General features: G+C 36.9%; 3 protein-coding genes and 1 pseudogene across 3 annotated transcripts; 3 read left to right on the top strand and 1 right to left on the bottom strand.

Annotated features, from left to right (window-relative positions):
• The first annotated feature begins 284 nt into the window (after positions 1-284).
• On the top strand, positions 285-161,115 carry IPCEF1 (interaction protein for cytohesin exchange factors 1). Its single transcript, XM_057739945.1, has 12 exons — positions 285-334; positions 40,819-40,862; positions 65,183-65,235; positions 77,706-77,745; positions 78,366-78,535; positions 107,456-107,529; positions 108,959-109,030; positions 115,267-115,325; positions 116,633-116,721; positions 133,644-134,016; positions 148,804-148,994; positions 158,471-161,115. Exons 3-12 carry the CDS (start codon positions 65,212-65,214, stop codon positions 158,687-158,689), a joined length of 1,311 nt encoding a protein of 436 aa, XP_057595928.1. The 5' UTR covers positions 285-334; positions 40,819-40,862; positions 65,183-65,211; the 3' UTR covers positions 158,690-161,115.
• LOC130855894 (annexin A1-like) lies at positions 57,686-59,144 on the top strand. The gene has a single exon (XM_057739946.1). The coding sequence runs from the start codon at positions 57,827-57,829 to the stop codon at positions 58,865-58,867; it is 1,041 nt and encodes a 346-aa protein (XP_057595929.1). The 5' UTR covers positions 57,686-57,826; the 3' UTR covers positions 58,868-59,144.
• A 10,903-nt stretch (positions 161,116-172,018) lies between the features above and the next one.
• Positions 172,019-256,962, bottom strand: OPRM1 (opioid receptor mu 1). Its single transcript, XM_057737765.1, has 6 exons — positions 256,533-256,962; positions 219,961-220,313; positions 212,438-212,958; positions 197,848-197,949; positions 177,915-178,040; positions 172,019-172,252 (listed from the first exon to the last, which is right to left on the bottom strand). The coding sequence occupies exons 1-6, from the start codon at positions 256,823-256,825 to the stop codon at positions 172,019-172,021; spliced, it is 1,629 nt and encodes a 542-aa protein (XP_057593748.1). The 5' UTR covers positions 256,826-256,962.
• A 194,594-nt stretch (positions 256,963-451,556) lies between these two features.
• Positions 451,557-451,991, top strand: LOC130855045 (protein BUD31 homolog; annotated as a pseudogene).
• Positions 451,992-487,587: the final 35,596 nt, after the last annotated feature.

The following is a 487,587-nucleotide window of genomic DNA, read 5'->3' as shown; positions in this document are numbered from 1 at the left end:
GAAGGCTCTGAGCTTGAACTCTCTTGGTGAAATATGGCCAAGCGTTTCCAGCTAGAGCTGGATTTCACCCTGGAAACCACCAATTTTTCTTGCACTTGAAGTTTCAACTTGATTAATCAACTGGAGCCGTTTTGCGTAAGGTAACAAAGACTTAGAATTGTGGAGCAAAGTTTGAGGTGGGCACTAGAGCACAATTGTTTTATTATGTGGACGCTCACCAACATTCCAAAGTGATGTACAAATCAGTTGCCTTGAAGGAACGCCAGACCCCCTGCTATCCTGAGCAGAGAAGCCAGCACGATATGAGAGATCCCAGCGCACTCATCAAAGCAGAGTAAGTGATTAGCCCAAGATAGGCTTGGCTATTTCTTCTGAAGCGACTTTGCTTTTCATGTTGGTGTTCCTGGTAGCGACAGAGTCCTAGACGCGGAGTCACTTCCACTTTGCACTAAATACTTACCCTTGTGTGATCTTCACTGGGAGCAAATTAGCAAGATTCTCCTCTCAATCCTGAATTGAGTTCAGACACTGAGCACTGCTGCCTACTCCCCACAGCCTCATGTTTCTCACCAAAGATGTGGGCCATTGCCAATGGATGGAGGCCCTTGGCCAGTGAGGTATTCTGTATTGGTGCTATTGCTCGGAAATTTCTGGGCTGTGAGCGCTATCGAGGTGAGCCTTTGAATGAAGGCAGAAAACAGTATTCAAGAGGGCTCCTTGTTTATAACTGTAGTTTCTCAAACAGGCTGCATTTGTTTCCCCATCGCCAGCGGCTGTGTGTCATATGTAGTTGGCGCTACTGTTATTGCTGAGAGTTAACATGGACTGTTCACTTGCTGCCAGGGAAGGGGTTAAAGGCTGTATATTCATGGTCTAATTTTCTTAACCAAATGACTGGAGGAAGAGCTGGTACTAACTAGCTCCCCTTTTCCTGATGATGAAACAGGCTCAGAGATTCTAAGAACCTGGCCCAAGGTCACACAGTTCCGGGTAGAGTCAGGATCCTAAGCTCAACAATTTGATTCTGGAGTCAGAATTTGAACTGGATCTGTTGGACCTGAGAGGCCAGTAACACGTGGCTGCTTTGAGGGCAGAGGGAAAAGGGTGCCACGTGATTTCTTATTTTTAGATAAGCCTACTTTGTGCTTGTCCACCTTTCCCTTCATTCCCGGGGCTGGAGTGTATGTAATTTGACCCCATTTGGGCCAGAGGAAGCTTGCTTGGGTGAAGAATATAGTGTCAGGGGTGCTTGTCACAGATTTGCCTGAGTGTTGAGGAAAATCTCTTTCTTAAAGACATTTCCAGATCACAGGCAAGGAGGCTGGGGACAAAGAGAGAGGATATTTGCTTCTAAAAATTCAGATTGAAAAGGGGAAGAAAAATGGACATTAAAGGTGAGGAAGGCAGGATTTTGAGATGTGTTTGAATAGTCTCCATTCATGATTTCTATTTGTTATAAGACCAGAAAAAGTTCTTGAGAAAAAGAAAAGATTAGTAAATATCAAATTAGATAAAAGGAGAGGCAAGAAGTCTCTCTATAGGCAAATACTTTGCATTCAGCCTTATACTAAATTTATGTTATCAACTATCTTGCTATTTACTGCTTGTTTTTAAGAGAATTTTTTTCTGTAGCACACATATAATGTATGTTTATAGCCAAAAATGCATATAAACAAGGAAAAGATAAATATTTCCCATAATGCTACCATATTGAACTAATTATAGTTAACATTTTCGTGCAAAAACTTTAGTACTTTGTCCTTTGTCTTTATATATGAGTATATTTGACACAAATAAGATAAAACTGTACTCTAACACATTAAAATCATATTCCTATCACATTACATATTTTAGCTATAATAGTTTACCATATAGGAGTGCAGTAACCAAACTTTTTGAACGGGTAATGATGGATAAGTGAAGGGCTTTTTCTTCATGATAACTGACCATAGAAATGTTCAGATATTCAGAATTTGCAAATACTGCAAAGAAGTGGCACGTTTAACAAGTTTTAATCCAAAAAGTGGCTAGTAGTCATATAAAACAAGGTAGAAAATAACAAAAGAGCAAAATGTAGTAGAGGGAATACCCCAGTATGAATTTGAATAGGCAAGTTTTGGGGTGTCATAGGAGGTGGCAGTGGCTATCTTTTGGAAGGAGGGTTATCCTCGATTAACTTGTCTTTTTTGCAAACTTGTTTTGGTGTCTGGTGGCCCTGAAGACTAGTGTAGGACCCTGATCTCCATGTGTTTTTAAGCCTATCAGTATCATCATTCATATGAATTTTTGAGTTACTTGGCCACAAATGGTAGTGAAAAATTATTTCTTAAACATAGAAATTCCCTTATGGTCCCTGAGAAATTCACCCCAATTCATCAAAAATTTGTTGAGAATTTTCTCTTTATGAGACATTGTGGAAAAAGTAAACAAAATATTTTTAAAAAGTTAGTCCCTAGAATATCTTACTAACTTACTGGGGTAACAAATCTAACACATGAGACATTCAATGAAAAGATGAAAGTGATACACGATTGTCATAATGAGCGATGCAGACAGCTAGTACCGTCAAAGTTAGAGAATGAGCCAGGAGAATTTAATGGTGGAGGAAGAAGTTGAGCAGAATGTGAAAGGAAGGCTAAGTTTCAGGCGGATGGAAAGAAGAGAGATGACCACAGAGTCCCGGGAAAAAATACGAACAGAGCTTCCCCCTGGAGCCAAGATAGGATGGCGCTCATGCTGCTGTATATCAGGCAGCTGTATAATGGGAAGACTCTTGACCACAAGCCACATGCTTTGTTCTGCCAGTTGCTATGTAGGTGAACTTTGGGTTGTAAGTTTTTCACGTCTCAGTTTCTCCATTTGTGAAATGGGTAGCGTCATATCTCTACGTGCCTCAGAGTTATTGGGGTCTTGCATGAGATGATGTATACACACATGCTTGGCAAACTGAAAAATGGGCTCTAAGTGTCACTTGTGATGGTGATTTCCTAGAAATACAGACAGAAGAAAAGCACCAAAACAGAGCACAAAAGGACCATAAAGTAGTTATAGCATACGCCAAGCCAAAGTGAGTGTTTTAAAGACAGGGAGTATATCATTGGGTCAAATGTAGCAAGAGCAATGGGGCAAGCAGAGAATTGATAGGTTGATGGCATTGATACTTCTCCTGTGGAGACAGGGAGAAATGAGGGGAAATGAGAAGACAGGAGGGAAGTGTTTGATGGGGAAATGGAACGCTTTGGAGAAGGCTGGATGTTAAGGATGGGTTTCCTTACATTTGCATTTTTCCTCATAAAATGGCACTTTCTTGAGTATCGTGGGCAACGAGTCATGTCAAATCTTTTAATACGTTCTTCCCACCAATTTAATGGGGGGAAAAGGAAATTTCTTCTTTTCTACTTATTTCACTTATTTTCCTTTTGTCTCCCCAGAAGCATATGGCACAATGCTCAACAAAGCGCTGAAATAGTTTTTAGAAAATATTATCAGTCCAATTGAGTAGTAGCTAGATTTTAAGCAGTGGTTCTAGGCTTACACATCACACTTTTCTTTTTAAATCAAGTCACAGAGCTATTATAAATTATTAAGGCTTAATATAATCAACTCATAATAAGTCACAACCATGAGAATCAGATAAAACATGAATGAATCCATACATTCCTTAGAGGTACATTTCAGTGTTGTTGCCCGTGTTATTCCTTCGCAAAATATTTAATAGATTTTAACAATTAGTGTCATCTTCCTTGTACATTGGAACCTTCTTGTGGACACAAAGGAAAACCCAAAAGGCATGTAGCAAGTAGGAGAAGAAAAAGCAAAGAGGTTGGAGAATTCACACACTCTATAAAAGGCTCCTGAACTGACTTAGGCTGGCAAATTTCCTGCCCGTTTTTGTTCATTATACTCTATTCATGCTGCTCTCTTTGGTCAAACCTAGGGCCTTTCTCAGCTCTCATCCTCCTGGATTCAGCATCCTTTTCTATATTGATTACATTCCCAAATTATCCCTTTTATAAACTTTAAGACTCAGGTGGACCTTGTCTGCCTTAAGGACCTATACTCCATCTCTCAAATTTCTCCTTAAGCCTTTCACCTGTAGCATTTTATCTGATTTACTCCTTGGTTCCCTGTCTTGTTATCTCTAGAGGTTCCCTCTTGGGAAGTTCCCTGACTTCAATTCTCTTCAACTATTATTCCACAATATGATTTGAAACCCCTATCTTTCTAGTCTTGATCTAACTCTGGTTCCCCACTCAGTTTTCTCTTGCTAGTAGGATTTTTTGCTTATGTGCACTGGCATTGTTGCAATTCACATGTATTTAGAATTGAATGATTGCCAAATAACCTCTGGATGTTCTCCTTATACTCTCTTGAGAATTCACGGAGAGTTGATCAAAACAAATGGACTTGGTTGGGTATAACTTTAAATGTAAAATAGATAGCTAGTGGGAAGCTGCTGCGTAAAACAGGGAGATCAACTCCATGATGGGTGATGACTTAGAGGCCTAAGATAGGAAGGGTAGGAAGGAGTCATGGGAGGGAGGGGATATGGGGATATATGTATAAACACAGCTGATTCACTTTGTTGTACAGCAAAAACTGGCACAACAGTGTAAAGAATTATATGCCAATAAAGAACTTAAAAATTTTTTTAAAAATCATTAAGCTCTCTTCCTCTCTCATTTAGGGGTTAATTTTGCTCTATCCAATCACACTTGCATTGATATTGTCTACTTGTTCCTGAGTCAAGATAGCTTTTTTGTCTAATACTTCTCTTCCTAGACAACCTAGTCATTCAAATAAGAAAAGCTGTCTTCTTTTTCCCTGCCAGTTCCTCCCAATCAAGATGCCCCCAGGGAATCTTGACTGTGGCCAAATCTCTTCTCTCTACCCCCACCCCCAGGTTTCTGTACCTCTTCTTCACAATCACCTGGGCATGTTGGACTAATCCTTCTGCTGAGCCCTATCCTTTGTCTTCCCTCTCAGCATGTGTCCTGTTTTCTGGTGTAAAGCAGAGATTCTCTGATTCCTTTTTTTTGTTTTTTAGTATTTATTTATTTATTTGGCTATGTTGGGTCTTAGTTGTGGCACATGGGATCATTTTAGTTGTGCCATGTGGGATCTTTAGTTGTGGCATGTGGGATATTTTAGTTGCAGCATGTGGGATCTTTAGTTGCAGCATGCAGGATTCTTTTTTTTAGTTGTGGCATTCAAACTCTTTGTTGTGGCATGTGGGATCTATTTCCCTGACCAGGGATTGAACCCATGCCCCCTGCATTGTGACCGCAGAGTCTTAACCGCTGGACCACCAGGGAAGTCCCAGATTCTCTGATTCTTTTGCTTCCTTGAATGTCTTGCATGATCTGGGGCTTTGAGTAAGTATAGCAAAGACTTGGGTTTAGCAATCCTTTCACTATGCAGTCATTTCCATTGAAAGTCTGCTCTCTGTTCTCTTGGAGACCCTAGAGAAGTTTCATGCACTGACATTTTAGTGTCTGTATTTTAGGAGTGGGCAAGTTGGAAGCTGTTTTCTCAAAAGTTTTTTCTAGTCTTTCATTTTCTTAAAATTAATGAATTGATTAATTTATGGCTGCGTTCGGTCTTTGTTGCTGTGTGCAGGCTTTCTCTAGTTGTGGCGAGCAGGGGCTACCCTTTGCTGTGGTACACAGGCTTCTCATTGTGGTGGCTTCTCTTGCTGTGGAGCACGGGCTCTAGGCACATGGGCTTCAGTAGTTGTGGCACGCGGGCTCAGTAGTTGTGGTGCATGGGCTTTGTTGCTCTGCAGCATGGAGGATCTTCCCAGACCAGGGCTTGAACCCATGTCCCCTGCATTGGCAGGCAGATTCTTAACCACTGTGCCATCAGGGAAGACCCCTTTCACTTGTTTTCGTTTTATTCTTCAGGAAGGAAATCTCCTTCTAAATCCTAAATGCCCGCTTATGTGGAAACTCTGAGCTATGAGTGCTTTACAATCCCCCAAGTGCGTTTGTGCACATTTTCTTAGATTGGCTCTGTGCTGTTTGTGTGCGCGGATAGTAAGGCATCCACGGAAGAAATCGAGGCTCAGAATGATGAAGTGACTTGTCCAAGGTCGTAGTACTAGTGAATGTCTGAGCTGAGGCTCAACTCTAGTTTACTGTTTTTATAGGAGATTTCCCCCTCTGGAGCATTCTATTGCCTGAGCTTTATCAGTAAGTTGTCTTTACTGATCTATCCTCCAGGTGAAGTTTGAATTCAAGCCTAATCATTTTCTACTCCTCAGCATGTCCCAGCCTGGATCATCCCATCATGCATGTATTCTTAGCCTTATACTTGGGTGGATTGGGAGGCCTCTACCTACCCGTCTTGGATCCCTGATGTTAGTGCTTACTCCATAGAATCAGATACCAAACCTATTCTAGCTCAGAGGGACTGCAGACTCCATTTACTCTCCACTTACCACTTTATGCATAGGGAACTGAAAGAGATTTTGTGATTTCCCAAATGTGAACAGCTTGTTAGAGGTAATGCTCAGTTCCCTGCCTAGATTTCCTGACTCCTAGACTCTCCATTGTTAAATCTGGATTCAAATGAACACATTCTTGGGAAGGGAAGGTGCTTCAGTTGTTATGAGCTACTAGCACCAGTGTATGAATTAGCCAATCAAATCCTTCAGACCGAGAGCTCATTTGGATTCCAAACCATCTGGCTCACCTGTCCCACAACTTCGAGCTGATAAATGCCTAATCTGGACCCTCTAAATGTCAACTGCCCAGCAGCAAAGATTGCAGCATTTATTTTTGAAGATTCTTTCAGCTTTTCTCATTTAAACTGCCTTTCAGTATAATACGGTATTGTCCCTTGTGTATGAAGATGGTAGATTTCCTTCATTTCCTCCTTCCTCTCTCCTAATACTCATTTCTGTCAAGGCTTTGCATGTACAAGGCGCTAGGGTTGAGTCTGTGACTGAGGAAACATCTAAACGAATTGGCTTATTTGAGGATCCAAACTATGACTTTAGTTTCAATGACACTCTGGAGACCATCAGAAAATGAAGTTGATCTAGCTTTGGGGGCTTTAAATAAGAGACAAACCTGTATTTCCACAAGGCAGGAGCTAATGCTGGCTTTTCCATTAGATAAAATTTCTTTCAAGTCTCTCCAATCACAATCCCCTCCAGGGTCCCCACCAGATCTGCTTCAAGATCAGCTGAGTATCGAGATGTTGTAAGGTCTTTGGGGAACCTCCTGATTACACATATCTTATTGATAACTTTTCTTGACCTTGTAATGTGCTTATTTTAAACAGAGCCCCTACCCAATCTCCCTTTCTCTCCTAAGCCTCTCTTGTTAAGTGACAACTTCTCTTGGGCTTGGAGGGTATTTGTGCTGACTTTCTGCTTGGTGGTTTCTCCAGTGATTTAGAAATCTGCACAGATGGGGCTGGGGGAGGGCATCTAGTTGGCATAGAAGACGTGGGAATTGAGGCAGAACTGGACACAAAATACTTGAGTCTCCAGTTCCATTTGCCAAAGGAGAGAATCTTTTGAAAGTTTTCAAGATTTTTTTTAATCAAAAAGATTTTGAACATACACTAAAATAAAGTGAACAGTTTTAACTTCTTGATATATTAAGCTTAGATTCTCAGATAAGTATTTGTCATTCACTGGCTTTCACCAGAAGGTGAATTTGCCTAATAAAAAGTTATCAATAGGTCAAATGAATCATAGGGTAAAGTATGAATATGTCATGGTCCCTGACTTTTCAGTTGTGTTTGTCCTACATGTGAATTAATGAAATTGCAGCAGGGTTTTCTTGGTGGGAACTGCACCTTTAAAAAATGGAAACAAAGGATTCCTTTATTAAAGTTGACCTTTAGCTAGTAGACAATTTTGGCCCAGGAAACTGATCAAAGTCAAAAGCCAATCAGAACTTAGGAAGGCCTGGTTTCGTGTCTGAACATACTTGTGAGAGGCACTGTAAGAGAAAATTCTTGGTTGGTTTTAACATTTCATCCAATAAAACTCTCTTGGGCAGAGTGTTAGCTGAAAGAGAGGCTATAATTTTAGAAGTCCTGTTGGTATTCTGTTAACAAGAAGGTTGTTTCCCACCACATTTTGTTTCAAGGGAGTGATCTGAACTGGTTTTTTGTCCCATATTTAAAAAAAAAAAAGGATTTTGTATTTGTTGTTACTGCTGTGTTCTCTCAGAGAGGATTATCCTTATGAGGAAGTAATCTGGCAGGTAGTATTGAGTATCAGCTGCTCTAAGCACACACATAGTTAGTCTTTTCACTTTCTTCTTGCCAGAGGACCAAGAGTGTGCTCCTTGTGACAGAGGTATGTTGTGCTGTATTCTTACAGGTGGAAGATTCAGGTTAGCTGTGAGCTAATAAGAAATCTGACAGAGTGGATTTCAGAGTGGGGCCAGGAAGTACTCTGGTGGTGTTTGCTGAGAGGAAAGTGAAGATTCAAAACTGAGACTTGTCCTGATTTGATCTCAGATGATAATTTCCTCTGATGTCAGGAGATCTCTTAATTAGCTTAGAGAAGGCAGAAAGAAACAGAGGCTCAAAGTTAAGCAAACTTCTTCTCTGAAGAATTCTTTTTAGGGGGCTAATACACTAACATATGTTGTTAATCTCCAATGTGGGGAAATTTTTTAATTGTAGGTAAACATTTTTTTAATAAATTTATTTATTTATTTATTTGTTGGCTGCACTGGGTCTTCGTTGCTGCACGCAGGCTTTCTCTAGTTGCAGTGAGCAGGGGCTACTCTTCATTGCGTGCACCGACTTCTCAGTGCAGTGGCTTCTCTTGCTGCGGAGCATGGGCTCTAGGTGCGTGGGCTTCAGTAGCTGTGGCATGTGGTCTCAGTAGTTGTGACTTGCGGGCTCCAGAGCACAGGCTCAGTAGTTGTGACACATGGGCTTAGTTGCTCCATGGCATGTGGGATCTTCCCGGACCAGTGCTCAAACCCGTGTCCCCTGCATTGGCAGGCAGATTCTTAACCACTGTGCCACCACGGAAGTCCCAATTGTGGGGAAACTTTATAAGCAGCTTTTTCCAATTTATTGGCCAAGAAATCCCTTTATGACAGAGCACTGAGCAAGCCTCGTGCTCATCCACTATACTTTAGAATATTGCTTTTTAGCTTACCCATTCTTTAACTAAAATATAATTTTTTTAAAATGGAACAAAGCCTTAACAGGTGTAATTTTACATTTTGTTGATATAGTTGTTCAATAGCTGGAGAAAAAGACATAGAGATGCAATGGAAATAAGAACTTAGTACACTGATGGGGATTTTATGTATATGGGTGACAGTGAAAGTCTTTGGGATTGTTTTTGTCCTGAATCTTCAGGACATAACTTAGATTTGAATTCTAAAATAATGAATTAAGTAGTAAGGGAGTGAGAGACTTCTAAACTCTCAATAGATAAATCATAAATCAAGTTCTTAAATGGTATGGATATATGTGGAGGCATGAACAATGAATCTCTTCTTGCTTCTTCTTGGTTCTTCTTGACAAAGCCTATTCAAATTATGATGATGGACTTCCTAGGTGGCGCAGTAGTTAAGAATCTGCCTGCCAATGTAGGGTACACCAGTCCGATCCCTGCCCCAGGAAGATACCACATGCCACGGAGTAACTAAGCCTGTGCACCACAACTATAAAGCCCAGGTGCCACAAGCCCGTGTGCAGCAGCGAAGCCCAATGCGACCAATAAATAAAATTAATTAATTAATTAATTAAAAAAAGATTTACTCTCTTAAAAAAATTATGATGATGAGTTGTGTCAGTTCCAAAGAATGTGTCTATAGTTACTATTGTATTGTATAAATTACTATTGTACAAGACTCAATATATTCACTTATATTAAAAAGAGCATGTATCCAAAGAAAACATTTGTGAACTTGCAGTCAAAAAGTTACTATACTGAACAGAATTCATTAGAGAATTTTATTATTCTCCTCGCCGCCCCCCAGGAGCATGTTAAGAGCTGGAGACAGAGATTTATGTTGGTTTTCCATCACCTATATTCTCAGTACTTCAACAGTGATTTGCACAAAGAAATATTTGCTGAACACATTAATTTAGTTTTTTTATCAGTTATTTTTCATTGGAAAGGTAATGCAGGCATACATTTAAAAATTTAAACATTATAAAAAGCACACAGGATGGAAATTTATGTTTATGCCTCACTCAAGACTTCCAGGCTCCCACTATATAAGCAACCAATGTAACCAATTTATACAATGTTATTCTAGAATGTTCTATGCATATTTAAGCATAATGCATATATGTGTATATATAGATATGCATGTAGATATGTACATCATTATTTTTATGGGAAGAGGCATACTATATAGATTGTTCTACATCTTGATTTTTTTCACTTAAATATTCTTAATGACATATATTTTAAGAATTGCTTTCCAATAAATGAATAGTCATATAACACTGACATTTTACTTTTCATTCTTTATGATTGAGGTTGACTGTCTTTTCATATGTTACAAACCATTTGTGTTTGTTTTCTATGAACTGCCTCTAAGTTCTTTGTCAATTTTTCTGTTGGTTTAATAGTCTTTTATAACTGATTTGTAAGAGGTCTTTTTATATTAAGAAAATGAGCTCATTGTCATATGTATTGAAATATTTTTCCCAGTTGATCATTTGTCTCTTGACTTTGTATGGTATTTTTTTTCTTTGCAGAAAAAAACTTTTATATCATCACATTCACTAATCTTTTTGGAATCTGGGTTTTGTGTATTGCTTAGAAAAGCTTTCTCATCTCCAAAAAGAAATAAATTCTCCTATATTTACTTCATTGTTAGGGAAATGCAAATTAAAACCAGGAGATATGGCTACACACCCATCAGAATGGTCAAAATTCCAAAACACTGCCAACACCAAATGCCCGTGAAGATGTGAAGCAATAGGAACTCTCCTATCAATACATTGCTGATGGGAATGCAAAATAGTACAGCTGTTTTTGGAAGACAGCTTGTCAGTTTCTTACAAAACCAAACATATTCTTACCATACTATCCTTCAGTTGCCCTCCTTGGTTTTTACCCAAAGGAGTTGAAAACTTATATTTGCATAAAAACCTGGACAACAGATGTTTGTAGCAACTTTATTCACAATTGCCAAAACTTGGAACCAACCAAGACGTCTTTAACGGGAGAATGGATACATAAACCGTCATTCATCCAGACAATGGAATATTACTCAGCACTAAAAAGAAATGAGCTAGCAAGCCACTGAAAGCATTGAGGATTCTTAAGTGAATATTACTAAGTGAAAGAAGTAAACCTGAGAAGGCTATGTGCTATGGTATATAGTATACGGTTCCAACTACATGACATTCTGGAAAAGGCTGAAGGAGCATTTCACATAATCCTCCACTTGAATGCATTTCACACACCCAGCCGGGCCTATGAAAACACATGTGGTCTGGCCCTGCTTACCTTGACTTTACCTTTTCGCTTCTTCTCACTCATCCTATTTTAGCCACACTGGCCTTCTTTCTGTTTCTTAAATTTATGAACAGGAATTCTATACTAGGACGTTAGGGAAAAAAAAACAGCTTTATTGAGGTATAATTGATGTTTAATAAATAGCACAAAGTATACAGTTTGATATGTTTTGACATATGTCTACATCCGTGAAACTATCATCGCAATCAGGAAAATGTAATCCCTCTCTCCAACCCTTCCCTATTTTCCACATCCTCAGGTAACCACTGATCTACTTTATACTACTATAGATTATTTTGCAGTTTTTAGGATTTTATGTACCTTTTTTTTTCTGACATTTCACTCAAGATACTTATTTTGAGATTCATCCCAGCTGTTATCATCTATTGATATTCTATTTTATTAATTTTTATAATGATGCAATATTCCATTGTATCAGTATATCACAATTTGTTTATCCATTCACTTACTGATAGTTATTTAGGTTGTTTCCACTTTTGGGCTATTTCAAATAAAGCTGCTATATACATTTGTGTACAAATCTTTGAATATATATATGCTTTCATTCCTCTTGGATAAATATCCATGAGTAGATGACTGGGTTGTAGTAGGTGTATGTTTAAATTTCCAAAGTGATTGGACCATTTTATATTCCCACCAGTGATGCCTGAGTGTTCCATTTGCTCCACAGCTACATTAAGGCTTGGTGAGATCAATTTTTTAAACTTGAGCCATTCTAATAGGTATGTAGGGGTAATACTGCATTTTTTTTTAAAGAACTTTTATTGAGATACAGTTAACAGACAATAAACAGCATATATTTAGAGTGTACAATTTGGTATTTCCTAATTCATTCCCCCCCAACCCATCCTGCTTTCCCCACTTGGTGTCCATATGTTTGTTCTCTACATCTGTGTCTCTATTTCTGCCTTGCATTTCCTCTTTCACAGTTGTTAGCATTTGCCTTATGTATTGAGGTGCTCCTATATTGGGTGCATATATATATTTATAATTATCTCCTCTTCTTGGATTGATCCCTTGTTCTGTATGTAATGTCTTTTCTTGTCTCTTGTAACATTTTTCATTTTAAAGTCTATTTTATCTCATATGAGTATTGCTACTTCAGCTTTCTTTTGATTTTCATTTGCATGGAATATCTTTTTCCAACCCTTCACTTTCAGTCTGTGTGTGTCCCCAGGTCTGAAGTGGGTCTCTTGTAGACAGCATATATATGGGTCTTGTTTTTGTATCCATTCAGCCAGTCTGTGTATTTTGGTTGGGGCATCTAGTCCATTTATATTCAAGGTAATTATCGATATGTATGTTCCTATTACCATTTTCTTAATTGTTTTGTTTTTGTTTTTGTAGCTCCTTTTCTTCTCTTATGTTTCCTGCTTAGAGAATTTCCTTTAGCATTTGTTGTAGGGCTGATTTGGTGGTGCTGAATTCTCTTAGCTGTTGCTTGTCTGTAAAGATTTTGGTTTCTCCATTGAATCTGAATGAGATCCTTGCTGGGTAGAGTATTCTTGGTTGTAGGTTCTTCCCTTTCATCACTTGAAATATATCATGCCACTCCCTTCTGGCTTGCAGAGTTTCTGCTGAGAAATCAGCTGTTAACCTTATGGGAGTTCCCTTGTTATGTTATTTGTCATTTTTTCCTTGTTGCTTTTAACAACTTTTCTCTGTCGTTAATTTTTGTCAATTTGACTACTATATGTCTTGGTGTGTTTCTCCTTGGGTTTATCCTGCCTGGGACTCTCTGTGCTTCCTGGACTTGGGTAGCTATTTCCTTTCCCATGTTAGAGAAGTTTTCAACTAGAATCTCTTCCAATATTTTCTCGGGTCCTTTCTCTCTCTCTTCTTCTGGGACTCCTATAATGCGAATGTTGGTGCGTTTAACATTGTCCCAGAGGTCTCCTAGGCTGTCTTCAGTTCTTTTCATTCTTTTTTTCCTTATTCTTTTCTGGATCAGCAAATTTCACCATTCTGTCTTCCAGGTCACTTACTCGCCCTTCTGCCTCAGTTAATCTGCTATTGGTTCCTTCTAGTGTATTTTTCATTTCAGTTATTGTGTTGCTTATCTCTGTTTGTTTGCTCTTTAATTCTTCTAGGTCTTTGGTAAAGTTTTCGATCTTTGCATCCAGTCTTTTTTCAAAGTCCTGGATCATCTTCACCATCATTATTCTGAATTCTTTTTCTGGAAGGGTGCCTATCTCCTCTTCATTTAGTTGTTTTCCTGGGGTTTTATCCTGTCCCTTCATCTGGTACAAAGTCCTCTGCTTTTTCATTTTCTCTATCTTTCTGTGGCTGTGGTTTTCAGTTCTACAAGATGAAATACTGCTGATACTGCTTGATACTGCTATCTGCCCTCTTGTGGAGGAAGCTATCTAGGAGGCTTATGCATGCTTCCTGATGGGAGGGACTGATGGTGGGGAGGGCTGGGTGGGTGGAACTCAGTAAGACTTTAATCTACTTGTCTGCTAATGAGTGGGGTTGTATTCCCACCTTGTTGGTTGTTTGGCCTGAGGCTACCTAGCACTGGAACTTACAGACTCTTTGGAGGGGCTAATGGAAGACTCTGGGAGGGCTCATGCCAATGAACACTTCCCAGAATCCCTGCCACCAGTGCCCCTGTCTCCTTGGTGAGCCACAGCTGCCCCCCACCTCTGCAGGCAACCTTCCAACACCAGCAGGTAGGTCTGGTTCAGTCTCCTACGGGGTCACTGCTCCTTCCCCCTGGGTCCTGGTGAGCACACTGTTTTGTGTGCCCTCCAAGAGTGGAGTCTCTGTTTCCCCCAGTCCTGTGGAGGTCCTGCAATCAAATCCCACTGGCTTTCAAAGTCTGATTCTCTGGGGATTCCTCCTCCCGTTGCTGGACTCCCTGGTTGGGAAGCCTGATGTGGGGCTCAGAACCCTCATCTTAGTGGGTGGACTTCTGCAGTATAACTGTTTTCCAGTTTGTGAGTCACCCACCCAGCATTTATGGGATTTGATTTTAATGTGATTGCACCCCTCCTCCCATCTCATTGCAGCTTCTCCCTTGTCTCTGGATGTGGGGTGTCTTTTTTGCTGCGTTCCAGTGTCCCTCTGTCAATGATTGTTCAGCAGTCACTTGTAACTCTGGTGCTTCTGCAAGAGGGAGTGAGCACATGTCCTCCTACTCTGCCATCTTGATCCTTGGTAATACTGTGTTTTTAATTTTCGTTTCCCTAATGACTAATAGCACTGAACATCTTTTCAAATTCTTCGTTGACATCTGTCTTTTGTGAAGTTTCTGTTCACATCTTTTTCCAATATTTTTTGGATTGTTTTTCTTATTATTGAGTATTGAGGGGTCTTCAGATATTTTGGATATGAGCATTTTATCATCTATATATATGATGTCCAGAATGTAGCTTGTCATTTCATTCTCTTAAAAACGTCTTTCAAGGAATAGAAGTTCTTAATTTTAATAAAATCGCCTGTATTTTCTCCTAGAATTTATATAGTTTCAGGTTTTACATTTAGGTCTATGATCCATTTTGAGTTAATTTTGTGTACAGAGCAAGACATGAATCAAATGTGGGGTTTTTCTTTTCTTTTCTTTCTTTTCTCTTCTCTTCTTTTTTTTTTTTTTTTTGCACATAGACATCCATTTGTTCCACCACGATTTGTTGAAAAGCTTATCTTTTATCTACTGAGCTGCTTTTGCAGTTTTGTGAAAAAAATCAACTGCCCATGTATTTGTGGGATTATTTTTGGACTCTACTTTTTTCCACTGATCTATTTGCCTACCTTCATCTCAAACCATACTGTCTTGATAACTTTAGATTTATGATGAGTATAGAATTAGGTGTGTAATTCCATTGTTATCATTTTAAAGTTTTGTCTATTCTAGCTTCTTTGTAGTTAATAAAGTATTAGAATCAGTTTGTCAATTTAAAAAGCCCTGCTGGAATTTTTATTGGGAGTGATTTGAATTGATAGACCTATTTGGAGAGAATTAGCATCTTAACCAAATTTTGTCTTCTGACTCATGGAAAAGGTATATCTTTCCATTTCTTTTGGCCTTTCATTCTCTCAGCAATGTTTTTTACATTTTATTGTATAGGGTCTTTTACATCTTTTGTGGATTTATCCCTATTTTGTATTTTTGGTGCTATTATAAACAGCATCATATTAATTTATTTCAATTTCCAGTTATTTATTGTTAGAACATAGACATAAAATTTACATTTTATATTTACCTTGTATCTCACCCTTTGATAACTCACTTATTAGTTCTAGAAGTTTTTTTGTTTGTTTTATTTTCCCAGGATTTTCTTTTAAAATGATCACGTCATCTGCAAATGAGTTTTTCTTCTTCCTTTCCATTCTGTGGGACTTCTTTAAAGTTTTTTTTCTTGCCGCATTGCACTGACTAGATCCTTGAGTACAATGCTGAGGAGAAATGGTGAGAGTATATCCACCCTCACCTCCTCCCTGATCTTTTCGCGATGAGAGCTGGAGGTTCTGGCAATACACTTTCTGCAACTATTGAGATGATCATGTGATTTTCTCCCTTTATTCTGTTAATATGGTGATATATATATATTTAATTTAAATCCATTTTTTTTCTTAAATTTATTTATTTTTTATTTATTGGCTGCATTGGGTCTCTGTTGCTGTGAGCATGGGCTACTCTTCTTTGCAGTGCATGGTCTTCTCATTGCGGTGGCTTCTCTTGTTGAGGAGCATGGGCTCTAGGTGCATGGGCTTCAGTAGCTGTGGCATGAGGGCTCAGTAGTTGTGGCACACGGGCTTAGTTGCTCTGCAGCATATGGGATCTTCCCGGCCCAGGGATCGAACCCATTACCCCTGCATTGGCAGGTGGATTCCTAACCACTGTGCCACCAGGGAAGTCCCAATATGGTGATTTATATTGATTGCTTTTCAAATGTCAAGCCTAGGATTAACTTCCCATAGTCATAATATAAAATCCTTCCTATATATAACTGAATTCAGCTTTCCAGTATTTTGTTAAGCATTTTTACACCTATGTTCATGATGGATACTGGTCTACAATTTTCTTTTCTTATAATGTCTCTGTCAGGTTTCTGTATCAGGGTTCTGCTGTCTTCATAAAAGGAGTTGGGAAATATTCCCTCCTTTACCTTCTGGAAGATTTTATAAGGTTCCTTGGGTCTTTTGGGTGCTCATTATATTTCAGTTCTCCAAAAGTTAAGAAAAAAATTTAAGTGTACGTAATGTCCTTTTTCCTGAAATGTTTATCTACTATGTAATGAAAGTTCACGGATAAAAAAATTTGAATTATCTGTAGGTTTTATTTATCCACATACTGTAATTATTTACCTTCTTCTAAAACTAGCATAGACATTTGAAGTGTCAGAACAGCAAATCAAAGCTAGCACATATATATTTGTTTATATGAATTATTTTATTTATATGTTATGTAAATATATATATATTTGCTTGTTTGAGAAAATAGTATCCTAAGAGGTGCTTCTCTGAGTACATAGTGTCATTTCTGGATTTGAGCAACTTTTCATTTTATATCATAACAGAATGTCTAAAAATAATACGTCTGAAAATCTACTGTTAGTGTTTTTAATCAGTGTGACAGGAATTAAGAATATTAGGGATTATTTAAATTCTTAGATGCACCAAAAGCTTTATTAAGCCAGATGTTCCAGGCTTCCTGAAAATAAAGCTTTTCCTCAGGGCTGTTGAGGTCAATTATACTCATTTTGTTCTCATTTTCTTTTTTTATCCATCACTTTCTCTCCAGAGCGAAATGAACTATAAAGCAGCCAAAAGATAATCAGGGGAAAATAAAGGAAAAAATCAAGATCTTGAGTTAGACACAGTTTGGAAATATAAATCTCAAAATAGTTGAAAACAATCATTCTTTTTATTTTTGCTTCTTGATCAGGTATCAACTATGGTCCGCTTCTAGGATTTATAATGCACTCAGGAGTTTTGCTTTTATTTTCATTCTTTTTAATTTTTCTTTGTTGTTTTTTATGATAACATATGAACAAAAGTGAGAAAACAGATTTCTAAATGAAAACCCAAAACAACAGAATGAAAGTCAGACATTAGTGTCCTGAAGAGGATACTCTAATAATTTAACTGTGTTTTATATTTCTGGAAAAGCATATGAACTTAAAATATGATTGACTTTGTTAAGCAAACCGGAGAAGATTTAGAACAGATGTTTGTGTTGTGATTTGAAATTTTGGGGACCTAGGAATGATTACCTCCTGAAAGCCACGCATTTTCTTTCTTTTTGTTTATTTTTTTGAATTTGGAAAACTCATGCTTGAAGTTGTGCACTGGGAGCATCAAACACACTTCAGACATGTTTGTATTATCAGGGACTTTATTCAGATGAAGTCTTACTACCCTTGGAGTTGCAAAGATTTTTTATTTAAATAAGATATTTTTGCTTTCCTATTTCAACTTAGTTTTGTGCTTCTCACCCACTGCTAAAAAAAGACATGATACTTGCTTTGGTCAGGCTTCAGAAGTAATGATGTATAGCAAGAGAGGACCCTGAAGCCAGAGGAAGAAAATTAAAGAAACAGAAGGAGGCCATCTTATCTCCTGTTTTCTTCACACAGAAATGTCTCAAGATGAGAGTAGAAGCACTGTTTTGGACAAATGTATTTAAAAAATGTATAGTAAGCACATTTTCCAGTCATGTTATGATGAGAAACAGATGTAGTGCTGTTAAATCATGTCAAATATGAACTGCCTGCGTGCCCTGTGTACACGTGTAAATATTTAACTAGAAAAACAGTCACATGAGAACAACTCTGGAGAAATCTTGGAAGCAGGAAGCCACAAATTATAGGTCTGAAATTTACCATGCATGGCTTAGGAGTCCAGATAAATAAAACCAAATTAAGAGATGGAATGTTTTATAAAATAGATCATGTTTTTTTTTGGTAGGGGGAAGGAAGAGAAAGGATTACAGAGAATTTTAATATACTTCAAGTACAATCAGTACATTTAATTATAACCAGAGCAGTAAGAATCATATGATAGGAATTCAGCTATGTATTTGAATCTCGGGTATTCATAGCCTATCCTCTGTTAGTTTCTAAAGTCAGCAAATAAGGCAAAAGTCGTATGCATTCAGACTTATCCTTGACATTCACCCTGGAAGGCATTCTGTTGGAAACAGTTCTACTAATACAGCTAGTAGATCTGTTGCAACAAATCCCCCTATTCCTGTAGATTCTGGATGATGAGGTTTGCTTTAGTTTATGGGCCAAATTGGGCGGGGAAAGTAATTACTGACTTTAGAAGCATGTTGTAAGGAAAAGTAGAAATGAAAATGGATTTGCAGCTTCAATTCTGCCCATAATCTGGGGCTGGAATCCTTGAGTGGAAGAGTAAAATGAATTTGCCCTATTTTATTTTATATTTCATTTCATTTCATTTTATTATTTATTGGCTGCACTGGGTCTTAGTCGCGGCATGCGGGATCTTTGTTGAGACGTGCCGGATCTTTCGTTATGGCACGGGCTTCACTCTAGTTGTGGTGTGCGGGTTTTCTCTTCTCTAGTTGTGGCACGTGGGCTGCTGAGCACATGGGCTCTGTAGTTTGCAGCAAGTAGGCTGTCTAGTTGCTGTGCACGAGCTCAATAGTTGTGGCGCGAGGGCTCAGTTGCCTCGGGGCATGAGGGATCTTAGTTCCCCAACCAGGAATCAAACCTGTGTCCCCTGCATTAGCAGGTGGACTCTTTACCGCTAAACCACCAAGGAAGTCCCTGCCCTATTTTATTACTTTATTTGTTTCCAGGATTAAGTTTCATGTCATCAAAATAATATTGTCTAATTACCTTCTGGGCTTTAAGTTATTTGATAGAAGCATAGTCTACATGTAGTAAAATGCACAGCTCATAAATGTTAGAGTTCTATGAGTTTTCACAGATGCATGTTTTCATGTAATCCACACTGTTACCGAGATACGGAATATTTCCCTTGTGCCCCATTACCACTGATCCTGCCACCCTCTCCTCTCCCCACAGGCAACCATTGTTCTGACTTTCTCCATAGATTAGTTTTGTCTGTTCCAGAACTTCTTATCAGTGGCATCACATGACATGTTCTTTTAGGAATCTTGCTTCTCTTGTTCAACATAATGTGTGTGAGGTTAATTTTTGCTGTTGGATGTATCAATAGTAGTTCATTTCCGTTTACTGCTGCCTATTCTATCGTACGAATATATCACAATTTGTTTACCTCTTTTCCTGTTTTTGGACATTTGGGTTGCTTTTAGGTTGAAGCTATTATACATAAAGTCACTATAAATATTCATGTACAAGTCTTTGTGTGGATATATGTTTTCCTTTCTCTTGGGTAAATTCTAAAGAGTAAAACTGGTGGTCATAGGGTATGTTTTGTTTAACTTCATAAGAAACTGCCAAACATTTAAATAAAATAGTTGTAGCTTTTCACACTCCCATCAGCAATGTCTGAGAATTCTAGTGGTTCCCAAAACACCATCATGTTTTCATTTTTGCCATTATAGGAGTATCTCATGGTTTTGGTGCACTTTCCTAATGATTCCCTGTGTTGAGCACTGTTTCATGTGCTTGTTGGCTACTTGTAGATCTTTTGTGAAGTGTCTGTTCAGGTCATTTGTCTGTTTTTTAAAATTAAAGTATAGTTGATTTACAATGTTCTGTTAGTTTCATGTGTACAGCAATGTGATTCAGTCGTATGTATATATATATATGACTCATACATATATATATTACATGTCTTATATATATGTATATACATATATATTCTTTTTCAGATTTTTTTCCATTATATGTTATCACAAGATACTGAATATAGTTCCCTGTGCTATACAGGAAGTCCTTGTTGTTTATGTCTTTCATATATAGTAATATGTATCTGTTAATCCCAACATTTGCCCATTTTTAATTGGTCTATTTTTCATTTTATTGTTGAGTTGGAAGAATTCTTTATACATTCTGGACATAGGTCCTTTGCCTGATTAATGTTTTATGAATTTTTCTCCCAATCTGATTTGCTTATTTATTAATGTCATTTTGAAAGAGCAGAAAATTTTATTTTATTTTCTTATACTTAATGCTTTCTGTATCCTGGGTAAGAAATCTTTGCCTAACTCAAGATTTTGAAAATACTCCTCTATATTTTCTTCTGGAAGCTTTATAATTTTAACTTTTTTGTTTAAGTTTATGAGGTAGGAATTGAAGTTAACTTTTTTTTTCACACAGATATCCACTTGTTCCAGCAGTGTTAATTGAAAAGTCTTTTCTTTCTGCATTGCTTTGGTGCTTTTGTTGAAAATCAATTGACCATGACAATGTGTATTCATTTCTTAACTTTCTCTTTTGTTCTACTGTCAATTTGTATATCCTCATGCCAGTATCATGCTGTCTTGATTGCTATAGCTTCATCATAGATCTCTTAATTCTTATTAACCATGTTTTGTAGTTTTTAGTGCAGAGACTTTAGATAGCTTTTGCTAGATTTATCTATAATTTTTTTTCTTTTTGATACTTCTGTAATGGGTATTATTTTTAAAGTGTAATGCCCATTTGTTCATTACTATTACATAGAAATATTATACCATTCCCTTCTGTGATCCTTGTCACAGAGGAAATTGACTAAAGCTCTGACCTTTGTTCATCACTTTGCCTTATACTTTATATTGTAACTATGTTTGAAGTAAAGATCTTATCATTGATCTTCACACTGGGGATCTGGGCTACTTGTAATTCAGTTTATTTATGTTAATAAAAAGCTGTTATTAGAGAAAATCCTTGGCTTTGCAGTATTTAGAAGATCTTCTGATTTCCAAGGATTCCCACTCTTCCTACTTTATCTCTATACTTTTCATGGGCCCTTTCTTTCCCTATAGAAATGTCATATGCACAAAATGCTTGTTGTGGTGAGCAGGGGCTACTCTTCTTTGTGGTGCCTGGGCTTCTCAATGCGGTGGCTTCTCTTGTTGTGGAGCACAGGCTCTAGGCTCGAGGGCTTCAGTAGTTGCTGCACGTGGGCTCAGTAGTTGTGGCTCTTGGGCTCTAGAGCACATGCTCAGGGGTTGAGGTGCATTGGCTTAGTTGCTCCAAGGCATGTGGGATCTTCCTGGACCAGGGATCTAACCCGTGTCCCCTGCATTGGCAGGCGGATTCTTAACCACTGTGCCACCAGGGAAGTCTTGCTCCTGTTCTCCTGAGGCTTTCAGTCTGATGTGGAGACAGATGTTAATCAAATAATCACTTTAATAAATGCACAATTACAAAGTCCATGGGGCCCTGAAGGAATAGGAACACAGTTCAATGAGCTATTATCCTTGAGACCGTTAGGGATAAAAGATATTTTCAAGAACTCCTTCTTGTGTGGTTTTTATCTTACTTCATCTTACTTTATATAAAACTGAGAACTTTTCAGAATATTTTATTTTTCGTGTAAAGACTTGAGATCAACTGGTGAGATGATCAAAGCCTATGAGAGTTCAATTAGAACCACACCAATTAATATATTTTTGAGCTTTCCTTTAATGCTCAAAGAGGCAAAAGAATTCTTAGGGCACTAAGTCTAGAGAAAGAAAAATGAGAGAAAGGAGAGGTTTAAAAAAGGGAGAAAATGTTGAAATGTTTTCCGGGTAGATAGATCTAAACTTTGGTTAGTTTGCCCTTAGTATCTTTGTTGATAATGTGTATATGTGTATATTTATATATACCTTTGTATTTCTATTGATTGTATCAAACTTATATATACATTATCATTCTATGCATTTATTTAATATGCTGGGCATTCTTTTGAAAAAACTGTTGGGCTCAGGATCATAATGTCTGATTTGATTTTTCTGCTGTCATTTACCTTAGACAAGTTCCCCTGACTCTGCTCAGTTTCTCCATCTCTAAAACAAGCTGATAACACTCCAAGGATTTGTTTTTATTGTCAAAATGAAATCGGATTAGCATTTTAGAGTATACAAATGTAAGTGATATGATTATTGGCCAAAGAGCAGGGTTAACTTCCTTCTTAATGTCAGAGGAAATGTCAAGGTGACATAGCAGAGGCCATCTTGTGGAGCAGAGGAAGAAACAGGAATAGAAGATGAAATTTTGGCTCCTTAGGGCTTTCTGTCTCTTTTATAAATGCACACATACAATTACACATCATTTTGGAATTTATTTGCTTACATAATAACACAGAAAAACCTTATTAACTGGAATAAGGATTGGGCTTAACAGGGATTGGATTTAACTCCAAATATCTATCCCCAATAGATATAATAGTATAGACAGATGATAAAGGGAAGTGTTTCAAATATTAAATGGAACAGACATTTCCAGCCCCTAAAGACATTTTGGAGGCGTAATTTCATAGTGTTAATTTAAAGTACCATCTATCTATTCCTTAAATTCTCTAAAACATTAGTACAACATTGATTTGTTGTCATAAGGTAAATAAAGTGTATATGTAAAAGTAACATAAATAATATTTTCACAATTTAATTGAACAATAAGTTATTTTACACTTAGAAGTTAATGTATCCATTAATTTATTGATAACGTGAAAATAGAGAAAGTAAGAAGATACTGAATTAGGGGACAAGTGCCATCCATCAAAATGAGGGTGAAGATCACATTTTTAGGGAAAGATGGTGAGTTCATTTTTTTACATGTTTAGGAAACAGGTACATGGAAACGGGGAGTGGCCAGTGGGCAATCAGGTCATGTCTCTAGAGCTCAGGATGTAATTCTGGCTTGAAACCTGGTTTTGAGACCCATTGGCATTGGTGATATTCAAATAAAGTGCAGCATGAGAAGGTAGGGATGTGAACAGAACCCCAGGGAGCATCAATATTTAAGGGATTAAAGGAGACAGGGATGAGCAAGGAATCTGAGGAGAACTAACAGGAAGGCAGGATAAAGTGGAGTCCTGAGAGCCAAGAGGAAGGGACTATCAAGAGGGGGTCCTATGCTATGGGGAGATTAGGAAGAAGGGATTGAAAAGTGCCCATGAAATTCAGCAGCCGGGAAATGCCTGCCAGTTTTGATGGGAGCATCTTGATACAGCTGTGAGCCCACACTCCACCTGCCTGTCTTGGAGAACCAAGTGTGTGGTGAGAATTGGAGCAGGAAGCTTGATGAAGGGAAGGTTAAAAAACAAGCAGGGACTAAGCATGGCTTTAGTGAAAGGGATTTTTAGAGATAAGTGGGATTTAAAAATGGTTCTGCATTGAGAGCGGAAAGAGTGAAAAAGGATTGTCTGAAGACACAAGAGAGAGAAGGGATGATAAATGTGCTTTCTCTGAAGAACTAGGAGGGGGCAGCTCCCCAACATGGTGGGAGGATTGGTCTTCAGTAGGAAGTGAAGGGGGACAAGTGACTAAGAATGGGCTCTAATTCCTCTGGGACATAGGAGGTGAGGTAGTTGAGTGAGAGATGGAATGAGGAAGGATATATTGAATATGAAGGTAGAAATAACTGTTGGTTTCTTCTGTCAGTCAGGCAGTTATTAAACACACGTCCTGAGCTCCCATTACATTTTAGGAACTGTGATGGGGATTAACTGGTGAAGCAAAACAGATGAGATCCTTGTCACCATAGAGCAGAGGGACAAACATTAATCATTTTTTTGTTTTGTTTTGTGTTTTTCTGGAAGAAGGTCTGTAGCTTCATCATATTTTCAAAGGCATTTAGGACACACAAACTGGGTAGATGAGGATTAAAATCTGAAATTCTGAACATAGTCTATTGTTTTGTTTTCAGGGTTTTGTTTTTGAAAATTGAGATATAATTGACTTATAGTGTTATATTAGTTTCAGGTGTACAACATAATGATTCAATATATGTATATACTGCAAAATGACCACCACAGTAAGTCTCAGTAACATCCATCTCCACACATAGTTACAATTTTTTTGTCTTGTGATGAGAACTTTTAAGATCTGCTCTCTTAGCAACTTTCAAATATGCAATACAGTATTATTACCTATAGTCACCATGCTGTATATTATATCCTCAGGACTTATTTATCTTATGAATGGAGGTTGTACCTTTTGACCATTTTCACCCATCTCCTCCACCTCCAGCACTGCCCTCCCTGCCCTCCTTCCCCCACCTCTGGCAGCCACCAATTTGTTCTCTGTATCTATGAGTTTTTTTTTTTCACATATAAGTGAGATGATACAGTATTCATCTTTCCCTGTCTAAATTATTTCACTTAGCAAAATACCCTGGAAGTCCATCCATGTTATAAATGGCAGGATTTTCTTTCTTTTTTATGGCTGAATAATACTGCATTGTGTGTGTGTATACACACACACACACACACACACAGTCGACCCTTAAAAAACATGGGTTTGAACTGCACAGGTCCACTTATATGCAGATTTGTTTTCAGTAAGTACATACAGTGCTACATGATCCAAAGTTTGTTGAACCTGAGTGATGAATACAGACGGCTGACGACGAGACTTGAGCGTCTGGGGATTTTGGTATCCTCGGGAGGTCCTGAAACCAATCCCCCTGGCATACTGTATACCACAACTGTATACCACATTTTCTTTATCCATTCATCCATCGTTGGACACAAAGGTTGTTTCCAGGTCTTGGCTATTGTAAATAACACTGCAGTGAACATGGGGGTGCAGATATTTTCCAGTTAGTGTTTTCATTTCTTTTGGATAAATACCCAGAAGTGGAATTGCTGGATCATATGGTAGTTCTACTTTTAATTTTTTGAGGGACCTCCCTACTGTTTTGCATAGAGCAGACATTAATCTTAATCACACAAATAAATACAAATTTGTGACATTGATCAGGGCTGTGAACAAGAGGTTTTTGGAATCCTGGGGAGTTTAACTCAGAGAGCTCAGGGACAAGCTCTACTTGAGAGAGATTTTTGGGGAATGGAAAGGAGATAGCACTAGATACGTAATATTTAATAAATATTAATTTTTCTTTTTTTGGCAATTATATTATTCAGAAGAGATGGTATGTTTTAGCATACATTAACCTTCTTCCCCATGCGTCTCATTACAAAATTTTTCTCATTTAAGATGACTTGACATACTTGTATGGGAGGGAGTTCCTTATTTTTTTAAAAATAATTATACATGTTTACACTTTAAAAATAGGAACTATGAAGGACCGTGTAACTCATTTTTAATGGACTGTCCCTGTGTTCTTGAGTTGCAGATATTACAACTAACCTTACGTTGAAAAATATTCTTATCCTGTAAAACTGACAACAAATTAGAATCTTCAGAAGTATTAACCACCCTATGGATTATCAAGAAATTACAAGTGCATATTACCTTTCCATTGTATTGCAGTAGGGCTGGTATATTTATAATTCTTTTACAAATGTCTTTTCTGAGGAAGTCTGAAATTCATATGAAGTATGCTTTATTCTTTGCTGTATGTAAAAACTACTTTGGGAAGGAAGGCTGACTTTTGAATAAGTTTGGTAAAAAAAGATGAATTAAGTGGTAAAATTAAAAATTTGAAACCCTCATTAAAATATTTCAGAAAGGAATATAAGCACATTCATCATACCTTTTGGCCTCTTCTCATTCTGTTCTTATTTCTTTCTATAATTCACGGCCTTTTTTCCTCCCTCTCTCCCTAAAAATCACTGAAGCTTCTAAAAAGCTATTTACACTTAAGGACTGGCAATTTTCCAGGAAACTCTGTGCCTTTCTTCTTTTCAATGGTAAGATTTTTATAAGAAATTATTTATTTACTGGTTGTAATATTTGTCAGTGGGTGTGTGTGAGGAAGAGTAACTTAGTATCTGTGAGTGTAGGTATTAAGGGTGTAGTACTTAGTTTAATGATGTTAGCAGACATTGTTTTTTACTCACTGTTTTTGGTGAGTATTTGATGCAAAGAGCAAGGTGCAGATAGCAGTAAAGAGTGAATGCATATCTAGGTTCTTCTCACATTAAATGTAGATCTGCAAAAGAGTCTAACCCTTATTAAATACTAATTTGTGTGGTTTTTATTGTAATTTAGTGAAAGAGATTACTTTGCTTGGTGAGGGCCTGAGATTAAGGTTAACAGAAGAAGAAGATATAGGTATGAATCCCTGCACAGGATGAATGGTTCCTCTCCAAATTCATAGTTTGCAGACCTCACCCCTAGAGCCTCAGAATGTCACTGTATTTGGAGATAGGGCCATTAAAGAGGGGATTAAGTTAAAATGTGGAGGTTAACATGGACCCTAAACCAAATCTGTGACACCTTAGACTTTAGCCTTGACAACCATGAAAAAGAAACTTCTGTTGTTTAAGTCACCTAGTCTGTGGTATTCTGCTATGGCAGCCCCAGCAAACTAGTACAGCTACCCATGTGAAGTAACATACGCAGAAGGGCGGAGACACAAATGTGAGTTTTATATAGTGTGTATAGGTGGAGGCAGCAGGGAGATAGAGAAATAAAGTGAGATTTGTGGGTAAACAAACTGAGGCCTGAGAACCGAGTCTGGCATTGACTATATATGACTTTGAGCAAACAAGTTATTTGACCTTCCTAAGTTTCAGATTTGTGCTTCATAAAATAAATTCCTTGTGGGGATCATAGGAACACAAATGAAAGTGCTGAGAATTGAGGCTGGAAGGTGCTCCTTAGCATTCATCCTCCAGCCTCTTCCTTGCCATGTACCTGCTTTCCTGAGAGCAACTGTAGAGTTAGGGTGTGGATGCTGAGACCTTTCTGACAGAACGACATCCCAAACCAGCTCTGGGTCTTGGTTTCTTGACTGCAAAGAAATGTGGGGATTACGTTGCACAGTTGGGCTCTAACCCAAGGTCATTTTTTTTAAACTTTAAAATGTTACGTTTTCAAGAAATTTAAGGAAATGAGTTTGGGTGAGAAGGTGAAAGGGGATTCTGGATAAAAGGCACTGTGTGTACTGAAAGACTATTAAATAATGAGAAAACAAGCACCGATGAGGTTAATTTGACTGTCGTGGAGAGCTTCCTAGTTATTGGATACAGGAGTGGGTGGAAAGGGGGAAGAAGGACGTTGGGGGTAGTTTCAGTGGTTGAAAAAAAAAAAGCTAGGCATAGGGGACTATTATTCACTTTTTTTTAAATCAGTGAGATGTAATTTTTGTGAAAGATTTTTCTGATAAGTGTGTGTAAGATAGATAGGTGAAGAAAGAGGAAGAAAGTAGAAATATAGGGAGAAACATAAAGATAGATGGGCCTTGTGATTGCTGTGGAGATGGAAAAATGCTCAGTGAAGAATGCATGGTAGAAATTTCTAAAGGATGTGTGTAATAAGTGAAGAGCAAGGGAGTCCAAGTACATGGGAAGCAAGGGTAGTGAACCAGGCTATTTAGTGGCAGCTGGTTTTTTCTGCTAAGAAAGACACCTGTCTGGGTAAATGTTGAGATGGAAAGAGCTGAGTAGACAGCCAGGAAGTACCAGCCTTCTCATTAATTTTCTTATGACTTAAAATAGAAGACTATTTTAGGCATAGACAGACTGACTCTGTCTAGAAATGTAAATGAAGATTTTTTTTTCTTTTCCAAACTGAAGATACGATGGGAAGGTTCCCAGGTTAATGTTATAACCACATGTGGTGCTAGGCGGTCAGCAGAGAGCCATGGGTAAGCAACTGTCTATGGATCTGGTCATCTTGGCCTCTTGTTTTTCAGGATCTCTGCCTTCTGATCCAACTACTTACTCTACCAGATTAGGAATCTCCTCATATATACAGAAATTCATTCAAGATATCTAAATGGTTCTTCATTCTGTTTGTTTTTTTTTTCCATTTGTTCAATGTTTGGTAATGTCCTGGGTGATGGGTTAAGAACTGGGAAGGAAAACATACATGCAACGCCAACCCTCCCCTCAAGAAACACCTGGTCTAAGGGCTGATGGACATGGACATGGACTTATATATGCTCCTAAGACAATGTGACGATGCTGTCACACAGCTGAATTCAAAACCTGCTGGGGACTTAGTAAGAATGACAAAAGTTGCTGGGTTGCTGATCTGATCAACACTGACTGCGGATGATAACTACACGTTTTGAAGGTGATCTATATAATTCTGTGCTGCAGAGTCAACAAATGGGAAAATAAAGGAACATGGGAAAAAAGAGGAAAGAATTATTAAGCATCCACTAAGTGCCTGACTCTAACTGAGTAAATTCATGGGAATTATGTCCCTTCATCCTCACAAACACCCTAGGTCCTAAATTATAATCACTTAACAAATGGAAAAAATGAGACTTGGTAAGAACAATAGTTTCCCCAAAGTTCCACACAGCTAGTTGGAGGCAGAAGCAGGATTTTAATAAGTGTCCAGAGTCCTTCCACCACGTGGCGTGGTTACAACTAAATGAGACAAATTAAGCATGGGTGAAAGAGGAAGTGGGAAAACTGAGTTTTGCTGCCTCCGTGAAAATGAATGTTTGACTCAGACTTCTGACGGCAGGACCCAAGGTTTGTGTAGTCAAGATCTGTAAATATTTCAGTTACTAGATTCAGGAGATTTTAACTCAAAGGCAGAAGCTTGCTATCAGTCAATAACTGTGATAAGCATTTCTCTGAGCTCGTATATAGACATATTCATGAGAGCAAGGTGGCCTCTCTGAATGATTTACACAGAAAACCAAGTGCAGTTGAACCTCATTTATTTGGAAGTTATCTGTACCATAATCTCACACATCCAACACACAGCAAAGAATCGGCAAATAAGTAAAAATCTGTGAATACTCAAGTAGATATCACAAACAATAAATAGTAAGTCTCATGCGCTGTAGTTTTTATTCCATTCAAAATGCCCTCAAGCCCTCAATCTCTTCATTACTGCATATCTGATTTCCAAATCTATCGAAGCATACAAAAATTCTTCACCAGGATTACTGAAAACAAAGAGAAATAATGTCTGACAAGAAAAGATTAGACAAAAATGGAAAAAGCAGTTGTAAGAACTCAAAGATCTCAGCATCAATTCAAATTAGGTTCAAAGACCCCAAATGGATCCTGGGGATTACCCTTTGTCAACTGAAAAAAATGCACCTCCTAAAAGCTGAGAGTTATGTTTTATTCAGTGGACATTCTGAGGACTTCAAGCCTGGGGGACAAGGCCCTTAGATTACTCTGAGGGATTGCTCCAAAGAGGCAGCAGGGAAGCCGGGATATATAGGAGTTTTTGCAACAAAGACCAGGTAGTCAGAACATCGGAAGATTACTGTTAATTAAAGAAAACCTGATATCTGAAGTTAAGGAATTTAGTGCTTTTCTATGTATGGGAAGAGGCAAGAGTCTGGGCTCACTGAAATCATACCTTCGATGTGCATCTTCCTACGCTTTCTAATCCTGCGTCTCCTCAGGGGGCACCGTCGGGGGTGCCTGCAGCAGTTGCCCAGCTAGATGGCGGGCATCCTGTTTCTATCCTGAGCTCCCTCAGGATTCACTTGCAGGGGAGGCTGAGATGTGCTGGCTTGAGGGCTGCAACATCCTTTGTTTACTGATATGGCAGGCAACATTCCTAGTTCACAGCTTGTAAGAAAGTGGATGTTTTCAATATTGACTCAGAGTCATCAATATAAGATTAAACTAATTACAGGCTACTTTTCTAAGTACGTAGGAGTTATATAGTACATTTATAATACATCCAGTTGTCTAAAATAGCAAACATGAAAAAAGTATCATTGCTTAAAAGGTAAGGAATCAGCCATCTGGAAAACTTACTAGTTATACAAAGTGATGTGTACTCAGAGGAGTTGGTACCTTGTCATCGAACTATCAACTTCGATTTCCGACTACAACTTTCATTGGAATAGGGGCAGGTGGCCCAGGGTTAATACCCTCCTGTTGGCCCAAAAGGGAGAGAGAGAGGATAAACTCCACCATTGCAGGAACCCACCATGCTGCCTCTCTCCCCACTTCCGGCTGTAGTTGCAGGGCAGAGTAGTGGGGGTGAGAGTAAATCTGCACAGTCAGTCCTTACTCTCTCTCCTGATCTTCCGTGAACGAATTTGGGAAGTAGGAACAAAGGCTGTTGCCCATGGCCTTTGGGGAGTGGTCTCACCACATGTGTTCTATACCCCCTAACACACCCACACAAGCACATACGTTCCATTGTATCAGGTCCTAGTTGTGAATGTCACAGTAGTAACTAAAAATAATTTTCAAGTGTGTGTTGAGTAATCATACTGACAGCCTTTTTTGTTTTAGTTCCTTATTCTTGCCCTACTTCAGTTGTGCTAAAAGTACCAAAGCGTCTGATAAAAATTCGAAAGAAGGCTGACTCACAAAGGAAAAAAAGAAAAGAAAAAGAAAGGGCTTGGATAATTTGTGAAGTGGATAATAAGTCTTCACCTGATTGAGTTAAATGTACTGCTTCTTAGGAGATGTTTTAAATGTTAAGCCAATTGTTTTTCTCTCTTAGTCACAGAAATGCTGACCCAAAGTTTCACAAAGCTGTTCAATGTCTTCTCAGAAGTAATAAATGCAGACTTCAGAAATGGATTTATTGCATGGGGCTGATTGTAACCTTACAAGACTTGTGCAGCTTCTAATATTCCACTTTATTTAAAAGAGGATGCCACTGTTCTTTAATCAAGAGACGCCACCGTTCTCTAGTCATAGTATAGTGCTCAGGAAGATACCTGCAAACACTCTGTAAAATGCTGCCTAAACAGTTTGTGTTTGTCAGAGTTTTGACTGCTTTACTATCCGGGACACCCTTGGCAGTCTGAAGAGGCCTATAGACTGCTTTTCAGAATAATGTTTTGGAATGTATGAAACAAAATACAAAGGATTACAAAGAAATCATATATATAAAAATATAATAATAAAAATGTATGATATAGTAATACATGTGCTTCTTTATTAATGCAGTAAATAACAATCTAGCAGCAAGTCTGGTGACATTTGAATAGTGATGAGGAGCATAAATGATATTTGCAGATACCTTCAACAACGCTACAGGAGGTAAGAATACCTGTGGTTTCCATGGGAAACAAAATCACAGATGCCCATGATACTTTGGTGCTTTGTTGCCAGTATTTATACTTGAAGGAAATGTTAAGTTTCAGTTAGAGATCAGTGAAAATGAAGACATATTTTCCCCATTTAAGTGTACAGACTCCCTGAATTCTGTTCACAGGACTCTTGGAGCCCCAAGTGAAGGACCTCTGGAATAGGAAAATCATTTTCATAGGATTATGAGCATGATTGACATAAAATATCTTCAAATAAATATTTGTATATAATTCCCAATGCAGTTATGAACATTTATATTTTTAATTCTCAAATGGAAATGTCATTCATTCACTCATTTATACTCTTACTTATAACCTGCCTTGTTTTTCAAAGGATTTGAGGCAATTTCATAAATACATACAGAAAAATGTAATAAAATTACAAGTTAGTGGGTGAGAAAAAAGAAAAGATTGGTATGAAATGTAAAAGGTGTTTTGGAGTAAAGTTAATATACAAAGTGTATGTGGGAAGGTTCTAGACTTTACTAGAGTACAATGGCAAATTTGATTATAAGTTTAACATTCAATGCAAAGAGTAACAAACTAGTTATAGATTTACGATCACATCTCCTGAGATGCCCAACACTTTCTCTACTAAAACTAGAGAAAAAATTTTTCTGTCGGCTTTGCCTCATAATGACTGCCTTAGCTTGAGCTGCTATGGCAAAATACCATAGACTGGGTGGCTTAAACAACAGACATGTATTTGTTATAGTTCTGGGGGCTGGAAAGTTCCAAATCAAGGTGCCAGCATGGCTGGGTTCTGGTGAGGGCTCTCTTCCTGGTTTGCAGGTGGCCACCTTCTTGCTGTGTCCTCATGGGGTGGAAAGAGAGTGATTTCTCTCTTTTCTCTTCTTCCCTAAGGACATTAATCCCATTATGAGGTTTCCACCCTCATGACCTCTGAAAGGCCCATCACCAAATACCTTCACACTGGAGGTTAGGGCTGCAACATTTGAATTTTGGGGGTAACACAATTTAGCCCATAGCAATGATACACTGAGGAATGAAATTAACAGTACTTTTGAAAACTGCCCTTCCTTTATTGGGTTATCTCTTATCATTTCTCAGTGTAAATTACTCATGTTGTTTCTACTGGCCCAACTTCATATAGAAATGGATTTTAAACTATGTAGTGTAATTTTTTTAACCTTTTGGAGGTATTAGGTATTATTATTTATTTTTATTTATTTACTTTTAGTACCACCTCTTTGGAGGTACTTATTCTTGAAATGTGGATTAGTAATTATTAATTTTTACATGTCATGGACCAATTTGAGACTGATGAAAGCTATAAATGCAGACACATTAAATTCTGCATACAGTTTCAGGGAATCACAGACCTCCTGAGGTCTCAGCACTCTGAGAGTAAATAACTCTGCAATATAAAGTAATAGATATGCCTTTAAACATATTATATAAATATTGTTTACTGTAAATGAGCATTTGACATGGATTGAGAACCAGCCAGTTGGATTTAATGCTCTTGGCAAGCATGGGAATGCAGCTATTCTATGCTGCAGATTAAACAAATGCTTTAATAACTTGGAGAACAGGAAAGCTGCATGCACAGTTCACTAAATACCACACTAATATTTCAAAGTTGGAGGGATGCCTGGATCATATAACCTGAACTCTTGTGCCCAAGATTCTCATGCCCTTTGGAAACATCACAAATCTCTGGCTACCACCATTTCATGGTCCCAGGAGATGATGACCCAAATATGGTCACAGTCCCCAATTCCCCCCTCAGCCCCTCCTACCATCATTTATCATAGCCCAGTTGACACCAAGCTGTAATGTGAGAAATCGGAGATAAACAGGGTGGATCTGGATTTTGGGAGACCCAAAGCTCATATGATTTCAAGGATTTTTTTAGGAAATATAATACAAACTTACAAAGAGAAACTTGTAAAGAAACTCAGTATTTAAAAGACATGGCAGAAATGACAATAAATTTCAAATTTTAAAAAGCTGACAAAATATCAGAAACAGCACATTAGTCAGAAAAATAAGATCATTTAAAAATTAACTGCCTGACATTATCTCTAAAATCCTTTCCCCCTACATTTTTAGCTGCATGTTTTTTGGTTGTCTCTTCACATGATAATGATTTTATAGTCATTTTTCTCTAGAGAACATAGAAAGATAATCCAGTCTGTCTAGCATAAGTTGATTAGAATTGTTTTTCATTTTCATTGATTGTTCAAAAAACTTCTTTTGGCTTCACAGTTTATTGCTGGCAATGTAAAATTTTAGGATTTCTCTTTCATGTTTCTTTCAGCTGTGAGCTATAAAATTTGGAAGGATTTGCCCCCACATTTACTTCTGGTTCTGTTCATTAGAAGCCCTGTCTCCCCCCACTACCCATAGACACAGAGAGACACATGAGCTGTTTAGAGAGTACTATGATCTCTGGTCCTGAGCCACTGTGCCAGGTGAACTGGCCAATGGAAAGTAGAGTGTGACTGCAAGTTATTACTGCCCTTGAGCAGCTGGTGATAACCTAACTGTGCAAAGAAGAGATTGCAAGCAACATAAATGTAGCCTACAAACAACAAAACAAGTATATCCTTCTCTATATGCAGGCTCTCTGAACTCATAGACCACAGCTCACCCTCGTGAAAGTTTTTTGCTCTCCTCTCTCCAAGCCTGCTCCAAGGGCTCCCTCCCTATGGCTGTGGCCATCTTTGCAGCACCTCCATAAAGCCTTCTAGTAAGATTCCATAGAGTTCAGGCTCAAGAGAGCAAGGCAGAGACAGAAGGAGGAGGAAAATTTTTCTTACCATATCTCAGAATCCCAATTTTTCCAAGTTTGTAGACATGGGGAATGTATGCCCTCTTCTGGGAAGATCTCATTCCCAATTGTGTGGTGGCTTCTCCTGTTGTGGAGCTTGGGATTTTGGTACATGGGCTTCAATAGTTATGGCATATGGGCTCAGTAGTTGTGGCGCATGGGCTTAGTTGCTCTGTGGCATGTTGGATCTTCCTGGACCAGGGCTTGAACCCGTGTCCCCTGCACTGGCAGGCAGATTCTTAACCACTGCAACACCAGGGAAATCTGACAATAGCATTTTAAGGCAGGGATGATTCACAACCTTCCTGTGAAAGAAATAGCAGTATTTCATGAGAACTTCTGCGGTGAATACGGCAATAGACAGAAACACTGGCAATCTTTCTTCCTTTGATTACATGTGTGTGTGTTTGTGAGGATGCTGACGCTGATAACCTTAGTAAGAATTACTCATTTTCTATGGAAAGGAGAAGAGACCCTTAACAGTTCTTCATTCTTTAAAGGAAGGATGCTCTCTGTTTCCTTTGCTTTCTTTGGGTTTACGTCATTTTTTCAGTTGAATTAACTGGGCACAGTCTCTTTCTTGCATGAGCAAAAAAAAAATGTCCTCTTGATTGGAGATGATATAATTGACTATAATAACTCATGAAATGTTTGGGAAGTTAAAGTTAAGCTGCTAGCTTAAATTTAGTTTGTTAGTAACAAGATATTCTCTGCAACCCAACTCTAAAAAGACATTTTGGGGACAATTTGAGAGATTGTTAAATCAAAGTGTTGTGTATATGACATCTGAAATAAAAAGTAACCCCCACTTGCCACAACTAGAGAAAGCTCACATGCAGCAACAAAGACCCAATGCAGCCAAAGGAAAAAAAAAGCTATTGTCAGTGGTTCTCCAACTGAAACCTTGAGCAAGTAATCCTCCCATGAGAGCTTCATGAACTCGGGTATCTGCTCTATGCCCAATAGCAGGCAGAGTTCTATGCAGGTACGAGAAGAGACAAGGAGGGTGGGGAGAGCCTGGGCCAGCTGGGCAAGTCCACACTTACTGGTTTCATCTTGAACTATAGTATGTTTTCTAATATGCCCTCTAAGTTTTTTTTTTTAACTCTTTATTGGAGTATAATTGCTTTACACTGTTGTGCCAGTTTCTGCTGTACAACAAAGTGAATCAGCTGTGTTTATACATATATCCCTATATCCCCTCCCTCCCTCAACTTCTTCCCACCCTTCCTATCCCACCCCTCTAAGTCATCACCCATCATTGAGTTGATCTCCCTGTGTTATGCAGCTGCTTCCCACTAGCTATCTATTTTACATTTGGTGGTGTAGATATGTCAATGCCACTCTCTCATTTCGTCCCAGTCAAAGCTTTTTCTAAGAAAAAATTTCTATAGTTCTCTAAAGTAGAGCCAGATGATCCTGAAGCCCATGTTTTTCAGTGGACTTTGAGTGAAGCAATCTTGGCTTTCTGTCATTTATATAGCCTTCCTCTCAAAAGAACACAGAAATGTTAAACAATGAATCTTTGAGATGACACCAGTCATTGAGCCTTATAAGTTATTGGTCTTGTTCTCAAAAGCACTTCTGTGCTTTATGTGTTGGTTTCAAACACTGAAAATGTCCATGTGGATTTTTACATTATTCTGCACCCTAGGACCTCCTGCTCAACAACTGAGATAAGAAATGAATGCTCTTCAGAGCATTGCAGCTCACTAGGGTGGTGTCCAAAATCTCATACATGCCTGATAAAGTGAGTGGAATGTCAGGGCCTCTGCTGTGATTAAAGGATCTAAATGTGACTTGTCAAGTAGCTCAAATATTAGCTCTAATCTCCATTTGTTCAGAGCTCTAAGTTTCGGCTTTGTAGACACAAAGCTGTATATATGGAATATCCCTATTACATTAAAAATTTTCCAAATTAATAGAAGAAAATGGAGCAGGAATACACAACAAGTTAAGAGTGGGTATCTCTGAAATTTGGGCTTATTTTTATTCTCTTTTATTAACTTTTTTCTTTTGCATTTTAAAGTTTAAAACAATGCAAATATATATTTTTTAATATTAAAAACTTCATTTTCTAAAAAGTGGCATAAATGCTGTGTTTATTGACAGAGCCAACCTTGGAGTAAGGACATGGTGAACAAGGGTTCTGAAGATACCTTGTTCCTTCCAACACTCAATAATAGGCACCATGTCAGATGTGCCTATCAACTTTGGGTTTACACATACGCTCATGGTAGGGGTGGTGAATCAGGAGCCTGCCCTTGCAAGAAGGACCAAACAACTAGAAATGCAGTGACTTTAGACCAATAGGAAAGGGAAGGGGAAAGCTTCTTGCATAATCTGCATTTAGCATTTACATCCCATCCATCCACCCCTCCCTCCCACCATCGGAAGGTGGGTGGAAGGTGGGCGGGAGGGCCCCGACAGCCTCTTCTACTTTAATGTTCCTCTGTCTTTACTCTAAACCACTGATGCTGATACTCATGAACCAGCATTTTATGTGGAATACACATTTTGGTCAGGGAGAGGTACAGAAGGGAGTCTTTCTAGGTGCAGGAAGTTGACACAAATGAACCTGCACTCATAGGAGTTTCTAGGGAGTGTGATGGAGCTTTAGAGAGGGCGGACACAAGTAAAAGATGTGATATTGACCTCCGGGAGAAGCAGAATAAGGAATGGTAAATCTGAGAAGTGACTTTTGTGTTTCATGTCCGCCTGTCTTGTTTATATCCTCTTCTATGGCAGCTTCTTTCCCTGGCCTCCCATGCCTGGCCTCCTGCCGCGTTCTGGCTGGCCAAAGACCTACGATCACACACCATCCAATTGCCCTCTTCCCCTTTCTGTTCTTTCTCCCTGTGCTTCCTTTCATCCCCATCAAATGTACGTAGAGTTCACAGCATATCAAAGCACAGAGAAGTTTCAGAGTCATGAACTTGACTTCCCTCATGGAACATAGTCTCTTGAACTGTGTGAGGATGAGAGTTGGCCAACACAACTGACAGAGTTAGGTGACATTAGCAGCCAAGCAAGAGCTAATGCACATGTGCATATCACAGCAGGGTCACTCCTGGCTGGCAGAGAGCATTTGGTGAACAGCCAAGCAGCTTCAGAAAGGACTCAGAGGCATGACCAGGTGCACTGCATGGGGTCCAAGAATCCTGGGGAAGAGGGGCTAAACTTATCTGGTTTAGACATGGCAGACTTGAATGAGGGACAGAGGCTTCCAAAAGGAGCTGGACTGAAGGGAGAGCCTGGGTGCCGGGCAAAAGCGAAGATGAGGGAGGTCTGGCAGCGTGAGAAGAGGCAGGGCTGTGGGTGCAGAGATTGCTGACCCAGATCCTCTCTGCTCGCTACCCCTTCCCACACAATCCCTCTTCTAGGTGTCTGTGGGTTCTGGAGGGAGAAAAATATGGTCAAAGGAAAGCATGTGTCACTGTGGAGAGTCCTCATCAAAGTACTGAACAGAAACAGGTGTGTGGGGGGGAGCCATCTAGAGGAAATTGGGGTAGCACAGGCAGCCACCTATGAGCATTGAGGAGGCAGCTGTCAACAGAGCAGAGCTGCATATTACAGGGCAGTCATCTTCATCTGTAAAATGGGAATAAAGACATCACCGACTTCACAGGGTTGTGAAAACTAAATGATGAATGCCTGTGCAGCATTTAGCGTATGTTGGCACAAACGAAGTGATAATCAGAGTTTAATAAATGTTGGCTATTGTTATTTTCATCATTTTTATTTTTGTGAGATCCTTTCTCTCTGCTTACCTTCTACTTATCTTCAAGTAGTTGCATAGTTTGATTTTATGTGATGCAATAAAATGGATTTTGGCCATGTTTTTGTTTTTAATCAGAGAAATTGCATCTTGGGATGTAATAGAAAAGCATTAGATTAGACCTCAAGTGGATTGAATTTGACCAAAGTTTTAAAAATGATTGTGGCATCTCCAAGTTGAGTTTTTACTGCATAAAAAAGTTAGGCACTAATGTCATTTTTTTGCTCTAAGAAGACTATGAGAATAATTAATAACACTTGGTAGAGGTTAATACAGTACTGAAAGTAGTAATTTTAAGAGTTTTGAACTCATTTTCAAAGACATAATTGGAATAATTTTCAATAGACATCAGTCTTTATTTCTTAGGAAATTACAATGATTAAATTAACTGCAGGCAGCCTCTCATTGTTATTTGAAGACAATAGGAGTCTGTTGAGGATTGGTGGGGGAGAAATGAATGATACATGTCCTATTAAAGACTTCACCGCTGGAAACATTTTTCATCACTCTTTCTGTCTGGCTACAATTTATATATTCAAGGCACAGTCTTCAAATGCAGCTTTCTTTACTGTATTTGGCCTAGAAAATAAATTCAAATGAAGAAGAATGATGCTTTTCTTAGGGCTAAGATATAGCGTTTTGAGGGGGTGCGTAATATGCCACCCCCAAAGAAAATGCGGTCACGCTTGGAGAACCCTGTGAACATTGAAAAGAGAATTCTGTTCCTTTTGGTCCTTCTTTGGGTACTTTTCAGGATTCTGTTTCTGCTTCCTTATGAAATTGTACACTGGACAAGGACAATAATATCACTGTCATTACTCAGGCATTTGAAATTACTCTTTTCCTTTGAAATGAGATATTCAGATCGTTGAGTGTTAGAGAAATTGTGCATGGGTGGAAGAGTAAATGGGTCTTGATCTGTCCTCTCAGCACACGGCTTTCTGGAGGTGGCAAAGTGGTTTTAATCAGCAGAAAATAGCACCCAACTTCTTCAAGATCTTCCCAAGCTCAAAATGATTTAGATAGTAATCAGAGTCTGAATACTACCCAGATTAACATCTGCAGTCACATTTACCTAGACATGGGTGTCATTGCTTTTTAAATTTCAGTATTATTATTAAAGTTTTCTGGCTTTTAGCCCTATCAGTGCTCTTGACTTATAGGATGGGAAAACCTGTTTGTGCTCTTTCTGGTTGGAATGTCTACTTTGAGATTCGTTCTGCTGGCTGTGATCAAGTTGCATACACTGATACCCCAACTTTCCTTGACTTGGCCCTCAACTAAACAATACCGGGATTATGAGGTATTGTAAAAGGAAAAAATTAAAAATGACTTTAATATACTATGAAGTTCTTGTACAAATGCTGATTACTACAACATGAAACAAGGATATTTTCATTGCTTTGGGAAGGGGAAATCTTGTTCTGGGGAGAAAGAAAGAGCTGGTTTATTGCTAGGTACACTAAGTGCAAAGATAAACATGAACACGAGCCAATGACTTGGCATCCAATACAGCGGACATTCATCTACTTTTACATTGTTTCTGGTGAACTATTATAATTTCAAATAATTATAGTTGGAAGATATTTAGATAAAACGTAATATCACATTACCTTGCAATTTAAAATAACACAACTAGAACTTTAAGTCATATAATGTGAACAATATGGAGTGCAGGTTGTAGAAGAGAAAAAAAGATGCCTAGATATATTTGACATGAAAATAGAGGGCTTTTTACTGTAGTGTGATATTTACAGTACTTCTATACTTCAGTTTTGGCCACAGAAGTAGTCTTACTGGTTATATACACTTGGATAGATTTCCATCCAAAAAGAAAAGGTGATTAAAAATACCTACCTCACTTAGCCATAAAAACAAATGAAATAATGCCATTCGCAGCTACATGGATGGACCTTCAGATTATCATACTGAGTGAAATCAGAGAGAGAAAGACAAATATATGATATCACTTATATGTGGGATATAAAAAAAATGATACAAATGAACTTACTTACAAACCAGAAATAGTCTCACAGACATAGAAAACAAACTCATGCTTTCCAAAGGGGAAAGGGCCCCTCCCCCCAAAAAATAAATAAATAAAATTAAAAAAAAAAAAAACAAAGGGGAAAGGGGAGGGGAGGAATTAATTAGGAGTTTAGAATTAAAATGTACACACTACTATATATAAAATAGATAACCAACAAGGATTTACTGTACAGCATAGGGAACTATACTCAATATCTTGTAATAACCTGTAATGGAAAAGAATCTAAAAAAGAATAGCTATTTATATATGTATAACTGAATCACTTTTCTGTACACCTGAAACTAATATAACATTGTAAATCAACTATAATTCAATAAAAAACCATAATTATGTCTATGTATATAATTGAATCACTTTGCTGTACACCTGAAACATTGTAAATTAAGTATACTTCAATAAAAAATAAAAATTAAAAAAAGGAAAAGTGGAAATGCACCTTGAGGAGTGTTCAAGAGGTTAGAATATTATTTTTATTATATTTTTTAGAAAAAGTTCAATTCTGGGGGATCTCAGTTTTATGATTTTCCACTAGTTACTACCCAGGTTTTCTTATTTTCTATGAGATAGAACTTTCTGTCTCATTCCCCAGGAGAGATACTGGTAATTATTATGATGAGCAGGTTACTTTTTTGTTGCCTCCTCTTGGGGTTGATGTGGTAGGACTCTAACTTCCTCCCAGGCAGTTGAGTCCTGGCAGAAATCTGATGACCTCTTTCTTGTCTTTTTCTCGTACAGATTAGAAGCACCGGAATTGGAAGGAGGAAGTTCATAGCTTTTTGGTATGTAATTGAGAATTCTTCAAAACTAATTCTTTCTTGTAGTGATGTTTATGGCCTGAACAGCCTGTACTCAACTTTGTTATTCTAATTTGTGAACCAAATTATAGTAGCCTAGGTATATTTATCCCCAGGCTAGGATTAATGCAGAGAGAAGCTAATAGTATTAATAAATAACCAACTGTAATTGGGCCTCTGGATTTCCCTTGAAAGTGGATTCTTGATGGTGATTACTTTTCAGCAGGAGAGCTGTTTAGTAAAGCAATTTTTTAATGGAATTATCTTGTTTGAGCCCTTTAGTGGTCAGGGACATACCAAACTATCAAAGTACCATAGAACTATAATTATGTGAAAAATCTATTTTACAAACAACTATGGATTTAGATCCCCACATGTAAATTGAAAGTTCTAGAAATGAAGCATTTACTAATATAAATTTACTAATGACTATAATAAAATGTTTATATTTAGTAATTATAAAAGTAAAATAATCTTAAGATGTTCTCATCTTTAAAGTTCATCCCTAATGATCTAGGTAAGACTGGAGTTCTATAAATATGTCTCTAATTTTTCTCATTATTCCCTTAATTTCCTGTTTATAAAATGATTTAAAAAGAATATGTCTTAGTTCCTGACTAGGACACCCATGTCTTGTTTAGTTTAACTCTTTTTTTAACTTGCTGGAGAATACAAGAGTAGCATTCTTTTCACAGATATCTATCAAGGATACACTCTTGTGACTCCATGGATATAACTGAAATTCTAGTAATTTTTCAGAAAATATTAGTACATTAAGTGCTATTATTTTTCTATGAAGTAAAAAAACAATAGCAGTAATAGTAAAACTTTTCTCCCTGGTATGTGCTTTCTACCACTTCCAACTATCTTGCAACTATCTTTGACACATTCTTACTCATGATGCATTGCCCTCTTTTTTTCTTTTTGTAGTTGTTACAACCCATTGTTCTGGTTGTCCAACAACAACAAAATTATTTTTGTTGCCTACTTCACTGTTCAGATGTCTTCAAACACAGAAATTCCTAATCTTGACATGTATTTGTTGATGTGTCGAATTGTATGACTCAGTCAATAAGATTCCCACATTGCCTTCTATGGTAAAGAAGGTTATGGTTTATTGATCATAACGTTTCATGAGGAATTTAAAGTGATATTTTTCATATTTGTACTTTTCATTGAAGGTTTATAAAACTGGTTATCCTGAAGTATTGATGAAAATGGGTAGATTTTACCGTCTTCAAAAGTTGTCAAGTAATTTTCTAGTAAAACATTTCCTATCCTCAGTTCAGAGGCCTCCCCATCAGGAAGGGTATCTATCTAGAAAGAATCTGGCTAGTTATCAGAAAAAGGTGTGTTTTAAGGGGACCCTGAACTGGTAAAGACTGGATTAGATGAACTCTATGGTCTCCTATAAAACTTGATTCTTCTTATATAAGATGATTCTCAGCTGTGCAACCAACGATTAAATTAGATGACTTGAGTCTTGTTAAGCATTATAGAAATTCTGTCCCTGAATAAAATTAGAGACAGAGTATAGTGAGGAAGAGGGCGGGCTCTGAATTCAGATGGCCTGGGTTTGAGTCTTGTCTCTGACCCTTACTAGCTGCGTGACCTTGGTCCTGTTACTTAACCCTTACCTGCCTCACTTTCTTCACTTTTTGAATGGAGATGGTAATAGTATCAATACCTGACAAAGCTGTTGCAAGAATTTAATGCGTCAATATGAAAATAGCTCTTAGAACTATATTTGGTACACAGTTAGGCACTTAGTAAATGTCAGTTATGATGGTGATGAATGAATGAGATTGTCAACCCCTGGGGAATCTGTACCTCAGAGATTTTTCTACATTCGTCACTTATTCCAGGTTTATGGTTTTTAAGAGTGGAATGCATCTGGCAATGATTTCTATGAATTTCTAGCAACTTAATTCTTCAAGTATCCTGATATACTGTCTTGATTCCACCCAAAGGCAACATCAAGGCAAAGTTCAGACTCTTTATTTCTTCCTAGTTATACCAACTTTGTAGACGTCGCCTCTATAACACTGCTTTTGTCCCTCTCCCAGGCTCCATCTCCCATCTTCCTAGCTTCATACATTCAAACATTTCTGGATCTCAGATTTCATAAAAACAGGCCTTATTGTGATATTTTTTAGCAAAGTTAGAAGTTTACTTTCTCTCTAGGAGCTACTAGGATAATTAAATGTCCTCCAATTTGATGCAAAATCATATTAATAATTTTGATCTTTACTGTTGTCATTAAGCAGTAGTAAAGGACGCTTGCTTATATAGTCACTCTGATATTTTACATAGTTCTCAGTCCAAGTATGAGTAATGGGAGCAAACAGTTCATAATTAATTCTCATTCGTATGTACCTAGATTTCTGGCCCCATGATTATTCTGTTTTTCACATGTTTTTCACTTTTTAAAAATTGTGGTGAAACACATATAATCATAAAATTTACCATTTGAACCATTTTAAGCTTACGGTTCAGTGATACTAAATACACTCACATTATTGTACAACCATCACCATCATCATTTCCTATAACTGTTTTCATCTTGTAGAACCGAAACTTGCCCATTAGATAGTAACTCTCCATTCTCCCCTCCCACCAGCCCTAGCAACAGCCATTATACTCTATGTCTTACGATTTTGACTAAATATTTCATATAGTATTTGTCTTTTTTGTGACAAATACTTATTTGTGAGTTGCTTATTTCACTTAGCATAATGTCCTCAGGGTTCATTTATGTTACAGCATATTGCAGAATCTGCTTCCTTTCTAAGACTGAATATCCCATCGTGTGTATACTGCATTTAGCTTATCCATTCGTGTTTGGTTGGTTGCATCCATGTTTTAGCTATTGGAAATAGTGCTGCTATGAACATGGATGTACGAATACTTCTTTGAGACCCTACTTCCCATTCTTTCGGGTGCATACCCAGAAGTCAGATTAATGAATCATATAGTAATTCTATTTTTAATTTTTTAGGGAACCACCATATTGTTTCCCACAGCAACTGTACCATTTTACTTTCTCACTGACAGTCTTCATAGAATTCTTAAGTACAGAATGCTTTTCTAATTATTTTGACATGTTCCTGCTGGGCAGTGAATATTGTTAAGTTTCATGTGAGTACATTTTGAATACAAGGTTATAATTTTTCCTGTTCTTTTTTTTTTTTTGCTGTGCCTATGAGTATTATGTTCTAAGACCCACAATGTTAATTTATGTTACCACGTGATTCAGAGTGTCAATGGAGTTTTTCCAGAACAGAAATATGTGGGGCCAAGTCTCAGACTTCTAATAGAAAAACAAATTGGGCTCGAAGGATTTCTTGGCTTGTTTTAAAATAAACTCTATGTTAAAATCTTGTGTTTTAGCAGTGAAGGAGTAGTGACCACATATGTTTTCTTCTTGAAGGCTCATAATTCTTTTGCACAAAATATACCAGTGTGAACAGGGATGGGGACTAGATTACAAGGAGAGAAGTGGCTAGCTGAAGAATTGCTTATAAGGAGGTTATTCGTTGAAACAGAATCTGCAAGGTTTTCAAATTATTGAGAGGGCAGGTTAACATTTGGGCTATTAATTTGTCTGCTTAATGATATTTGTGATTTCTTTTTTTAATAAACTTTAAAAAAATTTATTTATTTGTTGGTTGTGCTGGGTCTTTGTTGCTGTGGGCTGGGCTTTCTCTAGTTGTGGTGAGCGGGCTACTACCATTTGTTGCGGTGCTTGGGCTTCTCATTGCAGTGGCTTCTCTTGCTGCAGAGCCCGGGCTCCAGGTGTGGGCTTCAGAAGTTGTGGCACGTGGGCTTAATGTTCGTGGCTTGTGGGTTCTAGAGTGCAGGGTCAGTGGTTGTGGCTCATGGACTTAGTTGCTCCATAGCATGTGGGATCTTCCCGGACTAGGGATCGAACCCATGTGCCCTGCATTGGCAGCCGGGTTCTTAACCACTGCGCCACCAGGGAAGTCCCGATATTTGTGATTTCTTAAATTTTGGTTCAGAATATGAACACAGCTTTCTAAGGGACAGAATATGATTCTAAAACTGATAGGTATTAGCTAAATATTTTGAAATCTTTTGAAGTTATTTGCACAAATTAATGGGGCATTTTCCTAGAAAACTTTCTGCACTGAGGAAAAAGAGGAGAGAAATAAGCTTACTTGGAGCAAAAGATTTCTTATTGTCAGACATTCTATTTTCCCTTAGTTTATTGTCCTGAGTAGAAATATCAGTGTCTTTCCTAATAAAATCACCTGCCACTAACGTGTTCAAAAAAGGGATTAACTACCTTGGGTATATGTCAGTTTACTTTACACCTAACTTAAGTAAAATTAGAGAGGACTTCTGTTAATGATCAGGAAGGCAACACTAGCCCTTATCAAGCTAAGTTAGGCTATGCTATGGTAGCAGATTAACCCTGACATCTCAGTGGTTTAACACAAGAAACTCTTAATTTCTTATTTACACTGTATAGTCAATACTGGTTGACATGAGAAGGGGAGGGCTCCTCCACTCCACATAGTCATTCAGGGGTGCAAGCTGATGAAGCTTCACCACCTTGTGGCATCACCATGGCAACAGGTAGCTTCAGGGTTTGCTGCGACATGAGGAGACGGTGTGCAGAACTCACACTCTTTTCTAGACTGGCAGCTTTGCACATCACCTCCACCCAGAGCCTATTGGCCAGAACTGGTCATATAATCTCTCCTTATCACATGGGGCTGGCGGTCTTCCTGGGGGCCCAGGGAGGAGAGAAAAACTACTTATACGGAGAACCAGTCATTTCTTCTTTGATGAATTTTGCTGGAAATTCTTATATTAGGCACCTGTATGAAGCAACTTTCCTCCTAAGTCAGTCACATTTCTAATTCCTTATGGTTTACTATGCTTTCCTTAGATAAGCTATTTTAATCTTTTTACATTAATTTCACATTTTTTACTTGCTGACTTTAGGTAGGAATAAATAAAATGAGGATTACTGACAAGGAATTAGTGAGGGTATAGATATAATCAACAATGGAAAAAAATGGTCCTCAAAAGTTGAGATATTGATAGACTCTATTTGTACTATTAATAGTATTCTTTTTCTTCTCAATAAAACCATAACTTGAAGTTAAATGTTACTCTAAATACAGTGAAGATTAATTGCACAATCAATTCATTGGATATCGAGCTAGGAATATGAAACTAAGAAGAGTTTTAATAGATTGTCTTTCATAATTTCTCTTTTTTCCCATTACATGCTCAGTTTTCCCTGAATATTAATCTCATGTTTTTCTCCTTAAATTTCCTTTTCACTTTATTGGAGTATTTTACCAGGCAATACTTTTATTGCCTGGTACATGGGGAATAAACACGTCTCAGAAGGTATTTTGACCTCATGATTGATTGTGTGTTTGACTGGATATTGAATTTTATGTAGAAAATTTATTTTCATTTAGAACTTGCAAGGCTTGGCTGCAACATTCTTTGACATCCATGTTGCATATGAGAAATCATATCATTCTTATTCTTGTTTCTTTTTAGATAATACCTTTTTATCCTGTCTGTAAACTTTTAGAATTCTTTGTATACCTTTGAAATTCTGAAATTTCACAAGACATATTCAAGTGTACATCTTTTAAAGTATGTCTGATTCAGCATTTTGTGGCACAGGAATATTTTTTTTTTTTCTCTCTCTCTTTGGACTCTGCTTCTCACTGTTTTGATTTCATTCTGTATTCTCTCCACCAGGTAACCAAGATGGCCACTCCTAACTCCAGGTTTGCATTGCACTTATGACTAAAATGGCAGTAAAAAAGACTGGTCTTTTTCCTAATTCTCCAGGTAGAATTTCCTGATTAGCTGACTTGGTTCATGTACTCCTTTCTGAATTGGCCATTGTGTCACAGAGGATAAGTACTTTGGTCCATCTACTTCTTATCACCTCTACTGTTTTTGCTCTGGCTCAAGACATTCTCACATCTTCTCAGGATGACTGCAGGAGCCTCTTAACTGGTGTCTCAATTTATATCCTTGCTCCCTTCAGTCTCTTTGCTAGAGCCAGAGCTGTTAATATGTTTGTCAGATCAAAACCCTACAAAGCTTGCCAGTTTCACTTCAAGGAAAGCTAGAGTTTTCAACCATCACTTAAAAGACCACCAAGATCTAAGAGAGAATACAAGAGAAAGGCAGGATGCAGCTCACGGAGGATGCAGCTCATGGAGGATGCAGCTCATGGAGGGCCACACTGACAAATTTGTACCACGTCCTACAGTCAATGAGAAGCCGTTGAAGGGTTTTTAATTGACAAGTAACATGATCAGATCTCAGAAAGATTTATGTGGAAGCAGTATTGAAGGTGAAATGGAGACATATGAACCAAGATAAGGGAAATCAAATCAAAGTGGTCCAAGCCAAGCGATGATGGGCTGAACTACACTTTGGAGAAGTAAGAATGAAAAAGAGGTAGATTAATATCAGTGATTTTAACAAAGGAGAATCAATTGGTCTTTGTTACTATATATGACCTTAGTTCAGACCCAGCTCTCTCACCTACTAGCTGTATAACCTTAAATAATTTACATAATTCTCAATTCAAATCTCTCCTTTACTTTAAAATAAAAATAATTCCTAACTCAAAAAAAAAAAAAAAAAAAAGACAACTGAAATGTGCATGATCCGACCTCCATGACCTGCTCTGACCTTATCTGCTGCTGCTCTCCTTCCATTGCTCTCTTAGCCTCAGCTGTGCTGGCCTCCTTGTTATACGTCACACATGCCAGACACGTTCCATCCCAATCTGGGGCCAGTGCCCTGACCGTTCCCTAAAGCTGGGCTGCTTCACCCTTGGATAGCCATTGGCTATTTCTTCACCTCTTTCAGGGCTTTACCCAAATGTCAGCTATTTAGTGAGTCCATTTCTATCCACCCATTTAAAAATCACAACCCTCTATGATACTTTCCCCTATTTTATTTTCCCCCATTTATCAGTCTCATATACCATTTATTTTACTTATTTTATTATTTGTTTGTCTATCCCTATGAAATGTAGACCCCGTAAGGGCAGGAGGTTTGATCTATTCTGTTCAATATCGTATCCTCAGGCTATAAAACTACCTGGCACAAAGTCAGCAAATACATATTTGAGGAATGAATTAATGACTGACAGACCTAAGCCATATACTTGCTCCTGTTTGGGGGATGTGGGGCCACACGGTTGACAGCGCCACAAGGAGGGGAAGAGGCAGTTCCTTAAAGTAAAAGGAGCTGGTCAGACAAAAATTAGTAAATAGCCAATAAAAGATCCATCTAGTGAGCTTTGAGAAATTGGGGTCTGTGTTAAAAAGGCCTAAGATTAAGAGGTGGAAGAAAGCAGCAGATCTGAAACGTCACAGTAATTTTCCAATTTGTGTGATTTTGAATTTTGCATGTATACAATTGTCCAATATAATTAGTTTTTAAATATTAAGTAATTTTGCTTGGAAAAAATTGTGGGGAAAATAAGTTTCTCTGATTTTATGAATAATCTATTTCATTTTCAATTAGATTTTTACTCCCACTGATCCATGTGTGAAAAAATGTGAGACTTTGGCAAAGAATATTTATTTTTTTCAGGAGAGCAGGTTACAAGAAAGGTAATTGGGTAGTCTTTCTATATTAGATGTTTTTTTTTTTAACTACTTACCTGCATTCAAGTGAAATTTTTTGATGTTAATTTCAGGCTGACTAATTGGCAGGTTAAGAGCTGTAACTCAGAAGTTTTTATTTTGTATCTAGTTTTTCCCCTTTTATCAGGCTTGCTGAAGTTCTGCTTTACTAATTTTTGTTCAAAGAATTAGCTTTGTGTTTTATTAATCTTCTCTATATTTTTCTATTTTATTGATTTCTGCCTTTATTTTTACTATTTCTTCTGTGGGTTTGTTATTTTGCTATTTTTCTAGTTTCATGTGTTAAGCTCTTAATTTATTTGTTTTCATTCCTTCTTGTTTTTTGATAAATGTGTTTAAGGTATAATTTGCCTTTGAAAAATGCTTTAGTTGTGTCTCCTAAAACTTTAGATATGTAGTGTTTTCAATGGTGATAAATTCTAAATATTTCTTATTTGATTTCCTTCTAGATCCAATTAAAATTTTTAAAAAATTTTTATTGTTTTTAAACTTAATTTTTATTTTATTTTGGGGTATAGTTGATTTACAATGTTGTGTTAGTTTCAGGTGCACAGCAAAGTGGTTCAATTATACATATACGTATATCCATTCTTTTTTAGATTCTTTTCCCATATAGGTTACTATAGAATATTGGGTAGAGTTCCCTGTGCTAGACACAGGTCCTTGTTGATTATCTATCCAATTGTTTTTAGTAGTGCAAGATTTAGTTTCCACACATATAGACTTCTTAAAGCTATGTTTTCATTATTAATTTCTATAATTAGTGCATTACATTCAGGGAACATAATCTGTGTTAAACTGGTTCTGTGAAATTTATCAGGACTTCCTTTGTAATATAGTACTTTTGTCAATTTTTGATAATATACAATCTGTGCTGAAATGAGAGTTTATTCTCTGTTTCTCAAGTATAGAGTTCTGTGTATCTAAATTTACTGATTTGTGTCATTTGGGTCATCTATATTTCTGTTTATTTATTGTCTGCTTTAGCTATTGATATCTGAGAGATGTGTGCTATAATCTTCAACTATAATTGCCAAGTTATATATTTGTCTTTCCAGTTCTATGAGTTGTGGTTGCTTCAGGCAATATATTTATATGTTTATGTAGGTTATATTTTCTGATTGTATTTTTGGCTATAAATATAATAAATACGTATTTACCATGAATTTTATATTTTCAGATATTAAAATTGTCATCACAGCTTTCTTTTGGTTCATGTTTGCTTGGATATCTGTTTCCATCTTTTAAACGTTAACATTTCATATCCTTTTGTTTTCTGTTTTTCTTCTTTTAGATACATATTACTAAATCTTACTTTTTAAAATAAATTTTATTCTGAAATATACAACCTGTTAGAAGAGTGCACAAAACTAAGTTGAATAGCTTTATGCTTTATTACAAAGCAAAAGTTCTTGTAACTACCACTTGAGTCAAGATATAGGATACTGGTGAGACCCCTGAATCCCTTCTTGGCCTCTTCTAGTAAATACTCCCTGCCTTCCCTCAAAGGTAACCACTCTCCTGCCATTTGTGGTAATTACTTCCTTGCATTCCTGGATAATTTTATGACCCCGGTGTGCTTTGTTAAACACTGAGGTCTAGGTTTGCCAGTTTTATTATTTTATATAAGCAGAATCATACAGTGTGTATTCTCTGGTGTCTGGTTTCTTTCTCTCAATATTTCATGACTGTGAGATAAGGAGTTTCCCTTTTTTTATTGCTAAGTAGTATTCCATTGTATGACTAATCCACAATTTATTTATCCACTCTCCAGCTGATGGACATCTGGATTATTTTGAACATTTTCTCTATTATTAACAAAGCTGTTAGAAATATTCTTATACGTTTTCAGTGTACACGTGCATGCATATTTTATGCACGTACACTTATGAGCAAAACTGAGGGGTTATGGGCTATGCACATAGTCAGCTTTAGCAGACTTTGCCAAACAGTTTTCCAGAATGGTTGCCCTAATTTACACTCTCAACAACAGTGTTTGAGTGTTTTCATTGGCTCTACAGTGTACTTGTTATTGTCAGTCCTCTAAAATTTCATGGTTTTGACAGGTGTTTAATGACGTTTCTTTGCAGTTTTGCCTTGCATTTCACTGAATGTCAATGAGGTTAAGCACCTTATACGTATATTGGCTAATTGATTTCTTCCTTTGTGAAATGGCTCTTAAGTCTTTTCTCATTTTTCTTTTGGGTTTTTCTGTTTCTGACCGATTTACAGGAGTTTTTTTTTTTATGCATTCTGGTATATAGCCTTGTATAGGTTATATGTACTGCACATATCTTTTCTCATTCATTTACTGGCTTTTACAATCCCTACTGTTGTCTTTTGGTAAATGGAAATTCTTAATTTTAGTGAGTTCCGACTTATTAAATTTTTCCTTTATGATTAGAACCAATGGGGAAATGACAGTATTTTCAATAACTGATACTGAGAAAATTGGTTATAAATTTGAAAAATGAAAATTAACCCTTATTTGAAACCAGAATCAAAGATCATTTGCAAGTAGATAGTAGATCTAAAATGAAAGGCAAAACAACAGAAATTCTAGAAGAAAAGGTAAAATAATATCCTTATGGCCATAGGATGATAAAATTAACAGCAAAGAAAAAGCACTAACCATAGTCATCTTTGCAGTCTTGAGTCCTCTCACTAATGAATGTGACATATCCTTCCATTTGTTTAGATCTTCTTTAATTTCTTTCAATAATGTTTCATAGATTTCTTCATAGAAGTATTACATATCTTTTGTTAGATTCATTCTAATGCATTTGGAACAATGATGTTGCTATGTATGTATCTTCTTATAAATTTTATTTCCGTGCTATTTGTTGCCGGCACATAGATAATTTATTGATTTTTACATATCAGGCTGATATCTAGTAACCCTTCTATGTCCATTTTTTAGTTTAAATAATTCACATGTAGATTCTTTTCCATGTATAAATCATATCATCTGAAAATATTGACAATCTGAATTTCTTATTTTTTAATTACTGTAATTCTTACTATTTTTTAATGAGCACTTCTGATATAATGTTGTTGAATGACAGTGAGCATCTTTGGTTTATTCCTAATATCCAAGAAAAGGTTTCAACGTTTTCTTAGATATTAAATATGTGAAGGAGGAAATAAGGACCACCTTACTTATTGAAAATGGTGGAGTGAGGACCTCTTTGTTTTGCCCAGAACAGAATTTGAGAAGAGCTTGGGTTGGTAGTTCTCCTCTGATTCATGTGGTTTCCACTGGAGTAGTTGGCACAGAAGGCTCCACTTCCAAGATCACTTTTCATCCACATGTCTGTGTTCCTTGGTTTCTCCTTCTCCCAGCACTTTGTTCTCCTGGGACTCTCCACATGGCTTGGCTCTTCCCAGCACGGCAGTCTCAGAACTGGACTTCGTAAATGTCATCTGGCTTCCCCGAGAGCAAGGATTTCTCTTTCAGATCTCAAATTCTATGAGTTGGAGTTCATGAGTTCATACACATTGAAATTAAACTTATCTATTTAATTAAAAAAAACATTTCTCACTTAAACATTTGACATAGCCAAATTTCAGTGAAATGGTGTCAGGAAAAAGTAAATAATTCTTTGTTTTTGTGATGACAGACTTTTACTTTTGAAGTTAAAGTTATCTAGGGCAGTAGGAGGGTGGCAGGTGCAGATGTAAGTTGAAATTGAGATGATGGGTATAAAACAGTGTGTAGGTGAGGTGTGGGTGAGAAAAAGGAGTATGAAATGAAGAGAGCGGGCAGGCCACAGGAAGCTGGGCGGACCACAGGAACCTGGGCGGAAAAAAAAAGTCTTTGGCTTAACTTAATTAAAAGCAAGAATACAACAACCCAAAGACAAATGGAAAATCTCACATACAAAGTCTATAAAGAGATGGAAACAGAAAAATAAGCACACACGTGTTCAGAGAAAGGTGAACTCCAGTGGCTGGCCAATTACATTCCATTCTAATTTTTGTGTTACTTCTAAGGACGTCATGCAGTACGATAGTCAAATTAAAAAACAATAAAAGAGCAAAAATTTCCTTTAGAAATAAACACAGAAATGCCTTTTGTAAAACTTAGATTTCCAACTTGATGATTCCAGTAGTTTAAAAAAAAACTGCTCGATTGAAATCAAAAGCATATTAAATTGTGGAGTCAGAATGATCTTTGTCTTTGGTTGTAAGCTAAATCATGTACTTACATATTTGTCCACTAGGGGTCTCTTTGCATACATGTTATGATTCCAGAGACAGCCCGTCTATTTCCGAAGGCAATAGTTTACATGGATCGTTGTCAACAAAAGTCTCAATTTTGGGGTATTTAAGAAATGCTTTAATTTAATAGTTCTTCTTAAATAACACATAGGTGCATCTTGAGTAGAGCTCTCATTGCTGCTTTAAAAATTTTGGAGACATTAATCAGGAGTTGTCAGCACACACAAAATTCAGGTACTTGCACCAGGGTTGTCAGCAGGCTGATACAGACAGCCTGCCCCTTTAGGATTGCCACCAGAGAAGTTAGCCCTGAATTATTTATGAATGAAGCCTTGGCAAGGGTGGTCAATTCCAAAAGAAGTTGCATCTGGCTCTCCAGCCTCATTCTAGTGACTATATTCCTTGCTGATAAGATCCTTCAAAATCACCCTGTGGCAGCTGATCTGTGGTCCCACGTGTAGCCCTTTGAGTAAATGATATCAAATGCGGTGAGTCACATAAGTCTTCTCTGAATTGTTCAAATTTGGTAAACTGTTCATCTTCTCTAACTTGTCCTAAAGTAGAAGCAGGGTCAATGTATGTCAACAGGTATTTATTAGGTGCCTACTGTATGCCTATCCTGGAGTGTCTACAAGAATTATGGGACTCAATTCATTCTGTAAGAATGTGATGAGATTTATAGGTTTTTAAAAAATAAATTTGTTTATTTATTGGCTGCATTGGGTCTTTGTTGCCACAAACAGCTTTCTCTAGTTGCAGAAAGCAGGGGCTACTCTTTGTTGCGGTGCACATGCTGCTCCCTGAAATGGCTTCTCTTGTTGTGGAGCAGGGGCTCTAGGTGCACAGGCTTCAGTAGTTGTGGCACGTGGGCTCAACAGTTGTCGTTCGTGGGCTCTAGAGCACAGACTCAGTAGTTGTGGTGCACGGGTTTAGTTGCTCTTTGGCACATGTGGGATCTTCTTGGACCAGGGATTGAACCTGTGTTCCCTGCATTGGCAGGCGGATTCTTAACCTCTGTGCCATCAGGGAAGTCCCAAGATTAATGGTTTGCAGGAAAATTAAGCATGCTGCTAAGGAGAAGTTGAAAAGGCAATGATTATGATAAGAGGGAGCACTGTTAGTGTCCAAAGGACCCTGAGCGTGGTGTCTGAAGACTTGAATTCACATTCTGATTTTATGACTTGCTAGCTGTGTAAAGTAGCTAGTCTACCTGCTCTGTATCCCAGTTTCTTTGTTTGTAAAAGTATAGGTAATATTACTTTACAGAGCTGACTTCCCTGGTGGTCCAGTGGTTAAGAACCCGCGCTTCCAATGCAGCGGGCGTGGGTTCCATCACTTGTTGGGGAACTAAGATCCCGCATGTTGAACGGCATGGCCGTTCAGAGAAAAAAAATTACAGAGTTGATGTGAAGACTGCAATTTGCAGTAATTCTGCCGAGTATCACAGTAAGAGCTGCCAAGAGAAGTTGCCCTCTTCTTGGTAAAGGCAGCCTTTCCCATTATGACGCACAACAGGTTATCTCCTTATGGTTACCACTTCTGCTGTTGGACAGGGCCTTGGGCACTACTTTTGCAGAATCATAATACCCATCAAAGCGATATTTCCCAGGAAAGAGCTAGCCAGACAAAAGAAGAATTTTCGCTCCAACTCCGGAGCAATGGGTGCAAACAGCAGGCAGCTTTTGTAATAGTCTTTCTTTTTCTGGCTTCCTCCTAGTCTGCAGTGGTCCTGTAGCAGAGGCCACTGCTACACGGGGTACACCTATTCACTTTGGTGGAAAGAGGGTTCAACGGAAGATTGTTTGGCAAAGCTGTATGAAAGTGATGGGCTGTCTCAGAGCAGTGTGCACATATTCTGCATTTCACAGACAGGAAAATACACCCTCTTTCAGAGAACGAAAATATGAATATAACTCTTGTGGAGAACTGCAGGGCCACAAATTGCAGAAAGGGGAGGGTGATCATTTGCCATTCTTGTCCAGCCCATCTTAGCACACTGCCTCTACTCTCACTCCACACAGGCTGGAGGGGTGAGAGTGAATTTAGGAATCAGGTGTTGTCACTTAAGGGCTGTCATTGTAGACAGACAGGGTGTGCTTATGGGACAGACTGTAGTGGACCTAACAGCTGATAGTTTGCCTGGGGGCTACCAGTGCTTCTTGTGGCCTCATCATAGGCCTGGTGGCCCTGTCCCTGCTTGAGGGAGTATCCTGGGGCTGGTACAGAACTTAGAGGAAGTTCCTTGCGTTTCCATCATAAATCGTTTAATTCCAACCTAAGCACACAGCCAATTTGAATCTTAGAATGACTGGCTCCTAGAAGTTCCTTGGATCTGTCACTGGTCTAGGAGAGGAGGCAGGTGTCTTCCAGGTTTTAACTTCATTGGTGCACGGAGCTGCTATTATGGGGTGTGTGTGTGTGTGTGTGTGTGTGTGTTGGGGGTGTATGAAAATATATATTGCAGGGCCCCTGCCTATATAAATCATTTGAATAGCCCAAAGTCAGTGTGCTATCCCAATTCTGGAGGGCTGGTGGGATCAATGACTTACTGGGCTGGTATCATGGAATTTAAGATAATCATGGGGACAGAATCAATCCCACAGAGATGAGGCCCGGTAGTCTCTGGGCATCTGGTCGACCTCACTTGCTGGTGAAAGGAAAGCTACTCGGTTGGGTGCAATGGGCACAAGGTGCACATGTGCAGTGCCTGGCTATGCCTGGAGGGGGATCGGCAGGGCCCATCCACTTGCCAGAGCCCTAAGGGCATGCGGGGACACAGATGATAATCTGTGAATCTTTTGGGTTCTGGAAGTCACGGAAGGGCCAAGTTGCCTGTGGCCAGAGATGTAAGGGAGCTTCATACCTCCCTAAGGGGCAGGGCCAGCAGACGTTTGGGTTTGCTGCAGATTCTTCCAGGAGGTGGGAGAGACAGATTGTTGGTGATTGCTTACAGTTTGCCACCTGCTTGTTACTCTGGTAAAGCAATCCTTTAGTAATAGAGACTGACATTATTGGCTGAAAGAAGGGTTATTCCCCCCTTAGGTTTGTGGATTTTTATGTCTAAACCTTGATTGTCAGGGCTGACAGTTTATGTGGGAATGCAGTCATTCTACGATCCAAAGGAAGAAGCCTGCCAGTCTCCCCAGATGATGGATCATGGCATTTCAGTGGTGTTGAAAATAATTTTAATCATACTTTCTGTTTAAAAAAAGCCACGGCTCTTAAAACCATCTGTCAGATTATCCTCAAAGTGGAGAGACCACAGAAAAGAAATGCAGTGAAGTGAGTGGAAAAGTTAGCAATAAAAAAGAGAAAATAAATGAAAAAAGAAGAACGAGACTTTTAAAGCATGTAGGAGATGGATTGAAACAGAATGACAATAGAGCTAAAATTAAAAAGGAAAATGTTTGAAAAAATTTGGATAAATTTTTCTCTTTCGCAAATTTCCTGGGCAAAGTAACAACCCCAGACCATCCCACCCCATGCGTGTGCTCATGGGGAGGTCATCTTGTTTTTTCTCCTTTCTCTCCTGCTCTACCTTAACAAGAGATTTCCGGCTAAGTAGCAAAGCTAATGGATTGTTTCATGTCCTCTGCTTTTATGTCTGAGCGAAGATGATTTTTCTCTCTTGCTTCCTATGGCATAGCTATGATGGACAATCACTTAACAGAAGATGTTTATAGACGGTTCTCATTGCTAGTTAAGTGTACACTTTGTTGCCGCATGTTTTCCATGCTTTTTGATGACTGAGACTTCTGCCTCTAGAATGACCAGCATTTTCTGTTTCCAAAGAGCTCTACTTTTTGGATAAAAAATAATGCACATTGTTTGCCTATGCTCATGGATTGTCTATAAATCCATTTATTGTTCTAAGAACGTCTTGTCAAATGCTGACGCTGTAATTTTAAAGGATAAGTATGTTGTGAATTAATCTGTTGGTTTTTAAAATTTTTGTTCAGTTCTGTTGTCTTCTCTTAAGGCTCTATGAAAATACGCCTAGCCCATAGTTTCTTTCAGTTGGAAAATTATCTCGAAATCACAATAAATTGTCTTCTTTTAAAAAAATCTTTAAAACAGTAGGCATGATACTTATTTTGCTGCATCATCCCAAAGATTATAGTGTCTAGTAAGGAATAATCAAGACAGTGACTTTTGGATCAATTGAGCCTATAACTGTCTTTAGTGAATTTTTTAAAGGTTTTTTGTAAAAAAAAAAAAAAATACCAGTTATACTATCAACTGTCTGCTTTATCAATAGTGCATTTGTTGCATATTGATATTCTTAGTTTATTTTCTGGTTTTAAAATGATACAGGACCAGAATCCACATTTCTGACTTTAATCTACCTAACACTTTCTAAAATAAACTGCTAGAATGAACTTTTGCTTGTTTAAAATGAAAGGGAATGATTCTTCACCAATGTCTTAGTCAGCTTGGGCTGCTATAAAAAAATACTATAAATGAGGGGGCTTATCAACAACAGAAATTCACTTCTCACAGTTCTGGAGGCTAGAAGTCCAAGACCATGGTGCCAGGAAGGTCAAGTTCTGGGATGAGCCTTCTTCTGGGCTGCAGACTGCTGACTCTTCTTCTTGTATTTTCACGTGCTGGAAAGAGTGAGCTGGCTCCCTGGCCCCTTCTTACAAGGGCACTAATCTCATTTATGAGGGCCCCCCATCATGACCTAATTACCTCCCAAGGCTCCACCTCCAAATACTATCACACTGGGAATTAGATTTCAACATATGAATTTTGCAGGAACAGAAACATTCAGTTCATAACAACCATATATTATGGAAAAATCTACTCTTTGAGATTAGCTTTATTATTCATTTGGTATTGAAAGTGTGTTTCCACTTTTCAGTTATAGAGCTTATCAGAAGTACATTTTAGGTATTTCAAACAAAAGGCAGCCCGTTACTAACTTCTGGTTGCTAGGTGTGGCCTCCTTTCAAATTCTATAAAATCAGAAGCCCAAGGTTCCACTTCCAGCCTGAACTGTTCTGAGAAGAATCTCTCTTTAGGTCTTTGGACGGAGGTGAAAAAAAACATCTTTCAAAAATGGCAATGGTATCTAAATTCCTGAAGCAGGCCTGGTTTATTGACGATAAAGAGCAGGGGTACATCAAAACTGTGAAAACATCCAAAGGTGGTCCTGGGTCAGCAGTGAGCCCCTATCCTACCTTCAATCCATCCTCCGATGTTGAGGCCTTGCATAAAGCAATCACAGTTAAAGGTGTGGATGAAGCAACCATCATTGAAATTCTAACTAAGAGAAACAATGCACAGCATCAGCAGATCAAAGCAGCCTCTCTCCAGGAAAAAAGGAAAGCCCCGGATAAAGCTCTGAAGAAAGCCCTCACAGGTCACCTTGAGGAAGCTGCTTTGGCTCTACTGAAAACTCCAGCCCAGTTTGACGCTGATGAGCTCTGTGCTGCCACGAAGGGCCTTGGAACTGATGAAGACACTCTGAATGAAATTTTGGCATCAAGAACTAACAGAGAAATCAGAGAAATTAACAGAGTCTATAGAGAGGAACTGAAGAGAGATCTGGCTAAAGACATCGCCGCAGACACATCTGGAGATTATGAGAAGGCTTTGCTTTCTCTTGCTAAGGGTGACCGATCCGAGGAGCTTGCCCTAAACGACGACTTGGCTGATACAGATGCCAAGGCCTTATATGAAGCAGGAGAAAGAAGAAAAGGGACAGATGTGAATGTGTTCACTACCATTCTGACCACCAGAAGCTATCCCCATCTCCGCAGAGTGTTTCAGAAGTATTCCAAGTACAGTAAGCATGACATGAACAAAGTTCTGGACCTGGAGTTGAAAGGTGACATCGAGAAATGCCTCACAGTTATTGTGAAGTGTGCTGCAAGCAAACCAATGTTCTTTGCTGAGAAACTTCGTCAGGCCGTGAAGGGTGTTGGAACTCGTCATAAGATACTGATCAGGATTATGGTTTCCCATTCTGAAATTGACATGAATGACATCAAAGCCTGCTATCAGAAGCTGTGTGGCATTTCTCTCTGCCAAGCCATCCTGGATGAAACTAAGGGAGATTATGAAAAAATCCTGGTGGCTCTCTGTGGAGGAAACTAAACATTCCATTGGTGATCTCAAGCTTTTTGATCAGGAGACTTTTTAATTATATCTTTTCATTCCATATCATAGAGTTGAATAGGAAAGTTTCTTCAACAGGAATATAGTTTAGTAACTCCTTCCTGGAAAATATAGCTTATAAATCATTTTTTGTATTACAACTTTATATAATAGAGATAGGTTTTTAAAAAAACATATTTACTCCAAACTATAAAACCTCATAAAGAGGTTGTTCTAGTAACATTGCCTGAGAAAAATGTGTATGTTGCAGAAAATAAAATGATTTTACAGGAAAAAAAAAAAGAAGTACATTTTATTTCATTTCACTAACAAAAAATATTAATAACCTTAGTGTTTTGGCTAAGTCTCATATTGCGGTGTGTTAAGGAATTGTTCTTTAAAGAAGGTAACTGTCTCAAACATGACTGAGGAAACTATTCCCTTAAACTCTGAAATGAGAAACCAAAAATGTCTCTTGGAGAGTAGGTTAGGGAGCTTAATCAACCTTGAAGTGTGAAAGCTATTTTATTTGATGAAACCTGTTATCACATTTGCTCAAACCCTTTAGTTGTGTGCTAACTCCATTAGGAAGAATAGTTTTCTAAAACAAAGCTATTTCTAGGTAATTGCTCCTGTTCCAGGTAATTGCTACCTCTTATTGAGCATCCATGTGTTTCCCATATGATCATGATATTTCACTTAATTCTCACAAAACCCTATCAGTTGGTTATTATCATTTCTGTTTAAGAGATGAAGCTCTTACTATTTAGAGAAATTAAGTGATCATGTTTTCACATTTAACTGGTGGCAGAGTGAAATCTGTTTGACCCTAATCCACGTGTGCAGTAGTTTTAAAGCTTTGTTGTTGTTGTTGTTGGGTACCTGTAAAAGAATATGGAAACTCTATGTACTGCCTCACAGTTTAAATTGTCACCGAGTTTTTATCATATGTTCAAATAGTTGCAAAAGATGTAATTTCTAGCATATTACAAATCTTGACAGTGAAGAAGGTACTATTTCTCTTTAAATAAACCTTATGTAATATAAACAGAAATTTGATATGTCTCTTTTTTTTTTATGTAATCATTGGAGTTTTAGATTTTACATAGCTCTTTTTTTTTCCCCTGGAACTCATATTTTCATTCCAGCACTTCATGGATTTTTGTTCAATCATATAATATTTTTATGCTTGAAAACTTTTATTGATAATCCTGTAATACATTTCAACTATATATATATTTAAAATTAAATTAATTAAAAAATTTTGAGGTGACATAATTCTTAAAGCCATAAATGATTTCAGTTGGAGTGTTATTATTGTAATTATTGGTATGTAACTTAACAAACAATATGAATATGTTATGCATTTTGACAAATAATGATTGCTACAAGAGGTAAATATTTTTTTATTGAAAATGCATTGTTTAATGACATGGATGAAGCTTTCCTTCTAATTATGCAACATACCCATGATTACGTTTACCCATTTATTTAAATAAATAAATATTATTTATTTCTAGAATGAGAGTTCAGAACCAATTTTAATCCTATTATTGGTTTTTATGTATGGTGAACACTTAAAACTATTTTTCACATAAATAAATAGATGAGGATGGAGTACTTTTTGAACTCCTTCCAAGGATATGCCAAATATTACGGTGATCTATCACAGCAACTACTTTCAATGATTAAGAGAGTTAAAATAGATTTCTCTTTAATTTTTTGAAAGCAAGGGATTGGAAACTTGATTTACAAATGTTATTTGTTACCCTGTTGTTAGGCTCTTATATGTTTTTAATTCCTGGGAATTATACAAAAATTTTTTATCAAGACATATCAACTAACTACTACTTCTTCCTTTAACTCTTTTACCCATAGGCACCTTGCGCAAAGTGACATTCTCAGAAAGGTTGGGAATATGGAAAAATTATTACTTGCAAAGTGCTTTTTCCAGCATTCTTATTTTTCATAAGCTACTTTTATTGTGTGCTTTATAAATAATTTTATCAAATCTTGTAACTACCTATTATTTATCAATATTTTTGATAGATACCATTTAGCCTATAACATGGTTAGCTGAGCTGGTTCTCTGTGCAAACAATAAGCAAATGTATTCATAACCATCATTTTGCTTCCTAATTCTTCCAAATTATGGCTATGTGCTTTGTATTAAAGGGGTGAAACTAGAGTTAAGCTCAGGTTGTTTTGATAATTCTTCTGACCCACTTTGAATCATTTTCGTGAAATTTTAGATTTCATATATGTCATCTACCTTAGGAAGTAAAGTACCAAAACTCAATAATCATTAAGTAAACACTCATATACCCTCCACAAAGGTACATTCATTCCTAGGTCCCCTCACCTATGCTTCCTTGCACCAGTAATTGCGTATTATTTCTACCCATTTGCTCTTTGACTTGGGGAGGTTTGACATCAACACAGTTTCATTTCCATATTCTGCAGATTAGGAAGGACATTTCTTATGGGATATTCATGACTGTACTATTTCACTAAACAAAAAAATTTGGAATTCATAGGTTTTCTTTATGGAAACTCATCTATAGTTTAGTATTTTTATTTTTTGTATTTTTAATTCATTTACTCAACAAATGTCTATTTAATCAGCCAGTTTACAAAGACTGGGGATATAGCAGTAAACAGATAGGCAAGATAAGACAGAGTGCCTGTCCTCAGGTAAGATATACTATAGTGGGAGTCAGATGTGAAAGAACTAATTGCAAAATTAATAATTCTGTACAATTATGAGACCTATAAATAAAAGATAAGGTACTATGGGAGCAAACGAAAGAAGATTGATCTCTAATAAGGATCATGGAAAGCTTTCTTGACTAAATGATATTTGGTCTGAGTGTTGAAAGAGTAGATGGTATAAGTCATCTTGGGTGGTGACTGCTGAAGAGGATGCACAAAGGTTCTGGGATTGGTAGAAACATGTTTAAGGAATTTAGAAAATATGCAGTGAGTCAGGGAGATGGAAAGAAAGAGACGTGGAAATCATTCAAGCAGAGGCCTGAGAGTACAAAATCTTCCCTGTAGGAGATTTTCCTTATTTTGGTCTTTATCTCAACATGCAAAGGCCATTATTGAGTGTAAGTAAGGAGATGAATAGTCAGATGTTCTTTGAAAAAACATGACTGTGGTAAGAAAGAAAGCCAGGACATCATCTAGGATGTTCCTACAGTGGTCCAAGAGAGAGGTGCTGCTGCCTTGGATTAGGGTGGTAACAATGGGTATAGAGAGAGTGGACACACTTAAGACATAGTCAGGCAGTAAAGAGATACAATATATACAAGAGAAATATTCCTCAAGATCCAAGGAAGGCTTAATGTCAGTGATTAGAGCAGTATATTGTCTACAAATTCCAATGCATAGGAGAAGAATCAGAAATGAACTTTTCCCTTTCTCTTCCATCATCTCCTGTCAATTCTGTGCTTGTTTTACTATTAGAGAGCTGGCTGAGTGAAGGGATTCAGGTTTCCACTGAAATAATACTGTTGTCTGAAGGTGCAATCTATTAGTTTAAAAAATCATTTGGCAACTCTCACCTAAGTTGTGTGCTTCGCTGAGCTAGAACCTGGGGCATAAAGGAGACTGGGTAGACTGTCTCTAACTTTGACATTCTCATTGTCCAACCAGGGAGACCTGTCCAGTGCATCATGGTACAATACCAAAGCCATTGAGGAGTTAGTGGGAGACCTTGAGGGAGCCAGGATACTACTATGGTGATTAAGAGAGCAGGCTCTGGAGTCTGGGTTTGAGTTTGAAAACATCCATTTACTAACCTCCTCCTCTAAATTGCCTAAAGTGCCTCATCTAAGACATGGAACTAATAATAGTATATTATTCATAAAGTGGTTCTAACAATAGTATAGTATATATGAAATCATCAATTGGCCGCACACATAGTAACTACTTAATAAACGCGATCGATTTATTTATGGGGGGGGTGCGATTAGCCATCCAGGTAGAGTCAGGAAAGGTTACACTGTAATCCCTTACAGCTTATTTAAAGAGATTATATTATATAATATAATTACTATACACATTTTGCTATAGATTTCTTCAGACTTTTTCCCCCAATGCATTGATGTCATAGTTGTGTGTATATAAACCCACATTTTTATAATAAAAATTGAACGAAGTTGAGCGGCACATATTTCCCCCTACTTTTTCATTAAGAACGTATTGTAAAACTCTTCGCATGTTTGGTGTGGAAGTACTTAGCATAGCTGGTGGCACATACGAAAGGTCAGCAAATGGCAGCAGCCGTTGTGATTGTCACCACTGTCAACAACTTCATCTTAACAAAGTGCCCTCCAGCAAGGCTGTAATAATGTGACACCCCAACAACAACAAATTACTCTTTTCAACCCACCGCCACCAAACTTGGCTTCTGAGAATTCTTTTGCGTATGTCCATCTCGCAGCTGTTGGAATAGCAACCCTTAGATCTGGTTCTAAGCTGTGGTGTCAGGTAGGTGGGACTGGCGCATCCCCGCTGGAAAAGGAGCCACTGGGTATTCCTCCGCAGGATCTGTCCACCGTGATGTTGCCTGTCACCCTTGTGCGTGCTCACAAGGTACACTGTGGTTGAAACTGCCCTCTGCCCCACCTCAGCACGGAGAAAGCCGGCAATCAGCTTGGAAATCCCGCAGGCGCTGTGCTCACAGAGCCGCCAGTGGTGTAAATCCGTGGAAATCACGCACCCACCAGGAATCAGTTCAGATTTCAGCCCCACCTTTGTGTGTGCGCAGCCCGCAGGTGCTTGTGTGCGCCTAGAGCTTGTAGAGTTGGGGCTTCACCCTCTGTGAACGGGCTGAGAATGAGGGTGCTATGACGGGGCCACGCCCCCCTTGCACGCGCAATGACAGTAGCACTTCTGCTTGTCCTCACACATCTCCAGCTGTGGCCTGGACCACTCTCAGGGCCCTTGGGGCTGTATCTGCGCAGCCAAACCCAATCTTCTCCCCCCAGTCTGTCTGCTGAAGCCAGAGTATCAGCGCCCAGCTACGGTTGCTGTACTCTCCTCTGAGCCCCTGAAGCTCCCTATCTGTCCCGGCTGATCTCCCAAGAAGGGGCTTCCCAGGGTGAGGGAAACTTTCATAGCTCCCTCCCAGGGGCACAGGGGCGCAGGTCCCATCCGGATTCCTTTCTTTTTTCCTTTCATCCTACTCAGTTATGTGGTAGCCTTTCTTGCAGCTTTGGTTGTATGAGATCCTCGGCCAGCATTCAGTGGGTATTTGGTGAGAACTGTTCCACAGGTAGATGTACTTTTGATGTATTTGTGGGAGGAGGTGAGCTCCATGTCCTTCTATTTCACCATCTTGATCTCCCAGTCTGCTTATTATTATCTTATTGGTGAGTAAGAACTCTTTATGTTATGATTCTTATGTATTAAATGTTTATTGCAGATATTTTCACAGCTTGTGATTTGATTTTCTATTTATGTTTTAGTGTATTTTTTAAACAAATAAGTTAAAAATTAAGTAATTGGTCAGTCTTTTTTACTATGGTTTTTCTCTTTGGCATTTTACAAATAAATGTTTTATTCATATCTATGTAATATAAGTAGGGCATTTTTGACAAAAAAAGGGGTATACATTTTTCAGAATTTGGGAACCTTTGGTGTGAGAAATAGTCACAGTGATCTCTATTTATGGTGTCACTGGGAATAGGTGAAAGGCTTTTTGCTTTGGGGAGAGTTTCAGTGGCTTGCGGATGTCTAACAAGTTTCTCACTTGTCAAGGTCTGAAGATAAGAGATTTTTTTTCTTTTTGTTTTCATCTCCTTTTCTTGAAACCAGAGTGTCTTGTTTTTCAGGTAATCCACTACAAAGTGCAATACATCAAAAGGGGCTCATCTTCATATTAAAGTTGGGACTTCTGAGGCAGAAGGATTAGTTACATTTTTGAAATTGTTTAGTTAATACCATCAGAAAAATAGTAATGGATCAAATATTTCCACGTTACATTATGTTGTTCATCGAAGATGAAAACATTTTCACTTTTCAAAGATATATGTTTATGTGTAATACAATATTAAGTAGATAAAAAATATACACATCTTGCTGTAGACTTGAAAAAAAAATACTGACAAATGTGCAGATGAAATTCTGGCTTATTTTATGAACTCAGTTTTTAACAGCTTATTCTAGATTAGAAGGCCATGCAATGAATCACTTTTATTGTGAAATCCATCAATCAAAATAGAAATGCCTTTTTTCCCATTAAAGAGATATATGCTTTTATGAACAATTTAATTCCACATTTAACTGATAATCCTTTTTCTCTTCTAGCTTTTGTTTCTACCAATTTGACGTCATACATGGCTACCGATGGCAATGATCTTGTAAGTATCCTTTGGAATACTCCAGACTTTAGATGTTAATTGTCGTTTTGATGAATGAGTGAAAAATTAGATCAATTATAAGTTTGGCTAGCTATTTAGTGTCCTCCATTTCATTAGTCACAATGGAATTAAATGATCCTTTTGTTGGAATTCGAGGGTTTCTTACCATCACCAAGCATTTGCTTAAGGCTCCTGGCTATTTACTTTTAAAGATCAAGAAATATAACCATGATTTTAACATACTATACATAAATTATCTCCATTTAAAATTAACTATGGTATAATGTAACCTTTCATGCAACTTCAGTGGGAATAATTCTGCTAATTATTATGGTGAAATTGTAGGTTCCTTTTAAAATAACTTTATAGCCATACATTTGCCTAAATTAGGTAAGTCAATTGAACAATTTTCTTCTATTAGATGAGGAAACTTATGCAGGGAAAATAGAGAGGCTGATATCAGTAACATGACACTTCAAACAGAAGGGGTAGTGTGGGATTGGATGGTGTACATCTTTTGGCAAATCTAATGACTTCACAATGGAAGCATAGGACAGAGTTTTTGGAGTAGAGCCAAAAGCAGAATCAGAAGTGGAGTGTTGAGAAAATATAGTATAGACTCCCTGCCAAATAGGGATTATGGACAATAGTTTCCTGATGCACGTTAGGAAATGGATGTCGAGGCAGGTTGTGATAATAGTGATGGAGAAATTGAGGGAACTAGACAGCTCCTGGAAGGACAACCTTACTGAAAAGCAGGACAGCATATTAATTCTCTGCTTGTTAATAATTTCATATTCCAGAAAGAGAGAAGGCCATGAGAGCACTTTAATTCTGATGCTACTTCTAAATGAAGAGGAAAATCTTGCTAGTGATGAAAATGGTGGACACTTTGGGAGACAGGGCTGCAGAAAATAAAAATGCAAATGCAAATTATAGTCACTTATGCGACCTAGGAAATTCGCTATCTAAAACTTGTAGAAAGAGGAAAATCTGATTCTTTGGACATGAATGGGTGTGTGTGTTTGATGATAGAAATGTGAATAATCACAATGAAGATAAATAAGAACAACTAAGAGAATACATGTGGCTGCAATGGAAGACGTTTGCTAGGATTAGATATAAAAGTGTCCGTACAGGGTGTTAAAGGAGGGTCTTACAGTCAAGGGCAAAAGCAAATGGATGTCACAGATCTGTAAAGCTAGTAGGGGAGACCCAGGTTCAGAGTATTCAAAGTTTATGAAAAATTTTACAAAGAAAAAAATGCAAGTGATTATAAGCACATGTGTATGTGTTATGTGGAACAAAGACATGAAAAGAAAGCCTTAGGACTGTTGGATGCTTGAGAAAGGTAATGAAATGCATGGTTTAATTCTTACATTGCTTCGCTTTTTCTGCTGAAAAAATGTAGTCTTCCAGCTGGAAGGAGTTCATCTTGTATGTTTAAGAGGAAGTGGAAATTAAGATAATAAGAGAGCACCTAAGGACTTTAAATGAATAAATTCATTCATTCATTCATTGAAACATTCATTTAATGTTCATCAATTACCTCTCCCGAGTTTGTGATGTGTCAGCTACCATAATAGGTAGGAATTGGAGATTTAATTGTGACTTGAAACAAGTTAAATTCTCCACATCTTAAAAAAAATGTAGAGTCTTGGGTTTTGCAACAAAGATGGCAGATGTGATTATCAGAGGACTAACATATCATCCTGTAGCTCCCAATCTAGAGCTATTACTGCTGTAATAAGTAACCTGCTTCCCTTTGGTCCTGGGCACAAGTGGATTCTGTTCTTGGTGGGAACTCTGGCTATGTACGGGTCTTTCTCATTTCATCAGCCATCCTCCACTCCTAGACGCGATCAGCTCAGCTCTCCTTGTGTGTCTATTTACCTGTTATTTTTATCTCACAGCCATCAGCGTCTGGGTGGTACTGCTTAATGTCTCTCTCCAGCATTTCTTCCAGCTGCTTTTCAGTGATTATCCTACTTTATCTTTCCATTCAGAAAATTAGTTCAATTTTCTGCTGTCATTTGTTCTCTAAATAAAATGTAGCACAGGAGACCTATTTTTATGCTAGGTAGTTTTAGTAGGCTTGACACATTTGACCTAATCGCATCCCAAATTACACTTCATTTCCACTAAACTAACATTTATTGAACTATATGTGCTGAGCTCTCTGCTCGGTGCTGGGGTACGATGCTGGAGGGGGAGGGAGCACGGCAATATTTTTAAGGCACTTTTATTGATCCTGGCATGATAGGTATCATTGAAGTTGGTAGGGTAAGTGGTGCTAATAAAACTGTTCAAGAAACTAGATTCTAAGCATTTGAAATTTTATTATGTGCATAGTAAAAAAGTGGTATTCTTTTTTGCTAAGCTGAGTTGTTATCTGATAGTATTCTTTTCTTTCCCCTGGTTTTCTCTCCTCTGAAGGGAAATAGAATTTTCAAAGCTAAAGCTTCACACAGAATCAAAAAGTATTAACTCACCAAGTTCCGTCTGTTTTACCTCCGAAATATTTCTACATCTTCACAGACACAACACTTGCCCCTCCTTCTGCTCACTGGGCTCTTTGCCTCTCTCTGCACCTGCTCCCCCTCCCCCACACAACTAATTTCTGCTTGCCCTACAACAGCCAGGGTGGATTTTCCCAAAAACAGATGTGATTTTTCCACTCACCTGTTTCCACCTGTTCAGTGGCTTCCATGGGCTTTCAGAAAAACTTCATACTTTCAAATACAACTTACAAGGCCCTTCATGATGTGACTTGGCCACTCTGAATGTGGTTACCAGCCCCAAACCCTGCCCGTGCTCTGTGGTTCATGCCTCCTGGCTTGTACCTCCATCCTCTTATGTGTAGGTCTTTATCTGGAGGGCCTGCCCTGACTCCCCAGTTCTAGGTAAACAGTGCAACGGGGTGCAGACCTCATCATCCTTGTTCAGTTCTCTTTCATCTGTGTTTCACTAGAAGCTGTGTTAGAACTTTCCTGCCATTGAATCTCTGGTCCCTGGCACTGAGTATGTGGTGGTTGAATAAACAAAAGCCATCATTTACCAATTGTAGCCTGAAAGAAAGCACTGGAACAATCATTTTTAGGATCTGGGTCATAGCTTCTGGGAAATTCTCAACATAATGATTAGATCTGATACAATCACTAAATATCTATTTGTGTAGTTCTTAATATTTATAAGGCTTTCTGTATATTATACTGTGGTGATTAAACATTACACACCAAATCAGTATGGCTTAGTTTTCTTTTATGATTAATTTCTTATTAAAATAGAGATAGATAAATAATGACTAGCATATGAATCTTTTTTATGCATATTTATTGCAGTATAATTGCTTTACAATGTTGTGTTAGTTTCTGCTGTATAACAAAGTGAATCAGCTGTATTTATACATTTATCCCCATATCCCCTCCCTCCCGTGACTCCCTCCCACACTCCCCATTCCACCCCTCTAGGTTGTCACAAAGCACCAAGCTGATCTCCCTGTGCTATGCAACAGCTTCCCACTAGCTATCTGTTTTACAATTGGTAGTGTATATGTGTCAATGCTACTCTCTTACTGTGTCCCAGGCTCCCCCTGCCCCCCACCATGTCTTCAAGTCCGTAATCTACTTTTGCTTGATGTTTCTGCTGATGAGGACAAGCTCACTGAATGTCAATGGACATTTACTTCTGGCACTGTGGTCCCTGGGTTATCTGCTGTTGCCTGGACTGTCATCTGTGTGGTGGTCTAACAGCACACTGGTCCTTAATGTGTTTGCTTCATAAGAAAGCGCTGCATTCATTGTTCACACAACATGTGTTGCCTGGTTTTTACGTGCACTGTGTGTCGTGAACAGCCCAGACATGATTCCAGCCCCCATGGGAACCTGCCCTGCCGCTCACTCCATCTCTGTGCCCGTGGTGTGTGTCTCAGGGATGTGGTGATATTGAGGGGTGAAGTGAGGAATCCATTTTCCACCTTTTTGATCAACTAGAAAGAGCTGAAATGTTGGCAGCTTGTTTTTTAGGCTCCATCAACAGAACTCTATGTTGAATGGGCTGTGCCGATGCTACCTTGGATGCAGGAGGCTGTTTTGCATATATTCTGTCCCAAGTAGGACGTTGAGTGGAGAAGTGCATGACAGCTGTCTGGGAAACAGATGAGGGGTTGGAGGCATGTTAGCTACCACGGGAAAACTTGTGTCCCTTTTCCCAGCACCTCTCCTCCACCCTGTGCATTCCTATTTCTTGGGTTCCAGATTCTTAGCATCTGGAAGATGTGGTTAAAACATATCTTTTATGGAGAAAGCTACTGTGGTTTTTGAGGAATCGTATTTTAGTTTGAAATAGAAATTTGTTCAGGACAAGTCCGTTTTACCTTCAAGGAAACACCAAAGGTCATCTCTCTCCAGGCGGATTCAAACTTAGTGTTGGTCAGTCCCAGGGACTTTTCTCTAGGTATGTGCTTCTCTGGGGGAAGAAAGATGTTGGAGCAATTTTTATGTTGCTTTTCTCTGCTAATGTTAGTGGAAGGATTTTTCAGCTCTGAGTAAGCAAACAGTAGATGGCTTTCCAGACATTTGTTAAATCTCCACTTGTACCGGGCACTATTATTAAGGCATTATAGAAAGCAAAATTTGATATGACTCAGTGAATCTTTTGGTAAATATTTATTGAGTGCTCCCTATTGTCAGGCATTGAGCTAGGTGCTAGGTTTTGAAGTCATGACATGTTCAAGAACTTCAATTCTGTCTTGAATTCTTGGCCAATCAGTGACTCTAGGCAGAGTCATCATTCAATTACAGAGCTGATAAGAGAGATCTGATAAACTTTAAGAAGCCATATTAACAGGGGAAGTCATTGAGTAACTATGTGGAATAGAGGAAAAAGTCTGTATGAGATTAACCATAGTTACTGGGTTGGGCCTTAGATGGACTGTGTTACTACCATGAGTGTACCACTCAGATATATAAACAGATAGGTTATAATATCCATTTAAGAGGCATCAGCAAAACATTGTGGAATGTAAAATGCAGAAGAAGCAGAGTAACACTGAGTTAAACAATAGGCTTAGCAGTCTGACCGGCCTGGGTCTTAGTCTTGGCTCTGCTACCAGTTATATGTGATCTGAGGGGAAGTTACTTAACCACACTGAGATGGAGTTGCTCATTTGTGAGAAGGAAGGTAAAATAGAACCTACCATGAAGATCTTTGGGAAATAATATAAGTCAATAATTCCAGTGAGTGCAAATAAATAACACTGAGTGAATGAAAGATTATTATAAGAACTCACTGCCTTCTAAAGTCAGAGAGGGCTTCATGGTGGAGGTGGCATTTGATCTGGGTCTGAAAGGATGAGGAAACATCAAGTAGATGAAAAATGGGGAAAGAGAATATGTATCCAAAAATATGGAGTTGTTAACATGCCTGACATTTCTGCAGGATAGAAAAAAGTTTAAGGTGCCAGGAGAGGAAGTGGACAGATGTCTCGGTGTCACATTGAAGCTACCATGGGAAGGGACTTGCTTGTCACTGAAATGGTGATTTCAAGATGGAATATCGTACATGAAATGACTGGTTTCCATTCAATAATGGTCCTGTAGGTTCACAGGTAGACACCCACTATGCTGTAAATACAGAACAATGATAGACAAAGAGAAACATAGAAAACAGGAAAATCACAGTTTGACTCAAAAACACAATAATCATCTCTATGGATCAGAAATAAAAAGTGGCAACATGACTGAAGCTACAGGCTGGTGGGCACCCACCCCATCTGGAGGCAGGAAGTAGTTTGCCTCCTGGCCTAGGTTAAGGGCGTAAAAAACTGCTCCCCTAAATATGAGAGAGCTACTTTCACGTCTTGATGGCAATGGTAAACAGTGGCTCCCCTCCTTCGGAAAGGGGCTAAAGATGAAAACAGAGAATAGTTCTCAGACCACTGCCTGGGGTTACATGATTCCACAAGCTACCTGAGGATCTAGGAAGGCAGGAATAGGGACAGGAGTCAAAATCAGGAACTAAACCTAGTCAGCAGCCAGATCAGCAGCTGGATAGCAGAATTTTCCATGATTGCCTCAAGATGAAATTATAGGACTGGTTCCACATCAGGTGGAGGAAACCTCCAAACTGATAAAGAGGGAGCTGTGGCCGTAAATGGGAGAGAGGGGAGCGGAGGGGGAGGGAGGTGGAGGAAGAGAGAGAGAATGAGAGAAGCAGAGAGAGAGAGAGAACATAAGACCCTTTCGCACACAATTATGCAAACGTAAATTCCCAAATGGATTTGAGAAATGCTAAGAAAGACTATCAAATACAAAATTTAAGTATAACTTTATTTTACATCAAAGCAAAATTTTAAAGCCTGACAAAAAATTTTAAGTATGAAGCTCAAAGAATCTTTTACACATTTTTGAAAGAAAAGCAGACACAAATGAAAAAGTATAAAATACAAGTGAGTTTTGAAAAAATTAAGAGGTATTAGAAAAGAAAACATAATCTTTGAAATAGAAAGCTCAGTAAATGACATACATTCAACATTGGATACTTTCTAGAAGAGTGTTAGTAAACTGACAAGCTTACGCAGGACACATATGGGACAGAGAGAAACAGATTAAAAATTAAGACAGAAGATTAAGAGCAGAAAACAATGGAATAGTTTTGAAAAAAAGAAACAGGTAGGAAGATTGCCGGAATTTTGAAAGAAAAGACCAAAACATATTTCAGGTTGTAGAGAACTAAAAGTTTTATATATTGTAGAAGAGATTATAAGTAGGACACTTGGAAAGCAATTTGGAGATGTCTGAAATATTAGAGATGTACATTTCCTATGACTGTGCAGTCCATTCTCAGGTGAATACTCTAGCCCAGAGAAACACATGCCCATATGAACAGTAGAAGTTATATAAAGCTGTTAGTTGCAACACCCGTTGTGGTAGTAAATTAAATGTGGATCCATATGTGAATGGATAAATACATTGTGTCATTTTCATTTACTGCAGTGCTGTATTAAAACTAGAGCTACTTGTCTCAACATGGAAAAAACATCTCAAAAACAATACTAAAAATATTAAATATCTCTATTAATGCTATTGTTTATAGTATTGTTAAATGTTGCTTATAAATACTAAAATTGCATGAGAATGATAAATATCACACTCAGCTTAGTGTAACCCAGGGTGAATGAGAGGGTAATGGATGAGGGAAGTTGTACATAGGGAGACATGAGTATATTTATATTTCATTCACTCAAAAATGAAATAAAAAAGTAAGAAAGAAAAAAAGGAAGAAAGATGTGTACTCAATGAGTTAGAAAATGATAGAGTGGAGACTTTTGATACCATCTTGTTAAATTGCTTTTTGATTTCAGCTTCCCACTATCAGTGAATAAGTGTGTATCTGTAATTTACTGCAGGGGAGATTATAAGCATAGGAGCATGGTTTTGAAAAAAACATGTGGCAATCTCTGTCTTTTGGCCCTAGGTCCTCCTGTTACTATTATGTCTCCTCTTTTCAGTCAGGATTCTGGAGAGACTAGTCTTTAGTGCTGTATTGACTTCTTTAATTCCAATTCCTCCCCAACCCACTGGAATCTGTTTTCCAGCCAAGGTGACAATGAAACTGTTTTGCCAAGGTCTCTAGTAACCTTTTCTTTCTCTTTTACACTGGCAGTAGTTAATGGTTTGGGCTCACCTTTCCCTTCAATCTCTCCCTCAATTCCATGACAACCCCTCTCCTGATTTTCAGTTTTCCTTTGCTGTTCTGCTCAGTCTCCTTTCCTGTTGCTTCTGTGTAAACATACTGGTCTTCCTTCAGATTCTGACTTCAACCCTCTGACGTTCTACACATCTGGGTGATCTTATCCAGACTCAAGACTTCCACTCTCTTGTACACTGATGATTCCTAAGTTTATGTCTTTATTCAAGATTTCCTCCAAATCCCTAGACCCTTAAGTACTGTATATATGGAATATTTCCATCAGGTGCCTCTTATGTACATCAAACTCAATATGTTTACTACTGTGTGTATATATAGATGTCATTTATCCCACTGCTTAAGCTAGAAACTCTTTCCCTGGCACATTGCTCTCCCTCACCTTCCATGTTCTAACTTCCTCTTCCTCCTCCTCCTCTCCCTGTCCCTTCTTCCTTTTCTCCTCTCTCTTTCTTCTCCCCTTTCTCCCTAGTCCCTCTTTTATAACGTCTTGTATTTCTCCTCCGTGTAGAAAGCGCCATTGCATCCAGCTTCTCCTCAAACTCTAGTCCTTGCTTCTCTGTGCTCCTCCTTTTATAACATCAACAACCAAAGCAAATACCTTAGAGGCTATTATGTTGTGAATTTTATTCTTGAAGCAAATATTTGCATTTTACTGTTTACTTTTATGACTTTGGGCACAATACTGAACCTCCATTTGCTTCAGTTTCCTCCTCTGTAAAATGTGCATTATAATAGCACCTAAGCCACAATGTTGTGAGACTTTAATCCAGGTATTTATGAAAAGACTCAGAGGAGTGACTGGCCTACGGCAAACATATGAGTATAAACTTTATATATAGTTCTTAATTATAATTGTTTTCAATTACTGTCTTTTGTTATTTTAAAGTCTATTATGTTTTCACTTTTCACTAATAGAGATTTTCTTTTCATATTAACTTATCAAGTAATATTTAAGGTGGTTAGTCTTCTGAAAAAAAAAGCCAAGTTTTTGATATATTTTTACAGTTACAATTTTAATACATAGAAAAGAAGCTTTAAACTTCTCTTTACAAAGTTGAGTTTAATTTTCCAGGAAGGAGGAAAAATGTGTGTGGGGCAAGGTGTTTGTGGAGAAACATCCCTACCAGCTTTATCAACTGGAGCTGGCTTGGCTCTAAAATATTTAGGAATTTTTGTGGCTTGGTTAAAGTACTGGTAGCTTAAAATCAACAATCGTGAGGTTTTACACCATGGAACTTGGGTAAATGCCACAAATCAAGATTAGCATATCACCATATAATTTTGCTTAAAACTAGGATCGGAACGGAACATAGCGTATGTCTCAGAATGCCCAGGTCTGTGTTGCTGTGATTGAGAATGACCTGGTTTTTATCACCACTCAAACAAAATAAATAGTGACTCAGGGATGCTCTGCATTTTGGTCCTCTCTTGGGCCCACAGTGTTTTGTGTTAGGGTTACTTGGAAAGTGGTTGTGACAAATGGGAAATAAACTTAGATACACCAAAAAAAAAAAAATCATTGTGAAGTTTGATGTAATGACAAACCATTTTATGGTGAATTTTAATATATCATGGGGGTAAATTGTACCCGTAAGATTTGATAATTACTATATAAATTAGAAGTCAATATAATAATCACCCTGATCTTGGATATGAGCACCATCATTCAACATCGGACAAGGTCCATTTGTATCTTTTAAACTGATTCCTTTGTATGTTTATGCAACATGTGTTTTTGAGTGATTAATGACGAAGTGAATCTTTTTAAACCACCTTACAAGGTAAAAGAAAAATACTCTTTTTCAATAAAAAAGAAATATTGAAGAGAAAAATTTCATCAAATTTTAGAGCAGAATCAGGGCAAATTTAGAATAATTTTTAAGTTTTACCTACAGTATACCAATGGGAAGAAAATCATGTGAGAAAAATACCTTATTAGGCTTTGGATATTTGTTATGATTGTTATAATTCTCTATCAAAAAACGGTCTCATAAAATGCTCACTGTTTGCTTTTTCTCGCACCTAGTGAAATAAACCACATGTAAGATGAAACTGACTAGTTCGTGGGTTCCGCTTCCTGTTGTGAGGAGTTAGATGTATCTCAAATTCACTAAAGTTCTCAAGATTGTTTTCATTCTTTCATGCAAGCCAATTTAGGTTTCAAATTCATATATATCAAGTGAAACTGAAATTCTATCATTTCTATAATATGCAGTTCTGCTTCTGGTTGGGGGAAAACAGTTTGAACAGTGATGTAGATTTTATGGTCATTTGCCTTAGGAGAAGTGCTTTCCGAGGAGGGCTGACTCAATGACTAAACTCCCTGCCCCCCTTAAAAAAACCTGAAGAAAGTCCTCTCGGTGTTGGGTGCTCACACCGCTTGAGGTATTGTCTTGTGCGGAGCCTCACTTCTCATCCAGCCCAGATGTAAGAATCTAGCATAGACAGAGGCCTGGTTTTGGGCAAAGCTGAGACAAAGCCTGCAGTTGGATAGGGGGCTTTCTCTAGAACCAGCTGTAAGGTTGGGTGGTGGAGCTGGAGAGCCCTTGTTGCACTGGGAGCCTGTAAGGGATGGATGGAGGAGATTCAGGGTCAGGAGGGATGGAGCAGGTGCTGCCTCCCTCCATGGATCCCACAGCTGTCCTCTCCTACTTCCTCCCTCTCTTCCTTTCAGAGCTGCTCTCTTTGCATGAGCTGATGTGATTTACCTTGTTCAGATGGGGCCAGAACAGTCTAGGAATGCCTCTGTCTACAACTGCCTTTTCTCTCTATTCCCCTGGTTCTTAGTTTGTCTTGAGTGCTTCCTGGGGTCTCCTGGACCCCACATTTTCTCAGATTGTTCCCATTATCTAAATTGACTTAGTCTCTTCTTGGCCTTTAGTCCTGGCTCTCAGCTAAGTTCTAGATATCCAAATAATATACATTATCCAAATAATATATTTGAGCTAAAATATTTTAATAGGTTTTGCTGACTTCAGATAATTGTATGTAGAAAAGACCCCAGGAGACCATTTGAAGGAATGGTGAGAATTTTAGACTGAGATGCAGGGCAGTGTGGGAGATATCTTATGAAGTGGAGCTGAGACTAGAACTTGGTTGAAAATGCCTAAATTTTAGTTGCATGTCATGACTCTAACATGTCTACTCTTGCCTAAAATTTAGGGCAATTCAGGCCTTTGTCATGTCCTTTTTTCACAAGGATAATTAATTTCCTCAAGAATAATTCTAATATTCGTAAAACAAAAAGTTAGTGTGGGATTTCCCAGGAAATATAATTTAAGCGTTTTAACTTCATCACTGTTGCTAAAGGAAGTATAAATCCTACTTATCCTAAAAGTTATTGGGAAAGTTTTGTTTATTATATATGAAGTATTTGTTTATATCTATAATCATATATTATAGTATATAGTTAAAGTATTTTTACTTTTTAGTGCGTTTTCTTGTGTAACCTTGTTAAATATTTATCAGACCTACAGGATTGGAATTATTATAAATCTTGATTTTACAAATGAGTAAGTTGGTTTCAAGCAAAACTGACTTTTCCCTGAGTAACACAGCTCCTAATTATGACAACCATGTGTTGATTTCAGGCCTCTGGATTTAAAAATCCTATCTTATTTCCACTCTGTCATATTCCCTCCTCAAACATATCATAGAACCATTGTAGCTATTAGATCAATAGTTAGATATGGAGAATACTAGCCAGGTGCATCTAAAATAACATTATAAAATCTTGTAATAGGATTGCCTACCAATTTTTAGAACTGTTTTTCAATTATGCACAATTTTTTTTTAAAATTCTCCACTTGTTACCAGAAAAGATTGTCATTTAAACACGACTAAATTCAGTAGATATTGTGGAGGGAAAAAATGAAACTTCTTTAATCTAAAATGTTTCTCTTACTACACACACACACACACACACACACAGAGCCATTGAAAGCATTTCTTTTGTTTTCTATTTTTGCTGATAGGCTGATGATTTTATATGAATTGTTTAAAATGTATTGTGAAAAATGTGTATTTCAGATATATTGTATTTTGTCTGATTTGAATATTTGAAGAACTAGTATCAAATAGAAATTGGCAATTAATCTATCATCCATAAAACATGAGAAATATTCAGAGATAAGATGGACAATATGTAATTAAATCTGTATGTAAATAAGAATTTTCTGATAAGGAGTGTTGATAGGTATTTAGATCTCATCAAAAGAGGTTGTACAACTTCTTTTTCTGGGTTGTTTAATTCATGTGGTTTAGATGTAACCCCATGGTGGTAGCAGGACCATGAATGTAATAGTCTGATGTGAACCTGTAGTATTGTGGCATTGCAATGATTATCTTCCAGATTTATTTAAATAATCACTGTAATTTAGAAATTGCACAAAAGGAAGCACAATTTTTTCTTCTCTCACAAAAAAATAAAAAGGAAAATATTTTTATTATTTTTAAGAACTTGAGTGAACGCTGTCCTGTCATAACTAAAGTGGTAGTGAGAGAGGTGCCTGTGGGTGGAAACAGGAAACATTAGTGATAAATGCTGTTACGTATTTTTTTCAGGTGCACCTCGATGTCTATTGATTCTAATTAGCACATTTTGTGCTTTAGCTAGTAGCTCCCCTTTAGCTCTGCTTGGAGAGTTTTTTTTTAGCTTCCATCCTGCTCATAAACACTGCCACCTCCTCCCTCCTTCTCTCTTTACAAATGTTACAACACAATCAGAAATTTCCTCTTTTCTTTCCTTCCTGCAATTCCAGCAGGTTCCCTTGCGTCAGAAGCAGAGAAAGAAAACTCAAGGTAATTAGATCTTTTGTTTCTTTATCCCCTATTTGTGTGTGTGTGTCGTTTTCTCCAGGATGCCTTCTTTAGGATCCGATTTTTGTCTGTCTTAATACTAATATCAGGAGGTGGATGGCAGATTAATTTGGGGTTCTTTTGGATCGATTTTAAGAAATGACGGCATGCTGTTCATTTGGATTAATCCCCCGTGGTATGTCAATAGAGCTTGGAAAGACTGGCACTGAGTCGGGAAGTGGCCGTGTTTCTAGGTGGGCATTAACCCTTTTCCATCTCTTGCATAACTACTGCTATTATTGTTGAAACGAGCTGTGTCAGTGCAGTGATGTGCCTGCCAGACTCCTGATTTTCATGTGTTCAACTTATTCGGTTGAAGAATATTCTTAGACTAACACGTGCATGTGTCTCACTGTTTCTTTGATCATATCTTGCACCTTTTAAGCATCAAATGAATGTTTAAAAATAAAATCTATAAATTACTTTTTTTTTTTTGCATTTACTTTGCATAAATCTTGGTACAAAAATCTAACTTCCAGGAGGTAAACAATGAACAGTTACCATTCACTCTGTCACATACATCAGGGTACGATGCTACCTACTCTTTCATGTAATTGTTGCAGGCTTTTTCACCATGAGTCGGAGGAGAATATCGTGTAAAGACCTGGGACATGCTGACTGCCAAGGGTGGCTGTATAAGAAAAAGGAAAAAGGAACTTTCCTAGGCAACAAATGGAAAAAGTTCTGGGTGGTCCTGAAGGGTTCGTCGCTGTACTGGTACAGCAATCAGATGGTGAGTCCACTGTCTTCCTCCCCTTCCCGGTCTCTTAAACAAAGGGTGGGTCAAAGATCATGGTGGAGCAGGTGATCCCCATGAGAAGGATCTTTTTTATTTCTGGGACTTAGAACAGAGCAAATAAACAAGTAAGTTCTAGAAACTATTTCTGTAGATATGTAGGTTATTCTATTGTACTTGGCAGAGGAGAAAACCATCCTGCCTGACTAATCTTCGGTTGAAAAGGGACATCCAAATGTATATCCTTATTGAAGGAGGATTTCAGGGCCTATTAGTATTATGAGGGATGCTAATCATTTCAGTATGTCCATGGACAGCACTTGTTATGGGAACTTGACATTGTTAAGATCTCAGCTGAAAAAAAACTCTAAGACCTGCTGGGATTGTAAACTGATTCAGTCCACAGGAAGCTATTTCCGTTTCTCCTCCTTTATTATCTTCTTTTCCTTTGACCTTCTCTATTAGGTAGGTTGGTTTTGGAATCTCTCACCTGTGTGCTGGCATTGTGTTGGTGGCTGTCATCTCCTGTGCTTTGGCATGCTCAGTGATGGCATTAAACTAATGATGCTTGGACAACACGATAAGAAAGCTGCTTCATTTATCCTGTAATAGGCAGTACACTTTTGTAGTCAGCTTTGCAGGAGAGTTTTCTGTTGGAAAGGGCTGGAAATAAAGTTACTGTTAATATGTGTACTGATCTTTCCTGGCTTGAAACATTCTGAAAACAAGGATGTTGTTGAATATTGAGTAGAGACCTTTCACAAAGAGACCTGAGTAGCCAGTTGCTGGTCTCAGGAAAGCTTGAGTTTCTCTTTGTAGTAGAGTGAAGGTCAGCAATGGATGTCCTTTAATCTATTAAGGGGAAAATCACTTAAAAACTGACCACAAGCCAGAAAAATTCTTTTTATGTGACACCATTCTTTTAAAATGACTTGTGTATGCCTATCAAGCAACAGAGCTTTAGGGCAAATAACTTTATAAATGTAAAATAAATGCCCTGTGTAGTTTGTGGGTGAAATTTTTAGTTGATAAATTGACATTCACTGACAACTAATCAAAAAATTGTGTACCCACATGACCCAAGGCACCTGTCCCATAAAGATTTGGTTAAACTGGACCCAAATCCAATTCCAGTGCCCTGGGATAAACATCCTCCCTTGTGCTTTTCTCTGTACTCTCCCTCCCCTGTCCCCTGTTCCCAAGCCTATTGTTTTGGTTTCATCCAAAACATGGTACAAAATTCTTCACTGAGTTTTATAAAATACATATATTTTTGAGCTTTTTGTGAGTTTTAACAATTTTATCAAATATTTGGGAGGTTCACAAAAAAGAACCACCTTGCAGAGTATGCAGTCTTCCATTATCTCCTTTTTCTATCTTTTCTTCTCCCCTTCTGGATACATGTAACATCTTATCTAGCATGGAATAGTTTTACCAAATTAAGGCAACCTGGGGCTGGGAGTCTCACCTTCTATCTTAAGGGACTTTTCCTAAACAAATACAGCTTCCTTCTTAACAGAGGTTAATTAAGGTTAATATAACTTTCTCCCTCTCGTTTATAATATTTTAGGTTCTTGCTTTTGGTTAGTTGTGGCAGGGGATGTAGTCTGCATCTCTTATGAAATGAGAGGGTTTACTGATTTACCTTTTAATAGCTCTCTAGGAATTTCCCGAGGCTGTTGGGAGGATTGGGTGCTAGTGGAGCACGGGACATCTGTGGGAAGTAACAAAGCTCAAATATAAGCACAGAATTAATTTTCTCATTCAATCACATTATTCTGCAAATATGTTCTGGGTGCTGTTCCTGTCTTCACAGAATCTGAACCCTCTGAACCACACATAGTTACGAATTTGGCTTATTTGGCTTCATCGGTTCATTTGGCTTAAGTTTCTCTTAGAGGAGCAATGAATTACCTATTTTAGGCTTTAGGAATCTCATGCTTCCGCAGGAAGCAGCACTGTTGACTGAGGCTAGATTAGGAAGAGGAAAAGGAAGAAGCATCAGACCTCCTCGAGCACCCCTGTCCTCAATTGCTTTCATGCAAACACAGAAAACAATTCATACTCAGGCAGCAAATCATGTACTCGAATAGAATTATATTAGCAACATTGAATGGAGAGTAAATTTATTGTTATCTGGCCACAGAATTATCCTATTAAACTTGTGGTGTATAACAGTCCCTAATTCTATGACTCTGTGTTACAGAGGAATAATCTCTACACATACACACACACACAAACACACACACATACACCCCCCGACATCCTAATTATATGTTTGTTTTGGGGAAAAAAAGGCTACTCAGTGAATACTTAATTAACAGTCATAGTCCTGCTATCCATATGAATATTAACTGTGAAATAATAGCCAACTACATACCCTCAGGCTGAGAACATTTATTTACTTTTTGCCAGTCAAGGAATTCAGATTCAGCAAAGTAGCTCCTAAGGCACCTGTGCCTTATGAACAAACTTCTTTTTCTTCTACCTTCCTTGTTCCCCATTCTTTCTCATATGATGACGGAGCTGATAGCATCACAGCCAGAGCCACCTCTTATCAAACGCCTACCATATGCCAGGGGAGAGTCGAGGTACCTTTCATACACACTCATTTTAACTCCTCCAAAATACCCTCCAAGGTAGCAATTGTCACCACGTTTTGAAAGTTGGGAAGGCTGAGACTCCTGGAACTTGTGCACATTCTCCAAGTGACCAAGTCCTAAGGGGAGTAAAACAGATCGCCTTTCGCTCCTTTGACTCCTCAGCCCCGGGTTGTTTTCATATGCCAATCTGACCCCATGCAGGGACCAGGATAAATGACGTGGTTCGACTCCCCTATTGTCTGCCTTCAGTGGACTTCGGAGAGCACAACTCTAGAAGTGAAATGTGATGTAGTTCTCATGTGCAAGTACAAGTGAGCTCATGGGATCCCTCTGCTTGTCTCTCTTGTTCCCTGACACAACCTGAAGGGACATCACCCTCACCTCCCTCAGCGTTTTGTTATTGTTGTTACCCAGTAACCGACACTTGGGGTACATCCTTCTTCCATCACTCTTTGCTGTTTTAAAAAGTACTACCCAGATTTCCTTGAGAGAGGTCAAGTCCAGACACTGATCTACCATTTTTCACACCACATATTATATGCATAGAATGTGATGCAGCACACAAGAATTTACGCCATGTCTTACAAAACCGTATTCAAGTTGAACAGCCTTAAAAATCCAGGCTGTTTAAAATCCTGGATCGAAATCCACACAGTTGTTTTCCCTTGCCTCTACATCAAGTACCAATTCATTTTCTGGCTCCTGAGAGTCCCCTGACCTGTATCTATCTTACTTCCCCACCTTTCCCACCTCCACTTCAACCATAGAACAATTCCTTATTAATGTCATATATGCCGGCTCTTTCTTTAAGCCTTTGCATGTGCTGTTTTTTGGCTCAGAAAACTTTTTGTCTTCATGCCCTAAAGTCTTTGTCCCACCCAATTCATCAAGCTTATTCCTCCTCACAAGTCAAATTTTAGTTTAAATAGTGCATCCTCTAGGTGTTCTTACCTTTTCTCTGACCCAAATTAGTCCACCTCTTCTGCTCCCATAGCAGCCTATGCTATTACACTTATCTTCCTCTTCCGTACATCTTGTTAGACTTGCTGTTTTCCGTAATTGATAATAATCTCTGTAGAGCAAGATTGCAGTATATCTTTAGTGCCTTAAGTAGTGTCTGACACTTCCTAGGCACTCAAGTAATATTTGTTGATTTCATAAGTAACTCAGATTTAGGAATCATCAGTATTTACCTTACCCATGGGAATTTTGAGAAATGGGATGGTGAATAAGGACTGCTTTTGATGGAAAATAATTTTCCAGTAAAATTATGTCTATTTTAAAAATCGTCCCATGTGGGCACGTCTATTCTTAAAAATACAGGAAAAGGTCCACACTGAGATTTGCTAAAAGGGCTCTGTGGTCCCAAATAGGTCCCACACAGCTGCTCCCATTTTGCTCACATCTTATTAGAGCTTATTTTATTAGATTCTTTCTAACCATGGCTTCTGGCTGAAAACAAGAGTTTATTGATCAAGATCACCAGGCTGGGGCAGAAAGGTTGAAAGAAAGAAAGGTTTCCCAGGGAATTCCCTCTAGCATTTCACCTGGATTCCAGGCACAGCTGGAGACTGACGTTTGAGATCAATATCTTCTCTCTGGAGAAGGAGAAGCAAAGTTCTGAATTATTGTTTTCCTTCAGGCATGTTGCTACGAAATAGTGACAGGATAGGTCCTTAAGATGTGACTACTTATTTGTTAAAACTATCTTATATCTTTCAGTTTTTAGATTTCCCCCTTTTGCTAAAACTTCTTACTTTTCTAAGAATCCTTAACCAAAATTTAGCATAGTTCTTTGAGAAATATATTGTAGATTTTATTTACACCCAAGACTGATCATATGATAAATAGTATATATACATATTATTATACTATTATATAGTGAGATTCTTAAATGTTTCTACCCAAGGAGCATTTACTGATCTTAGTGGTGTATTTTCTTACTTTATCTAAGAGCATATGTGAGCTATCAAAATACATCAAGGGAACATATGCACTATGCTGGTATACGACCTAGAGGCACTGCCTGAACAATTTAGGCTTTAATTACAAAGCACAGCTTAATACTAGTTACAGATAACAGATAGTAAAAAATCTCTTCTTGAGTCCAATGAGAAAAGTTTATAATCCACCCATCCATTAATCCACCTACCCACCCTCCTATACATTCTTCCACCAGTATTTATTGAGGTCTTAAAAATAATTTGGCCTGTTGTATATAAATGTAGAATTAAAAATAAATGAGAGACTACAATTCTTCTATTAAGAGCTTATAGACTGGTGGAGAGGTAAAGACCTATGTAAATGACATGATAGAAGAAAAATTGGTGGAAAAAGTGGCTCTGAGATTGAGCAATACAGATGAATTCTATACATTCTGGGGGTAAGGGAAATATTTTGGGTCAAATGTGACAGAGTTCTGCCAAGCAACTTTTATTCCTGGAAGTTTCTTTTTCCTTTCTACCTAAGAAGATGTGTTTTTCCTTTTCTTATTTTCCAAAGCTGCATGATTTCCTTGGTCAAGGAGGCCAGCCTTCTTTACTAGATAAACATAGTTTTCACCAATCAAAAAACATTACCCTGTGCATTGTGGTGGATTTAGAAAGTCTTCATGTAGAAGATTCTCTTAAGATCAGCCTTGGAAGGCAGTTTTTGTTTGCTTGTTTGTTTTAAGGATAGAGGGTAGGGGGTTGGGCGTTCCAATCTGGGGACTAATGTGAACAAAGGAATGAAAATATAAATGAGCTGTGCCAACCCATTTTGTTAGGCATTATATAGGTTATTATTATTCTTGTAATAACCTGGCAAGATAGTTTTTATTATTCCCATTTTTCAAGGGAGTTTAATGAAGCTCAGGGAATTTAAGTAACTAGCTCAAAGTTGCATAAGGAGTAGATGGCAAGGCTGGGATTAAAAACAAGATCTATCCATACCAAAGCCAGGCTATTTCCTGGGGGGGGGGGTGTGTGTGTGTGGCCTCCCATTTAGAGGGGAACCCTGGCTGGTAAGTGGGGTCTTGAATGCACAGGGCAGGAACGTGGATTTGATCCAGTAGGCAGTAGGGAGCCACTACAGATTCTTGAGTCTGAAGATGATCTCATGAAAATGGCATGTGAAAATATTAACTGAGCAGTAATAAAGGGGGTGTATTGGTGAATAAAGGAGCTTTCAGGGGGTCAGTTAAGAGATGGTGACAAAATGCAGGTATTGAGACATGAACTCGGGGACTAGAGAGAAAACTGAAAATTTGGGACACACTACACAATAAGAAAAGGCAAGGTATGTTGATCACTTGATATAGAACATAGAACACTTAAAGCTAAAATAAGAATGACTCCAAGTTTTGGAGCCTGGGGAGACTGGGAAAAGAATATGAAAGTTGAGGAAAGACAAGGTTGTGACTAAAAATGTGGAATTTCATTTAGACTCATTGTCATTGACTTTTATGGTCTATTTTAGCTTTGTAAACTCTTTCTTTGTATAAATTACTAGAAACCCATGTTCTTTAGTAGTGAAGTAACCATTTATTGATGCCATTTGTGCTATTGCATCAGCGGTTCAAGAGAGCCCAGGGACCACTGGGCCCCTGTGGAAAAGTTGAATCACTAACTCTTTATATCATAAAAACTTTTGGTAAACTGGTGAGATTTGTGGGTTAATATGTGGTTTAATACATAATGTGCAGACTTTTCAGTTCTTTGAGAATCCAACCTGGCTGCCCTAATGTGATCATCTTTCCCCCTTATTGCCTGAATGATTCCACGTGTCTGCAGTTTCAAGTAACCGTGACTATATCAGATGTTTTCAGTATTTAGCTGTATAGGCAGGTCATGTGAATTTTGAAGGATCTTAGATTTGGAAGGGATTTTTCTTGGAATCAGTTTTATAAGAATCTCTACAGAAAAGACCAAATCAATTTTTAGATTAAACTGAATATATCTCTGCAGAAAATGTTACTTGAAAGCCGGGATTTCTCTTTTCATGAGGTGGCTGTTCTGAAAGTTTCAGTAAATATAGAGCACCTTTTTTTTTTCCAGCATAAGAAAAATAAGAAATGGGTTAATTCTCCCTTTGAAAAAGCATCTAAGTTTTCTTACCTTTCATTATTAATCACCTATCAGCATAAGGAAAATGTCTGAGCAAGTTTAGCATAGGTTGAAAAAAGATCTGTAGGAATATATACTGCAATCAGAGCTTATTATATTCTTTTTTCTTTTCCCCACTATAATGGAAACACCTGAGGGTGTATTGTTTACCTCTCCGGCTTAAACTGGGTCCCTAGAACCTAGAACCAGTGGGCACAAGGTAGGCACCAGTCATTTTTTGAGAAAATTACTTGATTATTATATTAATTATCAATTAATTATGTTAATCAATTAATCAAAGCATTTTGAACACCTACTATATTCTGAGAGTTCTGCCAAATGAGATGCTTTGTGAATTATGGGCTTCTAACCTGTTTCACCTTTATGTTCACTGCTTCAGCCAACAACCAGCTTCTGAGTGTATCCTGAACAAAATTCCAATATTTAAGAATGTTTCTTCAGTGAAGACAATTCAAACCAATTAAGTAAAACTGATACACTGTTTGCCAACCTGTGTGCCTAGAGTTTGTGTGGGAAAGGAGAATGAGAAGGTGAAATGATAACGGGTCTACAAAGGGCAAAGGCTGTTTCAGCAGCTGTAAGTGAGCAGTTTACCTCAACATGACCACGTGGGTGAAAGGGATAAATGGGACAGTTTAGGTACCACTTGAAAACCTGAACATAGGAACGATTGAGGACTTTTTGAATTCTGTTACCCCCCTCATTATAATTTCAGGTATGTGGAAAAGATCTTTAAAGTGGATTTTTTTTTAAAGTTGGAGTGTAGTTACTTTACATTGCTGTGTCAGTTTCTGCTGTATAACAAAGTGAATCATCCACATGTATTCATATATTCCCTCTTTTTTGGATTTCCTTCCCATTTAGGTCACCACAGAGCACTGAGTAGAGTTCTCTGTGCTATACAGTAGGTTCTCATTAGTTATCTATTTTATACATAGTGGTGTATATGTGTCAATCCCAATCTCCCAATTCATCCCACCTGCCCCACCCTTCCTTCTTGGTGTCCATGTGTGTGTTCTCTGTATCTGTGTCTCTATTTCTGCTTTGCAAATGAAATCATATGTACCATTTTTCTAGATTCCACATATACGCATTAATATACGATATTTGTTTTTCTCTTTCTGACTTCACTCTGTATGACAGTCTCTAGGTCCATCCATGTCTCTACAAATGACACAATTTTGTTTCTTTTTATGGCTGAGTAATATTCCATTGTATATACATACCACATCTTTTTTATCCATTCATCTGTTGATGGACATTTAGGTTGCTTCCATGACCTGGCTATTGTAAATAGTGCTGCAATGAACATTGAGGTGCATGTGTCTTTTTGATTTATGGTTTTCTCTGGATATATGCCCAGAAGTGGGATGGCTGGGTCATATGGTAACTCTATTTTTAGTTTTTTAAGGAACTTCCGTACTGTTCTTCGTAGTGGCTGTAGCAATTTACATTCCTCCCAACAGTGTAACAGGATTCCCTTTTCTCCACACCTTCTCCAGCATTTATTGTCTGTAGATTTTTTGGTGATGCCCATTCTAACCAGTGTGAGGTGATACCTCATTGTAGTTTGTTTGGTTTTGGTATAGTTTATTTGTTGTCTGTTATGCTATCACCGTGTCCTAACGTTTATTTTCCTTGGAAGGTCCCAGAATGTATTTCTGAAATAATGGTTCCTCTCCCATATCTTTGTGACCACGGCAGTTAGTAGCTGAGGCTGACTTTTTTTTTTTTTTAATAACTTCTTGTTGCTAAAGTCACACAATGGGGGAACAATTGCTTATGTTGCCAATATTATTTTCCTTTCAATTTTTTCCAGACTTTGCAAAAGCAATGTGAAACACCGAGGCTGTGAAATGTTTCATTTGCTGTCTGTTCTCAGGAGGCAGTGGTATGCTTGGGCACTGCTGATTTGGTTGATGACAGTCCTCTTAGCTCACAGCAGTGACTGAAATGCTTAGTCAGGGGGCTGCAGCCTTATGTCCTCTCCTCTGGTGGACAGTGCATCGTGCTTTTGCTGGTGTTTCCACAACCTTTCTCTGTTTTACTTTATCTTTCTATGGAAGAATCCAGCTTCTTGCTTCTTGGAATTTAAATAATTTTAAAAATGCCTTAACTAATGCTTTAAAATATCAGACAGATATGGAGGCAAACATGCAGAAAGAAATAAATGAATTAAGATTATTTATTTATTTAAGTGAATTATGATCCCACCACCTTGATGTGATCACTGTTAACATTTTGGTGTCTGTGTTTCCAAACATTTTCCTATGTTTTCCAAAAATAAAATTATATGATGCATGATATTGTAACTTGATTTTATCACTAAGCAATATATTACAAACATATTTTCATGTCAATATATATATATCTACAACATCATTTCTAATGGCTGTATTACATATGGATATATCATAGCTTATCAATCCATAGCATTTGAAATCAGAAATCATGTTATTTTAAAATCCTTTAAACTAGCTAACAGGAAATAGAATATATAAGCACACATGCACTAAACTGAATATAAAGCAATATGTATTTATAGTTATATGTGTTTAATATATGTGTGTTCATATAATTATTAATATGTGTATAAATATGTCACAGACTTAGAGAAAGAACTTATGGTGACCAAGGGGAAGGATGGGTGGCGGGGAGGGATAGTCAGGGAGTCTGGGATGGACATGCACACAAGGCCATATTTAAAATGGATAGCCAACAAGGACCTACTGGATAGCGCAGGGAACTCTGCTCAGGGTTATCTAACAACCTAATTGGGAAAAGAATTTGAAAAAGAATAGACACATGTATAACTGAATCACCTTGTGCAATTGAAACTAACACAACATTTTTAATCAACTATACTCCAATATAAAATAAAAAGTTAAAAAATGTTATCCCCCCAAAATATATGTGTGTGTGTGTGTGTGTGTGTGTATCACTCAGTTATTCTTTCAAGCAAGCAGTCAGGAGTTTCGCCAGCATGGGTATGAAGGACAAACGTCACCAGGATTCTAGTCCTGCCCTTTCATACTAAGTTGTGTCGTCCTAGGTCAGTGATGTAACTCTGTATGCATCCATTTTCTTACAAGTTCACTTTGACTAAGGATGCTGTCCCTACATAATTCAGAGTGATTTTTGAGAAGATCAAATGCATCTTAAAGCAATATAAAAAATCAAATGAATACATCTAAAGAAAGACATTTTATATATGCTTTCAATGAAGTGTGCTTGCATAATATTGTGATTTTAGGATGCAGAAGAATTGTGCTAAGGAATTTCAGACACCAGAAATGTTTTTTGTTTTTGTTTTTTGGCGGCAATGGCTGTCATGTGCTGGAGGTTCTAAAAATACGCCTACTGACTCTGTGTAAAGGGTGATTTTAAGCCATAAGACAGGAAAGTGAACTAAGAGGCCCTGGGGGATTCTTCAGCACAGTAGTTCCTAACCTGGAGGAAGAGTTTAGGTAATACGTGATTTAGTGACGAGGGCTGTGTGCACATTTCCCAAGCAATAAAGTGAGAAGTGGCCCATGGGATGAGCTGAACTTTTGGTTAGATTTGAGGATTTTCCTGAGAAGTCATTATTTAAAGATTTATCATCCCCCTGGAGCAAGCTTTTTAAGGACCAAGGGCCCAGCTGCTTCTACCCACAAGCTAGATGATAAACTCATCTGTCATCGTGCTGCTGTTTGGTTTCCCATACAGCATGTTTCAAGAACATTTTGAAAGGAAGCTATGCTGTGGAAATTATATATATATATATATATATATACACACACACACACACATAATTTTTTTAAAAGGATTCAGCATTTAATACATGTTTGAAACATCTTCATAAAGGACACAAGGAAATGACATGCTGTAGTTGAAAATGTCCCTGGGTTCAGAATCAGGAGGACGGGTCCTACTCTGACATTGCAGCCTCTTAACAACTTATGCTAACCGCCCACCCTCTCTGGGCCTTCTTCCTTATCTGTTAAGCAGGAACGTGAATAGCTGGCTATTCCCTGGGAAAGAGGTGGTCTCACAAACAGCATATTAACCACTGATGTTTTCCTATTTTGAATCTTAGGAAATTTACTGTGGCAAATGCATTTTCATCACTTACTGACAAATAATGGTTTTCAGAGTAGTAGCTTAACATTTTTTTTTAATTGGGGTATGGTTGTTTTACAAAGTTGTATTAGTTTCTACTGTACGGTGAAGTGAAGTAGAGTTCCCTGTGCTATACAGCACGTTCTCATTAGTTATCTATTTTATACCTAGTGGTGTGTATATGTCAATCCCAACCTCGCAATTCATCCCCCACCACACTTTTCCCCCTTGGTATCCACATGTTTGTTCTCTACATCTGTGTCTCTATTTTTGCCTTGCAAACTGGTTCATCTGTACCATTTTTCTAGATTGCATATATATGTGTTAGTATATGATATTTGTTTTTCTCTTTCGGACTCACTTCACTCTGTATGACAGTCTCTAGGTCCATCCATGTCTCTACAAATGACCCCATTTCCTCCCTTTAATGGCTGAGTAATAGCTTAACATTTTTTTTGAATTTATTTTTTTTAAAATTGTGGTACACTGAACATAACATGAAATTTCCCATCTTAGCCATTTTAAAGGGTACAGTTCAGTGGCATTAAGAACATTCACATTATTGTGTAACCATCTCCAGAACTCTTATCATCTTAACAAAACTGAAACGCTATGTTCACTAAACAACAACTCCCCATTCCTTCTTTCCCCCATCCCTGGCAACTACCATTCTACTTTCTGTCTTTACAAATTTGAGTACTCTCGGTCCCCCATATAACTGAAATCATATAGTATTTGTCCTTTTGTGACTGGCTTATTTCACTAAACATTATGTCTTCAAGGTTCATTGCATCACATTGTAGCATGTGTTTGAATTTCCTTCCTTTTTAAGGCTGAATGATATTCCATTTTCTGTGTATACCATATTTTATTTCTCCTTTCATATCTGTTGACTGCCACTTGGGTTGTATCTACCTTCTGAATATTGTGAGTGATGTTGCTGTGAATATGGGTGTACAAATGTCTTTTTGAGAGCGTTCTTTCAATTCTTTTGGTTATGTATCTAGAAATGGAATTGCTGGATCATAGGATAATTCTATTTTTAATTCTGCAAGGAACTGCCCTATTGTTTTTTTATGGTGGCCATTTTACATTCCCACCAATGGTGTGCAAGGGTTTGCTTTTCTCCACATCTTCACCAACACTTGGTATTTTCCATTTTTTCTTTTTCTTGCTTTTGCGTAGTAGCCATACTAGCTGGTGTGAGGTAGTGTCTCACTGTGGTTTTGATTTGCGTTTCCCTAATGATGAATTATCTTGAGCATCTTTTCACGTGCCTTTTCGGCATTTATATATCTTCTTTGGAAAACTATCTTTTCCCATTTGGGATTGTTTTATTGTGGCTCAGTAGTAACTTAATGGCACTCATGAAACTCATGAAAACAGTTTGGAGAGATTTGAAAATTTCTGAAGTATTGAAAGATTTAATATGCATTGCGTGAAGTTGCAATTATGTGCTATATTGTGATTTTGAAAGAACTAACTTTATTTTTTATTTCTCCTAAATTTCTAATATTGAAAACAAATGCACTGGATTTCAAGTTTTCTTAAATGATGTTCCTTTACCACAAGTAGGAACGTTTTCTGTGAGAGGAATAGCATCTCGATTTAGATTTCCCAGAAGCAAACCCTGAGAAGAGAATTTGGGTGCAAGTAATTTATTTGGGAAGTGATACCAGAAATACTTGGGAAGGGAATGAGGAAGTGAGAAAGAGTGGAAAGTTAACTGATAAAGCTCTCTTGAGCAAGCAAAGTATGACTGTAGGTAACTGAAGGTTAATTCTGCTGAAGAACTCAGAGCTTGTGAAAAACGTGCACTTCTGAGTTTTCCAACCAAGGGGCAGAGGCGCAGGAATATTGATACACCAAGTTGCAGTGCTCATTGGTTGAGGGCTTGTCCTGGGGGCAGTGCGCGTCTGCACAAGTGGGGAACTGGAATCTGGCAGCCAGAGAAGCCCTCCCACAAAGAGATGCAAGGACTGGCAGTGAAGCCTGGCCGTTGTGCCCCACAGGATCAGAACGAGGCCACGTGGCTGCGCCACCAGCAGCTTCCGCCAGAGCCCTTTTCTCTCCCTCTTGTTGGAGCCTCAGCCTCTTCAGAACCATCATGATTATCACCATCAACACCTTCAGTCCATTTTTTTTTTTTTTTTTTGCTGAGAGTGAAGTAGGAGTTTCATAAATATTTGTTGTGTTTCTTTTTTTTTTCCCAGAAATTCAGTACCTTAAATTTATTTAAAGACTAAATTAAAGGAGTAACTTTCCTAATTTAAAAAAAGGTCCATGGTAAATTTACATTTTACTTGACAATAACGTAAATCTGTTCATTCATATTTATAAGTAAGAATACCACAGTTCTCTCTCTTCTGGGGAAATATATCTCCCTATTTCAGGCCTTTTATTACCAATTGACTTAATTTGACCCAAGATAAACACATAAGAATATCCTTTACTAATAAGTACACAATTTGGTTACTGAGCCTATGAAAACAAAGTTTTGAAATATTCCTTATTTAAAGAAAAGTTAGAGGTATATGAGGGTTTGTGATAATTTGTTTGTTTGTTTGTTTTTCTGGATGCACTCAGAATCAAATATAACTGTTTTATGGATACAATGCTATTTCACTTGTGAAAGAGTAAAATATCCAGCCATATTTTTAAAAGTTGAATTATAGCAATTTTTCAACCTATAATTCAACTTTTAAAAATATGGCTGTTGTGTTTCTTATTTTTTTAAGAACTTTTATTGAGATATAATTGACATACAATAAACTGCATATATTTAAAGTGTACAATTTGGTATTTTTTTCTTATTAGTAATGTATATATGGCAATCCCAATCTCCCAATTCATCCCACCCCAACCGCCCCCCTTCCCCACTTCAGTCCATTTTTATAATGAATGCCAGGAATCTGTGGGTTCTGTAGGAAATCAGGCCTTTCTGTTTATCAGTCAAGAACACTTACGAAATGTTTTCTATGTAGAACGTCTATTTCTAAGCATTTGTAAGAAGAAAGTCTCTTTGGATGAAAATGTCTTTATATTCACAGTGTAATGCTGGATAAACCCCAATGCAATAACATTTTAATAAAAACATACCCCAGATAATGTATGAAGGATACAGAGAGCTTGCTAACATTATTGCTCTCCAAAGAATTTAAAATATTTTTTACAGCGATTAATCTGACACAGAGGAAACAGGGAGAGCTTAGACATAGAAAGAGCTATTTAGAGGGCTCGGCTGACAGTGGACAGAGTGAAAAACTTATTCTAATTCACCTTTGTCTTTTTTGGGTCTTTCCTTCTCTCATTTTCTTCCCATGCTTTTTCCCAATTCTTATCATTGATAGTAAAATCTTAAATTATGTATAGCTCTAGCAATTTTACAGTATTACATAGTTTCATGGTAACTCTAGTTAGCCTCGAGACGCTGGTTAGATCCACCATGTGAGGTTAAGTGCTCTGCCTAAGATTACACACGGGGTGGCTTGCTTCAGGAGACGGATTCAAATCCGGGATCCTTTCTTCCATGCCATCCGTCAACCTCAGATTCTCTTCTATTTTAGCTCTTGGATGACACTGAAGAAATTCTTATCTAGAATTATTTAACTGGCTTCTGGGTTCTGGTCTGAGTTTTGTCACTTTAATGACACCACATAACTTTCCTATTGTATAATGCCAATCTAGTTTGATGTCTAGGTTAAAAGCTGATCAATTTTGTAAATTCTGGCACTTGGATATGACTAATTTTCCTAAAAGGCTAAGATAGTAGTACCTAGATGGCATGTGCTTAGCACTCAATACATGTTAGGCTTTATTAGATATTACTCAAGGTCATTATAATTATTATATTACTTAAAAGGGTTTCAAACATTCTCACTGCCAGGCCTGCTTCTGATATCTAAAACACACAAAACAAAACAAAACAAAACAAAAAACACACAATCATTTTTTCTTTTTCCCTTGCAGTGCTTGTCGTAGCCCAGTGCTAATAAATTCCGCTCTCTGCTTGCAGGCCCAGGTAATACTCACAGAATGGAGATTGCCTTGGTGTGTAATCTTCCTAGTCCCTTTCCTGAAAGAAAAAGAGTTGAGTTGCTTATCAGAACAAAGCAGAATCACAGAGTCTGTTATCTGGAGAGAAGGAGGGAGGCTTTAGATTTCATGCAGTTTTTTGAGGGGAAGAAAAACTACTAAAATTACCTAAAATAATGTCACTACTAAAAGTTCTTAGACTATATTCCACTATGTGCATTCAAAATTCTGGGCTCTATAATTTTCTGTGAAGTTATGTTACCATGTTTGTATTCAGTTAGGTTCATTTGTTTCTATTTGTTTCTATTTATTTATTTATTCGCTGTGTTGGGTCTTTGTGGCTGCATGCAGACTTTTTCCAGTTGTGGTGAGTGGGGGCTACTCTTTGTTGGGATCCTCCATCCTCGGGCTTCTCAGTGCAGTGGCTGCTCTTGTTGCAGAGCACGGGTTCTAGGCACATGTGGGCTTCAGTCATTGCAGCACATGGGCTCAGTAGTTGTGGCATGCGGGCTCTAGAGCGCAGGCTCAGTAGTTGTGGTACGTGGGTAGCTGCTCCAAGGCATGTGGGATTTCCTCAGACCAGGGATTGAACCCGTGTCCGCTGCATTGGCAGGCGGATTCTTAAGCATTGCGCCATCATGGAAGTCCCTCTATTTGTTTTTTAATTTTGGGAACTGCTTCTTCTTCTTCTTCTTCTTCTTCTTTTTTAATATAAATCATTTACCCAATTCCAAAGTCAAAACTGTATAACAAATTACAACCAGTTAAGTCTTGCTTTCATCCCTGTTTCCTCTACCCCCTTTTCCTCCCTCCTTTTATGTTTCTGTTTTTAAAATTTTTTTCTACTGTTTCTTTTTACAAACATAGGCAAGTATGTATACTGAGGCGTATCCTATCTCTCTTTTCTTACATAAAATTAGCATATTGTATCTATTGTACTGTACCTTACCTTTTCTCTTGCTTTGTCCTGGAGTTTACTTTGTATGTATACATGTCATTTTTCATAGTTATTCCTTGCATGTGGATGCCATCATGTCCCCTGATGATAGACAGTTGGATTCTTTACAGTCTTTTGTTTTTGCAAATAATGTTGCAATACATTTGCCATTCAACACATTTATATTTAGGACAGATCCCAGAAGTGGAATTTCTGGGTCAAAGGGTAAATGCATTTTTGCTAGTTATGGCTCAGTTTCCTTCCACTGGGTTCCATTTTGCGTTACAACCAGCCATGTATGAGAATGGCTGTTTCTCTGTAGTACCAGAACTTGAAAAATTGATTTCATCTTTTCTTTCACCTCAGTTTATTTTTACCTTGTATTTTAGAGAATATAGTTCAGATTTCTCTAGTGTTTTGAATCTGTGTACCAATAGAATTTATTTAGTTAGTTATTATTTATGTTTCACTTTTATTATAGTTGATTTACAATATTATATTAATTTTGGTATTAATATAATAGTTTAGTAATTTGACATTTTTATAGATTATACTCCATATAAAGTTGTTATATAATATTGGCTATATTCCCTGTGCTGTACAATATATCTCTCTAATTTATCTATTTTATACTAGGTGGTTTGTACCTCTTAATCCCCCTCACCCATTTTGCTCTTTCCCAACCCCTCTCTCCACTGGTAACCACCAACCTGTTCTCTGTATGTGTGAGTGTGTTTCTACATTGCTATGTTTGTTCATTTTTTTTTTTTTTTACTTTTAGATTCCACACATACATGAAAATATACAGTATTTGTCTCTCCCTCTCTGACTTAATTTACTAAGCATATACCCTCCAGGTCCATCCATGTTGTTGCAAATGACAAAATTTAATTCTTTTTTACAGTTGAGTAATATTCCATTGTGTGTGTGTGTGTGTGTACGCAAACACAAATATGTACACCACACCTTCTTTATCCATTCATCTGTTAATGGACAAGAAAGCTGGGTAGCAATGCTCATATCAGACAAAGACTTTAAAACAAAATCTATTACAAAAGGCAAAGAAGGGCATTATATAATGATAAACAGGTCAATCCAAGAAGGGGATATAACATTTGTAAACATATATGCACCTAATACAGGAACACCTAAATATATAAAGAAAATATTAACAGACATAAAGGGAGAAATTGACAATAATATAATAATGCAAGGGAACTTTTAACATCCCAATTATATCAATGGGCAGATCATCCAGACAGAAAATCAGTAGGGAAGCAGTGGCCTTAAAAAACACATTCGATCAAATAAACGTAATAGATATCAACAGAACATTCCATCCAAAATCAGCAGAATACACATTCTTTTCAAGTGTGATCTATCCTTTGTCCAGGATAGATCACATGCTAAGCCACAAAACAAATTTCAATAAATTTAAAAAGATTGAAATTATTTCAAATATTTTTTATGATCACAATGGTATGAAACTAGAAATCAATTACAAGAATAAAACTGGAAAAAACATAAACACATGGAGACTAAACAACATGCTACTAAAAAAAACCTCAATGGGTTAATGAAGAAATCAAAGAGGAAATCAGAAAATACCTTGAGACAAATAAAAATAGAAACACAACTTTTCAAAAATCTATGGGATGCAGCAAAAGCAGTTCTAAGATGTTTTTAGGGCTGTAGGCCTACCTCAAAACAGGAAAAATCTCAAATGAACAACCTAACTTTCCATCTAAAGGAATTAGAAAAAGGACAAATAAAACCCAAAGTCAGAGGAAAGAAAGAAGAAATAATAAAGATTAGAGAGGAAATAGAGACTAAAAAAAACAGTAGAAAAGATCAATGAAAAAACTAAGTTGTATTTTTAAAAGATATTGATAAAATTGATAAACCTTTAGCCAGACTCATGAAGGAAAAAAAAAGGAGTGGGCTCAAATAAAATTAGAAATGAGAGAGGAGAAGTTACAACCAATGTCATAGAAATAAATCATAAGTGAATACCACAAACAGCTATATGCCAACAAACTGGACAATCTAGAAGAAATGATTAATTCCTAGAAACATATAATCTTCCAAGATTGAATTAGGAAGGAATAGAAAATCTGAATAGACTGATTCCTGGTATTGAAATTAAATCAGTAATCAAAAAATTCCCAACAAACAAAACTCCAGGACCAGATGGCTTCACAGTGGAATTCTGCCAAACATTTAAAGAAGAGTTAATCCTTCTCAAACTATTCCAAAAAATTGAAGTGGAGGGAATACTTCCTAACTCATTCTACAAGGCCAACAGTACCCTGATACCAAAACCAGACAAAGACACTGCAAAAAAAGAAAATTATAGGCCATTAGAATTTAGTCACAACTGTTTCAAAGCGACATGAGAATGGGCAGCTCTGCTTAGAGTTTAGATTTTGCTTGTTTCCAACATACTGGGAGTTTCAGGGCAGAAATGAGCAACCACGGATTTATATGGAGAACTGGAGTTTTGCAAATCTCCTAATTCTGATATTCATTGCGTAACTTTGCTTAAATGTATTTAAAGTAATTCCAAGAGTGTCAAATCCATATTCACGCATAAATGCAAAAGCATATTACAAAGAAATCTATATTTTGTTTTCTAAACTAATTTTTTCCTTGAATTTAAGATTCTATTCATTTAAAAACCTATATTTTATTTAGTAACAGGATTTTTTGGAAAATGTTACAATGAAAATACATATAGATTTAAGGTGCTTCTTGATTTCAGAATTACTGAAATGTAAAAAATGAGATTTCTTAGAATCAAGGAAATAGGATTCCACTGAGAATAGAGAAATAATTATACTCTTTATTTTTAACCATGAAATGCATAATAATTTCCTATATTATACTTCATTTGCTTCTGGTTTGGTCTTCTTTGACCTGCTTAGCCTCTGGAATGTGTATATCAGTTATTTTTCTAGGTCTGCCCTTCTGTCTTTCTAACATATGTAGATCCTTAAGAAGTGATTTTGTCTATTTTGCAAGGTTTTGTAGTATGAAAAAGCCAAATTTTCTTGATGGCAATGAACACTTATTTTGTATTTAGATATTAAAACTTGACATGCTATTTTAATTAATTTTAAAAAATATGTCTGAGTGTGGCAAATTCTGTGTAAAATGTTTTTGACTCTAAAATGCCTGTAGTCCAAAATTGAAGCAAATAAGAAATGTTAACCTAATTTTATGTCTAAAGTTTGAACAAATCATATTGAGTCATCAACGGAATCATCAGAGACCTCATGTTTTACCTTCTTTTAAGTCTTACTGATAGCCAAACAGGAGGGATTTCATTCATTGTTTTTTACTCCCCCAAATTTTCATGCACCTCATGTTTTAAAAAACAGCTTTATTGAAATATATTTTACATATCATATAAGTACCCTATTCAGATTTACAATTCAGTAATTTCTGGTAAATTTATTGAGTGATGAGCCATCATAATAAATCAGTTTTAAATAATTTTCATCATATCAATAAAATCCTTTATGCCTGTTTACAGTCAATCTCCATTCTTACCCCCCACTCCAGGCAACCACTCTTGTACTTTCTGTCTCTGTAGATTTGCCTTTTCTGTACATTTTATATAAAGGAGTCATACAGTATTATGTGTTTTCTTGTGTCTGTCTTTTACTTAGCATTATGTTTTCAAGATTCTTCCATGTTTTGGCATGCGTTAGTTGTTCACTAAATAACATTCCATTATATGAATATACCACACTATTTATTTACCTCTTGGTAGATATTTAGATTGTTTCCAGTTTTTGGCTGTTATGAATAGTGCTGCTATAAATATTTGCATGCAAATCTTTGCATGGGCATATACTTTCATTTCTCTTGGGTAGATACCTAGGAATGGGATTGCTGGGTTGTATGGTAATTATACGTTTATATTTTTTAGAAACTGCCAAACATTTTTCCAAAGTGGCTTCTGCATCTCATTTTAACACTTTATTGTCAGAGGAAAAAGACCATGTTTCTGTCATTCATTCACTCATAAAACTCATTTCTTTATTTCGCATGTGTTGAACACCTACCTTGTCCCAAGAGTTAATGACTTAACCATAAACATAAAATTGTTTCCTTCAAAGTGCTCACCGTCTGTTGGAGAACCAGAGGAATAGCTAGATAACTAAATATAGTATGAGAGGTATGATTAAGCAAAGCCCACTGCTGGGGTTGGGGTGCAAAGAAGAGGGCACCAATTCCAGGCTTGGAGGAGCAGGGAAAAGTTTTGGAGAAGGTCACGCCTAAGTTGATTCATGGAGACATATCTAGGGCAGTGAGGGAGGAAGGGTATTAAAAGTCTAGGAGCAGAAGGCATCCTGCCCTGCTTGCAGTCAGAACCCCTTTAGCCAAATCAACTTTACTTTTCTCCATAGCATTTATTGCCTACAGTTTGCTATGTAATTTCTGTGTTCATGTGTTGAGCTATTGTCGCTTTTTTTCTTGAGAGTAGAGATCTCTGTCTGTTTTGTCCAATAATAAAGCCCAAATATCTGACACAGTGCCTGACAAAAAGAAAAGGTACTCAATAAATATTCATTGAATAAATGAATGTATAACACTAACAGTTTTGATAACCGTGTGTATTTAATGCTGCCTAACACCAACAGCAGATGAAACTTCACTGAGTTGCACAAAGTCAGAGTTGCTGGGAAAAGTGGTTGGATGGATACGTAAGGAGAAACACCTTTAATATTGTAGAACATCACATCGCAAAATGAAAAACAGTGTCTTATTTTAGAATTTAAGACTAGATTTGGTAAGGCAAGTTTGCAAAGTGACCAAAGGATGGTTTGACACTTCTGGTAAGAGAACAAGATTTTTATTACATTACGATCCAGAGAGAAAATTGCAGGTACCAATGCAGAACTTTCAAGTAACTTTGCAGAAAGTTGGGAATGATTGAAGAGGAAGGATGCCACTTGAGAAAGTTATTTTAGTTAATACAATAAGGAACAAGGGATCTGAGGGGGTGGGAGGAGGGAAAGGAGGAGGAAGAGGAAAAAACTGTCATTTCCTTAGGATTTTCCCACTGTGATTGTCATTTTTGAGGCATTTTTTGCAAGTCAAATAAGCAAAGACAATTTTTGACACAGTTATTTGTGATTTTGAATACAGCTTGAATGTCAAGTACAATGAAAAATGCCTTTGTTCATAAAGGGAAGATTACTGGGGAAATACTAAGACATCTTTTACTCATATTTATTTAGGCCTTTATTTGAAGAAATTTCAGCCATTTCCATTTTTCAGGGAACAAATCCACCCAAATAAAGATTTACAAATTATCTTTTACATAGATCTGTATTCAGTTTTTTGTAGATTGACTTTTGTGTTGTTATCATTTAAGATGGGTTTCTTGTACTGAAAACAAGTTTTCTAGAGACTGATAATGCTATACATTGGGTATCAATTGTAATTCAGGTCAATGGAAATTTTTTTTTTTCTGTTTTAACTTTTGTTTACTTTTGGTTAAAAAAAAGGTAGGAAATGAAATTGTATGATGGTGAGTCAAAAATTATCTGCACTCTGGCTGTCGAATTTATTATAATTAACTTTTAGAAAAGCAAATACCTCATTTTTCAACATAATCTCCTTGCCTTTCAGTACACTTTGTCCATCTGTCAACAAGTTTTCGTATTCCCTCATTAAAAAATGTTTTAGGCTGAGCTGCGAGCCATGAATGCACCGCTGTCTTCACTTCTTCATCAGAAGTGAATCTTCATCTTCGTAGGCCTGCTTTCAGGGGACCCAACAGGTGAAAGTCTGATGGAGCAAGATCAGGACCATAGGACGGATGCTTTAACACCTCCAAACGAAGTTTTTGCAGAGTGTCGACAGTGTGGGCAGAAGTGTGTGGGCGTGCATTATCGTTGAAGATCACAACGCCCTTGGATAGCAGTCCTCCGCGTTTTAGCAGAAGTTTAGGCTTCCCTACAAACTTTTCAAAACCTAAGTCTGTCATGGATTATTTCATATGCAGAGCCATGTCTGATTTGCAAATGATTTGCCACATAATCCACTGTCACTTGTCTATTTGACAGAATCATTTCATGTGTACGCTCAATATTGTCATCAGCTGTGGACGTGCACGGGCATCTGGCTCCTTCTTGATGGCTAACACTTGTGTGACCTTCCTTGAACTTCTCTATCCATCCATATACACTTCTTCTTGACAAAACACTTTCTCCATACTGCGCACAAAGTCTTTGATAAATAACGGCACCAGGTACACCCTCAGACCACAAAAAACGAATTGCTGCACACTGCTCTTCTTTCATGCAAATCACAACCAGGGCATTCATTTTTGCTTGCACCACAGTTACAAATGAACTGATATAACATGCTCACACCTGCACAGCAGTGACTGGGGAGACAGTAGCCTTGAACGGGAAGCTCTGATAAGACAGTGTGGCCAATAGAAGTTGGATGTTTCTTTTTTTTTAAAATTTTTATTTATTGGCTGCATTTGGTCTTTGTTGCTGTAATGAGGGCTTTCTCTAGTTGTGGTGAGCAGGGGCTACTCTTCGTTGTGGTGTGCGGGCTTCTTATTGCAGTGGCTTCTCTTGTTGCACAGTATGGTCTCTAGGAGTGTGGGCCTCAGTAGTTGCAGCATGTGGGCTCAGTAGTTGTGGCTCGCAGGCTCTAGAGCCCGGGCTTAGTAGTTGTGGTGCACAGGCTTAGATGCTCCATGGCTTGTGGGATCTTCCCAGACCAGGGATTGAACCTGTGTCCCCTGCATTGGCAGGTGGATTCTTAACCACTGTGCCACCAGGGAAACCCCAGAAGTTTTAACATAACTGGAGTGTGGATAATTTTTGACTCACCCTTGTATTATTTTTTTTTTTTTTTTTTTTATTATTATTATTTTATTTTATTTTTTGGGGGGTACACCAGGTTCAATCAACTGTTTTTATACACATATCCCCATATTCCCTCCCTTCCTTGACGCCCCCCCCTCGAGTCTCCCCCACCCTCCCTGCCCCAGTCCTCTAAGGCATCTTCCATCCTCGAGTTGGACTCCCTTTGTTATACAACAACTTCCCACTGACTATTTTACAGTTGGTAGTATATATATGTCTGTACTACTCTCCCGCTTCTTCTCAGTTTCCCCTTCACCCCCCGCCCCCTCCCATACCTCGAGTTCTCCAGTCCATTCCCTGTATCTGCTTCCCTGTTCTTGTCACTGAGTTCATCAGTACCATTTTTAGATTCCGTATATGTGAGTTAGCATACAATATTTGTCTTTCTCTTTCTGACTTACTTCACTCTGTATGACAGATTGTAGTTCTATCCACCTCATTACATATAGCTCCATCTCATCCCTTTTTAGAGCTGAGTAATATTCCATTGTATATATATGCCACATCTTCTGTATCCATTCATTTGTTGATGGGCATTTAGGTTGCTTCCATGTCCTGGCTATTGTAAAGAGTGCTGCAATAAACATTATGGTACAAGTTTCTTTTGGGATTATGGTTTTCTTTGGGTATATGCCCAGGAGTGGGATGACTGGATCATATGGTAGTTCTATTTGTAGTTTTTTAAGGAACCTCCAAATTGTTTTCCTGTAAGTTGGTACACCCTTGTATTATTAAGCAGGGCTTGATCATGAAGGATCTTTTATACTCTGCTAAGGTATTTAGAGTTTATCTAAGAGCAATTGGGAACCATGCAGGATTTTAATGAAAGAAGTTAATGGAGTGAAGATTTGCTGTGATTGTGATTTGGACACTAAATCAGAGAAAAGGACAGAACTACATAAAGGGATAATGGTTTAGAAGACTTTTTCAGTAATTCATGTGAAAGTTAATGGTGATCTGAAGGAGGCGGTGAATAAGGAATGCTTTGAAGAGCTGTGGTAGATGCAGCAATGACACAACTTAGTGGTTACTTCTACTCAGGATGCTGAGAAGGAGATTGAAGTATCAAAAATGTCATCCATATTTCCTTTTTTTTTTTTTGGACGACTGGATAGAAAGTGATACCATTCACTGAAGAGGATAACACAGGAGAAAGAGGAGCAGGCACTTCATGCAATAAGATAATGAGTTTGGTCTTGGATTTGCCACTCTTGGGGAGATTCTTAGTTTGTGCTGCTACATTGCAAAATACTATAGTCTGGGTGGCTTAAACAACAAATATTTGTTCCTCCCAGTTCTGGAGGCTAGGAAATCCAAAATCAAGTTCTGGCAGATTCCATGTCTGATGAGGGACTTCTTTCTGGTTGGTAGGCAGCTGCTTTCTTGCCATAGGCAGGGAGGAGAGGGGGAATCACTGGGCTCTTCCTCTTCTTATAAGGGCACTAATTCCATCATAGGGACTTTGCCCTTATACTTCATCTAAACCTAGTTACCTCCCAAAGGCCCCACCTCCAAATATCACCATATTAGGGTTTAGGGCTTCAACATATGAATTTGGGATGGGGGACACAAATATTGGGTTTAGGGAACACCCATTGCATAGGTACAGTAGGCAGTTGGATCTTGGGATGGAAGCGCCAAGGTTGAAATGAGCTTGAGCTATAGGTTTTGGATATGTGTGTACAGTGGTTATATGTGCAATCATGGGAGTGTGTATGATCCCCTCTGGAGAGTATTGGAATGAGAAGAGAGTAGATCTGTGGTTAAAAATCTGGGGAATACTGACATTTAAGAAACGGAGGAAGAAGACCTTATGAAAGGAAGCAAGGAGTAGATAGAGGAGAAGGGGGGGAAGCAGGAAGGAGTTGTCAGAAGAGCAAGATAAGAGGCATTTCAAGAGGGAGGGAATGGGATGTAGTGTCAGTTCCTAGAGTTCAATTAAGTGAGGGCTAAAACGGGTAGATGGGATTTAGCAACATGAAAGTCATTGGGGTTCATGGTAACTACCCCTTCTGTGGAACAGTGGGTGTAGAAATGAATGAGGGGAGGAAGTAGAAACAAATGGTGAATGTAAATTGTTTTATTCTTTCTAAAATAATTACGGGCATTTACATTAAAATGCCCTAGCCGAACACAGGGGTTTTTTTATTGAGGTAAAATTCACACGAGATTATCCATTCCTTAATGAACAATTCAGTGGTGTTTGGTGCACTGACAGTGTTGTGCAACCACCTTCTCTCTCTCGTTTCAAAACATTTTCATCAACCCAAAGGAAAACTCTTCCCCATTAAGCAGTTGTTCCCTATTCCCTACTCCCTCCCAGCCCCTGGCAACCATTAATCTGTGTTCTGTTTCTATGGATTTACCTATTCTGGGAATTTTATATAAATGAAATCATGCAATATGTGATGTTTTGTGTCTAGCTTCTAGCATTATTATTCAAAATAATGTTCTCAAGGTTCATCTACATTAGAGTATGCATCAGTACTTCATTCGTTTTTATGGCTGAATAATATTCCATTGTATGGATAGATCACCATTTGCTTATCTGTTCCTCTCTTGGTGTGCACTTGGACTGTTTCCACCTTTTGACTATCATGAATAATGCTGCTGTGAACGTGCATGGACATGTATTTATTTGAGTACCTGTTTTTAACTTCTTTTGGGTACCTATCTAAGAGTGGAATTGCTGGAGCCTAACAGATTTTTTAAAACTATACTTTTGGGGGGGTGGAGGAAGGATGGATTGGGAAATTAGGATTGGCAGATGCAAACTATTATCTATAGAATGCATAAACAACAAGATCCTACTGTATAGCATAGGGAACTATATTCAATATCCTGTGGTAAACAGTAATGGAAAAGTGTGAAAAAAAATAACAATATATATGTATAACTGAATCACTTTGCTGTATAGCAGAAATTAACATGACATTGTAAATCAACTATACTTCAGTAAAATAAATTTAAAAACTATACTTTTATATACTGCTGAGAGTTCACAAGAAGCATTGTGCACTGTAGAAAAAGCTGACTTACCCAGTCTCTTTTCAAGTACTTTACATTCTCCTTGAGATAGGATTGGTGAAGCCACCATCCAGTAATTAAATAGCCCATCAAAAGATAAGTTGAGTGAAAAGACATGTTTAGTATTTAAAGAAAGAAATGCCCTTTCAAATTGAGTTCTGAGTTTTATAAGAAGAAAGCACTTCAAATGAAGAGTTTGGATAAGTTGTTTCATGTAGGACAGAAAAGACAGGACAGGCCTGGGGTTGGAAGTGTCACAGTTTAATTTTTCCAAAGAAAGAGTGCAAGTTGCACCCTAGTTGGTGATAAGGGAAATAAACACAGATGAAGATGTGAACTATGAGCACCCATGGTGCTGATTTCATAGCTAACTGACTAAAAATTGATTGTATTTTTGTTTTTAGCTCTTTATTGGAATATAATTGCTTTACTCTCTTGTACCAGTTTTCGAGGTACACCAAAGTAAATCAGCTGTATTTATACATCTATCCCTATATTCCCTCCCTCCTGCGACTCCTTCCCACCCTCCCCATCCCAGCCCTCTAAAGCATCACCCATCATCGAGTTGATCTCCCTTTGTTATATAGCAACTTCCCACTAGCTATCTATTTTACAGTTGGTAGTGTATATATGTTTATGCTATTCTCTCACTTCATCCCAACTTCCCCTTCATCCCCCACCCCCCCCAACCCCATGTCCTCCAGTCCGTTCTCTTCATCTGCATCCTTGTTCTTGCCCTGTCACTGGGTTCATCACTACCATTTTTTTTAGGTTCCATATATATGTTAGCATATGGTATTTGTTGTTTTTTTTTTTTCTGGCTTACTTCACTCTGTATGACAGACTCTAGGTCTATCCACCTCATTACATTTAGCTCCATTTCATTCCTTTTTATGGCTGAGGAATATTCCATTGTATATATGTGCCACACCTTCTTTATCCATTCATCTGTTGATGGGCATTTAGGTTGCTTCCATGTCCTGGATATTGTAAATTGTGCTGCAATGAACATTATGGTACATGTTTCTTTTTGGGTTATGGTTTTCTCTGGGTATATGCCCAGGACTGGGATTACTGGATCATATGGTAGTTCCATTTTTAGCTTTTTAATGAATCACCAAACTGTTTTCCATCATGGCTGTACCAACTTATATTCCCACCAACAGTGCAGGAGAGTTCCCTTTTCGCCACACCCTCTCCAACATTTATTGTCTATAGATTTTGTGATGATGGCCATTCTGACTGGTGTGAGGTGATACCTCATTGTGGCTTTTACTTGCATTTCTCTAATGATTGGTGATGTTGAGCATCTTTTCATATGTTTGTTGGCCATCTGCATGTCTTCTTTGGAGAAATGTCTATTTAGGTCCTCCGCCCATTTGTGGATTGGGTTACTTGCTTTTTTGGTATTAAGCTGCAGGAGCTGCTTGTATATTTTGGAGATTAATCCTTTGTCCATTGCTTCATTGGCAAGTATTTTCTCCCATTCTGAGGGTTGTCTTCTTGTCTTGTTTATGGTTTCTTTCGCTGTACCAAAGCTTTTAAGTTTCATTAGGTCCCATTTGTTTATTCTTGATCTTATTTCCATTATTCTAGGATGTGGGTCAAAAAGGATCTTGCTTTGATGTATGTCATAGAGTGTTCTGCCTATGTTTTCCTTTAGGAGTTTGATAGTGTCTGGCCTTACGTTTAGGTCTTTAATCCATTTTGAGTTTATTTTTGATTGTATTTTCAAAACGAATTCTACTCATCTCCCAATAACCTGACACTTTTTTTCTTTTGTTGGAGTTGAAGATCGTGATAGCTTCTTTCTTCCTTTCTTTTTTTTACAAATTTATTTATTTATTTATTATTGGGCATTGCGTCTTTGTTGCGTAGGCTTTCTCTAGTTGCAGTGAGTACTCTTCATTGCAGTGCACAGACTTTTTGCTGTGGCTTCTCTTGTTGTGGAGCACAGGATCTAGGCACACGGGCTCAGTAGTTTTGGCATGCAAGCTCCAGAGCATAGGCTCAGTGGCTGTGGCTCATGAACTTAGTTGTTCTGCGGCATGTGGGATCTTCCCGGACCAGGGATTGAACCTGTATCCCCTGCATTGGCAGGCAGATTCTTAACCACTGCACCACTAGGGAAGTCCCATAACCTGACTCTTTTATGTTTAATCTTGTGGATTGTATTTCTCCATTCAGGGACAGCAATGTAGATGGGAGATTTGAGTTCTATCTATGACAAGCAATCTAGCCTCCTTGTGGGTCAGTTAAATTTTATTCATAAAGTAAGGATTAAGAAATTTTTAGAGGTGGAACAATGATTACATATCCTATAAAATTTTTGGTGTTTTAAAGTGGCATTCGTGCTATGCCCTTAAAAGTGTTGTTTTCCTCTGCAGTTTTTTCTATAGAAAAAACTCCTAGGAATTGATTATGGAACTGAGATTTTTCTAAGACATGGCTCTGTGATTTAGCCCCCAAGGAACTTCCTAAACACTTGCGAGAGGAAATAATGTTTGTTGAGTATCCATTAAGTGTTTTATTTGTCAGAGCTCATTTAAGTCCTATAACAACCAGTAAGTGGTAGATCCATGATATGAACCTCAATTTACTGATTCCGAAGTCAGGCCTCTGTTCACCATATAATAGCGTGCAAATTAGGTTCCTTCTTATGTGCTTGTGGCTCGTGAGAGAAGTAGTATGAGAAAGATGCTGAGGATGGCTATGGGCTCAGAAGGAAGTGGAAATCTGATAGGTTAGCTCTGATGTTTCCTAGGAAGATGAGAAGTTGTCGGAGAGGTCCTACTTGTGCTGCACATTGGCTGTCCCTAAACATTGCCATATTACTTCTCGGGGAAAGATTCTGGATGATTTATCAGAAGCATATTAATTCCTCTTTTAAATGTGTATCTAGGTGATGACCTGGGTGGGGAATATTGGGGGGAATCAAAAGGGAGGGGATATGGAGATATATGTATAAATATAGCTGATTCACTTTGTTGTACAGCAGAAACTAGCACAACAGTGTAAAGCAATTTTACCCCAATAAAGATCTGGGGAAAAAATGTGCATCTAGGTTAAGTCCAATGCTGATGCAGAGAGGTATCTTTTGATCCTCCTCCACTTCACTTACCCTATCTCTATTCAACATATATGATTTCAATAAATGAACTGCTAGAATTGACACTTTTATTCATATTTGTGGTATGTATTTGTTTCAGGCAGAGAAAGCTGATGGATTTGTCAAGCTGCCTGATTTCTCTGTAGAGAGGGCATCTGAATGCAAGAAAAAGCAGTAAGTTGTCTATCATATTCTACAAAATATGGAGCCAAGATAACGCCTTTTTATAATGTTCCTCAGGTGATATGGTGATTTGGAAGTTAATGATGGTAACATTCTAATGTCTGAGAATTTTGACTTTATGAGTTGGTACCTCAAACGAGGCTTTTAACCTCTTGTTTTCTGGAATTTCATTTTGTGAAGCAGATGGATTTTAAAACCCCACAGAGCCCTGGCAGGGCATGTCGTTAATGACAGTGTCTGTGATCCAGTGAGAAACAAGCTGCCATCCAGGACTGGCAGTGTGATCAGATGTCAAGGTTATGTCCTTGTAAAGGGAATGACTGGTTAAATAGGACTCACGAGAGCTGCAGATAAGATACAAGACCAGTTTCTTTTTCTTAGTTCATGAAATTGTCAGTAGCATCCTTGAAATTAAATTCTCTGATATGAATTCTCTGATATACCCCCTGATATAATCGAAGCCCAAAAGATTTGAGAGCGGACAGGAGCCAAGAGTCACCAGCCCATGGCTCTAGGCCAGCTATCCAGGCTCCCCGTCCAGTGCTCGTCCCATGATAGGATCCAGCATATGTGTCCTCGTCACCTTTTACTTATTCTTTATTCAGCTTTTGACATCTTTTCCTGTTTGATTAGAAAGGTGCAATTCCCTATTGACCTATGCTCCTAGGAGCAGCAATTGATTAGTTTTTTTTAAATGTATAAACTGGTGTTAGCTTTAAGTCTTTGCCATTCTAATATAGCTGCACATCTCTAGTGATACGTGAGATTGTGTAGATTCTTGTGGTTTTGACCAAACAGGTCACTTATAAAAACTCTGGCCCATACTGCAGGACTTCCTGTCTAAATGGTAAAGGGGAAATACTTTGTTATTTTCAATATTCTCTACTTTTCTTTTAAACTAAAAACCTGCCTTATATTTTTCCTTTGCTAATAGATGATAGCTTGGAAAAGGTTTTTGGTATGTTGTCACAATGTAGAAGTTCTATCCTTGGTTGATTCTTGTAAATACAGTTATTGTATATGTTTGATTGAATTTGAATAAATACTTTGCTTGAAGGAATTGATCTGAGTATTTTGATGTGACATGTCTATCACTTTATACTTTAATTTATTGTCTATATATAGCAAAACAGTTAGCAAATGAAAATAAAAAATATATCTGTATGTTTTAAATAGAAACTATTGACCAGCCATGACTCAGTCCTGATGTGGATGTCCTGACATGATTAATTAATCCTCTGCTTTCTACATGAAATAGAGATTAGACAATAGGTATTTAATGTAATTAAAATTTTTTTCTAAATTAACAAAGAAAGCAGATGAACTTACCATACTTATAATTGACTGTTCTACTGTTGACTACATTGTTGACTACGCTAATTTCTAATTTCTCCTATGTCTGTGCTTTTCCCCCTTCAAGTGCTTTTAAGATCAGCCATCCACAGATCAAGACCTTTTATTTCGCAGCTGAGAATGTGCAGGAAATGAACCTGTAAGTAGAGAGAAATCACTAAATCTGATCTTCATGGGAGTAGATTACTTTGGTCAGGAGTCCGAACTTTAAGCATCTGTGCATATGCATTATTGTTTTATTTATTTCTTCTGCTTTAAGGATCAATCTCCTTAGCAGTTATAAAGTCTTCTTGCTTTCTTTTCTAGTATTTGAAAACATTTTGGAGAACCACACAGATCAAAATGGCTATTTTAGGAAGAAGTAATAAGTTTCTTATGAGGGAACCACTGAGTTGAAAGGAATAGACAGAAGACATTAAAAGAAAATGTGAATGTGAGAATCAGCATCACAGGGAGAAAGACTTGAAAGAATTGTGTAACCGATCTCACAACTTTCAGAATTCTACATGAAAAATATCTCTGCAGCATTTTACATGTGCTGTGTGATTACATGAGGAGTCATGATAATCATCTCTCCATGTTCTATCCTGAACATTTTGCAAAATGTCTTTGTTTAGAGTACCTCTCATATAAAAATGTATATGCCTAACTCTGTTTCCTGTTTGCTCAGTTTAAGTAAGTGGAATGTACTGGCAGAGTATTACCTGCCTTACAACATTCCCTGCTGGCTTAGATTACAGTGTGATCCCAATGGCTGTTATTTGGGTGAGGCTATATATATTTAAGGTTCTTGAGGCATCAGAGGGCATTCTATTTAACGTAAGTCCTATTTTCAGAATTCTCAGTGTCTCTTATTACTTTCACTTAATTAATTAAAAATATGTGTGTGGAATATCTACTATGAGCTCCCTTGTAGTAGATCCTAGACACTAGAACTGAAGGATACAGACATAATCCCTCCATTCATAGAGCTTATGGTTTAATCTATTTTTATCTATTGATATTTTTATATCTAATTATATATTTATATCTATATATATCTATTAATTTATTTAGACAAAGTGATTTTCTTTTCTGTCTGCTCTGTGTAATTTCTCTTTGGCCTCTTGCTCTAGAAACTTAAAGAAAAAAAAGCTACTTTTCAGTAAACATGCATGAGCAAGAGTACACATACACACACACAGAGTGCCTTACCCCATATCCCCAGGGAGCCCTTTCTCACTAGAAGCAGTCTCATCTGTTCCCTGCATTTCTCTCTCCACCACACACCTTCAGATGAGGGCAGAATGGCTCTTTACCAGAGAATGTTAGGAAACCCTGTGTTAAAAATAACAAAGCTAGCTATTGACAATGGAGGCTTCCAAACATGTCTTTTATCTACTTGGCGGAAGAGAGAAGTTGTTTCTATCCTGTTTTTAGTTTTTAGCTTCCCCCACTGGCTTTCTCAAACATCTCAGAAAAATAAGAGCAGATACACAAAGAGGAGAAGATAAAAAACGTCGTAGTCGAAGCTCTTTATTTCTCTTTTTATTTGCACTGGTGACTCTAAATCCTATTGATTAGCAAGGTCTAGGTGTGTGTAAAACTTAATGTCTTGCCCAGTGGTCCTGGGAGCCATATGGTACTGAGTGTTAGTCTGGAGCTGAGCCATCCATCAATCCCAAGTGGTCCTTTCTAAGCTTTAATGATGGTGAAACAGGGATGCCCGTCAGCAACCTCTCCCCACCTCCATAGGCTCCAAACAACCTCTTGTATCTCCAGCTTTTTTCCTGTCTACATCCTTCCTGCTCATCCTCAGGGCTAGTTCTTTCAAAGTCATTCTATTCTTTCTGACAGGCGGAGAGTAAAAGACTGAGTTTACCAGAAAAACAATAACTGAAAAGTGTTTTGTTACCTAGAGAATTTCTCTACCTAACGGCGAAACAAGTTTTTTTTTTTGTTTGTTTTTTTATAAATTTATTTATTTACTTATCCATTTATCTATTTATTTGCTGCATTGGGTCCCCTCTGCTGCACATGGGCCTTCTCCAGCCGCTGCAAGCAGGGGGCTACTCTTCACTGTGGTGCGCCGGCCCCCCATTGTGGTGGCCCCACCGTTGCAGAACAGAGGCTCCAGGCACGTGGGCCTCAGCAGCTGTGGCACATGGGCTCAATAGTTGTGGCACACGGGCTCAGCCGCTCCATGGCACGCAGTATCCTCCTGGGGCAGGGATCGAACCCATGCCCCCACATTGGCAGGCAGACTCCCAACCACTGCACCACCCAGGAAGTCCAAAACAAGTTTTAAACCAGTAAAATTGTGAGACCCTTACAAGATTATCTTACTCTGTTCTATTTCAGGCAGACTTGCTCTCTAAATCACACACCAGAGTTATTTAGCTCCCTGCCCACCTGCTATTCCAGTTTTTGTTTAGATTTTTGGTTCATTTATCTTCACTTTTCATGTTCTCTCTTTGCAGAGATCTATCTAATGGCAAGTACAGTTGTATGAGTATTACCTACACACTCTGCCTATTTGACTGTTAAAACCAAAGCATTTCATACTTATCAAAGCCAAGATTCCTATGGCCTATCCTGGCTGTGAAGATCTGTTACTGTTACTTGAAATTATTTCAGTATTGAACTTCCCTGGTGGTGCAGTGGTTAAGAATCCCCCTGCCAATGCAGGGAACACGGGTTCGAACTCTGGCCCAGGAAGATCCCACATGCTGTGGAGCAACTAAGCCTGTGCACCACAACTACTGAGCCTGCGCTCTAGAGCCCATGAGCCACAACTATTGAGCCCATGTGCTGCAACTACTGATGCCTGTGCGTCTAGAGCCTGTGCTCTGCAACAAGAGAAGGCACCGCAGAGAGGCCTGCGCACTGCAACGAGGAGCAGCCCCTGCTCGCTGCAACTAGAGAAAGCCCTTGCACCGCAACAAAGACCCAATGCAGCCAAAAATTAAACAAATACATTTATTTAAAAAATTACTTCAGTATTTGTTTATCTTTCCAGCTTACAAACAAGATGTAAATTGAAATTTGAATGTGAGGGGTCCTGACCCTGTATTTTTGAATTTCTCAGTGACTTTGATACTCAAAAATTGTCCATCTGGCCACTCATAAGTAAATGGCCCATTTTGTCTGTGCCTGAATGTATCATTTTTTCATTTATAATATCGTTATTAAGCTTTATTATTCTGAAGATGATTTTTCTAATAGCCAACAATGCAGAATTCCTTTGGGCCTGCAAGTTAACTTCCTCTCTCTTCCACAAGACTAGACAGAGGATGTTTAAAGATTTGTTCTGCGATAGCTCTTGAAGAGCTTCCTTTCTTACTGATGAGGCCTGTTTAAGCCAGGACATAATGCATCTGGGTATTTTGAATGAGATGCAGAGGTGCTAGGGAGGCAGGGAGTGGTATTTGGAGAGATGGATCCTGTTTTACAAGTTTGCCTCCTTGGGAAACTGCCTTTTTGGGTGGTGACATTTCAGTCAGCAATGATGAAAGAAAAGGTAATTAAGTTTAATAGAAACACCATGTGTGAGGGACCCTCGATTTACAAGTATAGGGGTGAGTAATTAAGGGTAATGTAAGGGTTGGTTTCTAAACAAAGACTGGTGGTAGCTGCCTTTTTCAGATGGTGTTCGTGGGAAGAATGTTCTCGTTTTGTATACCGGTTTCTTAACACTTGTGCTTCTTCAACACACACATTCACATCAAGTTAACATACAACAAACTCCCAGGAAACATCTGTCATCTTCTTTTATGTAAATATAAGTCTTTTTGTGCCTCCATCTATTTAGCCACAAATAGAAAGTTTGCTACTGCCTGGATGTTTCAAAGAAAGTGCTCAGCAAAGGAGGCACTCTAACCCCGTGGGTTCTAGAAAGAAAACAAACAAGATTCTGAACAATCACTAGTTTTTCCCAGCAAGTAACTGATGAGTTTTGCATAAGGGCGGAGAGGAATTTTTTTTTTTACTGTTAATACTCTTCTGCTGTGTTTCTGGAAAGGAACTTAGAAATGTCTTTTCTTATTTCAGATATTCTTGATTCATCTATTTTTTGTCTTGTTATGTTAAAGAAGAATTTTGTCTGTTTCACTATGAGATGCTTTTTTGGGGGGGAGGTTCAGCTTATACAATTATGAATAAACTAGGAATTAGTGAGCCACTAAGTGCATTGTGCTTTGCCTGATCAGTTTTTTAAAATGTGCTTTTAAGTGTTTCTTTTAGTTGAGTAATGCACAAAACATATTCTTATAAAAAATCATGTAATACGTAAGTATGTAAAGTGAAAACCTTCCCGTTCCCCCAAATTTACCTTCCAGTTCTACTTCTTTCCCTAAGATTAAGCCACTTTTCACAATATGACTATATCCTTTATGAGGCTTTTCTTTGCATACCAAGTCATGTATAGTACATATGCAAATATCTGGTTTTAAAAAGCACATTGAATCAGGGTGAACACTTTGTTTTGTACTTGCTTTTTTTCACTTAATAGTATGTTAGGATTTTTCCAGGTCATTACAAGGTACACCCACTCCCATCTCAGTCTTTTTATTAGCTTCTTTATAACATGGTACTGTTGGAATTGGTACTGTATTTATCCATTTTCCTGTTAACGGACAATTATATGGTACCAGTTTTTTCTTTTTGCCATTGCAAGCCTTATTGAATTAATATTCTTCCACATTTATCTATGTATATGAAGGTGTGTTTTGTAGGATAGATATTTATAATTAGGATTATTGGGGAAGGGGTGAATATTTATATTTTGAGTAGTATCATCGAATTACCTGCTTAATATTGGTTGTTTCAATTTTTCATGGTCAGTTCAACAAAGGATGAAAATGTTTTTCCTAAAATCTAATAGAAATCAGACATGTTTAAAATTTTTGCCAGTCTAGTAGTGAAAAATATTTTCCTGTGTTTGAATATGCATTTCCCAAAATGCTATTGAGGCTGAGAATTTTTCCATTTATTTATTAATCATTTTTTTTTTGGTCCTTTTCTCTTTCTTTGTTTTGTTTATTTTTCCACTGAGTCTCCATGAGCATTTCTCTATTCCTATGGCATGACCTGGGCCCAGGTATTGGTCTAGTTTCAAGTGGCCATGAGAGACTCATGTTTATCATGGTGCAAATGAGGCTGGAGTTCATCTTCCTTCTTGTATACGGTTCTATTTTATTTATTCTTAAAAATCATATTGATTGTGTATTTCCTGTTGAAAAATAATCACTATAGCAAGACCATGGCAGGTGGAGGGTTGGGTAAGGATTCCTAGTTTGTTGACAATTGCAGACCTGGGAATGTGTAATATGTATGCTATGGTGGAGGTGTAGCTGCATAGTTTACAAGGCATTACAGGACTAGAAAAAATAAAATGTACAGGTGAATCAATAAGTACATAGCATTATTATTGGCATTTTGTTGATATTGATTGACTTAGGCTAGTTTTGTTTCCAAAAAAAGATGAATACATGTTATGGAATATTTTTTAAAAATAAAGAAAACTGGAAAGAACTGGGAAATAAATCACTTAGATTATCACTGTCCCAAAATGATATTTTCCCTTTAAATAGAAGTTTACATAGCTAGGAACGTATGAAATAGATATATTTTGTGTCTTTTAAAAATTTGTGTATTAGAATAAGTTTCTAACTGAAACCTTGAGAAGGAACCACAGTGGCCTGAAGTCATAAGCCACGTTTGTGTTCCTTAAGGTTTGTCTAGATCTTTTTTCGTTGTTGATGTGTAGTTGAAATTCATTGCCAATAAAATGGTAAATCAGTGGAAGATGGGACATTGTCAGTTTTTACCTTACATAAAATTTTTCAAGGAATTGAAAATTTCCCCAGCTTAGGAATAACTGTGAAGCTCTGGCCAGATGTTTTTACTGATTGATATAAAGATCGAGGTTTAAAAATGGATCATCTCCATTTGTGTATGTGTGTGTGTGTGTGTGTGTGTGAAATAAGCTTACATTCTAAAAATTAAAGAGAATTTTAAATTCAAATTCAATTAAATTCAAATTACAAAATTCATTTTGATGGTTGCTAAGAATTTCAAATACACAATTACAAAACGTATATTTATTCATATGTTTAGAATATCTAATGTAGTTGCCCACTTTAATGAGCCGTATAATGGGCCACCTCATTTCTTATCTGACAAAGAATGCCCTAAGTACAGATGGTATTATGAAACCAGAAGGCTTAGGTTTCCATACCACAAACTTAGGCTGTTTCTAGAAATATGTAGACTGACTATAGCACTATGACTTAATTTCATTGTAACGTCTGGTCCAAGACTTTCCTTTAGCGTAAAGGTGAATAGGTGGGGGACCAATTTCCCTGGTCAAACATCTATTTTCTGTTTGAATTTTAGGTGGTTAAACAAATTTGGATTAGCTGTAATCCATCCTGAATCCACTGCAAAGGATGAAGGTATGTTCTATTTTCGATTTCTGAAAATTTAGCAAGAATAATAGAATAGGGTGAAAATACAAAGTCAAGTTCTATGTATAGTCTTGTTCTAATGAAACATACTTTGTTATTTAAAATTATCTGAAAATATGTAGAGCCAGACATAGTCACACAGGCTTATCAACATGGAATAGAGCTTCTCATGCTGGCTAAGAATGCTTTTCACACTTCACCCACACGTTAGCAGCTGTAGGCTTCACTGAGATCGCAACCAATTGCCAATGCAAATGTTTTATTGCCCCACTTACTGAATTCTTACTCATAGACATGATATCGTCATGATCTAGACAGATAACTTTCAGCCCACTGTTTCCTCTCTGATAATTTAGTATTTCCACCAGGTGTGTACTGAGACTAATTACCCCAAGTTTGTACCAGGAGTCTGAATGTCAGGTTGGAACAGAGGCCATATTTTTAGCTCAGTCTGTAGCTTTCCGGGTTCAAAAGCTACAAGAGTCTGAGTCCTCTTAATGATGCAATTACTCCTTAATATTGAGAAGAAAGCGGGTTTAGGTGCCAGGGTCACAGAGCTGACACTATTTCTGAAATGCTCAGACCACGTAAAACTCGGGAATTGAAAGTGGGGGTTATGTCTTTGGAGAACAAAATCATAAAATCTTAAATTTAGAAATGGAAAAGTGGCATCTTGACTTAAAACAATAAAGAAGCATAATGCAATACTGTGAAATCAGTGTCCTAATCATCTGCTTGGTCTTCTTTTCCATAAAATAAATACCCATTGTATATTTGAAGTATATTTATAGATTGTAAGCAAAAAAAAAGATAACTGCACAAAAACCTCCTCCTTATCCTGGTAAGTGAGGCCTTCTATGATATGGCCTCAAGCAACCTTTCAACTCTGTTTTCCACCCTGTCCCTTATGGACTCTGAATACTTAGCTCAGCCTGTGTCCTCAGCCTGGTACTCCCATTACTCTGTGTACACTATCGATGGTTTACTTATCCTGTCATTTTCAGCTCATAAGATTCCTATGTTCAAAATTAGTCACTACTAATGTTCCCTTGGTGTATGACTCATACCTCTTTTGAGGAATTAGTTTTATTTTCTCCTATTTCTGCCTACTGGACAGTCTTTGAGGGCAGAATCCCTAACAGAGGGAAACTCTTCTGTATTGGTAGCTCACTAGATAAGTACTTTCTGAATTGGATTGGAATTGCAATAGCCAGATGGAGAAGAACCTCTGCTCATGCATTATGAAATAAGCGATGACAGCATTGAAACGTTCAGCATTTTCCTTTTTGTTGTAGAATGCTACAGTGAGAGTGAACAGGAAGATCCCGAAATAGCTGTCGAGACAGCGCCCCCTCGTTGCTCTGCGGAGACTGTCTCTCCTTTGGTATGTACCAACGTCATTAGTCTGTCAGTCATTGATCAAATGTGTGGATGTGTTTCCTACCAATTGGGTAGAAACTACCTTGACTAATACATTTTTAGAGTAAGCTAAGTTAAGGTACTTGCCAAAGAGCAAGTGCAAGTCTCAGGGTGCTGATTTTGAGCTTTCTCCACAGCAACGCATTGATATGATAAACTTGGTGCATTTGTGTGACCCACAGATACATTATGCTCAGAGGAGTCATGGTAATGCAAAGGTCTTCTAGGTAAAAGGCCAGTGCTTGCCAAGGTTTGTTTTATAATGTTTATTTATACCTTACTTGTTCTCAGAAAGATTGAAAATGCCTTGCCTAGGTGCCCGCACTCTAACGGTGTAAAATGAATGTGAAGGGGATGAAGGCAATAACAGGAAGAGAAAATTAGAATCAGAAAGATAGCAGGAATCCAAAAGGGGGGTTAGCACATTAGATCTGCATATGGAATTATTCAGTATATTCACTAGAGAGAAGTCTAAGGTTGAGTGTAAGCTTTGGAAGCATCCAGTGTAAGTTCAGGTTATTAATGAACGTTCAGACTACGGAGACTTGCTTTATATTTGGATGTTCATGGGCACTATAGCGATGGTGCGTAGAAGGAGTCAAGCAAAGATTTTTGGCGAAGTTGGTTTATGGCTTTTATACCTACCATAAACCAGAACTTATATAGGTATTTTATTTTTATTTATTTATTTATTTTTGCATTTTTTTAATTGCGGTATAGCTGTTTTACAGTGTTGTATTAGTTTCTATTGTACAGCAAAGTGAAATAGAGTTCCCTGTGCTATATAGCAGGTTATATAGGTATTTTAAATATATAATCATTTACTTCCCTCAGATAACCCTGAAATGCAGTATTATTTAATCTGTATTTCCCTGATTAGTAATGAGGCCAAGTATCTTTTTTTTTTTTTTATTAAGATACAGTTAACATACAATAAACTGTATATATTTAGAGTGTACAATTTGGTATCCCAATCTCCCAATTCATTCCCCCCAAACCCTCCCCACTTTCCCCACTTGGTGTCCATATGTTTGTTCTCTACATCTGTGTCTCTATTTCCACCTTGCAAACTGGTTGATTTGTACCATTTCTCTATAGTCCGCATATATGTGTTAATATATGGTATTTGTTTTTCTCTTTCTGACTCACTTCACTCTGTATGACAGTCTCCAAGTCCCTAGAAATGTCTCTAGAAATGTCCCAGTTTCATCGCTTTTTACAGCTGAGTACTATTCCATTGTATATATGTACCACAACTTTTTTATCCATTCATCTGTGGATGGACATTTAGGTTGCTTCCAGGTCCTGGCTATTGTCAATAGTGCTGCAGTGAACATTGGAGTGCATGTGTCTTTTTGAATTATGGTGTTCTCTGGGTATATGCCCAGCAGTGGGATTGCTGGGTCATATGGTAGTTCTATTTTTAGTTTTGCAAGGAACCTCCATACTGTTCTCCACAGTGGCTGTATCAATTTACATTCACACCAACAGTGCAAGAGCATTCCCTTTTCTCCACACCCTCTCCAGCATTTACTGTTTGTAGATTTTCTGATGATGCCCATTCTGACCGGTGTGAGGTGATACCTCATTGTCGTTTTGATTTGCATTTCTCTAATAATTAGTGATGTTGAGCAGCTTTTCATGTGCCTCTTGGCCATTCGTATGTTGTCTTTGGAGAAATGGCTTTTTAGGTCTTCTGCCCATTTTTTGATTGGGTTGCTTATTTTTTTGATATTGAGCTGCATGAACTGTTTATATATTTTGGAGATTAGTCCTTTGTTGATTCGTTTGCAAATATTTTCTCCCATTCTGAGGGTTGTCTTTTCGTCTTGCTTATAGTTTCCTCTGCTGTGCAGAAGCTTTGAAGTTTCATTAGGTCCCACTTATTTATTTTTGTTTTTATTTCCATTACTCTAGGGGGTGGATCAAAAAAGATCTTGCTGTTATTTACATCAAAGAGTGTTCTTCCTATGTTTTCCTCTAGCAGTTTTATAGTGTCTGCCCTTACATTTAGGTCTTTAATCCATTTGGAGTTTATTTTTGTGTATGGTGTTAGGGAGTGTTCTAATCTCATTCTTTTACACGTAGCTGTCCAGTTTTCCCAGAACCACTTATTGAAGAGGCTGCCTTTCCTCCATTGTATATCCTTGCCTCCTTTGTCATAGATTAGTTGACCATGGTTTATCTCTGGGCTTTCTATTCTGTTCCATTGATCTATATTTCTGTTTTTGTGCCAGTACCATACTGTCTTGATCACTGTAGCCTTGTAGTATAGCCTGAAGTCAGGAAGCCTGATTCCACCAACTCGATCTTTCCTTCTCAAGATTGTTTTGGCTATTTGAGGTCTCTTGCGTTTCCACACAAATTGTAAAATTTCTTGTTCTAGTTCTGTGAAAAATGCCATTGGTAATTTGATTGGGATTTCATTGAATCTGTAAATTGCTTTGGGTAGTATAGTCATTTTTACAATGTTGATTCTTCCAATCCAAGAACATGGTATGTCCCTCCATCTGTTTGTATTGTCTTTGATTTCTTTCATTAGTGTCTTATAGTTTTCTGAGTACAGGTCTTTTACCTCCTTGGTTAGGTTTATTCCTAGGTATTTTATTCTTTTTGTTGCAATGGTGAATGGGATTGTTTCCTTAATTTCTCTTTCTGATCTTTCATTGTTAATGTATAGAAATGCAAGAGATTTCTGTGCATTAATTTTGTATCCTGCAACTTTACCAAATACATTGATTAGCTCAAGTAGTTTTCTGGTGGTATCTTTAGGATTTTCTATGTATAATATCATGTCATCTGCGAACAGTGACAGTTTTACTTCTTCTTTTCCAATTTGGATTCCTTTTATTTATTTCTCTTCTCTGATTGCTGTGGCAAGGACTTCCAAAACTATGTTGAATAGTAGTGGTGAGAGTGGGCATCCTTGTCTTGTTCCTGATCTTAGAGGGAATGCTTCCAGTTGTTCACCAATGAGAGTGATGTTTGCTGCGGGTTTGTCATATATGGCCTTTATTATGTTGAGGTAGGTTCCTTCTATGCCCACCTTCTGGAGAGTTTTTATCATAAATGGGTGTTGAATTTTGTCAAAAGCTTTTTCTGCCTCTATTGAGATAATCATGTGGATTTTATCCTTCAATTTATTAATATGGTGTATCACATTGATTGATTTGTGTATATTGAAGAATCCTTGCATTCCAGGGATAAACCCCACTTGATCATGGTGTATGATCCTTTGAATGTATTGTTGGATTTTGTTGGCTAGTATTTTGTTGAGGATTTTTGCATCTAAATTCATCAGTGATATTGGTCTGTAGTTTTCTTTTTCTGTACTATCTTTGTCTGGTTTTGGTACCAGGGTGATGGTGGCCTCATAAAATGAGTTTGGGAGTGTTCCTTCCTCTGCAATGTTTTGGAAGAGTTTGAGAAGGATGGGTGTTAGCTCTTCTCTAAATGTTTGATAAAATTCACCTGTGAATCCATCTGGTCCTGGCCTTTTGTTTGTTGGAGATTTTTAATCACAGTTTCAATTTCATTACTTTTGATTGGTCTGTTCATATTTTCTATGTCTTCCTGATTCAGTCTTGGAAGGTTATACCATTCTAAGAATCTGTCCATTTCATCCAGGTTGTCCAATTTATTGGCATATAGTTGCTTGTAGTAGTCTCTTATGGTGCTTTTTATTTCTGCGGTGTCTGTTGTAACTTCTCCTGTTTCATTTCTGATTTTATTGATTTGAGTCCTCTCCATCTTTTTCTTGATGAGTCTTGCTAGAGGTTTATTGATTTTATGTATCTTCTCAAAGAACCAGCTTTTAGTTTTATTGATTTTTGCTCTTGTTTTCTTTGTTTCTATTTCATTTATTTCTGCTCTGATCTTTATGATTTCTCTCTGTCTACTCACTTTGGGTTTTGTTTGCTCTTCTTTCTCTGATTTCTTTAGGTGTAAGATTAGATTGTTTATTTGGGATGTTTCTTGTTTCTTGAGGTAGGATTGTATTGCTATAAACTTCTCTCTTAGAGCTGCCTTTGCTGCATCCCATAGGTTTTGGATTGTTGTGTTTTCATTGTCATTTGTCTCTAGGTATTTTTTGATTTCCTCTTTGATTTCTTCAGTGATCTCTTGGTTATTCAGTAGTGTATTGTTTAGCCTCCATGTGTTTGTGTTTTTTACAGTTTTTCCCCTGTAATTGATTTCTAATCTCATAGCATTGTGGTTGGAAGAGATGCTTGATATGATTTCAATTTTCTTGAATTTACCAAGGCTTGATTTATGACCCAAAATGTGATCTATCCTGGAGAATGTTCCATGTGCACTTGAGAAGAATGTGTAATCTGCTGTTTTTGGATGTAATGTCCTGTAGATATCTATTAAATCAAGCTGATTTATTGTGTCATTTAAAGCTTGTGTTTCCTTATTAATTTTCTTTGTGGATGATCTGTCCATTGGTGTCAGTGGGGTGTTAAAGGCCCCCACTATGACTGTGTTACTGTAGATTTCCTCTTTCATAGTTCTTAGCATCTGCCTTACGTATTGAGGTGCTCCTATATTGGGTGCATATATATTTATAATTGTTATCTCTTCTTCTTGGATTGATCCCTCGATCTTTATGTAGTGTCCTTTCTTGTCTTTTGTAATATCTTTTATTTTAAAGTCTATTTTATCTGATATGAGTATTGCTACTCCAGCTTTCTTTTGATTTTCATTTAATGGAATATCTTTTTCCATCCCCTCACTTTCAGTCTGTGTGTGTCCCTAGGTCTGAAGTGGGTCTCTTCGAGACAGCATATATATGGGTCTTGTTTTTATATCCATTCAGCCAGTTGGTGTCTTTTGGTTGGTGCATTTAGTCCATTTACATTCAAGGTAATTATCGATATGTATGTTCCTATTACCATGTTCTTAATTGCTTTGTTTTTGTTTCTGTAGGTCCTTTTCTTCTCTTATGTTTCCCGCTTAGAGAAGTTCCTTTAGCATTTGTTGTAGGGCTAGTTTGGTGGTGCTGAATTCTCTTAGCTACTGCTTGTCTGTAAAGCTTTTGATTTCTCCATTGAATCTGAATGAGATCCTTGCTGGGTTGAGTATTCTTGGTTGTAGGGTCTTCTTTTTCATCACTTGAAGTATATCATGACACTCCCTTCTGGCTTGCAGAGTTTCTGCTGAGAAATCAGCTGTTAACCTTATGGGAATTCCCTTGTATGTTATTTGTCATTTTTCCCTTGTTGCTTTTGACAACTTTTCTCTGACTTTAATTTTTGTCAATTTGACTACTATATGTCTTGGTGTGTTTCTCCTTGGGTTTATCCTGCCTGGGACTCTCTGCGCTTCCTGGACTTGGGTAGCTCTTTCCTTTCCCATGGCAGGGAAGTTTTCAACTATAATCTCTTCCAATATCTTCTCGGGTCCTTTCTCTCTCTCTTCTCCTTCTGGGACCCCTATAATGTGAATGTTGATGTGTGTAACATTGTCCCAGAGGTCTCTTAGGCTGTCTTCAGTTCTTTTCATTCTTTTTTCTTTATTCTTTTCTGCATCAGTGATGATCACCATTCTGTCTTCCAGGTCACTTACTCGCCCTTCTGCCTCTGTTAATCTGCTATTGGTTCCTTCTAGTGCATTGTTCATTTCAGTTATTGTGTTGCATATCTCTGTTTGTTTGCTCTTTAATTCTTCTAGGTCTTTGGTAAACTTTTCGATCTTTGCATTCAGTCTTTTTTCAAAGTCCTGGATCATCTTCACTATCATTATTCTGAATTCTTTTTCTGGAAGGGTGCCTATCTCCTCTTCACTTAGTTGTTTTTCTCATGTTTTATCTTGTCCCTTCATCTGGTACAAAGTTCTCTGCTTTTTCATTTTCTGTATCTTTCTGTGGCTATGGTTTTCAGTTCCACAGAAGGAAATACTGCTGATACTGCTTGATATTGTTGTCTGCCCTCTTGTGGAGGAAGCTCTCTAGGAGGCTCGTGTATGCTTCCTGATGGGAGGGACTGATGGTGGGTAGGGCTGGGTGGGCAGAGCTCAGTAGGACTTTAATCCGATTTGGTGGATGGAGATCAGTAAAACTTTAATCTGCTAGTCTGCCAAATGGTGGGGCTGTGTTCTCACCTTGTTTGATGTTTGGCCTGAGGCTACCTAGCAGTGGAGCTTACAGGCTCTTTAGTGGGGCTAATGGCAGACCCTGGGAGGGCTCATGCCAATGAGCATTTCCCAGAACCCCTGCTGCCAGTGCCTCTGTCTCCTCAGTGAGCCACAGCTGCCCCCCACCTCTGCCGGCAACCCCCCAACACCAGCAGGTAGGTGTGATTCAGTCTCCTATGGGGTCACTGCTCTTTCCCCCTGGGTCCTGGTGAGCACACTTTTTTGTGTGTCCTCCAAGAGTGGAGTCTGTTTCCCCCAGTCCTGTGGAGGTCCTGCAATCAAATCCCACTGGCTTTCAAAGTCTGATTCTCTGGGGATTCCTCCCCCCGTTGCTGGACTCCCAGGTTGGGAAGCCTGTTGTGGGGCTCACAACCCTCACTTTACTGGGTGGACTTTTGCAGTATAACTGTTCTCCAGTTTGTGAGTCACCCACCCAGCATATATGGGATTTGATTGTAACGCAATTGCGCCCCTCCTACCGTCTCATTGCAGCTTCTCCTTTGTCTCTGGATGTGGGGTGTCTTTTTTGGTGAGTTCCAGTGTCTTTCTATCGATGATTGTTCAGCAGTTAGTTGTAATTCCGGTGCTCTTGCAAGAGGGAGTGAGTGCACGTCCTCCTACTCCGCCATCTTGATCCTATCCTCCCAAGCATCTTTTCATGTTTATTGGATATTTGGATTTTCTGTTTTGTTAAGTGTCTCAAGTCTTTTGTACACTTTTAGCTGTCTTACTACTATTATTTTTAATTTATAGGATTTCTTTATTATTCTGTACATTAGTCCTTTACCAATTAAAAGTGAGGCAAATCTTCTTTCCCAGCCTATGGCTTTTATTTTTTTTAAACTGTTTCTTTTGGTTGGCAGATCTCTTGATTTCTATGTGTCAGATTTATCCATCACTTCTGTTGCAGTTGGTGTCTTTGTTTCTGGCTTAAATATTGTTTCCTTTCCCCAGGGCATGAGGTCGTAGATGTTACTATACTCATTTCATGGATTAGGAAACAGAGGTTCAGAGAGATAGAATGGCTTGGTCGCACTGCCGTAAATGGAGCACCTGAGATGGGAACCCTGGTCTGTCTAGCTTTATAGTCTATGCTCTTCCCATTCTACCATGACACTTGCCCATCTATGGACCTGAAAAACTAAGAGGGCGAGTCAAAAATTATCTGCACTCCGGTTACATTAAAACTTCTATAAATTCTACAGCCAGAGTGGGATATTTTTCACTCACCCTCATATAAGTTCTGATAAGTTACAGCAACTCCTTCACTTACCAGACCTCTTCTGTCAGAATTTTCTATTTTGTGTGATATGGTTGTATTTGCATTTTGCCAGTTCCTGGGTTTAAGGTGTTAATATCATTTAAATAATGACTTCTATCTGCTGTCAGTGGGAAATTGTGGTCACTTTTCTAATTTATTTGGTTAGCAGCCAAGACCAGAAATAAATATTTGTTGAGTAAATATTTATTTAAAAATCTCTGTGCACTGTTGGTGGGACTGTAAGTTGGTACAGCCACTATGGAAAACAATTTGGAGGTTCCTTAAAAAACTACAAATAGAACTACCATATGATCCAGTAATCCCACTCCTGGGCATATACCCAAAGAAAACCATAATCCCAAAAGAAACTTGTACCATAATGTTTATTGCAGCACTCTTTACAATAGCCAGGACATGGAAGCAACCTAAATGCCCATCAACAAATGAATGGATACAGAAGATGTGGCATATATATACAATGGAATATTACTCAGCTATAAAAAGGGATGAGATGGAGCTATATGTAATGAGGTGGATAGAACTACAATCTGTCATACAGAGTGAAGTAAGTCAGAAAGAGAAGGACAAATATTGTATGCTAACTCACATATACGGAACCTAAAAATGGTACTGATGAACTCAGTGACAAGAACAAGGAAGAAGATGCAGAGAATGGACTGGAGAACTCGAGGTATGGGAGGGGGTGGGGGGTGAAGGGGAAACTGAGAAGAAACGAGAGAGTAGCACAGACATATATATACTACCAACTGTAAAATAGTCAGTGGGAAGTTGTTGTATAACAAAGGGAGTCCAACTCGAGGATGGAAGATGCCTTAGAGGACTGGGGCAGGGAGGGTGGGGGGGACTCGAGAGGGGGGGGCGTCAAGGAAGGGAGGGAATATGGGGATATGTGTATAAAAACAGTTGATTGAACCTGGTGTACCCCCCCCCCAAAAAAAAAAAAAAAATCTCTGTTAAATAGGATTAGCCAAAGCTAAGTAAGATATAAATAAAATTAAACTTTGAATATGGTAAAAAGCAGACTAATTTTTGAACGAGACTTACAATATAGCCTTTCTTAATGTATTCATGGCTTTCCTTTGATGTAGTCTGTCTCCTCTTTTAAAATCAATTTCCGCATTTTGAAAAAATGAAATAGACGTGCCTTGCTGGTTTTATAGAGAAGCCTATATTTTTGTTTAGTTTCTTTTTGTCTTGTCTCTGTCTCTCTGTGTCTCTCCATTTCTGTCTGTCTCTTATATGATTTATTTTAGTTCTGAAATACTGTGATTTTTCAGTTTTATAATGGCAAACTATATCACAGATTACAAAAGCATTGTCAGGCATCTAGAACTTTGATGAATGTAAAAGCAACCAAATTGTATTCTTAGATGAAGGATCATGGCTCAGTTGCCTTATACAGTGATAGTCTTACCAACTGTTACAGTAGAAGCCCAAGGAATGCTTGCTTGAAAACAAATAAATGAAGAGATGGATGTGAGATCTGTAAGTTAGGTCATTGAAGTGGGAGGACTGTTTAAAATGTCATTCTAAATGTCAATCAAATGTTATTCCTTAAAGTTCTAAGTTAAGCATTTTTTGAAAGACCACTAAAGTTAACAGTTATTTTCTGAAGATATGTATTAGAAATAGATAAATGTTGAACACTTAGATTTTATTTTCCTTAGAAACAGAGTATGTTGTTCCTGATCACATACTTCCCAGGCAGATTTTGTTTCTGCTTTCCCTTGTTTCTGACAAAATAGATGTGCCAGACACTTGGTTAAAATAACATTTAATAAGGCAACTATACTCCAATAAAAATAAATTTAAAAAATAAATTTAAGCTTTTTATTTAAACATATGAAATTTTAAAAATCATAATATCTTTGGTCCAGAGCATGAACCAACTTATTGTTTTGGCTCAATCTGTCACAGGCTAGACATAACTGAGCTAGATAAACCTAGGCAAGAAAAACAAAACAAAAACCAAGAACACCCAAACCTTTCCCAAGTTCTTGCTTTAAAAAAATGTGTGGGTAATAAACTTTCATTTTGGAATGATGAATTCAAATAAAAAAATACTATTCTTGAAAATTATCTCAAAAATTATAAAATCTTGAATTAAAATTTTAATTCTGTGTCCAGTCATTTTGATTGCTATAAAGATGAGCTTAGTAAGACTTCAGCACCAGACCAATTTGGACCTCTGCTTCTAATGGGTGGGGCCACATTACACAGAGAATAAAGAATATTACAGGGTCTTCTTTGAGTGAACAAGAGTTTTCTGTTTATTGTTTTTTCTTCTTGAGAAAGCTCCACAAGATGGATGGTAAAAAGGACATCCATTTATTTACAGAGAAATTAAAAATGGAAAGCTTTTTGACAGGCTCAAAAGAGATGGAACTCTATATAGGTTTCACTTTGGAAGATCCTTTTTGGAAATCACTACCTATGATTCCTTGAAACTCACAAAAGAGCAAAAAAGGAATTGACTTCATTAACATTTCAAACATTAGTTTTATATGTTATAAAGTGATTTAACAACTCAAAGATCATTAAAAACTTGTTACAAATATTTTCCAAGTTTAATTTTTAAAAAGCATTGTCTCACAATTCAAGCTATGCTTATATGCTCATTCATTTAACAAATATTTAGAGACTTCCCTGGTGGTCTAGTGCTTAAGACTTCTCTTTCCAATGCAGTGGGTGCAGGTTCAATCCCTGGTCGGGCAGCTAAGATCCCACATGCCTCGCTTGGGGTCAAAAAACCAAAACCATAAAAAAAAACCAGAAGTAATATTGTGATAAATTCAGTAAAGACTTTAAAAATGGCTCACATCAAAAAAAAAAAAATCTAAAAAATAAAACTAAACAAAAAACCCCACAAACATTTATTGAGAGCCACTATTCTAAATAGTACTTGGGACACAACAGTAAATAAACAAAGGTTCATTGCTTCATAGAGCCAAACTTATAGTTGAAGGAGACTGAAAATAAACAATCAACATAATAAGTAAAGTATCTGCTATGTCAGTAGAAGAAGTAGAGCTGAGTGAGTACAAGGCGGTCAGGAGTGCTGCAGGACAGTTGTGACAATGGAAAGGGGGACCAGGACAGGACTGAGCGAGAGTGAGATCTGAGCAAAGCTCTTGAAAGGTGGTGTGAGACTCAGCCAGGAGGATAGTCAGGGGTGTTTTCCAAGCAAAGGGAACAATTCGAGTGCAGATCTCCTTGGTGCGTAGATGGCAATGCAAGGAGGCCAGTGTGGCTGGAACAGGGTGAACCAAGGTTGGAGGGTAATAGTGTCCACATGTGTGGGGCCTGTGGACCATTAAGGACTTTGATGTGTTGAGTTCCTTAGCCTTTGCGAGTTTTGAGCAGAAGAGTGATATGATCAATTTCCATTTTAAAAGGACCACTCACGCTGCTGTGGGGACAGACCCTACGACGTAGGGGGAAAGTATAGAAGTGAGGAAGTCTAAGGGTGTGTGTGTAGTAATCTAGTATAGAGATGGTGATGACTGGGAACAGGGCATAGGTGAGAAATAGAATGATTGGATTTTGAACATAGTTGGAAGGCAGACCAATAGGTGGATCAGATATGAGAGGAACTGAGAAGATAAATATCCCAGTTTTAAGGAGCTCATGCAGATTATTTTTAACATGATAACCCTTATATTTTGATGCTTTTCAGAAGTACAATTCCTTTATGTCCAGAGGATGGAAAAAAAAAATCAGCTAAAGCAAATCAAAGAAGCAGTAAGTAGAAACAAACCCTGTGTACTCTGGCCCATTGGCCAGTGGCAGAGGAGGAGGTCAAAGATTAAACACAAAAAGAGTAAAATCAATTTTAGAAATTCAAATTTAATTTTAGTAGGATGGCTCTTGCACAGTTGTTTACTAAAGGACACAATCTTTCACTACGTGTACTGTATAAAATAATAGAAATGCTTTCAAGGGAGATAGTTGGATGAAAAATTATTAGTGAGTATATATACTTACAAAGAAAAAGTAGAAAGAAAAATTCACCCTCCATCCTCAAAATGCAAAAAAATTTCTTAAGCTCTATGGTTGAACACGTAAGTGATTTTAAGATTTTTTCCAAAATTAGCTTTTACATTTCACCTCTTCATTTAAGAGTTCATCTTCTGGCCGTCAGTCACAAGGCATGGCGGCTGTCCCATGACCTCTCCCAGGCCTTCCATGTAGTTGCCCCTACCCTAGTTGGTGTTTGCATTAGCTCTTGCCCAGGTTATTTCAAAATAGCAGCCTCTTTTTTCTGTCTCTGTCTCTAATATCTCTCTCCTCTTAAAAAACCACTTCCAAATTAGTCTGCCTAATGTGCAGTTCTCATAAATCAGTTTGCCAGCACCAGACCTTTCAGTGAATCCTCATTGCTTATCGAATTAATTCTCAACTCAGTGGCTTGGTATTTCAGGCCCTTTGGCTTACTTCAGACTGCCATGACAGTCTTGTTGCTGATTCCTCCTTTGTCATCAGCCCAATAAACTGCCCCCTATCTCCTCAAAGCTTTCCAGACTTTCCTGCTTCTGTATCTGTGTTTACAAAGTTTCTCCACCTGCAGGAATCATTCACTCTCATCCCAATTCCATCTTCTAGGTATCTTCTAAGACTGGTTTAAATGTGACTTCTTTTTATTAAACCTTCCCTAGTCCTCTGAGACAGGAGGATCTTGCTTTCTTCTAAACTCTTTGTATTTCTATAGTGCATTTTTCTGGGATACTTTTTTTCGTTAGTCTCTGATTTGTATTATAGAGTTTGTGTATCTGGTTTATTTATCTAATTATTAAATTCTTAATGTCAGAGGCAGTGTCCAATATCTTTTACTTTACCCACAACATCTATAACCTTGCCTAACACATATTTAAACCTAATTCAATATTTATTTAATGGATTGATAAATGGGTGAGTGGAAGATGCTTGTGACTTCATCCACGACCTCCACAGATCTGTAGCTCTACAAATACTCCCCCACATGAATCAGAAAGTTACTACTTTACACTTGTCTAGTGATTTCACTTGGCTTTGAGAAGGATGACTTCATTTAACTCTCATAAATGTCCTGTCTTTTACAAACGAAGAAGTCAAGTGCCAGAGAAGTAAATAGAACTATCATAAGTAACCTTTGCAAGCTTAAGTTTACCTTTTATTAAGAATATTCTTTTATGTTCTCTCGTTTGTTCCTTTTGATAATCTGAGTCAGGCAGGCAGACCACTGAAAAATTTTTTTTTTCTGTATCAACCACATGCCAAGTATTTTTCCAAGAAGGGGATGTTGAAGTGAACTAGACAGTCTCATCCTTGGAGCATCTTAAGTTCTAAGTTGAGGAAGAGTCACAATAATTTGTAATTCAAACGCTCTCAAGTACTGTTAAATGCTATGAAGAAGCATCAAAATGGGGCAGTGTGCTAGGGAGTGGCTGGGGTTGAGGTTGGGGAGGGTGTTGCTTTGTCTGTGACTGTCAGGGAGGAGCCTGCTGAGGAGATGGTATTTAACTCGAGACCAAAATGATGGCAAGGAGGCAGCCAACCCAAATCCACAGAGTGAGCCTTTCAGGCAGGAGGAACCAGAGAAGTGCTCAAGGAACAGAATGAAGACCATGTGGTTGGAAAGGAGAGGTAAGGGGAGGTTGAAAGAGGGGTAGGTAGGGGTCCGTGTGGGCCTTCTCGGCTCTAATGATGACTGTGGATACTCTACTTGTGATGGGTGCTTACTGGAGGATGTTAAGAGGAGAATATTGTGGTGCATTTTCTGTTTTAAGAAATGCTCTAGCTATTGTTTAGAGGATGGACTGGAGTGGGGAGGGGGTGGCAAATGGTGGAGGCAGGAAGTCAGTAAACTAGGACTTGGAAGTAAAGTGGTTTTTCCAAGGCCCCTTGGATACTAAAGATCGAAGTGAGGGGTGGGTCTTCTGCCAGCTCATTGCCCAAGGTCATGCAGAAGGCCAGTGACAGGGGGCAGTGTACCATACAAGGTCTTCCGGTTTTCAGAGTAACGTTTCTACTAGCATATGGTAGAAATATAAACACAATACCTCCTAGGGCTTAACAGCAATTTACTAGTTTGTTTTTATTAATACGGCCATTAGAAGGAAAGAAAAGCTGTGTACTTTCTTTTTTTTCGCATTTGGTTTCATTATGTTTAGTCTTAAGTTATTCCTGTATTTTCTTTTATTTTTTCATATACTTTGACTAATGTTGCTTAAGACTTATATGCTGACTCACTCCTTTCTAATTACAGGCTTTTGGTGGCCATTTTAAACTCTTTTCCCCACATGTCAAACTTGTGTTTTAAAGACAATTTAAAGAAAAGAATTTTAGAGCTAATCATCTTTTGAACTAAGTTTCTTCAATGAGTTAAAATGCCTTTTACAGAAAATGGGGAAAAACAATATTGATTTTTTAATTTAATCATACATGCTTTCCTCATTAAAACTAAGATTTTTAAAATATCATTCATTTTCTTGTTAAAAAGTAAAATTTTAAAGCCCAAATGTTCTGAAATAAATGAAACAACATGCAATTATTAATCTAATAAATAAGATAATTTTGTTTGAGGTTATGGGAACATTTTGTGGGAGTATTTGCATTGCAAAATCAGTAATGGTCAGCCCTAGATCCCAGGATTAGGATAAATCATCCATAACAACTTTACAGAGAATTTCAGGGTGCTCCTGAGTAAGAGCCTGAACCGCTCCGGGCTGTTTTCCTTCACACAGCTGGCTCTCCAGACCAGTCTTTGTAGCATTAATTTAATATTACCAGCTATTAATTTTTAAATTTATTAATGCTAAAAATGGAGATGCAAGAATGATTAAAAACAGCCTGCTTTCAAGTAACTCACGGAAAAAGAGGAACAAATCTATCAGCAATTACAGTATTAATTGACAAATAGAATGAAATTCTACCCCGTGTGATAGAAGTGAGCCAGGGATCACAAGGCAAAGCTACCTACCTCGCTTTGAGGCCACCAGAGAAGGCTTCCTGGAGGAGCTGGCCCTTGAACTGACACTTGAAGGATAGGCTTGTGTTATCCAAGCAGGGGTGAGCTGGAGAGGAGAAACTGTCACTCCTTTCTACCTTCGTGTGATTTGCAGTGGGGAGTTTTCTGGGTATGTTACTTGAATGGTACATAGAAGGCACTGAGCTCTCTGACTTGTAGCTATGGGTAGCTAGAGAATGGTAGAAAGAATGGACCAGGGTTTAGCACCACAGGGTTTATAAAGCACGTTCCCCAACCGTCCCCCAGCAGCACTCCAGGTAACCTTTGATTCGTGTCAAACTCTCTTCTAATGAAAACTCCCTCTGACATGATACTTATCTTTTTCGCATTTTGTTTTTCCTTCTCCTCTAGTTCTTTTCCTTATTCCTTTCTCCCCCCTCACTCTTCTTTTCTCCGTTTAAAAATCAACTTTATAAATGCTACATGGTGCTAGAGAAAATGGTTTGGAAGCATTTGCTGTGTGTTAGCACCACAAATAAGAACACTCTTCCCGGAAATTTCTGATGCTCATTGAATACATCTTTCCTCATTCTTTTAACCAGAGTTTTGAGGTTCAAAAAGGCTTATGGCAAGTGCTGCAGCAATAGCTGTTTGCACAAATAGCCCATTTTGCTATAATCAACTTACAGTAGTATCAGCAGGAGCAACAGGAAAAGCTTGTGTTTGGCCTCTTTTCAGAAAAGGAAGCTGATCCCACTGAAGCCAAGTTTTACTAAAATAGCTCACAATAGGGGATCGTGTCAGGACTGGGCCTAAATGGGTATTTTTGTTAATATTTACTCTGTAGATCCTGTTAACGAGTAAACAAGTCTTGGCATTTATTTGGACAGTTTGATGGGGGGCGGGGGGTGCATTATCACCTCTGGATAACTAGGGTTTTATTTAGCGAATTACAGATCTTGGATATCCTAGTTAAGTGGTCTGGGTGACTGAAGGCAGGTGGTTTGAAAGCTTTTGGACACATTCATGAAAGGAAAGTTTTCATGTCATGCCAATTATATTATTATTAAGTAAATGTGTGTGTGTGATGAGTTTGTATCTTAACTAGATGTTTTAGTGTCATGCTACTAAAAAGTGGATTTATTGCTTATTTGACAATCCATGTCTAGCATGCAGCCAGCTGGGTACTCATTGGGTATCTACTGACTTTTTCCGTCAGAACTCAGAGCTTAGAACCTGCAAAATTCTTGGGAACATATTAATTTGGAACAAAGTCAACTATCCTGAGTTAATTGCAATGATCCTGAGGTTTGGGGGAGAGGATACTCTTGCTCTTTGGCTTCTTCCCTCTAACTATCTCCTCCCTACCACTTCCTCCACTTCCTTGGAGTTCTGAATGCTGGAAATTGACACGAGTATCTCATAGGATGACATAATGAAACTGAACCAGAAAAAGCCTTCTCTGTCTTATCTGCCATTGGAGATACAGGGTGACCCCCAAAGCACTGGTGTTTAGATTTTTTTGGATTTTTATTGACTAAAAAAATTAAAAAGGGAGGAACAACATATAGTAGCCAAATGTTTATTTTGCTATGCAGCACATTAAAAAAAATCTCCAAAATCAAAAGCTAATAGCTACCAGTACCATTTTCCAAAAGAAGGCATATATTTTAACATCAAAATGTAACAAGGATACAATCTCAGAATAAATGAAGTCCTTCCCCAGAGAGGACATGGTGATGTTGCATTGATGTTTTCTCCATAGACTGGTGAAAATTTTGTGAAGGATTGTCATTCACCCTTGGATTGTATGTCAGGAACTGCTTTCAGAAGATCCTACATCATCAACCCACTTCTCATAGTTGTTGGTTTCCCTTTAATGAATTAGGAGCCTGTATATGCATTCCTGTCTTCTTTGGTGAAAGTTTATTGACATTTTGAAATTACTGAAGAATGAATGGGTTAACATTATTTCACTTAACTATGTAGTTATGAGCTGATACTAGTCATGTGCTAAGGAATATGTGAAAAATATTTGAGGGTGTAAATATATGTGTTTTGCCCACATCACTGGTCTTCCACTCAATTAATACTATTTTGCTTCCTGTCTGGCTCCAGCTTTTGCTTTCTTTCTCTTGATCAACTTCCTCAAGGGTTTCTGCCCAATCAGTGAGAACTCAATGATAGATTGCAATCTACTTTTTGATCAGTGTCCTTCAGTGTTCCAATGAATTCCTCAAAGGTCTTTTAAGTATCTGGAGAGCATTAAAGAATAGGGTAATTCATGATATGGAGATTTTTCAGGTCCTAGAGAAGTGAATTCAAAGTTATACAAATTGGTTTTGGAAAATGGGATCATAATGGCTGTCATACAGATATAAGCACCATCTATTTTTCTTTTGACTCTTGTATTATTGGCCACTTTTTGAAACACTGGAGTACCTTCATTGAAAATGCAAAGTAGAGAATGCTGACTTAATCGTGATTTGTTTTATTCTCTTTTGGCTTTATTTGTGAAAAACAGACTGCACAGCGGGCGTCTTCGTCTTCACCCAAATTGAGTGAAACATCGCGTTCTTTCTCTTCCATGGAAAACATAAAAAAGACACCCAGCAGTTTGTCTTCCTCCATATCTAGAGGAAGACAGTCCTGGATCAACATGGTTAACAGCTCATCTGCCGCTGAAGAGGTGGGACAGTCTGTGACATGTGCTGTGCAGGTCCACTCACCCGCACCCTCAGAGGCAAACGGTCGCAGGGCCCTGGAAAACAGCTTTGCTGCATCAGAAAGTGAATTTTTGAACTCTCTGTCTAGTGATGACACTTCTTCATTGAGTAGCAACCTAGACCATCTTACTGTCCCGGACAAGCCAGCTGGATCAAAGATGACGGATAGAGGTAAACCAAGAAACTATTCATTCTTTTTAGAGAATGAATATTTGTATATGAGTGTGGAACGCTAGTGTTGATTGTAAAAAGAATGTTTAAAGTCATGAATAATTCAATAATTAAACAGTCAAGTGGGGCTAATTCCAGGGGCTACTTCTGTAGAGGAGATTGCATATGGAAAACTCCAGCTTCAGGGCCACGTATTACCTGCTGTAAGTGTTACTAACCAAATGCTTGCAACTATGAGACGTGTTCACAAAATAATGATATTTTTTCATCAATCTGAGGTAAAGCTTGAGTCTTTTTTTGTTTTGTGTTTTTGGTCCCATGTTCTATGCTCTGGAGCTTGTTGTGATTAGATCAACATTTCATAGAGGACATCACCACCATGGTTCCAAACATACAGAGCAACGACCCTCCCTGGGCTATAACCACAGATGAGGTCTAGGTCCTAGGAGGTCAGCTCCTGAGGGGCCTGCCCACACGGTTAACAGGAAGACAATCTATGTGCACTTTGGAGGGCAGCGCTAGAACTTTAAAACCAAAAAAGCACAGCTTATGTGTTTGAAAAATACATTTTTTAAAATTGAGGTATAATCAATATATAACGTTTTTTACAGGTTCTCATTAGTTATCTGTTTTATACATATTAGTGTATATATGTCAATCCCACCCCCAAACCCCGAAAAAAACATTTTAAGTCTCAGTAAAGGAAAGAGTTTATTGGAGAGTAGAAATGAAGAGTGTGAGCTTTCTTAATACTCCATGATAATTGGTCCTTATCTTTTATTCGGACTAACATTTCAAAATGATTAGTTTTCAATCATGATGCGTCTTTCCTGATGGTCTATGCATTATTCATTCCAGTGTAAAACAAGCTTACCTGATAGCAGATACTTAAACAGCAGAGAATGGTGAGTTTGTTTTGTATTTTTTCAGTGTACTATTGAGGGGAAGTTGACTGGCTAAATTCCCATGATTGCCAGCCAGGGTGGCCTGATGATGTAGGCGACAGACAGCTCTCCCCTCTCCCCCAGCCTAATCAGGGAAAGTTGCTTTAAGTTCTCAAATTTTCATAGGTACCCTATTAATTTGATTGTTGGTATCAGAGTAATTTAGGCCAAGAATTACAACTGCACAACGTGTGTGTGTGTGTGTGTGTGTGTGTGTGTGTGTGTGTGTGTGTATACAGCATTTATTTGAATTCTCAGGCTGGGAACTCATTCTCCAAGTCACTACTTTTTATGGCTTTATGTGAAGATGCTTTACACAGTTGAGTTACCTGCCTGGCCTCTGATGGCATTTGTGTTTGATACCCCTAATTTAGGCCAATGATCTACAGTTTACATTAGAAAAAATGGAGTAAATGAAGTCATTGTCAAAATAACCTACTTCTAGAGGTGGGTGAGATGGGGTTAGGCAACAGGTCCATTGAGGAGTAAGGCGGGAGTCAATGTTGGACTGTACAGAATAGAAGGCAGTAGACTCAAGTTGGCCTCAGCTTTGTGAAATGCTGTCATATGAAGGTATTGGGCTTAATTTGTACCTCTGTGGAAGTACGAAATTGATGCAAATTTTGAGGCCAATGGTGCAAGTAAAAAGGAGATAATTTTAGGTTTAGCATAAGAAACTTCTTTTTAACATTGAGAACTGTTCCAAATTGAATAGGCTCCTTTGTAGCATAATGTGTTTTTGGTCATTGAAGGTGTTTACTCATTCTGTGACAACTATTTCCATTGGGTATTAATTGCATATTGCATGTCGATTACAATTTTTGCTCTTATGAAGATATACTGAAGACGGAATTTCAGTATCTTGAACTAGATGGCCTCTAACTTGATACTTAGAAGATCCTTCCAGATGTAGGACTAGTGGAACTAAAGAAAATAATGAAAAGGACTGTATCTATTATTTTCCTGCTAAAAACTCTGACTTTAATTACTGGGCCATTAATAGAACTAAAAAGTTTCAGGCACGTGCAAAAATACACACACGCATGTGTACGCACACACACAGCACCTTGGGATGAGAATGCTTCAAAAGCAAAATAGAGAATGAAATTCCATTTGCATTCGGTTCTCAAGAGATAACTCTGCAGATTGAGTTTTCCTTTAGGACGAGTAACCTGATAGTCATGGGGAGATGTATGCAGTTCTTGTCTGTGTCTATTGTCATTCTGGGCTTCTGTGTGCTACGGAGTCTGGCTGAATACCAACAGCTCTTTTCATCTAAGAAGGAAGAAACCAGGTATTTAAAATTTTTGAGTTAAGTGCATAGTGACCAACAAAGTCTGTATGCTTCTTCAAACAGCTTGACATAAAGGTATTCCTTGGGGTAGAAAGGAAGAGAAAATAAAACTATTTTTCCCTTCACTGATTTGTTGGCACTTGCCATATGTCACAAAATTTTTGCTGATGATTTTCTCTTGCTGCTGGGGATTTGGTTAAATTCCCAGCAGAGTTAAACCACATAAAGTCATTGCTATGGAAACAGCAACCCAGTTTTTGCTTGCATTTGTGATGACATGCTATTGAGTAATCAGATTGCGTATTGTCCTTTTTTTTTACATGTGTGTTTGTGTGTTAGAAAAGAAGGTAGCTTTTCATTTTTGTGACTTCTAAAAATTGTTATTTTTTAGCTGCCAATCAAAAAAAAGAAAAGCGCTAAAATTTCTGTGTCTGAAATATCGTTCAGGATGTTTTTATGACAGGGATTGAAGTTTCGACATGGTCCATGACAGGAGTTAGGATTTTAGATTAAGTCCCAGTCTCAAGATGTGTTTGCTGGAGAAAGAGGCTTTTATCCTAGAAAAGATTCTTAAAGGTTAATAACTGAGCCCTGAAACAAGCAGACGGAATGTATTATAGCCTTATTTTTTATTTAGACAATGAGAGAAATATTTTGCAGTTGGTATGCAATTAAAATTGTGGTTGCTAGAATTTTATACTGAATTTAAACCCTTTTACACATTTTTCCCCTGCAGAGTAAGCTATTTAAACAATGCAGGGTGTTAATTGCATTCTATTGCCTTTCTACATTGGGCGTTCCAGAGCTCTTCAGACTCTTCACTGAGTCTTTCCACAACGCATAATGGCGAAAGAGGTGATAGGGTTAATGGAATGCTCATCTCTGCTCAGTTTTACTCTATACCCTTTCTTTCTTTTATGAAAGGTTATTTGGCCCATGACTCATGCCTGTGTGGTGATGACTCACATTGTATTTCTCTACTTATGTTATGCTGACAATATGGAGACAGATTGACTTATACTCACTCCATGAATGGAGTGACCATACCCTGGAGGCTCACAAGCCGAATAACCACTAATAAGACTAATACCCAGTTTATGCAAATAAATTGTCAAGTACAGGTACAGCCAGAATGAACTTGGGAATCGTGTTGAATAAAATGCATTTTTAATAAAGATATATAGACACTAGAGCATGCATGACATCTCAGGAAAGTGACGTAAATGAGCTAGATTTTAGGAGTTAGCAATTACCAAAAATTTTACACAATTTTAGGGCAAACAGTACAGATGCTACATAATTTTAGCTAGCTGCCTCAGATGATGCTGTAGGAATTATGGGGTATGTCTCTTTAGGAAGCAAGATAATAATAAAAAGTTGATTAATGAACTCCATTCAATTAAACATTATTTTTACTATTTTTGAGTATCTAACATGTACTCATGTACTTTGTGCTAACAGGAATACAAAAACAAGCAAGATACAATTTCTGGTCTAAAATTTTTTAATGTACAATGGGGAGAGTAGGAGGAATAAGACTCGTTTAACAAAAGAAAGCAGAGTAAAATAAGTGCCACAGAGATATACAAAGTACTGGGGAAATTTGAAAGAGAGCAGGAACTCAAAATATGGAAAATTACAACTAAGTGATCCAAGCTGATCTAAGATCTAAGTGGGAAGGTCTGCACATAAAGAGGAGAGCCATGGAAAAAAGGAATTGAAAATAAATTTGGATAATGTTGAATACTGAGCTCGTTGTGAGTTTATTTCAAAAGATAATAGATGATGATTGCTAATTAGAGTAATCATATAATTGCAGGTGTACTTTAGAAAAATTACCTTAGCTTAAGAATGTGGGGGTAGTGAACGAAATCGGGACATTTTTAGAGACACGGATGGACCTAGAGACTGTCATAAAGAGTGAAGTAAGTCAGAAAGAGAAAAATAAATATTTTTTAACCGTATATGTGGAATATAGAAAAATGGTACAGATCAACTGGTGTGCAAGGCAGAAACAGAGACACAGATGTAGAGAACAAACATATGGACGCCAAGTGGGGAAAACAGGGAAGGGAGAATTGGGATGGGATGAATTGGGAGATTGGGATTGCCATATATACATTAATAATAAGAAAAAAAATCAAATTGTACACTTTAAATATATGCAGTTTATCGTGTGTCAATTATATCTCAATAAAAATTCTAAAATAAAAAGAAAAAAACTAAAAAAAAAAGGAATATGGGGGTAGAAAAGTGTAAGTGGGCAAAGGAAATTGGAAGAGTTAGGAAGCTTGTATAGTAGCTGGGGTGGCAGTGGAAATAGGAAGCAAAGGAGAGACTTACTTGAGGGGTTCTATAGCAAGTCTGGTGTTTTTTTTATCGCAAATGAGTATTGGGTTTTGTTAAATGCTTTTTCTGTGTCTATCAATATTATCATGTGTTCTTTTCCTTCTTCCTCTTAAGCCTAGTGATGTGATGGACTACATTATTTTTCAAATATTGAGCCAGCCTTGCATACCTGGGATAATTCCCACTTGGTCATGGTGTAAATTTTTTTTTTTTTAATTTCAATTTGCTAATATTTTGTTGAGGGATTTTGTATCTATGTTCATGAGATATATTGGTTTTCAATAATGAACTGTCTTTGTTTGGTTTTGGTGATAATAGGGTAATGCTGGCCTCATAGAATGAGTCAGGAAGTATTACCTCTGCTTCTATCTTCTGAAAGAAATTGTAGAGAATTGGTATAATTTATTCTTTAAATGTTAGGTAGAATTCATCAGTGAACCCACATGGGACTGGTGCACTGTTTTAGAAGGTTATTAATTATTGATTCAATTTGAAGGTTTTTCAATTATTGATTGAATATAGGCCTGTTCAAATAATTTATTTCTTCTTGTGTGAGTTTTGTTTCTTTTAAAGAATTGGTCTGTTTCAGCTAGGTTATCAAATTTGTGGGCATAGATTTGCTCATAGTATTTTTTTGTTTTTTACTATCCTGTTAATGTCCCATGGGATCTGTAGTGATATCCCTCTTTTTCAGTTCTGATGTTAGTAATTTGTATCTTCTGCCTTTTTCTCTAACCAAAAACAAATTTTAATTTTTACCTTTAACCTATCTAAACATTTGACATTTAATAAGTATAGTTTACTTGTTGAGTTTTTAAAGAATCCAATTCCAAAATTAGCTCACTGCACTTATTTAATGTATGGATAGATGAAGGAGGTGAGAATGAGATTAAGAACGGAAAATCTGACCAAACAGTGAATGTTTAACAAATATGTTTTGAGGAGGTACTACATTTCTGGCCCAATTGCTGGCATTCAGAGGTGCTTTTTGAAGATAACAAAGGCAATAGCCCTCTTGCATAGAACTTACAATCTGATGTGTATGTCTGTTTTGGCAGGGCATGGAGACAATTAGCAGGTAAATAGAAGAACAGGGTAATTTCTGGTAGTGAGTAAGTTCTATAATGGAAATCAGGTACAGGTATATAATAATGGAGGTGGGAAGCAGGACCTATATTTAGATGACTACTTGGGGAGGATCTCTACAAGGAGGTGACATTTGATCTGATACCTGAATGGTACAAGGAAACCTACACATATAAGCAATATATGACAAAATACCCTAGACAGAGAGAAAATAGAGTATAAATACTCTAGTACTGGCACAAATTTTGCGGTTCAGGAAACAGAAAGAAATCCATCATGGCTGGAGCAGAGTGGGTAGGGGAAACACAGGAAGATATTGGAGAACTCAATAGCAGCTGACTGATGTGGCAACTCGTGGGTCCTTTAAGGTATTTGGATTTTGTTCGAAGTGCAATGGGATGTTTTTAGAGGAACTGAAGCTGAGGGATGTTTTGGTGTGATTTATATTTCAAAAAAGATCACTTCACTATATGGAAAATGGATATTAGGAATGTAGGTATTGAAATAGACCAACAATGAAATGCTGGTAGCAATGGGGTGGGGAGCAGAAAAATACACATATTTGAGATATATGATAAACATACAATGTAAGAATGTAAGATTTGGAAAGGATTATTGCTTGGTTTAGTCTATCCCTAGTCTCTCAACTACACTGCCTGAGCACACAGTGGACATTCAAAGACTATGTGATGAATGAACTTAATAAATAAAGGGATCAAATGTGTGAGGGAAAGAGAGGAGTCAAGGATGAGTCATAAGTTCTCCAGAATATTCAGTCCCCTGTGGCATGACATAAAATCATAGCTCTATAGGACTGTTATCACTTCCTGGGAAAAGGTTTACTAGTAGGGATTTAATGGCCATGTTGAAATGTAACTCTAAATGTGTATACTGAGGATTTCCTATAAGGCAAAAATAAGGATATCTTGCAAGTAATTATGAATCACTCTAGATTATAATCATAGACATAAGGACAAAAGAGCACCATCTTGAAAAGGTAAGGGCATTTATGTGCTCCAAAACCTTCATTTTCTGCTTGTGAAATTCAGGTGGGGTAACTTCTTGCTTCCTCTTGCCTCACTGCTCTTGTTATGAAGTGCCCCTCACATCTTTCCCCTCCTCCTGAATCTTCCATTTTTATATTTTGTGCTCACTTGGCCCCATCATGGGTCTACATGGTTGATGGATCTTGCAGGTTATGGAGCCAAGGCTGACATATATTTATCCACCATGCATTGGGTTTGTATTCTTGATTTTAAGCGATTTCCAGCTTTTTTTTTTTTTTTAACCATTTGTTTCCTATTCAAACTCCACCTCATATATATATTTTAAAAAGAAAAAAAAACCTAACCAAATACCTTTTTTTATGTGCATGCCAATGTTTTCTGTCTTCTTAGGATGTGAGCAGATATAGAAATTTTATGTCTGCATTAAATATTTCACCTAATCCAGGGTGCTCATGTGATTGGAAGAATGTAAAGCTACTTATTAGAATCTTAGGTAATGAGCTCAAGCTAAGATTATTTCTGAAAATCACTGCCACAGAGGCAATAATAATAAAAAAACCACAAACACTAAAGTTCGCCCAATAGACTAGGTTTATTCTTATCAATAAAAGCAAAAATACAACATAAGAGTACTGAGTTGCCTTGCTTAATAGAAACATCAGATATCCAAGAGAAAAATAGGTACCTGATTGGCAGAGAAGGTAAAACAAATATAGGAAAATGAGGGAAACCAAAGTGAAATTACTCTCAGAGTTACAAGAATACAAGTAAAAACATTTGCTTTACACTTGGGTGCTCTCTCTAATTTTCTCTCAAACGGTTTGATTTTTCTCTTATAGAATTTCTTTTACCTGCCATCTTTTTTTTTAGGCCCCTGACTTTGCAGTCTCTGTTTCTGTGCACTTATGCCTTTGTTGTATACAGGGCCCAGCCTACCACGATAGCGACTCATATCTCTGCTCCTGATTTGAACTGGTTCATTATCCCCAGGTGCCCAGTTCAAATGTCCAGGCAGAGAATCTGATTATCCAGGCTGTATTCTAGTTTGCTGACCAGCTTATAATTTCCTCTCCTAGGATCTAGTGCCATATGGCCCTGTGAGAACAGAATTTGAGGTATAAAACCTGGGCACCTCAGAAGCACAGGCTCTGGGTGGGGACTTTTCCCTTGGAAGATAGAGTAGCAGGGGCAGGGATCCGAGCCTTGGCCTCGCCACCTACCATCTCGATGACAATGCATTATCTGATTTGAAATCTTCTTCAGTGAACTTTATTCAAGAGGAAATATGTCAAATATAATTATGGTATAAAGCATAGTGTTTAAGGCAGTGAGCTTTGGGTCAGAACCTAGGTTTGTCTCTTTGTGAATTTGATTAAGGTTATTAATCTTTCTGTGTCTTGACATTCTCTCCTTTATATCAGGGTTAATAATACTTTCATCATAGCGTTGTTACAAAGGTAATGACAGAGTGTTGGTATAGCAGTTAACACAGTGCTTGTCACATAGTTAAAAACAATACATGAGAACTATCTCTATTACCATCGACAGCAGCAGAAATAGGCAAGTTGTCTCTAAAATTATACTATGCTAATGTTCTTGGTTAGTAGTATTGTAATGGTTAAAATAAGTTATCTGGATTTATCTTAGTTAATAATTTAAATTTGTCTGTCATTATGATTCTAAGTCTTTTGTTGTAGAGTTGTCAGAATCATTTATTAGAGGAAGCCTGTAAAATGCTTTTGATCTCTTAGCATCAGATGCTATAGTAAATGGCATTTGTAAAGTCTTAACATCTTAATATCCAAATGACTATGTAGTTAAGACTTCTTCCCTTTGTAACAGGTGCCTTCCACGGTCTTTCTTTTCTCAAATACTTAGAACATTGTGCATGAAACAGGAAATGCTATTTTCTACCTAAGCCTTTTCAAGTGTTTCATGTTTAGGAACTAATATAATCTTCTTTGGGACATCAATTAGATTTTTCCAATCTCAAAAAGTTTTCCTTTCAATTTCTGATATGAGATATGGCATATGAATTCCCCTCTTGTCTCCGGAAGCCAGCATTTATGTTCTAAATAGAAAATAAAAACCAGATTCTAGAAAGCACAAGGAAACACCAAAAATAAGATAATGGGGGAGGTGAAGTTGACAATACAGCATTTAAAGAGAGAATCTGCATACAGTGTTCTCGACAGCCAAATTCTGGGCCTGCGGTAGCGTGCCTGTCCTGTCAGAAGCATACAATAGGCTGAGTACGTGGGAGGTAGCAGGATAGGAGCACATGCACTTGGCATCATCTTGGAAAGGAAGGAACTAGTAACCATTAGTTAAAAATGTTGTTTCGTCTTTTGCTAATGTCAAAAAGAAAGATCTTGCTAAAAAAATACCATCCTTTTCTTGAGTCTAAATCATTAGGTTATTGACTTAAGTAAGGGTCACTAACATTTACCTCAAATTCCTACCAACGCAACATATTGAGATACTGATGCTTTAGAGCAGGTATTCTGGAATCCTCCTTTGAGCAAGCCAGATTTTTTAAAAAACTTATGATATGGCACAGAAAAAATAGATGCTGCTTTCTGGATGAGTCCCAACTTTATAGTTGTAATTTCAGTCCCTTTCTCTTCCAGTGAGCTGAAGCTGGTTCTGCATAAGTAATTTCTGGGAAGCAGTCTAGCCTTGCTATTCAAAGTGTATCCATGGACCAGCACTTCTGACATCACTTAGGAGCTCATTAAAAATTTAGAATCTCAGTGCTTGCCATCTCAGACTGACTGAATCAGAAACTGTTAATTTTAACAAGATCCCTATGTGATTGTTTGCTTATTAAAGTTGGAGAAGGCTGGTCCAGAAGTGCATGGGCTTGCACAGTGTGGAGTTGAACTTTTGTTCCTAATTCTACGCTGATTTACATTTTGGAAAGATCACTTACTGTTTTTCAAGAATCTCTACATTTTTTCTCATCTATAAAATAAAAATAGTTTTCATCTTCCTTGGCAAAGAACTTGTGACGCTTGATGCCTTATGTGGTGATGAAAATTAAAGTCCTGTTATTTTATGTAAGAAGACTAAAATATGCGCTTGAGAAGAAGGATAACAATTGCATTGGAAACACTTGATTGTCAGACAGAATTCATTTATCTTGCCACAGAAGGCAAGGGAGGTGGAAATAATTAACTTGGCTTCTGTTTCCAGTGGGACAGAGACTAGTGTTCTTTTCTGTCTTATTTTTTTTTTTTTTGCTCTTTTATAATCTGGTAAAATAAAGGAATAATCTAGTGTTTTCTTATGAAATTAAGATTTAGAAAAATATTTACATAAAAAATATGAAAAGGAGATTTTTAAAATATTGCTTTATTAAGAAGCTTTGAAAGGTACAGGGATAGCCCTGTAGAATGAGCTAGCCGGCGCTGGTCTTCTATATAACGATTGGGAAGGACTCTCACTTATGCTTTGGGGTCAGGTGCATGCTGTGTTTTGTGTTTTTGTACCTTTGGGTCCTTTTTTTCCCTATGACCCTATTTATCATCTACTTCCGTTATTATTGGGTGTTCACTTTATGGTTCTGTGAAGACCTAGGCATGAGCCATTAGCAACAGTAAAAACAGTATAAAGTCACAATCTAGGTGGTGGCTGAGGTTGGATCACAGGTCTTTCCCCTGAATATCTAGCAATATGTTGTATATCTCTCAGATTATGATACAAAAAAGGCAATCAGTGTATTTTCTTAACTCTTAACATCATCATTTATTATTTTCTCGTCATTACCTTTGTGAGTGATTCTGGAATCCGGGTATTAGAGGTCAGACATATACTTTTTTAGTTTCAGGTTTCCATTGAGGAGAGGTGGATAGCTAAGAGGTAAGAACATAATGGTAATTTGAATTCATTTTTCCCCATTTCTCCAACAGCTTTAACCTTATCTTAACATACTCACTCCTTACTATTATCTCCAATTTCTAAATGAATCCCAATGAGAAAGTGTTTGTTTTCTGAACATTGGTCGTATTTTAGGTGAATTCTGTATTAACTTTTTGTAATCTCAACAGGTCCTCTTTACCTGTGAATTACTTTTAAAATTCAACTATTTCTTGCAGGAGCAAGTTATACACACATACATACACATACACACACACACAGACACACACACACACACACACACACACACACACACTTCCTCACAGCCAATGCTCCAAAGTTGAACTTAGGGAAAGGAATGTGTGTGGGGGAGGGAGATAATCTTTGATATTTTTAACTTAAAGGTAAAATATATTCAAATACAATAAATGATAATAAAATTATCCAAAGAGGTGGTTCTCTTTATTTTTCATTTAGGGAATGTGCTTTATGCCATCTTATTCCAAGATTCTAAAGTTTATTTCCATCTTTACTGATTTAATATCTGTTGAATTAGATATAAAATCTTAATATAACCATTTTACTCTGACATAATTACAAATTAATGTGTTAGTCAAAAGTAATTTTATTTTCTATCACAATCTATAGCAGCACAACTGAGCAGCTTGGTGAACACAGAGAAAGTAAAGAAATCATTCTTTTCATCTTCTTTGCTGTATACTTGCTTGGTTTGTTTCTTGAGATTTGTTAAATATATATTACTTTAAAAATACTGTGGTATTAAAAGCTATGTATTCAGGCTTTATTTGAAGTACAGTCCCGCTTGCCTAACTGTAACAAAAGGATGTATACAATTATTGTGTTCTAAGCTCCCAGAGTCCTCAATGCTACGGTTCTCTGAGTCAGATGTCTTTTTGTTTTTAAACTTTTTTTTAATGTATCTTATTTATTTATTTATTAGCTGCGTTGGGTCTTTGTTGCTGCACACAGGCTTTCTCTGGTTGCGGCGAGAGGGGGCTACTCTTCATTGTGGTGTGCAGGCTCCTCATTGCAGTGGCTTCTCTTTTTGTGGAGCATGGGCTTCAGTAGTTGCAGCATGTGGGCTCAATAGTTGTGGCTTGCGGGCTCTAGAGCACAGGCTCAATAGTTGTGGCACACGGGCTTAGTTGCTCCGCAGCATGTGGGATCTTCCTGGAGCAGGGATCGAACCCATGTCCCCGGCATTGGCAGGCAGATTCTTAACCACTGAGCCACCAGGGAAGTCTGGAGTCAGATGTCTTTTCATTTAAATTTCTTAAGACTTTCTAATGTTTCCAGCTTAACTCCAGGAGTGTTACCACCTTAGTATTTCTCTTATGCAAATGTCACCAGTTATGATGATAATCTTACAAAAGTCTACTTTTAATAGCACTATTGAGATATACTTTACATTCTGTAAAAGTCACTCATAAAGACATACAATTCAGTGGTTTTTAGTATATTTATAGAGTTGTGCAGCTAGCTCCACAATCTATTTTGAGGACATTTTAGCACTACACACAGAAAAGCCCCATACACATCAGCTGTCATTCCTCATTCCTACTTGTCCCCTCCTCAGCCCCAGGCAACCACTAACCTACTTTCTGTCTCCATGGATTTGTTTAATCTGGGCATTTCATTATAAATGGACAATACAGTATGTCTTTTGTGACTGGCTTCTTTTACTTCAAAGAATTTTTCAAGATTCATCCATGTTTTAGTATGCGTCAGTACTTCATTTCTCTTAATGGCTAATACTCCATTGCATGCGTGTACATGTACCACATTTTGTTAATCCACTCATCAGCTGATGAGCATTTAGGCTGTTCCCACCTTTTGTCTATATCATTCATGACATTCATGAACAAGTTTTGTGTTAACATGTGTTTTTAATTTTCTTGAATATATAGCTAGAAACGGAATTGATGGGTCACATGGTAACTCTACATTTAGCATTTCGAGGAAACACAAAACTGGACTGCCCTAAAATGGTGGGTCCATTTTACATTCCCACCAGCAACTTTAAGGACTCCAGTTTCTCCACATCCTTGTCCACATTTATTATGGTGTCTTTTTTATTTTAGCCATCCTAGTGAGTGTGAAATAATATCTCATTGTGGTTTTGATTTGCGTTTCTCTAATGACTCATGATATTGAGCATCTTTTCATGTGCTTATTGACAAAAACCTGCTTTTGATGTCTGCACAGACTGAGCGAAAAAGTCTAATTGTGTTCAAATGTAGTTTTGAATATTTCCCCCCTTTTCTGATAATGTTTTGGTAGAGAACAAAGAACTTACTGACCAATACTTTAATTTAATTGCAAAGTTAGCCCAACATCTTTGCTCTCCATTTTATGAAAGAGTACTGGGCACATCTGTGGACTTTCTTGGTGGTAGAAAGGGGAAAACTATTGCCTAAAGACATTTAACCTTACAAGCATAAACTGTAAAGTAAGTGAATATGCTTAATTTTAATGCTTCTAGACTACTATGGTATGCTTTTCTCTCCCCTTTGGAGAGACTCATTTTTCAGTTCTTCTAAGGCCATACTTTCTATATGATCCTCTATCAAGCCTGTGCTCAGGACAGGAACTAAAATGCATAGACATTAAGGAGTACATGGTAGAAAGCAATCTTATTGTCTATCTTTCCTGAGATTATTTTCAGAGACTGAAGTGAATAAAGGACTGAAGTTGTTAGTGAGAAATTAAAGCGGCATCAAGAGATGATTTTCCAAGGAAGGGAGGGAATACAGGGATATGTGTATAAAAACAGTTGATTGAACCTGGTGTACCCCCAAAAAAATAAAAAAATAAAAAAATATAACAAGCCTAAAAAAAAAAAAAAAAAAAGAGAGATGATTTTCTTTGAGTAACTTTCTATATCATTTGAGACCCTTTCATTTGCCTGTGATTGAAAACAACACCCAGAATATCTTAACAATGGCAATGCACTGGCTCCCATAGGCTGAGAGGGCTCTAATGGTATTACCAAGATCACCATGTCTCAGTTGGATCTTATGGATTGGCTCTATTCTCATAATTCTTGGCATGATTCCCAGAATCTTCCAGGTCACATCATCACACCACTCAGTTTAGGAAAATAGAGAGGTTGATTCCCTGATACCCCAAAACAAAGTCTCAGAATTGAGTCTCTTTGGCCCCAGTGGACCTGACCTGAGACACAGGCTTATTCCTGAATCAATGACTATGGCTGCTATGATGGAACTGCCATTGGTTTGGCCTAGCACATGGGGTCCCACCTGGATCGTGGGTGGAGTCATTTCATTGGAAGCATTTGAGCTGAGGCTGGCAAAGCGTGGTTAAGAAAGAGAATAGAGGTGTGTGGCATGAGGAATTATTATTATATGCTCAAAGCCCCAGACCATAGGCAGATTCCTTCATTCAAAGGATAGTTCCAGGAAGGACATTAAAAAGTGATCTGGGACCATGGTTCTCAAGCTTAAGGGTGTGTATTGGTTTGCTAAGGTTTTCCTGTCCTACCATTGATTTTAGAAGCAGTGAGCTTGTTTGGTTTCACAGGTTCACGGGTGGAAAGGAATTTTGCCTCAGGATGAATCATTCCCTGAGTTGTACCAATTTCTGGTTTAGATAATGTTTGGATGAGATTTGAGACCTAGAGCTGATGTTGGAATGGGTTAAGACATTTGGAGATGTTGGGATGAGTGAATGTATTTTGCGTGCGAGAGGGACATGAATTTTGGGAAGTTAGAGGGTGCACTATTATGGGTTCAGTTGTGTCCTTCCAAAATTCCTGTGTTCAAGTCCTAACCACTGAGACCTCAGAATGTGACCTTATTAGAAAATGGTTTTCTTTTGCAGGTGTAATTAGTTAAGATGAGGTCAATAGGGTGAGCCCCTAATCCAATATGATTGATTTCTATAAAAGGGGGAAATTTGGACACAGAGACATGCACACCATAAAACACCATGTGAAGATCAGAGTTCTGTTGCCACAAGCCAAGGAACCACCAGAAGCTGGGAGAGAGGCGTGGAACAGATGCCTCCCTAGACCCTCCAAAAGGAATATGGCCCTGTCATGACAAAGTACCACCAACTGAGCGGCTTAGACAATAAAAATTTATGTCTCATAGTTTTGGAGGCTGGACATCTAAGATCCGGTTTTCAAGAGGGCCTTGTTTTAGGACCACTATGTCAAATGTTCTGTCCTTGATTAACTGGGTTTATTGTTATTTATTTATTTTAATAGAAGAGACAAAAGCTGAAGATGATGAAATGGAGAAGCTCTACAAATCGTTAGAGCAAGCGAGTCTATCTCCTCTTGGGGACCGACGACCTTCAACCAAAAAGGAGTTGAGGAAATCCTTTGTCAAACGGTGCAAAAATCCATCCATAAATGAGAAACTCCACAAAATCCGAACTTTGAATAGCACATTAAAGGTAAGAAATTTCAGGTTGTGGGTGAACTCTGTGGATATGGGACAAGAAAATGCTGGTTCTGTAGAAGATTCATGCCAGTCACAGTATGTTTGTGTGGGTAGAGGGTAGGGAAAGGCAGTAAAAGCTAATGTACTCTCTGTAGGGTGAATTGACCCTTGCCATTCTTAAAGCACTAGGACATTTACGCGGTAGCAACCAACAGTTTTTTCCAGTAGGTCTTGATTTTTGCGCTCACTCTGGCATAAAATTTCAGATATTAAGCTCCTAGCTGGCAAGGATCATGTGTAATTTGTTTTTGTACACTTCTACCTGGAATAATACATGTTGATGAGAGCCTGAGATAGTCAACTGGTGAGAATACACAGGAATATTTAACAAGATCGTGGAATTTCACCGGATTCATTAATGAATGCCATTCTTCTATGTTATATCCAGAAGAAAATTTCTACATTTCAAATACAGTAAAGACTTAGGTGACTCTAAGCTGTTGGGTCTGGAGCCAAGAACACCATGAGAGCTGGGCCGTTGGAAATAGATGCTTCATGGTAGTAGACGAGCAGAGCAGGTGCTTTCACAATGAGAGTAAGGGACAGTGTACAGGATGTACTGAAGCTATTTTCAGGGCCTCCTATAACTATAATGGTTCTTTATAACAAAAGCATCCTGCTTTCACATTTAGATTATAGCACAAACAAGTGGAGGCCAGAATACTTTGTAAAATAGTCCTGAATTAGCAGAAGATATATAGATTCTGAAAAGCCTTGATAGACCTGCAATTTAATTCTGTTTTGTGCATGTTCTTTTGAATCATGAATTTGCATCCCTTTCCAGGAAGAAATACCAGGAGTCAAAAGGACAAAAGATGTCTGAGTGACTCTTAGTCAGATGTCCCAGTTAGTGGAAGACCTAGGCACCCTAAAATCCTTGAAAAAATGAGGCCGAAAAATAAAAGGGGGGAGTATTTTATTTACACAAAGAAAACCAAAATGTAGAGAAAATTCCCTAGCATTTAATGATGAAAGACATCACCAGCACTCATTTCAAAGTCAAATATGTTACATATATATAGTATTTACAGAGCTGATGTATGTGTTTGGTCATCCAATGTAATATGCCATACTGTGTTGAAATTTTTACTGTCTTGTTTGTGATAACTGAGATGAGTGAATACATTTTTTATTGAACAAATATTTTCCAACTCTTACTATGTATGAGACAGTAGGACACTAGGACACTAGGACGCTAGGATCCCTGAGTGGGCCCCATTGGACAATAGCCACATAAAGGAAAACAGTTAGAATGAGATGTGATTAGTGCTATAGTTGATATCAGCTTGGGATGCTTTGGTAGCCCAGGGGAGGGAAACAGCTGCCTACCTGAGGCCATTAGGGACAGTGCCATGGAGATGCTGAAACTGGCCTGTCATAAGAGATGAAGGACATCAGGAAGAGAAAGAGCAGGAGCTGGCCTAGGCAGATGTCTGTCAGTCGGTAAGATGTTGCAGTCCACATTGGGAGAAATAGGGACTAGAGGGTAAGGGGAGCCTGGAAAGTTCAGGCTACTTCAAGAAGGAGAAGGATGGTGATCTCAGCTTTCCAAAGAGCAGTAACCTCAGGATTCTAGACCTTCACTTGACCATGCCCTGCGGCTGGGAAACTGGGCATGCAGGTTCTTACAAAGAACTCAAAGGTTTTACTGACCCAGCTGGTTCTCTGTGACCTCTTGCTCTCCATGCACTATGGCCACAAAATTGATGAATTCAGCAGCTTTTTCTTTTCTTCCCAGGTGTTAGTTATCTCTTGCTAGGCAACGAAATACCCGCAAACTTAGCAGCTACAGGCAATAGACATTTATTATTTCACAGTTTCTGTGAGTCAGGCATTTGGGTGTGGCTTGTTTAGGTGCTTCTGCCTCCTTGTCTCTTATAAGGCTGTATCCAGGCATCAGCTGGGGCTACATTCATTCCTCCACTGGGGGAGGGAGTGTTTCCAAGCTCTCTCACATGGTTGCTGGCAGGATCCAGCTCCTCACAGGTTATTGGACTGAGGGTCTCAGTTGTTCACTGTCTGTTGGCTGGAGGTCACCCCCAGTTCCTTCCCTTGTGAGCCTCTTCATAGGGCATCTCCCAAAACAGAAGCTGGCTTCCTGCAGAGCAAGTAAAACTGAGAGAGTGAGCGAGCAGGGTGGGTCATACCCCTATCTCAGGAGTGACATCACACTGCATTTACAGTATTTATTCATTGGAAGCAAGTCACTAGGTCAGCCTCCCTACAGTCAAGGAGGGGAATTACAGAAGGGCATGCATACCAGGGAGCAAGGAACATTGGGGCCATCTCAGGGGCTGTCTATCCCACCCAGCTGAAGAACCGCACTCTGAACATTCCTGGAAAGAGGACAATTCCATAAACCCCTTATGCTAAGGCTGATGAAGTGTACCCCATGTTATGTATTCCTATGACCCTCCCAGGAGGTAGGAGGACATGATGACATGGAAATTGACCTTGTTGAAAAAAAGAAAAAAGCACATCCCCCTATTCATTAGAGAAAGATCATCTGGTACATGCATGTTCATTCATGTCAAAGAGCAATCAGAATTATTTTAACTATCTTTAATTTTAACTGTCTTTAAAACCCAAAGCAGTCAGGATAGTGGTCGCCTTTGAGGGAGAGGGGAGGATATGTACTGGGAGGGGCCACAAGTAAAGCTTTTGAGGTTCTGGGGAAGAGTCTTTTTTTGACCTTGGTGTGGTTACAGAGATGTGTTCATTTTGTGATAATCTCATGAAGCACAAACCTTATATGTGCGTTTTTCTCTATGTGTGTTACGTGGCAATATAAATGTTTATTTAAAAAAATACTTCAAAGCTGGAGTGTGGAGAAGCAAAAAGAAGAGTTTCATGCAGAAACAAGGAAACAGTTTTAATAATATTTATATTAGTGATAAGCACATTCCAGAAATAAAGAAAAATCCTCACACTGGGATTATATTGGAATGAATTCTCTTTCTGGAAATTATCTTAAGAAGTTGAGCAAACTATCATGTCACACACTAAAGGTCTTTAGATCTTTAGGAGTCTCTGATAGCTCCACATCCCCTAACTTTTGGCTAAGCCTGTCTTTATTTTATTTTTTTTTATAAATTTATTTATTTATTTATTGGCTGTGTTGGCTCTTATTTGCTGCACATGGGCTTTCTCTAGCTGCGGCGAGCAGGGACTACTCTTTGTTGTGGTGCAGGGACTCCTTATTGCCGTAGCTTCTTGTTGTGGAGCACAGGCTCTAGGTGCATTGGCTTTAGTAGTTGTGGCACATGGGCTCAATAACTGTGGCTCATGGGCTCTAGAGTGCAGGCTCAATAGTTGTGGCACACGGGCTTAGTTCTTCCACGGCATGTGGAATCTTCCTGGAGCAGGGCTCGAACCCGTATCCCCTGCATTGGCTGGCAGATTCCTAACCACGTGTCACCTAGGAAGTCCTGTCTTTATTTTTAAATGAATGATTAATGGAATGATTAATGGGTCCAACTGAAACTTTCTCTCAATGTTACTCTCGCCTATGTCAAAAGAGGAATGAACACTTCTTGCCCATCTGCTCTGGTAGAACACATTTCCAATGCTTAGGTCTTAAGGGAAGCCATGTACTGCATATTTGGAGTAAAAAATGAAAGTACGTTAGTTTTCAGAACCCCTACCAGACCCTGCCTGCCTGCCAGAAGGCCAGGAGGATGTTGTAAAAGTAGTTCAAAGCATTCAGTGAGCCTCCTGCTCCACGGGGGAGAAGCAGGACCTTTGTGTGATACTGTTGACCCCAGGGTGCCAAGTGTAGGAAGGAGCTCAGAGGGTTATGTTGTTTCATTAACTTCCTTCCTCTCTATTCTTATCTACAGTTTTTTCTTTTATCCATAAAAGAACTAACACAGACTTGAGCCGAACGGTAGTGAAATCATTTTTGCCTTAAAAAAAAATTAGTTTTCCAAATTTGGTTGATCTGCAAAAATCTTTAGTTTTTTCAATAAAATATTAGGATCTCTCTCCTTTTTGACCCACCTCCTAGCATAATGAACGTAAAATCAAGAATAAACAAATGAGACCTAATGAAACTTAAAAGCTTTTGCACAGTGAAAGAAACTATGAACAAGACAAGAAGACAACCCTCAGAATGGGAGAAAATACTTGCCAATGAAGCAATGGACAAAGGATTAATCTCCAAAATATACAAGCAGCTCATGCAGCTTAATACCAAAAAAGCAAGTAACCCAATCTACAAATGGGTGGAAGACCTAAATAGACATTTCTCCAAAGAAGACATACAGATGTCCAACAAACATATGAAAAGATGCTCAACATCACCAATCATTAGAGAAATGCAAGTCAAAGCCACAATGAGGTATCACCTCACACCAGTCAGAATGGCCATCATCAAAACATCTAGAAACAATAAATGTTGGAGAGGGTGTGGCGAAAAGGGAACTCTCCTGCACTGTTGGTGGGAATGTAAGTTGGTACAGCCACTATGGAAAACAGTTTGGAGGTTCCTTAAAACACTAAAAATAGAACTACCCATATGATCCAGTAATCCCACTCCTGGGTGTATACCCAGAGAAAACCATCATCCAAAAAGAAACATGAACCATAATGTTTATTGCAGCACTATTTACAATATCCAGGACATGGAAGCAACCTAAATGCCCATCAACAGATGAATGGATAAAGAAGGTGTGGCACATATATACGATGGAGTATTCCTCAGCCATAAAAAGGGATGAGATGGAGCTATATGTAATGAGGTGGATAGACCTAGAGTCTGTCATACAGGTGAAGTAAGCCAGAAAGAGAAAAACAAATACTGTATGCTAACTCATATATACGGAACCTAAAAAAAATTGGTAGTGATGAACCCAGTGACAGGGCAAGAATAAGGATGCAGATGCAGAGAATGGACTGGAGGACATGTGGTTGGGGCAGGGGAAGGGGAAGCTGGGGTGAAGTGAGAGAGTAGCAAAGACACTACCAACTATAAAATAGATTGCTAGTGGGAAGTTGCTATATAACAAAGCGAGATCAACTCGATGATGGGTGATGCCTTAGAGGGCCAAGACAGGGAGGGTGGGAAGGAGTTGCAGGAGGGAGGGGATATGGGGATATATGTATAAATACAGCTGATTCACTTTGGTGTACCTCAAAAGCTGGTACAAGAGTGTAAAGCAATTATATTCCAATAAACAGCTTAAAAAAAAAGAAAAAAAATTAGGATCTCTCTCTGCACTGATGTCAAAATTTCTTAAGAACAAAGTAAAACTCCTTAAGTAACTTCATTTGAATAGCACCTTGGTCATATTAGAGAATGAAAACATATATATATATATATATATATTTTTTTTTTTTGGAAAAGATTGTTTTTGGAAGTATAGACATGGAGAACTCAGAGAGAAGAAAGAAAACTCTCTTGGCCCAGTTGACTCTCTAGCAGTAGTTCTTCCCAGTTACACATATACTAACTAGCCTTCTTTCCTCTGCTTCTGGGTCCTGCCATCCTGGTTATCCCTCTTTGGTTACTTTCCTACTGCACAACTTTTCTCTCCTTCCTGAAACCCGAATACACCTTTTGATTTCCATCCATCACCACACCCTTGGTCTCCTGATTCAAAATTATAAATCTCACCACTCAGCTTACTATATGTGTGGTCCTTTTCTCTTGAAATCCACATTATTCTGACCAATTTAGAAACAGGAAAAGAAGAAAACAAGAAAATGTAATAAAACACCCCAAATAAAACATAAGTTACAGCTAATTGTGGAGTACAGACAATACATTTGTGGGCCACTAATATTTGTGACCATCCATGAGCAGATGCCTCATTTGGATAAAATATATCCTGCCAATTCTTTATTATATCTATAGATATAGATTATACCTATACATGTATATAATACATAATATATTATATGTATTCTAATATTATATGATTATGATATAGACATATATATATAATTATATATATGTATATATAATTACATATGTATATTAGTTCGTTTATGGAGAGGATTTCCTCAGGCTCTAAATAGGGTTCGTGATGCAAAAGAGATTAAAAGGCAAATGGGTGATTAGTTCTTTCATTCATTTCTTATTTCATATATTCTTTCTTTTCAACAAGTATTTAGTGAACATCTACTATGTGTAGTAGATTCCTTCAGACACTTGGGTATATATCAGACAAAACTGCTTCACCTCATGAAGCTTACATTTAGGTAGAGAAAGAAGTAAACAAAATAAATAAGTAAAATCATAGTGTGCTAAGTGATGTAGATCTGGTAGAGAATTGAAGAGAAGGGAAATAAGGATTGTTGAAGAATTGATTTTTAACTAGGATAGACAGGAAAAGCCTCTTTAAAAGATGGAATTTGAGTAATATCTGAAAAAGGAAAGGGAGTGGACCTTCAGGCTATCTGAGGGAGAATGTTTCAGGCAAAAGGAACAAAAATGCCTGTTCCTTGGGGTGGGAGTGTGCCTGTCTGTTTAAGGAAGACCAAGGAGGTCAGTGTGGCTGGAGTGTGGTGGGTGATGCGGAATGGAGAGCAGAGCAGTGGATCAGAGGGGCAGCAGAGGATCACAGCCTGTAATGCCTCACTGACATTGTGAACACCTTGGCTTCAACTCAGAGTGAGGTAGGAAGCCTTTGGAAAGTTCAACAGAGCTGTGCCATGGTTTGACATCTTTTGAAGGTAGACCCATCAGAATTTCCTGGTAGATTGGGAGTGAGAGAAGAAGTCAAGAACAACTCCAGCGTTTGGCCTGAGCAACTGGAAAGATGGAGTTGCTATGAGATGCTTTGAGGATGACTATGGTAGGAGCAGGTGTCAGTATGGATTGGGAGTAGGAGGGGGCATTGAGAATAACAGGAAGTTAGTTTTGGAGATGTTGTATTGGAGATGCCCAAGTGGAGCTGCTGAAGAGATAAACAAGTATGGAGTTCAGGGCAGAGGTAAGGCTGGCAAGATAAATTTGGTACCCTCAGTGTGTAGGGAGAGTGGAAGAGAGTACATGAAATTTCCAAGAGCATGAATGTAAGTAAAACAGAGAATAGGCTAAATTTGGAGTTCCGGGGTGTGCCAGTGTTAAGAGATTGGGTGGAACCAGCAAAGGAGGCTGAGAATACGTGGCCTCTGTGGGATGAGAAAAGTCAGGAGAATGTGTCACAGAAGCAACATGATGAAAGTGTTCAAGATAGAGTAGTCAACAGTTTTAGATGCTATTGATAAATACAAGTTGAAGATGAGTAATTGATTATTGGACTTAGCAACGTGGTGGTCATGGATGACCTTAACAAGAGCAGTTTTGGTGGAGGGATGGGGGCAGAAGCCTGATGGGAGCGGGTCTGGGAAAGAACGGGCACAAGGACATTGGAGACAGAGAAGAGCAGAACGTTAGCTGGAATAGGAAAGTGGGATCAAGAGAGGGCTTTTAAGATGGGAGAAGTAAGAGCGTGCGTGTACGCCAGTGAGAACGATCCCTTGGAGATGGGGCACTGATGAGTACCAGGAAAGAGGGGAGAACTGCTGGAGTGAATTTCTTGAATGTGAGATAGGAAGCGCTTGTACAAGTAGAGAGTTCGGTCTTTGTTAGGAGCAAAGATATTTCACCCAAATGAACAGGAGGGAAGGCAGCATGTATTTGTGCTGATGTCGGTAGAAGGCACTAGGAGCTTGGGAGAACAAGCTTCTGATTGTTTCCATTTTCTCAAAAAAATAAAGAGCAGGGTCATCAGCTACAAGAGAGGATTGAGCAGGAGATATGAGTAGAAATGAGAAGCTTTAAAGTAGTCATTTGGGGGAGTGGGAGAGAAAAGGGATGAGAAAACACAATTACTGAAGAGGAGAAAGTCCACTTAATGGCAGTGGTCATGAATGTGAACTTTGGCCAGTGAGCACAGTCGTGAATATTTAGCACATGCTGCCGCAGGTCTAGGCAGAGAGAGTAGTTCAGTAATGAGCATGCAGTGAATGTCTACCTGTCACTCAGCACTTGTGTTAGGTACAGGGGATACAGGAATGAATAAAACGTGTTCCCTGTCACCTTCCTTAAGAAGCCTTAGAATAGGGGGCATGACAGATCCAGGAACATCTAAGCATAACATGGTAAATTCTAAGAGGGCCTCAAGCTTTGGAAGGCATGTGAGCATACAGAAACCTTCTCAGTTCAGTCTGGGGGTTCAGAGTTTTTTGAAGAGCATGATACCTGAATCACGTATGCCTTTATGAGTTGTAGTAAAATCCAGTAAAATAAAATCGGGAAATGTTCCATGTAAGAGTCACTCAAGGAATGACTTGAGTCCACCAGGTGAAGGAAGGTGAGGAAGGGCCTCTGTGTGGCATGTCCCAGGGTCATGAAGTAGCACTGTGTCGGGGAGAAAATCCACATCGACACTCGTAGAGAGGAAAGGAAGGAGCAAGTGGAGGCCAACAAATGGGCTCGTGTCCATGGAACTTTGGGCGTAAAGGGGAACCATTAAGAGGACCCAGAGTTTAGGGTGACCCCCTGCACTGTCGGGCAGGGGGTGGGTACAAAGTGGGGACTGGAGGCAGGAACCTCAGTTGGGAGGCTGCAGCAGAAGGTCAAGTGTGATATACTGGACTTTATATCCAAAACTGGGATTATGCTCACAGGGATGGAAGAAACAGGAGTAGATTTGAGATAAACGTTGTCAGGCTGAGAGATCTTTCTTTGAATGTGGAGGCTGATACATCTTATGTGTCACTCCATTCCTTGACTACAGAAAAGTCCCTTAACTTAAGACAGACATTTCAGAAATGTGTGAGACTGGATACAGAGGAGGCAGGGTGAAATAACATGAATAGATTGTCTACTAGCATCATTGAAATACGCACTGTTTGGATAGAAGTTTAATAGTCTTTTCTTTGAATAAATAGATAGCCTACACATTTATTCTGTATATATTAAATGTGTGAAATTTATTAAAAATTGATATAATTTAATAAAAGATTAAAAGGATATATTTTGTACTGTCTTATGTCTTACGAAAAGTGCTATGTCCCAGCTTTACTTAGTGAAGTTTGGATGGTCAGGGACATGGTGATACAGAATTATCCATTCCAGGAGGAACAAAGCTCACACTGAGATGGAAATATGACTGTGGTATGGAATAATGGATTCATCAGGGAAGAGTGACACAGGAGACCTTGGCTATATGCCTAGTTCTTCCCCTGAGTCTTGGGTGCCATGCTTACCTTCTTTGTGGTCAGCCTGTGTAAATAGGTGTCTTGCCCTATCTCTTAGGATTGTTGTAGGGATTCGAATATTAATGTGTAAAAACACTTTGATAATTTTATGGTCAAGGTATATGTGTGTTTATTTGTAAAAGGGCTGAAGATGGTTTATTGAAATTAAGATAGTCACCACATCTCACCCTCTTCTCTCTCTCTCTCTCTGTTTTTTTTTTATTTTTTCTACTTGGACAGTGTAAAGAACACGACCTGGCCATGATTAACCAGCTGCTGGATGATCCGAAGCTGACAGCCCGAAAATACCGGGAGTGGAAGGTCGTAAACACCCTGCTGATCCAGGATATCTACCAGCAGCAGCAGCAGCAGCCGCGGACCCCTACACCCGCCCCCGAAGCCTCCCCCCAGGGACTCCAGAAACCACCTTCCTCTGCCTGTGTTGAAAATTCTATCTGAGAGCGAACCAGGATTCTCTCCCTTGCTATCTTACCCCAAGCAACTCTTCAAGATGTTGCAATAGCTTAACACTTTTCCTTGTAAAGGAAAACTGAAACCCAGTTCCTGGAAGCACCAGCTCCTGCTCTAGGGATGCGATTGGGGTGAAGACAAACACTGATGCTACATCACCAGTTCCAGTGCTTCCATCCCGGCTGGAGGGATGGAGTCCAGCTGAGTAAACGGTCTCTGTGCTCCTTCTGGGAGCCCCCGGCCACACTAGGTTCTAGGTGGGATGTGAGAACTGTATCTTCTGTTTCTTGTTCTCAGCAGAATGACAACATTCCATGGACAAGGATCACTTTTTACCAGGGATACTTATTCATAGGAATATTCTGTTTTCCAAAAGAAGAATGTACATATTCCATCTGGTTGGGTAGCTGAGTTCCCCAAATCATCTTTGAAGTCAAGGAATGCTTTCTATAGCAGCAACCAGACCTGGATGGATGTGGTATTGTGGAACCCAAATCCCTTGCCTTTGGTCCAGAATGGTGGTGCCTTTTGCGCGTCTTCATAGCAAATGGCATGTGGGAGTGCCCAGGAGGAGGCGTGATCTGTGTTCCACTCGCTCAAAGGACAGCTTAATGTTTTCAGACTTTATCCAGGTTTGGGTAAGGGATCTGATTATTTCCACAAAACAGCTAAAGAAAACTCTCATGACACTTGGACACCTCTACTCCCTCCTAGTTTTTCTAAACCACTGTAGGACATAGTAATATGTCCAGTGAGGAATGTTTACTGCCTTTGTCCTTGAGTGTGGTAGCTATGCACAGTATAAATGTACACCCAGGGACTCCCCTGGCAGTCCAGTGGTTAGGACTCTGTGGTCTCACTGCCGAGGGCCCAGGTTCAATCCCTAGTTGGGGAACTAAGATCCCACATGCCGAGTGGCAGGGCCAAAAATAAATAAATACATAAACAAACAAACAAACATCCAGGTTCTCCAGGATCAATATTGACAAGATGATTCTGGTGTCCGAATTGTTTTAGTATCTTTAACTCAAAAAAAAAAAAAAAAAGAAAAAGAAAGAAAAAAGAAAAACACCCAACAAAAACAAGAGTTAAAACGTGATTGTTTTATTTTTGTATGTTTATGTATTACTTTGTGTCCTATGTGAATAGCTATATATAAAAGTTTGTTATTTAAGTATATTTATGGAAGTTCAAATTACTAGTGTCTTAAAAGATGATGTACTATTGTATGTTCTGTTCAGTATATATATCAAAGTATATACTTTTTGCTTGAGAAAAATAGGAATACTATAGATTTATTGGAGTTATGTTGCACTATAATGTCTGAGGAATGCTCAGGAAATCTTGTGGGATGAATGTAGGGCATGCATTAATAATCTTTATTTTCTCTCTACTTCTCTCTCTCCACCCCGCCCCAAGAATGCTTTGATTTCTATCTGTTGTAAACCATTCTCCTCTTACATTATTCCTTCTAGTAAATATACTTTAAGCTTTACACCTTTTATGCCCACATATCCTAAACCAAATGAAGCACAATTAATGCAGTCTTTTGACCGAAGACTAATATAAATTTGGGGGTTTACCGCTAGAGAGAACTCATTTTATTAGAGAAATGATAGGAAAATCTTCACTCACTAATCACCATGAATACTTCTAACCATAAGAATAACCACAGCCCATCAAAGGCCCATTTTGGCCTGACCTCTAGCAAACCATCAGCACAGCATCATTGGCTCTATGGTGTCAAAGTGTGTGGCTTGACATTCAAATGGAAATAACCCCCTGGGTTTTATCTGAGAACTAAATGGAAATAGTTGTTGAAATTTTCCCTAAGCTTTACTAAGAAGTCTTAATACTTTGTAAGCAAAAAACAACCTTAGCATTGAGAAAGAAAGAAAGAAAAAAAAAAGAACAGGAAGCAAGTTGTAATAGAAGCTTCTGAAGGATAAAGGCCATGCTACTCAGTTTGGTCCAGTAAACTCTCAGGTGCTCCTGCACCAGGTGGAGCGTGCCAGGCGGGGCTCAGATGCTGCAGAAGAGGGCACCTGGCCCTCCATGTGTTTACTGTGGGCACAGAGAGAAGCAACCATACAGATCCTCAGATTGGACCCTGAAGATTCTGGTTTGAGAGGCCAGTGCTTTCATCTCTTTACGTCGGAAATTAGCATTGATTCTTTCTGTAATTAGCAGCATCTAATTCTTCCTGTAATTAGAAGGTAGATTGTTTGGGATTCACAATGTAAATGAAGTGGTAAGAAAAGGAGAAATAATCATGGAGGAAAGGATGATATAATAAGGTGTTCTTCTACCTTTTTCTCTTTGGTTTCCAGCACCAACCTATAAACATCAAACCAGTTTTTCCTACATTGAAATGCTCTGAAAGATTTTGGCCAAGGCTTGCAAATATATTCTAAGGCTTTACTTTGACTTTTCATTAATACATATTTAACTGACCTTTTTTTTTTTAATTGGAATATAATTGCTTTACACTCTTGTACCAGTTTTTGTGGTACACCAAGGTCAATCATTTGTATTTATACACATATCCCTGTTAACTGACCTTTTAAAGTCCAGGTTGGGACTTCCCTAGCGGTCCAGTGGTTAAGACTCTGTGCTTCCACCACCCGGGGGGCACGGGTTAGATCCCTGGTCGGGGAACTAAAATCCCACATGCACGGCATGGTCATAAAAAAGAAAAAGAAATTGGTACCGCTCCAACTTAAAGGCAAAACAGATCCATGAGATTACTTAATCCAGTTTTTCAGTTACTTTTCAAAGTCAAGCCAGTCAAGACGTTTTTGCTTTGTTAATTAAAACAGTTACTTTGCAGAACCTTCCAAATGAAAGTTAAACTGAGCTGCAAAATTTCGCCCCCGGCTCTTCTAGACCAAACTCATCTGCTCACTTGTGACCTCCCTTCTGGGGATGCGTTCACTGTGTGTTACCTTGTGCTAGAAAGTAGCGGGACTACTGCTGTGAGTTCCCACCTTCGACTGTGGCTGCTGAGGAGGGTGGGGGGAGAGAGGGAAGTGAGAGAAAGAGGGGGTGACATTCTTTAGAAGTGATGCCGGTAAGTCTCTCTTGCCCTCAAGCCATTTTTCTGGTCCGAAGGATAGTGAGAGAATTGGATTACTTCTGGTTTATTTCTGGGGATCGGAGCATCTCTGAAATGAATTTTGGGTTGTTTCCTGTAAGTCTAAGGGGAGACTCCTAATGGCACTACTGTCGTCATGGGGTCTGAGGGCTGCGAAATGGCACACAACCATGACCGCTCAGGAAGTGGAGAGTCTCTGAGCACTACCAGGTTCAAAGCCACGGCACCTGCCAAGGATTAGGATCCTAACTGGACTCCTCTTTAGGGTTGCGAAGAGGTGGGGGGGACCACTTCCCTCCATTGTTAGCCTGTAGACCCAAACTGGTGCCTGATGTGATGCTCCCAATGGTTGGACCATTGCAGTACTTGCTGAGTTGAGTTCCACAAGTAGCTTGAAGGGTAGCTATTGTTTTTTATAGTTCTTAGTTGTGCCACTAGCTCTGCATAGCTCCCAAGGCCTAGCAAGACTCTGAAGCACACTATTATGAAGACTCCAGGAAGTAAGCTTGAGAAAGATGGTGCTGGAGTCAGATTTCAGGGTGAAATGATGGTGCCTTATATTTCAGTAGCACTTTGTAGTTTGCAAATGAATATGTTTCAGGCCCCCTCCCTGGGGGTCTCTGTGATATTGGGGGTGATTGTGGATTATTCTCTTGGTCAAGGAGTGAGGTGCCTGGGGAGAGCCCCACGTGGTGCAGCCAGGACCTGAGCTCGAGTCTCCCTCCTTCCTCTGCCTCTGCCTTGTTCAGGGGCTGTGGGGACTCAGCAGTTGGACTCGGACTGTACATGCCATTGCGCTGCGATGGGCACAGGGCCATGGTGGCTTTTGCGAGGTCATCTGCTGGAAACCTGAGGGCCCTCTTTTCCTTGAGTACAGTCTCTTCCTCATGGTCTGGAAGGTTACTGTCCTTCCTGCAGCGCCCTGCTGCTGTGCTGGCTGTGGATTGGGGCGTAACTCACCACTCTGCTTCCTTCTCTTCCTTCCATAAAGTACACTGCTTGTTAGGAGCTGTGAGACCCTTGGATGAAAAGGATCCATTTATTTTGTTTTCCTTTTAAAACGTGTCAAGACATGCCAGAGACCGAGCTTAGTGATTAAGGGTGAGGACCTCAACTTCCTCTCAGTTCCTTTTTCACGTAATGATGTTAATTTCCTCAGATGGCCTCTACATCACAAACAATATCATAGAGATGAACCAGATACCTTTAAGTCTTTTGAGGAGAGGTGCTATATGGAGACATACCTCTTTGTACGATCCTCTGATTGAAAGGTAATATTTTGATGAGGACACACAGATGATGGAGTGAGTACTTTAGGTGCAGAAGGTGGCCTTCCAACATTCACTCTGTGTTGCAAAGCTGCCATGCCCAAATGAAATTTTAGGATGCATCTCTTCTTTGGCCTAATAGAATGTGATATTTGATTAGGGTTTTCCAGTTTATTTCACCTTCCAATATTTTTGTATATGTATAAGAAAAATGGAGTCCTAGAAATGTGAGGTGACTGCCCTGCCTAGGGTTTTGTAATATGTCACTAAAAATGGAAGCCCTTGAAAGTAGAGTTTAACAACTCACATGAAACTGACTGGGGAGGGGACATCACTCCACCCAGCACCGAGAGCTGCTGGTCTCGGCCAACAAGGTAACGAACAACTATGTGTTTCTTTATGCTGTGGGACAGGAAGCGATTTTCTCGCCTCCTCTGCACATCTTTACTCTTCCTCACATCACCACAGACCACAGAGAAAACGAAGAAAAAATGGATTCTACGTTAAAAAAAAAAAGCCCTATTTTTCCTGCTGTGAGGAGACTTCACTGCCCTGTATTGATATTCTTTATCTTGAGTCCAAAGGGGAAGCATGCCCCCGGAAGACGTTTAGCATCTCATAATAAAGTCCAGATGTTAAACGACCATGTATTTTAATGTCCTTGCATGACAGGGATGTGACATTTTGCACTGCATGGTGTTTGGGGGCAAGATGTTAATGCAGAAATGATACCTTCGATCTCACTGTACTTTCGTTCTCTGTCATCTGCTCTCGTTGACCATCTACCCTTTTAGACCCAACTGAAAAAAGAGGCATGACTCATTTCTCCTGCCTTATGTGTTTGACGATGACTTGTAAGATAAAAATAAAAACAGGAGAAAATATATCTAGTGAAATGACATACAAAACATTGGAAATGTCCTACTGGTGTTCGTTTTCTGCCCTGCAATGTTGCTTCCTCAAAATAAAAACTCCTTGGGAAGTGTTGGATGGCTGGACTTTTATCGTCTACTAAGGTTATAGCGCCCTCTGGTGGCAGCCGCAAAATAATTGCTTCGAGAAGATCGCTGTTTTTATTTTTAAATGAAAGATTTAATTATGTTGGGAAATCCATTTCAGCAATAACTGAGGTGGCCTTCTCCAATGGTCCTCAGCTTACAGGATTCTTCGTACCGAGATATTTATAGTTTTCAAAATTGTTGGTGCAAACATTTTGACTTGTCATTAGACACCCACATTTTGTTTAGAGAACCTTAAAAATCTGCAAATTATAAAAGTTACAACCAGTAGCACATAAGTTCCTTAAAATACATAAGCTATCACTGTGAAAAAGGAACAAAAGGAAATACTGAAGTAGCAAAATAAATTGCCTTTATTCTGGATCCACTGATGAGAGGAAGTTAGCCTGCATTGAACTTGACTCACACCTCTCTGCTGTCTACACAAAGTGTTATATTTTTCCTCTCTCTCTCCAAAGTTTCACTTTACATGCTGAGTCCCATCCTCTTTTTCCTCCATCTGCCACCTCCAAATCTGTCTAGGCTCCCACACGGAAGCAGTAAAAATTATTCTAGACCAAAAGGATTAGCAAGAGGCATTGATATAGTATGTTCTTGATTTCTAGAACAATCTGGCATTCGTTTCCCATTGCTGCTGTACCAAATCACCACAGATGTAGCAGCTTAAAGCATGTGTTTTCTTCCAGCTGTGGATTCAGAAGTCTGACACCCATTTTCTTGAGCTAACATCATGGTGTCGTCAGAACTGTGTTGCTTTGGGAGCCTCCAGGGAAGAATGCATTTTCTTGCCCTCTCCAGATCACCCTCCTTCTTTGCTTCTTGGCTTTCTTCCTCCACCTTCAAAGGCAGCAACGTTGTATCACTCTACACCTTTTCTCTCTAGTCAGACCTTCCCCAGACTGACTCTTTAAGGGCCCTTGTGATTACATTGGGCCCAACTGGATAATGTAGGCGACCTTCTCTTGTTTTAGCAACCTGTATACAACTTGCAGCCTTAATTCCCCTTTGTAACATGTATGCAGGTCCAGGGATTCATGGCCATCATTCTGCCGATGGTAAACCTCCATTCCAAATACCCTGCTTAGTCCCCCTGACCCATCAGTTTCTTCCAGAAATTCCAGGATGTCTAAGTTTTAACAAGCATGAAATCCTTTGTCATACCATGTGGCTTGAATTTGATTTCATCAAAGTATGTTCACCACAGGAAAAGTAATTCCATCTTTACAAGGAGAAAGGGGAAAAAAATTCTAGCTTTTAAAGTCACGTGTACACAGGTGTGACAGGTACAGTAGTTTCACAATCAGATCAAGTTTTAACAATACCTGCATCTGAAGACAAAGCATTAGAATGTCACTTTTGAGAGTCAAGTATCATGAAGCAGAGGATCATTTAGGTCTCAAAATCTTAGGTTTATGAGCTGCTCTGTGCCATGCCAGACTGACCGAGGGGTCTGGCCAGGTCACAGCTTCCTCTCCCAGGAAAGACTCCCAGTGCTCTTGTGAGCACGTGATGATGTTCAAATGTACCGATAGAATTTCCATAGGTCCTGGCCCTCGTAAATCACAATCTGAGTTTTATATTGATCTTTTCTCTTTAAAAACCCAAACAAGCCATCCGTATAGGTAATTCCTTGATGCTGCTCTGCTTTTTTTTCAGTCTCGTGTTTTAGGAAGCCATAATCACTCTGCCCACACTGCAATCTCTGCTGAGCGTGTGCTGGCAGTTCTGTCCAGAGCAGGTGGTATGGGGTAAGGACAAAATTCCCAGGCAAACAGGGTGCCTAGATGTTTCTCCAGTTATTGTCCTAGCGCCAAAGGTTCTTGTTGTGGACACTATGGTTGCCCGCCCAGACCCCTTCACGTGGCCAGAGCTTTCATGCCTCAGGATGTGCAGTTAACAGCATCCCCTTTTCCAGAAAATTGTCCTCAGCTAAATGAGAGCCTCTTCGGCTGCGACGCCATGCTCCTCAATCTCAGCCAGGGTGGCTGTGGCCAGCAAGCGCCGAGGCCAGATGGCAGCCCTTGACAGTCACGCGCGAGGTGGTCAGTGTTAGTGTCAGGGGTGGCAGTGACAGCCTGGGGCTGACCATATGGATCTTTGGAGATTGCTCATAGAGAATGGTGCCCCAGAGACAAAATACTTGGGAAGCCAACAATATACAGAAATATCTTCAAGGGAAATTGGGTACAGGGTCCAAATTGCTGCTGATTCCCAGGAACCACCCCCCAATAATATGGCCACTGGGTTAGGGGAGCGGAGGGGCATATACAGGCCAAGTGATAAATGGCCCATGTTCTCTAATTTCTTTGTTTCCCTCTTTCTTTCTTTCTTTCTTTTTCTTTCTTTCTTTCTTTTCTTTCTTTCTTTCTTTCTTTCTTTCTTTCTTTCTTTCTTTCTCTCTCTCTCTCTCTCTCTCTCTCTCTCTCTCTCTCTCTTTCTTTCTTTCTTTTTTTTGGCAGTGCCGTGCGGCATGTGGGATCTTAGTTTCCCGACCAGGGATTGAACCCATGCGCCTTGCAGTGGAAGTGTGGAGTTTCAACCACTGAACCTCCAGGGAAGTCCCTCTAATTTCTAAATGTACAATCAGAAATGCCACACTTCGGAGCTGGAAGACTTCTCATGTCAGTTCTTTGACTAGTAATAGCTATTGTAGTAAAAAAGGCCAAATAGAAGTCCCTGAAGCGGCCTCCTTCAGTAAAGATAGTAACCGAAAACAAACTGCATCCAAGGGGAATGGCAGGGATTGGTGCCACCCTGAAGATTTTAAGGTTACAGGGGTAGTGGTCCCCACTCATACCTCTTCAATTTGCAAGTTTGTCTCCTGAAAAACTGAGAAGGATCATGGAAAATTATGGTGGATTCTTGCAAATTTAACCAAGTTATAACCCCAACTGTAGCTGAGGTGTTGGATGTGGTCCCTTTACTAGAGCAGATTACAGCCTCAAGTACATAAATTTTGGCTGGGTAAGGGGATTTTCTTCAATATCCTTCATTTTACATTTATATGAGATGGATGACAATACACATTAATGGTCTTGCCCCAGGTCTATATTTATTCTCTCGCTGTGTCACAATATATTCAAAAGGGTCCCAGACCATTTGAACATTCCACAGAAAATCACATTGGTTCACCATATTGATCACATCATGTAACAAACAACAAAAACTCGATGAGCAAGAAGTGGCAAGGACTTCGGAGGCTATGATTTGACACAGGAATTCCAGAGAGTGAGAGATTAAACCCTACAAAGATTCAAAATCTTGCTAAATGTGTGAAATATCTAGGGTTCCACCTGCTTGGTGAAAGCCAAGACATCTCATGTAAAGGACAAGTTATTGTACCTTAGACTTCTACCAATAAGAAAGAACCATTGCGCTTGGTGGGCCAATTCAAGTTTTTTTTTTTTTTTTTTTGCCTCTTTATTGGAATATAATTGCTTTACACTCCTGTACCAGTTTTTGAGGTACACCAAAGTCAATCAGCTGTATTTATACACATATCCCCATATTCCCTCCCTTCCACGACTTCCCCCCCACCGTCCCCGTCCCGGCCCTCTAAGGCATCACCCATTGAGTTGATCATGGACTGGAGGACACGAGGTTGGGGGGGCGGGGGGCGAAGGGGAAGCTGGGATGAAGTGAGAGAGTAGCATAGACATATATATATTACCAGCTGTAAAATAGCCAGTGGGAAGTTGCTGTATAACAAAGGGAGATCAACCAGTTCAAGTTTTGAAAGCAACATATCCTGTACTTGGGAGGATTATTCTGACTTCATTCATTGAGTGACAGAGGAAGCTTTTAGAGCCCAGAACAAGAATGAGCTCTACAGTAAGAATAGGCTGTGGTGCAAGTACTCCTCATGCTTGGGCCACATGACCTGGCAGAGCCCATGGCAGTAGAGATATACACAACATAGAAAGGAACAACGTGGAGTCTATGACAGCCTTCAACATGAGAGTCACGGCATAAACCCCTAGGGATCTGGATCAAGGCCATGCCATCTACAGTAGAGAAAGAGTCACCATTAAAAAATGGCTTCTGGCAAGTCGTTTAGCCCTGGTGGATGAAAACTATGGTAGAGTGCTTAACAATGGCATATGAGCTGGCTTTGCAGATGGAAGAACTAACCATCAAGAGGTGGGTACTGTTAGACATAACTTTAGGGTGGTCCAGAAGTAATTCATTGTACAATGGAAGTGGCACACCCGAGATTGGGCTTATGCAGCTCTAGAGGGCACGAGGAAATGGCATAAACAAGTGAATCAGACACTTATGCCACTTACCACTCTTGCATAATCATCTGTCCCTTAGTTCACACATTGACCTTATGGGAAGTTCCCAATGTCAGACACAAGAGAAAAATGCCTGAACCTAGATAATTTGTGGGTTGACTTTATATGTGAGAAACTGACATATAAAGTCAACCCCCAAATGAGCTTCTTAGTTGCCCTATAGTCTCACTTACGGGTGACTCCGAAAGTCAGTGGTGTTTGGAAAACCACCCAGGAGTCAGAGCTTCAGGCAATGTGACTGGTTATCCATTTTCTGTAGAGAGAGAGGTGACCCAAGTAACACTGAGGACAAGGAGCTCTGGGGAGAAGCTTGAGAATCTAACTGTGGGTTTGGGCACAGTATGTGAGGATCTGATCTTTGTATTGGATGTTAGTACCCATCAGAGAGCATCCATTTCAGAAGAAGCACTGAGCAACCATGTAGGCAGGATGAGTCAGCCAATTGATGTCCACTAGAATCTGTCATTGACCACCCCAGGGCTTGCACACGGGCTCATGGAGAGAGAAACCGTAGTTGCAGTGATGGAGGCTGACCACAGGCCCCAAATCGTGTGCTCCCTCCCCAGGGTGTGTGTCGGCGGGGCGGGAAGCTCCTGCTCCTGTTGAATGTCTTGCCCACTAGTAGCAAAATGAATGTTGGGTCCTAAGAGGTATCACGCTTTGAGGAGACCAAGCAGCTACTTGTTGGCAAGTTGATTAGGTTGGACCTCTTCCATCTGGGAAAAAGCAATGTTTCACCCTGACGAGGACTGACGAAGATCCACATATGGAGTCATCCAAGGCTCACAGAGTGTCGGATCTATGCAAGGGATCCCACATAGCATCAATTCATATGCTGCAATCAAATCCCTAATGTGATAGTATTTAGAAGGGGGCTTTTGGGAGATAATAGGTCATGAGAATGGAACTCTTATGAATGGGATTGTGACTTTATAAGAAGCTTACTCTCTTTCCACCATGTGACCATACAGGGAGAAATCAGGAGTCTGAAACCCAGAAGAGGGCTCTGGCCAGAACCTGACCATGGGGGCACCCTGATCTCAGACTTCCAGTCTCCAGAACCATGACATGTACACACTGCTGTATTTAAAATGAATAACCAATGAGGACCTACTATATAGCACAGGGAACTCTGCTCAGTATCATGTAACAGCCTAAATGGGAAATGAATTTGAAAAAGAATAGGTACATATGTATGTACAACGGAATCAGTTTGCTGTACACCTGAAACTAACACAACACTGTTAATCATCTATACTCTAATATAAAATAAAAAGTTGAAAAAAATACTGACTTACAGAGATGTTTCATCCTAACATTGCCTTATTATTAGCCCATTTTATCAAGAACAGTGTGATACTTTTTGTATAAGGTGTGGTACTTACGAATTGAGGTTAATTTTTGCCTCTGGATGTCCAATTGCTCCAGAACGACGTGTTTAAAATGCTATCTTTCTTCCATTGAATTTTTGCACCTTTGTCAAAAATCAGTTTTGCATATTTGTGTGGATCTATTTCTGAGTTCTCTGTTCTATTCATTTGATCTATGTGTGTCTGCCTCTGCCACTACCCCACAGTCTTTATTACTGTAGCTATATAAATAAAAATTGAAATTGGACAGACTGGTTCCTCCCACTTTATTTTCTTTTTCAAAATGTTAGCTATTCTAGTTCTTTGTCCTTTCATGTAAATTTTAGAATGTCTATATCTATGAAAAAAACTTGCTCTAAATTTTCCCCAGTTTTACTGAAATGTATTTGACAAATAAAAATTGTATATATTTATGGTATCCAATGTGATGTTTTGATATATGTATATGTTGTTACATGGTTACCACAGTCAAGCTAACTAACATATCCCTCTTTATCTATAGGACATTACATCCAAAAACAGCAGATTACATTTTCTTCTCAAGTGCACACAGAACATTCTCCAGGATAGATCACATTTTGGGTCACAAATCAGTCCTTGGTAAGTTTAAGAAAATTGAAATTGTATCAAGCATCTTTTCTGACCACAATGCTATTAGAGATTAGAAATCAATTACAGGAAAAAAACTGTAAAAAACACAAACACATGGAGGCTAAACAATACACTACTAAATAACCAAGAGATCACTGAAGAAATCAAAGAGGAAATCAAAAAGTACCTAGAGACAAATGACAATGAAAACACAACAATCCAAAGCCTATGGGATGCAGCAAAAGCAGTTCTAAGTATATAGCAATACAGTCCTACCTCAAGAAACAAGAAAGATCCCAAATAAACAATCTAACCTTACACCTAAAGAAATTAGAGAAAGAAGAGCAAACAAAACCCAAAGTTAGTAGAAGGAAAGAAATCATAAAGATCAGAGCAGAAATACATGAAATAGAAACAAAGAAAACAATAGCAAAAATCAACAAAACTAAAAACTGGTTTTTTGAGAAAATAAACAAAACTGATAAACCTTTAGCAAGACTCATCAAGAAAAAGAGGGAGAGGACTCAAATCAATAAAATTAGAAATGAAACAGGAGAGGTTACAACAGACACCACAGAAATAAAAAGCACCATAAGAGACTACTACAAGCAACCATATACCGTTAAAATGGACAACCTGGAAGAAATGAACAGGTTCTTAGAAAGGTATAACCTTCCAAGACTGAATCAGGAAGACAGAGAAAATATGAACAGACCAATCACAAGTAATGAAATTGAAATTTTTATTAAAAATCTCCAAACAAACAAAAGGCCAGGACCAGATGGATTCACAGGTGAATTCTATCAACCATTTAGAGAAGAGCTAACACGCATCCTTCTCAAACTCTTCCAGAAAATTTCAGAGAAAGGAACATTCCCAAACTCATTTATTGGCTGTGTTGGGTCTTCGTTGTTGCACGTGGACTTTCTCTAGTCGCGGTAAGTGGGGGCTACTCTTTTTTTTTAATTTTTTTTTTACTTATAAGCTCTTTATTGGAATATAATTGCTTTACACTGTTGTGCCAGGTTTTGCTGTACAACAAAGCAAATCAGCTATAGTTATACATATAACACCATATCCCCTCCCTCCCGTGACCTCCTTCCCACCCTCCCTATCCCAGCCCTCTAAGTCATCACCCATCACTGAGTTGATTTCCCCATGTTATGCAGCAGCTTCCCACTAGCTATATATTTTACATTTGGTAGTGTATATAGGTCAATGCGACTCTCTCACTTTGTTGCGGTATGCAGGCTTTTCATTGCTGTGGCTTCTCTTGCTGCGGAGCACGGGTTCTAGGCATGCGGGCTTCAGTAGCTATGGAACATGGGCTCAATAGTTGTAGCTCGTGGGCTCTAGAGCGCAGGCTCAGTAGTTGTGGCGCATGAGCTTAGTTGCTCCGTGGCATGGGGGATCTTCCAGAGCAGGGCTTGAACCCATGCCCCAGCATTGGCAGGCGGATTCTCAACCACTGCACCGCCAGGGAAGCCTGGTCCTGGTGTTTTCTTTGTCTGAAGGTTTTAGATTACTGATTCGATTTCCTTGCTCCTAATTGGAATATTTATACTTCTTAGCTGGTCAAGGCAGGGACAAACCGGTGACTTAATGACATTAGTACATATTGCCCAAGGATTGTGTGTAAGGCGGTATGTTTCATACTATGATTGTAGTATATGATCTCCTTTATGTGAGGTAGGTTTTAGTCTTCGGATGAACGAGGAAACTAAGCTCAGAGTGATTAAATGCTTTGCCCCAAATCGTGCGTCCAGTAAGAGCAGGAGGTGGATTTGGTTTATTCCAGTTTGACTTTGGCTGCGTTACTGAAGCTCTGGCCAAACTGTAGGGTCTACTACTCAAGAGCTGAGAGCATAAATGGCTCATTTGTTCATTCTTGCTTCTGCGGTGTCTAATATTGGCCTATAATCGGAATGTGACAAACGACGATCACGTTGAGCACATCAGAGCAGCAGCTGAGTGATGAGGGTGTGGCGGAAGGGAAGCAGTCTGCAGGAAGTTTGAAGGAAAGGTGTCGTTTCCCAGACTGTGGGCAATCCAGGTGAGTCTAGGGGTGGCTCCCCCTGGGAGCTGGCCTACTAAATCTCTGCTCAGTGGTTTTTTAGAGCCTTCTGAGGCTGCATGCGATTCTTGGAAGGCCCATCTGTGAGTAGCCCCTCATAAATAAATGACTGAACTTTACATTATTTTTAAGGTTGATGAGGAAATAAACCATAGGTCTGGGAAGAGTGTGAGCTTGAAAGTTGGAGTTCTGAAAAATCTTACTTCCTCTGGGGAGGATAAAAGCTGTGGTTCTTTTGTTGTGATAATGACAGACTGTCAGTGTCTGTCTGCCTGAGTCCCGCTCAGTGAATAAATGCTGGTAATTGCTAATTGCTTTGAGAAGAAACTGACTCATAGCCTGAGAGTGACTTGCATATCAATGTTTCAGGCCCCTTGTGCTGGTTTTCTGTCGAGAACTGGAGTGTTGTTACTGGAGTCTGCACGATGGTTTCTTTAACTTCCTGTGGCTTAGGACCGGTTCAAGTGTGACTTTTGCCAAGGGATACCATCACCAGGAAATTTAACTTGAAGGCAGTGAGATTAACGCTCTTTGTTTCTGGCCATTTCAGTCTGCAGATCATGTTTTTCATTTTATACACAGTGGAGAAATTGAAAAGCTTTTGATTAAATTTCTAGCAAGCTGGGCGTTAGGAGCTGATGTAAGTGGCTACCCGCACTTGCCGGGTCCTTCAATGTCTTTCACTGTGACTGTTTCTCTGATGGCTGTGTTAGACCCAGCTGCAGCCATGGCCACACGCTTTCTTTCCTTCAGGACAATTCTAAACTAAAAAGGGTGTTCCCAGTGCACACCCCACCCTCCACATTAGGGCTGTTTCTGACACTCCAGTGGCCAGACCAGAGTGAGGGAACTCTGGTGGTCAGAGCGAAGATGGACATGGACCACTCAAGGGGCCACTGTTAGTGATTGCTGTCCCTTTTTTCCATTGCAGCTGTTCAACTCGGTGCATTTTCTGGTTTGTAGTTGGCTCCTGGTTGGAAGAAAAGTAAAAGGCAAGAGATTGTAAGGGGAGAACTCAATGAGTTTGAGATGCACCATAAAGGGGACCCATTTTTATGTCCCCTAAGGAAGAAATATAACTTTGTTCCTGATTTCTCCAATGTCTGTTACACATCTGATCTTCCCATCTTTTCTGCGGGATTCTGATACCTGCTGTACAAGGCAGGACTCATCAATTCTGGGATGCCCACCTTGAGTGTCTCCCTGCCCTCCAAGCAGATGGGCAGAGCTCTTGATCCCTTCTGTGGGTTCAACCCAGAAGTCACACATGTGAGAATTACTTGGGGAACTTCTGAAACGTCCTGATGACCAGGTCCCACCTCCAGACACTTAACGGATATAATTCATCTGGAGCAGGGCCCAGGCATTGGTATTTTTTATTTGAAAACAATCACATGATTTAAACGAATAACTGGGATGAGAATCACTTTTATATGAAGACACTCTAAAATATTAACACTATCAAAAGCCACATAACTGTCACTTTTTTTTAACTGAAAACTTTCTGTATATTGTCTAATTGAATCCTTGTGTCAGTTATTAATGATTTTGCAGTAACAGAAAGGCTCAGAGAAGTTAAGAATATGCTAATGAGTAGAAGCGGTGAGGGGTTAAACCTTGTCAGTGAGGTTCGAAAGCTCAGAATTTTAATTACTGCACCATTACATTTGCTGCTTCGATTTTCTTTTACACTGGGATCTGAGCCCCTTGAAGGAGAAGGCAAAGTCTTTTAATAAAAAGATCTTTTTAATAAAAAGAGACCAATAGCTCTCTTCCTAGCACTCAGCATGATGTCTGATGGTATGGTGAATACCGTATGTTGTTCATGAATTCCAGGGACTTTCAGTAGCGAGATGGGTCTTGGCACTGACTTCTGGGTCTTCAGAGAGTTAAAAACCAAAATTCAGCTGAGTAAATTTCAAAGATCTTACTGGCTTTATTCACAAGTCAGGCAGCATCCAACATAGCAGATAGAGAGGGGCCCCAATGAGCTATACAAGGCAAGAGATGTTGCAGGCAGAGGGGAGCAGGGGCAAGGAAGTTGCAGTAGGCAGAAAAGTGGGTTGATTATTGCAAGGTTACTTTCTTTACAGGGGAGAGTGTGGATTTGTCAGGCAGATTACCTATTAATGCTGATCAGGTGATTCCTAAGTGACTGGTGTAAGATTCCATTTCTGGGAGACCTGAAACTGTAATTACGTCTTGGTTTGGTGACATGTGGCTTAGCATAAGTGATTCCATTTTAAGCCTGTTACTTTTTTTTTTTTAGATGAAAGTATTCTTTTCTTTTTTTTTAAATTAATTAATTTATTGGCTGTGTTGGGTCTTTGTTGCAGCACACAGGGTTTCCCTAGTTGCAGCAAGTGGTGGCTATTCTTCATTGTGGTGCACAGGTTTCTCATTGTGGTGGCTTCTTTTGTTGTGGAGCACGGGCTCTAGGCACTCGGGCTTCAGTAGTTGCGGCCCATGGGCTCAATAGTTGTGGCTCACGGGCTCTAGAGCACAGGCTCAACTGTTATTACACACGGACTTCGTTGCTCAGTGGCATGTGGTATCCTCCTGGGGCAGGGATGGAACCCATGTCCCCTGCATTGGCAGGTGGATTCCCAACCACTGCGCCACCTAGGAAGTCCTGTTGCCTTGTTTTTAATGAGTCATTTCTTTTGCATGTGGCTTCTACGAATGCCTCTGCCTCCAATATCCTACACTATCCTACCCACTGATCTCCATATCAGACTTATTTCCTTTATCTTACCTACTTTTTCCTACTTACTTTTCCAGGTTAACTTGGCTGACATGGTTTTTCTTTCTTTGAACTCTCATGGCAAGTTACACATGTATTATATTATTTGGTTTGTGACTAAATCTGTACCATTCTCTGATATATGTATAAAGAACGTACACTCCCATTTGGATTTGTAAGATAATTGGAGTAAGATTGTAAACAGACCAGAATCTTCTATTTTGAATATACAATAACCCTCAATACTCCAGGTATAGAACACTTGCTAATTAGTCTGTTTAAATTATTCTGTCCAAATTATAGAAAAACATTTCTAACTCTAGAAAATAAAATTATTGGCCTAAATAACTGAGTATATAAAGGTTTATCTCTTTACTTAACCATAAAATAATTTGTTAATCTTCCGCAAGGCATGCCACAGAAAATCAGCATATTCAGAGATAGATACGCTTTTAAATAGTAAATATACTTTTATCTAATTCTTTGTTTTTAATCACTGTAAATAGCTGTAATTTTCTCTTTACCATAAGCTCACCTATAGCTTTATTTTTCCAACCTTGGGCTTTTATTTATATTTCATTTGAATGTTACCTATATGCTTGGGAAATAATTTTTGAAAGAAGTAATATAATGTGGAAGTTAAGAGCATAGTTTTGAAATAGCTCACTGCCTGGGTTACTAAAGAGAATATAATCTCTCACTCTTGATTTCCTCATCTGCAAAATGGGATACCAGTAGTACCAGGAGTACTGCCTGAGAAGGCTGTTGTGAAGATTAAGTGAGAATAATTATAAAGCACTTAATGGAACGACAATAGTTTGCACTTGATGAATGTTCACAATATCCATATTACATCTTTATTATCATTATGAGTTATAAAGGGAGTTTCCTTCAAAGGCATTGTATATTTCCAACTAGTAGTGGGTTTTTTTTTTCGGCAGGGAGGTGTGGGCAGATATCTACTACTCTGCTTGCCTCACTATTTTGCCTTCCTATTGAGAGTGAACAGATTGGAATCCCTTCAAAGCCCACTCTATCCACATCACATGGGTGGATCACAAAAAGCAGTGCTAGTTTTCACTGCAATCCCCACATATTGGACTCTAAGGAGCTGCAAATTTATGTTGTGCCTACATTTCAGAATGTGGCTTGGCCACTGTCTGTGGGGATGCTGGGCCCATGGGGGAAGAGGGCTCAGGAAAGGAGCTGAGGGGCTAAAGGCTTAGGTGGAACATGAGGTCCCCTAGCCAGTCTGAAAAAGGTGCCTAAGGTGCGCATAAGGAATTTAGATGTGCTTAGTCTGCAGAATTACTTGGCTATATATCTAGCATCTCCTTCTACATTATTCAGCTGAAATTTGACACCATTGTTTTACTAAAAGAGTCAAGGATAGCTGAATATCATGAATTCCCATGGAGGTGTCTCTCATTTCTACTTCTGTCCTTTTACCTTGGACAGAGTATTTTTCATATTAAATATTGAGTATCAGAATGGAACTCTGGTGCAGTCAGGAATGGGGGAGGCGGAGGCAGTGGTAACAGAGAAATGGAGAAGCAGCATCCCAGGAAAACAGCACTGGTGACAGGTTGTGACACAAGTAAGATTGTGCATATGGTCCCTTTGATGTGGTTTCTCACTTTTCTAGGATAACTAGGCCCCAACAAGTTCATTCAGTCATTTCCATGTGACCAACTAGGTCTCTCTGGATATGATGTCTCAGTCTTTCTGGATGGGCAGAGCTGAATTATGTCCTTATAGGTCCAAAACATGCAAAAGATAATGGTTTTGCACCTTCCAGATGTAAATTAAAATAGTGAAAATACCCAACACTAAAGAAAGTCCAGTGAGCTTGAATTTTTCTATTACGATTATATTGGTGCTTCCTTAGGGAATATTAAATATCAAATTCTTTCAATTTTCTCTCTATCCTGATGTGTTTAATATGCCTGCTTTGATTTTCCTCTAGGAAAGAGCATGTCTAGATTCAATGGGGAAGCTTGGGCACTGCTCCAGTATCAGACTTCACTAGGATGAGTCTGAATGGAGCTCCAACTACTGCTTTCAGTATCTTGGAGAATCCGTGTCTCCCTGCCAAGGCTAGAGGCCTGGATATGAGGCTTCGGCGGCTCAGAAAAGTTGGGCATTGTGGCTGGTCCAAGCCTTTCATGTGCCGGTCATGGAGCCTGTCACTAGAGAGAAGACAGAATTTATTTATTTATTTTAAATTTCACAATTTTTAATATCCATTATCTGCAATAACATTGTGATGGCTTCATACCATGGACTGACACACAATACTTAGATTTATCATATTTGGTCTTTAGGTAAATAACGACTGTTTTAACATTGCTTAAATCTACCATTCCGAGCCGTCTTATTCCACCAGGAAAATACAAGGGTTTTCCCTGTCTTTAAAAAAAAATTAAATACCAAAGTAAATACATGTAACTAAATAACATTAGGATGATGACATTTAGAAATTCCCAGTAAGGCCATAGCCCTCTTTCTGTTGGATTCATGCTGCTCAGCTCTGACCCCCAGAACCCACTGGAAAGGTGAGTGGCTTTCTTCTGGAGGAATGTGGGCTGAGGCCGTGGGGGCCTCCTACTTGTCATTCTCTCATCTTTGTTTCCTTTCTTCTCACTTCTTTTATTTTTTGTAGGACAAAAGTCAGCCTTCGTACCAGATTCAGTTCTAGAAGTTTGAGGGGAATTTCCTATTACAAATCAGAAAGCGAGCTATGTGTTTCCCATGCTTACCCGGATGGAGGGTGCCTGCTTCCAAGACCCTTCTATTAACAGGCAGCTGCGTCTGCTGAGGGGGGCAAACGGCAGCATCACTGGGTGGCCAGCTGATTGGAAGATGCCCAGAGCTGGTGACAGCACCTAAAATAGCGCATGTGCCACGGAGATATCTCTGACCTTTATTTGAAAAGGGTGTGTGATAAAAGATCGAATCTTCATATATATATTTTTAAGTTCTTTATTGGAATATAATTGCTTTACACTGTTGTGCCAGGTTTTGCTGTACAACAAAGTAAATCAGCTATAGTTATACATATATCCCCATATCCCCTCCCTCCCGTGACTCCCTCCCACCCTCCCTATCCCAGCCCTCTAAGTCATCACCCATCATCGAGTTGATCTCCCTGTGTTATGCAGCAGCTTCCCACTAGCTATCTGTTTTACATTTGGTAGTATACATACATCAAAGCTACTCTCTCACTTTGTTCCAGCTTCCCCTTCGCCCCCACCCCATGTCCTCAAGTTCATTTTCTACATCTGCATCTTTATTCTTGCCCTTCACTGGGTTCATTGGTACCATTTTTTTTTTAGATTCCGTATATATGAGTTAGCACACGGTATTTGTTTTTCTCTTTCTGGCTTACTTTGCACTGTATAACAGACTCTAGGTCCATCCACCTCACTACAAATAACTCAATTTCATTCCTTTTTATGGCTGAGTAATATTCCATTGTATATATGTGCCACATTTTCTTTATCCATTCATCTGTTGATGGGCATTTAGGTTGATTCCATATCCTGGCTATTGTAAATAGTGCTGCAATGAACATTGTGGTACATATTCCTTTTTGGATTATTGTTTTCTCAGGGTACATGCCCAGTAGTGGGACTGTTGGGTCATATGGTAGTTCTATTTTTAGTTTTTGAAGGAATATCCATACTGTTTTCTATAGTGGCTGTACCAATTTACATTCCCACCAACAGTGCAGGAGGGTTCCCTTTTCTCCGCACCCCCTCCAGTATTTATTGTTTTTAGATAAAAGATTGAATCTTTATTTTCCAAATGAAGAAGTAGGATGGGAAGGAGGCTCAAGAGGGAGGGGATATATGTATTCATATAGCTAATTCACCTTGCTGTACAGCAGAAACTAACACAACATTGTAAAGCAATTATAGTCCAATAAAAATGCTTTAAAAAAAAGTAATAGTTCTGTCGTTTTAAACATACATAGTATGTAGGAGACTTGTTTGACTTAGAGTGGAAAATTATACCAGGGACAAAGTCAACACAAACAAACAACAAAAAGTAGCAGGAAAGAGAAATGGGTTAAGTGCAGTTCTGCAACCCTGGCAGCTCTTTCTCTCAGGCTTACAAGTGGCCCTCGGGCGTCTGTTTGCATGTCTGTCGGTTCTACACACAGAAATGGAGGTGGATTAAATTCATCAGGTAACTGCTCTAACATGAAAAATTTGCAGATGTGAAGGGAGAAGACAGAATTTAAAAGAGAACTAAAGTTTCCCTTGGATTTGGACAAAGATTCAGTCTCTCAATATCCCTTAGGATGGATACACAGACTTAAGGGAAAATATCGAGTCTCATAGACTGCTAGTTATTCTGGTCTATTTTGGTTTTGCAAAAGATATCTACAGTCAATTCCATGATACACACAGTGAACAAAGCTTTGTCAAGAGATGGAGTATAGATTTGACCTACAGAAATGATCTAAGGTTCAGTCTGCCACCAAACTGTCCCTGGAAGTCCCAAGGCCCCATAGGGGATGGGTGGGAAATGAAGAAGAGTTCTGAGGTCTTCTCTTCTCAACATGAAATCTAATTTAGATAGATAGTTCCTGCCATTTATTTTCGATAAGTGGGTTAGCTACTATTCCCATTTCCTCTTCTCAAAGAGTGTTTTCCTTTGACTCTTGTCCTAAAAATGCATATGAAGTTTTAAATAAGCTGCTCAGCCAGCCAGTTGCTGGAAGAGAACTATCTGTACTTTTGCAAGACTGCCTGATTGCTCCTGCTATCTGGGTCAGAAGTTGGAGGGGAAGGAGCCTGAGTCATAGTTAAATATCTTTTAACGAGTTGCTGTTTTGTGTGCATTTTATTGTATATAATGTGGCTTCTGGATGTATTATGTCCAGCACTTTTAGTGCTGAGAATGTTCCCTGCCTCAGTCTGGGAATTAGAAGAAGGGGAAGGGATGATGTGGAGTAGAGGATGGGTAATTTGGGCACATCTGTGGTACCAGAGCCATTGTATCTGATCTCATTATCTCAACATCCCAGAGAACTCCATGTCTTCCCTGCAGATATAAAGTGGTTCAGAGAGGTAGCCTGCCTCTTCTGCCTCTCAGATCAAGGCTTGGACTGAATGTTAGCACATCGGAAAGGAGCACATCGCTGGCAGTGTTTACTCTAACACACGGGGAGGACTTTCCCCAACCACCCCTAGGCATGAAACTACTTCTCTGCTTTCGGGTTCCTGAAGGAATAACTCATTTCTCAACACCTGGGTATGAACATAATCCTACTTTTAAGGTAGGTGTCTGGGAATTTAGTTGGATGGAGTTGGGGTTGGATGCTGCTTCCTGGTGATCTTTCAAAACTGCAAATCTAATCATCTGACTTCCCTGCTTGAAGATTTCTGATGGCTCCCACTGGCCACTGAATAAAGTATACACTTCTTAAATAACATACAGGTCCTTTAAAATTTGGCTTTAGCCAAACTTAAATCTTCCTCTATTGTTCAGCTTTCAAACCTTATGCTCTAGTCATAAGCCACTCCCAGCAGGCAACACTCTATGTTAATCAAAATGCCTTTGGTCTTTTCTGTGGAAGTCAACAAGCTCTCTCAAAAGTTTACATGGAAACATTAAGGGCCAAGAATAGCAAAGTCAATCTTGAGAATGAAGAACAAAGTTGGAGGCCTTATGCTGTTAGATAGTCAAGACTCATGTAAAGTTATGGCCTCTAAAATAGACCAATGGACCAGAGTAAACATAAACAGACCCACACTGACAAGGTTACCTGAATTACAGCATAGGCACGTATGCTGCAGTGCAGAGGGAAAATAGTCTTTGCAGTCAGTGGTGGTGGACCAGTGGGATGCCCATATGGAAACCACAGTGAATACCCTGGTTTCTTCATTTAACACACATAAATGGTTTTCAGATGTTTTATAGATTGTGAATGGTAAAAGCTTCTGGAAGAAAACACAGAACATCTTTTTTTACCTTGTAGGAGGCAAAGATGTCTTATATGAGACATAAAAACCACTATCACTGATAAATTAGACTATATTAAAATCTAGAATTTTCATTCATCCTAATACACCTGTAAAAGAATAAAAAGTCAACCTGTAAAGTGGGAAAAGATACTTCCATTATATATATCTAACAAAGGCATTATAGCCAGAGGATGTAAAGAACGATAAGTCAACAGAAAAGATATGACAACATACAACCCAATAAAGAATAGGCAAAAAAAAAAAAACCCAGTCATTTCACGAAGGAGAATTTCCAAATGCAGATAAGGATCTGATAAGATGATCAACATAATTGCTATCAGAAGAAAGCAATTAAACCCATAATTAGATGTCACTGCATACCACCAAGATGGCTAAAATTGTTAAAAACTGACAAAATAAAATGTTGGCAAGGTTGTATAGCACTGGAACTCTCTCACACACTGCTATAAGCGAGAGTAAATTTGTGAATTCATGTGAGAAAAACATTTGGTATTGATTTACCAAGTAATTCCATCCCCAGGTACATACCTGGGAGAAATGCATATATATATGTGTATATGTGTGTATATATATGCATCAAAAGATATGTATGTACTAGCATTGTTTGTGATAGCCTCAGCCTGGAAACTACCCAACTGTCCCTCAAGAGCTGAGTGGATGAATACATTGTGATATATTCACACAAATTATGAAGGCCCTTGGATGTCATGCAAAGGGATCGGACTTTAATTGTTAGGTAATGGAACACCATTCAGAGGTGCTGAACAGAGAACAGGGCTGTGAATGAAAAGTTGCATCTGGTCGTGCTATGCAGAGAAGATATTTGTACGTGTTGGGATTTGGACATAGGTTTTTCTTTTCAAAAGGCTCAGGTTTACAACTCTTTTTAATATGTAATCTAGAGTGATCCAATATTATTTTGAAATAATTTTTTCTTACCATAAATCGTTTTCACGTCAAGATTGCTTCCACATTCAAAAAACTATACCTGACAAATTAAGGCATTCTCTAAATTTCACCCTGTTGAACTTCTTGTTTCTTGTAAAGAATTTCATTGCTTAAGATATTGAATTCATTAAAAAATAGACCAAGAAAGTGAATATAGCTATATTTATTTTCAACTATGGACTTTACGGCAGAAGATTTTTTTTCTCTTTGTACAGTTTGGTTGGCAGTTCTAGATGAAGCAGTCATGAAGTTAAGCTTAGGGACACTTTAGTTTTGAAAATGGAAACAATTCATGAAGAGAAAAAGCTTCTTTTTTTCATTTCTAAGTGCTTATTCAATATCAAAGTCATCTGTTAGTCTGATTCTTAGGCTCCTTACGTCCAATGGAACATTTACCTGGAGAATATTCTTTTTAAACAGGCCAGTTATCATGTGTGAATGAGAAAGACAAGAGGAAATTCTAGATTTCTGTTGTTATCAGGTTTTCTTTATTGGTCATATATATCATGGTACATTACATGCAAGAAAATCACAGTATAGACCAAAACGTTATGTGTATTCTGGCACAAGAGTAATACAATGCAAAAGTTTATGTTTTTACACAAAACTATCTTAAACAGTCAGGTAGGAATAATGTAAAATTAATTTAGTGATATGCTCACTGTTTGATGTACGGGTCAGTATTTTGATCTGCATATGAGACCATTGTGATGTGATAGTCATTCTTTTGAAAGCTACAGCTGATCATCCTGTCCTACTTGGAAATGTGCATTAAATGATAGCTTAGTCTTTACTGCAAGTGAAAATATTTGTTTTTCAACAGTGAAAAATACATTCTGATGGGACTAACACTAATTAAAACCAAAACACAAACAAAAAGCTAAAGAAAAACTACCAGACCATCAAAATGAAAAGAATGCTATATATTAAAAAATTGTTCCTCTTTGTGTGTTACCATAACCAACAACATATTCATTTGTCTCTATTTTCCTGGAAGGGGCACACAGGTGAAGTACAGATACTGGGCATATTGTCTTATTGAGGTGAAAACAGATATGGGGGGAAGATCTGGAAAATAAATACAGGAACCATACTGTATTCATTGTTGAAATTATGAATTTCATACTATGTTTTGAAAGACATGGTTATGATTTCCTTTATTTGGATACAAAATCTGCAAAACATGAACTATTCTAAGACTTTCTTTTTATGTTACTGATTGGCATTTCTACTTGCTCTTTAGATAGTTAATTGCTGCAGGAAAGCTGAATCCACATGAAGAACAGCAGATCTGTTTCTTTCCTTTCACCCCCGATACTTTCAAGGAAAATGATCGGTTCTGCTCTTCTCTCTGACCCTGCATGGGAGCCACTTGAATGAGATCCATGCATAGCGTTGATAGCTTATGTTTGGTTTGACTTTAAGCTATAGAAACAGGAAGTAACAATTCTGCTGCCATTGCCATTGCTGGGGAGAAAAAGTCTGTGGGCAAGGACCTGTTTAAAAATATTTGAACTAAGTCAACCATAGAGAATCTCATTTAATGAAACATATTCCTTTACAATATTTTTTCCCACAGAAACATGGTTACCTTTATACACTAAATGCTTTTAGTTACCTGAATTTCAAACATAATTGAAAACATGCAGCATGTCTTTTTTTTCTAATGAAAATTATCTTTAGAAAGCAAAAATGTGTCAATAATGTTACAAAAAATTTAATGACAAGTGACAGAGCACCTAATGTTTAGATTCACACTTTTTGAAAACCTGTCTTTTTTTCTCCACTTGTTAGAGCAGATTTTTTAATTTCTTTTTTCTTTTAAAGCTCCACTTGCAAAATGGTTTCTTGTTTTCATTTAACAGGACAAAATAAAAACAAGAAATTAAACAAATTTTAATGAAAACAAATTAAAACATTTTAAGTTTGCAGAATTTCATCAGAGATGAAAAGTTCGAAAAATGTTTTTACCAAGGGAAGGATGAGCTAGTGGAAACTGACATTTCTTCTTTAATTCCCATTAAATTGATGGGAATTTATATACCAACATAAATATATAGGTAAGTTTATATCAATATATAGTCCCTTTATATATTCCATTTATATTGAGATATATATTCCCATATAATGGGATATATAATGGAAATATATATATATACACCAATTTTTCTAATTTGTTTATTATTAAATTAATGGGGATTTATATTCTGATATTCATAGAGCATAAGTTTTTATGGTGGGAGTATTAAATTGTAAACAGTAGTATTGAATTTTGTGGATTCAGGATTTATGACAATTCAAACTTTTCATTGAAATTGATGGTTTAGGTGGGGATCATAGCATCATTTAAAGTTCAAGTTAAGATTTATATGGAGAATGTGTAGTTGAAAGCATTTTCTAATTTTCATTTTAAGTTTATAAGTAATTTATTGATTCTGGACTTTCAAATAAGAAGCTATGTTTTTGATAAATTTCATTTTATTGATTGCTTCCTATTTTGATTACAATTACCATGTAATTTCCAAGGCTTCATTTTGTTATGGTGTGTGTGTGTATGTGTGTGTGTTGGGGGGTGTGTGTGTGTGCCAGTGAGAGTTATTTTAAAGGATACTGTATAATGTAAAGCACCTGATTGATAACAGAAACTTCATCCAAACTACCCATTTTAAAAATCACAGGGTTCTCTGATCCTCAAGAGGCTGCAGAGCTATTCCTAACAGTTGGGAAATCACATGTTTATCAGGCCATGAACTAAACAAATATGGTTGAGAATATGCACAGAACTATCTTTCAAATGAATGTAGATATTCTTATGAGAAATAAAATACAGTCTAAAAGTATGATTGACATTTTAGTTTTTCCATTATGGATTTTCTCAAACAGAGGGCACTCAAACTTAAATCATATTTGTATGTGGAAGTCTCTAATGTTATAACATGTTGACATGACTTCTTAGATTTCAAAACTTCTTAGATTTCAAATATTATAAAATACAGAGAGAGGCCTAACTATGCTCTCTTAACGTAATAGAGTCAAATTGACTTAGTTTATAGATCCAACCTAACATTAATTTCCTATTATTTACAAAGATATCTGTGTGCTATGCAAAAACAGAGCTAGGGGAAGCACTTCTGGTTTTTCAGTTTATGCCAGAGATAGCATGACTGTTACCAGGCTTTCGCCTCTCCTCTTCCTCAGCTCTGCGCAGGAAGTATAAGGCAGCCTTTCTTTCTTTTTTTTTTTCTTCATGGTGTCTGTAATTGCTCAGTTTCACTGGTCTCTAAGTTAGACACCAGCCAGTTAGAAAGCAACTAGCAAAATTGCCTCAAGGATCTTCAGGATCAATAAGAAGACTAACCAGATCAATCTCCCAATTTCCTACTGAAATTGGCATGTGAATATGGTTATGGTAAGATTTAGTACATTCTTGAAGAAGGAAGGATTTCATAATAAAAGTGAAAAAGGAATCATGTAATCAAGGTTAACTTCCTCCCACCCCCCGCTAGTAAATGGATGGAGTTTATTAAAACAAACAAACAAACAAACAAAATCATTGGTCAGTTTTTCAAGTAAACCCAAATTTTTCTTGTTGTTGTTATTTTTCCCCAATCCACGTAGAAGTTATGTGATTGGTTCACAGGCAGCAAGGAGATCCTGAGAACATTTGCCAGGTTCTACTATTTGCAATATTGAGTTTATAAATCCTGAAAACAATGTTATTTGAACCTAATTTATATAGATGCCGGAGCTTGCATGGAAAATACCCAGCTGGCAGGAAGTCTATTGGTTTTCTCCATTCCCTTGAGAAATAAGGGCATTGCATTTCCATAAAGCAAATGAGTTTTGAGTTAACACAGCAGTGATTAGTAGCAGCTTCCCACTGAGTCTGAGTGCTAGGTGAGCCTGGGGGCAAATGGGAACAAATTGTCTCACAGCCAAAGAGAGTAATAGGAAGACATTGTTATTTTTCTGTGTTTTGAATGGACCCCTGAGGAGGCTGGAGCAGACAATGGGAATCAGGTTTACCACCTGCAGAGATGTAGAAGAGAATCAGCTGATAGGTTTCCTGTGCTAGACAGGATATTGGAGATTGAATTCTGACTAGTTCTAAAATCAAAATGATGTTGAGGAGGGGGCCATTGTTTGGTGAAATGAATATAGGTGGCCCCACCATGATGTCAAGCCATCAGCAAAGGTATGTCTCAATTTTCCACTTTATTCCAGTGATGCTGACCTCCTACACTGGTCATTACATAGAGAAATCCATTCAGTAGAGAGAATAGAGGAGCATGTATCTGTGTGGTGACAAACATTCCAGGGAGACCTGAAAAATCTTGAACAGCAACAACAAAAAGCCCCAAACCATCTAGCTAACCAGCCAACCAACAAAAAAGGTCTCCAAGGGTCAACAAATGAGGAACAGGCATTCTGAAATGTCTAATTGACTATTTTATTCAAATTCACTTTATAAATGGAAACTCTTCTCTTTTGGAAGTCTCTGGTTGTCAGAAAGCTTAGACAATAATGTGCACAAGAGAAAAGTCATGTATACTACTCTGCCAGGAAAACTACAGATTTAATACTGCATTTCAATGTTATGTTCTATAATGGAAACTTCATGCAAATTGCATTTTCCTATTTGGAAAAGGTAAGAACTGTAATCTGTCACTCAAAAACTGGGGGTATCTATGGGTTTACCTCTGACTGGAGAGCCTTTGAGGGCTTAATGAAGACCTTATGCCTGTAACTGGGCTTTCCTAATCAGAACTGGAGGCCAAATCCACCCAGACATTTGCAGCCCAGAAAGGCCAACGTCTCTTGGTTGTTTTGGTGTCACAGCAGTGTCGGGTGGCGACATGATGCCCACAACTGGATACTGAATTTGAAAAGTATCTGTACAACCCAAAAGCCCATCTCTCAGGGAACCAGAGAAAGGAGTGCCTAGGAGACATATGGATTTTGCAAATATCATGTAAGGTTGGAGCACCTCTGCCCTCCTTGAAATGGGAAAAATAATTGCTGTTCTTCCCAGAGATTTATTTCCACTGAGGATGGTGAAATCACAATCATCAAGTCACACAAATGTAATCTCCTCTCCCTTTTCTCTGATTTTTGCTAATTAAAACAATTTTACTTAAATTTGGGAAGCTCAGTCATGTCATCTAGTGTACGTGACTATGCTCAATTTCACCCAGACTCTTAGGAAAAGAGTTGTCTCCTTCATTCTCTCCCATTCCCTTCTTATACCCTCCTTGGCTTAGACCACTTCTCCTCTCATTTCCACTTGGTGTTCTGTAATCCTGTTTATTCACCGAAAATTTTCTAACATGAGTGGGTAATGCTAATTAAATAAGATATTTGTGTATTTTAAGTAAAACAACAGAAATTTTTAAAGGAGATTTGATAGGGACTATGATAGCCTGTTCTCAAGATTTAGGTTCTTTCAAAAATCAAATTGCAGCTCCGGAGTCCGCTCACCACAACTAGAGAGAAACCCACACGCCACAACGAAAGATCCTGCATGCCGCAACTAAGAACTGACGCAGCCAAAAATAAAAACAAATAAATAAATATTTTTAAAAAATCAAATTGCACGGTAAGGAGAAGGAATTAGCAGATAATGTTTAACACCTCCTTGTCCCAGGAGATTTTTGTTGCTAAACGTTCCTATTACTGAGCATGTAACAATGGTAAGATGAATTTTCCTCACTGTCTCCAAAAGGACCTCTGTGTTCCTTCTCTGAAACTGTTAAACAAATAGGCATTTTTCTTTATTGACAATGTAGGTATTGCTAAGAATAGGATACTGTTTAGTTGGAATATAAGTAATAAACATCTCCCCCCTTTTTTTGGATTGCACAGATTTCATGCACATGATTGTGGGGTGAAAAGCAAAGTATCTTTGATTCATGAGATAGCTTTGAATGACAGCAAATCATTAAGAAGTGCAAACATCAAGAGGTACAGACAGGCAAACTCAGTTACTGTGAAAACTGCATCTCCTTTCATGCGATACATTTATATACTTGTAACCCACGTGTCAAGAACAGTTCTCTCAATACCAAAACTGAAGAAGACATAGCATCTGAAAAATACAAACATATTTATGCTTCCATTGAAAAACTAGGGGCTGCTATGATTAACACTGGGCAAAATTTTTACATTAACATAGGGCTGTTTGTGCTATTGCCACAAGTATAGAGTTTTCCCAGAAACACAGAGCTGTAAAATTCTCTAGTGTAGCTACTTCCACTCAAATGTGGTTTCAGTAGGTCTTGCTTCTGGTCTGATAGATTTTGCAGAACCTTTCCAACTATGACTAGATTGCCACCTGCTCTGCAAAACATCCGAGCACTTCTTAGAGATAATCTCTTTGTAAAATGGGTAATACTGTGGGAATTCCCTGGTTGTCCAGTGGTTAGGACTCTGAGGTTTCACTGCCGGGCCCCTAGTTGGGGAACTAAGATCCCACAAGCCATGTGGCACAGCCAAAAGAAAAAAAAAAAAAGGGTAATAATGCCAACTACTTTCTCTGGGTGGCAATGAAGTCTGATGCCAAATAAGTCTAATGGCATCATAGAAGTGAATAAACTCTCTCCTTCCTTCTTTACCCCATATTGGTTCTTCTTGATTCTTAACTCACTTTTTCCAAACAAATAATAAACTCTTTACATTGTCTCACAACTAGTAGTACATTTTAGGAATATCTTAATCTATTGCTGTAGAGTTTTGTCTCCAAATATATGAGGAGCTCTTTTGGATATGAATGGATCAGAGACTTGCTAAGTTTCTGGAATTTGGGAGACAAGGAAAGAGCTCACCCCTTGTACCACAGGAGACTGTAGAACCGTTTTTTTCTAGGTTTGGGGTCTGGGTCATGGGGATCTTAGAACTCTAAGCATTAGCGTCTAGGTAGGTTTTCTATGAAATGCAAACCTGAACTTCTCTAAAAGTGCAGAAGAAAGAGTAACTCTTCCAATTTCTCTCTAACTTTGTAAAGTTTAACTGCAGTTCCAGGCACAGATTTTAATGGAGTTCTCACATACTACAAGCTGATAGGAACTGCAAAGTAAGTTGAAAAGTGTATTATCAAATTTGTATTAAATGTGTGATGGGGAAAAAAGCCAGAACATTGATCTCTCTCTGAATATGTGCCCAGGATATACAATCATCTTTCGTATTTTTGAGTCAAAAGATGCTTTCAAAGATTGATATATTTAAATTTAATGATTTCTGAGTCCTTAAAATTCCTTTAAAATGCACATATAGCTATCCAATGTTACTTGAAAAGTACCTCGTTGTTACAGGATGTATTTTCAACCACCCTCAATCCCTCTTTTCAAAATCTTAAAATTTTAGTGTCCAAGGTCCTTATGTTTGTAACCAACGCACCTAGGACACAATAACATTGAACTTGGCTCCTTTCAGAAACACCATGGGAGTGCATGACAGGAGCTTCAATATTTGCCACACACGGTAGCACACTAAGATTCTGGCATTTGGTTTTGCTTAATTTTGAACAGTTAGTAATGTACATAGTTCCTTGACGTTTTAGTATTTCGATCTCAAAGGAAAACAATGACTGTGGGATGAAATTATTTCTGATTAAATTCTACTGGCTCCCAGCTGGATGTCCCAACGTTAGGCCTTTTAACTGACTTGTCACTTTGGACCCTAAGGTCCTAATGACAGTGGTCTTAAATACAATCTGAATGCCACATTCTGCTACTATCAATCCTGAAGCATCTCATGCCACGGAAAATACAGTGGTTAAACCAAGGCATTGATGAAGATTCCTATCCCCCACCACCCCAGCTTAAGCAACATGGCTCTTGGAAAAAGAATTACATGGAGAATCTAGGCAAGAATTTTGTTACTTCCATCATAGCAGTAAGGATTCCCCAAGACACTCATTTCCTGTGGGCAGATAGTCTATGAAGAGGATAGTGTGTTTGATTATGCCCACCTCTGGAAATGCACAGCCATAGCAGAGGCATATGTGTTCAGTAAAGCAGCCAAGAAGCTGAGGCTGCCCTGCCTTATCCTAAGTCTGCTCTGGCTAGAATGCTCTAGAGTTTGGAAAACCCCAAGGAATAATATCAGCTTCTGCAGTATTCATGACTGAAGCTGGAAAAGTCATTTGTGGGCCATCTCATCTTGGTAATTGCTGGTAGACAGAGAGTAGGTCTGTATAAACTAATTAGCTCTATCTTATGAGAGATGCAGCAGACATCTTATCATTTCCATGCATTTTGAATGAAACATTTAGTCCAAGCTTTATCAAGAGGATCTTATTTTAGCTTTTGAACATATAAATATACTTGACTTAAGTAAGGACTTTGAAAGCTTTGGGGTCTTTGTAATAGGTGTGGTCAGAGAGAATCTTACCAGAGGTATTTTCTTTGTACCTTAGTTACATTTCCCTACTAGGTTTTGAATCTGTGCTTCTGGATTTCACCCTTTGCCTGGATCCTGAGACATAAAGGGCCCTGTGTGATAGCACGGGACATAGAACTTTGTTAGCATCTTTTTTGGGGGGGTAATATTAAATAAGCTAAGTGTGCCTTTTCAATAATGAAATCTGCAAGTGAATGGATATCAGTTTTAGCAACACATGTCATAATATCTAAGGAAATGACTATCCTCTTACCAACGCAAAGCTGCTTTTTACATGAGTCTATTTTAAAACTGCCAATTGTCTATTTCAACGTTGAGAAGTATTTCGGGTGGCTAAATTAAGAGTCTCGTTCTTCTGATGGCACAGTTGAGATGCCATTCTATCACAGGAAGTTCTGCTCGAGGTGCTTCCTGCTTTCTCTGAAGAGGTTCCTCTCCAGCTTTTGTACCAAGGGTGATTAGAGGTGATTCCCAATGAATTCACCAAGTTACTCTCTCTCTTTTTTTGACATTGATAGTTTTCATTTATAATTTTCACTCCATATAGGGAACATTTGCTACATGGTAGGTCAAGCTTTTTATATACATTACCTCATTTGATCCTGACCATAACCCAATAAGGGTGCTCCTATAGGCACTACTTTTAAGAGAAGGCGGAAGCTAAAAGAGCTGAAATGCGTTGCTCAAAGCCACAAAGCCAAAAAATGCCACAATGTGTTTTCAGACATGGATCTAGATGACTCTGAAGCTCAACCTTTTAGCCGCTCCACTAAACTCTTTTGTTTGGCATCATCAGATTGTTAGGATGGATCCAGAATATTACAGCAAAAGTTTAAAACAAAAGTGTGGTCAAATCCCCTTCCGAGGACCCCCTCCCCCTAGGAGGGGTGTTAGCAGTAAAGTCCTAGTGACTCTCTTTTGCTCCAGCTGAGTCTCATCTCCCTCTTCTTTCCTCTTTACTGATTGGCAGGGAGAGAAGGATGTAGGAGCAAAATAACAGTGAAGGTAGCGACCAAAGAGGAAAGGCCACTTCTTACTGGAGAAGAGAAATTCCACAGCAAGAAATTGGGTGAGGAAGCAAGACTTCCACTTCATAGCTAGACCTGGCATTACTGGAATGCCACACTAGGAAGAAATTACATCCATAAGGGCAAGGATGAAATAAAAGAGTAAAAGAAGAAGGAACAAAGCAGAACATATCTTCTTTATCTTTAGATTTCATAAGAAGCTTTAGCTCATCCAACTGAGTCTGGGCTGTTACTTCTCTATTTGCTACGAAATTGCAATGTAGTTCTAGCAAATTTAAGATAAAAAGAATATATATATATGTACATGTACAACTGATTCACTTTGCTGTACACCTGAAACTAACACAACATTATAAATCAACTACATGCCAATAAAAATTAAAAAAATAAAGAACAGAAGAAATGTTTCCATTAAAATAAAAAGGTAATTTTGAATGACAAAAATATAAAAAAACACACTGATGTATTATTTACTTTAGAATGTCTTAACTAAGTGCTGGTCATTAGGCAGAAATAATGATTATTGAGAAATAGCCTTATGAGCAGAAAGCAGTACTATGTCATCCCTTCAGAAAACTCATGTTATTATGGCCCAATGACTTATTTACAAATATTTCATCCTCCTTTATTGTGTTTCATTTGAATTACCCCTTTTACTTGTGGAAGCTCTAGTACATTCATTCAACATTCTAAGTCTTTTTAAGGCCCTGGTTTTAATTATTTTGATCAGAAAATGCAAAAAAAGATAAGAAATAACACATATACATTCCAGGACATTATATTTGAGAAGTGGAGATTAATAGAGGCAAATATAAGACTTCATCAGAAGGAAACACTAAAACATTTATCTTGTGTTTTGCTTTTTTTTCTCATCCAACAGATACATGGACTGGGTCCAAACAACTATAGCCAATAGGATCTGAGACAATAAATTCATTTATTCCGATCCATGACAGCTGTCTTCCTGAAACATTGCCCTTGGATATCTGGTCCTTATTTGTGCCTTGTTACACTGAAGAACGAATACAGATTGTAAGGCTGTGACTACTGGCAGATTATAGATTCAGGAATATTCTTATAAGGGAAGCTGGCACCCTGTTTTCTACTGTGTCTTCATAGAAAACTACAAAGTATTTGATTCATTTAATCAATATGGACAAAAGTCAAAGTGGAGAGCTTTTTGGCATGGGCCATCTAATTTGATTATCTATATAGATCAAATACAATGAGTGATTGCCAAATCTCTAACTGTATTTCATGCCAAAGAAAACCAATCAAAGAGAAGAACTGTCTTAGAGAAACTACTCAGAAGACTGACATTTTACAAAGGAAATCTTGACATTTAGCAAAGATCAAAAAGATCAACATATTGGTGATGACATTATAGAAACATAATATTCAGGAAAATATTCTTGGGTCACTGTTAATATTTCATGTCCAAGTAACTATACAGGAGTGAAAAGTAGATCACCCATTTTTCTCCATGGTCATTTGAGTCTTTCTAGTTTGAGAATAAGCTTATTGGATCCATGTTTTTAAAAAAAGTTTAAACTGTTCTGAAAAATCAACGAAAAACATCTGTCATTTTATTGTGCTGATTCAAAAGGTATAAGTATTCTGAGCAGAGTTTAAAAAAAAAAAAGAAAATATGGTGTAAAGGGAGAATGTAGTAAGGAGAAATTATTGAGAAATAAAGAGTACATTTTAGTGCTTGACTTCCTGCAGGGATAAAGTGATGAGTTCATTGACCCACTATTACCTTTTCCAATACTTGGATGGGAACAAAGAAATTGCACAATTAAAACTGGGGAGCAAACCACAGAAAGCGTAAGAGTGGAAACTCTCCCATTATGACTCTCAGAAAGTACTTAGAGTGCACAAGAATCAGCCTTTCTGCAGCTGACATGTTACTGGGTTTCAGATTACCTTTCAAGTTAATTTCTTCCCTTTCGATAATGGAGCTAAGTAAGAGATGCTATTTAAAAAAAAATACAAAACCAAGAAATGAAAGCAGAAGTTATGTTTTAACTGAAGATAATTTTAAAGATAATTTTAAGGTTAACATTAAAGGTCAAAAATAGAGCAAAGTATTCTCTTACAGAAGACTGGAAAGTCTTGGATTTCCACATAAGGTGCTTTGATCAGAGGTAGCATTTACTTTGCATGTTACTACGGTGAATTTAACAATTGATGGGTTTTTTTTTTTGATGAGGCTGTAAATATTTGCTTGAAAACAGAATATTACATACAGAACGGTCATCTTCGTTGGTGACCGCAATGCACATACCACAGCATGTTTCAGTCCCCTTGGGCGTCTTCCTTGTGGTCATGTACACAAGCAAACTCAGTACGGTTTAGTTCTTTCCTTCCTAGCGCTTGATTTAGCTTGGATATCCCTCTCATGTGCAGACTGGAGTGGCCGGAGAGGAAAGAGTTTGGTGACTCAGAGCAGGCACTTTCCTAGGAAACCAGAGCTTCCACATATTCTCGCAGTGACCTGCTTCCACGTAGATGGTAGCTTCTAAGCTCAGTGAGGGTCTGAATGGCAGGAGACCCAGTTAGGGCAATGGGGCAGTTTCTGCTTCCAGATTTTCTAGCTGAAAGAAAAGAAAGGGAAAAGTTAGTGAATGTTTCAGATTGGGTTACAGTACACACTTATTGGGCATCTTCTATGTGTCAGAATTATATTGAGAAACTTCATGTATACTTTCACCTGCAACTCTCAGAGTTTTTCCTAAACATCAAGACAATATTTAATCTCCTGGGTCATGATGAATATGCTATTGCATTTGTACACGCTAATGAATAGGAATTACACACTAGTCATGAAAGAGGTATTACTGATGGCTTCTTGAAAAAATATATTTTAACCCAAACTCTGTTTCCCTCTGTTCTTGACCCTCTTCCCTCCTTATCCTAAAATTATTCACGTTTTGACCAAAATTTTGAAAGAAAATCAACACCTCCTTTTGTAGTACTGTTTATGCTCTTTATTCTTAGATAAAGAAGTTTTATTTTGCACCCAATTCTCTAAATCAATGGATTTTTTTTTACTGAAGCAAATGATTTGAAGTTCAGAGATTTCCCCACCCCCACCTCCACTGTAAAGCTAATATATCCGTTGAGCAATAACAGAACATTTCTTCACACACAAAAATATGGCTCAATATTTTCAAATAAGGGAGGAGGATTATGGACATGAAACAAGTTTTATAATTAACAAATAATTGTTGTGTCATGGTTGTTCAAAATTTTTCTTTAAGAAAAAAGAGGTGTTTGTATACTAAGTGTAAAGGGATGAGAATTTTTTTCCTTTAAGTTTATTTTGGTAATTTCAAACTCCAGGAAAAGTGCGAGAATTAGAATGGTACAAAGAACACGTGTGTACCCTTTACTCAGATTCACCTCCTGGTAAGGTTGTACCCCTTTCGCTTTACCATTTGCTTCCTCTTCTTTATTTTCTCCTTCCACACAGACATAATAGACACACAGACACATTGTCTTATTGAACCATTTGATGCTAAACTGATCCCTAAATATTTCAATATACATTTCCTATGAATAAGGAGTTCACTGTGGGTTTGCTGTGGGAGAGGCAGTCTGTCATGAGCCCTGGATGCTTCTGCTCATCCTTGCTGACTGTGCCAATCTGTAAGGCTTAACTGATCTCTGACACTGAACATTTCCTGCAGTGGTAACTTAGGTGATTAAGTAGGTCGAGATGATCACAGTGTTGATCACTGTGTGACTGCTTGCTCCTGGGAGGTCGATTTATTGCTTGCTACCAAAGGGAGTGAGCCTTTAGCTCTGGGTTCATCGACTGTGACACAACCCATTGTGTGTGCAGCTACCATCTGGTCCCATCACATCGCTGTGTGGGATTTGGGAGCAGGGAGACTCTACCAAGCTAAAGCTTCTACAGTTCACTGTGCTGTAACAACCTAAGTATTTGTATCTACTTTGGGCACCTATGGGCTTGTGGCAAGACGACCTGCTTGCTGCTCAGTCATTTCCTTTGGAGTCTTGTTACTTCTTGTCATCTTCTAAGAGGCTGAGATTCTTCCCAAACTGACAACAAACAGTGTGTCAAGATGGAAGAGGACTTTTTGAAAGAGAAAAGACCAGGGCTCATGGATGAGATTTGAGGATGTTAAGAAAATTCTTGGGAGCTGGTGGCAAATATTCTGGCCCATGTGGTACAGAGAGAGGGAGTGAATGGTCCACCCTGTCCTACCTGTTGATAAACATGAGTTGAGTTGACTGATGGAGGCTGAGTGGTGAAGGATGAAATCTAACCATCTGCCCAAGTGGTGCCATGGTTGCTGCTTGCTTTCCTGTGGACTAGGGGACTAGGAGAGCACTCTGGGCCCCACATGGAGGAAACGCAAATGCATCCAGTCTTAAGTCACAACCAGGACCATATAGAGGGCCATATGTCCCTATAGTGAGCATCAACTTATAGACCCTTAATGAGAGGGGAAGGAAGCAAACCCAGAGGCATGTTGATCAACATACTGAGCAACTGATAGACCCATAGCTGATGAAGGCGTGAGGAAAATTTTGCTCTTAGAGGGTGAATGAAACACCTAGGCTGTCAAAATCTTGGGTGGACTACGACTCAAAAGTGGGTTCCAGAGGCAGTAAAGAAAATATTCTTTGCACTGTGACTCATTACCAGCAACGCAGATCAGCACTTAATTGCACTGTCTAGGTATTGGAGACAATACGTACCTTACCTACGTATGCACTTTGTTGTCTGCAAGTTAATCAGATAATCTGTTAGATTTGGCTGAGAACCTAAGCAGCAGGTGATACTGGAGGCAATGCAACAGCAGCCCAGCCCTGGAGCTTTTCTGAACTACAGATTTCTGTAAGAGGAGGCAGCCTCCACGAGGAGTATCCCTAGGAGTCTTCCTGGTACCACTATCCACGTCAGCTGGGGAAGGAATATCTTAGGCTTTGGAGTTGCTGGGAGGTAGAAGTGATTAATGCTTTCTTTCTCTCCAAATTCCAGCCCTGCAGCCTGGCAAAGCAATCACATGGCCCACTGGACAGAAGCAGTTCTAATTGCCAAACTGACCTACGGCAGTGTTTATCACCTCGATCTATGGGCTGTGAGGTCAGAGAAACTCATGTGGGTATGGCTGATCTTGAGTTATGTCTAATGTTATCAAAGGCAGCTCCTAAATGTGAGAAACTTGTACACGTACCAACACACATAGATAGATGCAATCTTGTTTCAGTTAAGTTCATACCAATTCATAAGCTTCTCCTGATACCTGAGTGCCCTTGGGTCATGCCATGTATGGCTATTGAGGCCACAACTGTTTGGTGACCCTGCTCCTGTGGATTATCCAAATCAATGTAATGGTGATCCAAATCAAATTTATCAACAAATCCAGACCTGGAGTAACCTGACCCCTTTAGTTATATGTTTGTTACATGGGAGAGACAGTGCTACAAGATATCTCTCTACCAGGTGTGGGGTAGGGAGGCTTAGTGCATCTTTGACCCCCTGCAATTATTGGCAATGACACCACTCCTTGGATCACATTCCTTTCATTAGGCCCCCAAATAAAGAAGGCTGTTCTACCCAAAGGATACATGAATCCCTGTGTCATGCAGTACTGTGAGTACTGTTCCCTGGCATCAGAATCCACATTCTAGAGATAGGTCAGGCACTCATCCTTGACTTCAGCTACCACAGCCAATGAGACGTAATAAACCACAGGACATCAACAGGTCAGGCTAAATTCCCTGATTGTACATGAGTCACTGATTGGCCTTTGACTACATTCTGGTTGGTATGGTACTCCTGTTGTGTTTGCATTCATACTCACAGCATGGTGGTGCAAGCCATGCCTATCATGAGAAAGAAGCTACAAGGGTGAGTCAAAAATTATCTGCATTAAGACAGTGCATCCAACAGAAGTTTTAATATAAGCAGAGTGCAGATAATTTTTGACTCACCTCATACATGATTATCAGCAATAAGACCTATTAGTCCTTTCTAGAACTTAATCTGTTAAGTCTGTGATCTGGGAGTACATGGCTGAGGTCAAGTGCTGACTGATCTGATCCTGTTGATAGGGACTCTGTGGACAATAACCCTAATCAAGTATTTATGGAAATAAATGAGCCACATTTTGTCCTAGCCTCTGTCAGCGTGTCTAATCCAAATTGCTGATGGAGTGGCATAATCCTATGAAAATTGAGTGCAGCCAAGAATAAATTGAGCTAACAGGTAAATTACTGCAAGAGGCAATTCACCCAGTGTCCCCGTACATTCTTGCTGACCGAGTGGAGCTGCAAGGCCTTCCTACCTTCTGACTTCGAGTCGTTTCTATAGTCACATAGTCAAGTAAGATCCTTCGCTGCTGAACCACATGAGGCCCGCAGTGTGACCGCTTTGTGATTGCTTGCTCCTAGGGGAGGAAGATTGGTTTGTTTACTGATTGCTACAAAATGTGCTAAAGCCCTAGCTCTGGGCTTGTCAGTTGTGGTGCAAGCAGCTGTGTGCATAGCAGCAATCAGGGTCTATTGTGTCACCCTGTGGGACACGGGGCCGAGGGAGCCGTGCTCCTGTACTCATGCGCCTGCTGGTTGCTGTGCTGTGAGTAGTAAGCTGTTCTCTCTGATCCACTGGGTCACACTGTCTATTTTTGGCACCCAGAGAGTCATAACAAGCTGAATTGCTTAGTCGCTGAGTTATCTCATTTGGAAACTTGCAACTCCCTGCCATTTTCTAAGACTGGGCTTCTTTCCTGACAATAACAGCGGTACCGTTAAAAATTCAGTAAATGTAATGTTTGACATAGATACAATATTTTAATCCACCATCAGCTTTCCAATTTTTTCAAGAGCTTCTTAAACTGCTATTTTTTCCAGGAAGTCAACTAGCAAATCCCCTCGAGATATTTTTTAGCCTGTTTTGAAAAATGAAGTTTTGAAAAGCTTTTGGGTTCAAACTAAAGCTTATTTAAGGCACTTTTAATCTCTGTCCATACCATGATTGGCATGTGCTTCCTACCCTTGGAAGCAATTTAAGAGATTGCCTTTTCCAATTTCATTAATCTATGGGAGGAAATAGAGGTCTTGAGAGGTGAAGTGACAGGCCCAAGAGTACTGGTTGAGAAAAGCTCGTTTAATATTTTTATTTTTGCTCTTTGCAGCACTCTCTTCCACTTCCATTTTCTCTTTCCTTTCTGTGAGGTCATCCAAAGTTGCAGTTGAAGCCAGTACCAGACTTGGGTACTTCTGAAGCTGATCAGTGTTTCAGCCAGTAATAGACTTCAAAATCCCATTCATTACAGAAGCCGTAAAAACAGAGCCACACAAAAAACTTTGGGAGCGGATGACTCATAGGCAAAGATCTCCATTTACCTAAATAATAAAGAACTCATCCCTTCTTCCCAGTTTCGTTGCCGGAATCAAGCATATTGGGATGTAGGGTATAACAAGGGGCCACACTTCGGTGAAGGAAAATTCAAAGGGAGGTGGAATAATCTGGTATTTCAGAGGATCCGGATTCAATGTGCCACATGCTTCTCTATGCTTTTAATATGATTTTTTTTTGGTTCAATATAATACATTCTTTCACAAAAGGAAGCTTTGGTGGTTACTTTTGTTGTCCACTAGGAGAAGCTAGCCCCCGACTCTGAAAGGGGACGTCAATCAAGCCCAGAAATAAGCCCTAATTCATTGGCCGTCAACAGAAGCTGGGGAAGTGCTGCTTGTGAAGAAATCCCCTAGGCAGCTATTAGCATGGATGCCAAGCCCACACAGCTGGTTATCAGCAGCCTGGCACTGGAACCCAGGTTGCCCCCCTTCTAATCTTGCATTATTTCACAAGAAAGACTAATTATTTAACCTTTGGCATGCTTCTCACAGTCGACTATAGATCACTTCTAAAAGAAACCTATTTGCCTCAGAGATGTTTCATTCAAGACAAAGAATGTGTCAATTAAAAGACTTCTTCTTGGCAATGTGTAGTTTAAAGCAGGGAAAACATATCTCAAAGCTACATAGACTTTTTCCTCCTTTAGGATTGTAACCAGAAAGTGACAGGCTTCAAAACAAAGCAAAACAAAAGTGAAAACCCAAACAAAACACAGTCTGCTCTATTTTCAGAGATACGAAGTTTCAGTATCTTGTTTGTATTTAGACCATATATTTTGAATGAGTGAGAATCAGAGATCCATAATCAATGTTAGAACCTGGATTAATGCCTGGAATTATGGGACACTGCCATTTATTCTAGTAAAACATGGCATTTGGAACAGATTTGTGCCTAACTGGGACTAATGATCTACAGTGGGCTTTTTGAAATGCTCCCAGAAACCATTCTGTGAGATGTTACAATGTGTCTCTTGAAAAACTAAGACTGTGCTCAGATAAGTTTGAGAACTTCAGCTTCAAAAACAAGATGCAAATGCATATACAGAACTAAATGCAGCACGTGCACACACACACACAATAGTGTTTTTCAAAGCCTTTAAAATGCTGATCCAAGTATCAGTCCCCATGATTGAAATAAGATGAATTTCTTATTTTTGAATATTCGTCTAAAAGCTATTTTTTTCACAGAGCACATATTAGCATTTCCTGTGGTAGTGTTCTGTAAGAACTCAGTATAACTTGTAAAAACTACAAAACTTATGAAAGAGTCATTTGTTCTGATTCCTTAAATATCAAATCTTAACACCTGAGTTCTTGTAACACCCCCTTTCATGTAGGCAAAATGCTGCTGTTTGGACATTCAAGACTTCCAGTGACAAGGGAATCCTAGTGTCTCAAAGCTTAGAAAATTCTTTCTTTGGTTCTATGGAAATCCCTTTCCATGTCTTTTCTACCTGTTGGCTTTAATTATTGGAGTTGTATTGGGTAAGTCCAATTCCCTGCTCACATCCCTTTAAGTATATGAAGATAACTATCTTGTGCCATTCGAGTCTTCTGTTTCTCAGGGAATTATGTGCACTTATTTCAACCATTTGTCATATTAAGGATTTTTAACTCCTTTTGCCTTCTTGGTTGTTCATCTCTGAACACAATCTAATTTGCTTATTTCATTCCTGAAGTGTGTTGTCTGTTAGAGTGAGGCTAATATTTCTTTGATTCTAGACACCAAAATTCTATTGCTGTGATTATCTATAATTGCAGGAGTTGACATGGCCTATATCATATTGTTGGTTCATGAAATAAAATATGACTTTTTTCACATCTGTTATTGCTCACATTCTATCTTTCTATAATTGGATTTTTTGGACTAAAGTTTTTCCTCTAGCAACTGTTATAGTTTTAGTTTTTTTCTCACTCTTCTAGTACGTTTGACTCCTTATCTGATAATGTAGGTTATTCACCATTTCTCCACTGATTGGGATTCTTAAGGTGAGAATTAAAGCTGTACCATTATATTCAGATCACAATTCAACATAGGACAGAAGTACAGAAATTAACAAGAGCTTGTCAAATCTCTTGTTAAAAATACTATTGATATTGTGTTTACCTGATTTCTCTGTCTTCCAATAAAATAAAATGTCTTGTAACTAATTTTTAGAGAACTTATCTCACATCCTAGAGGTTACTGCTGACTTTCTAAGTGCTCTCAAAATATAATTTAATAATCTGTTCTAAGTTCTAAAAACAATTAGTGAAAAGTTACATAGTCTGTGGTTTTTGTAACTCCTTTGCTTCCAAAATTATGATTTGTGTTCAATTAATTGTGTTTCATTTACAAGTTCTCTTAATGTTTTAAAATATCTAGGAGATTCAACCTCATTTCTGAATGTTCTCTAACAATATTGTCACCTTTACTGGCCTTCAATGCTTCCTCAATAATGTTTCAGGCAGAAGATCTTTTCTTTGAAAGAAGCTTGAAATAAAAGCAGGGTTGAAGAATTTTGCTTTCCTCTTGTCTTCCATTAATATTGAGTCTTATTCTTTGCAACTGGTTAGCAGTGCAGATAGAAGCTTTCTTTGGAGAAATTATTGTGATATTTCAGAGGAGATCTAGGCTAAAGTTAGAATACCTGGGGTCTAGTTCCAACTCTCAGGTGATGCTATAAGAACATGACTAATTTGGACCTTGATGTTTCTTCATCCATTAACCATAGTTGGTCAGGTTAGATCAGTGGTTCTCAACTGATATTTACCCTAGTGGTTTTCAACTGAATTTTTTTTTTTTTTTGGCAATGTCTGGAGACAGTTTGGCTGTCACAAATGGGGTTGGGTGGGTGCTACTGCCACCTAGTGGGTAGAGGCCATGGATGCTGCTGAACATCCTGCAATGCTCATCCCCTTACAACAGAGAATTATCTGGCCCAAAATGTCACTAGGGCCAAGGTTGAGAAACATTGGGGTAGACCAACTTTATGATCCCGTTTAGCAGCATTAGTGCCTTCCTTTAAAATTTTCGTTCCAAGAACTATAATTCAACATCTTGGGGGAGAGAAAAGAGAGGAGATGAAAACAGTAAAACCTCATTGAGTGGCTTAGACTAGAAATATTAGCCAGTTTCCTGGCACTATGCTATGTGTTTTACATGGATAATTGTACATCACATTCACATCAAGACTGTGTTAGATACTATAGTTACGACCATTCTTACATATAAGGATATTGAAATATAGAGAGTTTCAGAAACTTGCGCAAGGAAATTCAGCTGGTCAAGGTAGGATCTGGCTAAACAAATGAGCCATCTAAATTTTTAAGATTTACATTATGTCTGCTATTCTTACCTAGTTATAAAGTTTCCCCTTACCACTGATATTTTAAATTAAATTTATACATATTAGAATTTACATAAAATATAATTATCTTTTTCTTTAGTCACAATTTTTAAAAATTCTATTTGGAAACTAGGTATTTGAAAGCACGCACAATTATATACTTTATATTTAGGAAAAAAGCATACAATAAAAAATACATTTCTGGCCTACAATTTCCCCGTTTGTAAGATGAGGAGGTTTGGATTAGATGATCTGTATAGTTTTTCAGTTCCAATTTCCTAAGAACTGTGAATATTTTGCATGTGCTTGATAAATCCAATTGCATTATTGGCGTTTGGATGTTGCTATTCACTTACAGTGTAGCCATTTGAAAGGCTGTTTGTTCCACTGAATTTCTGAAATACCCAGAAAAATCTTCAGTTGTTAAAGTGCATACTAGCCATTCTGCAAGCCTCTATCTGCAGCATTTTAAGGTTCTATGAGTGACATGTAGCTCGTCTATTTCCAAAGAGTAGCTCAAAGACAGCATTATTTAAAAGTTGATGTTTTGAATTTGAATGAGCTCACATATGACTATATTTGGGGATTTTTGAATATAAGAACATGTTAGCTGGCATGGCAGGAAAAGAAAGGACAGCGAGAGTGAGATATTTTTGCTCAGTTGGTAAATTATAGGATGGATTAAATAGGTGATTGTGTTGTGAAACCTAGAGTGGCCATACTCCATTTCACATCCACTATTTACTGCATTTTCCTATTGTCAAGTTTATTTTTAATAATTTGACTTTTCTTAATATATTCTTATTTATTAATGTCAATTTCCATAGACTTTTCTGCTTTCATATCAGATGTCTTAGAGGTACCTATTTTATCACAAGAAAAAATTTGTTCATTTCTTGTACTTTAAGGGTCTTAGACATACCATGTGGGGTCTCTGTATCACATATGCAACATATAAATAACATTTTTTAATCTTTATGAAGATTTGATAATGTGTGTAGAAAAAAAAGAAATAAGTAAGGCTTGATAGATTTCATAGATTTCCAGTATCCCTGGAATTTCTGTTGTCTATATGGAAAACAGAATAGTAGGAAGAACATGACTAATTCCCAACACAAAATATATTCTATGAGTCAGCTTTTTTCCTTTCCTTCCTTCCTTCCTTCCTCCCTCCCTCCCTCCTTCCCTTCCCTTCCCCTTCCTTCCTTCTTTCCTTCCTTCCTTCCTCCCTTCCTTCCTTCCTAATGAATACTGCACACTATGTAGACAAATAACATGAATTCTTTTCCTACATATTCATTCTTGGACTGAGAGGGCCATTTTTTTAAATTATAGTGAAACTTTCAGCTTATATTTATTTGATATTTGTAATTACATGGAACTAATTTATCAGGCTAATTATTTGCATGTGTTCCTAATAAGGCAGGTGTTGTAGAAAGAAAAAAGTGGTTCATTTCCTTTAATTCACAGTGAAGCCACAAGCACTAAATTAAATCCATACTTATCTCCCACCCAGATATGGTTAATATTTATACTGATAGATATTCATTCCTTTAGCACACATCACTGGCAATGGGGATGACCAAACTCACATTGGGTCTTGAAAGCTGGCATTATAATCTTCTGGATAAGTATCAGGAAAACCATTCATGTTTTGAAAAAGTACTGTTACAATTATTTGGCACTCAAAATAAATCCTGTTTCTAGCCTCCTCTTACCCACACCATATGTGTATATATATGTATGTGTGTATGTGTTGTATTTATATGGCATTTTATTGGTATTGGTATGTTATACTATATAGTATATTATATGGTATTTTATTTATTGTATGTATATATATATGGTATTTTATTGCAGTAAAAGTAGAAATCATGGACAATATGAATCTAATATTTCTTTTCATTGTGAAAAATTTCTATTCATTTCAAAGCTAGGAACTCTACTATGTAAGAAAGAAATTCTTGAGTGTAAAGGGGGAAGGAAGACAAAAGTTATGGCTCTAGGTTCTTGATTTCCAGGGAGATGATAATCAGAAAGGAAATATTAATAATATTTTATTCTAGAAATTTGTAGTTCTTACAGTGTCACCCCCAAAATAATTTTATAATTTTTGTAAAGTTGTAGCAATTTGCAAATATTTGTTGCAACTGGTCAAAAGATAACCACAGTCAGAATGATATTCAAAAGTTAGTGGCTGGTCATCTTCATTCCAATGGTAATGTTGTTTGACGTGCGGAAAAAGATACAGAAGCAAAACATACTATAAAACTGTATTTCAAACTCGTAAACATAGAAGTAAGAATACATGTGTTAAAGAAAGTTAAAAGAGAAAAGTATCTACCTCTCATAGTCGGCTCCCAAAGCTAGAAAGAATAGCTATATGTATATGTATAACTGAATCGCTTTGTTGTACAACTGAAACTAACACAACATTGTTAATCAACTATACTCCAATATAAAATAAAAAGTTAAAACAAATAAAATATTGACATGTTCCAAAACACTGAATCTCAATGTGAGGACTTTTTCTTGATAAATGGTTTTAAAATAGCAATTTACCAGTTAAGGTTAGCTAAATGAATGACGTATCATTTTGAGTTAATTTTTAAAACAAAAGTGTATTCCTATATTGTATCAGTTAGTTACATTAATTGGAATAACAAGCACAAGAAGATGCTGCAGTAATTATATTAGTCAATCCAATCTTTAAAACTCAACCTCCCTAAAAGTTCATAGTATTCAGTCAGGAAGAACTCTAGCTAATTCGTATATCAATGTTCACTGTTCTGTTCTGCTATATGGAACAGTATTCTGGTTCAACCCACTAAAGGTGACACTTGAAAAGACTGAGTTCTTGCAGGATGAAGGGGTTTCCTCCATCACATGGTGGTCACGGACAGCGTGACAACCAGAACATTCACCTGACTCCCTGTCCTGGTCCCCCTGGCATCACCAGTTGCCGTCTCTCGTAGGATAAATGTGATTGCATTTACAATCCTAAAGGTCGATTTATGAAAATATTAAATGAAGTGCTCTGATGTTAATGAAAAATTTTAACTGTGGGAAAGTAAATTCTATTATTCAGTAAGAGTCAATATGACTTTACTGATGGCAAAATATTTTAGTCAAATAATTTGAGCTCATGTAATGGTAACCATGATCCCCATTATTGGATTTTTAATTTCCCATGCTAGTCATTAATCAATGTGAGTTTTACTTTTATACACAGATACATCAATACACTAAGAATACACCTAAACAAGCCTAGAGAACAAACATATGGACACCAATGGGGGAATGCAGAGGGAGCAGCTGGGGTGGGATGATTTGGGAGATTGGGATTGCCGTATATACATTACTTATAAAAAAATTAAATTGTACACTTTAAATATATGCAGTCTATTGTATGTCAATTATATCTCAATAAAAGTCCTTAAAATAAGAATGAAAAAATACATCTAAACAAGCTTATATAAAAGCCTTATGGCATTCAAACTGTCAGTATGACAGTTTAGTAAATGCTAAAATTTAGTTCTAAGAGCCACCACTGAGTGAAGTGAGAACCAGACTAGGGGGATAGTAAGGCTTATTAATTAAAAGCCTGGATTATAATATCAAATTCAACTGGGTTCATTCCTCAGCCACTGCTCTTTACCTATGACCTTGGGCAAGGTAATTCCTTAAACATTGGTTTCCTCAACTGTAGAGATAATCTACATCTCATATGATTAAATAAGATATACTGGATACAAACTAGTCAATAAATGTTATTACTAACAGTCTTTTTTTTTTTTTAGATAAGCCTAAATTTATTCAATGCAAATATTGTAATTCCTTTTTTTTTGTTTTTTTAACCATTTTTTATTGAAGTATAGTTAATTTACAATTTTGTTAGTTTCAAGTGTACAGCAAAGTGATTCAGTTATATATGTATTCTTTTTCAAATACTTTTCCATTATAGGTTATTACAAGATATTGAATATAGTTCCTTGTGCTATACAATAGGTTTTCTTGTTTACCTATTTCACACACAGTAGTGTGTGTATGTTAATTCCAAACTCCTAATTTGTTTCTTCCCTCCTATTATCCCCTTTGATAACCGTAAATTTGTTTTTTATGTCTGTGAGTCTGTTTCTGTTTTGTAAATAAGTTCATTTGTAAATAAGTATCATTTTTTTAGATTCCACATATAAATAATATATGGTATTCGTCTTTGTCTGACTTACTTTACTTAAAATAATAATCTCTAGGTCTATCTATATTGCTGCAAATGGCGTTATTTCATTCTTTTTTTTTGTGGCTGAGTAATGTTCCATTGTATATATGTACCACATCTTCTTTATCAATTCATCTGTCAATGGATACTTAGGTTGCTTCCATGTCTTGGCTATTGTAGATAGTGCTGCAATGAACACTGGGGTCCATGTATCTTTTGGAATTAATTTTGTCTGGGTATATATGCCCAGGAGCGGGATTGCAGGATCATATGGTAACTCTATTTTTAGTTTTTTAAGGAACCTCCGTACCGTTCTCTATAGTGGCTGCACCATTTTACATCCCAACCAACAGTATAGGAGGGTTCCTTTATCTCCATACCCTTTCTGGCATTTATTATTTGTAGGCTTTTTAATGATGGTCATTCTGACTTGTGTGAGATGATACCTCATTGTTGTTTTAATTTGCATTTCTCTGATACTTAGTGATATTGAACGTCTTTCCATGTGCCTGTTAGCCATCTGTATGTCTTCTTTGGAGAAATGTCTATTTAGGTACTTTATTACTAACAGTTAAATATTTTGTGGCAATAAACATATTTCCAAGTAAACCATATTTTCTCATCCCAGATTGTAGCGGATTTACAGAAACATATCAAGTTTTTCTGCTATTTATAAAAGGGATTATTCATTTTAAACATACTCTAGTACCACACATGCATAGAGGTACACCTATATCATTCATGTGTACACACACTCTCTCTCACACACACACATTCCTATTGGAGCTGTTTTCTTTTTAAAACAAAGAATTGAAAAAATAGCTGCTTTGGCCTCATTTACAAAATATGCATTAATGTGGTCAAGCCTGGTAATTTTGTGAGCTATCCTCATTTGGGGCTTTTGTTATGGAATTGAAATGCTTTTCTTTCTCAAATTGTTTCTCCACAGATGTCTTGTAAAAGAATTGAGAGCCAACTTTTGAGAGTTATTTGACAAATTAGGCTTCTGCTTTTAGTTTAGCTGGGGATAATATAGCTTTGTCGTTAATACAAATGCAAAGCATCTCCTCATTTCTTGACCTGCTACTTTGATTAAAATGTCAAGAAACTGCTTAAAAAATAGTAACCCAAGGTTTAGGAATGGGCTTGCCATATTGATGAAGAGTTAGCAGGAGGTACCATAATATTAGCTTTATCATTGTTACATTACTTTGTCCTATAAGACTTGCTGATTGATATATTAGAAAGTTAAGTCTTTGTCACAAGATGACTGTGCTATTTTGCTAAATCCAAGATTCATTTGGTGAAAAAAATTAGTATCAATCAGCTTGACTGAATGGGTTACTTAGGTTAGAAAAAACAGTAACTTTGGTAGCATTTGGGTGAAGTTACATTTTAAATCAGTTTTCAGTTTAGTGTTTTGTTCAAAATTCAGATTATTTCACCCTACCTTGACTCAATGAACCAGACTTTCTTAGAGTTCCTCAAAAGTTACACTTTCTGGAATTCACAGTAAAGTTTGAGATCCTCTGCCTGAGACCATATGCTAACATTTGAGTGCAAAGTGGTATTGTGTGGGATAGCAGAGAAAAACTTTGGATTAATGTGAGAAGTCTAGATGCTTGTCTGGGTTCTGCCTCTTACTGGTGGTTTGATCTTGTATAATCATTTAACCTCCTTGAACATTTTTTTTTTCATGTTTGCCCATTAGCGTTATTATAGGAAGCTGATGTGATAAAAGCACTTTTTAATTTGCATGCTATCATATAAGAGCAAGATAGCATTATTATTATGGTTATAGTTAATACAAACTCTTTAAATAATAACATGACTGACATAATAGAGTTTTCTTTTCCCATATAATGTTATACATTAAAAAATAGTCTAGGTATCAAAACAAAAATGCATCACAGAATGTGATCAAAGTGGAAACCAAGTGGAGAAGGCAGGTCAGTAGTGGCCAGCAAATCAGGTCTGAGTTGGACCTGGACTGGTTGAGGAAATGATGAAAGTGCTTCGAAGCCAAGGGGAATCCAATGAGGACAACAACCCGGTACAAATAAATTAATTTTTACATGTACAAAGAAATTAAATTGCAATGAGACCAGATGGAAAATGAATGCCTATGCCTAAGTCTACCTACCAAAGATTTAGAAAACATAAGGACAACAAGCTGAACGTAAACCAGGCACAGAGCACTGCAGCTGAAGCAGTAGGCTGGACCCTGCAAGGCATGAAAGAATATGAGATCATCTTTTTTTTTTTTTTTTTTTCCACATTGAGCCAGGGCACGACCTCTTTAGGACACTGAGTCTGGTTCTTGACCTCTTTATCAATAGCACTCATTAAAAATAAAATTAGAAGACAAGCACAAATGTAAGAAAATTTTTGAAAAGTATAACTTTGGATCAGAAGACTAAAGGCTGGAGAGAAAAAAATGAAGAATCTCTCCTGTGAATAGTTTCCTCTTACTGAAGGGTGAGCCTGAAATAATGTCAGGGTATCATATAATCCCTTATCTTGTAAGTCAGTTGCAAGAAAGGGGTCATTCCTACACCTTCCATATCTCCTGAAATAACAAGAGCCCTTCAGTAATTCATTTATTCAATAGATATTTTTGGAGTAACTTTTACTGTGCTGGGCAGATACTGGAGATACAAGAAGGAGCAAGGTAGCCATGGTTTGTGCTCTCAGGAAGCTATGGCTTGCTTGTCCCATGCACCATATGCCTACTGTAGATGGTTAGCAAAAGTGGCCACAATGACTCCCCTCCTACATCCACACCCCTTTACAACATTACTGCAGCTCTTAACATCAGTAGGTGGAGTCTTTCCTCAACCTTTGAATCTGGAACCTGTGATCACCATGAGAACAAGCCTGGGTTAACGGGATGATGGAAGATGAGGATCCGTGTGGAGCTAGCCATTCTTGCTATGGCCACCCTAGATCAGCTGCCTGTCAGCTGATAGAGCTGCTGCTACTGACCACAGAGTGAGCCCAGCTAAGACTGGAAGAACTGTCTAGCACAGCCCAGCCCCGCCCAGCCCAAATTACTGATCTATAGAATTGTAAACTAAATAAATGGTTGCTTTCAGTCATTAAATTTTGGAATTTGTTATGCAGCAAAAGCTGACCAAGTAGCCCTTACCTATGTATGACTCAAAGTTTATTTTGGGCACATAATTTTCTTATATGATCAAATTACCTTGATAACTGCCAACTCTCCACTTGACTTTGCGTTGTGTGGACATGGTCTCAGTGTACAGTTGTCAGAATACAGACACCCTGGGAAGGTTTGATATTGGATCTCTGATCTGCAGAATATGAAGTTGACTAATGTGCTTGTGATGTGACATACATAGTATAATATATTTCTTGGAGAAAATACAAATACATAGGCAGGACATAAACGTCTACAATGGTACAGACAGCAGTTAAACAGTTAATGCAAATCCAATTAGCTTTGTTTCCTAACATGATGGTTCATGACTTAAAAACAAAAAGAAAAAAAAAAAAACCAAAACCAGAACTCTCTGTCAGATAGTGAATTTGTAAACTAATCACTCATGTCCTATAGACACAGCCATAAACTCTCTGATTTTTCCCTTAAATAATTTTATTATTTTGATATATATTTTTTTGTTTTGATATAGTTTTGAAATGATCACCAAAGGCTTATGTATTGTTCCAGATGTCTGTGTGTAACTGCCTTGATTCTAATGATGACACATCAGTGGAGATTAGTGAAAGGGATCTTTGATTTATCTTAATTTTCAAATATGTCAGAGTGTCTTTTCCTCTTTTCCTGACAGCCTTTCTTCTGTGTCCAGCTCTCCCAGCAGGGCATTTTGGGAAAGCAGCCAATTCCAGGGCTAATGTGCTTCTGCTGTTATCTGACACTGATGCTTCTTCATAGAGGCAGCAATGAAGATAAGCCCTAATTGGATGTATTTTTAAAGCAAACCTTTTAGTTACTTAGAACAGAGCTTCCCCAATTAGCTACCTTTCTCCTCTCTCTGGCTGTGCAAGAGCCACCTTAATGTGAAAACGCTGGATTTGGAGGGGAGTCAAGGGCAGTGTCAGGGCAGCTGAAGGACATTCATGCTGAACTCAGGAAAAATGCTCCACCAGACAGGCAGGGAGCTGTATTTCCAGGAGAGCAAGGCAAGTGAAGGATGCTGAGAGGATTGGATGTGGCAAGAGGCCTTGGCAGCGGTCCAGGGTACAATACCAACAGCCACATCCCAAAGTGCCTGAAAGGGGAGGGACCATATAAACAGGTGATTAAGGAGAGAGAACCAATCCTTTATAATGGCCATTGTTTTGCTCCGATGTAAAATATTTTAATCTTAGTTTAGGACTGAGAGTTTTAAACTGCATTCTTTAATGTCTTATCCTCAGTTTAGAGAAAAATCTGTTTAAATCCCTACCCTCTTTAAGTTATTCACAAGATTTCCGCAGTCACTGAGAAGGAGAGCTGCTTAGTAAAAGGAGCAGGCTTAGAAGTCTTGATGCGAAAAAAAAATAAAGGAGCAGAGTAGAAAAACATTTCTTTCTGGCTTTCCTTTCTGAAATGGAATTAGAAGTGAGACACAATAAGTTAATAATTTCCCTTTGGTTGGAAGTAGGGCTGTCATCATTACCTCATACTCCCTGGGGCTTGCAAGTTCCTGGGTTTTCATTTTGGCATTATTTAATATCAGGGTATGAGGATTAATGCCCCTGTGGCAGATCCATCTGGGCCATATTACATTAGTCCTGTGGTCAATTAGAAGGGGTGAGCCTGGCTGGGTTGGGTGGCGGTAGTGGGAGTCACAGGGGACAGCGAGGGGGTGGCAGTGAAGAGTAAGTAGAGAGGAAGCAGCTGCATCTTAAGGGAACCAGGCTCTCCCTCTGGCTCCTCCAGTTGACTTCCTGGTCATTTTTATGGAGCCATCTGTCCCCACAGTTCAGCCCCTTGACCCTAGAAAATTTATCTAAGATTCTGACATGAGGATTTATTTTCACAGGGAGTTTGAATTTGAGGTCTATGTTATGAAATTACACGGGCTGGGATTTTTGGATGCTGGCACCATCATTCTGAAATTTACTCACTTAAATTAATTTTAATAATTAAGTGACTGATTTACTTTACAAGTCAGACTCCAAATTTTCCAAACCAGTGGCTTAACAAGGCAATATTAACTTAGATAGATTTTTTTCCTCTTTCCTCTGTTATGATTTCTCATGTGATTATTCTGTTGTGTGTAAACCTTGCATCTTCTGTGCAGCTCCCATCTGTACTCTCCTATGCGTAGGAATGTATCTTTCAACAAATAGTCATTCCTCATGATATTAACCTTAACTGGTATGTATGATGGCTGTAAAGTACTTATAAAAGTAAATTAGTTCTAATAAGTAATAGGTTTGATGTTTGCTCTATAGTTCAGGTATAAACATTTACAGATCAATGACTTAAAGTTAAGGAGGGGCCATTTAATTCTCTTTTGTCCTTTGCTGTGACACCGAGTTGCTGGGAACATTGTCACCCATCACCATAGTGGGCAAAGTGCTGACACTTTCTCTGTAACCGCAGAACCAGAGCAGAACTGATTTTTGAGAAGTGACAGGGACTTTGGAGTGATATGCATGAAACTATTAATATTAGGGAAATGAGAACTCTAGATTAGGATCACTTCCACAATGGGCTGAAGTCATTACCTTATCATAGAAGAAAAGGCTGTGAAGATAGTAGATTTTCAACAGATTCATGATTTATAATTGGGATTTCTCTATATCTAAATGAATATGTATCAAATACATAGAGCTCAGTGCATGTAATGAAGTGCCTCTCTGTTACAATGATCATAATTTTCTCTCCTCCTTCCTCCCTCCTTGTCCTCAATTCCCTAGTTATGATCCACTTTCAATGGATTCAAATCTTGGGTTAAAAAAGCTCAATAATTTATGTCATCCCCAGCTGCATACCTGATGATTAGTCCTATCCACTGTATTGGCCGTGGAGGGATGATCTCTGGTGTTCTGACGAATTCGAGTGGAGTTTTGCTGCTCAATGGTCGAGGAAGTTGGGATACAGAACTCTCTGAAGCATCGTTTGAAGTTTTCATCCAGAAATGCATAAAGCACTGGATTCAGGCAGCTGTTTGTATAACCCAGAGCAATGCAGAAGTGCCAGGAAACAGTCTGGAAAGTAGTTTCTGGGATTGTGATCAAGGCTTTAATGATGACGTAAATGTGAATGGGAGTCCAGCAGACAATGAACACAGCCACAACCACCAGCACCATCCTGGTGATTCTTCGCAGGTTCCTATCCTTTTCTTTGGAGCCAGAGAGCATGCGGACACTCTTGAGGCGTAAGATCATCAGTCCATAACACACTGTAATGATGAGGACAGGCATGATGAAGGCAAAGATGAAAACACAGATTTTCAGCAGGTTTTCCCAGTACCAGGTTGGGTGAGAAAATGTTAATGTACAATCTATGGAACCTAGAAGAAAAGAATTATAAGGAAGAATTAGCAGCAACATTTAATGATGTCATTAGGTGTTACTATTAACATTTTGCTTTCCAATTTATAGCCTTGATCTGAGTTAGCTTATGGCTATTACTACACAAGCCAGGAAAGGAAGATTTAAAGGAATCTTTGAAGAAACTGAGCTCTCTGTTGATTTTCAAGGAGAGTTGTTTTTCCAAATATGTCACTTGGTTGTCCACTTTGAGGACATTAAGCTTTCATTCAGTCAACAATTACGGATCTCTCACCATGAGCTGCATCTTTTATTTAAAAATATAATCACTGTCTGGATTCTATAGGATTTTTAAAAAATAATTTTATTTATTATTTTTTGGGGGATACACCAAGTTCAATCATCTGTTTTTATACACATATCCCCGTATTCCCTCCCTCCCTTGACTCCCCCCCCACCCTCCCTTGAGTCCCCCCCACCCACCTCGTCCCAGTCCTCTAAGGCATCTTCCATCCTCGAGTTGAACTCCCTTTGTTATACAACAACTTCCCACTGGCTGTCTACAGTTGGTAGTATATATATGTCTGTGCTACTCTCTTGCTTCTATAGGATTTTTCAGCTAACGTCTTCACTCCATTTTTTTTTTCCACCTATGTGGCTTGCAGGATCTTAGTTCCCAGACTTGGGCTGCTGCAGTTGAAAGCGATGAGTCCTTACCACTGGACCACCAGGGGATTCCCTAAACTCCACTTTTTGATGGGTGGTTTATCATTCTGATATGAGGTCTAAAAAGATAGATTTGTCATGTAAGCAGCCATTTGAGATTTTTTTTAAAGAACTTTTATTGAGATACAGTTAACAGACAATAAACTGAATATATTTAGAAAGTACAGTTTGGTATCTCAATCTCCCAATTCATCCCCCCCCAACCCTCCCCGCTTTCCCCACTTGGTGTCCACATGTTTGTTCTTTACATCTGTGTCTCTATTTCTGCCTTGCAAACCAGTTGACTTGTACCATTTTTCTATAGTTCGCATATATGTGTTAATATATGATATTTGTTTTTGTCTTTCTGACTCACTTCACTCTGTATGGCAGTCTCTAGGTCCATCCGTAGCTCTACAAATGTCCCAGTTTCATTGCTTTTTACAGCTGAGTAATATTCCATTGTATCCATCTTTATCCACTCCTCTGTGGATGGACATTTAGGTTGCTTCCATGTCCTGGCTATTGTAAACAGTGCTGCAATGAACATTGGAGTGCATGTGTCTTTTTGAATTATGGTGTTCTCTGGGTATATGCCCAGCAGTGGGATTGCTGGGTCATAAGGTAACTCTATTTTTAGTTTTGCAAGGAACCTCCATACTGTTCTCCATAGTGGCTGTATCAATTTACATTCACACCAACAGTGCAAGAGCATTCCCTTTTCTCCACACCCTCTCCAGCATTTACTGTTTGTAGATTTTCTGATGATGCCCATTCTAACCGGTGTGAGGTGATACCTCATTGTCGTTTTGATTTGCATTTCTCTAATAATTAGTGATGTTGAGCAGCTTTTCATATGCCTCTTGGCCATCTGTATGTCTTCTTTGGAGAAATGCCTATTGAGGTCTTCTGCCCATTTTTTGATTGGGTTGTTTATTTTTTTGATATTGAGCTGGATGAACTGTTTATATATTTCAGAGATTAATCCTTTGTTGATTCATTTGCAAATATTTTCTCCCATTCTGAGGGTTGTCTTTTCGTCTTGCTTATAGTTTCCTTTGCTGTGCTGAAGCTTTGAAGATTCATTAGGTCCCACTTATTTATTTTTGTTTTTATTTCCATTATTCTAGGGGGTGGATAAAAAAAGATCTTGCTGTTATTTATGTTGAAGAGTGTTCTTATGCTTTCCTCTAGGAGTTTTATAGCGTCTGGCCTTACATTTAGGTCTTTAATCCATTTGGAGTTTATTTTTGTGTATTGTGTTAAGGAGTGTTCTAATTTCATTCTTTTACATGTAGCTGTCTGGTTTTCCCAGCACCACTTATTGAAGCGGCTGCCTTTTCTCCATTGTATATCCTTGCCTCCTTTGTCATAGATTAGTTGACCGTAGTTTATCTCTGGGCTTTCTATTCTGTTCTATTGATCTATATTTCTGTTTTTGTGTCAGTACCATACTGTCTTGATCACTGTAGCCTTGTAGTGTAGCCTTGTAGTATAACCTGAAGTCAGGAAGCCTGATTCCACCAACTCGATCTTTCCTTCTCAAGATTGCTTTGGCTATTCGAGGTCTTTTGTGTTTCCACACAAATCGTAAAATTTCTTGTTCTTGTTCTGTGAAAAATGCCATTGGTAATTTGATTGGGATTGCATTGAATCTGTAAATTGTTTTTGGTAGCATAGTCATTTTCACAACGTGGATTCTTCCAATCCAAGAACATGGTATGTCCCTCCATCTGTTTGTGTCATCTTTGATTTCTTTCATTAGTGTCTTATAGTTTTCTGAGTACAGGTTTTTAACCTCCTTAGTTAGGTTTATTCCTAGGTATTTTATTCTTTTTGTTGCAATGGTGAATGGGATTGTTTCCTTAATTTCTCTTTCTGACCTTCATTGTTGGTGTATAGAAACGCAAGAGATTTCTGTGTGTTAATTTTGTATCCTGCAACTTTACCGAATTCATTGATTATCTCAAGTAGTTTTCTGGTGGCATCTTTAGGATTTTCTATGTATAATATCATGTCATCTGTGAACAGTGACAGTTTTACTTTTTCTTTTCCAATTTGGATTCCTTTTATTTATTTCTCTTCTCTGATTGCTGTGGCAAGGACTTCCAAAACTATGTTGAATAGTAGTGGCGAGAGTGGACATCCTTGTCTTGTTCCTGATCTTAGAGGGAATGCTTTCAGTTTTTCACCATTGAGAAGTGTGTTTGCTGTGGATTTGTCATATATGGCCTTTGTTATATTGAGGTAGGTTCCCTCTATGTCCACCTTCTGGAGAGTTTTTATCATAAATGGGTGTTGAATTTTGTCAAAAGCTTTTTCTGCATCTATTGAGATGATCATGTGATTTTTATCCTTCAATTTGTTAATATGGTGTATCACATTGATTGATTTGCATATATTGAAGAATCCTTGCATTCCAGGGATAAACCAACTTGATCATGGTGTATGATCCTTTTAATGTGTTGTTGGATTCTGTTGGCTAGTATTTTGTTGAGGATTTTTGCATCTAAATTCATCAGTGATATTGGTCTGTAATTTTCTTTTTTTGTAGTATTTTTGTCTGGTTTTGGTATCAGGGTGATGGAAGCCTCATAAAATGAGTTTGGGAGTGTCACTTCCTCTGCAGTTTTTTGGAAGAGTTTGAGAAGGATGTGTGTTAGCTCGTCCCTAAATGTTTGATAAAATTCACCTGTGAATCCATCTGGTCCTGGCCTTTTGTTTGTTGGAGATTTTTAATCACAGTTTCAATTTCATTACTCGTGATTGGTCTGTTCATATTTTCTATTTCTTCCTGATTCAGTCTTGGAATGCTATACCTTCTAAGAATCTGTCTATTTCATCCAGGTTGTCCAATTTATTGGCATATAGTTGCTTGTAGTAGTTTCTTATGGTGCTTTTTATTTCTGTGGTGTCTGTTGTAACCTCTCCTGATTCATTTCTAATTTTATTGATTTGAGTCCTCTCCGTCTTTTTCTTGATGAATCTTGCTAGAGGTTTATTGATTTTATGTATCTTCTCAAAGAACCAGCTTTTAGTTTTATTGATTTTTGCTCTTGTTTTCTGTGTTTCTATTTCATTTATTTCTGCTCTGATCTTTATGATTTCTCTCCATCTACTAACTTTGGGTTTTGTTTGCTCTTCTTTCTCTAATTTCTATAGGTGTAAGGTTAGATTGTTTATTTGGGATCTTTCTTGTTTCTTGAGGTAGGATTGTATTGCTATAAACTTCCCTCTTAGAATTGCTTTTGCTGGATCCCATGGGTTTTGGATCATTGTGTTTTCATTGTCATTTGTCTCTAGGTATTTTTTGATTTCCTATTTGATTTCTTCAGTGATCTGTTGGTTATTTAGTAGCTTATTGTTTAGCCTCCATGTGTTTGTGTTTTTTACAGTTTTTCCCCTGTAATTGATTTCTAATCTCATAGCGTTGTGGTTGGAAAAGATGCTTGATATGATTTCAATTTTCTTGAATTTACCAAGGCTTGATTTGTGACCCAAAATGTGATCTATCCTGGAACATGTTCCGTGTGCACTTGAGAAGAACATGTAATCTGCTATTTTTGGATATAATGTCCTATAGGTATCAATTAAATCAAGCTGATTTATTGTGTCATTTAAAGCTTGTGTTTCCTTATCAATTTTCTGTGTGAATAATCTGCCCATTGGTGTAAGTGGGGTGTTAAAGTCCCTGTCTATTATTGTGTTACTGTCAATTTGCTCTTTCATAGTTGTTAGCATTTGCCTTATGTATTGAGGTGCTCCTATAATGGGTGCATATATACTTATAATTGTTATCTCTTTTTCTTGGATTGATCCCTTAATCTTTACGTAGTGTCCTTTCTTGTCCTTTGTAACATTTTTTATTTTAAAGTCTATTTTATCTGGTATGAATATTGTTACTCCAGCTTTCTTTTGATTTCCATTTGCATGGAATATCTTTTTCCATCCCCTCACTTTCCATCTGTATGTGTCCCTAGGTCTGAAGGGGGTCTCTTGGAGACAGCATATATATGGGTCTTGTTTTTGTATGCATTCAGCCAGTCTGTGTCTTTTGGTTGGTGCATTTAGTCTATTTACATTCAAGGTAATTATCGATATGTATGTTCCTATTACCATGTTCTTAATTGCTTTGTTTTTGTTTTTGTAGGTCCTTTTTTTCTCTTAAGTTTCCCACTTAGAGAAGTTCCTTTAGCATTTGTTGTAGTGCTGGTTTTGTGGTGCTGAATTCTCTTAGTTGTTGCTTGTCTGTAAAGCTTTTGATTTCTCCCTCAAATTTGAATGAGATCCTTGCTGGGTAGCGTATTCTTGGTTGTAGGGTCTTCCCTTTCATCACTTGAAATATATCATGCCACTCCCTTCTGGCTTGCAGAGTTTCTGCTGAGAAATCAGCTGTGAACCTTATGGGAGTTCCCTTGTATGTTATTTGTCATTTTTCCCTTGTTGCTTTTAATAACTTTTCTCTGACTTTAATTTTTGTCAGTTTGACTACTATATGTCTTGGCATGTTTCTCCTTGGGTTTATCCTGCCTGGGACTCTCTGCACTTCCTGGACTTGGGTAGCTATTTCCTTTCCCATGGTAGGGAAGTTTTCAACTATAATCTCTTCCAATATCTTCGCAGGTCCTTTCTCTCTCTCTTCTCCTTCTGGGACCCTATAATGCGAATGTTGATGTGTTTAACATTGTCCCAGAGGTCTCTCAGGCTGTCTTCAGCTCTTTTCATTCTTTTTTCTTTATTCTTTTCTGCATCAGTGATGATCACCATTCTGTCTTCCAGGTCACTTATTCGCCCTTCTGCCTCAGTTCATCTGCTATTGGTTCCTTCCAGTGCATTGTTCATTTCAGTTATTGTGTTGCATATCTCTGTTTGTTTGCTCTTTAATTCTTCTAGGTCTTTGGTAAACTTTTCTTGCAACTTCTCAATCTTTGCATCCAATCTTTTTTCAAAGTCCTGGAGCATCTTCACCATCATTATTCTGAATTCTTTTTCTGGAAGGGTGCTTGTCTCCTCTTCATTTAGTTGTTTTTCTGAGGTTTTAACCTGTCCCTTCATCTGGTACAAAGTCTTCTGCCTTTTCATTTTCTCTATCTTTCTGTGGCTGTGGTTTTCAGTTCCACAAGATGAAATACTGCTGATACTGCTTGATTCTGTCTGCCCTCTTGTGGAGGAAGCTGTCTAGGAGGCTCGTGTATGCTTCCTGATGGGAGGGACTGATGGTGGGTAGGGCTGGGTGGGTGGAGCTCTGTAAGACTGTAATCTGCTTGTCTGCCAATGGGTGGGGCTGTTTTCCCACCTTCTTGGTTGTTTGGCCTGAGGCTACCTAGCACTGGAGCTTACAGGCTCTTCGGTGGGGCTAATGGTGGACTCTGGGAGGGTTCACGCCAAGAAGCACTTCCCAGAACCCCTGCTGCCAGTGCCCCTGTCTTCTCAGTGAGCCACAGCTGCCCCCCCCCCACCTCTGCAGGCAACCTTCCAACACCAGCAGGTAGGTCTGGTTCAGTCTCCTATGGGGTCACTGCTCCTTCCCCCTGGGTCCTGGTGAGCACAGTTTTTTGTATGACCTCCAAGAGTGGAGTCTCTGTTTCCCCAGTCCTGTGAAGGTCTTGCAATCAAATTCTACTGGATTTCAAAGTCTGATTCCTGCCCCTGTTACTGGACTCCCAGGTTGGGAAGCCTGACGTGGGACTCAGAACCCTCACTTTAGTGGGTGGACTTCTGTGGTATAACTGTTCTCCAGCTTGTGAGTCACCCACCCAGCATTTATGAGATTTGATTTTAATGCGATTGTGCCCCTCCTACTGTCTCACTGCGCTTCTCCTTTGTCTCTGGATGTGGGGTGTCTTTTTGGTGAGTTCCAGTGTCTTTCTGTCGATTATTGTTCAGCAGTTAGTTGTAATTCTGGTGCTCTTGCAAGAGGGAGTGAGTACACGTCCTCCTACTCTGCCATCTTCTAATTTCTGTATCGCCACTTGAGATTTTAAAAGAAGCCTCCACTTAATGTTCTTTGGGTTTAAGCTCTAATTACTCTTGAAAGAGCTTTGTTCTTATTTCCCCATCATTTTGATGAAATAAGTCCAGAGAATTCAGGAACCAATAGATTATGGTTTATCTTTTCTTTAAAATGTTTACTGGACTTAAAATTATAGGGGAAAATTCCTATTTCAAAATATTCAAAAGTATTTTGCTAAAAGGAATCATTAACATTTCACTTTGACTACGGCACTGGACCACTCCATAAATTCTACTTGGCTCAAGACTTCACCAACATTTCTATCTATATACTCTCCATCCCTCAGGCCTGCAGCCTTACTCACCTTGCCGGTACTTTGTTGTTGCCATGAACATCACAGGCAGACCAATGGCTGAAGAGAGGATCCAGTTGCAGATGTTGACGATCTTGGCATTGCGGGGAGTGCGGAAATCCAGGGCCTTGACGGGATGGCAGACTGCAATGTAGCGATCAACACTCATCGTGCAGAGGGTGAATATGCTGGTGAACATGTTATAGTAATCTATGGAGATCACAATCTTGCAGAGGATGGTTCCAAATGGCCATGTTCCCATTAGGTAATTGACACTCTGGAAGGGCAGGGTACTGGTTGCTAGGGCATCTGCCAGAGCAAGGTTGAAAATATAGATATTGGTGGCAGTCTTCATTTTGGTATATCTAGGAGATGAAGGAAGAACAGTGGCAGAGTCAGACAAAAATAAACCCATCAGTGTGAAATACAGTTAAGCTTTCAATAAAAAACCAAAACCTAAAAAACAAAAAACAAAACCAAACCCCTCCAAAACCAAGGCCAAAACAATTGCTAGGATTAGTGGAAAGCATTTGAGATTAGATACAGAGGATCTCTTTCATACTACTAGATTGGCCATTTGTAACCATGTGCCTATGGGCTAAATATATAATTTCTCTACCTATCAGTTTTATTATCTGTAAAATGGTTATAATAATTGCCGCCATACTGATTTATTGGCTTATTTGCTTTTTTAAAAAATGTGCCAGGTGTAATAGACCCAGGGAGCACTCAGTCAGGTACCCAGACACAGGGTAATGGTACATTTTAATTCGAATACATAAGAGAAAAATTTCAGATATATAGTTAAAATTATGAACCAATGTAATTGTGCAAGAGTGTATGTATATGTACATGAATACACATACACATGAACACACAAATATACAAGCTATTATGGGCCATAGAGATGTGGAAAAGGGAATAGTAGGGGTAAGACAAGGAAAGAATGAAGACATCTTGGGAGTGCAGTTGCACAAGTTTAATCTTACAGTTGGTAGGAGTAGGTCATTCAAGATAGAGACAAAGCCGGAACAAAAGCTTAAAGTTGAAAAGGCATGATGTGTGTGTTTGGCACTGAAAGAGTAAAAATGCCACCAGGAATGACAATGAATCTGATGGGGAGGAATTTGGAGGCCAGTTCATAGAGGGACTTATATACCATGGTAAGAAAATTAGACTTTATCCACTCTGTGATGGGGAAGCTAAGGTTGTCTTTCTTGTTTTTATTATTTAATAACTTTATGGGGGCATATAGTAAAAGTGTACAATTTGCTTTACATACACACTTTTGAAACCATCACCATAACCAAGGGCAGGGATTGGCTTTCACACTAATTTAAGATGCACCTGATTATGTAAATAGTTCTATTGGTACACACTCACACCCATTTAATTACTTCTCATCTATAACTGTTTTGATGATACAATGGCAGAGTTGAGTATTTGCCACAGAGACTATATGGCTTGCACAGCCTAAAATATTTACTATCTGGCCCTTTACAGCAAAAAATGCCAACTCTTGATCAAGATAATGAACCTGTCAATTACTCCCCAAAGTTTCCTTGTGCAGCTCTTTAATCTTTCTATCTTGTCCCTCCTATCCCTGACCCCACTCCTACTGTTCTGTAGGTAATCACTGATCTCTATATGCTTTCTGTGATTACAGATTAGTTTGCATTTTCTAGAATTTTATGTAAATAGAATCATCCAATGTGTATTGTTTTTTTGTCTAGCTTCTTTTGGTCAGCACAATTATTTTGAGATTTATTCATGTTGTTGCATGCATCAATAATTCATTCTTTTTATTGTCAAGTGGTATTCCACTGTATGGATATGCCGTAACACGTTTATCCACTCATCTATTAATGGGAATTGGGTTGCACCCACTTTTTAGGTATTACAAATTAGCTGTTATGAACATTTTTGTACAAATATTTGCATGGTCATATGTTTATCTCTGGGATAAGTATTTAGAAGTCTTATATGTCTTCAAAGCTGCAGAAATTAGAATGACCAAGTAGAAGAGATGAACAGGTAAGGTGAGATAATAAATTATATCTGATTGCAAGAAGAATACCTTGCAAATATATTGTCAAACTGTCAAATATTTTTGACACTCCACATCTATTTGCTCTACTGTTGGTAACAGGACCTCAATTTCACTCTGAAGAACCACTCATTTCCCACTCTCAGTCAATGTGCTTTGCAATGGGCTCTATTACTAGCTCAAGGCATAAAGATTTAAAGTGAATGCTCAGCTTTGGTCTCAAGTTTAAACTAGAGCCAGTGAGATTTTGGGGGGACTTCCAGGGAAAGAGTATATTATTTTTAAATAATCAAACCTGAGAGGATATAAGGTATGTAGTTGTTGTAAGAGCCTGTGTGAAAGCGGGTTTAACCTAGAGCATCTGGAACTGAGAGAGAGAGAGAGACCCATACCTAAAGCCAGGTCTTCCTTGGACTTTTTATTTACATGGTGTAATAAATTCTTTTCAAACTTCAGCTTGTGTTAATTGTTTTTCAGTCACAAGAAATTAAGAGTCTAACTCATTCAGTCCAATGGCTGTTGGTTGGAGGGGATAGTATTATAGGCTCATTTTTAAGCATCTTAATTCTATGTTCCAGGAAAGTTTTTTTGTTTGTTTGTTTTTTGTTTTTTGTTTTTTGTTTCAATAAGCACCAGGAAGCCGAAATTATAAAGGAGGATTCAAGGACCTCCAGGGCCAATAGGCTCAAATTATTTCTCAAGCTCCAAAATTCTGATAATCTAGTCTGCTATAATCATAGAACTTACATCACTTCCAGAAAGGCTCCCCATTTCCAGATTTGGGGTCTTTTGACTTCCTTTAGAAGTTTCACTTCCTTAAAGGATGTAAAAGGGAAAAGGTAGAGAAAGCCTTTGAACTTGAGGAGATAAACCAATTTGATTTTAGTGAGGACTCTAAGTATAGTAAACATAAAAAGGTAATTTAGGTAAAATCCTTCAAAGTACAGAAACAAACAAAGAAACAAAAATTAAAAACATGACTTTTAAGATGTTAGGAAAACTCATCTTGATGCTCAAGAAGTTTTAAAATTTTTGATGCTGTTTATGAGCAGAAATTTCTCCCTCAAAGCAGAATCTTCAAAACCTCCAAAAACTTTGTTAGCTACACCATAGATTCTAGACCTGAATGATGTAAAGGCACACTGGACCACATTAGTCACCTTCCCAGCCAGCAGACCTTACATTTCACATCTTATCTTTAGTAGAATGTTTTATGTTAAATAATCAGGTTCCTTAGTGTCAGTTTATGACTCATCATACTTCTAACCTTTCCTTAGGCTCATCTTAGCACTAGGTACTTATTGATGTATGATTTTTTCAGTAAAAAAAAAAATCCTTTCCTTCTTCAGAATGAGATGTTTGTGAAACAAAATTAGGTTAGGATTCCACATCACAAAAGGAAAAGTGAATGTTTATTTATAAAATCTATTGCAATTGGCATTTTAGAGGAATAATGCTGTTTAATTTTCTCCATTTATCCAAAAAACTTTCCTCTAAAGATAGCCAGTATGCTTATCCCAATTACTCACACTTTGAATCACAGCAACATACAAAAGAGGGTTCAGCAGTTTCTGAACTAAGTGGAAGAGAATTATACAAGACTAAAGGTTTGGGAACTCCACTTGCCTCTAGCATATCTCCAAAGGCTTCAATCTGAAGGGACAGCCTGATCAGAAAAGAAGTCACGCTCTCCAGGAAACATGAGCTTTTCATTCTGTTCTGTTCTGATGTGGTGGTATGAACATTGCCCCAGGTAAGTTACGTGAAGGATCAGAGTCACACTACAAGTTATAGGAGTATACGAACCAGAGTTCGCAAGTGTGCCAAAGAGGTGAGCCGAAAGAGGGATTACCTTTGTGTCCAGTTTACCTGGGTGGGTCTGAGTAGAACTCCTGGATATCAGCACATAATCCTTTTTCCATCCTTTGTACCTATTACTTCTTAGAGTGTCATAGATGAGTTTAGTAGCAAAATGGGCAAAACAAACTGGGAGGGATAGGTGACACGTTCTCAGAGTGTGTCACCTGGACAACAGGCCCTCCTGCTGTTGACTGTTTCTGCTGTGCCCACTGAATTGGGTCTACCCCTCTAGGCAGTGGGCCAGGCTACTTTTCCCTTTCTAGTCATTCCATGGAAATTTTCCTAGTGTGTATTTTTTTTTACAATAAAAATTAATCTGTATTTTTATGACCTAACAACCAGAAAATACATCTACATTCCACTCCCTACCCACCGCTTTCCCCCTTTGGTGTCCATATGTTTATTCTCTGCATCTGTGTCTCTTTTTGAGAAAAACGGTATAGGTGAACCTAGAATGCATTTTTAAAAATTTGTTCTAAATGGTCAAGTACCTTATTTGCTATACAATTCAAATAAGTTACAATGTAATTACTTTTTTCAAAATACGGTCTTCTCAGGACCTTCAATGCTTGACCTACTAGAGTGATTGTATGGAGCTTCTAGATGCTGTGTTGGGGAAGAGGCAACATGAAGCCCATTTTGTTGGCAGCTAACCTATTCTCCTGTGCTCCATAGATACCTTTTGTTTGTAAGTGCCCTTCCTTTTTTGCAGTTATAATTCCTATTTATCTTCTGACCCATTCTTTATGCCATTTCCCCAACGAATACCAGTTACCAAAACATCACTGAGTTTTGACCAACTTATGCTAAGTGATGCCACACTGAATAAATTACTCTTGTATACCCTATGGGATGGGCTCTGTAAACCTTTTGTTGTTGTTCTTATATTTTGTTTTTGAGTTAATGCTTGAACTGTGATGACCCTATCTCTGTTCAGAAATAAAACTGACCAAGGATGCTTGAAAAGAGGAAGAACATATTCCAGAATCCAGCTTATCAGTTTTGTACCCCATCAGTGCTTCACGTTGCTCTTTATTTTAGGAGCTAACAATAGAACCAGTTGGAATGTACAGAAGATTTTCGCCTCTTTTTGTGCTGATTTTCTGCCCTTTGATGTTTTGCCAAATGGAGTTTTTTTTCTTTTCTTCTTTTTCTTTTGCTAATATCAGTGACAAAGAAAGATGTCTAACTCAAGGATTCAATAAACCCTTTATATGTTCGGCATTGTGCTTGGAAAGATACCTTTTTCACATCTGTCATGACTTTTATGTCCACTTACCCTCACATAGAGAAATTCACATTTTTGATGGAGAAAAAACATCTTTAGAGTGTCATTTTTTAATACTCATGATTAATTGGATAAATCCAATGAAATAAATGTACTTGGCCTACATTTCAGGCTATTATTTAGATGAAGCAAGTGGACATATGAGTACTCACCTGGATCTATCTCTCTTTATTATCCATTCCATTCTGTTGTCTCAGGAAGATGTGTGTGTGTGTGTGTGTGTGTGTGTGTGTGTGTGTGTGTGTGTGTGAGAGAGAGAGTGAGAGAGAGAGAGGTTGAAAACAACCAAAACCTATGATACATTCTCATTAGATATTAACACAGAAAGAGACCATGTATTAGTTTATTATTTTCTGTTATGTCCTCAACTAATTTAGTGAAAGGAACAAGGGATTTCTCACTTTGCTATAAGATATTCTAAAACATTTCATTTACATTTATTTCAAAGTGGTTTTATGTGTTGAGTGACCAAATTTCCAAAGAGATTATACCAGCAAAAGGAGAGAGTAGTATTCTCAGACCTCTGAGCCTCGCAGACAGGAAACTGACTATTTGCAATTTGCCTCAGAAGAGAAGACAGAGAGAGGTTTCCAGGAAATTAAGCAGAGAGGCACCTCCTTCCACAGGTCAACTGCCTCTTTCTGACTCTGTGTCACTGGAGTGTAAGAACCATCAGCATCTTTTTGGTTGAGTGGTACTCTCTTTTCATACACACCCACCTTTTTTGTTTTGTTTTGTTATCTATATTACTACTTTCTTCCTACTCCATGTCCCATTAATGACAATTCATGAAAAAAATAGCCTTCACATGGAACAAAGACAAAAATCTGCTTTCCTGAAGCAATGGATGAACTTTATAAATAGAAAATATGAAACGAATAATCGATTGAATTTTTAGTTGATTTACATTTGGTGCTAGTAAAAATCAAAGTAACATGTGTGGCTCCTTTTAATAATTGCATAGAATTCTAAAGGCACTAGAATCTAATATACTTCTGTGGTACTGAGTCTCCTGCTAATCTCATCATTTCATTCTCTTTTGGCTTCTGATTTGTCTATTTTCTTCTTTGTTTTTCTTATTTTATTGCATATATTTTTGTAAGGCTCTTCAAATCCTCTTGTTAGAATTGGGAACTGAGGTGAAGGATGGGGAGAGAACAGGGCCACACATCAATGCAGAAGGAAGGAAATGAAAGGAGAAACTCTTCCATTATGGCCAAGAGACTTTGCTTAACATTTTTTTTTGTTTGTTTTGTTTTTTGCATTATACCTTTTGCAAGAGCTTGTTTCCCGCTTTATTTGATTTCTGAAAATTTTACTTCAGGATATTTATCTTATCAGAAGCTTATATGAAAAAAATAATGTTTTTTTTCTTGATTCCTGTATTCTGTGATAAATAACATTTATGCATTATAGAAAAATATTACCATGCTCAATCCTCTATGTATGTAAACCATTATAATTGGATGAAATATTCTTATCTGTGGTTTCAGATTTTTGTTTCTTGAAATGTAGATTTTTATCTCTTTAGACCAAGTTACTTCAAAAACAGCATTAGAACATCTACCTCAGTCTTTTGCTTCATAAATAACAATGTTTTATTTTTATTCTCAAGGCCCGGCTTTTAAAATTTAGAAATACCCTAGCTTTCAAATTTGGGAGTTCTAAGAGAAAAGGAAATTTATTTTAAGATCTGAAAGTTTTGAACATAAATAATAATCAAATGTGCATTACCACTAACATCTCATAATGATACATCCCTAGGTATTTCTTTAATATTGAAGGATGACAAGGGAAAACTTCAAAATATAATACAACTATTCTATCAATGTCAGCATTAGAAAATTGCTTTTGAAGAAGCTTAAGCATATACTGTAGATTATAAATTTTTAGAGGGCATAGACTATCAGTAGAATTATTATCTACTGCACTTAGTGCAACAAATGTAAGATTTCATCTATACTTCCGGTGATGATTTTGTGCATATAATCACTCAATACAAGTATAATGTGAAAGATGAGTATAATTGAATTATCCATTCAACACAGAACCCAGCATAAGATAGCACCTGTAAATGGAACTGAAATAGAGGAAGAAGGATTTGGATTATTTTATTTTTTTATGGTAAGATGAAACAAAGTTTTTTTAGGGAACCAGTCTCTTTTGAAGTAAAAGTGAACAGGCAATATTCCTTTTTGCCTTGTCATTTTTTTGTCAAATTAAAAAGAACTTTGGTCATAGAAGTTCATGGAATGATGAGAAGTAAGATCTGAAAGGGGCTTTGAAGACCACACTGTCTGAGCACCTTCTTTTATGGTGGAAGAAACTAAACACAGAGACATGTACAAATGTTTGAGACCTTTTCCCCCCATTTCCCTAGGCTCCATTTAAAACTGAAATGTACCTTCTGTGCTGTAACTGCATTGTGTATATTTCTGGATGTGCATTGCTGATATACTCAGCCCACTGTGTAGCTTAAGCTAGGTAGGCGTGCAAAGCTTTTTAATCTTCTTTTCAAAGATGCCCATGTTGGGGGTATCCTGGACATGATTGAGATGTTTTCTCATTATATTGAATGTTGCAACAGAATCATATTTTTTAAAGGAGAACTGTTTCCTCCATTTTCTTTGCTTTACTCTCTCACAGTCCATGATTTAAACCTATCCGTTCTATGTAGTTGACTCACAACGTGTCTCTCAATTTCCATTCCTACATTTCCAACTCTCTTTGGGATATCTGTAATCTGCTGTTGGCTTTTCAAATGTGATACTTCCCAAAGCGTGCTTATTCTTGCTTCCTTACCACCACCACCACCACCATCACCATCATCACAAATCAGTAACAGCAGAACAGTCAATAGCATCGTTGAAGAAGGTGTGACAAATGGAGAGTTGAGATAATTAGGAAGAAAAACGTGAATTACATTTTTAGAAATAGGGAGTAAAGGAGAAAGGGTGAAATATGACTCCCAAATCCTAGCATAGAAGATGGTAATATCATTGTTTAACAGAGAAAGAAGAGAGGAAGAGCAGATTTGGTGCTGATAGACAGTTCAATTTTGAGTGTAGTATGTTATGGGACAAAAGAAAAATGACCCTTAAGTACCTGAATATATGTTTGCAGTTCAGCCGAAGCAATTTGTGTATGTCATCAGCCTCTAGATGGTAATTCCAATCATGCAAGTGGATGAGACTGCCTTTTTGTATGATGCAAAATGTGAAGAATGTTGAAGTCAGAGAAGAGAAAAGTTACATAAAGGGCCAGAAAAGAAGAGAGGGAGAGAACAAGGGAAAGACTGAGAGAGAGGGTGTGAATATGTTATACATGATGCATCAGAATGTGAACAGGAGAGAAATGAGTTTTAAAACATCAGAGCCAGGAGCTATTCTGTGGAAAACTCTTCTAATCTCCTGACATACATTTTTGTAAATGGGGGATTTGATTTTTATCAATATCCAACAAAGTAGTTCTTTTCTATCACGACTATATTTGATTATACAATGTAAAATGCAATTATTCATAGATTATAACACTGATGGCAATTGTTTGAAATAGAATTTATCAAAATTCTTGCTTTCGAAAGCACAAGTTTGTAGCAGTACCACAGCGATAACTATATCTATATGTGAACTCATATATTTTAATATATGAGATCACATCTTACTTATATGATACATATTTTCCTTGCAAAGCTTATAGCTCATACAGGAAAAAATTTGATGGAAATTTCCCCACATTTGACAATCTTAAAATTTTACATTACAATCCCAATATAAATTTGTAGAATGGAAAGACATTTTTCTATAGTCTTAATAAATATAAATAATTTTGATCAACTATGCTAGAGGAAAAATTAAATTATTTTCCTACTTTCCTATAGAAAATGATAATGGAAAATTGCTGTTAGAAAACTTAAAAATATCTACCAATCTATGAATGATATATAATATTGTCATTTCAATTAACATTTTACTAATTACTCTAGAGATTGAAAATAATTTTATGTATTTCTTGATCAATTATATTGCCTCTTCTATAGTTTGTTTTTATTTTTTGCCCATTTTTTGGATCATAGTTTTCTTATTGACTTGTCAGAGATTAAAATGTATACTGTAGCTATTTCTTCTCATACTGCTACTGTTTAACTTTATTCACCATGTTTTGCTGTTCCTAAAACTATCAAATTTTAACCTTGGTGGTGTATATATGTGGGTGTATGTGCCCATTTTTCATAAAGGCTTTTCTTATTATGAAGTTATTAAAATTTCTGAAATTTCCTTTTAATTATTTAAAAATATAGATTTTTCAGAAAGTATTTTTAATCTAAAAAATATGATGCATGTTTATTGTAAAAATAAATAATACAGGAAAGCACAAAGAAAAGAAAACCTGGAACTCTACCACCTGGAGATAGCATTTTGACCAACATCCTTCTAAACATCTTCTTATACATAAGAAGACTAACGTTCATTAATACTGGCTACTGGCTTGGCACTGAACTAAGTAAGTTTACAAAATTTTCATCATCCCCATATTATAGATGAGCAAACTAAGCCTCAGAGATCAGCTACCTTAAACAAAGTTGTAAAGCCCTGAAGTGACAGAACTGGTATTACACCAGGTCTGTTCACTGCTCCATGCTGTCTCCCTCTAATGTGCAGAAATTCACAGAGGCAGGATTTGAGTCTTGCTACTCTTCCAAGCCCAACACATAAGAGACGCTCAAAGATGCTTATTTTATTTGGTTATCTAAAAATATATTTAATCTTTATCAAAGAAACTCCTGAACATAATTTCATCCTTGTGATAAAAAATGCCAATTCCTCTTCTCCCACCTCATTCCTACTGCTCGTGGGGTCATTTTCAGTATTTGTAACATTATCTAAGTCTTTACTTCATGCTTCTAGTGTATGTTGAGAGAGTAACCTCTGAAGTATCGACTTTGGCTTGCCATTACAAGGGATTTTGCTCACTTTATTCCTTCTGCCTTCTTCTTTACTCCAGTGGTGTTGATGGAAAATTCTGATTTCATTCCCTTACAATGAATTATTTCCCTTCTCTTTTTTGCAGTTTTATCTCTTTTATGTTCTTGAATCTCATTAATATATGATGAGAATTTTTTTAAGACTGATTGTGCTTGGCACTCAGAGAACCCCTCCAGTGTGAAGTCTCATCACTTTTTTTTTTTTTTAGTTATGGGAAATGTGGGGCTATTATTTCTTCAGATAGTGGCTCTCTTCCATTCCCTCTGTTGTTTACTTTGAATAGATGGCTTTTCTCTGTCTACGCTTCTGGTATCTCATTTATTTTTTCATCCTTTCCATTTTCACCTCATTTACTACATTCTTCCAGCTCACGAACATGCTCTTGACCTTCCCTCTTTTCGTGCCACCCGTAGAATATTGAGTGCCAAATATTGTGGTTATTATTTTCAGAATTTCAAATTTGTTTCCTCATGTAACAAACACTTATATGTTGACTATTGCTCTGAGTGCTTTACATTTGTTAAATAATTAGGTAGCGTGTTATGATTATCTCCATTATACAGATGAGCAAACTAAGGCACCGACTGGTTAGGTAATTCACCCTAGGAACCCCTGACTGGCAATTGTTGGAGCCAGGATTTGAACTTATGTTATTTGGGTCCTTAGCTGCTATGCTTTGCTTGTTAATAACCATCTCTTATTATTTCATAATGGCTTCTTCTTGTTTCATGGAAACAATATTTTCTTTCATCTCTCTGAAGATATTAACTATAACTTATTTTAAAGCCCTTATCTGATTACTTTTTAATTGTGTTTCCTCAAGTGTACATTCTTCTATTTGCTGTGTACCCTCTCCTGTCTCTTTCATGGTGTAGCCACTGATTAACAATATGACGACCATTGATTTTGGGTTGACCCTTGAAGTTAATATTCCTTGGTAGACTGTTCACTGATGGGACAGGAGTTGGAATTAGCTCTGAGGCTTGTGTACCATACTGTTTTCAATAAGAATGGATGATGGGATGGGCCTGAGGTCAACAGGGTACACTGCTGGCTACCTTCTAATCCTCCAGAGTTCTCCTGGTCTCTGGGTGCAGCCTAGTATCTCTGTGCCAAGCACTGAACCAGTTTTCAAATGGAACCCATGTGGCCTTCACCACTGTGGACATCCAGTGCACTATGGAACCCCCGGGGGGGCCTCCCTAACCTGAGGCTCATAATGTCTATTTTCTGTCTCAGGCGTTTTTTGTTTTTTTTTCTTTTTTTTAGCATTTCAGTTTATCTGAAGTGAAAGAACCCCCTTTCTTCTGAATTTCTAATTCAACAGTAAAGTCATCAGTAAGTCTATCACTATTGATCTCTCTCTGCTGCATCATTCACTCTTTTCAAAAGAAGGAGCTGACCCTGTATCTAGTTTACGCATTTGGTTTTAAAGATTTAGTTATGTACAGCTCTACCCCTTCTTCTATCTCTTTCTGAGATTCAGCTGCTCAAAGGAAACATATGTTACATCCCACTATTCCCGATTCCAAATTTTAAAGGGGCTGGTTCCCTTACGGGGAGGTTGTCAGTGGCCCAGGCCTGTGGGTTAGTGTATTTCATTCTGGGATTATAATTAAAAAGCTATTATTACTGCCCGACTATGTCACCTTAGCAGAGTATTTATCAGTAATAAAGCTGATATTTTTTCTCTGCTGTTTCATTTTGCATTATCTCTCCGTTGGTTCAAACATCAGCAGAGAAAGTAGGAGTGACATTTAATAAGACTGTTTAGGCATTCATTATTGCCTACCAAGAATTTCTCTATCATTTTCAAAAATTTATGTATAACTTTTCATTAATTTATTGATTTAATTTGTGTTCTTTTAAAAAATAATTTCTGGAAGATGTTCTAGAGTTTAGGGGCTGGAAGTAAAGTCTTGTGCCGGTTCTCAATCATCCTGAAAATGAAAGATAGTTTTGTATTCACTTTTAGCTTGAGTATTCAATAACGGCAAATCTTGTGCTGTGAATGAACTTGAGAATAAATTTCAACATTTTGCATGCTTGCACCTAAAATCTTAGTGTTATGTAACATGCGTGGATTATATTAGTATTATCTGTTTTGTTTTGTTTTGTTTTGTTTTGTTTTGTCGTTTTGTCTGTAAGCTTGTGGAGTATAGGGACCAGGCTCAATCTGTACTCTGCTATGTGCTTGCCTGAAAAACAGGATCAATTCTCCTGACCCTGCTGCCCACATTTATACAATTTCTTTAAATACGAAATTCCTGTTCATCTCACGTTCTTAAAGCATTCCCTATCCCATAAGAATAAATCATCCCTCCCATCCCATGTCATCTTTTCATTCCCACATTGATCCCCATTTTTATCCCTCCCCTCTTGCCAGAGGAGAAGAGGGGATGACATGTAAAATTGGTGAAGTTGAGTAATAGTTAGAGAAAAAAGCCCCTAAAAGCTCCCTTTCAGGGAGCAAGTCTAGTAGTTAACAGCCAGGTTGTGCTATTCCTTTGTGGAACATAATTCTACAGAATATCAACCTCAGATGAGGACTCTTCATGACCATAATGCAACAAGACAAAAACAAGTGGACTCTATAACCATGTCCGATCAGAGATAAAACCAAAATCACCCATAACCATGAATATACCAAACATCTCCCCTTCTTGGTTAACATTAAATGACTGCTGTTTTTTATTCGATGACAACTCTAACCCTACTCTGTTAATTTGGCCTCCTAGATAAAAAAAACAAAAAACAAAAACAAAAACAAACTTTTATGCCAATGTGTCAAATTCCTCTTGCATTGAAACAGTGCCATATCTAGACAGACCCCGTGCTTCCTTGGATCCTCTTTTAAATTACCAAACATAAATTTAAAATTCCTGTGACGTTCTGTCTCCCTTGTTGCAGCAAACTTAATAAATCGAATTTCGTTTGCCTCCAGGTGTATTGCTGGTGGCTTTTGGCTGGTGAGCACTGATAATGGAGGGACCAGCAGCAGCAGGCCAATAGCAACCAGCATTTGGGGGAAAGCATTAGGAATCTTCCAGTGATGTCCACAGATGGTTACAGGCCACTTAGAGGACATGGTAGCTACAACAGCTGCCTGCACCACTGGAATATTGGCAAATACATTCACCCGATGTCTATCTGTGGAAGGCAGAATCCATTCTAGGTGGAACTAGGGGCTGTGAAAGCTTACACTGGATGCTGCCTCATCTTTTTCTTAGGGCTGCATCCCTCTTTCAGAGCCTACAACCGTATGCTGCAACCTTAGTTTCATCCTCAGCTGCATCCTCATCATGCCCCAGGTCAACTCCCCTCACCTATTATGCATTTCAACCCTTCAAATACTGTGAAATGTGCATCTTTAGGTCTAGAAACCATCAAAGCAAAGACCTGCTTGCTCAAATGTAGTCATCTGGTTTATATTTATCGTGCTAATTTTCAATATCTATTAGAGATATTTTGAATTTTAAAATAACTATCTGATGTTCCCTTAATTCAAATCTTAAATGTTAGGAGATTAAAGATCAAAAATCTTACCTTTCAAGGCAGGACCATCCATTTGTGGCAATTCTCCAGTCATACCAATTGTTTAATTAATCTTAAGAGCAAGGCCAACACTATTAAGATGATATGGACCCACACAGCAGTGCGTAACTGAAAACTACCCTGATTTTGTTAATTTTCTCCTAATTTGGCTTCTTAATCATGTTAGGAGTAAAACACTCCAGCATGGTTTAGTAGGAAGAATATCGTATTTGGAAGTACAATACGTAGGTCTGAGTGCTATGTCTTGTGACCTTGGCCAAGTGGCTGAGCTTCAATTTCCACAACTGTAAACAGGTAATTATATTACCATTAAAATTACCATTAAAACAATTTAATGATGATGGTGATAGATCCTATTTTTTGAGTGTTACAACTATAGCCAACATTTACTGAATGCTTACTCTGTGTTAGGTATTGCTATATGCAGTTTACTTGAATTTTCTTATTTAATCTTTGTAACAGACTTATAAGTTGTACGTTGTCACTTCTTTTGTAGATGAATAAATCAATTTTTATGGAGGTTAAATAACTTATTTAAGAGTAATAGTGGCAGAGCCAGAATTGAAATCCTTATCTGTGTGTTATAGTTTATGCTCTTTGCTGTTACATTACACTGCTACAATATGCACCATGTAATACATGCTCTCTGTATGATAAATAATAACCTTTATGAAGTGCAGTAAGGTTTACAAACACATATATACATTTGTGTAAACTGATGGTCACAAAAATCCTATTAGTGGCTAAAACAACTCTGATTATTATCCCTCTTTTAAGGAGAAGTGAGGCTTAGAACAGTTGTCAGGGACAAAAATGTTTAACATTGTAAATTTGAAATACTTGGGTGTTTGTTGCTATGCAAGCAAAATGCCTAGATAGTTTGGATTTTTTATTGTGTGTGTGTGTGTGTCTTGATAGACACATTAGCAGCATTTAATGTTAGCACAACATGTTGGAGAGAATTATACATTAGGATATTGTGTAGGGAGTTGAAGTTAGAATGTTCTCATTGCTCCTGAGTTTTGCAACAGAGATTTAATTAAGATCCATGAAGACTTAATTTCAAATTCCATTTGTCAGAACTGTTGATGAGCAGTTCCCTGTTTATGCCTTTTAATGTGTCATAGCACCTGCTAATATCTAAATATTTTGGCATTCAATTAATTCCTGCAACAGTAGCTGTCCAAAATCTTTTAGGACCAACTGAAGGAAAAACAAAGGTAATGCAATTAGTGCCTGTAGATCTTGGCTTATATAAAATCATGTACTTATAATAACTGTTTTCCATCCAAGAATTATATAATCCTTTATAACTTAACTATCATGTTGACCTGGGATTTTTCTAGGAAACAGAAAGCAATTTGTTGAGATTTTTAAAGAAGTATTTTCAGGCATAGAGATATTTTGGAAGGTATTTTTGCTTCCCCTGTGGAGAATTCAACAGCAATTTTTAGGAGAAAATATGATTCATGAATAAACCAGTAATTTGGCAAAGTGAGTAAGTCCCATTAACTTTTAAAATTTGAAATTTTAGGCTTATGGTGCAATAAGGATTATTAAATCAACATAGAATTGTCTTCCAATTTGGAATGGAATCACTTGGCACTTACAACATTTTTAGTCACAAATTAATGTATGTAACAGTATTTTTAATAGGAAAACTGCAAACATGACCTTGATTTATATTTTAGCGAAAAGACTCTCTAGTGCAATATTTTTTACCTTTCAGCATCATCTATTACTTTTGAAATTTTCTCCCCTTTTATTTTCATATTATTAATTGTGTTTTTCCTCATCATACCATTGCACATCCATTTTTTTAGAATCTGAGGAGTATAAAAAGTAAAATACAAATCACCATAAGCTTAGTAGGTAGAAAGAAACTTTGATAACATTTTATGTTTAATACGTTAACTCTGTGATCAAAGTTATATATTTCACATTTCTCCTAGCTTAATAATTATATTGGACTTTATGTATGAAATAGAACATCTTAAGAATTATAGGCATGTTTTTAGTTTTCATAAATACTTTTATATTTTCCTAATGACTTTTTTTCATCATAAAACCCTCTGTGTCAACACTGAGTCAATATATATTTATTTAACGTCTTCTTTATTTTTGCCAGCTACTGTGCTGGGTAGTGATTCTCAACTGAGACAGCCTCGGAGGACCCTTCAGTCTGGTGAGAGACCAGAACCAAGTGTTTCCAAACAGTATGTTAGGTATTATGGCAAGGTAGTGGGTGATATGGCAATGCTGAAAGAAGTACTTAACCTGTATTGAGGTTTCAGGAAAGTTGCAATTATTCAACATTTGTTTCAACACATGGAGAGTGTCTGTGGAAGCATTACATTTGCTTCTCCGAGTCATATGCCTGGCTCAGGCTGTGAAGGATTTTGTCTCTGATGGTGGCAGGAAGGGATTAGTAGAACAATAACCCCAAATACATCTATCTATTGTCTGTTCTCCAGAAATAAATGTAAATCTAGTTTCTCCAATTAGTCTATCATGTATCTGTTTTCCAGAAACAAACACAAACCTCTGTGAAATACATTTAAATTGGCAAATTTTACTACCAGTTTACTGATAGTGAATAATTGTCAAATTTTACCAGTTTATTTTCAGCTCTGTGAAGTAGGACTTCTTTTTCTCAGCCTAACATTCATACTTTTAAATGTCTGTGAAATGGTTGGTCCATAGTAGGGGCTAGAAAATTTCCTTTACTCACTGGGGTGACCTTTCATGTGACACATCTCTAAGATGGATCTGGAGTCCTTAGTCACACGTTATCTTGGGATTTCTCTCTTTCCACATCCTGGGAAGAACCCCACTCCTGTTGTTCTCCTGATATTAGGGCTATTGTCACCTCACCTCTCTTCTCCTAGGGAGGCATATACCCATTGATTTTTCAGGGAGAAAAAAAATCTCTCCACTGAGAATTCTTCTCCCAATGTCTATCAGTTTTCAGTTTATTATGTTGATGCAAGAAGCAAAATTCCATGTACTGTTGATCTCCCCAGAGATTTCATGTTCTCTAATCTGCTTCTAAAGCATGGAATGTGAAATGAACTGGGATAGAGTCTATGGGAAGAATTTGGTATGGAAGATGACTAGGATAGGTTTCCACACTTTTCCCAAGTGACTCCATAAACATTTGAGAAGCAGAGAAAGTTATAGGTGAGAGCCATGAGTGAGAAGGGAGGATGTTTAGTACTTTTAGGCATCTGTTTACCTTTCTTAGGTGCTCTAGAGTAACTCTGACATGTCTGGTTTCTTTCACATGGCAGTAATTCCAACTGACTTGCAACTAGCTTGTCTGTCTGGTGTTTTGCTCAATAGAGACAGAGGCGTGCAGTAGGATGCTTCTCTTTGAATTTAATTGGGCAGATGATTTAGCAAAAATCTTGAGTAAAAGTGTATCTTTTCTTCCAGATTGACTCTTCTCAGATTCTTCCAGAATTAATTCTTCCAGATCATTTTTCTCAGTCACTATTATCTCCTCATAACCCCTCTGCTGTTTGGACTCCTGGGGACAGTGAGGTTGAAGAAGCAAAAGGCAGGGACCCCACGGATTCAGGTTCTTGTCTCGACTTGAATGCGGAAAATATTTTTGCTCACTAATTAAACAAAAGCTACCCATTTTATAAGAATTTTACTTTTGAGAATTCCAAGTTTCTTCCAACTATTCACCCTAGAGAAACAATGTTCTAAAAGTTCTTATTTTCACAAACCAGAAATGGGGCACTGAAACACAGAGGGCTGAAATAAATATAGCATTAGCATAACAGTATAATCAGTATAATTCAGTGTACTGAAACATTTCAGCTACATTATATCCTATTACCATTTGTTACTCTGTTAAATTCAGGGATAGGAGAATGTTAGAAAAAAAAATAGTCTCATCCTCCAAGAGCTTACAATTTTCCAAATTGGAAATTTCAGTTTTTTCAAAAATGTATAAAAAGATCACTGAAATGAAGAGAAATATGAAAGTGGCCTGGTGCTTGGCTGAATAATAGATCCAGAAAGCCTGGTTTGATCTGTCATTCTCAGCACTTAGTTTGGCACACTGGTCTCCTGATCAGTTTGTTGATGTGAATTATTAGCATATGCTGGTCACAGCATAAAATTATGCTGCTGGGGATAAAGCATAAGAGTACCTTTATATCGCAATTGAGTTTTTGTAGTTAGAAGTCCCACAAATAATTAATGGATTTTATTTTTTCCAGATTGAAGGGAGGACTCAGTTAGAGACCTGAATCCAGTTAGCCCGGAGACGCAAGTTTAATTCAAAATGTCACAACCTAATATGAAGGAAAAACTCCAGATTTTGACCTATCAAAGGATACGTTTCCTATTTTCTCTATTCTCATTTCAATGGGAGCACAGCCTATCAATAAAGAAAAAGTCAAGAACAGGTTGTCCATTTGGGAACACTCGCAGGATGTATGATATGTAAGGTAAGATAACAGGCTAATCAGCTGTCCTAGTGAAGCCTCAATAACTAGCTTGAAAATTACTCCTTGATGCAGGTAAACGTAGTAGTTCTGAAAGACCTTAAGGTTCAGGGCCATATAGATCTCGATTCAAATCTTAGTTCTATCACTTATTAGCTGGACAAATTTGGGCTTATTACTCAAATTTTCTGAGTTCTATTTCCTTCATCTGTAAAACTTGGAAGACATTGGTGTCTTCCTTAAATGGTTGGTGTAAAGATGAAAAAAATTTAAAATTATAGTATATTTAAGGATTTTTGGTATGGTGTCTAATTTGTAGAAACTTTCAAGAAATGTTAGCTAAGGTGGTGATGATGATGCCTCTCCTGGGTTTCAAATTTAATGCGGCAGATGCTATTCCCTGATAAGACACAGCTTAAATGCTTATACTTGTAAAAGTGTTACTTTTGTTTTGCATATATTTATTTTTTAGTATGCTTTCTCATGTGTGCTAAAGATGCTAGGTTGTTCTAAAAACACAGCTATCTTCCTTGACCAATTATCTCCCCCAACCAATGATTTGATTTGTTAAACTCCACCTCTTTATCTATTTTTAACTAGAATGTTGACCAATATATTATGTTTCAAATATCAGCTTAACATCAAACAACTGTGTGGACAAAATACCTCAGCTACATCAAAGCATGGTTTCTATTATTGTTCCAGAAGAGTAACGTTTTTGGTAAAGGACTTGTATCTTTATGTAAAATATGTTTTAAAAGGCAATTAAAGGGCTTCCTAGGTGGAGCAGTGGTTAAGAATCCACCTGCCAAAGCAGGGGACTTGGGTTTGATCCCTGCTCCAGTAAGATCCCACATGCCGCAGAGCAACTAAGCCTGCGTGCCACAACTAGTGAGGCTGTGCTTTAGAGCCCGTGAGCCACAACTATTGAGCCCACGTGCTGCAACTACTGAAGCCCATGCGCCTAGAGCCTGTGCTCCGCAACAAGAGAAGCCACTACAATGAGGAGCCTGTGCACCACAGCGAAGAGTAGCCCCCACTCACTGCAACTAAAGAAAGCCCACGCGCAGCAAAAAAAGAGCCAACACAGCCAATAAAATAAGTAAATAAATAAATAAATTTATTAAAAAAAGGCAATTAAAGTAAGAGTGTGTAGATGGACATGTAATTCATTCATTCATATGCTCATATTTTTGAATTTCTAAAGTGTTGAGAAAATAGTACTCTTGCGGTAGTGATCATTGGCATGGTTTATGTGTTTTAATATATGCTTTGTGGCATTGACTCATGTATTAATGTACCAGTGTCTTTTGTGGAAATGTGACATATTTGCTTATAGGTAGGAAACTTCTACTTTTTTCAGAGTAATGATCCTTTTTCAAAAGATGGTATCGATTTCTTTCTTGATACTTGTGCCCTAAATTACACAAAATGGATAGTAATTTTAAAGAACAGAAGTTTAGGGTCTGACTTCTAACTTGAGCTTTCTGCTGCCTGTGTTTATGTATGACAGAGTATTCAGAAATAAAATGGACATTGTTTCAGTGCAGTGGCAAACTAATGAACATCCTACAAGAGTGGTTCTTAAGATTTTCTTCCTGTGAATCCCGTTCATTCCAGACTCTACAATTCCATTACATTATCTTTAGTATTTGCGGAATGTTTATAATATTTACATTGAGAAATACATATAAATCCTGGTCAACAGGATTCTGTTTCATTGTTCTATGAAAATTAACCAAGGTCCTCTTCACTCACTTTTTTCTATCTTGTCTCTGATACATAAATAATACCTTGACAGCAACATGTAAAAGAATGAAATTAGAACACTTCCTAACACCATACACAAAAATAAACTCCAAATGGATTAAAGACCTACATATAAGGCCAGACACTATCAAACTCCTAGAGGAAAACATAGGCAGAACACTCTATGACATACATCAAAGCAACATCCTTTTGGACCCACCTCCTAGAATCATGGAAATAAAATCAAGAATAAACGAATGGGACCTCATGAAACTTAAAAGCTTTTGCACAGCAAAAGAAACCATAAACAAGACTAAAAGGCAACCCTCAGAATGGGAAAAAATAATTGCCTATGAAACAACGGACAAAGGATTAACCTCCAAAATATACAAGCAGCTCATGCAGCTTCATACCAAAAAAGCAAATAACCCAATCCACAAATGGGCAGAAGACCTAAATAGACATTTCTCCAAAGAAGACATACAGATGGCCAACAAACACATGAAAAGATGCTCAACATCACTCATCATCAGAGAAATGCAAGTCAAAGCCACAATGAGGTATCACCTCACACCAATCAGAATGGCCATCATCACAAAGTCTGGAAACAACAAATGTTGGAGAGGGTGTGGAGAAAAGGGAACTCTCCTGCACTGTTGGTGGGACTGTAAGTTGGTACAGCCACTATGGAAAACAATTTGGAGGTTCCTTAAAAAACTACAAATAGAACTACCATATGATCCAGTCATCCCACTCCTGGGCATATACCCAAAGAAAACCATAATCCCAAAAGAAACTTGTACCATAATGTTTATTGCAGCACTCTTTACAATAGCCAGGACATGGAAGCAACCTAAATGCCCATCAACAAATGAATGGATACAGAAGATGTGGCATATATATACAATGGAATATTACTCAGCTATAAAAAGGGATGAGATGGAGCTATATGTAATGAGGTGGATAGAACTACAATCTGTCATACAGAGTGAAGTAAGTCAGAAACAGAAAGACAAATATTGTATGCTAACTCACATATACGGAATCTAAAAATGGTACTGATGAACTCAGTGACAAGAACAGGGAAGCAGATACAGGGAATGGACTGGAGAACTCGAGGTATGGGAGGGGGCGGGGGGTGAAGGGGAAACTGAGAAGAAGCGGGAGAGTAGTACAGACATATATATACTACCAACTGTAAAATAGTCAGTGGGAAGTTGTTGTATAACAAAGGGAGTCCAACTCGAGGATGGAAGATGCCTTAGAGGACTGGGGTAGGGAGGGTGGGGGGGAATCGAGGTGGGGGCGTCAAGGAAGGGAGGGAATATGGGGATATGTGTATAAAAACAGTTGATTGAACCTGGTGTACCCCCCAAAAAAATAAAATAAAATAATAATAATAAAAAAAAAATACCTTAAATGAAATTTGGAAAATTAAATAAAGAGTTAAATAGAAAAGTATCCCATTGCTGGGCTTGGTGATGGAGAAAAATAAACTACAGTCATTGTAACAAACCTTGGAAAAAGTGTTTGTCTGATAGTGGTTGAAGAACACTGGGTTACTTATCAAGGTCCTATCTTTGGCATTGATCAGCTGGTGAAATGGCTTCAGCATCTCTACTAGACTGTACTTTTGGGGAGAGGTAGGTAGGGGCTGTTTTGATCTGTGGTATATTTTGGAGCTTCTAGGAGAGTGCTTTGTAAGTAGTGTTCAACAAAATAGCAAATAAGTGAGCTTCAGTTTCATCTTCCTTAGTGTTAGTTTGCTTTACATTTTTTCCCCCTGTCTTAACTCACAAAAATTTTACAAAAGCAAATTATTCAAGGTAATGAAAAATTAAAGTCCTATATAATTTTAAAGCATTATCTCTATTCTTTAAATATATGTTTTATCTTGCAAAGTAGTTAAATAAGCTTCCTCTGTCATCAGAAGGAAAGACTTTGAAGGATCTCAATTAACACAGTCTACTTTTATTAGAACCTCTTATTTTCATGGCCTTGGATTGCCAACATCATCAGAAGCACGCTCATATATAATTTCATTCAACCCATGTGGTTTCCTCTTTAGAGCTGATGGGGGCTGAGTAAGTATGAAATTATAATGTTGATAATAATTTCCCTTGTTCTTCTTGGCAGGCACAATCAGGTTCTGATGTTCAGGTTATACTGCCAGCAGCATTTTTCAATTAACATTTAATACTCCCCTGCAAAATACTCAACCTTTCACAGGCACTGAACCCAGTGTTTCAGTGAAAAAGTGCTCAGAAGCAAAGGCCTTTTCTTTCATTGATCTCCTTTTTCCCCACAGTTTCTGTACTTGGAATGCTCTCAGTTCTCAGGGACACCGTAGGTCTCAAGGATGTTCTTTTCTATCTTGTGCTTGCTTTATTTATAGAATTTACTACTCTGATTTAAAAAGTTGACAGGAGTTGCCTTGCAAGTCCTGGAAAAATCCATCACGAACGTATTAGGAATAGACATTCGCACAGACTCACTGTACCATCGTCAGTGAATGCATCCTCCATGAAGACCACCATCTTTTTGACTAATTTACTGTGATTAGTGAGTCAGACTCATAATGGAATCCAGGACTTTTCACAGGGATGGTATTTTAAAATGCCTGGATTTCTAAAGCTTGTGTTTAGAGAACACCATTATTATAAGTTATTTCTTCTAATTCAGGTAAACCACTGTGCTGAGTAAAAAGGAGTTTCATTGCATGCAGTCAGGATTTAGACTTAGATTCTCCTTTAAACACTTTGACTATAACAGCAGTTTAAATGTGAAATATTTCAGTTAAAAAATAGCTTTCCCCCCAAAAAAATAAATGATTTGTGTTTTTTTTCTCCATTAAACTTATTATGTAATATAGAAAGACTTATCAATAGGGAGCCAAGCAAACTGCAGTTGTGTGTCCTTAGAATTCTCTTCACATCATCATGGTTGCCAACAAAATGACATTGGAGTGATCCAGTGCATTGGAATGAATCAAAGGGTGACAACAGTGACACCCATGGATGCCTTGCTTTGCCTCTGCAGGACTTGTGATTCCAAAAGGATAAACTGTATTTCAAAATGTAGTAATAATAACATGATTGATCTATGGGGAGGCAGGAGGAGTGGGTGAATATTGACATCCTGCATGCTGATGGTGGTGGTGTGAGCCCAGTGGGAGAGATGAGAAGAAATTCCCAGTGGGAGGGAAGCAAATAATAAAACTCCTTACTCTCATATAGCACTGTTAGAATTTACCACCCATTTCCATATATCTTATCTGAATTGGACCTAAAATTTATGTGAGTTTGAATATGATTATTACTTCTTCAGTAAAGTTAACTAGTGAATTCAGGGTGGTAATGTGACTCCGATAACTAGTAAGAGGTAGAGATTCAAACAAGAGTCCCCCTTGTTCCAGGATCAGCACTGTTTCCATGCCAGTATGCCTACTATGAAGGGAGATGATTGGCCAATTTTAGAGAAATTTTTAAAACATCCTGAGCTTTAGTCTTTCTGGGAGGTAGTTTAATTTACTATTTATTCTATAAGCAGCTTCATAACATTCAGAGAAATAAAACATATGGAGAGATCTCTTAAACCTCCTTGCCAAACAGGACTTCTTTCTCATCCTTGAAATAGATAGGTTGGTCCGGATCTGGGTACCTGCACATTATTCTCACCAGGGGAGCTTTTAGACCTACCTGTGCCCTGGAGTTACACCCAGATTTTCTAATTTAAGTAGCCTTAGGTGGAAATGGGTTTTCTTCCTTCATTTCTTCATTTCTTCATTTCTTCCTTCCTTCCTTCCTTCCTTCCTTCCTTCCTTCCTTCCTTTCTTTCTTTCTTTCTTTCTTTCTTTCTTTCTTTCTTTCTTTCTTTCTTTCTCGTTTCTTAAAAGGCTTCACGTTAGGTGAATCTAATGTACAACCAAGATTGAGAACTACTGAATGGAAGAACTGGGAGGTCTTCTCCTTCTTTGTGTCTTAAGTATATTGTAAGGGTTTATGCAATAGCTCTGATGTTCCACGAGTTAATTGGAAAGAAAGTCAACTTTTATTATTTGTTTTATACCATCTGGGTTTCTTGCTAGAATTTAGATCCAAATCTCACCTAAGAGATTCTGGGAACTATAGCATTCTTCAGCTGGACTATTTATCATCCAGTTAAAACTTTCCCTGACTTGGCCCTCCTTGCAAATTTGTACCTGGTAGCCATCTGGCTGATCTAAAGAATTCCTGTAAGTGGTAGAAAGTTTTCTCTGAGCACAAGTGATCAAAGAAGTAGTCATTTGGATACAGATGGGGACTGAATTAACGATGAGAAATCAGGCAGGGAGATTTCAGTGAATTTTAGGAAATGATTGAGGGAAATGATGGGCAGGAAGCTAAGAGATTACAAATCCCACAGAACACCTAGGCTTAGCGTAGTCCTCTTTATCCAACTGGACAGTCTAAGTTCTAAAACCCAGGGAATAACATTTTTCAAAGCGACTTTTGAGAACTGCAGAAAACAAATTTTTAAAAGATGATCAAGTTATGTAAGTCAGAAAGAAGAGGGAAAAAAAATCCAAGCAATCAGCTTTTGTGCTTTAAAGGGCCTAAAGAAAGGTGGAGGGAAATGAAGCTGCCAGTCACGATCTGGGTGCATGGGTGTGGGTGTGTGTGCAGGCATAGGTGTCTTTGAGGACAGATTTCATATTTGCTAAGAAGTTAATGTGAATTTACAGATGACAGTTTCAATTTTTCTTGAAAGCTTCAAATAATTGAAGATGAAAATACTGTGAGAAGGCCTTGAAAATTGCACTGATTTACGATAACCACAAAGCATATCTAATAGATGGAGATTTTTCAGAACTGCTATTTCCTAAGCACTTACTCCCTAATCACTGACCACTAGTGGTAATGAATATTTCGAATTGTGTGGGTCAGATGGAAAGTTGGGGGTTGAGGATGGACACCTGGGGTGACATGGCGATGATCCTGTGTGATTACAATTTTAACCCAACTTCAACATCAGTTTCAGAAAAGCAGTATCCTCTGTCATATGACCACTTTTCTGATTCATGTTAAACTTCATTTTGCATTATTTCCTCATGTTGAAAATATCGCAAGTTGGTATTAGGTTATTTTTACAAAATGCTTTGTTTCCATCTAGTAAACAACAAAATGCAATCAAATTTGCCAAAGAAGGAGGTATGTTCTTTTTTTATGACCACTGCAAAAATATAAGTTTTATTTAGCACATCTGTACCAGAGTTTGGCAAATGACAGCTTGTGGGCCAAATCTGTCAGCTAAGTATGGTTTTACATTTTAATTTGCATTTTAATTTTTTTATATATAGAATAATTAGTTTGGTTGTTTTTAATCTGAGGCTGCTACAAGGAAGTGATTTGGTAACACTTATTATGAAATAGTTTGCATTATATAATCAAGTAAACTAAAATGAAGGTTTGCGTTTTTTGTACTGAATGAAGAACCATTTCATTCTTATAAAATGGGTTAAAAGCACATGTGGCATGATTATTTTTCTGATAACCAAATGTATGGATTTTCTTGAGTCAACTAAAAGATTATGAAAATTATTAAAAATGCTAGTTAGAAAATCGATTCCTTTTTTATTATTAATGAGAAATATTTTAGGAGCTAAGTTTTTACATGTCTGCCTTTTATATCTTCACAGTTAGAATAATCAAAAAACAAAAATAAGTTTGTAGGTAGTTTTATATTTTTAAATGGATGAGAAAAATAATATTTTGAAGCATGTGAAAATTATATGGAAATTCAAATTTCAGTGTCTACATAAAGTTTAATTGGAACATAATCATGTCCATTCATTTGCCTTTTGTCTATGGCTACTTTTGGGCTACAGCGGCAGAATGGAATAATTGTGACAGAGACCATGTGGTTGCAAAGCCTAACACCCTTTACAGTAAACATTTGTCACTTCCTGGTCTAGACTGAAAGGTGATCCCTCTTCACCTGATGGGTGTGAGTTGTATGTGCACTTACATATGGTAAAATGAGGTGGGATTCTTACTTTGGAATCATTTAAATCCAAACTTTACGTTGGCTCATGAAAACATCTTGGTATAAAATAGGTTTTTAGGTTTCAGACTGCATCCCTACTTTATTTGTGCATTCTCACCCTTCTCAGGGTGGAGGGACCAGGCTAATTCACACACCTGGAGCCATTAAATTGTAGGCAGTTTGGTTTCTTATTGAAAACTAGACTAAGCATTTTGTGGCTTAAAAATTTCTTCAAAGTTTGTTGAGTATAAGTATCAAGTACACTATATATAAAATAGGAAATCGACAAGGAGCTACTGTATAACACAGGGAACGCTACTCAATATTCTGCAATAACCTATATGAGAAAAGAATCTGAAAAAGAATAGATATATGTATATGTATAACTAAATAACTTTGCTGTACACCTGAAACTAACACAACATTGTGAATCAACTATACTCCAATATAAAATAAAAATTAAAAAAAAGTGATTAGCAAATAAAAAGTATCAAGTAATAAAATATTTGTGGTTGTATGACTATAGTGCAATTACATACTATTTATTAGGTGAAAGTTTTCTTTCTGGAGTTCGGAGCTTCACCAGAAATAAAAGTATAAGACTTCAGGCAACTGAAATAAATCCTAAATTGTTAGTATAATTCAGGCATTCACATGGGACTATTACACAATTCCAATTCTATTTAAGCTTCTATTTTTAGAAATATAAGAGAATCAATTTAATTTTGAGAATTTTATTTCAATATGCAAAATGAAATGGACCACGTATGTTTTTAAATTGGGGCGTGTGTTTTTAAATTGGGGCGCCATGCCTAGGTATCTAGTGACAGACTGATGGTTGAAACACATGGAAACCCATTTTGTTTTCAAGCTATTCCCTCTGATTTTGATAAATAGTAATACAAACATAAAACTGGTCTTCACACCATGACCTCACTATTGTATTTAATATGGTACATAGCTTGCTGATTTTCTTCTTCAGCTGTTTTTAAAATATTTCTTTGAAGAATATTGCATATGTAGTGGACCTTCGTTATTCACAGAATCTGTATTTGCAAACAAGCTTACTTGCTAAGATTTACTTGTAACCTTAAAATCCATATTCGTGGGCTTTTGGGGTCTGTCGCAGACATGGGCAGAGTTGTTCTGATGGGCAAATTCCCAGCTGAGGTCAAACAAAGCAACACTCTGCCTTCCCATTGCAGCTCTCAGAGTGTAAATGTGTCTTTTCTGAGGTCTATTTAGTGCCACATTTCTAGCATTTTTGATTTTTTTTTGGTTGGTGATTTCACTGTTTAAAATGGCCACAGGTGGATTGACTTATATACACTGCTATATTTAAAATAGATGACCAACAAGGACCTACTGTATAGCACAGGCAACTCTGCTCAGTATTCTGTAATAACCCAAATGGGGAAAAGAATTTGAAAAAGAATAGATACATGCATATGTGTATCTGAAACACTTTGCTGTATACCTGAAACTAACACAACAATTTTAATCAACTATACTCCAATATAAAATAAAAATTTTTTTAAATGGCCCCAAGTGTAGCACTGAAGTGTGTAGTGTCCTAAGAAGACGGCTGTGAGGTGCCTAATGGAGAAAGTTGGTGTCTTAGATAAGCTTCACCCGGGTGTTATAGAGCTATTGGTCATAAGTTCAGAGTCAACGAACCAACAGTGTATATTAAATAAGATGCCTTTAAACAGGAACACACATAACAGAACGTTATGTATTGATTAGCTGATTAAAATGTGATTGGAGGCTCACAGGAACCTCCCCCTATATTTCCCCTTAGAAACAAAGCTTCAGTCTTCTCTAATTCAGTAGGTTAAGTGAGTCTATAGAACAAAATTACCATCAATAATGAGAACTGACTGTAATAACTTTTTTTTCACTCTTTAAAATTTTACTTTCTGTATTTAGATTATAAGAGTAACAATCTATTTCTCATTCAAAGTTTGTGGACTTATGTGTAGATGTATATGTTTTATTGAATTTATTATTTCCTGATATCAACCCACTGGTACAGATCAGTTTTCATAACTCAAGTCATAAAGGCTAAATATACATGAATAAAGCAGTGAATTGGGGGAATTGTCTGAATTAGGATTTACATTTGAATTATCTGAGGTAAATCTGATGTGCTTACAACTTTGAATTACACAATATTTCAAAGATATGCAGTCCTGTTGCTGAATTTTGAAATGTTGAATTTCTCAGCTAACACAGAGAGATATACAACTGTAGATCAAGTTTTCAAAGATTATCAATTGACATTTTGACAAGCTAAGAGAAAATGCACAGATTTTTCACAGTAGTAGCATATATTGTGGATTACACTCCAGGGAAATTGGTTGTAAGAATACTTTGAGGAATGGAGTTAATTGGGACTTGAAGAATAAGAAGGACTTTGATAGAAAAAAGTAGTGAGGTGATGAGGGAAAATGGAAAAAGGAAAGAAAAAAGTACAGAAGAAATTAATATGTAGCATATTTGAAAACAGTGAATGGATCAGGTTGGTTTAATTTATTCAAAATTAAATTACACTTAAATTAATACTTGTAAGTAAATCTTAATGGTTACTATTTGAATCACTTCAGGACACCTATATATCCAACTGATAAACTAATACACGAATTAAAAAAGCAAACTGTACTTGATAATATTCTTGCCTGGACAGAAACCAATATCCAAAATAGAATGATCTTTCTTTCATTGGATAGAACCCATTGCATGGTTCATCATGTGTAAAGGCCCAACCTGCCCTACCCATTGGCTTGTAAAGGTTCACTTGGTTAGATTTGGTAGAACCGCTATCTCTCTGATCAGTTTTGGAATGCAACATCCAGAATGTGACTTCTGAAGGCAAATATTAATTTCTCTATGAATTAAAGAGAAAATGAGAGAGAGAGAAAAAGAGATAGAGAGAGATCAGAATTTAAGCTGAATCTGAGAAGTCTGCATCCAGGTCAGAATCCTTTGTGTGATCCTTCAGACACAACCACAGGCAATCACAAAGACTTTACCTGTCAGGCCTCATGGGGGAAAGCATCCTTCCTACCACGGACTTAGTATACAGTCTAGCGGGAGTTGTAGGCAAGGACTCATGCCCCTCTGCTACCCTCACCAACCATGTTTTTGGGTGTGTATGCATCCTGAGCCCAAGCACTTCCATTTGGAGGCCTTCTTACTGAGGAGCCCTTGGCAAGTTTCTTTCTGGGTGTCTTTGCTGAGACCTTCTTACCAGCGGTTCTAGAAGAAACTCTTCTCACTTTGACTGTGTAGTTTTCCACTCTTAACCCTTCCTCTCTCCTTAGTCCTGACCCCTAAGTACAAAAAACAGCAGGATCTTTTTGGTTGGGGCTCCCCGTGCAGTGAGATGATGACCTCCTCCCTCCCCCGCCCCCACATCTGTGCTTATACATGTGACCTGGTGCCTTTCTGGGGGGAAAAATGGAACACTGAGGAGCTAGCAGCTCTTCCTGTGTAACCTTTTGTTTATTCTCTCCCAGTAAGTGAATAGAGACCTGACCGTGATTTTCGTTTTGCTCATTGTCTTAATTGACCACTACAACATCTGGCAGCTCAGCATTTTCTCTCTCTGACAGAGTCCATTTGAGCTCATTTAGAATCCAAGGGGGGGGGGGGGGGGGGATGGGTTGAGATGGAATTGGAAACAAGATTATTTCATTTTGTAGATGACTAGTTTTTTTCTCCAGATAGTAGAGCTGGAAAAATTATGGAGAAACAGCCCTTAAAGTTACCATAGAAAATGTTAATACTAGAAGTTACCAATTACACTAGATTTTTAGCTTAATTCATACATTTTACAGATGAGAACCATGAGGTACTGAAAAGTTTGAAGCTGAGTTGTGACTGGCACTTGTCTTTCATGCTACTCTTTCATTCTGAATTTATTTCTTGGTTCAAAGACTCTTAGCCTGAGGTATCGATGGGGAAGGAAATAAGGTGGCTTGAAGCAAGAAAGGATGGATAAAGGAGTTGCTATGACAAGCTCATTAAATGGTATTTCTTGTATATGACATTTCTTGTGTCTGTTGTTTCAGCTCACTTTTGAGGACCCTGACATTTTCTTGAACTTAGCTATTATGAGTATTCTTACAGTTATTATACAACATAGAATCAGTGGAGAAGGGAGTGGTAGTTTGTGTCTTCAGAAACTTTTTAGAAGAAAAAGGAGGCTCCACTTCCTTTACATATCAGAGACCCTACTGCTACCATCACCCTGAACTCAAGAAGTAAACTGAATACTATACATGGCTGTTGACTTCTCCCTATCCATTAAGCAAAATGTACCAAAGCCTTTCCTGAATCCTAAGGAGGGAAAAAATTGAAAGGAAAATCTTAGCTTATAAACTGTCTTGGTAGTTCTAACTGGGGCTACGTAGAATTTCTCTTAAGAATTTCTAATTGTTAAGAACAACCTATACTCAATGAGCTTGTAAAGCTCTATTGACTAATCAGATTTTACTGTGCCAACATATAGTAGCCAGTTATAAAATAATAGGAATGATGAGCTTTGCAGTGTCTGAGATAAGAGCTTTTATGAAGGTGAATCCTTCTGGAAAGGGAATGTAGGGAACAGAAGTGGGGAAGTAGAAAAGTGAAAAAAGAAAGGAGAAAAATCCAGCTTATCCTTGAAATGGTCAAAATGTAGACCAGACCTTCCAAAATGCTTTGTGGTCTTGCAGAACTGTGCACCTAAGGGGAGAGGGAGGCAGAGGGGACCATTTGCCCATAGGCTCCCATTTCCCCAGCCAAGGGTTGTTCCAGGGGTGGCAACTTCCTCACACTTCCTCACTTACAAGTGCCAGGCTGATTCCTGTGGAGGATGGTGGAGTCAGAGAAGATCCAGGGCAGAATGCAAAGGATATAGATGCAGCAAAGGTGAGTGTTATCTAGTTATATCTGGGCAAAATTGACTGACATTCCAATCACTGAAATAAAAGGTGAGCTGAAGGTAGGACACAAGAAGGGTCTGAAGCAGTATGGGGAGCCATTGTTTTAAAATATCACCTGGGGGAGCCCTAGAAATTCCACGTAGGTGCCTTGAGGCCAGTAACGGAGGGTGGACAGGGGTGGCGGTTGACCAGTGCTCTTGGGCACCAACATGTGATTAATCAGAAACAGATCTTCTTTGATCTGCTTTATATATTGGCTTCCAAGTTCTTGAAGTAAGTGTCTACATCGTGAAACATATTTGGAGACTACGGTCTTAAATCATTATTTCAATTAAATATACTTTAAACTTTGTGAAGTTTAAAGGTATGAAATTCTCATATTTTAAAATTCCACTCAGCATTTATTCATATTTATTATCTATATCTTTTTATCAATATATTTTATTTTATTTTTAATTTATTTCTTTCCAGATTTCCTACTCAGTTTCTTTTCTTCCCTTGTCATCAATATATTTTAAAATGCTATATTGTTTTGTATTATTTATTGAAATAAGTTTATGTTTTCCTGCTGAGAATCAATTTGATTTCAATTCATAGCTAAACTGGAATACTAGAAGAAATAACATTTTCAGCTTCTTTGTTTAAGGGGTTCTCCAAGGCATACAAAATTTCAGAGTAAATATTGTCCGCATTTATCTTGAATGACATTTTGAAGTAGTCAGAAATTAATTATTTTTATTTCCTTCTTAGAGGTGGAGAAATGCCTGGATTATATTCATGAACAGATACATTTGTTGCAGCAATTGCTGAGAATTTTTTGAATATTGTAGATAAGTAGTATGGAAATATTTGTCATTATGGGAAAACACAAAGATATATTTACTTTAATTTAAAACATTTTTAGAGATAAATTGAAAGTATACAGGAGCGGTAAGGACCTGAGTTTTTGTTTGTTTGCTTTTATGTTGTTTTGTTTATTTGTTTCCATCCTTGATCTGCTGAAACTAGAACAACTATGGGCAAATAGTGAAATTGTGTGTATCAACGTTAATACATGTTTAAATGATATTTTGTTTGTGGAAACACATATGTGAAATACAGTTTTTAAAATATGCATATGAATAATAACTGCCACCAAACTTACAATAGTGATAGTCTCTGGGGAGGGAGTATAATGGAGAAGAGAGCTGGCTTCTTACATGTATTATACATTATTATGTATATACAATTATGTATCATATATTACATTATGTATTATATAAAATATGTAAATTATATATAATCATGTATTATGTATATATAAATAATATATATTATATATAACATAAAATATATTATATACTATTAGAGGTATATATAATTATCATAATTATATATAATTATTTATTCTCCATAGATTCCTTTATGTTAGAAATATTTCATACAGTATAAGATAGCTCATTCAGAGATGGATAGACCTAGAGACTGCCATACACAGCGAAGTAAGCCAGAAAGAGAAAAACAAATACCATATACTAACTCATATATATGGAATCTAAAAAAACGGTACTGATGAACCCAGTGACAGGGCAAGAATAAAGATGCAGATGTAGAAAACTGACTTGAGGACACGGGGTTGGGGCGGGCAAAGGGGAAGCTGGTATGAAGTGAGAAAGTAGCATTGACATATATACACTAAAAAGTGTAAAACAGATAGCTAGTGGGAAGTTGCTGTATAATATAGGGAGATCAACTTGATGATGGGTGATGACTTAGAGGGCCAGGGTAGGGAGGGTGGGAGGGAATCGCAGGAGGGAGGGAATATGGGGATATATGTATAAATACAGCTGATTCACTTTGGTGTACCTCGAAAACTGGCACAAGAGTGTAAAGCAATTATATTCCAATAAAGAGCTTGAAAAAAAAAGAATAGCAGAAACATCAAAAAAAAAGTTAGCTCATTCATGAAAGGAGAGAAGGAAAAGAAAGAGTGATAAAACTATGCAAATGACAAGAGACACAGCTTACAACAGAAGAAATGAAAAGCCATTTGCTGTTGTGAGGACACACTGAGGAAGAGGTGTTGCTGACAGAATTAGCACCTGAATGGGAAATGGCAGTTACAGTTCACATTGTGATAGATGTTACTAGAAGCTTGCCATTAATCATTCTGTACTTTAAACCTGAATCAAATATTTAATAATATGTAATACACAGAGATCATAGGACATATTTTAAGATTAGAAATACTTTTTAGTGAAATAAAAGACAATAACATCCTGCATATATTTAAATGCTCTTATCTGATAGTTAGTCATACTGAGAATTTATCTCGTCAAATTAAGAAATAATCTTTAAAGAGAAGGTCATATCATTTGGCACTCTTCGTTGGAAATTTATTTGGAAGGTTCACATAGCCCATGGAGATCTCACAGTTTCTAACACTTTTTTTTTTCAACAGTGTCTCCATAGACCATGTTCATGACTAAAAGGACAAATCTCTTTTTTAAAAGGTGTCACAAAATAAATACATCAGGACTATATCAATTTTTACAGTTATGGTTAATTGTATACTGTGATCAAATATTTTCAATAAATGAAACACTCCTGGTGGCTATAACTTTGTGTATCATTCTGATTGATTTTTTCTTTAAAACATTCTTGACAATAATATACTATCATCCCATTTTAAATGATTGGCACATATTGTTATATTTTATCACCATATTTTTCCAGAATATGTGGTAATTTTTATAATGTAGTTATCCTGCACGTAATTTTTTTCTTTAAAACCAATAAAACTTTCAGATAATGAACTGTTGTAACATTCTATCATTTAATATCTGGATTTAAAATCTTTAGATGATATGACAGTATCTCTTTTCCTCCTTTATGTTCCTTAGAACAGCATTGTGTAAGAATGTTACTTAAATTATATTATTTAATAATGTCATTGATGAAGGTACGATGATGATGGAGTGAAGATACAGAACAGAAAATCATTCATCATTCATGGCATCTATATTACCAGTTATTTTCATTGTTGTTTTTGTTGCCATAGTCAGGGAAGCCTCATGGGTCACTCAATGCATTAAGACATTCTAATAAATGTTATCTTAATCTGGTTAAAAAATCATAACTACTTGACAATTCAAAAGTAGTTATTGAATTTTAAGTAATAGCAAGAAGTAAGCATTTCACCTCAATACTTTAATAAATGCAGCATTATATTCATCTTTTTTAACAGAGGCAATAATATCCCTGAACTGATCATTTTGTAGTGAAATAACCACAGCCTGGAGACAGTCCAGTTAAATATTCTCAGCTAAATAGATATAGTTTCTTCACTCCCCAGAGACTTTCCTCATCACTTTATCAGTCACTGAACTATTTTTCTTCTCTCACAGTCATATTCCCAGAGAATTACCTGACCTTGGATTTAAACACTCAGCTTGCCACAGGTGGGTGTTTGGGGTGCCCTTTCTAACTGTATTGTATTTTGTTAGAACTTTAAGCACAGAAAAGTAAAGCATAGTATCATTTTCTCAGTAAAAGACAATGTCACCATCCTTTTCCAAGTCCTCAAAAGTTCAGAGGTAATGCCTTTAAAACAAACTCACCCAACTAGTAATCTCTTAAACACCAGAATAAAACCAATCTGCTTGTTTCACAGCCAGTTGCTGTTCTATTGGCTCTCACTTTATAGAAAAGCATAAGCTAGAGGGGAGAAAAATGAGGAAGGAAAATACCAAGAGAAGCAATAAAAGAGCGTAAAAGATTCTGTTTGAGATGGTAGGATTTCAAGATGGTTTGGTAATTTCTTTTCATCCTTTATTCTCCAGGATTACAGACATAAATTTGGATTAATTTATTATTTCCACATTATTACCTAAATCTATTCTGTCAGTCTTTTAGTTGAATTAACTCAAATCATGATTTACCACTGTAATAAACAGAAAATTATATTGGCTAAGAGCAGTTCCATGGTATTGAACTAATGAACTATCTGTCCTTGGAGAAATCACTTATATTTTCTGTGCCACAGTTTACTCACCTAGCCTCGAAAAGCTCTAGTTTTCCTTCTGGACCTATAAGCTTATGATTCTATGAATTTTCTTAGGAGAAATGAGAAACAGTTTTCCCTTCATGAGGCAGGTCTTTAATTGTTATTTTTATTATCACAAATGCAAAATGAGACAGTTTTTATCTTTGATATGAGCTTTGTATTGAATTACATAAGGTAAATGTTTTCAAAAATAAATTCTTCTATTGATTCTCTTCCTGCATTTTTCCTTCTGTTGTTAGCCTTCTTTGCAATAGATGGTGCTCTTTTCTCAGAGAAACTGCTATCTTATTCCTCATCAAAAGCTCAGGAAAATTAGTTTTAATCTTTAACAATCATTAACTAAAGAAATCAGACATAAAAGTAGAAAGAATCGATTACAAGCAATTTGCAGCACCTTGATAATGAAAGCATAAAGGAGGAAATGGTTGTTAAATGATTAAAGAGCTCCACTGAAACCTACAATGCTTGCTGAATAGATGAAGCCAATATTGTAGCTAAATATGAAAATGCCATGCTCACTACATACATAGAACCCCTAGTAGGAAGAAAATCCTAAATCAGGAGCCATTTTAAAGTGTTAAAATAATTATCTACTTCAACAAAAGTGAAAATATAGTATTTCACATTAACATGTAGGATTTGAATATGCACATCAACACTTAACACAATCTATATCAATCTCAATTAATATTGAGAGTTTTCTCACTCTTTGCCAAATAAACCTGGAACAGCTGATCAAATAGAAAGTGGGCCACAAACTCTTTTGAAATAATTTCATTGGATAAAGGCACTTTTTAATTTTTCCAGAGCAACCATTACAACTTCCTATGTAATGGTTTATAATACAGAATTACACTGCTTTTGGTCACTTCTAACTGGTTCCAACTTTTGGAGGCATTGAAAAACAGTTATGCCCTGCCGTTCTGAACCATCCTAGCTATTCCTGATTCGGTTTGTGACTCCCCTAGCAGATCTGCAGCTGCCAGTTGCAAACTGGTCTAGGCAACACAGCTGTCATATTCGTTACAGCAAAACACCACCATTTACTGTGGAGACACCAGAAAAACTTCCTCTATGAGTGTGGCCTCCAGATGGGTGAAAGAGTGGAGTAAGGGATGCTATGACCAAGGAAGAGGAGGGTGGGGCAGTGGTGCAGCAAAGTACACTGGAACCAGCAGGAGTAGGAAAGTTGCCAAGTTTCATCTCTGAAAAGAACTGAGAAGGAAACCAGTCCCTCTTTCCCCAAATTAGAAGTAAAATAACTAGAATTTCTCTTCCATTATGCAAAAATTATTGTTTCTACAGCTCCTTTGGAAGGGACTGTGGGACTCTGTGGCCAAGAGCCAAGATTCCTCTTGGCTCAGTATAAGCAAGCTGTAAGAGTTTTTTGTTTGTTTTTGACAGAGCTTTATAGCTTTTATCAAAGCAACTTCTCTGTTCCTGAAATTTTGGATCCTTTCTTTATCAACAGAGGGAGAATAGAAAAGTAGGTAGGCTTTTGTATTCAAACAGCAACCATCCGATCTTCTGTCACCTTCACATTCTCCCGTGTTTACCTCCCTTTTCTCATCCTCCTGCCGAACACCCCTTATCCCCCTATTAGCCACCGAAATCTCCAATCGGAGCCCTGTAGCCTTCCTTACCTGACAATCACATACATGACCAGGAAGTTTCCGAAGAGACCCACCACGCACACGATGGAGTAGAGGGCCATGATGGTGATGGCCGTGATCATGGAAGGACTGCCGGTCGAAGGGCACAGGCTGTCGCTCCTGCCCAGCTCGGTGCGGTTCGGACCGCATGGGTCGGACAGGTTGCCTTCTAAGTGGGAGAAGTTGACCCAGGAACTGGGGCTAGGTGCTGGGGAGCAGCTGGAAGAGTGCGTGAAGGGATCAGTGCAATTGCTGTCGTTCCTGGGGACGGCGCTGCTGTCCATGGTGCTGACGGCCGGCCGGCTGGGACCACGTTGCGAGTAACCGCGAGCACCGGGACTTTTCAGGTTCCACGCGCCTCAGCCGCTTCCTCTAGCCGCTGCCACAGCTCCTGCTATTTCTTACAGAGACCAACCCCCGCGGAGTCAGGCAGAAGAAGAGAGCTAAGCATCTGACATTATCCTCTGCTTGTAGCCCCCTCCCACCTTAGAAGTACACAGACACGTCGCCAACCCCACACCGCTGCGGGGAGGGGAAGGAGGGCTGTGCGGGATCCAGAGGCTGGAGCGGAGGGAGGAGAGAGAAGTGGATTTTGCGCAAAGCGATCCAACGACTTGGTTTCCCCACTCGGGCACTCGTCTGTGCAAACACCTCTAAGGAGGGGCAGAACAAGGAAGGGAATTGGAGAGAAGGGGTTGGGAATGTGACAAACAGAGAGTTAGTTTTTGGCGGCTGTAAAGCATAAGAAAGGGGGCTGACATCATTCTTTTTGCAGCGCCGTTTTCTCAGCATAACATGACAGGAGAGACATTGATCTGATGCAACCCTGACAACCCTACACCCCAACGCTCTTTTATCCTTACTGCCTAAGCAATCATTTGGGGCAAGGTACACAAAATCTTCTTTAGCCCTCCTTGCCTCAGACACTCCTGTTCGCGAAAAGGTAACCGTGTGTTTCTTTTCACTAAATGAGAATAGCCAACCCTGCAAACCTGCCTGAAACAAGAGTGGTTCCTTCTCTGAAAAAGAAATGAAAAACAAACTTTTAGAGAGGAAACCTATTCCCTTTACTCCATGTTCCCTTATTTCTCCTAGAGTAAAAGTTTTATTTACATCTGATTTCTATCCTGGCGAGGAAGATGCACAGAACGGGGTATAGAGATCAGGGAGTCGTGGTACCCAGGAAAGTCAAAGAAAGATAATGGCGACATTCCATATATAAATCTCATAGCTTTGCAATGATTAATTGCTGGTTTTATCTCCAGACTTCCTACATGTGCTTTTAGTAGAAGATTGTGAAAACCAAACAGTTGCATTATTTTAGTTTTCTAGTGCAGACATTCCAGGAGAAACTATTCATGCATAGACATCTGGAACTGGAACGGTTCACACAAGGTTGAGGATTATTGATACACTTTAAAATTTGATAACTCACTTCTAAATCCACAAATGCTTCTACTTTATAAATAAATCTGTAAATCAACCAGGAGTAAGGTTTTGTTTTGTTTTTCTTTGTTTTGGTAAAGTTAATACTAATTCTGAAGTAATTCTTATTTCTATATATGGGCATATTTGTCTATGTATATATCTTTTAACAATAAACATTATCATTAAATATTCCCTTGGTTGCAGAAAGCTATATTTTTGGTGAGCAAGGATGGGGGTGAGGTAGGGAGCTTGGTAAGAACATTTAATTCCAATATTATTTTTATCATTTGTCTTGAAAACAGATAACACCAGTAAACTCTACTAATCACAGGTGATTTTGCCGATGTTCAGTATTATTTTTATCTTTTTATGCTGAAGGGTATAATTTCGGCCAAAAAAAGTTACAGAGATCTCCTGAAGACTAATAAAAATGATTTACCACATATTCTTCTATGAACCAATATATTAATTCACTCATGTTGAGCTGAAATGTCTGCCATATTCAGTCTCTTGAGGACACACAGAACCAGTCTAAACTTACTTCATGTGAAAGACAAACGCGGTATAAGCCCTTGCCTTGAAGTCAGATCATTTTGTGAACCTGAGATTTGTAAGTTTTTAAACATTTGAGCTATAGGAGTTTGGATATGTTACTTTATTTGACTGAGTGACAGTTTTCTCATCAGTGGAAAAAAATGAAAAATAATTAGCTCATTTCATAAATGCTATGGATTGAATGTTTATGTTCTCCTCCAATTCATGTATTGATATCTTAACCTCCAAAGTGATGGTGTTAGAAGATGGTGTCTTTGGGAGGTAATTAGATCATGAAGGTGGGAGTTCATGATCATGAATATTCACTCTCATTAGATCATGAGAGTGGGATTACTGCCCTTGTAAAAGAAACCCCAGAGAACTCCCTAGCTCTCTTTCCACTATGTAAGGCTACAATGAGAAGACAGCAGTTTGGCAGTCTGCAGTGAAAAAGAGGGCCCTTACCAGAACCTGACCATGCTGGCACCATGATTTCAGACCTCCAGTTTTCAGAACTGTGAGAAATAATTTCTGTTGTTTCTAAGCCACTCAGTTTATGCTATTTTGTTATAGTAGCCCAAACTAAGACAATAACATCATCTAAAATAATCTGAGTGATTTTTAAATGGCACAGCCTAAAAACTTCATGCCTACTTTAATGATAACATTAAAAAATTTTTTTAAATTTATTTTTAACTGCATTGGGTCTTCCTTTGCTGTGCTCGGGCTTTCTTTAGTTGTGGTGAGCGGGGGCTAATCTTTGTTGTGGCGTGCAGGCTTCTCAGTGCAGTGGCTTCTCTTATTGTGGAGCATGAGCCCTAGAGCTCGGAGGCTTTAGTGGTTGTGGCTCATGGGCTCAGTAGTTGTGGCTCATGGGTTCTAGAGCTCAGGCTCAGCAATTGTGGTACACGGGTTTAGTTGCTCTGCAGCATGTGGGATCTTCCCGGACCAGGGCTTGAACCTGTGTCCCCTGCGTTGTCAGGTGGATTCTTAACCACTGCACCACCAGGGAAGTCCAATGATAACATTTTAATCTTTTCTAACTCAGTATATTCTGTCAACCAGCCAGGACTTAATATGTAGACAAATCAACTTGTCATGTGACTTTCCATATAGAATTACTGTCAAAGAGCAACCCAATTTCCATTGTCCTTCTCCAGAAACATTATTTGTTTTTCATTCTATTTTATAAAAGTGTAATTGTTCTATAGAGTAGGAATTTGAGCTTTGTGCTTTAACTATATATTTTCAACTGCAATTTGATGTTTTCCTTTTCTATTACTCTTTCTTAAGTTTAATTAAGGAGAATTATTATCTCAATTTTGAATGCAGGATTTTCTGGACACCATTCCAAGTCTTCCCTTAGATTGTATTAACATCTATATATCAGTATCTTCCATCTATTCAATATACAATTTGGGAAAATGCAAAACAAATTTAATTTCTGTTTGAAATATCAAGACAGCCTTGAGAAACCCAGAAAAGAGCTTTTAGAGAAAAAAATACCACTTGGTATATTCTGAAAAAGACTTCAAATTCCAGTTTCCATTATAACTTAGTTACTCTTATGAGGTGTTCTTCTTTTTCTCCATAATTGCACATTTCCTAGCAGAGTTGTTTCAAGTCTACATGAAACCTCAAGTCTCTTGTGAAAGGAGGTAGACTGTAAATAAATGAGTCAGTTTATTACAAGCCTAATTATTTTCTATAACATGAATTTTAACTATATAACCTTTAGTTTCCCTGAACCATGTTATCTGTATACTACAAATATCTGCCATCTTGTGGATATTTTTTGCTTAGCCTATGTTTTCTATTTGAAGAAATAAAAACTTTATCAATCAGTCAAGATTTACCATTGATATAAAACCCATATCATACATTTTTTCATAAAAATACTTGCTGTGAAGCAATGCATTCAGTAATAGCTAGACTGGATCTTAGGCAAATACTAAAAGTACCTCCTCTTCCTTGAATTTCAAAATATATTGGCTTCAATTATATATTCATATAATTGCCATCATCCCACACTTATTTTATTAGCTTAGTCCTGATTTTCTTGGAGAGTGGCTGTTAATGGAACACATGATTAACAGCTATTAATGAGGAATACAGATATAAATACTACACATGAAACTATTACAGTTGGTTTGAAGCTCAGGAAAAAGGGGGGCATCCAAGCTTTCTTTAGAAGAACATTTTATGTATTTATCGACAGATTTTTCTGTTACTTAATATCAAAATTTGTATAACGGAGACTGTAAATGTGTTTTAATACAACATTATTCTTGATCTCTGTATTGTTGCATGAACATTCAGTGAAATGAAACAAATCCAGGCTCTGCTATTTACTTCCTCATGATTTAGTTAAGTTACTTGTGCTTCCTGATAGGAGGTTTCCTCCTCTGTAAAATAAAAATATGAGAATCAACTTCAAAGGGGTTTTTGCAGCACTGCTTGTATATGAAAGAATTTGTGATTTGCCTTATGCCTTTTTATATCTTGTTGTATATGGCTTGGATATTAGCAAGAAGAAGTATTGAAATTATTATGCTATATTTAGTATCATAGAATTAACCCTAAAAAATCTGATTCTTTTGAGACTGAAGGTGGTGTCTATGGGTCCAACTCAATCAACTCTTTCAAATAATTCATCCAAGCATCTAGTTTAAGTGATTCATAAGCCTAAATATCTTTCTAAAAATATGGAATTTCATTTCTATTTGAGTCTTGAGATTATAGCCATTAAGAGAAAAAATTCCAAAAATAATTTTATTTTCTTAAACAATTATTAACTTTCAGATTTTAATTTCTAAAGATCTTTCTTACTTTTGTCTGATAACCTGATTTCCAATTGAGAAACTCTCCACCAGACTCAGTCTTCCCCACTGTACAATAGAGCACCTATCAGTGAAAATACAGTCCACACATATTTTGCTTTCACACATGCCAAAATATGTTATGTATGACTAACTGCAGAATGTAATTTTATGTTATGCTACAAAAGTTGAATTAGAATTTACAGACTTGAAAATGACTTTCAGTATAAATTCTCTCAATTCAGATCTGAACATTAAATATGTATTATCAGCAATTTAAATTCTTAGAGTGAAGTATACAAAGTCAAGCGCATTCTAAAGAAGTTTAACTACTCTCTACCCACCTCCCCTTTTTCTTCCTCCCCAACTTAAAGACAATCATCTAAAAAATGTTGTTTTCTCCATAAGTTTTTTTTATCATAAACAGTTTTGTATATAAAACCGGATATTTGAGTGCATTAAATCCATAGAGTTTGCAGACCTGCTATTACAAATCGTAGTGCAGTAAATAGCCATGTGCTTTTCACACGTTTTGTCAGTGTGTCTTAGATTCCTGGTTATTGCTGGGTCAAAAGGTGAATGCATATCTTATTTTTCTAGATATTATTAAATTTCTCTCCTTGGGAATTTTACATTTTTTATCTATAACAGAAATACATAAGGGTGCCTGATTCTTCACTGATTTAACAACAGAATGTGGTTTCAACCTTTTGGATTTTTGTCAATCTGGTAGAGGAGAAATAGTATGCCAGTGTAGTTTTAATTTTTATATGTTTTACCAATGAGGTTGAACATCTTTCCTTAGAGTTGAGCCATTTGCCTTTAGTTTTCTTTGTGTTGCCTGTTCAGTTTTCTATTTCATTAAAAAATAAAGTCGTTAGGTTTTTTCTTCTTTATTTTAGAAGCTCTTTATATATTAAGAATAGTAACATTCTAGTTAATATTTTTCCTAGTTTGTGACTTGTCTTTTTAATTTGCTTATTGTATCTTTTGCCATGTAAAAAGTATTTTTTTATCTTATGTATTCAAATTTATTCATATTTTCCTGTATTACTTCTGGACTTTGAGTAGTAAGTAGTCAAATTTTCCCACACCCAGATTACAGAGGAATTTAGCTATATTGACTTCTAGTATAACATGTTTTATTTTTACAGACTACTTTTGGAATTTATTCTCATTTATGGTATAAGAAGTGGATCTAATTTTAATCTTTTTTTCCATATGGCTATCCAGTTATTGTAATTCCATTTACTAAAAAGTTTGTCTTTATCCTCAGACTTGAGATGTCAGCTTTACTGTATTCTATATTTTACATGTATATATATATATTATATATAAGTATATATATATGTTTTAGTCAGTTCCATTTGTCTGTCTTTTTATGCAACACTGTTATGAGACTTTATTTTAATAACTGATAAAACTAGCCAGTCCCCCACTTCTTTTTCAGTATCTTTGTCCTTTGAAATGAATGTTATAGTTAACTTGTCTAGTTCTAGAAAAGAAAAACCTGATGGTTTTTCAGTGGTATTGTATTAAATCTCTAAATTACCTTAAGGAAAACTGATCTACTTATGATGTTGAATTTTTGTATCTAATTAAATGATATATCTTTTCATTTGTTTACATTTACTTCCGCATCATTTGAGGGTGTTTTATAGATTTCCTCATAGAGGTGTGGATATTTCTTCTTAAAGTTTAGCCTAGGTATTTTATATTATTGTTATTATTATTTTTGCTGTTGCAAATGTGGTCTTTTTCCATTAAATCTTCTATTTGATTATATTTATATAACCATAGGATATTTCTTTTTGTATGTTAACTTTTTACCTGCTACTTTATTAATTCCCTTATTGTTTATGGCAATTTTTTTTTATTTTGGGGAATTTAAATTCATTTCTGTATGTGGTTATATATTTTAAATTATAACACCTGGAAAATTACTTCACTTTAAAAATTCAGAAACCCAGGAAACTTTTCAGAAATGCATGTACTACATAAAGTAAAGGACTCTGTGCTCAATGAGCCTAGCAGTAATACATCCAAGGTCATAGCTTATAGTGAAGCCTTTGCTTAGCTGGGCTATTTTCTAATTCAGCATAACCAGGTTGTAAATCACTTTACCTTAAATAACCATTAAATTTCCTTTAAGGTATTATATACATAGTTTTGTATATAGGATCCCACATGTAGAATTTACCAATTCCTTTTATTGTCTGTAAGTGCATATCTCTCTATGACTGCCAATTAATCTTTCAGTTTTCATGACAACCTCTAGCCTGCCCAGCATTTTGTTAGTTGTAGGGAGCCCCTTAAATATAAAATTATGTTTTGCCTTTTCTCATAACCTTTAAATGGCTCTTCATCTTACTTAGAGTAAAATCAAAGTTCTTTCAAGGGCCTTCAAGGTCATAAAGGGTCTGTGCCCCAATTTACCTCCTTCCATCACCTCTGCAACCCCATATTCTACCACTTCCCCTCCTCTTCTCCATTCTGCCTCATGGCCATTTCACTTAAAATATTTCATCTAGATATCGAAATGTCTCACCCCTTCACCTCCTTAAGATGTCTGATCGATTGGATCAAAGAGACCAATAACCTCTTTCCTGCCCACTCTTTTCAAGTAGCCTCCACACTGTAGATGCGTCATTGGCCCCATTTTTACCCTTCTCTGTGTCTATACTCTTTACTCTTGACACTTGGGTGGGTGATCTACACTGTTCTTTGAGTCTAGGTTCCGTAATATGACTTTCTTTAGCCAGTAGAAAGAATTAGAAGTGACAATGTGTCAGTTCCAAGTCTAGGTCTCAAGAAGCCTTGGCTGATTGCATTTGTTCCCTCATACCCCTTCCATAGCCCTGAGAACCTGCTCAGGCTGGCCTCCTGGAGGTTGAGAAACACGTGGATTAGAGCTGAGTTGCCCCAGTCACCTCAGCTGAGAGCAACCTTGAACATCCTACAGTCAGCCAATCCTAGTCGAGATCAGCATAGTTGACATATGTGCAATAAACACCTGTTGCTGGATGCTGCAATATTGTGGTAATAGTTAACTAATAGACATACCATTGCAACTTTATTCTATCACATAATCCTAAGCTTTATTTATTTAGCACTTACCATCCAACCTATTACATATTTTATTTGGACTTATATTGATTTTTACTATTTAATATTAATTTCAGTGAAGGCAGGGAATTTTTCTGGCATAAAGTAAGTTCTCAATAAACATTTGTTATATGATTACATTTGCAAATCTTATTTTCATTGTTTTGCCAACATGTATTGATTATTTCAGGCACTTGAATGACATTGCTAATAGAATTTTTCAAACTAATTTTTCTCTCACAAACTCTTGTACTGGTGATTTAAATTAAACGTACATAGCTGTCTCTCAGTTCTCCTTAGAATTCCATACACTATTCTTTGAAAGTATTCTGACTGCAACTGGTTATTACTCTTTATAAAACTCTCTTGTTTATGTATAATGAGAAAATAATCGTTCCTATTTTCTCTGAATTTTTGGTTGACTTAAAAAGGCAAGAATCAGAATATTGAGAGTCCAAGGATAAATCCACTAGAAAACACTCCTCTCCTCTTCTGAAGGTCTAAATGATTAAGAATATTGAGCAATAACTATTACCTAACAAATTTACTTGTATTTCATGTATTTCTGGAAAATATTTCATAATGCCTATTTTTATTTTTAAACATTGCTGAGGATGAATAAGTTTAAAGAAAAAAAAATTAACTGACTGAAATGTAATTAAAACATAGATCCAACTTGACTAAAAATCTGACTTCGGATGTAAGATTCCAGCTTGGCTCACAGGTGCTAGAATGTGGCATTAGTTGCCACTTTAACCCTTTGGAAGTATGACAACTAAAAAGGACTCTGGGAATCAGATGTTATCATATATGCCATTCTGCCAACAGTGGGAGCTCTGCAAATTTGTATTTTCAGTCTTAATCTACCCAACAACTCAGAGGAAGGAAAGCAACGTATCCAACAATGATCTAGACTAAAGGTTGGTTATCTATCTACTGCTCCAGCCTGAGCAGTGTAATTCAATAATTTATAAGTTATGGAAAGTTTTAATTTTTATCATGACAGCAACATTAGGAGATAAATATTTATTTCTGTTAGGTTTTACTTGCTTGAGATTATTTCAGAAGTTTGTCAAATATTCACGTCCACTTTTAAAAGTGCTAGTTTGTTATATATTTTTTTTATTATTTAGCCCATCTTAAACCATTTGCTGAAGCAATAATTGTAAATAGTCAATTCCATTGGTATTTTTGAGTAGGTCCCATCACACAAGTGCTAAAGATGCAATTATCCCTCTCCTTTACCAGCGTTCTTGAGATGAAGACTCCATGGCATAAGGAAAAGAACTGAAGGAGATATTTAGGTTTTTACATTTGAAAGAGGAGGTTCAATACCTTAAATTATTTTCTTGATAGTTGAGGTATTGGATAACTTATTTGGAAGGTTGTCTTATCTTGACTCTCAAATTATCACTCTTTTTCTTTCTGAATGAACTTTTAAAAATATTTGAATTTAAATTCCACTTTTCTGTGAACATTGCTGTGATAATTTTAATAGCACCATTTGTATTAGTAGTCCATTTGTGAAAAAAAAAAATAAATGAGCCTATTTTGTTCTCCATTCCAATGGCTGCCAAAGATTTTTCTCGAAAAGAAAAATCTGTTCTAAAATAGTCTTCACATGATTGAAATGGAAAACTAATTATAAAAGTTTCTGTGGTCAGAATCATTTTTGCTTCTTCTTGTAGCATCCGGATAATTGAGACATATGTGTCATTTCCATTCAAATTGCTTGGCCTTAAATTCTTTGTGTGTGTGACCATGTGTGAATACATATTCACACGCACATGGGTAAACACACAGACAGTTATGAGGTAGTTTGTATTTACATTGGAAAACAACACTTTTGTGAAGCTTTACATCAGTTGAAGCTTTCCTCTTTTCTCTCTTGCCTTTGGCTGATTTTTCTAAATATTTAATTCCCATAGCTAGCAGCTTTGGATTTCCCTATGTTTATCAAACTTCCAAATATATAACAAAATTTAGAAATAACCACAAGAACTCTGAAATAATTTCTATAAAGCCATATTTTGGCATAAACATCATTTATTCCCTAGCCACTCCAGGAAAGCACAGACATGCACACATACACGCCAGTATCATTTTATCCTCAGATTGTTGATTGCTTTTTTGTGTTTGCTGTCCCTCATTTGTCTGCTCTTCCATCACAGGGACAAGGCAGAAGGCAAACTATTCAAAAGATGAGTGTTAAGTAGCCCTTTCCCCTGCTTTTCCAGCAAATTCAGTGGAAAAGCTTTCTGCAACAAAATAGATCAGCTCTACCTCCCTTGGACCATGCTATTTCTGTAACGTGCCTCGTACTGCTGCTTTTCTGCCACAATATGAGAGAACACCAGAGTTCTATGTTCCAGGTTTCTGGGAAAGATTTTGATGGAATGTAAGGGCTAGTCCTTCTGCTAGAATGACATTTATTGCATGTAACAACCACAAGGACAAAGGGCTACACTTATGTGAAAGACAGGAGTCCTTTTCTGTCATCTTAGAGCAACCCAGTTCTGCCACATCTACTTGTCTGAATTCTCTTGTTTGTAGGAGAAATGGGCAATTAGTGTGGGCAAAGTCATCACCGTGCAATGAATAGAGAAGCCCGCTGACCCAGCTGCTCCTTCCTGTTTGCTTTCCCTTTTCCCAGTGAGTTTTTAGAATGCAGACTTACTGCAAGCGTACAATATTGTGACAGATCACTCTTCTCTAAGCTCGGTGGAGTATTCTCCAAATGAACCTGGAAGATTTCCCAGCTTTGGTGCTGCTGGATTTATTCACTATCCTTCTTTTTACAGGAAGATAAACAAAGACTTATTGGAAGGTTGGGTAGGGAAAGCTTGAAGAAAATCAAACACATAAGCAGCGATGTACCAAGGACAATTTTGTCAGAATTTTGAAATTAAAATTCTGGTGGTCTCTGTTCAGATATAAGACTAAAAGTGGTTTAGGGTGATTTGACTGCAAAGCATTTTTGTTCCCTAGTTAGTAAGAACACTTTTAATAAAAGGGTAACCTTACCAAATATAGAACTGTTCTTCATAAAAGAATGTTATTGTGCTAATGGTTGTCACTTACTGAGGTATATGGTCCGAGCACTGTTTAAACTCACTTATTTCTCATAACAATCCTATAAAGTAAATATTATCATTATCCCCACTTTGTAAATGAGAAAACTGAGATAGAGCAGAAGAAATAACTTGATCAAGTTCATGGGTTAATATGGAGTGGAATTAGGTATTGAACTCAGGCAGTCTGATTCCTACTCTACATTCCTAACCACTTCCTTCTACTGCTGATCCTTAGGCTATATCTTTGGAAACATTGGATTTGGACTTGGAAAAGCTGGACTTAAACCCTAGCTCTGGTACTTACCACTTGTATATACTTGGATAAGATGTTTAACTTCCATAAACTTAGTTTCTTCATCTGTAAAATTAAAATAATAAGATCAAACTCATTGTGTTCAGTAAGAATGAATGGAATATACTTGGTATTCCTGGATGGAAACTACTAAGTTAAAAGAGTCCCTTCCCTTAAATATTATATGTTTTTATATTAAATAATAAGACTAGTTTCTAAACTGTTCCCTTACAACTAGGGGCTTTGCTCATTTCTTCATCTATGCTTATTCATATACTCTTTACCTATCCATAACTCACCCATATGTGGGAAAAGAACTTAATAATTCCCATATTTGCTGAAAATATCCTGGGAATTTGGCTCTTTTTGCAGAAAAATTGTAGGAAAAGCAAATCTTGAAGTTAATTAGAGGTCAAACTCTCTGTCTTTGGTCTGGTAGTGTTTAGTTTTATATGGTCGGAGAAAGCAAGCTTTCTATAGCTGCACATATTATTTGAATTACTGCAATTTTACAAGAATCTGCATCAAAAACATTTCTTCTTGTTAAACAGAAAGGGTGTTTTTAGTTGGATAACTGTTTTGTAAAATTATGTCGATACTAGTAAGTGTTTGAAATATGTTGCTTTGTACAAATATTGATAGACAAGTGGCTTTCCATATTTCTTTCAGGACTGTGAAATGCTATGAAGACTTCCATCCTTCATGATGCCAAGTAACTTTGATTTCTTTCCCTAACTTATTTGTATGCTGCAAATTGGTACCAGGGCAAATAATCAGGGTCTACTTTCGTAGGGAAAATGAGCTATAGATATAGATATAGATATCTTTATAAACTCCTTCCTTGACACCATGTCTCCCTCTATGTACCATCCACTTCACTGATTTCCTTCAAAATCATTTTTTCTAAGTTATTAGTCACACATGCATTCTCTACTCCCTCACTTCCTATCTCTTTTTAACCTATTCAATCTGGCCGTCACTTCTAATGTTGCATGAAAGCTGTTCTTCACAAGAACGCTATTGTCATTTAGAACAAATTGACATATGCCTTTCCTCAACCTACTCACATTATCTTCCTTAAATCACTTTCCTTCCTTGGCTTTTATGATATTATCCTACCCTCCTTCTCCTCCTTCTTCTATGGTACTCTTCTTCTGCCTGAAATTTAGATATTGGGAATCTGTTGGTGTGTTAGTCAGGATTCTCCAGAGAAACAGAACCTACTCTGTATCTCTGCATCTGTCTATCATCTATGTAACTATTATTTATCATCTACTTATTGGAAAGATGTTGGCTTAAGTGATTATGGAGGTTGAAAAGTCCCATGGTATACCATCTGCAATCTGGAGACCCAAGAAGACCAGTGGTGTAGTTTGAAGGCCTGAGAGCCAGAGAGTCAATGGTGCAGATTCCAATCTGAGTCTGAAGTCCTCAGAATCAGAAGTGCTAAGGGAGGAGATTAATGCTCCAACTCTATAGTCAGACTGAGGGAGAAGGCAAATATTCCCCTCCTCTTCCTTTGTATTCTATTCAGGTCCTCAGTGGATTGGGTGATGCCCAACCATGTTGGGGAGGGCAATGCACTGTACTTAGTCTACCAATTCAAATGCTAATCTCTTCTGGAAATAACCTCACAATCATACCCAGAAATAATGTTTAACCAGATAGCTGGGCTTCCCATGATTCAGTCACACTGACATATAATATTAGCTATCACACTTGAGGATAAGTCTTAGGTTCCCCTGATTACATTCTCTCCTTAGCTGCTTTATCCAGTCTCATGCCTTTAAATATGACCTAAATCTTAACAACTATCAAGATTATATTTCCATTTCAAGCTCTCCCCTGGAATTATTTATTGAGCTGGTTACTTAACATCTCTATTTTGATAACTGCTGGGCATTCCAAACAATGGCCCAAAAATGAACTCTCAATTTCACCTCCAAAACTATTTCTCACTTAATCTTTCCACATCTCAATAAACAACATCATTGTTAATTGTTAAATCAGAAACTTGAGACTTCAGGTTTATTATTCCCTTATCTCCAGATATCCATCCATAAACAAATTCTCTGTCCTAACATATAGTCACCCACTCTCTGAATCTCCACCACTATCACCACCTCAGTGTATTTCACTATCTTTCTCTTCTGGACTGCTACATTAGTTCCTTAGCTGATATCTTTGCTTCTACTTTTGCCTTCCTCCAATCTGTTATATGTGTGGAAGTTAGAGTGATCTTTCAAGAATATAAAGATTATTCTTTTTTTTAACTTTAAAAAGATTTTATTGGAGTATACTTGAATTACCATGTCATGTTAGTTTCAAGTGTACAGAAAGTGATTCAGTTATATGTATACATATATTCATTCTTTTTCAGATCCTTTTCTCATATAGGTTATCACCAAATATTGAGTGGAGTTCCCTGTGCTATACAGTAGTTCCTTGTTGGTTATCTTGTTGGTTATCTATCTTATATATAATAGTGTGTGTATATTTATCCCAAGCTCCTGACTTATCCTTCCCCCCACCACGTTTCCCCTTTGGTAATCATGTTTGTTTTCAATATCTATAAGTGTGTTTTTGTTTTGTAAATAAGTTCATTTGTATCATTTTTAAAAATTAGATTCCACATATGAGTGATATCATGACATTTGTGTTTCTCTGTCTGACTTACTTCACTTAGTATGATAATCTCTAGGTTCATCCATGTTGCTGCAAATGGCATTATTTCATTCTTTTGTTAATGGCTGAGTAACATTCCAAGAACATAAAGATGATTCTGACATTCCCATGGTTTAAACTGTTCAATGATTATTGCACTTAGGACCCTGTGTGGTATGGCATCTGCTTATCTTCCAGCCTCATGGTTCTGCTCTCTTCCTTGCAGTACTTCAGCCACAGTGGCTTTATTTCATATCCTTGAACACAACTTTGTCTTTCCTTTCATAATATCTCAGTACAAACGTATCTCTCTGCCAGCTCTCTTTTGTGCTATTGCTATGATTAACTCTTTTCCTTCAGTGGGTCACTTTACGTGTTACTCTCTTAGGACCTCCCCGTATTATCAAAATTGATTGTTTTTTATTCTCTAGCATAGCCCCTTGTTAATTTCTTTCATAGTTATGAATATAATTTGTATTAAAATACTTATTTGATTACTTGTATTATCCATGTCATCACTAGATTATATACTTCATTAGTACAGAGACTATTCTTTGTTTCATATTTTATAAGCTTAGTGTCTCACACAGTGCCTTGACATGGTAGGCACTCAATAAGTATTCCCTAAATAAACACATAAGTTAAATGGAGTGGAAAATTGCTTTGAGATATGGGTATGCGTCAGCATTGCTTACAGCAGAGCAACATAAAGAATGACTACAGTTGTAGAGTTTGGGACATGGCTTACGAGCTCCCTGGGTTTACATTTATAAAAACCTCTATGAACTTCAGCCCAAGTGAAATATGAAGTCCATAAAGCAACAGTAAAAAGAAACACCATAAGTTCTGTTCATAGTCTCTGCTTCTCCAAATGATTCCCAGTATGATTCTCTGTATTGTTCTAAATGCAGGAAAAGGTGTCCATAACAAATGAGAGCTATCCAGTCACTCCTTTGATGTAGCTGATGAGAGAATTAATAAAGCATAACAGCTGAGAAAATAAAATTAGGGGTAGACTCAGATGTCTTTAATGGGAGACATCTTTCTTCTTCCCTTTATTGTGTATGAAATTAAAAAAATAAGGAAATATCAATCCTTATCATTCTTAGTAATCATTCATATCTTGGACAAATAACCACACACTTGGGCAAAATCAGGGCATATTATTTCAAACTTGGATTTTTTTCCTATTTGGCATCAGTATTTTATAAATTTAAGGCCTGAATTCTGGGATCTACTCCCAGTGGTGATGCAATGCAAGGGAGTAGAAAAAACCTCTGAAGTAACCAAAAATATGCGAAAGTGGTTTTGAAGATATTAGACATCAGGAAACAAAGCACAGTGAAGACTGGGGGATTGTAAACAAACAAGATGAACTTGAACATTGCCCCAGTGTTCCGCCTGAATAAAGCTCTGAGGCTGCAATACAGTGAGAGAAAACCCAGACAGAATCCGATGGTCTCCTTCAACTGAGAAGAGAGGGTTGTGAGTCCCTGGAGGCCAAGGTGACTTGAGTTGGCAGGGAAAAGCAGCAGAGGAGAGAGAGCTGCACATAAAGAGAGCTGCAGAATTCCCCCTCAAGTCTTTAGGTTATACTGGTTAAATACATGCGTGTGAAGGAAACCAGAGGAAGAACTACCTGAAAAGATTAGAGAGGACAGTACTTTAACTAGGACTGAGAATAGTTCCCATTGCCATCAGCCTGAGTGGAAAAACTCTTAATTCATAGGACGTCAAGAAAAGTACTCAAAAGGCTTTCATCTTTGTAGTAGGGAAAATTCATCATGGATTAAATACTGCTCTGGTCCTGCCTAGCAAAGTTGAAAAGCAGGACCCAAAGTAATCATAGTGTTTCAGAGTAACTTATCTCTGTCCCAGAATAAAGGTAAAGAGTGTTTATAGAAGTACAAAAATATCCAAAAGACAACAATGTGAAATTCATAATGTTGGCATACAATAAAAAATTACCAGGCATGCCACAGAAGCAGAAAACATGATCAATATTGAGAAATAAAATTAAAAAATTCAACTAACACAAACCTCTATGAAACAATGACAAAATTAGTAAATAAGAATGTTAGAACAGTTGCTGTGATTGTAATCCATGTGATCAAGAAGCCTGGGAAAGATTGAGTATATTAAGTAAAGACATGAAGAAAAAATATATATCCTCATATCAAACTTCTTAAGATGAAAACTATGATGTCCAAGATGATAAATACACTGGATGAGATTAACAGTAGATTAGACCCCAGAGAATTACAGATAGAGTAATGAGAGTTTTCAGGATGAAACAGACAAAAAGAATGACAGAATGAAGATAACATCAGAGAGCTATGGGAAAACTTCAAGCAGCTTAACACGTGTAAAATGCAGTCCTCAAAGGAGAAGGGAATAAGAAAATAGTATAAATGTTTTTAAAAATGACAGAAATAGATTAAAAGTAAAATGAAAATATGTCATGGTAATAGTAATCAAAACAAATCTGTAGTGGCTATATTGATATTCAAGTAGATTTCAGAATAAACATTATCAGCAATAAAGAGTCATTTTATAATGATAAGGGGGAAATTCATTAAGAGAACTTAACAATAATACTAATTATTTATGCATTTAATAATAGAGTGTCAACCTAAATCAAGCAAAAACTGAAAGAACTGTGAAGAAAAAAAGACAAATCCACAATTATAGTTGAATATTTCAATATCTACTCTCAATATTAATAGCACAAGTAGACAGAAAACCAGTAAGGTTGTAGAGAACTTGAATAATACCCTCAATCTGAACTAAATTACATTTATAGAACATTCCCCCAAACAAGACTAAACTGCACAATTTTTCAAATGAACATTGAACATTAAACAAGATAGATTATATTCTGGAAGAAAAAATGACCATCAATAAATTTTCAAAGATTTAATTCATAGGAAGTGTGTTCTATGAGTACAATAGAATTAAATTAAAACCAATAATAATTTCTTTTTTTGGCCGTGCCATGTGGCTTGTGGGATCTTAGTTCACCAACCAGGGATCAAAACTGTGCCCCCTGCATTGGAAGCATAGAGTCTTAACTACTGGACCATCAGGGAAGTCCCAGTAGCAATAATTAAAAAAAAAAAAAACACCTGTGGAATTTTAGAGACCTTATAAATAACTCATAGAACACAGAATTCACAAAGGAAATTAGAAAGTATTTTGAAGTGAATGAAAATGAAAACACAATATATTATAATTTGCCTGATGCAGCTAAAACAGTACTTAGAGGGAAATTTATAACAGTATAGTCCTGTATCAGAAAAAAAAAGGTCCCAAATCAATGACCTCAGTTTCTAACTTTAAGACACTAGAAAAAGAAGAGTAAATTAATCCCAAAGCAAGTAAAAGAAAAGAAATGATACAGGTCAGAGAAGAAATTAATGAAATAAAAAACAAAAACAATAGAGGAAATTAATAAAAATAAAGACTGGTTTTTAAGAAAAATAAATAAAATTGCAGGAACATCATTTCTCTTCCTAACCCATGCACTTTTGTGACTTTTTTTGATTATTAGACTAAAGGACTGTCTGAATACTCTACCCAGTGCCCCATAAAATATGATGTTTTCTCATTTGGTTGGTAGGAATGGGCATTTTTTTTAGCCTTGTGTGTCAAGTAATCCTTTTGGGTGGTTTCTCCCCTAACCTCTGTTACTTTCCTCACACATATGCATTTCTCAGTACTGTATCAAATACTCAAGAGGGATCTTCCGCAGATTTCAGGGTCCTTTCTCTGTGATTCCCTCTCCTTGTCAGAATTCTGCTTGGTAAACTCTAGTTGCCTTGCTTTACCTGGACTCTTAACTCCATCTCCTTATGACTGATATGCTCTGCCTAGTGTCCCCATTCCTGTGGTGGTAGCCTAGAAATTCTTTAAAGCAAATTTTGGGGGCAGTTTTAGGACTCACCTCATTTGCATTTCTCAGGGATCACTGTCCTTTGTTGCCATAGTCCAATGTCTTGAAGACTTTTTTAAAAATTAATTTTAAAATTAATTTTAATGTTTTAAAATATGATTGGAATACAGTTGCTTTATAATGTTGTGTTAGCTTCTACTGCACAGCAAAATGAATCAGCCGTACATATGCATAGATCCCCTACATTTAGGACACTACAGTGCGGTAAATAGAGTTCCCTGTGCTACATAATATGTTCCCATTAGTTGTTTACATATACATAGTATCAATAGTGTTGAAGACTTTTGTTTTATGTATTTCATCCATTTTTGATTGCTTCAGTGGCAGCATTAATTAAGTCTCTATAACTCCATTTTGGGCAGTAGAAGAACCTTAAATTTGTTTTGTTTTTTTATACATTTGGGTTTTTTTGTCATGTTATTTTCTGCTTTCTCTTTGTACTTCTTTTCTGGGCCCAATTTTGTTTGTTTCTTTGTTTGCTTAATCATTTGAGTGTTTAACTGTGTCATCCCTTGTCTCCTAAACTGAATTGGATTTTTAATCCTACATTTTTTCTTTTGGTGGCTGCATTAACAATGGCAGTTAAACAGTATTTGCTACAAAATACTCATAAGACCTAGAATAACAATAATTATAAATCCATAGTTTTCTTCAGGAAAAGGGAGCAATATAGCTACTTGGGATTAATTTTATACTCCCAGACATCAATTTGCAGAGTGCTTTTGATATTCAATATTGGATTAAAACCATAAGATACTAAAATAAACATTGAAATCAGCCAATGTATCGTTAAGAATGTGTTTAGAATACAAAACTATTATTGGTCTTTTAAAATTTCACATTTTGTACTGCTGTTGCTTAAATATTGCAGCCACTTTGATTTGATCCAAAAATAATTCAAGGCAACTAATGATGCATAAAAAGTTGTCTAGCCAAAGACCATCAGAAATATACTATAGTTGAACAAGTTGTTGTCTTTCTAGCCAAGATCATCAACAATATACTATAGTTGAACAAGTTGGGTTTATTTCTTGTTTCTGCAAAAGAAAATGCATACCATCAAAACTGTGAGTCATCTCAGTAGAAGAATTTTAGAAATAACTTTTTAAAGGGTTTGAGTTTATCAATTTTGAATAGGATTGAGGAAGCAGACTTTGTTCTGAGTTGGATGCTATCAGAGAGTGGGAATAATTCTATCTTAATAAATCTTATCTAGAGAGAGAAAAGACTAGACTGAGGCTAAAACTGTAGTCATTCCTGCTAGCCAAGCTAGGGGTTGTTTAGATATTTCTGTGGCTTGGACAATGTTAATATTTTTGTTCGTATTCAGACGTGATTATAGTCTTGTCTTGATCCATCGGAGTCACAGTTGGCCTCGTGTGACATTGATGTTCTCTGAAATGACATCCCACGAGAGAGCACCAAGGTCTAGCTATGAATGCCAGACTGGCTCCTGACTGTCAGGGACTGCATTGCTCTGTCTCTAGATAAACTAAAAAGAAACTTGTTAAGAGAAATCAGTCAAAGAAACACTAATGATAGGAAAGCCTGTGAAAGCAGAAATAATGTGCAGTATACAAAATATGCACCATTGTATTAATGTTCGTCAGAGAAACAGAACACATAAAATATGTATATAGAAGGTATATATATGTTTTTTCTTGAAATGTAGTCTCTTAAAAAAATTAATATTTGTATTTAATTTAGAAGGTCCTCTATATTAGCTGGTTTTAGGGCTCATCATAATTTTCCTGTTCTTGGGCTCTTTTCTTTTACACTCTGAATTACCATAGAGCATAAAAACTACAATTCCCAGCATGCACTGCTGCCAGGATTCTTTTGTCTCTGCTACCTCACTTGTGGAGGCCACATCTCAGAATAAATAGTTTGTGTCATTAGTTGCCTGCTCTCTTTCTGCCAGAGTTGCCCTTCTCTGTGTGGATGTATAGAAATGGTTATACCAGGCTGTGTCTTTAAAATTTTTTTTAATATATTTTATTTCTCCCAATATCTCCAAGCAATTATCATTTCAACATGTAATCAATATAAAAATTTGAGATATTTAACTTTTTTTCGTACTAAGTGTTTGAAATTCAGTATGCATTGTATGCTTACAGCACATTTTGATTTGGACTAGCCACATTGTAAGTGGTATATAGCCACATGTGTCTAGAAGCTACAGTATTTATTGATTAACAAAGGTCTAAACTATAAGCCTCATGAGGACAGGGACCTTGTCTATTTTGTTCACTGCTTTGTACAAAGCCTGGCATGTAGTATGTACTCAAGAAATAAATATAATAAATATTTATAATAAATAATAAATATTTTAGGGATTGGCTTACATGATTATGGAGGCCAGTGAGTTCAAAATCTGTAGGGTTGGTTGGCAAGCTGGAGACCCAGGAAGAATCAATGCAGTTCAAGTCTGAGGGCCATGTGCAGGCTGAATTCCCTCTTGCTCAGGGGAGGTCAATCTTTTGTTCTATTTAGTCCTTCAACTGATTAGATGAGGCCCACCCACATATAGGGAACAATCTGCTTTATACAGAGTCCCCTGATCCAAATGTTAATCTTATCCAAAAAAACTCTTACAGAATAATCAGAATAATGTTTGACCACATAACTGGGCACTGTGCTGCAGCCTGGTTGACACAAAATTAATCATCACAACCATGAAATGTTATATACTTGCTAAAAAAAGTAACATAAGCAGTTAATATGTTTCACTAAGTTCAATAACTAGTTGTTCTATATAGACGCACAACTCTTCCTGCTACTGAGACCAGGGTTATATTTCCCTACTGGTTCTCATAAAATGGATAGACAATTCACATTGCTGTCAACGGACAAGGACATCTATGAGTGTACTGCTTTGGAAATACACTCCACTCAGTTCCTATAACTTCTATTTATATTTAGATACATCCCCACATGTTTTGAGGTTGAAATTCTACAGGAGAGGTTGCTCTGGTTGTCTGTGAATCAGCATGGCTTGTTAGATTTCTGAAGCTAATGATGCAAACGTATGGGCTGTTCTCTCTAACCTTTAATGTTGAAAACAGTAAGTATGACGTTTGTCTGAAAAATGAGGCACTTTTTGAAGTTTACTCTGTAACTAGATTTTATTAGTGTGAGCCAGGTTGATAACATATTGCAAATTTTAGATAAAATAAGTGGGTGAAAAGTTGTCTAAAAGAATAACTATATATTCTAAAGTCTCTCAGATCTTTGTGGGGAATAGTTTTTCCAATAACAGTTGAGAAGCATCAGTTCCTGAGTATGGTATGAGAAGCTGTCTATGCCTCAGACCAGTAATAATTTGAGACCTTCCTATAGGAGGTAATAACTTTTAAAAAGTCTTTCACACACCCAGCTTTACTTTTTCTATTTTGCCTTGTAGTTAAATTTCTTGCTTTGTTCCTACATTGCTATGTATTTCTTTCTCATTTTTTTTCCCGCTGGGCTTCAAATTCCTTTTGCGGAGAGCCCATCTTTTATTAATTTGGAAGTGATGGCACCAATTACAAAAGCATTGTACAGGTGGGTTACCTAGCATTAAAGATATTGTTGAATGGGCAAACGAAGGAAAGTGTGAATGTATGGATAAATGAAAGAATACAAGGATAAGGAGAGCCCCAACTCACTCCAGCCCATGTTAAAAAGTGTAGCTCTGTGAAGAATATAATTTGTGCTCATGTGTCTCTGGTTATTGCCTACAATAAAGAAAATAAAATGCCAAGGAGCACCTTGCAATATAATTTTTATCCAATAACTGAATCAAGGAGATAAGATAGCACAGCACAAGTATAAATTGATGCAGTTTATCTATGCTATTGTGATAGTCTGATATCTCAGAGTTTCTCCTATCTAGCCCCTTTTATTATGAGAAAGTAGGCAAAACACTGAGCAAGTAATTAGAGTAGTTGAGTTTATGTTCTGCCTCTACCACTTACCACATCTTGACATTAGACAAGTCACTGTGGGTTCTTTTTTTTTTTTTTTATAATTGGGGTATAGTTGCTTTACAATGTTGTATTAGTTTCTGTTGTACAATGAAATGAATCAGCTATATGTATACATATATTCCCTCCCTCTTGGACCTCCTCCCCCCCATCCTATCCATCTAGGTCACCACAGAGCACTGAGCTAAGCTCTCTGTGCTATAAGCAAGTTCCCACTAGCTATCTGTTTTACACATGGCAGTGTACATACATCAATGCGGGTTCTTAAATTGAAAACTAAGAAAATAATTCCCACTTTGCCTGTTAGGAGATGTGATAAATGTGATGGCCTTTATAGGCAACAAAACCCTAGAAGGTAACAGAAATGATGTTTTTGAGTCTCTTAGTTCTGCAGTAACAATGCTAATTTCTTATCCACTCATCTTTCACCTGTGACTTTGTTTGGATGTGCATTTCCTGCACTCCATCAGAGACAAAAAATATAAAATGAATTAAAACATTGAAGCAATTGTGCAGATAATTTAGAATATCAGTACATTTGTGGTTGGCATTTCCAGAGAGTGGCATTAAATAACATTACAGAGGTACCCAGGAGCAAGGTCAGGTAGGATCTCATAGGCCATGTGAAGGACTTTGAAGTCTATTTTGAGAATCATGGAATTTTTTGAGCATTAAGAGCAGAGTTATATGATATGATTTATGTTTTAACAGGATCATTTTGGAGAATATGGGCAGGTAGTCTTCAAAGATGACTCGAAATGGGCCACGTTTCCCAGAAATCGTACACTTGTGTAATCCTCTCCCACCACGATGAATATAGCCTGGCCTTTGATTTATGCCAACCAATAAAATGTACAGAAGTGATGCTGTACCAATTCCAGGTCTAGCTTTTAAGAGGACTGTCAATTACTTTGGGAGCCTTTACCTAGCATGTAATAAGCCTGGTTATTATGCGAAGAGGTCACATGGAGAAGATGTTGGAGACGGAGAAATTTCCCTCTCTATACTTCTTGATTTGTTGTGGCTGGACTAATAATAACATTGACACAAGACAGATTAACAGGGGAAAAAGAAACAAATTTTAATTCATGCGTACAAAGTTCCCATAGAAATGAAACCTAAGAAGTGGCCAAAGCAGGCAGCTTTTATACTTTTTAGACAAAGAAGGAAAAAATTTCTGAAGAATTGACAAGACAACGAAACTTAGGTTTTAGGGGCCCAGTTAGTGAAGAATCTAAACAGAGTTTGGGCTTGAAGTAGTACATTAAAGAACTAACAAGGTCTGTGCATACAGGCTTCTCAGCCTGACTTTCCTGTCTTCAGTGATAGGCTACCCCCAGGTGCAGGAAGTTTATTTCCTACTTTCAAGAAGACAGAAAGGAGGGTCAGAATGTACCTGTTGTGTTGGCTGTTTCTTAAGAAATCGTAATTCAGAATAATCAATATGCCATGGAGGCATGTTTTGGGGTGGCCTACTCTGGGACCCAACAAGGACAAACCCCAAGACCACATGCAGAAAGAAAAGTCCAGGTTTTTCAGGTCTTAATCACTATCCAATAGCAACTGTGTTAAAGATATCAAGTGAGACCAACCAAATAATTGCCCAGCTGAGCCAAGTCATCACACAGAACCATGAAGAACAATAAAAGTATTGTTGTTTTCAAGTGCTTTAAGAAAGTTTGTTACACAATAATTGACGGTCAGAACATGGATGTGGAGAGGCAAAAGAAGAAGAGAGAACAGAGGGTTATTCAGTTGTCCAGGTGAGAGATGATGTGGTCCTGAACATGTCAGGAGGTAAGAAGAGATTGAAGTCAGAGATGATGGGGTTTGTTGATGGACTGATGGTAGGGTGGAAGATAAAGAGAAAAATCAAGGTATTCTGTGTTTGTTGACTGCAATGACTGGGATAACAATGATACCACCTAGAGTTGAGAGAAACTTAGAAAAAAGTCTACATAAGTAGGGCAAATAGGCATTTAGCTGTTACATATCACTATTGATATGACTATTAGATGTCAAGTAGAGATGTCATGTAAGTGTTGGATAGATACCAGAGGGAATGTTGGAGTTGAGGTATAATTATTGGAGCCACTAATGTGTGGGTGGCACTAACCTACAGTACTGGATGAGAACATCCAAAAATGACTGTAGTCAGAGAATAGAAGTGGCCCAAGGTGCAGTCCTAAAGTGTGCCAGTACTTAGAAGTCAGGAAGATCTGTAGAATCCAAAAAAAAGGAGACCAAGAAGAAATGACCAGTGAGAGAGGAAAATCAGAAAAATGTGATGTCCTTAAGTCCAAGTAAAGGGGTGTTTGAAAGAAGAAAGTGTGAACTGTTGAGTCAAATGCTCCTGAGAGATTTTGTAAGAAGAGAACCAACCATGACCATTGAATGTGACCATATGAATGTCATTATTGGCCAAGGACAAGATTAGTTTCACTGTAGAGGAGAAGATAAAAGCCTGATATGGTGAGATCAAGAGAGAGTTGATGATGATATAATGGAGACAACAAAGATGAAAACAGTTTTATATCTTTTTGCCACTAAAGGGAGCAGAGAAATATGTTCATAATTGGAGGTTTGCAGGGTTGCAAGAGGATTTCTAAAAGCAGGAAGATGTCACATGTTTGTTATGTCATGAGAATAATCCAGTGAATGGAGAAAACTTGATGGCAGGGGAGATGAAATAGGTAATTTCAGAAGCTAGGATCCAGAACACAGCTGGAGGAATTGACTGTATCTAAGACAAAGCCTGTTCACCTATCATTCGGGAAGGAAGCAGTGTACAAAGAACAGATGTTTAATCTAGGTGGATTTGATGGATTGGGGTGAGGAAGTTATCTTCTAATGCTTCTGTTTTTGTTTCTAGAATGATGTTTTAGGGAGACAATGTTGGAGTTTTGAGGAGAAATAAATTATTGTGAAATAAGCATCTGAGTAGAATGAATGGACTAGGCATCTGGAACATATTTGAAGTGCTGAGTTTCTGTTTCTCCACGGAATAGTGATCTGATCCTGACTTTCTGTCCTGTTGTCACATACTGTGCTGTTTTGCCCAAAAATTATTGTTGGAATTGTTCTGAATTAATGTTGCCATATTGCTTATGTATGTAGGCTGAGAGAATTGCCCCAAATTCTGTATCTGTTGGGGACAGATTGAGGATGGGTGTGTCACTGTGTGAGATATTGATCAGGACTCCTTATTAAACTCTATACAGGCAGAAATGCCTTTGCCTATCATGAAAATTTTAGCAACAGCTTCTGGCAGAGTTATTTCAAAGGATACTATTTCACTCTGGAGGTGGAAATTGTATTTGCTCTGCATCTACTGACTTGTGAAGCCATGCAGCTAGCCTCAGGATGCTTCCTTGTTCTTTAGATGACAATTAATTATTATGTGTTAGCATTCTGTCTCACTGCTCCGGCATTTTTGTCAACACATTTTCATCCATCAACAAAGTTTTATTTTCTGACTTATTCCTTATTTATCAGTGAGGACTACAGAAAGATCTTAAACTCCTGAATACCATGGGTTCCTGAGGGGGTGTGTGTGTGTGTGTGTGTGTGTGTGTGTGTGTGTATGGATTTTAAAAGACAATCATTCAATTATTCATCAAGTGGTAAATTAAAAAATTGCTAACAGAAGTCTGTTTTTAGAATAGACTAGTTAGCATATTTTTTTTTTAATAAATAGAACTTCCAACATTGTAGAACAAAAAGAGAAATGACCTGGTGAGGAAACCCATGGAGGAGTGACAAGGAAATGTGATTTGTCTTCTCGAGAGGGAAAACAAACAAAGAAACAAATAAGCAAACAAAATTGTCACAATCTATTTTTGAACCATAACTTCGTTTACACCATACCATAGCTGTATGAAAACAAAATCTTACTGGTCAGAACAGTAAATATTGATACATCATGAAACACATACTGATAAAGAAAATAAACTTATGAAAGAGAAATTTCTGGTGCTAGTTCAGAAGTGCTCTAAGTGCTCTGATGTTAAATAAAAACCCTCTGGCCAATTTCAGAATGTCATTTTCTGCACTGCAGTATATTTGTAATTTTAGATCAAATGTAAGACTTTTCACTTGGGGATAAAAAAGCATCTGGCTTTGAGTTACTGATTGTCTAATGGAATGAGCAGCAGAAGCATTCAGAAGTGATAGTACGCAGATAATTTCAACATGTTCCTTGGCTTCTTTGGCTCCCCTGGGGGATAAATATTTCATTCTATGGAACAGGAATTAGCTTTTGAAATAACAGTGATAGCACCCAGATTTTTCTCAGCCCTGTGTCTCTAGAGAAACTGCTCAGTCCCAATAATTGAACTTTTGGAAATGGGACTGGTGAATGTCCACAGGTGGGGTTAAACTCAGACTAGAGCATGGCAAGCAGGTATTTGGATATGTAATAAGTTGGTGTAGCAGGGCAAGGCCAGACATCAGTTATTGGGAGAATAGCTGAAAGAACATATGTTTCCTATACCTAGAGGGAAAAGCCGAGAGGGTGCCTGAGGATGCCTGTCTTTGTTAAGGTAGAATAGAATAAGAGAGGGATATCCTGGGTTCTCAATATAAATTCTGGGAATTAGAATGATAACTATAGCTGAATTAAACAATGGTAAAGACTCCTACTACTTTGCAGTTCCTTATCTATGAAACAAAGCCACATGATATTAACTTACCTTTTAATTTTCTTAGAATGTTTCACCTTTCCCCTGAAATATAGGATTGGTGTACTTTGGGGTATTTTTCTGATCTATTGTTGTTGGACATGGATGAGGAATTCAGGCACTGTGGAACAGTATAACAAAGCTTTCCTTGTGCAGGGAGAGCTATTTTAGGATGTCTACAGCTCAGGAGACAGAGGAAGAAGGTTCTCAAAATGAACAACTTCTCATATAGAGCCAAGGCAATGTTTATCACAAGGGGAAAATATTTTTTCTCTTTCTGTGTGTGTTTTAGTCAAAAGACATGAGGAGTCTGATTCTAATTCCATTCTGTCTGCCACAGGACATAAACAAAAATCTCCTAAGATTTGGAAAAGTACAATAATTTAATTTAAATAAAACCGTAGAGGCCACAAATACTAATTAGTGATCCTGGCATTTATAATAATTCTCACTTGAGGTGCTTAGAGAAGGAGTGTCTGGAGGTCAAGGACACTAAAATAATTCCAATCTGGAGGGTCATGGAAAAAAATTTTATAGAGAAAACAAAACAACAGCAATAACAACAAACCTGCTTCTAGAAAAAAATGCCATTTTTAGATGGCTGAATAAGTCCAACTCTTAAAATTTTTCTCCCTCTCCCTAAATAGCTAAATGAGGGATAAATAGTGGGAAACAGCAAAAATACAGAAACGATGGGCCTGTAGGAAATTAGGAACAAACAATAGGGCTCCCTTGTGGTCTCTGCAGAGAGAATTGTGCAGAACTTTTGATGCTTTGCCTGGAGTTCTGGGATGGGCGCTGGAAAGCAGCAGAATGGGCAGAACTTTCTATCAGAGAGCTTGATCTCTCCATGACCAAGAGGGTCAGGGGAACTGAGGGAGGACTAAGTCATTCCTGTTCCTAAGACCATGGAATTCAAGATTCTGTGGAGAAGGGAGGCCTGTTCCAGGTGCATTGGCAGAAAGCGTGCCTTATTCTCTATTCCAGGCACTCTGCTGCTCAGCTTCTCTGATGACTGGATAAAGAATAACACATCTCCTCTAAGGGGATCCAACAGCTGGAAAAATGGTTATCAATGAAAACAAATAGACATTTGGCATAATAGAATAGATTTTTAGAGACATATAAAAAATTTAGGGACCCCCCCCGCCAGCATTTAAGGAGATACAAATGCAACACATAAAAGATTTTTAAGTTAGAAACCATGATTATCTAAATAAATCCATTCAGTAGATGAATTGAGGGAATATGTTGTCAGTGTTGAGACCAGAATGAAAAGCCTTTGAGGTCAAAGAGCATAAATTATCTCAAAATCTAGAATAAAGACAAGGAGATAAGAATTATGAGGTAAAAGAGGACAGATTTGCTTGATAGACCCGAGAAACTGACATGAATAATTGCAAAAGGAAAGAAAAAAGAAAAGATAAAGGATATGCATTACTTAAAAAAAGAAAAAAAATATCTCTGAGCTGAAGATAAAGTTGCATCTATAGACTGAAGAGGGCTTATCAAATTTCTGGTTGGAAAGATGAAAAATTAACTGGTCCAAACAGTCATAATATTTATTAACTCTAAGAATACAGGAAAATCTTATAAAAGTCAATAGACAGAGAATAAGTTATCTACAAAGGAAGAAGTTAGTCTGACAGTTGTCTATTCATTTGCAGCACTAAGGGCTCTAAGTCAGTTTTAAACCATCTCCTGAGAGAAAAAAAATTATGACTCCAGAAATTATCAAACTGTCAGTGTAGAAGAATTCAGATAGGCTCTCTTAGAGTAAAAATCCTTGAAATGCAAAAGACAATATAACTGTGGATGTAATGTTTAAAGAAATAAATGTGACATAAAAAGGAACAAGTAAAAGTCACTAGAAAAATAAATAGGCAGATATGAAAAAAGAACCAAATATAACTTTTGCAAATAGAAAATTCTGAATTAACTCAAAGACATAGCACAGAGTAAACGTGTTCCAAGGTATACTGAGGTAATCCACTACAGCACATCCTAGAGAGACAAGGAGATGGAAAATATGAGAAAGGTGTGGCACATATATACAATGGAATATTCCTCAGCCATAAAAAGGAATGAAATGGAGCTATATGTATTGAGGTGGATAGATCTAGAGTCTGTCATACAGAGTGAAGTAAGCCAGAAAGAGAAAAACAAATACCATATACTAATTCATATATGTGGAATCTAAAAAAATGGTACTGATGAACCCAGTGACGGGGAAAGAATAAGGATGCAGATGAGAGAATGGACTGGAGGACATGGTGTTGGGGGGGGTGGGGGGGGGAGGGGAAACTGGGACGAAGTGAGAGAGTAGCATAGACATATTTACACTACCAAATGGAAAATAGATAGCTAGTGGGAAGTTGCTGTATAACAAAGGGAGGTAAACTTGATGATGAGTGATGCCTGAGAGGGCCAGGATAGGGAGAGCAGGAGGGAGTTGTGGGAGGGAGGGTATATTGGGATATATGTATAAATACAGCTGATTGACTTTGGTGTACCTCAAAAGCTGATACAAGAGTGCAAAGCAATTCTATTCCAATAAAGAGCTTAAAAAAATTTAAAAGTCTCTCCAAACTTCAAAAAAAAAAAAAGAAAGAAAGAAAGAAAGATTAAGGGAAAACAAAGATATAGGGATAAAAAAATGAGAAGATTTAACCTATTTAAGTGGACTTCCAGTAAAAAAGCATGGATAAAAGTGTATAAAAGGAACTACTTGAAGAGATACTCTTTGAGTATTTGATAGATTAAAGAAACAAATCCACAGATTTCTAAGAAAGCAAAACACCCATCAATCTGGATAAGCACAATGAAATTTATACTTACATAAACTGTGGTGAAACTGAAGAAAACAAAATGGATAGAGAAAAAATTTTAAAGCCATCAGAGAAAAAGCAAGTCACCCACAAGGAATAAAATTTGGACAGTCAATAGATTTCTCAAAAAGAAAAAAAGAATTAAGCCAGAAGCCAATAGTGTAAATGAAGTTCAGAGAAACAATATTTGACAACTTAGCATTATGTACACAACAAACTGTTTTTAAATAACAAGAAAGACTTTTTCAAATAAACAAAAACTTGGTTCACCACAAAATATGTTTACATTAGACAGAGTACCTCTAGGTTAAGATTCAGTACAAATTCATCTCAAATTTCAGTGACTGAAAACATTAAAAAAATTATTTCTTAATCACACAAATTTTGCTGTGCTTCTAGGGTTTTCCAGAGTAGGTCTTTCCAAATGTTTTACTTAGGAATTTATATACTACATCTTCTGACTCCATGTTGGCATGCAACTTTCACGTGTAAGGCAGAGAAAAACTTTCACTTCCTTAGCCAAGAAGTAGTCAAAAGGCCTTACCTAATTACTCAGGGACCATGTGGTATCAGGGAAGGGAAGGGCATTGCTGAATAGTAGTAGTGTCTATCAGAAAGAGAAACCATATTAAATTCTAAAAGATGAATCTGTGGAAGTATGGAAATGATTTCAGAAGGAACTTCTGATGTAAGAAATAATGGTGTGCAAAGAAACTCATAAAAATACTACTGATAATGATGTCATTCATTAGGACCAACATGACAGCACTAGAAAGTGGAACAGTAGTAGCACTTAAGGTGGGGGAGATTGATCTACACTTAAGCAATCCAAGTTCCTGTATTGTTTTTGAGGGTTAAAAAATACAATTTGGAGTTAGGCTTAGTAGGTATAGTAATATATTGTATACATTCCAATTAGATACGAGGGAGTAAAACTTTATATGAAACAAATGGAAAAATGCAATAAAAAATGCAATAAAACAGAGAAAAAAGAAGAGGAAAAAATAGCAAAAAAAGCTAAAAGTATTATGGCAGTAGTGAATCAAATATATTAGTAATTATATTAATAAGCCATGAATTAACTTGCTAATTTTAAAAAATGTGAATTTGAATAAAATGAAGCAAAATAAGTTAAAATCTTAGCTGTATATGGTTAACAAGATACACTCTGAAAGTTAAGGACACAAATGGAGTCTAAAGACATAGAAAATATGTACAAAAACTATCCAAAAAAAAGCTGAGGTGGCTATGTTGCTATCAGAAAAAATAGACATTAAGAAAAAACATTATTAAAGATAAAGGGGATAGTACTTAAAGATAAAAAGTTCAGTTCACCAAAATGACAGAGTAATTCTAACATAGTTTGTGTCAAATAAAATAGCCTTGGAATATTTAAAGCAAAAATTTGGAGACCTATTGAGAGATACTGAAAAATTTACTATCACACTGGATTTTAGTGCTGTTTTCTCAATTATTGAGAAGCTAAGAAAATGAAAAACTTAGAAAACATGCCTAAGATTTGAAAACCACAATTATAGAAGTAGACCCAAGTCTTAGAGAATGCACAATCTTCTCAAATATGCATGGGACCTTTACAGAAATTGATCCCATACACACCTTAAAGTTTGTCTCAGTAAATGACTTTGGAACATACAATGTTCCTTGACTATAGTGTAATTGTACTAGAACACAATAAGAACAATAAAAATAAAACAAGATCAAATGTACACACACACATATGTATATATGTATATGTGTTGTGTGTAAATTTAAAAATGAAAGAACAAAAGGAACACAAAGCAGAAAATTAAAAAGAATCAAAATACTACATAGCAAAATAATAGTGAAATGTATGAAAAGCACTTTTTCAAGGGAAATTGATGGCTTTAAAATCTAGTATTAGAAGAAAAGAAAGATTGAAAATAAATGAGCTAAGCAGTCAACCTAAGAAATTAGAAAAAGAACAGAACTACTCTCAGCTGTATGATCAATAAGGTCTGAGGATATATTGTATAACATGGTGACCATAGTTGGTAAAACTCTACAAATGAAATTTGCTGACAGAGTGGAACTTAATACATATACATGTATATAAAAGAACAAAATTTTTAAAAAGTGAAAGAAAGATATTAAAAGGTTATGGTAGGAATTAATAAAATAGAAACCAAAGATGACATAGTCTCAATAAAACCCAAAGTTGGTTCTTTTGGAAAAAAAAAAAAGGAAAATCTTTGTAGAGTTTTAGCAAGAAAACTCTTAGGCAAAATAAAGTAAGATTAGGGAGATAAAATGGGCATAAATGTAATTTAATATAATTTCCTAAAAAGAAATAGCCTTCATACTCCTACATAAAATTGATTTTATAGTTAAAATCTTTCTCCCAAGGTAAACACTTGCACCAAATGGCCTTACAGGTTGATTCTAATAAATTCTTGAGTAACAGAGTATTGCAATCTTATAAAAAACTATTCTAAAGAATAGAATAAGAGAAAATATTTCCTAACACATTATTTGAATCCAGTAGAAACTTGATGTCCACATCAGACAAAATTGCAGAGCTATCTCCCTCAACAAAATGTAAAATTCCCAAACAAAATGTTAGCGAACAAAATGATGAACAAGTTGAATTTATGTTAGGAAGGCATAAGTTTCTAGAAATATCTTCTATCATGTTAACATATTAAAAAGAAAAAGGTATATGGTCATACTGATATATATAAGAAAACATTTGATGAAATTCAACATCTACTTATGATAAAAATTCTTATCAAAATAGAAAATAGGGTTTCCTTTACTTGACAAATGATATCTAACATAAACCAAAAGCAAACATTCTGAGTAATAAAATATTTTTAAAAAATTGATTTATTTCAGGAATAAGATACAATTACTGTTACCACTGTAAGACAAGAAAATAAAAGAGAAGATATGAAGATTAAAAAAGAAGAAAAAATATAATTATTTGCAGATATTCTATTTCCATGCAAAACCTAAAAGTTATACTCATAAACCATTAGAAGAAATAGAGTTCATTAAAATAGCTGAATATATAAATGACAATATGTAAATATATATAATGTCAATATAGAAAAAATTCATTGCATTTCTATACACCAGCAATTAAATTTGAAAAATAAATTAATGTCATTTAAAATGAACATATGTTACCTAGATTTAAGCCTAACAGAGAATATGCAAATCATGTATGAAAAAAATGTAAGCATTTTCTGACACATAGTTAAGAAAATAAATGAAGAAATATATTGTTATTAGGTTATAAGATGTTGATTCTCCCCAAATTGATCTGTCAGTTGATTATAATTGAAATCAGAATTCCAATAGGGATTGGGACTTCTTAGGTGGTGCAGTGGTTAAGAATCTGCCTGCCAATGCAGGGGACACAGGTTCAAGCCCTGCCACAGGACGATACCACATGCTGCGGTGCAACTAAGCCTGTGCACCACAGCTATTGAGCCTGTGTGCAGCAACTAATGAAGCCCACACTCCTAGAGCCCGTGCTCCACAAGAGAAGCCACCACAATGAGGAGCCTGTGCACCACAATGAAGAGCAGCCCCCACTCGCAGCAACTAGAGGAAGCACATGTGCAGCAACGAAGACCCAACACAGCCAATAAAAAATTAAATCCAATAAATAAATAAATAAATGAATTTATTTAAAAAATTTCCAGTAGGGATTAAATTTGTGAGTGTGTGTGTGTGTGTGAAATTTAGCAAGGTATTTAAGATAATAGGTGGAAAATTGCCCTCCCCACCATCAGGTCTTTAAAGAGATACTATAGTTAAGTCCATGTAGTATTTGACTTAGGAAATACAAATTAATAAGACAATATAAACACAAGAATATGAGAAGTGGAATTATAGAAGAGGAAAAATTTATAGACTACATTGTGAAAATAGATTAGAAATGGGGAAAATTGAAATTGGACCTCATACCACATACAAAAATTGATTTCAGGTAGATTGAAGCATTAAGTGTGAAAGGCAAAATGAAAATAGAAAAAAAATGAAGGCTGAACCTTTATGACCTTTGAGCAATCAAAATTAAAAAAAAATAATATTCATAAAATGATTTCAATAAATAAAACATTTGACAAATTTCCCTAAATTAAAGAACTCTGTTCATTAAGAGACAACACTGGAAAATGTGAACAAGTTACATAAAGAAAACATTTGAACATTTTCTAATCAAAATTCATAGGGATTTTTTTTCTTTTCTTTTTCTTTTTGGCTGTGCTGTGCAGCTCCTGGGATCTTAGTTCCCCCACCAGGGATAGAACCCATGCCTATTGCAGTGGAAGCACAGAGTCCTAACCACTGGACAGCTGGGGAATTACCCTGATCAAAATTCAATAAAAATTAACTACTCATAAGAGAATTGGAGAATAAGAATATTTATTAAAAGAAAATTGAAACAATAGAAAAACAAAATCAACAGATAAAAACCTCTCAAAGAATTATTTGGTAAAAGAGGAAGTCTATATCTAAAAAATGAAAATATTGAAATGATTACATACCTGACCTTTGTCATATAGATGGAATAAAATAACTGTAAGTAAATAATCAAAAAAGATGAAAAAAAATTAAGCACCCAACACAAGAACTTAGAAAAAAATAAAATAAAGGTAAGAGAACAAGTAATAAACAAATAAAAGTAAGAGCAGAAAATAATGAATTAGAAAATGCAAATCATTAGAAATAATGAATAAATCTTGTGTTGGTTTTTTAGGGAACAAAACAAGACCATAAAATTGTTAGCAAAATCAATCAAGGAAAAGAGAGGAGAATTTGACAATAAAGAATAAAAAATGGATTTTCGGAAAGGTGGCGGTGAAGTAGAAGGACATGGAATGCATCCCTCTCCACAGATGCATCAGGAATACACCAAAAGACACAATAATTCCCACAGAGAACCAGCTGAACATCAGCAAATGACCTTGGACACCAGAAAGGACTGCAAAGATCCCGTGTACCCCCCCAAAAATAATAAATAAATTAAAAAAAAAAAGGAGACAGAGGAGGAGAAGAATGGAAAGGAATGGGTCCCACACCCTGGGGCGGGGGGATCTGAAACAGAGGGGAGATTGCCAAATTCAGGGAAACGTCCCTTATCTGATGGGGAAACCCCTTCTCCAATGGGGAATTTCCCTGGGTCAGAAGGGAGGCATTTGGGACTGTTCAAAGAGGGTGAAGTGGCTGAGCTGTGGCAGATGGCAAAGAGTGAGAAACACCTTGGCTCAGCGTGTCCAGGCTGAGACGTCGATTCACAACTAAACAGGGGGTCTGGGAGCTGGAATGTGGGAACTGGAGAACTGGTTCAGGGTGAGAACCATTGTTGGCAGTGGGGAGACAGACTGAGAGGACAGCAGGGAAGAAATCCGCACCAGAGAGTGCCTACTGTGGAAAGCTGGGTAGCCATAGTGGCAACTCGATACTGCTGATTCACAAGCAGGGTGGAGGAGCCGCGGGTGTAGCCTCTCTCTCGGTGCCTGTGGTGGGCAAAGGAAGGAACCCTGTGGGCCTAGCTAATGCACTTAGGGATAACAAAGGCCCCGGAGAGGAGCTGATCTAGAGTGCCTGCAGCTGAGAGCCAAATGCACTCAGAGTGGCCTAGCTCTGGAGGCATTCTGTTTACACCTGAGCCACTGGCATCTCTCTGCAACAGGCACATCCACAGCCAACTGAGCCACTGTGACCCAGGCAGGGTGCCACGGCTCACTCACTCCCAGGGGAAGGAGCTACTGTTGTACCCTCTCTCTCCCCACACATCAGAGCTTACAAACGAACAATAAAGGAAGCTCTGCTGGTCACAGAATAATACAAAAAGCCCAAGGTGGGTAGAAGGACACTATAGCTGAGACCTCAAGGAAACAGAAATATTAGTATTAATTCTATTGATCTGGTCCATTCTGGGGTCAGGTCTAGTGGTTTTTTTATTATTTTTTTAATTTTTATTAATTATGATCTTAGTCCTAAGAGATCTACACATTTTATAACTTTTTTTATTCTATTTTTTATTCTATTTTTATTTTTAGCCTTTTTATATATTTCTATTTCTAGCTAAGTTTTTTGTAGTGCTGACTGTATCTCTCCTATCTTCTTTTCATCTCTATCTTTTATACATTCCTATTTCTTTCTTTTTATTTTCATATTTCCAGTCACACTACACTCTTCTATTGCCCTGTCTTCTATCCTTTTTTAGTTTATTTTATCTTAATATACTTATAAGCAATATTATCAGTCTTCTCCGTTTCTGTGATTTATTCTACAGATGACACACTACTTTGGTATGTATTATTAGGTTTTGTCTTTATCTTAGTCCTAAGTATGATTGTCTGATTTCATTCTGAGTATCTTCAATCTGTCTGGTTATACTCTTGCTCTTTATTATATTTGATCCTAGCTTTCAAAATCTCCCTGGATTTGGGTTTGTGGTGTGTTTTGTTGTTTGTTTGTTTTTGTTTTTGTTTTGTTCTGCTTTGGTTTTGAATTTCTGTTGGTTTTCTCTTTGATTGTCTGATAGCATACTGGGGTTCTCCTGTCAGGTCTTTCTAGTGCCTTATGTTCCATTGGATTCAGTATTTGTGTGTCTTATACATGTATGTGTTTCCTTGACTTAGTATTTCTTTGACTAAACACTCTGCCATTAGTCTGGGGCTTGGACAGTCTTCTTTAAACCCCTTTATTGCTGGGACAAGCAACCTCTGAAGTTTGGACTATTATGAGAAAACAAAGAAACACCATGCAGGCAAAGGAGCAGAAGAAAAACCCGCAAGAGCAAATAAATGAAGAGGAAATAGGAAAATTGCCTGAAAAAGAATTCAGGATAATGATAGTAAAGCTAATACAAAATCCCCATAACAAAATACAGAAAATACAAGAAACAGTTAATAAGGACTCAGAAGAACTAAAGAAAAAACAAACAATAATGGACAACAAAATAAGCAAAATTAAAAACACTCTAGATGGTATAAACAGCAGAGTAATTGAGGCAGAAGAACAAATAAGTGAGTTGGAAGATAGAATGGGGGAAATAACTGCCACAGAGCAGGAAAGAGAAAAGAGAATAAAAAGAATGGCAGACAGTCTCAGAGACCTTGGTGATAACATTAAGCACACCAACATTCGAATCATAGTCATCCCAGAAGAAGAAGAAAAAAAGCAAGAGCCTGAGAAAATATTTGACGAGGTTATACTGGAAAACTTCCCCAACATGGGAAAGGAAATAATTAATCAAGTCCAAGAAGTGCAGAGAGTCCCACACAGAATAAACCTAAGGAGACATACACCAAGGCACACAGTAATCAAACTAACAACAATTAAACACAAAGAAAAAATATTAAAAACAGCAAGAAAAAAGCAACAAATAATATATAAGGGAAAACCCATAAGGAAAACAGATGATCTTTCTGCAGAAACTTTGCAGGCCAGAAGGGAATGGCAGGATATATAAAAAGTCTTGAAAGAGAAAAACCAACAGCCAAGAGTACTCTACCCAGCAAGAATCTCATTCAGATTCGACAGAGAAATCAAAAGCTTTACAGACAAGCAAAAGTTAAGAGAATTCAGCACCACCAAACCAGCCTTACAACAAGTGCTAAAGGAACTTTTCTAAGTAGGAAACACAAGAGAAGGAAAAGACCTACAAAAACAAACCCAAAACAATTAAGAAAATAGTAATAGGAACATACATGTCAATAACCACCTTAAATGTAAATGGATTAAATGCTCCAACCAAAAGACACAGACTGGCTGAATGGATACAAGACCCTTCTATATGCTGCCTACAAGTAACCCACTTCAGACCAAGGGATACATGTAGACTGAAAGTAAAGAGATGGAAAAAGATATTCCATGCAAATGGAAGTCAAAAGAAAGCTGGAGTAGCAATACTCACATCAGATAAATTAGACTTTAAAGTAAAGACTATTACAAGAGACAAGGAAGGACATTACATAATGTTCAAGGGATCAATCCAAGAAGAAGATATATCAATTGTAAATATCTATGCATCCAACATAGGAGCACCTCAGTACATAAGGCAAATGCTAACAGCCATAAAAGGGGAAATCAACAGTAACACAATAATAGTAGGAGATGTTAACACCCACTTACATCAATGGACAGATCATCCAAACAGAAAATAAATAAGGACACACAAGCTTTAAATGACACATTAGACCATCTCAACTTAATTGATATTTATGGGACATTTCATCGAAAAACTACAGAATACACTTTCTTCTCAAGTGCACATGGAACATTTTCCAGGATAGATCACATCTTGGGTCACAAATCAAACCTCAGTAAATTCAAGAAAATTGAAATCATATCAAGCATCTTCTCAGACAACAACGCCAGGAGACTAGATATCAATTACAGGAAAAAAACTATAAAAAATACAAACACATGGAGGCTAAACAATATGCTATTAAGCAACCCAGAAATTACTAAAGAAATCAAAGAGGAAATCAAAAAATATCTAGAAACAAATGACAATCAAAATACAACAACCCAAAACCTATGGGATGCATCAAAAGCAGTTCTAAGAGGGGCGTTTATAGCAATACAGTCCTACCTCAAGAAACAAGAAAAATATCAAATAAACAACCTAACCTTCCACCTAAAACAATTAGAGAAAGGAGAACAAAGAAACCCCAAAGTGAACAGAAGGAAAGAAATCATAAAGATCAGATCAGAAATAAATGAAAAAGAAAGGAAGGAAGCAATAGCAAAGATTAATGAAACTAAAAGCTGGTTCTTTGAGAAGATAAACAAAATTGATCAAACATTAGCCAGACTCATCAGGAAAAAAAGGGAGAAGATGCAAATCAACAGAATTAGAAATGAAAAAAGAGAAATAACAATGGACACCACAGAAATCCAAAAGATCATGAGAGACTACTACAAGAAACTATATGCCAATAAATTGGATAACCTGGAAGAAATGGATACATTCTTAGAAAAATACAATCTTCCAAGACTGAACCAAGAAGAAACAGAAAATATGAAGAGACCAATCACAAACCCTGAAATTGAGATTGTTATTAAAAATCTCCCAACAAACAAAAGCCCAGGGCCAGATGGCTTTACAGGTGAATTCTATCAAACATTTAGAGAAGAGCTAACAACTGTCCTTCTCAAACTCTCCCAAAATATAGCAGAAGGAGGAACACTCCCAAATTCATTCTATGAGGCCACAAACACCCTGATACCAAAACCAGGCAAAGATGTCACAAAAAAAGAAAATTACAGGCCAATATCACTGATGAATATAGATGCAAAAATCCTCAACAAAGTACTAGCTAACAGAATCCAACAGCACATTAAAAAGATCATACACCATGATCAAGTGGAGTTTATCCCTGGGATGCAAGAATTCTTCAATATATGCAAATCCATCAATGTGATACATCATAGTAACAAATTGAAGGATAAAAACCATATGATAATCTCAATAGATGAAGAAAAAGCTTTTGACAAAATTCAACATCCATTTATGATAAAAAAAACTCTCCAGAAAATGGGCATAGAAGGAAATTACCTCAACATAATAAAAGCCATAGATGAGAAACCAAAAGCCAACATCATTCTAAATGGTGAAAAACTGAAAGAATTCCCTCTAAGAACAGCAACAAGACAAGGGTGACACTCTCACCATTATTATTCAACATAGTTTTGGAAGTTTTAGCCACAGCAATCAGAGAAGAAAAGGAAATAAAAGGAATCCAAATTGGAAAAGAAGAAATAAAATTGTCCCTCTTTGCAGATGACATGATATTATGTATAGAAAACCCTAAAGACTCGACCAGAAAACTGCTAGCACTAATCGATGAATTTAGTAAAGTAGCAGGATACAAAATTAATGCACAGAAATCTCTTGCATTCCTAGACACCAGCAACGGAAGAGCAGAAAGAGAAATTAAGGAAACTCTCCCATTCACCATTGCAACCAAAAGAATAAAATACCTAGGAATGAACCTGCCTAAGGAGGCAAAAGACCCGTATGCAGAAAACTATAAGACACTGATGAAAGAAATCAAAAGCGATGCTAACAGATGGAGAGACACACCATGTTCTTGGATTAGAAAAATCAACATTGTGAAAATGACTGTACTACCCAAAGCAATTTACAGATTCAACACAATCCCTATCAAATTACCAACAGCATTTTTCACAGAACTAGAACAAGAAATCTTACGATCTGTATGGAAATGCAAAAGATCCCGAATAGCCAAAGCAATCTTGAGAAGGAAAGATGGAGTTGGTGGAATGAGGCTTCCTGACTTCAAACTATACTACAAGGCCACAGTGATCAAGACAGTATGGTACTGGCACAAAATAGAAAGGAAGATCAATGAAACAGAATACAGAACTCAGAAGTAAACCCAAGCACATATGGGCACCTTATCTTTGACAAAGGAGGCAAGAATATACAATGGAAAAAAGGCAGCTTCTTCAATAAGTGGTGCTGGGAAAATTGGACAGCAGCATGTAAAAGAATGAAATTAGAACACTTCCTAACACCATGCACAAAAATAAACTCCAAATGGATTAAAGACCTACATGTAAGGCCAGACACTATCAAACTCCTAGAGCAAAACATAGCCAGAACACTCTATGACATACATCAAAGCAAGATCCTTTTGGACCCACCTCCTAGAATCAGGGAAATAAAATCAAGAATAAACAAATGGGACCTCATGAAAGTGAAAAGCTTTTGCACAGCGAAAGAAACCATAAACAAGACTAAAAGGCAACCCTCAGAATGGGAAAAAATAATTGCCTATGAAACAACGGACAAAGGATTAACCTCCAAAATATACAAGCAGCTCATGAAGCTTCACACCAAAAAAGCAAATAACCCAATCCACAAATGGGCGGAAGACCTAAATAGACATTTCTCCAAAGAAGACATACAGATGGCCAACAAACACATGAAAAGATGCTCAACATCACTAATCATTAGAGAAATGCAAGTCAAAGCCACAATGAGGTATCACCTCACACCAGTCAGAATGGCCATTATCACAAAATCTGGAAACAACAAATGTTGGAGAGGGTGTGGAGAAAAGGGAACTCTCCTGCATTGTTGGTGGGAATGTAAGTTGGTACAGCCACTATGGAAAACAGTTTGGAGGTTCCTTAAAGCACTAAATATAGAACTACCATATGGTCCAGTAATCCCACTCCTGGGCATATACCCAGAGAAAACCATAATCCAAAAAGGAACATGTATCGTAATGTTTATTGCAGCACTATTTACAATAGCCAGGACACGGAAGCAACCTAAATTCCCATCAACAAATGAATGGGTAAAGAAGATGTGGCATATATATACAATGGAATATTACTCAGCTATAAAAAGGGATGAGATGGAGCTATATGTAATGAGGTGGATAGACCTAGAGTCTGTCATACAGAATGAAGTAAGCCAGAAAGAGAAAAACAAGTACTGCATGCTAACTCACATATACAGAATCTAAAAAAAAAAAAAAAAAAAAAAACCCAAAAAAACCCATGGTGCTGATAAATCCAGTGACAGGGCAACAATAAGGATGCAGATGCAGAGAATGGAGTGGAGGACATGGGGTTGGGGGGGGCAGGGGGCGAAGGGGAAGCTGAGACGAAGTAAGAGGGTAGCATACACATATTTACACTACCAACTGTAAAATAGATAGCTAGTGGGAAGTTGCTGTATAACAAAGGGAAGTCAACTCAATGATGAGTGATGCCTTGGAGGGCTGGGACGGGCAGGGTCGAGGGGAGTCGTGGGAGGGAGTGGATATAAAGATATGTCTATAAATACAGTAGATTCACTTTGGTGTACCTCATAAGCTGGTAGAAGAGTGTAAAGCAATTATATTTCAATAAAGAGCTTAAAGAAAAAAGAGAATAAAAAATGATAATGAGGCAAATGAAAGCTACAAAGGAAATTTAAAGATGCAAAAGATATGGTTCTGCCCATATTGTGCATTTTAATTTGATGAAATACATTGTCTACAAGAATGTAAATTGCCCCCAAAAGAGAAGAAATAACAGTACTAAGTGTTATTTATCTGTACCAGGCACTGTTCTGAGAGCTTTCCCATATGTTAATTCTTTTAATCTCAAAATAACCTTATGAAGTAAAAATTACTACCTTTTATCATTGCTATTCTTCAATGAAGAAATGGAGGCACAGAAGGACAAGTGCTTCGTCTAAAGACACAGCTAGGAAGTGACAAAACCAAGATTCTGACTGTAGGCTTCTGGCACCAGAGTCCATGCTTTCAGCAAGTTTACTACATTGCCTCTAAGAAAATATAAGCAAGCCAAATGCCACAGAAGAAATAGAAATTGCTGTCAAAGTGTTACTCCTGGAAAAAAGCGTCAGGGTAAAGAGAGGCAAAAAGAATTCTACTTTGCTTTGAACCAGATCTAATGAACACTATTTGACCACTTCCAGAGAAGAGAAACAAAATATTTTCAATTTATTATATGAAATAAACATAACCTTGATCTGCATTCCCGCAAAATATAGCACATAAAAGTAACTCAAACTCATATGTGCATACTGATAGAAACAGTCTGAGTAAACAGATTCTAAGCAAACAGAATTGAGCAACACATTAGCAGTGTAATAAACTGCATTTTGTTCTAGTTATATAACAAAGGTTTAGTACTAGGGAATCCAGTAATATAATTCACCAATGAATACATTAAAATAGTAATTTTACATATACACAAATGCTGAAAACGAAATTGGTAACGGTTATTACCTGTGATTGGAAATTTTTCTTGTTAAATAATGTGTTGGAATAGGAAACTGATTTTTCCACACTATATACAATAACAGTCCATATCCAATAACTTTAGTACTGTGGTACTCCAGGCAGTGCTCTCCTCAAAACAACTGATAAAGAAGCCAGAGAAATGAAGTCAAATAGTGAAGAAAAAAATGAATACAAAGTGATTCTACTACACACTCATGAAAATGGCTGTAATTAAACGGACCAACAATACAAAATCTTGGTAGAGATACAGTGCAATTGGAGCTCTCATATATTGCTCTTTGGAGTGTAAATTGGGACGACCACTTTGAACAACGGTTTTGCAATATCTGCTAATACTAAATATATACACAACCCTTGAGCCAGAAATTTTATATATACTTATGTATATATGTAGTATAGGTTGCATAAGTATATTCAAGAGAAATAAGTGTATACACCCACTTAAAGATATGTACAAAATACATTTGTAAATTTTTTTGTGTAATATGTAACATCTTATTGATAATATCCCCAAACTGGAAGCAACCTAAGTGCCTGTTAATAGTAAAATGGATAGATACATTATAGTATATTTGTATATAACCACACAGCTACTAAATATAACTACTGCCACCTGCAACAACATGGATGACTCTCACTGCCATAATGATGAATGAACAAAACCAGAAAAAAGAGTACAAAATGTATGATTCTATTTATATGACATTGAAGGACAAGCAAAACTAATGTCTGGTTATAGAATGGTTGCTATCTGGGTGTGGCAGGTAGAGGGGTGGGTTTTGTCTGGAAAAGGAAGCAAGGATTTACACATATATAAGCATTCATAAACATTCATCAAACTGTACACTCAAAATCTGTGTTCTTGATGCATGCTTGATTTCAACAAAACCTTAAAAAATACATTGTGCAAAAAGCAAGCTTTGAATACAACACAAAGATTTCTGTTATACAAATAGCATCATGAACAAAATTAACAGACCAGCATAGACTTGGAGATGATTCTAAATAGGATTAAATACACAACCAAATAGGATTAAAATCTTAAGAGTACAAGAAATTAATTTAGAAAAAAATAAAGCAGGAAAACCACTAGTTAGTCAAGAAAAGAGGTAATAGATCAATTACGTTCAGGGGAAGAAACATGAAAAACTAAAAGGCTGTAAAGATTGTTCAATCTCATTAGTGAGGAAATTTTTCGAAGTAAAAAAAATGAAATACCAATTTTTGCCATCAAAATTAAGCTCAGATAGCTTGGAAAACTGAATCTCTTCCTACTTCTGAAATGTAAATAGGTGGACTATTCTTCAGGGCAATTTGCAGTGAATATGTATATATGTCATAACATCAACTCTACTTCTTGAGATGTACTCTTGAGAAAAACCATTCTACATATACACAAAGAAATTTCCAGCATTGCTAGTAAAATCAAAGAGTGGGAAACTATCTAAATGTCCATTAACAGGGACTGTATAGGTAAAATGTGGTTTTGCCAATGATGGAATACTATGCTATGGTGAAAAGGCAACTACTGAATCTGCAGGGTACAGGTTGGAGACTCATAAGAGTATTTTGAACAAAAATTTTGAAGTAGCATAAAGAATTGGATAGGGACCTCCCTGGTTGCCCAATGGTTAAGATTTCAAGCTTCCACTGCAGGGCGCTCAGTTTCAATCACTGGTCAGGAAACTAAGATCCCACATGCTGTAAGGTGCGGCCAAAAAGTAAAAAATTAATAAAAGAAAAGAGCTGAATAGCCCCAAGCCATTTTGTAAATTGTATTTACATAATTTACGGTGATAAGATGGGTTGGGGTGAAAATGAGGTAATATTAGGGATGATACAAAGAGATAAATGCAAGGAAAATAAAAGCAGATGAAAATAAATTTACAAAGAAGAATACAACGAGCAAGTATTATAGTGTGTCATAAACTGTGGCTGATAGCCCAGATTCTATGCACTTGAAGTCCAGAAGAGTAAAATAACCTTCCAGAAAACACAACAAAATAACAAGCTATTTCCTATTTCCTTTAAGTTGCAATTTATGAAGCTAAATCATATCAGAAATGAACAAATTGGACAAGGCAAGAACCATATCAGAATAATGTTGTTTGGAGCACGCTTTGCTGAGGTATCTTACTGAAACTCAGTCTATGCTTAGTTTATGTAGTATTGTATTTTCTTAGTTTTAGGGTATTGGACTGAAAATAAAATATCATTAGATCTGCTTCAGTTAGAAAGATAATGCCATGTGGATTCTCTGATTTCTAAAGATCTAGGTGTCAGAAAAATTTAGCAGATTTATTTTTGCTAATCTAAATCTGCTAGTATAGTTTCTATAATGTAATTATGTATGTTAAGGAAATCTAGTATTCCTTTATCAACAGAGTTTAAGTAATCATATTAACTAGTCAAATCTTGTATAAGACAATAAATTGAGAATATGCTTGATAATATTTTCAGAATGGCATTACTTTAAGTGATTTGTGATTTCCTTAGTGTAGATGTGACTTTTTTTATTGTTACAAGAGAATAGGGAAATTGTGTTACTAAAATAATGTACCTACTCAAGCTCTAATTTAATGAATGACCAATTCTGGCAATTAAAATTCTACTTGCTTTCACCCTGAAAAAAAGTATCCAACACAATTTTATTGACATAATTAACACCATGTTCAAACACTAAAAACACAAAAAAGTTATCTCTAAACTACAGCTGTAACCATCGCAGTTTTCATCATATCATTCTAAGATGTTAAACTTGTAGGCAAACTAGTTCTCTTCAGTTCATTTTGTTCAGTACAGAAGAGCCAGAGTCATGATGTGTTGCAAAAGGCCATTTTTAATTTTGTAGTGCAAATCTGCAGAAGTTTATGATCTGTAGATCAACAGGGCACACCCTGGCAGATAGTTAATATCAACACAGCATAATCCAGTCTTTTCAACTGTGTCATTTTTGTTTCATCCTGAGAAAAATCAATGAATGTTTCCAGAATGTGCAGTGCCAATTATGGAGCCAAATTCCCTGGTTTCAAATCCTTACTCCTCACTTAGCAATCTGTGTCACCGTGCATAAGTCATTTGATCTTCCTGTGCCCCAGATTCCTCATGTGTTAAATTGTGTGAATGTCATTGTGACCTCCTGTTTCAGTCTAGTTAATTGGTGCCCAAAATATTGTGAAAAGAGTCACAGAGTCCAGTGATATGGAGCTTAGCCAAACACATCTCATTGCCAGTTGCCTCTGCCTTAGTATGGAGCTTCCGCAGAGCTGCTTGGAGCGGGGCTGTGATACACTCGAGTTCTCTGCAGTTAATCAGCAACATCTGGCACTAAGGACTTCACCGCCACACGCTGGTCAGCATCCATTGCCTCGACAATTTCATTAGCGGCCAAATGCAGAGTATGTTGCTGCCCATCAGGATCTAGGGGTCTGTGTGCTGCTAGGAAGAGTGGTGCTTTGGGAGTCCAAGGCTTAATGCATGCAGTCCTAGGTGTGCTGTATCGAGGTAGGCAGGGGCTTTTGGTGGGGTGTACCTAGCCCAATCTCTGAATTTCTGTTTTCACATATATTGTACACTTTTATCACTTTGTGGCTGATGTGTCCCTTTTACGATGTCTATACTAGCTGTAGAGTATGGTTCCAACAACACATGTGTATTCTACAAATTAGACCTTCATCAGTAATTTGGAAGAGTTGAGTTGAAAATTTTGAATTGGTTTTCAAAATCTGTCCATATTTTCATAAGCAATTTCAACATTAATTTGTGAAGAAATAAAAAGAAGTGCTGTTGGAATCTTCAAATATAATTTCTACTGTGGTAATTTAATTTTTTCCACAAGCTTATTATGAACAAAATTTTACTGATGATCACATTAAGAACTTGAAAATACCATCATTTAAAAGCCTTGATCAAGAACTGCCTCTTACCATTTCAAACACAAATCTGATATTAAAAATACGTGTTTACAGAAACAAGTTCAAATTTCTCATTGACATTTTCAAAAACCTGTAATTTGAATGTTTTATAGAAATTCATCATGCTCTGTATGACTGAACATGTTGTTTTTCTAATAATTAAATAGTATAAGTAAAGTGTAATGCATTTACTTCACCAAACACCATATAGATGCCACTGGCATGACACAATACCCCAACATTTATTCCATGTTGCTATAGAAGTATTATTTTTCTTATGCCATTGTGTGAATAATTTGGGGAAGTACTTAACTAAAGCATAAGCTAAAGCTGGAACGTACAGCAAATACTAGAAACATGAAAGTAGATTTGAGAAGGAAAATGTCCAGGCATGGTAAATTACTAGTTCTCACCAATACTGCATTCTCTTTTCCTTCCTAGGCATTTGGGAGACTGTATCTCCCATCTATTTATGGTTAAGGATGAATGAGTGACTTGTTGTGGATAATGTCATATGAGCAGAAATAGCATGTATCACTTCTGATGCGAGATTTTCCAGTTTCTTTCTTTTTCCTTGCCTTGGTAACTAACAACATTCCAAGTGCTGGAACATTGGTCACTGGAATCTTGAGGGACAGTGTGGAGCAAAGTAGCTGTCTCCAAGTTCAGTGACCTGCAGCAAATCTAATCATTTATGTGTGAATCCATTGAACATTGGGGTTTATTTATCCCCTCAGCATAAGCTTAGCTTATCCTGACAAACTCACCAAAATATGAAATTTAAAAATTAGTTTGAAAAATAAGCTGGGGCTTGTCCAGGCTTTAATAAGTATTACTAAAATAAAATAAAAATAAAAAGATAGATGACCTAGTAAAATTATGGGCAAGTGTCTTGAACAAAAAAGAAGATACACAAATGTTCAATAAATATATAAAAAAGTGATTAGAGAAATGTAAATTAAAACATAATGACACTTCATACATATGCAAAATGGCTAAATTCAATACCCTGACAATGTCAAGTATTAACAAAAATATGAAGCAGTGGAAACTCTGGCAGAAATGTCAGAACAAACACTTTGCAAAACCGTGGCATTATCTACTAAATTTGAATGTACTTAGTCCCAATGACTTAGCTATTCCACTGCTAGGTATCAACTGGATATCAATGTAAAAAAGCCAAAATCTGAAAATAAAAGTAGATAGTAATCAGTGAATAGTGGCATATTCATATAGTGGTATATCCCTCATCAATAAAGGTAAACAAATTACAGCAAGACATGATTACATGGATAAATCTCATAACCATAATATTGACTAAAAAGAGCCATATCTAGAAGACATATTGTGCTTTTCCTTTTCATAATTTTCAAAAACCTGCCAAGTAATTATTATGCTAGAAGTCAGGGTCATGTTATATGTGGGGAGGAGGGGTGGTGATTGTGAGGTAGTTCAAGGGGCCTTTTGGGGTGTATACAATATCTTCTCTTCAGTGGTGGTTACAGAGTGTCCATCTTGTGATAAATCACTGAGGTGAATATTTGTTCTGAACACATTTTCTGTGTGTTTGTTATACTCAAAGAAAAAGATTTGGAAGGAATATTATTAAGGCAAAATATTTCTGATAAGTATGCATGTAGACAAACAAAACAGCCTGGGAGTATATGTTTTGAATGAATTATGCTGTATGATAAAATTACAGATAATTTTACATGCCCCCCTGTTTTTTATTTTACATATTTTCTTATAGCATTTTTTTAATAACTTGAAAGAAAATAAAACTATTAAAACATAAAAACAAATACCTCATCATTGTGGTAGGCAACAAAATTCCCTTTATACCTTACTTAAACTTTTATACCTCCTTTCACTTGTTCTTTTCCAGAAGCACTACATTTAAATACTATTTTAAAAATGGATATCTGCATTTCTGTTTTATTCAATTACTGTGATTTTTAACAATAGTTTATTTTAAGTTTTACTGCATCACCAGTAATTTTATTTCAAATGTATTTAAAAAAGTAGTAGGTGTGGCTGAGAACTTCATCATCATTTTTATTAGTTTCTATTAGAAAGTACATTCGGAGTTATTAAGAGTAACATAAACTTTTAGAACACGAAAGCCCTTTGGTATTTTGAAGTCTTTGCTTTTAGAAAATCTCCCACAGTCCATGCCACAGGAGGACAATTCTGTTAAATGCATATAACTGCATATAAATGCATTATTAAAATTTTGTTTCTCCCTCTACATTAGTTAGTATGTGTGTGTGTGCCTGGTGATTCCTATTGTCTTAGGACACATTTTTGTTATAGCAAGTTATAACTAAACTAGTATTTCCTAAAATGTGTTTGTGGGGTTTAATCTTGAGAGATTTTAGACACACACACACACACACACACACACACACACACACACACTCCCTTTGGAGGTTAACAAACCATGTGAGAATAGTTAGAACTTTAAATAGTTCTACAGAAAATGAACCTCCTTTATTAACCTTAGTACATTCTTCCTTAAATTTTTTGAAACTGAACGTTTTCCCTTCTTACTACAGTTTCCAGTGTTACCACTTCATGAAATCTTGATCGGCCTCTAAGTCATATTCCATATTTTCATCACTGTGTGATGCTGTTTTGTTCTTCGACTGAAAGACATCTGAGTAATTCCTTGCCAGAAATTTGAATTAAAGTGGAAATGATTCTTGCTTTTCTTCTTTCCTTCCTTCGAATGTCTTTTTAAAAAATTCAGTTTTGATCTTTGTGGTCAAACCAGAATACTGTCCGGGGCCGACTGTTTTTGTTTCATATTGGAGTACAGCTGATTAACAATGTTGTGTTGGTTTTAGGGGTACAGCAAAGTGATTCTGTTATACACATACAAGTATCTATCTCCTTTTTCAAATTCTCTTCCCATTTAGGTTATTACAGAATATTGAGCAGAGTGGGGCCAACTATTAATTCACTTATCTTGTTGGCTCTCACCGTCCCAGAGTCTGCAGCACACTTGCCCTGTCTCTCATGCCTTATCTCTCCTTGCCTGGTCAACACCCCACCCTCACAGCTCACACAGCCTTTCTCAATAGTGGTCTATGATCTAAAAGGGGGCTTTCCTTCCCTCTTCTACTCCATTATGACTTCCATTTCCTAGGCATAGTTGTCAGGAGAAAATCATTTTCACAATTCCACACAGTGAGAGAGCGCACAGCCTGATGCATTTCCCTCCCTGAGAATTTTAGCTTTCCTTTTCTTTCTTTTTGAAACAATAATACTTCTAAGTACAGAATTAGAGCTGGTCAAGTAATCAAGTACATCTTACCAGGAAAGAACATGAGGAGATGTTATTTTTCCAAAACCACCTATCATGTCATGTAGGAGCGATGACCTTCGATCTTGTGTAAGTTCTGCACTGGGCTCACCTGGGTCTCAAAGCCATTGGCTCAGACAGTGGGAGCCAATTCCAGCAGGTATATCTCCACTTCCACTTGCACTCCCTAGTACAAATGTGGGAGACTATTGTCCAAAGCCTGTTCTGGGGACCCTACAAGCCAAGGGTGGTTTTTGCCTTTTTAAATAGTTGAAAAAATATCAAAAGAAGAGTAACATTCTGTGGTACATGAAAATAAAATAAAACAGTGTCCACAAATAAAGTTTATTAGAACCCAGCCACTGTCATTTGTCTACCAGTTGCCTGTGGTTGCTCTCGTATGAGTTGAGTAGTTGTGACAGAGTCCATATTTTGCTATAGAAATGTTATTTTTCTTAATTATTAATATTACTATCAGCCTAAGATGCTTACAATCTGGCTCTTTACAGACAATATTTGCCTACCTTAACTTAAAAGACAGAAAAACACGCACATGATACTGCAGAACCAAATCACCGCTTCCTGATCTAGAATAATATTAAGTGCCTCTACACTAAAAAGGTCTTTTAGGGAACAGTGTCTTTTTGTTTTTTTAATTTGCTTTTTGGAGTCTTAAGATTTTACACTTTAAACTGCCAAAGTAATACTCACTTTTTACAACAAATCAAAGATTTAAGAGATGCTTCTAGAAAAAATCAAAATCTTTTTACCAAACCTGTAAAATCTCCTTACCAGAAACAAAAAATATTAAAGGTTTGATGTATATACTCCACAAGTTGCTCTGTGATTAATTAAACCTAAACAAGCATGCATGGAGTATGGATATTGTGTTGTGCATATGCTTAAGAACTATACATTATATATCAATCTGCAATTTAAAGGGCAGTTCCTGATAGATTTTATGTAACCCATAGTTTTTAGTAACTCCTAGTAATAATTTATGCAACCATTAACTTTTGGACATACATGCATTGTACTTTCAATCTTCTAACCCAGCTGTGGTAAACAATGTTACCTACAAAACCTCACATAATGGAAATTTTATTTCTGTAAGACAGAGTTCCCAATGTAGGAGTGCTGTATCAACAGGTTTGTATAATTTAAAAAAACCTAGTTTTCTTTTTATTAATACAAAAAGGATGAACACCCCTTTAAGAACAGCAAAAAATTTTAAATGCATTTTGTGATATCTTGCTTTTTAAATGAAAGACTCCATATTTTAGAAAGGCTAAATATCCTTGTTTATATTAATTCATAAATTTAGTGCCCTTTGATTTATTTAACATTACCTGTTGTGAATTCAACTTTAGTTGATATTATTTTTGCAATTTCAATATTATTTTTGTTATTACTTTATTGATTTACTATTTTCATCCTTTTACCTATAATCTATCTGAGATGTGTTTTAGTTGTGTTACTTGTACAAAACACATAGCTTGTTTTGGTTTATTCAACCAGGTACGAATCTTTGTTTCAATAGGTTAGTGAGACTCCCATTTTAAATTTCTGATAAAATTGATATGACTGGTATATGTTTTAAAATCTTATTTTCTGTTTAGAATGTTTCCTACACTCTATTGTTACTAGTTGGACTTCCTTTTTTCAGTTTCGTTTTATGTGGAATAGAGTGAATGTGTGAGTTTCTATGTGATCTTATTTAAGGTTTCTAGTCTTTTTTATTCCTTCTATTGAGAATCTTTATGTCTATAACATTTAACCCTTTATCTCTTTGTATAACTGTAGGTTCACCTATTAACACCTTATTTTGAAAGATGAGAACATAAACATAATTCTACTACATCTGCCTTCTTCCTTTTAAGGATTTTATTTCTTCTCTTTTAATATCTAATTGACATATCATTCATCCTAATCATAAGGGCTGTTGAATTTCCTTTAAGACATATGATAAAATTACATATATTCTTCGATTTATTTTCTGTCACCATCTCACAGTTTTTACTTGTTAAAGTGTTATTTTAGATTCTTCCATTTATAGCTTTTATCTTCTGTGGCCATATATCCCATGGTTGTGTAGATTTATTCCTTATTATTTGAATAGAATCAATAATCATAAGCTATGAGACTTTTGACTCTGACATATACTCCTATTGTTTGGTCAGCTGGAATCTATTGTGGATCTTCATTTTAAAGAATGATTCATATCATTCAAGAATGACTTCTGATGTTTCTTTCATTTTTTTAGATTGTGTGTCATCCTTGATACAGTACTCTCAAATCATATCAATACTTTCCCTCTATACTTTGATACTCTAGCTCAGCAGTTTTGAATGAGAAGGAAATCTTAATCTCATCCTCCACTATGGGGATTGTCTTATTCTCTTCTGGCTGCTATGATAAAATGCCTTCAGCTGGGTGGCTTCATAACAAAAGTTCATTTCTCAGTTCTGAAGGCTGGGAAATCTAAGATCAAGATGTTGGCAGATTTGGTATTTGATGGGAGCCCAGTTCCTGGTTAACAGGGGGCACCTTCTCATTGTGTCTTCACATATAAAATGGGGCAAGTGAGTTTTCTTGGTCTTATTTTATAAGGAAGCTAATCTCAATCATGAGAGCTCCACCCTCATGACTTAATCACCTCCCAAAAGGCCCCACATCCTAATACCATCACTTTGGGGGTTAGAATTTCAGCATATGAATTTTGGGAGGACACAAACATTCAGACCATAGCAGTAACATAAGGAATCATATTTGTTGGGAGGGCTGTGTGCTCCAGGATCTCATAAGTAGAGCCACAGGACAGTCCCTCATGATAAAAATTTATGTGACAGAATATCATAGTGCTGAGGTTGAGAAATCTTTGCTTTATTATTTCCAGAATTGAATGTGCCTTGGCAGAAATATACAGCCAGACTGATTTTTAATCTCTTTGTAACAGTTACTTGATTTTTTTTTTTTTTGCACAGAAACCCAAATAATTCATTTTTCAGCCTTGAGATTCATTACCTTACATAATTACCAATTGAGTATTAAATGGTCTGCATCAACTTTTGTCTAAAGTTGTTTTTTTATTTGCTCTTCAGATTAAGCCTACTTTTAAGGAGTGGCTTTTTTGACGTCTTGACTGAAGGTCAGGTGTTCAGTGCATTCTGTCCACTTTGAATGGTCAGGCTTACAACTGCTGCCAGCACTATGTAATCTCTCAAACCTCATTCAGCCTGCAACCCCCAGGATCCGTTCTTTGCCTGCCTTGAATCTTGGCTTTGGTGTAAACAGCTTGGTCGTATTTGACCAAAACTACATCTATGGATGTTTCTTAGCCAACTATTCTGAGAAGCTCCTGCCCCACTATTTCCTATCACCCCAACCTTTCTGGAACTTGATTTCTGTTTCCTCCACTCCGCGAGACTGATCCTCCCTGCTTGGACTCTACTTCCCTGGACCATAGTTTGACAATTGCCACCAGGCAGGAAGCCAAGGTGAATCTGAGGTCATTTCACATGTTTCCTTTCTCTTAAGCATCACAGCCCTTCAATACCTAAAAACGGGTGCTTTATGTATTTTGTTTTCGAGGGTACTGGGTAACTTTGATATCAGTTACTCCATTATGACTAGAACTGAAAGTAGGTTTTACACTCAAAACTTTGTTCTCCAATTCAGTTACAGAAATGTAGTCTCATACTTTACCAAAATCATTTTACAGTTTTGAATTTTACATTTTTCTTTAAACTTTCTAGATTGTATTTTTAATAAGGTGTGAAAATGATCTAATTTTAATTTCATTTTTTCCCCCTGTACTGAACTCATTTTTCCAATAACATTTAATAAGTTATCTATCTCCTTTCCACCTATTTGTGGGAAAGGTAACATGACAAAATGGTTAGGACTACCCTGTTTCAATTTCTGACTCTGACCTTAGTTTTCTGACCTTGGGCAAATTTTATCAATTCTCTATCTCGGTTTTCTAATCTGTAAAATGCAGATAAAAATACCATGTATCATGAATAGCTGTGACTTGACTATGTAAAGAACTTATAACCATATCTGACATATAGTGAATATTTTTATGTTAGCTTTTACATGATCATTCATGGTGGTACATCTTTCATATACCCAATTTCTGTAAACATGTAGAAGTGTTTTTGGACTTTCTATTTTGTTTCAATAATTCCATTTACCTTTCTTATCTAGTCTTGTATTATTTTTATCAATTATTTTAGTTTCTGTTGTTATTGTTTCAGATGAAGGAAACAATTCAGCATTGTATGGTCTGATGGCACATTTTTTCAAATAATATGTAAAAAATAAAAAATAGCATGGGCTGTGGGTCAAGTTTAAAAGAAGTCAATTTTTATAGCTTTGTAATATGCTATTATCTGTTAGTCTGCAAAACCCCATTGTTTCTAATTTTTCAAATTTTAATGATTATTATACCTTTATTATTCAATAGTATATTTAGAATCATTGTGTCATTTTGTCCCCCAATATTGCTGAAATTGATTACATAATTAATCCTTCATTAATTTACCAATCTTTTTAACATTAAGTATACATAATAAAAAAGACAAAGTCTTCGACCCAATGGAGCACAAGCCCCAATCACAGGGAGAAACAGATAAATCTCAAAGAGTACAAGGTATGGACAATTTAAAAATGATTCACAAAACTGACCTAAAAGATATAGAGAGAATCTGCATCTAAGGAAGATAATGTAAACTCATCTTTGCAGCATACTTACAAGAAAATCAGTCAGATACTAGGTTTCAAAGGAAGCCTTGGTATATTCTAAAGAACTTACACTGTACATAAGGTTTTCTGTTACACTGTGATAAATTTAGCAATCCAACACATCAGTTTAGCACAAGAAATCCCAATAGTTTGAAACAATAAAATTGGTTCAAAACCTATTCATTTTTTCTGTGATCGTTGCTTTATGGAGAATGTTACCTCCTTGGGTTATTATTTAAAAGTAACCCTTTAAAATAAATCATTTTCAGTTCTTTAGAAGTTTTAATAATATTCATTTATTTTGTCAGTTTCAAAATGTTTCTACATTAGCAGTGGGATATAAAAAACAGCTCTTCATCTGTCATCTTGGTTAAGCTGGGAAGGAAAAGCCAGCCTGGGTAATGTTTGTCATAGGAGATACATGAATGCATACTTTTTAGACTGCAAATATTTTGTATTATTTTAAAAATAATTAAAATTAAAGGCATCCATTTCTTTTAAGAAATATAATAATCAATTCCAATGATTATTGTTATTAAAATTACTGATTATTTTAATGTGCTATGGAAACCAGGTAATTATGATTGAAATGGTGTCTGCTATAAAATATCATTCAGCAGATGTTGAGCTTGATCTTTATTAAGATGGAGATTTGGAAATTTCTTTTCTCAACATGTAGTCTTTCTTAATGCATCAGTAGGGTACCTTGTGATTTCTTTCAACATAGGGACTTATGAGGCTGAATCAAAAGTTATCCACACTCTGGCTGTTGAATTTATTTTAATTAACTTTTAGCAAAGACAAATACATCATTTTTTGACATAATCTCCTTGCTTTTCAATACACTTTGTTCATCAGTCAGCAAGCTTTTGTATGCCCTCATTTAAAAAGGTTTCAGGCTGAGCTGTGAGCCATGAATGCACCACTATCTTCACTTCTTCATTAGAAGTGAATATTCATCCTCTTATGGCTGCTTTCAGGGGACCAAACAGGTGAAAGTCCGATGGAGCAAGATCAGGACTATAGGGAGGATGCTTTAACACCTCAAAACGAAGTTTTTGCAGAGTGTCGACAGTGTGGGCAGAAGTGTGTGGGTGGGCATTGTCATGCAAGATCACAACGCCCTTGGATAGCAGTCCTCTGTGTTTAATCTGAAGTTTAGGTTTCAGCTCTTCAATAAACACCTCACTGCAATGAGCACTGTTGATTGTTGAACGTTTTTCCTGATAATGTTCCGATACCGGCCCTTGAGAATCCCAGAAAACTGTAAGCATCAATTTTCCAGCTAATGGTTGAGTTTTGAACTTTTTCTTGGTTGGCAATTGAGGATGTTTCCATTCCACACTCTGTTGTTTATGCTCAGGCTCATAGTGATGAATCCATGTCTTGTCACTAGTAATGAGTCTCTTCAAAAAACTTTCACCTTCCTTAGATATCGGTCCAAATTTTGTTTGCAAATATCCAAACGCTTCTGTTTATGCTCTTCTGTAAGTTGTTTCAGTACCTATCTCACACAAACTTTTCAAAACCTAAGTCTGTCATGGATTACTTCATGTTGAGGTGTTAAAGCATCCTCCCAATAGTTCTGACCTTGCCCCATCAGACTTTACCTGTTTGGTCCCCTGAAAGCAGACATAAGAGGGTGAAGACTCACTTCTAATGAAGAAGTGAAGGGCTTTTTAGGTGGTACAGTGGTTGAGAATCTGCCTGATAATGCAGGGGACTCGGATTCAATCCCTGCTCTAGGAAGATCCCACATGCTGTGGAGCAACTAAGCTCATGTGCCACAACTACTGAGCCTGTGCTTTAGAGCCCGTGAGCCACAACTATCTAGCCCATGTGCCGCAACTACTGAAGACCACGTGCCTAGAGCCCGTGCTCAGCAACAAGAGAAGCCATGGCAATGAGGAGCCTGCGCACCACAATGAAGAGTAGCCCGGCTCACCACAACCAACAAAAGCCCATGCACAGCAACGAAGACACAACACAGCCAATAAATAAATTAATTAAAGGGGCTTCCTAGGTGGTGCAGTGGTTAAGAATCTGCCTGCAAATGCAGAGGACACGGATTCAATCCCTGCTCCAGGAGGATCCCACATGCCGCGGAGCAACTAAGCCCATGTGCCAAATAAATAAATAAATAAATAAATAAATAAATAAAAAGAAGTGAAGACAGCAGTGCATTCATGGCTCGCAGCTCAGCCTAAAACATTTTTAATGAGGACATACGAAAATTTGTTGATAGACGGACAAAGTGTATTGAAAAGCAAAGAGATTATGTCGAAAAATGATGTATTTGTCTTTGCTAAAAGTTAATTAAAATACATTCAGCAGCCAGAATGAGGATAATTTTTGACTCACTGTCATACATTTGTTTGTTTGTGGATATATATATCTTAATAGTCAAATCTCTCTATTTCCTGAGGTTGGTTAATGAAACTCTCAATAATAATCTCAGGTATAAAAAGGATATGTCGATACCCAGTTCCATTTGGGTCCTGGATTTCATAGAATGAATAAGGAGATTTTGAATAATAAAGCATTCATCAAATATTTGCCCGAAATTGTTCCAAAGTTTGGAGAGCAAGATTTCCAATTGCCAGAGATAACTGTATGATGTGATTGTTTTACACAATACTGCTTGACATCAGAGGTTTCAGTATGGTTACGACAAAAGTTGACACATAGACATTTAAATTTCAAGGAAATATCACAGATTTATTTTATGAACCAATTTCCAAAGTAGGAAAACTAACACAATTTCAGGATTTACAGTGAAATGAAGCTGACAAAGCATTTAAGGAAAGCCAAGTCTCATGAGTAAAGGAGGCACAGTTACCAAGAATTCATGAAATTCTAATTTTAATGTTACCAACTCCAAAATGAATAAAAATCTTTGATTGAGGAAACATTTCTACCAGTTTTCAATTATTGCTCTGACTCATTTTATGGATTAAATTAGAATCTTAAAATAGCTCACTTCATCTATCATCTATCTATCTACCTGTCTATCTACCTATTAGTCTGTTAGTCATCTATCTCTCTATCTATTATCAATCTATCTATGTGATGAACAATTTGACATACATTCCTAATAGATGCTAAAGGACAACACAAAGTCTGCTGTTCATTCTTCAGTTGTGAATTATTATTATTTTTAATTGTGAATTATTTTTAAAGCTTTCTTGTGTTCTCTGAGTTCTATGAGTTCTTCATATAATATGACAATTTCTAAAGACAGACAAGCAAGTAGTTTTATGTGAATCTATGGGATGAGATTATTTTGACTCATTTGCCAACCTTTATTTGAGGAGGTGTAATTCATCATTGCTTAGGAATATGGTAATCCATAAGCTCTGTACATCAGCAAAACTTCAGGTAAGACAATTGTGAAATTATCTGATATAAATATAAGGCATCTAGTATTCATGGAAATAAATTACAGTAAAACTTCCTTAGGGGTAAATAAAATTTGGGAATTATAGAACTTTGAATTACGCAATTATATAAAGATGTATAATTTTATCTTGTTTCTTATACATAGTGTCAGAACTAGTACCTAATTTGTTTCTGCTGGGTAATGATATCTTAGACATAAAGTTAAATAGATTTTGAAACTGAAAAACAAATGGGAATGAGCATAGAAAAATTAATTCAATATTTGTAACTACACGGATCTTGCTAATGTGGGTTTAAGTGCTTTCAAAGAATTTACCTTCTTAAGTTGGTTTGCTTTCTTTCTTTCCACCTGTAATCTAGTTTATTCTATATTTGACTTATGCATTGTTTTCAGAACATAATGCAAAGTGCACAATAATAGCTTCTAAAGTTTTACAGTTAAAATTAAGACTGCTTTAGGCTTTATTGTATACATACAGTGGCTCTGAACAAATTCAGAAAATATCATGAATAGATGGTATGGCTATATTTTCTAGTTTATCTGAGGGAAGCAATATTACATTAGTATTAATATTATACTATGATATTAATCTGAATATTATATTAATCTGAATATCCTTTAGGCCTGATCTAGCAATGTACTCATGAAGAATGCATTGATACAATGTAGAACATAATTAGGGCTGTCAGATAAAATACAGGATGCCAAATATTGCAAGAGATACACATATATGAAGAAACTATTTGTTGTGCACCTCAAATTCAAGTTTGACTAGGTCTCCCGTATTTTGATTTGCTATATCTGTCAATCTTATGCATAATACCAATACACAAGTGACTTATTCAGAGCACAAAAATTGCTAATCTTGGTTCTAGGTACATAATTAATGTTTGGTACATGTTGTTAAGGAGAAATTAAAATGATAAATTGTAGTATGTTGACAAAATATGGAAAGACCTCTGCAACAAGCATCATCATACAAAATGGAGAAGGGTAAAAAAATAATACCCCAAACACTATTGAGAATAATATTGACTCTCAAGGACTAATTTCAAGCTAGAGGTATATACTTTATTGCTCAAGTGTCTGCAAAGAAGGCTTATTCAAGAATCAATGGAAGGCAAAAATTTCTATAAACAGATGAAAATGGGAAAAATTATGGAATCCTGCCAAGCCAATAGGTACAGCCAGCTAATCAAGATGCTTTAAACTGTATTATTTCTTCAGGAACATTAGAAGAATGTTTAAAAGAGTACTTTAAAAATGCAATTTAAGGATTTGTTGCAGCCAAGTTTTGCTCACATACATCTTATAATTTTTTAGAGTAGTAGTTAAGTATTGCAAACTTGAGTTTACAGTTCTGCTTCCAGCTTGACCTTTTAGAGTGTAAGTACATAAACATAAAAGAATAAAATCAAAACACTCCTTTATAAGACCATTTCCCCCCAACCAACTCTCATAAAAATTACATTACTTGAGAATGTCATACATCTATCTAGTTAACAGATTGCTAGAACTCAGATCCATTTTACCTGATCTCAAAACTTATGTTTTTTTCATAATAGAGTGATAATTAATAGACAGAAAAGATAGAAATTCAGGGATAACTTAGTCTTCAAGAGTTTATTAAAAACTTGATGTTTCAGATCTTCTATGTTATCACTGATTATTCTCATCCTTCTGAAAGTTCCAACTAAAAGTTATGTTAAGGAATTAGCTTCAGGGAAGTTGGTGCCAATGAGTTGTTCTGGTATGTTCTTGAGAGGTAGATGGAAAATAATATTTACTAGGAATTCCAAGTTCAGGGAGAATGAGATTGTCATGTCTTATACCAGTAGCTAGCAGGGGATTATTCATTCAGAATTTCATCTTTTCTTGCCCATTTATTTGATAAGCATCAACTCAGTTTTCACTTGTCCCTGGTTTTCAGTACACAGCTTTGATAGGCTTATTGTTCTTCATGATTGAATGATCATATTTTGGTGTCCTGTCCTGCTCTTTTTTCATTCTTTATATGACATATCTAATTCTTAAGTCTGTTTCTGGCAGCCTAAAGCTCTTACTGTTTGAGGCTTTCAGTCAAAGAAAAATTATTGGATGATTTTTCATTTACTGCCACATTGCAGCACAAAGAGAAACTGCAAAGAAAATCTTACAATAGTTCTAATGTTTTGTAGTAGCTCTTCTGAGTGAGCAAGAGAACTTGAAGGAGAAAATCCCTAATCTTGGAGCAATCTAACACGTATAGGGGGATAGTGAAGATAGAGTCTTTATAGCAGCTCACTTAGCAAATTATGCTGTTAAGACCTTAAATAAGAATTTCAGCTTTGCAAGAAAAGTCACATTAAGATTATCTATTTAAATCGTTTATAGCATGCTCTTATTTCTGCAGAGTACATCACGTGGTCCTTCATCAAGGATGTGGACACCTTCAGTGGCAGGAAACCCTAATCTCTCTAGGATCAGCCTAGTCTATGACCTGTGAGCGCTGACCATTTACGTTCCCACTTTAACTTGGGTCCTAACCTCTCTTTCTGTGACTTTCATTCTTTGACGATGCTTCCTTTAATAATTGAAGCCATCATGTCCTCTTGAGTCTTCTCTGAATTCACCTAAGAATTGTGTGACTTAGTTTCCACGCCCATCACCTATCTGCTTGCTCTCCAGGTTTCCGTGCCCTTTATAAATGTGATCTAAAATTGAAATATAATTGTTCAGGATATTCTTATCAGTACATAGTAAATATGATATCATCTTCTTGTTCTGGAAATTATATCCTTATTGTAGGATTATATCTCATTTTTGATCATTCACATCAAGTTTTTGGCACATATTCATTTTAATGTAGAAAAACATCAACTAAGTTGGTTTTATGTAAGTTACTATAAAGTCAAAATCACTCAGAACTAGAATTTATATAGGTTGTTCTATCTGGATATAAATGTCCTATATAACTATATCAATTCAATTCTAGTGTGTTAGACTTTCATCAATTATTGCAGTCTTAGAAATTCTTTTTTGATATGAATTCTATTGTTCAACTAATTCACACTTTCGTCAAGTTTCTCTTCATTAACATATTTGATAAATTATTTATACTTTATTTGATTCTGCTTAGAATAGTGTAGATTAAATAAGATTTAGGACAAAACTCCAGAAACATATTAGTTATATTAATTTTACTGGAATTTGTTGATAAAAATTGCTTATACTCAAAAGGGCAATATGTGACATTTCCTAACTTACTGTTTTTTTGTGGGCTTTGTCAACTTAGTTGAAATTATGCTGGTCATTAATTAAAATAAAATAAAAAGCCAATTTGAAAACAGCAAAAAAATATATATATTGTCCATTATGATTGCGATTATGTATTACTTTTTTTAAACTGTTTTACTTACAATTGCCTTTTATTTTCCCTGGAAGGAAATTCCTTAAATAAAATTAAGGATTAAAGCAATAATCACTCATAATCTCTTCATTTATAGAGGAGGAACCTATCTAAGAACAAAATAGTAGTTTTAGGCATTAGGTTTTAAGTAGCCTATGAAAAATACCAACATAATATCTTAGACATTTGGAGGCAGGCACACACATTTTTGCCTGAAGCGAAAGCCACAGACATTTAGCATTTCAATGACTCATTCATTCATCAAATATTTACTTAGCTCTTACTATGTACCAGGCTTGGTTCATGCACTGGGGAATAACAGAAATGAACAAAATGGGTTTGAGTTTAAAGAACAGAAAGGTTATCTCTAGGCAAAATTTGGAGGAGGATTATTTCTGGCAAAACAAATAGCAAGAACAGAAGACTTAGAGGCAAGAAATCCTGCTCTGGGAATGGAGATCTATGTCATTCTCAAATGAAATAATGAAGATGTTTTGTAACAAAATTTCTCATGGAGTACTTCTTAAGACAAATCACCAACAGAAATGTAATTCTGGCATTTAACTGGGTGACCATTCATAAAGGTTCATTCTTATTAGCTAAGATAGGAATGTGTCCTTGCAAATACATCTGCACTCACACAACGCCACCTTGACTTCTGTGCATGGTTTATGTTGGCCAGTAGCTTCCATGTTGGCTAGTTCTCATCAAATTCATGGTAAAAAAGTTTGTGCTGTGGTTTTGATGGATATTTATTTATTTATTTACTTTTATTGAAGTATAGTTGATTTACAATGTTGTGTTAGTTTTAGGTATACAGCAAAGTGATTCAGGTACATATATATATATAAATATTTTCTCTTTCAGATTCTTTTCCATATAGGAAATTACAAAATATTAAGTATAGTTCTCTGTGCTATACAGTAGCTTATTCTTGTTTATCTATTTCATATATAGTAGTGTCTGTATGTTTTTCCCAAATTCCTAATTTATCCCCTCACCCCCCACCCTTCCCCTTTGGTAATCATAAATTTGTTTTCTATGTCTGTGAGTCTGTTTCTGTTTCATAAATAAGTTCATTTGCATCATGTTTTTAGATTATACATATAAATGATATCACATGATGTTTGTCTTTGTCTGACTTACTTCACTTAGTATGATAATCTCTAGGTCCATCCATGTTGCTGCAAATGGCATCATTTCATTCTTCTTGTGGCTGAGGAATATTCCACCTTATATATATATACCAGATCTTCTTTATCCATTCATCTATCAATGGACATTTAGATTGCTTCCATGTCTTGATTATCGTACATAGTGCTGCAGTGAACACTGGGGTGCACGTATCTTTTTGAAATATGGTTTTCTCTGGATATATGCCCAGGAGTGGGATTGCAGGATCATAAGGTAGCTGGTTTTAATGGATTGTTCATATTAATGTCCCTATTATTTTTACTTTACTTAGGATTCAGACATGGTTTTGTGGATTTAAAAGTGTGGGAGGGCTTCCTAGGTGGCACAGTGGTTAAAAATCCGTGTGCCAATGCAGGGGACACGGGTTCGATCCCTGCTCCAGGAAGATTCCACATGCCTCGGAGCAACTAAGCCTGTGAGCCACAACTTTTGAGCCCTTCTGCCGCAACTACTGAAGTCCACGCGTCTACAGCCTGTGCTCGACACCAAGAGAAGCCACAGCAATGAGGAGCCCGTGAACCGCAATGAAGAGTAGCCCCCGCTCGCTGCAACTAGAGAAAGCCTGTGTGCAGCAATAAAGACCCAATACAACCAATAAATAAATAAATAAATAAATATAAAAAAATTAAAGCATGGGACTCTTTAGTATTTTGCTTATCAGGTTGAGATGCAATTTTTTGGTAATTTAGCAGTAGAAACATTGTGATGTCTTTACTTCTTACTCTTATTCTCAGAATATCTGGTGCTGGGGTAAGGCACACATTTTTATAAAACTTCAAAATATATGTGCTCATTATAAAAAATTTTAAGAAATAAACAAAATGAAGAAAAAAATCACCTGCAATACCACCATTAAAGATAGCTATTCTTATCATTTTGATGTAGTTTAAAAAGTGGATTGTGGTATAATCACCTTTCATTTGCTTAACATAGTTTGTAAGTATATTTATAAGTTGCCAAACACACTCCTATATTATGACATTAAGGCTGAATTACATCCACTGCATGGATATTTCATCATCATTTTAACCAATCCCTTTTATTTTACATATATCTTTGCATAAAACTCTTATGATTTTAATAGAGCAATTTCCAAGAAATAAAAAGGCCAATTTAAGGCTTTGTGAAACCTGTTCTTAAATCACCTATATAACTATAACTCTTAGATATTTTTCCTTTTTGTTATACATATAACATTTATCTTACCATAAAAAGTTGTAAAAAGCTTATATTCATTATAATCATTGTTATTTGATATGTGTAGCATACTAATAATTACTATTGCAAAAATCTAAAAGAAACTTCTCAAAGGCAAAAACTATATGTAACTCAACTTTGTGACCTAAGTACTTAGCTGAAGTCTAAAGAATGGTAGATCTACATTTTTGTTTAATGAATGATTGAACATGAATGGATGAAACCTTAAATTTGGGAAAATAATTTGAAATCAGGATTTCTTAATCACTGTTTCTGTATTTAATGAAGAAATTAACGCAAAGGAAGATTATCAGGAGCATTTATTGAAATGAACACTTATTTGAGATAGTTCCCTTTTTTTCTAATTGACTTCTTAGTAAGGAATATAATCAGTGTTGAAGATTATCTTCTGATGTTTTCTCATAATGAGGACAAGAGAGAAATGGACATGACATGAGACATCATCAGGATGCCAAATGCTGGCAAAAACAATTCCCAGCTGTTTTTAAGCAATCGCAGCTCATCATAATTCTGAGGAGATACTTCCTCATTCTCCGTTAATCATCTTAAAAAGTCAAACACAGGGAAAATAGCCAATATTTTATAATAACTATAAATGGAGTATAACCTTTAAAAATTGTGAACCACTATACTGTACACCTGTAACTTATGTAATATTGTATAGCAACTACACTTTAATTTTTAAAAAAGTCAAATCCACAGTTGGAAGAGGATGCTATTTCTAATGTATCTAATACCAATTTGGGGAAACTATTGAACACCAATTACAAATTAGGCAGTGGGTATTTTTTTTAAACACAATTTATTTTTTACTTCCCTTTACAAAAGTGACATTGAAGACATTACATCACATAACATATTGTTTCAAATTTCCAACTCGTTTCCTAAAATATTTATATAGAGGGGATACAATATCATTTTGAATCTCTAAACAGATTTTATAAAAGATAACATATTAGGAAGATAATTTTCAAAGTTACTATTTCTTTTCCCTTTAGGTAATAGTCGTGCCAGAGACATTTGTCTTATTACAAAAGTCAGTGTATTTTCATTGGAAAATATTATGAAACAAATAATTGTCAATGAATTTGACATAAACGATATATGTCCTTTTCTCACAGACAATTGGGGCACAAGCTTGCATTTTTTGGTTAAGAACATTGTGTTTTCCTCTAGGGAAGATAGATGGGTAGAGAAGCAGAAATGCTTTTTGCACAGAAGAGAGACTCTGTGTCTAAAGACAAACGTGAAACAGAAAGTAATATTTTTCACTCTCTGAAAGTATGAAGTTATGTAAAGAATCCAGTGTCAAGTCTGTGTTCCCAGAAAAAGGGTTTGTTCCCAAAAGTCCATCCAAATATTATTTGTAGCAATTTCTATCTCTACTATCTTTACTTTTTCTATTTCTCTCAGACATTGCAAATTTCTCAGCCTGTTTAGCACTTGGCAGGACTTGTAGAGCCTAACGAAAGATCTCTAGTGATAACTCTACTTCTCTTCTATTTCTTCAGGAACCTGTCAGTTGGTTGAGTGAAGTTATTGAACCTGCTGATTTTTGAAGCTCCTGAACAATGGCATCAGCAAGTAACACCTGTAGTGACAATTTTAGATTCAGCAAGAGTTATCATATGACAGTCCTCTGAAAAGCCAGAGAAACTATGGTGACACTGCATGCCAAGAACTTGAGAACTTTGGAAACCCTTTAAAGGGTCAACTTCAACTGACGTGTGCAATTCGAGATTGAGTCCATAATGAACTGCCTCAAATCCATGTGAGGGATAATGTCCATTATTTTTGTAACACATTCTTGGTTCCATAGTAAATTTTTTTTTCTTTACAGAAGAAAAGAGTCAGTTTGTACCTAGTTGTTTTCGCCTATTAATTGCTGTTTCTGAAAAGTGCATTAAACAGAAAATGTTTCTAATCTTTATCAATTTGGCATGGTGTTAATCTCCAAGTCATAGGAATTTCTGCAGTCTAAACAGCATGCAAAAAGAATACAGAGCTTAAAGGGGGAAAAAGTCGATACTGTATTGTACAGTACTCCACATACATGGGTATTAAATGTAGGATATTATCACTTCAAGTGATTCTGTTCCAGTCAGAGATCTGGACATTGATTTACATATGACAAGGGAGACAGGGATAGCAAAGAAGAGGAGGGATTCTAGATGCATCTGAAGAGTTCATCTATTGCTATGGAAACAGATACATCCTAGCAACAGCTGCTTTGTACATAGCTGACAGGCAGAGCTTAAGCCCTTAAACAAGAGCAAAATGAGCCATGAAGAAATCTTTAGTATATATAGCATTTATACTTTTAAAGGTTTGAAATGGATAGTGGATAATTCATGCATAAATACGTCAAAGGAATAGAAAGTTACAGAAATCGAACTTTATTTCCCTTCCATCATAGAACCCAGAATATTTCTTGATATATTATAATAGATGCTATTATCCTGATTGCAAGACAAAATGCCACTTATCAGATGGCCAGTACTACTTGAACATCTTTTGCTAAGTCTGGAAGATAGTATTCAACTATACTTTAATATGCATTCTTTGTTCTCAACACTTCTCAGAATCTTATCAGTGTAAAATATTTCAAATAGCCCTCTGTAAAAAGAGAAAATTCAGGCAATGACGAGGTTTTTACTAAAGATTGAAAAATGTTGTAATTGAATCGTTCCTATTTTAGTGAATAGAATCTTTTTTTTTTAAGATTTCTTTATTTCTTTATTTATTGGCTGCATTGGGGCTAAGTTGGGTCTTCAATGCTGTGCACAGGCCTCCACTAGTTGTGGTGAGTGGGGGCTACTCTTTGTTGCGGTGTGTGGGCTTCTCATTGTGGTGGCTTCTCTTGTTGCAGAGCATGGGCTCTAGGGTCGAGGGCTTCACTAAGGCACATGGGCTCAGTTGTGGCACACGGGCTTAGTTGCTCTGTGGCATGTGGTATCTTCCAGGATCAGGAATCGAACCTATGTCCCCTATATTGACAGGCGGGTTCTCAAGCACTGCACCACCAGGGAAGTTCTAGAATCATTTTCTTATGCTTTCCATTTTCTGCTTAAATGTTTCAATTTTTCACATTAGCATTTACATAAACTTTTATTTGTACAAAATGAATGTAACCAAATATATTTATCATAATTTCATATCACTTTGTATAAGTGGGGGGGGGTCTCCACAGCAAATAGCTTTCAGGAAGCAGAGAGTATTTTTGTATAACTTTGAATCATGCTATGAAAGGTAATAAAGTTAACAGTCATTAAAGCACTTTTAAAGCTGTACTGTCAAGTTTGCTGGATCACGTTACATCTGGAATGGGTCAAGTCTTTATTCTAAAGGAAATTAATACTAAAGAGAGTTGTAGTGAATATGTTTAGTGCCTAGCTAACACATTTTGCTGTATTTTTTTCTTTTTCAAAGGAAATATATTTTCTCCCTGCCTAGACATTGGACGGTATTTTCAAGGGCTCTTATGCCAAAATCTCATCAAATATAATTATAAAGCAAAGAATCCCATTAAGATTAATCTTTGTTAAAGTTAACACCTCAAAAAGAGTGGGAGAAAGATACTTTATGCATAATAAACTGTAAGAAAAAGGAAGCTTTGGGGACTTCCCATTAAGGTAGGTTTATAGCTTTTATTTTATGTTATTTATTTTTTAATTAATTAATTTATTTATTGGCCGTGTTGGATCTTCATTGCTGCACACCGGCTCAATAGTTGTGGTTTGCAGGTTCTAGAGTACAGGCTCAATAGCTGTGGCACACTTAGTAGCTCTGCAGCATGTGGGATCTTCCTGGACCAGGGCTCAAACCCATGTCCCCTGCATTGGCAGCCAGATTCTTAATCACTGCACCACTTAGGAAGTCCAGGTTTATAGCTTTTAAAACATCTTTTTTAAGGGTGAAATAACTGGGAGCCTGAGCCATTTTAGGTATCTAGTCATGAGTCCTGGAGGTAAATGTCTTCAATTTGCATTGTGTCATTCAATCAAGAATATTTTCTGCTTTTTGTATTGTCTATAACAGGGAACCAGAGAAGGTGTCAAACACTTTTTGCTGTCTGCAAAAATTCTCCTCCATGTAACAGACACCAGTGGAGAGAAAGTGGAGCTTATTGTAGCATTTATATTATATGTGCCTCTAAGCAAAAATGAATACTAATTAGTTCATTAAACTAACTTTAAAGATCCAGATTAATCCACAACTTTGAACAGCACTGACCCCCAAGAAGTGGCTGCAGCTCACCCTATGGCGTGGTAGGTTTCACATCTCACAGGCTTGTTGTCATGTGCACCATGGTTGTGCACAAGCCATGACACCTTGGTTGGAAACAACTTAACGAGAGCTCCAGCTCTCTGCCTCCTTGGATTTAATGAGTTGAGGCAGACAGGCTTCTTGAATTTGAAGACCTTCTCTGGAGACCAACAGCAGAATCGAATGTTAGCTGGGTTTTAGCTTCTCTCAGTTCCCATCAGTTCCTAACACCACTACACAAAAACATCTATTCAAATATAAACATTACACTTTATATCTGAATATAACTTCAAGATATCTCCTCTGGACTTCCGCTTATTTCTGGAGCCGTTAAAGTTAGAGACCCAATGGTCGAACCAATCACATTGCTATAGGTTCTTTTAGGAACTCGTGCTGCTTTACTTTTACCTATCTCTTATAACTTCCAGAATCATAATTTTAATATTTAAAATATACTTTCATACTAACCTCAAAGGAACAGACCAGAAAAGAGCTATTAAAAACCCTACCTTTTATAGAGACCAACTCAGAAAATTGTAGTCAATGAGTGAAGTAGAATTTTTTTTAAATACAGCAGAACTTAAACTTTTTTTCTATGTCTTTGCTAAATGATTGGGAAGCAAATATACTTATCTTCACAGTGAAGATTGCAAGTCTGTGGCTCAGAACACTTAAATGTCTATTTATCATCAGGCAGAGAATCATTTGCATGATGCAAAGAACCATATTATGTGGCTGTCAGTTTTCATATTCAGTGGACATGTCTTAGAATTGCCTCTTAGTTATGATTTGCAGCTCTTGTTTTATAATATCCAAACATCTCATTAGTTCAAGATACATTGAGAGTCTCTGCAACACTGAAATATTAGTTACATTTTATTTTAATTTAATTATATCCTCATCCATACTGGTCACAAAACCAAATATCTAGGAGTCATCCTCGATGTTTTCATTATTTCTGATCTCTTATATACAATGACTAAGTTCTGTAAATTTTATCTCCATTAAAAAATGCTTTTTCCTGAATTACTCTAATAAACTGTTCTGCTACTGTCTATTCTCACTTCAGTCAGTTCTCCTCACAGGTGCTATCTGCAGTTTCTAAATCCAATTCCAGTGATGCTCTATCCTGCTTAAAAAATTTTAATGGTTCCCTATGCCTCTCACAATAAAGTACAGCTTTTTTGATACGACAGGAAATCCTCCAAGACCTGACCTCTGCCTAACATTCCAACATTATATCCGTCTGCTCTTTAGGCTCTAAGCAGTAACTGTACAGATGATGTCTGTTTCTTGAACTCTTCTTGCTTACACCTCTACAGTTTGTTATTCTAACTAATAATCCTCTTCTTAACCTCTAATTTAAGTTTCATTTGTACTTCAAGAGCACTAGTCATATTCCTCTAACCTTTTTTTTTAGTAGAGAATTGTAAACATATATAAAAGTAGACAGAAGAGTGTAATGAAATCCCATATAACAATTACTCATCTTCAACTCAATGCATGGTTGATATTTTCAGATATACTTCATCCCGCCGTTATTTTGAAGTAATTCCATTAGTCATATTATTTCTTCTGTAAATGCTTCAGTATACACCTCTTAAAGATATCTCTTTTTAACAAAATCACTATATCATTATCTAGAATAATTACTAATAATTCCTTAATACTACAAAATATTCAGTAAGTATTTAATTCCCAACTGATGCACCTGTGTTATCATTTTTAGAAATTTTCTGATTTTTGTATGTTCTATGGTTTGCTATTTGGATCTGAATTGAAATAAGGTACAAGCAGTGCAAATGGTTTATGTGTTTACTATACACAGGTTCTCTGTCCAACCTTTTCCCCTTACAACTTATTTGCAGAAGAAATTAGGTTATTTACCCAGGGAGTTTCCAAATATCAGGATTTTGCTGATTGCGTCAATGTTCTCCAGTGTTCTGAAATCTCTTTTGTCTGTATTGAACAGTTGGATCTAGAGACTTAACTGTATTCAGGTTAAAATTTTTTTGACAAGACTATTTTAGAGGTAGTTCTTGCATCAGAGCACTTACTATCTGGTTAGCTCTTATTTTTTTTATGACGCAAGGAGCTATTTACACTCTTGATTCATTAATCCATTAGGAGCTTCCAAATGGTGGTATCACAACTTTATCAATTCCTCCTTATTTAATAGATTACTTTGATAAATAGAAACATCTCTTCATCTACTAACTGGCTATCAGTGAGATAGAGCTTAAGTACCTTTATTACAAGTTTTAATTATTTACCAGTTTTCAAAGCAGTAATTGACTAATAATTTAAACATTTTTATTTGGAATCTTTATGAACTAATGACTGATACATATTTCATCTTTTCAATCCATTTTAATTATTTTTCTTATTGATGTTCAAATTGGTCAATGGGAGTCTCCTTAAGTTGGGTCATGAGTTCTTTTGATGACCATACAAGTCTTTTCTCTTCTTTCTATCTGGTATAACAAAATGTTTCAGGCTCTGTTTCATTCATTTCCTGCCCAGAGTGCTTAATGAGCTATTTTATTTCTTTGAATAAAAGGTAAGGAATACCATTTGTCATATTTATAGTTCCCAATCAAATTCATGACCAGAGAAATTGCACTCAGTCTCTTCTGTCTTCTACCTGTATCTTCTTATTCCTGCGCTGAGAATCCTGGTTCTAAAAGATATGGCTATGATATAATAACTGTTATTTATTTAATTTACCTCATAATATACATACAACGGTGTTAGAATTACAATATAAACACTACTACCAACAATGTGATTTCTTGAAATAGCTCAGTTTATGTTTCCAGTTCTTTTTCTTTCTTTCTTTTTTTTTTCCCTTAGGTTATATGTATTGATGGTAAATCTCTACTGTATTTAAAGCCACTTTGTTGGGTTTCTTTCTATGTGAGTAAATCATCACCAACTACACATATAATTAGATTTATTTGTTTCATTTTCTTAAGTTTTCTTAAGATATTTTGAGAATTTAAATTTTTAATTATATAGTATTCTCACAATTTAATTTAATAATCAAAGCAAGGTATATTTAAAGAAATCTGGTGTCCACCCCTATAAATATTCATTTTCTTTTATTTTTTACTATTAAGCATACACATGCAAGTGTAACTACCCTAGACTTTTTTTTTAAAGATAAATTGTAGCATACTATACCAACTTATTTTCACTTTGCTTTTTTTCAGTGAAAAATATTTCCCTGAGATCTATTCCTGGTAGTATATGGTATTTCACATTCATTTTTATAGCTACATGGTAATCCATTGGTGCATCATGTAATGCAAACAGATCCCCAGTGATATTTATTCTATTCTGCAACAGTGATTATCACCATTCTGTCTTCCAGGTCACTTATTCGCCCTTCTGCCTCAGTTAATCTGCTATTGGTTCCTTCCAGTGTATTTTTCATTTCAGTTATTGTGTTGCATATCTCTGTTTGTTTATTCTTTAATTCTTCTAGGTCTTTGGTAAACTTTTCTTGCAACTTTTAGATCTTTGCATCCAATCTTTTTTCAAAGTCCTGGATCATCTTCACCATCATTATTCTGAATTCTTTCTCCAGAAGAGTGCCTATCTCCTCTTCATTTAGTTGTTTTTCTGGTGTTTTGTCTTGTCCCTTCACCTGGTCCAAAGTCTTTTGCCTTTTCATTTTCTCTGTCTCTCTGTGCCTGTGATTTTCAGTTCCACAAGATGAAATACTGCTGATACTGCTGTCTGCCCTCTTGTGGAGGAAACTGTCTAGGAGGCTCGTGGGTACTTCCTGATGGGAGGGACTGATGGTGGGTTGGGCTGGGTGGGTGGAGCTCAGTAAAACTTTAATCCAGTTTGGTGGGTGGAGCTCAGTGACACTTTAATCTGCTTGTCGCCAATGGGTGGGGCTGTGTTCTCACCCTGGTGGTCGTTTGGCCTGAGGCAACCCAGCACTGGAGCTAACAGGCTCTTTGGTGGAGCTAATGGTGGACTCTGGAAGGGCTCACGCCAATGAGCACTTCTCAGAACCCCTGCCGCCAGTGCCCCTGTCTCCTCCCTGAGCCACAGCTGCCCCCCACCTCTGCAGGCAACCCTCCAACACCAGCAGATAGGTCTGGTTCAGTTTCCTGTGGGGTCACTGCTCCTTCCCCCTGGGTCCTGGCATGCACAATTTTTTGTGTGCCCTCCAAGAGTGTAGTCTCTGTTTCCCCCAGTCCTGTGGAGGTCCTGCAATCAAATCCCACTGGCTTTCAAAGTCTGATTCTCTGGGGCTTCCTCCTCCGGTTGCTGGGCCCCCAGGTTAGGAAGCCTGACGTGGGGCTCAGAACCCTCAGGACTTCTGTGGTAAAACTGTTTTCCAGCTTGTGAGTCACCCAACCAGCATTTATGGGATTTGATTTTAACGCGATTGCGCCCCTCCTACCATCTCATTGCAGCTTCTCCTTTGTCTCTGGATGTGGGGTGTTTTTTTTTTTGGTGAGTTCCAGTGTCTTTCTGTCGATGGTTGTTCAGCAGATAGTTGTAATTCTGGTGCTCTTGCAAGAGGGAGTGAGCGCATGTCCTCCTACTCCGCCATCTTGATTCTCCCCCCAGTGGTGTTGCATTTAGATTGCTCTAACATAGTGGTCCCCAATCTTTTTGACACCAGGGACCAGTTTCATGGAAGACAGTTTTCCCATGGTCGGGGGGATAGCTCCGGGGGGGATAGTTCAGGATGTAATGTGAGTGATGGGGGGAATGGTGATGTGGGGAATGGTTTAGGGGGTAAGGCAAGTGATGGGGAGTGACGGGGAGCAGTAGATGAAGCTTCACTTGATCGCCTGCGTTGCTGTGCTGCCAGGCTCCTAACAGGCTGTGGAAAGGTTTGTGGGGGACACCCCTGCTCCAACAGATACTCCTGCAATGCATCAACTAATACAGAAGACTTTTTTTTGCCTGTATATCTGTGAGACAGACTCAAGCAAGTGAGCAAGTGAGATATTGCTGGGTCAAAAGATAATTGCTACGTAATTTTGCCAGATATTTCCCAATTATTTTCCATAGAGATTGCTCCATGTTGCATTCTCTCTAAGGAGAAATAAAAGTGCCTCTTTTTCTACAGTCTTGCTAACAGAGTACGTATTCTGATTTTGTAACAAAGGAATAAGTGAAAAACACTCCCTTGGTGTAGTTTTAATTTGCATATTTTCTTATTGTGAGCAAGGTTGAGTACCCATTCACAAAGTTAAAGCCATTTGAATTTCTTATTTACGTGAATTGACTATTAATTTCAATAGCGCACCTTTATATGGTCGTTGTTTTCTATTTTAGAAGCACATAATATATTAGAAATACTAATTATTACTCTATGGTTTAAGTTGCAAATTAGTAACTTATTTCTTTGCTTATAGTGTTTTTAACTGTTCAAAAAATTTTTTTAATATGATCAGACTTTTGTATTACTTTTCTTTTTTTTGCCTCTGGATTTTGAATCTTAGATGGGTGTTATTTTCACTGCGAATTATAGAGTAATTCATCCAATTTTCTTCTAGTACTTGTATGATTTCACTTTTTGTTTAAATCTCTGATCTGCTTGAAGCTTATCCTGTTGTATGGTGTGAGTAATGGAAAATTTTACTGTATACACTATCCAGTTATCCCAACATCACATGTTAAAAAAAGCAACATCCACAAACTTAAAATAGTTCTTTTATCATATACTACTTGTGTATGCATTTCAGAGTATTTATCTTTTTTCATGGTTCTGTCTGAACAATGTCCAAATTCCAGAGGACTTTGTAGACTGGATTATTTTAGTATCTGGTGGGACTAACCCTTTCCCTGCCTCTTCTTGATTTCTTCAGGATCTCTTGGCTTTTATGGTTCGCTGGTGGATGTCTTTAACCTGAACAGCTAGACAGGTGTCAGTCGTTTACCTTCTGCCAAATTCTAAGCATGGAGCTATGAAAATGCAGGTCTGTCTTGAAGTTCTGAGTCTTTTTGTTTTTATTTTTTTAATTAAATAACAAAAGATAAATTTGTAAATCAGGAATTCTGCTAATTTCTAATTACATCCATTGACTATTAAAGTAGAATGCCTTCTCTTGCAAATGCCTTACTCCCAAATACTTAACCTGATACAAAGACATGGGTTTCTTTATCTTTTCATGCTATGAAAACATATCAACAATTTATTTTCATTTTTAGTACATTTTATATAGTGATCAAGCATATTTCGACTTAAAATTTATGCCACTATTTAACATATGAATGAGTTTTTTCTTGGTCAGATTTCAAATATATATCTAGGTGTCAGAATCTTGACTGATAAAGTATAATCTACAGTTATGTTGTGTAAGTAGTTGACAAATTCTTTAACAGACAATGAAAAACCACATTCCAGATAGATAATCTGGATAGTCAGTCTTTCTCTAGATTAAAATAAAATCTTTCTGGAAAAACACAGAAAATTAGGAAAGTATAAAAAAATTAAACCCCTAAATTTTCAAAAGTGATGGTTCAGACACTATCTCTGTCACCTGTATTATTTTAACTTACAAATTACTTAATAACTACTTGGAATGTCTGTATACCAATTCAGCGGGTGATAGCAGAGATCTGACTTTGCATCTTATAGCTATAGAAAAATAAAATCCCATAGCTATAGCCAATTGGCTTTTTTATTTTTTTGCAGTAAAAATAACAATGTAAAAAGATGAACTGCTTTATGGTATGGGTTGAGGGATTCTACAATCTTCCCTAGTCCCAAAATATCTGCCTTTACTACCTGAAATAAGGGCAAAAATTTTCAGAAGACATACTTCTTTATATGAAGTCATAAAAGACTTCGTTAAAATTTCATATTTGGGGGGGAATTCCGTGGTGGTGCAGTGGTTAGGACTCTGTGCTTTGACAGCTGAGGGTCTCGGTTCCATCCCGGTTTGGGGAACTAAGAGCCACACAGGCAAAAAAAAAAAAAAAAAAAAAAAAATTAATATTTTTAAATGGTAAAATATAGATTAATTATATTGAATAATAACATCTTAGCTTGGAAATCCAGCTATCCTGTGCAGTCAGACCCTGAAGATATAGATCTCAAGGTAAGTAATTTTCAATTAGACAGAAAATCAATCTAACTATAGCAAAATGAAGTACCTATCTTTCAAATGTTTAGTCATGGTTTACCCACACAAGTTTTGGCCCAAGAGGAGGGGGGGGCAAAGAAGATTGTAGAGAAAGGGGAAAAATAGAAAGATGGGCAGAAAAAAAGTCACGAAAGACTGAACTTGATGTCAGATAAAGTTTAAATCCATGAATACAGAAAGTATGTCTGAAATACACAAAAGAAAAAATTGATGCAATTATTTACATAATTACATATTTAATTAAGCCCTGAAAAAATGAGTATACCTAAAATATCCTAATAATTGAGGATATTTTCTGGGAAAAAAAAAATATTTCAAGCCTTCACCTTGCACTGCATGCTGCCTAGCCTCAGACTCAATTAAATGGTTCTCAGTTAAAACTTTCCACTTTTTGAGGTTATAAATTCATTACTTTGGCACTGGCTACTCTAAGGTTAGACAGTGTGGCAGCAAGCCATTGCCAGATTCTTTAGCAGATACAGGAATAAAAATACAGCCCGGAACGCGTTAGAGAGAGCACGCTGGGCTTAAGGATGACATCGGTATTTTTTCTGGCCTGCAGTTCCGGATCATGACCAGAGATGGCGCTGAGTGTACAGGGAACCTAGGGCCAACTCGATTCGGAAATTGGAAATAAGACTACAGTTTGTGAGCATGAATCTTTGTTTAACCTCGACAGCACATCTAAGTTAGTCATTCTGGGGAAAGGGGGAAAAAAGCACGAAGAACAAATAAAGAACTTGGGTTAGGGGATTCGCACTTTGGAAGGGAGATAGGGATGAAAATCCTGACAGCTTAATATGGGGAGAAGCACAAACCCTGTGACACATCAGGAATACAGATCAAAACCCTCAGAGACTTGGGGCATCAGTTCTATTTTCTTAGGTTAAATAACTCTTTAGAGAAGTTTTTCTAATAGTTAATACGTTTTTATTTAGCAGAAGGACTATGGGAGTTTTCAAGCTTTTATGTTATATTCTAAAGGCATATGAACTGGTTGTACTTTTTCTGTTTTTAACAAACAGGAATCCAAAAGCAGTTTAATGTAGTCATAGAGTACTACCTCCAGATTCTAACTTAATGTATTTTAAATTTCCTCTTGGTTTACAGATAGTTGGTAAACAATGATATCCACTGTAAGTGAGAAGGGCATAAGCTGCTTACTTTTAGCAACAGGATGAGCTGCTCTGTATGTCCCTTCACCTGTATTTGATAAAACAAAATTGAAGACTCCATATAAAAGTGACAAGAAAAGATTACTTAAAGTCCTTCTGATAAGTACAGCAACCTTTTAAAATTATTGTTATGCTTTTGGGTAGCTTAACCCTCTGCTTTCTTTTTAAAGTTTTAATGAAAGTAAAAAACAAACATTTTTAATTCATACAAAAGTATTTTAAGTAGATAAGTGTCCTTTCCTGCCTTGTCTGTGTACATCCCTCTCCTGTCTTTCCTTGGAATTAGTAACCAGAGCACACATGGCTGTGGTCAAAAAGTTGCTAAGTGCTCCACCCCTGTTGTGCAAAGTGGGGTCTGTGAATTTGCAGCACCTGCAAGTTTGTTAGAAATGCAGAATCTCAGACCTCATCACGGATTCATTGGATCAGGATCTGTATTTTAACAACATCCTCAAGTGATATATATGCACACTGAAGTCTGAGAAGCTCTGCTCCGTATTCCAAAGACAGCACCACTGAGGGCAAGTCCTTCCCTTGCAGCTTCGCAAGAGGCTGCAGAAATGGTCTAACTATATTCAGCACCCCTACCCTTAGACCATATAAAGAGAGGACAGGAGAGGAGGGTGGGTCTAAGTCGGTCATCATTAGAGACATTGAGAAGGAATGTTCACAGCAAGAGACTTTCTTCTTTCCAAGGAAGTGAGAGGAGCTCCAAGGGAATCAGTAGTAGCTATGTGTGCTGACAATAAAGAAACACTTGCATCTAAATCCAGGGCTGGATATTTGTTGATTTGTGTGCTCTTCATGTCTACTGTGGTCTTTCCCTTGGTGCATAAGGGAGCATACAAGTTCTTAGACGAGTTTGTCAATTTTCCCCCAGAGTTTAGGGACATAGGTAAACATAGAGACTGTGCCCATTTACGGCCTTGTGACTTTTTAAAATGGGAGAGTTCTTAGAGTAGCCTGTGATGATAGTGTGAGATGGGATCGTGGTGAGCTGTGGAAAGAAGATAGGGCTAACAAGTTCCCCAAAACATCTCAGTTCTCTGTGATCTTGGGAGGAGTACAAAACAAGATGTGTGCAGTTCCTGTGGCTCTCTGACAGGAGACTCAGTGAGTGAGTGTGAGCCCAGGTGACCGATAAGCCTAGCAAGGTTTTGTCCCCTCCAGAGAAGTGCATCTAGGCATGCACCAGTCATAGCTAACGGGAGACATACTGCTATCTCTGAATGTGGAATGGATGACAGAGAAAACTGGGTAAACATTAGGTGAACCCTGCCCTAAGAAAAACACTCATATCACCTCCCCCCCCCGCCCCAGCCGTGGACTGTCACCACCACGAGGCCAGCAGTAGCAAGGACACTGAGCTCAAGCCAGGGCAAGACCAGGTCTGGGAGCCACCATTATCATGCAGTTAAGTGTTTTAGATGAACCTCACCACTACTCTCTCTCCTTTTGCCAGTCTTCCTCTATGAAGATTTAAACAGAGAAAAGGGAGAGAAGGAAGTCCGAGAAGATTCCATTTTCCTCCATCACTCCAAGCAATTAAGGGCGCAATTCAAATCAATTCTCGAAAATGGACACGGAATAGGAAAGAAAGAGCTAGAAAGAGCTAAGGTTTAAATTGGGTTTAGGATTGGTGCTTTAAATTAGACTGGACTTTAATAACTCAAAGTGACCAGGAAGTTACAGAATCCTTCCAAGATGTAGTTATGGGACAAGAAAGAAGGATTCAATGTAGCAGGGCTGGAAGCCGTGGTAGGAAACATAAAACCACTGACTGCCATCCATCCACTTTTCTTTAAAGAAAGAGTTCAAAAGTAAATCATAAACATCTATTTATACTTCACGGTAAATCATCTTGTCCTGTTTTCTTAATGGTAAGCAAGATGAGGAAAGTGCAATTTTACCACTTCACATCTCTCCCACATTCATATCTCTTGATTTGGGGCGTTATATTATTGCTTTTTTTTTTTTAACTTAGTGGATATGTTTTTAACTTCACTAAAAGCAATATAATACTTTTTGTTTAGGAAAAAAATTATAACTTACTCTCTGCAAACAAATTAAAAAAAAAATAGAGTGCCTTTAACCTCTCTTCACATTTTCTCTTAGCATCCATACATTTGGGTTATTTAGCAGGGGGGCTTTATGCCCTGTCTTGATCTCCGAAGAGCTCACTTTCCAGTACCTGGACGTGGAGCCTGCTCTGCCAGTGGGGAAAGCTGGAACTGCTGGGGAGATGATGCTCCTTAGACAGTCCTCAGCTAATGATTGACAGGAACAAGAGGATAAATTCCTAGCTTCCCTTTCCTTGTTTCTGGATGAAGGGACAAATCTGAGGTATGTTCTACACCATTTCCTAGAAGTTTCCAGTGAGAAAATTGGAAATTATAAAAAAATAAAGCTATTGTGATAAAATGTGTCTAGCTCATTTATTCCTATGTGAAGCTTGATGGACAGACTGTGAGTCTAAAGGTCAAAATAGTTAATTTGCATAATGGAAAGAGGGCCTTTTCTCTGACTTGCAAAATGGGATAAACAAAAAAAATATAAAAGAATTCGGGGAAGTTCACAGTGATCTTATGAAATTGTGTTATGAAATACTATGAATAGAATCATTCCAAGTACAGGAATTGTTCGAGTCTGTTTAGAGACTTTTGTAAGAATTGTTTTCCCACTTTATGTTTTTAGCATCTTTTATTTTTCCCCTTCTTTCCTGCAACCTGCCTTTTAAGACATGTTATTGCATTTTTTAAGCTTTGAATAAATTACACAGGAGATATAAGAGATAAAACTCAAAAGAAGTTTATTTTACTCATTTTAAAGCAATTTTGCAGAAAGGCAAGAAGGAAAGGCACTTATCTAAAATATCTCTCAGACTACCTATGGATTTTAATTTTTCAGATAGTCTTAGTGTTTCAGGTGTGCCGCAGATTGGCAGGAAGAGACCTCCCACACATACACAAATACTCATATTTTCCCATCCATTGTTAAGATTGGATTATGTCTACGATTTAACTCACCAGGCTACAAAAATGTTACCAAGAGGAATGTCATCATCCAGAAAAATAACATATTGGCCTAGGGATTCAAAAAATATACAGCAGTTGCTGGTGAAACTGCCAGAAATTTTAGTAGAAGGTCAATTCTTTGTGCTCTGCAGAGCTTTAATTTGGGAAGAGTTTATTCTAATTATCTGTGTGCTTCCACTGAGGGCAGCATTTCTCAACCTCAGAACTACTGACTTGGACCAGATAATTCTTTGTCGTGAGGGGGCTTCCCTGTGAATGGCAGGATGTTGTGACAACCAAGAATGCCTCCAGACATTGCCAAATACCCCTGGGGAATACATAGTTGAATTAAAGTATTGTTACAAATAGTTGGCTCTCATGGTTCTTGTTCTAGACTCAGCGTAATAAGGTGACATCATAATGCAGGGGGACAAATAGGATCACTGCCCAGGATCTCCTAAGCTATAGCTGCCTACAACTCTTCATAGCCCCGAAATGTCATTTCTGCAATACCTCTCCTCTCACTACCAAAACTAATCACACTGATAGTGCTTTACAGCATGAAATGTATGAAATTAAATACTTAAGTGCTTGTTCATACCATTTCTAAATCACACATTATAATCTTCTTGCTCTCTTTTCTACCTTCTTCTTTTGTACTCTTTTTTTCTGCTTCCTATGTTTTTCTCACTTCCCACATTTCCATTTATTGTGTATGGTGGTTTTTGCAAATGAGAAGGTATTTCTACTAGAAATTTAACTCTAATCTGTAGGTCAACCAGCCAATCAAATAATTAAGTGTTTACAAGATTCTGCATTATACCTTAAAATCTTTGCTCATTTGCCTAAATGCAGTATATGTTTCTCATTTACATCCCCTTGCTGTAATTCCTGTTTATATTTTACCCACTTCACTTTTGTTGCAGTCTCTCTTAGTAAATATGGGCAATTTCCCAGAGAAATCACATTGTGCCTGCCACCAGAAAGATAAATAGATGTGACAGTCATTTGAAGAGCAGTAATAATGCATTTGGTATTCTCCAGTGATAATTGCAAGTAACAGGTCTAAGACATAAAAGTTTCAAAGAAAAAGAGTAATTATAGTAAGAGCTCTCCTCTAGGGTAAAGGCAGGGGCAGAGCAACACTTACTGAACTTATTTCCATGTATTTTTCTTATAACACCTTAATAGTAATAGCGCCTTACCAGTGCAGCATGAAAATAAATTTGTTTGAAAAATAAATGTCACTTCTTACTTGCTAAAATGGCTATAGTAAAAATGGCAGATAGACCATCAGTCCCTCCCATCAGGAAGCACACACGAGCCTCCTAGACAGCTTCTTCCACAAGAGGGCAGACAGCAGAATCAAGCAGTATCAGCAGTATTTTGTCTCGTGGAACAGAAAACCACAGCCACAGAAAGATAGAGAACATGAAAAAGCAGAGGACTTTGTACCAGATGAAGGGACAGGATAAAACCCCAGAAAAACAACTAAATGAAGAGGAGATAGGCACCCTTCCAGAAAAAGAATTCAGAATCATGATGGTGAAGATGATCCAGGACTTTGAAAAAAGACTGGATGCAAAGATCAAAAAGTTTACCAAAGACCTAGAAGAATTAAAGAATAAACAAACAGAGATATGCAGCACAATAACTGAAATGAAAAATACACTAGAAGGAACCAATAGCAGATTAACTGAGGCAGAAGGGCGAATAAGTGACCTGGAAGACAGAATGGTGATCATCACTGATGCGGAAAGGAATAAAGAAAAAAGAATGAAAAGAACTGAAGACAGCCTAAGGTACTTCTGGGACAATGTTAAACGCACCAACATTTGCATTAGAGGGGTCCCAGAAGGAGAAGGAGAGAGAAAGGACCTTAGAAAATATTGGAAGAGACTATAATTGAAAACTTCCCTACCATGGGAAAGGGAATAGCTACCCAAGTCCAGGAAGTGCAGAGAGTTCCAGGCAGGATCAACCCAAGGAGAAACATGCCAAGACATATATTAGTCAAACTGACAAAAATTAAAGACAGAGAAAAGTTATTAAAAGCAACAAGGGAAAAATGACAAATAACATACAAGGGAACTCCCGTAAGGTTAACAGCTGATTTCTCAGCAGAAACTCTACAAGCCCGAAGGGAGTGGCATGATATATTTCAAGTGATGAAAGGGAAGAACCTACAACCAAGAATACTCTACCCAGCAAGGATCTCATTCGGATTCAATGCAGACATCAAAATCTTTACAGACAAGCAATAGCTAAGAGAATTCAGCACCACCAAACCAGCCCTACAACAGATGCTAAAGAAATTTCTCTAAGCGGAAAACATAAGAGAAGAAAAGGACCTACAAAAACAAAAACAAAACAATTAAGAACATGGTAATAGGAACATACATATTGATGATGACCTTGAATGTAAATGGACTAAATGCACCAACCAAAAGACACAGACTGGCTGAATGGATACAAAAAGAAGACCAATATATATGCTGTCCACAAGACACTCACTTCAGACCTAGGGACACATACAGATGGAAAGTGAGGGGATGGAAAATGATATTCCATGCAAATGGAAATCAAAAGAAAGCTGGAGTAGCAAGTCATATCAGATAAAATAGATTTTAAAAAAAAAATGTTACAAGAGACAAGAAAGGATATTACATAAAGATCAAGGTATCCATCCAAGAAGAGGAGATAACAATTATAAATATATATGCACCCAATATAGGTGTACCTCAATACATAAGGCAAATGCTAACAACTATGAAAGAGGAAATGCAAGGCAGAAATAGAGATACAGATGTAGAGAACAAACACATGGACACCAAGTGGGGAAAGCAGGGAGGGTTGGGGGGCAATGAATTGGGAGATTCAATACCAAAATGTACACTCTAAATATATGCTGTTTATTGTCTGTTAACTGTATCTCAATAAAAGTACTTTAAAAAAAATGGCAGATAATAACAAATGTTGACAAGGACATGTAACAACTGAAACCCGCATACCTTGTTGGTAGGATTATGAAATGTTACAACCACTTTGGAAAACAGCTTTATAGCTTCTTAAAAAGTTAAATTTATCATGAAACGTGACAATTCCACTCCTAGATGTCTATCCAAGAAAAATGCAAACATATCCACATAAAGATTTGTTCATAGTAGCAACATTATTCATAATTCCAGGAAGTGAAAACAGGGACTTCTCTGGCGGTCCAGTGGTTAACACTCCATGCTCTCAATGCAGGGGGCACAGGTACAATCTCTGGTCAGGGAACAAAGACCTCACATGCCGCACAGCCAAAGGAAAAAAAAATTGAAGTGAAAAGAATCCAAAGGGCCATCAGGTGGTGAATGGATAAACAGATTGTGGTATATCCATACAATGGACTATAATAATATCTCAATAATCTCATCAATAAAAAAGACTAAACCACTGATTCATGCTACAACATAAATGAATCTCCAAAAAAATTATGCTAAGAAGTCCAATGCCAAAGACTACATACTGTATGTTTCCATTTTATGTAATGTTCAGTAAAGCCAAGTCAATAGAGACAGAAAGCAGGTCAGGGATTCCTAGGGTTGAGAAGTAAGAATAAGGTTTGATTATAAACTGACACAGGGGATCTTTCTGGGGTGATGGAAATGCTCTACAACTGGATTACAGTGATGGCTTCACAACCCTGAAAGTTTAATAAAGATTGTTGAATTGTACAGTAAAAAATGGGTAAATTTTATGGTATGTAAATTATACTTCAATATAACTGTCTAAACAAATTAGTGGGAAGACAGACAGCAAACAGAAAGACCTGGCCTTATTTGTCTGTCTTAGTTTATCCTGGTTCATTTTTGTACCTCTGTATACATCCTATCAATCTGATGTGATTCTTCCCTAGCCTCACTATTGGTCCTTAATCTCCCTGAGGGTCATCTTATTAAAGTTCTGACTGAATTAAATCTCACTTATCACACAATTATTGTGCAGTGAAGAATTAACTTACCCAAGAGGTCTGCATTTTGCCCTCTGCTATTGGGAGGCAACCTCTAAGTCCTTAAAATTTCCTGCCTGGTAGGAGATTCTTTGTTTGCCTGAAGGTTTTGACCACTGGCAATCTAATGATGTAATTTATGATGGGGGCTTTGGGTTACATGGTATTAGTTGTGCATCGTCTGCAAAGAACAGGAGACTAAAGGTCTCCTGCTGTCTGGGAGACCTTGGAAACTAAAGATCAACCACACAGGCAGTGTGTGATTTAACCCCAATAAAAATCCCTGGATACCAAAAGCTTGGGTGAACTTCCCTGGTTGGCAATGCTTTATGTATATTGTCCCTCACTGATACTGGGAATGTACTGTGTCCATGACTTATGAAGAGGGGGCAACAGAAGCTCTGTAGTTGGTACCTTTTCTGGACTCTGCCCTATGCACTTTTTCCCTTGGATGATTTTAATTTGCATCCTTTCCCTGTAATAAAACATAACTGAGTTTAAGCTCTCAGAGTTCTGTGAGCCCTTTCAGATCATTATTGAACATGTGCTTGCCTTTGGGAATCCTCCAAACATGGAACTGGTATCAGAAATGAGGGTGATCTTGTGTGGAGACAATACCCTTGGCCAAAATCTCACAAAAACCAGTAGTTTCTCAGTTATATTTTAAAGCATTCTGAACTCCATTTTTCAGCTCTTCAAAATGGTCAAACTTTGAGGATATTATTAGAGTCATAGAAAATATTTTTAAGAGCTTTCGATCACTTTGTGGAAACATATTTTGCAAAGGGCTAGGCAGCTGAAAAGAATCACAGAAATTTTCATCTCAACTGATTTAAATTAAGAAGGTATAACTCAGACTGTTTTTTGAGGGAATCTTTACCAAGCACCTTATTTTTGAGGACAGACCAAGAGTTGAGTCAATCATTACATACACAGAACTGAATGATCTAAAAATTAAATCTGTGCATATTTACATCATCTATATTGTTTTACTGTAGAGATTTCAAAAAGCTTTTATATAAATTATCTCACATGATGATCACAAAAATCTTGTGAGGTAGGCATGGAAAGAAAGATATTAAGTGATTTGTTGAGATTTCCGTAATCATTAAGAGAAATCTTGTTAGGTACCAGGTCACAGTCCTTGTAAATAAAAGTTCCTCATCTGAATTCCTTGCTGGGAAGACCATGTGACTTTCCTGTTACCTAGTTGATTAGATGAAAGGTAGGCATCTGACCCAAAGGTCAGCTAGAAATTTGTACCATGGACTGATATAAAAAGACAAACAGAACTGATCAGATTCTCTCTCCTGGGGATGTGAATTATGAAACAGAGTTGCTGGCATGGAAGTTGAAGAAGAAAGGAGGCCATGAGCTGGAGCAGGGTCTTGTGGGCTCTTGGCAAGTCAAAATCATAGGGAAGACAAAGTTATGGGTGAACCAGAAATCAAGAGGGAAAACAGAGAATGTCACTTGAAGACATCTGGTAAAGGTCAAAAATAAACAGATATACAGACATAATGAACCACTCTGATGGTGAACATTGGCATGAAAATATGCACTTCTGTGCTGAGGTCTCTAGACTGCCCTGGATTCTTCACAACATATGCTCTGGTTTTCTAGGTGCCTGGATGTTGGACTAAACCTGTGTGTTTATTCATTTGTATCCTTATAGTAACCTCGCTGTATCATCACCATCATCATTAATATAAGGTCTAGTTTTATTTTTTAAACTATACATCTTTTACCCTTAAACATGCAGAGCTGAATCAGATGTGGCTTATTGCTTCAATTCTCAGAAAAAAAATTACAAGTTAAAATGAAATCTTTTCCACAAATATGCATCTAACCTATTACTCAGCTTTGTTTTGAAATTTTTGCCTCATAAATATTTTAACATAGCTAAGAGATAGCACATTAGTGATTTAGTTGCATGTTGCTTTAATTTTGAAAGTTTGCTTTATTTGTGCTACCTTTGTGTTATACTACAGAATCTAAATCTTAAAAAACTGGTAAGTACAAGTTACCTGAATATTCAGAAAAGCTCACTGGAAACTTACTGTGAAAAGAAGCTATGTGACACTGTGAATATGCCCCATTGGCATATTTATATTTGATCTTCCTAGGCGCTTAGTCTGAGAAATATCTCATCCACAAAGTTTTCATTGCTTATTTCTGAATATGTGGTGGCAAAAGATCCTGACCCACTTTGATGTTCTTGAAAAATGCCATTGGGTTTTACTGGTCTAGATTTCTAACATTGCTTTTGTAGCCTGTCTAGGTAGTTTAAAAAAAAAAAACTTGCTTAATAAACCAATCCACAAATGGGTGGAAGACCTAAATAGACATTTCTCCAAAGAAGACATACAGATGGCCAACAAACACATGAAAAGATGCTCAACATCACTAATCATTAGAGAAATGCAAGTCAAAGCCACAATGAGGTGTCACCTCACATGGATCAGAATGGCCATCATCAAAACATCTAGAAACAATAAATGTTGGAGAGGGTGTGGAGAAAAGGGAACTCTCCTGCACTGTTGGTGGGAATGTAAGTTGGTACAGCCACTATGGAAAACAGTTTGGAAGTTCCTTTAAAAACTAAAAATAGAACTACCATATGGTCCAGTAATCCCACTCCTGGGCATATACCCAGAGAAAACCATAATCCAAAAAGAAACATGTACCATAATGTTCATTGCAGCACTATTTGCAATAGCCAGGACACGGAAGCAACCTAAATGCCCATCAGCAAATGAGTGAATAAAGAAGATATGGCACATGTATACCATGGAATATTACTCAGCTATAAAAAGGAATGAAGTGAAGCTATACGTAAGGAGGTGGATAGATCTAGAGTCTGTCATACAGAGTGAAGTAAGCCAGAAAGAGAAAAATAAATACTGTATGTTAACTCATATATACGGAATCTAAAAAAAAAAAAAAGGTACTGATGAACCCAGTGACAGGTCAAGAATAAGGATGCAGATGCAGAGAATGGACTGGAGGACACGGGGTTGGGGGTGCGGGGGGCCAAAGGGGAAGCTGGGACGAAGTGAGAGAGTAGCATAGACATATATACTCTACCAACTGTAAAATAGATACCTAGTGGGGAGTTGTTGTATAACAAAGGGAGATCAACTCGATGATGGGTGATGCCTTAGAGGGCCAGGACAGGGAGTGTGGGAGGGAGTCGCGGGAGGGAGGGGATATGGGGATATATGTATAAATACAGCTGATTGACTTTGTTGTACCTCGAAAGCTAGTACAAGAGTTTAAAGCAATTATATTCCGATAAAGAACTTAAAAAAAAAACTTGCTTATTTTTTGTTTACAAACTGCAGCCTCTGTTATCCTTTTTGTATAATTTATTTTCACCTTTTAAATTTTCTCATCTCTGCATCTGAGGCTGCCTTATTTATTTTTTTCTTTTGATTTTCTGGTCCTTTTTTTTTTTTTAGCGTAACAGAAGTTTAATTTTAGTGTTGGTAGAGAACGTTATTCTCACTTTAGAAGAGAGGAAACTAAGTCTTAAAGAAAAGTCACTTTAACAACAAATGTTATTGGGTGACAGAGTCTTTACTTGAATCTGTGTCTGTCTGACTATAAACCTGTGCTAATGATCTCTCTACTATTTATTGCTAGTTCTTGCAAGCCAAACTACCAAAATATATACCCAGCTATTGAGTACAAAATCTTAAATTGAACCAGGAACTGCAATGTCTATGTTATTTGCACTAGGTCCAACTGCTTCCTAGAAATAATTCTATTTCACTTCACTTTGGCTTTACCTAGTGTTTTCATTATTTCAACTTGACGTCTGAGATATGTGAGGTGGATGCTTATTCTACAAGTAAGTAAAGCCAAGTTAAGAGAAGTTTAAATGACATACCGAAGATCACAGAGCTAGTAAAAGCTTGCTTTCAAAAACACTCAGTATTTTTAAGATGTTTTATTCACGTCATCATGTATTTAAAAAATCAGACCAGTTTTAAACCCAGATAGAATCTGTGTTCAGACCAACACATGAAACAACTTCATTTCAAATCCCCTGTTTAATGAAGCCAGATCCCCCCCCTCGCCCTTTCCTCTTTGTCTCCACTGCAAACAATGGCATAGACTGGGGCAAAATTCAGAAAAGGATTCTGTCAGCGGGCATGTACCTCCATGGGCATGGGCAGCTCTTTGACAGTGGTTGTCAGCAAAGCTCTGTTCTGGGGCTGGTCTTCTCTTTATTTCTAAAGTGTGAGTAAAAAAGTCTTCTTCAAAGAAAACCACAAGTACAATATGCACAAAGGCAGCTGTAGGCAGGGTGTCTCACTGGGCAGCTTCCCAAGCAGGGTCAGGTGGGTGCTCAGTTTACTAGTGGGTAAGACCATGGAGCATCTACTGAAATGTTCTGCATCCCATGGCCACATTTTAGTCTTATTTTTAAAAAGTAATAAAAATTAAGTAGGAATTAAATCCTCAAGAAACCATGGGAATAAATCAAACCTGGTTTAGATGATTCAGTCCTTCTTATAATCAAATTTCAGGTGATTGAAACAAAGAACATTAGTTATTTGTGTGTAGATCCTTTTGGGGGCACAGTTTGCACAATTGTCCTTTGCAGCCTCCGCAGCTTTTCTCACTGAGATGGCAGAAGAGTTCTAGGTTGCTCCAAGCACATTTCTTGCCAGCATGACAGCTCCTTAATTTTGGAATAGAATTCTGCCACAATAAAACAGAGCTACTTCTATGAGGGATTTTCTGCTTAGTATGGCTATGGTAACTTTTTTTCTTTCTTTTAAAGTAACTCTCTACCTTATTCTGTTTTGCATATCCTGTTCTATCTGTTGGAAACTGTGAATAGTAAATCACCAAGACTGACTTTCCCTGGGGAAAATACATGCCTTTTTAACAAATTACAATTTCTCTGAGTTGTTTGTGAAAAAAAATGAATATTTCTAGATTGTTTGCAGAGAGACAAGGCAAGATGTAAGTGAAGTAAAAAGCATCAAAGTTCTCTAACAAGTGCAAACAATAAACAATCGTTTCAGATGAAGATGATTTTCAGGCAGCCTTAATTCCTCCTGTTTTGTTAGGTCTGACAGCAGGTAGCTTCCCATATGAGCAAAAGCTCAGAGGGTGACAGTCTCTGTTATCAGAGGTTTCTGTTGACTATTGTGAGGTGTGTTGTTTTCACTTCTCCAGCATTCATTTCCTTTTTGTCTGGTACCTGTGATCTGAGTCCCTTTGGGGAAAGAAACTTCCTTCCTTATTGTGAGCAGCCTCACCCAGCATTTCTAGTTTTCCAAGAGCTTTTGTTTATAAATAGATACTAGTTTTCATTAAAAGCATTTTGAGTCCTAGTAACATGATTATTTTAATTTTTTTCCTTTTGAACTTTGAAGAGGAATATCACATTCTAGATTTTTAAATGTTGAATCATTCTTGCATTTCTGGAATCTACTCTAATAGATTATGATATATTTATTTTTGTAATGTAGTTAGGATTTTTGAAATTAAATGCATAACTAAAATTGGTCTATTTTTCTTTGTACTTGCTTATGAGGTCTCGATATTGCGTTGGATCTTCCAGAGTTGGAGCCTGTGGACAGAGAGGAGGCAAGGGGAAGGGAGAAATCTAAGTTCACTTATGCAGTGATGCTGATCTACCTTCAATGCTTGCCAAACATGGCAGGTACTTAAAACTGATTCTCATGGAGTGCTTTTGTGGGACCTCTGGAGACCATCCCCATGTCGGACATCACTCACTGTGCAATTCCTTTGACAAGGCTGAATGTACCTCTGTTCCTGCTGGTCATCAACTCCTTCCTCAGCTCCTGATCACCTAGTGATACCTCTTAGCTTCATGTTACTGGACTCTGTTTAGCCCTCCAGATGGTCTCATTGAAAAAGACTTAAGACAAGCCTTCTTTTGCATGTGGCCTAAATTTGATTGTGGAATATATTTATTTCATTGTCTCAACAAGATGTGAAAGTACAGGATGCTCACTGCAGCAACTTCTATGTATTCTAACATTAAAACAGCTACCCACCCTCTTAGATTTTCCAGATAAATCAGAATGAGGACCTCTTCCATATTACCTCCAAAGGAGTAAAATGCAAAGGACTGAAATCAAGCTCCAACTGATCTTAATACTATATTAAAGAAGGAAGTACCCCATGCTGCAGCTTTCTAAAAAGAAATGCTCTTCAAAAATCCTCCTCCGATCTCCAATCTCTGCTTCTGTTATACCTTCAAGGAGTGTGGGAGGTTTAAGTGTTTCAAAACCAGATGCCTAAGAATTTACCATACATTCTGCATCTTGCTTTAAAATAATGTCTATTTTCTTGGATTGTCAGTTTAAAATGTCCTTTTAAATATTTTATTATATACACATAATCCCTTCGTTCATAATTATTTTTAAATAATACCACATCATTATCACAAAGTCATTTTTAAATGATGAGTGAGAAGACAGGTGGTTGACCTGTGGACTTTCCCACACCCAAGTGGACCGTGGCTTATATGACTGCCTAGGACTGAAGTTTGGCAGGTATTTAATGGCTGTGAATTGTCTGAAAATAGAGACTATGCTGTGAGTGTGTCTATGTGAGACTGAAGTACTGATTTGTATACACACATATTTTCTGAGAGTGCATAAAGGGGATCTCAGTTTTAAACACAATAAATAGACCAAGAAACAACCAGGAGTGAGGCCAATTCCAGAAAGTTCTGGTGAGAATTTTTACAATATTTAATAGGGAACTGACTGTTGTCTTTTATGAAAATGTTCTAGGATTTTCTTTGTACCCACATGTGATGCTTGGTGACACAAATATAAATGTCATAATAATGACATTTTAAAATGTGACTTGTTTATTCATTTCTTTACTTCTTGTTGCTCGGTAGATGAATTTGATACATATCAATTAAACATTTCAAGATAACCAAATATAATTATTAAATGCAATTATGCAAGATAATAATAACAGAAACAATAATAATAAAAACAACAAAACACTTTCTAGGCTACAGTAGCAGACACTGATGGTGCCCTGTCTCTATCCCCCGGCAGTCACTGTCCCTGTGTGCAAAGGTGGCATCTCATTGCAGGCACATGCAACCCTCTGCTTTGGGCTCCTTCCAATGGCTGTAATAAGCGGGGTCCACTTTAGGCTGAAAAAAGGCCTGAAGTGCCACAAAGTTAATAACCCTGGAAGCAGTCCTCATCCTCATCCTCCCATTCGATGACAAATTGGAGTTGTTGGATAAATGATAGCTTCTTCACCCTCGGGGGAGACACCTCTACACTGTCTCCCATAGAACCCCAATGAGGTGGAGCCCCCTTTGCCTAGAACCCTAACCCACTAAATAGCACACCTGATACTGACTTCCTTTCTCTGTCTCATTTCTGGGATCAACCCTCAAACTACTTGCACTAAAAACAAAAACAAAAGCAACCAACCAAGTAACCAGCCAACCAACCAACCAAACAAAAACACTTTTTTTGTTTTGTTTTGTTTCTTTATTTTTTTTTTATCAATATAGCAATTGGGATATTTAAGAAAACAAATTAGAAATTCCAAACCCTAAAATAAATTCACAGTTAAAAACAAATGAGATAACCCTCATCATATATTTAGCACACTACATGAACCTGTAATAATCTCAACAGTATTTATCCTCTTAAGTGTATTTGAATCTGCTGTTGTATCTCTGCATGAGAAAGCATTTGGGTTTTTGTTTCTATGGAAACTTGTACTTTGATTACTGATGGATTTCAAGTGTATCATTTCTAGTCCCACTGGAGCAATGTTTGAAAAAAAGAAAAAGAGTGAAAGAAGAAGACTGCAAAATTATCAGGAATATTTCCTCAGATGCTAATACTTTCAGAACCATAGATTTGAGAGTTGCTGGAAGACACTTCAAATTAATTTTCAGCTCTAATCAATAAATAGTTATTGAGTTCCCACCAGTTTCCCAGAACTGTCCCAATAGCTACAGCAGTTAATAAAAAAGATAAAATTTAATAAAAAAAAGCTTTAGATATAACTCTGCTAAGGAACTTGAGCAATAATTAGATATTTGAGTTTTGAGTTATTTGAATTTTGCTATCTTCTTACCTGCATTCATGGACTATTTTAATAAATGGATTCTTGAAGTAGTTTTTGAAAAGTATGTGTTTTCTTGGAGAATAATTTTTAAAACGTCATTAAACTTTAAGCAAGTGGAGAATTTGGTTTTGTTTTCATGCTTTGTTTTAAAGGATCCTTTGTTCTTTTTTGTTAGTCTCCAGATAAATGTTTTAGGACAGCAGTGAAGTCCTTAGTGGTTTCAGCAGTGATATTTGCAGTGTGACATGTAAAGCCAGTGCTTCTACAGAGGAATGACACTTTACAAAATGATATTCTTATGGTTCATTTACCTAATTTCTGATCAGCATAAAATGTCTGATGGTTTCTACGGAAAAGACAAACAAAGACCAATATTAACACAGGAACGGGTAGGAATAGCACACAATAGCTGAAATTACTACTTGCTAGTAGCAAATAAATATGTGTTTATTTAAATTTAAACCCAAACACTATTTTAAAATTAGGTGATAAAACGTTTTAATCATCTAAAATAACCAAAGCAGTAGTTATATGGGCTCATAGTACTTTTTTTTTTACTGGTAGTTTTCAATTTATTGTTATTGTTTAATTCTTATGCATTCTTTAGATTTGAGTTCAGTTGACACTGTCTTAGGAAGTATTTCATAATCTTGACGACTAGGCTAAATGTCCTTTTATCTACATAACATAGCCATTTTACATATACTTGTAAGCTTTACTTGTCTGATTTTTGTGTCATGTTGAATGAATGAATGAATGAATAAGTGAATAAATGACCAACTGCTTAACTGAAAGCATTAACCTCTTCTCTTCCCTTAGCCCAGCTCGTTAAAAAAAAGACACAATGGTACTAGAGAATTTCTTCTACTTTATTCTGCTCACTAACCCATTACACGGCTGAAAAACTTCATTCATGAGCTTCCTGAGCAAGGGAATGTCAACAGGAGTCTTAGGTACATATCAGGAGAAGTTCTTAGCTAAAAGATGGGGTTGATGACAATGAATTCTTTTAACATAGTATTTTCCCTAATAGTAGCTGAGCTTTCTGAGTACATGGGATAAGCCTCCTCATCCCCATCCCTGCATTGTCCTCCTAGCATTTCTCTTAGTGCCTAGCTCTCAATAGGCTGCATCACTTAGCATGTTTTCATTTGCAGTAATAGAAAACTAATGGTTCAAACGCTTGGAAAATGAATAGGACTTTGTTGGATTATGTATAAGGGTGAGTCAAAAATCATCCGCACTCGGGCTGGAGAATTTACAGAAGTTTTAATATAACTGGAGTACGAATAACATTTGACTCACTCTGGTAATTGTAAATATCCAGGTATAGGGCAAGCTTGAGTCTCAGTTTGAACAACGCTCTTGTTCCATTTCTCGGTCATTCTCTGAGCTGTGACCTCATCTGTGTATTGGTATCATCCTTATCCTCTCTCATGTTAGTGAAACGTCTGCAGTGGCCCCGGGCTTCATATCTGAACACCATGTGATTTTAAAAGAATGTAAAGCTACTGAATGACAGTCATGGGCTTCACTCTAATTGAGGAAAAAGAAAAAGATCAGGTGTTTGCTTCATAATTGCTGTGAGTCAGAAGAATTGTCATTCATCCACTGATTGGCTTAAGTCTGTTATATGTCTTCCCCTTGTCCAACAACAGTGGGATAACTTTAGGTCAACCAGAGTTCTATCCTATAGCTGAGGTAGGGACAAATCCTGCTCAAACTGAATGCCCGACAGTCAACAGCACAGGTGTGAAATGCTGTGGAAAAGGCAGCAAAAATGCTCACTATTCATTTGGAAGTAGGAAGGATGAGACATTAAATAGGTTCAAGGTATCTTTTCCGATCTCATGTTCATAAATGAAACCAGTTGTTCTCAGGATGCGAAATAGCAGGTTGAAGGTTAAAACTTGCTTATGTACATTTCTGTATGATGCTCGTGGACATTTGTGGATACTGAATTGAGTAAAACTTTCTATTTTCTTGCATGTTTCCCGCATAGAGTAAACATGGAAAATTACACAATCATTGGCGCCTCAGAGATTTTTGCTCCATTGCCTATTATTCTGTAACTAACTGGAAGGAAACACTGCTTCAATGATTGTAGGTTGTAAAAAGAAACTAAGTTTAAGCTAAGTATTCCTGTATATATGTAGGCAGCAAGTTCAAATATATACTTCACTATGTACATTTCACTAGGTTGTAATAAATTGCTCTAAAAATGGCACTTTAAGAAAATAGTAATACCTTTCACATATATGTTAACTGACAAGAGGAGTGCCAATAATTGTGTGATCACACACACAAAATACTTCTTTAGCTGAATCGGGAAGAGATAAATGGAAACAGAATACCCGGGAATGGGTTGGCGGGAAGTGTTTTGGAGGGTCTGGGGTTTAGTAAGGCATAACAGGTTCTGGCGGTGAAAAACTAGAAGGTGTGAAAGGATAAAGAATCAAAAAAACTGGAGAAGCTGTAGCTCATAAAGCAACACATTTACTTAGGTTGTTGGGTTAGTGAAGTTGCACCTGGTCCAGCAATAGTAGAAGATTAGAAATAGACAAATAATGTGGACTTCAGAGGGAGACCTCAAAAAAAATCCTAAACTGGAAGTAGATTCAGATCACATGGCTAGAAAGAAGTATTCTAGTGATGAGACCCGCCCCCACCCGAAACAAAACAAAACAAAACAAAACAAAACACTGTTGTTCTGTGGTAGGTAAATTCCAAATTATATATAATCTATGCACCTGCAGCTGCCAACTGTATGTATTGTGCATCCTCGTTTATCCTCACCATCTTTAGTAAAGTGGTTTTGGTTTCGTCAAGGATTGTGCAACTGCTCTGCATGTAGAGATTTGTATATAGAGAAAGTGGGCGATCTGTTCCTAAAACCTCAGGATTGAGCCCTAAGGTAGCAGCAAAAGCAGGGAGTCAGTCTGCAAGACCATGACTTTAGTACCAGGAGGTTAAAAAAACAAACAGGAATTCCTTACCTCTAAATCGAATAGCGTTTTAATGAAGGCCAAAGAGACCACCAAATATAAAAGCATAGTGCCAGATGAAATGCTGGCAAAGCCTATTAATACATAGTGGAGAAGACAAAGTTCAGAGGCTGCAGCGTTGGCTGTGGGTAAATTGGTTTTATATCTAAAGCATGTTGGGCAAGTTTCACAAACTCCCAATGCTTTTCTCTCCTCACCGTCGACTGAGGATACCTCCTTATTGGGCCAGTCCTGAGGTTTGAGATCAGGCCCACAGTGTACCTAACAAAGTAAGGGCTTAAAATTTAAAGTTATTTTTTGTAACAGTACAAAAGTAGAGACTTAAGAACTAATCTATTCATGAGTTTGGAAACTATTTAATTGATGGTACCAAAAGAATTATGTCACTTCCTATAGATTTTACTGGAAAAAAATTCTTTTTTTCATTCATTACAGTTGTGGTCATTTACTCTTCCATTCCATGATTACATTTCAGTATGTGATTTTAAAAAATTAAAAAAAAAATCCTAGAACATAGTTGTGATTCTGCCATTAATTTGCTGTATGAACTAGAGAAAGTCATTTAAAATTTATATATTTCTTTACTCATTCATAGACTAATGGGTCAAACTAAGTGATTGCCAAAATCCCTTCCAGCTGAAACATTCTGTGTGCCTGTTTTTACCCCCTGCTTACTTTTCTCGCATTACTAAACTAAGAGAAATTGCATAGGTATCGGAGGCAGACATACACTATTTTACGTCTGATAGATTCCACTATTTTACGTCTGATAGATTCCCTTTAAAACCAAGCTGATGGATTGATTAAAAACTGTCAGCATATATTTTCTTTCTCTTTATATATGAGCTACTTTCTCATGCCTTTGGGCAATTGATTGGAGATGATTTTCATGGCTGACTGAATGGTAATAAGGTTACCAATGGTTCCTGGGTAAATGATTTCTATTTCTATGATTTTAAGACATGTGCCTATTGAGGAAATGGCAAACTCTGTGGTGTCTGAATATCAATTAAATGAATGAATTCTTGTCAAATTCTTAATAAAAAGTGCCTAGAAGCCCATGATTTCAAGGCAAGGCAGAAAATGATTTAGGAGGACTAGAGCTCAGGGAAAACCTCAGAGAGACATCTTAGAAAATGTTGTACTCTCCCAATAATTTTTTTTTCTCCAAATGCCCAGGGCTTACAAAACTGATCCCTTTTACTGATGGCACAAGACATCCAAATGCATGGACACTGAAATCCCTGAAGAGGTTAAAAAAAAAAAAAGCAAGGCTGATTTGTTTAAGGAAGTGTAGTTAATGTGACTAAAGCCAGACAGTAGTTTGATGGGATGGACAGTATATTGATTGGACATTTGGACATATGGGTTTCTGACCTGGTGGTCTATCCTGAAACAAAGCACAACGAATTGTCACCCGTGGGAGAGAGAAGCAGTCAGGATGTTGGTTGAAAGCGGCTTTGTCATTTATTAGATCTATGATGTTAAGAAAGTTTCTCAATCTCTTAACCTCTGTTTTCTCATCTGCTTCATTGGTTTGGTGTGTGTATAATGTGAAATGTCATATAGCATTTGACATAGAGCCTTGAAAACGATCGGTATCAGACTTCCGGCAATCTTGTCCTACCACCTCTTCTGAGTTCAGTATCTGCCTGATAGAGAAGCCATCCTGTTCCTTAACCTCCCAGCCCTGGCCCTGCTCATAATCTCTGCCTGTGAGCCCACTGTGAGGTGACAGTCACAAACCAAGGAACCACCTTGCTTTGTCACCTTGTTCAACTTTGTAAAATGTTTAAAAACTCTTGGAAATGACAATGTATCGATGAAGAAGAATTATTGCTTTCACAAAAACGTTCATCATTTCCTAATGGTGATTGGAGTTGCTGCTTCCATGGCTATACCCCCCTCTCCTCCCCTCCCCTCCTCTCCCTCCAGGGTTCTCTACTCCTACTGCAATTGTACACCAGGCATCTTATAAGAATTATTGTAGTTACTGTTTAAATCTTTTTGATTTGTACTATATTCCATTCCTTATATACCTTTTATTGACTAATTCACTATATATATATATATTTTAATTTTGAAAATGTTTTTTCTTCATAGTCATTTTTTAAATTCTTTAACAGTCTTCCCAGAAATGAAATAAAAGTAAATTTCCAAATATCCCCCCTCTCTTTAATTGTCTGGACAAAGAAAGATGGAATCACATTCATTTTGAGATCAACAGACTGGGTTTCATTAACTTGTTATGAAGATATCACTAAAAAAACAGCATGCATGGAAGCAACCTAAATGTCCATCAACAGATGAATTTGTAGAGACATGGATGGACTTAGAGACTGTCATACAGAGTGAAGTGAGTCAGAAAGAGAAAAACAAATATCGTGTATTAACACATATATGCAGAATATAGAAAAATGGTACAAATCAACCAGTTTGCAAGGCAGAAATAAAGACACAGATGTAGAGAACAAACATATGGACACCAAGTGGGGAAAGTGAGGAGGGTTGGGGGGAAATGAATTAGGAGATTAGGATTGCCATATATACATTGCTAATAAGAAAAAAAAATACCAAATTGTACACTCTAAATACATGCAGTTTATTGTATCTTAACTGTATCGCAATAAAAGTTCTTAAAAAAAACCCCAGCATGATAGCACACATGTGGGTGACTTCATGAAGAATGTGTGACTCTAGTTGCAGTGCTCTCTAGTTGGGATAAGTTACCAAATTTGAAGACTACGTAGAGAGTATTCAACTTTGGCCATATTATATACAGATGTTTTATTATGAGAACGTTCTTCCTTGTCTGCCAAGCGAGGGGGCTGTCAAAATGGACTCAGTCTCAGTAGTTTGGGAATTATAAGAGATGAGACTACTGGCTGAACATATTTTGTTGTTTTAATTAAACTATTAAGAATTTCCTTTTTGATATTTTGACTGTGAGTCGATCTTAGCAGTGCCGAAATATTTGAGGTAGAACCGTGTTTCCTCCCAAACTTAGGGAAACACATTGCCAAAAAAGAAGCATTATTTTGCACTCTGGTTACTGGAAAGGGTTAATCAAAAAGTGAACTCATCTAAAATTTATTTCATGTCATTTGAAATAATTGCTAGCTTTATCTTTTGGGTGTTATTTACATCTACCTTCTCTCCACAAAGAACCGAGACAAATTTTTTTTAACATATATTTTATATGTTTCAATTTTGCAGAAAAGTTGTAAATATAGTACAGAAGATTTCCATATGCCCATACCAAATTTTTCTTATTACTAGCATCTTACATTAGTGTGGCACATTTGTGACAAATGATGAACCAATATCTATATATTATTAACCAAAGTCCTTTTTTTTTTCAGATTTCCTTGCTTTTGTCCATTTGTTTGTTCACCTAATGTCATTTTTCTGTTCCAGGATCCCCCCTCAGGATGCCATATTACATTTAGTCGTCATGTCTCCTTAGGGATCTCTAGCTCTGACAGTTCCTCACACTTGCCTTTTTTGATGTTATTGAAAGTTTTCACAACGATTGATCAGGTACTTTGTAGAATGTCTAATAATTGGGATCTGCCTGATATTTTCTCTGATTAAATTAGGCTTATGGGTTTTGGGGAGGAAGTGTCACTCTCATATCGAGGGTGTACACTATCAACATGACTTATATTTGTTGATGTTGACCTTGATTGCCTAGCTGAGGTGGAGTTTCTTGGGTTTCTCCACTGTGTAGTTATTACTCTCCTTTCACCACCGCCCCCCTTTTCCATACAATGTTCTTTGCAAAGAATTCACTAAGTATGCATATCCCACATTTAAGGAGTGGGTTACTGCACCTCCTTGAAAATGAGGTATCTATCTAAACTATTTGGAATTTTTCTTCATGGAAGATTTGTCCTCCCTCCCTCCCTTCCTTCCTTTTCTCTCTCCTCTTTTCTTTCTTTCTTTTTCTTTCTTTCTTTCTTTCTTTCTTTCTTTCTTTCTTTCTTTCTTTCTTTCTTTCTTTCTTTCTTTCTTTCTTTCATCATTTATTTATATCAGTATGGGCTCATGGTTATTTATTTCATACCTTAGGATATGATCCAATACTATGTTATTTATTGTGTTGCCTAAGTTATTCCTGTTTTGGCCATTGGAGCTTTTTCATTTAGTGATTCTGTTCATTCGACATACTCCCATGATTGCTGTTCTTTTCTTTCTTTTTTTTTTTTTTTTTCAGTACTTCCCTATTTTTTGGCATGACGAGATGTTTCAGGTTTATCTTGCATATTCCATGCCCTCATTGGGTTTAGCCATTCCTCCAAGGAATTTTTGTTCCTTTTTTTTGTGGACCTGTGTTAGAAACTAAGATCTAAGCACTAGCGGGACTGATCACTTTTAAGTTATCTCAGCAGGAAAAGCAAGGAAATGTGATTGTATACCAGCCTATGTATATGTATATATTTATAACTATTTCTGTATGTTATCAATCCATAACTATATTAAACTACATATGAGTCTATGCTGATGTGTCCAAATCTAATCCATTGCCACACGGATCATTCTAGCCTTCTTCCCTTGCTTGTCTGTAACCTCCCAACCCAAAAGTGGGAAACCTTGATTCCACAGTCTACCATCCAATTACTTAATTGTTCAATTCCAGGGCATATGCATAGTGATTTCAGCTGTTCAACCTTCCCCTTTTCCAACTCCTGACAGCCCCACTGATCTTTTCATCATCTCTCCAATTTTACCTTTTCCATAATGTCATATAAATGCAATGATACTGGATATAGCCATTCCAGACGGCTTTTTTCACACAGAAATATGCATTAAGATTCATCTGTGTGTTTGTGTGGCTTGCTGGCTTGTTTCTGTTTTATCACTGAATAGTATTCCATTATGTGGGTGTATCATGGTTGTTTATCAGTTCATCAGATGAAGGACTTCTTGGTTGCTTCCTGGTTTGGGCTATATGTTTTCCCTCTCGATGGCTTGTCTTTTCATTCTCTTAACAATACCTTTCACAGAGCAGACTTTTTAATTTTGTTAGAGTCCAACATCTATTTTTTTTATGAGTTGTGCTTTTGGTTTTGTATCTAAAAACTCATCGCCAAACACAAGGTAACCTAGATTTTCTTCTACATTTTCTTGTAGTGGTTTTATAATATTGTGTTTTATGTGTAGGTCTATGATCTATTTTGAGTTAATTTTTTGAAAGGTAAAGCGTCTATATCTAGGTTTATATTCTTGAATATGAGCATCTAGTTGTTCCAGCACCATTTTTTTTGAAAAGACTATACTTTCTCCACTGAGTTGTCTTATATCTTTTTCAAAAATCAGTTTCTTTGTATGTGTCTATTTCTGAGTTGTCTATTTTGTTCCATTGATCTGTGCATGTATTTATTTACTTACCAATACCACGCTGTCTTGATTACTGTATCTTTATGGGAAGTTTTGACATAGGGTGGCATGAATCCTCCAACTCTGTTCTTTTCCACCATAATTTTAGAATCAATGTGTTAATATCTTTAAAATAGCTTATGGGTATTTTGTTTGGGATGTTGTTGAATCTATAGGTCAAGTTGAAAAGAAATGGCTTCTTAATAATATTGAGTCTTCCAATCCATGAACATGGGATATTTGTCCATTTATTTAGACCACTGATTTCTTTCAGGAGTGTTTTGTAGTTTTCCACATACATTTTTTGGTGCTATTACAAATAGCACATATTTTTGTAATTTCAAATTCAAATTGTTATTGCCAATATATGGGAAAGCAATTTGTCTTTTGTATGTTAGTGAACTTACATGCTGTGATCTTGCTATATGCATTTATTAGTTCTAGGAGTGTTTTTTCTTTTGTAGATACTTTGCAGTTCTCTACATAGAGAATTCGGTCATTTGAGAATAAGACAATTATTTCTTCCTTTCTGGTATGTATAACTTTTAATTCTTTTTCTTGTCCTGTTGAAGTAGCTAAGACTTCTGTTATAATATTGAATGGGGCTGATGAGAGAGGACATTCTTGCCTTGCTCCTGATCTAAGGAAAAAGTATTCAGTCTCTCACTATTAAATGTAATGTTAGTTTTATATAGGTTTTCCATATGTGTCATTTATTAAGTCAAGAAGTTCCCTTCTTTTCCTAGTTTTGTTTTTTATCACAAATGAGTGATGAATTTTGTCAGATGTTTTTCTATATTTATTGACATTATTACACAGTTTTCTCATTCAGTTTATTAATATAAATTATACTGATTGATTTATAAGTATAGAATGATTCTTATATTCCTAGAATGAACACCACTTGGTCATAATATATTATCTGCTTTATATATTGCTTGATGAGATTGGTTGATATTTTGTTTAGGATTTTACATATATTTATAAGAGATAGTGGTCATTATTTTTCTTTTCTTTTAGTGTCCTTGTCTAATTTTGGTATTAGGTTAATGACGTCCTTTTAGAATGGTTAGGAAGTGTTCCCTCTTCTATGTTTCTATTTTTCAGAAGAGACTACAGAGAATTACTGTTATTTATTCCTTAAATATTTGGCAGAATTTGCCAGTGAAACCATCTGGGCCTGGTGTTTTCTTTGGTGGAAAGTTTTTAATCACTGATTCAATTTATGTACTAGATATTCAGGTTTCTATTTATTCTTGGGTGAATTTTGGTAACTTGCTTCTTTTAAGGAATTGGCCTATTCCATTTCATCTAAGCTACCAAATCTGAGGTCATAGAGCTTTTATCTTATGCCCTCACTATCATTTTAATGTCCATCCTTGTGATCAGTAGTGATGTACCCTAACCTTTTGTTATTTTGTTGTGTTTAGCATCAATCTTAAAGTTTAAAAATGCAACATTCCATCTAAAAAATGTGAATCAGGAAATAAGCCACAAATATAAAGTTTCATTTGTGATAAATGACTCTTCTTTTAACTAAGTTGTGCAAGACTTTCTCTTTTAAAATTTCAATGTTCCCTTCTGCCCATTAGCTTCTCCCTTCCTTTGTTTACCTGAATTGTATTATTTGTATACTGTTTCCTAACATTTAGGTCCAATACTTTCATTCATTTCAGCTATATCAGTGTACTGAGACTTGGTATATCCAGATGCCAGGATTTTATTATAACAGCATCATTTGCATCTCTATACATAAACACGTGCAAGTAAAGGTCTGTAAGCTTTACCATTCTAAGCCACAGATTTAGCATTGTTGCTGCTATTATTTCCTCAAGACAGAAACTTAACAATCCATTTTTTTTCACAGTTGAAAACAATTTCTTCCCAAAGACTATGCTTTAAGAAACGTAAACAAATAGTATGACAAGATTGAATATAGCAGCATAATTCTAAACACTCCATTCCCTACTCTGCTACTAACCTTGACAAACTCCATCTATTTTTCATCTCATTCATTTTTTATTCTTATCTGCTGAGGATAAAATGTTTATGGAAGTTGAATCTAGCTGTTTAACTTCATGGCCTTTTCTGTGAAGAATCCATAAAACCTATGGAGAAAACTCAATTGACATCTGTTTAGATGTTTTGTCATTCTGTGTTTAACTTTTTAAAAACTTTCCTCTGTAAAGTCACTTACTTAAAAATAATAGAAATAGAGGCATATGTGCTGCTCAACTAGGAAAGGAAACTTAAAACTGCACCAAGTTGGCAGGTTCCTACTCTGTGAAAAATACCATAACAAAAAGTCAGAAGGGGAAAGTCTTGAGGGGAAAGTTGAAAAGCTATAATAATAATAAAAACAATAATAATAACTATTTTGCATTATTGATCACCTAATGTCTATATTACTTTTAATATTCATGTAAGAGTTCCATGTGTATATTATAATCTGTATCAATAAATTAGGGACCTGTAATTTAAAGAGATTAAATTACTTGCCAATTATCACATAAGAGAGTCAAGATTAAAACCAATATTTATCAGACTGCTAAATTAGCACATAATACAGATTCATGTAACAAGGATTGTCCATGAGGAAGTAGAAGAGATTGTTCTGTTGGGGATCTGGGAGACACCCTGAGGGACCTATAGACAACATCTGTCTTAACCAATATGGAAGTGGGAAGCTAGCCCCAGAATTTTAAGGGAGTTTACTGCAGCGTCACTGAGAAGAGCATTTGCAAATGATACTTCCAAACAAAGTAAACCTAGAGTGATTTCAAGGCATTGCTGGCAAGATACTGCAAACTTGTTTTGGGCTGTGGGTGGGCAGGGATCAATTACATTATCTTCTGTTTAGAACCACTGCTGTGAGCAACAGGAAAGATCTTGCTTTGGACTTCTTTTCAAGTGAAATATTCTGGGTATGTGGTGGCTTTTTGTTTTGTTTTGTTTGTTTTTTTATGGCTTTCAGAGCCTCAGCCTCTATTTATTTATTTATTTATTTATTGACTGCATTGGGTCTTCCTTGCTGTGTGTGGGCTTTCTCTAGTTGTGGCGATCGGGGGCTGCTCTTCATTGCGGTCCGTGGTCTTCTCAGTGCAGTGGCTTCTTTTGTTGCAGAGCACAGGCTCTAGGCATGTGGGCTTCAGTAGTCGCAGCATGCGAGCTGAGTAGTTGTGGCTCACAGGCTTTAGAGCGCAGGCTCAGTAGTTGCGGTGCATGGGCTTAGTTGCTCCCCGGCATGTGGGATCTTCCTGGACCAGCGATCGAAACCATGTCCCCTGCATTGGCAGGTGGATTCTCAACCACTATGCTACCCAGGAAGTTCTTGGGTATGTGTTTTGAACATTCCTTTAAAGATAAACTACTTCCAAATATGATAAACATCTCACTTTGCACCAGAGTAGAGATAGAACAGAAATAGCCATCGGAGAGTTGAAATCTCACAAATCTGCTGGGTTTCAGATCTAGAAGCTGGAATATGTGGCAAGCGCCCGACACCTTCAGGGCAATGGGAAACAAACAAACAAAAAAGGTGGGTGGGTGGGGCTTAGAAATAATAACAAAATGTGTCCACTGCTTGGTACTAGAGTTCTTAGTGATGGATCTTATTGATGGCTGGAAGCTGAGAAAGTATTGCAGGCATAATCTGAGCTAATCTGCTGTTGACTCACTTAGTGAATCTCAATATTCCTCTAATCATTCCAAGATGAGCACATCATGTCACTAATTTAAGGCCCATTTCCTGATCCATTCCTTGGAAATTAGAAGTCCATTTCAAAACTATGTTTGGAAGCATGAACACAGACACCAGAAAAATTACTCAATACAAACATACAAATTCAACAATTGGCAAAATACACTTGAGATCCTTAAAATAAAGGAATATGGTCTTTTGAGAAGATTTATAACTTCAAAACAAAGAGAAAGATATGAATTGAGAACAGATGAATAAGAAAGGAAACTAACTGAATTTTAAAAGAGAGACCTATGAAAGCAAAATATCTCCAGAGTAAATACAGTTGAAAAGTGTTGAGGAATTCTTGCAGAATGCACCCTGAGAAATAGTGATAAAAACTATAAAAGGCAAAATAAATGAAACACAATAAAAAAAAAAAACCTACACAAGTCTAGTGGAATGTAGACAGGGATAGGATTGTATAGAAACAATATTAAAAGTATTTGCCAAAATTGAAAAAAGGTATACCTTGCCAGATAGAAAATAAAGAGTCAAGATAGACAAATACAAGTAATGTCAAAGACTTCCAGTAAAGTCTAAAATTGATAGTACCCCTAGTATCCATTCTTCACTTTGTTCTTTCGATTAGAGGACACCTGAGTTTTATCTGGGTTCGTTTTCTTAACTTAATTAAACCAACCCGCATGATAAAAATCAATTTCTATTCTTTGTAGGCTTTTTTCTCATTGTTTCCTGATTTTTCTTCTTGTTGGAAGGAATCTTTTAATTGTTCTTTTACTAAGAAGCTGTGTGTACTAAATTATTTTACCATTTAAATATAAGGAAGTATTTATTTTCCCCTATTAATAAGTGACTTTGGTTATAATATTTTAGAATTACAGTAATTTTCCTTCAGCACACTGAAGATTTTACTCCCTTGTAGATAATATAGGACTCCATTGTCCTAATCTGTGGCCAGGACCCAATGCCTTCAGGGTAATGGAAGCCAACATCTCTTGCAGTTGATGAAGTCTGTTGCCAGTCTAACCATTGTTCCTTTGAGAATGGTCTCCATTCTCTTTTCAAATATAAGTTGATCCTAAAGTGTGTACAGAAAAGGGTCAAAATAGCTAATACAATTTTAATGAATAAGAACAAATGAGATTACATGGTTTTTGAGATGTAAAATTTGATTATAACAATTATAATAATGTAGACTGCTAGGTATTACTGCAGAGATAAATATTTAGGCTATTAGACAGAATAAAAGTATATGAAATGATATGTATGTGATCAACTTGAACTATGTTAGAGGTAGCTTTACAGATGAGTTGGGAAAAAACTGACTAGATTTTCCATTTTTCATCCATCCATCTACTTCATCCATCTTGGAGGAAACACCTAGATTCCTGCCTCATATCATACAAAAAATAAATTCCAGGTCAATGGAAGAGTTATGTGTGAAAAGAAAGCTTTTGAAATATTTAGAAAGGAACATAGCAGAATACCTAAATTACTTTATGACTTATTTTAAACCACAAAGGAAAAGATTGCTGAAGATGCCTACTAGCCTTTAGCTATAGCAAAATAAACTGTGATGAGAAGAAAACATCTCAAATAGACTGGAACTCAATATTACAAAATTTATATGACAAAGATTTAGTATCCAGAGTATATAAAGAATTTCTACAAATCAATAAGAAACAGCCCAATGAAATATAAGGGCAATGCACTTAGGGGAGAATAAGAATAGTAATGAACATATGAAACCTTGCTTAACTTCACTAATTAGGCAAATTAAAATGAAGATAACAATGAGATAGTCTTTCATAGGAAATGAAATGTTTTCTGAATGGTAAAACTTTTAAAAGCCTGATGATATCAACTATTTTCCAGGATGTAAGGGCTCAAAAACACATGTGAATTGGGAGTGGGTTCTACACCAATACAATTACCCTGGGGAGCAATTTTGTGACATCTGATAAAATTGAAAAAGTTTATATTCAACAAAAGCACAATTCCACATATAGGTTCTTCCCAAGGATATGCTCACATGAACAACCAAAGTAATAGAGAGAAAGCTAATATATGCTGCATTTTGCTACTCAAATGTCCCAGTAGGTACCAGTGAGAGAACTGAAAGTAAAAGGTATAAGTAAACTGATACGTTTTTATAATATACTATTTATGTTTAATTAAATAAATAGGATATATTATAATTGCTTTTCAAATTTGAATGAGCATATGAATAACCCAGGGGTCTTATTAAAATACGTATTCTGATCCAAAAAGTCTGGGGTGGAGTCTGAGATTCTGCATTTCAAATAAGCGCCTAGAAGTTGCTGGTGCCCCTATTCTGCTGTCTATGCTTTGAGTAATGAAAGGCTTGATTAATACATATGAACATAGATATATCTTGAAAATATTGTTGAATAAAGTTACTTTATATAGTAAGTTATGGTATACTTTTGGTATCATTTATATAGACCAAAAATATTCCAAAAAACTGTGTATTCAGAACACTGACAACACCAAATGCCGGTGAGGATGTGGGCAATAGGAACTTTCATTCATTGCTGAATGCAAAATTGTACAGCTACTTTGGAAGACAGTTTGGCAACTTCTTACAAAACTAAATACTGTCTTACCTTATCATGCAACAATTGTGCCCCATGGGACCTAACCTAAAGGACATGAAAACTTATGTCCATACAAAAACCTGCACGTGAATATTTATAGCAGCTATACTCATAAACACCAAAACTTGGAAACAACCAAGAGGTCCTTCCAGACAACGGGATATAACTCAGCACTAAAAAGACATGACCTATGAAGCCACAAAAAGACATCGGGAAATTTAAATGCATATTACTAAGTGAAAGAAGTCAGTCTGAAAAGGCTACATACTGTGTGATTCCAACTATGTGACATTCTGGAAAGCACAAAACTATGGAGACAGTTAAAAAAGAGATTGGTGGTTGCCAGGGGTTGGGCAGGAGTGGGAGAGGATGAATAAGTGGGAACACAGGGGATTTTCATGGCAGTGAAAATACTCTGTATGATACCACAATAATGAATATACATTTCATGATACATTTGTCTAAACCTATAGAATGTACAACACCAAGATTGAACCATACTGTATACTACGGACTTTGGGTGATTAAGATGTGTCAGTTTAAGTTCATCAGTTGTAACAAATGTACCAATCTTGTGAGCATTGTTGATAGTGAAGAAAGCTATAGATTTTGTCTTAGGAGGATGTGCCACTTTTGATAAAAAGGGCAAAGAGAAAGATAAGAAGAAGTTAATGTTAAAAAGTAATTTATAATGCCATAAATGCTCCATCTGAATTCCCATCCCCAACCTGAGCTCACACTTTCTGGCTTGAACTGAGCACATCAAGATGTGGTTTAGTATCCTTCCTGATTTTACAATGTACAGACTTGAGGTGGGCTTGGTCAAAAGGGAGCAGGGTGTTGTAATGAAATCAGATTATGGAGAGCCCGTAATTTACTCTGTCCTTTGAACATCAACACGCTCACATTTCTCACTGTGGATGTGAGTCTAGGAACATGGACAGGCATTTTCTTTCCATTATTTTTCACTTTTCAGTAAAGGATCAGAGACGTAACCAATTCAAAGACAGCAAGACATAAAATTGTAGATGTTTCACACAGATAGCATAATAGTTAATTCAAACGCACAAGCATGGCCAGATACAAATATACCAGGATACAATCATTAGAACTGAAATCTCTATTAACCATCAGCAGTATTTATTTTTGTTATTACCAATTCAGGTCAGCCATAGTACAAAATAACAGGCCCTTCAGTAAATGTCATTTCATTTCTAGGAGAACAAGGGTCACTTTTTCAGTCAAAATTACAGCAGCAACTTGCATATCTTCCAATGAATGATGTTCTTACTTAGAAAGGAATGTCCCTGAAGATGACCCCTTCCAAATATAGGTCAACCTATTCAAGTATTCCAGGTCCTTATATTTAGAACATTAGTAATAAAAATATTTTTTATTATAATTTTATTATTCAGAGGATTTTTTTCAGCCTGAATACAGGTTAACATATATTAGATAATGTTACTAGTTGCCAAAATGGTTGTGTGTCTAATGTTTGGAAGTGTTCTGGTAAGATACCCATTTTTATGAAAAGGTTTGATTTTGATATTGTTTCAAGTGTCTGAGAAGTTGGTTTAAGGAGTCCTTATTGGGGTAAGTTTTATAATTCTCCAAGTCTTTGATATAAGATCAGCTTGGAAGAACCAAGCTGCAAACATTTTTAGTAGTAAGAATTAGGACGCTCTTGGGTATTGTGAGAATGTAGAAGTAAAATTGTTGGTTGCTCAGCAGTTGGGAGAAAACCCATGGAATTAGAACTCTGAACACCTCTAAAGGTCAGGAGTATCTGTGTGTCTGTGCTAGATGTTGGTATGTTTTGCTGAGTGTTGGGGTCAACAACATGATTGCAGAGTTTGATTTATTGTTTCTTTGGCCACTGACTTTCTGTAAATGATGAAGTCGATACAGGGAATGCATTGTTTTTAGATGTTCTATAATCTTTGTGATACTAATTCTTTATAAATCTGTTATTTTATCTTTTATTAAACTATTTTCTGGATTGTATCATGAGACAGACCTTGAATTTTGGGGAAGAGGAGTAATGAAAAGTAATAAATATTGGATATAGATTATTTGACCTTATTTTTCAACTAAAATTCATATCTTGTATCCTCTGGTGTCTTTTTCTTTTTCTTAAAGATTATTTATTTATTTACTTATATTATTATTTTTAGCTGTTTTTGGGTTTTCATTGCTGCATATGGGCTTTTCTCTAGTTGTGGCGAGTAGGGGCTACTCTTCATTGTGGTGCGCGGACTTCTCATTGCGGTGGCTTCTCTTGTTTCGGTGCATGGGCTCTAGGTGCCTGGGCTTCAGTAGTTGCAGCACACGGGCTCAGTAGTTGTGACACATGGGCTTATTTGCTCCATGGCATGTGGGATCTTCCTGGACCAGGGACTGAATGTGTGTCTCCTGCATTAGCAAGCAGATTCTTAACCACCGTGCGACCAGGAAAGTCCCCATTTTCTTGATAAGCTTAATTTGTAGGTAACTGAAAACCTTATAAGACAGAGTTAATATGAAATTAAGAACCCTTTTAGTCTAGCTCCGAATTTATACTGAAAAAACTCTAAATAGTCTTCTGCATAGTTTGAGAAAAAGTTAGACTTGATTCTTCCTAAAGCCATCAGAAAGAAATGTAAGTGATATGGGTTATAACCATTTTCTAGTAAATGATATGTATTACAACCATTTTCTGGAAATTCAACATAATTGATAAAATTTGGACAAAGAAAATGAAAGCAATGATTTGCATTATAGTAAATAATTTCTCTCTTTTATTACAGACTATTTAATTAGCTAGAACTAAGCTTTGTTAACTACATTCATAGATAGTGCTACATTCATAGTCCAAGAAAAATGTGGTTCCCACAGCACTGTCTGAGGGTCCTCAGCTTATACAAAATTTATGCCATCTGCCACCTGCAGATTTCCTGGGAAAGTTTACACGATGTTGGGTTCTGGCTTGCAACAAGATGCCCAAGGGTACACAGTTACATCTCCAGTGGAAGCCTGAGAGTCTGGCAAGGTACAAAATGCTGAGCAGAACCAAATGATCTCTGCGTTATATGCAAATTCTGGTGGACTCAGGACACGAGATCGTGAAGGTGTGAGAGCTCTGAAGCCCATCCAGGCCCTTCTTTGTTAAGTAGTTCCCTTAAGTATCTCTCAGTAGCTTCTTTTTGAAGTTATTTCATTTAGTTATATGGTCTGCACTATGTGTTAGTCTTTGCACACATACATACATAGATATATGGGGTATTTTGTATGTGTGTGCACGTTCTCAGTGTCCACACACTATTACCAAAAATTCAATACTACCAGAAATTCAAGTCAGTAAACTTAACTTCTGCTTATTCTGGAAGGTGCTGGACAAAGAATTTCAATTAATGTGTCTCCAGCAGATCTCAAAATGGAACTAAGAATGATTGGGATGGTTCTACTTCTTCATCCGACACCATTCCTCCTGTGGTATCTTCCTTATTTCTGATGTTCTGATTTAGGAAGGAGAAGAAAAACTGAGAAACTGAAAATAGGAGCATCTTTTCTTAAGTGTTTCAGTAGTGGAATTTGTTAGGATGTTTCTGTGAAGTTAAGTCAATGTCTCTGAAAATGGAGTCAGGATTGAAAAACCAACTTGAAATCTTGATTCGGTTTTTGGAACCAGGTAAAATTTAGCAGAATCAATTTTAATAAAATAACCATATGAATTTTTCAATTGTTGGTGTGTATTTTTAATTAAAATTACAAGACCACATACGTAAAGAAAACAGACTGGAGGCTGAGATTTTTAAAAATTCAACAATTTTTGGTGTTTGAGAGCATCTCATATTTAAGTATAAGCCATTATCCTGAAAGTGATTTAATTAAATACAGAAACACTTCAGCTTTACAGGCAATTCAAAAGGATTTTAAACTCTGGAAAGTTCATTTTATATTGAACACAAAAGAATGGTGTTTACCTAAGGTGCAGGCAGTTGCTGGCAACCTGAGTTCATGCTTTGACTGCTAATTGCTGAGTTGTCTGCTTCTAGAATACAATCATTTTCCTGGCAGCTAAGAACAGGCAGGTCTATAAAAAAGAAGTTTGGTGTAAACACCTGTTTATCCTGCTACTTTCAGCACAGTGAGTATTTCCACCTAATCAGGGCTGACCCCTGTTTTCCAATCTAGAATACCCCTGGGCCCCTGACTTTTGCATAAATCTTTATTTTGTGTCTATCATCAGCATATGTAGAAAGCAAGAATACTCTCTAGGTCAGTACATGGTGCTAAAGTGCTTTACTGTCGATAACTTATTTACTTCTCCAAGTTGTTGGTTGCTGACACTTTAAAGTCAAGTTTACTTCTGTACAACTGGGCTCCACTAAGGAGAGCCAAGCTTCCTGAGCAATGCAGTAAGAGCTAACATTTGTTTAGCACTTTATGAGTTACAGAGATTTCTGGTATACGTGATCACATTTGACACTCACTAGAACTCTTCAAAATAGACATGATTATTCTTCGTTTTGCATTGGTCCTGTGCTGGGACCTTTACCTATTGTTTTAGTTTCCTATTGGTGCTGTCACAAATTGTCACAAATTTAGTGGTTTAAAACAACACAAATATATTATTTTACAGTTCTGGAGATCAGAAGTCCTAGTGTCATGGTGTTGATTGGCAGGGCTGAGCTCTTTTTGAAGGATGCAGTATAGAATCCATTTCCTTGCCTTGTCCAACTTCTAGAAGCCACCTGGATTCCTTGGCTCATGGCCTCATGCTGTATTCAAAGACAGCAGCATAGCATCTTCCAATCTTTCTCTCTGCTTCCATTTTCACTTTGCTTTCTGATTCTCCTGTCTCCTCTTTGTGATTAATTGGCTCCACCCCAATAATCAACCTATCTCCAGGTCCTTAACCTATTTTGCAAAGTCTATTTCCATGCAAGGTAACACATTCATAGGTTCTGAAGATTAGAATGTGGACATCTCGGGGGTAGAAAGTGGTAAGCATTATTCAGCCCACCACACATATATTATCTCACTTAATCTCATATCAACACTATGGAGTTGAATTTTTTTTTATAATCAAGGAAACAGAATAAAAATGATTGAATATATTAGTGAAGTTTCATTTAGTACATGCAGACAAGCCATCACACTCACATCTGTCTATAAAGTGTATGTTTTTTCCTTACATAGTAATTTCTAAATCTTGCGTGCCCAGAGATTCTCTTCTAGATGATAACATCACATACTTCAGGAAAAAAAGGTTCTCAGGGAAATAACTTGTAAAAAAAGCTTCACACTATACCTCTATTAAAGTAGGTTCATAGTGTGCAAGATGATTTTATAAGCCCCAGAATCTTAAAAAAACAAAAACCAAAAAATGATATCCCTATTAAGCCTTGTTTAACCCAGCACTTCCCAAATTATCTGTGCAAGAACAATTGTTACATTGGTTTGGGGGACGGGAGGAAGGGGGTCACAGCTAAAAACCCCTCCCCAAACAGAGACAGTTCATTTTTGATAAACATTAGACAGATTCTACATTCCCCTATATAAAATTTTTATGCTTTTAGAAGTAACATTAAAGGTCTCTCATTTACTAAGTTTCAGGCCAGAACCTCAAAGTCAGGTTTTCTGACCTTAAATAAACTATTTCCATTGTTTTACTGTTGTGGAGATCCACAAATATTTTTAAAAATTCATCTTAAAGATTTATTTTAATAAAATGCATATTGCAAGTATTTCCTCTTTACCTCTGAGGCAATAGCCGACAACAAGTTAATAATAGCTATAGAAGAAAAGATCCGTATTGGGCTTAAATATATACTTATTTATCTGAAAGTAACTGTTCTCTTATCTATGCAGAACCTTAAACAGATTGTCTGAACTCTTTGAACCTGCTTTCAATGTGTGAAATGGAGGTATTACAAGCCACATAGACTTCGGAAGCTACCTAAATGGTTGCTAATAATTATTGAGTGCGTATCTTGTGCTAGTGCTTTTATCTTTGAGATTAGAACTTGAAATTTTGAATTTAGAATGTAAAAGCCAATTTCTGTGGTTTCTTTCTCCATTTGAAATCATTTTGAATTAAATTACTAAAATATGTTTTCTTTATGTTTATCCAATGGGAAATCATTACTCTGATTTACTAAAACAATTCTAACACTCTCACAAGGACATGACAGCTCTTTCCTTAGATCATCATGAAATAAACTGGTAAAATTCCAGAGGTTTCATGTTCTTTTTTCCACTTGCTGATTTCATGAATGTAGTTTTCTTCATCTTCTGATGAGCAGGCTCTAGCTGCATTGGTTGTTTCTGACTTGTGAGCTTGATATAAATAATTCTCTGTTTTATTTCATTATTTTTGGTCACTAATTAAATCCTCATTTAGCAAAGAATTTGGCATTGCAGAGATTTCATATGACCTGGTTGAGTTATGAAATTGATGAGAATAATTTCTTGTTTGTTTTCATTGTGTGATCAGTAATTAAATCTTTGTTAGATAAACAATTAGTAAACCCTGTTCTCGAATTGTATGCAGTCAGTCTTCTGTATCCTTGGGTTCTGCATCTTCAGATCAAACACCATGGATCAAAAATATTTTTTTAAAAATTCCAGGAAGTTCCAAAAAGCAAAACTTGAATTTACTGCATGCTGGCAACTATTTACATAGCATTTACCTTACCTTAGGTATTATAAGCAACCTAGAGATTGTTTAACATATACAGAAGTGTGTGCATGGGTTATATGCAAATACTATGCCATTTTATGTGATGGACTTGAGCATCCCCAGATTTTGGTATCTGTGGGAGATCCTGGAACCAATCCCCTGTGGATACTGAGGGACAGCTGTATTGACCGTGTTCATCAGAAGTTTGCTTGCTTTCATTGGTTCCAGTTTTTAAAATTTAAGCCAGTTACCTCTTTGAAGATTTTCTGTTTTTAATTTTGGCTCTTTTTGTTTCCTTAGCTCCATGCTTGTATTTTTTATTTCTATTTCTTTATCAAATTGCAGTCATTCTCTGTGATCTAAAGGATTGAAAATATGTTGTAGTCAAGATACAAAATTGAAATATATATTTATCAAATATGTAAATAAAAACATGATTGTGATATCAAAATTATTGTCATGTTAGTTTTCCTTTCAAATGTTCAAAGTTATCTTAGAATTTGAGTACCAAAAAAGGCTGAAGTTTTCGATTTGACTTTCAGAAAATGTAAGTTTCATTAAATATTTCTACAAAATAAAAATATTTGCAATTCCAGTATTCATTGTCCATCTAGTTGCCAATGTAAAATAAAAAAAATCATTATTTATTTCATTCATATTACATCTGGACACGCACATACACACACACACACCCAAAATATAATAGCAGTATGATTGTTTAATTTTGCAAAATGTCCCTTTGCTGTCGTGTAAAAATGTTTTAGTACTGTTCTGATTAGTTAATACCTCTGTAATTACAAATTAGCATAGAAAGAGACAAGAAAATAGATACTTGGCACTAATTGGAAACAATATTTTATAATGCAAGAATGTTTGGCAGTTATATTCTCTAAGAGGAAGAATTTGTTAAGTAGGGTCATTTGCCTTGCCTCTTAACTAAATGATTCTTCTGCTCAAATCCTTCTCACCCTATAAAGCAGTGCTTATTGGCAAGGTTTGCATAATTAACATAAAACGTTGAAGACACAGGGGAGGAGTTGTAGAGAAGCATTTTTTGGGGTCGCCTGAACAGTGTATACATATTTCTTGTTGTTCCTCACTGATAATCACAGTGTTGGTTCTTTTTGCTCTTGAATGTTCAGGAAACATATATTTTCTATCTCTTCAAATGTATATGTAGTAAATATATAATAATTTTCCATGGTATAATAAGGTACAGAGCTAGGTGTATGGAATTTGGAGGTTAGAAAGACAGCATTCCTACCTTGCAAAGTTTACATGCTAATGGGGAAAAAAGACAAATGTACAGAAAATGATTAGAAGGTGAGTGAAAAGTTCTAAAAAGATGTTAAGCCCTAATGATAAACTACAGTAGGAAAGGAGATTTGGAGTTTCATCAGAAGGGTAATTAGAGTACCAAATGAAAAGGCTCAAAGAGGAACACTTAAATTACAACACTAGATCCATCCTTTAACCCATGCTCTTTATCCTCTTTTCCTTCCAGTTTACTTGCAGCAATTTTTATTCATTTCTTTGAACAATGAAAAATTACAGAAAATGTATATAGTATATGCTTCATGTTCTTAGCACAGAGATTTCAATCCAGAGATTTGTGTATCTCTAAGCCTGAAAATATTCTTTCAACATCTTCCTTTTCATTTTGAAATAAATTTATTAAAACTATATAACCCTCTGTCTTAGCCAGTTCAGCCTAGAAAATCATTTGTTTATATACAACAGAATATAGAACAATAACCATAAATGTTAAGATTTTAGACATCTTTTTATTTATAAAAAGGGTTGTACCATGTAATATCTCACAATGAAGAATAACTGTTTGTATATATTTATCTATTTATTTAACTATATACTGGAGTCAAAGAAAAAATTGCATTGAACAAATTAAACAGGCATGGAACACTATTCAGTATTACTGCAATAGGTGAGAGAGAGAGGAAGAGGGAGAGAGAGAGAGATAGAGAGTCCTGCTGGGGTGAGCCAATGAAAAACGTACTGTGTGGAGATCTCATCCACACGAACGAACCTGAAATGTGAGTGGCGGGGTGGAATTAAGAAAATTCACACAAGAGTATAGGAAAGCATGGGGTCAGGGGACTCAAGACCAAGCCAGTCAAGAGTCCCAAGCTCTGATTCCCATAGCGTATTTATTGAGACAAAGCATCCTAGCATTCTAGATTATAAATCACGGTAATGGACATCAGGAGGTATATGCTTCAAATGGAGAAAAAAGCAGAACACCTTGTTTTTTATGACTACTAGGGGAGATAGTTTATCTTTAACTCGGAGCTGGAGCCTGGAGCCATTGGGCTATATGACTGCTTTATCTCAATCAGTTTTCCTTGAGACTAGTTCTGCTTTCAGAACTGCCTGCAGCCATGTAGCCGGTCATGTGCTCTCAGTATTGTTACTCCAAGTCGATGTCCTCTGCGTCCTCTGTGGTTCTCTACAGTACTGGGTGATATTGGGGGGTAATTGGTCAAGGTGTTAGGCCATCTGAGTTAGCTAACTGTTGCTTACTGAAGTTAGGTTCCTACCCTCCCACTGAGGCTGGGAGATAGGGGTGCTATCACCTTTAGTAATTACATTTCAAAGGAATGGCTCCAGGGTCCTTGAGAAAGATATTCTTGGGCTGTAAAAATGTCAAGAAGCTGGGAGAAGATTTACTACATCTCAAAGGCGTGAGAAATAATTTACAATAGAAAGTCATCTCAAGCAAATGCTCTAAGGAAAGGAAAGGAATGTTAGGAGGAAGCCTGCCTAAGATTTAGCCAAACTGAAGGGAATGCTAAGGCTCTCTGGGTCACTAGGCATTGAGTTTGTCGGGCAGATTTTCTATTAATCTTTGCTTTAAGAAATTGAGGCACCATGGGATTGAGGCACTTGGGAAATTTTCCAAGATCATAGAGCTTTTAAGTGGCACAAATGACAGATGAACCTGGGCTGACCCACAGAGCATGTGTGGCTTGCTCACTATATAGTATGACTTTAGAAGAGCACAGTAGAGTTTACCAATTACCTCTTTCAATTGAATCCCACAATGACCCTATGAGATTATCACATTTTTATAAAGAGGGAACCTCAGACTCACAGAGAGTGATGATCAAAATGAAACAGGACTAGTGACTGGACGTTGCATCTCCTTATTGCGCCAAAGCTGCTTTATTGAAGTATTCAGTGCAGTAAATACTTTCAACTTCCTAAAGAGTAAGTGGGCTCTGCAAACAATGGCTAGAGCTGATGCCTTGCAAAAAAGCATTGTGTATTTTTGCTTAGTGAAAAAAAGACTAGAATTAGTATTTTTTTCTTTTTTTTAAAAAATGTGCAAGCTTACAAAAATTTATAGAAAATAATAAAACTGAACACCCATGTACTCACCATCCAGGTGAGTACAATCTTATCTTGACATACTTTAACTTTTGTTCCTCCTCTTACTGGTTTAAAGAAATAATATATGAACTTGGAAGTCACTGTAATTCTAAACATGAGAGTTTATGTTTTAAGTAATTCATGAGAGCTTTCCAATCAATTTGAAATTTTGAAGTTTCAGTTAGTTCAGGGAAATTGGCAGGTTGTGGTCTCAATCATTATTACCCACATACCTGATGAGGGCTCATCTCTTTCTTGAACGGGTCACAAAAAGAGTGTCATTGTTTACTTGCTAAGACCATAACACGCTCCTACTACTGGAACTGTGGTTGCTCATTGGTTTAATGCTGAGGCTTTCAATCTACACTCTTGACTCTGAAACTATTTCCGATTTTCTTGTAACTCAGTTATAAATTTAAAAGATTATTTTTGTTGTTGTTATATTTTTTGTAGAACTTTAGCTAGACTATGCATCTTTAAACAGACATTAACGTACTCTGATTATTCACAAATATTTAGACCTACTTGAAAGCTTCAGATCATAAAGCATTAAGTGTGGATTTTCATGTACTTCTTAATCTGCATTTTATTGGTAGAATGTTTAATGCCCTTGAGTCATGCCTTAAAAGTAAATTACACTCTTGGTTTCCCATCTGAAAATTTTTATGGCATGTGTGCCAGCCTAAACTCTTCCATAGCACAGACTCTTGAATTTTATGAAGCTGTATGGAAATGCAGCACCACGTGTAGAAATGAAGAAAGGGTGTTGGTGGTATGCAGACTGAATTCAAGTTATATATTACAGTTGATGCTATATTCTTTGTTCAAGTGTAGTCTGGTTTTGGAGGGAATTGACAGGCTTCACTAGTTTGTGTGGCTAAGGTGTATTAAAAAGGCCTCTTTCTGCTCACAAGTTATTTTTCCAGAGAAATTTCACAAAATTGCCATTCATAAAATTAAATATTTTAAAATTCTGAATCAGTTGATACAGTTGGATCAATAACTAATAAAGGATAGTTTTGGTGAGGGGCCTTAAACATTATTTCAACTTAGATTCTTTTTATTTATAATTTTTTCTAATTTCTCTTTCTCTAATTTTATTATGTTGGAAGGCTTCCCTTTACTAAGGGAAGGATACACAGGATCTAGTCTAATGGATTCTCTTATTATCACTTTACTTTAACCCAATCAATAAATGTCACATACATTTGTATATTTGAAAAGTGTTTTTTTAGCAATTAAATTGTTGTCAAAGTACAAGTACTAACATGTTACGACGACATTAAATATTTTCTCAGACTTTTTATTACTATTATTATTATAGAGGTTTCACATATTCATTGTAAATAATATAACAGTAGATATAGATATGAAAAAAGAAAAAAAAATCATCCCAAATCTCATTGTCCAGAGGTAATATTTTATGTACTTTTCAGTATAAAATCTTTGTTTCCTCTGGAGACTGTGTGTACACACATTCTACTTTTCACCCCGCATACATTCACACACACAAAATGGAATTTAAACCATTTTAATAAAAAATTTTTATGCTTATAGAGGGAGATGTAAATAATATATAAGAAATATAATGATATATAAAGAATAATAAAACATTCACTTGTGGATCTACTATCTCACCAATATTGTTGAAGTCCCCTGAGTGGACCTTTACAGTCTTATTTCTGTCTCTAAGCTCAAGGTTAAGAACTATTAAGAATTTGTGATTATTATTCTCTTGGTATTCTTAAGCAGGATACTCTACTACATGTAGCTAAAGTTCATTTATTTTCCATGCCCTCGCATGCCATTGTATGACTACTCCACAGTTTATTTATCCATTCTCCTTTTTCCTTGCTGGTTCCATTTGTAGGATAGTGGATCTTTCCCCCTTGGCTTGTTCTTTCAGTGACTATGTAGCTCTATCCAGAATCTGGTCTCATATGGATTCTCAGGCTCAGCTGCTTACACTGCACAAATTCAAGACCTGATGATCATTTCTGAACCTGGTCATGAGTGGTTGGAGCTCAGGGTCTTTGGTTTAGATCTTACCCCAGGGATACCTTACTCTCTATAGTTACCATCAGTGTCACAGTGAATGGCCAGGCAGATGACAGGTACCATACAACTCCATGAGGCATCATCCACAAACAGTGCTTACCACTCTTACTAAACTTTAGTACATGTCTCTTTTTTTGGTCCTTGACACCTTGTGACTTCAGCAATGTGTTTAAAATACCACTTTGTGTTTATCTAGTTAAAAATCAGTTCATAGCAAGAATTATGAGACTATCTAATCTTTTTTATGGCTTGATGCGATGTTATTTTGTTCATTTGCTTTTCCAACTCACAAATTTCATGAACTTCTTTCTGTGACATAAATCTGCTTCTACTATTTTACCCTCAGTTGTTGAAGTATATTCTATAGATAAACTCTTTTAAACTAATGTCACACTATCAACTCACACTTAGACAATTTTGCTTGTAGTCGTACCTTTATGCATATTCATAATTACGTAGGATAAATTGCCAGATTACCTTCTGGAAACTTTTAAACATTTAAACAAAGTTTTAACATTAAATTAATTAAACATTAAAATGAAGTTTAAACATTTTAAACTCTGACCAATTACATGTGAGAGATTTTTCCCTAATCTTCATCTCAGTTAATGTTGTCATTATTAATGTATACTAATACTCAAAGAACATTTTATTGTATATACAACTTGTATTTCCTAGATTATTAGTAGTATTCAATTTTTAACGTTGTTTTCAAATTTTTTCATCATTTATGTTTTTTTCTCATTGAAATCCTATGTCTTTGCCAGCTTTTCTACTGGTCTGTTTATCTTTCTTTGAAAATAATGTTTCTTGTACATCAGATATAACTCCTTATCTCATTTGTATCTTGCCACATTTATCTTGCTTTTGACTCTGTAGGAATTTAATTTTTTTTTCTGGTCAATTCTATTAATTTTTGCCATTAGGTGCTCTGACTGATTCTTCTATTAACTATTTACCAAGGACATGTAATGTGTCTAGAAAGGTTCTAAGTATAAGATGCTGGGTTGGGTTAGATGGTATACAGAGTAGTTTCTTCTGTATGCCAATATTTTCAAACAATTCATTTACATTTAATCTATTATTTTATACATCATATTTTAAATAAACTTATACATTGTTAATATATTTTGGTCTTTAATCCATCTTTAATCTATTTTGATATAAAGCATAAAATAAACACCAGCGTTACTTTTCTCCATAATTGTATCTAGTTGTCTTAGTAATATTTATTTTTTGATTATTTTTCTATCCATTTAGTTGCCATTATTTTAATATATTCTTGGACTTATCATCGGACTGTCTGTTCTATCAAATAGATTTATCAATCTGTTCTTCCACCATCATAGAATTAATTTCATTATGTAGCAACATAATAGCTTTTATATCTTGTAGAGCAGATAACCCCTGTACTCCATTACTCCTTTACTTTAGAATTATCCAAGCTGCTCATATCACATGTTTATAAGTCTAGATAAATTTTAGAATCATTTTCAAGTTAAAAAGTCCATGGGACTTAATTGGCTTTATGTTACATTTAGCAATCATGTGGTTAATTTATCAAATTTAGTCTTTTCTGCATTATAAGTCTCCATTTGCCTCCCTAGATCCAATCTCCCTCCTTCTCTATTGTGTTATATGCCCTGGGAGGCTAACCTTTATGAACTACATAAAGTAAAGTAGTAAACTCCATTTCAAGTGTGTATAGGCAATGGCAGATGCTAGCAGAATGTCAGGTGGCAAGGTGCACTCTGGTTATCTGTCTCCTACTTTCCTCTTGCTCAGGCCATCACACGTTGATGGCTACATCCCCCAGCCCTAATTGGACAGCCCTCTCCTGCTAGTCAATCTAACTTCATATAACTGCTTCCTCCTCTTGGTCCTTCAGACCTTTGGGAGCTGATGGTTCCCATACTAGCTAGATCCAGGGTGCTTCATCTTCCTAATTTGTTCCTCTTAAGGTCACCCTTAGTCTTTTCGATTGCCTCTTTAAATGTACCTTCTGATTCCTGTCAGGACCCTGCTTGATACCTCATTCAAAAACAGATGTTTTTCCATTTTCATTGCATTTGTGTCCTGTATTCCTCAGTAGAATTATAATTTTTATGGTTAAGTTTCGGCACACTTTTTTGTCAAGTTTATTCTAAGACTTTTTTTTTTTTTTTCTAATGAGAGCTACTGCATGAACACTGCTGGACCTTCAATGTTCCCTATGAGCCTTTTGACTTTACTTCGTATTTTGAAAGGTGGTCAGCTATATATTTAGGAATATTCACATGTAGTTCTCAAAATTATAATGCTCTGGAGTATATACATAGCAGATAGAAGAAATAGAGAGGTAAAGAGACAGATGTTCTAATAATAATGGAAAGAAGGAAAATCTAAAATTTTTGCTGTGTGGCTTAGATATATTTTGAGCTACTTCGTCTAAGCAAGTGACTAATTGAACGCTCCTCTTTTTCTGAATGTTAGAACGGTGATAATCAAAGGCCCCAAATTCTGAATTAGAAAGTGAGAGTAAATCATGAAGCTATTAAAGCAAACCATAGACCATATTCACCATTGAAAATATCAATTCAATTAGAATTGATGATAAGACATTTGTTAAAGCATTCCAAATTAGATCAGAGATGCTCTCTGACACAGCGTTCACAACATCATCAATATCTGCCCAAGTAGGTATAATGGTTCCATTTTCAAACGTAAGAGTTCTTTTGACCATTTTCAAAGGCCCTCATTGACCTGGTCTGGCATGTAATAGGAAATAGTTTTCCTTCTACAACTCTGGCTGATCCTCTGTCACCTATACCATGTGTTCTTTATCTCCTCAACTTCTAATCATAAAAGTGCTCCAGAGTTAGTTCTCATAGCTCTTACTCAGTAGAGTTCCCTTACGGCCTGCCTTATTTCCTTACTTCGGATTTTAGCCACGACCTTGCCAAAGAGTTCCGTGTGTGGGCATTTACTCACCTCATGCTGCAAGGATTGCTTCAGCTTTACTTTCTGTCCTGAGACTTTTCCTAACTTTGGTGTGAGGACCTGCCTATCAAGCACTTAAGCTCAACCTGGACATTTCTGTGATTTAATCCCCCCACCTTCCCGTCCCATGAAGCCTCAACCACTGGGGTACAGGAGCTGATGGATTAATTTTTCTCCCAGTCAATCCTCAGGTGGGACAACACTGTGAAGCATTTTAAATGATTTTCGTAAGGTTCCAGTGGACCTTCTGATTGCCTAAGCTCTGATTGCCTAAGCCGGTGACTAACTTGATAATATCGGATCCTACTGGCTTTTCTTTCTTCCATCTTTTGTTCCCCATGGGCTTTCATCCTGCTTCTGGGGTCCATCTCTTGAATAAACCACTTGCCCATAAATCCTAGTTTCAGGCTCTTTTCAGAGGAACTCAGACTCAGACAATGATTTCACCTGATCTCATGAATTAAGTATCATTTAAATGGTGATGAGTCCCAAACTTGTATTTCTGCTCAAAACTTTCCCCTTAAATGTACATTTTTGTATGAGACTTCTTGATGGACATTTCTATTTGGATATCTAGTTGTTCTGCTCAGGCTCATGACTACCAGGGAAAGGATTCTTTGCATGAACAATATACACCAGTGCAAAGTAATAAGAAAAGTTACTGAAAACACGGTGACAGCAAGAGGGTTGACAGCATGATGCAAACCTTTGTAACATCAAAAGGGATTTTTCACCTGGCACAGACTTGGGCAAAGACTCTGCCATTTATGAATTTGCCAGACGAAGTTGTAGAATACAGATGCTCCCAGACAAATGACCATCTGTTTCCTGGTGGGCCGATTTGACAGAAGGATTTGGTTCATAAAAAACCAAACAACGCTATGTTTCAATTCTGTGTCTACTCAACTTCGTGGCTACAGATACTTAGAATCTTTTTTTTTATTCAGTTTATTTAATTCTTTATGTAATTAATACATTCTTTAATGTGTAAGAATATCTAAAACTGTGTGATATTAAAATTCTACCATTAGGAGTTCTTTGTCTAATTTAGAATTTCAGTCACCTCCATAAAAACAATAATAAAAATCAAAAATCAAGACTATTTTTCATTTTGTTATGAAACTATTGATTTTGATGTTCTTGAATATTAACTGTATATGCATTTACACACATATACACATACACTGAGTATAATTTTATCCTTCCTGTATTAGAAGAAGCAATGAAAGGAACTGCTACTTTGGACTTAATTTTCATCAATAATGATGAACTAGTTAGTGAGGTGAAAGTAATAGAAAATGTAAGAAAAGTCAAGTTGCTATGGTAGAGTTTTTGAAATGAAAAATAAGATTTCGTGCAATTAGACAAGTATCCTAGTTTCACACAAGAATCTTTTAGAAAATTCACAGAGAAACGAGATTTGGTGAAAGACTCTAAAAGAAAACATGGCACAAGAATTAAGGGAGGTTTAATAAAACACTTTGATAACACAGATGATTCCAGTAAGAATGAAAATGAGAGAAATACAAATGTGTAGTTCAAATGACAATTCAGAAAAGTACAAATAATGCATGTATGAAAATGAGCAAAAAGTAGAATGTACAAGTCAGAAATAATTGAAACGTGAAAATTTCTAGGAAAATAAAATAATTTGAAAATATCTATATGCAACAAGACTAAACTTGGTTGGAGTCAGTGGCAATAATAACAATTAGGCAATTCTAGTGAATTTAAATTTTCCTTAATAAAAAATTATCCTCGAACTAGAAGACTGTGATTAAAAGAGAATGTAAATCCAAGTTGCTTTAAATGGTTCCAGATCTGTATTAAATTCATCAAAGGAAACCAAAGAGTTTGCTGATTGAATTCTTTTTTTAATTTATTAACTTATTTGGCTGCATTGGGTCTTCATTGCTGCATACCGGCTTTCTCTAGTTGCAGCAAGTGGGGGCTTCTCAGTGCAGTGGCTTCTCTTGTTGCAGGGCATGGGCTCTAGGCATGCAGGCTTCAGTAGCTGTGGTGCAAGGGCTTAGTTGCTCTGTGGCATGTGGGATCCTCCCAGACCCGTGTCCCCTGCATTGGCAGGCAGATTCTTAACCACTGCACCACCAGGGAAGTCCCTGATTGAATTCTTTAACAAATAAAATATCCTGGTTGGTGGACATTGTGGCACAGAAAGGCAGGTGGCACCTGACATTTGCTACAGAGTCTTTTTTTTTAGAACTTTTATTGAGATACAGTTAACATACAATAAACTGCATATATTTAGAGTGTACAATTTGGTATCCCAATCACCCAATTCATTGCCCCCCAACCCTCCCCGCTTTCCCCACTTGGTGTCCATATGTTTGTTCTCTACATCTGGGTCTCTATTTCTGCTTTGCAAACCAGTTGATACGTACCATTTTTCTATAGTCCGCATATATGTGTTAATATATGGTATCTGTTTTTCTCTTTCTGACTCACTTCACTCTGTATGACAGTCTCCAAGTCCATCCATGTCTCTAGAAATGTCCCAGTTTCCTTGCTTTTTACAGCTGAGTAATATTCCATTGTATATATGTACCACATCTTTTTTATCCATTCATCTGTGGATGGACATTTAGGTTGCTTCCATGTCCTGGATATTGTAAATAGTGCTGCAACGAACATTGGAGTGCATGTGTCTTTTTGAATGATGTGTTCTCTGGATATATGCCCAGCAGTGGAATTGCTGGGTCATATGGCAACTCTATTTTTAGTTTTGCAAGGAACCTCCATACTGTTCTCCATAGTGGCTGTATTAATTTACATTCCCACCAACAGTGCAAGAGCGTTCCCTTTTCTCCACACCCTCTCCGGCATTTACTGTTTGTAGATTTTCTGATGATGCCCATTCTGACCGGTGTGAGGTCATACCTCATTGTCGTTTTGATTTGCATTTCTTTAATAATTAGTGATGTTGAGCAGATTTTCATGTGCCTCTTGGCCATCTGTATGTCGTCTTTGGAGAAATGCCTATTTAGGTCTTCTGCCCAGTTTTTGACTGGGTTGTTTGTTTTTTTGATATTGAGCTGCATGGACTGTTTATATATTTTGGAGATTAGTCCTTTGTCTGTTGATTCATTTGCAAATATTTTCTCCCATTCTGAGGGTTGTCTTCTCGTCTTGCTTATAGTTTCCTCTGCTGTGCAGAAGCTTTGAAGTTTCATTAGGTCCCACTTATTTATTTTTGTTTTTATTTCCATTACTCTAGGGGGTGGATCAAAAAAGATCTTGCTGTGATTTATGTCAAAGGGTGTTCTTCCTATGTTTTCTTCTAGCAGTTTTATAGCGTCTGGCCTTACATTTAGATCTTTAATCCATTTGGAGTTTATTTTTTTGTGTATGGTGCTAGGGAGTGTTCTAATCTCATTCTTTTACATGTAGCTGTCCAGTTTTCCCAACACCACTTATTGAAGAGGCTGCCTTTTCTCCATTGTATATCCTTGGCTCCTTTGTCATAGATTAGTTGGGCATAGTTTATCTCTGGGCTTTCTATTCTGTTCCATTGATCTATATTTCTGTTTTTGTGCCAGTACCATACTGTCTTGATCACTGTAGCCTTGTAGTATAGCCTGAAGTCGGGAAGCCTGATTCCACCAACTCCATTTTTCCTTCTCAAGATTGTTTTGGCTATTTGGGGTCTTTTGCATTTCCATACAAATCATAAAATTTCTTGTTCTAGTTCTGTGAAAAATGTGATTGGTAACTTGATGGGGATTGCATTGAATCTGTAAATTGCTTTGGGTAGTATAGTCATTTTCACAATGTTGATTCTTCCAATCCAAGAACATGGTATGTCCCTCCATCTGTTTGTATCATCTTTGATTTCTTTCATTAGTGTCTTATAGTTTTCTGAGTACAGGTCCTTTACCTCCTTGGTTAGGTTTAGTCCTAGGTATTTTATTCTTTTTGTTGCAATGGTGAATGGGATTGTTTCCTTAATGTCTCTTTCTGATCTTTCATTGTTAGTGTGTAGAAGTGCAAGAGATTTCTGTGTGTTAATTTTGTATCCTGCAACTTTACCAAATTCATTGATTAGCTCAAGTAGTTTTCTGGTGGCATCTTTGGGATTTTCTATGTATAATATCATGTCATCTGCGAACAGTGACAATTTTACTTCTTCTTTTCCAGTTTGGATTCATTTTATTTCTTTTTCTTCTCTGCTTGTTGTGGCAAGGACTTCCAAAACTATGTTGAATTGCTACAGAGTCTTGAACTCTGGGACAACGTAAGGAGAGCCTAATACTCTTAGGACCTGAGTTAATTTTGGTATTCTAATCAGGCTGATTTGACTAAACATTCATCATGTTCCAGGGTAAGCATTGTCTTCTTTTCTTTCTGGAAGGAAAATCTTGACTTGCTGAAGCCTTTCTCAAACCTATTGAAATGTGGTGGGATCAGAATGATCATTCGTTTTTGAAATATTTCTAAAAGTTCAGAAAAATCTTTTAATAAAATCCAATGTTTTTTATAAAAACCCAACAGCAGTCATCTCTCCACCCATCTTCAATACCTATAAATAACACCACAAATACCTATAAATAACTCTGAAAATTATCTTCCTCCCAATGAGCTAGAGAACATACTCTACCTTTATAACATTGTTTTCTTTGGAAAGATTGAAGTATTCTTGCCAAATAAAGGGAATAACTGAATGTAAAATGATAATATAGAGGACTTATAGTTCTTTTTTAAAAGACCAAATGTTTTTAAATTTTTTTCATTCTTAAAAGTTGGGAAACCTAGGCAAATGGAAGCTTTAAGAATGGATCTCAAAAATAAACATTAGTAATTGCCAACAACTATCTCAGAAGACTGTGGCCTGACACAGTCATATATCCAAACAAACATTCCATCTTAAGGTTAAAGCAACAATGCTAGAGAAGAAAGGAAATCTTATTTTCCAGTGAGCTCAAGCTTCTCTGTTTTTTAAGAAATTCCACTTTTGTGCTACTCTTTCCCATTAAGGATGAAGAATCTGAATGAGGTTTATTTCTTTATCTTCTCTTTTTCTTTCCTTTCTTCATTCTCCCTCTCCTTCTCCTTCTCCTCTTCTCCCTACTACTTCCCCCTCCCTCCCCCTTTCCCTTCTCCTTCTCCTCCTCTTCAATATCCTTTCCTCCTCCTCTTTCTTCTTTTTAATAAATCTGTTGAATGACATTCTTTCATTTGGATGAGACCTACTTTTGCACTTTCATTGCCTCTTAGGGACTTTGCTTCCTCCTCACCACATCCTAGAAGTGAAAGTAGGCAAGGTCCACTCTTCTCACCCTCGATTTTTAGGTGACACTTAAGGAATTCCTAACCATGCTTCTCTCTGCCACATTGAAAAGCCACTAAGAATAACTTGAATTTTTCTAGGCTCTGGTCTTACTACATCCTCAGATGTCATTATGCTGGTTAGGAAACTTTTTTTCTGCTTTGCCTTTGAATGATTGTTTCAGTATCCATCATTGTTACTATATACTTGTTCTTAGGGAAGAGAGCAACCTCTGTGGGAGGATATATGATAGCCTCTGACATCATAGTCAAGAATTGCTGACAACTACCCATATTCTCTGCAGAGGTAACTGTATACAGTACCCAAGGATTATCCCGGTCTCTACAGAGCAGGGCTGCCCAGGCTACTGTCTAAAGGGGAATGACAATGACATCCCAGCCTTGACAATCTAACAACTGGCTTCATGTCTGAAAAGCCCTAAATTGCCTTTCCTATTCTCACAATATGTTACTTTTATTGTTGTTGTTGTTGTTGTTGTCTCTTAGGAGAACTTTCAGTTGCAAAGTAATAGGAAACAGCATCTATCTCCCCTTCTTTACTGTGGGCTACTTTTTTATTGAGTAAATACATCTCTCCAAATAAAGGCCAGTTCTATTCTGGCCAAGGAATGTTATTTCTGCTCAGAAAAATGCAAAACAGAGACTTGAAAATATCTTCCATCTCAACAGCAGAGTTGATAAAACACTTGTGGTGCCTGATTCTTGGCTACTGCCTGTTCCTCAAGCCTCCTGTTGATTAATTTAGCTTTTCATTTCTTCCAATAAACTTTGCTTAAGCCAGAATCATATTTTGTTGCTCAAAACTAAGTAATCTTGATAGAAACAGCTCTTCAATTGGGAATTTGTAATGAATTGCATCAATTTATGTGAACTACTTACCATTCACACCAAGTTTTTATCAAATGAATACAAATTATGTCATTAAATATTTAATATTATGCTCTCTGTGAATTTTACTGCATTCAAAATCATTCTTTTAATAGCTTGGTCATCTGCTAATAACTTTACATAAATATAGAGGATACCTTTAGGCACTAACATCTTGGATGAAGTTGGGCAGGAGAAAATCAGGTCCTATTTTTTTAGTGGCTTGAGGCATAGGGGAAAGATTGCACTGTCTGGTAGAGAACAATTATTTTGGACTTTATTTAGGTCTTTGATCTCTTCTCATTATAGTTAATTAAGTCAACTGTATTGCCAAGTTATAAAATTTGGAACAAATAACTGACATAGAATTTACTTATTTAAGTTTACAAAGCCTAATCATAATTATCCTCTGTGGTATTTTAGGCTGTAACATTTAATTTCCTTGCTTAATAATCTAATATTCCTTACTCAATGACAGCATTTTGATATGTTCTATGGAGCTATCCTAAGGTCCCTATTGCATGAAATAAAATCAAAATGGAAATTCAATGCTTTCTGGACATTATACAGCTCTTCAGTCCTGACGTATCTTGGGGTTTCAACGTGTTACAGACATTGGCTGATACATTTCAGTGAATCGTTGCTGTGTGTACAAATGGACACTGAGATGAAACTATTAAAGACCCTCTCTCATGCTGATGACTGACCTTTGAAATCAACTGCCTTAAAAGAGGAAGATGTGGCTCCTTAAAATGTTTCTAGATTTTGAGTAGTCTAAAATACATTTATACATGATTTTCTCTGGTGCCCCAATTGTTGATATTTGATGGAGAATCAAAAGATTCTGGAATTAGAATGGATTTCCTATGGATATAGTCATGTAATGTATTGTTTTAGTTTCAGTTATATTTTACTTAAATGATTGGTGTAGTTAGGCAGTTGTTTTTGGTTATGAAAAGGCTCTGATAATTGGTTTCAAATCTTAAATTGTTCGTATTTATTGTAAACCATTTCTTTGGTAATTAAGCTCAATTCAATTTAAATTATTCTTACCGGGTACTTCAGTACTTCAGTATTTCAGACAATACTCTAGTCACTACAGTATGTGTGTACAGGTTGAAGGAAAGAGGGATTTAAAAATGTATAGCTTTTTGCTTCAGTATGAAGGCTATTTTAAGTCTATTTCTTTTGTCTTGGGTTTATACAGTTTTAAATTTCTCAAAAACAAATTTTATAAAGACATTATGTAAAGGCAATGTTTATCAATGCTATAGTTCAGCTTGAGAATAGTTACAATGAAATTGGATGGACATAATATCTGTTCTAGTGTTTACTAGCCTTTGGGCTAGTTCTTTTTCTGTATAAACAAACATGCTTTTTAATGTTTAGAAAGAATATGGTCCCGATATATTCCTAACATAGGCAATTCACTTCCTTTTCTGTTAATGTTGTCAAATAATCTGTGCTAGTTTGGTTGAACATTAAATTCTAGGTTTAAAACAGTTTAATCTCAGAATTTTGAAGATACTATCTTATTGCCTTCTACTTCCCATTGTGGCTAATGAAATTTTGATGAATTCTAATTCTCATCCTTTTGTAGAAACCTATTTTTCCCTGGAATTTTAAACTTTTCTACTTTATCCCTGGAACTCTGAAATTTTATCATGATTTTTTTTTTGTTGTTGTTATTGTTAAATCTCCTTGGCACTCAGAGGGTTCAGTCTAAAGAATCATATCTTCTTTTAGCTGCAGGAAATAGTTTTCTACCTTTTCTTTGACTACAATATTTCCTTAAGGTGTAAAAAATTGGTCTAAGAAGGTCTTCAAGAAGAATCACTTCTTGGGCTTTGCAACATCAAAACATCGTACCCTAAGTTTTCTTTTACATTGTTTTTAAACTTGTGGTAAATTTATATGCCATTTTTCTGTAGTTTCAACATTTTCTCTAGTAACGCCTTCTATAGCATCTATCTTCAGATATTAAACTCAAGGCTAATGTTTCTAATACCTGCTGAGAACTCAGCTGAACTAGCTGTTCCAAATTAACACTTCAGTTAATAACTTTTAATCACCACAAGGCTAACTCCAGGACTTTGTGGTTATTTTACTCTGAGTTTAGATTTTTTCTGGAATTAATTACAGTTCTATAGTAGTCGTGGCCTGTGATTTTCTTTTACTTGTTCCTCTATCAATTCAATTTCATATTTTATTTTACAGGATTCCTTAACATTTTAGGCTTTCTAGTGGTACCATTTCTTACACTCTAAATTGTAATACATTTATCCTTTTAAAAATATCTTTTCTGTATTTGGGGATAATTTCTGCTGAATCCTTGTAAGAGGAGACCCTAATGTGTGTGTTCTGTTTATTATTTTGAATCGCTCTCAGCGTAATCATAAATCACCCTACACATTAGGTGTTATTATCCCCATTCTATAGAAAACTAGTAGCAAAGTTTAGGCTTAGAACTTTTGAATATTGTGTTATAATTTTTTTTTTAATTGAGCTGCCTTTTGGTACACATCACACTGTGAAGTTTCTTTGCTTGTGTACAACTGGATAATCTTCTACCTAAATTATATGAAAAGGGAGTTGGTGGAAGAATATAAGGTAGCCCAGAGACTCAGAGGAAAAAGATTAAGATCCAGTCTCTTAAAGAAAAGAGAAGAAAAGTACAGGGATTTATGTGTACAAGCTAATTGACAGTCTTCATAGAGCATATTAACTAAGAAGAAAAGACATCTCTTCTTTTTAGGTTCTGTATTATTTTGCTAAAGATGCAAATTCCAGGGAGACAGCTTCTGATTGACTTAGCTTGGTTTAAGGGTACCATCTACCCATCTGCAGGGGAGGGTTGCGTCTGTCTGCCAAGACCAATTCAAATTGGGAGTAAAGCTGAGCATTAAAGCTTAATTTTATTGGTTTAAATTTAAATAGCCACATGTGACTAGTGACCGCCTTGTTGGACAGAATAGCTTCATGTATTTACTATAACCTGGTCCTTGACAATGCACCCACAAAATCCAAATCAAGTGAATTTGCTTGTTTCAACTTTGTCACATATGCTTGTAAAGCTAGGAATGATATATATTTTTTTAATTTTCAGAGAGACCCACCCATACTGCTGAAAGATGTCGGGTAAGTACTTTCCCTTGAACTAACTGACTCAAGTTGTTTACTGTGATAGAGCTAGTGCTGTGATGATGAGAAAATGTATTTTCACAAGTTAATTTATCTCTCAGATACCGTGATCTTCAGTGTGAATGCAATGCTTCATGCACTAGCTTTCCATTATGAAGAGCTGAACTTCAGTGGGGCCAACATTTATGCATCATTTTGACTGAGATTTGTATGAAATTTTTAACTTTTAAATTTCTTCTTTACATAGAGAGTGTATTAAAGTGTGTCTCATTATTAGGTTGAGGATGATGTAGCTAACATCTTGCTCATCTGTACCAGTACAACTCACACAGGCACTCCTTATGATGTGCTTCTTGCTTACTATTTCTTTGAAAAAATCTTGAATGGATTTGAAAGAAAATTATCACACAGTTCAGCTTAAATAAAATAATACCTTAAAATGCACTTGAGCTCAATACCATAGTTTCCTGGAAATTTTGGGTCATGGTTGATCAAGTTTGAAAAAATACTACTTTACTTTTGGAATTCCTCTGTCTCCCATACCCATGAACTGGGTCCTATAAAATAAATGTGAGAATTCTAAGAATTAATTTTTGTTAACTGACAATTATGATCTTTTTACTTTCTAATTATTTATGTGGATCCAAAGGTAATCTGAGGATTTTCTTTCAGTACTCAAATACATTAATCATTCTGTCACTCTGAATTTCTCTCTTATATTGTGGATATTTGTATCTTTTTTGATTAATTCAATTTCTTCCTCAACAAATAGCTCCCTTCTGATAACTTATAACTCTTTTTTGTTGAAGGTATTTGAGATTTTTGGACTAATACATTGTTATATGCCGTAAAATGTTTCTACATCTTTTCCAAATCTACTTTATTGAAATTAATTAGAATTTATCTCTATCTGGTACTTGAATTTTAAGATACTGTACATACATACGAAAACACACACACACACACAAACGCATATGCTGGTGTGATATTTTCACCCTGAAACATAAGACCTGTTTTTAAAAAATACAGGGATGTTTAGTGATGGTTAACCACTTATTACCAAACAATCCCACTCTTAGTATTTGAAGTACTAATTCTAATTTTGTTGCTTAAAACTTAGCAGTGTCACCTCACTTGGTTTCCATAAGTGGAAAAAAAAATATGTGACAACACTTAGATGTTACCTGAACTTTATGTTGCTTTCCAGTTATTATTTCTTTTATTCTTGGTAAATATATAGAAGAGATTACCTATATATAAGAAGGGAGATTTAAAAATTGTCTATTCATACTTTTTCTTTTTGCTCTTTCCTTCTCTCTGTCTCCCTTTCTGCCTCTCTTGGTGTCTCTCTCTGTTCACCCACATGTGCATGTGCTCGCTTGGTTTAAGGCTTTATAGATTTTGATTTTAGTGAAGCAAAAGTGAATTCGTGCCCTCTGCAACAAAAAGATTTAGCATCAAATATAATATGTCATAAAACAAAACAAAATAATAAAACATAACGTGAGATGTTTAGAATTATTATGAAACTAGATCTAAGTAATGTATAATGCAAAATAATTTTGGTCTCAATTTCTTTTCAGTAAAAAATATTCTAGAGAAATTTATTTTTATGTGCTCTACTTCTACTAACTGTTTTCAATTTTATTATGCATTCAGTAAGTTATGGAAATGATCAAATTTCTTGGAATTATGAGCTATAGAGCTAATGAAGCTCTAAGAATCATCTCATTCTACACAAGAAAACTGAGCTGTAGGGAGATTAAGTAGCTTGCTTGAAATCTTATGTTAAGTAAAATACAGGCTTCCGGGTGGTGAGATAATAGTTTCACTTTGTGTCTCTTCATTAGAGGTGTAAATTATAAAGTTTAGTGCCTTATTCTCCACATTCTTTCACTTCTAACTTATAGGATGTTTTATAATTTTCTTTTACCTGATAAACAAAATATACTTTAAAATTTTAGTTTGGTTATTTTCTTTCTACCCTCCCAATATTAATTAATCTAAACCCAGAGAAATTCTTATCAGCAAGCAATGATTATGATTGGGGAAAAGCAATTTAATTTTGTAAACTCTTTGGATTTTGGGGGCTTAAGAGGTTTTGTTAAGATATTTAGGGAACTGAAAAAATATGTAATAGTCTGCCTATAACTTTCAACTCCTAGGAGTCACACACTTTCAACTGAAATTATACTACATAATTGAAAATACAGGCAAATCAAGCAATTATCCAGTACGAAAAGACAGATTGAAGAGAGAGGAAAAAATAATTTAACTTTGTAGTCAAGTACTAAGAGTGTTTAGGAAATGTAGGTGGATCATTTGTGAACAGATCAGAAAAAATGAGATTTAAAATACTGTTATTATACACTTTCTCATTTTCTCTTTAAGATAATCACGTAGGTTATTTACAGGACAGTGCTTACCACATTAAGACCAGCTACACAGTGCTATATTTAAAATGGATAACCAATAAGTACCTATTGTATAGCACAGAGAACTCTGCTCAATGTTATGTGGCAACCTGGATGCCAGGGGAGTTTGAAAGAGAATGGATACATGTATATATATGGCTGAGTTGCTTTGTTGTGCACCTGAAACTATCACAACAATGTTAATCAGATATACTCCAATATAAAATAAAAAGTTAAAAAAAAAAAAAAAAGACCAGCTGGAAAACAGATGCAACTGAATGCAACTGATTCCTGGTGAGTTTCAAGGTTAATGGCTACACACGGCAATTTGACTGTAGTGATAATAATTACACAATTGAAGACTGAGACATTTGGCATTGTCACCAACTAGGAGCTCCTACCTGTACAATCAAGTACAGCACAGTCTTAATGTCTCAGCTGTCTGATGTTTAGATAGTTGTTGACATGGAATATTTAGAAAGGGGCTTGACATGCATTTGTCTGAAGTCCCTGCCACACTGGTGAGTAGGCAAATATCTGGGGAAAGAAATAATGTGATTTGGGATGAGAGGATAAACTGTAGGGTTTCTGAAGTTTATTGAGAACCATGAATTATCTTAACCATTTGGACTTAGTAGCGGGGGATTTGTATTCTAATTTCACATTGTGACACAACATTTCTAGTGACCAATACAATATGTGCAATTACAGCCTCATGGAGGAGTGAGGGCCTGGCCTCTAAACAACACATTGCTCAGGTTAAATCTAGGTTCTTTCACTTTCTGTGTGACGTTGATGGTTTACCTTTCTAAGATATACTTTAATCATCTATCAGTTGTAATAAGAACATACATGTTGAGATTTTTGTGAAGAATTCATATATGGTGTGTAGCACTCCAGAATTGGGGGAATCCTTAGCTGACTGTGACCAGAAGGGCGCTATTTTAATTTTTTCTTCTCTATAACCCTGTAACTTTCTCAGTCCTCAAGTGGAAGTTAATACCAAATTTTCATGATTATTAGTTGTCATTTGTACTATATGATTATATTTTAATTAAATATTAAGTGGTTTAAAAAGCTTGTGTCATGAGTCTTCTCAATTATCTCATTGTCCTTATAAAACTCTGAGTTTAAAAAAATCCCTATACGTATTTTTAAAGATAGATAGTTGGACTGATTCTAACCGCCTTACCATTTTAATAATGAAAATTGTATCGCCCAGACTATATAGGTCTTGTAGGCGGTATCCCCATCATAAAGGCACCCTAGTGAGGCTGATGGCTTTCAGGGGTTACTACATGTTAGCAAAACGTTATGTTTGCTTTAAAACCATCCTGATTTGCTGAACACTGCTCCCTTTTTGGAGGTAGCATGATGATAACCATACAATATAGCTTAGTAATTTATGGAGTCAGATGGATTTTTTCTGCTACTTCCTGGCTGTGGGAGCTGGGGCAAGTTACTTAACATCTCTAAGCTTTGGTTTCCTCAGCTATATTGTTCTGAGAATTAAATAAGTTTATGTGTATAAACTTCCTAATATAATCTTTGACATATGGTAAGCACTCAATAAATGGTACCCATTTTTAATATTTTTATTGAAATAAAAATGACACATGATAGAATTCACCCATTTGAAGCACACATTTCAGCTGTTTTTAGAATCTTAATTGAGTCGTGCAACCATCACCACAATTCATTTTACATCATTTTCGTCACCCCCAAAAGAAACTCCCAGACACATTAGCAGTCAATCCCCACTTTTCTCATTAGGAATCAACTCTCCCCCAATCTCCAAGGTCTAAGTAATCATTATTTTCTGTCCCTATAGATCCACATATTTTGAACATTTCAATACAATGTGTGTTCCCTTGTGACTGACTTCTTTCAATTAGCAAAATATTTTCAAGTTTCCTCTGTGTTGTACTGTGCATCAATACTTCATTTCTTTTTCTTCCCCAACATTATTCTATTGTATGGTTACATACCATTTTGTTCATTTTTCAGTTTATGGACATGTGGTTGTTTCCACTTTATGTCTGATATGAATAATGGTGCTAAGAACGTTCCTGTATAACTTTTTGTGTGGACACGTATTTTTATTTCTCTTGCATACCTAGAAGTAGAATTTCTGGATCATAGGGAAGTACTCTGCTTAACATTTTGAGGAACTGCCAAATTGCTGGCTGCAGTGTGGCTGCAACATGGGCTCCCCTTTTTGATATCTTGATGATCATAATCAATTCTCGGTGAGAATAAAATTTAGAGTCTCCCAGATTTGAGGTACTTCAATATCTGGGGTAAGAGACATATCCTTGGACATCACTTTGGAGATTCCCGTCTTCCTAACATCTGTCTCTCTACTAGGGTGCTTGGTGGAATTGAGCTGATACTAAGTTCGTTTGCTCTTTTATCTCTAACTCCTAGAGAAATCAGAACACTAGCCCTTAAAGAGCCAGTTTTAGAGTCAGCGGAATGTTACTGGCTTTGAAGAAAATTAGGCTATTTGCACTTTTTTTATTATTAACTTGTGACATCAGGGAGACATCAGAAAGCTAAAATGTAAAACTGACTTTTATTAAAATAAGTACCAATAAGATGGCAAAATAACATTTTAGAAATGACTGTTTGGTTGCTATAGTACCAAATGAAAGAAAAATTCCAAAAGTTTTTAGCAAAACCAGGATGATGATAGCAGTCCATGGGGATTTAGACACAGAACTATTCTGCTAACAAACAATGCAATAGAGACAAGGAATAACTTGCTCACCCTTAAATAATTTAAATAATAATTTAATGACCAGAGACTCTCTACACTTAATGTACTGAGTCAAATGTAATTCATGCCATTTACATTCTCAATTCATTTGGAAGCCTGCCACTTGGGGCATTCCTTGTCAAATCTGTCTTTTCCCCAACAGCCACAAAGTTTGTTAATTAAGTGAAAGTTACTTAAATTTAAGTATACACAGTTAGGGAAATTGTGCTTTCTCAAAATCTTTCATTTAGTGTTAGAGAAATCAGCCAACTTTATTTTTTGGAGTGCTGTGTTATTTACTTTTAATTCAAGAAAAAGTGTTCTAATTTTGTTCACTGCTTGGTATTAGCTCTTATAAAACAACTCATTGAGTGGAATTACTGTGGAATTAAGGTGAAGTTCAAGCCAGAAATCAAACAGGGTAATAACTGGCTAAAAATCTTCCACACTCCCTCTTCTCACTCTATCAGCCTTATGTAGTGAGTTGAGTGCTCACTATAATCTAAGGATCATTGGACACCTTCCCTGAATTTTTTTCATTATAAAGAAAAATGTGCTTGTAAACAATTTTCACGCATTCTACAAAGAACTGCTAGTAGAGCCCGAAGCAGAAGAAATCACGCCATTTGTTTTTATTTTGGAACAAACAAGCAGAGCACTGCGCAGTGAAAATAACTGGGGATGAATGAGTGCACACCCTCATTTAAGCTGCAGTGAAGCTGCTAGTTCTCTCAGTGTGTCATCCGTCAAAGTCTGGCATGAGCATTTGACGTGGGTGTTTCTATTTAATAAGGAAAACAGTTTACAGGCCAAGCAATCCATTAATGTCATGGAACGCAAGAAAATTATATGTTCTGCCCAAAATATTTCTGAAAAGGCAATCTAGGCCACAAGCATTTTGGAAATGCATTAAACATTCCGGAGATTTTTCTGTCTCACATGCTATGGCCATGGCTACAGCTACACATCAATCGCTGGCATAGAAGAAAGTGCTCTAGCAATGATAGAACAAAAACTTTTTAAGATGCTGAAGCATGCCTCAGGAGAGGTCGATATGATAGCAATATATGGATATGCCACCACTCATGAGGTCGATGTTGTAATTAAAACCCCAAGGAGTGCAGTAATATCTGGGATATAATGACGGGAGCGAGGTCTAGGACTCTATCAATGACATCATCAATTTAAGAGGAAGGTCAAAATCATTACATTCTGTTGGGTAGCAGGGAAAACAGAACAATAATGAAAAGTTTTATAAAAGATGATTCTGATTTTGGAGGCTAAAAATATGCAGAACCAGTCTTCATTCCCTCTAAATTGTTGATATATGGAACAATAACTCAAAGACATCAAAACATGACTATCAAAATTCCCAGCACATGTGTCAGACCTACACATTCAGGTTCTATTATAATTTAGCCTGCAAGTGGGAACAGTTTTGTGCATCTAAATCTGTATCATATTGACAGCTATACAGCTACAATATATCTTATTTTTAGTAGTTGAGAAACCAGAGAAAACTTACTGTATTCTTCATGTGGTAAATTGGCTGAGTGTCAGGCAACACCACAGAATGAACCACTCCAAGAGGCTCTTTAGGAGTTGCTTTCAGTGGTCTTGCTGTGAGTGTCTCTGGGGAATAACTTGGCACCTGATTAACATGCAGATGGGCAGTAATTCCACCTTTCTTCTCCATGCTTTATGACATAAAACCTATGTTCTCAATTATGATGTCCCAAACATATCTATTAACACTTGTAGGGCATTTAGAACAGGAACTGATATAGAGTGTGCTATATATGTAATTTGTTTAATAAAAACAAAATGATTTCTGTTTCATAATTCCCAACTAATAATAAATCTTACATTATAAAGGTGATACGAGTGGCATGATCATGGGCTACAGTCCATTGTTTATCAGACCCTCAAATAAATACTGAGATGTGGCCACTTGATAATCATTGCGACTTACTACTATCTGTAACAGGAGATGAAATGTTACACAGCAGAACACTTGGTAGGTCCGGTTGGCCGATTTCCTTTAACAATTTGCTTCAGGACGTTCTTAGTAATCTGCACTAATCTTTAAACATAACCATTTAATGCAGGGTGACAAAGCATGATATTGACTGCTCGGATCAATGTTCTATTCACAAATCCCTTACCTTTATCTGAGATAAACACAGAGCCATTGTTGCAAACAACAGTCTCCGGAAAGTCATGCTTCATAAATAGTATGTGCCGAGCTGTTGGTGGTAAAGTTTTATTTTCAGTTTTTAAAATTTTTATGGAAATGCAGTTAATTTACAATGTTGTCTTAGCTTCAGGTGTACAGCAAAGTGAATCAGTTATGCACATACATATATCTTTTCCTTTTTAGATTCTTTTTCATTATAGGTTATTGCAAAATATTGAATAGTTCTCTGTGCTATACAGTGGGTCCTTGTTGGTTATCGATTTTAGATAGTGTGTAGTGTGTATATTTTAATCCCAAACTCCTAATTTATCCCTCCTTCCCCTTGCCCTATGGTAACCATAAGTATATTTTCTCTCTCCGTGAGTCTATTTCTATTTTGTAATTTAGTTCATTTGTACTATTTTTTAAGATTAGGTTCCACTTATAAATGATACATAATATTTGCCTTTTTCTGTCTGGCTTACTTCACTTAGTATGATAATCTCTAGGTCCATCCATGTTGCTGCAATGGCATTATTTCATTCTTTTTTTATGGCTGAGTAGTATTCTATTGTATATATTTACGTACCACATCTTCTTTATCCATTTGTCTGTTGATGGGCACTTAGGTTGTTTCCATATTGTAAATGGTGCTGCTATGAGCATTGGGGTACATGTATCTTTCTGAATTAGAGTTTTCTATGGATATGTGCCCAGGGGCTTGGTGGTAAAGGTTTAAAATGGATATATGAGCCTCTTGAAGCAGGTTTACATGAACTCTGTCTCAGTTAAGAAGTTTCTCCTCTAAAATATTCTTACAGAATAAAGCAGAATTTATAACCAAGTTTCCTTGTTTGTGTCTCATGGTATCTCATGGAATAGCATCCTAAGCCACCTGGCAAAGGGTGGTCTAGATCTCACTGATCTAGAGTTCTGGATCTGACTGCAGCCAAAATCCCTCAGTCACAATGCAATCTGACTTCAACAGAAATATCACCTACCATGAAATCCTGTACACCTGGTGTAGTCTACTGAGACTGTTTTAGTATGAATTTAAATGGTTTAAATATGAACTTTGAAAGTTTTAGTGTATCAATCCCAGATAGTATGCCGACTGACATAAAATTATTCAGTAAATCCCAGATAGCCATTTTAGCACAGAGTTTGCTGAAGTCCTACAATGAAAGTCGTCTTTTGGTGTTGAACCAGTAGCCTCGTAAAGTGTATTAACCTTCCTCATGGTTTTTCAATTTTTTTTTTTCCTGTGGAAGTACATCTCACTACAGATAAAAAAGATGATTTGGGACAGATTGGGAGACTGGGATTGACATATGTACACTAATATGTATAAAACAGGTAACTAATAAAAAAGATGATTACAGAGAAGAAGTTAAGTGAAATTTCTCCAAGATCTTCATTTGTAAATAAAAAAATTAAAAATCACTTCAGGTAAATCAAAAGAAAAATTCTCTATAAGAGTCAATATTGGAGACAGCATGTTATAAGAAAACTAACATTGAACCACACAGTTCCTTTTGACGTATAAAATAAATGCACCCCCCCAAAGTGCTGTTGCTCTACAAACTTAGGTTAGAATTTTCATATTATTTCACCAATGTCATGAGTGACAAACATAGAACTAAAATGTGAATTTAAGTCAGGCAAGGCAAAACAGATACAATTTGGTAAGCACCTCTTTTCATTGTTTCCGGAAGTTTAGTACACCTTTAACAACAACAAAATAAAAATGGAGGTTGATCTGGTGGTCACATCTATCATATCACTGACTTAAGAAGGTACCAAGGACTTCCCTGGTGGCACAGTGGTTAAGAATCCACCTGCCAAAGCAGGGGACACAGGTTTAAGCCCGGGTCCAGAAAGATACCACATGCTGTGGAGCAACTAAACCCATGCACCACAGCTACTGAGGCTGCACTCTAGAGCCTAAGAACCACAACTACTGAGCCCACATGCCACAACTACTGAAGCCTGCATGCCTAGAGCCCGCGCTCCATAGCAAGAGAAACCACCACATAAGAAGCCTGTTCACCGCAATGAAAAGTAGCTTCCTCTCTCTCAGCTACAGTAAGCCCGTGTGCAGCAATGAAGACCCAACACAGCCAATTAATTAATTAATTAAAAAAGAAGGTATCAAGACAATCTGGCCAGTAGGTAGTCCCCAGAAGTTGTGAATTTTGTTCAAGAACATAATCCTCTGTGACAGAAAAGTTGTTTTGCTTCCTTGTGGAAATCCACTCTTTGTAACAGCTATCTGGGTGACTTTACCATATAGTGGTGCCATTGTTACAGTGAGCAACACCTGTGACAGTAACTCATCAACATGATATTTACTCAAATAAATATTAAGTGAGCACTGATGCATAGCAGGCCCTCTGCTAGGCACTGGAGGTTCAATAGTGGACAATGATGTCATAGTCTCGATGTAGGTTACTCAGGAGCTTACAGTTTAATGGAGAGGAAGAGACATTAACCAGATAATCATACCAATAAGGATATAATTAAATGGATGACAAGTTCTGTGAAAGAAAAATGCAGAAAGCTAAGAAGGTTGACAATAAGGAGTTCTGACCTAGCTTGGCAGAGTTGCAATGTATGGCAGAGAAAAGGGATTGGTCAAGTTAAGGGGAAAATTCCCAGAGAGAGTGATGATTGAGCTAAAATCTGAACAATGAGAAGTAGTTAAGGCTGGATATTGTGATATTCTGCCCAGATTCTCTCTTCAGAACCAATGCATCCATTCCTTAATTGCTGAGAATATTGCCTGCTGTTTGCTCACAGCTGTGTCCTTCACTGGAAACTGCCCTCAGCCTCAGGGAACTGTATTGCTCCTGGTTACAGCTTCGTTCTCTTCCAGGAGCCAACATTAGATGTGGAAATCCTAAGATCCAACCCCCTACCTCTATTTGAGACAACTCTGAAGGATCTTCCCAGATCCAGATCTTCTGTTAGACTTATCTGAGACCTCAGACGCAAATGCAGCGTAAATCAAAATGTCCCTCTGCTCAGTCTTGCTTTCTTTACTTCCTTGCAGCTGTACCTCCTAATATCACTTCCCAATACGTTTCTGCATAGAATTCTCTGCTTCAAAATCTGTTTCCAAGTTGCCCAAATGAAGGTAACTATTGGTAGTGGTGCTAGAAAAGTGAATCTAATATGGAATTCTAGAGATGTGTTACTTCCAAGCTATCTGACAATGAGGACACTATCATTGGTGTAATAGGTATATGGCTTGCCCCTGGCATGTTGTAGTGGGAAGTTCAAGGTTGAGGACCATGAACTCAGAGATTTCCCTTACTTTGCTGGTCCTATAGAACTAGGCAATTCTCCCTTGCTGAAGATAGGTCCCTCTAACATATCTTTCTACCCCTATGTTTGCTTGTAAATCATTAAGTCACAATTGAGGTAGACATCTTACAGGATAATCCTTGTCTCTAATGAGAATTTACTCCCACTTCCTTCCCAGCAATAGACAAAAACAGAAGTCAAATCCCAGCATAAAGGGATGAGATGTGCTGAGTCTGCCAAGGGAAAAGAGAGATATACACCGATGGGGCTGTAGGATCTGTTAATATGTACCAGCAAGAGCATGGGAGAGGTTCCCTAACGGAAACGAGCCTGCAGCACTGTGACAAGAATATTGAGTACTAACTCCCTTACTTTTCCCCAAATGGGTTGCTAGCTATTTACAAAGATAATTAAGCATTGGAAAGAGGGATTTCCCACACATTTCCAGGACGCTGAGAATAGAGTCTGAAATGACACTTATACCCAAGTACACAAATATCACCTTAGCCCCCCTGTTTGAGTGAGGGCATGTAGAAGCTGGGTAATAAATGGATTCCTGGCCCAGGTCCAACTCATTTCATCATGGCAGAAATGGAATCTAAAACCCAACAGATGAGTTTTCACTCAACAAAGATGATTTTGCTATGGCTGGTGCCAAAGTCCAACTTGCATGTATCATAGACCAACATTTAGCCCTTAATATGCCCCATTTCAAGGTGTGCCAACTTACTAGAAAATTGAGTGTTTTTGGATGTCTTTCACTCTTGAAAAGGCCATGATTTATCACTAATAGGATTGACACAGAGATTGTGGATGGGTTTTCTTTTCCTATAGCAGGATATTGGCCAGCATCACTATCTAAAGATTTCTGGAGACTGATCTGAGAGCATGAGATACTGCATATCCTCTCCTTAGACAAAATTATAACAAAGGAGGTGCAGTTACTGTAGTATATTATATGACCAGGAGGTCCACTTGTTTTATATACCACATGCTGTAGACTAAGTGTATATGTCACCCTCAAATTCATATGTTGAAATCTAACCCTAATGTGATGGTATTAGGAGGTGAGGTGATTAGGTCATGAGGATGGAGCCCTTATGAATGGCATTCACGTCCTTATAAAAGACACCCCAGAGAGCTCCCTCATCCCTTCCCTTCCACCACATGAGGACATAGAAAGAAAACAGCAATTTATGGAGCAGGAAACAGCCTCTCACCAGATATCAAGTCTGCCAGTAAAACCTTGATCTTGGACTTTCCAGCCTCTGGAACTGTAAGAAATAAATTTCCATTGTTTATAAGCCACCTGGCCTATGGTATTCTATTATAGCAGCCTGAATAAACTAAGACATGGTTCTAACAAACCAGAAACTGTCAGTCTGATATAGTAGTGGAATGGTGTTTTAACCATGACTAAGATACCAGGATGGAAATCAGACCCTGTAAAGATGGAATGCCATCCTTCGCATGGTTAACACTGAAAAATCAAGGGCCATTGTATTGCCCTATATCCTCTGGAAGCTAGAATACATGGGCCTGGATATTAAAGGATGGAATTAGAAGTGGTGTCATTTATCATCACTCCCAGTTTTCCTCTAAGACATTTACAATTTCAGCAGCTTTTGGCTCTGTGGGTCTAAGATTCCTGATTCTCAGATAGGTGATGCTTTCACCAGGGAAGACATTAAAGTCCCACTAGATTTTAAGCGATGTCTTCCATCTAGATACTCTGGTTTTCTCATGACAAGAGACTAGCAGTGAAGAAATGGAGTGATCACTGAAAGGGACAGTTGGCTCAGATCAGCAGGAGGAGGTAGGATGGGGATATGGTAGATTGTGTTTTGAGCTCAGGTGATCTGCTAAAAAATCTCTTTTGCTACATTGTCCAGTTTAAGCACTAAATGGATAAGTACAGTAGCCATTATCTGAGAAGAATAGCATAATCACTGGGACTCAGACCCCTCAGGAATAGGGCCTTGGTCACCCCAACAAGCAAGTTACCAAGCCAACAGAGGAGCTAGCCAAAGGGTGAAGGGAGTCTAGACTGAGTACTGGAGGAGAGGACAATGAGTATAAGTTATGATCTTGAGAGCAACTGCAACAACACAGGTTATGTGTCTTTCCATTTGCTTCTTTTTATAAATTTATTTATTTGCTGAGTTTGGTCTTTGTTGCTGCGCCCAGGCTTTCTCTAGTTGTGGCGAGTGGGGGCTACTCTTTGTTGTGGGCTTCTCATTGTGGTGGCTTCTCTTGTTGGGGAGCACAGGCTCTAGGTGCTCAGCCTTCAGTAGTTGTGGCATGTGCGCTCTACAGCACAGGCTCAGTAGTTGCGGTGCATGGGCTTAGTTGCTCCATGGCATGTGGAATCTTCCTGGACCAGGGATTGAACCTGTGTCCCTTGCATTGGCAGGTGGATTCTTAACCACTGCGCCACCAGGGAAGTCCCTTTCCGTTTACTATTAGGGCCCCAGGAAATAAGACTGACCAATACCCTGGGAAAGCTCTTTCCACTCGAAGTAAACTTCCTATAAACAGCAAGAGAACCTGAGGGTGCAAGGGACATTACCAGTTCACTTACAGTCCTTCAGGGCCAATGCACTCCTTCTACAGCTGGTGGGAATATCAATTGCTGAACGGTCACAGCTGAATCCCTCACTGGGAATTGTCGTGGGACACAGCAAGCTGTAATGATTGTTCATGCCCTTTCCAGGGGACAGGCTGTGACTAGTGACTGGCTGTTGTGAGGATACAAGTAACACATCCTTTTCTACCACGTGGGACTGGTCTGAAAGGCTATCCCAGCTCTAGAGCTCCCCTTAGGTAGGCAGGTACCTCAGTTGCAAACACACTGCACGTCAACTTCTCCTTTGCCTGGCTCTGTCTTCTACAGTTTCTTACAGATGTAACCCCAAGAATGTGCCATCTAAAATCTCCTGTGTGCAATTTTCCATCCATTATAGACAGGATGCTGAGTCCCCCTAAAATTGGTAAGTTGAAGCTCTAACCCCCACTTGGGCTGAATTTGGGGATGGAGCTCTAAGGAAGTAATTAAGGTTAAATGAGGTCATAAGGATGGGCCCTTGATCAGATAGGATAAGTGTACTTATAAGAAGAGACACCAGTTGGGAGATTGGGATTACCATCTGTACATTACTAATAAGAAAAAAAAATCAAATAGTACACTTTAAATACATGCAGCTTATTGTATGTCAACTATATCTCAACAAAAGTTTTTTTAAAAAAAAAGAGAGAGACACCAGGGAGCTTTCTCCTTCTCTGCATGCATGCACTGAAGAAAAGCCATGTGTGGACATAGCCAGAAAATGTCTGTCTACAAGCCAGGAAGAGAGGCTTCATGAGAAACTATATTGGCTGCCACCTTGATTGTGGATTTCTAGCCTCCAGAACTGTGAGAAAGTAAATTTCTCTTATTTAAGCCACCCAGTCTGTGGTATTTTGTTATGGCAGCCTGAGCAGACTCATACACCATCTCTGTCTGCAGGGAACTCGACCTAAACACACACTGACATGTGCCAAGAGGCTATGTGGCCAAATGAGTCATGAGCTCAAAAAAGGACTTTGGACTTAAGAGTTTTGAAAGCAGTTCTGGACTGAAAAATTCTGGCAATAATTTTAAAGGAACAGGCTTTTAAATATGTATTTTATGATGACTTCATTGGAAAAGGAAAGAAGAGCCTATAAATTAATTTAAAAATAAACACTTTTTCTCAGCAAAGTTTTTATTCCAACAGTTTTAAAACTACCACAGTAAATCCTCCAAAGAGTGATTTTGGCAGAACAAATAGACTGGTATTACTCTTTTAAGTGCACACTCTTTTAAGATTGCAGAGACAGGTAAATAAAATATACTTATGTTATTGAATCTAACTTTAGTAAATTGCTTGATGTGTTTAGTCCAATTTAATGGATTAAACAAATGCTAGGGGATTAACAGAAATTATGCAAAAGGGTCATGCCCCTTTCAGCTTGACCACCTATCAACTCCCCCACCTCAGAACCAACGATCACTAGGGTCTTAATGTAGAAGAAGAGGAAGGAGGTAAACTAAAGTAGGAGGAAGAGCTGAAGAGAAGAATTAAACCTAAAAAAAAAAAGATAAAGAGAGATTGTGGAAAAGAGAAGGTAAGATTTAAAAAGAGATCAAAATCATTAGAGAAATGCAAGTAAAAGCCACAATGAGGTATCACCTCACACCAGTCAGAATGACCATCATCAAAACATCTAGAAACAACAAATGTTGGAGAGGGTGTGGAGAAAAGGGAACTCTCCTGCACTGTTGGTGGGAATGTAAGTTGGTACAGCCACTATGCAAAATAGTTTGGAGGTTCCTTAAAAAACTAAAATTAGAACTACCATATGACCCAGTAATCCCACTCCTGGGCATATACCCAGAGAAAACCATCATCCAAAAAGAAACATGGAGCATAATGTTCATTGCAGCACTATTTACAATAGCCAGGATGTGGAAGCAACCTAAAGGCCCATCAACAGATGAATGGATAAAGAAGATGTGGCACATATATACAATGGAATATTACTTAGCCATAAAAAGGAGTGAAATGGAGCTATATGTAATGAGGTGGCTAGACCTAGAGTCTGTCATACAGAGTGAAGTAAGCCAGAAAGAGAAAAACAAATACTGTATGCTAACTCATATATATGGAATCTAAAAAAAAAAAAAAAATAATGGTACAGATGAACCCAGTGCCAGGGCAAGAATTAGGATGCAGATGCAGAGAATGGACTGGAGGACACGGGGTTGGGGGGGTGGGGGGCAAAGGGGAAGCTGGGACGAAGTGAAAGAGTAGCATAGACATATATACACTACCAACTGTAAAATGGATAACTAGTGGGAAGTTGCTGTATAACAAAGGGAGATCAACTCGATGATGGGTGATGCCTTAGACGGCCAGGACAGGGAGGGTGGGAGGGAGTCATGGGAGGGAGAGGATGTGGGGATATGTGTATAAATACAGCTGATTGACTTTGGTGTACCTCAAAAACTGGTACAAGAGTGTAAAGCAATTCTATTCCAATAAAGAACTTAAAAAAATAAGAGATCAAGATGAAGATGAAAGAAATATTCTGCTAGAGAGCATATGTTCACAAACCAGAGAGAAATGCTAATATATTGAAGAATTCTGGCAATCTCACACACACCCACACACACCCACACACACATACTCCTATAACCCATCCATTTCTCTTTGCCCTTCTAGTTCAACCACTTTGTCCCTCCAGATATTTTAATAGCTTCTCTAGTTTGAAGCAGAAACAAAGGAAGCTCTTCTTTAACTTTATTTTCATATTTCTGAATGTAGAATCAAATATAACATTGGTTTTGATGGATGCATGAAAATACTATGTCCCACAGCAGGACTCTAAGAAATAGGTCCCCTAACAAGAATGGTGGTCAGGATCTCTTTCTGCAATAGGAAATAGCTTGAAATCCATCCCTCCACCTTACATTAATTCATTTTATAATTCAATATTGATTTGAGAGGACCATTTCAATATTGATGAAAAAAATGAAAAATTTTCCCAAGTAAAAAAATGCTCATTTTTTTTTTGCTATAATGAATTTAAATTACAAGTAGTGGGAAAAGCTATGAAAAGTGTGTCCAAGTTTTAAACAATATTCCATTGTATGCAAAACCTTTTCTCTTCATCCATAAAATTCATTCTTCACAGACAAGGTAGTTTAATTCTCCTTGCAACTACTGCCAAATAATGGATATTGGGTTTAATAGTTTTCTACTTACTTTAAGATTTAAGAGAGTTATTATATTTTTTCCAGGAGTCTTATTTTTGCTTTTCAGTGTGCAAAATATGTTATCCCCAAATCTAGTTTTTAAGAAGCACTGTTTTAATGAATACCTGTAGTTTCAGATTTATCTGGCTAGTGTTTAGCATCTCAGAGTTTTCTTTTAGGATGTACCTTGCATCTGGAGCAATATGCTTAGAATATATGATCCTTTAAGCTCAAAGACTGGATTTTGTTTATTTCTCCCTGGAACATAACAGACTGATAGACATACCAAACCTACTTTTGCAATTAGAACTGAGTGCTTTCATTTTGTTTTTCTCTGAAATCATTTATTTCCCAATGTCTGATGTAACATGTGACTAGAAAACATCCCACTTTTGTTGTCCTGTTTCTTCTGCGTGTTGTGAGTTCTGAAATCATTCTGGAGCTCAACTTTAAACAGCCTCAAGCTCTTCCCAGCCTTTTAAACACATTTCATAGTTATTTTTTCATATTTTCACAAAATTAGTTTGACCTCACTCTATTCTGTGACAATGAGCCACATATTAAATATTTATTGAGCAGTTTCTAAATGGATAGCAGGGTACTAGTTGACATATTTAAAATGGAACTTTGCTTTATTTTGAAGTTATTGCACAGTCAGAGATGTTCCAACATTATGTATAATATGTGTTTCTTTTTCCTACTGTTATTTTCTCATCCTGGGTATGGACATACATTCGTGTTGCAGGCTAGCAGTGCTTCAAAGTAATTTCTTCTCTACTAAGTAGTCACCATTTTTACAAGAAAATGAGTAAATGCATTGAGCCTGTCATGAAAAGCGCATCACCTCGCTTATGAAAGAAAAACTCATAAGTATTCAACATTGTCTTCTTCATGATTACAGAAAAATTCCCCCCAGAAACAGTTAATAAATCCAAAATGAAAATGTTTTATGTCTTTGGAGGGTCTTGCAGTGAGGTTGAGGCTGTTGGTAATTTCTTTTGACACTGTATTTGTCTCCAAGCTATCTTATAATCCGGGTGGTAGAAGCTTCCATTGGGGGTTTAGCCTCACTCTGGATAAACTAATATATAGGGATATAGCCTCACTCTGGATAAACTAATATATTCATGTGTTCCTCTGCAGGTAATGCATTTGCTCTTTGAGGCTTAGTTTTTGCAAACTATCTCCTTCATAAGGTTGTTGCCTAATGATGCCTTCTTCATGGGTTATTTTGAAAAAATAAACAAAATGACATAGGTGTGACTTACTAACATGGAAATTGGCACACAGCTGGTACCCATAATTTGTTGAATTTTTATAGTGTTGCCATATAAATCTATAACAAGAAATGTAATGGAATTTGTTAGGAGGAGGATGCAGCTGTTATTTTCTTCGTGCCAAATGCATGTTCCATTACTTGGGCACACACCGAGCAGGAAGATAGGCAAAACAGCCTAGAAACAGGCCAGATAATTTTTTTCAAATTCTGGCAACACTGTTTTACCCAATATTCTCTTTTACATATGATGTCTAAAAATATAAATTCTTCTTTATTATTGTCCCTCTAAGTGTGTCCCTCCTCTACAGCATTGGGCCTCAAAACTGCCCAAGTATCTCTGACGCTTTCCTGTTCCATTTAACAGGGTGTCAGCCTAAGAGATTTTGCCTCATACTGACATTATCAAAGATTTTTTTCCTAACACCAGGATAGAAGATTTTAAGGAGATTTAAAGGAGTACATTTTTAATATAAAGTAGGCTGTTGGGAAAGTCTATAGGCATGATGTTTTCAGTCATAAAGGACCTGTTTTGATCCACTTCAAATATGAGCCTATGGGGTTAAATGCTGCTTGAAAGCAGGATGCTAGGTAAGAGTTGTCTGACAATTCTGCTGAAAAAATCTATTGCACTTTACAGGGAAAGTACATTTGGATACATTAAAGGTAAAGCAAACAATACTCCCGGATACCAAGGAATGCTAGTCTGGTGACTTTAGATTTCTGAGACACTGAAGGACCCCTGCCTTGCTTCAAGATCACTTTTGAGTTTGCTTTCTACCTTAGGGGAATGTATTGCTTGACTGTGGGTGCTGCTCAGTAATATCAGTGCAGCAAGAAACAGCACAGACGCTCAGGGCGAACTGCCCCAATAATTTTTAATTTCAGTGTCTCATCTCTTTTGGCCTCTTTATTGCTCTGCCTACAGGATGTACTGGTGTTTTCCATGCCGAGGACCTGTCAGTCATGTGGTTTATTTTATTATTATTTCATGTCAAATGTCTATGAAACTAACCTTTAAACCCAAGACCATTATGTAATGTGCTTTGATTTATTTTTTACAAAGTTACAGTGGGTGGCATTAGGGTGGTGGCAGTGGTATTGGGGACATTTGTGTGTTGTGCAGTACCTAATGTCTCACCCAGGCTCACCAGGAGTATCAAAACCCCTCTGTACCTGAGGGTTTATATTAACTATCCGTTTTTTCCTTTCCCAGCAAAAATATTGCCTGCAGAGGAACATAAGAATATATTAGTTTTTCCAGAGTGAGGTTATATCCTATAAACAAGATGACCTAAATCCCCAGTGGAAGGTTCCAGCACATGGTGGCCTAGGGACAGCTACACTGTCAAAGGAAATTACCCACAGCCCTACCTCCTCCTGCAACTCATTCAAAGTTATGTAACTGCTAGGTGTCTGAACCAATATTTGAATCCAGATCTTTCCAGGAAATGTGTGTCTCCATTATAATTTGTTTCTATTTTTCTCAACTAATTGATCATTAGTTTACCATTTTAGTATTTTTACCTTGGTAAGAATAATGTAATGTGCATTAAGATCACGTAATGCACATTGATCTTAATGTGCATTACATGCTTACCTGCAGCTGTAGTCTCAAATACCATCGTCCAGTGGGTGTATACTGAAAAAACAGATGTCAGGTCTCAGCAGAAGCAAATTCCTTTCCATTGTGGCACTTTCACCACCCTCTTTTTTTTTTTCCCCATTTGCCTCTTCCTTTATTCATTCTGATACATGTAGACACACACACATTATACACAGATGTTTGTATGTTTAGTCACTTTGCTGCAGGTTCATATTTCTATAAAGTAGTAACCCTACTTCTGAAGAGCCGTTTAAAAAGCATGCATAATCCTCTGCCATAGAGGCATTCAGTCACAGAGTAGGGCTTTGCAGATGATTACTCTCGTGACAATATGATACCATCAGAGGGAAAGGAGCTGAGGATAAGCCATAGCTCTGTTTTGCGGAGAGATCAATCAATATCTCAGTGGTGGGTGGTGACCTTGTAAAAGACTATTACTAAAAATTCTGCACAGTGCCCACCACCCTTTTTGATATACATACCATGATTCTCTCTGAACTTCCTCTCTCTTTCCTGTCGGGCTGGGATATGGGTGAACATGTCAGGAATTGGGTCAGATTAGGGAGGAATGAAGTAGTGTGGAGTCTCAAGAGATCAAACTTGGGGCCTGATCTACTGATGCTGCAGAGAATTGAAAGTCCAGAGTCAGAGACCAGGGGAGAGACAAGAAAAGAGTACTTATTCTCACATTTGTATCTTTTTCTTCCATTTCTTCCATCATTTCCTAATCTGTGGCCTTCTCTTCTGTATGATTGCAACTTTTTGAAAACTGTTCTCTTTGCCTTAAGACGCATCCCATCCAAAATGTTGAAACATGTTACAGAGTCACTCCTCTGTCTAAACTTCTTTATTGGTTTTCTATATCTTACAGAATATAAGATATAGAAGGCTTCTGCTTACTTTACCATCGTCCAGCCATACTCAAGCCTGGTTTCTTTGACAAACTGTATTAACTTTTATTTTATTTTGATTTATTTTTCTCTATGCCTAATGTTATGCTACGGTCAGTGGATTTTCTCATGCTGGTTGTTTTTTATGGACTGTCTTACATTTTTCTGTGCTAGTGCTCAGAAAATAAATTTCTATTTATACTTCAAGAATCAGCTTTAGTGTCATGTCTTGTTTGAAGTATTCTCTCACCACCTTGGTTGAACATAATTTCTTTACTCTTTCCCCAGAATACATAATATATATTTTTACCACTTTTTTATACTTTATTCACGTGTGTCTGTTTATAGGCTTATTTCTACCATTTGGTCTTTACATTCTTTTAAAAACAAGAACTGTGTTTTATTCATCTAATGTGGATATTTTTATTTCCAAATAAGAAAAGTAAAGTAAAACCTTCTGGGGCAGGGAAATGTGTGTGAAGAGTGTGGGAATGTATCTTAGTGCATATCTTCGAGAAATGCAAGGGGAGAAAGGGAATCTGCCTTCCTACAAAGAGGACCCAAGCTTTCAGACAATTTTGTAAGTTCTTGCTCTTCCATTTCTTTCTCCATCTCCATCTTTATATGTCCATATCTCTTGGATCTGTTTGTATTTGCTTAAATTTACCAAGTCAGACTCTCCTTAAATGTATGAGTCAGAATTATAAGCTAGCTGCTCGTAGTCTTCAATTCACATCATCTTGATAACTTAAAAAACAGAGGACGAGAGAGGCTATCTCCTTCCAAATGTTTTCAAGGTAAATTCCATGGTGAAATTGAGTGGCCAGGGTCAGGTTCTATGTCTACTTTCATCATTAGGGTTTGGACATTTCATTATTTAATAGTTCACCTGAACTATATGAATTAGGAGAGTGGCAGTTCTCCAAAGAAAGAGAAACTGAACAAGGAAATAGAAAATACATAGTAGAATATATAGCAACATGCAAGATAAAGGATTTGTTGAATGGATGCATAATTGGATGTAAATAATGTTTAGTCTAACACAGCAAAGCACAGGGTTTAATAAATGACAATCAGGGAATGGTAAAAGGAAAAGATATTCCCTGGAGTGATTAGACATAATCTGTGAGTTATATCATGATGATTATTATTTTACAATTCATTGGTTGTGTATCATAAACTTGTGTAACCGTCACCACTATCTAATTCCAGTGCATTTTCATTATTTCAAAAAGAACTCCATAACCATTAGCAGTGTATGTGCTTTATAATAGGATCTTACAGTGCTGCTCACCTATACTGTACCACTAGAGATTGGAGAATATAAACAATGAGGGATCATTAATTAAAATAGGTGGGGGAGGGAATGGAATAATTTGGTTGTTTGTGCCGTACTCCTTGTTTAAATCTGAGAAACTTGTTCATGTGGGAGGGTCTGCTGAATGACTGTGGTAAAAATGAAAAAGTCCTCAATTTCTTTTTGAATGCTGACTCAACTTCTCTAAAATCCATCTTCCTGTACTTTGATGCTATTAAAGCATATTTGTTCTAAGTTTGCCAGGAAAAAAATTTTAATTCAAAATATATTTTAATCATATTAAATTCAACATGTAGGTTTTGCCAATTAATTAGTGAAGTTAGCATATTGCAATAATTTATTAGTGTCTAATAACTATAGCTATAGTTTTAGACAGTGGAAAAATGTTAGAACAAATAGTGTGTTCTCTTGCTGAGATGCAGTGAAACATGGACAGTCTTTCACGAGAGCTGGAGTCTGCTTCACTAGATGCAGGAGTCACTTCTGGATGCTGTTCCAGATTACTGCTGTCCTCATGTTTCTTAGCTTCCCTTGCATGAGAAAAGGATCCAGCTATCCCCTTTCTATTTGGTTGCATTACTTCATATAAGCTCAAGGAGAAAGCAACCAGCTGAGAAGATAAATTATAGTTTTTAGTACACAAAGAGAAAGAGGGAGAGTTGAGATTTGCACCTTCAGCATCTTCAAATGCAAACTCCGCTCAAACATACAGCAGGGATGCCACAGCAAATAATTTAGCCATAATTCCTTATTTACTATCACATGCTTTCTTTTGAAAACTCGGAATATCAGAATAATTCAACATGTGCTAAAGGGTTGAGGTAAACTGAACGCATCTATCAAGTACATAAAAAAGCTGAATGATATATCCAGTAAGACAGAGGAGTTGTTTCAGTGCTTCCAGTAAGTACCTTTGTGATGTTTAGCAAGTTACCTGATTTCTTTTGGCTTCACTTCTGAAGGGACACAGTTATGTACAAAGAAAATTAGGAATTTCCTGTGTTTTCCCAAAAGGCAGGCCAAGACTAACAGTTGGAAGTTATAGCAGACACATACATTGTGGACACTCAACATATTGCTTTGATTTATGGGAGATCATAAAGTAGACCTGCTTAATAATTAGACTTATTTAACAAAATAAAATGAAGACATCAATTCTTAGAAATGTTCAAGTAGGGCTTGTATAACTATTAAGCATATTTATAAATGGAGAAACTATTTGTATGGAATTTACTAGAGATTAAATAATTAATCTTAAAGTCACTATTGAAAAACCTTAACTTTAAAATTACCACCAACAATAATTATATTGAGTGTCCATAAGTACATAAACATGTTTGTAAGATGAAGGGGATCTTGCTTTTTTCAATGTTGGATATTATTTAATGTTGACACAACAGTTATTTTTCTTCACAATTTTCTTGAAAATGAAAACCCAGTGTTTTGATCCTGAGCAACAAGACTCTTTGGCCTAATTGCTCTAAGATCATCATAGGAACTCCATTTGCTTTGGTGGTAATTGGCTCAGTAAAGGACACATGATACCAGTGTATATCCTGTGAGTGATGAAGAAAACTTATCTGGGAACATTCATTGATGCTGAAATGGATCATGGGAAAAAGATACACACTCTTCTATTTTGGCCTTTGATGTAAATGGGTAAGGAATTGATGCCTGGAGTCACCTTCCTGTTCCTATGCCATGGGTGTTGTGATGGTTAATTTTGTGTCAACTTCACTGAACCATGGATGCCTAGATATTTGGTGAAAAATTATTTTGGGTGTTTCTGAAAGGGTGTTTTTGGATACATTTAAATCGGTAGAATGAGTAGAGCAGATTGCCCTCCATGATGTAGATTGGCCTCATTCAGTCCACTGAAACCTGAGAAGCACAAAAGACTGACCCTGAGTAGGAGAGAATACTCCTACCTGATGATCTTTGATATGAAACATTGGCTCTTCCTGGGTCTGCAGTATCTTCCAGCCTTTGGACTTGAATTGGGAGATCAGCTCTGCAGGTTTTGGGATTGTTAGCTTCATGTGAGCAAATTTCCTTATAACAAATCTCTATCCGTGCACATCTTACTGGTTCTATTTCACTGGAGAACCCTGACTAATAATACAGGTGTGTTATACAAGGATGGTGAGCAAAGGATAGAAAATGCCTGGTGCTTTGATGACATCATCGCCAAATCAATTAACTAACCCTAGTATCAGATTACGTTCATAGTTTTTGTTATGAGAGAGAGAGAGGAAGGAGATCTTTGATTCATTTAAAATTGAATCTTCTGTTACTTGCTATTCGCAGTCAAAAAACACACCCTAACTATTACAGTCATGGAAAATTTGTACTGGGTGTTTGCTATGGTTCCTTCTTGCTCTAAGATTCAATGAAAATAAAATGAAATTTTTTTTCTGGGGAAAATACATTGAACTGAATGATGTATGATGCTATTGTCAGGAGCTGTTATCATTTGTTCTATAATAAGTCAAAATATATCCCATGGCTCCTGAGTTGACAAATATTTGATGTTTGGAAAAAAAAAAAAAACAGTCTGTAGTAAGGAAACAAAGCAGGAACACAAGAAGAACAAAATGACTGGAAATTCAGCAATGTTATATAAGGAAAAGCTATTCTTTGACACTAATAAGGTAGTATCTTTAACTGGAAAGGAGAGAAATTCCATGAAGGAAAGAATTCCGTGGAGGGGATTATCCTATAACTAAAATAACTAGGTCAGCTCAATGGGAAAAGGTGAAAATAGGGAGACTAGGGGAGTGTAATAATGAAGGCACCAGAAATTCTGTCACTGGTGAAAAAAGAAGAAAAATAAAACTAAAAAAGCTTGCACGGTTTACCACTGAGCCTTCTTTCTAGGATTGTTCTTTCTAAATGGCACTGATTTTTTTCACAAGTTGAATGAAGTGAACTCTGAAATGATGCTCAGCAGTTTGTGACCCATAAAATAAAATCATCCCCGATGTTTTTAGGTGCTAGGTTAGCCAATACCTGTTGGTTTCTCCATTTTTTGTATTTTTTTATTTCTATTGCCTTAAATACACTTTCCCCCACATTTTCTGCTCTAGAAGATCCCTGTAAGTACACATATGCTTCGTCTGCTTGTTTTTAGTTACTCTACACCTCCCTCTCAGTTTTTCCTGGACAGAATCAGGAAGAGCACATGTAATTCAGTTTCTAACTCGCTCAGTTTTGAATATTGACAGAAGTGCTGCAGCCATGCTTAAAACATTATGTTGACAATAAGAAAAGTTTGTTAAGTAATACCAACCTGTAAATAGTCTGAGGTACAGAAAAATGACATGGCAGTGTATTTGTTCCCTCACTCAGAGGTGATTGGGCACAGTGTTTCAACAATTTGTGATTAAAAAAAAATACAATGTCAGCATTAAACACTTTTCAAAGATATTTTGTGAACCTTCATAGATTGAAAATGTGCTTTGGAGTCGAATGCTTTATGTGACAAAATGTAGAGTTTATTACGAGCAAAGCACATACCAGTCACAGTTTAATAAAACCTCTTTCAAGTACAGTAGTAACTAACATTCATCAATGCCTCTTATTTCAGATGCAAAGCTCAGCACTAACATGCACCAGTTAGTGTCCAGTCAATAGACAGAAACCACACCAGTTATTTTAGCACAGATAGTTTCATATGAAGAACTGTAAAGTGCATAGTAAAAAACTAAAAGGCAAAAATGGAACACAGGTGTCACAAAGGTAGCAACTAATACTCCTAGGGCTGACAGGACAAAGAGCAAAAGATTGAAATTATTGAAATGAAGAAGGTTGGAGATGGGACACTAGTTGAAACTTTGACCTCTGAGGTGGTGGTCCTGCTCTGTGTATAGTGTCTCTAAAGAGGTACTAAGGATCTGGTTCTGTAGGGGTGAGAAAAATTCCAATCTGAAATCAATTGTTACCGGTAAAATAAATCGCCATCATCCAGTTGAAGATAACTTGCTAGGGTGATTCTAAAAGTTTCAGCCAACAAAAAAGGAACAGGAAAGAACCAGGAAGAATTTGTCCCTTTTCTCCCTCAAGCCTCCCTGTGTCTCGCTGGCCCCTACCCCCACTGAAACCCTAACAGGGAGCTGATGGGCAAAGAAGTTGGTGTGCAGAGGCCCAGCTCCAGCACTACACGCAGAGCATGAAGGGTGAGGATAAGCGGAGAGGCCATATCTTAGTAACTGGCAGAAACAAAGATTAACAAGACACTTACCTCATCTTCAAGGATTTCTGCTTTTAGTAGGAGAGTGATATACATAATCCAATACTTGCAGCAATAAGAACAAAAGTATCTACAGAAGAGATACTTGTACATATACATTTTGAATAATAAATTTGAAAATATATGCAATTTTGTTAATACTGATATTGGTATATTTCCTCTTACTTGGAATGATAGATAACTATGTAATAATTATAGAGATTACATCTGGAATGGACCTTAAGAAATAATTTGATCCTATTCCACACCTTTGTCCAGATGACTGCAGCTCACGTACAGTGACAAGCTTCCCTAGAGTCACTTAGTTGGTAAACTGGGAGAGGTGAGCTAGAACTCCCCTCTTCTGCCTCATAGCACAATGTTTTATCTACCATTCCATGCTGTGCCTTTTAAGACCTATAGAAAATGACACCTTAATTCAAATTTTAATATAAAAATCAGCTGTACCACCAAATATTTCTAATACAGTGTTATGTTACACACAAATGACAGTGTTGTAAGCTGGACATCCAGAGCTGTTGATTTTTAAATCTTTATATCTCTCTGACAAGATAGCTCTATTAGTGCCCATCTGCTTGACATTTAGATCACCCTGACCCACTATCCTCTGTTTAGTTTAAATCCGTCTGTAACTGAAAGAAAAGTATAGATAGAACACATAAATATGCCATAATTTTGCCAAAAGGTAAATCTTATAATATTTTATCATAAAGCATCAATTGCTGGTAAATATATAAATGTGTGTATATATAAATATATATAAACATATATATTTGAATATATATGTATAATACATATGTCTATGTGTATCTATCTATCTATCTATCTATCTATCTATCTATCTATCTATCTACTTATCTATCTACCTATCTATTGCCAGTATTCTATCTATGTCTTTTTCTTTCCACGGAACCTATGACAATTCTTGAATATTGTATTATATATTTGAGAGGCAATGTGCCCCTGGGCTTAAGAGCATGTATATTGGTAGCTCAAGAAATCTAGCAGGATTATCAAAACGCATTAGCTCTTGTATAACGTCGACTGTCCAAATCTTGTAAATATCGTATAAAGATGTTGCTTTATTTTTTTCAAGACTTGCCTCTAGTCAGCTCTCTGGTTAATTCATTTATACATGTGTATTTACTTAATTTCAATGGTAACATAGTTGTCTAATATTCCTCAAAAATGTTTCAGATGAAAGGATTTATTTATTAATAACGATAAAATTGGATTATTTTCTGTTACTTGATTATATCTTTCCTGAATTTTGAGCATGGATTTGGAATCATAATTCAAATTTCTTATAAAAATAACAAAATGATAAAACACTATAATTCGAAGTTTGCAAAATACCCTTACACAAGGAGATAAATTGAGCCTCTCAATGACCCTATTCTAATATCCTCATCTTTAGTTCTATGCAAGCCAGGAAGTGGGACATTTCAGGGTCCCTAGTCCATAGTTGTTTTGGGGGGCTTAGGAAAAGATACCATGCATCTGTTATAACACCTGGAGTTACTCTCAAAAGGGGCCCGTGTTTCTTGGCTGAGAAAGGAAAATAGTGAGGACTAAAAGAGAAAATATCATACAGGAGTTTTAATGACTCCAAAAGAATAGAAATATCAAAACCTATGCCATGTGCTTGGCATTATTCTAAGAACTTTATGTTCATTAACTCATTTAATCCTTAGAACAATCCTGTGAGGTTGGTATTATTAGTATCATCTTTATTTTATACGTGGGGGAACTGAGACTCAGAGGTTAAAATACATAGCTGACTATAGCAAACCCTGGATTCAAACCCAAGAAACTTGGCTCCAGCATTTGTATCCTTCACCATATACACTATTGCTTTTCAAATACTAGAAAAATATATCAGTATTTCCTACTTTTCAGCTCTGGTGTCAATTTGTCTAATACGTTACCTGACATTGATTTCCTGACATTTAAGTTCATATAATCAGACAATGTAAGTAATGTTATCTCCATTTACAGATGAAGAAATTAAAGAACAGAGAAACAAAGCTGTATTATCAAGTTTGCAGGACTGGTAAATTTGGAACATGGTGTGAGATCCCCTGTCCAGAAATATTGAATCAGAATTTTTGAGGGTAGATCTTAGGAACTGGCATTTTGTCATACACTTTAAGCAACATTTGTAGATACTAAATGTTTGAAAATCACTGCTCTAAGGGCCAAGATTCTTCTAATTTAGAATTAGTGCTAATCATTTTATTTTATATTAGAATAGCACTATTTACATATGTGAGCACTTTTAATCAATTAGTTAATTAACTCAACAAACTTTTAATGAACACCTGCCAACCCTTAAGTACTCAGCTAAACTCCTGAGCTAGAAAGTTGAATAAGAAATTGTCCTTGTTCTCAAGACCATTAGAAAATAGTAGGAGAGGAAGACAGAAAGATGTGAACTTATAATATAATATGGAAAATATTAATATAAAATATATATAACATAGTTATTATACATATTATATAATATATATTATAATGTAATTTAATCTGATTAAAATACCAGGTAGTCAGAGAGAAGGGAATACCTAATTTTGCCTGGGAGAATCCAGGAAGATTCACAAAGAGGATTGCGTTCCACTTGAATCTTTAAAAATAGGTATGAGATTAACAAGTAAAGAAAGCTCTTTCTGGGGAGAGTGGAAATCATGTGCAAAAGTATAGAAATATGAAAGAGTATAGTGAGTAAATTGTTTGGGAATATTCAACAAGGACAGATGCATAGGTATGTGTTTACGACAGGGATGGAGGAATGAAGGAATTTTTTTGTGTGAGACCATTTTTGTGTTTTGCACTGGCAAACTTTTTGCTACAAATAATGATAAACACAACGCAAACTGGCTTAATGACATGAAGGTAAAGGTATTTATTATCTCACAAACCTGGAAATTTTATATTAAGTGTTGATTGACTCCATGGCTCAACAATGTTATTATAGGCCCAGTTTCTTTTTCCTCACTCTCCCATCGGTGTTTGCTTCATCCTAAATCTGTTTTTTCTTCTCACAGTCATGCATAACCACAATCAGTGTTATGACCTCTTGTATTGTGGAGAAGTAAGTATTTCTATCTTGGCAGACCAGGAAATCATTCTAAAACTTATATTTGTTAGATTAGCTATTAGACATGGGTTATCTACTGCCGTGTAACAAATAACCTCAAAACTTATCATCTCAAAACAATAAATATCTATTATCTTGCACAGGTTCTATGAGTCGGGAATGTATAAATGGCTTAGATCAGAGGTTCTGGCTTAAGGTCTCTCAGGAAGCTGCAGGGAAGATGGCAGATGGAGCTGCAGGCACCTGAAGACCTGACTGGAGTTAGAGGATCAGATTCCAAGATAAGATCATCTGAGTGGAGGGCAAGTTGATGTGGGCTGTTGACAGGAGGCTTCATCTTTCCATTAAGCGTTTTTCTTTCTATTGGGGTATTAGTTATGTTTTTAATTCTTATTTATTTGGAAGAGCACTTCCTACTAAATTGCTAGATATTTTGGCCATTCATTTTGCAAGCATTCTTAAACTTCATTTGCCTTTTATTTGTATTTATGAATTTTTTAAAGGAATGCTTAATTCTAATTTGTCATAACATATTTATCTATATTTTCCATTACGATATTTTTGCCCTTGGTCACATACATATTTGGCTAAATTTTCATTTAGATCAGTTACATTAATCTACCTTTTTATATTCAAATCAACAATACCATTGGAATTTGTGTGTGTGTGTGTGTGTGTGTGTGTAATGTGAGTTAAGGACATATATTTTTCCAAAACAGATAAATTTTCATTATGTAGAAAAGTAAGTTTATAGAAACATTTTTGTGAGTATTAGAAGCATTTTGGGTCAGTAATCCTGCTTCTTTGCCTTCTTACTCTTTGGCCTTTGTAATCCTATGCAGCTTTATTTTTGGGAAGTAACAGATGCAACTGATATATATATATATATGATATTCTGCGTAACATAATTCATTAATAGCAAGAATTAGAAGCAACATAAATATACAACAACAACATTACATAATTGGTAAATTTAAAAAAGATTACAACAGGAAAACATGTAATTAGTGAAATTGGTACTTAAATAACAAAATTATTTTGGAAAACTTCTCAAGATATAATCTTAAGTAGAAATAGACTACAGAGGTATGTGTGCAGCATGATCTCCTTCCACAGGCTACATTTATTTATTAATTAATTAATTTTTAAGCTCTTTATTGGAATATAATTGCTTTACACTGTTGTGCCAGTTTTTGCTGTAAAACAAAATGAATCAGCTGTGTTTATATATATATCCCCATATCCCCTCCTTCCCACAACTCCCTTCCACCCTCCCTATTGAAATGCAAGTCAAAGCCACAATATGTATCACCTCATGCCAGTCAGAATGGCCATCATCAAAAAATCGAGAAACAATAAATGCTGGAGAGGGTGTGGAGAAAAGGGAACTCTCCTGCACTATTGGTGGGAATGTAAATTGGTACAGCCACTATGGAAAACGATATGGAGGTGACTTAAAAACTAAAAATAGAATTACTATATGACCCAGCAATCTCAATCCTGGGCATATACCCTGAGAAAACCATAATCCAAAAAGAAATATGTACCACAACGTTCATTGCAGCACTATCTACAATAGCTAGGACAAAGAAACAATGCAAATGCCCATCAACAGATGAATACATTTAAATTATATTTTATTTGAAATATTTTCTGTGATTTGCAGTTTTCCAATATGAGTATGTATTGTTACATTATATTATAATATTAACATAATATTATAATATAATATATTATATATAATCATACATAATATGATTAAAATATATTATACTTATAATCACATATTTATAAATATGTATTATAAAATCAAATGGAAATAACAGAATTGTGTAATGATTAATTATGATCTTATTTCTGATTTTGGATAGCCTCAAGTGTACATACCTAGGTTTAGTCACCACAATTAGCAAGAAAGCATGAGTGTCTCATAATTGTAATGACAGAGAATTTATTGACTCATTAATATGTATGATGAAACGGTAATTTAAGAAATGATTTCGTGAAGCTTCTTCAAGCAACAAAACAACAGAGATTTTTACATTGGAAGCTTCTTTTGAAAAATAGCAAAATTTGGTAGCTTTAGAGAGCGGGAGGAATATTCTCATGTTCAAATATAGTTTACAATTGAATTAAATTTCCAGTCTGATTTGCTTTTCATGGAAAATTTTTTCCCAGAAGACACTTCGAAATATTCTTTCAGTTGTTTGCTTTTTTGTATATTCAACACCTTATTTATTGATAAAATCACCTATATGTTTATAGTCAAAACAAATTTTAATTCTTTTGGCACAATGACATACACATATTAGGTAGCAAGTAAGTATTACTGGGTTAGATTTTAAATGCATACCACTGTATTCAGAGCCAGCTTCAGAGGCTAGCAAGCTGTACAATTGCACAAGGCCCTATACCTAAAGGGTCTCATCTTTGATTTAGTATTATACTGTTGAGGTCTTGAAATTTTTAATAATTTTTGAAGAGGGGGCCCTGCATTTTAAACTTGCAGCTGATCCTGATGGTATTGGTTAGGAATTTTTTGGAGTAAGCAACAATAATTATCAAAAGTACAACTGCAACTGGCCTAAGCCATAAAAGAAAATTTTGGGAGGGGTATATATCAGATGTTTTCAGAGGACAGATAGTTTCAGGTAAACCTTTATCCAAAGCTCCCACTGTGGGATCCGGTTGTGCTGCTTCCAAGCCAGGTTTGTTTTCATGCTCACCAGGACTCATGTTTTGGAACCTAGAAGATTGCCAGCAGCTTCTGAGATTGTGTGGTCTATTGTTTTTCCAGGAAGGAAGACTCTCTTCTCTAAAACTTTAGCTCAAAGTTCTGGACTTTGCTCGGGTTGGCTTGACTAAATCTTCCTGTGAAAAATGAGAAATCACTAAGGAAGGGGAAGGTGGAGATGCTGATTGGCCCAGGCCTGAACCACAGGAATGCCTCTAAAGATGGTGTGGAGGTTGTTCCTGCAGCTGCATAGTGAAGGAACAAATGAAATCAGAGACTCCTACCAAGAAAACAGGAACTGGATGCTAGAAGGCAAACTTTGTTTTGATGACTTTACAGAGAAATTAAAAGTTCATTAAAAAAAGAAAAAGCAATGTCATTAATTTAATTTTATTTGGGAAAACTGATTGAGAGAGTGGGAAAAGGTTTATAAGTCATTTCTGCATAAGTTTGCCTTATATGGTCTATTATGTAGCTGAAACTCAAATATTTGATGATTGACCAACATAGGTTTAATAAGCTGGAATGGGATAATTTTACACATGAAAAAAATACAGTAAGAATAATTTGCCCCCCTCATCACGAAGAGAAAAAAAACCCACTCTTTTGAAAGAAGTTAGAATAATTATAAGACATATGCGAGCACTAGGGCAAGGTATTTGGGGTATCTGTAACTTACCATCATTGAAGGCAAGTCAGATACTCTACTATTTTATACAAAGCAATGGAGGACCACATGTTGAAGCATTCTTCCTCTTGCAAATTAAAATTAGAGGAAGACTTTCTTATTTCAACAAAATTAAATACTATATAGTTTGTAAGTCAAGATTGCAGTGTTATTCTTACTCTTCCAAGGCTTACTAACTTTCTTTTCCAATAACATTACTTCAGTTAACTACAAGGACCCAGCAAGTTAAATGCAGAATATAAGAGAGGTTTCTTAAAGACTGTTCTCAACATAGATTATCATTGCCATTACCTGGCTAGTCAATATGTGTTTATTGTTGGACAGAAAATGTACCAATTCAAACTTACAAGGCAATATCCCAAGGTAGAAAATGGTCACCTCTTTTAGAAAAGTGTAACCTCAATTTTTTAAGAGAGTTGAGCTCATGCTTTATTTCAGTCTCAATATAGTCATATGACATTAACTTAATACAAATTCAACAGTATGACTAGCAATGGGTAATAAGGAAAAGTATTCTTTTTTCTAGCTGAATGGTCAAAATGAAGAAAAAGAAATTGATAGTAGGGTGAAAGATATCAATGATTTTTATAACTTCATACTGGAGAGAAATTGGGAGCTCTGGAGGCTTATGTCTCTGTCTTAAATGGGTGAACACACTCTAGAATGGAGACAATTGCCATTCACTAGGTATAAGTTGGAAATGATCCCAAAAGCTTAATTTTCTCTTTTCAACACCACAGTATGTACAAATATACCCTGATTTTTCTTATACTTTCTGCATTCTTCATTTGAAGTACACTCAGCTCAAGCAAATATTTTCTCTCTGGGGAAGATGGAAGTCCCAGCTTTCTTACAGTCAACTCAAAATTGAAGCCTTTGACACATATCCACTACCAAAAGTAAAATAGAAGGCTAGTGGAAAGCTGCTGCATAGTACAGGGAGATCAACTAGATGCTTGGTGATGACCCAGAGGGGTGAGATAGGGAGAGTGGGAGGGAGGCTTAAGAAGGAGGGGATATGGGAATATATGTATAAATACAGCTGATTCACTTTGTTTTACAGTGGAAACTGGCACAACATTGTAAAGCAATTATACTCCAATAAAGATCTGAAGAAAAAAAAATTGAAGCTGTATATTGACCATCAAGTGTTTTGGAGTCTGGGATTTCATAGTTGTGGAACTGAAGGATATTCATCTAAGGGGCAAGGCCAAAGTAAAATTGTACAGAAAATAAGAACTTTGTTTATGCATTCTTTGGCTATTCATTCATTTATAGGATGCATGCTATGTGCCAGGCATTGTGCTGAAACATAAGCAGGGTTCCCATCCCTAAGGAACTTTCAGTTTAGAGGAAGGAAACAGTCATGTAAACCGTGGGAAAGCAAATTACAGATGAGATTAATATACATTTTAGTAGAAAACAAAATTGGAACTGGTTAGTTATATTTGGAAATAAATTGAAAAGTTTTAAAGGAGGTTTGCCCACGACATTATATATTTTGGGTGTGTGTGTCAGATAATTAGGAGTTTGAAGGAAAGAAAAGTATTTTCTGCCCCACTTACCACTCTTAAGTAACTAGTATGCTAGTGTCAGCCACAGAAAGGAAAGGTCTCAGTAAAGGGAGCTCAGATATTTTCTAAAAATGTACAGTCACCACCTAGTGTAAATGTGTAGGACATAGGTGACATTCATAAAATACTGGATGAATGAAGGAATGAATAAATAAATACATTGAATATCTTTGCTTTTGGGGTGCTCAGAGTCTTTAAAAGAATAATAAATCAAGTCTTGTAAGACTGTTGGAAAAGTAGAGCTGACTCTACAGACAAGAAGACTTTACAGAAGAACATGAGTCTTCAAGGCTGAGTAGGAGTTTAGCAGGTGAAGGAGTAAAGAAGCTTTCAGGCAGAAGGAATCATCTTATGGGGTCTTAGAGGAGAGGAAGCACTTGGTGTGTTGGGGGAGTTAGTGTGGTAAAGTTTAAAAGTTCATGAGGGGAGAAGAGTTTGGTGATGAGGTTGATTAAGTTGAGATAGAGAAGGGATTTATTTCTTTTCAATAGCAAGAATGAAATGAAGACCTCAAAGAGTTATTAAAAAAGGAGTATTCCTTGAAGATTTTATGAATCTCATTTGTGAGACCCAACTCTGTACCCTCTTCACACTCTGCTTTTTGGTTTACATGTGTTATCTCATTCAGTTTGAAGTAATTCTATCATCTCCATTTTACTAATGAGTAAACTAGAAATTGGAGAATATAATAACTTGCCAAAGGTCACACAACTTGTAAGAGGCAGTGGGATGTGAAACTGCGATGTAGTGTTAGTGGATGTAGTGTTTGCACTGTGGAGCCCTGGAGTAGGTCGGGGAGGAAGGCATGCTATTGATCAAGCTTACATTTCCTTTCCCTGCAAGCTGCATTCACTGGTGTCACCCTGTTACTGCACAGGCTCTCCTTTTTATAATTTATAATGTTGATCTAACCTGAAGCTCCTCCTTGCTGCCTCAAATCTCAGATTGCTTTATCAAGCTTTAAGCAACGAGGTGCAATGCCGCTCTGCACAGAAAAGTAGGTGTTTTCATCTACATTTTAATTTCATGTAGTCACCCTCTAGGGTCTTACCTGAACATCATCTTTCACATGGCCAATTCTTTGTTCATTTGTCAGTGTGGTGAAGTACACCCAAGTAGTCTCTATCCAATCTCTCTTTTTTCTTACTACTTAAAGACCCAGGATAGCTCCTGCTATACATGCAGAGACAAGAGTGGTGATGGTTCAATAATTTTTTAATTAATGTGTCTTAACAACAGCAAACCGGTTGGAAGGATTAGAGGACGAGAGAATTGTCTTGCAAATTCATTTGCATAGTTAGATGAGTGTGTATGTTTGTGTAGAGGGTTGCTTTGAAAGCTTTCTATCATTATAAAATTGTAATGTATAATATATTTGTTAAATCTTCCCTCCCTCACATTTTGAGAGAACAGCCTGCTTTCTTGAAACAAATCCTTTACAAGACCTTTCCAAATTTTAGCAGCAGGGAGCTCTATAAGGGACTCCTCCAGGTGAGAAAGTCAATAAATTGTCAGAATTGAGCATCTGCCAGACTTCTGTTCCTCCTGGAATTGATATATTAAACAGAGTCAGGCCCAGTGCAGGGATCTTGAGGACAAAGGACTCTCAGATATTTACTAAAATGTTGTTTCCTTCTAAAGCTTTGTTTTCATCATTTTCAAAGTCACTTACAATACCTGTAACAAAGGCAAAATGCCGTTTATTCCAACACCATTAATTTGTCAAACCAGACAGCTTCTGGGCTGTGGTTAACCTTTGAAATCAGTGAGGATGAACAAATGGTAGGAGAAGCATATTTCTAAAGTGTTGATCTCACCTCCTCTAGAAGATAATGTTTTTAAGCACTTCAAAAATGTCCATTTTCCAAAAGCTATGCTGTTCAGAGGTCATTATAATTTCTTTTTTTTTTTTGAAAGCTGAATTATAGCCATTATCTTGTGATAACTGGGTTTTTTTTAATGTATTTTTTTTAAATTTTTTTTATTATTTTTTTTAGGGGGGTACACCAAGTTCAATCATCTGTTGTTATACACATATCCCCGTATTCTCTCCCTCCTTCGACTCCCCCCCCACCCTCCCTCGATTCCCCCCCATCCTCCCCCTCTCAGTCCTCTAAGGCATCTTCCATCCTCAAGTTGAACACCCTTTGTTATACAACAACTTCCCACTGGCTATCTACTTTACAGTTGGTAGTATATATATATGTCTGTGCTACTCTCTCGCTTCGTCTCAGTTTCCCCTTTACCCCCGCCCCCTCCCAAACCTTGAGTTCTCCAGTCTATTCGCTGCATCTGTGTCCTTATTCTTGTCACTGATTTCATCAGTACCATTTTTAGATTCCGTATATGTGAGTTAGCATACAATATTTGTCTTTCTCTTTCTGACTTACTTCACTCTGTATGACAGACTCTAGGTCTATCCACCGCATTATGTATAGCTCCATCTCATCCCTTTTTATAGCTGAGTAATATTCCATTGTATATATATGCCACACCTTCTGTATCGATTCATTTGTTGATGGGCATTTAGGTTGCTTCCATGTCCTGGCTATTGGAAATAGTGCTGCAATAAACATTATGGTACATGTTTCTTTTGGGATTATGGTTTTCTTTGGGTATATGCCCAGTAGTGGGATTACTGGATCATATGGTAGTTCTATTTGTAGTTTTTAGGGAACCTCCAAATTGTTTTCCATAGTGGCTGTACCAACTTACAATCCCACCAACAGTGCAGGAGAGTTCCCTTTTCTCCACACCCTCTCCAACATTTGTTGTTTCCAAACTTTGTGATGATGGCCATTCTGATTGGTGTGAGGTGATACCTCATTGTGGCTTTGACTTGCATTTCTCTAATGATTAGTGATGTTGAGCATCTTTTCATGTGTTTGTTGGCCATCTGTATGTCTTCTTTGGAGAAATGTCTGTTTAGGTCTTCCGCCCATTTGTGGATTGGGTTATTTGCTTTTTTGGTATTAAGCTTCATGAGCTGTTTGTATATTTTGGAGGTTCATCCTTTGTCTGTTGTTTCATAGGCAACTATTTTTTCCCATTCTGAGGGCTGCCTTTTAGTCTTGTTTATGGTTTCTTTCGCTGTGCAAGAGCTTTTCACTTTCATGAGGTCCCATTTGTTTATTCTTGATTTTATTTCCATGATTCTAGGAGGTGGGACCAAAAGGATCTTGCTTTGATGGATGTCATAGAGTGTTCTGTCTATGTTTTCCTCTAGGAGTTTTATAGTGTCTGGCCTTACATGTAGGTTTTTAATCCATTTTGAGTTTATTTTTGTGTGTGGTGTTAGGAAGTGTTCTAATTTCATTCTTTTACATGATGCTGTCCAATTTTCCCAGCACCACTTATTGAAGAGGCTGTCTTTTTTCCATTGTATATTCGTGCCTCCTTTGTCAAAGATAAGGTGCCCATATGAGTTTGGGCTTACTTCTGAGTTCTCTATTCTATTCCATTGATCTTCCTTTCTATTTTTGTGCCAGTACCATACTGTCTTGATCACTGTGGCCTTGTAGTATAGTTTGAAGTCAGGAAGCCTGATTCCACCAACTCCATTTCTCCTTCTCAAGATTGCTTTGGCTACTCGGGGTCTTTTACATTTCCATAGAAATCGTAAGATTTCTTGCTCTAGTTCTGTGAAAAATGCCATTGGTAATTTGATGGGGATTGCATTGAATCTGTAAATTGCTTTGGGTAGTACAGTCATTTTCACTATGTTGATTCTTCCAATCCAGGAACGTGGTATGTCCCTCCATCTGTTTGTATCGTCTTTGATTTCTTTCAGCAATGTCTTAAAGTTTTCTGCATACAGATCTTTTTAATGCCACATTTTCCAAGACAATCTTTGATCACACTGGATAATGTGTTGGAAATCTGAGCTGTACCATTTACTAGTTCTATAGTTTTTGGATAAATCAATAAATATTTCTTAATATCTGTTTCTTCTTCATTTTTAAAGGATATAATGTTTACCTTCCAGGATTGTGGTTGGAATTAAGTCAAGTACTATTTTTGAAAACCTTTGAGAACTAGATAGTACTAACTAGGGGTAAGACACAAACATATGACTTCTCTGAAACCCTTCTCAATACAAAGAAGAATTAAATTACTCATGTATTTTGGCTTCAGAACTTTCTTACCATCAATAGACATTGCTTATTGCCATATTACTGTTGAGCTTTGTATTTTTCTTGTTCTCCAGTTTCACCAAGAGCTTGAGGGCAGGAGCCATTATCTTTTTTTTTTTAAGGTGGGCACTAGTATTGTATTGTATTGTATTGTATTGTATTGTATTTTTATTATCTTTTTGGCCATGTTGCACAGCTTGTAGGATCTTAGTTCCCAACCAGGGACTGAACCCAGGCCCTTGGCAGTGAAAGTGTGGAGTCCTAACCACTGGACCACCAGGAAAGTCCCGGCCATTGTCTTATTTATTTTCATCCTTGAAAACTAATTCACTTAGTAGACACTGTTATGAGAAGAGCTGTTATAACGAGTGGAGTCAGGGAAATGGTAAAGGAGGCCGACTTTGTCTTAGATATTTTTCCAGCTGCCTTTAGATATTGTGCCTGTCTCTGACCCCTCTTCCCACTTCTCCCTCCATCCATCTACCTTTTAATTCTCTGTTTCTCAAGTAGGTGCTTACTCATTTCTAATAAATTGGTACACAATTTAAAGAGTATTTGAACAGCTGCAAACTTTTGAAACATGAAAACTTTGAAGTCTTTAAAATGAACGTACTAAATTTCAGTCAGCATTTTGGGTAGTAAAAATTAAGATGGGTATCTTGAAACTTAGAGGCCTCAAAATTAGACCTGAAACATGACTGCCTCCTTCTAGGAGTCCTCTTTCTTTTTCAGGTGTTCTAGGGACACATTCATAGCATCAACTCTGTATTCAATAGATTTTGGTAAAGTTGATTACGACAATATAATTAAAATGACCCCAAAATGAAGATTTAAAGAATGAAAAAAAAGTGATAATGAAGGATGTAATTCTAATTTTAGAACTTCAGGAAGGAAAAAATAAGGACTATATCTGTGTATTGAGAAATATATTCAGATAAAAAATACAGAGGCCAGATATTAAAAGTTGAACTCTGAGACGAAGCGAGAGAGTAGCGCAGACATATATATACTACCAACTGTAAAGTAGATAGCCAGTGGGAAGTTGTTGTATAACAAAGGGAGTTCAACTTGAGGATGGAAGATGCCTTAGAGGACTGGGATGGGGAGGGTGGGGGGGAATCAAGGGAGGGAGGGAATACGGGGATATGTGTATAAAAACAGATGATTGAACTTGGTGTACCCCCCAAAAAATAATAAATAAATAAATAAAATTACAAAAAAAAGTTGAACTAACCACTTCCTACAGTTTGAAACTTTACCATCAACTAAAATGTTTGTGGACCACAGTTTGCAAAAAAGTTTTGGCATGCATGCACAAAATTATGATAAACACTTCACATTTTCATTCTGCTTAAAAGATGGAAATGTTAGATACTTTGTTATTGAAAAAAGCAGACATTTCACTTACATAGAGGCTTTTCTTTTGTATGTTTTGCTTGTAAACTGAAGGACATAAAATTTTGAAATGCTAGGGAATGCATTTTAGTCTATTTCAAATATTAGAACAAGTATGTGAATGCTTTAGAAAAATGCTCTATATTTTGACAGGTAAGCAATAACTTACACAAAGTACTGAAAATGAAAGAAAAATCCCTTTCAAAGAAGCAAATTTAGTAAATTACTTAGAGAAAAAATACAGTCCATACAAAATTTTTGTGGTGTTTTATTTTTAAAGCCCATCCACTTAATAATTTTAATTTGCTCTCATCATTGTGAGCTCAGTAAAAATGGGTCCTGAAGGGACAGGTGGAGTCTATTTACAATTTGACACATCATCAGTATATTCACACAGTGTTAGTGTAGTATGTGGTGATCAGCTGTTCCAACATAGCTATTGTCCCAGGTGCCTATTCTTAAAACAAGAAGAAATGAATAGAAATAAAAGCAGCAAAACTGGGATGGGGTTACATGTTTTAAAAATTGGACACAGAGATGTTCTTAAAAGATTTAATATTTAAAAACCTCTTGAAACTAAAACAAACACAACATTATGAACAGTAAAATAATAATATTTAAAAGCCTCTTAATCTTATTTCTTTATTTATTTTACAGAAATAATTGAAGTTCTGACAAGTAAAAGAATTTGCCCACGGTCCTACAATTTTTTTGTTTTGTTTTGCTTTGCTTTGTTTTGTTTTCTAACAGAGATGGGATAAGAATCCAAATGTTCTTATACCAATCCAAAATCATTCATGTGATGGAACTTTATGAAAATATTTAGAGTACATTGGAAACTATATGTTGTAGCATCCCAAAGAGGTTTAAAATTACAATAGGAAGAGCAAAGTTAGGGAAATTCTATAATTTTCTCTTAACACAGAACAGTATCAACTAGAAAGAAAAAGAGTGGGCAAATCCAAGGTAACTTCTCTGGAAGAACCAACAGATGACATTTTTGCCTCAAGGATAAGAACAAGGTAAGAACAAAACTGAAGCCTAAATTTTTAGCCTTGTTATCAAAATAATCATGGATTTACTTATAGAGATTGATTAAGTTGAGGACTGGTAACCACCACCACCAACATGATAAAAACTTGAGATTTTCACTTTAAAAGACAGAGTAACATGAGACTAGATTTACTGCCTCCCCCCAACCCCCAGAAAACAACTAAAATACCAAACAAAATATACGAAATAACAGCTTGCAAGCTGTTGAACATTAGGCAACAAAGGATAGTTATCTTTGAGAATGGCAAACAAACAATGTGAGCCTTATCATTGCCCCAGATCACTGCCTGGAGAAGAATTACGGGTGATAGCTCTGGGATGGGAGTCCTAGGTAGAGCCTAGTAGGCTTTCTGATTTAGAGGTATGGAGATAGAAGTCTGGGAAAGTCAAGGTAGCTAGAATTCTCAGAGCAGAGAAGACAGAGCTATAAAAAAGAGAGAACTTGAGGTCTAGAGAACATCCCTTTGAGAGTTCAGCTGAGTATTGATCAATGCATGTATGTAGGGAAACTACCTGAGGCTAGAAATGATCCACCTGAAAGGATTAGAGAGAACAGTGGTTAGACAAGGCTGCAAATACTATCTGTTCTCCACAGACAAAGTGGAAAATTTCATAGTTCTCAAAAATTGCTTAGGGTGCTCAGAAGAATTTTGTCTTATCAGTGGTACAAAATTAGCTTGAGTCTAGATACTACTCTGGTCTTGCCTAAGAGCTTAAAGGAGAAAACCCCCCACCCCAAAGCAAACTATTTCCAAAAACTTAACTGAATCCCAAACAAAGCACAGAATTTTTTTAGAAATTCAGAATTATCCAGCAAGGTAACATTCAAGATTTCTGGCATCTGGCTAAACATTACCAGACATGCAAGAAAGCATTAATGTACAATGCATTATGAAGAGATAAATTATTCATTCAACACCTACTTAGAAATAACATGGACAATTGAACTTAGTAGAGAAGGACATCAAATTATTATAATTGTCTTCCATTTGTTGAATAAGGCAGAAGTAAGATGAACATGCTAAGTAAAGATATTAAAGATATAAAAAAGACCAAAGTCAAAGTACTAGAGGTGAAAATTGCTGTGTCTGAAATAAAAAACACACTGGCAGATTAGACATTGCAGAATATTTACCAGTGGAATGTACATAAAATGAAACATGCAAAAAGAAAAACTGAAAAGAAAAATATACAGAACATGGGTGAACTGTTGGACAAGCTCAAGTTGTCAAACACATGTGTAATTAGAGTCCCTGAAAAGCGTGAGGTGATTTTTAAAGAATTAATGGTGAAAAACTGTCCAATTTTGAATAAAATTATAAATTCACTGATGCAATAAGTTCAATGATACTCAAACACAATAAGCAAAAGGACAAATACATCAAAGCACATCACAATTAAATTTTCTAAAACTACAGATTAAGAGAAAATATACCAGTTGGAAGTGATAAAAGCATATTATAAAGAGGAAAAAACACAAGGCTGATAAAGATAAGGCATATTTCTCATCAGAATAAATGAAAGCTAAAAACAGTGGAGAAATATCTTTAAAGTTCTGAAAGAAAAGATAACTGACCATCTAAAATTCTTTATGCAACAAAAATACATTTCCAAACTAAGATGGAATAAAGATTTTTCAGACACATGAAAACCAAAAGGATTAATCACCAACTCTACAAGAAATGTTAAAAATAAGTCCTATAATCAGAAGGAAACTGATACCAGATGGAAACGTGGATGTATTACAAAAAAGCAAAAAGTTTGCTTCAAAATGGCTTTGAAAATGTTAGGTACATGAGTAAACATAAAGACATAAGTAAAAATTTAAATCTCTTTGAAAGATAATAATTTAAGCAAAAATAATAGTAATGTGTTGTGGATTTATAAAATATATAGAAGCACAATGTCTGATATCCCCACACAGGACAGGAAGGAGGAAATGGAAGTACGCAGCTGTAATGTTCATATTATTACATGCGAAGTAATAATAACCCTTAGTGGTAGACTGTGATAAGCTCAAGATGTATATTATAAGCCTGAAAACAACCATAAAGTAACATGACAAAGAGTTACACCAAGTAATCCAACAGAAGAAATAAAATGGAATTATAAAAACTACTCAATTAATACAAAATAAGGCAGAAGGAGAACAAAAGATAGCCGGTACAATTAGATAAGAAATAACAGGATAGTAAATTGAAGTCTAGAAGTCTAGCAATATCAAAAATCACATTAAATGTAAGTGGACTAAGTTTTATCATTAAAATTGATTGTCAGATGAATTAAAAACAAACAAACAAATAAAACAAGCCCCAACTATGCTGCCTACAAGAAACTCACTTTAAATATAAAGATATAAAAAGTTTAAAAGTATGAAAAGCAATATGCTATGCAAGTAAAAATCATAAGAAACCTAGAGTGACTCTATTAATATAGACAGAGTAGATTTCAAAGGGAATGGAGTTACTTCATAATTACAAAAGTGGCAATACATTAAGAAGTAAGAACAATTCTAAATTGCCCCTAAGAACAGAGCTTCAAAACACAAAAGGCAAAAACAGATAAAACTTCAAGGAAAAATAAACAATTATAGTCAGAGATTTCAGTACCCCTCTCTTAATAATTGATGGAAAAGGAGACAGAAAACAATAACAATATATACATCTTAAATGACATTATCAACCAATTGATCTAATTCACACTTATAATTGACATTTACCCAAAGGGGCAAATACATACCCTTTTCAAGTACACATAGATTACTTACCAAGGTTGATCATAGTTTGGGCTGGAAAACAAGACTTACTTATAATAGAAAAGTATTTAAGCCTTATAACTGAATTAAATTGCTAATGAATAATAGGAAGATTTTTGGGAAAAATCCCTAAACGTTTGGAAACAAAATCACAAAATTTAAAATGACATTTGAGTAAAAGAGGAAATCAAATGGAAAATTAGAAACATTTTTTAACTGAGTGAAAATGAAACCACAACCTATCAGAGAATGTGGGATGTCACTAGAGCAGTACTTTAGTAGTAGAAGAAATGTATAGCACTAAGTGCCTAAATCAGAAAAGAAGAAAAGGTTCCTATTTTAAGAAACTCAAAAAGAAGAGCAAGTTGAACCCAAAGTAATCAGAGGAAATAAAATAATAAACATGATACACAAAACCAGCTAAACAGAAAAAGAAAATACCAATAAAGAAAATGAATAAAATTTATCTTCTTTGGACAAATTAACAAGTTTAATAAACCTCTAGTCAGACTGTTCAAGAACAAAAGAGAGAAGATGTAAATTACCAATAAACTAATGGGAAAAGTGAAATCACTCCATATCCTACAGATAGTAAAAAAAATATGAAAGCCATGGGGCATAGTAAGCTAATACAATGAGAGTAAAGATAGTGAGAGAGTACCATGAATAACTTTATGATAATAAATGCAACAATTTAGACCAAAAGAACAAGTTTTTTGAAAGACACAATCTGAAAAACTTCACCCAAGAAGAAATAAATAACCCAAATAGCTCTATATTTATTTTAATCTTTGAATTTGTATTTTAAAAATTTCTCATGAAATAAACTCTGAGCCTAGATCACTTCACTGGTGAACTCTACCAAACATTTAAGGAAGAAATTATGCCAGTTCTACTGATGTCCTTCAAAAATTGTATGACCAAAGCCATAGAAAAATGTCTATAAGAAGAGAAAGTTACAAACATGCCTAATGAAAATAGACGCAAAAAATTCTTAATAAAATTTTGGTAAATATAATTCAACCACATAAAAAAAATAACACATCATACCAACTGGGTTTTCTCTTCTCAGAAATGCAAGTTTGGTTTACCATTAGAAATCAATTAATGTAACTCACTATAAGCACAGACTGCAAGAGGAAAAAAAAAATATGGTCATCTCAAACAATTGAGAAAAAGCATTAGAAAAAGATCATCTATTCCTGATAAAAACTTTCAACAAAGCAGGAATAGAAGGGGGCTTCTCCATTCCAATAGAGGACATATATTATAAACCTACATCTAACATTATTCTTAATGGTGGAGGACTGAATGTTTCCCACCAAGATCAGGAACAAGGTAAGGATATCAGTTCTAGCCACTTCTATTAAACATTTTCTTGGAGGTTATAGTACATACAATAGGCCAAAAAAAAAAAAAAAAAAAAAAAACAAAAAAAAAAACCATAATAAAAGGCAAGCAATTTGGAAAGAAAAAAGTAAAACTTATTTTTGAAGATGATACTATTATTTCAATAAATTTTAGGCATCTACAAAAAGCTACTAGGACTAATAAGTAGTTTTACTATGTTTAGTTTGATGAGTTAGTATAAGTCCAATCAATATAAAATCAATTATATTTTAACATGTTAGGAATAAACATTCTGAAATCAACATTGTAAAAATACCATTTAAAATGATATTGACAAATGTGACATATTTAGGACTAAATATGACCGAAAATGTAAAAGATATGTGTATAAAAATACAGAACATTGCTGATAGAAATTAAACTCAAATAAATAGAGAGACATACCATGTTCATGGATCAGGAGATTTAATTTCTCCCTTACTATATCTATACATTCAACACAATTCCAAATGAAAACATAGTAGGATTTTCTTTGTAGAAATTGACAAGCTGTTTCTAAAATTTATATGGAAATGAAAAGAACTTGGAATAGCCAAAACAATTCTGAAAAAGAACAAAATTGGAGGGCTAACATTATATGACTTATTATAAATTTACAGTCACCAAGACAGAGTGATATTGGCAACAATATAGACAAAGATATTATTGGAACAGAATAGACAGTCCAGAAATCGATCCATACATATGTAGTCAATTGATTTTTGACAAGGTGCAAGGATGCTTTACCTTTCCAAAATTCAGTGGAATGGAGACAGTGTTTTCAACAATTGGTCTTTGAGCAATTGGATGTCCATATGTAAAAAAAAAAAAAAAATCCTCCAAAATAAAAACAAGCAAAAAACCCCCACGTCAATCCACTCCTTGCCCAGTACAAAAATTAACTCAAACTTAAAGAAATTTAAGGAAGGGATAAAAACATTCTAAAATATGATTCCTTACAGATGTTAGAAGCTGTAATTATTGTATTTCATTTTTTTTCAGACCCTTTAAAAATTTTTTAAAACATCTTAGAAGTCCATTTGTAATTTAAAATTGATGGCATCTTATAGTTCCTGTTAGGCAGCAGTCACAGTGCAGTTTTCATTTCCTGCACATGTGTAAATTTGATCATAGATACAAAAGTCTATGTACTGTCCATCTGGGAAAGCATATAGGTCAAAAAGTGATATAACTACAAAGAGAGAGTATTTATTGTGTGTTTTACAAATGCTCTCTGACAGTAATTCCAAAGGAATATTTCTAACATGTTTTGTGCAGTATCAGGCTAATTTGAATCTGCATTCAGAGCTCCATGAAGAGATAGACAGCATTTCTTTGCATATTACCATACTGATATGTGTAAAAACAGGCTTATTACTTCATACTCTTACTTCAAAAAGTAATTATAGAATTACTAATTTCATCCAACTAATACAAAATGAGTGACTACTCCAAAGGATCACTCTAAGAACCACAGGGGAGACAACCCTAACTAGTAATAATATCAGTCATGTATGAAGCAGTGTATTTCAAGAATATAGTTTTCAAATATTTAGAAGTATTTGCTATCTCATTTAATCATTACAGCAACTCTATGAAAAACTCATTTTCTAAATGAATCAATGGAGAACTCGATTAGATGACTTTCCCAGTATCAGTTAGTACTCAGTTAAGTTGAGGCAGGGCTAAGAAAGGTACTTCAGTGTGACCTGTGAAACTTGGATGCTATTTTCATTTCTGTTCTCAAATAACTTTCATTTAATGAGGGAACAAGTAATAAATGTTATAGAAAGGGTGGAAACAAAAGGCCACAGTTCTCAAAAGGAGATCTCATTTGGGGGGAGGTAAAAGAGGCAGTTTCAAGAAGGAGTTAAATTTTTAGTTGAATCTTGAGTTATTTCAATGGGTAGGTTTAGAAGAAAGAGACACTATAGTTGGCAGGGAATTATAGGAGAGGATAAAATGCAGGCTAGGCTTACAGAAATTACATTTAACTCACTGATCTTACAGCTTAGGTCTGTGCCTAGAAAGGCAGATTAGGACCCATCTTTGAGCATCTTGAACACAAAGGTGAGAGCCCTTTATCTATTTTATTAGGTCTGAGTGGAAGAAAGGTGTGGGCTTTGGAGTTTTGTGTAACTCCAGTAGCTGAGGTTTATTTAAGAGACAATGTGGCAGTTGAATGTAGACTGCATTAAAGCAATAAATCAGGGAAAATATTAAGAGGCTGAATTATGATAATGACATTGAAAATGGAGCTGAAGGGATAATACAGCCAGAGTATTGTGTTTGCATTAGCAGTGCTACCAGAGATAATTTTATTTAGAGAGAAAGAAAAGAGGAGAGAAAGAGAGAGAGAGAGAAGGAGGAAGAGAGAGTATGAGACTTTCACTGGGTGACTGTTAAAAGTTTCTAAAGTTAAATTCTGATGAGGAAAAATTTTGCTCTTGTACACAGAAAAAGGATACCTTTTTGAAACAGAATAATTTAGTGTCTTAAAGGGTGTGCTGCTGTAAAAACATAAAGTTACTCCTTGATTAGTTGTCGTCTATCGATCCATCTATCTATCTCTCATCATTTATCACCTGCCTTCAGCCTATTGGTTAAGGGTTGAACTTGATGCTAGACAGATCTTGTTTTCTCTCAAATTTCTAACATATGCACTTGAGCAAAATTCCTTCACTGTGCTAAGTCTAAATTTCCTCACAGGTAAGTGTCCCTATGAGGGACATTAATGATACCTTTCAAATAAGGTTATTATGATTAAATAAAATTACATATGTACAGTATTTATCATAGTATTTTGTCATAGTCAGGAATAAAAATATATGAAAATATATGAACCTATGTTTAAAAATGCGTTAATACATTTGTAGATGGGCTATTGATTCTGCTGTGTGTTTGGGGAATTAATTATAGCATTGATGATGACAGATTGTTGAAAATATTATCCTGTGGGAAAAATTAATGTTTCATGCCTTGTCAATTACTTTCTGTTTCCTTTGGTGGTTACTTCTAGCCTGAAGCACCCCAAATTCCCTAGGTCCTTCCTAGGATTCTCACTCTGACACTTTTCTTTTAATTGCTGTTGGTACCAACAGACATTCCTAATTTATCCCTTTCATCACCGGAATCAGGTTTTATTCTTGGACTTTATTCTCAAGTACTTAATATCATAACTATGTATGTATAAATGAATTATAATTGCTTAATGAATTACTCTTTCCAGATAATGGATTTCGTTGAACTGAAGTTAATAGTTTAACCTAACGGTTCTCAAATTTGAGTAGGCATCAGAATCATGTGAGAGTAATAAAACAGTTTGTTGGTCCCCAATCCCAACAATTCACATTCAGTATGGCTAGTGTGGGACCTGAGAATATATATTTCTGAAAAAGTTACGAGGCAGTGCTTATGCTGTTGTGTAGGAACCACACATTGAGAACCACTGGTTTAAGCTAAAGGGATACTATTAGAAGGAGTTTCAAGCATCACAATTAAGATACCAAAGGAAGCAATTGGTGCTAAGAGAGATTTTCAGTAAGTACTAGAAAATAGATGGAGATACTTCAGCAGTCTTTGACTCATACTGTTAATAGCTAAATTTTTTGTGGGCCTTATTTATTATTTATTTGTTTGTTTGTTTGTTTGTTTTACCATGTAGGTATCTGATGCAGATTCAACTGGCCAAAAAAATATATATTTTATGTTAGAAAGCTAGGAAAAAATGCTTTTTTTTTTTTTAACCACAGTTAGTCCCTAGTTTATTCCATAGAAATTAATTTCCGTGTATGTATACCACACTAACTTCTCAAATCCACATGTAGAGGCAATCTAGTGTCTTTTTCCAAATATATTTTGTTTAGATTTATGTTTGTTTTGTAAAGGTGTGAAAAATCTAAAGATAATTCCTGTCTTCCTGGGCTTCCTCAGTGATTAATGTGCTACCATTAGGATGGGAAGGATGAAAACTACCACCTTTATAACTTTGGAATTGATATCACTGCATAAGAGAGCTCCTGACCTACATCCCAAACCCTGAGGCTAGTTGTTTTGAGAATCTATGGTGAATACAGATGAAATAAAAGGAAAATGAATGTCCAGTGTTATAGGGTTGCCTTAGTCCTCTGAAAGGTTCAGATGATTCTGTTTCCATTAAATTGCCCACATAATAACTTTAATTTTCTACTTTATTTTGCATACAAAAGTCTGTCTAAACTCCAGCTGAGTTCTTTAAGATAATCAGCAGGAGTACGTTGTAACAGTTGGCAATTGCATGGAAATTCACGTTTTGAAAAGTGAGTAATTGTATGCACAGGTATTGAACAATATGTATGCTAAAGTACTCATTTGAACCAATTACAAATAATTCACCAAATTACAGTGAACTTTCCTCTCCCCGAATGCTCTCCATTTTTTTTAAATTAATTTACTTATTTATTGGCTGCGTTGGGTCTTTGTTGCTGCTTGCAGGCTTTCTCTAGGTGCGGTGAGCCGGGGCTCCTCTTCGTTGTGGAGCACAGGCTTCTCACTGAGGTGGCTTCTCTTGTTGTGGAGCACAGGCTCTAGAGCACAGGCTCAGTAGTTGTGGTGCACGGGTTTAGTTGCTCTGCGACATGTGGGCTCTTCCTGGACCAGGGCTGGAACCCGTGTCCCCTGCATTGGCAGGCGGATTCTTAACCACTGCACCACCAGGGAAGTCCGTCTCACCAGTCAGTTCTCCTCCTGAAATATCTCTTTGTCTCTGCGAAATTTCATTTGTGTATTTGATATTATGACACGCTCTCTTTGCTCACACCTACATTTCGCCACAATTTGTCATTTTAAAATGAGCTTCTTGAGTATTCTCAATTTAGCTTTAGATTTTCTTCAATATTTGAATTTAATTTCCTGTCAATTGTCTCACCTGTCAAAGTTTTTAGATACATTAAAAATAAGTAGTTTAAAATGGATGGCTGTGGGAATTCTCTGGCAGTCCAGTGGTTAAGACTCTTTACTCTTACTGCCTAGGGTCTGGATTCAAGCTCTGATTGGGAAACTAAGATCCCACAAACCTCATGGCATGGCCAAAAAAAAAAAGAATGAGGCAGTGGTGAGTGCTCTTTCATTCTTTCCTGATTTTTCCCCTCTAAATCCAGCCTGTTTCTGTACGCAGTACTTTATTGCACCCGAGTTCTACCTGTGCTTCTCTTCCTTGATGTAAGAAACTGATTGTGAATATTAACAACAAAGATGGAAATACTACTTTGCTCCTTTTTATTCCACTCTGCAGTTTCTTTAAGCAAAGGAAATGACTGGTTCATTAGCCCTTTGTGGAAATGTCCTAAAATCATCTAAGGAAGACAAAGCCAGAGGATTCACTGTCATGCTGGAAATGTTAGAGCCATTAGTGATCTACAGTCAACAACATTAACAATAAGACAGGAGGCTTGAACTATCTTGAGTCTTAGGAACTTGTTCCTTTTCTTTCCATACTTTTCATACCCCATGGATTTATATAAGCATATGCTAAGAATTCATAGTGAATTACAAAAATATATTTCAAAGAAAAAGAAAAACTTTGCGTTGAGTTGATTGGTTAGGGGATAGGAAACTTGATGACCAGAAGGAGATGGAAAAGGATTTTGGTGGAGGATTTTGGTGGAAGGATTCACATTGAAGCAGGAAGAGGGGTTAGGGAGAAGGCAAATTTACCACAAGTTTAAGTTCTCTGTCCAGTCCTCATAATTTTATGTCCTCTGGAGAAAATTTGTATAAGAATCTGAGAAGGGGTTTTGCATACAAAATCTCTGTGTGGGACTTTGGTTGTGCAGGAAGGTGCTCTTTGGTACTAGGGTAAGGTTGGTGAAGTACCTCATGCCTCTGTGTAAGGGGGAGACAAAAAACTGAGTAATCAAGATATATAATATTTTAATAGGATACATTCAAAATAAAAAAAAACTCCATGATAGACAAACTCCATGAAAGACAGAATTTTAAACAAAGACTGGATCAATATTATTGATATTTTTTCTTTTGCCTTAAGCTCCTACATGGCTTTACACAACACTTATTTAGGGATTATTGTGTAAAAGTGCAGAATAAAAGAATTTGCACATATATTTGTGTGTGTGTTGGGTGGGGTGAGGAGTTCTACTTTAGCAGGCAGTTTCACAGCAGTGGAGAATTGAGACAATATGACAACAGAATCCATCAATGAGGAACAACTCTATTGAAGGAAGCAAAACCACTAGCTTTGGGAGAATATTTCTATCTTTTGGGGGGCAGTGCTATCAAAGAAGCTAAAGATGAAGATAAGAAAAATGATCAGCCTGAAAACAGTTGTTCAGGACCACTAGCTGGGACAACTTCAAACTTACAGAAATATCCATGGAAAAAGCTAGGTGGTCCTGGGTATCCTCAGGTAGAAAGAGGATGGGCAAGAGATACACATGCTGCTTTTACTTTCTTTGGGTAAATTCTTCACACTAAATGATCTTGTTGTAAACACTACTTGTGGAGTTACCACCTCTCATGATTGAGGGGCTTGTTCAGATGCTCTTGGAAGTAACCAGTAGGTGCCTTCATTTTGTTGCCTGTCTTATTTACGTGACAGCACAGACATGGAAACTTGGGGGAAAGGACAGAGGAGAGACAAATGAGAAGATGACCTTTGATCCTTTAGTGGCCTGAGTCTGAGGCATCAGGATTTTAAGAATCAATTTCCTCTGTCACTTTCTTCCTGAATGATGGAATTTAAGTGGTCATTAGAAAGTAAACTTATGGTTACCAGGAGGTAAATGGTGGGGGGGGAGGGATAAATTGGGAGATTGGGCTTGGCATATACACACTACTATATATAAAACAGAGAACTAATAAGGACCTACTGTATAGTACAGGGAACTCTACTCAATACTCTGTAATGACCTATATGCAAAAAGAATCTAAGAAAGAGTGGATATATGTATATGTATAACTGATTCAGTTTGCTGTACAGCAGAGACTAATGCAACATTGTAAATCAACTATACGCCAACAAAAATTAAAAAAAAAAAATAGAGTAGATTCTCAAAGGGAAAATTTTTCCCTTATACTTCCGCCTCACCAAATTTTGCCTAACTCCCAACTGATTCTAGGAAAAAATTTAATTTAATTCATCCAATTCTAAGATATTAAATAGAATATATTTTATAGAAGAAAAATGTTTTGCATTAAATAGAAACATGTGAATCACCCTCTCTGTCTTCTCTCTTCTGCCCATGCTGCAGCAGAGGGAGCTGACTCATGACTGGTTCTCTTCCAAATTGGAGTTCAAGGTTTCAGACCCTTGGATTCTAGAACAGGAATCTCATCAGAAACAACTGTGTGTCAATGCCAAGGGCTACTGTGTGTCAATGCCAAGGGCTGCTGTGGCTCCTGTGATTTTTCAGGCTTTTCTAAGGATGCAGAACTCTCAGAGTACCATCTTCAGCAGGTGCTGGGCTGGCGTCTGGCCGTATGCAGTGCTGAAGCTGGGTGATTGACTCTCTCCCCATCATCTTTGCACTCTTTGTCACCTGAACCCTGAAGCCGCACATCCATTGCTGAAGTCAGCTTTCTATGCGGTTTAGTCCAAGCACATTTCTCGTTTCTTCCAGTCTAGTTCACTGTTCTGTCGAAGAGTACATTCATACACGTCACTAATTGTTCTCAATCCAACCTTATTTGGAATTTGAATTTTTTCTCTCAGATATTGGAAAATTTTCTCTCAGCTATTTCATCTTATCCTTAAATTCTAGAACTGTTGTAATTATTTGCCTCTCTGTGTGCCTTCATGAGGAACTATAAGACAGGGTTTATTAGAAATGTCTATCCATGTTTACCTGGGTTCTTTCTATTACTAATAAACTTGTAAAGGATTTATCTTTCCAAAATTGATTAGTATTAGAGTTACTTATATTTGTCTATAGCTTAACTTAAAATGTAACTTACCATCTAAATCAAAGAATCATTTAAATATTAATAATCATTTTTAAAAATTATCTACCTGCATCCTATCTCTTTTCTTCAACAGGAAACATGAAATAACATATTCAATTTCTCTGTGTTCTAGGGAAAATACAAAATAGAACTAACCACATGAGTTTATTTTTGAAAAGTCTTAATTCCCCATACCTAATGCTGCTGACCAGTGTTATGAAACAGAGAATTGTGAGGTCTAAATGTAAATTACAAAATAAACCAGTTTCTAAATCAGGGGTCTGCAAACTATGGGCCACAAGAGAAATCTGTTCTGCTGTGCTTCTTGTTTTTTTTTTTTTTTTTAGAACTTTTATTGAGATACAGTTAACAGACAATTAATAGCATATATTTAGAGTGTACAATTTCGTATCCCTATCTCCCAATTCATCCCCCCCCATCCCACCCTGCTTTCCCCACTTGGTGTCCATGTGTTTGTTCTCTACACCTGTGCCTCTATTTCTGCCTTGCATTTCCTCTTTCATAATTGTTAGCATTTGCCTTATGTATTGAGATGCTCCTATATTGGGTGCATATATATTTATAATTGTTATCTCCTCTTCTTGGATGGATACTTTGATCTTTATGTAATGTCCTTTCTTGGCTCTTGTAACATTTTTTTATTTTAAAGTCTATTTTATCTGATATGACTATTGCTACTCCAGCTTTCTTTTGATTTTCATTTGCATGGAATATCTTTTTCCATCCCCTTACTTTCAGTCTGTGTGTGTCCCTAGGTCTGAAGTGGGTCTCTTGGAGATAGCATATATATGGGTCTTGTTTTTGTATCCATTCGGCCAGTCTGTGTCATTTGGTTGGTTCATTTAATCCATTTACAGTCAAGGTAATTATTGATATGTATGTTCCTATTACCATTTTCTTAGTTGTTTTGTTTTTGTTTTTGTAGGTCCTTTTCTTCTATTATGTTTCCCGCTTAGAGAAATTTCTTTAGCATCTGTTGTAGGACTGGTTTGGTGGTGCTGAATTCTCTTAGCTGTTGCTTGTCTGTAAAGCTTTTGATGTCTCTGTCGAATCTGAATGAGATCCTTGCTGGGTAGAGTATTCTTGGTTGTAGGTTCTTCCCTTTCATCACTTGAAATATATCATGCCACTCCCTTCTGGCTTGTAGAGTTTCTGCTGAGAAATCAGCTGTTAACCTTATGGGAGGTCCCTTGTATGTTATTTGTTGTTTTCCTCTTGTTGCTTTTAATAACTTTCCTCTGTCTCTAATTGTTGTCAGTTTGACTACTATATGTCTTGGCATGTTTCTCCTTGGGTTTATCCTGCTTGGGACTCTCTGCGCTTCCTGGACTTGGGTAGCTATTTCCTTTCCCATGGTAGGGAAGTTTCCAACTAGAATCTCTTCCAATATTTTCTCAGGTCCTTTCTCTCTCTCTTCTCCTTCTGGGACCCCTATAATGAGAATGTTGGTGCATTTAACATTGTCCCAGAAGTATCTTAGGCTGTCTTCTGTTCTTTTCATTCTTTTTTCCTTATTCTTTTCCGCATCAGTGATTTTCACCATTCTGTCTTCCAGCTCACTTATTTGCCCTTCTGCCTCAGTTAATCTGCTCTTGGTTCCTTCCAGTGCATTGTTCATTTCAGTTATTGTGTTACATATCTCTGTTTCTTTGTTCTTTAATTCTTCTAGGTCTTTGGTAAACTTTTCAATCTTTGCATCCAGTCTTTTTTCAAAGTCCTGGATCATCTTCACCATCATTATTCTGAATTCTTTTTCTGGGAGGGTGTCTATTTCCTCTTCATTTAGTTGTTTTTCTGGGGTTTTAACCTGTCCCTTTATCTGGTACAAAGTCCTCTGCTTTTTCATTTTCTCTGTCTTTCTGTGGCTGTGGTTTTCAGTTCCACAAGACGAAATACTGCTGATACTGCTTGATACTGCTGTCTGCCCTCTTGTGGAGGAAGCTGTCTAGGAGGCTCGTGTGTGCTTCCTGATGGGAGGGACTGATGGTGGGTAGGGCTGGGTGGGCGGAGCTCAGTAACACTAATCCAATTTGGTGGGCAGAGCTCAGTAAAACTTTAAACTCTTTGTGCGCTAATGGCTGGGGCTGTGTTCCCACCTTGTTGGCTGTTTGGCCTGAGGCTACCCAGCACTGGAGCTTGCAGGCTCTTTGGAGGGGCTAATGGTGGATTCTGGAAGGGTTCACACCAATGAGCACTTCCCAGAACCCCTGCTGCCAGTGCCCCTGTCTCCTCAGTGAGCCACAGCTGCCCCTCATCTCTGCAGGCAACCCCCCAACACCAGCAGGTAGGTCTGGTTCAGTCTCCTATGGGGTCACTTCTCCTTCCCCCTGGGTCCTGGTAAGCACACTTCTTTGTGTGCCCTCCAAAAGTGGAGTCTCTGTTTCCCCCAGTCCTGTGGAGGTCCTGCAATCAAATATCACTGGCTTTCAAAGTCTGATTCTCTGGGGATTCCTCTTCCCATTGCTGGACTCCCAGGTTGGGAAGCCTGATGTGGGGCTCAGAACCCTCACTTTAGTGGATGGACTTCTGCAGTATAACTGTTCTCCAGCTTGTGAGTCACCCACCCAGCATGTATGGGATTGCTCCCCTCCTACCATGTCATTGCGGCTTCTCCTTTGTCTCTGGATGTGGCGTGTCTTTTTTGTTGAGTTTCAGTGTCTTTCTGTCGATGATTGTTCAGCATTTAGTTGTAATTCTGGTGCCCTTGCAAGAGGGAGTGAGCGCACGTCCTCCTACTCTGCCATCTTAATCCTATCTCTGTGCTACTTGGTTTTGCATCTAAAGATTTATTGGAACACAGCCACACTGATTATTTTACTACGTATTGTCCATGGCTGCTTTCACACTATGATGATAGAGTCAAGTGGCTGCAATAGAGATGGTACTGTCAGCAAAGCTGAAAATGTTATCTGGCCATTTAAGTGAAAGTTTTCCAAATCTTGATCTAGATCAATAAAACCCTTAATTCTAAACACAATCAATTGTGGACAAATTAAAAGCTGAAGGTATCACTGTTAAAAAAATTCCACAGGAAGCACGGCATCTGCATTAAAGGGTATCTTTATTAGTTTAACCAATGAATGTGTTATATGGCAATAAACTTTTCAGAGGTTTTGAGAGTACAAGGGTATTACCCACCAATGAATAATGTTCAATTGCATATTCTCCAATACTATATCAACTTGGTATATGACTAATTATTGAATGAATTCCTCCCAAAAATATTTTTTAAATGTTGCTACTGATAGTTTCTTATTCCACTAAACTCATCTCTTTCCTAATATCAGATCCATTACAATTTTTTGAAAACATAAACTAAACAGTAATCATTCCCAGTGTGGCATGTTTCTATATAAAATGCTAGACTGGCATCAGTTCTTAGAAATAGTTTCAAAATTAAGTTTAGAATCGGACATAATTCTAATAGCAGCTCCAAATGACATAGTCTTATTTTGAACTAAAAGTGTATTATATGTGTTACTTAGAAATATGTTACTCAGTGACAGGGCAAGAATAAAGATGCAGATATAGAGAATGGACTTGAGGACATGGGGTTGGGACAGGGCAAAGGGGAAGCTGGGATGAAGTGAGACGTATATACACTGATGTATACACACTACCAAATGTAAAATAGATAGCTAGTGGGAAGTTGCTACGTAACATAGGGAGATAAACTTGATGATGGGTGATGACTTAGAGGGCCAGGATAGGGAGGGTGGGAGGGAGTCATGGGAGGGAGGGGATATGGGGATATATGTATAAATACAGCTGATTCACTTTGGTGTACCTCAAAACCTGGCACAAGAGTGTAAAGCAATTCTATTCCAATAAAGAGCTTAAAAAAAAGAAATATGTTGCTCAATTTCTAAGTATTTGCATGTATTCTAGAAGTCTTTCTATTATTGGTTTCTAATTTAGTTCTCTTGTGTTCAGAAAATATATTTTCTAATGACTTCAATTATTTTAAATTTATTGGGGTTGCTTAAAATTTGGAATATGACCTATTTTTTAAATGTCCATTTGCACTTGAACAGAGTTGGTGTTCTCCTGTGTCTAAGTGGTGTTCTATAGATTTCAATTAGATCAAGTTGGTTGATAGTGTTATTAGTCATCTATCTCTTTTTTATTTTAAAGAGAACTTTCTTTCTTTCTTTCTTTCTTTCTTTCTTTCTTTCTTTCTTTCTTTCTTTCTTTCTTTCTTTCTTTCTTTTTCTTCCTTCCTTCCTTCCTTCCTTCCTTCCTTCCTTCCTTCCTTCCTTCCTTCCTTCCTTCCTTTCTTTCTTTTCTTTTCTTTCTTTCATTATTTTTTTGACTGTATTGGGTCTTCCTTGCTGTGTGTGGGGCTTTCTCTAGTTGCAGTGAGCAGTGGTGGGGGGCCTACTCTTCATTGTGGTGCATGGGCTTCTCATTGCAGTGGCTTCTCTTGTTGCAGAATGCGGGCTCTAGACCCACAGGCTTCAGTAGTTGCAGCACGCAGGCTCAGTAGTTGTGGTGCCAGGGCTTAGTTGCTTCATGGCATGTGGGATCTTCCCCAACCGGAATTGAGCTTGTGTCCCCTGCATTGGCAGGCAGATTCTTAACCACTGCACCACCAGGGAAGTCCCAGTCTTCTATCTTCTTAATGATTTTTGTCTACTTGTTCTATCTGTTACTGAGGGAGAAATGCTAATATTTTGAACTCTAATTTAGATTTGTCTATTTATCCTTCCAGTTATATCATTTTTTGCTTCACGTATTCTGGATATCTGTAATTAGGTGATTATACATTTAGGATTGTTATATTTCTTAAGCAATGACACATTTATCATTATTCAGTGTTTCTCTTTTATCCCTGGTACTATTTCTTATTTGGAATTCTAATTTGCCTGACATTAACATAATACCTCCAGGGTTCTTACAATTAATTTTTCCAGGTTATATTTTTTTTAAAATTTACTTTTCATTTATCTGTATCTTTAAATTTAAACTTTGGTTGTTGTAGATCTCATCCATAAAGTTAGGACTAGCTTTTTTTATTCCAATCAGATAATCACTGCTTTTTGCTTGTACTCTTTAGACCATTTACTTTTCATGTAACTTCATAGATATGTGTTCAAATCTATCATTTTGTATTTGTTTCTATTCATTCTATTAGTCTTTTCCTTTCTTCTTACCTTTGTTCATATTCTTTGGCTACTTTTTCTCATTCTATTTTATCTCCACACTTGGCTTTTTAGTTATACTACTATTTTAAAAATAATTTTTTGGACTTCCTTGGTGGCATGCAATGGTTAAGAGTCCACCTGCCAATGCAGGGAACAAGGGTTCGAGCCCTGGTCCAGGAAGATCCCACATGCCGTGGAGCAACTAAGCCCACGTGCCACAACTACTGAGCCTGCGCTCCAGAGCCCGAGAGTCACAACTATTGAACCCAATCACCACAATTACTGAAGCCCGTGCTCCTTAGAGCCCATGTGCCACAACTACTGAGGCTGCATGCTGCAGCTACTGAAGCCAGCATGCCTAGAGCCCATGTTCTGCAACAAGAGAAGCCACTGCACTGAGAAACCCACTCACCACAACGAAGAGCAGCCCCCACTCAACACACTAGAGAAAGCCCACACAAAGCAACAAAGGCCCAATGCAACCAATAAATAAATAAACAAATCAATCAATCAATCAATCAATCTTAAAAAAATCAAAAATAATTTTATTTGTTACCCCATAAATTACAATAAGAAGTTTGAAATGGATATTAAATGTCAGGTTGTCATTTTTAAATTTTTTTAACTTTAAAATATCATATTAGCATATTATGGCTTCCATAGATTGAGACAAAAATTATCCTATAATTCTTTCTTTTGCTTTTTTAAAATTTTTTATTGTGTTAAATTACTCATAAAAAAGTTACCATTTTAATCACTTTTAAATGTGAATAGTTGCAATTGTAATTTTCTTTTTGGATTGTCTATTGTTTCATGTATGGAAATGCAACTGATTCTTGTATCCTAAGTTTATTTCCTGCTACTGTGTTAATTTCTTTTTATTAGATCTGACTATTTTTGTGAAATCTTTAGTGTTCTCTGCATATAAGATCACAGTATCTGATAGAGTTTTAATTCTTCCTTTTCAGTTTGGAGGCCTTTTATTTCTTTTTCTTGACTAATTCTTCTGGTTTAGACCACATATCTGTCAGTCTTGTGAAATTAAAAGGAAATATTAGAGTAATGAAGCAGAAGCATGAACACCAAAGATTGCCCTCAAACTACCAGAACCTTAGAGGGAGGTTTGGAATAGATTTCCCCCTTACAGCTCTCAGAAAGAATTAATGCTGCTGACATCTTGATCTCCAATTTCTACCCTCTAGACTATGAGACAAAGTATTTTTATTAGTTTAATAAGCCATTCATTGTTGGTACTTTGTCTTCACTGATCCCATTATAGCCAGGTAGTGGATCCTGCTTCATAAAATATTTTAAGAGAGTTTATAATTTGTTTTATTATTTCATCTCATATTTAGACAACAGGTATAGATTTCTTTTCTAAATTTTGTTTTCATTTAGAAAAAAAAAGTTTTATCAATTCTCATCCAAACTAGAGAAGCCAATTTTATGAAGCAATAGGAATGGAAGTACCAGTATCCATTAAGAATTGTCAAACATTTAAAGACACAAAGACATAAATTGAGCCCATTAGGTCTTTTGAGAAACTTCATTTGTTGAAATTCTAAGTAATTTTGTGATTTTCTTTTGAATTTAGCAGAACAAGCTTTTAAATTTTTCTTTAGTTTTTTTTTTTTTTAATTGTAGCAATCACCTTTCTTTGGCCTTATTTAAAGGGTCCTGAAGAAGCACTAATTTGAAATCACTTTACCACTGAAGGCACTTACATAGCAATCAACCAAACTTGATCACTGCATGCTAGAAATTTGGTTTATTTTTATACAAAAGCTTTTCTTGATAGAAGAATCTGTATAAGTAGAAACACAAATCATGTAATCAGAGAAGATTCTACCAATGGTTAGAAAAACAACAAAAACATTTTAATCCTTGGTTGTCATATTGAAATGGAGCAAGACCCTATGGTCTTTCCCCTTCCCCCCATGTCCTCAGCCTGCCTTTTGTCTGTGGAAAAACTTTAGCCAAAGAATAAGTTTAATCTGAGAAGTGAGAAAATGCAGAAAAAAAGGAAAACAATCAAAGGAGACCAAATAATAATAGTTTAGTCATTAAGCAAAGTCAAGGACATTTAGTTCCTTCCTTCTCAAGGGCTGTAGATAATATTCTGAGCCATGTCCTGTGAGCTGTCTTATAGATACTGAAACCCCCACTAGGTGGAAGAAGTTAACTACATGATGAACAGGCTATAGCCATGGCATAGGCTGCCACAATTCCAAGAACTGGCCTCAAAGAAATGGAAAGAAACCAACCCTGGAACTGAAGATTAACTGTACCAAAAACAATCAAGATGGCACTGGTCAGACCATCGATGACCAATTTCAAGATGACTGTCAGAGCTGACTGTATTATTTCTTCATGTAGCCCCCTCCTTCTGCCTATAAAAGCTCTTGCCCCTGATTGTCAGGGGAGGGGGCGGGGAGTAGACCTTTGGACAGGCATCCACCTTCCCACCCAGTTGCCAGCATCTAAAATAAAGCAAACTTTCCATTCCACCAGACTGGCCTCTTTATTGGCTTTTGAGCGGCAAGCAGCCAGACTCCACCTTGGGTTACAATATATCAGGAAATATCAGAATTTTAAGACAAACACAAGTATACAAGTAAAGACTAATAGGGAAACAGATTCCAGATTTCTTGTCAGCTGCTTCTTGAGAGACCCAATTTTTGACATCTACCACATGTCAACTGTATGACTGAAAATCAGATTTCACCACTGTTGTCACCAGAAACAGACTTGATCATAAAACAGAGTTACTGAACAGAGTCAAAAAGTTCAGTCACCATACATGGGGGGCCAAGCAAAACTGAGCCAAGGTCGAAGCTTGTCCAGGTCCAGACAAGGTATGTCACCAAACTAGAAAGTGCTACTGGGTTTAATTGTGGACTATAACTTAATAGAACCTTTAAGAATGATTACCAAAGAAGACTCAGAAACAAGTGCACTTAGAAAAAAAATTTTCTTGCAAAGAATGCAAGGGAGTCAGATTTCAGAAGAAAATACTTATCAAATATAAAACACAACAAAGAATAATGTTAAATTAATAAGATTACTTAATGTACATTCATCTGCTCATGTTGGCAGATGGTACTTTTTTCAAATTATCATATATTTTAAAAAGATGGATGTCTTTAAATATGAGGATATCATGAATTAACGATGAAATTATCTCTGTTAGGAAGTCTAGTTGAAGGAAAATATTCAAATTTTATTATTGTAAGAACAAGAACCAATCAGGGTGACTCCCTTATTTTTAGTTTATCACGGAATAAATGTTTTTCTCTGACTGTGGTATGTGAAGTATAGAGTTGTACTAAAGGCAGGATCAAGTGTTAGATTTTACTTCTACACAACCTATTATCTCTGCTCCTTAAGGCAAATTTCTTACCTTCTTTGTTCTCTGGTTTTCTCATCTGTAAAAAGTGCACAGCAATAAAGTTATCTTTCTCAGTGAATTGATATAAAGATTAATGTAGTGTACAGGAGTGTCTGCAATATAGTAAGCAGTATAAAAATGCTGTCATTGTTATTATGTTGATGGAAATGGTTGAATGGAAAAGAAAAATTGATGATGCTGCAGAGAATATCTGCAGTGATGTCGTTAAGTAGATGAGGATAAGTACTTCAGGTGCCCAAGTGGAAACTCTGGGTTTGAACAGTGGGATAGATGGTTTGTACGTACAGGCATGATGCAAAGCTAAAGTGCACGGGTGCAACTTAGAGCACAGAGTATGGGAGCAGTGGTAGAGGCAGCATGGGGAAGTTTTCTCCAGACTGCTCAGAATTTCTCCACAGCAATTAGGAAATAATGCCATCATCTGGAAGTGAGAATGAGGAAGGGAGTATTGGAGGAGGAAAGGGGAGAAGGAGTGATATTTTCATCTCAGCAAGCAGTAAATTGCCAAAAACAAGGTAATAGGATTAGGAAGGCAGAATCTGAAATACCAGTGATTATGGCAGAGAATATTAACATAGTCTGAATATGTTTACCTTGTGTTTTTACAGGGTTTTAGATTCAGGATTCAATTCCACTTTATGTTATACTTAAATCCTATAAACAGCTTTGCATAAGTGGTTATTGCAAATTTTATTCTTTTTTTTGTGTGTAGCATTAAGTTAAAATAATGTTATTTATCCACTGGGATATTTTTACTATTGATACATTTTTAAAAATTAATAAAATTCTTGGTGGATAAAAGCACATTATTTTTTTTTCTAGTAAATCAGATTTTTATTTTTATTTTTTGAGATTTATTTTATTATTTATTTATTCATTTTATTTTTGGCTGCATTGGGTCTTCAGTGCTGTGCCCGGGCTTCCTCTAGTGGTGGTCAGCAGGGGCTGCTCTTTGTTGTGGTGTATGGGTTTCTCATTGCAGTGGTTTCTCTTGTTGCAGAGCATGGGCTCTAGGCACCCATGGGCTTCAGTAGTTGCGGCTCACAGGCTCAGTAGTTGTGGCTCGTGGGCTCAGTAGTTGTGCCACATGGGCTCAGTTTCTCTGAGACATGTGGGATTGAACCCATGTCCCCTGCATTGGCAGGTGGATTCCCAACCACTGCATCACCAGGGAAGCCCAGATTTTTATTTTATTTTATTTATTTTTTTACTTTATTTTTTTTTAATTTCATCAGCCAATATCTTTTTTTTTTTAAGCTCTTTATTGGAATATAGTTGCTTTACACTCTTGTACCAGTTTTTGAGGTACACCAAAGTCAATCAGCTGTATTTGTACACATATCCCCATATTCCCTCCCTCCTGCGACTCCCACCCACCCTCCCTGTCCCAGCCCTCTAAGGCATCACCCATCATCGAGTTGATCTCCCTTTGTTGTACAGCAACTTCCCACTAGCTATCTATTTTGCAGTTGGTAGTGTAAATATGTCTATGCTACTCTCTCACTTCGTCCCAGCTTCCCCTCACCCCCCGCCCCCCCAACCTCGTGTCCTCCAGTCCATTCTCTGCATCTGCATCTTTATTCTTGTCTTGTCACTGGGTTTATCAGTACCATTTTTTTTTTAAATTCCATATATATGAGTTAGCATACGGTATTTGTTTTTCTCTTTCTGGAAAAGCACATCATTTTATACATATACCTGCTTTATGGATATCTGTGAATTTAGTTTTAATGGTAAAATATAACAGAGAAATTTAGCAACAGTTAGGATCCACCTGAGCTTATAAAAAATGAAATCAGTTACACAGGCTCTGTAAGTACAGAGAATTTAAAGACTTGGACATAACCCATATTACCAAGACAGACAAGGAAAAGGAACTTAAGGGTGTATGCTAGAAGTTAATATAGCTATGAATTATGTAACTTCATCTGGAAAGGAGGAAAGCAAGAACTTAAGTAGGTGAGGTTCAGGGAAAATATGTTTGCACAATAGATTGTGCAAAAGGCTCAGTTATTTGTAATGGCATATTCTGGGAGTAAGTGGCTGAGCTAAGTTAGGGAACAATATTATGCAGTAAAAAATGCCAAGGATCTGGGAGCTCTATATGTTGGACAGGCTCTCCACGTATATGTGGAAAGGCCACTATCTTTATTTCAAGGTAATAACATTCAGGTACTGGTGGAATCACTTCATATGCATCCCTAATCTTTGAAAATGTGGTTCATTTTTTTTTTTAAACTATCAGCTCTCACCATGTCAGTCTTTTTAAAAGAAACATTTATAGTGAGGTAGCCTTTTCACACTTAAGATAGTTGCACAGTGTAGAGATACAATTTTTGATGGAATGAAGATTATAGGTTGGAAAGGAGACCTGGATATTTCCCTCTTCACACTCAAGTGGCTCATTCTCAGCTTACTCTGTATCTGGAAGAGAAAATCAGGTGTCATGTTGCCTCTGAGAACAGCAATTCATTAATTTATCCTTTCTAAAACATACATTTTGAAAAGTTTGATGTTTTTAGAGATAAAAATTTGAAACTGCCATTTACGGTAGAGTGGTGTTCTAAAGCATATGAATATATTAGGAAAGTTACTGGTAAATCTCATTTGGCTTTAATTTAAAATATTAAAAATACATGGAAGCTTCCTTTCATCTAGGAATGAGCCAATAAATTCCTCTTTTCTTGTATGAAAGAGTATTTAGCCAATCACTGATTTTCTAGCTTACAAAATAAAAGATTTGTAAAGCTCTTCTGAAATTGACTAGTGAAAAGAAATATTGTATATTCTTACAAGCAAATATTTTACCTATCTGTAGTGGTATTCCTAACTCTATTTTTGAGAAAGGCCCACACTCGCATTAGACGGCGTGCTTTCACGTTCGAGAGCTTATTCTCTGAAGCATAACCCAAAATATAAAGCACTACCGCCTGCAGCATTATTGGTACAGTCTAGACATTTTGTTTATGTTTTCACAGTGGATTAGATTCATGCCCAGTTTCCATTTGGTGTTGGAAATAATCCTGTCAGCAGCTTTGAGGAAGTGACCATGGTGAATTTTTATTCTTTGTTTTCTTGTCTATATATAATTAAAAGCAAATATAATAGCTATTTATCTACTGGGGTATGTTTATCCACTGATATTCTAACTGCAGATTTAAACTCTCCACAACTAATCCTATCTGGCAAGAAACACAGTACTTTCCAAATGTACCTGCCTTATTAATATGCTCTAATTTTGTGTCAGTGTTGAAATGAAAGGTGGAGGAAGTATTAGTTGGCATAATTATGAGTTCACTTAGGTCTTTGTAAACAGGATCAGTTTAGTAGAAGACTATAACTTCATTATGAATAAAATCATAATATAATCAAATTTAAAATTTAACTTGAGCTATTTGTAAGTCATCAAACTCTTCATGTAAAATTACTGTGTTACAGATGTTATTTTACTTTAATAATCCTGAAGTAAATTGAGTCATGATTTCAGAATTAAGTAATTGACTTTATTAGGAAAGCATTTTCTGCATCTTTGAGTTTAAAATGAAGTCCATTATCTTAACAAAGAGGCAAAATTAATTATTATCTGCATCCTGATATCATGATGGACTTGATCTTTTGGGTAGGAATTATTCTTGTTTTATTAAAAAGAAGTAGAGAGAAGGGGCACCCGGTGGCGACAGAGGACCTGACAAAATTGAGGACCAGAGAGGGAATGTGACCTCTCTAAAGTCACAGGTGGACAAGAACCTAAGTCTATAACTGAAGAGGACCAGAGATCTTTCTATTACACTCTTGGGAAACAGACCCTAAGACCTTTGCAGATTATCTTCTGGGGAAAAAATGCCTAAAGTCAAAAGAAGCTGGAAAGCTCCCCTAGATGGCTGGGAGTTGATTGAGCCAACGTTGGATGAATTAGATCAAAAGATGAAAGAAGCTGAAACAGAACCTCACGAGGGAAAGAGGAAAGTGGAATCTCTGTGACCCATCTTCAGGATCCATCACCAGAAAACCCGCTATATCTTTGACCTCTTCTGCAAGCGGAAAGCCATAAGCAGAGAACTGTATGAATATTGTATTAAAGAAGGCTATGCAGATAAAAACCTGATCTCAAAACGGAAAAAGCGGGGATATGAGAACCTATGCTGCCTGCAATGCATTCAGACACGGGACACCAATTTTGGGACGAACTGCATTTGCCGGGTCCCCAAAAGCAAGCTGGAAGTGGGCCGGATCATCGAGTGCACACGCTGCGGCTGCCGGGGCTGCTCTGGCTGAGACCGGAGGGCCCCAACCCCTCTCCGCCCTGGACCCTGGACTGCGCAGGTTTCTCCCTGTCAACGCCACCCTTTCCTGGGAGCAGCTCTTCCTCAAAGCGGCCTCCCAGGCCCGAGTAGGAACATGGTCTCTACGTGTGAAGGCTTTGGTGTTTGTCAGCTGTGATTTGTAGAAATAAAACTCGTACTCTTAAAAAAAAAAGTAGCAAAATTTAATTGTTAAATGGCATTACTAATACTTCTAAATATATGGAGTATTTGATAAAATTTTCAACTGGACTAATGAAACCATCACTCTCATTATTGCCACTCACTCTTTCTCCTGTCTATAAATCAGTACGGATATACAGAGTGAAAGTAGATGCTCCCCTTCTTTCCCTGAGATGTATGATTTGTGTAAGTATGCTCTTTTCACAAATAAATATGACAGTTTGCTTTCTGAGTACTATGAAGTACTATGGAGTAAATTTGGATACAACTAGGACAAAAGCCCAGAAACAAAAAAAGTTTTATCTCACCATTGTCCTATCTACACAATGACTTCTTTACCTATACCCACTGTAAGGATTCTCTTTTTTGTGATCTATTCCTTCTTTTTAGTCTTTAGCTTCCTTCTTTTATATGAAGTCTAGATTAGCTAACACGTGTTCACTTTTTCAGATAAAGGGCCAACATTCTCAGCAGTTCCTTGAGCTTTACATGAGGGTCTATTTCATAGCTTCTTATAACATTCTTTGGACTGTGAACAGAAAACCACATTTTTTTCAAGGTCTTCTGGAGTCTTCAAAATAATCTGCAAAGGTATGTCCCTCTCTCTTCTTGTGAGAGCTTTGACAAAATTTCTCTTCTATCTCTTTTAAAAATGGACATTCACATATCCCTAGGCACAATCAAATTTGTGAACTCAAACATGCTTAGTTGTAACTTCTTAATGGAATTTATGAAATTTGTTTAATTATTATATTGGTAAATCACTATTTGCAACAGGTTGATAATCAATAAGGACTGGGAAATAAGTAACTTGTTTCTTATTTTCTCTTTTTGAGCATCGTTAAGAAAGAAATTTTTAATCCATATTACACTTTTAAATTGTGGCAGATACAAAATGTCAGCATATAATACATAATAGGTTTCAAAAAGTTGCATGTTGCTATAGGAGGAAAGAATTTTATCTGATAAAATAAATTCCTATGTTGAAGTATTAATCCCCAGTACCTCATAATGTAACCATGTTTGGAGATAAATTCTTTAAAGATGTAATAAATTGAAAGGGAGATCTTCAGAGTAGTCACTAATCTAATATAACCAGTGTCCTTATAAGAAGAGGACATTTGGACATAGACATATGGAAGAACCATTTGAAAACAGAATGAGAAGATGGCCAAGGAAAAAGCCAAGGAAAGAGTCTGCAGAGGAAACCAACCTTGCTGACACCTTAAATTCAGACTTCCAGCCTCCCCAACTATAAGAAAATAAATTTTGTTGTTTAAGCTGTGGAGTCTGTGGTACTTTGTTATGGAAGTCCCAGCAAACTGATGCAACTGGAGATGAAGGCTACAGAAATATAGGCCTTATCTTAGGTAATATTGTGAAAAAAAGACATGAGAGTACAGATTTGACTGACATTTAGAAGTAGAATCTTCAGGACAAAGAAGTTGCCCACTCTCCAGGTGGATGGTGAGTGCATTTGCAGGGAACATAGGTAATGGAATGAGTAGAGACTGGGTAGTGGAGAAATTCTGAGTTTGATTTTGAGCATGTTGAATTTGAGATGCTTGTCAGCAAATAGATATAGGCATCAAGACTCAGTTATATACTATATACATATATATATGAAACTGAGGCCATATATAGAAAGAAAAGGAGAGTCAAATACCTCATTTTTCGTGGAATAAACTTGAATATATTTATATGCCAAAGGAAAAAAACAGTAGAAACAGAAAAGCTGAAAATAAAGGAGTGAGACAAACTTAATGAAGTGTTGTATCTGAAGAAGTGGGAGAACATGGATTTCAGAGCAGAGGTGAAGGACTGGCCTTATATGTGAGGGAGAACATCTGTCTCTTTAAGGTTAGTGGAAAGAGGTAAGAATTGGGGAAAATTCAGTAACTTATGTTCATGCAGAATCAGTAGGAAGTATAGGGAATTTCTGCTATGCAGTTATTCTTTTCTGGTAGAAATAGAAAATGAGTTTATTTTCTAAAGGGAGTACTTGGAGAAGGCTGGATTGGATTAGGAGCCTTGAAGAGAGCAACAAAAATTTACTGTATGTAGAATTTTTGGCTGATAGGCTATCTCTATGAACACTTTGAATATGTCATCACTTGGTCTTCTGGCCTCCATGGTTTCTGATGAGAAGTCAGCTGTTAATCTTATCAAGGATCCCTTACATGTGATGGGTTGCTTCTCTCTTGGTCTTTCTAGGATCTCCCTTTCTCTGTCTTTTGAAAATTTGGTCATATGTGTCTAGCTGTGGATCTCTTCGAATTTACCCCATTTTGAGTTTGTTCAGCTTCTTGTATGTGTAGATTAATGTTTTTCATAAATTGGTGAAATTTTTAAACATTATTTACAAATATTCTTTCTGCCCCTTTCTTTGTCTCCTCTCCTTCTGGTACTGCCATTATGAGTATGTTGATATATGTGATGGTGCCCCACAGGTTTTTAAGGGCCCTTCTGTTCATTTTTTCCTATTCTTTCTCTTTCTATTCATCAGATTGGATAATCGCATTTGATTTATCTTCAATTCCACTGATTCTTTCTTCTTCCAGTTCTATTTGTTACTGATATTCGATGATATCAATAAAATATTGTTGTCATACTGATCTTGTTCTTACACATTAATTCTTTAGACATGATTTTCTTTAGTTCTTTGGACATATTTATAATATTTATTTATGCTAGCAGATTGAAAATCTTCTTCTAGTAGGCTGATAATCTATCTTATCTAGCTTCCTCAGGAACAATTTCTATTGACTGCCTTTTTTCCCCTGTGTCTGCAACATGTCCTGTTTCTTTGTGTGCCTGTATGTTTTTGTTGAAAACTGGACTTTTAAAATAACATAATATGCCAGCTCTGAAAATCAGAACACTCTCCTCTCCAGCCCTTCATCCTCCAATCAGGGCTTGTTGTTCCTGCTGTTTGTTGCTGGTACTACTATCTCTTTGTTTTGTGACTTTTATGGGCTCATTCTTTAAAATCTGCAATCTTTTCTGTGTGCAGTTACTGAAGTCTTTATTCAGTTAATTTAGTAGCCTGAGGGATTCAGTTATTTTTCTTGAATAGATTCTCCTAGAGTTTTTTGCAATATTTTGGTAAATTTTCAGAGTCCAAAAAAGTTAACTTTTGCAATTTTATTCTATTGCTTTTATGAAGGGAAAGATTTTCATGTGAATGCCAGCTTATGAATTAAATTGTCTCATCAAAGATTTTATTTTTGCTTTCTGCTCAACACCAAGGCGAAGACAGGCCATGTGTGTGTGTGTGTGTGTGTGTGTGTGTAGATTTTCCTTATTTTTTTATATTCACCTTTAAAATAGGGCTGTAACTCTTATGAGATCCACATTTATGCAGGTGTATTCTTTTATCTGCACTTCCATGAAGGGGCACTAGCCTTTATCATGTGCTCTATTTGTTCCTCAGAACAAGAAAAAATGCAAATTCAATATACAATAATTTGGCTCCTCAGGAAAAGTTATCTTCAACACTTGCTTTCTCCCTGAAAATTCCATCTCTTTGGTTCTTGATCTTTGTGGATTCTTCAAATTCTTCTCATTTATGTGATCACCTAATTATTTACAATGCACTTTATCCGGTTTCAGAGTTGATTTGTTTAGAGTTGTTCAAAGTTTCTCTCACACTAAATTATCAAAAATATCTCAGAAGTTTGTTTTTAGTGAAAATTTTTCCCTAAGATATCTCTTGTTTCAATTCTCAGTAGTAATAAAACTCTAAAATCAAAGCCCCTAAAATAATTTTGTGGTGAGATTTCTTTTTCACTCTGAAGAGTATTCATGTCTATGCTACCATTTCAGAAATATCAAGAGTTCTATATTTTATTTATTTATTTACTCTAATCCTGATAAAGAAAACAGTTAAGTAAGAAAAGGAGTTGTCCTTGACTTGATCTGCTGGAGAGTGATACAAAGACTAGTGTAAAACAATCTTGCTCAGAGATTAAAGTGTTTATATATATATACATGCTCTTCTAATATTGTATGTATTATATTACATATATATAGTGTGCTCTCCTCAAATAGAGTTATCTTTGTCTTGCGAGCAAAAAATAGTATATATTTAGATATTGGTCTACACCAGGGGTATAATATTCATTACACATATTTTGCTACTTTTGCTTCTCACATACACTGCAGTTATGAATAACCAACCATGGCAATTTACACTCTAAATTCAGACATGACCTTATAAGCCTTCTTAACATGGTATACTGGGAAGTCCCTGGCTATTGATCATAGCTGGTATGACATGTGAAATTTACCTGCCATTTATGATTAATGACTACTATATTAGTATTTAGATTTTAAAATCCTAAAGAGAAATAACCAACTCTGCAAAGGTGCCTAAAAACAAAGGCATCTCAAATTGTTAAAACCAGAACTATTTTATAAACATAGTTGTATCCCTATTTATTTATCATAAATATTTAAACAATTATATGATATAATCTAGTTTTTTTAATCAAGTATAAAAAAAGTCTTGATTCAAGTTCCTGAAGAATGCACTCTGAATTATAAGTGTTGTAACGCCTTACCAGTCAAGGTTAAATGCACATTGCTTTTGTGTCCTGGAAAAACACAAGTTGGCATGGAGTTGAGTCTGAAATGAGAGAATCGGTATTATAGCAGGCACCTGAGATAGAATCTGAAGATTTAATTTGAAGATGCTGTAAACTTTGCAAAGAAGGTACTAAATATAGAGTTGTAAAGGTAAGTGTGGGTCAGGATTTAGGAAAATAGCCAAGGTAAGAGGAGATTAGAACTTCCTGAACTGTCTCTCTAAGATAATTGAACTTACCTAAGTGATATATTTCTTAATTAGGACATGCTTTTAAAAAACCATAAAACATTTTGTTAGCTTTTGCATTATAGAACATTATCCTAGGCAATATTTAGAATATATCTTATATCTTATCTTTATTGTGTAGTATTTATAATTTATCTTATCTTTATTGTGTAAAAGCTTTTTGACCATACAAAATATCATTTTCGGTTTAGAAGTTTTTATCCAAATATTTCTGCTATATGAAAAACAAATGTTTCATGTTTCATCATATTGGTGGATATACTTAATAGAAAGATTTTTTGAGTGCTTCATTACTATTCCTTTCATATGTAATTAATCAAAATTATTTTCAATTTTAGCTGGAGAAAGTATTTTTTATATGCAGGTTCAGTTTATCAAGGTACTACATGACACTACCATATAATGCATAATCTATTAAAATTAGTTATCTCTCTAGTTGCTTGCAGTTCCTGATTGTGATCATTTATTTCAGGATCAAATAGTTACCATTGAATTAAAGTATTAGATCTTAGAGGTCAAAGCCAAATAATGTTCAATAATAGATAAATCTCTGAGTACTTCCTATGAAACAGCATTGTGATAGACTCTCTTGAAGTAATTGTGAGTAAAAGAGATATTGTCCCTGCACTCACAGAGTGAAGGATACAGAAAATAAAACAGATAATTACAATAAAGGGAAATGTCAAATAAAAACAAATCTGAACTCAGGTAAGGAGAGCCTTTATTCAAAAGAAATATTGCAATAACAGGAGGGGACACTGTAATAGGGGTAGGGGAATTATTACAATAGGGAGGGGCTTCTGGCCATGAGAGCTGAAATCATCTCAGAGGGCAGGCAGAAAAGGGCTTATTGGGAGGAGTAAGCATGGTGAGAAGGAGCCAGGTGGGGGGAAATGGAATGAGGTGCCATGATTACAAAGTGGATGTTTTTCCCTAGGGTCAGGGATTCATGTTGATGGGGGCCCTTGAAGAAGGACTATTCTGGGTTCTAATGCTCCAGGGTGGGCCAAGGTGTAGGGACTTGGGGGAAGGAGAGAAGTCTGATTAAAGTTTGGTCAAGTTAGTGGACATTTTATTTTGCTTGCTCAGTGTAGACAAATGGTTGAGCTCATCATTTATGGCACAAAGAATGGGAGTCTGGAGGGACTGCCTGGCCTTGTCCTAGGTAAACAAGCAGGGCTATCCATGAGTTTTTACTAAGTCATAAAGGGAAGGACAGTTCTTTGTTCTAAGTCATTTTCCAGAACACGAAGGGTGGGAAAATTATTGTAACCATGTTTTCCAGAAATACAAGGCTCAGGTAAAATTGTACAGATCACCCTACATTGTGCGTGAGGAAATTTATGATGGCATATTTGCAGTGTATTAGGGGAACACAAAAATGGATTATGGTAGAAGTGAATCTGAGCTTTGATTTTAAGAATTAGTGGAGTTAAAAAGGCAGAGATATTAGTGAATTAAAGGGCCAGAAAACTATCATTTACAGTCAGAGTAGATGAGTTTGTAAATTGTATGCTTGAAAGAGGCAAAAACATATCCTCCAGAGATTCATAGACTTGCACAATCAGATTTTCATTTTTTTGTCTTTCATTCTTGCAGCTGTAGCTTCACTTAGGAGCAAGGAAACTTGGGAACAAGGTTGATATTTATTTGGAAGATCTGGTAAATGGCAAGACCCCAACCCTGACATTGAGGGAAGACAGGGATTACTGGGGCCCCAGGGCTGAAATTCAAAGTACAGCCCAGTGTTAGGTAGAACCAGGAGGATAAACATACACAACCCAGGCACTTGCATTGAGGGGAGAGAGTAATGAGGTTTGGGTTCTGTGGTGTGTTAGCTCCTGAAATGGGTAAGAAGAGTGTTGGGAAGAAGAGCAAGCAGATTTCAGGCCTGGAGATTAAAGGATTTATTCCAAGACCCTTGCCCTATTGTTAGGACTACATCTCCTAAACGATTTCCTGCTGTACTCAATTTTAACTCAGGATTTGAGGCAGTACTTTGCCATTAATAATGATTATTAAGCACCGTGCTGAATGGTTTATATATATTAACTCATTTAATCCTCCTAACAACCTTTCAAGTTAGGTATTGTTATTATCTTCATGTATTTAGAGGTTAAGAGAGTGGAGACAGAGAAAGTTAATGATTTGCCCAGCATCACTGGGTAATTAATAATGGGGCTGGGTTTATGAACTCAGGCAATCTTGCTCCGGAGGCTGAGCTCTTAAGCACCACTCTGAGTTGCCAGTTGGCATCCGGGAAGCATTGTGACCACAAGTCAGAGGGGCAAAAGGATTTACATTGGGGCTTTTAGGGATGTAATCTAACCTGAAGCTCAAATGCACAGTGTATTCTGGGCTACTTCCAGATGTCTGTGTCTCAGATATTTAGATATATTTGTTAGAGCAGGGGAGAGAAGATATCAGTCCTTCGTCCTAAATGCAAATTACTCTAGATTAGTTAATATATCATCAAGTCTTCAGCATTCTTCAGCTCTTTAAAGGCACTTAGAAGATGAAAGAAAACCTTGAAGATCCCTAAAGGGAGGACAGGAGGCACTGGGAAGAGAGGAATGCTGTAGGAAAGGAAACCTTGTTTTTTTTTTCTTTTTCTTTTTCCAGTGTAGTTTATGTTGGGCTCAATCTAGGACCTGAATTTAAAGTCAGTTGTCATGTGCTACAGCTGCTACTGATAACAGGGGCAGGATGGATGGTCCTATCTCTGATTGTCATGGTGTCTCTTGAGCAGTAAATCTGCACTGATATATCTTACCTGCATTCAGTTTCAGCAAATCATCATCTTTTTAAAACTCTGGAATGGTACTTTGTGTCTGAAGATAAAATGTCTTGAGATACTTTTTCTCCTTGGATTTTTACGGAAGTTGTTAAATTTTTAAACACTTGGTCCCTCAGGAATTACAATGAAATGCATCATTGTTGGGCAGACGACTGAGCTACAAACTCATCAATAATTTTTCTCTTTTGATAAGACTGTTCTAGAATGCCTAAACATAGTCCACAGAGGTCTGGTGCATTTAATTTTATTTCATAGCAACTTTGATTTGGAGGGATAAGAAGAGAGATTCTGTCCCAAATGTTAAGATCTCCTTCATCTAATAACCATTGTATCCCTCTTTCCCACCGAGATTGCTTTAACATTTTTTCTACTGCACCTATTTTTTATAGAGACCTCAGCAAAATTGGATAGTTAGTGGTAAAATCAGCCTAAAAATGTGTTTTTGTCCATAGAGTAGGCGTAAAGTGCATAATCTTAAGAAAGTTGTGTTAGTGCTAAATACACTTTTTCTTTTATAGTTTAAGCATATTTCCTGGCCCTCATATGCAAACCAAAAAGTGCATTACCATTTCCTTTGTGACTTCATCACGCTCCAGAGCTTATTAAACATCTTTGCCTAAATACAACCACATATAGCAAAATTACAGTTACTGCACAAAGACACTCCTCAACTACCAGCAGCTCAATGTGTTCTAAAGTTAATAGTATTTGACATAGCAAAGTTATAGACAAATATATGAAAGAATGTAGCTACAGTTAGCTACTCTCTACCATTATTACTATTATAGTATCTCTGCTGCATATCTTTAAATAAAATTTAATTTTACACATATAAAGTTGAAATTTCATTTATCCCCTATTTTCCAAATTTCCCTTTGTCTTCACATTCCCAGCCCCATGACAATCACTATCAAAAATACATCATGCTTCCTTCTTGGCCAATTTTCATACTCTTTCATATACCTACAGGCAACCATTAATAAGGTATATTTGTGTATGTTTTTAAAATTGTGTAAATTGTATATATCATTCTATAATGTTATTTTTCTTCCAACATTTTGTTTTTGCCATCTGTATAATACCCCAAACTTTTTTTTTAAGCTCTTTATTGGAATATAATTGCTTTACACTCTTGTGCCAGTTTTTGAGGTACACCAAAGTGAGTCAGCTGTATTTATACACATATCCCCATATCCCCTCCCTCCCGCGACTCCCTCCTACCCTATCCTGGCCCTCTAAGTCATCACCCATCATCAAGTTGATCTCCCTATGTTAAACAGCAACTTCCTACTAGCTATCTATTTTACATTTGGTAGTGTATATATGTCAATGCTACTCTCTCAACTAGTAATGTCTCTTTCAAACAAACATAGATGGTTGTGTTAATAAATGGGCTCTGAAATATTATTGCTAAAAATACAATAAGCAGGTAGATTTGCTGCAGGCAAGGATTATAAAAAGAAGGAATTAAGAAGCATGACTCAATGACAAAGCCAAGATGAAAAGGGCACAGATGCAGTGTTCCGTAAGAGTACTAATCATTATAAAAGCGCTGACTTGAAGTGTATTTTAGCAGCCAGCTGCTAAAGAAAACATTTGATTCTCTCTCCCACCATGCTCTAGTGGAGGGAAATTCCTGGAATGGTGGTTCCAATTTGCCACATCCTCAGACTGGCTCTGCCTAGGTCTTGGAATGAACGGGACAGAGTCTTGCTGTAAATGGCCGTTTATACACAGCCCTTAGTAGGGAGGGCAGTGCCACCATCTTCTTTGGGCCACTGGGCATGGAGATGGTAAAGGACACCTTATATGTGCCTCCATCTGGCCAGCTTCTGTTTCAGATGCTGTCCTTTAGAAAGCAAAATGAGTAATGGATTCAGTTTTTGTGTGGATCTGAGAAGCATGTGAAAGAGATGTCAGGCCTATTTTTCAAAATATTAGGTATTTATGAAGGCTCAAACAGGTATATCATTTTTACCTGTGGTAAATGTATTTCTACAGATTCGACAGGGTATTTCCTTTTGCCTGAAGTTATATTTCCTACTAAAATGCTCAGAGATACACTATTCCACAATGATAGGTGGATGACCCACATCTCATATTTTAGATGTCCTCAGAAACTCTAAATTGAGCTTCAACCTTGCTTAGTTTAGGTAGCTAGTGGGAAGCTGCTGCATAACACAGGGAGATCAACTTGATGTTGGGTGATGACTTAGAGGGCTGGGATAAGGAGGGTGGGAAGGAATCACGGGAGGGAGGGGGTATGGGGATATCTGTATAAATACAGCTGATTCACTACGTTGCACAGCAAAAACTGGCACAACAGTGTAAAGCAATTATATTCCAATAAAGAGCTAAAAAGTGTTATCTACTTAGAATTTCATTCTCCTTGAATTTGAGTTGCTGAAATGCAGGAGTAAAAAACTTACCTAATTCACCTACTTACGTTAAAATGTCAGAAAATAGAATTTTCCCTTTGAACATGGATAGACAAGATGGTACCCCATACTTTTTCATTGCCCTACAAATTTCAACCTACCCTTCAATACATCTCAAATTTGAACTTTTTTATATACAATAGCTGCTAAGGTCTCTTCTGCCCATATGACTTATATGCTTCCTCTAAGCTCCTATCACATTTTCTTGTAATATTTTTATTTCATAAGAGTTTTTGTTTTCCATCTTAGAATTATTTACATATTTGATATAAAATACATATCTCATATATATTATTATATTTTAAATATATAATGGATGAAAAAACTCTGTCCAGTGAATCTTTGCATTCTTTACAGTGTCTATCACAATATTAGGTAGTATCTGGTAAATAAGAATTGAATGAGTGAGTAAATGAATGCCCAGGAACAGGCATTTTAATAGTAATCTTAAAATAAATGAAAAATATTTAGTCTTCTTAAAATAACTTTATTCAAATTGACTATATTTAGATATTTTATTGGACAACCCTAAAGATTTTAAAATATATATATTTTTCAATACCATTTGTAGATATATAATACTCAATATCAAGAATATGTAGAGAAGATGGTGGAGTAGGAAGACCCTCAGCTCACCTCCTCCCATAGGCACAGCACAATTACAACTATTTACAGGACAACTATTGAGGAGAAAAATCAGAAAACTAGCAGAAAAGATCTACAACTGTAGATATAAAGAAGGAATCACAAGGTGATGGGTAGGAAGATAGAGATGTAGTATAGCCAAGACCCATACCCCCAGGTGGGTGACTCACAAATGGCAGGATAATTACAGTTGCAGAGGTTCTCCCTAAGGGGTGAGTGATGTGAGCCCACATTGGGCTTCCTGGACTTGCACTGAGAAGATGAGCCCCCACAATGTTTGGCTTTGAAGACCAATTGGGCTTACTTTCAGGAAAGCCAGTGGGCTGTGGGGAGTAGACTCTACTCTTAAAAAGTGCCCACAAAATCTCATATGCTCTGAGACCCAGGGCGGAATCAGGAATTTGAAAGAAGCCTGAGTCAGACCCACTTACTTATCTTGGAAAACCTCCCAGAGATGCAGAAGGCAACTGGAGCTCACCCTGGGAACATAGATTCTGGTGACAGCAATTTTTAAAGCTTATTCAACCATGTGGACACTGGTGCTGGGAAATGCTATTTTGGTACCCTCCCTCCAGCTTCTTAGAGCCAGGACCCACCGACCTTTCAGCACCAGTGCTGGGACACTTCAAGCCAAATAACAAGCCTCGCAGGGACCCAGCCCCTCTCCCCAGCAGGCTGACATCCTTAGGACCCCCTGAGCCCACAGGTGCCCCAAGACCCAGTCCTGCCCACCAGAAGACCCAGGACCTGGCCCCACATATCAGTATGCCAGGACCAGCCTTGGGACCAACCTCACCCATCAGTGGGTATGCACCAGCCTCAGGAACATCTGGATCCAGATCCTGCCCACCAGCAGACCATTACCAGCTCTGAGACACATTGGACTCCTCAGCTAGCTGCCCTGGGATCCAGACCCACCCACCAGCAGGCCAACACCAGCTTTAGGACACCCCAGGCTTCACAGCCAGCCTTGTCAAGAATTGCCACCTCCCATCAATAGGCTGACACGAGATCCTGCGCCCCTCCTCCCCCCACAACCACCCACTCCAGACCTGCATCCATCCACCACTAGGCCAGCGCTAGCCCTGGGACCACCTGGGACTCTGAGGCCAGCAGCCTTGTGACCTGGTCCTGTCAGTCAGTAGCCAGCAACCTGCACACAAGGCAGGGACTGGCAACCAACCAGACCAGGAGGCCAGCCATGCCTACCAGACCACCCACAGTAGTCAGCCTTCCAAATCAGAAGGACCCACACAGCCTACATAGGGGGAGACCCTAGGGCATATAGCCCTGGTGACCAGAGTGGAGTGTGCTATTTGGATGCATAGAATGTCTCCTACAAAATGTAACTTCTCCAAGGTTGGGAAACATAACCAACTTACAAGATATAGATAGAAATAAAAATAGCAACTTAAGCAAAATGAGGCAACAGAGGAATATGTTAAAAATGAAAGAACAAAACCCAGAGCTGGTGCCTCAGATCACCCATGGCAGATTTAGCATGCTGGAGAAAGAAATCAAGATATATAAAAGAGCTGAAACAACTTTAGGGTAAAACCTACAGAAGTTAAGTTCACAAGCAGCACGTCGGCTCTCCACGAAATTTCATTACTATATTTTATATCAGACAAATTCACATTTTAAAATAGGGAAATAGAGTCTCCAAAACAGAGATACAAGGGACATTAGAAAGTCAACTTCCTATTAACACCCCGGCCAGATTCATGTACAGTATGTATGGAGCTTATACTTGCAAGTACCTACTTAACTGGGGAAATTATACTAAAGGAGACCTCAACCTAAAATGGCCAAATTGGGGTTCTTTTGACATTCCAAATTTAATAATTTTCCATCCACAGCTAGAAAACGCCAGCCATAACATCAAACAGACTGACTGGAATGTTTACTTCACTTGGCATCTAGAAGTTTCTAAAAGAGGAAATGATAAAGTAACTTGCTTGTAAGAAACCAACAAGAAATTGTTTGAAATTATATCAGAATTTTTAGAAAAGATGCTAGCCAAGCCTTGAAAGCAACCTAGGTATCCATCAACAGATGAATGGGTAAAGAAGATGTGATATATACATATAATGGAATATTTCTCAGCCATAAAAAAGAATGAAATAAAGCCATCTGCAGCAACATGAATGGACCTACAGATTATCATACTAAGTGAATATGATATCACTTACATGTGGAATCTAAGAAATGATACAAATGAACTCACAAAACAAAAACTTACAAATACAGAAAACAATCTTATGGTTAGCAAAGGGGAAAGGGGAGTAGAGATAAATCGGGAGTTTGAGATTAACAGATACATACTACGATATATAAAATAGATAAACAGCAAGGACCTACTCTATAGCACAAGGAACTATATTCAATATTTTGTAATAACCTATAATGAAAAAGAATCTGAAAAAGAATATTTTATATATGTATATACTCTTGAACTAGTAGAATATATACATACATATTTTTGAACTAGTGCAGAGATTAGCAAATAAATGCTTAAACTTATCCTAGAACTTTATCCAAATATTTTAGTCTGGACAAAGATTTAGTAGAGCAATCTGAAAAAAAAAAACAACACTTAGTAGTGCAAGCAAAGACCATATGAATAATCAATTCTGGATTATTTTTAAAGTTTTGAAAAACTTTTAATCAATATTCCAGTATGACTTGTGAATTGTTCTCTAATCACCAAAATGATTTTGCATTTAACTTTGCCTGTTTAGAATGCTTAGATGAAGAATTGGCTACTCCAATCAAAAGACACAATTTAGGTTAGTCCTAGTTACATGCAAATGCCTTTATCACGCTGGCCAACCAGCTTTTCAAAACCATTAAAAGAAAAGAAAAGAATACATCTGTAATGATTTGAACCTTCAATTTTGCCAATTAAGTAATCAATGTCAGTTGAGAGTTAATCAACATCTATTTAATTTGCAACTGACAGAAAAAATCTGGATTTTGCTTTTACTGTACAAAGTCCTGACATCAAAAAAGAACTGTAGAATAAGAGAGATCGAGAAGAAAAACAGGATTTTAGACCAGAATTTCACATTAAACAACAATAGGGCTGCTCTGAAGGAGCACTGGGGGTCTTCCCGCTTTTCCTCTCTAACAACTTGGGAGAAGTAGAGATGATTACACAGGGAGAAACAAGTAAAGCCCTAATAGATACAAGGGCCATCCTTTAAGTTTTGAACACTACCAAAATTAAAGGCCCCTCCCTCAGAGTGTTACCTCAGTGCAGGTGGCAGGGGTTTCTAGCACACCTATTAAGGCTCTTAAGTTATTTTCTTTAAAATTCTACTTAGGAGAACATGAAGGAAGGCACTCATTTCTTTTCTAGTAGAAACTGCTCCTGTTCAATTGATAGGTAGAGATCTATTAGAAGCTTATGGAGCCCTGGGACTTCCTAGGTGGTGCAGTCGTTAAGAATCCGCCTGCCAATGCAGGGGATATGGGTTCAATCCCTGCTCCAGGAAGATCCCACATGCCACGGAGCAACTAAGCCTGTGTGCCACAACTACTGAGCCTGCGCTCTAAAGCCCGCAAGCCACAACTATTGAGCCCACATGCTGCAACTACTGAAGTCTGTGTTCCTAGACCCTGTGCTCCACAACAAGAGAAGCCACTGCAATGAGGAGGCTGTGCACCACAACGAAGAGTAGCCCCCGCTTGCTGCAACTAGAGAAAGCCTGTACACAGCAACGAAGACCCAATGCAGCCAAAAATAAAATAAATAAGTAAGTAAATATTAAAATAAATCTTTAAAAAAAAAAGGATCTTGTGGAGCCAAATTTCCTTTACTCCTAAGGGAGACGTTTCTACAGCTGAAAGATCAATCAGACTTCCTTCCTTATATGATGGTTGTGATCCATGATGAGGGTGCTACTGAACAAGGCAAGCTACTGGTTAGTACCTAGAGAATCATGGTACTAACTAGTACTAGTTAGCACTTGACTCTACCAACATTGGAAGAATACATTCCACATCTCCCATTAAAATGACTGTAGATCAAAATAAACCCCTACCCAACATTCACCAATGCCCATTGAGGTAAGAGGCCATACAAGGAATAAAACCTTTAATATCAGCTTGCATTGAGAAAGGGCTTATTGTGCCCTGCATCAGCTCTTATAACACTACCATTTTGTCGGTTGGAAAAAACCTAATGGCAAAGGTTGGAGATTACAAATAGGACTTGAGATCTATTAAAGCTATTAGTATTCCTTGCTGTTCTGAGGTGCTAAACTCCCATAACTTACTGTCCTGTATTCTGCAAAACAGTGACTCTGTGCTAGATCTCTGCAGTGTATTGTTTAGTATCCCTGTATATCCTGATGATCAATATCTTTTTGTCTGCACTTAGAATGAATGGCAATATACACAGACTGCAATGCTACAGGGCTCTTCTGAAAGCCTTACTTATCTTTCCCAGATATTAAAGGCAAACCTAAGTGATCTGAATTTTTCCCATAAGTCAGTTTTGGTATAATATGTAGATGACTTGCTGTTGTGTTCAAATTCCTTAATAAATAGCCACCAAGACATCCTGCATTTACTTCAGAAGCTAACTTTGAAAGTACATAAAATGTCAAAAGAGAAATTGAAATTAGGCAAGACTAGTGTAAAATATTTAGGATATAGGATATCCAAAGAAGGAGTTTTAACTGATCTGGATAGAGTGAAAAGCATTTTAGCCTTCCCTATCCTAAAGAAAGAAGGTAATTAAGGGGATTTTAAGGACTTGCAGGCTCCTGTAGAAATTAGATTTCAAACTTTTCTTTAGTAGCTCAGTCATTATGCAATTTACTTAAACAAGATCAATCTGAATCTCTCTGCTGGGGAACAGAACATTCTGAAGCAATGGAGACCCCTTAAAAACTCCTGGCCAAAGCCCCAGCCTTGGGGCATCCAAATTATGATTTACCCTTTTCCCTCTCTGTTCATGAAAACAAAGGTGCCACAGTAGCAGTATTAACCCAGCAACATGGAGGCTGCTACCAGCCAATAGGATATTATAGGCAATTGGTAGATTCCGTAACCAGGGGCCTCGCCCCTGGTCTCTGGGCTGTCACAGTAACAGCTGTGCTATGTCACACCATAGAAGAGATAGTCATGAGTCACTCACTCACTATCTTTGTTCCTCACTCTGTGGAAGCCTAACTAAACTCTCATCACACATAACGTTATTCAGCAAGTTGATTAACTTCCCATAAAATTATCTTGCTCTCACCAAATATAACTCTTCACAGACGTAACAAGATAATCCAGTGACCTTGCTATTGGAGGAATCAGACATCAATGATGAAAAACACAACTCCATTGTTTTAACTGACAACTTTTTATCTCCCAGAATTGCTCTTCAAGAAAGTCCCATGGATAACCCTGATTTTATATTATTCACTAAAGGTTCATATCTGCAAGGACCTCATGAAAAGTATCAGGCTGGTTATGTGTTATTTCTCCAGTGTCAGTGCTTGAAAATGGTCCCTTACCTAATGTTTCTTCCCCAACAGTCTGAATTAATAGCACTAAGAAGAGCCTGCCAGTTGGCAAAAGGAAAATCTGCTAACATTTATACAAACAGCTGATACACTTTTGAGGTGGCCCATGATTTTGGTATGCTTTAGAAATTAGGGATTTTTAACATCCTCAGGAACAGCCTGATAAAAATGGGAAACAAATAGCAGAATTATTGGTTGCATTTCTGCTGCCAAGTGCATTAGCCATTATTAAGGTATGGGGTCATTCAAAGGCTGACCCTGCAGAAGCAAAAGGGAACTGTTTGCCTGACCATGCTGCCAAGGCAAGGGCTCTGCAAAACAAAACAACCAACTGACAGCTGTTTTTTCTTCTCAGCCTCCCGGTAAACTTACTGGCACTTTGTTAAAATTCCAGGGAACTGTGCGGAGAGAGTAAAGGACAGGTGGAAACAAAAAGGAGGAAGACTTGACTCCAATAAAACCTATCCTTCTGTTTGGAGCTCCATATCCTGTTTTACAATATATTCATGAGTTAACTCATTTGAATCCAGATAAGATGGTATTATGGTGCAAACAATACTTTTGGAAGCCTTCTTTTAATATAGCTTGGAAGGTGCACCAATTGCCCAAAATATAACCCAGGAAACTACTACACAGTTCTCAAGGAAATTTTCCATTACCTACAAGTTCTTTTGAAGTTTGGCAGATTGATTTTATTCAGATGCGTCCTTCTCAAGGTTACCAATACGTGCGTGTTATGATTTGTATGTTTTCACATTGGCTTGAGGTATTCCTGTGTAGAAAGATCACTGTACAATCAATAGGAATATTGATTTTAGAAAGGGTGATCCCCATTTTGGGAGTTCCCTCAGAAATACAGTGATAGAGGAACTCATTTTATTGGACAAATTATCAAATAAATTTGTAAGATTTGGCCATTTGTGAAGCATTTCCATTGTGCTTATCAGCCCCAGTCTTGTTAGTAGAACAAAACAAATGGAACAATTATAACCCAGCTGGCGCCACTATGGAAAACAGTATGGAGGTTCCTCAATAAACTAAGAATGGAACTACCATATGACCCAGTAATCCCACTACTGGGCATATACCCTGAGAAAACCATAATCCAAAAAGATACAGGTACCACAATGTTCATTGCAGCACTATTTACAATAGCCAGGACATGGAAGCAACCTAAATGCCCATCAACAGATGAATGGATAAAGAAGATGTGGCACATATATACAATGGAATATTACTCAGCCATAAAAAGGAATGAAACTGAGTTATTTGTCGTGAGGTGGATGGACCTAGAATCTGTCATATAGAGTGAAGTAAGCCAGAAAGAGAAAAACAAATACCGTATGCTAACTCATACATATGGAATTAAAAACATGGTACTGATGAACCCAGTGACAGGGCAAGAATGAAGATGTAGATGTAGAGAACAGACTTGAGGACACTGGGGTGGGGAGGGGTGCAAAGAGGAAGCTGGGACGAAGTGAGAGAGTAGCATTGACATAAATACACTACCAACTGTAAAATAGATAGCCAGTGGGAAGCTGCTGCTTAACACAGGGAGATCAACTTGACGGTGGGTGATGACTTAGAGGGCTGGGATAGGGAGGGTGGGAGGGAGTCACGGGAAGGAGGGGATATGGGGATATCTGTATAAATACAGCTGATTCACTTTGTTGTACAGCAAAAACTGGCACAAGGGTGTAAAGCAACTATATTCCAATAAAGCGCTTAAAAAACAAACAAAAAAACCCAGTTGGCTAAAATTATAGATGCTTTTTCCTTACCCTGGCCAAAGGCCCTATCATTGGTTCTTCTCAATCTCAGATCTACCCCTTTTGGCACACATCATTTTTTCCCTTTGAAATTATTACAGAGAGACGAATGAGATTAGGTGAGGGGTTATGTGAACCCATATTGTTTAAAGGGAATATGTTACATTATTGCAACTGTTAAATTGAGTTATTAAAAGGACATTTTACGGTAGTTGCTGAAGCTTATCACAGTAATCTACCTTTGAATGAAGACTGGACATCCCGTGATCTACAACCAGGAGATTATGTATACTGGAAAAGACATCATCTAAAGGATTCATTTTAGCCTGGATGGAAAGGCTCTTATCAGGTACCCATACACATAAAAATTAAAAGGAATTGACCCCTAGATTCATAGTTCCTGGTTAAAGGGCCACTGCTCCAGACTGGTCTATAGAGAGGACTGCTGACCTTAAAATCACCTTAAAGTGATGCTCAAATAGAGGAGAAAGTTTACCAATACCAGGACGAGAAGAACACAATATCAGAAATAGACATCTGTCCCAAGATTTCAAAACTGACCTGGATGATCACTTATAGTGTTTTCTTAATTTCTTGGACTTTTGCATATGAGTCAAATGTTCTATCATGGACACATTCCATGCAGATTTTAGAAATCAATCTAACTATTGGGTTTGTGGTCAATTACCTACATCCAGTATTTCCATTTTACTTTGGTAGCTTTTTGATTTTACAAGAAAGAAGTTATAGTTCTGTTTGGTCACTATTGATATTATTAGATGGGATCCCTTCACTTGGCCAATCAATAATAGCTGGTATGACCTTGTCCAGAAATATTAATTTTCTCTAAAGCTTACTCAAACTCAATCAGAACAATGAGCTGAATTTCAGTCAAAACCCATAAGCTTCCACATATTGGGTGAAAACCTCCTGCAATTATGGGATGGATTTATATTGTTAACACTAGGCTATGGTCATTTAAGTTTGAAAGTTCCTTTATGTTAGGAACAATTAAACCATACTACAGATAATCAGCCTAATAACACTAGGAAATTGGGCTGGGTACCGTATGAACAATGTCAATATATCATTAGAGATGGTGACTAGTACCAGATGGTCTGGGTCAGAGGACAGAGGATATACTGGGTCACTCCTAACGGAAATCATTGGATTTGTAATACCAATTAATGGCCTTGGCTTCTAGGATGGATAGCCAGATATATCCTAGGATTCTCTTGGACTCAGGTCGTTTACTTGCCAATTCAGGTCTGGCCCAAGGAAATTTACCATTGATTGAAGCCTAATGAGTGAAGAGATCTGTATTTCAGTGGTATGACTATTTAGCAGTCATATTTGTGCCTTCAGTGGGATGTGTAATCAGCCATATCAAAGCCTTAACAAAATTCACTCAACAGGTGCTAAAAGATAGTAATTAGGCTGTTAGTCTACTGAATTCTAAGGTCTCTATGATGAGAAAAGTGGTGTTAAAAACCACATGGCTTTCAATATCCTTATAGTATCTCAGGGAGGCACCTGTGCCATAATTTAAACTAAATATTGTGTCTTCATATCAGAACAATCCTTTAATATAACACATTTAATGAATCACATAGAAAGTCAGAGATTTCTGCCTTAAAAAGTCCATTTCCTAGTCTTGGTGACCTCTTCAAAAACTGGTTTGGTGTAGGAAGCTCTTGGATTAACTATTTACTTATGCTACTAGCTATATTACTTGTACTTTGCCTATTTTAAGAGATTGCTTTTTCGTGCATTACGAAACATGTGACTGAAGCTCTAATAAAAAGAATGATGACTAGGCCACTTGAAACAATTGGTCAAATATATAGTTCTATATGAGCTCAGTGATTGTAATAGTATATAACTCTAGATATGGGAAGAAGAAACAAGAGGGAATATAACAGACTAGTAAGACAGGTGGTTAAGAAACTTTTGGCTATCATTAACAAAGCCTAGTCTAGTAATAATAGCGACAGGAAAAGCACAATAAGGACTTCTATTAAGAAAAGGTAAGGATAAAAGATACACAGCAAACATGCTCTATTAACACTATAATTCTGGGCAGAATTTATGAGGGTCCCTGTTGGGAGGCTCCTTAATTAGACCCTAATTCTGATTGTGCTTTCTTAGAGGAGGAGCCTTCTCTATTATCTGTGGTACCTGGCTCCACTGACTTTCTCTCTTTTACATTATCTTTTTTGGCCCTAGTTTGAGTGGGCCTTGGGGGTCCTATGTTGCCCTCGGAATTTTGTTCCTTTTGCAGTCCATTTCCTGGTTTTATAGTTTGGGAGGCATAAAGGGTTGTTTTATGGTTAAATAGTCAAGGGTCATGGACTCTTTCCGTATAATATAATTCCCTCAAAAATCTATATTGTTCCCCATCTATTGCTTCCAGAAGTTTTATATGCTAGTAAACGTATCCAAAATACTTTCCTAGGTGCAGTTTTCAAGCCTGATATATTTCTTGGTTTCCTGGCTCCTGTAAGGTTTTTTTTTTTTTTCTAAATTTAACGGTGGCCAGATTGAGCCCATCTGAGATAGTAGGTGGGAAAGTTTTTAAATCTGATTTTTTGCTGCACAGTTGTTATTTCTTTGATTGAGAAGTTTTTTGTTGTTTTTTTTTTTTTTTGAGGGGAGCTTTCTAACTAAATACTCTTCTGAGTCTTATCTTTCAAAATAAGGAGTCCAAATGTAGTTGGCATTTCTAATCCTGTAAGACTCATGGTCTCTGGGCATCCTCCATTCTATTTAATCTCTGCTTAAAAGATTATAACTACTCGTCTAAGTTTATGAATAATATTTTTGCTTGCAATGCCTTGCTATAAGCAGCCAGGTGCAGCCAATACATACTTATCCTCTACTTCCAGGGGGCAGGCTTAGTAGCCTTCCTAGGAACTGTGGGCATTTGTTCAGCACTGCCTTTTGTAGAGGTTCAGAACAGGCCTCCCAAAGATGTACCACTTTGGCACGTGGGTTATTTTGAGCTAAAGCTAATTGAGACTGCAGGCTCAAGAAAAACTACTGCCCTTCCTTAAATACCTAGAAGAATTTAAAGTGAGGATTTTCCCCAGAAAAGAGTTATTACCAGATATAAATTTTATCTAATTGGCTTCATTTATATGGCAGGGCAAACATCTAATTACCCAACATCTGCTCTTCTTTTTATTGTCCTGTAAATTAGCCTCCTATCCTTGAGAACCCCAGGTCCTTATTCCATTCCTTAGCTCAGGATAGCATATAAAACTCATTTTATCTTTCCTTCTTTGAACTTCTCATATATGGCGGGGGGGTCCCTAACCCACCTGTCTATGTGGGGTCCCTGTACATAAGAAATTAAATATGACTTCTCCTCTTAATCTGTCTCATGTCAACTTAATTCTTAGATAAGCCAGAAGAAGCTAGAAGTGTAGAGAAAAGATTTCTTCCTCCCTGACACTCTGCATAATATGATTCTTCAGCGTCCTTGCCTGTGCTGTGCTAAGTTCTGGGACCCTGTGGTCTTTTATCCCACCTTTGGCCCTCTGACTGTAAATTTCTTAATTAGACGAGCTTGATCTTACTTATCTTCATATCTCCAGTTCCCAGCTAGTGAGCTCACCGTGTAAGTAGTTAATTCACATTTTTTGGATAAATGAACCATTTTGGGTTAAAGAACTAGCCATTTTAGGGAACTCCCTGGCTGGCCCAGTGGTTAAGACTCCATGCTTCCACTGCAAGGGGTGAGGGTTCAATCTCAGTTTGGGGAACTAAGATCTAGCATGCCTCGAGGCTAAAAAAAATTAAATAAAAATAAAAATCTATGAAAATTAAAAATAAATAAATAAATAAATAAATAATAAATAAATAAATAGAATTAGCCATTAAATAGCTGGGTAGACCATTAGGATTCTTATTTGTACTTATTAATCCTGTGCTTTTTTTCCTCAATTATAAAAACAGGTTGAATGAATCACCTTCCAACTCAGGTGTTCCACACTCCTAATAATCTATGCTTGTTCTCTCTTCTCACATTTAGACAATTTCCTCAAGAACAGGGAACAAAAGGCAGGAGAAGTGAAGAGCAATGAAGAAAATAATGTGTACATTTGTCACTCCTTTTCTTCCTTTCTTTGTTCAATCATTTGAAGAAAGTATGTATTCTTTCTCTTGATAAATTCTGCAAAGATGTTTCAAAAGTGGTTAAAACATCATCCATGTTTTTTAATGAGCTCTCATGACAGTTGTAAATATAGCCTTATTACTAAATTAGTATGTTCTAACATTTTATATGCTGTAATAGTGATTGGAGGAACGTGCTGGGAAAAAAATATTTTATCTTCTTAATGCAGATCCGGTAAAGAACCAAACAGGAGGAAAGCCATCTGAGCATCTGACCTGAGCTCTGGAAAATAAGTGAGAATTTAACAGGAATACAAGTATAGAGAAGGGCATTCCAGGTCAAGAAACAGCTTGCACAAAAGACATGAACTTATACAAATGAAAGGCTTGTGTGTTTCAGGATAAAAAAATCCATGTGGGATATGGAAAGACTGTTTTTTTGTGTTTTGTTTTTTGTACTTTTTTATTTCTTTGTTTTTTTTGTTTTGGTAAGAGTGGTAGGCGATAAGACATACACTTTTTAATCCTGGTTGGCTTAGAAGAATGATTTGTGGCTTTGAAATTTCTTTTCTCCTAAATAGTTTTATTGACCCATTTTTGTCAATTCCTTTCTCTCACATTTTTTATCCTTAGTAAAATAAATACTTGTGGTTTATGAAATTCCTATAGGCAATTTCTTGTTTTTATATAATTCACTATAATCTTTGATTTGATTTCTTTTCATGTTAGCTTAGAAGCACTTCTTGCAGGCTAATTCCAAGATTAACATCCAAGATATTAATGCACAGTACTGCATATTTAGTGCAGATTCATTAATCCAGCTTTCTTATTGTCCACCCCTCCCCTCCATCCCTGGCAGTGAATTTACTATCCCTCAGCCAGCACTTGTATAAGAAAGGAAGAAAGAGCGGGTAGTACATTTTTAGCGTTTTTGAAGAAAAACAAAGGAAACATTTCCTCCCAGAAGGCTCATTGAAGAAGTGATATGAACATCAGAGAGCTAATTATAGAATAGATGAATAATGTTTGAAAATGGGAGATGAATGTTGAGAATAACTGCCATAGAAAGCATTTGTTAAAGGCGGATGGAAGTTGTCAGCTCTGATGTAAACAACCAAGAATTAAAGAATGGTGTAATAAGCACTTCACCGTGCTTATTTAAATTTTGGCCTATTCTATTTTTGGTGTGTTACAATCATCTATCTTGCAGACCTGCCTCCTACTTCTAATCAATTCCAGACTCCAATCTCAAGAGCCCATTTCCTTCCCACCTACAAGGAGACTGATAAGTATCAGAAGGCGTTTGGCCATCTCAGCCTGTGACCGTTAGAAAGAAAAACCTTCTGGGATGCATTAGTGCTGTTGGCTGGCACCAGCCAGATGGGAAATAAATTGGTTCAGAGGCTTAGGGGCAAGCAATGGAACTACATCCTCAGAGGAGAGAGCAAAGAAACATCAACTTTCAGGCTTTGGCATTTGCTTTGCACTTTCAAGCTATGATATGCTGGGAGTTGCTGTGTGGTAGGACAATACATTTGTGGAACGATAAAAAAAGAAAAACTAACCTCAATTTGCTCTGCACCAGTAGTCTCTGTAGGACCTCAGAAATTTCCTACACTAACCTGCATTTTCTCTAATGCAATATTCTTATTGGATTAACATTCAAAGATTTTGAGATTTTTCAATATGAATCTGCCTCATGTTCCTTATTTGTCAAATGAGGGTTCTGGGATTGTCCAACTCTAAGATTCTGTCCATCTCTGATGATCTATGGTTCTATTGCTTGGTGGAATGTGATTATGGATGCTCCTCTAGCAAACGTGTGTTTCTGGCAATCTGATGAGAGTGGGTAAACTCTTTTCTCTCTCAGAAGTTTCTGGAAATGTTTATGTCCAGTTTCTTGTGATTGAAAAAATACCAAATGATCCACCAAATCAATTTCTTTAATCGAAAAACACCTGGGAGTATAGGATTGAGGAACCAAAAACCTCATCTCTCTACATATTCATTCTCTGTTTTGTAGGAAAAGGAGTTCAAACTGAATAGATTGTAAGATGAACTTATAGCATACGTAGTACTTCTCAGAGTTTCACTTATGGTCTTACTTGTTCTCATGCACAATTACACACACTCACATGCTCACTACAGACACACACAAACACAAATCCATGACTATTCTAAGGGAGAAAAAGAATAGCAATGACTAAATTCAAATAATAAGATAGTAGCAGAATATATGTACTCAATGTTTTTAGTGTTTCATGTCCATGATTTGTCCATAGATTAACTTCTATTAATTCATCTGTTATTCTAATCAGAAAACTGAAGACAATAATTTATCTATTTGCAGTAGATAAATCTTAATTTATCAGCAAAATAGAGGAACTGGTATCTGTTCCTGATTGAATCCTGTCTCTAAATTGACAACTTTTGGGGACAGCTAATTCCATTAGAAATGACACTTTAAGTGTAGCCATTATTTACAACTGAGTACTTAATGGCAGACAGGAAAAAAAAAGAAACTTAGTTGTCTAATTTGAAGAAAAAAGAGAAATAAATTTAAAAAAAGATTTAAACTTGTTTATTAGTTTGAAGAAGTCAAAAAGAAAATGCCCACAATTTAGAGAAAACAGAGAAAAGCAAGAAAATCAGTATTTTAATAGGAAAAGTCTTAGATTAGATTTCCTGAGTGAATTCTGAAAGGTCACTACTCACATTGAGACAAAATTAATAAAGAAGGAAGAGTATTACAAATTGGCAGAAATAAAAGTGACAAGATAGAACAAAAAAATAGATTTAAAATCTACATGTAATCAAATAAAGTAAACAAATAAGGAAATAACATGAAACACTAAAACTTCATGGATGCTGACATCATAAACACTCTTGAAGATAATTTAAATTGTATTGTTGAGAATTTATTTTAAACATATTCAGTATAAACATTTTTGTGATTACAAATAAGTATTGATTCTTTTGCAATCTCTACATGATAAAAAGAGTAAGAAAAAACTCCCGAAGTATAATACATAATTGAAAATATGTCCTAGGGAATACTGGATGCTATGACCTGAATGTTTGTGTTGTCCCAAAATTCATATATTGAAAAATCTACTGCTCAATATGATGGTGTTAAGAGGTAGGACCTTTGGAAGGTTAGGTCATGAGAGCAGAACTCTCATTTTTAGAATTAGTGTCTTAATTAAAGAGGTCTCAAGGAAGGGAGGGAATACGGGGATATGTGTATAAAAACAGATGATTGAACCTGACGTACCCCCCCCAAAAAAAAAATAAAATTAAAAAAAAATAAAAAATAAAAAATAAAAAATGAAATAAAAAAATAAAAAAAAATAAAAGAGGTCTGAGAAATCTCCCTTGCCTCTTCCAACATGTGAAGACATAGCAAAAAGATGGCTGTCTAGGAAGCAGACTCTCTCCAGACACCAAATTTGCCTGGACTCTGATCTTGGACTTCCCAGCCTCCAGAACTGTGAGAAATAAATTTTTGTTGTTAAGAGACCCGGTCCCTGGCACCTTGATATAATAGCCCAAATGGACTAAAACACTGGATGAATTTTTTGGAGGTAGTTTACTGATATATTGCTAATCACTGAGGAATGCCTAAATCCCTTTCTTCCTTCACTTCTTATATGGGAGTTCACCCTAAAGCAAACGATTTAGAAGAGAAATGGGAGCCAAGTAAGAAATACAATATCTGAACAAATTTTAGGTAACTCCCAGTGGATATATCTGGTAAAAGACTATATTAGAAATTGGGAGTCAAGTAGAAGTGAGACATTCTGCTTATAGTGTATTGTTAAATTACTTGATTTAACATTTGATTGTAGAAGACTAACACCCACTCTATGTTGTAGGCATAGAAGTGGTGTAATGTACAGGAGGAGGGCATGACTTTTGCACCCTGTGGAGATAGATTCTACCTCATTTTGCTTTACTTACAAATATAGAAAGCAAAAATAGAAGGTATTCTTCATGATTGTTGACTTTTAAAAGTTACTATTCCAAAATACTAGTAAAATGCCACCTTCAAATTTTCTAAACTCATAAGGGTTATAAAATGTCTTCTCTCCATGAACTGGGGTTAAGGCACGGGGAGAAAATATTCAGCATTCTTTTCCTTACAGTAAATCAGAAAAGAGAGAGAGAGGTAGAGTATATTAAATGGAGAGAAATAACATGAACCAAGGGATGAAAATAAAAGTGATGAATCTAGGGAAACATCAGTAAGTCAAATTCCTTGAAGGGCCCTGACTGAAGATGTAGCAGACAATCAACCTTACAGGTAAACACACACTGTGTGTTTTGGGTGATTGCAGAACTAAAGGGCTATCTGTCTTCCCAAAATTATCATTCCTGCTCAGCAAATCTTTGATGTGTCTTGAAGTACATGAAAGTCTTCACTTGCGCAATTAGCACTGTGTTTTTTCTTGTACATCCCAGCGGAGGATTTAATACATTGGCCTAAATACAATCTAAAATCCAAGTTAGCATGTCAGAACACATATTTAAAGGATCAGAAATAAAATAAAAAACAAAAATATTGGATGGTAATGACATAGGTGCTTTCATACATTTTATTTTGACAAGTCCACTAAAAAAAAAAAAAAACCACAAATTTGTATAGTAATAATAATGTCATTATGGAATGCATATTTTATTGTGGATAGAATTTGTCCATGAATTGATATTTGGATCAGTTGACAAATTTTCCCTAGACAGTTGAACTTTGCTTTTTGTTTTGCATACATAGTATAAATGTTCACGCTTTTTCATCTGAGGAGTAAAATATAATGGACAGAAATCATAAATAAAATAAATACCAACCAGAATAAAAATATTTCAGTAAATGCAGCAGTTTTTTCTTAGAATATCCTAGTCAAATACTCCTGAGTCTATTTAGAAAATGAAATGATGAAATCTTAAAGACAGTCATTATGGGTAAACACTAATCATAGATCAATGAATGGTATCTTGGTGCTAATGGAGTAAAAACTTGCAGAGTCTCTTTTCAGAAACATAAGTGAAACAGTACTTGGGAATTAGAAACCAATTGGTCAGTTTTCATGCTTCTGAAAAAAACTTTTTTAATAAAAAATCAATTTGGGAGCACCTGGAGTCCCAAATATCAAGTACCAGTGAATATAGATTTGTCACAAACAATTCCTCTCGAGCAATTCTAATTTTCTATCTGCCTAAATAATTTACTTTGTAAACAGGGAGGAGTTGGCACAAATAAATAGCATCCGTTTTTATTTTAATATGACATAATTAAAATATATTAAAATAATTATAGGAAAATGTGGTCAAATCAAACAGAATGACACTTGTATTGCACACGTTTTCCATTGTATTTGCACGTGTAGAAATCATCAAAATTCATCCAAAATACATATGCAAAGTAATGTCAGTACATTTTAACAATGTACAATTTTGGAAAAAGGCCTCCTATACTCCTTTCCATTCAATATCTTCCACCAGTAGTAACTATTTTGACTTCTGTAGCCATGGATTAGTTTTGCCTATTACTGAACTTCATAAAAATTGCAACCTGATGGATGTATTCTATTGATTTTTTTTTTTATTATTCTTTTGGCTGCACTGCCTCACATGTGGGATCTTAGATCCCTCACCAGGGACTGAACCCATGTTCCTTGAAATGAAAGTGCGGAGTCTTAAACACTGGACAGCCAGGAAAATCTCTATTGTGTCTGATTTTTTTCTCAATATTTAACATGTTAGATTCATCCATATTGTTTCATGTAGTTGTGGCCAGTGCATTCTTAGAGTAATATTTTGAAAGTAGAAGTCATGATTCAACATTTACATTATTTTTACCAAATTGTGAGAAAGATAATATGTGCTAATATCTCCAAAAAGTTTGTGATAATCAAATCTTGGAATTAAAAAAAAAACCTATATTTTATAAAAGCTTTTTGAACACAATATATTTGCTGTGTTCCACTTTCTAGTGTTTTATAATCTTCTTTGTATTTATTGTAATAAAGTGCTTCCTGCTTTTCTTACTTTCTCTCCTATGACTAAAATTATTATTTTCACTTTTATAAGATAAACTATAAAAAATTGATTGTTCCTGTGAGTTCTATTTAAGAAATACATTCATTGGTAAAATGAGATGTGTTCTTTATTTATGTTGTTCATGTAGTAGTTACTACACATGAAATTATCAGCAACTGGCTAAACAAAGGATGAAAGAAAATAGTTACATCTAGTTTTCATGGTTGGATTGCAATTAACTTCTGCAAATGCATTATGCATATAAAAACTATTATAATGAGCCCATGAAAATGTAGAATTCATCAAAATAGGAGAAAATAAAATAGATTATGCTGAAAACTGCACACAGTTCAAATTCTGACCTAGGAAAATTGAACTGTGTTAAAAAAAAAAGTTCATAAAAGGAAATTCAAAATAGGAGAAGTTATATTTGGTAAAATCAGATATCATTAAATAAAATGATAAATATTTTATTGCAAAGTATACTTCGAAAATAATTTATCTAGAATATAATTTTATAAACTTCAAGTGAAAATGGAAATAAAACTGTAAGCTATTGATCAGAAATTAGTTCCATAGCAAGCAATTAAAAACCTGTTTAAAATCAACATAACTGATTAAATGTTTGTTTTATGCAATAAGAGTTGAAGTTTAGACTAAGCTGGGGTTTGCATAGCTGTGCTAAAAGGACTCATCCTCTTTTCATCTGCCTGCTCCAAGATATCTAACAGTTATATTAATTTTTTCTTCAGGATGATGTTTCCTCAGTAATCCCATTCATATACAAGTTATGAAAAAAGAGAAGGCAAACAGCACAAAGGAGAAAAACTATAGCAGCATTCTAGCTAAATCTAGCCCATGAAAAAAAAACTCTCCTAAACCCCACCCTCTTTGCACAGCTTCCTCTTATATTTTATTGGCCAGAACTGGATCCCATGACCACTTTTAGCTGCAACACTATCTGAACAAGTGAGTCTTCCAATTTTTCTACCTGGATAGTAGAAGAACACAGAGGATCAGGGGACTTTGAATGATTCAAGGCAAGTAATCCAGCGTCTACTGTATGGTTCCACTGCTCTTTGAAACCTGAAAAACAATTAAATTGGCCTAATTTTTCTTTACATGCACATATGTACACTACTATATATAAAATAGATAACCAATAAGAACCTACTGTATAGTACAGGGAACTCTACTCAGTATTCTGTAATGACCTATATGGGAAAAGAATCTAAAAAAGAGTGGATATATGTATATGTATAACTGATTCATTTTGCTGTACAGCAGAAAGTAACACAACATTGTAAATCAACTATACTCCAATAATTTTTTTAAATTGCATTACAGTTTGAATAATTTTGTCTAAAATTCTTGTGTCTATAAACAGAGTAAAAATGGCACAGTAGACACTTCCACTGGTCCAAGTGATGAACACAAAATGGGGATGAGTTTCTAAACATTCATTAACTATTAAAAAAAGCAGAATCTTAAACTTGTTTATTGATAATCAGTGACATTACACTGAGTATAGTTTTAGCTCTTTAGTTTTAGAATCCATGAAAACAAAGTATTTAAGAGAAATATTGGAAGCCACGGTAGAATGTCTTCCCATGACACTACATCAACTATCATTGTTTAGAGGTCTACTGATTCCTCCTTGAACGCTGATTATCTTTTAACTTCATAGTTGTTCAGTCCCCTGTATCTTGACTATATAGAGATAATATTCTGTCTAGTTTAATTGTTTGTGGTAAACTCAACTCTAACTTGCTTTACTTGTTTTGTTGTCTTTCTCTATGTTAACATATACAGCTTTGGCATCTCAGTTTTTCTTTCCTTTCATGTGACACCTAGCCAAAATGTTTGTAGAAGGGTAATAATTTCATTTTCTTATTTTTTATTATCTTTACATTTACCCTATTCCTATAAGCCACTCAATTTTCTTTCATTAAGGATATGATGTTCTGTGCTAAGCTGTATTTATTAGTGACACCTAATAAATAGCATATGTAAACATAATGAGTATTCAATTTAAATAATCACTATTTGAAAGGATTATTGAGTTTATAGAGTCAACTGGATTTTGTAAAACTCTCTTTTTTTTTAACTGCTGATGGATTTTTTTTTACCCCAAGTAATTAGGGTCCTCATTAGGTATAAGAGGATTTCCCCTTAAAGCTTTGATTAGAGGAAACATTTATTTTAACATTATGTAGCTTTTATGTTACCACCCATTTGAAGGTCTTTAAAAATGGCACTACATATATAAAGATTTATGTTTCTTCCAAATGTCAGTGGATCCAGAACCTGGAGGGGTATACATTAACTTCAGAAAATTTAACAGAAGCTATTGATACATGCCTTGCTACTTCCAGGGTTGATTCAGTATCTGGGGACGCATTAAATACCCAGTGAACTTTTTAAATAAATTCAGTAAGAATGACATGGAAAAAAAGGAGAGGAAAAAGAAGCAAAAATTGGAGTTGTTTCGGGCACTCCAGGACTACAGCCTTGCATTCAATGAAAATTTACAAATGTCTTGCGTATGTGAAGAGTTCTTAGCATGTATATCAGAAGTGTGTAATAAGTGCCCATATATGTATATGCGCATGCATATGTGGTGTGTGTGCATGTATATGTGCAAGCATGTGGGTAGTATAGGGATTCTATATGCGTAAGAAACCCTGGATTCTCAAGAAAAAAAATGGTTGAATATACTGGGGAGATGGTCATCCGCTAGTGTCAAGCCATCCAGATGCATAAATCACCTATTAAAACCCCAAACCATATCTTGATTGGTTAAGAATCACAACTTGGGAATTCACACTGGGAAGAAATATCGTGAGAATACACAGTGGTTCATTCATTACTTTACTAAACAAACAACTGCAAATATATAGCAAGAAAAAAGCTGATAAATTTCTTTCCATCCTGGAGCTTATATTCTAACAGAGGTGCAACCGTTAGGATAAACAATCCAAATATATTGTGTATTAGATGGTGATAAGTACTATGGAAGAAAATACAGCAAAGAAAGGGAGAAAGGAGAGAGGATTGGGAAGAGCAGTTGTAACTTTAGTTAGGATGGTTAAGGAAGTCTGCAATAAAAAAGATGGCATCTGACTAAAGGTCTGAAAGAGGTGAGGGAGTAAGCTTGGCCAATCTCTAGTAAAGATAATTTCAATGTAGTAATAAGAATGACAATGTAATAAGTTAAAATGGTAAGTGCAAATGTACTGATGTAGAGCATGCCTTGAATGATAGCTATGAGGACAGTGTGGTAAGAGAGGAAACAAAAGGCATTGGGTGCTCTTGAATAGAGAATTAATATAATCTGTTATAGCAGGTCATCCTCACTCCTTTGTTGAGAATATTATGAAGAGGGAGGGGCAGTGACATAAAAAGGGATATGGGCTAGGAGATAAGATTATTGCAATAACCTTAGCCAGAGGTAATGATGGCTTGGGCCAAGGTCTTAGCAGTGAAAATGATAAGAAATGGTTGTATCCTAAAAATAGAGTCAACAAGATGACCTAATAAATGAATGTGGACTCCAGGAAAACACCAAAGTTTTGGGTCAGAGCCAATAGCAGGATTTTGTCATTTACTGAGATGGATAAGATTGCAGGAGTCATAGATTTGGGAGCAAAGATCAAAGAGATTCAGTTTTGGACATATTATGTTTGAAATGCCTATTAGACATTCAACTAGACACATCAATTATCAGTTTGTTATGTGGCTCTAGAGTTTGAAGGAAAGATAGAAAGATATTGACTGGAATTATTTATTTGGAATCTGCATATCAATTATATGGATACTGTTCAAAATCTTGAGATGGGCAGACTCGTGAGGATAGATAAAAGTAAAAAGAGAGGAATATCTGAACATGTAATGATGTTTAACATTTATTTGGTCCAGTCCCCAGAGTCTCAAGTTAGAAAAAAGATATATAAATAATAAACTGAAGATCTTTTATGTGATAATGCATTCAATGTTCTTACCACAGTGTTTGGCACACAGCAGTCACTTATTCTGATTTTTATTGTTAAAAATACTTTTAGGAGGCAAAAAATGTTTTGAGGAAGATTCTTAGAAGACTAAAAAGAGAACTACTATATAATCCAACAATCCCACTTCCAGATATATGTCCAAAGAAAATAAAAACAGGATATTTTGAAGAGATACCTGCTCTCTTATGTTCATTGCAGCATTAGTCACAATAGTCAGGACATGGAAACAACCTAAGTTTTCATCAACATATTAATGGATAAATAAGTGATACACACACACACACACACACACTAGAATATTACTTAGCCATAAGGAAGAAGGAAATTTCACCATTTTTGATAACAAGAATAGGCTTTGAGGGTATGATGCTAAGTAAAATAAGTCAAACAGGGAAACAGAGAAAGATCATTTCTGCATGTGGAAAGTGTTGTCAGGGTCTGGAGGTAGGGGACAGAGGGAGAGGTTGGTAAAAGGGTACAAACTTTTAGCTATAAAATGAATGGGATCTGAGGATCTAATGTTAACATGGTGATTTTAATTGATAATACCGTATTGTATAATACTTGTTTTCAAATGCTCACACACACACAAAGATAAATACGTGAGTTCGTGGATGTGCTAATTAACTAGCTGGGGGAGCATTTTATAATGTATATGCATAAAAAATCACCAGGATGTACACTTTAAATGTCTTATAATTTTATATCTCAAGTTACTTCAGTAAAGCTACTTTTTAAAAAGAGGAAACACTCTGAATGTCCATCAATTGAGAACAGAACAAAATGTGGCACATTTATACAATGGAAATCTACTTATCAATAAAAAGGAATGAAGTATACTCAGACATGCTATGAACAGATGAAACACAAAAACATATTCAGTAAAGAACCCAGACAAAAAGGACCACATATTGTATCTTTCCATATATATGAAATACATAGGAAAGGCAAATCTATAGAGGCAAGAAGATTAGTGGCTGCCTGGTGGTAGGAGTGGAGATGAGGAATGACTAAGAATGAGCAAGAAGTTTCTTTTGGGGGATAATGGAAATGTTCTGAAATTAGCTTATGGTGATGTTTGCACAACTCTATAACTTTAGTAAGTATTAACTGAATTGTACAATTAAAACATAAATTTTATGGCATGAAAATTATATGTCAACAAAGCTTATTTTGTAAAAAAGAAAAACATAAAAAATTTAAAAATGTTTCTGTGAATCATTAATATCTAGGATTAAGGAAACTGTTTAAATATGTTGTGGTTTAAAAGAAATAGACTTTTTTTTTTTGGCAGAAAAAGACTTCTCCAAGAAAAGTACAATTTTTATTATATATGGGAAATATCAAATCTCAGCAGAGATTACTCTGCACAAGTTCCTCAAGAAGAGAACAAATCTCAATGTCCAAAAAATTAGATACATATCAATACTCTTCCACTAGGAGTCAATCAGAAATAGCATTTTTTTAAAGAAAGATATTCTGTAACAGAGTAGGACCCTCTGGGGCCTTCCCAGGACAGGCCTTCCCCCATATCTTCTGCTTTAGTTCCTCTCAAAAGTACCTAGAGAATAGCATCTGATGCACATTTTCTGAGTTGTTTTGCAGATGGGAAAATCCTCCACCAAATGGAAGATATTAACTACTTGATGACCATGAGCACATAGCCCCAGACCTCCTAGAGTCTAAGGACTGATAATGTTAATCCCTGTGACACTGCCCTTTACCTCACCATCAACCAATCAGAGAATAGTGCATGAGCTGATCACATACCCTGCGACACCCCTCCCTCACCTGGCTTTTAAAAATGCTTTGCCAAATTCCTTCAGGGAGTTGGGGGTATTTTTTAGAGCTTAAGCCATTTGTCTCCTTGTATAGCCCTCCAATAAACCTTTCCCTGCTGACATTTCCATTTGTTTTGCCTCACTCTGCATCGCTAGCAATTTGAACAAATAAGATTAGCTATTACAAAACTTGTTTTTTTCTATTTAAATGATTTTAGTTTGCTGCTTTCTCTTAGCAATCTCTGGTGCTCATGGCAAAGAATGAGCAACTGTTATCAGTTAACTTCATCGATGGGAAATATTTTCTTGGCATTAAAGCTATACACTTAAAGAATAGCATGTAAGTACTAGAGGTGAAAATAGAACTGAATTCTCCATTAACTATATATTAAATTGACAATTAAAATTGCCTATGTTCTCCTGCAGAAACTTTAATTAAAGCTTCATTTTTCAACTCAGTATCAAGAGAGCCTAAAACAAATTTCTTTTAAAATGAATAGTTTTCCATAAGTATTATTACTTTTATTAGTAGTAGTCATAATAAATGTTTAAAAGATTGGAAATAAATACAGAAAATGAGAATTTTTTAAAAATTGTCTAGATATGTTACCAAGTCCAAGCTCCTTCTGCTCACCACCTGACAGGTCAATGAATTGGAGACGAGGTGTTGAGGCAAGGAATACAACTATTTTGAAAGCTGGCAGACCAAGAATATGTCAGACTAATGTCTCTGGAAAAACCATCTTATTGGGTCTGGATGTCAGTTTGTTTTCTAGAATCAGAGAAGCTGTGAGGAAGTAAAGTGAAAGGGCCATCAGTCTTGCAAAACATCTCCAGGAATGACCAGCCTCTGTGAGGGGATATGTTAATTTCAGCCATCCACACAGGTGGACAGGGCAGATTGCCTGTGAGCTAAACAGAGAAACTTTAACATTCAGACAGAGGGGCAGTGTTCCCTGAGGCAGTCCATCATGTATGATTATAATAACAAAAGCAGTGAAAAGCGAAGGTTAAAGTAAAAAAAACAGATCTAACATGGAGTCCAATTTAGCTCTTCCTGGTTAGAGATTGAGCCATAAAATGAGGTTACTTAGTTGTTTGAACTTTATTTTTATCTTCTGTGATTCAAGCAGGATTAAATCATAACCTCTGGAAATCTGCTGCTGAAACTGTGCAACTCAGATTGGGATTTGAACCCACAGTCTTTTAACTGAGATCACACAGCTGGTCTCAGGACTTAATGAAGCTCAGGTTCTTGATATCTCATGGCAGAAAGAAGTCAGTGAGAGATAAAATGATAGGTAAGAAGTGGATTTATTTAGAGAGAAACACACTCCACAGACAGTGTGAGCCATCTCAGGAGAGAGCGGCCCCAGGGTATGGGGTTTTGTTTTTATAGGGGTGGCTAATTTCATAGGCTAATGAGTGGGAAGAGT

This window comes from Hippopotamus amphibius, chromosome 6 (assembly GCF_030028045.1).
Source record: "Hippopotamus amphibius kiboko isolate mHipAmp2 chromosome 6, mHipAmp2.hap2, whole genome shotgun sequence".
Classification (NCBI taxonomy): domain Eukaryota; kingdom Metazoa; phylum Chordata; class Mammalia; order Artiodactyla; family Hippopotamidae; genus Hippopotamus; species Hippopotamus amphibius.
The sequence above is the reverse complement of the archived record's forward strand: the minus strand, read 5'-3'. Positions and strand labels throughout refer to the sequence as shown.

Coding starts and splice junctions, on each gene's coding strand:
- LOC130855894 (XM_057739946.1), top strand. CDS start 57,827: ATGGCAATGGTATCTAAATTCCTGAAGCAGGCCTGGTTTATTGACGAT.
- IPCEF1 (XM_057739945.1), top strand. CDS start 65,212: ATGGCTACCGATGGCAATGATCTT. Junction 77,746..78,365: donor GCAGAGAAAGAAAACTCAAG/GTAATTAGATCT, acceptor TAATTGTTGCAG/GCTTTTTCACCATGAGTCGG. Junction 78,536..107,455: donor ACTGGTACAGCAATCAGATG/GTGAGTCCACTG, acceptor TATTTGTTTCAG/GCAGAGAAAGCTGATGGATT.
- OPRM1 (XM_057737765.1), bottom strand. CDS start 256,825: ATGGACAGCAGCGCCGTCCCCAGGAACGACAGCAATTGCACTGATCCC. Junction 220,314..256,532: donor GTCATGTATGTGATTGTCAG/GTAAGGAAGGCT, acceptor TTCATCTCCTAG/ATATACCAAAATGAAGACTG. Junction 212,959..219,960: donor AACAACAAAGTACCGGCAAG/GTGAGTAAGGCT, acceptor CTTTTCTTCTAG/GTTCCATAGATTGTACATTA.